This window comes from Heterocephalus glaber, unplaced genomic scaffold (genome assembly GCF_053883595.1).
Source record: "Heterocephalus glaber isolate CG9 unplaced genomic scaffold, H.glaber_assembly_v1.0 deba00001461, whole genome shotgun sequence".
NCBI classification, from domain to species: domain Eukaryota; kingdom Metazoa; phylum Chordata; class Mammalia; order Rodentia; family Bathyergidae; genus Heterocephalus; species Heterocephalus glaber.
The window spans coordinates 25,998,825-26,575,540 of record NW_028258308.1 but is presented as its reverse complement, the minus strand read 5'-3'; the positions used below and the strand labels follow the sequence as shown (position 1 = coordinate 26,575,540).

Sequence of the window (576,716 nt, the reverse complement as noted above, 5' to 3'; positions counted from 1 at the left end):
TTCCTTTGTATGTGATTTGTTTCTTTTCTCTGACTGCTTGTAGAACTTTGTTCTTCTGTTGAGTTTCTGGAATCTTAACAATTATATGCCTATGTGTAGATGTTCTTTGATCAAGGCTATTTGGAGTCCTGTATGCTTCACTTATCTGTATGTCAAGCTCTTTTCCCCTGCTTGGGAAGTTTTCTGCCATTATTTCTGTGAAGAGATTTTTTTATGTCATCTCCACTCTCTCCTGTTTCTTCATTGAGCCCAATCAGTCTTATGTTATTCTTCTTTGCATCATCTAGAAGCTGCTGGATTGATTTCTCATGTTCCCTTATAATTTTGAAGCAATTTTTCTTTTCCTGGTCACTAATTGCAATCTTATCTTCTATATCTGAAATTCTGTCCTCACACTGGCTCATTCTGCTGTGTAGACTTTCAGTGGAGTTTTTCATGTCCTGGAAATCTATTTGCATCTGTTTTATGGATTCCATTTGTTTCTTATGTTGGGATTCCATCATGTTCCTGAGCTCCTCTCTAGATTTATTAATCATGTCTTGCACTAAGGGCACAATTTCTCCTGTTATCTGAGAAATTATTTCTGATTTCCTTTTTTCCAGATCCCCTTTTGTTGCCATTTCAGTGGGTCCAGGTGGTTGAGTATCAGAGTGTTCCACCTTATTTCCATTTGATGTTGCTGTAGGTTATCTGGAAGTCTGGTTTTGAGACTTATTTACGTGTTTTCTCATTTCGACTGGTGGGGCAGGGGGTGTGCTGTTGGCAGTGTCCACGTGGCTCACCTCCTCTGACCTGGGAGAGGTGGGACAGAGGCCGGGAGCGGTGGGATGAATGGCACCTGGGAAGCCCCTTCTTCTGGGCTGGGAATGGCAGGATGGACAGTGGCCTGAAAGCCCTTTCCTCTTGGTTGGGAGCAGCAGGAGGGATGGTGGCCTGGCAGCCCTTTCCTCTGGACCAGGAGCAGTGGGACTGTGGCTCAGAAGCCCCTACCTCTGGTCCCGGAGTGGCAGGATGGATGGCAGCCCAAAAGCTCTTTTCTCTGGGCCAGGAATCTTCTGCATTCTATTTTCCAGTATCTTATTAAGGATTTCTGCATCTGTGTTCATTAGGGAGATTAGTCTATTGTTCTCCTTTTCATTTGGGTCTTTCTCTGCTTTTAGGAGGAAGGTGATACTTACTAACAGGAATGAATTGGGGAGTATTGCTTCCATTTCAATTTCATTGCAGAGTTTAAACAGTAGTGGCAATTGTTCTTCTCTAAATGCCTTGTAGAATTCAGCAGTGAAGTCATCAGGGCCCAGGCTTTTCTTAGTTGGTAAGTTTTTAATTTTTTTTAATTTCATTGATTGATATTGGGTTATTTAGAATTTTTAGGTCTTCTTTGTTCAACTTTGGTAATTCATACATACCTAGGAATCTGTCCATTTTTTCTGTGTTTTTGAATCTTATTGGAGTATAGGTTCTCAAAGTAGGTATTGATGATCCTATGGATTTCTGCTGGGTCCACTGTAATTTTACCCTTTCATTCCTAATTGCATGGATTTGAGCCTTTTCTTTCCTTTTTTTATAAGATTGCTAAGGGTTTGTCAATTTTGTTGATTCTTTCGAAGAACCAAATCTTGGCTTCATAAATTTATTGTATCATTCTCTTAGTCTCCATTGCATTGATTTCTGCTCTGATCTTTGTAGTTGCTTTCCTTGTATGAGCTTTGGGTTTATCCTGCTCTTCTTTTTCTAGAAGCTTGAGGTTCAGCATCAGGTTGTTTATTTGAGCTTGCTCTGTTTTCCTAATATGAGTTTTCACTGTTGTGAATTTCCCTCATAAGTTTGCTTTCATTTTGTCCCATAGAATCTGTTATGTTGTATTAGCATCGTCATTTCATTGTAGAAAGTGTCTAATTTCTTCTTTAATTTCCTCTGTAACCCATTGGTTATTAAGAAGTGTGTTGTTAAATGTAATAAAAAAATTTACCAACAAAGAAAATCCCAGGTCCTGATGGCTTCATTGCTGAATTCTACAAGACATTTAAAGAAGAACTATCATCATTACTCTTGAAACTCATCAAGGAAATTAAAAGGGAAGCAAAGCTTCCAAATTCATTCCTGAAAGCAAGTGTTACCTTGATTCCAAAACCAGGGAAAGACCCAATCCAAACAGAGAACTACAGACCAATCTCCCTAATGAACATAGATGCAAAAGTCCTCAACAAGATACTGGCAAAGAGAATACAGAGGGTCATCAAGGAGATCTTACACCCTGACCAAGTTGGATTTATCCCAGGGATGCAAGTATGGTTCAACATATGCAAGTCAATAAATGTAATACACTATATTAACAGAGCCAATGGAAGAAACCATATGACCATCTCAATAGATGCAGAAAAAGCATTTGACAAAATCCAACACCCATTCATAGTAAAATCCCTACAGAAATTTGGAACAGAAGGTATTTATCTCAACCTGATTAAGGCTATTTATGAAAAACCAACAACCAACATCCTACTAAATGGTCAAAAACTGAAAACGTTCATGCTAAAATCAGGAACAAGACAAGGATGCCCACTCTCACAACTCCCGTTCAATATAGTTCTGCAAGAGTTAGCCACAGCAATTAGACAAGACAAAGAAATAAAAGGAATGAATAGTAAAGGAAGAAGTGAAACTGTTATTATTTGCTGATGATATGATACTTTACACAGAAGACCCAAAAAACTCGGCCAAAAATCTTCTAGATTTAATTGACAGATTCAGTAGAGTTGCTGGATATAAGTCAACACTAAAAAACAATAGCCTTCTTGTAGACAAATAACAGACTCACTGACAGGGAAATTAGAGAAACAATTCCTTTTTCAATAGCATCCAAAACAATGAAATGTCTAGGACTCAACGTAACTAAAGAAGCAAAAAACCTCTACACTGAAAACTACAGCACTCTGAAAAAGGATATTAAGGAGGATATAAGAAAATAGAGAGACATCCCTTGCTCCTGCGTAGGAAGAACGAATAGAGAAAATGGCCATACTTCCAAAACTGCTATATAGATTTAATGCAACACTAATTGAAATCCTACCAATATACTTCACAGAACTAAAGAAAACAATCCAAAAATTCATTTGGAACCAGAAGAGACTTAGAATAACCAAAGCAATTCTAGGCAACAGAGACATGGCTGGGGGTATCACAATCCCCAACTTGAAGCTATACTACCAAGTTACTGTGATAAAAACAGCATGGTACTGGCAGAAAAACAGACCCAAGGAGCAGTGGAATAGATTAGAAGACGCAGAAACAACTCCAGACATACTCAGCCCCTCATCTTTGACAAAGGAGCCAACTACCCTCATTGAGGGAAAGATAGCCTCTTTAATAAATGGTGTTAGAAAAACTGGGTTTCAACTTGCCAAAGATTAAAACTAAATCCACACTTATCACCGTTCACTAAACTAAGATCAAAGTGGATTAAAAATTTAAATACTAAGACAGAAACACTAAACTTGCTAGAAGTTAAGTAGAATTCTTGAAGACTGTGGCATAAGAAAAGACCTTATGAACAAAACCTCAGTAGCGGCCCTACCGAGGTCCTGAGTCATGCAGAAGATGCTGAATCACCCCGCTGCAGACAGGCAGGTCTGCCCACACCCTGGCAAGGTCCCCAGTTCCGGGGAACACACACCGAATCAGCCCGCTGCAGACAGGCAAGTCTCTGCACGCCCTACCGAGGTCCTGAGTCAGGTGGAAGACACCAAATCACCACACTGCAGAAAGGCAGCCACCTGATTCCACATTACAAAGGCACAGAGGACACCAGAACACAAGACCAAGGTACAGAGTCCCACTGTTCCCGGCCCAGAGGTAGGGGCTTCTGAGCCGCCATCACACTGCTCCTGGTCCAGAGGAAGGGGCTTCCCAGACACTGTCCCTCCCACTGCTCCCAGCCCAGAGGAAAGGGCTTTTGGGCCACCATCCCTCCCACTGCTCCCGGCCGAGAGGGAGGGGTTTCTGAGCCACCATCCCTCTGGCTGCTCCCAGCCCACAGGAAAGGGCTTTTGGGTCACCATCCCTACCGCTGCTCCCGGCCCCTGTCTCACCTCACCCAGTTCAGAGGAGGTAATCCATGCAGGTGCTAACAGCCCCCCACCACAGTCGAAATGAAAAAACAATTAAATAAGTCTCAAAACCAGACTTCCAGATCACCTACAGCAACGCCAAAGGGAAATAAGATGGAACACTTTGATACTCAACCACCTGGACCCACTGAAAAGGCAACAAAAGGGAATCTAGAAAAAAGGAAATCAGAAATAATTTCTCAGATAACAGGAGAAATTGTGCCCTTAGTGCAATACATTATTAATAAATCTAGAGAGGAGCTCAGGAATATGATGGAATCCCAACATAAGAAGCAAATAGAATCCACAAAACAGATACAAATAGATTTCCAGGACATGAAAAACTCCACTGAAAGTCTACACAGCAGAATGAGCCAGTGTGAGGACAGAACTTCAGATATAGAAGATAAGATTGCAATTAGGAACCAGGAAAAGAAAAATTGCTTCAAAATTATAAGGGAACATGAGAAATCAATCCAGCAGCTGCTAGATGATGCAAAGAAGAATAACATAAGACTGATTGGGCTCAATGAAGAAACAGGAGAGAGTGGAGATGACATAAAAAAATCTCTTCACAGAAATAATGGCAGAAAACTTCCCAAGCAGGGGAAAAGAGCTTGACATACAGATAAGTGAAGCATACAGGACTCCAAATAGCCTTGATCAAAGAAAATCTACACATAGGCATATAATTGTTAAGATTCCAGAAACTCAACAGAAGAACAAAGTTCTACAAGCAGTCAGAGAAAAGAAACAAATCACATACAAAGGAAAGCCCATCAGAATTACAGCAGACTTCTCAACACAAACCATCAAGGCAGGAAGAGCTTGGAGTGACATATTCCAAGCCCTAAAAGAAAACAGCCTCCAACCCAGATTGATGTACCCTGCAAAACTAACTTTCAAAATGGATGGAGAAATAAGACACTTTCATGACAAAGAGCACCTTAGGAACTTCATGAATACCAAACCAGCACTCCAAAGAATTTTACACAATAGCCTAGGAACAGACATTGAGGATCACAACCCCAGGAAGCAAAGCAGAATGAACCCATCTGGCATGACAAGAAATTAAACGGAATGGGAGAGAACCGAACACAAAGAAGAAGTCATGGCAATGACAAGTCAATACGTTTCAGTTATAACCATCAATGTTAATGGTCTCAATTCACCAATCAAAAGAAATACACTGGCAGAATGGGTCAAGAAGCAAAATACAACAATATGCTGCATACAAGAAAAACACTTAATTCAAAAGGAAACTCATAGACTGAAAGGTAAAGGGTGGAAAACAATACTCCATGCGAGAGGAACCCAAAAAAAGCAGGAGTAGCTATCCTTTTGGCAGATCAAGTAGATTTCAAACCAACACTGATTAAGAGAGATGAAGAAGGACACTACATCCTTGTAAAGGGAAGAATCCAAGAGGAACAGATGACAATCATAAATATCTGTGCACCAAACACTAGTGCACCCAACTATATAAAACAAATAATAAAGGACATGAAAAGTCATATATGCACTAATACAATTGTAGTGGGGGACCTCAACTCCCCACTGTCACAAATGGACAGATCAACTAGACAAAAAATAAGTAATGAAATACTAGAACTCAATGGAACTCTTGAACAAATGAACTTAACAGATGTTTACAGAGTCTTCCACCCCACAAAATCACAATACACATTCTTCTCAGCTGTGCATGGGTCATTCTCAAAAATAGACCACATACTCACACATAGAACATGTTTAAGTAAGTGCAAAGGAATTGAAGTTATCCCCTGTATATTATCAGACCATAGTTCAATGAAATCGGAGATCCATAGCAAAAGAAACTCAAAAAATTTCATGAACATGTGGAAATTGGACAACACACTTCTGAATAACCAATGGGACATAGAGGAAATTAAAGAAGAAATCAGACAGTTCCTTCAATTAAATGACAATGCCAATACAACATATTGGAATCTATGGGACACAATGAAAGCAGTCTTACGAGGGAAATTCATAGCAGTGAATACGCATATTAGGAAAACAGAATGAGCCCAATTAAACAACCTGATGCTGAACCTCAAGCTTCTAGAAAAAGAAGAGCAGGACAACCCCAGAGCTCATACAAGGGAGGAAATTATAAAGATGAGAGGAGAAATCAATGCAATGGAGACTAAGAGAACGATACAAAAAGTCCATGAAGCCAAGAGTTGGTTCTTCAAAAGAATCAACAAAATTGACAAACCTTTAGTCAACCTTGTCAGAAAAAGGAAAGAAAAGTCCCAAATCCATGCAATTAGGAATGAAAAGGGTGAAATGACAACAGACCCAGCAGAAATCCAGAGGATCATCATTACCCACTTCCAGAACCTGTACGCCAATAAGATGGACAACACAGAAGAAATGGACAGATTCCTAGATACATATGAATTACCAAAGTTGAACGAAGAAGACCTAAAAATTCTGAACAACCCAATATCAACCAATGAAATTGAAAATGTAATTAAAAACTTGTCAACTATGAAAAGCCCAGGCCCTGATGGCTCCACTGCTGAATTCTACAAGACATTTAGAGAGGAACTGCTGCCACTACTCTTTCAACTCTTAAATGAAATTGAAAGGGAAGCAATACTCCCCAATTCATTCCTGCAAGCAAGCATCACCTTGATCCCCAAAGCAGAGAAAGACCCAACCGGAAAGGAGAACTATAGGCCAATCTCACTAATGAACATAGATGCAAAAATCCTTAAAAAGATATGGCAAACAGAATGCAGAAGATCATCAAGAAGATCATACACCCTGATCAAGTGGGATTCATCCAAGGGATGCAGGGATGATTCAATATACAAAAATTAATCAATGTAATACACTATATCAATAGAGCCGAGGACAAAAACCATAGGATTATCACCATAGATGCAGAAAAAGCATTTGACAAAATCCAACATGCATTTATGATAAAAACCATACAAAAAATTGGAATAGATGGTCTCTACCTCAAACTGATAGAAGCCATCTATGAAAAACCAACAGCCAATATCATACTAAATGGTCAAAAACTGAAATCCTTCACACTAAAATCAGGAACAAGACAAGGATGTACACTAACACCACTCTTGTTCAATATAGTTCTGGAAACATTAGCCATGGCAATTAGACAAGAGAAAGAAATAAAAGGAATAAAGATAGGTAATGAAGAAGTCAAATTGTCATTCTTTGCAGATGACATGATACTCTATATAGAAGACCCCAAGAACTCCACCAAAAGTCTTCTAGACATAATAACGAAATTCAGTCAAGTAGCTGGATACAAGGTCAACACACAAAAATCAATAGCTTTCCTCTACACCAATGACAGACTCACTGAGAGAGAAATAGGGCAAATAATTCCTTTCACAATAGCATCCAAAAAACTGAACTACCTAGGAATCATCCTAATGAAAGAAATGAAAGCCCTCTTCTCTGAAAACTATGGCACTCTGAAAAGAGAGATTGAAGATGATATCAGAAAATGGACAGACATCCCCTGCTCCTGGGTAGGGAGGATTAATATAGTGAAAATGGCCATACTTCCAAAACTGCTATACAGATTTAATGCAATTCCAATTGAGATCCCAGCAGCATACTTCATAGACCTAGAGAAAACAATCCAAAAATTCATTTGGGCAAGAAGAGACCCAGAATAGCAAAAGCAATTCTAGGTAACAGAGACATGGCAGGTGGTATCACAATCCCCAACCTGCAACTCTACTACAAAGCTACTGTGATAAAAACAGCATGGTACTGGCAAAGAAACAGACTTGAGGACCAGTGGAAAAGATTAGAAGGTGCAGAAACAATGCCAGACACACTCAGCCATCTCATCTTCGACAAAGGAGCCAAACACCCTAACTGGAGGAAAGATAGCCTCTTTAATAAATGGTGCTGGAAAAATTGAGCTTCAACTTGCCAAAGATTAAAACTAGACCTGTATCTCTCACCATTCACTAAACCAAAATCAAAATGGAATAAAGATCTAAATATTAAAATAGAAACTCTGAACCAGTTGGAACAGAGGTTAGGTAGAACCCTTGAAGACATTGGTGTAGGAAAAGATTTTATGAACAAAACCTCAGTTGCCCGTGAACTAGCACAAACAATCAACAAATGGGATCTCTTCTTATTAAAAGGCTTCTGCAGATCAAGAGAAACGACCAGCAATTTGAAGAGACAACCTACAATGTGGGAAATAAATTTTAGCAGGACTACTATCTAGAATATATAAAGAACTGAAAAAAATCAGACCCCCCCCCCCAAATTCAAAGTCCCAATTCAAAAATGGGCATTTGAAATGCACAGACATTTCTCATACAAAGAAGTAAAAGCAGCAAATAAATATATGAAAAAATGTTCAACATCACTGGTCATTGGAAAGATGCAGATGAAAACAACACTGAGATTCCACCTCACTGGAGAAAGAATGGCTGCTATCAGGAAATCAACCAATAACAAATTCTGGTGGGGGTGTGGGGAGAAAGGAACCCTTCTCCATTTTTGGTGTGAGTGAAGACTGGTGCAACCACTGTGGAAATCAGTATGGAGATACCTCAAAGAACTAGGGCTAGAGGTTCCATTTGACCCAGCTATTTCCCTGCTGGGTATCTTCCACAAAGATTTAAAAGAAATATGCCACAGCAAAATATGTGCACCCATGTTTTTAGCAGCATAATTTGTTATCACTAAAGCTAGGAAACAGCCCAAGTGCCCATCAACTGGAAACTGGATATAGAAGATGTGGGGGGTTTTTTTAATATAAAATGGAGTATTACTCAGCCATAAAGAACAAGAAACTAGAGACATTTATTGCTAAATGGATTCATATTGAGGCCACACTCTTAAGTGAAATAAATAGGACACACATGTGTAAATATTGAATAGTTTCTCTAGTGTGAGAAACTGAAAGTGTAATTAAGTATTAAAATTATTAAAATGAATAACTTATAATTTGAAATAGGAAGAAAAGGGTAGGGTTTGGGGAGTGGAAGGGGAAAGGAAAAAAGGGAAAGTCAAAATTAAAAGAAAAAAGAAAAGAAAAAGAATGGAAAGGAAGTCTATGTAAATAAAGTGTGGAGGAGGTGAAGGGCTCACATATAATGGGGAAAAAATAAGAACCAAGATACAAGATACATCATGTACAGGTACAAGCACCCAATGATAAATGTAAATGTTTTGTATACCTAAAATTTACCAATAAAAGAATTTAAGGGATAAAAAAGAAGTGTGTTGTTCAATTTCCATGTATTGATGAAATTCTTGCAGTTTCTTTTGCTATTGATCTCCAATTTCATCACACTATGGTCTGATAATATGCAGGGTATAACTTCAATTCCTTTTCACTTACTTAAACATCTTCTATGAGCAATTATGTGGTTTATTTTGCAGAACAACCCATGTGCAGCTGAAAAGAATATTCTGATTTTTGGGGGGGGGCACTCTCTAAACGTTTATTAGGTTCATTTGTTAAAGAGTTTGATTGAGGTCTAGTGTTTCATTGTTTATTTTTTGTCTAGTTGATCTATCTCTTTGTGATAATGGGGTGTTGAGATCCTCCCACTACTATAGTATCAGTGCTTATTTGATTTTTCATGTCCATTAGTATTTGTTTTACATAAAACTCAACTATATAGTTGAGTGCACTAGTATTTGGTCCATATATATATTTATGATTGTCATCTCTTTCTCTTGGATTTTTCTCCTTACAAGGATGTCATTTCTTCCTCTTAATCACTGTTGATTTGAAATCCATTCGATCTGCAAATAGGGTACCTACTCCTACTTTTTGGGGGGTTCCTGTCACATGGAGTACTGTACTCTTTAACTTTCAGTCTATGAGTTTCTTTTTGAATTAAGTGTGTTTCTTTTATGCAGCATATTGTTGGATCTTTTTTTGACCCATTCTGCCAGTCTATTTCTTTTGACTGGTGAATTGAGACCATTAGGGTTGTTGGTTATAACCGATATGTATTGACTTATCCTTGTCATGACTTTTTCTTTTTGTTGGATCCTCCCCTTTTCATTTAATTTCTTGTCATGCCCAATGAATTCATTCTGCTTGGCTTCATGGGATTTGGATCCTCATTGTCTTTTCCTAGGATATTGTTTAAAACTTTTTGGTGTGCTGGTTTGGTATCCATGAAGTTCCTCAGGTGTTCTTTGTCATGAGAGTATCTTATTTCACCATCAATTTTGAAAGATAGTTTTTCAGGGTGCATCAATTTGGGTTGGAGCTTGTTTTCCTTTAGGGGTTGAAATATTTCACTCCAGACTCTTCTTGCCTTGAGGGTTTGTGTTGAGAATTTTTGTGTAATTTTAATGGGGTTTCCTTTGTATGTGATTTCTTTCTTTTCTCTAACTGCTTGTAGAATTTTGTTCTTCTTTTGGATTTCTGGAATCTTGACTATTAAATGCCTAGGTGTAGATTTTTTTGATCAAGGCTACTTGGAGTCCTATATGCCTCACTTATCTGTATGTCAAGTTCTTTTCCAGTGCTTGGGAAGTTTTCTGCCATTACTTCTGTCAACAGTTTTCTCAATGTAATTTGCACTCTCTCCTGTTTCTTCATTGACTCCAATCAGTCTTGTGTTATTCTTCTTTGCATCATCTAGCAGTTACTGGATTGGTTTTTCATGGCCCCTTTCTATTTTGAAGAAATTTTTCTTTTCCTGGTCACTAATTGCAATCATGTCTTCTATATCTGAAATTCTGTCCTCCCACTGGCTCATTCTTCTGGGCAAACTTTCAATGGGGTTTTTAATCTCCTAGAAATCTGTTTGCATCTGTTTTATGAATTCCATTTGCTTCCTATGTTAGTATTCCATCATCTTCCTCAGCTCCCCTATTTTTTGGTCTGTTTCTGTTCTACATTTATTAATCATGTCTTGCACTATGGGCACAAACTCTGCTGTTATCTGAGAAATTATTTCTGATTTCATTTTTTCCAGAACCTCTTTTTTTGCCAGTTCAGGGAGTCTAGATGGTTGAGTATCAGATTGTTCCATCTTGTTGCCCTTTGAGGTTGCCTTAGGTGATCTGGAAGTCTGGTTTTGAGACTTGTTTATGTGTCTTATCATTTCAACAGATGCAGCCTGCTGTGTCTTTGCTGAGGTGACTTTTTTCTCACCTAGTGGTCTTCAATTCTCAACAAGCCACCAAGAGTCTTTTTCTCTGCTGTTCACCCCTGTGCCAATTCCTGGCTTCAGAATGGTGTCCTTCTGGATCCCACTACTGCCCTGTTGTCCAGGTCGGGTTCTGGCTGGGGCCTCTGCATCCTTGGGATGGTATTTTTGTGTGCCTCTGGCTGGGGCCTACCCCCAGTGTAGTTGTTGTCTGAGATGGCCTTTGAGTGGGGGCTGTGCACCCCAGTCACTGGTGTCTGACCAGGCTTCTGGCTGGGTTCTGAACACACTTATCAATGGTATCTGGGCAGGCCTTTGGCTGTTGCTTGTGCATCTGTGAAACTCTTCTGCAGGCAGGCCTTTGGCTGGGCCTGCGGGTCCCAGCTTCAGTGGTCAAGGCAGGTTCCTGGCTAGGACCTGCCTGCAACTGCACTGCTCTGGTCCCTGTGGGCTTCTTGCTTGGATCTGGGTGCACTTATGGATGAAATCTGGGTGGGCCTCTGGCTATTGCTTGTGTGCCTATCCAGCTCTTTGCTAAGCAGGCCTTTGGCTCTGTTGTAGGTCCCAGCTGCAGGAATCGGGTGGGACCCTGCCTAGGACCTGCCTGCAACCATGCCACTCTGGTCCCCTCAGGCTTCTCACTGGGATCTGCACACACTTACCAAAGGTATAGGTGTGAGCCCTCATTTTTTCATAAAATAAAAAGTTTTAAAAAATAAAAACATATTAGGAAGAACATGGCAGGACTCCTTTGGACACCACTGCTGCCCCTAGCCAAGAGTAGAATGTTTTCATACAACATTTGATTTTGATGCAGGGACTACTTAACTTTTCCTAAAATTTGGAACTCTGCTCCACTTCCACTTTTGGCATTTTCTTCTTCACTTGTCAGTCTTTGGATATAGTAACTTATGATATATTGTATGTTATAAAGAGACATTTGCTTAATGAGTAACATGAGTTTGAGTCTCAATTCAACTCCTTACTGCCTATGTGATCTTAGCTACTTTGTCTAATTTCTTAAATCTCAGATTATTTGTAAATAATTAAAAATAGGAATCTGAAAAGAAGGTCATCGATTTACTCTTTGAAAGCTAGAGATATCTTAAATAACATTTTAAGTGGCAGAGTATAAATGTCAACTAGTGAAGAGGAAATTTTTAAAGTATGAAAAGAAAAGAGCCAGTACCAAGAGGTGAATCATCAGTGAGTACAAACTGCTATCAAACTTTCAGCCTGAGAGTAGAAATAATTTCTCATTCTGCTTATGAATAGACTGCAGCACAGTTTAAGTTTTGCCAGTTCAAGCACTTCCATGTATTCATGATTCCCAAGTTCATAACAACTGGTGACTGAGCTGGGCATTTGCTAACAAGACAAATGTTAACAACCTCAAGAACAAAAGATCAAGACTGCCATCACAAACAGGTTCTGGTAATACCAACAATAGGCACTAGCCAGACTATGAATTTTTAAAATATATTTAAAGAATTACCATACTGTACTCAGACAAATAACAGCAGAATCTGTATTTTTATCTGAATACAATTACTTATTGTGATTAATTAAATGTGTAAGGTAGCATTAATCTGCACTGCCCAATATACACTGTGGCTAGTCAAAACTCACACTCCCAGCCTCTAACTCTTGTCTATGTTTGGCAGTCATTTAAGCACTCAGTCCATCCTTCCACTCTCTAGTTGCCTAAAGATTTTGACCACAGTCCCTTGGTTTTCTTGGATATCCTCTGGCCCTAACATATTTCCAAGCAGCTGTCTCAATCTTTTCTATTCTTTTCACTGTCCCAAACCACAAAATTCCCCCAACTCAGGATAGCATGATGAAGTAGGCCCAGTGACTGGTTGGTACAGTACTCGGGATTAAACCCAAGGCTCTCCAACTGAGCTATATCCCCAGATCCTTTTTTTAAATTTTATTTTGAGACAAGATCTTGTCAAATTACCTAAGCTAGGCTTGTACTTGTGATCCTCCTGCCTCAGCCTCCCAGAGTGCTGGGCTTATATGTAGTGCCACCACACCCAGTTTGCTAGAAATTTAACAACCAATTCTTGGAGAAAGATATTGGTTTATAGAATTGCTGATTTCCGGGCCTGGGATTTAGCTCAGTGGTTCCGCCGCCTGCTCTAAAAGCGCAAGGACCCAAGTCCAATCCCCGGTACCAAAAAAAAAAAAAAGAATTGCTGATTTCTATGGTGCATTTTGCTGGTGTCCAGCTACCAACAGGATATTAACAGGCTTGTGAAACTGCTTGGAATTTATCAGTCTGTTTTCACCAGTCCGTGTAACCTGGCTCTGCCATTGTACCAATGAAGAGCAAAATTAGACTTTCCCCCATTTCTCTAGCGGAAACGATTGAGGAGCTAAGGGAGTCTAGAAATGTAGAACCAACAGGATCTTCGAAGGTTGCTGCTCCACTTCTCTTATTTTACAAGTGAAGAAACTGCCATCCAGAGAGGTTAATCACTCCTGTTCCTTTCACTGCATGTATTTTTATGGCCCCCGGCCTTTGTGTCAGTGTGGCTTAACAGACCATAGTGTGCTCAAATGTTCTTTTCCACAGTGCTGGATTAGAAACCAGCCTTTGCAGCTACCATCACTATTTGCTGAGCTTTTGCTGTTTATCACTTAAAATAATAAAATTATGAAAGCTAAGTTTGCTGCAACCCCAGAGGAAATATCGTAGGGTACAATCCTTTCTACACCTCTCAGGGTTATGGTTATCTGTCTCTTATTTAAACTACTGTACCTTCTTCATTACTCATTAGCATTAAGTTTGAAAAATTTCTTTTGAAATAAAAGACAGATAGTAATAACCCACTTTTACAAATGAGATAGCAGAGCAGAATTCAATAACCCTCAGTCCAAAAGAAAGCCAATAACATAACTGGAATTAGAATTCTGAATATAAATCAAAGCCAGTAATCTTTTTTTTCCAATTCCATGTAATACTTCACTTGTTTCACATTTGATTTGGAGAGGACAAGGCAAGGATTATGCTATGTTGATTGATTCTGCAAAATTGGTAACTTTCTGAAAGTGCAAGACAGTTTTTATCCACACATTCTTTTCTCTTCAGCATGCAGGGTGTGTTCATGACTACAATATGCCAAAAACTTAACCTGGTGTTAAATATTACCTTCTAAAGAAAGATAAAATGGTTCTTCCTGTAAAGAATTCACAATCTAGTTGGAGAAATGACATATATCTATGAGATCATAACTGATAGCAAAAGACTTTAGATAATAAATGCCTATGAATAAAAGAGATACAGATGCTAGCAGACTCAATAGAAAAGATGATCTGAAACTTGGTACATAATAAAAAAGCCCAGAAGAGTTGAAATTAGATCCCTTACAACCCTTCTCAAACTAATTTGCCAGAAATAATTAATTTTACTTTCTTACATAAATATCTCAATGCAAGCTTATCAAAGTGAAGTGCCTGGCATGTCCCTTTCTCTGGGTTCTGTTCAGGTACTGTTTCTAACTCTGGAATGCATGTCCTACTGTTCCCTACTGCAGTCATCCTAGCAATTGTCACAGAGCTTCCTTATGTGTTCAGTCTTTATCGACTACAACAGAGGAAATCATCTCCAAACCTCTTAAATGCTATGGCACTTCTTCATAACCTTTATAGGATAATTTCTTTTTAACAAACATTAACATTTGCATATGTAAATGTGTCCTTTTCTTCAAAGTAAAACCTAGGAAGTATGTATATATTTATTACAATGTTTTCATTGCTTTAAATTTTTTCAAGTTCTACTTTAGAATTATTCTCAGAGAAAATTTGAAGATTAAAATAAATCATATCTTATTCACTGTCAATTGTGACTTGGTTGCTCTTTGTTTATTAATTGGTTACTGTCTAAAGTCCTATCATTACTTTATGACAACAATCGACTGTAGTCTTCCTGGACCTAACTTTATCATTTCAACTACTATGTAAGAAATGGAGAATTTGTGACTTATAAAATATGTAATTTTTAAGGTAAAAATTTGAATAGTACTGTATATGATATAAAGCCATTGGGTAAAAGCCAGTTACACAGGCAATGAGTAAACTTACCTGACTTCCCAGCACCCAGATCTCAATGCAGACTTTTTCATTCTTAATTTATCATGCTGTATACACTAGCCCCTAGGAAATGAATATTTCAAAATGACTCTGAGGCTCACCCATGTCAGAGAGGACGCTCCGGGGAGCTTCAGGCAAGAGGCGCGGGGCATGTGGCGGGGTGCCTGGGGGAAGGACATGAACGCCCTGGAGGAAGTTGGTCTGGGCCTCGGTGTCCAACAAAGAGCGAGCCAGGCCGCCCCCTCAGGCCAAGTCTGGGAGGAGGCTCCATGTTAGGAAGCAGCGCCGCTCGCCCTGTTTAGCGGAAACCGGGGCACAGTGGGCTGAGCCGGTGGGGGCGGGCCCGGAGCGAGGATGGAGGCCCCGCTGCGGCCTGGCACGGACATCCTGAGGCGGAATCCGCAGCAGGACTATGAGCAGTGGCACTTACGGGGATGTCTACAAGGCTAGAAATGTACATACAGGAGAGTTAGCTGCAGTAAAAATTATCAAGTTGGAGCCTGGAGATGATTTTTCTCTGATTCAACAAGAAATACTTACGGTTAAAAATGTAAACACTGCAACATCGTTGCCTATTTTGGGAGCTATGTCAGTCGAGAAAAACTGGATTTGTATGGAATATTGTGGTGGCGGATCACTTCAAGATATATACCATGTTACTGGACCATTATCAGAAATGCAAATAGCCTATGTATGCAGAGAAACTTTACAGGGTCTTGCTTATTTGCATACTAAAGGCAAAATGCATAGAGATATCAAAAGTGCAAATATTTTATTGTCAGACCATGGTGATGTAAAGTTAGCTGATTTTGGTGTGGCTGCAAAAATAAGAGCTACCATTGCAAAGAGAAAATCTTTCATTGGCACTTCTTCTTTGTGTGTGTGTGTATTAAATTCTTTTATTGGTACATTGTAGGTGTACAACACAATTACATTTCTCATTGGGAATTGTACCTTTATATAATGCATCTTGGTTCTTATTTTTTCCCCATTCCTAGCCCTCCCTTCACGCCCTCCACCTTTCCCTATTTACAAAGACTTTATTTCCATTTTTTCCATTTCTCATCATTTTTTCCTTTCCCTTCTTTCCTTTCCCCTGTGCCTCCCACTACCCCTACCCCTTTGGACCTTTTATTCCTATTTTACATTATCGATTATTCATTCTAATCATTGGTACATTTTAGGTATACAATATAATGACATTCCATTGGATGGTCCCAGAAGTTGCAGCGGTGGAGAAGAATGGCGGCTACAACCAACTCTGTGATATCAGGGCAGTAGGAATAACAGCAATTGAACTTGGAGAGCTTCAGCCACCTATGTTTGATCTTCATCCAATGAGGGCTCTCTTCTTAATGTCAAAAAGTAATTTTCAGCCTCCAAAACTAAAGAACAAAACAAAATGGTCATCAATGTTCCATAATTTTGTCAAAATAGCACTAACTAATAACCCCTAAAAAGGCCAACTGCTGAAAGACTTCTCACTCATACTTTTGTTGGACAGCCAGGTCTCTCTAGGGTACTAGCAGTTGAACTATTAGACAAAATGAACAATCCTTACAACCATGCACATTACATCGAAGGAGATGAGGATGATTTTGAGCCCCATGCGGTCTTTCACCACACCATCAGATCAAAAAACAGGAATGCCAGAGATGAGCAGACAGCTTCCGAAATAAACTTTGACAAATTACAATTTGAACCTTCTCTAAGAAAAGAAACAGAAGCCGGGGATGAAATGGGAATATCATCAGACTCAAACTTTTTATTACAGTGGAATCCTTTTGTTGATGGTGCAAATATTGGTAAATCAGCCTCAAAACATGCAATACCACCTCCCCTACCTCCTAAGCCAAAGATAAACAGTTGCTCTGAAGACAGCTTCCCAGATGAAGAAAAATCATCAATAGTGAAACACTGCCCTGATTCAGATAACAGAGCTCCCCAGATTCTGAGAAGACAGAGTAGCCCAAGTTGTGGTCTTGTAGCTGAGACTTCCTCTATGGGTATGGCTAGCAGTGTCACCAGCTGTGGAATCCATACAGCTAGATACTGTGATCTGGGAAATGGCGATGGTATCTCAAAACTAATTAGTGAAAATACAGAAGGATCAGCACAAGTTCCACAGTTACCACAAAAAAAGGACAAGCGAGACTTCCCTAAACCAGCCATCAATGGCCTTCCACCTACCCCAAAAGTCCTGATGGGAGCATGTTTTTCAAAAGTTTTTGATGGCTGCCCTTTGAAAATTAATTGTGCAACTTCTTGGATACATCCTGATACAAAAGATCAGTACATTATTTTTGGAACTGAAGACGGTATTTACACATTGAATCTCAATGAACTACATGGAACAGTTATTTCCAAGGAAATGTACTTGCCTATATGTTCTCAATAATACTTTAATGTCATTATCAGAAGGAAATCCCTTTCAACTCTACTCTCATAATCTTATTGCTTTGTTTGAACAAGCTAAAAAAACCAGGATTAGTTGCCCATATTCAAACTCATAGGTTTCCAGACCACATACTGCCCAGAAAGTTTGCTTTAACAACAAAGATTCCTGATACAAAAGGGTGCCACAAATGTTGCATAGTCAGAAACCCTTACACAGGACATAAATCCCTCTGTGGAGCTTTACAGTCTGGAATTGGTTTACTTCAGTGGTATGAGCCAATGCAGAAATTCATGTCAATAAAGCACTTTGACTTTCTTTTACCAACTCCTTTGAATGTTTTTGAAATGCTGGTGATACCAGAACAAGAATACCCAATGGTCTGTGTAGCTATTAGTAAAGGCACTGAATTAAATCAAGTAGTTCAGTTTGAAAAAATTAATTTGAATTCTGCATCTTCATGGTTTACAGAAATTGGTGCAGGCAGCCAACAGTTAGATTCCATTCATGTAACACAGTTGGAGACAGATACCATTTTAGTGTGTTTAGACAAATTTTTAAAAATTATAAATCTACAAGGAAAACTAAAATCAAGTAAGAAACTAGCCTCTGAGCTAAGTTTTGATTTTCACATCAAACCTGTAGTATGCCTTCAAGACAGTGTGCTGGCTTTCTGGAAGCATGGAATGCAGGGCAAATGCTTCAAGTCAGATAAGGTTACCCAGGAGATTTCAGATGAAACAAGAGTTTTCCGCTTATTAGGATCAGACAGAGTTGCCATTTTGGAAAGCAGGCCAACAGAAAATCCTACCACACACAACAATCTCTACATCTTGACATGAAAATAGTTACTGAGCAACAGAAACTGATCTCAAATGACAGGAAAATGAATATAAATTTAATGAAAGCAGAAATACTTTAAGAAATTCAATACAGACTGCACTATGATTTGCTTTAACTCTCATGGGTTATATCTCAAATGATCTGTATGTTAGGATAGAATTCAGTATTTTTTGTAGCTGGAAACAGTCTATCTCTTGCCACTGTGTGGTGGTTATATCGAGTTTGCTTAATAAAAGCTAAGAGATGAATAGTCCTGTAGGAAACACAGTCTTTTTTTAAAAAAAAATACTGTTTGTACAAAGGGTGCCATGGTATTTTTAGATAATTCATGAAATAAATTTAGTGATCATTTGATCATTTTATACCATGTCATATTCCTTCTTAATGAACATAATTTGATAAAGAAATTTTCAAACAAGCCTTTCTCTTTTACATTGGCCATTCTGTATGTGTTCGTAAAATAGAATATTTAATCCTTATTTATTATCTCTTGCTGGAGTGGTATAACATATCTTAACTTTTAGCAAAGGAAGGTTGCAGAGCAGCTTAAATTTTTTTATAATGTATAAAAATTTTGTTTACCTTTTCAGAGTAGTACTTTGGGGTTAAAGGCAATGTGTCAGGGGGATTCAACATGTGCAATTTCATTTAACAAAAGTATTTTATAATAAAATTTCATGCAGAATTCTCTTAAAGAGGAGTTTTATGTTTTCAACTACAAATAGTTGCTAAGGGGTCATACAGAGAATATTGATGATGGTTGAAAAATATCTTTAGAAGTGGTATCTAAGTCTAAGTATGACTACCGTGTGTATGTATTCTTGACAAACAGTATACTATTCCTGTGATTTTTTTTACATTAGAGATAATGCATAAGAAATAAATTTTCATATATATTATTATCCCTAATGTAGGGAAGAAGAATATTTAACTGCCTGAGTTATATATTTTTACTTATACTTATATATATATATTACTTATACTATGCCAGAGGGGAAAACTGTCATGCAGTTATACATGTAATCTTGGGGTTTTCACATATGTAGGTATTCATTTTGAGTAGGTTTAAGAAAAAAACTTTTAATGAAAGTGAGGTTCAGTGGGGATAATATAAATGAGTATTGTAAAAACCAGTATTCTAAAAATAAGAAAGGACAGGGCCATTTTTTGTGCTTTTTCTTTTGCTATTATTAGATCAAAAAGTGTTAACGTTGGTACTTGTTGTCTTAATGCATTTATTAATACCATTATTGAGATGATAAACAACAGATTACAGTAGCAAATATAAGGTTATTCTGACCAGTTACATGAGCGGGAAGCGGTTTAACTATCTCATTCAATCTTCAGCAGTTCTGTATAAGTATTATCATCTCCAATTTTCAGATGAGGAAATAAGGTTTCAGCAAGGTTAAGCAACATATCTAATCCACGCAGCAAGTTAGTGTTTGACCCAGACCATGAGTCTTCTGACTCTGTTCATTTCACCATGAAATATACAAGCAATAAAATGTTACACAAGCAAAAAAAAAAAAAAATGACAGGATAAAACCAATTCATTGTGTTAGTTTAATGATAACGTAAATCTTTGGATTTTTTTTAAAAAGTGGAATGTTGAAATTTTTGTGAATCAAGTCAATGACATGAATGGGTAGGTCATATTCCTTTATCTGAAAACAAGAGTTTTTTAATTTTTTTAATTAGTACATATTTGCTATGTGTAATGATCAGTTATCATGGGGAATTTGTACCTGCACATAATATATCTTAATTCATTTTTCCCCCATTCCCCTCCCTTCCCTTCAACCCTTTTTCCCTCTCCTAATTTACAAAAACTCAGTTTTCAGTTTTTCCTTCAGTTCTCTTTTTTTTTATTAAATCCCTTTTCCCTTCCTTTCCCCCTTCCCCTCTTCTTCCCATTTGAACAAGTTTTTCCTATTTCCCAATGTCTATGCTCTATTTTGCTCTTATTTACACTTTGAGTTTCTCATACAGGAGAAATAATATGATATTTAAACTCATTTATCTGATTTATTTCATTTAATATAATGGTCTTGAGAAGCATCAATTTACCTAAAAATGTCGCGTTTATCCTTTATGGGAGACTAGTACTCCATTACATATTTTCCAATACATATTTTCTTTAACCATTCAGCTGTTGATGGACAGATGGGCTGTTTCCAAGATTTAGCTATTATAAACTGTGCTGCTATAAACATGGATATGCATGTGGTATGATGACCTTAACTTTTGGAAAGACACCTAAACAGAAATACCTGGGTCAAATGGAACCTATGGTTTTATTTCTCTGAGGAATCTCCATACTGAATTCTATAGTGGTTGTACCAATTTACACACCCACCAACAATGGAGAAGGGTTCTTTTTTCCCATATCCTCACAAGTATTTGTTATTGGTTGATTTCTTGATGATAAGCATTCTTTCTGGAGTGAAATGGAATCTCAGTGTTTTTTTATTTGAATTTCTAGAATGACCAGTGATATTGGATATTTTTTCATGTATTTATTTTCTATTTGTATTTCTTCATTTGAGAAGTTTCTCTTCATTTCATATGCCTATTTTTGGATTGAGTCTTTAAATTTGGGGGTGTCTAATTATTTTGAGTTCCTTTTATAGTCTAGATATTAGTCCTCTGCCTGAAGAGTACCTGGCAAAAAATTTTTCCCATTCTGTGGGTTGTCTCTTCACTCGGTTGGTGGGTTCCTTTGCTGTGTAAAAACTTTAGTTTGATGCAGTCCCATTTGTTGATTATTTGTAATGTTTCTTGTGCAACCAGGGTTTTTGAAAACAAGAGATTTGTGAAACTATTACTATGAATGCTGCAGCCAGAACAATAAGTACACAACAGATGACAGATAAAATTTGAAATAAAGTTGAGAACTGTGAGGTATTTTACCTTGAAGTAATTCGACAAAAAATTCTAGTATCTTTGAGAACAGGATGGAATGTTTATATATATTTACTTTTCCATGAAATATAGGAAATTATTCCATCCTGTTCTCCATGAATGTATAAATATGAATCTAAAATATGATACTATTAAGCCTGATCTTTTTGCATATACTTACAAGTAGCTAACCTATTATTTGTTTTTCAAATGCTGAGAACCTTCAATCTGAATTCATGACTATAAGATTAAGTCAGACACAGCCCATAAGATATGATTAGCAGCATGTTATTGTATATTAAGTAGTCATCACCATTGTTTTATGTATTTGACATGCAGTGACAAGACATCAAAGAGTAATGGCTTAATGATTAATATGAGAGTGCACATTTATAATCAGCCTGTGAAGTATATTGCAGCAAAGCATGTGGAAAATACATGGAACATAAATTCTCTACCACTGATACAATTAAAGTTATCTGGCACCAAGATAATGTACAAATGAAACCACACATATAAATTTGTTAGTACTGCATTATATATAAATACTATTGCAGTGATATATGCTGCAATATGAAATGTAAAATTAAATTAGAGGTTTCATTAAATTAGAAGTTTGTTCTGAATATTACTTTATATACAAAAAAGATCTGGATAGGAACCCATGATTAAAGACAGGAAACCATAGATCCCCTAATAGCTTTCATTGCTATTACAAAATACTCCACATAAACAATTTAAAGGAGGAAGGCTTTATTTTGGTTTATGATTTTAGAGGATTCAGTCCATGGCCAGTTGGGTCCATTATTGTGGGCTTGTTGCAGGGCAGAAATATCATGGCAGAAGGGCATAGGAAACAAAAACTTCTCACCTCACAGCAGCCAGGTTGCAGAAGGAAGGATGGAGGGAGAAAGGAGCCAAGAACAAAATACACCCTTCAACACCACACTTATGACCTGCCTCATCAAGTTACAACCTAGTTCCTAATAAATCCATTAAACTAGTGAACTCCTCAGCGGATTAGTCCACCTGATGGAGTTTGAGCCCTCATGATCCAATCACTTCCCCAAAGCCCATCAGCTGCCAACCAAGCTTTCAACACAATGAGCCTTTTAGGGAACTTTCTGGATCCCAACCATAAATAGTCCTGGCCAGGAGACAGATTTCCCATTCAGTTGTCAGATCAAGATGTCTTCAGAAAATAAACAGGAAACACTTGCTCATCTGATAAGTGTTTTCTAGAAAGTCCTTTCATAGCTAACACAGAGCAATTCTTCAGAGAGACAACAACTGAGTTTAAAAATTTACACTAACTTATTTTAAACAACTGATTGAAGCATTGACAGCAGTGTCCCCTGGTTGTCTGAAACAGCTGAAGTTGTAGTACCGCAGCACATTCAGGTCAAAAGCTCTAATTTGTATCAAAATAAATTGGTAGAAACCACTTTTGAAACATGGAGAGCATGAAACAGATTTACATTTCTATCAAAATAGTCTGGAAAGAATAATTGGAATTCAGTAGAGATTTTATCACTAGCAGACCCAAAGTGCAAGTATGTCTTTGCACTGTAAATATTTCACAGGTTTGAGAGAGGATAAGCTTCCTTCTGAAAAAAAAAAAAAAACCACAAGGTAACAATGAATAGCCTTTTCTGTAACTATTGTCCTAAGTCTCCTAATCAGTAATGAAATCCTGGTGGAATTTTTTTATCATTTTCAATCTATATGGGATGGATGATTTAACCTGGCATTAGGATGAATGTGATTTTTTGAAAATAAGAAATTAGAAGTGGTTAAAACTGTATTTGTATTTTTATAAAAGTACCCTCTGAAAGGCTTGTGCCTACATAAGTCTCTCTGCCCTTTCTTTTATTTGAAACAGAAAAATCATTTGAGGTTTATCCCTGTAGGTTTGAGGATAACTTTTACATTGAAGAACTCATCTAAACTCCCAGATCTTTTTCAAAACAGTTATTCCGTTATGGCTGCTGATGGAATACAAAAGAAATAGAACTTTGAGCTACATGCTTTCTATATAAAATAATAAATGATTCACCTCCAAAATTATTATATGCACATTCCTGATTAATATTCTACACTATTTTTATTTTAGCAATATAGGAACATGAAGAGGAACCAAATTCTCCAGTGTAGTAAACAGCAGTGCTCACTAATAAGCCACAAACTAATGGTCAGTGGGCAGTAACTGATGCTAGATTCCAGTTTCTCATAGTTTCTCATCCCAAAGCAGTGTCAGGATTCAGGGCTCAGATCAGCACATATAAACTTCCCAAGTGAGTCACAGTTCAGTAGCTTCAAGTGCCCAATGAGTCTTCATTTCCTTGACTATCCCACTGTCAACTCCATGTCATTATTTCAAAAAATAAACCCAAAGACTCCTCCAGCCCTCAACCCATTCTCCTTACCAGTTGCTCTTGTTCATAACCAACTTCAACTTTCTTTCCAATATTTGCCTTGACATATTAATTTTATCTTTCATATCTCTCATGAACCACCTCTAGTCACCAAAACCTGGTAATCCTTCTTTTGAAATATTTCTAATATTTGACTTTTTCTCCATTGTTTATTACAATGATTACAGTAACTACCTCACTGGCAATCCTAAAAATTGATCTCCTTGACTATGGTTTCTCCCTTCTGAAATTGAATAAAATGTTTCTATCTTTCCCATTCAAATGCTGCAATTATAGCCCACTATGGCCAGTTACTCTGCCTTACACAAATCATGAGTTCAGCTGAGTCTTATGTCAGAAGCTACAATATTGATTCTTTCTAAAGCATGCTATAAGCAGTGCAGGCTATACAGAGTTAAATCCCTCAATTGGCTTACTTTAAGATGCAAGTCTGACTAAAGCTATGTGACTCACAAAAGCATCTCATCAACACCAAAGTAGCACGCAGGTTAGTATGACCTCTCTGCTAATGGCCACAGTCGAGACTAGAGTAATGGCTTATGAAGCTGTGGGGCTAATATGAGAAAACATGAGTAGCTGAAGTCAGAATAATTCATACCCAAATTCCATTCCCACAATTAGTACTTTCATACTTAGAAGAACAATGTTCTGATTACAACCATATATTTTGTCTATCTTGTCTCTAATTTTAAAATCCTATGTCTCTTCTCTTTAGAGCCTTGCCTACATTAGTTTCCATAAAAATCATACAAACTGCACATCTGTACACGAAGCCTTATCCTTACATGGAACTCACCTTTACCCCAATTGATGAACAATAAGAATCAGTGGGTGAGACTGACCAAGGTCTTTTGCTGGGGATTCAGCATTGGCCGTTCCAGCTCCCACTTTTCTCTTTAATTGTCTTTGTGTTTTTCTTCAGCCCTGTATCACACACTGAGCAGAAGACTAGATCCTACTACAGGGGTCTCAAACATCTTAGAAAACAGATTTGTTTTCTCTAAGTGCATGATTAGAAGCAGTAAGTAGAAGTGGGGATATTTTCTTCTTTCTGGATTGCTTTATCACTCAGGTCAAAAACTCAAGAGAAGCCTTAAAGCCTTCCCTCAGCCTCCTCTTCCTACATTCCAAATATTTGTCCCTAAATGTCAAATTAACCTATCCTGCTTTGACTCTCTTAGCTACTTTACATCAAAATTCCCTCTTTCTCTCTGAGTAACTGCCATACCCTTCAGGCTTCTCTCCCAATTTTTGTCCCACCTCTAGTCTTCTTCACCCCCTGTGCCACATTGCCATTAGTGCTATTTTTCCAAAATATAAATTTGGTTGTGTCATTCCCCTACTTAATTTCTTTTAATACTTCCACCATCTCCTATATATTTTTCAAAGCATGGCCAAAGATCACTTGCACGGGAAGAAGCTTGTTTACAGTATAAATTCCCAAATATTACTTCAGACTACTGAACCCAAACTTCTGAGTTAACTCAAAAATAATAGTTTCAGTAAGAATCCCACTGATCTTTAGGCTTAGTGTCTAATCACATGCTACCATAATCTAACTTTATATCTTCAACCTATAACTATATTACATCCCTGAATAATTTCTTGTGTCTTTTTAAGAATTTGTGTGATTTCATTCATCTGGAATCTCAGCATCATGTTTCTTCTGTCTGTGTCACCTTTTGCCACCACATCTGTATGATAAATGCTTGTCATCCCTCAAGGTTCAGTGGAAGCAACATCTGATGCAGGAAGCTTTTACTGCTCTCAACTAGCCAGTTGAATTTGGTGACTTACTTCTTATTTTTCCCATAGTTGCTAGAAAATCATGCTGCCATTATTTGCTGACATGATTGTTTCTTAGGAATTGCTAATATATTTCACCGAACTTTTCATCTTTCGTGTTTATCACAGTGCTCATAAAGCATTTGTTAAAGGGGTAAATTGAATAAATGAATGAGGAAAGGAAAGAGGAAATAAATATGAAAGTGAGCAATAACAGTATTTGGATTATGCCTTAGAAAAGAATGTGCTTTTGCAGATTGTATTTAAATTGGAGAGTAAATATCCACTTAATGCAGGACTGTCAAACACAAAATTCTTTTTGATTCTCTCTCTAGTTTCCTATTTCTCTTCTGCCATACTTACAATTACTAACTCAAGGTAGTGAAAATTAACTGGCTTGTAAATAATGATAAATTAGTCAGTGTTTATAAAAATGCTCTCAAGATGAAAAGTATTCCATCAACTCTAAGCATTTTTATTGACTACAAAATAAATTGATGCATTATTGATATCCAGATCATGCCTGTGATTGATGCTTTACATAATATTAGGCTTTTTCTCTATCTAGTTTTAAAATTTAATTCTACCTTTCATTCTGGTACAGGCAGCCTTATATCACTGTCACTGTGGAAAGACAGATAATGGAATTAGATACCATATCAGAGCCTAAAATGATGACATGGATTTTCAAAATTAAAACAACTAGCACAGCTGGGCTCTCGTTCTGCCTGTGTGGCTTAAATTTCACCTTCAGTTTTAGAAGATCTTAAACTGACTAGGCTGAAGTTGAGTCTGTGAAGGGCTGTTTCAGAAAGTATCTTGCCTCTAGCTTCAAATCTCAGGAAATAGCCAACCCAAGGGTCTTAGGAAACCCAAATCATGCCAAAAAAGTAAATGTAGGATTTATAATACCATCCCTACCTGATGAGGATCAGTACTTTGTTTCAAAGAAGGCTATATCTATGTGCTTTGGGTCTGGAATGTCTTACAAAATTCTCATGTACTCAGAAAAGGAGCTTTTAGAAGGTCATTGGATGAAGGGGCACTGTACTCCTTCCTGAATTAATCAACCATTGAGTTCAGCAGCTGAATGTGCTGTGGAGAGGTAGGGCTTGTTGAAAAGAGACAGGTCCCCAGGAGTCATGACCTAAAGGGGTAGACCTTCCCTCCTGATTCCTCCCATAACTCACCACTTCCTGGCCACCATCCTGTAAGCAGCTTCCCTCCAGATCAGGCCCTTCCACCATATCCTTTCTGCATTGAGTCTGCCCACTGTGGTTTAACATGTCTGAAACTGCAAGCCAAAATAAATCTCTCTTCCTTAAATTGTGAGTGGTTGGATATTTTGTGTCAGAAACAGAAAAGTGACTAAGATGACATCAAAGGGATTTATAACAGTATAAAGCAAAATATATAAACATATGACAGAAGGGGAGGAGAGAGAGAGCTGTATAAAGTTGTTAGTTTCTTGGTAGAGTTTCTTGTGCATATAGTGATAAAATATAAGTTCTCTTATGAAATTGAAGCAGTAATTGATCTTTCTTGGTAAAATTTTGTTGCTTTCCCTTCTCCCATATTTTTGTAGTTTAGTTATTCATAAAATCTAAATAAAAGCCAGGCATAGTGACACATGCTTGTACTCCCAGCACTTGGTAGGCGGAGGCAGAAAGATTGCTGCAAGTTCAAGGCCAGCCTGGGCTACATAGCAAAACCCTGTCTCTCACACACACACACACACACACACACACACAACCGAAACAAAATGTAAATAAAGGTGTAGGAAACAACACAATTTCTTATTTAGTAGTCACAACTATTATTATATTCATTTCTCAGATAAGGAAACTGAGCCTTTGAAAGATTACAAAAAACTTCGTGGCTAAACACAGCCGGCTCATCAGTAACAGATCTGGGTCTCAAAACCACAATGGCTTACGAAAGCATTCTTACTGATAACTATTATGTTAGGTATCCTTAATGATAAAACAATAAATGGCCAAGCATAGTTAAGGGCCAAACTGAAGAAAACAGGGATCTTCTGTGCAACCTTCAAAAACCCTTCAGTGTCCCTACCTTACTTTTCTTGAACTCTATTTTCAGTTCTAAAATAAAGAGTTTGTAATAATAGAGATCAAAAACGTGAACTCTATAGCAGAGGTCTAGTGGGACAGCTTTTGTAGCTACTAAGGATGGTATTTTATGTATAGTCTTCAGGTCCCCTGTCAGACCCCATGCAGCTATTACAAGCAGAGGCAATAATGGACCCCCCTTTAATGAGCACCAACAGATGCAATTTCATCTTTGGAAGAGACCATTGGTAGCAACAGAAGCATTGCTTCGCAGCCATCACTTTGAGCTCTAAGATAACAGGAGACAACAGAAATGTCTGATGCTATGGCAGAGCCCAAAAGGCATTTGCACAAAACACATAGGAGTTATTCTTGAAGAAATTCTCAAATTGTTTGCCAAGAATGTTTTAGGCATTGATGTTGTCATTAAATGAATGATGTTTGAACTACAAAAAGCATTGTGACAATTGTGTCATGATTGTATTATACTAGAACTATTCTGTTTTTACTTGTAAGATTTCTTCCAGTTCTAATATTATATAATTCTTAAATATAGTATTTTATATTATTAGTATCTTCCACACAAAATAATCACATCAAGTTAAGATAATCAAGTCAAGAAAAACAGATATCAGAGCAACATTAGTGTGCAAAGAATTAAAAAGATAAATGGACCACCATATCTGAATTTTAAATACAGATGCTAAACAATAACATGAAAACATCAGTTACTAATAGATGGGATTTTTTTCTCTCAAATACTAGAAATTATAGAATGATCATTTGCCCACATGTATGCAAAGTTATAGAATAAGTTATGTAATTCTATGTCTACAATCTTTCTACATGAAGTCTGAGTAGATTAAGAATTGATATTTAAATCATTTGCTGACTCAACCAACTCATGATTTTATCATTCTTCTTAAAAACTGTGATATATAGAACAGTTCTGTGTGGCCTCTTAGGACAATTTAATCCCCAAAAGAATATTATACATGCTGACCCCATGCATTAGAGCCCTTTCACCCCAACTTATACTGGCTGGTGGCCATTTTCATCATAACCCCATGTCTGTAAGGCCCCCTTCTTAGTCTTTCCATTTTTTCTTCATGCTATTCTTTAATCCTGCTCAATTCCTGAATCAAAACTGTTTTTGTATCTGAGCATCTCAAAATAAAGAGATTGAGACTGAAGTTTTCATGAAGATAAATTGTGAACAAGAGATTCTCAGAGCAATGCTAATAACAGAGAATGAGAAGCAGGATTGAGCAGAGGGAGGCACTGGACTACAGTGTTGTTGTGACAGAATTCTCAGCAGATGCTGCAGAGACCTCTAGAATTAAAATGAGTCTTCAGTCATTTTGAATCAAATTAAAGGAGTTGGGACTTTAAGCCATGTGTTGTCTAGTCATTGGCTGAGACTCCCCCCCTGCAAAAAGGTGATCATACTCTACCAGCATCCCATAGAAAGGACAATTTCAGGAGAGAGGTTCAGCTATGCACAATCAGCACCCAACACTCCTAGAAGCTGAGGAAATGAGATACGTGGTCCTAAAGGGGAGACCTAGACAGCATGACACAGTGCCTAACCCAGTCCAAGTCCAGACATTCTTGCTTATTTGTCCAACATTCAATCTGCTCTTTCTCCTTGGTTTCCTCACTTTGACCTTAGGGACACTATTGCACACTGGTGTGTTCTCTAGTTTTTCCTTCTTATTGGTTTTCTGAATTGCAAATTGCACTTGGTATCTCCAAAGAGCTAGGATTAGGACAAATAGGAATTAAGGCAGAGTTGCCAATGTTATTGTAAAGTAACCCCTCCACATTCCACTTCAAGAAGCCATGTGACTTCCCTACCTTTGCGTATCCACCTCCCTGCTTCCCTTCACTGTACAGCAACAAAACCAACCTTATCTGCTTCTAAGTCTTGGGTGGTTGTTCTGCTTTCATGGTGATGTTCTTACCCTATATGTGTATCTAATTCCAAGGCCATGCTTGACCCCTACCTCTGCTTTAAACATTTATTCAGCTTTCTTTTCTTCTTCAGATTCTTTTAGCACATGTCCTCCCTGGCACTCATTGTGGATTTGGTAAAATACTTTTTACTTCTCATTTTTATGCTAACTTGTTTATGTTCTTAGCCATGGATTTCTAACACAATTTCATTTTTTAACTTTTATTTTTATTAGTACTTGTTTGTAGTACTTAATAAATACATTTATTGTGGATAATTGGTACATTTGAAACAGACATGATGTATTTCAGTTCTTTTTTTCCCCTTCTCCACTACCCAATTTAAAAAAAAGTTTTGCCAGCAATAGATTCATTTATTTATTTTATAAATCCTTACCAAATTGATTATTATAAAAACAGATAATAGACTAACAAGACAAAAAACATATAAAAATATGACAATTATGCTATATCAAGGTACACTTCTAGATGTACTGTCCATGGTGGATTACAATAACTTTTTTCCTCTTATATTCCTATTGTTTGGCTTTTATTTAGTATGTAATTTGTATATTGGGTATCCCATATAACAGAAACCATGTAATATTTAAGCTTTTGTATCTGATTTACTTCATTTAACATTATGGTCTCAAGGTGCATCCATTTTTCTACAAATGACTTGAGCTTATCCTTATTTATGGCAGAGCAGTACTATATTGTGTATAAATACTACATTTTTCTTTATCCATCTGTCAATGGAGATGTATGCTGTTTCCAAGATTTAACTTTTATGAATTGTGCTGCTATATACCTGAGTGTGCATGCATTGTGGTGATATGATGTCTTTAACTCTTTTAGGATGATACATAGATAGGGAACAGTGGGGTCAAATAGAATTTCTATTTTTAGTTTTTTGAGGAATCTATATACATATTTCCACAGTGGTTTTACTAGTTTACATTTCCACCACCAACAATGTAGAAGTGCTGCTTTTTTTCCCACAGCCTTGCCATCATTTGTTATTATTTGATTGCTTGGTGATAGCCATTTTTTCTGGAGCAGGATGGATTTGCATTGTTGTTTTAATTTGCATTTCTCAAATGGTCAGCAATGTTGAACATTTTTTCATGTATTTATTGGTCATTTGTTCCCCATCAGAGAAGTTTCTATTCATTTCAGATGTCCATTTTTTCCCCTGGGTCTTTAAATTTGGAGGGTCTAATTTTTTTAAGTTCTTTATGTATTCTAGTTTGTCGAGGATTAACTCCCAAAACTTATTCCCACTCAGTAGATTGTCTCTTCACTCTGTTGGTGATTTCCTTTGCTGTGAGAAGCTTTTTAAATTGATGTGATCTTGTTTGCTGATTCTTAGTTTTATTTCTGGGCCAACACATTTTTGTAATACTCAGCGCTTACCACACTATCTTTCCTACTTCAAGTTTTTGTGAGAATTGTTTATGTCTCAATTTATTCAGTTGACTTGGCTTTTATTTTAAATTTTTGCTCAAATATCACTGTTCATGAAGAGACACTCTGATCACTGCATTAAAGTTAATTCCAAACACACCAAGATATTCCACCATAACTTTGCTCCTTTCTGATGTTGCCTTTTTCTTCATACCCTCTGTCTCCACTATAGTATTCCTAATGTTAGGAAATATACATAGCATATAACTAACACCACAAATATTTATAGAGTGAATGGAATTATTAACAGATAAATATCACCTACAATGTGTGATACAGTGTTATTGAATGGGCATTCAGTGAGGAGTTCAAGTCATACTTCCTGTCTTTATGCAGTTCATAGACTAGTTATTGAAACAAACATTAATCAAATTAACATAAGTAAATATCTAAAGCCAAACTATTTCTGATATTGTAACTGACATCTAGGTGATGTACAGCAAAGCCCTTCAAGTCCCTAAGAGTAAACAGAATCCAGCATTAATGATTCCAGAGATTTTCAAGAAAGGATTACTTACAGAAGCATGGAGAGGGCTGAGAGAAAGAACAAACAACTTGAGATGTTCAAGGGCTATTGCTATGATTTCAGTAAGTGTCACCCAAAGGCCCATGTGTTAAAGGCTTCATCACCAGCCTATGGTGCTGCTGGAAGGTGATGGAACCTTCAAGAAGAGGAACCTAATGAGAGGAAGTTAGGTCAGTGGGAGTGTGCCCTTGAAAGGGCTAAGGAAAAAATGGAAACAAAGTATTTGTAAATAGGGAAGGGTAGAGGTGGTGAAGGGAGGACAGGGAATAGGGAAAAATTAAGAACAAAGATACATCATGTACAGGTACAAATTCCCAATGATAAATGTGAAGGTATTGTATACCTAAAATGTACCAATGAAAGAATTTAAGCAAAAAAAAAAAAAAAAAAAAAAAAAAAGAAAAGGCTTTTAGGACCTCAGCTCAGTCCCCTCTTTCTCTATTTCCTTGCCACCATACAGCAAACATCTGCCTTGCCATGTGCCCCAACCATGATGTGCTACCTTGCCCTAAAAGCCACAGGCCAACCAACCATGGTCTGAAATTGCCAAAACTGTGAGCCAAAATGAACCTTTCCTTTTTAAAGTTTCTTTTAATTCTTAGATATTTTGTTACAGTTATACTAAGCTGACTAATACAACTACCAAGAGAAGAAAGCCATTGATACCCTTAAGGGTAAAATGCTAAGGGGATGACATACCATCATTAGAACCCAATGAATATTGAAGCCATGAAAAGGAACCACAAAACAAATGCAATAATCAAGAACAAATGACAAACACTACAAGAAACAAAGCCTAACAAGAGCTGAAGTTGGCAAAATGTGTCCTTGTCTCTCTCCTTTCTTCTTCTTCTCTATCTCCTGCTAGCACATCCCACTGGCAAAATCCAACTGGAACTCAGGTAGTAAGAGAGCATAAGTGATTGTCTTAGTTTGTTTGGGCTTCAATGACAAAATATCATATACTAATTTATAAAAAATACAGATTTGTTTCTTACAGTTCTAGAAGCAGGAAAGTTCAAAATCAGGATGCTAGCAAGTATGTTGTCTGGTGAAGGCCTGTTCCTTATAGCTCATGCCTTCTCCTCACACAGCATCAGGAAATTGAGCTCCATTGCACCTAAAGCCCCAATTCTTAATACTATTGCCTTGTGGATTAAGTATCAACATATGAACTTTGGAGACACCGACATTCAGGAGATAGCAGGTGATCCTAGGAGCCTTCCTCCTGAGACACAGAACAGGGCAAAGGAAGGTGGACTTCATATGTTTTGTGTGCTGAGTGGAGTGAGGAAGGATGACATCAGGACAGTGAGTATTTAAGAAGATATAGAAGAGTTGAACAATATAACAGTAGAACTTGGTTTTTTCCCTTCTCCATCCTGTCCCCCAGTAGTAGAGTGTTAGTACATAACAAATACCTAATAAAGAATTGAGTCTTGCACAGCTTGAACATTTAATTTTACATTTTTCTTCCCACAATTTAAACATTTATTCATAATTCTTAAATTTCCTGCTATAACCTTTTTCTGATTAGAAGAAAAAATTTATTTTAAACACTAGAAACTTCTCTTTTCTGCAGTATTTCAGCTTGGGATAATTTACTAATTATGATTCTATGGAGAGTGATAAACCAGTTCATATGTATATATTTATATAAAATTTTATAATTTTTATAAATTTATAAACTTACTTATAATTTATAAATTTATATATATAATTTTAAATCACTTAATTCTAAAAGATCATATTATATTGGATTATCATTTAAATAAGGGTTACTATGCTATACATATTTTAGAAGTATTCTTTCTCTAATCTCTGGTACCAGTTATTAAGAACTCTTGTCTCTCAGCTATATACCTACCCCATTTTGTTCTGCTCTGTAATAATTGTGCTGGGAATTTCTTAAGCTAGAATTTGTACGTTTTAGCTCTTCAGATCCAACACTTGGATGAAGACTAAAATATGGACAGAAGGAAAGGAACCCATGAATGCATTCAGTTCATCCGCATCACCAAATGGTGGTAGATTGATCCAGGAGCAGCTGTTTCGAGTTTCTAACTTTTGTTTATTCCAAGACCATCTCTTCATGACCTTTTAGGCCTTTGTGATCTATTTTGAGTTACCAGTTCCAACTGATAAGCAAAATCTCCCCTAGAGATCAGAACCCTAGATATTACGGGCAATACTCCAAGCTTCTAGATCCCAATGACCCCAGCCAGCCTGTTCACTTTTTTCTAACCTAGAGATAATAGTTGCCACTTGTTTACTGTCTCTGTGTTATTAAGGTTCTTTTTCTACTTCCTCATACCTGTTTAACTGATTTTTTTTATTATATTCCTTATTGGAGTAATTGGTGAGGTTTCTGTTTCCCTCATGGGGCCTAGATACATAAACTTCTCAATGTACCAGTATCCTTATGTCCACTTCCCTAACCAAACCCAATCCATTTTTTAAATAATGGCAGTCATTTGTATAGCCATAAGTGCACTGCCTTATATGAGGTATGATAAAAAACATGGTGAATGTTTAATTTTTAAAAATCAAATTATTACAGCAAAAGACACATTGCCATTAACACCCCTAAAAGTACTATGCCTTGCTTTAAACACACTGATCCCACTATTCTCGTTGGCTTCTAAAGCAGTTCTGTGTCCTCTTTTATGAGTATCTTTAATTGTGCCCGTTATGGCTACCTTGATGACCTGAACAGATTCATTTATTTTTCATGGTTGTTTTGACTTTGGGGAGGAGCCAAAATTTGCATGGTGCCAGATCCAGTAATAGATGAAGACATACCATAATGGTTTACAAACCTGCCTTTCTGTTGAATGTACTCAGCAGCACCATTTATTGTGTCTTTATTAAATCTCATAAAGACATTCACAGAAAAGGACTTGCAGATCTGCTTCAGAAAGTGGCAAGAAGATGGGAGGCTCATATTCTAATAGGAGAAAGAGAATTAACATGTGTCTGGCATTTTGCTATGTCCTACAAAGAAAGGCCCATGGAACTATGGGGCGATATAGCAGGTAAGTAAGCAAAGAGTGGAGAGAACAGTTTTGCAGATCCAGGTGCAAAAATATCGGGGAGAAGGAAGAAGGCAGGTGCTAGTTCCTGGAAGAGAGTGTGTGCATCTGGGTGCATCTTGGAGCATGGGGTAGCAAGGAAGCCTGGTTTATGTAGAATGGCATCCCTTGTCATCTTACCTGCCTCCAAGTGACAACCTATATACACCAATAGGTCCAGGGAACCAGTAAAAACAGGAAGTAGCCCTTGGTCGCATTTCAGTTCCAGGAAAAACATTCCCAGTCACAAGCTGAGAGAAGAGAGAAAATGATTCTTTACTCCAATGTGCTAGAGAGGAGTCTTGCTCCCTAATGATTCCACAAGGGAAAAAGAAACAGGAGCAGTATCTGATGTGGAAAAGGACTGTCTCCAGCAGGGCGTTTTAATTTCACATGCACAGTGTAAAGCCATGCTAGAATCCTTTGCTAACATGCCCTGTTGGTCTCCAAAATACACAAGTTTATTAAGAGTACAGATGACTTGGTTATAGAAAACAGTTTCAGCATTTGGCATAATTAATGTAAATATTGCATGCAGTAGAAAACTATCCTAACACCTTTTTTATTTAAAATAGGTTTAATTAATGTCAAGTGTTGTAACAAGTGGTAATCTCCTCCTGCTTGCCTCTCTTTTCACACTGTGTGGAAATGCTCCCTGCTGCCTTGTTTACCTGCAGACTTTAGAGTCTAAATGCATGGGGGGAGTTTATACTTTATTTCTAAATCTCTGTCTCTCCCTCTCCCTCCCTCATTTCTTCTGAGATGACTTCTTTCTTTCAGTAAAAGAAACTATTCCCAAAGCCTACAAGAATATTCCTTTCTTGCAGACAAGTTCTGTGTATTGCACTCCTAGCAAGGTCCTAGCTGCACCTACTCCAGGTGTATGGCCCTAACAGCTGGCCGCAGGAATGTAGATCATCTTTATTGGCCACTGCCTAACAACTGGACTCCTTTCTCTTCTCATTCTGCCTTTAGACTGACTCTGCAGGGATGCTAAACAAGAGGAGAATGTCTTGGATGTCAAAAGCAAATGTCAAGAAAACAAAGAGAATTGCATTAGGCTTACAAAATAGCCAGGAGGGATTCTCCTAGAGGCCTTCCTTACCAGCAAACTAGCATGCCAATTTAGCTGATTTAGCATCTGAAGTGCAACATAAGCCTAATGGCCGAAGTTATTGAAATAACTGGATGATTTCCTTTGGAGTAGTGTACTTCAAAGATTACCTGCTAATTCAAAGTCCTGGTTTTCCTTCATATTTAAACATGAAAAAAAATATTGGCACCAAAAAGTACTTTTCTTAATCATTAAGTTTCATGTTGGTATAAAAATACTTTGATTTGCTTAAAAATCATTTAATAACCCCAACTCAAAGTATATTCATGATTTATCCATTGTCTTTTAACTTACAAAGTGGCACTAATCCTGAATTGTCCTAAATATAATTTGAGGATATTTAGACTGAAATTATATTTTTGGTTGTGAAATTTACTTGCCATTTTTATATAAGACTCAAGTGCCTGATTTAAAACTAAAATATTGCAAAAGAGTCAAAAGCTGAATCAAAAACTGAAGATTTTTTAAAAATTCTTTTATTGGTACATTTTACATATACAATATGTTTACTTTTTTTTTTCACAGTTCTGTCATTGTAAACAATATGTTTACATTTATCATTGGGTACTTGTAGCTGTACATGATGTATCATGGTTCTTATTTTTTCCCCATTCCTTGTCCTCCCTTCAACCCCTCTACCCTTCCCTATTTACAAAGACTGTGTTTCCACTTTTTCCCGTTCTCATAATTTTTCCTTTTCCTTCTTTCCTTTCCCCTTCCCCTCATACTAATCCTAAACCTTTGGACCTTTTCTTCCTATTTCAAATTATCAATTATTCATTTTAATCATTTCAATCCTTATTTACACTTTCACTTTCTCACACCAGAGAAACTATTCGGTATATATACACGTGAGTCCTGTTTATTTCATTTAACAGTATGTCCTCAATGTGCATCCATTTAGCTATAAATGTCTCTAGTTTCTCGTTCTTTATGGCTGAGTAGTACTCCGTTTTAGAAAAAAAAAAACACATCTTCTTTATCCAGTTTCCAGTTGATGGCACTTGGGCTGTTTCTAAGCTTTAGCTCTTACAAACTGTGCTGCTATAAACATGGGTGCACATATATCGCTATGGTATGATACTTTTAATTCTTTGGGGAAGATACCCAGCAGGGGAATAGCTGAGTAAAATGGGACCTCTTGTCCTAGTTCTTTGAGGTATCTCCATACTGATTTCCACAGTGGTTGCACCAGTCTGCACTCCCACCAACAATGGAGAAGGGTTCCTTTTTCCCACATCTCCACCAGCATTTGTTATTGGCTGATTTCTTGATAGCAGCCATTCTTTGTGGGGTGAGGTGGGATCTGTGTTGTTTTCATCTGCAGCTCTAGAATGACCAGTGATGTTGAATATTTTGTCATATGTTTATTTGCTGCTTTTACTTCTTTGCCTGAGAAATATCTGATGCCCAGTTTTCAATTGGGTCTTTAAATTTGGGATGTCTGATATTTTTCAGTTCTTTATATATTCTAGATAGTGGTCCTTTGTCTGAGGTACAGCTGCTAAAAAATTTTTCCCAGATTGTAGGTTTTCTCTTAGCTCTGTTGGTGGTTTCTCTTGCAGTGCAGAAGCTTCTTAAAAAGAAGAGATCCCAGTTATTGATTCTTTGTGCTAGTTCCCCTGCTACTGAGGTTTTGTTCATAAAGTCTTTTCCTATGCCAATATCCTCAAGAGTTCTACCTAACTTATCTTCTAGCAAGTTTAGTGTTTCTGTCTTAATAGTTAGATCTTTAATCCACTTTGATCTTAGTTTAGTGTATGGTGATAGTATGTGTCTAGTTTTAATCTTTGGCAGGTTGAAATCCAGTTTTTCCAACACCTTTATTAAATAGACTATCATTTCTCCAGTGAGGATGGTTGATTCCTTTGTCAAATATGAGGTGGCTGAGTATGTCTGGAGTTGCTTCTGCATCTTCTAATCTATTCCACTGATCCTCAGGTCTGTTCTTTTCCAACTACCATCCTGTTTTTATCACAGTAGCTTTGTAGTATAGTTTCAAGTTGGGGATTGTGATACCCCCACCCATGTCTCTGTTGCTTAGAATTGCTTTAGCTATTCTAGGTCTCTTCTGGTTCCATATGAATTTTGGGATTGTTTTCTCTAGTTCTGTGAAGTATATTGTTGGAATTTCAATGGGCATTGCATTGAATCTATATAGTAGTTTTGGAAGTATGGCCATTTTCACTATATTGGTTCTTCCAACCCAGGAGCAAGGGATGTCTTTCCATTTTTTGTATCTTCTTCAATCTCTTTTTTCAGAGGGCTGTAGTTTTCAGTGTAGAGGTCTTTTATTTCCTTTGTTCGGTTGATTCCTAGATATTTCTTTTTCTTTCTTTTCTTTTTTTTTTTTTTTGATGCTATTGTAAAAGGAATTGTTTTCCTAGTTTCTCTCTCAGTGAGTCTGTTATTTGGTACAAAAAGGCTATTGTTTTTTGAGTGTTGACCTTGTATCCAGCTACTCTACTGACTCTGTCATTTAAGTCTAGAAGATTTTTGGTGGAGTTTTTTGGGTCTTCTGTGTAAAGTATCATATTGTCAGCAAATAATGACAGTTTAACTTCCTCCTTTCCTGTCTTTATTCCTTTTATTTCTTTCTCTCATCTAATCACTGTGGCTAATGTTTCCAGAACTACATTGAACAGGAGTTGTGATAGTGGGCATCCTTGTCTTGTTCCTGATATTAGAGTGAAAGTTCTCATTTTTTGACATTTAGTATGATGTTGGCTGTTGATTTTTCATAGAATGCCTTAATCAGGTTGAGATAAAGAACTTCTATTCCAATTTTCTGTAGGATTTTTATCATGAATGGGTGTTGGATTTTGTTGAAAGCTTTTTCTGCATCTATTGAGATGATCATATGGTCTTTGTCCTTGGCTCTCCTATGAGCTGGGAGCTGCTGTATGGCAGCCTGGAAGCCTCCTCCACAATGGGAGTGGCAGGGCCACAGCCCAGAAGCCTCCTCCATGCTGGAAGTTGTTGCAGACTGAAAGCGTCCTCCTCTTTGCTGGGAGCAGTCTGTCAATATAGTTATTACATTTATTGACTTACACACATTGAACCATCCTTGCATCCTTGGGATAAATCCAGCTTGGTCAGGGTGTATGATCTCCTTGATGACCCTCTGTATTCTGTTTACCAGTATCTTGTTGAGGATTTTTGCCTCTATGTTCATTAAGGAAATTAGCCTGTAGTTCTTTTTTTGGGTTGAATCTTTCCCTGGTTTTGGAATCAAAGTAATACTTGCTTCCAGGAATGGATTTGGAAGTATTGCTTCCCTTTCAATTTCATTGATCAATATAAAGTGTAATAGCAATAGTTCTTCTTAAATGTCTTGTAGAATTCATTAGTGAAGCCATCAGGACCTAGGCTCTTCTTTGCTGGTAAATTTTTTATTACATTTTTAATTTCACTCATTGTAATTGGGATGTTTAGAATTTCTATCTCTTCTTCATTTACTTTGGAAATTTATATGTATGTAGGAATCTGTCCATTTCTTCTGTGTGTTCCTTTTTATTAGAGTACAGGTTCTCAAAATAGGTATTGATGATCCTCTGGATTTCTGCTGGATCTGTTGTGATTTCATGTTTTTAGTTCTTAATTGCATGGATTTGAGCCTTTTCTTTCCTTTTTTGATAAGGTTGGCTAAAGGTTTATCAATTTTATTTATTCTTTCAAAAAAACAACTCTTTGATTCATTGATATTTTTACATCATTCTCTTAGTCTCCATTGCATTGATTTTTTCTCTGATCTTTATAATTTCCTCTCTTGTAGGAGTTTTGGGTTTGTCATGCTCTTCTTTTTCTAGGAGCTTGAGGTTCTACATTAGGTAGTTTATATGAGCTGTCTCTGTTTTTCTAATATGGGCATTCACTGCTAAGAATTTCCCTCATAGAACTGCTTTCATTGTGTCCCATAGATTCCAGTATGTTGTACTGGCATTATTATTTACTTGTAGAAATTGTCTAATTTCTTCTTTAATTTCTTCTGTGCCCCATTGGTTGTTCAGGAGACCATTATTCAAGTTCCATGTGTTTATGGGGATTTTGTGGTTTCTTATGCTATTGGTCTCCAATTTTATTGCACTATGGTCTGATAATATACAGGGCATAACTTTAATAGTTTTCCATTTACTTAAACATGTCCTATGAGCTAGAAGGTGGTCTATTTTGGAGAATGACCTGTGTGCAGCTGAAAAGAATGTATATTCTGATTTTGTGTGGTGGAACAATCTGTAAACATTTATTAAGTCCATTTGTTCAATAGCTTAGTTCAGTTTTAAAATTTCATTGTTGATTTTTTGTCTAGATGATCTGTCTATTTGTGATAGTGGGGTATTGAAGTCCCCCACTACAATTGTGTTAGTGCTTATTTGGTTTTTCATGTCCATTAATATTTGTTTTGTATAGTTGGGGGCATTTGTGTTTGGTGCATATATATTTACGACTGTCATCTCTTCCTCTGGGACTGTTTCCTTCACAAAGATGTAGTGACCATTTTTGTCTCTCTTAATTAGTTTTGATTTGAAATCTAGTTTGTCTGCAAATATGATTGCTACCCCTGCTTTTTGCTGGGTTCCTGTCACATGGAGAACTGTTTTCCATTTTTTACTTTCAATCTATGAAATTCTGAGTTAGATGTGTTTCTTGATACAGCATATTGCTGGATTTTGCTTCTTAATCCATTCCGCCAGTCTGGTTTTTTTTTTGATTGGTGAATTGAGGCCATTAATATTAATGGTTATAATTGGTAGATATTGACTCAATTTTTCTTGATGTTTTACTGTTGTTGGCTCTTTTATTTTTTTATTTTTCCCCCTTTCCCTTTAGTTTCTTGCCTTACCTGGTGGCTTCCCACTGTTGGGCATCATGGAATTGTGACCTTCATTGTCTTTTTCTAAGATATTGTTTAGAATTTTTTGGAGTGCTGGTTTGGTGTTCATAAAATTTCTCAGGAGTTCTTTGTTGTAGAAGTATCTAATTTCCCAATTGATTTTGAAAGATAATTTTGCAGGATATGACAGTCTAAATTGGAATTTTTTTTTTTTTTTTTTTTTAGGACTTGAAATACTTCACTTCAGTCTCTCCTTGACTTGAGGGTTTGCGTTGAGAAGTCTGCTGAGATGCTGATGGGCTTTCCTTTGTAGGTGATTTGTTTCTTTTCTCCAATTTCTTGTAGATTTTTATTCTTCTGTTGGGTTTCTGGGATCTTAACTATTTTATGTCTATGTGTAGATTTTTTTTTGATCATGGCTAGTTTTAGTTCTATATGCCCCACTTATCTGTAGGTCCAATTCTCTACCTCTGGGAAGTTTTCTACTATTACTTCTGTGAACAGGTTTTTTTTATGTCAATTGTACTTTCTCCTGCTTTTTTGTGGACTCCTGTCAGTCTTATGTTATTCTTCTTTGCATCATCTAGGAGCTGCTGGATTGATTTCTTGTGGTCCCTTACTATTTTGAAGAAATCTGTTTTCATGGTCACTAACTGCAATCTTGTCTTCCATATCTGATTTTCTATCTACACATTCCCTTAATCTGTTGTGAATACTTTCAATGGAGTTTTTAATCTCCTGGATATTTGTTTGAATCTGTTTCATGGATTACATTTCTTTCTTATGTTGGGCATTCATGGCTTCCAAGATGTTTCTGAGCTCATCTATTTTTTTTAATCTGTTTCTGTTCTAAAGCTTCTAATCATGTCTTTCACTCTACTCACCATCTCTGTACTTATTTGGGAAATTATTTCTGTTTTAAATTTTTCTACAGTGTCATTCAACTCTTTTGTTACCTCCTATGCTATCAGTTCAGGGTGTCCAGGTGGTTGATTATCAGACTTTTCCACCTTGTTTCCCCCAGAATTTGCCTTTGATGGGATGGAAGTCTGAGGTGGTGCCTTGCATAAATGTCCTCTCATTTTTGTTTTTGGCACTGTCCTTGGTTAAATTTCTGGGTTGATACTTTGAAATTGCTTCTTGTAAGTGTCTTTGTTGCTTGTATTTAGAACCCTTATTGAATGATTGATTTTCAGAGGTGTCTTCCAGATATAGCTGGTCTTTAGGTTTTGAGTCTCTAATGACCCTGTGGCTATCTCATTTTCATTATATCAGGAAGAACAACTGATTAGATCAATGACAACACCTTAGCCCAAGTGATACAATCAGCTGTCCCATAGCATCAAATACAGCTTAGAAAATGACAATTTGTTCTAGTTATTAATCTATCACCTTTAACTGTGTGAATTAAATCAAAATAGAGGTTCGGCTCAACATATGTTTATAGTGAATAAACTCTTCAATATAGCTACTTTACCCTTCAGGATGGGAAGTTAGAAGGAGGTGAGGTGGGAGGGATAGATAGGTAAAAGGATAGTGAAATGTTAGCAGTGATGCCAGAGGATACAGGAAGATCATGCAATCTCTAAGAAACTGTTGAAGACAAGAGGAAACGCCAGAATGAAATAACAAAGACAAGAACAGAACAACCTAACGGCAATTGGGAGGCTAGGAACTATGTTTACTTTCCTTTAAAACTAATGACAATCAAGAGAAGAAAATAAAAATAAAGAAGAAATCTGAATTAGGGCCAGAACTGGAACAAAAAGAGAGATAAAGAACAATGTGTGACAGTGAGAGAATGTGAGAGAGAGAAAAAAAAGAGAAAAGAAATAAAAAAGAAGAGAAAAATAAAAATTTGAAAAGAGTAGAAAAAATAGAAATTAAAAATAAGAACAAAAATATAATTTTGAAAATAACAAATAAAAAATAAAAATGAGGGGCCTCCTTCAGGGTATGTCTCTGCTGTCACAGTAGACAACATGGGCAGCAGTGTACAGATATAAGTTAATGAGTCTCAGCAAGCTTGTAGCAGACCAGTGAGATTCAGTAAGATTTCTGGTGGCAAGTACCAACCTGAGCTCCCTGTCCTCCTGCAGGGTTGAAATCAGCAAGGTTCTACTGCAGGTTCCAGCTGCTCTTCCCCTGAAGATAGTCCAGGTTCCAATGGGAGGTGATGATCTCTCCAACTTAACAAGTATGGTTGTTTCATGTGCCTTTATTGCAGAGATTCTCTTCACTTTTCCAGCAGGCTTCAGTTTTCATCAAGGAGCCTGAGAGAGGCCCTCTTTCTGTTGCTCACTTCTGCTCTATCTTCTGGAGCTCAGGATAATGGCTTTTATGACCCCCTTTGACTCTGTAGTTTGGAACCAGGTAGCAGCATAGCCAGGAGGTGGGAGAGTGGGGGGCTGTGGGAGGTGGGGGAGTGGGGCCCCTGCAGGGTCCCAGCATGGCTAAGGTGGTCGCTGAGGGGTGGGGTGAGGGCAGGGTGCAGTGGGGCTCCATGCAGTCCATGTCCTCACAGTCCGCTTGCTGGTCACTGGGGGTCAGGGCACAGGCTGGATGGAGTGGGGCTCCCCAGAGCCAAGGTCTTCTCCATCCACATTGCTTATATATGTTTTTAATTGCTTCTATGAAAAGCTCCTTGGGCTCTGTTTAAAAATAAATATATATACATATGAATTTATATATATGTATATATATACATATATTTATATGTATATATATACATATATATATGTATATATGTGTGTGTTGTATATATGCATTCAGAGTTTATATTCTGTAATATAAAAGCTCTCACAAATGAAGCATGAGTCCAAATGTATGTTCTCCTCTGTCAGAACTACAGAGAAGCAAGCTGGGAGGGTCTTTATTGTGGTCTTTATTATTCTCCCAATGGATCTGTCTTGAGAAATTATCAAAACTTATTCTCCCATATCTTCACATTCTATTTTTGGCTTTTGCTTTCTTCCTCCTGATTAACCTCTCTTTTTTTTTTCATTAAATTTTTTATGGGTACATTGTAGGTATACAACACAATTGCATTTCTCATTGGGAATTATACCTTTACATAATGCATCTTGCTTCTTATTTTTCTCCCATTCCTAGGCCTCCCTTCGCCCCCTCCACCCTTCCCTATTTACAAAGACTTTATTTCCATTTTTTCCATTTCTCATCATTTTTCCTTTCCCTTCTTTCCTTTCCCCTGCCCCTCAAACTATGCCTACCCCTTTGGACCTTTTCTTCCTATTTTGCATTATCGATCATTCATTCTAATCATTGGTACATTTTAGGTATACAATGTAATGACATTCATCATTGGAAATTTGCACCTTTACATAGACTCTCTTGGTTCTTATTTTTCACCCTTGCCCAGCCCTCTCTTAAACCACTCCATTCCACCCTATTTACAAAGATTTTGTTCCTATTTTTCCATTTTCTCATATTAATCCCATTCCCTTCTATCCTTTCCCCTAGCCCTCCCATCTTCTTCCCCTTTGCCCCTTTTCTTCCTATTTCACATTACCTATTATACATTTTAGTCCTTATTTGCACTTTCAGTTTCTCACACCAGAGAAACTATTCGATACTTATACATGTGTGTCCTATTTATTTCACTTAAGAGTATTGCCTCAATGTGCATCTACTTAGCTATAAATGTCTCTAATTTCTCATTTTTTATGGCTGAGTAGTACTCCATTTTATAAAAATACCACATTTTTTTATCCAGTCTCCAGTTGATGGGCATTTGAGCTGTTTCCAAGTTTTAGCTATCACAAACTGTGCTGCTATGAACATGGGTGCACATATATCACTGTGGTATGATCCTTTTAATACTTTGGGGAAGATCCCCAGCAGTGGAATAGCAGGGTCAAATGGGACTTCCAGTCCTAGTTCTTTGAGGTATCTCCATACTGATTTCCACAGTGCTTGCACCAGTCTACACTCCCACCAGCAGTGGAGCAGGGCTCCTCTTTCCCCACAGCCCTGCCAGCATTTGTTATTGGTTGATTTCATGATAGCAGCCATTCTTTCTGGAGTGAAGTGGAATCTCAGCATTGTTTTCATTTGCATCTCTCAATTCACCCATGATATTGAACATTTTTTTCATGTATTTATTTGCTATTTCTACTTCTTTGTCTGAGAAATGTCTGTTCATTTCAGATGCCCATTTTCGGATTGGGTCTTTAGATTTGGGAGGTCTGATCTTTTTAAATTCTTTATAGATTCGAGATAGTAGACCAGGGGACGGGAGCAGTGGTAGGGATGGTGGCCCCAAAGCCCTTTCCTGTGGGCTGGGAGCAGTGAGAGGGATGGTGGCCAGGAAGTCCCTTCCTCTGGACCAGGAGCAGTGGGATGGTGGCTCAGAAGCTCCTACCTCTGGGCTGTTAATTGTGGGAGGGATGGTAGCCCAGAAGCCCCTTCCTCTGAGCCAGAAGCAGAGGGACAGAAGGTGGCCCAAAAGCCCTTTCCTCTTGGCTGGGAGCAGCGGGAGAGATGGTGACCGGGAAGCCCCTTCCTCTGGACCAGGAGCAGTGTGATGGCGGCTCAGAAGCTCCTACCTCTGGGCCAGGAGCAGCAGGACTCAGTACCGTGGTCTGGTGGTCTGGTGTCTTCTGCGTCTTTGTAGTGTGGAACCAGGTGGCTGCCTGTCTGCAGCGGGGTGATTCGGTGTCTTCCACGTGACTTGGGACCTTGGTAGGGCGTGCACAGACCTGCCTGTCTGCAGTGGGCTGATTCGGCATGTTCAGTGCGAACTGATTAACCTCTCTTGTCCCTTGAGGCCCCTGTACCACATCCTGTCTTCCAAGGGCCCCCTACTGGAGCAAAGGGAGAGTCTTTTCACCAGATAACTTCATGATAGAGAAACCTCATTTCTTAATTTCTATTCACTCTGCACTTTACATTTTACAACTGAAACAATAAAGTAATACTTGTACGGTGAATGTCTCCTGTGCTAGTTTCTCAATATATTAGAGCTCCCATTTACTACATGGAAATCTGAATCTCTCAGAAATCACTAACAAGTGACTCTAATGCTAACCACTCGGGCTCTTTAGCAAACACTGGGCCAGATACCTCTTGACTTATGGAGACAGCTGCTGTGCCAGCTAGTATAAAGCTTTTCCTCCCTTTCACTCACTTCCTCCCACCCCAACTTCACTACTAACAAACCTCCAGAGAATCTTCTGCATAAATTTATAACAAGCACTTCTCTGGTGAAAATGTCAAGAATCAGTTAATTAGCAAGTTAACAGCACCAGTATGTTCCTTACAATGTGCTAGGTACCTTGGGGATGTATAAAAAAGTCAAAGTTTATAGCAGTTGTTAAGGCAAGAAGCCTAATCCCTGATGACAACTAGAGAACAAGATAAGACCACTGATTTCCTTGGGTGCACCTATAACAAATCTTGAAGGAGTTAGAGAAGGTATTGCTTTGTTCCCTTTCATGACCTTCTCCTCTCTGCGTGTCTCTCTGTTTTTCTAAGGGACACCCAAATCTAGTATTCAAGGTTTACCCAACTGCAGTGTTGTTTCATCTTAACTAACTGCGTATGCAACATATTTTCAAATAAAGTCACATTCTGAAGTATTGAGAGCTAGAACTTCAACATTCCTTTTGGGGGATATGATTCTAACTCACAGCAATACATATCTTTAAAAATGTAACTTGGCCCTCCTAAGTATGACGGTTCCTTAAATAAGTGTGATGATGGGGAAGCTGCCTTCCAAAATGAACCACATACTGACAGCAGCTGAAACAGAGAAACATCTTTATTGGTATATTTCACACATGAATTTCTGGGAAATATTTATCATGTGGGGGAATGGGATCTTTCATATTCTTGTAGCCTCCATATTTGCCCCAAAAGCTCCTTTGTTACAGGGATACTCATGTGTGTTTAGTGATCTTGTCCTCAGATCATACTCTGCTTAATCAGATCCAGTCCAACTCTCTCACCTTCTGCGTGTGAGATGGCAGGGATCTCTAACATAAAGGACCTGGTAAATTTAGGTGGGAACCTACTGCACAGTGATCATTACTCTAGTGTGATAGATTGGTTGTGTTACTGGGCTGCATTTCCATGTCTTTCTGTACCTATAACCATTAGTATATATTCTGACTTGGGGCTTGCCTAAGTCACTTATTTTAGCCAAAGGAACAATATGAAAATAAATCCAAGCAAAGGTTTATAAATACCCTTGCACAGTTCTCCCCTCCCTCTTGTATTCCCAGGATAGATTACTAAAGGCTGAGACACATTAAGCAAAGTCTAGTCAGTTATCCCACATGATACCCTACACAAGTGAGAAAGCCCACCACTATCAAGAAGGCCACCTAGCCAACTCACAGCTAACCACAAACACATGAATAAGCCTTACCATCCCAGATCCACAGAACCACTTGTCTGGACATTGGAGAGAAATAATAGTTATTTCTTTAATCTAACTTTGGGGATTTTTTTCTCTGTAATAATATTGTGACTAACAGATATCTGACATATGCAACAATCAATGCCATTCTAGAAACTATGACTTCTATTGCAGCTACAGTATATGAACATCCATGTTTCAACCCAAACTTACAAGAATTTCATACAAGTGTTTATATTGAAAAGGGTAGATGTTGTGAAGAAATAGATTGTATTTGTATTTCAGAATTTCTTTCAGAGATTGAGATTTCTTCCTGTAACACAAGCCTGTTGCTCATTGCCTGGAATAAATAATATTTTCAGTAATTTTGAATTAATAAATGAATGACTTCTCATAAAGAAACAGAAACTGCATAAGGACAATAATGATATCTTACACTCTCTTCTTTCCCAATTTTATAAACACAGTGCTGTGTAGAAAGAACCCAATAAATGCTACTTGCTGATTTGTTGATCAATTGATGAGACTCAGCCACTACTAATTACTACTGAGAAATGAACCAAGAAGCAGAATTAAACTTCATTAGAAAAGATTTCATTTGATTCATAAGACTTTTGTGACTTTCAAGGTTCCTAACTACTAGAAAAGGATATTGTATTGCTTCTCTAGAGAACAGAAGTTTCTTATATGCTTTTGTTTGTTTATACTTCTATATGGGATATATAATGTCACCATACTTAGGTACTAGATGAATTGTTGTTCATCATCCTTTTTCTTTTTTTAACACTGCTCACATGTCAACTTTAAGTTCTTACGTGACACAAAAAGGGCATCTCAAATTATGAGACAGTTTATTTTTTATTTATTTTATTTTTGGTTTTTTTTAGAGTGTCTCACTATGTAGTTCAGTCTGGCCTTGAACTCACTACGTAGCCCAAGCTGACCTCAAACTCACAACAATCCTCCTGCCTCAGCCTCCCAAGTTCTATCATTACAAATGTGCTCTACCATGCCTGGCTTTAAATTTTGTTTTATTTTCTAATGGTAGCAAAGTTTTATTAAAGGTAGGAAAAGCAACTGGATATGCAGAGTGAGTTTGGGCCAAGCAAAAGAAGGAAAAGAAGTACGCCCTACAGCATGAGAGCATGCCTCCATGCAAGAGTAAGTCACAGTGACTGTGACAGCTTATTTTTTGGGGGGGGGGGGGGTTTGGGTTTTTTTTTTGGTACCAGGGATTGAACTCGGGTCTTGGCACTTGCAAGGCAAGCGACGGAAACACTGAGCTAAATCCCTGGCCCTGTGACAGCTTATTTTTAAAGAAAAGTTTCCAAATGTAAAGAAGTAGTGCTTTATGAAATAACACCTAAACAAGAATGCGGGCAATACTCATTCATCTATTAAATATTTATAGAAAACCCACAGTTTGCAGGCACCATTCTTGGGGCTGGAGAGTATAAACTCATTTCCACCCTCAATGAGGGGAAAATAGGCAAAGAACTAATTATGAACATGCATAAGTGGCAGAAAAAGGACTTTATCTCCATGGAGAAAAAGGAAAAACTTCATAAAGCATAAATATTTGGACTAAAAATAAAACCTCCCTGGGCCAGGGATTTAGCTCAGTGGTTCTGCTGCCTGCCTCGCAAGAGCAAGGTTCCGAATTTAATCCCCGGTACCAAAATAAAATAATAAAACTTCACCAAGTACAAATAAGAGAAATAAAATATATACTCTCCATCCTAGGTCATTTTGTGATGCTATATAGTTAATTTACAGAGAATAGAGATTTATTTCTGGAGGCTGGGGAGTCCAAAGTGGAAGGGGGTCTTCATAATCTTGGAATTGCATCATGGAAGATGGAAGGGCAAGATGGCACAAGCGAGAGAGACCCAGCGGGACAGAGAGTGAAACAGAAAGACAGAAGGAAAAGGAAGGAAGGCAGTAAAACTCATCTTTCCATCAGGAACACACTCCTGTGATAACTAACCCACACCTATGATGATGTAATTAAGTCAGAATCCTCCTAACCTAATCATCTTTTAAAGTCTTGCCTTCTCAACACTTGCATTAGGGATTAAATTTCCAACACCAGAACCTTAGGGGACACATCCAAACTATAGCATAGGCAATTACAAACTACACAAAATTACAATGAGAGGCTTAGTTTGATGACACATGGACTAAATATGATCAAGTGTCTGGAGATGAGGCTGGAACACAGACTTGGGTCCTGACCTGCAAAATCATGTATGTCCAGTGAGAAGGTCCTGTGGTGGCATGCCACCAAATAATTTTAATTTGGACTTTAAATTCTTACTCCAGGGAACATTGTAGAGAATCAGTTAGATTAAAGTGATACCACAAAGGAAATATTGCTACAGAATTATAAGTGAAAATGCTGAGCCCTTATTATGGGAGAGCCATACTGTGTCTTAAGAGATGGTATGCATAGTTGATAAGATATTCTGTGGGATAGACAGATGTACTATTTTGCAGTTAGTGTTCCTGATTAGTGTTGGCTTAAGTTAAATTGTTGCTGTATTAAATAAGACTGTGCCCTTTCTCCTCCACTCTCAGTATGGAATTATCTTAATTAAGCCAAAGAAAGGAAAGGAAGGTTGTAGGAGCCTGCTGATATTAATTAGCTGTGGGATAGTTCTTAGCAATAGTACAGAAACAATTATTAAAACTCTATATGCCTGAGAAAATGTGACATTTTATAATACTTGAAAGTGATAGCTTTCAGGTTTCAGTTCTATTAGGTAGACAGTTATGAGAACTTCATGCTCAGTAAAAAGGAAAAAGCAATGAGGTATTTTTTGCTTTAAAAAATGACATCAAGAATCAACAAAGAATAACCACAATAAATTAGTGAACAACATCCACTGAGCACCTACTATGAAACTCCTCATTAAATAGATTTTGGGGCTCTGGTGAGTTGGTCAGTTACTATGATAACCAGTTAATAACATGCATGAAGCTTGCCTCTCCCAGTGTGAAGACAAGAGGGTTGTACCTGGGATGGTTTAGTTACATAAACCAAAAAGTGCTTTTTGAATCTACATTTTACCAACCCAGATTACATAGTTTTTTAAAAATCATTTTTATCTACCAGAAGTCTTAAAAATTTAAGTCTTTAGAAGTATTTACTTCAAGCAGTATTTCTCAAACTACTGCTACATGTGAAACATTTATTTTACAAAGCTGTCATTAATCCCCCAGAGCTGCCATGAAACATTATAAATAGATAGGAAAGGAGAAAATTAAGAGAAAAAGATTTTATGTCAGAAAATTAAAAAATAATAAAGTTGGCAGAACAAAATGGGAAAGAATGTGAAATAACTGGAAAGTAATTGGTGTGATGATGGAAAAGTCAACAAGGCTAAGACTAAGAGCTTAATGCTTCTTTTGTCAATATATAAGAATTCAATTAAGCATTAAATGACAAAAGTATCTTGCAGCTACATTTTATCTTGAACTTATAATATAACAACACATTTCCCTATGGGAATAGGGAAACAACACATTTCCCTATCTCTAAATAATCTCTTTGACTTCTTCCTGTAAAGAAGTCCATTTTGTCTCATCCCAGTGAATAGAGAGACTTAAGGTAACTATAAGAAAGGAAAAACAGTTTTCAGACCCATGACAAAAGACTTGACATGACGAGAGATTTGGAAACAGTCAGCCATTTTCAAGCATAACAGCACTCTAATTATAACAGAGAGGAAAACAGCCGATAGAGAAGATTGAACAGTGTGTTTTGTGAGCAGTTTTGCAAATTGTGATACACTTTATGCCTAGAAAGCTTGAGTTGTGTGTATTTTATTACTAAAGTCAGTTATCTTCTGATTTTTATCCTTTGCTTCTTTTTTTTCCCCATTAACTTTACTGGTACATTTTAGGTATAAAATACAGTTACATTCATCATTGGGCTCTTGTACCTTTACATGAGTTTCTTGGTTCTATTTTTTTCCCCTTCCCCCGTCCTTCCTTCACCCCCTCCACGCTTCCCTATTTTCAAAGACCTTGTTTCCATTTTTTTCCTCTTCTCATATTTTTTCCTTTCTCTTTTTCCCCTTCTCCTACCCCTCCCAATTACCCTGCTCTTTTAGACCTTTTCTTCCTGTTACACAATATCAGTTATACATTTTTTAAATTACAATATCAAGATCTAGGAGACATTACCACAGATTTTACAGAATTTAGAAAGATATAGAAAGCATATTACAAAAATCTGTTTTGAAATAAATTTGACAACTTCTAAGAAGTACCTTGGAAGATAGATTAATGAAACTAACTCTAGAGGAAATATAAAATTTGAATAGCACCTATTAAAGAAAGTATATTCCTAGTTTGAAAACCTACCTGTATGACAATAGCAGGCTCATAAACATTTTAACTGATTAATTATATCAAACAATTAAAGCAGAAAAAAGAAGGAACACTTCCCCCTCATTTAAGGAACTCAACATTGTGCTAATCCTAAAACTGGATAAAGATAATAGGAGAAAAAAGTATGAACATAGATAGAAATTTGTTTAACAAAACAAACCATTAGAAGTCAGATCTGGCAGGATGTAGAAAGTGGTTTTGTTATAGGGATGGCAGTGTTGGTTCAGCCTTGGAAGATCAACCCCCAAAAGCCATCATTTTAACAGAGGAAAGGAAAAAGCCATATGATCCTGTCACTAGTTGGAGAAAAAGCATTGGACTAAATTCTACAGCTGTTCATGGTAAAAGCTATCAGGAGACTAGAAGTAGAACAGAAACTTCTCAACAGATTAAAGACATGTACTCCATACTTCCAGCAAGAATGCCTTATATGGAGAACATACAATACTTTCTCCTTAAGGTGGGGAACAAGGACAGATATGCTTACTCTTTATCTTTCCATTAAACTTTGAAACCTAGCCCCCACCAAAATAATTTGGCAATAAAATGACACAACTAGGATACGACTGGCATGGCAGAAGCAAAATCTTTATATATAGATGAAATGATCATCTACAGAGAAAATGCTAAGAAATCTCTAGGAGTCCCTAGAACTTGTACTTGAATTTAGCAGGATTAGAAAACAAAAGGTATATATAAAAATTCAAGTCTGTGTATACTTGCTATAGATGAAGAATTGGATATTGAAATTTAAAATTTATGTAGGAGTACAAAGGACCTAGAAAAGTTAAAAACAAAAACAAAAACAAAAACAGTGTTGTAAGATGTTTAGTACCTAATTTTAAGACTTCTTCTAAAGCTACAGTAATCAAGGCAGTGTTGGTGTAAGGAAAGACATATAGATTATTTGAATAAAACAGAGAATCTAGAAATAGAACCACACATATATGGTCCACTGAGTTTTGAAAGATTATTTAACACTAGCATTTTATAGAATATAAACTCAATTCAAGAGCTGAGGAAGAGATAGTGTTTTCAGCAAATGGCACTAGAACACGTGGTATCCGTATATAAAAAATTAACCTCAACCCTTTTTTTCCATACATGAAAATAACTTGAAGGGATCTATGAACCTAAATATGAAAGCCTAAAAGTATGAAACTTTAAGAAGAAATTATAAGTGAAAATATTTATGAATTCAGGGTAGGCAAGAACTACCAAAGATACAAAAAACATGATGTATAAAAGAAAAAAATTGATAAATGAGATTCCATCAAAATTTAGAACTTTAAATGACATCATTAAAATGAAAAGTAGTCCTTAAACAGACCATATTTCCCATGCATATAAACTATGGCCAGAATATATAAAGAATTCTTAGAGCTCATTAATAGACAACCCAATTAAAAAGTAGACACAAGAAGATGATAAATAGCCAGTATAGCACAAGGAATGGTGTCCAACTCTAGAATCAGAAAAATACTAATCAATACAGTAATAAGATTGAATTATACGCTCATTAGGGAGATGAAGTTAAAAGTTTTAAAAGCCTTGTCATGGCTTTTTCTTTTTGTTGGATTCTCCCCCTTTGCATTTAATTTGTCACGCCCAATGGACTCATTCTGCTGGGTTTCCTGGGGTTGTGATCCTCATTGTCTTTTCCTAGGTACTGTCTAAAACTTTTGGAGTGCCGGTTTGGTATTGATGAAGTTTCTGAGGTGCTCTTTATCATGAAAGTATCTTATTTCTCCATCAATTTTGAAAGGTAGTTTTGCAGGGTACATCAATCTGAGTTGGAGGCTGTTTTCCTTTAGGGCTTGAAATACATCACTCCAAGCTCTTCTTACCTTGAGGGTTTGCATTGAGAAGTCTGCTGTGATTCTGATGGGCTTTCCTTTGTATGTGACTTGCTTCTTTTCTCTCTCTGCTTGTAGAATTTTGTTCTTCTGTTGGATTTCTAGAATCCTAATTATTATATGCCTATGTGTCGATTTTTTTTTTTATTAAGGCTAACTGGAGTCCTGTATGCCTCACTTATCTGTATGTCAATTTCTTTTCCCCTCCTTGGGATGTTTTGTTCCATCACTTCTGTGAACAGTTTTTTTTATGTCATCTGCACTCTCTCCTCTTTCTTCATTGACTCCAATCAGTCTTATGTTATTCTTCTTTGCATTGTCTAGCAGCTGCTGGATTGATTTCTCATGTTCCCTTACAATTTTAAAGCAGTTTTTCTTTTCCTCCTCACTAATTGCAATCTTATCTTCTGTATGTGAAATTATATCCTCATATTGGTTCATTCTGCTGCACAGACTTTAGATGGAGCTTTTAATCTCTTGGAAATCTGTTTGTATCTGTTTTATGGATTCCATTTGTTTCCTACGTTGGGATTCCATCATGTTCCTCAGATACTCTATTTTTTTATCTGTGTCCTCTCTAGACTTATTAATCATGTCTTGTACCATGAGCAAAATCTTTGCTGTTATCTGAGTAATTATTTCTGATTTCATTTTTCCCAGATCCTGTTTTGTTGCCAGTTCAGAGAGTCCAGGTGGTTGAGTATCAGATTGTTCCATCTTGTTTCCCTTTGGGGCTGCTCTAGGTGATCTGGAAGTCTGTTTTTGAGGCTTGTTTATGTGTTTTCTCATTTCCACACGGGGGTGTGCTTCTGGTGCCCATGTGGTTCACCTTCTCTGCCCTAGGAGCCTGGGATGGAGGTGGGAAGCTTCCTTCTGGGTTCTGGGACAGGCTGAGCTTCTCTGCCCTAGGAGCCTGGGATCTATCCTTTGCTTCTTTGAGGAGATAATAATCATAATATTTTACAATATTCATCCGTAGTTTAGGAAATCTTTTTGAACATATATGGTACCAAATTTGGTATGTAAAAAATAAATAGTTATAGAATTACTTCTCTCAAAAATCTTCCAGTTGGCTCACATATATGCATGAGAAAATACAAAACAGTTAATTTAATTGGATAATATGATTATATTAATTCTGAAGGTATTCATCCCTTACATTTACAATTTAATTGGGAAAATTAAAACAAAGATGAAGTATCTGTATGACCTTACATGGTAAAGGGGCCCTCCCCTCCCCATGGTGGCCAGAAAGCAAAGAGAGAAGAAAGGTTAGGGTCCCAATATCTGCTCAAGTGCTCACCCCAGTGTTCCATCTTAACTGAGTAGGCTCCACCTCTTAAAGGGCTCTCACCTCCCAGCAGCACCACAGGCAGTGACTAAGACTTTAATACATGAGCCCTCAGGAGTGGAAAGAAGATATTATGATCTGAATAGTGTCCCCTCCCTCCCCACATGCTCTCACCATGATGCATTGTGTCACAATAGGCCCCAAAAAGCAGAGCTAAGTAACCACATGCCATTGTGAACCAAAATAAACTTGTTCCCTTATAAAGTTAATTAGTTGATAACATCAAATATTTTGTCACAGTAACAGAAAATTGATTTACACAGTGTCTTTATCTAGTCTCTTTGATTTGATATCCTTTTTATTAAACCAAAAAGTGACACTGATTTTTAGCTCCACCAAGACTTCTGCCTGGAATTCTAAACATGTATATCCAACTGCCTACTTAACATCTGTGTTACTGTACAGCACAGACATGTCCAACTTAATATAACCAAAGCTGAACTATTGCTTCTAGAGTCCTTCCCCCAATGAGCTTCTTTTATAATCTTCTTTATTTTAGTTGAGGACAACTCTAGCTTTTCAGTTACTTAAGTCAATATTCTTGGAGCTGTCCTCAATTCTTTTCATATATTTGGTATCCAATAAGTCATAAAATCTAAGTGGCTTTCAAACTATGTAAAATGCCTCCTACCACCATTTCTGTTGCTACTTATTTGGTTGGAGTCACCATCATCATTTAGATGGATTATTCCATTGCCCTCAATGTGGTCTCCCTGCTTCCAATACTTACTCCTCAATAGCCTGATAGCCTATTCCCAACAGCAGCCAAAGTACTTCTTTTTAAAATAAAAGTTACATGTTGTCATTCTTCTTTCCTTCCAGTGTCCCTCTATCTCATTTGAAATAAAAGCCAGGGTCTTCACAATGACCTGCAAGATCCTACCATATCTTCCTCTAATACCTTTCTTACTGAATTTCTGCTACTCTCATTTTATTCTAACAAGAAGACACGAGTCCCTGGGTACCTTTGTATCCTTCATCTTGTTATTCCTTCTGACCAAAACACCCCTTCAACAGACCTCTTCATATGTCAAGTCCTTCACTTCTTTCAATTTTTTGTTCAGATATCGCCTGCTCAAAGTGAGATCCTCAACCATCTTATTTAAAACAGCAACACAGAATGAAAATCTTACACCTACGAAGACTTTTGTTAGTTTTATGCAATAATGGATGGTGAGAAAAGAACACAGGAGATATTGACATAGGTACTTACTGATTCCATGCAAGTGTGAATGCAATAGAGCTGAAAGGCCAAGAAAGAAAGCAAAGGTCTGCACATCATCTGAGACTTTGGACTTTGTGTATAACAAGGTACATATAGTATAGCATAACATAGGCACAGTTTTGTCATTAAAAATCCAATTAAGCTTAAATTAAATTTAGTTTGATTTCATTTTTTCTTCTAATGAAATATGCAATGATTACTTATTAATGCATCTTTAATTCAATTTTTCTTTTCTTTTTTAAAGATCTTTTCTCTCTTTTCCCTAAGATCATTTATATCTACTAATTACACTTACTGTTTTTTTTGTCCTGTGTCCTAAAGTACATGGCATTTTAACTGTTTCTGGAATCTACTTTTAACTACCTTGCTAATACTCTTTTTTCCTTTACTCTCTTTCTGCTAAAATACCTCTTTTCTAAATCTTGCTAAATGAATTCAAATTATAATAAATGAAATATTTGCAAGCACAAATTTTTATGTACTGACTACATTAGTCTTGTGTAACTATTATTATTCTTATATGAGTATATGGTTCTGAGTAGTAAATCAGCAACACTCTCAACAACAATCTTGGTCTATTCTATTTTATTTTATTCTATTATGTTTGATTACAATGCTCTATATTTTTCCTTTCATTCAACACTACAATGTCCCAATTTTTGTTACTTTATAAAAGGTCTTAACCACTACAGCAAATGGTCCTTCCTTGTTCTTCAACAATGTTCCTTCTCCGGGAAGGGAGAGGTAGAGATATTGGTCAAAGGCTACAAAATTTCAGTTAGAAGGAAAAAGTTCAAAAGATATATTGTACAATATAATAACAGTTATAATAATGTATTGTATTCTTGAGTAATGCTAAAGTGTAGCTTGAGTAATGCTAAATTTTTAGCTAAAATGCTAAAATCTCAGTATTTATCAATCTCAAAATAGGACTTGACTAGACAAAACGGAACCATGTCTAAAGGGTGGGAAAAATAGAATATTTTGAATAATAACCCACAACATCAATAGAAGATCGATTAGAAGTGGTTTCCCAAATGACATTTTCTGGGCAACAAAACTGGCATCTGCACACTACAGCTTTTGACATCCCCAGCACTACAATGTTCAGCCTCGGGGATACAATGAAAAATAAAAAGTAGTTAGTTCTCCCCTCAATTGCTAGCTTCAGGAAGGAGCAGATATGTAGAATATAATCATATCAATGATGGTGCTATAACAAAGGCATTAAAATCGTGCTATTTGCATAGGGTTAAAATTATTTAACTTTACTTGTGGTGGTCAAAAAAATTCTGTGAGGAAAAGGCAAAAACTAAAATTTCTTTAGGAGTAAGTTTTGCATAGGTAAGCAAAGGAAAGGCATGATTAAAATAAAAGGTCACTGCCAGCTAACAAGGGGATGGGGACCAAATAGGGTCATGAAGTTTTTAATTTGCAGTGAAGAAGGTTAAATATAAACCAGTAAAAAAATTACTAAGAAATATTCAGGGCCTAATTAAAGCTGGAAACATTAAATGTGCTGTAGTATTAACCTTCACACTTGTGTGGTTATTTTATCCCTTGACAAATATGCAGTAAGGTGAAATTTCCTTCTGAAAGAAGTGCCACAGTTTTATGTTGAAAATTTAAGGGTAGACTGAGAGAGAGAGAGAAAGATTTCTTTGTTTGGGTGTTATAAGATGATGTTGAACATCTTTTTATATTACTTGTTTGATGCTTTTATGTTTTCTTTGGAGAAATTACTGTTCAAGTCTTTTGTGTATTTTTAATAAGTTTTTTGTTGTTATTGTTGTATTTGGTTTTTGTTGTTGAGTTGTACATATTCTTTATATATTTTAGCAATTAACCCTTCATTAAATATATAGTTTGCAAGTATCTTTGAACATTTTTCAGGTTACCTACCTATTCTGTTGAATATTTCCTTGCTGCTCAGAGGCTTTTTAACTTGATATAGCCATACTTTGTTTATTTTTTCTTTTGTTACCTATCCATTTGTGTCATATCCAAGAAATCACTGACCAAACCAATATAAAGAAAATTTTCTACTATATTTTCTTCTAAGAATTTCATATTCAAGTCTTACATTTATGTCTCTAATCCATTGTGAGTTAGTTTTATTTTTCCCTATGGTATAAAATAAGAATCCAATGTCATACCTTTGTGCATGTGGTTATCCGATTTTCCTGGATATCAATTTTTGAAGAGGCTCCTTTTTATATATTCTTAGTTCCTTTGTCAAAGGTCTGCTAACTATGAATGTCTGGGTTCATTTCTGGGTTTTTTCTTCTATTCCATTGGTTTGTGTATTTTAATGTCAACATCATACAGTTTTAATTACCGAGGTTTTATGATATATTTTAAAATCAGGAAATGTAATGGCTTGAGATTTTTCCAGTTTTTTCCCCAGGATTGCTTTGAGCTATTCTAGATCTGCTGTGGTTCCAGATGAATTGCAGGATTTTTTTGTATTTCTGTATTTTAGAATGTTATTGGGATTTTCATGGGATAGCAGTGAACCGACAGATTACTCTATGTGTTCAATTTCTTTCACCAATATTCTCTAGTTTTCACTATACAAATGTTTTCCCTCCTTAGTTAAATTCATTGCTTATCTTTTGTTCTTTTTATGTCATTTTAAATGATATTATTCTTGCAATTTTCTTTTCAGATGGTTCCTTATAATGCATAGAAATGAACACAATTTTGTATGTTGATTTTGCATCTTGTAACTTTACTGAATTCATTCACTTGAATTTATTTGGATGTTGTTATGTCTGATGGGTCTGGGGTCTAGGGGCCCCCAGACTCATGCTTGCCAGGCTTGTCTCTCTCTCTAATGTAGAAAGAGGAAGGGGGGTCGAGGATTTAGCTCAGTGGTTCCGCTGCCTGCCTTGCAAGCACAAGGTCACTCCAGGTGGTCCTCAGAACTGAGACATCAGTGAGGGCAGGTGGGAAACCCTGTTCTTATAGAGTTAGGGTCCCATCCCACTTGCCCTTGGAAAGGTCACTACTTGATTGATTAGTTATTGGTCTTCTTGCTGGGGGCCAGAGGTAGGTGGTGGGAGGGTCACTACTTGATTGATTATTGGACTTGTTGCTAGGGGCCAGGGTAGGTGAGCCAATAGGGGAATTTGGAGGAGAAACTTTTTTTTTTTTAATTTTGGTACTGGGGATAGAACTCAGTACCTCACGCATGCCAGGTAAGGGCTATGCCGTGAGCTACAACCCAGCCCATGAGGAAAGGTGTTTTTTTAGGAAGAACTAACCTACTTAAAGAGGGGCTTAAGTGGAACAATGTAGCTACACAGAAGAGAGTGTCAACCCTCAACCCCAAAGGCTGCCAGCTCAGCGGAGCTACCCAGAGGCAGGTGTCAAAACCATAGGCATTCATCTCTGCTGCTTGCTGCTTGCTGAGATAGAAGACCCCCTTCCTTTCTACCTCTTAAAGGAACCCAATTCCCCTAATCTAATCCTCCCTAAAGATCCCAACTGTCCCTACATGGGGAATCTCTGCTGTCTGGCTCTGATTTTTCTCAGTACCATCAAACTGTTTCTTGCCTTCCTGAATGTGAAGAACTGCTGTCAAAAAGCCTTTGGTATTGAGTTGGTAAGCTGTGTATAAACATGGGGTAGGTGCATTGTAATTACTTGATTAGGTCTTAAGCTTTTGCGAGGATGTGCCTCTGAATTGTGAATGACACTGTGTGTCTAGTCCCACACTCACACCCACATGCAGACTTAGGTGAGACAGGATTGCTAAAGTGCACAGGAAGTTGTAGTTTTCATTTCCTCCATGTAGAAGTGAGCTAAAGCTGGCTGCCACTGGGAATTTTCTTTCCGCAGGTCAGTGAGGCTCTGAAAAAAGCCCCAGCAGGTTAGGCTCCAGTGAAATAGCTCTCCTCAGGACACAAACTGGCTGAGACTAGCAGAGAGCTCTGAACTCTTTCAAAATGGTTTACTTCCCCTTCCCTACCAGAAATGCCGGAGTATTTTCCTCCTATTTTATTAGGGACTGGAGGGAGTTAACTAGGAAGTTAAGCTCATGTGTCACTCTTCAAATTAAACCAAGTGTACTCTGTCCTTGAAATTTTACTTGACTTCTGAGAATGTTGTCGCTCCTTTTTGAATTTTTGTAGTGTCAGATTTTTATTATAAATGTTAACAAAAGATGATGCTTTGGTACTGAAGTAATTTATTTCATTTTTGAGAAACTGCATATTATTTTTGAAATTTTCCCCATACATACTTAAAAACACGTACTTAATATGTATATTGCACTATGGCTAAATTGAGTCCACATCAATAAAACCGTTTGATGCTAGTGACTACTAACAAGAATCTTTCTTTTTTTTCAAACAATTTGAGTGAGGTCTTATTTATTTATTTATTTATTTTTTCTATTTACATTTGCTTTTTACAAATGTAGTTGGATTATTTATTTACTTTTTTTTTTAGACAGGGTCTTATTGTGTAATTCAGGCTGGACATGGACTCACTATGTAGCCCAGGCTGTCCTCGAACTCATGGAGATCGTCCTGGCTCACCCTCTCAAGTGCTGGGATTACAGGCATGCGCCACAATGCCCAGCTACTGAGTGAGGTATAATTTGTATAGAATAGAGCATAGGCATTTTATTGGTTTGATTTTTGACAAATGTATGCCACAGATACCCATAAAAGCAATCAAAATATAAAATATTTCTATTATCCCTCAAATGTCTCTTTATCCCTCTTCTCAGTCAAAATAAGCTCACACACCCCTCTCACCAAGCCCCTCATCACACATACACAGAAACATGCCCTAGCTACCCAATCCTCTGGTCTGCACTGTTACTCTAGGTTAATCTTGCAACTTCTAAAATTTCATAAAATGGAATCAGATGTATATAGTCACTATGCCTGGCTTTGTTTGCTTAGAAAAATGTTTCTGACATTCATTTCTCCTGAGTGTTTTAGTAATTTGTTCCTTTTCATTGCTGAGTTACAATATCCATCATACGAATACATCACTATTTTATCACCTACAGTATATTGGATTTTTTTCCAGGTTGGGGCCATTAGCATGAAAGCTACTATAAATATTTTGTATAAATCCTATTTTTTCTCTTGGGTAAACAACTAGAAGTGGAATTACTATATCATATGCGAAGTATATATTTAACTTCATGAGAAACTGTCAAACAGTTTTCCAAAGTCGCTGTTCCATTTCATATTCTCAACAGCACTGTGTGAGAGTTCCAGTTGTTGTATATTTTTGCTAACCCTGGATATTATCACACTTTTTAATTAGCCATTCTAGAGGGTGGGTAAAGGTATATCATTGTAGTTTGAACTTGCATCACCCTGATTACTAATAATGAGGAGCATTTTTCCTTGGATGTATTAGCCATTTGTATACTTTTTATATAAAAAGCCTTTTAATTTTGAACATTACTAATTGGCTGCTGTTTTTTCCTACAACAGTTACAAAAGTTGTTTATGTATTTTCAATACAAACCCTTTGTTAGACAGGGTTTTCTTCCTTTATTTTTTTCTAATTAAAATTATATGTTTACAAAATCTTCCAGATCATGGTTTGCGTTTCTTTTCCTTTATCATATCTTTCCATAATTAAATCTTTACTGCTTGCACTACTTGTTTTTTTCTCTGACCTAAAATACTGCATATGCTTAATATATAATGTACCTCTCTCCCTCTTCCCACCTTTTTTTGGACTGAGGATTGAATCCAAAGAGCACTAAGATACATCCTAGTCCTTTTTAAAATTTCTTTTAGCTCCCTTATTTAATTTTTTTGTTTCTGTTTTTTATTAGTATATATTTGCAGTTCACAATACTTACATTCCTTTTGGGCAGTTGTTACATGTACATAAGGAATCTTAATTTTTGTGGTTAATGTCATCCAAAAAGAGATTTAAGATTTTGCATGGTGATTATTATAAGTGCTTAGAGCTCTACTATTTGATTAGCATTTGAGGGATGAAGCCATGATAAGACATTTAACTTTCTCTTTGACTATTTTAGAATTCCAAAAACATTAAGAAAATGGAGTACAGATGAAATCTATTAGGGCAATCATTTTATATTAAGATCTCAAGCTCTACCTACATATTAAAAGGTGTGTGTACTGCTAAAACAATACTATCTTTGAGACAACAAAAAGAGGGAAAACTTGTTTCTGCATCCTTCTGACCATGTACTTTGGACAGTTCCAGAAGGCAGACACTTTCTTTGCTCACAGAAGCCAGCATTCATCATATCTTCAATTTTATATTTTCTTCTGAGATCCTGTCCTCAAGAACTCAGGGGAGAACACCTGTCTTGAAATACTAATCTCTTAGAATCACCTCTGCTCATGCATAAAATGAATACACACTCTTGGCCAACATGAATTTCCAACTTGAAAAGGTTATGCCAAAACGCTGATATGAGCAGTAGACAGAATGCCTTTGAAACTGGATAAACCTTTGTTTTAAACTTTTCTAACTCTTACAAAAAAGTTGTTAAACTGTTTGAATATCAGTTTCCTCAATGCTGAAATGGGGCTGCTGAGTGTGGAGGATAACGTGCACATGAATTGTGGGCACCATATACATTTCCTAGGAACTGTACCTAGGAATTGGAAGTTATTGGTTCAGCTGAGAACTTCAGGCTCCATAGTAGGCCACTAAGTGAGATTTTTTAGTTTCTCTAAGAAGCACATGCAGGTTAGTCTACTCAGGCCATTCTAGAGAACTTCTCAGCTAACCAAAGACTTTGCACCAGGAATATATTCAGTAAGTTCAATATCTCAAATGCTGCCAATGTTCCCTATATGATGGTCTATATTACAATGGACCTTGGATTAGTTTTTATGGGGATTCATTTACTATACAGTTTCCAAAATGCATAAAAACATTATACTACATGAATCTCTCTTGACGATCTCAGGAGTTAGACAAAGCAGATACTATCCCCATGTTCAAGATGATAAAATTGAGTATGGCAGTTGAGGTTCTGCCAGGACTTCATGGTATGTCTGATTTGGGTAGTGTGAAATGAGTTTAATGTGGATGCCATGTACAATATTGTGGTCACTATGGGAGGAAATAACAGAAGACACTGTGGTGCCCCTCTGCTTTGCTCAGCTATCAGCAGACAAATGGTATTCTCTGCAGGGATTACCTGAGTCCAGAGTGAGGGAGCTGCCTGTGTGAACTGTGACCCCAGTTCAAGAATTCATCTAGTCCTCACAGCTTCCACAGGGTGAAGCCAGGAGAGGAAAAGTCTGATCTTTTTCTTTCTTCCTTTGACCTATTGCTGCTGCTTTCATAAACCAAACTCAGATGATAGCCAGAGTTCAAGGGAGCCCAATCATGCAATTCATAATGATCAGTCAACTACATAACACAGCAGGATGAAGAAGAAGAGGTAGAAAAGGATCTAAAAGGGCAAATGGAAGTTATTCACCATACTGTCTTTTAACAAACTCAGATGCTCCTGACTAAGATAATACAAGTGGGAGCAACGTCTAACCCAAGGAGTTACAGAAGAGATCTTTTTAATTGTTAACCACACCATGTTATCCCTCTTTACTTCAATAAGTATTTCCCTCCTAGGTTTGCTCCTTTTACAGGTATATAATCTTTCTTCTTTTCTGCCTTGCATGGTCCTGTCACTCTGCACATCTCTTGCCTCCCAGTATTTTAAGTGTGTCAGTTCATGAGTAGAAAGAAACTTTCTTTTAAATAATTATGTCATTTTGCTTGTCATATATAGTGCAATAGGCATGCACATATAATTACAAGCTGAGATAAGTGTTTGAAATAAAAGGATGATATACATGATTTTGACCTGAGATTGTAAGTACTCCATTCCTGAGAAAGCCATGCATCAATTGAGACCTGACAGGTGAAAAGGAGTTAAGCCAGAGAGGATGAAGGATGGAGGGCTTTAGAGACAGTGGGACAACACATGCAGAGTCTCCATGGTTATATGTAACGTAACATGCCATCCAATAAAATAGAACCAATCTGGAAGGCATGCAGAGCAAAGAGAAGAAAGTTGGGAGATGGACCCAAGGAGGCCAGAATGAAGACTAGACAGTACACTGAGGATCTGTGTAAGCTATTTAATATTGTATCCTAAGGCAATGAGAAGCAGTTGAAAACTTCAAGCCAGAGAATGACATTATTCAATTTTTACCTCAACAAATATCATTAACATTGGAGAATGACTTAACAGGTCAGAGGAGATAGAAAGATCAATTAGAAATCTATTGAAGAAACTGAAGCATAATATCTTATACAGTGGAACACAATAGTTCATTTAACCATTTTTTACTTTTTGATTACTTACAATTTTTACCCACTGTTACAATGCTACAAAGAACACATTTGCATGTGTCTGCTCATTTGTGCATCTAAGTTTGAACTTCTCTGGAACAAACACCCTTATTGCCCCTCAGAAACTTTCTCTTCCTCATTCTACACCTAGATGGTTTAGGTGGAACTGGATCACCTTAGCTCTCAGGGAGTATATGTTAACAAGATTTGACTAAGTAGAGCAGTGATTCACAATTCTTTGACCTTTCTCAAGGACTGTTGACAAAAGAGAGACAGCTTTGAAGGGGATGTTAATAAATAGCAACTTTAAGCTGGAAATGCCAGCAGTTGCCATCCTAAATGCAGAGCTTGCTTAAGGACAGCTCCAACTGATAGGAAAGCAATACCAAATTATGATGACAGAATAATTTCTAATAATTTGTTTGACTTAGAACTACCTGGGACAAGTACTATTTCTGACCTAATATATCCTTGTTTTTCTTTCAGCTAATTTGTGTTTGGTTTCTCTAAAATTTGTAAATAAAAGTGTTCTAACAAATAATAAATTAAAAATCGGGGGGGGCAGGGATTTAGCTCAGTGGATCCACCACCTGCCTCGCAAGCTCAAGGACCTGAGTTTGATCCACGGTACCAAAAAAAATCAAGTAAGTGAGATCTGTTAGTATGTTGTTATAAAACAAACTCAATGAATTCCCAAGAATTGTTTAGTCCCCCAAAATATTAGTTATATTCTTGGAATGGAGGCATTTGAATGGAGAGAAAACATACTTATAGACAGAGAATCATTATGATGCATAGTAAGGCTAACTATGAGATGGGTTCTTCTGATGATAATAGGAATATGTCTTGTTCCTTACTAAGCATGTCTACCAACAGAAATTATTCAGATGGGAATAAGTGTAACTATTACCTAGTTTAAAGAACTTAAATATTTTACAAAGAACACAGGGTACATTGAAGCAGTATTGAAATCATGCTGAGTAGATATGGCAGGTGGGATAATTAGAAACTCTTGATCGTGCTTGTCTAGGCCATTCATAAACCAAATAAGTGAACATAACAGATAGCAACTATGCAGCTGTATCTTATATTTGTTTTGATGATCTGAAAGCAGTCCCTCAGGAGAAATCCCTATCCTGTTTTATTCCCCAAAATACAAGATGTGATCAAAATGGTGCATATTTAAATAAATAATTATTACTGTGAAAGACACATTGCTCTTGATCCCTCTCAAAGTATTTCTTCTTACTTCAAACACACATAGCCCATCATTCCTGCCAGTTTCTGAAGCAGTTTTGGGAGTCCTTCTTGGTGAGTGTCTTTGGCTGTGCTGTTGTAGCTGCCTCAATATCTGGAATCAAGGATGTTTACCTTTCACTGTCTTTTTGACTTTGGGGAAGAGCCAGAGTCACACAGTGCCACATCCAGTGGATAAGGTGAATTAGACTCACCTTCATGTTTTTATAGGTCTGCCTGTTTGTTGGATGGCATACAGCAGAGGCATTCACCACACCTCAGGAGCGCACCAAAGAGGACTTGCAGAACTGCTTCAGAAAGTGGCAGGAATAATGGGATAAGTGTGTTTGAAGTAAAGGGGAGTGTTTCAAGGGATATTAGTGTCAATGTCTCTTATTTACACACACACACTGCATTTTTTGATCAAACTTTGTAGCTTTTCTTTTCCTGAGAAGTTTTAGTTTTATTTTCTGTACATCTGAATCATAGAAATGGCTTCTAGAAAATGTTTACCAGCAAAACTGACATCAAATTATTATAAATATCATTTAATTCTTTCATGAATTTAGTTGTTTCCTGAACTTCTGTTAATTTTCTTCTTTTGTCAAATATTCATTATGTGCATGACTTATGTCTGTTATCTACCTATCTAAATGTATAGTTCTAAACTTATACTGTCCATACCATCATGGTACATTTTATTTACCACGTTAAGTTATAGTAATTATTTTTGTTAAAAGTAGTCTGAAAAATCTCTAAAAATGACTTGAAGTAATTAAAAGGGTAAAGGATTTGCTTACTTATTTGACAAATTATAGAAATGAGTGAACACTTTAAAAGAACAGATGAAAAACAGATAAAATCATTAGAATAGCTGATTTAAAATATGGAGCCCTTTTGTCCTTATTGTTATTTTAAATTCCTATGAAAACTATGGTACCAACTGCAAACTTGTTGCTTCCTAATAAAAGTAGTGAAGACCTGTAGGAAACAGATATCCGAATATCTGCTCTTACTGGATTGTTTACTTCCTTACTAAAATACCCATTGTCATGGTTTAAATATTACATGTTTGGGGCCGGGGATTTAGCTCAGTGGTTCTGCCTCCTCCTGTGCAAGTGCAAGGACCCGAGTTTGATCCCTGGTACCAGAAAAAATAACTAACTAACTAACTAAATAAATAAATAAATATTACATGTCCCACAAAGACTTCTGTATTGAGGGCTTGATCTCTAATGTAAATGTTTAAAGGAGGAGCCTAGGGAGATGAGTGGATCACAAGGGGACCAATGTGGTTGAAGGGCTTCATTGGAGGAAGTAGGTCATCTGGAGCAAGACTTTGAAAGGTCCAACTTGTCCATGGCTCTTTCTCTTCACCTCTGCTTCTGGGCTACCATGAGATGAGCAGCTTTCCTCCGCCATGCCATTTCTGCCTTCATACACAGATGAAAACTTCTGAACCCAAAATAACCCTTTTCTCCTTCAAGTTGTATATGTCAGGTATTTTGTCCTAGTAAGGAAAAACTGACTAATATACCTGTGGAAACATAGTGTAGTATAAACGTAGACAAAACTGAAAAGAAAGTCTGATAAATAGCCATTTTGACAAAATTCAGAAGAAATAAATGCCTAATGACAGACTTTCTTCTTGATCAAACCTTAGTCAGTTCCTCAGACCTGGCTTCCCAACTGGGCCTTAACCTCAGCCTTCTCTGCCCAGGGCTTGTGGAGCCTAGTTTTAGCAAGAATCCTCCACCTTTGATATCTGATCAAGTTCCTCATCCTCCACCCTTGATACTGAACTCAATCTGCCTTTAACAAAAAAATTAAGTCAATTTATCAAGAATCTTCCTATACTTGATGTCTCTTCTTGGTAATTTTCTATTCATTATCCCCTTCATTCTTCTAGTCAGCTAGAAAGATCCAGTTATTTTTGCTGTATTTATAGTTAAGCTTGGGTTTATATTGAAGTCTCTCTCACCTTTATGGGAATAAGTTGAGTAAAATCTGTCTTGACATTATTAACAAGTGTCAAGTACCAAATTTTTATCATATTAGCAAACAATGATCCAATTACACACACACACACATACACACACACACTACGCAGGTTGTAGCATGTAACACACTGAACCTTTGCTTCATAAAATAGACAAACTTAAAAGTAAGAAGAGACTTCATATTATTAAAGACAAAATTACTTATGACACATATTAAGAACAGTAAGGCAGATTTATTCAGGAAGACTATCACAATCACTATAGGGGCTACTACAGTGAGATTTTGCAGTACAAAAGAGAGATCAAACTCAACTTTGAACACAAGAAAGAGTGAGAATTTACAGCCAAACAATGGAGCCTAGAGAATCAATGAGGAAATTACTAAGAAGAGGACTCCAAGTTGATTTAAGGGGATTTTTATAATAGACAGGCCGGGATGATCTGACATTAAGTGGCTCATGATGGAAGATAGAAACCAGATTAGAGCTGGAGGATTGGGATGCTGGCTAAGCTCACTAAGTAGGACTCTTGCTAAAATTGAACATTGAAGAGATAAGCATGAAAGTACAAAAGAAGAGTCTTCTTGAAAAGAGAGGTTAGAAAAGCCTGACTGGAATTTGGTCGAAGAGAGAAATTTTGTCATTACTTTCTAAATATACGTTCTCTGACATAGCATTTAATGTATTGAAAGAGGAAGATGTATTTTGTACTATTCACTTCAAGAGATATACAGTGAAGCAAGTAGATACTATACCTCCTTTCCTTCATCTCTCCACGTGTTAGTTTTCTTGGGATAAATGTAAAAATCCCAGCAAACGACAAGAAAGTAAAGAGAGCAAATTAACACACAGGGAATTCTGGGAAAGTACTGGGAAGGAAGGGGAAGTGGAAACCTGGTACAGTGGACATTATTCTGAGAAATTCAGATGCAGGAGACCAATGAGATGGGAAAATTCTTTTCTTCTGTACTACATCAGTTTCTCTAGCAGACAATTGGCTAATAGAAGAAAGAAGTAGATTAACATAATAAAACACCTTAGAACAAAGAAATTTTACAGGAAGCCATAAACATCTATAGCCTCTTCCCTGCAGATCTGAGCATCATCTCTAAACACGTTGGTAGAAAGCAGGAAAAAGGAGGAAAGACAATTCTGTGCACAACATGTATTCTTTGACCAAGGATGACAAAGAGTAACAAGTAAGAGTAAGTTATTAAAATAACTTTATAATAAGGAGAAAAGTTAATCTCTTTAGAATTCTAGTAATGATTAAAACTCTAAAATTCATCTATTTCAAAATCTATTTTAAAATTCTAGGTAAATATTTGGGATAAATACAGAATAAAGATGTGGCCTCTTCTTTTCTTCTTTTGAAAAGCAAAAGTTTATGTGGAGAGAAGAAACAGATGAAAGTGAACAAAAAGCATGAGTAGATAATAGGCCAAAAAGGGAGGCAAAAAGCAGTAAGGATTCAAATAAATAAAAATACAGTGTTAAACTGGAAATTCACACTGGTTATGAAAAATGAAAAAAATTTCAGAAGAATAATCAAGTGCTTTGTGGAGGGCAACTTCAATACTATTTCTGAAATGTGGAGGGAAAATGAAATTTACAAGAGGTAAAATGACAGGAAATACACAGGTGTTTCTAAATCTAGTTCAAGATAGAGTATAAAGAACACTCTCAAAAACCCCAAACAAGTACTATCATAGAATGTAACCTTAAAACTCCAGAAGACAGCAGAGCAAGATCTAAGGAGTTTTGAAAGGAAAATGTAGAACTCAGTAAATTTCTATGCATAAAAGTACTTCAGCTGTCAGAAAAACAAGTCAAAAATTAAAAATAAATAAAAGCACATAAATGTGAAAGATATGACATTAATGGAGATTTAAAGACATAAGTTTAATTCCATAATATATCTCATTTTAAACCTAAAAATGAACATTAAAAATGTTTTCTGGAAAAATTTGTAAAAGTAATAAAATACTTTTATATTAAAATACTTGAAGACTAAAAAAATGGGTAGCTAAGGAGCCATGAGAATAAGCAATAAAATGAACTAGATGTTATGTTTAGCATAGATTTCAGACATTTCACACAATGGTTCTGTCACTTTTGACATGATACTAAAATGTTTCAGAAATATGATTTAATGATTATCAGGGTTTGCTTTATTATGTTTTAGAGGAAGTTATTCCTACCCCCTTCTAGGAAATAAGATGTACATGTCAGAAAATAATTAAAATAAAAGAATTGTAATATATATATATATATATATACATATAATTATATAAGATTATATATATAGTCATTGGTAGGCCATTAGATTTTGGAGACTCTGGTATATTAAATTCCAATGTGAACAAACCAAGGAATACTATAAACAGTAAATTAAAACTAAAAACTGCACAACCAAGACAAAAACCAACTAACCTCAAATTAAGAACTTTTCATTCTACAATCAAAATCATTTCTTTGAACAAGTGGCCAAAATATACGTCAGAAAAGCAACTAATAAGTATGATTTTTTTCCCAGCATACATCTGTTGTAGCCAGAGTTTGTTATGTGTCCTTAAATAGAGGATACATAATTTATAGGATTATTTTATGATAATTACCCAAAAAGTCAAATGCAAAGGAGTGCAAGAGATTAACCGCACACTGGGAGTCCAAAGAATCCAGCTGAGGGGCTGGATCCCAGCAGTGTCCCACACAAGTATAGCTAAAGGCTGAGAGTCCAAGGCAATATACTCCATGAGTCCAGCTAGTAGCCTAGAGCCAACAGCAATGTCTTATGCTTGTCTGTATTGAGGATCTGAACCTAGAAGGCCCAAAAGCCAGTGATGGAAGCCAGAAAACTTACATTGGTGAGATGAAGGATTTGTGCCACCAAGCTGAGGGATCCACACTGGAGTCAGGAAGTGATGCTCACAGTGAGGATCACAGCTCCCCTGAAGAGAACAGCACCCATTCCCAGTGACAGCGAGGCCCCGAGCTCCTCCTCCAACTAGAACAGCCTAGTTTGCATCAGGAAAACCATCCACAGCAAGCTTCTCCTAGAAAATCAACAGGCCAAGATCTTCCCCTCTAGTTCCCTTTTTCTGGCTATTGGTAGCAATCCTCGGATGGATCTTCCACACCCAGACCACACTGATTCAGTTCAGCTGGGCATTACAAGGTGACCATTAGTTAATCCACTAAAACATAAAGAAATTAATTATTAAAATATAAAGTTATTAATGGATCAAAATGAAATCTCTCATCACCTGGCAATAGGTTATAAATTGGTGAAGTAAGTTGTTTATATTTTGTTTTGAATTCAAGGATGTTCTTTTTTTAAATTTTATTTTATTGGTACATTTTAGGTATACAATATAACGTCATTCATCATTAGGAATTTGCACCTTTACATAATCTCTCTTGGTTCTTATTTTTCCCCCTTCCCCTGCCCTCCCTTCACCATCTCCATCCCTCCCTATTTACAAAGACTTTGTTTTCATTTTTTCATTTTCTCATATTAATTCCATTCCCTTCTTTCCTTTCCCCTACCCCTACCATTTCCCCTTCCCCTTTGCCCCTTTTCTTCCTATTTCACATTATCTATTATACATTTTAGTCCTTATTTACACTTTCAGTTTCTCACACTAGAGAAACTATTGGTATTTACATGTGTGTCCTATTTATTTCACTTAAAAGTATTGCCTCAATGTGCATCCATTTAGCTATAAATGTCTCTAATTTCTCATTTTTTTATGACTGAGTTGTACTCCATTTTATTAAAAAACCACATTTTCTTTATCCAGTCTCCAGTTGATGGGCATTTGGGCTTCTTCCAAGTTTTAGCTATTACAAATTGTGCTGCTATGAACATGGGTGCACATATATCACTGTGGTATGATTCTTTTAATTCTTTGGGGAAGATACCCAGCAGGGAAATAGCTGGGTCAAAAGGAACCTCTAGTCCTAGTTCTTTGAGGTACTCTATACTGATTTCCACAGTGGTTGCACCAGTCTACACTCCTACCAGCAGTGGAGCACTGTTCCTCTTTCCTCACAGCCCCACCAGCATTTGTTATTGGTTGATTTCATGATAGCAGCCATTCTTTCTGGGGCAAGGAGGAATCTCAGCATTGTTTTCCTTTGTATCTCTAGAATGACTAGTGATGTTGAACATTTTTTCATATGTTTATTGCTATTTCTACTTCTTTGCCTGAGAAATGTCTGTTCATTTCAGATGCCCATTTTTGGATTGGGTCTTTAAATTTGAGAGGTCTGATTTTTTAATATTCTTTATAGATTCTAGATAGTAGACCTTTGTCTGAGGAATAGCTGGTGAAAATTTTTTCCCACATTGTAGATTGTCACCACTGTTGGTGGTTTCTCTTGCTGTGCAGAAGCTTTTTAGGAAGAAGAGATCCCACTTGTTGTGATAGTTCATGGTCAACTGAGATTTTGTTCATAAAATATTTTCATACACCAATGTCTTCACCAATTCTTCCTAAACTCTCTTCCAGCCAATTTAGTGTTTCTGTTTTAACATTTAGATCTTTTCCTTGATTTAGATTTTAATTTAGTGCATGGTGATAGATATAGGTCTTGTAGTCTTTGGCATGTTGAAACCCAATTTTTCCAGCACCATTTATTAAAGAGGCTATCTTTCCTCAGTGAGGGCATTTGGCTCCTTTGTCAAAGATGAGGTGGCTGAGTATGTCTGGAGTTGCTTTGGCATCTTCTAATCTGTTCCACTGGTCCTCGGGTCTGTTTCTTTGCCAGTACTATGCTGTTTTATCACAGTAGCTTTGTAGTATAGTTTCAAGTTGGGGGTTGTAATACCCCCTGCCATATCTCTGTTACCTAGAATTGCTTTTGCTATTCTAGGTCTCTTCTTCTTCCAAATGAATTTTTGGATTGTTTTCTCAAGGTCCAGGAAGTATGCTGCTAGGATTTCAATTGGGATTGCATTGAATCTATATAGCAGTTTTGGAAGTATGGCCATTTTCACTATGTTGATCCTTCCTACTCAGGAGCAAGGGATGTCTTTCCATTTTCTGATATCATCTTCAATCTCTTTTCAGAGTCCTATAGTCTTCAGAGATGAGGTCTTTGATTTGTTTTGTTAGGATGATTCCTAGTTATTTCAGTTTTTTGGATGCTATTGTGAAAGGAATCATTTGCCCTATTTCTCTCTCAGTGAGTCTGGTGTTCGTGAAGAGGAAAGCTATTGGTGAAATAAGTTTGCAAGGACTTCAGCATATCTAACAAAATCAAAAGTACATGGACCACTGATCCAGCAATTCCATTTCTAGGAACTGATCTATAGAAATACCTGTACACATTTGAAGATATAAACACAGGGCATAGCACTTGTTGTAAAGAAAAGAAAAGGAAGAAAATGATTTAAATCTGTTAAGGCTAAATAATTTTCAGTGCAATATCATAAAATACTATAAGACCATTGAAAAGTATGAGGTATAAGTTTATAGGTATTAATATAAAAAGATCTTCAAGATAAATGTTAAGTTGTCGGCGAATCACCCCCCACCCCCCCCAACCCTGCTGCAGACAGGCAGGTCTGTGCACCCCCTACTGAGGTCCTGGTCACGCTGAAGATGCCAAATCACCCTGCTGCAGACAGGCAGCCACCTGGTTCCACACTACAAAGATGCAGGGGACACCAGACCACCAGACCAAGGTACTGAGTCCCGCTGTTCCCGGCCCAGAGGTAGGGGCTTCTGAGCCATCGTCCCACTGCTCCTGGTTCAGAGGATAGGCTTCCCGGTCACCATCCCTCCTGCTGCTCCCAGCCCAGAGGAAAGGGCTTTTGGGCCACCTTCTGTCCCATTGCTCCTAGCCCAGAGGGAGGGGCTTCTGAGCCACCATCCCACTGCTCCTGGTCCAGAGGAAGGGGCTTCCTGGCCAGCATCGCTCCAGCTGCTCCCAGCCCACAGGAAAGGGCTTTTGGGTCACCATCCCTACTGCTGCTCCTGGCCCCTGTCCCACCTCTCCCAGCTCAGAGGAGGTAATATGTGCAGGTGCTAACAGCCCCCCACCCCAGTCAAAATGAGAAAACATGTAAATAAGTCTCAAAACCAGACTTCCAGATCACCTACAGCAACCCCAAAGGGAAATGAGATGGAACACTCTGATACTCAACCTCCTGGACCCACTGAACTGGCAACAAAAGGGGATCTGGAAAAAAGGAAATCAGAAATAAATTCTCAGATAACAGGAGAAATTGTGCCCCTAGTGCAAGACATGATTAATAAATCTAGAGAGGAGCTCAGGAACATGATGGAATCCCAAATTAAGAAACAAATGGAATTCATAATACAGATGCAAAAAGATTTACAGGACATGAAAAACTCCACTGAAAGTCTACACAGCAGAATGAGCCAATGTGAGGACAGAATTTCAGATATAGAAGATAAGATTGCAATTAGGGACCAGGAAAAGAAAAATTGCTTCAAAATTATAAGGGAACATGAGAAATCAATCCAGCAGCTGCTAGATGATGCAAAGAAGAATAACATAAGACTGATTGGAGTCAATGAAGAAACAGGAGAGAGTGGAGATGACATAAATAATCTCTTCACAGAAATAATGGCAGAAAACTTATCAAGCAGGGGAAAAGAGCTTGACATACACATAAGTGAGGCATATAGGACTCCAAATAGCCTTGGTCAAAAAAATCTACACATCGGCATGTAATTGTTAAGATTCCAGAAACTCAACAGAAGAACAAAGTTCTACAAGCAGTCAGAGTAAAGAAACAAATCACATACAAAGGAAAGCCCATCAGAATCACAGCAGACTTCTCAACACAAACCACCCTGGCAAGAAGAGCTTGGAGTGACATATTCCAAGCCCTAAAAGAAAACAGCCTCCAACCCAGATTGATGTACTCTGCAAAACTATCTTTCAAAATTGATGGAGAAATAAGATACTTTCATGACAAAGAGCACCTTAGGAACTTCATGAATACCAAACCAGCACTCCAAAGAATTTTACACAATATCCTAGGAACTGACATTGAGGATCACAACCCCAGGAAGCAAAGCAGAATGAATCCATCTAGCATGACAAGAAATTAAATGTAAAGCGAGAACCCAACAAAAAGAAAAAGTCATGGCAATGACAAGTCAATACGTTTCAGTTATAACCATCAATGTTAAGGGTCTCAATTCACCAATCAAAAGAAATAGGCTGGCAGAATGGGTCAAGAAGCAAAATCCAACAATATGCTGCATACAAGAAACACACATAATTCAAAAGGAAAATCATAGACTGAAAGTTAAAGGGTGGAAAACAATACTCCATGCAAGAGGAACCCAAAAAAAGCAGGAGTAGCTATCCTTTTGGTAGATCAAGTAGATTTCAAACCAACACTGATTAGGAGAGATGAAGAAGGACACTACATCCTTGTAAAGGGAACAATCCAAGAGGAAGAGATGACAATCATAAATATCTGTGCACCAAACACTAGTGCACCCAACTATATAAAACAAATAATAAAGGACATGAAAAGTCATATATGCACTAATACAATTGTAGTGGGGGACCTCAACTCCCCACTGTCACAAATGGACAGATCAACTAGACAAAAAATAAGTAATGAAATACTAGAACTCAATGGAACTCTTGAAAAAATGAACTTAACAGATGTTTACAGAGTCTTCCACCCCACAAAATCACAATACACATTCTTCTCAGCTGCACATGGGTCATTCTCAAAAATAGACCACATACTCACACATAGAACATGTTTAAGTAAGTGCAAAGGAAATGAAGTTATCCCCTGTATATTATCAGACCATAGTGCAATGAAATCGGAGATTCATAGCAAAAGAAACTCAAAAAATTTCATAAACATGTGGAAATTGAACAACACACTTCTGAATAACCAATGGGACATAGAGGAAATTAAAGAAGAAATCAGACAGTTCCTTTAATTAAATGACAATGCCAATACAACATATTGGAATCTATGGGACACAATGAAAGCAGTCTTACGAGGGAAATTCATAGCAGTGAATACGCATATTAGGAAAACAGAATGAGCCCAATTAAACAACCTGATGATGCACCTCAAGTTTCTAGCAAAAGAAGAGCAGGACAACCCCAAAGCTCATACAAGGGAGGAAATTATAAAGATGAGAGGAGAAATCAATGCAATGGAGACTAAGAGAACAATACAAAAAAATCCATGAAGCCAAGAGTTGGTTCTTCAAAAGAATCAACAAAATTGACAAACCTTTAGTCAACCTTGTCAGAAAAAGGAAAGAAAAGTCCCAAATCCATGCAATTAGGAATGAAAAGGGTGAAATGACAACAGACCCAGCAGAAATCCAGAGGATCATCAATACCTACTTCCAGAACCTGTACACCAATAAGATGGACAACACAGAAGAAATGGACAGATGCCTAGATACATATGAATTACCAAAGTTGAGCAAAGAAGACCTAAAAATTCTGAACAACCCAATATCAACCAATGAAATTGAAAATGTAATTAAAAACTTGTCAACTATGAAAAGCCCAGGCCCTGATGGCTTCACTGCTGAATTCTACAAGACATTTAGAGAGGAACTGCTGCCACTACTGTTTCAACTCTTCAATGAAATTGAAAGGGAAGCAATACTCCCCAATTCATTCCTGGAAGCAAGCATCACCTTGATCCCCAAAGCAGAGAAAGACCCAACTGAAAAAGAGAACTATAGGCCAATCTCACTAATGAACATAGATGCAAAAATCCTTAATAAGATAATGGCAAACAGAATGCAGAAGATCATCAAGAAGATCACACACCCTGATCAAGTGGAATTCATCCCAGGGATGCAGGGATGGTTCAATATACACAAATCAATCATTGTAATACACTATATCAATAGAGCCAAGGACAAAAACCATATGATCATCTCAATAGATGCAGAAAAAGCATTTGACAAAATCCAACACGCATTTATGATAAAACCCTACAAAAAATCAGAATAGACAGTCTCTACCTCAATCTGATAAAAGCCATCTATGAAAAACCAACAGCCAATATCATACTAAATGGTCAAAAACTGAAATCCTTCACACTGAAATCAGGAACAAGACAAGGATGTCCACTATCACCACTCTTGTTCAATATAGTTCTGGAAACATTAGCCAATGCAATTAGACAAGAGAAAGAAATAAAAGGAATAAAGATAAGTAATGAAGAAGTCAAATTGTTATTATTTGCAGATGACATGATACTCTATATAGAAGACCCCAAGAATACCGCCAAAAGTCTTCTAGACTTAATAACCAAATTCAGTCAAGTAACTCGTTACAAGCTCAACACACAAAAAATCAATACATTTCCTCTACACCAATGACAGATTCACTGAGAGAGAAATAGGGCAAATAATTCCTTTCACAATAGCATCCAAAAAACTGAAATACCTAGGAATCAACCTAATGAAAGAAATCAAAGACCTCTTCTCTGAAAACGATGCCACTCTGAAAAGAGAGATTGAAGATGATATCAGAAAATGGACAGACATTCCCTGATTCTGGGTAGGGAGGATTAATATAATGAAAATGGCCATACTTCCAAAACTGCTGTATAGATTTAATGCAATTCCAATTGAGATCCCAGCAGCATACTTCATGGACCTTGAGAAAACAATCCAAAAATTCATGTGGAACAAGAATGGACCCAGAATAGCAAAAGCAATTCTAGGTAACAGAGACATGGCAGGGGGTATCACAATCCCCAACCTGCAACTCTACTACAAAGCTACTGTGATAAAAGCACCATGGAACTGTCAAAGAAACAGACCTGAGGACCCCTGGAACAGATTGGAAGATGCAGAAACAACGCCAGACACACTTAGCCACCTCCCCTTCAATAAAGGAGCCAAACACCCTCACTGGAGGAAAGATAGCCTCTTTAATAAATGGTGCTGGAAAAATTGGGCTTCAAATTGCCAAAGATTAAAACTAGACCTGTATCTCTCACCATGCACTAAACTAAAATCAAAATGGATTAAAGATCTAAATATTTAAATAGAAACTCTGAACCAGTTGGAACCAGTAGAACCCTTGAAGACATCGATGTAGGAAAAGATTTTATGAACAAAACCTCAGTTGCCCATTAACTAGCACAAACAATCAACAAATGGGATCTCTTCTTATTAAAAGTCTTCTGCACAGCAAGAACAACCACCAGCAGTGTGTAGAGACAACCCACAATGTGGGAAAAATTCTTCACGTGCTCTTCCTCAAACAAAGGTCTACTATCTTGAATCTATAAAGAACTTAAAAAGATCAGACCTCCCAAATTTAAAGACCCAATTGAAAAATGGGCATCTGAAATGAACAGAAATTTCTCAGACAAAGAACTAGAAATAGCAAATAAATACATGAAAAAATGTTCACCATCACTGGTCATTCGAGAGATGCAAATGAAAACAATGCTGAGATTCCACTTCACTCCAGAAAGAATGGCTGCTATCATGAAATCAACCAATAACAAATGCTGGCAGGGCTGTGGGGAAAGAGGAACCCTGCTTCACTGCTGGTGGGAGTGTAGACTGGTACAACCACTGTGGAAGTCAGTATGGAGATACCTCAAAGAACTAGGACTGGAAGTCCCATTTGACCCCGCTATTCTACTGCTGGGGATCTTCCCCAAAGAATTAAAAGAATCATACCACAGTGATATGTGTGTGCCCATGTTCATAGCAGCGCACTTTGTTATAGCTAAAACTTGGAAGAAGCCCAAATGCCCATCAACTGGAGACTGGATAAAGAAAATGTGGTTTTTTTTATAAAATGGAGTACTACCCAGCCATAAAAAATGAGAAATTAGGGACATTTATAGCTAAGTGGATGCACATTGAGGTGATACTCTTAAGTGAAATAAATAGGACACACATGTGTAAATACCAAATAGTTTCTCTGGTGTGAGAAACTGAAAGTGTAAATAAGAACTAAATGTATAATAGGTAATGTGAAATAGGAAGAAAAGGGGCAAATGGGAATGGGAAGTGGGAGGGCTAGGGGAAAGGATAGAAGGGAATGGGATTAATATGAGAAAATGGAAAAATAGGAACAAAATCTTTGTAAATAGGGAGGAATGGAGGGATTGAATGGAGGGCTGGGCAAGGGTGAAAAATAAGAACCAAGAGAGACTATGTAAAAGTGCAAATTTCCAATGATGAATGTAATTATATTGTATACCTAAAATATACCAATGATTAGAATGAATAATCGATAATGTAAAATAGGAAGAAAAGGTCCAAAGGGATAGGGGTAGTAGGAGGGGCAGGGGAAAGGAAAGAAGGGAAAGGAAAAATGATGAGAAATGGAAAAAATGGAAATAAAGTCTTCGTAAATAGTGAAGGGTGGAGTGGGTGAAGGGAGGGCTAGAAATTGGGAAAAATTAAGAACCAAGATGCATTATGTAAAGGTACAATTCCCAATGAGAAATGTAATTGTATTGTATACCTACAATGTACCAATAAAAGAATTTAATACAAAAAAAAGAAAAAAAATGATAAATGTTAAGTTTAAAAAGCAAGCTGAATTACAAGATACACTATTATTCTGTTTATAAACAAAATGAAATATATAATATATAAATGCATAGAAAGAAAGCAGAAAACATGCATAGAAAACTACTGCTGTACATGTTTAATTAGAATGTGGTAGTGGGGACTCTACCTAACTCCAATGGCTATGATCTTCCCATTTTATTATATTACCTTCATTTAAAAATATAAATGTTTAGGCCAAGGATTTAGTTCAGTGGTATTGCTGCCTGCCCTGCAAACATAAGGACCTGAGTTCAATCCCCAAAGTTCAGTCCACAAAGTTCAATCCCCGAATTCAATCCACAAAAAATAGAGATGTTCTCTTCCATTCCATCTATGAAGTTTAAAAATTATAATCTCAATAGACTAACAGTTTTTGTGATGATCTAATATAAAACTTGGAGACCAGCATTAAACACTCTAATGAGCTATATATAAGAACATTGCACAAAATAAAATGTTTTTTGTCTTGCTTCTACAAATACGGCTTAAAATTTTTTCATCTTGTCCCTCACAGCAGTCTGATGCTATCTTAACTTACGATAATCCAGTGTACAAATAAACTCTGTAAATTTAAATTTACTTACATTGTTTCTTCTATGAGGTATCATGGAAGAACATACATTAACAGAGGCTGTTGTCCTGCTCTCATAAGTCTATGTGTAATCCAAAATATCCTAAATGAGGAACCGCTGCATTGCTCAATGTGGATATTTAAGCCCAAGCTAAGTATAATTAAAAGTTCAGGTATTCACACACTAGCAACATTCCAAGTGATTAGTACCCACATGTGGTGAGTGGCTAATGTATCAGATAATTCTGTCATGGTAGAAAAGTCTATTGTACAGTGCTATTGTACAGGGTAAATTTATAATGATGAAAAGCACACATAAAGATCCCTTTGACACTTTTTCCTCTTCACGGATGAACTCCCAGTCTTGCAAATGTTCTGCTATTAAGAAAACACCTGGGCAGAGGTGAAATAAGTGTATGTAGAAGAATGTTCATTGTAGTATTATTTATGACACTGAAATAGTTGAAATAATGATTTGCCTAACAATATTACAGGGTTGGTTGAATAAAAAATGTATCTATCACATAGACCATTAGACAAGCATTAATATTTTGATTTAGACATTTAAATTCAAATAGAAAGAAATGTACATTGCATTATAAATGAGAAAAATGGAATGCTAAAATGTGACACAATTTTAATATACACACATTGAAAAGCTTGGGAGGATTCACTCAATATTATTTGTGTATGGATAATGGAATTTCTGTGCTTGTTTGTGTGTTTTATTTATCGTATTCTCTATTATTTTCTTTCAGAAAGACTTTTACTGTGTAACAAGCTTAATACTGAAAAAGAATGATTAAGAAATCTGCTCCTTTTCACACATTTGGTACCTGAGTTTGTTGGAGAATTATTTACAGCTGAATGGTTCTCCCACCTGGGCTGATCTTTTTAAAGTGCACAATACATTTTTATGGAAATGGCTTCAATAACATAGAAGTTTTATCAATCAGAAATCTTAACTGCACATAAATAGAAACCGGCTCTTGTTGGCTGTTTATAGCATAATATACACTTATTAGAAGGACATTGAGTAACTCATTCATTTGGTAATGAGCTGGAGAAGCAGCCATAGAACTTCCATGGGCAGGAGCAATGCCTGACACTCCACCGAGAGGGCGCTGCTGAGTTCTAGACAGGCTGTTTCCCTAGGTGTCACCTAGTGAAGCCAACACCAAGACTCACAGATCCCTCAGAGCTGCTGCCCTAGAGGAACCTCCTGAATATCACTAGCTCTTTTCCTTTTTAAATTTCAAGTTAGAAATACAAAATGTTGAGGTTCGTTCGAAGAAATTGATGCATGCATTTAACGTATTTTGACAACTTTCAATCCCATTGCCCCTTTCCCTTTTCCTCTCCCCTCCTCCTGGTTTCCTTCCCCATCTCCAGAAGTCTACTTCTTTACTTTATTTTATTTGTTTGCTTATTTTAGGTTTCTCATATTTAAAATGTGGTATTTAACTGTCTGAATCTGACTCATTTCATTTAACATGCTGATGCCCAGTGACATCAATTTTCTCACATATAATTTCACTCTTCTTTATAGCTGAGTCATATTCCATTTTGCATATATACTTATCATGTATCCTTTTTCCATTTATTTGGTGACAGGTATCTAGGCTTAGGTATTCTGCAGCTTAGCTATTGTGAATTATGCCACTGTAAATATGATCATTCATGTGTCATTATACAGTAGGCTGTCTTTAACTCTTCAGGAATACAGTCCAGAGTGGTATAACTGAATAAAATGGGTCTTCTATGTTTAGAGGTTTGTTTTGTTTTGTTGTTTTCTCTGAAGAAACTCCATATTGGTTTCCACAGTGCTGGTCCTAGTTTACATTTCTACCACAATGTAAGAGGGTTTCTCTTTCCCTGCATCCTCACCACCATTCACTGTTTTCTGTATTCTTGAAGATGAGCTTTCTCACTCAGATGAGAAGAAAAAACAAAGTAGTTTTGTTTGGCATTTCTTTAATAGATAAAGATGTTTGTAATTATTTTGAGAAGTGTCTATTCAGTTCATTTGTCCACTTTATGACTGGCTTATTTATTTTGGGGTCATTAATTTTTGAGTTCTTCATATATTCTAGATATTAATCTTCTATCAGAAGACTAGCTGGCAGACATATTCTTCCATTGTATGGGCAGACACTCCACTCTGTTGTTCCTTTCTCTGTGAAGAGCCATTTTAATTTGATGAAATCCCATTTGCTAATTCTTAATATTATTTCCTGTGCTTTGAGAATGCTGGCTAGAAAGTCTTTGCATGTGTCTATGTCTTTAAATGTTTCCCCTATGTAGTCTTCCAGCAGTTTCAGTTTCTGGTTCTACGCGGAGGTCTTTGATCCCTTTCAATTTGATTTTACCACAGACTGAAGGATAGGGATCTAGTTTCAATCTTCTGCCTGCCACTACTCAGTTTCTTCAACACTGTTAAAGAGGCTCTCCTTTCTCCCCTTTGTCAAAAACCAGATGGCTGAAGGTACATAGGGTTGTTTCTGTGTTGTCTATTCCATTTGTCTATATGTCTGTTTTTGTGCTGGTATGGTACCTTGTTTCACAAACTTAATTTGCTTTATGCTTTGAGGGAAGATGACCATGTTCATGTTTGTGTGGGGAAGACTGTGGTCTTGTTTGTCACCCAATTCAAAATTCGGGAAGGGAAGCAAAGTTTTGCCAAATGCTCTTGTTGGAAACCAAACAGTTTGCAAACAGAAGCATTCATGAACCAAGGTATTACTGTATAACTCAAAATCCAATATGTATTGTGATGCTCCCAACATGCTTTTCTGCTCAGGATATTTTGGGCTCTTCTGGGTCTTTTGTGTTTTTGTATGAATTTTAGAATTGCTTTTTCTAGTTCTGTGAAGAATGATGTTGATATTTTAAGAGAGATTGCATTAATCTGTAAATTGGTCTCTTTGCACAATATTAGTTCTGTCAATCTATCAAAAAGGGAGGTCTTTCCATTTTCTAATGTCTTCAATTTCTTTTTTATTTTGGTACCGGGGATCGAATTCGGGTCCTTGCGCTTGCGCAGCAGGCGGCGAAACCACTGAGCTAAATCCCCGACCCTGTCTTCAATTTCTTTCTTCAGTTTTCTTTCATTTTCATTGCAGATATTTTTTTTTTTACCTCCTTGATTAGGTTGATTCCTAGGTATTTTTTTAAAACTTTCTGTGAATAAAATTGATTTTCTGTTTTTTTCTCAGTGAGTTCATTATTAGTGTACAGGAATGTTATTGATTTTTGTGTGTTAATTTTGGACCCTGCTACTTTGCAGAATTTATCATGTCCAAAAGTATTCTGGTGGAATACCTTTTTGGGGGAGTTTTCCATGTCAGGTAGGGATAATTTGATTTCTTCCTTTCTTATTTGTTTCCCTTTTATTTCTTCCTCTTGCCTGATTGCTCTGGCTAAAAGTTCAAGTACTACAGGAGCAGTGAGAGTGAACACTTTTGTCACATTCCTGACTTTAAAAGAAATTCTTCCATTTTTCTCCTATTCAATATGACGTTGGTTGTGGATTTATCATATATGGTTTTCCTTTGAGCTAAGATCCTTTTATACTTATTTTCATCACAGTTTTTATCATGAAAGGATTTTGGATTCTGTCACAGAGTTTTGCTGCATCTATTTAGATGATCCTGTGATTTTTATCCTTGATTCTATTTATGCGGTGTATTACATGTATTGATTTACATATGCTGAACCATACTTGCTTCCCTGACTTGAAACCAATTTGATCATTTTGTATGATCTAATGTGTTGTTAAATTCCCATTGTAGGAATCTTACTGAGGATTTTGGTATCGATATTCATCAAAGGTACTTGCTATGGTTTTGTTTTTATGATGAGCCCTCATCTGCTTGTAATGTCAGGGTAATAATGCCAAAATAATAGAATGAATTTGGGAGCACCATAGTTTTCAATCATCCTTTGTATACATTGTGAAGAAATGATAAAAGATATATATATATATGAATCAAACTCAACATTGTACTTCATAAATATGTACAATTATTATATGTCAATCAAAAAACTAAACACTAAATCCAAAACATGATACTGGATCATGACCTGACATCCCTGCTGCAGAAGAAGACTAGAAAATAAATTATGTGGCTTTAATATTGTGACATTATAAGAAATACATATTTTGTATTGTGCCAGTTTCTTCGCACACAGGTCTTACTTAAACCCCCTGAAATCTGTTATATGATAACTGTTTCCTGTATGCTAATGAGATGACTTGGGGCTCAGGACATAGATGTCTCTTGATGATGGCTGATTGCCAGGGGAACCAACCTCACATTAGAGGCTTGGAATTATCAGTCCAACCACCTAATCTTGGAAGAGGGGAGAGGGGCTGAAGGTTGAGTTGATCACCCATGCCCAATGCCCTAATCAGTCATGCCTATGTAGTAAAGCCGCCGTAAAACCCTAAACAACAGAGTTTATAGATCTTGCTAATTGCTGAGCACTAGAGGTGCTGGGAAGGTGGCATAGCCATAGAGGGCATGGAAGCTCTACAAACCTTCTTACCTACCTAGCATCACTTCCACCTTGCTGTTTCTGCAGTGTACCTTTTACAGTCCACAGGTAATGGTGAGGCACTTCTCCCAGTGTAGTTGCTCTAGCATGCAGTCAAACTCAAGGAGGAAGTCATGTCAACCTCTGAGTTATACCTGGTAAGTCAAAAGAGGTGACAACCTGAACTTGTGATTGGTGTCTGAATCTTGTGACCCTTTATCTTTGAGTTTGGATGGTATTTCCAGGTAGAGTTGAGTTAGGAATCTGATTAATGCATTGGCCATAGGTGATTGTAGGTATCTTCTCAGAAGTGGATACTTTTCTTTGTGTGGGAGAAGAAAACTACTTATTTTAGTAATCAGAAGTACCGTAAGAGTATAGAAAGGGAAATACAGTTTGTTTTTTCTTACATAGTAGCATCTTTATCTTTTATAGGGTGAGGTCTTTCCAGGTAATAGGCTACCAAAGGAGTAACCATTTCACACAGTAATAATGAGGTCAGATTATGAAAGCTCTCAAACCATTACCACTGCCCACCTCCCTGCAACTCCCCTTTCTCCTATAGCAATTGCTACAAGGATTTAATGGTAGCTGTGTCTCCCTTTCATTGATCTATGAAATTATCTAGTGTTTGTTATAGGTGCAAAAAATAATTTTTCATACGTTTTAACTATATCATCTACATTTCATTTCAACAAATCACCATATGAAGTAGTTTCCTCATAAATTTAGCCAGAGAAGTTATGAAAATTGATCAGAGTCACAAAAATTATAATCAAGTGATGTGATAGGATTTTAATGTAGGAAATTTGGTCCCATAGCCAATACATATGAACTCTCAGGTTCAGTTGCCTCTCCTATATTCAGATAACTCTTTTGTTGTAGGGGGATTCAATAGTTAACTGACTGAGTCAACTTGAGTAAGAAACTAAATTGGCTCAGCATAGTTCCAGGTGTGGAAGACACACCCTAGGGAAGATCACCAGAATGGTATAAAAGGGAAATGAAGAGAGGCGGGGGATTTAGCTCAGTGGTTTCACCGCCTGCTGTGCAAGTGCAAGGACCTGAGTTCGATCCTTGGTACCAAAAAAAAAAAGGGAAATGAAGAGGGAACGTTCACTTCTGTTTCTTCGGAGGAGCTCCAGTCTTTACCTTCACCTCGGATATTGTCTCCCAGCTTCCAGTGCAGACTCTCCAGTCTTCCCTCACAGACCCTTTGGCTTCCTGATACAGACTCCATGGGACAATATAGTGAGCTCCAGGTCTTTAACTGGATCCTTCAGATCTCCAGCATGCAGGCAAACCTTTTGCACTCTTCATACCTGACTCGGGGCAGCCATTGTAAATTCATATATATATATATATATATATATATATATATATATATATATCTTGCATTAAATCTGCTTCTCTACTAAGCACTAACTGATACATATTTTGGCACTAGGACTGGCTCTAGAGAATTGGAACTGTAAAGTTCTTTGATGGCTTTAGGGGTTCCTAGATTTGGGTCTCTAATTTGATGAGACCTAAAGACAACATGGTATCTCCTTCTGATACTGTGGGGAATACTGATAGTCCTTTGTGTGACCTGTTTAAAGTAATATGCAATGTAGATCTATTTGATTATCCTAATTCAACACTTGTGAAATATAAGGAGTTTAGCAACTCCATATATGAAACTTTTGAATATTTTTGGCAGAGTGGGAAATTCAATGATTCTGTCTGGTTGCTCTTAGCATCTCTGGCCATACTAGTGAAGGAAAACAATGAGCTCAAAACATCCATATGAAATCTAAAGCATTCTAACTATGAGAAAAAATTAATGAAGGAAAATAAGGACTTCAAAGATTCAAATTCCCAACACCAGACACACATAAAAAAATTTAAATTTGTAAATGTATCCTGAAAGAGAATCTCCTTTCTTTAAGACTGAGATTGTCAAATCCCAAACACAGGCCCTCATAATTCAATTGGGTGAAATACAGCCTAAGTCTAATGCTCAGCCTCAAAGGGTATCTGAAGTAAAAGTGAGAGCACTGATCAGAAAAGAATGGGATCCCATAAACCAGATCGGAGATGTTTGGGAGGATGTTGATGAAGCTAAGGATATTGAGTTTCTAGATGCTAATGAGATTATTTTCCCAGAGGAAGAGATTTCTCTACCCACAATGGCAGAGGCATCCCCACTCCACCCCTTGTGGTATTGGCCTCTCCTAGTCTATCTGAGGAAGGTAATCCTGTGTTGACCAAGCATAATAACACTGACACTTCTCAGGACCCACCCTCACCACCCACTTTTACCTCTAGGCTTACAACAGGCTCAAATCTCAGAGGCTCCTAAGGGTGAGGTACATAGTGTGACCCATGAGGAGGTCCTCTATTCTCCCAAAGAACTTCTAGAGTTTTCTAACTTTAAGTAGAGGCCTGATGAGTAAGAGTGGGAATGGATTTTATGGGTGTGGGATAATATAGGAAAAACACACACCTGGATTAGGCTGAGTTTGTTGATATGGGCTGGTTAAGCAGAGATTCTGAATTTAATGTTGTAGCTCATGGAGTAAAGAAAGGTGTGAATAGTTTATTTTGCTGTTTGGCAGGAATATGGACCAAAGATGGCCCACTGTGAATGAGATAGAGATGCCTAGTAGTCTGTGGTTTACTGTTGATGAGGGAATTCAGAAGCTTAGGGAAATGGGAATGGTGGAGTGGACTTGTCATGTTAAACCTAATCTGACACACTGGGATGATCCAGAAAATGTATCCTTAACTAACACCTTTAGAAACAGATTCATGAGGGGAGCACTGAAATTTTTGAAGAGACCTTTCATTGCTCTTCCCTGTATGCCAGACCTTGCAGTGGAGACTGTAGTTACCTAATTGGGAACTTTAAGGGAAATGGGTTTAATTGGATCCTGGAGTGGCAGGGGTCAAGTGGCAGCACTTAATCACCAAAGGCAAGATGCACACACTTATTGTAATGGACAGCAGAAGCACAACAATGATCAGAATGTTCTGAGACATTTAGACATATGGCATTGGGTGATTAGCCATGGTGTTTCCAAAAGTGTAACTGATGGGAAGCCTACAATTTTATACTAGCTTTATATAATTGAAAAAATTTAAGGGCAAATGAACAGAAACCTGCTTCAAATTGCAGTAACAAGGAATCACAGCCCCTCAACCAGTTCCCAGATGTGAGCCAATTTACAGACCCACAACTCCATGAATGAAGGAAAGGCTGGATCCCCTTGAGGAAGGAACCTGGTGCACCAAGAAAATTTATATGGTAAGTTTTTCCCATCCTTCCCCAAAGGAATCTAAAGTCTTTTACCAGAATAACTATACATTGGAAGAAGGAAAATTATCGGGCATTTGGGGAACTATTGGACACTGGTTCTGGAACTACTGCTGATTCCAGGGGATCTGAAACATCACTGTGGCCCTCCAGTAAGAGCAGGGGCCAATGGAGGTCAGGTCATCAATAAAGTTTCAGCAAAAGTCTGATTCAGTGGGTCCAGTGGATTCTAGAATCCATCCTGTAGTCATTCCCCAGTTCCAGAATGCATAATTGGGATAGTACACTTAGAGATTGGCAGAACCCTCACACTGGTTCCTTAACCTGTAGTGTGAGGGTATTATGGTTGGCAAGGCCAAATGGAAGCCATTAGAGTTGCCTTTACCTTGTAAAATAGTAAGCCCCAAATAATATCACATCCCTGGAAGGATTGCAGAGATTAGTGCCACAATCAAGGACTTGAAGGATGCAGGGGTGGAAGTTCCCACCATATCTCCATTTGATTCTCCCCTTTGGTCTATGCAGAAGATGGATGGTCTTGGTGAATGACAGTAGATTACCATAAACTGAATCAAGTGGTGACTGTAATTGCAGCTGATGTACCAGGTATGGTGTCCTTGCTTGAGCAGATTAACACGTTTCCTAGTACTTGGTATCCAGCTATTGATTTGGCAAATGTCTTCTTCTCCAAACCTTTCTATGAAGCACATCAGATACAATTTGCTTTCAGCTGGCAAAGCCAGAAACACAACTTTACTATCTTACCTCAGGGTTATATTAACTGTCCATTCATATGCCACAATTTAGTTTGCAGGGATCTTAACCATCTTTCTCTCCCACAAGGTATCACACTAGTCCATTAAATTGGTGATATTGTGCTTAATGGACCAAGTGAGCAGGAGGTATCAACCACTCTGGATTTGTTAGTAAAACATTTGATAGCCAGAAGATGGGAAATAAATCCAACTAAAATTCAAGGTCCTTGTACCTCAGTAAAATTTCCAGGAGTCTGGTGTTGTGGGGCATGTAGAGATGCCCAATCTAAGGTAAAAAATAAGTTGTTGAATCTGACCCCCCTTACAACCAAGAAAGAGGCACAATGCCTACTGGGCCTATTTGGATTTTTGAGGCAACATATTCCTTACTTAGGTGCTTTACTCTGGCCCATTTACTGAGTGATTCAGTAGGCTGCTAGTCTCAAGTAGAGCCCAGAACAAGAAAAGGCTCTGCAACAGGTCCAGGCTGATGTTTAGGCTGCTCTGACACTGGGCCCATACGATCCAGCAGATCCGAAGGTACCTGAAGCATCAGTGTGGATAGAGATGCCATTTGGAGTATCTGGCAGGCCCCACAGGTGAAATGCAGTGGAGACATTTAGGATTTTGGAGAAAGGCTCTTCCATCATCGGCAGATAACTACTCTTCCTTTGAAAAACAGCTCTTGACCTACTACTGGGCCTTAGTAGGAACTCAACAATTGACCATGGGACACCAGGTTACCATGCAACCTGAGTTGCCTAACATGAACTGTGTATTATCTGATCCACTGAGTCATAAGTGTGGACATGCACAGCAACAGTCTATCAATAAGTGGAAATGGTATATACCGAATCAAGCCAGAGCAGGTCCAGAGGGTACAAATAAATTACATGAAGAAGTTGTCCAGATTCCCATTGCTCCTACTCCTGCTTATATTGCCTTTGTTTCTTTATGGCCCCATGGGGAGTACCACATGATCAGCTGTCAGAGGAAGAGAAGGGTAGGGCCTGGTTTACAGATGGTTCTGCATGTTATGCAGGCACCACCCACAGTGGACAGCTGCAGCATTACAGCCCCTTTCCAGGACATCCCTGAAGATCAGTGGTGAAGGGAAATCTTCACAGTGGGCAGAACTTCAGGCAGTGCACCTGGTAGTACATTTTGCCTAGAAGGAAACACAGATATGCAACTGTATAGTGATTCATGGGCTGCAGCTAATGGCCTGTTTCTCTGGTAAGCACTGACTGATACAGGGGATGTATATTTTACTCTTAACATGTCTTAACCCACAGCAGCAATTTAAAAGTGGGAGGGGGGGTCTATCATTTTGCCATCAGTATCCCACTTTTTATTGGAGGTGAGCACAGATGGGTTTGTGGTTATTTTGATTTATTTTGGATTTGTTTCTTGACCATGTGACAGTTATAGACACACATGATTTCAGTTTTATTTTTTGAAAGGAAGACTTTTCCCACTCTCCTCTCTTTTTAACGTCTTAAGTTTTAGGTTTAAATACTGAATTTATCAAAATAAAAAATAAAATTTGGGTGAACTCATAAAGCAAATGCCCAAAAAGAGCAATCAAATGCTACTACCATCAACCAGATGTACGTGAAAATTGCCAGTTTTCCTTCATAGTAGCAGTATATCTGTGTACTCTGATGTCTACTTAAATTCTACACCTTTTGCAAATTCTGAGAGAAGGCAAATTGTACTACTGTAATACTCCTACTATTGTAATAATAGAGTAGTGCTATAGTTGTACTACAATAATACATAGATAAACTATATAATTAGAATCAGCATCTAGAATAGGATGTAATATTCAGATATGTTGGAGATTTTAGTATCTAGGCCTGAATGAACAGGTTCTTTCATTTAGATTTTTGTGAAGCCCATCACAGAGCTTATACATGTGATTTTTCAGAAACTGCCAATTGGGAAAAATATTCTAGAGAAATGTCTATCAGTGTGACTTCACATTAGCATGGTAACGATTATCACTTCTAATGATTTCAGGTTTTAATTATTTTCCTATCCATGAAAACAATATACTCTTCATTACAAGTCATTTAAAAATGTTGATTAAGTACATATATTTACTCAATGTTCACTTAATCTTTTTTTTTTTTTTGTACTGGGGACTGAACTCAGGACCTTGTGCTTGTGAGGCAGGCATGGGCGCCACTGAGCCAAATCTCCAGCCCTTGTTCACTTAATCTAAATGGCATTTCTTGCTTACTCTTATAGCACCACTAAAATAGCAAGTAGTTCCTGGATCCTTTCTGTTAGCATCTTTCAAGAAAAAGTGGTAATTTTCCATCAGACTTTTGACTCTTGTCATCTTGTGCAAATTGTCTTGATGCAACTGCTATGAAGCATTTAACAGATCACTTCCTTTTCCCATCCAGTTCCAGTTTCATTAGCTATTACTGCCACATTTTCAACACACACATATATGCAAGAATTTCTTGAATGGTGAAGAAATAGATAAATAGAACTGAAATATATTCATAGAACATTCTACCTAGGGCACTCACTTGAGATTTTGTAAAATTACAGAGAACTAGTGCTCCAAAATAGGGTGATTATTTATTCCTAAAGTGGGACGATAAGTTATATAGAGATTACATTTAGCTAAATACACCTATTTTGCCATGCCAGATTTTCTGCTAGCTGTCAATTCTTGAACTAGTTTCCAAACAGTGTTTTGTGCATCTGGTCAGTAACATAACTTTCTCTAGCTAGCTATTCATTTTGTTTTTTTAGGTTTCTTCTTCATAAAATCTATCAAACATTACTCTAAATCAGATGGAATCTTTATTATATATGTATCATGCAACTGAAATAATTTCGAGAAGGAGATATAGAGCTTGCCTGCCAGGTTTTTAGAATTAAATAGGCAAAGTTCAGAAGCATATAGCCTAAACCTGTTGAGATATAATTTAATCAATGATTTATGTCAATGTGTCAGTTTTATACTAATTATAAACTTGTTTCATACAAATTTCAAGTTCACCAAAAGTATGCATGTAAGTTTGAAATTTTTTAATGTTCCCAGTAGCTATTACTGCCTCCCTCTTCCAAGATGAATTCTGAAAGAATTAAAGAGGAAAAAAAATTTTTAATTGTGGGGAACTTTAAAGACAATGGGAGTTAGAAGGGCATAGCATTTTTAGGTAATTGGGATCAGGGTGACTTTGACCTGGGGCAAGAGACAGCCTCAAAGGGCAGGGTAATAGTGAAAATACTATTTGTTAAAGTTTGTGCTTATTCCCCTCATTCCCTTGAGAGAGAAACTTCTGTACAAGGATTCCAGAAATGAAGAATTGTACACCAACCAATCTCTGGCATTTGTCTTCCTATCTCTCCTCTAAAACAACAATTTTGGCCAACATTACTCTCATAAATATCTGGTGTGACTTGTCTTTGAGAAGCCACAAGAGTAAAGCTCAATGTGAACATCTGTTTCATAGATTGAGCAGCTGGCGGCTGGTCCCCTGGCACATGAAATTCTTCACCACAGGACTTAAGGGTCCAAATGCTGACATATTTGAGAAACATAACTCTTAAAGTTGGAGGGGAGACATTCTGAATAAGAGACTTCCATATGGAGCAGATATACTAGAAAAACTGGGCCAAGAATATAATTAGCCTAAATATATATTCTAAAAGTTATTAGGAAGGGCTTAACAATAGGTCTATGAGAAGAAAACATGAGAAAAGACCATGCAGAAATATGAACATACTTTTTTTGAAAAGAAAAAAATATGGAGTAAATACCTGAAAACATATATGTGTGTCTAAATATGTGTATGCATGTACATATATATGTAAATACATGTAAATACATATATGTAAATATGTATATAGATATGTATATATTTTTGGCAAGCATTTTCTGCAAGGGGCCAAATAATAGATTTTAGGCTTTACACGCCACCAGGGTATCTGTCAAAATTTTCACATAAATGTACGATTTTTAAGAGGACTACTCAAAATGTAAAAACTATTCATAAAGTCTGACCCTATAAAAACAGAATTAAAACCAAGATAGCCCTTAAACTGCTTACCCTTTAATTAGAAGGAAGAAAAGGAAATTACATAGAAAGCACGGAATATCATTCTAAAATATACATGGAAATGTAAGAGAATAATAACTAGAATACTGTAAAAGAATAAGAGAAGAAAGGAGGACTTCTCTGATTTCCTATTAGGACCTATAAAAAGTTAAAGCAGTAAAGAAAGAATGGTATTTTAATAGAAAAAATAAAATAATAAGATAAAGAGCTTACAAATAGAACCACTCATCTATGGAACTTTAACATAGAGACATGGAAAAGGGGGCGTCTTCAGTAATCAAAGATGGAAAATATATCACCCATATGAATTTTAAAATGAATTCCTACCTCACGTGACATTTAGAAATCAATTACAGATGGATTAGGAAAAATGTACTGGAACAAAGAAGGAAGGGAAGTCAAGAGGAGAGGAAAACACAATGTTCTTTGAAGAAGATTTGTCATATCTTTTAGATCTTCTGGCACAGAAATATTTTTTAAGATACAAAATGTATTGACTTGGGCTGGACACGATGTCACATGCCTGTAATCCCAGCATTCAGGAGGCTGAAGCAGGATTGCCATGAGTTCAAGGCCAGCCTGGGCTACATCCAGAGACCCTGCCCCCCCCCCAAAAAAAGGAATTGGCTTGAATAAAAAAAGATTACATTAAAATTTAAACATTCACTAAAGGATACATTTATGAAAGTGAAAAGACTAGTCCTGAGTAAGATAGTGGAATACAATTATCATTCACATGAATCTATGTGTTAGAAGGATCAAGAGTTAGGAAGAAGACACTATATTCCAAAAAGAGAAAAAAAGAGGAAAGCTCCAGCAGGAAATAGGTGATAGGAAAGCTAAGATAATAAAAATAAAAACTAAATTGTGGGCTCATTTTTCTTTCACTTTGATTTTAAAATAATTTTTCCACCATTTTTCCTTTTTATACCTTTTCTTTCTCTCTTTTAAAAATTTGCTTGTTGTTTTCCTGCCATTCTTATTGAATTTTATGCACTTTTTTGTGCTTTAAGTGAAATTTTATCTATATTCTCCTCTTTCTCATCTTATCTTCCTCTTCTTTTCAATCTTCCTTCAAGTTTTCCATTTCCTATCTTGAAGAGATATCTATCCCAATAGATGCATAAATCCCACATAGAATCACAAGATCTATGAAAAATGGTGACAGCATGACTCCCCCAAGGTCCATAACCTATCAGTAACTCAATGTAAAGGTATCAAATGCGTGAAATTTCAGAAAAATAATTCAAAGATTGATTTTTAAAATGACCATTGACATCCAGCAGCAGATAAATTAATAGTTAAATGAATTAGGGAATCTAATGTAGGATATGAAGGAGCAATTAAACAAAGAGATAGAGATTCTGAAGAAGAACCAAACAGAAATCTTGGAAATGTAAAGCTCAATAACACAAAAACCTAAGTGGAGATCCTCATCAATATGTAAAATCAAGAAGAAGACAGAGGCTAAAAACAAAGTTGATGAATTACCATATCAGAGAGCAATAAATTTAAAAAATGAGAAATTGTAAACAAAGCATCCAAGAAATCTGAGACATGGTTAAAAGGCCAAATTTATAAAATGTTAGTGTACAAGAGGGTGCCTTAGCAAAAATGAAAAATGAAATACGAAATGAAAGCACTGAAAATCTATTCAGTGAAATAATAGCAGAACACTCTCCAAATCTTGGGAAAGATATGGACATCCAAGTACGGAAAGCATTTAGAACCCCAGACAGGCAAGACCAAAAAAGAACATCCTACCATATATTATACTTAAAATACCAAGAGTACAGACCAAGGAAAGAATATTGAAACATTTAAGAAAGAAATGCCAAATCACTTATAATAGCCAACCCATCAGAATAATTGCTGATTCCCTGCAGAAATACTAAAGGCTCAGAGGGTATGTAATGATGTATTTCAAATCCTAAAACAAAATAACTGCAAATCTAGATTACTCTATATAGCAAAGCTATTCTTCATAATTGAAAGAGAAATAAAGACCTTCAATATAAACATAAAATAAAGCAATGCATGATCTCTAAGCCAACATTGCAAAATATATTTAGAGAAATTCTACATACAGAAGGATGAGTGGATAAGCAAATGAGAATTAAGAGACAAAGAGTAGAAAAGCAACAAAATGACATGAATTAGTACATAACTCACTGTAACTCTGAAAGTAAATGGTCTTAATTCTTTAATTAAAAGATACAACCTGGCAGTTTAGATTAAAAAACAAGACCTAATTCTTTGCTGCATACAAGAAACAAACCTCATCAGCAAACACATATACAGACTGAAAGAACAAAAAAAAATTATCCATGCAAATGGAATCTAAAAAAAAAGCAGGAGTACTCATATCTAACAATGTAGACTTCAAAATAAAATAAGTCATAGGGACAAATAAGGTCATTACATATCAGTAAGGTGAACAGCCTACCAAAATGATATAACAAATATAAATATATATTCCTCAAACATTGCTATGCTCAATTTAATAAAACAAACACTACTTGACCAAAAGGGATACATAAATCATAATAATAATAGTATGTGACAGTAGTACTCTACCCGAACCAATACATGAGTCATCTGGACAAGAAATACCAACAAACAAACATCAGAGTTAAATTATACCATAGATCCAATGGACTTTTAGACATCTACAGAATATTCCGTTCAACAACAGGAGAATGCAGTCTTTCCAACAGCCAATGGAACAGACTCCAAAACAGATTTTATTTTAGACCATAAAGCAAGCCTTATCAAATAAAAAAAAATATTTCTTACATCTAATTAGATCATAGTGGAATGAAACTAGAAATTAGCAGCAGGAGAAACCACAGAAACAAACACATGGAGATTGAACAATTAAATTTTGAATGATTAGTTGGTATTGAAGAAATCAAGGGGAAGATTTAAAAATTCTTAAACTCTAAACAAAAAATTACAAATAAACCCTACCAGAATCTCTGGATATAGAAAGGCAGTTCTAAGAAGGAACTGTATTGCTATGAGTGCCTACATCAAAAAAATCAGAGAGATCTCAAAGAAAAAAAACTTAATGAAACATTGCTTAAAAAACAAGAACAAACAAAACTCACTTAGAAAAACAAGAGCAAACACAAACCAAACCCAAAGAAAAGAAATAAGAAAAATCAAAGATAAAATTAGTGAAATAGAGACTAAAGGAACAATGCAGATCAATGAAACAGAGTTACTTCTTTGAAAAGGAAAATAAGCTTAATAAACCATTGGCAAACTAACCAAAAGAAAGAAAATCCAAAACAATACAATTACAGATGAAATGGGATGTAACAACAGACACCAGTAAAATTCAAAGGATTATTAAGAACTACTTTGAAAAGCTGTACTATAATAAATTGGAGCATCTAAAAGACTTGGATAAATTTCTAGACACATTTGGCCTACCAAAATTAAATCTATAGACTATAAAAGCCTAAACAGAAATCAATAACAAGCAGTGAAATGAAAGCAGTGATTAAAGTTCTCTCAACAAAGAAAAGCCCAAAAGCACATTGATTGACTGCTGAATTTTACCAAACATTTAAGAAAGAACTAACACCAGTGTTCACCAAGCTATTCGACAAAACTGAAAGGGAAGGGACACTTTCAAGCTCACTATATGAAGCCAATATCACCCTGATACCAAAACCAGATAACAACAACAAAAAGAAAATAGTAGGCCAATATTTTTACTGAACATAGATACAAAAATCATCAATAGAATACCTGGAAACTGAATTCAACAGTAAATTTAAAAGATCATACATCATGATCAAGTTGGTTTCATTCAAGAAATTCAAGGAAGGTTCAACATGTGTAAATCAGTAAATATACCACATGAGTAGAATAAAAGATAAAAATCATATGATCATCTTCATTGCTGCAGAAAAAGACTTCAAGAAAATTCAAAACCCCTTCAGAAAAGCCCAGAAGAAACTAAGTATGGAAAGACCAGACTTCAACATAATAAAGACTATATACACTATGGTCAACATTGTAGTGAATGGGGAAAAACTGAAGCCATTTCCTCTAAAATCAGTAATGAGACCAAGTTGTCCAATTGGACCACTCCTATTAAATTTAGTGATTGAAATTTTAGCCAGAATAACTAGGCAAAAGAAAGAAATAAATGGACTACAAATAGGAAAGGAAAAAGTCATAATATCTTTATTTACAAACAATATGATCTTATACTTAGCAAATGCTGAAGATTCTGTCAAAAGACTTTAGAGCTGACAAATAGAGAAAAGTAGCAGGATAAAAAATCAACACTAAAAATTCAATAGCTCTTCTATATACCAATAATTCATTAAATGAGAAAGACATCAGCAAAACAATTCTAATCACAGTTGCCTTGAAAAATAATACCCATGAATCAACCTAACCAACGAGGTAAGACTCTATAATGAAAATTGAAGAACACTAAAGAAAGAAATTGAAGATAATAGAAAGTGAAATGACTTCCCATGTTCATGGACCAATAAAATTAATATTGTTAAAATGGCTGTAGTACCAAAAGTGACCTATAAATTCGATGCAGTCTTCATCAGAATTCTAATGACATTTTTCACAGAACTAGAAAAAAATTCTAAAATTCAAGTAGAAACACAAAGACTTGGTGAGTCAAAGCAATCCTGATCAAAAAGAACAAGTCTGGAGGCATCACAGTACCTGATTTCACATTGTAATACAAAGCGGTAGAACACAAACAGCATAGTAGTGGTACAAAAATAGGTACATAGCCCAGTACAATAAAATTGCAGACACAGAAACAAACCTAGTTACTTACAGCCATGATTCTTGACAAGGGGCCAAAAACATATATCTGAGAAAAGACTGTTTCTTGAACAAATGGTGCTGGGAAACCTAGATACCCATATATGGAATATTGAATCTAGTTTCCCATCTCTCAACTTGTAAAAAAAAAACTCAAAATGGATCAAAGACCTATACATAAAAATTGAAACGTGTAGAAGAAGTCATATGCAAAACACTTGAAGTTATAGGCAAAAGCAAAGACTTCCTGAATAGAACAATATCACAGGAAATACTTGCAAGAATCAACAAATGGAGCTACATCAAATCAAAAGGCTTCTGAACAAGGGAAATAATCAGCAATCAACAGAATGAAGAAAACGTCTACAGAATGGAAAAAAATCTCTGTCGGCTACTATTCCAAAACAGGATTATTAGCTAGAATATATGAGAACTCAAAAAACATCCACACATGCATGCAAGCACACACACACAACCCAATTAAATAGTTGATAAATGAATTGAACAGACACTTCTCATAGGAAGTACAAATGGACAATAAGCATATGAAAAATGTGTAACATTTTTAGCTATTTTATATTGAGATAGAACCTCAGCAAGAATGGTAATCATCCAGAATGCAAAAAACAATAAATATTGCTGAAGATGCAGGGAAGGAGAAACAGGGTGGAGGAAGAAACTCTTCTGTACTGTTAATGGGAATGTAAATTAGTACAGCAGGTATGGAAATCAGTATGAAGTTTCTTCAGAAAACTAAAAATAGAATTGCTATATGACCCAGCTATACAACTCCTTAGTATATATTTGAAGAAATTAAAGTCAGCATACTACAGGGATACTTGCATCCCTACATTTATTGTGGTATGATGCATAGAAGTCAAGATATAGAAGCAGGCTAGGTGTCCATGGAAGATGGACAAGTAAAGAAAATGTGGTATATATACATGACTGTGTATTACTCAGGTGTAAAGAAGAGCAAAATTATGTTATTTGCAGGAAAATGATAGAACTGGAGAGAATCAAGTTAAACAAAATAAACCAGACTCAGAAAGACAAGAGTCATGTTCTCCCTAATGCATTGAATTAAAAAAAAAAATGACATAAAAGTAGAAGAGAGACTACTGTTGAACAAGAAGAATAGAATCAGTGGAAAAGGAAAAGAAGGTATAAGGGAAGGTAATATAAGGGTGGATGAGTATGATCAAAATATTATGCATGTATACCACATTGAAACCCAATATTTTTTTAAGTTATCCACTAATAAAAATATATTTTAAAATGTAAGGAGATAATTATAAGTTGATGGAAGCTGTTCATAGTGCATAAAGGTAAAAAATTAATGTAAAGGATATATAAAGAACCTCATAATTTACTAAGAAAAACACAGGCAAGCAGAAAAGTAGACTTCCTTGAAGGAAAGCCCAGGGCCAATAATCATAAGTGACAAGAATCATATGCAACTCCTGGTTAAAATTTAATACTATTTCATACTTCTTCATTGTGAAAAATTTTAAAGTCTTACAATATCAAGTTTTAGAGAGAGCATGGATTCGTATTTTTCTAAGCTATCACCCAGAAATTTATGCAACTAAGAAAAATTTTTGCACCTATACAACAATATGCAATTACAGAAATCTTCATAGCAGGGGCATTTGCCTATCATGCATAAAACCCTGGATTCCAAGGAAAGGAAAGGGAAGGGAAGGGAAGGGGAGGGAAGGGAAGGGAAGGGAAGGGAGGGGAAGGGAAGGAAAGGGAAGAAAAGCAAAGCAGAGAAAGAGGAAAGGAAGGGCATAGGAGGAAAAGGGAAGGGGGAAAGGTAGAGAAAGGGAGGGGGGAGGAGCAGAGACAAGGCAGGAGACAGTATGGAGGGCTGGGAGGAATGAAAAAAGTGTAATAGCAGTATTGCTCACAAGAGCAAAACCTGGAAACAGTTACAATCCACCCACAGAAAAGTAAATAAATGGCATTATATTCACAAAATAATTTACAGCACTTAAATTATGGGTGAACCTTATCAATTTAATATTAAGTTTTTTGAAAGTCCAAGATGGTAACATACAATGAGATATATTTTCTAAATTAAAAAAAATTCCTGATATTTAACAAAATACTTTTAAGGAATACATCTAAATGCATTAACACAACATAAAAAGATAAGCAATAAAATGGGGAAATAAAGTTAAGGCTGATGTGTGTGTCTGGTTAGAGGATGGAGATGGGATTGAAATCATATGGCAGAATGTGGGCTAAAGGTCAAGGCTCTTGTGTTTATTTGGGATAATGGGCTCATAGGTATTTATTTCATTATTACAGAACCTGCTTAAGCAAAAGGTCATGCATGGGCCCATGATGAGTATACCACATAACAATAATCAAATTAATTTACCCTTCAATTCTTGCACCTGAGATCCAATTTAAAAGTTAATGTTGGGCCAGGGATTTAGCTCAGTGGTTCCGGCACCTGCCTTGCAAACGCAAGGTCCTGAGTTCGATCTCAGGTACCAAAAAAAAAAAAAAAAGTTAATGTGCATAGTCCTTCTTTTAAATATAAAATAACTAAATGTCTATAGAATTCAGAATGACAAGGAACTTGGGACCAAAAATTAATCTTCAATAGGAAAGAATAATCAGTTTATCACTGCAAAGACAAAAGTCCCATTCCTTCTAAAATTCATTTCAAAAACTGTCTTGGATTTTAGCTTTATGGGTGAGAAAGTATTAGTGTGTAAGATTCACTACTTTTGAAAGGCCATTCTAAGTCCACTGCTTCCATAAGCTCAAGGGGACTAAAAAGGGTTTAAGCTTGTGATTGAGTCTTGGAAAAAGTATGAAAACCAACTGCACTCTTGTCTTTCCTCATATAAATTCAACTGTGAATTTGTTCCCCAAGGAGATGAGGCTCATTTTTATTAAAAACTCATTAAGGTAGCAAAGCTTTTGTTTTGATCTCTCCAAATGTCTAGATTTAATAATTCCTTAGCATTTATAGTATCTATACTCAGCCTTATCACCTAATTTTAGGTAGAAAAGCATAAAAATACAGTAATCATTTATAGAAAAAAGGCATGCAAATACCCTGATATGACAAAATTTCATCATTATGATATTTTCTATGTTTAGTTTAAGTTTTCAGCAAATTCCTGGATGAATTAATGTTAGTTTGCATCCATTAATCTTTGCCATTCATTGCACTCAGGTCTGTACTACTTATTGGTCCCCAAGAAACACAGGAGTCAATCTTTAAAAAGAGGGTTTTTCAAAGCTAGCTTCAAAAGAGGTGGAGGGGCCTCTTATTGCCTCAAACTTCCTTCTCCCTGTGTTCTGGTATGCAAGGTCTTTTAGAATAAGGATGAGGTGGGAGGGGAAATACAGTGCAACAAGGGTGAGAAAGTCCAGTGCTGGGCAGGGGAAATCTCAGGAAGGTGTGGGCCATTCTTGGCTCTTCCTCTTCCCTCCTCAAAACAAAACCAGTTTTCAACCTCCCAGGGTTAGCACCTGCACTTTCTTTTCATAGCACTACTCTTCAGAGAGATAGGCTAGTTCTTGACAAGTTCATACGTACAGTATAAGTGGAAGAGGTGGACAGGCAAGTAGGCCTGTGTTTCCAGGGGCTTCTCTTTAGAAATGAGAATACAAAAAGAAATGGGTGGCTAGGATCCTGGGAAGGGAAATGAAGTTTTGGGAAGTGAGGTGGCTCCATTGAAAAATGAAGTCAGTTTCATCCTTATTTACACTTTCAGTTTCTCACACTAGAGATACTACTCAGTACATTGATTAAAATGAATAATTGATAATTTGAAATAGGAAAAGGTCCAAAGGGGTAGGGGTTGTGGGAGGGGAAGGGGAAAGGGGAAAGGAAAGAAAGGAAAGGAAAAATTATGAGAAAGAAAATAAAATGGAAACAAAGTCTATGTAAATAGGGAAGGGTGGTGGGGGTGAAAGGTGCATAGGTAATGGGGGAAAAAATAAGAACTAAGATACATCATGTTCAGGTACAAACACCCAATGATAAATGTAAATGTATTGTATACCTAAAATGTACCAATTAATATATAAATAAAAAAAGAAAAATGAAGTCAGATCTATTACATAATGATGTTGAAATTCTAATTTCAGGTGTTTTCCTGTTCTAAAGTGATGACAGAAATTTTCAGATATTTCCGCATCGCTATTAAGGATTATCAATCTTCTTGCTCAATTGGGAGTTGAACAAACTCTTCATATAGGGAATTAATGTAGGCATTGTATGTGTGTCACCATAAAAGATGGCAAAAATAAGACTTGAATACATGTTTAAATTTAAAGTTTGAGATGATAGGCTTCCTTTTAAAATAAACTTGATATAAAAATTCTGAAAATATAATATGGACATTCGGTGAAAGTAGTGAAAGAGAAAAGTGAATGAGTGACTGAGGTGTGGCTAGAAGTGCTCCAGGTGATCAGATCTTCAGCTACAATGGCTTTTAAAAAATTTTCTTCTGATCAAGTTGTATTGTAAGATGCTTGGATTCTTTGAAGTATTGATTACTTTTAATAGATGAAAGGTGGTAGTGGTGAGGATTGAAGCACTAAATGACTTTCAAGTTACTAGGATAACCCCATTCAAGCTTCATAATAACAACTTATTTAGCATACACCATATACTGGGCTCAATTCTGAGCAATTGGCATGACATAAATCTTTTAATCCTCACAACAATCTATGAGGCAGAAAAACTTTGCAAGTTATCTGATACACGATTTGTATCTAATATATGAAAATAGCTACTACAACCCAACAATAAAACACAAATTATTAAAAATTAGGCAAGGGATTTTAATAGACATTTCTTCAAAAATATGTACAAGAGGCAGCTGCTATTTTCATCTTCTAGATGAGGAAACTGAGTCACGTAGTGTTAAAGAGATTGTCCACAATGGCATTCCAGTTTTGATCCTATGCAGACTTGATCATGATAACTGTCTCTTGAGCTCACCTCTGTTGTGCTAGTGAATCTATTTTCAGAATCCAGGAAGATATTCTTTAGGAGAATTGAAGTATCACTACATTAATAAGCTTCATTATTCCATAAAATAGTCAACCTACGTTTAAACCAAGATGTCAGTTTTTTATACAGACATGGCAAAAAGTTGGTTTGCAGGCCTTTTAATTCTTAAAATTCAGTGTATTATGTTGGCATGTGGTGGTGCTGATATCTGTTTCCCTGCCTGACAATTTACCTTCACACCTGTCCAGACCTGTAAAAGATCTGGCTTCATAAATTCATTCCAACCATGAGCAGAAGGGATGCTATTCTCTCAGCAATAATTCTGAGTCACCAACTCTCTGGGTCACAGAAGCCAAGTAGAAAAGAATTTACTTTTTCTTAGCAAGTGTAGAACAAGTCCAAGACGAATTTCTAAATTGTAAATGGAGAATAAAGAGGGAAAATAAAAATGACTTTGGGCAATGACTTCAATTATTTCTGTACTTTCTTTTCTCTCTTTCTCTTTTCCCTCTTCCTCCTCATTTTGTTCTTCCTTCTCTTCCTCCCATTCACCCTCCTCTTTCCCTTCCTCTCAAATTTTCCACTTTACAGACATTTAGAAGATTTTTGTTTTGATTCAGAAAAAGCATAACTTCATGACATAATAATTATGGAATAAAATTTTTCCATCAGATGACTGATTTACTGCAAATTACTTAGCATGCATTTTAAATTATTCATATTTATATGAATAAAAATATATGCTGTTATTTTAGATAGCCTAGCAGAACTGTTATTCATCTCTAGGATTCACATCATAAGTTACGGTCAGTGAAAATTTCTCTAGTGGCATAGAATAGTTTTAAAATGAACAAAGGAAAACATTATATCCTCATTAAAATTATTTTTAAAAGATAGTTTTATTACTGGCACCATAATTGGACTTAATAAGCTCACCTGATTGTTCAGTTCATGTTATTCTCATTTTATATGCTCTTATTTAGAAAGCATCTGGTAAAGGAACACCTGAGTGGCAGAAAGTTAGTAAGATGGAATAACAACCTCTCATATTGTTTAATGGGCTGTATTGAAACAACCTCAGATCTGAAGCATTTTGATTGTTATCAAATAATTAGTGCTGAAACCATCAATAGGTTATCTTTTTCATGCACCTGCATTAAAGAGAATATAAAGGTGAAACACACCCAATTCTGCTGACCTTCTGGTATCAAAGATGTTTACCAGTGTATAATTTCCCTTGGTTATGCTAATACAGTATAGTGACTTACCCTTATTTCTATGCCACCAGACCTTGCTAGGGCATCACATCTTTCCAAATCATACAAAGCTCTGTCATGGTCTTCCTATCAAGCTCTACTTACCTTCCTGATCATTAGTGTTCTTGTACATGTCTTTAGTAGCATTTTTTCACTAAAGTTTTGCAGCTGAAGGAGAGTCTGGTCCTGAGAAAGATCCCTAAAGTTAATTCATGATGTTATTTTGTAAGAATCTATCAAACTGTAATGTAAAAGTTTCATAGTTAATCAAGCTATAAGTGTATCTAGCCAATGGGAGCATGACAAACTGGTCAAAATAGTTTACTGGTTACCATGATTACTGGGTTTTTTAGTTAAGAACTAGAGTCTATGTAATTAAAATGTATCTCATTAGTGAAAATATGGAGGGACTGATGTCTGCAGGGTGGTTGGCTCTGCTAACTGGGCTGTAGCTTCATTACTTTGCTTGCAGAATGAAATGAGCATGGATCTGAGCTTTAAATGCTTAATAATTCAGGAGGGACTAGAGGATATTATACAAATAGCTATGCATCAGTGTAGCTTGACCCACTAATTTATTAATTAATTCAACAGATATTTCTTGAGTGCCTATTATGGGCCAAGTACTATTATGAATTTAGACACAGCAGTACCAAACAAAACAGAGAAAATCCTTGTTTTCAGGATGCTTTCTATCCAGGGACCTACTCAAAGCTTAAAACAAATGTGCATATTAAAATACTTACTCAATATGTAACATACTATTGTGTTGTTAGTATATATTTTAAACTAATAGAGTTTAACTTACCTCTGTTTATCAACTTTAATTTTTCAATTGGAGATATGGGAGTTTCACCTTTAAGCAAAATGTATCATACAGTTCTAAACTTTTATTGTCTGTAAAACAAATGGATTTTTACTCCATTTTATTTATAACTAGTTTCTAATGCTTGTGATGCCTCTGCCCAAAATGTAGTCATTACTGATCTCTTCTAGGAATCCTCAAAGCCTTCATAGCCAACTTCTGCTTTACATCTAATCTAAGGAAACTTCCATTGCCAAAAATGTCATTATTTTGTATAACATTATAAAAGCAAAAATACTGAATGTGGGACACCAGAGGGCTCCATTTTTCCAGTAAGGATTAAAAACAAATGAAGCTACCATGTGGAAGGAAACAGCAAGAAAATTTGCATGCCTCAGTCTTGGCACTGGAGAGGAGGAAAAATTATAATTTCAAATCTTGTGGATTTGATTTGTTTTATTTAAGACCTGGTCTTGGTATGTTGCCCAGGCTGGCCTCCAAACTCCCAGCCTCAAACGATCTTATTGATTCAGAGTCCAGAGTAGCTGGAACTACAGGTGCAAACCTCACACTTGGCTTACTTGCAGATGTTGAGCCACAGCTGATTTATTTTCTGACTTCAATAAAATTTGGCCTAAAAAATCATAAATACACTTTAATTTAAAATGATCATAGCCTACCCCACAACAATTTAAAAATTTTTGATTGTAAAATACAAACTGATTTAAAAGATGTTAAAATATTTCCTTAAAAATACACCACACATTCAATAAAATTTGATTAAAGCTTTGCTACATAAAAATAAATTTAGCTAAATTCCTGATATGGAATTATTTTTTTAGAAAAGAAAGAAAAGTTCACATGTAACTTTCATCTCCAAACATCTTTCATCAAGACATGCTTAAAGTGACCCATAGCACTTTGGTATTAAAGATCAAACATGAAGATACTTTATGGATTAGTTCCTGGCTGTAGTAGATCCCAGTGCATATCTTTTAATTTCTAGGCTGACTTGATTGCTTTTCTTGTGGGTTTACTCTAAGTTCTATGGACCTTTGATGTCAACAAGCATGTCCCCATACTCTGCCATAATTCAGCACAGAATATTCAGGGAACATCCAAAAAATAGTGAATTAAATTTAATCCAGGTGTTTTATGTCTTGGTTTAAGTGCAACTCTTAAAAGAAAAGTGTTGTTTAAGTGATGATATAAATTCAAATTCAAAAATTTTCCCTGAGGAAAATTTTGAGTTGTAAGTTTATTATATTCTCTTTTTTCTTCCTAGGAACAATGCCATACGTTATAAGTAGTCAAATAGTGTCACATTATTTTTACTGAAACAAACTATGATGGAATCACTATTATTTTGGAAGGTGAACAGTGGTGCCTCATTTTACAAACTTAATTTGTTTTATGATTTGGGGGAAGATGGCTTTTTGTGTTTGTGTGGGAATATACGGCCTAGGTCTTATTTGTCATCCAATGCAGAGTTTGCTGAACACTTTTGTTTGCAAACCAAATAGTCTGCATACAGAAATGTTCATGAACTGAGGTATTACTGTACTTTAATAATAGTATCTTTTCTACCAAGGCCCCACCCTTAGCAGATACTTTAGTCTGGAAAAAATTTTAATATGTCCAAAACTCTGTACATCAAGAGAAAAATCACTTAAAATTACCTTACCCTGGTGAATTTCTTTAAAATTGAAACAATTTTCTTTAGAGTACACATAATCTCAATATTCAAATCAATTGTATAACTTTTTGTACCTTGGAACCTTATATAAATTAATTTGGGCTAGTGAGGGTGTCACATTCCTGTAATCCCAGCACTCAGAGACTGAGGCAGGAAGATAACAAATTAAACCCCATTCTGGACAGTTTAGGAACTTAGTGACACCCTATCTTGTTAAGGAAAATATAGAATAATATAGAATAACTGGCTGCCTCGTTCTGCTTCTGTAACTTGCTTTGCTTGCTTGTTTTGCTTCTGAGAATATTGTTTTGCTTCTCAGAATAGCAATACCAGATGCTTCACCATTAACCACAAGTTTGTAGACATAAGATAAGCAAATGCCTGCAACACTGCCTAACTGCAACCCCCACCCAATTGAGGCCAGATGTCTGAACCAAGATAACAGTCACCATGCCTCATGAACAAAAGTACATGTTGACCCTAAGCTTTCTGTAAACCACATGACCAGAGTTCCCAGTTTAGGGTATAAATGTAAGCCACTAGTGTAACTCCAGGTCAGTCCTTGAAAGCATGGTCTTGTGGGGCTGGCCTGTTAGCAAATCAATTTTGTTGTTTTACCCCTGCTCCTCTGTCTCCTGTGAGTCTTTAGGTTACTCCTAGCAAAATCCACAACAATCTCAACATAAAAATAAAAATTTAAATTTAAAAAGCTGGAGAGGTTGCACAGTGGGAAAGACCTGGATTTAATCCCTACTACCACAAAAAAAAATGTAACCTAGTATCTTAAAAAAGGGTTCTATCCAGTGTATGAAACACTACTTATATAAAATCACAAGTCTCTTAGTTTATATTTATTTATTTATTTTTATTTTTTTTAATTTTTTGGTACTGGGGATCAAACTTGGGTCCTTATGCTTGTGGGGCAGGTGGAAGAACCACTGAGCTAAATCCCCAACCCACTTAGTTTATATTTAAAGTAAAATTCAATAATGTATTCATAATTAAGCCAGTAAAAATCATGAGGCCATTTTTAATGACTAACATTTGAGTTAAGAGACTTCTAATCGTCTCTTAACTCACATACTAGCTATTCAAACTAATCAGGGTAATTTTGAAATGTTATCTTGGATGTGCCTGAATAGTGGATGAAGAAAAAAAATTATGTGAGATTTTTAAAAATTATTTTTTCTCCTTGTTATTTTTGTTTTACAAATAAGCCAACCTTTCTTAATGCATAGTTTTTCTCTTTTCTTGATTTATTTCCACAGTAGTGTACTTCTCCTAAACATAATAGACAGTAACTGTATGAGTCTCAGTTGTTCCACGCATAATTGGTCACTGAGAGTGCAGTTGATAATACATCATTGTTTTCTTTTGTCCTTATGTAAAATGGTTCTTTCCCTTTGTATACAGAAACTAGTCTTTGAATATTTAAATGCATAGTTTCACCCTTCTGTTGATTGTCATTTCACTGACATTTGAGAAGTAATCTTCCCATTATATGCAGTAGAGAACAGACGAGGATATGTGTACAGACCTGGCTAAATAGATAAAGAGCTTGGCATATTTGGAAAGGACTCAGAAAAGAGGCATACATTTGATTAAAAAAGTAACACAATAAAGTCTATAGGGGTCATGATGAAAAAGCAACATTAGTCAAATTCTGGTTTTTTGTGGGCTTTCTAAAAGGACCATCAAAAGTGTTTGCATTCTGGGGACATTTTATTTGAAACTCATTCTTATCTATTGTCAGTCAAAGGTATTAAATAGGAACATTTTTTGTTTAGAAAAATATTTAAATCTAGGTTTTTCTCTGTTCATCTTTTCACACAATAACCATTCTGTTTATTCAACTTACTAAGTCAACATCTAGATTTGAAAGCACAACATGGGGAAATTTGAGTGAACAGATTCTAATCAGAATCAATTGCAGTAAATCATAAATAACCTCCATAATATACAACTCTAGATAAGGTTGTCATACTTTTCTAATTTCCAACATTATTACAGTAGTTTTTGTACTAATTTATCATGTTTTCAACTCCCATTTTCAATGAAACATACTAACATTAATTTTGAAGGAATAATGTTTTTCTCATTTGGACCTTAGGAGCACATCTTTTTGCTTCTAGTGGAATCTGCTGCCAGTCTGGTAAAAACCTCCAACAAAGTCAGCAAGTGGCCCTGTGGCTTTGACTCTCTATCCTCAAAGTCATTGACCTTCTAAATTTCCTGAATTATGTTTCTCCTCTTACTTTCTAATGCTTTTTAAAAATCTACTGTATTTAAGATCATTATATCACACTTTGGACAATTCTGCTTCTAACTTAGGCCTTATAATCTATAATACCATTCTGCAATATTCTTACTCAAAATCCAGCAAAATAAATTGCTCTTTTTTCCATGAAGCAAGCCTGTAAGTCTTTTTATAGCAAGTAAAAAATACTTAAAATCTAGATTTGCCAGAAAAATGGACGCATCAGTAAAACAATGTACTATAAAGTGGAAAAACGACTCATAAATAAGTAAAATATATATTAACAATTTAAAAGAAAATGAAAGTCATTTACATATCAGAAATCTGGAGTATTTCTGGTAAATGAGTTTGTGATGAGATCATGTGGAAATGCAAAACTGAAGACAATTGTATAATTATCATTCTAAACATAATTATCATATAAAACAGAATTTATTGGTTTTTGCTTTTTCCCTAGAGAGAAGAAAACAAATGACCTGGAAGACAGTTTCTTCATGTAAAAGGGAAAAATTATGTTTTCCTAAAAGATAGATACCCACAGGGAGTTGAAGAGCTAGTCAAGAATTATATTACACTATACTTTATGGTCAAAAAAATCAGAGCAGATGCACTGAGAATGAATTGTCTCAAAATCAAGAGATCAGCACAGTGATGACTTTGTCCCTAATGATACCATCTCTACCTGTGCAAACCTGACTCATGATCATGATTCTTCCAAGAACTAGGTGTCTATTTTCTTCTCTCCATTTTCAAAGTATTAAGGGTTATGCTCTGACAGCATTTCCCCCCCCCCCCGAAATTCAGATGTAACGAACCCTCTAGTAAATTTTTGGTTTTTGAGTAATAGTTATCTTCGTGATAGTTCCTTCACTTCTTGCCAGACACAGGATAACTCTATTCCAGCACAGACACTGCTAGAAAGGAATGAGGAAACAAAAAGTAACTGTAGTATGTATTTTAAAATATTTTCATGTTAGTAGATGTGGTCTTTTTGGAGATCCAGGGGATTTATCCACTCCAAATATATAATTTAAAAAATATTTACAAAGTATCTTTTATTTTTAAAACATTTAAGTAAAGATTTTTCTATGAAACTCCTCAATGAAAAAAGAAATATCTGAGTTGGGTAGAGCATTCAGACAGATGAAAAATTCAGATGTTCAATTAAAAATAATGAGGGAAACAAATAAACAGAAGATCTGACCCTAAAGGGAATTAATTAATAAAGATAAATACATGCCACAAATTCTCCTAGCACATAGAGGAGAAAATGAGAGTTAAGACTAGAAAATAATAATAAAATAGGTATCTCACCCTGAAGATAATAAGCTTCTTAAGAGATATTGAAGCAATTGGAACCACCAACGCATGACCCATGAAGGAAATAATTGAGAAGCTAAACTCTATTAAAATTAAAAACTTCTGCTCTGTGTAAAATATTGTGAAGAGAATAAAAAGACAAACTACAGAATGAATAAAAATATTTGCAAAAGAGATATCCAATAAAGGACCAAAATATACCCCAATAAACCTTTTAAAATTCAACAAAAAGAAATGCAACACTTGCATTTAAAATGGGAAAAATATCTGAAATGAGACATTATTGAAGCTATCCAGATGGCAAATAACCATAGGAAAATACATGAAATATTGTATGTCACCTGGGAAATGTGAGTTAAAATCACACCCATGTTTATAGCAGCACAGTTTGTAATAGCTAAAGCTTGGAAACAGCCCAGTTGCCCATCAACTGGGGACTGGATAAACGTGGGTTTTTTATAAAATGGAGTATTACTCAGCCATAAAAGATGAGAAACTAGAGACATTTATAGCTAAATGGATGCACATTGAGGTGATACTCTTGAGTGAAATAAATGAGACACACGTATAAATATGGAATAGTTTCTTTGGTGTGAGAAACTGAAAGGATAAATAAAGATCAAAATGTATAATAGATAATGTGAAATAGGAAGAAAAGGTCCAAAGGGGAAGGGAAAGGGGGAGGGGGAGGGGAAAAGAAAGAAAGGAATGGAATATGAGAAAAGGAAAAAATGAAAACAAAGTCTTTTGTAAATAGGGAGGAGTGGAGGGATTGAATGGAGGGCAGGGAACTGGGGAAAAAAGAAGAACCAAGATATATCATGTAAAAGTACAAATTTCCAATGATGAATGTCATCATATTGTATACCTAAAATGTACCAATAAACTTAATGAATAATTTTTTAAAAATCACAAAATGATTAGAATGGCCAAAATCAAAAATACATGCCAAGTGCTGGTAAGGTTATCAAACAATAGAATTCTCTTTCTTTGCTGCTGGGAAATTGTATAGAAAACAGTTTAGCAGTTTCTTTTTTTTCTTTTCTTTTTTTTTTGTACCAGGGATCAAACTCAGGACCTTGTGCTTGCAAGCCAGGTGGCAGCACCATTGAACTAAATCACTGGTCCCTGTTTCTTGTAAAACTATACATACACCTACCAAACGATTTAACAATCACACTCCTGGATATTTACCTACATGAATTAAAAATTTATGTCCAGAGAAGTACTTGTTTATAACAGCCTGATACATAATTGCCAAAACTTAAAAGACTTAAAATGTCCTCCTGTAGATACACAGATAAATAAAATCCAGTACATTTATAAAATTGAATGGACTATGATACAAAAAAAATACATATTACACTTGGAGAGACATAGAAGAAAATAAAATGTATATTAAAAAGAAGATACTCTGAAAACTAGACTATATGCTTCAAACTCTACATGACATTTTGAGAAAGACAAAACTATGGAGATAGTAAACAGATCAATGATTGATAAGAATTTCAGAAGGGGGGCTGCGGATTTAGCTCAGTGTTTCCACTGCCTACCTTGCAAGCACAAGGACCCGAGTTCAATCCCTGATACCAAAAAAAAAAAAAAGAAAAAAGAATTTGGGAAGGGAAGGAAGAATAGGCAGAACATAGGATGTTTTTAGGGCAAGGAAACACTCCTCTGTATGATATTACATGTCATTATACATTTATCAAAACACAGAGAATGTACAACACCAAGTGTAAACTGTGTACTCTAGGTGATAATAGTTTGTCAGTGTAACAAATGTACTCCTGTGGAGCAACATGTGAACAGTGTGCATGGGTGGAGGGGTGTGGGAACTCATAATTTTCACTTCATTTTGCTGTAAACTTGAAACTGCTCTAAAAAATAAAATCAGTTTTAAAGACTGTTATTATTCTTGGCAATAGGATGTCTTTTTTTAAAGAAATTTTCAAACTGTCTTATTACTATTAAAACTTTTCTTCACTTCAACTCAGAGATCAAATATCTTAAATTCACTTAAGTGTTTAGGGAGGAAGCAGACATTCACATAAAGGACTTCATAATATAAATTTATTTAAAACTGGCTCACAGTCCACAGAGCAGGTGATAGTTTGTGGGCTGTGTCCCAGCAACTACGGCACAAACTTTCTTTCTGTCCAGGGATGCTGCATAGCTACCTACAGAAATCTCAGATGCTGGCAGATTGTGGATGAGGTCAAGGAGAAACAACATCTCCAGGGAAAAAACACAGCAGTGCTAGCTCCAAGAAAAGCCCAAGAATATTGTAAACTGCAAAATACAGCCTGTGTTTTATGATGAAAATGACTCCTTCAACATACCAGGCTAGAGTTGGAAAAGAGATGCAGTGCAGCACCCACTGTATTTGAGAAGGTTTAATCAAGAGCCACTTGGGGAAGGTGCTAATTGAGACTAAACTATAGAATTACAGACAACTTTCACTTTAGGGTTTCTGGTGCTACCTCTCCACAGTGACTGGCTGAGAGTTGGCAGAGGAGACAATCACAGACAGGGAGAAGGCTAGATAAGCCCCTTGAGAAGTTTATGCTTAGGCTGGAAAGAACATGGATCCCCACCCTACATAACAAGAAACCAAATCACTCATGTACGGCTTTCAAAGGAAGCTGGACCTGAAAGTACTGGCATTAAGTCCAGTGATCTGTTTGAGCCACCACCTTGCTGCTGACACCCAACACAGAGATCAGTAGGCTGATTGCTTTCAATGTCTATTAGTGTGATCAAAGACATTCTTGTTTGTACAGTTGTCCAAACTGGGGTACATGAACAGAGGGGACTCTGGAGCTAGCAGGGAATTAGGCCAACAAAAACATGACTTTCTGTGTTTCAAGACTGCAGATCCTATAAAAAAAAAAAATTTCAAAAATACAGAGGAATTTTTTGACATATTTCTTTTTTTCCTTCATTTCTTAAAACTGCTATGAAAACTAAAATCAATTTTAAAGTTTGTTACTGTTCTTGGAGGAATACATTTTCTTTTTTTAGAAATTTTAAACTATTAAAACTATTACAATTTTGCTTCACTTCAATTCTCAGATCAAATATTTAAAATTTAATTGAGGTTTTAGGGAAGACATGGACTTTCACATCAGTGATTTTGTAATATTATAAATTTATGTATAACTGACTTAGGTCATTTTTAACTGGCTTGGGTTATTTAACCTTTTTCCTTTTTTAAAATTCTTTTTCTTCTTATTTTTCCTCTTTCTTGTTCCCTTCTGTTAGTTTTATCTAATTCTATTAATTTGTTTTTACTCTTTAATAGGACCCTTTGTCTCACTTTTATCTCCTCTTTCTTGTCTTCCATTGGTTAATTTCTCAATTTTACTTATTTCATTTTCCCATTGTTCACCCTCCTTCTCTATCTTTACTAATATAACCATTAAACTTCATTAATCTTTAGTTAATTCTATTCTATAATTTTGAATAATTTTCTACTATTAGTGTAATTGTTGCATTTAGTAGATATTTTCTGGATCTCAATAAATTGCTTGTCTTAGTGTTTATATCATAATTATGGATCTCTTCAAGGTTAAGAGTGGGTACATTATTGGTTCTTATAGTATGTCAATATCCAGTTTCTCTTTGACGCTATTATCATTACTGATTTTGTTGTCATGCCATGATGGCATAGTTGTTGATATTGGTTTTTTTTCTTGAATAATAATGTGTGGGTTGCCATTGGGCCATTAATAATACAGTGCCCTGTTCCTATAAAACTGAATGCAGGGCCAATGACATTGTGTCCTCCTCTCTGAAAGTAATGGAGGTGGTTGTATGCTGGGACAGAGGCAAAAGCTAGCAATTAAGCATATCCAGTGTACATCACTGAAAAAAAGACACTAATTAAAGAGGTTTCTATACTACCAAAAAGTCTTCCACTATAATCAACCCATAAGCCTAACTACACACACACACACACACACACACACACACACACACACACGAAACATGAGAAGACAAGGCAACAAATTGCCTCCAAAAGCACCCACATCCCCCAACACTGACCCAAGTCACACAGCTGAATTATTCCAAATGATAAGAGAGGAGATTAGAAAAGATCAAGAAGGTGCTCAGATAATTCAATGAAGATATGACTAAACAGATAATGGATTTAATAAACAAACTAATCATCACTGAGACATGTAAAACCCCAAACAGCCACAATGAGAAAAGAAACACTCCATGACACATCATCAGCAAAATTCCCAAAACCCAATGCAGAACAGAATCTTAAAAGCTATTAGAGAAAAATCAACAAATCATTCATTTAAAAAAATTCATTAGAATTACAGCAGACTTCTCAAAACAAAACTTCAAGACCAGGACATGTTTCAAGCCCTTACAGAAAACAACTTCCAACACAGACTGATATAGCTGAAAAACTATCTTTCCAAACTAATGAAAAAAATAAGTTATTTCCATGGTCATGTATACCTTAAGAAATACATTAAGAAATACCAGCACTTCAAAAAGTTCTCAAGGATATTCTAAAAAAAGGAAATGAAGCCTAAAATGCCAAAAAGTCTCATAGAATGAATACACCAGACAGGTGAGTAGTTAATCAGAAAAGAGAATAAAAGTAAACTGGCAAAAAAAAATACACCAATAAACAAAATAATAATTTTAGTAGTAACTCTCAATGTGACTTGTCTCAAATCTCCAATCAAAAAGCACATTAAAATTTTAAAGAATTTTTGGGGGCTGGGGATTTAGCTCAGTGGTTTCGTTGCCTGCTGCACAAGCCCAAGGACCCAAGTTCGATCCCTGGTACCAAAAAAAAAAAAAAAAAAATTAGGAGAATAGATCAAGGAGTAAAACTTACTGATATGCTATATACAAAAAACACATTATATAAAAAAATTCACAGACTAAAAATCAAAGGTTGGAAACAATATTCCTTGCAACAAGAACCTGAAAACAAGCAGGTATAGCTATGCTATTTAAAGATAAAATGAACTTTAAATCAAAACAGATCAGAAGAGGCCAAGAAGGTCACTACACATTGGTTAAGGGGATCATTCTACACAGAAAGAGACACCAATTATAAACATACATGTGCCAAACACCAGTGTGCACCACTTAATAAACTAAACACAAAGTATCAAATAAACATCAGCACAATAATAGTGGAGGACCTCAATATCCCAGAATCACAAATAGACAGATTAACTAGTCAAAAAAATCAACAAAGAACAGAATTGAATGAAATCTTCAAACACGTGAATTTAATAGATGTCTATAGAGAATTCCAACCAACAACAACCTAATACTCATTCTTCCCAGGAGCACAGGGGACTTCCTCTAAAACAGACCACATGCTAGCCCATAAATCATAAAGCATGCCTAAGTAAAAGCAAAAGAATATAAATTATCTAAATTACCCATATATATCCCATATATGTGTATATATATATATATATATATATATACACACACACATTTTTGAGTGCAATGAAACTAGAAATCAAGAGCAAAAGAAACCACAAAAATTATGCAAATGGATGGAAATTAAACAATTTTCTCTCTCCCCCCCTCTGTCTCTCTCTCTCTCCCCTCCCCCTCTTTTTCTCTCTTTCTTCCCCCCCCCTTCTTTTTTTTGTTATTTTGAGATAGGGTATTGCTATGCATTACAGGCTGGCCTTGAACTCATAGCAATCCTCCTGCCTCAGCCTCCCAAATGCTGAGATTATAAGCATGCACCACCATGCCTGGCTAAACAATACTGTCTTGAATAATCAATGGGTCAAATAAGAAATCAAACAAGTAGTTCATTCCTAGAATCAAACAATAATGCCAGTACAATATACCAAAACTTATGGGGCACAATGAAAGTAGTCGTAAGAGGAAAGTTTTAGCTGTGAATGCCTGTATCAGAAAAACAGAGCAACCCCAAATAAATAAGCTAATAATTCACCTCAAAGTCCTAGAAAAATATGAAAAAGTGAAATTCAATGTTAGCATAAAGAAGGAAATTATAAAGACCAGAGAAGATATTAATGAAATTGAGGTATTTTAAAAACCAAATTAATGAATCTAAGATTTAGTTCTTTGAAACAATAGACATGATACACAGTTAGCCAATCTTACCAAAAAAAGAGAGAAAAAAAAGATTCAAATCAATGCAGTAGAAATGAAAAATGCAAAACTCACAAAAAATTGCGGAAAACCAGAAAATTATCAGTAACTTCTTTGAGAACCTGTACTCCAATAAATTGGAGAATTCAAAAGAAATAGATTCCTAGATACATATGGATATCAAAACTAAACCAAGACAATATAAAATCCTTAATAATCCAATAATAGGCAATGAAATTGAAGCAGTAATTGTTTTAAAACTACCAACTGTTTTATTTCTTTCTCTTCGTTTCTTTTGGAAAAAACAGAAACAAACTCTTTGTGAATAGGGAAGGGTGAGGGGTTGAAAGGAGGGCAGAAGAATGGGGAAAAAAATAAGAACCAAGATATATCATGTAAAGATGCAAATTCCCAATGATGAATGTCATCATGTTATATACCTAAAATGTGCTAATAACTTAATGGATAAAAAAAACCTACCAAATAAAAAAATGCCCAGGATTTAATGGATTCACCACCAAATTCTGCATAAACTTTAGGGAAGATTTAATGCCAATACTCCTCAAATTATTTAATAAAATTGAATGGGAAGGAGTACTTCAAAAGTTATTCTTAGAATCTTGCTTTACCCTGATTTCAAAACCAGAAAAGGAATAAAGTACAAAAGAGAGTTACAGAACAATCCCTTTGAATATAGACTCAAAAATCTTCAACAAGATACTGGCAACAGAATGCAGTAAACCATCTACAAAGCTACTGTGATTAAAAAAAAAAAAACAGCATGGTACTGGCAAAGAAATAGACCTGAGGACCAGTGGAATAGATTAGAAGATGTCAAAACAACTCCAGACACACTCAGCCACCTCATCTTGGATAAAGAAGCCAAACACCCTCACTGGAGGAAAGATAGCCTCTTTAATAAATGGTGCTGGAAAAATTGGGTTTCAACTTGCCAAAGATTAAAAGTAGACCTATATCTCTCACCATGCACTAAACTAAAATAGAGATGAATTAAAGATCTAAATATTAAAATAGAAAAGCTGAATCACCTGCAAGAGAGGTTAGGTAGAACGCTTGAAAACATTGATGTAGGAAAAGATTTTCATGAACAAAACTTCAGTTGCCTGTGAACTAGCACAAACAATCAACAAGTGGGATCTCTTCTTATTAAAATGCTTCTGCATAGCAAAAGAAACCACCAGCAGTGTGAAGAAACAACCCACAATGTGGGAAAAAATCTTCACCTGGTGTTCCTCAGAAAAAGATCTACTATCTCGAATCTATAAATAACTCAAAAAAATCAGACCTCCCAAATTTAAAGACCCAATCCAAAAATGGGCATGTGAAATGAACAGATATTTCTCACACAAAGAAGTAGAAATGGCAAATAAACATATGAAAATATGTTCAACATCACTGGTCATTCAAGAGATGCAAATGAAAACAACACTGTGATTCCATGTCACCCCAGAAAGAATGGCTGCTATCATGAAATCAAACAATAACAAATGCTGGCGGGGCTGTGGGGAAGGAGGAACACTGCTGCACTGCTGATGGGAGTGTAGACTTGTGCAACCACTGTGGAAATCAGTATGGAGATACCTCAAAGAACTAGGACTGAAAGTCCCATTTGATCCAGCTATTCCCCTGTTGGGTATCTTCCCCAAAGAATAAAAAGAATCATACCACAGTGATATATGTGTACCCATGTTCATAGCAACACAATTTGTAGTAGCTAAAACTTGGAAGCAGCCCAAATGCCCATCAAATGGAGACTGGATAAAGAAAATGTGGTTTTTTTATAAAATGGAGTATTGCTCAGCCATAAAAAATGAGAAATTAGAGACATTTATAGCTAAATGGATTCATATTGAGGCGATACTCTTAAGTGAAATAAACAGGACACACGTGTAAACACTGAATCATTTCTCCAGTGTGAGAAACTGAAAGTATAAATAAGGACTAAAAGTTATAATAGATAATGTGATGTAGGAAGAAAAGGGGCAAAGAGGAAGGGGAAGTGGTAGGGGTATGGGAAAGGAAAGAAAGGAATGGAGTTAATATGAGAAAATGAAAAAAATGAAAACAAAGCCTTTGTAAATAGGGAGGGATGGAGTGGTTGAAGGGAGGGTAGGGGAAGGTGGAAAAATAAGAACCAAGAGAGATTATGTAAAGGTGCAAATCTCCAATGATGAATGTCATTATATTGTATACCTAATATGTACCAATAAAATAACATTTTAAAAATAAATAAAATAGAATGCAGTAAACCATTAAAAAGAATGCAGTAAATCATCATATTCAAATAGGCTTCATCCCAGGGGTACAGGGATCATTCATCATATGTAAACAAATAAACACAGTATATCACATAAAGAGAAGCAAGGACACAAATCACATAATGATCTCAATAATGCAGGAAAGTCTTAAAATCCAACATCTATTCATGATTTTTTAAAAACTGAAGAATATAGGACTAGAAAGACTTTATTGCAATCTGTTGAAAAACAATTTATGACAAAACAATGGCCAACATTGTATTAAAAGGGGGAAAGCAAACCAGGGATTTAGCTCAGTGGTTCCACCACCTGCTTTGCAAGCTCAAGGTCCTGAGTTCGATCTCCAGTACCTGCCTCCAAAAAAGGAGGCGGGAGCTAAAACCTTTCCTTCTAAAAACAGTACCAAGTTAATGATATTCTCTATCACCACTCTGGTTCAACAGAGTTCTTGAAAGATTAGCCAGGCAAACAGGCAAGAGAAACAAATGAAAGGGACATGTATAGGAGGGGATGAAGTGAAATTATCATTTGCAAATGACATGATCCTCTACATTGAAATCCCCCCAAATTCCATCAAAAGACATATAGAATTAATAACCAAGTTCTGTAGCACAGTATGATACAAAATCAACAGATAAATACCAATAGCATCCCTGTACCCCATAATGAACTCAGCAAGAAGTTAGGAAAACAACACTATTCATAATAGCATCAGGAAAAATTAAAAACTTAAAAACTGACCTAACCAAGAAAGTGAATGACGTCTACAATAAAAACTACAGTATTCTGAAAAAAGGAGAGTGAAATAGATATCATAAAATAGAAAGATACCCTCTGTTCCTAGATAGGAATAATAATAGTAATATCAACTGGTCAAAATTTCAACACTTATATACTAATTGAATGCAATCCCAATCAAAATACTAATACCATTCATCACAGAAATAGAGAAAACAATCCTAAAAGTCATATGGAATAAGAACAGACTCAAAATAGCAACAGTTATCCTAGGCAAAAAAAGTGAAGGAGGAGGCATCATAACTCAGATTTTAAATTATACTATAAATTGATAATAATAAAAACAGCATGATATTGGGGGAAAAAACCCAAAACCCAGAATTGTATGTGAATGGCACTGAATACAGGATGCAAAAACAAATCCAGGCACACTCAGCTATCTTATCTTGACAAGGGGGCCAAATCTTTTCTTCTCTTCTTTTTTTTTTTGAAATTTTTAAATTAAGTTTATAGGTACAATTTAGATGTACATAATGATCACATGCATCATATGGAATTTGTACTTGTACATAATATATCTTGATTCTCATTTTTTCCCATTCCTCTCCCCTCCTTTCAATCCCTCTTCCCCTCCTTATTTAGAAAAGCTTTGTTCCCATTTTGTATTTCTTGGCCAATTTTTTCCCTTTTCCCTTCCTTCCTTCCCCCTCTCCACCCAGTGCCTCTTCTGATTTGAACATGTTTTTTCCTGTTTCACAATATCTATTATACATTCTGGTCCTTATTTACACTTTCAGGTTTTTACAACAGAAAATGTGTTATTTACACACATGTGTCCAATTTATTTCACTTAACTACTGTTAAGTTACTGGTCTCAAGGTGCATCCATTTACCTAGAAATGTCTCAAGTTTATACCTCTTTATTACAGAGTAGTAATTTTTATCCATTTTTTAATCCATTCATTGATTGGTTGATGGATATTTGGGCTGTTTTCAAGATTTAGCTATTACAAACTGTGCTGCTATAAACATGAGTGTCCATATATCACTGTGGTGTGATGTTTTTAATTCTTTCAGGAAGATATTAAGAAGGGGGATAGCTGGGTAAAATGGAATTTCTAATTTTAGTTTTCTGAGGAATTTCCACACTGATTTCCACAGTGGTTGCACCAGGCTGCAATCCCACCAACAGTGGAGAAATGTTCCTTTCCTCACAGCCTCGCCACCATTTGTTATTGGTTGATTTATTGATAATGGCCATATTTTCTGAAGTGAGATGGAATCTTAGCATTGTTTTAATTTGCATCTCTCAGATGACCAGTGATTTTGAACATTTTTTCATATATTTACTTGCCATTTGTACTTCTTCGTCTGAGAAATGTGTACTCATTGGATTGGGTCTTTAAATTTGGGAGTTTGATTTTTTTCAGTTCTTTATATAGTCTAGATATATAAAGCTTACTTTCAAGATGTAGAAAGCTTTCCCTCTAAAATCAGGAACAAGACAAGGATGTCCACTACCACCACTTCTATTCGATATAGTTCTGGAAACATTAGCCAAAGCAATTAGACAAAAGAAAGAAATAAAAAGAATAAAGATAGGAAGAAGTTAAACTATCATTTTTTGCAGATGGTATGATACTCTACATAGAAGACTCAAAAAGCTCCACTGAAAGACTTGTACATTTAATATCCAAATTCAGTTCTGTAGCTGGATACAAAGTCAGCACCCAAAAATCAATAGTATTCCTATTCACAAATAAGAAACAAATAAAGTAGGGAAAACATGCCTTTCACAATAGCACTGAAAAAAATGAAACATTTAGGAATCAGTCTAACAAAGGAAGCAAAAGATCTTTACATTGAAAACTACAGTACTCTGAAAAAAAAGATCGAAAAGGATATCAGAAAATGAAAAGATATCTCTTGCTCATAAGTAGGAAGAACCTACATAGTAACAATGGCCATACTCCCAATATTATTATACGGATCAATTTTGATTATACAATTTAGATTATACAATCAAAATACCACTAGGATACCTCGAAGAACTAGAGAAAACATTCCTAAAATTCATATGGAACCAGAAGAGACCTAGAATAGCAAAAACAATTTTGAGCAACAAAGGGAGGGCAGGGGGCATCACAATCCCTGACTTGAAATTATACTACAGAGCTATGGTGATAAAAGCACCATGATACTGTCCAATAAAACAGACTCAAGGATCAATGGAAAACATTAGAAGATGAAGAAACAACTCCAAACACACACATGCACCTTATCTTTGACAAAGAGGCCAAATACATTCACTGGAGGAAAAATAGCCTCTTTAATAAATGGTGCTGGAAAAACTGGTTGTCCTCATACCAAGGATTAAAACTAGACCCATGTCTCTCACCATGCACTAAATGAAAATCAAAATGGATTGAAGATTTAAATATTAAAACAGAAACACTAAATCTACTGGAAGAGAGACTAGGTAGAACTCTTGAAGACACACATAAGCAAACCCTGATGGCATGGGAAATATTACAAAGAATCAAAAACTGGGATCTCATCTTGTTAAAAAGCTTTCGCACAGCAAAAGAAATCAACAACAGAGTGAAGAACCAACCAAGAGCAGAAAAAAAAAAGTTTGCCAGCTATTCCTCAGACAAAAGGCTAATATTTAGAATATATAAAGAACTGAAAAAAATCAAGCCCTCCAAATTTAGAGACCAAATCCAAATCCTTTCACTGGAAGAAAGATAGCCTCTTTAACAAATGGTGCTGGGAAAACTGGCTATTCACATGCAGAAGATTGAATCTAGGCCCATATCTTTTACAATGTACTCAACTAAAATGAAAATGAGTCAAAGACCTAAATAATAAAACACATTTAATCTGCTAAAAGTTAAAATAATCAAAACTCTTGATCACATAGGCACAGGTAAGAACTTTCTAGGCAGAACTCCAATTGTACAAGAAATAACACTATGAATCAACAAATTGGATCATATCAAATTAAAAAGCTTATCACAGCAAAGAAAACAACCAACAGAGTGAAAAGAAAACCTACAGAGTGGGAAAAAAATTGTCAAATTTGTCAGCTATACCTCAGACTGAGAACTAATTATCTAGAATATAAAGAACCTTTAAAAAAAAGACTCCCCAAAAAATAAAAGACCTAAGCAAATAATAGGCAAGTGAAACAAATAGACAATTCTCAGCAGAAATTACTAGTAAGTGCATAAAAAGTTTGACATTTCTGGCCATTAAAGAAATGCAATTAAAACAACACTGAGATTCCATCTCACTCCCCCCAAAAAAGGCTATCATCAAGAAATCAAATAGTAAGAAATGCTGGCAAGGCTTTTGGGGAAAAGTAACACTTCCACATTGTTGGTGGAGCTAGTAGGATCACTGTGGAAATCAGTATGGAGGTTCTTCAAAAAAACCTAAATTTAGAAATTCCTTTTGACCCAGCTGTTCCTCTTCCAGGTATCTTCCCATAAGAGTTAAAAACATCATATTACAGTGATAACATGCATACCTATATACTACTCTGATACAAAGAAGGATAAGCTTGTGTCATTTGTAGGAAAATGGATGCACTTGGAGACCATAATGTTAAGTGCAATAAGACACACAAGTTTAAATATCACACAATTTCTCTTATAAGAGAAGCATGAAATATAAATAAAGAGTAAAATATAAGATAGAGAATTGGAAACAGAAATATAGGTTTTTTGCAAAAGGCAAGGGAACCAAGTGATGGTGGAACGGTTGAGTAAGAGGAGAGGGGATCAAAAAAAAATTGATATGTGTTGTGCGTATGTATCAACTCCCCATAATAAGGAGTGTAATCATTATGTACTGCAAACATGTAGCAGTTAAGACTTTTAAAGAAACTTCAAAAAATACAAAAAAATTTTTAACTGAAATTTATTTCCAGTCTTCACTGATTTAATATGTTGATTGAATAACAACTCATGAAACTTTGGGTATTTTCTGGCTATGTGAAAAAGAAAAAAATAATTTAGAGTATGATACGTTATTCAAATAAGGTATAATCATAGCAAACAATTTTTTTTAATTTTTCAATATATGTGACATATATAAAATAAGTCCTAGCTTTCATTTTTAAAAATTGGTGTAGATCTAATGGGAATATCTGAGGAGAATTTCCTAAACTGTCATTAGACTATTTCAAATAGCATATAGAAAAGTAAAATAAAATCTTAACCTAAACCTAAGACTTGATAAATTTGGCTTCCTAAGAAGGATCTTCCAAAACATTTTCCTCAAATGACTTCTGTAATTTAAAACCCTAATATGTTCTAAAAGATTTTCAAATGAAGGATAGTTTACCACAAAAATGAACATAGAATATTTTTAAACTTTCTTCCTCCCTGAAGTTAAAGTGCAATTTCTATATCATACTTGGGTAATTTATGATATTGGTATGAATCAATGATTTTGCAAGTTATTTTTGAAGATCTGAACTTTGTGTCTGGCCATTCCTTCCATTAGACAAAAGAATCTCTAAAGTAGCTAAAACCTCTCCTGCAATGCCTGTTCTTGTATATTCATTCTATCATATAGTTTTTTTGTTTTGGAGGGTTTTTTTGTTTTGTTTTCTTGGTACTGGGGATCTAACTCCAGACCTTGCGCTCACGAGGCAGGCAGCAGCACCACTGAGCTAAATCCCTGGCCCTCTATCATATAGTTTTTATAGTCATTTCGAGGGAGTGGGTTTGTTTGGTTCTGTTTGCTTTTGTTTGGTGGTACTGGTGATTGAGCTGAGGTCCCACACTGAGGTAAGTCTCCAGCTCATTTTCATTTTTTTGTTTTCTTTATATTTTGAGACAAAGTCTCCCTAAGTTGCACAGGCTAGCTTCAAACTTGCAGTCCTCCTACCTTGGCCTCCCAATTAGCTAGGATTATAAGCACGTGCCACTATACCAGGCTTAGAATCAGTTTTTCAATTTTGAAAATTTCTGATGAAATTTAGAAGAAATTGCATTTACTCTTATGTCAATAGAGACAATAGGTATTTTCAGTTTGTGGTATAATTTTCACACTGATGCTATCTTTAAAATGTGTCAAAATTTTATTCTAGGAAATAATGCTTTATCAGATATTTTGTTGTGCAATGGAAGATCTATAAAACCACCAATTAACTTTCTTAAATTCTATTGGTTGGTCTGTGCATTAGCAATCAGGGCAATGCATGCTTGCTGTCTAAGCATTGTTTTTGAGGGAATGTGAAAAAATGCACTGAAAATCATCTCCTAACACAAGGAAAGAAGGGAGGAAAGGAGGAAGAGAGGACAAACTGCTTGGAAAATGAGCAAGGCCAGGAGAAATTAAGCATTTAGAAGGAACACAGCCAATATCGTGTCACAATTGCAATGAGAACACTGAAGACATGATCACTATGGCCTAAGTTTACATCATATCTTCCATCCATTTGGGACTCTTGTGAGAAGACTGGTAATATCTGACCCTAGATATTTGGTATTGCTGCCAACTGTGCCACTATCTATCCTTGAATGGGTTTTCTATTAGCCCTGAATATCTGCACAGAAAGTCTAAATTGAAAGTCTGAGGTCAATGAAGAAGGGAAAAGGGAACACAGATCATGTAATTTCTGCAGGGTCAAGAAACTGAGAGGTGAAAAGTTACCATTTTCAGGCTCCAAACAGGAGAGCTCGACAACTGCCAAGAAACAAGGCTCATGAGTTGGAAAACAAGATGTGGTTTTCTTTGGGGGGCGGGTACCAGGAATCGAACACAGGACCTTGCACTTGCCAAGCAGGTGTGGCACCACTGAGCTAAATCCTGGGAAAGATGTGGTTTTCTTATATAATGGATTACTGACTGCTCTGTAATAAAGAGGGATAAACTTAAGACATCTCTAGGTAAATGAATACACCTTGAGACCATACTTGTAAGTGAAATAAATTGGACGGACATATTTAAATATCATGTTGTGTTGCTGGTGTGAAAAATCAAAAGGGTAAAATAAGAACCAAAATGTATAATAGATACTGGAAAATAGAAAGAAAATGTTCAAATGGAAAGGGGCACTAGGGAGGAGGAGGGTGAAAGAAATGAAGGGAAAAGAAAAAGAGAATAGAAAGAAAAAATGGAAACAAAAGATTTTATAAATAATGAGGGAAAGAGGGATTGAAGGGAGGGGAAGAGATTGAGGAAAAAAGAAAAATCAAAATATATTATGTACAAGCACACATTCCGCATGATGAATGTGATCAGTATGGATATCTAAAGTTTACCAATAAAATTAATTTTTTAAAAGTTGGGAAATGTTGCAAAATTAAGAAACACTTTTACAAAAGGCTAAATATCCATCACAAATGTATACTCAGTTATTCAATTTGTCTAAACATGAGTTAAAACCAAAGTATTACCATCGGTATCCAATTTTAAGGCTAAAAATACTTGTTTTGACAGACTGAGTGCAAAGAAATAAAACATTTATAGATATAGTCAAAGCAAGTTAGAAGTTAAAATATACTTGTCTTCTTGTGTCATTTCATGTACTGTTAATGACTAAAAAATGGAAGTCAAATTATTTTTTATCAACAAGGTTAATCATCATCAGGGAATTATTAGGGAATTCAAAGACATTTCTGATTTTTGATGTGTTACATCAAAATGAAAATATGACAAATCTAATGTTTTTGGAGATTTTGCTTTATTTTAGGCATTATCGATTATCCAGAAAAAATACATAAGTACGTAATACACATAAACACATATTTACGTACACACTCACAGATACACAAAGCAAATTATTCTTGCTTCTAAACAGATCGAAGATCTTTCAAATAATGTTTCCAAATTAATACTCCCTTTGAATTGAAGTTCAGCACAAAAAGCCTTTCCTTTGCCCTGTTCTAGAACAATTTTCATTTAACTATCTGAAGGACATTCTTAAGCTATGGATACCAAATTTTTGCCCAGGATTTTAGTTAGTTCTCTATTTTTCTATTATTATTTCTGAAGAGGAGAGAGAGAAAGAGAGAGAGGAGAGACAGAGAGAGAGACTGTGTCAAGATATCAGTTAAAAGAAAATATAGGGAAATAAATAGGACACACATGTGTAAATACTGAATAGTTTCTCTGGTATGAGAAACTAAAAGTGTAAATGAGGACCAAAGTGTATAATAGATAATGTGAAATAGGGAGAAATGTTCCAAAGGGGAAAGGGAAGTGGGAGGAGGGAATATGAAAAGAGGAAAAATGGAAGCGAAGTCTTTATAAATAGGGAGGGGCAGAGGGGTTGAAGGGAGGGCAGGGGAATGGGTAAAACATAAGAACCAAGATATATCATGTATAGGTACAAATTCCCAATGATGAATGTCATCATATTGTACTCCTAAAGTGTACTGATAAACTTAATGAATAAAAAGGAAAGAAAAGAAAATATAATTGTGGTACTTGCCTATTGGAATCCAGACAAGATAGAAGTTTTCATGGTATATTTTATGTTTTAATGAATTTAAGTGAAGTAACTTGATACCACATTTGCCTTAAGAACTATACATTTTATATATTTTAAGATATTTACATTATATATTTATTTTTCAAAATCCTAACATGAGTCAATAACATTTGTAGCAATACAAATATTTTTTTCATTCTTGAACAATTTAACATTTAAACACACTTTTAACTATTTTTGAGAAGAATAATAAAACTGGAACTTGTTTTTTATTTTGTTTCTTTACTTTTCTTTTAATTTCTTTTTCTCTGGGTAGAATGTAAACATTACTCCAAGATATAATATCTTGCTTTTGAGTTTTAAAAGGAGAGGAACAGCTTCAGACTAAATGTTCCAAGGGAGATGCTATATAGATAAGCTAAACTGTGCAGTAAAGTGTTCTTGAAAGAGAGGAAGGTTATTTTAAAATAAGTCATGAAAGAACTCCTCATATAAAGGGTGAAGGAATGGAATAATGCTGATAAATGACTGCTCCAGACAAGGCATCACACGTGAGACCTCTCAGGAAATCATCTCACTAGCTCTACATAAGAAAGTCAATCATTTATTGTCATTTTATGTATTAGTAAACAGAGTTTTGGTGAGACTTAGGTACCTTGCTTAATGTCACCCAACCAGCAAATCAGTAGTTTTAAAGCCTAACTTTAAATAAATAAGGTTTTAAGACTACTTGAGGGGAACTGCCAAACTCAGGGTCTTTATAATGTATATGCCTTCATGAAGTTGGATGGGAAGAAACAACTTGAATATATGTTCCTAATTCCTTTTAATTTCTACCAAACAAATATTTTGATAATTATAAACTGCTGCTAGTCATCTACAACATTCATAGGTGTCCCTTTATACATGGTTTGCTAGTATATCACAATAATAGCTAATTTCATGAAGTATAATTATGTTGTCAAAGTCTGTCTTCTCTTGATATTACAGAATAATGGAGACTAGGTAACTTAAAGATAAGAGGTTTATTGTGATTCCTGTTTCTAGAGGCTGGAAAATCTAATATCATGGGGCTGGGGTCTGCTCAGCTTTTATTTTATTTATTTATTTATTTATTATTTTTTTGGTACCGGGGATCAAACTCAAGTCCTTGCACTCAGCTTTTAATGAACGTCTCAAGCTTCTTCCATTCATTGTGCCAAGAGCAAGTAAGGGTGTGCAACAGAGACAAAATACAAGGGGCAGCTTCGCCTTCTGACAGCATGCTCTCATGGGACCTAACCCCATCTCACAAGAGTGTGAATCCAATAAAGTGAGAAATCCGCTCATGAAGGATCAGCCCCATAATCCAAATGCTTCCACTGCTTCCATTCCCCACCTCCCAACACTGTCTCAATATGAGTTTTCTCATGGGAACAAAAGAGTTACCCTGTAGCAGACAATGACAGTAAATTTTATTGAGCAGTTATTATGCTGCCAAGCACTGTGCAAAACTTGAAGGCTTAAATTATCCTCTAACTATTAAATGCACTCTATAGAGGAGCCTACATTTGTTGACAAACTTGCCTGTGGTTACCAAAGTGGCAAAGGGCTGACACCAGAATCCAAATCATTCTGTCTCCAGAGATAAGAGCTATTATTCTATATGGTTTCCCTGTGCCCTTTGTATAGTGCTTATGTAGGGAAGGCAGCATTTGAGATGATTTTTAATAATGTCATTTTTGCTTTGCTTAATTAGTACCAATATTATTCTTCCCATCTGTCAGTTTTTAGTTTATCTTTCAGTCTCTTAGCCAAATTCCAAAAGAGATTTTTAAATTTCCCTTGATAAACTTTGAGATCAGAAACTGTTTAACCCTATATAGATGCTTTCCTTTTGCAGAGCTAAGAAAATGTATAAATATAGAAACTGGAAAATTGGACCTTTAGAGAATTTTGGTATATATATATATGTAATACAATAGCAATTAAAAATGAACCCTTTGCAATTTACATGAAGGTTATTGTCTCAAGTGCTTTGCTTTTGTTTAAATTGTGCACATTAACATAAATACACAGAGTAAAAGAAAGCAACTAATTTGCATTTTATAAATGTAATTAGCATTAATAGAATATATGCACTCTGATAGTTTAGATGACATAGTTGCATTAATCCTCTTCCCTCAATAGATTTAAGTGATTCAGAATATATTACTTTCTAATTAGATTGTTCTAACAAGGATAATGCAGCATGATGTACATTTAGGGCTCAATAGAACAGGACTTCTGAAATTTTAACAGCATAATGAGATTTGGTCTTTGCTTCCTGTACATCAAGCTTTCAAAGATACCTTTAAAATTATTATGACAAGTGAATTTTTTAACACACCAAAATACAGCCTGTACTCAAAGGATAACAAAGTAATTGTGTGATTTTTCAAATAGGTTTTATGCTCTTACATAAGAAAATAATTGAAAGAAGTTTTAAAAACTGTAATATCTAATTCAGTGAAAAAATAGAATTTTTAAATAGACAATAATTCTTACAAAATAAATCAACCAATATGAGTGTCACTTCTTAATGTATTGTAATCCTTTTTTTGCTTATTATGCTATAACTTTTTGGATAGTTTGAGGGTTAAGAGTGTATAGACTTTAACACGTTATGGTATTTTTATTAAAGTTTTTCTAGAGAATGTGGTACCCATATTATGAAAGCTAGTAAATCTTCAGATATTGACATTCAAGACAATATTTACTTATATTTTTAGAATATTATTTACAGAGCAGCATCTTCTATATTGTGCTAAAAATTTAAAGTTTCTAATACCATTCATCAAAGTATAGCTGTGCCTCTATCTACTGACCCATGGGGTTATGGTCTCCCTTCTGATTTGTCTGTTTTGTTTTGTTTACAATTGTCTAGGATGGCAACAAAGAGTGTTCCCTATAATTTAACATCAAACTTTCAATGCAGAGAAAGTCTAATTCTGTAAATAAGTACATACAATCAGTTAACTAGGGAAACTGACACCACTTTTCACATTGATAGCTTACAAAAATATAATGAATAATGTATTTGTTTGTGTACACACATATGCTGTTTTCATATACATTTTCAAGGAATTCTAAAAGAGATGATATTAGTCAAATTATATCCATGCTTTCCTGCTGCCCCCTCATTGTCTTCTTTCTTACCTGTTTTCCAGTTAAATTCCACAGTGCTACAGAAGTCAGTAAATATCTACGGAAACTTTCATGAACACATGTTATACTTGATTTTTATTAGTCTGCTAGGGATATTTTAACATAATTTCACAATCTGGGTGGTTGAAATGACAGAAATTTACTTTCTCAGAGGACAAGACAGAAATTTAAGATCAAGACACCAACCAGGCTGGGTTCTTCTGAGTAGACCTTTTAAAAACTAGCAGGAGGAAGTGCAAGGTCCCGAGTTTGATCCCCAGTACAAAAAAAAAAAAAAAACAAAAAGAAAACCAGCAGGAGGATCACAGCCTTGGCAATTTAATGACTTAGAAAGGTTCCGTCTCAAAAACAAAAACAAAAAAGGAAAAGGGCTCAAGATGTAGGTCAGTGAGAAGGCCATGTTCAATGCCCAGTACTGAAAAAACTAACCATCCTACACTGTGGCTTACATGATCTCTTTTTCTTGGGCAATATGCTATAGAATAAGCCTTGTTTGTTAGTCTGCATTTTAGAATAAAGACAACAAGGAGTTGATTCCCAGCTTCCCTTCATTTGACATCTATAGTGATAAGAAATTGGTCTTTGTTGATACAAGCCACTGAGATTTAGGGGATTATTTTTTCTTGAAATATACAGCTTATACTGATTAACACATATATATATATAATCACTGATATGCTACTGAATCATTCACAGATCTTTATATGCTAAGATAAAAATTGAATACACAGTTCCTCATTTTGTTTACAATGGCACTGAAAACAGAAAATTATTTTATCAATTAACTGAATCGGCATATTAAATTTTATTAGTTACATGTTTCATTTTAAACCCAGGAATCTTACATGCCTAGTCTAATTCTCCAAGACACCTAGAAAAGGCAAATCATAGTCTTTACTGGTAATTTCATGGATAAAAATAAAGAAAAAGAAGTTGAGTATTAGTATGTCAATCATTGTTCTTTTAATCACATGTCTGATCATGATGAATGCAATCATCATGTACCGTAATGTGTACTAATAAAAATAAAAATTTTAAAAATCATGTTTAAACCACTACTGAACATTTATAACTATTTGCATAATTGCCCTTTTAAACATCTAAATTATGGAATGTATTTTCAATGAAATATTTTTATTCATTCATTAAAAGAATGTTTATGAAGAGTTTATAATGATATAATAAATGCTATGGCTTGCCCAGCATACTCAAGGCCCTAGATTCACCCAGCACCACACACACACACACACACACACACACACACACACACATACACACACAAAATTAATATAGAAGAAAGCATGATACAAAATATATATAAGGAATAATAGCAAATGAACATGCATAGATAGACTTATGATGGGGAAAACTGAGGAAATCCCAGGAAACATCCATTGTTAGCTTACATTATGTTTGTATGATAGAATAAATGACTTCTTGCACTTTTTTCAATTTTCTTGGGAGTTCAAAAGTTTGTATACTTAGTATATATAATAAATTCTATAAATTCAACAATTCCTGCACAAAACACGGAAACTTAAACCAGCAAAAATTTTCAAGGTAAAAGAAAAACTAATCAAACCAGGTATAGTGGCACACACATGTAATCCCAGCACACAAGAAGCTGAGGCAGGAGGTTCACCATGAGTTTGATGCCATCCTGGGCTAAACAGTGAGTTCAAGGCCAGCCTGGACTACATAGCAAGACCCTGTATCTCTCTCTGAAAAAAGTAAAGAATAACAAATGGTAACAAATCATTTCAAGACACAAATACTCACAGGTTTGAAAACCACCTTTAAGATTTCTGGAACACTAAATAAAATAATTCTCTACACATACTGAGAAAGAGAAATGGGAGAGGAAAAAGATGATTTAAGAAACTGAAAAAAGCTTATGTGGTATTTTATGATAAATCTGATTACATTTTACTGTTAATTATATTTCACAAATAAAAAGAAACTAGAATAAATAGTCACATTCCTAAAAATACCTCTGCAGTTAAGGAATCCATTTTTAAGTATATATTGACTGGCTTTCCCTGTGAATGTTAAGGTGACTGGCAGTGCTCTGTCTTCTCTTTCCTTTCTGTCATAAATTAGATTCTATCTACTTTACTGAGATTTTAAATATTTACATACAGTTATACAATGCAAAATTTTTGAATTGTTTTTAGAATCCTTCTCATAATTCACATCTTAATTCAAATTCCCACTTTGCCTTAAGCCCAATTTCCCAGGAAGCTTCCTATTATCATATTACTCTCTCTTTATCAGATGTGGATATAATTTAGTACTTAATTATTCTCTAGTTGCTCCATTTGTGCTCATTTAGATTTATGATTATTTTATAAAGCTACTGAAACAAATGCTTTTGTTTTCTCCACATTTTCTAACACAGTAGAGTCCTCTAGACTACTTTAAAGTCATCAATAAGTGCTCCGCCATCCTCCTATGTGTTACTTTGGGAAATACACCTCTGTGTCCAGAAAAATGAGATCTAAAATATTCCTGTGTAGGACATAGAGCAAAAGTAAAGCTAGTCTTGAGCAGCTTGACATTCATAGAAGTAATTTGGAAGCCAGAAATGATGGTACATTCCGGTAATCCTGTGGCACTTAGGAGGCTGAAACAGGAGGATTTTGAGTAAGACACCATTCTGGACTACAGAGCTAGTTCAAGGCTAGCCTATGCTACACAATGAGACCTCATCTTAAAACAAAATAAAAACAAAACAAAAAAAGTAAATCAGCAATATGATATCCTAATTGAGGTACATGCAAAGCAGTTGTTTCTTGCTCCTCACAGTAATATAGAGTCATAAGACTGACTCTAAGCTGAAACTCTTCACAATGCAGTCTTAAGTATCAGTGGGGAATATTGTGATTTTTCAATGACTAAATTTTTATCAAAATATTAACCACTCTTACTATTGTTTATAGGATGTACTAGGAAATAAAATTGTACCAAAGGAAATGAAATGAAAATGTACCAAAATTAGTGTATATTTTCTACATTATAATTTAAAACAGAAAATTGAGAATTAAAGTGTTTTATGTCTTTGAAAAAAATATCAAGAGTAATTTGACCAGAGACTGCTTCTGCTTATGATGGGGCACCAGGACTATACAACTGAGGACTGGCTGAAGTTGATTTTAACAGTTCTTTAGATCTGATCATTCCAGTTCCTAAAAAATAATCTTACCATTTCTTCTACACTTTTCTAAGATAAAAATATTGTTTTCCTTTTAACAGTTTTCAGGAATTTATTCTATATTGCTTTTCTCAAAAATTGAAACTAATAGCAAGATAAATGTATCTTTGGTATTTTAAGCATGCTTGACTATTAAATAATAGCAATATTTACAGACACATATTTTCCAAATAAATCTTGCATCTTTTTTGTTTGTTTGTTTGCTTGGTTGGGTTTGTTTGTTTCTTTGGGGGTTTGGTTGGTTTGGTTTGGTTTGGTTCAGACAGGGTGTCACTTTATAGTTCCATCTAGATTTGAACTCACTGTATCCCAGGCTGTCCTGGAACTCACAGCAATCTTCCTGCCTCATCCTCCTGAGTACTGGGATTAAAGGTGTGCATCAACATACACAGCTCAAACCTTTCATCTTTTGAATATATTTGAAACATGTAATCTTATTTGAAGGAGCAAAAATGTAAATAATGCAAATCTCTATTCTTTATACTACCACATATTATTAGTTTTCTTTTCCTCCCCGACAGAAAGATAGTATCTTCTTTGTTCTTTTCTTCACTGTATATTTTATTTAAGGAAGAGATCCCTGTTTATCTTGATTTGTTTGTGTTTTAATGCTCCTAACTTGATTTATATCTTTTTTCCTTCAATAATCTGACCTAATTTCTATTACTTTTATTTTTTTGTTTCTCTATATATTTATAACCAATAATAAGAGTTGTAATATTTTGACAAAAGATGAAATACTTGAAAATAGTGACTTTATGTCATGTTCTTGTCTTTTCCAAAAATATCATATATGGCTTCTGAATGTCTTTAGAACCAATGATTTGCCTTACTATTTTTTCCTCTTTATAATATGTGAATATCAACATTAAATTTTGAAATCCTGATTACAGTATTTTTTGCCTTAATCAATGTCTTCTACGGCATCTGTTTTGGTAATTACAGTCACTCACACTGGCCAGACTGTCTCAATTCTTTGATGAGTTGACCAGGAATAATTAATTCATCCCATTATGTTATTTAGAGGTCTACTTTCTCCTGGTAGGCTTACATCAGTTTACTGAGATGAACTTTTTAAAAAATTAATGTATAAGAAAACAATAGCTCTTCTTCTAGCTTCTCAATCATTCTTTTAGGTCACCATCTAAAGTGTGTCAAGCTACCTAATCTTCTTCCAGGATCAGCACAACTTTCTTTGTAAGTTAAACCACCTGTTTTGGTAAATTCTATCTCCCTGCAATTGACTACAAAACATATACCATTTATTCTATTTTTTTCTAAATTCACTCTCCCATGTTAGATGTATCAATGTATGACACTTTTGGCATGATTTATTGCCTTATGGTTTCAAAGCAAACTATACCCAACTTATTAACTAGTCTTAGTTCATTGCTTCCATCACTAGAAGAGTCAGTATGCTGCCAAAGATATTTTCTCACTGAAAAGAGTAACAACAGTGTGCAGCTGCTGAAAAATGCTCCTCTGGAACTCAGGAGGTCTAAATTCTGCTCCTAACTCTGCACAGTATAGCCTCTGAAAAATAAATTTTTCTGAGCATTAGGTTCATTATCTGTAAATTGATGCATGCCTGAGATGGAAAGGACAGTCTTTTTTTCCTTTCCTTTTTTCCCCAGTATTAAGTACTGAAACTTGGGCCTGGACACTAAAGTATATCCCCAGCTTTTTTCTCAATTTTTTTAAATTTTGAGACAGGGTCTCACTAAATTGTGATCCTCCTGCCTCAGCTTACCAGAGTATTGGGATTACAGGCATGCACCATCATCCCTGGCTCTGAAAGGAAATTTAAAGTATAAAGTTTTTACATTTACTGGACTCTATATCTTACCCTAACTGAAATTTCCTATTCCCAAGTCACCTAAATTTTCTCCATTATTTAATTTACAAGACTATTACAAGCACTATTTAATTTACACTAATTAATTTACAAGATTATCTTATGATGGCTGACCATGGAGTCAGGTATGGAAGAGTGCAAAAAATGTCTGTCTGTGCTGGAGATCCCAAGGGTCCAGTCAAAGGGCTGGTGCTCACTGTAATGTCCTGTGCAAATCCATATCAGCAGATTGAAGGTTCTGGGATGAAAGGTTGAATGGTCTGCGCTGGAATCCAGGGGACAACATCCAAGGTAAAGGCAAAGACTGAAGCTCCTCCAAAGAAATAGAAGCAACTCTTCCTCATTTCCTTTTTATACCATTCTAGTGACCATCCTCCCTAGGGTGGGTCTTGCACACCCAGAATTGTGCTGAGCCAATCTAGTTGAGGGTTTCTCACTCAAATTGACACAGTCAATTAACTATCACATCCTCCAAAATTCCTATGTTAGTGTAGTACCCAATTCAATGGTATTGGAGGTAGGGCTTTGGGGGAGTTTTAGATGTGGTTCTGAGGACAGAACTGTCCTGATAGTGTTAAAATCCTTGTCAGAAGAAGAGATCAGATCACTACTTCTTTCTCCCATGCAAATATACAGCAAGAAGGATGTCATCTACAAGCCAGTTAATGGATGCTGAATCTGCTAGCACATTGTTCTTGGATTGTAGCCTGTAAAAAGTAAGTGTTGTTGCTTAGACTGTGGTATTTTGTTTCACCAGTATTTTACATGATACTTGTTATAACTAAGATAGCCTCATCCTCTCAACCAGGAATGGCTCAACCAGAGCCATTCTACATAATTTTGGGGGAAAATTATTTCACAATTAAATTTTGATTAGGCCTAATCTTCTTGACTACAGGACAGTTGTGACATGCCAAAACATAACTCCATTTTTGCCTCTGTTACAGCTGAGACCATGATAAACAATGGTCCCATGATGCTGTGACACTAAGGGGCAAGATTTCATTAGCTGAAGACATCCTGATTCTTTGAGAACTGAGTAGTAAGAGAAAGGTTTTACTTGGGGAGGGACAAATTCCTTATCAGCTTAGCTCATCTTACCACCCTAATCAACATGCGCTTCTCATGATCTAAAATTCTCATCAGCATAAGATCCTCATAGTCATAGGATTACTGCCACCCTCCGACATCTGATACATCCTCCAATTATAAGATCCTCATCAATCTAGGATTATTGCTGTGTTCTGAGTTATCTGTTATTCCAATAAATAATAGCAAGCTTAGAGTGCCTTCATCTTTGCCACTCAGAGCACCATTGATCAGGCCCAGAAAGCAGCTTCTTCTCTAAGTCTCATTTGCTGTCTTAATTCTTTAATTTGCCTTGCGCTGTCATGGCTCACAGGAGACCATGACCCACTGCAGGGATTCTGGTAATGTCTCCTTTCCCTGTTCCCTACAAATAAGTATGTTATAGACCTCTTCCTTAGTCATTCAATTTTCCTTATGCTTAGACACATTATGTCACACACTGCTAATTATAACACAGAAGTGAGCCCCTAACCTTTCCATGCTGTACTCTCTCCCTAGCAGATTTACAAGGCAGAGGCTGGGGGAACCAGGCCTTGGCATCGTATGAAAATTTTACCTAAACATTTTTAGATTCTACGTGTCAATTAGATCAAAAAACAGGCCCACCATAGCCTAAATTATTCAACAAGCTCTATAATGAAAAATAAGTAAATGGTTCTCTTCATGAAATACTATAAAATATTGTAAAAAGATGAAACTGATAATTGTAATTAGTATTAAATCTCTGCTGTGCTCCATACACAATGCTGAGTGCTTGGCAAATTTACTCATTAATCTTCACTCCAAAAAATCCTGCAAGATGTGGTTAGGTAACTTATCCAAAGTCACAAAGAGAAACAGGGCTAAAATTTCTACTTTGGTCTGATTTTGTATTATTTGACAACATTGTATGAATCCACTTGAGGACACTAACTTAAAAAAATAGAACTCTCAAATATTTACGAATGCTTGGTACTTGAATAACGCTACATATGTACAATAAAATTTTAAAGTAAATATAAATGATAGTTCCTCCCCTCAGGGATTGAACTATCCAGTGAGGAAAAAAAAAGACATTATATATCAAAAGGTTAACGTCACAAAGGAATGCAAATAATGAGCTCAACAAATAAAACTTATAGTAGTCATCCATCTAGGGTATAAAATATGTTTATTTCTCAATCAATTAGCCAATTATATTTTCTACTTTTCAGTTCTACTTTCAGTTCAGATTTCATTTGGAAATCAAGATATAAAAATGTCTAAATATTGACCTTCTTCATGGTTGAAGGATTAGACTGGTGGCTTTAACTGAAAAGTTCAATAAATATGCTCTAACCTTGGTGGTTTGTGTACATAAAATTTGCCTTTTGATTTACAAGTCCAGCTGCTATTTGCACAACACAGTATTATTTACACATCCTGCTCTTAGACTCACACCGTGCTTGAAATCTCTGTCCAAGAAAAACCCCCACCCCAACCTGCTGTCCCCAGCTGTCCCCTCTCTGCTGCTGTGACTGTCTTCACAATCCCCACCAGGCTGTGTTGCTTCAAGGGAACTGGCAGTCGTTTTCATAGTTAATGATATTTGACTCTGTATTCCTTCACAGCATTGGAGGCCATATGATGTCTATTATCTAAATTGTGTGAGTGACATGGAGTAATGTTTTATATAAAAGATAATGAAATCAGGTATTTTAGATATAAGATACCTGTGTAACAATGAGCCATCTCTAATCTGGTCATTTTCAAAATACAAGCAATAGGGCCAGGGATTTAGCTCAGTGGTTCTGCCACCTGCCTCACAAGTGCAAGGTCTCGAGTTCGATCCCCAATACAAAAAAAAACCAAAGCAACACCCAAAATACAGGCAATGTATCTCTACTGGACTAAAGAATTGATTTAAGTAGCTCTTGAATTCATATTTATAACATATGCAAAATAAATAACATGCCTTTGCATTAATAATATGTTATATGAACAACTATTTTCATGCATGTATGACTAAGAAAATACAAGCTTATCCAAATGATTATTGAATTTAAATGGAGCTTTTATCATTTTAAAAATCATCAGATGCTTAAAGATTTCTGTAATGGTTTAGCATTCTTAGGAAGCAGAATAATTCTATATAGGAACAATAGGAAGCCAACAACAGCCCAAGGCAGGAGACAAATAAAGAAGCAGCATTGCTATTTGAGGACAGAAAATGGAGTGTAGCCTGCAGGATGGTTATTAATTGGTGCCTTTGGGAGTGAGAATAAGGTGCAGAAGTAAACATAGAAAGAAGTTGAGCATTGATGCTGGACAACAAGAAGTCTGGATTAAAGATTTGTGGTCAGACATAATAGTATAGTCACAAGGTGTAACTACTTTATCATATACTAATCACTACCTGAGAGTGTCTACCAGGGAAGAGGTAATAACTTCACAAAAAGATTTGGCCATTTGGTGTTAGACAGCTTGTGCTGTGGATCAAGCCCATTGACCTTTCTGTATCACTGCAAAATGCTTCTTTTCTTCTGTTTTGATGGGAATGGAAAAGTGCTCATTCACCAAATCAACAGCTGCATACCATGTACCTGAGGTCATACTAGCCTCTTCTAGCATAGACATTGCACAGATGGTGCAGCAGATGCAATTGGGGATTCTATTGTATTTTACTGAGTTTGCAGGAATCATTTTCTTTGGTTTTTGCATGATCACCAAAGTCATCAATTAAATGGAGAAATTACTGCTATTAAATGATAGAAACTGTCACTCCTGCATCCTTTAAGATAGGACCAATTTCCATTCCTCTGGTATAAAACTTTGTTTTGATTTCTGACTTGGCTAGAAGGGAGAGACTTTCTAAGACTCCAGTTGATCATTCTGAAATAACCACTTTTACATTACAAAAATCAAATGCTAATGTTTGGCCACTACCACTTACTTCTCTTCTAATATGTTTAGTGTATCTACTGTGTCTGGACCTTCACCCGGGCTTTATGTATTACCTATAGCACTTAAGCTCAACTTGATCAGGGGCCCTTGATGATATTTTGGGCCCTCTGGAGTTAGTGACAATTAAGATTCTTTGCCTAGTAGCCCTTGAAATATTTGTGTATTCCTCTTCTAGTAGTGGACAATGTATCCAAAAAAGGTCCCTTTGGGGCAAGATGCAATTTTTAACCAAGTTTACTTGCCATCATTTCACAGGGTTGTTCTTTCTGGTACGTGAAACATTAGACAATGGGATACAGCTTCAAAACTGGCCAAGGTATGGAAATTGTAGAAATTATCTTCAGACTCACAATCATCTACTTTAATTTATTTACTATTATAAATTGAGTAATAACTTTGCCATTCAATGTGAAAATTGAATTTACCTGACTATGGGTAGTTAAATCTATCAAGTGGCTTCTATTGTTTGAGAATCCTATCATTTACATTTGTACTAGGGAACTGACATTGGCAGTACTGTCCTACTGAGGAGAGGAGCACTACCATTACTATCAGAGATTTGGGTGCCCCTCTCAACAGCACATTTTATATATAGCCTTGTCAAATAGCACATGCTGTGGGTCCTACCATGGAACATAATCACCTGGTACATTTTCTAGCCTCATATAGCAAGCACATCTACTCTAGCATACTCACTTTCTCTCCTTTAAATGCATGTTGTGACTGCTGACAAAGAAATATCCAAGTTCAACTTCACTTAGTATAGGTCATTGATTAGTCCATTCTTCTAAGTGCTATCCTAACAATGAATTTGCACTACCTTGTAGGGCCCTTGCCAGAGTACTAAATCTAGTGTTCTGTGAGGATAATGTCAAATCAGTAACCTTTCCTTCATCAACCTTAGCACTAACCTCATACAGTGGTACCTTGGTATTTGTTGTTAGTTGGTTGAGGAGGCAAAACAAGTACCAAAACAGTAAGTAGCAAACAAATCTTTTTCCCAGAAATAGTAGTGTTATGGCTTTATATCCAGATGTCCCTCCAAAGCCTCACATGCTCATAGGTGAGGCTTTGGGAGGGGGCTAGATCATGGCTGTGTGATACTGGATTATGGCTGTGATAACTAGATTATTCTACTGATTGATTTAGCACAGTCGTAAGTGATGGAATTATTGAAGAGGGAAGCCCCACCATGGGTGTGGATGGCACCAACCAATAGACTTGTAGCCTCGATGGAACATAAATGGAAAGAAGGAAGGTAGCCTCGGTGCTTCCTTCCTATCTACCCTGCCATGGACTGTTTCTCTTCTACCGTGTCCCTCTGCCATGCTGCCCTATCTTGGAGCCAGCTCATTACAGACTGAAACCTCTATAAACTGTGAGCCAAAATAAGTCTTTCCTCCTATTACTTGTGGATGTCAGGTATTTTGTCTCAGCAATGACAAAATAACTAAGACAGGTAGTAAGTCATAAGGCAGTCAACACCCACAAATTCTAGCTTACATATTGAGTACCAAACAAATGACTAAGACTGAAACAAAATTTTCATGTCAGAATGTGTTGGATAGCAAATTCCATGAGTTTCAAAACATTCAAGTATCAAGGTAGGACTGTATTCATTATTACCTCCATATTTTTCATACTCACAACACATCACAAAGATAACTTCATACTTTTCCATTGGCATACTATACCAGAATTAGAAGAAATTGGTAGTAAAAATTGGGAAAATAAAAGGTTAATTTACTCATTTTTAAACAAATATTTATTGATTACCAATAAATGTGCCAGATGGTGTTTAAAATACTAACAAGACAGTTATCAGTGAACAAAACAGAAAAAAAAACCCATTATGAATGTGGGGAAATACATGATATTAAATAAACATGGTAAATAAGAAATAAGTAAGTGATATAATATAGAAAATATGCTAGGTGGTAAAACTGAGCAAGATAAACAGGTTAAACAATGTGGCTGTAGTATCTTCAAATGAGTAGATATTCATAGTAAGCATCTCAGAATTTTAGGTTTGAACAGAGATTTAATTAAGAAATGAGCCTTGTGTATACAGAGTGCTAGCATTTACTTCCAAGCTCCTATTCCTACAGGCAATTTAAGGAGAACTAAATGATTGGTATAAACCAGTACATCACATATGAGAAGTAAGAATAGAGATACCCCCAGTTTAGGGTCCTCAGCCTGTTATATTGAGGAGGAAGCCTGTGTGACTCTGGCCACTGGAAGGAGACATTCATCACACTGGTTTGCTACACAAACCCGCTACAAGACATTTCAAGACAATGTGTATCTTCTCACAAAACTTACAAAAAGAGTATATTTCTATAAGAAACTCCCTCCCAAAAATGGAACCTTGGCAAAAGAAATTCTTTTATTAAAGTAATGTGTTATAAAACCTAATTGGAGCGAGCGAATTCTGGGAAAGAATGGGAAGAGAGGATTTAGAGACGACAATATTTTTTATGTTTAGAGGAATGTTTATGTGAAGAAGGGCAGAGAGACTGTATATTAGCAGGAAATAAAAAGCACCAACAAGAAGCTTTCATTTTTTAAGATGGAAGAGACAAAAGAATGTTTGTATCCTGAGGTTGGGACTTTAAGGAGTAGGCTGGGATTTTGGGTTTTAGGAGACAGTGTCTTATTATGTAGTTCAGGCTGGGCTTCAACTCACTATGTAGCCCAGTCTGGCCTCAAACTCAGTAATCCTCCTGTCTCAGCCTTCTGAGTGCTGGGGTTACAGGCATGCTTCACTACATCTGGCTGATGTTGATTTTTTAAAGAAGGCAAAAATTTAGTAGAAAGGACACAAAATTGCTGAGACACTGCTTTTGAATAAAGGGTTGAGATCACTTGAAAATGTTTCAGCTTTTAAATTTCCATTTATAACAGAAGAGATCATGAGATGCAGATCAGACAGATAAATAGATGTTTCATTGAATATTATTGAGATGCGTCTGTGAGGGTGTCTTGGATGAGATAAAATGTGAATTTGTAGACTCAATAAAGCAGACTTCACTTCTCAAAGTGAGTGGACCTCATTCATTACATGAAAAGCTTGAATAGAGCAAAAAAATAGGATAAGAAAGAATTTGTTCTCTGCCTGTACACAGTGTTGGATATATACAACCTCTTTGTTTTTATTTTATTGATTTTATATTATAATTAAATCCCTTTAAATAACCTAGGGTATACAGTTGTTAATGAACATGGCAGGAAGATGTAGAAACATTTGATTAACTGTTTTCACCAACACATTTTAGGCAGATAATTTTTTGCCAGTATTTTAGTAGTAAATTCATAAATGCAGGATATAATTTTGCTCTTTCAGTGTGAGGCTCTGATGGTTGAGAAGGGGGCAGGTGGGATGTCCAGGGGTTACCTTTCAGATGCAGAGAGGTCTGGGCAGATGGTTTCACTTCAAATTCTTAGAGATCTTGACAAAAATGAGCAGATCAAGGGAACTCAGCTTTTATTTCACTATGTGCCTAGTAAGAGTCATTGTTTTATGATATCTGCTGTCACTTATCACCAAAATTCTCATAGATTATTTTTCTCCTATGATATTTACATTTTGAAAGTGTTTTTATGATCAGATACCTCAGGATATTTTTTAATTAACCAAAGATCTAACTGCCAATCAGCACTTGAGGTCATTATGAACTTGCCAACATTACAAGGAAAATACAGTCAAATTTTAGTTGGATCTCAAAATTTTCATACAGAAAATAAATTATTGTTTATTTTCTCAGGTTCAAAAAATATTGAAATTAATGTAGGCATCACCCAAACCCTGGTAGATTGATCAAAGCTTTTTAAAATTCCTTTTTAAAACAAACAAAAAAGCCCACTAAATATAATAAATACCTTTTAAAGTTTTGGAAAGTTTATTTAGTTTATTTAGTTATTTAGTTCAGAGTTTGTAGATGTTTCAGTCTATAATTGGCTGGTTCCAAGGGCAGTGTGGCATGGAAGACAGACATCACAGAGGAGAAACAGTTCATGGAAGGCAGAAGGTAGCAAAGCAAGAGACTAGACAAAGCCTCTTTCAGTTGGTTGCTTATACTGTATCCAGGCTACTGGGATTAGGGCAGTGCCAAACCAATCAGTCGGCTGATTTAGTAACTGCCCACACTTAATCCTAGCACTCTTAATCTAGTATTGCACCATAAATCAATCACAAACTGTAGATTCAGCCGCCTCTGAAAAAGCCCCACCTATGACTGCATGAGACTTTGGGGAGATATCTAGACACAAGCCAAAACAAGTCCATATGCATGAACCTTCAATAAACTCCACATGAAGAAAGGTTATTGCAGCTCATGTAGGAAGATCTGGCAGGCATGTGTTCTGCTTTGGACTTCTAGAATTTTGGGGGACATGCTTCAGGGTCTTTGTTTTTTTTTTTTCTCTGACTCCTTGTAGTAAGCCTTAGGGTCCCAGGTTGGCCCTGAGGTATTGCTCAGGCTAAGGAGAATTGAGGGCAATGGTTCAGCACCCAGTGGAGGGGAGCAGCCCATAGATCCAATTATATTATCTATATTACTTCTACCATCTTCTACCAAGTTGAAACTTCTTTCACAATTATACTGAATCACCATTTCCTGGATCCCATATTCTCATCTATTTTTTCTTTTCCTTACATCTTTCAGTATATTCTCCCAAGGATACAAGTGCAATATTCATTTTAGTCCTTGCACATTTTAAGAAATCTTTATTATTCTTTTTTCATTTGATCAACAATTTGGCTAATATTAGAAACCTCAGAATTTGAATTTCTCCATTATCTTCTATTGTCAGAGAAACCTGGCACCATTATGAAACTGATCTTTGTGTGAATCCTATTACATGGTTAATTTTGTTCCTCTAAAATTCATATGTTGAGTTGAGCATGGTGGCAGAGCCCTTAGTCCCAGCACTCGGGAAGTTGAGGCAGGAGGATTGCCACAAGTTCAAGGCCAGCCTGGGCTACAGAGTGAGCACAGGGTGAGCCAGCACTAAATAGAGAGACACTGTCTCAAATAACCAAAAATAAAAAATAAAATTCATATGTTGAAATCTTGATCACTTGGTACCTCAGAATATGATTGTATTTGAAAATAGGATCTTTTAATTAAGTTAAAATAACATCATTAGTGTTGGTCTCAATACAATATAACTGGCATCTATATAAGGGAAAATTTGGACCCAAGCACAGTGGACCCTCAAGTTTCAACTGCCCTGGCATATGAACAACTTGGGTTATGACTAGAATTTTAGTTTTAACTTACTAACAATGTCTTGAGTTACAACCTGAATACCAGCCGCTTGTGCTTTTAGGTCTCAGATGCAGATTTAACCCTTAAAGAGTCTGGACAGAACATTACAACATCCTTTCCTGTGTGGGGTTAATTGAGAAATCCTGGGCTAAAATCTCTCTGAGGGTACTGAGATCTGCCTGTATACAGGAAAGAGACTTTGAAAAACCAAAAAAAAAAAAAAAAAAACCAAACAAAAATGATCTCAATTTATATTGTACAGCAAACTGTTGTTAAATATCATATAATAAATATTTCATCTTTAATTTTATTTCAAGATTTATCTTTTTTTTTCTGAGAAATTGACAGATTTCTACCAATGCTCCCATACATGGTCATACATAGTTATCCGAAAACAAATATGTGATAGAGTTTTGTGTTTTTCTCTGTAAATATAATTCATATATCATAGAGTTTACACTTTAAAGTACACAATTTGTTGAGTTTTTACTATGTTCGTAAAGTTTTGTTACTATCACATTTACTAATTCCAAAACATTTGCACAACTCCAAAAAGAACACCCATACTGCTTAGCAGTTATTTCTCATTGCCCTGTCCCCAGGGTCTGGTAAACACTGTTCCACTTTCTGGCTCTATATTTACATTGTCTATAAATTTCATGTAAGTGCAATAGATGACCTTTTGTGTCTATCTTCTTTGACTTAACATAGTGGTTGTGCTTGTCATTTAAAATCCCTAGCTTTATGATTTTTTAGTATTTGTATCATTATTACCTTTTATCACTTAAAAGAAAACATCTTTTTAATCAGAATTATGTGTTTTTAAATTTGCTGCGTCTTTTATTATAACCTCAAATTTTACATGTTATAGTTTTATCCTTAAATCATGTGATATTGAGAAAAAATAAACTATCAAGTAGAAATTTAAAATAGAAATAAAAAATAAAAGTATTTTTCAGAAATTTGTAATTTTGCCTGTAATAATTGATACACACACACAAATTGAGAATATTAGATAGGTAGAAATTCTTAATATTTTTTTGAGGTGAGGCCTCACTTTGTTGCCCCAGCTAGCCTTGAACTTCTGGGTTCAAACAATCTTCCTGCTATAGTCTCCCAAGTAGCTGGGACTACAAGTGCATGCCACTGAGCCCTCCTTTTATCTACTTGGATTGGATAAGTATGTCATCAAGACACTTCTCTTTAAAAAATAATAGTCTTTCTGCAAATGTTTGTCATCTTTTCTTTTATAAAATTATAAGCAGACATTAAATATGTTACATTAAATTGTAGGACTACCATTCTTAATGAATTAGAACATTGAGAGAAAAATATAAGGTTAAATCAGTTTTATGTGACTGAAGATTTATGCAAGGATACTTTAGTATATACCTAAACGTATATTACAAGTTAATCCCTCAGCTTTTAATAAAATTAAGCACAAGTTTTATGCTCAAATTTGCATATAAATGTGAAGATATAATTCCATTAAAAATGGAATCAATCTAAATTATACTATATTTTCTCTTCACTTTTTGAAAATGTTTAGTGAACTATGCCCATGATACTACAAGTCTAACCTAAAATTGAATCAATAAATGAAATCTCTGTATGCAAATAAGTCACAAAATAGCATTTGTTTATATAACAAAAACATTACAACAATGTTGTGCAGTCCTGTATTTGGGCTCATTGATTTGGCTTCCTGCTCTCTCTCATAATCACATCTGCTGATGTAAGATTTATCACCCATCTTTTAATTAAATTGTTGGCAAATGATGATCATTAGAATAATAATCACACTTTATTCTCTTATTTGGCTAATTTAGGATAGTTTTAAAATTTTTAGAGATAAAATCCTAATTGGAACTTACTAAAGATTTTAAAGGCATCAATATCTTTTGAAATTAATCCCAGAAGTATATTTTATGTAATCAGCATTTTTGATAGTTTTCTTTGTAATAACTATGTAGGCTTTCAACTAGCTTCTTACTCACAAATTATAGAAACCTGAAGCTATAACTGACTAAGTGATCATGTAGTCTTAGAAAGGTCTATATCTACCATCAAGGGGGGAGCAGATGCCAGTTTTATTTTTTAATTTTAATTAATTAATTCAGTTAGGTTTTTTTTTTTGGTGGTACTCGGGATTATACATAGTGCCTTTGCACTGGGCTAGGTCACCAGCCCTCCTTTTGTTTTGAGACAAGGTTTTGGTAAATTGCCCAGGCCTGTCCAAACTTGTGATCTTCTTGCCTCAGCCTCCCGGAATGCTGGGATTATAGGTGTGTGACACTACACCTGGCTGCCTGTTTTAGTTTTGCATATTTTTATGCATTAAAATTGTCTAGTTCTTTGAATATCTTATTCAATATCAAGTAATATTGTTGGTATATGGTCATAACTATTATATATCTCCATATATCTAGAAATTATCTCCTAATTCTTCTGTAATGACATGATTCCTTTGTCACTCATATTTTTTGTTTTGTTTTATGCGAATGTTGCCAAGCTTCAAGCAATCATCTTATCCATGGTACTAGCTCCATGTAGCTTTACCAGGACCTTGTACCCCAAGTCAGAGGTAAGGGCTCCCAAGTTAATGAACACTCTATTATCCCGCCTTTCTTTAGTTACCTTGGGCCATCACAATCCATGTCTACCCCTACATATATATATACATAGTCCACTGATTTCTTCCTACGTACTGTCCAATCTGCGAATACTTTGTACTGCAAGCTATTTCCTTCTAAAGCATGATGCCACGATCCGCACAGTGTAGGGTCCGGGAGAGCAGTGGGAGATGAAGAAAATTGAAAAATAACAAGATAGAAAGATACATACCAAAATTATGCTTGAAAGCTGGGACCAGGTGGAACCACAGCCTGATGAGCTAATGGCCATCTGAAGTCCAGCACGCTCTTTATTTATAGGCTAAGACAAACAAGACAAAAGGCAGGGTAACTCATGCTACGTGGCCTACGTGGTCCAAGCTGAAGGCAGCGTGATTGTCTCATGATTGGGACATGCACAGAAAGGGAACAAGATAGAAAGATACATAATGTAACTGTCTCCTGGCGCTGTGCCATCCAGGATCTACAGTCTTGACTATCTAGCCTATGAAGGAAAAGGGAGTAGGGATTAGGCGAAGGGTCATCTTCAGGCTCTGGCCACAGCACCAGGAGGTCTTTTCTACTCCAACTATACAAATTTTTTATTCAGGATATAGGATTACACGCTAGTGAAAAAGAAACACATCATCTGTGAAGTCCTGGATTCACTCGAGTGTTTTTGTTTGATTTTGTTTGCAAAGGGAAACTTTCTATAGCAAGAAGTTTATCTCTTCTAATCTCTATGATAAGTGAAAATTCTCAAGCTTGTGCATATAAATGCCCTACTTCAGAGGTAAATTGCAGGTGGTTCATTTGAGAAGGAAAGGGGCAATGAGAGTGGAAAGGGGGAAGTGATGAAAAAAATACGCATGTGCATCAAACAAGGTACTGCCAAAAGAGAGCAATGCTCAGTTCTGTGTGACCTTATGAAATGGCATATGAAAGATGCAGAAATAGCTGCAGTGTGATAACACAGTGAAGCATCTGTCCATTGGCTTTTGTTTTCCAAGTACTGCCTAAGATGCCTGTGCAAAGCCTGGAAAAAGTGGTGAACAGCAGCATGACTAAAAAGAAGGATGGGAGGGTGAATAAAAAAGTTTGATGAGATACATGGAGATGTGTGATACAATAGAGGTATTTTTATTACCTTTTTCCACTATATGATGGTTTTTGTCATATCTTGTATTATTACTTACTCCTTATATACTTTTGGTAAGGGCTTATTTTGTCTTTCAAAATTTCACAAAAAGTTTGAGGATCAAGTCTACTAATTTTACTTATTTTAAATTCTAAGTTGACCAGTCAATGTGTTATGTTCCATAACAGTAGCATGTTAAATGAATATTAATCAATAATAAATATATTGCCTACTTTCCAAATATTTCATTTGTCAAATAATTGGTTTAAAGAAACATTTAAAAATATTTTTCCTAATAAAAAAGATGAAGCAATCTGAAAAGCAAAAATAGGGTTAGAGTTTGTTTTATGCTTTATTTTTGATGCATTTTTTGTGATTGATGGATTAGTTGATTACAGTACTAGGGACTGAATGCAGGGCACTAACCATTGAACTATATCCCCATCCATTTTTATTTTTTATTTTGAAACAAAGGCCTCATTAAGTTGTAATCCTCTTACCTCAGCCTCCTTCAGTACTGGAATAGTAGGCATGCACCACTGCACCTGGCTGATTTTTAATTTTAAACTAGTTTATAATCCTAACATTTAATAGAATCATTTTTCTAGACTTATATTAACTGTTCTGATCATACTACACACTTAATTTTGTATTTGTGAAAGAAATATTAAATATGAATTAATTAAAACTTTAAAAAATCATAACCACATTTACTATAAATAATATCCTTCAGTAAACCTACCAATATTCAATCATAATAATAGTGAACAGTTTGGGAGAAATAATAGACTTAATTCTCAGTTAATCACATCTAATGAAAAGAAGCTGTGACCTAAATAATTCCTAAGATCATTTACCTCTGGATCTGCAACAATATGCACATATAATGATAGTAATGTCTTACATTCATGTAAACTCAGGGACTTTTGGTTTAAGTGATATTAAACCTGTTTTTCATTTTATTATTGGTGTTTATTCATTTTACAAAGCATTAGGTTTTGATGAATATAATATATTTTAATCATTACCCTCCCTTGCACTCCATCCCCTCTCCTTATTCTCTTCTTTATTTGTCTTTTTTGTCTTCTTTTTCTTTTTTTTTTGGTCTAATAACAGTCTCCCTTATACATTTATGTCATCTTTTTAAAATTCCAAATATTGGGAGAACATATGATATTTGTTTTTCTGAGCCTGGTCTATTTCTTTCAACATAATGATCTCAAGTTCCATCCATTTTCCTACAAATGACAAAATAATTGCTCTTTGCAGCTGAAAATACTTCGTGTATATATATGTATATATATATATATATATACATAAAACATATATTGTATCTATTGTGTGTATATATATACCATAGATTATATATATATATATATATATATATATATATCACATTTTCTCTTTAACTATAGTTAGATAAGTTAGATGATGTGGAATACTGGTAATGAGAAGAAGTTATTGACGTTTAAAGCCTCAAAGAGAGTCATCTCTGCTTGAGTAATTGTAACCATATGTGACTTACTTGCTCCTTTATATTTTTTAAGTAGAAAGAGAAATAAACCCAATGATGAACTGATATTTGGAGACCTATACTTGTCATTCTTTCACAAGTGAAAATAGTGGAATTTTTATGATGTGTGATTAAATGTAAAAGTATATATGAGAATATAATGTCTTTTATTAGGTTAGACATTAAGAAGATTGGTAAAAATCTAAAGCAATGGCACCATTCAATATTTTTATAAAATATGGTATTTATGTGAACAAGCCAAACCATAGGCTTAGTATTATTTTTAAATAAATTGCTTAAGCTTTTTGCTTTATTTCATTAAATGATAAATATTGATAGACACAGTATGCATAAACTAAACTTTTTGGATCCTCCATGATTTCCAAGAGTGTAAAGAGGTCTTGAGAACAAAATGTTTGAGAATTGCTTCAATGTATCACAAATTGTCCAATGACAGGCCTACCCAAGAATTGTGACAGAGAGCTTATGGTGGTTGTAAGATTCCATGAGGACTTCTTGGAGAAACAGCAACTTACATGCGTGTGTGTGTGTGTGTGTGTGTGTGTGTGTGTATTAAACCCAGAGTCTTTGCACTAAGCTACATCCTTAGTCTCTCTCTCTCTCCCTCTCTCTCTCCCTCCCTCTCCACCCCCCCCATCTTTTCAGGCAAAATCTCTATGATCCAGTGCTTTGCCAAGGTTGGTTGCAAACTTCGGGTCCTTCTGCCTCAGCCTCCCGAGTAACTGAGATCATAGGTTTGCACCACCATGTCCAGCTCTTGCACCGTCTCAAATGACAAGGGGGATGTCATCATCATAGAATGGAAAGTCCTTTGAGTCAGGAAGCTGGCAAGAACAAAGACACAGCTGCAAAACACAGACTAGGGGTACAAAGAGCGGATCTGTTGGCTCCAACAAGAAAAAATATAGTAGCAAAGGACATAGACAAGTAACTAGAAGAAGATTGGAAAGATAAAGACTGGTTAACAGGATTTGGGCATTTAATCATATTGGATTTCAGGAGTCAGGGGAAGTTTTTAAGCAGGTGTAAGGAAGTGATATGAATGTAATTCTGCTTTGTGGAAATTTGTTATGGTGGTAGATTTGATTCTATAGAGGGAAACTAGTAGAAACTTCATCATAAGAGTCCACATATTAAAATGGTATAGACCAGTACTGAAGTTTCAGGTTAGAAGCCTGAATGATTGGGGATTTGGGGGGTAGCATTAAGAGAAAAAGAGCACTCAATAGGGATTAAAAGAAAGGTTAAAATAAAATGAAGATAAAACACTATTTGATGCAGAGGACCATAAGATTATGCCCAAAGCAGGCTGTGAAGAGTTAACCCCACAATTGGCTTGTTTTGAGAAGTGAGTCTGGCAGAAGCCTATGCGCCGAGGGCAGAGTAACTGGCACCCAAATTTTGTTCCCACAACTAAAACCTTCTAGCTAGAAGGATAATGTCTATTATCCTTTTAGTCTATTCTGTTCCTAATTCAAGAATGCCTTGTATTGTCCTTTATGAGCCTTGTTTACATTAATTTCCACAGAAACTGCGCATAGCTTGTCTTTACCCCAATTGATTGCCAATAAAAGTCAGTGCCTGGGACTGGCCAGTTCCTCTGTCATTTGCACCAGGATTGGTTGTTCTGGCACCCCACTTTCTCTCTTAAATCTGTCTTTTAGCTTTATTTCTCAGGCTTGCATCACAGACTGGACAGGTGGGTACTGGAACTTAACTACAGGGGGCCCCGGCAATTTAATGTTGAAGAAACTTCTGGATCACAAATACTAAATAGTATTTAAATATGATTTTAATATTAAGTATGTGTTATCTTATTAGAAATTTAAATTATATCAATTTGTAAATGAAATATATGAAAAATTTAAAATTTTATTTAAATGATTAATTGTTATTGTCTATTTTTAACCATGCCAGATAATTGAAAGTTGACTTTTACTTGCACATTGACATACACTATTGTGTTTTGTCACTTATTATGAAGAAAACATAGTTCTTGCTGATCTAAAATTGTTACTTCATACATTATTGACTCCTTTCTGTGTGAAGCTCACTTTATTCTCAGCTGGAAACACACTATATGTAGTAATGAAGCACCACTACTGAGAAACAGTTTCCAAATAACTGGACAAAAGAAATTCCTCACTTAAAATGATTTCTTTTACCATTCTTCAAACACTCGCTGTATGTTCTGTTCTCCTTTTCCAATCACGATTATTCTCTTATACATACTTTTAAAAGATTAATGAAGTAATTTTGGAATAAAATCAATGCACATTAAATCATGTTACTTAATAAATTGGTACACTGAAAATTATAGCTTCCTGGTAGGTCCTGGTTTTTGCTTAGAGAAATAGCTTGAACATATTTCTTAACAGTGAATTTAGTCCCTAAAACAGATGACGAACTCTTCTATGAAACCAGATGGATTTGTCAAAATATTCTACCAATAAAACTTAATGACTGATTATAATTTCAATTAAATACTTAATTTTTGTTAACAAATTTTAAAATATCCTCATATTCAGCTCAGCATTTCTGGTGTTAAAAAAACTATTTATTTCCTTGAAAATTACAAGGTTAAAAGTGAACATTTACTCAGGGAAATAAAATGATTGGCATATAAGTCATTACCTCATTTGATGAGTACAGGAAATAAATTGAGAAGAAAACCGTGCACTTAAGAGATTCAGTATATAGTTTACTCGTTAATTTTAAAAGTTTGATTCAAACTTATATGTATAATTTAAAAGAAAAGATAATTGAAAGAAAGTCAAAATGGTGTAATTTGTTATTTGTACGTAAACAACTTATATAATTTTTCAACCATGAGAACCACAAATCAGAACATACTATTAAGCCTTCTGCAGAAGACACATCTATCCAAACCTAGACAATTTGTTTGGCATAATAAGCACAGGAAAATTATCTCTTCTGCCCACCTGGCTTTATAGTTTCCTTTCCAGTGTTTTCCTGGCTCTGTAGAACCCTTCTTCAATTATTTCCAGAACCTCAGAGATACTCTCTATACATTCCCATGACCCTCTTGGATTCCTTTCTCTCTTTTTAAAAGAAATTGCTGCAGAGTGCTTGAAGCAAATAGTTTCAATCATTTGTCCATATCTTTACCTTTCTCACATATAATTTTATCCACCGAAAAGTAACCAGACTTTGGATTTTGACTTCAGAGCATCTGATACAGCAGAATTTAAGAAAAAATTTCCCCCTTTAGTACTCTTTCCTTCCTCCATTTACTAACCAAGGTATCATTCTTTGAAATTATGTCTCTTAGCCCTACTATATGCTCTTCTGGCCTCTTTAAATATATGGAATATGCTAAACAAATAAAGGAATACTTAGTTTGAGATAGCCAAATGTTCAATATAACCAAATTATATGTTGGGAGTTGTTTCTGAAAACATCCCAAACACAAACACAATTTAAAATGCAAATGCACAGGTGCATGTTCTTCAGTATTTTATTTTAATTTAGTAAATATTTTATAAGACTATATTCTAAAATGTTATGTTTTAAATATGATTCTATATTGGCCTAGATAGAAATTTTAGGACAGAAATCAAACAATAATGAAAAAAGCATATGAAAAGGCTTTTGTAAATATAAATTATATGAAAAAAGAAAATGTGGCATGAGGCTTTGGTTTAGTGATATTAAAAATAATTTAATTACCATTCATTACGTAGACATAGGACTTTGAGGTTTCAGTTATTTATTAATACAGTTTAAAGATAATTGAATAAAATTTATCATACTATACAAAATTATTTTTACTTTAGACTATTTCTACAAAACACTCATTATAAAACTTGTTTTAAATAACCAACTGTTTGAAAAATACCAACATTACTCAGATATACAATCTAACATTATTACATTAAGGAATATGAGAAAGGCTGGTAGGATTATATTTTTATGCTTAGAATTTCCAACCATTGGTTTTCATATTGTTTTTCAGAATTTAGGGGTTTTCCCCTTACCATTTCTTCTCCATAATACGTGTTGACATCTGCATAATAGTTCTGGGGACAAAAAGTTTTTACACTACCACGTGATAAAACACGAAGTATCAGTGAGGCAGGAAATTAGGGCAAGCCAAGCTAGCTGGACAATCAGGTGTGCCCTGTCATTCATGGAGACCTGTCAGTTCACTTCTAGGATGCAAATGCAGAGCAGTTTCACAGCCCTGCATGAGCCAGACCAGATGTCAGAAAACATGACATGAAAGACCACAGCCAATGACCTCCTGGCCATTGATTTTTTTGTTCTCGCAGTGCCCCACTCTGCATGCAGGGCATACATATTTTCCTTTCAGAGCACTTCATCCTCTTCATGTGTTCATTTTTTGCACTTTTATTTCTTCTTTTTCTTTTACCTTTCTTCCTTTACATTTATTTAAACATTTAAGTTTTATGTTCATCAATGGAACTGTCCATTTCTTTGAACAGGACAACAGCCTGGAAAGAACCACGGGGAACCCACCATCTGGTAACACCAGGACTGTGGGAACTGAAGTCTCTCTTCTCACTCTTGCTCACTGGTAGACCTCTGTCCACACAGCAGCTCACGAGACACTTTGACACATCATTTTTATGTTCATTCTTCTAACACAAATGTGCCGAATTTTGGTGCATGTTTTTCAGAAAGGGATATTTCCTTCTTGTCCCTTCTCCTATGTTAATGTAGGATCTGGCACAATGGAGGAATTGATGTCTGGGATTCCCTTAAATATGTATGGAAAACCTATTACCATGTTAGAAGTTGATATATAGCATTTATATGGTGTTAGATGATGTTCTAAATACTTTACATGTATTCACTTATTTCATCTTCATTTTAAAAAAGAATGAAACAAAATCTCAGAATTGTAAAATAATCTACCCAAGCTCACACAGTTAGTAAGAGACAGATTAAGGAGTCCAGTTCCAGAGTGATTCATACAGAGTTAAACACAGTCCCTGTCTTCAAAGTGTTTATTATTAAAAAAAAAAAAAACCTAACACACTTTCAGTGTAATGCTAAATGTTAGCACTGGTGACACTAGAAAATATTTATGAAGTGTGTATCTATTCTGAGCTTTGCAATCATCCCTTTATATGTGCTGTTTAATTTAATTCTCATATGAATCCTATCTTTTTATTGGAAAATAAAATAATTTTCCCATTGTGAAAGAGAATTAACCAGTATTTGTCTCTGTTATCTTGAACGTGGTCTAACTCTGAAAGTCACCAATGAACAGAGCACAACAGTATTCTGTAGAGAAAAAAAAAAGAAAAAAGAAAAGAAAATTAAAAACCTACAGAATGCCCGCATGAGACAATGTCACTCTGTGACCATGAAAAGCAGGACAAAAAAAAAAGTACCCTCTGTGATTGTGTCAGAGTATTAGACCAAACAAGAACACTGTCCAAAGAAAGATGACCCACCCTCCTCCTGTTTTAGATAATATATGTGACAGTTCCGTTTTGATCAGCTTTACCTTTAGCTCCACTTTATTCTTCTCACCTTCTAGATAAAAATCTTTAAGGCACCTACCAGAGAATCTCCTGTTCCTGACGCACTTCCCTGATCACTGGTGAAACCATCCAAAGGAAGCCCAAATCCTATAACTCGCCCCTCCTAACAACCTCTGAGACTTTCTACAGTTCCTCATAGTGTGCTACCTTTCTCACTGCAATGAACCAATAAACCTATTTGGTTTGATTTCAGGTGTGCTCCTAGTGGTCTTTAGCTGGAGGATATTAATGGAAATGCAGGTTCCACCAAGGGTCACCTGAGAACTGTGTTGTTGGAGCAAGATAGGAACCCCTTAATAATAACCTGCACATTAGAGGCCCCTGGGAATCTCTATATATTCAAATTCCCACTCAGACCATGGGTAAGGTATAAATTTCACTCTGAAGAGAGTTCTGGTTAATAGTTCTGGTTAACAGAGCCAGACAAGGTTCAAGGTAACAGAGTCAAAGACTAGTTAATACTCTTTCACAATGGACAAAATTATTTTATTTCCTAATAAAAATGTGAAAATTAAACATTACATATAAAGGGATGATTACAAAGCTTTGAATAGATATATACTTTATAAATATCTGCTAGTGTCATCAGTTCTGGGATTTACCGTTACATTGAAAGTATGTTAGTTTCTTTCTTCCTGAACAGTAAACACTTTGAAGACAGGGACTGTGTTTAACTCCTTGAATTCCCTGTACCAATCACTCTGGAACTGGACTCCTTGATCTGTCCCTTACTAATTGTGTGACCTTAGGCAGATTACTTCACATCTCTGAGACTTTGCTTCATTTTTTAAAAATGATGATTGTGATTCTTCAATATTGGTTTATTTTGTTTTATTTACTTAGACACAAAATCTCCTGGGACTTTCTGATCATCTGTTCAGATTTATATTGTTTCTTTGTGAAATTTTTCTCAAGTACTCATTAATGTGCTCTACTTGTTTAATGTTCAGTCTATATGAGGGAATCTATAAAAGGAAAGAATGGACATAGACCTGAAAAGTACACCTTTAAGTCACTGCTTAGAAGAGTTCAGAAAATATCAGACTTTTATGTTAATTAGATGAAATTTTAAAACCTGAGAAGGACTTTTACCACTGTCTTGTAAGACATGATTTAGTTACTTTCATCTGCTTAGAGTCAAGGAGTTTGTCTGCTCCTTGATTGGTATCAAGTGACCTTAAAGACACCAAGTGCTCTCACAAAGTCTTCTCAATCTAAAACTTCAACTCTTTTAGGCTAAACACTTGTTTCCTCAGTTTTCTGAATATAATATACTTACTCCCTGATGGATGAATTTCCCAGAGATGATTTAGAATTCTGGTGACTACTGGGGGAAATATGACATTGGCAAAAATACAAAGCCTGCACTATTTCAGATAGTGTGAATATGATCCCCATCATATGGTATTTACATACTAATGGCACACTAGGAATAAATTAAAACAAATAGCACAATGTCAAGCAGTGACAGTACCAATACTACAAAAAGTTAGTGTTTGTAAAGGAGTTTATAATTAAAATAGGGCTGTTTGAGAGATTAGATGCATGTTAGATTTGTTCGTTGGCCTGTAAAAGGGGATGAAGTGTACAATGTGAATCTCTAGGTGAAAAAGGTTACGATGAAGATTGCAAAGACTAGAGACAGTGTGCGCATGACATATTTAGGGAAAACAAAACAGCTAGCCTGGCTGGAGCACAGAGAGAAAGCAGAAAAAAATAGGAAATAAAGTTTGAAAGTTATCCAGGTGCCATGTATTGTGAGGTCCCAAGAACATGGAATATTTTGCTTTTTCTACTAGGATTGAGAAAATATTTTGCACTGATTTATGTAATTAAAAGGATCACTCTGGTTGCTTAAACAAGAGTAGGAAGGCAGGATTAAGAAATCTTGGATTATGCTGGAAGAGGATGGTCAGATTATAAGTAAGGGAAGGAGGAATCAACAAATTGTGATGTCGAATGTCTTTCTGATGAATGCTAGCGTTAGTTACAAGAGGTGAAAGGGAAGACAACTTCCTAAGACACTGTAGAGGCAGGGTAAGTTGGAAACTACATGAGAATAGCAGTATGCTTAGAGAGCATGAGGAAAATGGGAAGCAGCTCTGTGGCTCTGAATACTGGTATTTAGGGTGGTAGCACCAATATAATTAACAATAAGAAAATTAAACAAATTTTGGAGAGAAAAAAGATAATGGATTTTGATTATGCTCTATATAACTCGATGTAAAGTTCATATTCTTATCTCCAAATAGGCAAAAATGAAGGCTTTTTACAAAGGTCAAGAAAAGAACAAGGGGTTTTTCTTTTGGGGACATTAAAGCAAAATCAGTAGATCATTAGGCTTGAGGTGTTTCTACATCACAAACTCTAACCACGCTGGAACATAACTGTGAAACATTTCTTGTAATTGATGGGGAGTGAGGAGAAACAACAATCAGGCCTCGGCCAGTCACAAGCATCCAACCTCATCATGCCATGAAAGGCAAATGACTAGTTGTAGCAGTCAAGTAATTTCCTTACTTTGTGTTTATGTTATGCCTATAGGAGCTGGCTGCTCACATTACAGGAGCTGTGCTCTCTGAAACTCTTCTGCTTCTGAGTGCTGCCAGAATTATGAATTGTTCTCTGCTCAACAAAATGTATTAAATTTAACTAGTCTAAAGATTTTTTTCACAGCACCCGGGAGGAAACTCCCCACCTCCATCCCAGGCTCCTAGGGCAGAGAAGCTCAGCCGGTCCCAGCACCTGGAAGGAAGCTCCCCCACCGCCATCCCAAGCTCCTAGAGCAGAGCAGTTGAGCCGCGTGGGTGCCAGAAGATTTTTTTCAAACAGGAGTAACACCTAATATGATCAAAACGTCCACATAATAACTGTAAATTCAAAGCCTGGGAGACAGAAAAGAGATTTATTAAACTCCTTTTATACAAGTGATATAGGATGAACATGGCTATAGACATAGACTTCCAAAGTTCAAATTTCTGCTCTATCTTTTTCTAGTTGTATTGTATAACCTTCAATTAGACTTTGACCCTCATTTCTTTACCTGAAATGTTATTCTAGAATTTCCTTGATAAGGTTGTTGTGAAGCAAGCATTCTTAACTTGGAGTTCACTAAATTTAGGAGCAGCTTTGAACATTGCTCTGAGAAATTATAACCCTATTTCTATTGATGTGCTGTAAAAATTTAGTTACCTTCCTAAAGGGAGGCAACAAACTGTAGTATACTGTAATATTGGCAACATCTACAGCTTTGTTGCTTATAACAATTAGATATTTGTGTATGACTCAACAGCAGTTGTTGATACCATAAAATATTGTGATCGTTACTACTTCTAAATTACCAAATGTATTAGAACTGCTGTTAGATTACATATGATTGAAGAATTCATCTATGTTTCTCATACAGGTTTGCCCAAGGATCCTCCAATTCTGTGCCTTTTGGTCAATCATAATCACACTGTGAAGTCTGAATGTTTACACATTCATTGATTCTCCTATCAAAGCTGTTGTTCAGTCTCCCCAAAACATAAATGTTTGTTCAACAGCATGAGAAATAAATGAATTTTGATAATGATATTTCACTATAATCTATTTTTTGGTAATCCTATTGTCATTGGGAAGCCAGGTCCTGACACTGAAAGGAACCAGTCTTTGCTCCTTGGTTCTTTGTGGCTTTGATGAAAGAATTCAAAATACTTAGGTGGCCATGTTAAAGCATAGGTAGGGTTTATTGTAAAGCAGATATAGTGTTATGCATCCAGTTGAGAAGGTGTGCAGTGCTATGTAGTCATCTGCATCCACTGCAAGTTTGGATATCTGGATATCTTTTTATGCACACAAGAGTTACTCCAGTGGTTCAGGGAACTATGAGGATTATGATACTTGTCTACATTTTTATTAGAGGTTACTTTGGAATTGCAAAGTATTTTCCTAGCTTTTTTTTTTTTTAGATGGTCAGTGTTCCCTCAGGGGCATTAAAGAAATTTCAGAAAGAAAAGTTTCAAATCAGGTCTTATCCCAGTGTGAGTGGGTGTGTAAAAAATGCTCCCATTTTTGGTATCATTGGGCCATAGGTCATGGCCACCAGGAATGTATACCTTTTTCTAGAAATAGAAGCCCTGTGTTTCAGGTCTGGGATCTCGTAAATAAATGTTTATAAATGTAATATACATTTAAGTCTTTGCTTCTCCATTGAACCACAGTATAAGTGGCACAGCATGCTATTTTGGACTTACTTTGTCCTTTAGACCTGCTAATGTCTACCTGCCTAACCCTATAATTTCGTACATTTAAAATACTATTTTAAGATGAAGCCAGTAGTTTTCATCTGATTATCAAAGATGTTCAGAGCCTAAGTGAAGAAATCTAGAGGTAGAGAAATACAATGAGCACCCATGACCTAGTAATATAGGAAAATTGTAACTTCTGACCTGTTAGATGTCAAATATGCTGAGTTTATGGTCTTGCAACATCAAGAAATGAAGTTGTGAACCAAAGGAGAAAGTTAGAAGAGTTTTATTGGGAATAAGATGAAGTGTAGCTTCTGGATTTCCAGGAGTCCCTAGTGGGTGGCCACCAAGGCCCTTTGTCAGGGGTAATTTATATGGGAAGATTACAATGTGGGTACAACATGGGTCAAAATATAATCAACCTTTAGGATTACAAGTGTAGTCACTTAGCTAATGCCGATCCAATAGACAAGTGAGACACATAGCAAGGGTATATGGAAGATAAACAAATTATTGGAGAGGAATCAGAGTGTGGGTCCAGATGTTCTGGTCCCCCATCTATGTGTCTGATGCCTATCTGGGCCCATTGGACCACGTGGTGCTAAAACTGCAGTATAATCTTAAATTGCTGTTTATCTCTAGGGAGGCTTGCACGCCTGGCTCTCTTTAGATTTGCTTCCAGCCATAATTCTGATGTCTCTATTTTTTTGTACTAACTTCCTCATGGGACCAATCCCTCTCTGACTGCATATTCATTTCTATCTGACTTAGCTGTCTATAACATTAATACAGCACCTGGCCTATGTCAGATGTTCAATAAACAGTCTGCCACCATTCTTAAAATACTTAGAAAATAGGAGTTGAATTGAGTTCCACTCGTTGCATTCAAAGCAGCTAGATCAGTCAGTGCTCTGTACATTGGACTTCCTTGAATAGTGAGTGAATAGTCTCCCTCAGCCAGAAGTGGATGAGACAGCTGCTCAGTTGCGGGGCAACTTCTACCATCCCAGGGGCTCTAGAGTATGTCTGAGAAAACAAGCGGGTTGGGGCGCCACAGCTGTTCTTCAACATATCTCAGAGCTTGAAGGAGGCTAGAGGGGCCAGCATCTTATTCTTCCATGTTCTCCTTCGTCATCCAGAGCAATCAGGTCTAAGGCTGCAGGTAAATGTGCTGGACTAAGAGGTCGCCCACGGACTCCACGACACAGTAACGGTTTCAGATGCGGGCGGCCTGCGGTTGAGGAGCGCGCCCGAGCAGAGGTCCGCCCAGGGCGCCGGTCTGAAAGCAGCGCCCAGAGCGCTCCTCGCCACGCCCACTTCCTGCCCCCTCCGCGCCTGGCCAGGTCCTCTCCCGCGGACCGCATGCGCCGTCAGTCTTCTCCTGCACGGCCTCGGCCTACCTCGCAAAGCCTCTGCCATCCCTAGGGCCAGGCCAGGACGCTCCCCGCGGGCGGGCGGAGGTGTGGGACGCGGTAGGAGCTGGGCGCGCACGGCTACCGCGCGTGGAGGAGGCACGGGCCCGCGGCGATGGGGGCCAGGGCCGCTCCTTCACGCCGGAGACTGGCGGGGCGGCGTCTGAGGTACCTGCCCGCTGGGAGCTTTCCCTTACTTCTCCTCCTGCTGCTCCTCTGCATCCAGCTCGGGGGAGGACAGAAGAAAAAAGAGGTAGAATGAATCCGGTTGGCTTCTGGGGTGGCCCTGGGAGGTTGGGGCGGGCCACGTTGCTAGGATGCCAGGGCCCGTTGCTAAGCAGCCCGGCAGGCGTGGGCAGGGTGGCGCGGGGCAGAGGCCGGTGGGGCGTGGGCCGCAGCCCGGGGAACCGGTTGGTTTGCTCTGTGCCCCTTGAGGCTGCGCCTGGCTCTCTCGCTCATCAGCCCCCGAGCGCTTCCAACTTCGGCTGTAGGCGGAGATTGGAGCACCAGGGTCACTAAAAGGGGTGTGGTGGATGTTCATTACCCTTTACTCGTGTTTATAAACCTATGGGAACTGTTTGGCTCCTATTTGCTTACTCTGCTCTCTTCTTTACCCATTTCAGAAGGCTGCACAGCATTTTGCGAGTGCTTTTTTTGTTTCCTAAAATTATACCACGTTTATTTTTAGGTTAAACTGAATGTGTACGTGTGAGAATAGCCTCACATTATCGTATGCAAATTCGTTTGTGAAGTTCAGATCACCTGATTTCAATCTTAGCCCATCATTAATATTTAGGGACGGTGACATATGAAGTTATTGTATTTAAAGTACTGTAGTTTGTATAATGACTTGTGAATTCATACATTATTCCCGTGGATAGTTGACCTGGCAGCTTCAGAAAAAATTTATTTTCAGACATGTGACTAAGGTTTCAAATTGTGGATATTTTTAATAAGAGTATTCCTAATTTAAAACGGATTTTCCTGGTGAAATTATGCAGCTACCTGTGGCTCATAATCTGCACCATGTTCAAGTCATTAACAGAATTTTCTTAATTGCTTGGCTCATAGTGGATAAGTAGTCTGACATGCAAAGTAATTCTGATTCTTTTTTCTGTTTACTCTTCATTCAGTGTTCAATAACTTTTAGTTTTTTTATTTTTGTCTTAAAGTAGGCTATACAAAATTCTCGTTGTAGTTGTGATAAAGGATTTACAAGAATCATTACAGTTAAAATTGTTTATAAACACTGTATAAATTAAAGGTATATTTTCTCTAAACATGTTGTATTTAGTATATGTGCTGCCGAAGCAAGCACAACACGTTGTATTTATATGGAATTAGATTTTGTAGTTGTTCATGAGGAAGGAAATTGAGGAGTAAACAGATTTTTTTTTGTTACTAGAGTAGAAGGCGATAAAAATGATTCGGAACTCTATGAAAATTCTAAATTTTTTTTTTTTTAATCTCCTGGGAAGACTGCTGTGGCCATTCTTTCAGTAAGGAAAAACATAAAGTGTACAGGTTCATAGCATCTTAGCCTCTCCAATTGTAAGAGGACATTAATATGTGAAACATTTGATAACTGGATAACAGGCTATACTTGAATCTAAATGAGAATAACATCTAATTTTCCTTTTTTTTTTTTTTTTTTTTGTAGTACTGGGTTAAACCCAGGGCCTCAGGTATGGTAGATAATTGCTTTTCAGACCTTTTTAAAATTTTGAGTCACTGTCCTTCGAAGTTCAAGTGGCAGGCCTGGAACTTGAGATTCTTTTCTCTCAGCCTCCCAAGCAGCTGGAAATAGGAGTGTGTGCCATCTGCCCAGAATAAAAGATATTTTAAGAATAAAGGATTAGGTAGAACTGCTGTTGAATATTAAAGAAGGACGTCTTCCAAAATTACTTTTTTTCTCATAAACAGGAGACCCTAATAGATGATGGTGGTACAGAATACACATATTTTATTTAAGGAAAAGATGAACAAATTAACAATTTGTACAATTCAAGTTTTGATACTTTTCTCAATAAGTGTGTGTGTCTCTGAAATACAGCTCACTTTCACATCTGGTACTCAGTTCATTAACTGATCTCTTCCAATATTGGAAGACAAACACTGAAAATGAGAAATGCTTGGTCACCAATATGGTACTTTCCTAGGGTTGTTTTGACCATATGTGGTTTCTTCCCTGCTGATTTTAGAACCTGGTTTGACATCATTGAACCAGGCAGTATAGTAATTGGAATTTAATTACTCACATATGTATCAGAATAGGTAAATTGGGGGCTGGGGACTTAGCTCAGTGGTTTTGCTGCCTGCCACACAAACACAAGGACCCGAGTTCAATCCCCGGTACCAAAAAAAAAAAAAAAAATAGGTAAATTGGCTTGAGCAGTTGTCCTTTATCCTGGTGAAGTTATATAGTAAAGGTTGGACCTAAGAACGGAGGTGGTTGCTTTTATTTAAGTAAAAATTATAGCAGTAATAATTTCTGCCTTGAATTTTTTTGAGTTGGTCCAATTACAACTTAGCCCTTACCTGCTTATATGACACTAAGCAAACCACTTAATCCTCTTGAATTTAAAATTTCCTTGTTTTAATATGCAGACATAATGCCTACATATCAGGGTTGTTGGTATTAGTTCAGTGCCTAGAGCACAAGTGACCAATAAGTGATAACTATTACTCTCAATGTTAGACATGAGATTCTAAAATGTGACGAGATATTTTTTTTTTTTGAGGGGGTACAGGAAATTGAACTCAGGACCTGGAGCTTGCCAAGCAGGCACTGTGCCAGTGAACTACATCCTTGGCCCAAGAATTTTTTAAAATTGATTTTTTGGTTAGATACAGTTTATAATAATAGCCTCTGGAATAAATTATCTATTATTCATTATGAAACACTGAGAATTCCAAATTAGTAAGTTGTTTGATAATTTCCCAGAAAGAGATTTTGCATTATTGAAGAATTGGTTATGTTCCTTGAATTGTTGTGTCTATTTGTGTATGTGTATGTTTATACATGTTTCTTTGTAAAGACATTTTTATTCCTTGAAAGTTTTATTGTTTTTTCTTTTAAGAATATACTGAAGAGAAATAGTTAAATGATCAAGCACAGAAAATTTATCAAATATTTTACTTTCTTTGATTGCATTAAATATAATCGTTAACAGCTAATTTTTGAATCCTCTTTCATGTTAAATAATGTGAGGCTAGACTTTTGCTTCCTAGTAGTATTAATTTGACTATTTAGTACATTTTGTTTTTCTTTTGACATTTTGATTTAGGATTGTTTTAATTTTTTTTTTTTTTTTTTTTTGACCAGGAATCGAACTCGGGAACTTGTGCTTGCAAGGCAGGCATGGTGCCGCTGAGCTAAATCCCCAGTCCTGTTTTAATTTTTAATGACTTCTTTTGATCATGTAAAATGAGCCCAAATTCTCATGATTTCCAATAGACTTACTGGCTTTGTCAGTCATCAAATGAAGCTGTTAAAATAATTTATCCTATCTACAAAGAATGTGATTAGTTAACAGGCTATCATATGTAGGTAATAATGACTACTGATATGAAAAATTGAGCAGTTTGTAAATATTTTCTAAGAATAAAGTGCTTGCCTAAATGAAACATTCTAATTTTCTTTGACATACTTTTGTATGTCCTTCATGTGTTTAATCACATTTAACAATGAGATGTATAATATCCAGTTATTTTTAGTGGCGAAAATGACTTTACTATCCTAGTAAATGAAAAAACGGGAGAAGATAGAGGTAAGGAATGAATGCTGCCTTTAAACGAAGAATTTAATTGGAAGAAAAAGTTGGCAAACACAGTACAACTTTCAGAAGTACATGGTAATTGTAGATTGCTGTGTCTGCACATACACACAGATGATGCTGATATCAGGCAGTTACTTTAGTTAGTTGAGATTATGTATATAACTCCCATGAAGAGGGATTAAACATGACAGGCCTTAACCTAGAATAGCCAGAGTTGCCCAGTCTGCCCCAGTTTCGTGGATGGTGGTGGAAGACATGGGATTGCCATGTCTCAGTATTCCACATTACACTTATTCTCTAAGAAAGGACACAAGCAAGGGGAATTACCTCTTCATGTCTCTGGATATGTGTATGAGAATGGGATGCACTTTCATACATCTATTTGTCATAGCAGGAAATCTATGCACATTTCACTCAAATTCTAAGTTTTACCCATTGGTGACTTTTTAACACCGCCCCCCCCATCCCTACTCCAGCCAAAGTTATCAACTGAGACTTCTCTGAAGAATACAAAAATCTTTGAGTTCTGTTTAAGTACCACAGGGCTGTCAAACACACTCTCTAAACTTATTTCCTGTGAGCCTTTGCTCTTTCTCCTAGTTTGTATACCACCACTCTTACATGCCTCCCACCAGTATTAACTTAGGCACATTACCTCTTCCACTTTTTTGATGAGGTTCTGTGCTCAGATAGGTGGATTTTTGTGCTTGCTTCTTCATAGCATTTACATGCAGTGGTGTTTTGTCATTCTTTTTATTTGGTAAGTGCTTTGAGAAGGTTATGTTTTTTTCATATATGTATTCCTGTATTCAAACATACTGCTTTTGATAAAGTGTGTGGTGGGTTCCTGAGAGATAGATTCCAGATTCTTGTGTACGATGAGCAAAGAATTGCCAAGTATACACCTGACAGAAAAAGTGGCTACATTTATTGAAGTTAATGGAGGACAGTGTACTCAGAGTGAGCAGGTTTGTGCCAGCAGAAACAAAAAGGTTTTGGGAGTGGGGATTTAGCTCAGTGGTTCCGCAACCTGCCTCACAATCGCAAGGTCCCGAGTTCTATTCCCGGTACCAAAGGAAAAGAAAAAAAGTATGATCTCAAGGTGCATCCATTTATCTAGAAATGTCTCAAGTTTATCCTTCTTTATGGCAGAGTAGTACTCTATTGTATATAAAAATTCACATCTTCTTTATTCTTTGGTTGATGGCATTTGGGCTGTTTCTAAGGTTTACCTAATACAAACTGTTCTGCTATAAACATGGGGGTGCATGTATCGCTGTGGTATGATGTTTTTAATTCTTTTGGGAATATACTAAGAAGAGGCATAGCTGGCTTAAATGGAAACTCATCCTAGTTTTTTGAGGTATCTTCATACTGATTTCCACAGTGGTTGCACTGGTCTGCACTCCCACCAGCAATGGAGAAGGGTTTCTTTTCCCCACAGCCCCACCAGCATTTGTTATTGGTTGATTTCATGATAGCAGCCATTCTTTCTGGAGTGAGATGGAATCTCAGCATTGTTTTAATTTGCATCTCTTAAATGACCAGTGATGTTGAACATTTTTTCATATATATATCTCTTGTTTGTACTTCTTCATCTGAGAAGTGTATATTCATTTCAAATGCCCATTTTTGGATTGGGTCTTTAAATTTGGGGATATGTTTTTTTTGAGTTCTTTATATATTGTAGGTATTGGTCTTCTGTTTGAAGAACAGCTGGCAAAAATTGTATTCTCTTGTTGAGAAACTGAAAGGGTAAATAAGGACCAAAATGCATAATAGATATTGCAGAATAGGAAGAAAATGTTCAAATAAGAAGGAGGAAGGAGCCGGGGATTTAGCTCAGTGGTTCTGCTGCCTGTCTTACAAGCGCAAGGTCCTGAGTTCGATCCCTGGGTACCAAAAAAAAGGGGGAACTAAAGAGGGTGAGAGGGGAAAGAAAGGAAGGAAAAAGAAAAAGTCAAAAAGAAGGAAAAAATAGAAACAAAGCCTTTGTAAATGAGGGGAAGAGGAGTTGAAAAAGGGTGAGGGAAATGGGAAAAAATAAGAATCAAGATATATCATGTATAGGTACAGATTTCCTGTGATGAATGTGATCATTATGTATATCTAAAATGCACCAATAAAAGTACTTAATTAAAAAAAATTATTGACAGGGTGCTGAGTCATCTCAGGACTATCTGGTGCCCAAGACATTCCCATAATTCACTCTGTTATGATTACATGCATGCCATTAGGCCCGTATATATGAAGTGTTAATTTCCAAATGAGGAAAAGGTTACTGTAGGTATGTACACACAAGCATGTGTTCTGGCTTGAAGCTTTGGAAATTTCCTGCATCTTTGTTACTCTTCTGCTTCTTTTAGTAGGATGAAGGAGGATTGGCTCTGGAGTGTTATTCACCTTCAGGTGACTGGAGAGAGAGTGGTACCACACCCCAGCAATCATGCTGTTTATCTATTCTAGCTACTTTCACTTGATAAATATTTAGGAAAGTTACTTTGGGAAGTTGTTTAATCTCTCTACACTTCAGTTTCCCCACCTAAAAAGTGGAAATAGTATGCTACTTCCTACTACAGAGCCATAAATGAGATGCTAGTACAAGGTACTTACCATGATGCCTTGAACATAGTAAGTACTTAATGTTAGTTTTGGTGCCGATATTGGTGAATGAATTTTTTGGCTGCATCATGGGTATTTGCTATATTTTCAAAATAATTTTTTAAATAGTACAAACTGATTTGGTATTACAAAAGATTTAAAAACATTGCAGTAGATAGATAATTAAAATACTACATAATTTTTTGGTGAAATACTTAATTTTCCTATCTGATGAATTCTGGTGCCAAATTGGTTCTTGAGAAGGTCATTTGATTTTTCTCATTGCCAGACCTCATAGTGATTTTACAGCATTTACATTGTTAGCTTTTCGATTTTTGAAACCTCTCCACATTTGGATTTTATGGCTCGACCCTTAGCATGACTTTTATACTATAATGACTAGTAACAAAGATTATTAGTATACCACTATTTCGACTTCTAGTTTGCAGTTGATTTCATTGACATTTTTCTTGATCCTCCCAAATGGGACCTGTGGTACTCTATTTGGGTTAGTCTTTCTAGCTTTCTCTGTCATTTTCTTCTTCTTCTTCTTTTTTTTTTTTTTTTTCTATTGTTTGATAGTGCTACAGATGGAATTAGCATGGGAAAAGCAGATAATGGGAAGTTTAGCCCAATTGTTTATCTTTTCAGATTATTTTTTGGGTTTAGATTACAGTTTCCCTAAGAAGGGATAATAATACTTGTACATGGTGGTTTTGAAGATGAAATAAAATGCTAACTTACAAAGTGGCAAGGGTTTTGTAAAAGTTCTAGAAAATGTGAATACTCATTCCTTTGATATTAGTTTTGTGTTCCTGAGCAAGACACTTAACCTTTTGGAGCATCTTTCCTGTAAAATGAGAGGCTAGAACAAGATAAATCCATCAAGAGGATTCCTGAGCCTGGGGAAAATAGGAAAGTTTCCTGCTGGTTCCCTGAAATTACATGCATTTTCATTTATTGCATAAATATTTCTGCTGTGAGTATAAGTTTTTATTAGATTCTAAGTAGATTAAAAACTACTAATTAGAGTAGACATTTGCTTAGATTTTTTTCTAGATTTTAAGACTATGAAATATAGTACTGGAATGGCAGTTTCTCTATATATCAAAGCTAATTTTATGTCTTAGAAGTTGACTCAGTAATAGTTCTGTTTTGATTTGATTACAACCTTCTTACTGTAAAGAAGCCTAAATAACATTGATTTTCAACATTTTAATGGATTTATATGATTCTTAGGGAATAACCAAAACTAATTGTGGCTGAGCTACTTAAGTTCTCTTATTTGGCTACCAAATTACTGTAGTTTTCAAGACACTTTATAGGTGATACTGCTAGAAGTTGTAATTTGTCTAAGTATAATCATACTACACGACTCTTGTGTTCAAGGTACATTTTATAAGATACAGAAAATATGGTACCATGCAAAAAGGATGGGAGTGGAGCCTATCCTTTTTCCTTACCAAATTGCTTCTGTGAATTTGTGTTCACAAGTTGACATAAGTAATTTGGGTTAGCCCCATATTATTTCTTTAGAGTACTTTTGTTTGTTTTTTGTTTTGTTATTTTGTTTTTGCATTTTCATGAGGTTTTTCTGTACTATGTTTTATTGATTGTTATAAAAATATAAACTTACTGAGTATGGGGCTTTGTTTTTGGTGTCTGTATCATCATAATCACAGCAGAAGCTGTGAATGAGCCTTTTATGTTTTATTACTGTTTTGCTGTTGATTTCTGAAGTGTGTTGTAAATGTTTTTCATATGTACTTTTTGATGATTTCAAGTAGAAATAATATTGAAATACCCAATAGAAAAAAAGGAGTATTTGGATATTGCCTGCCTAAAATATGGCACTTTATTAAACAAATATCCAAGTTACTGAAATTTCCTAAAATGTGATCTATTATTTCTTCAGCAAATACTTATTGGTGAATACTACATGTTAGACACTGTGATGGATTTTGGAAGTAGAGTGAATAAGACAGCCAACTACTCCAGGTATATCGTACAGCTCTTGAGCTCAAGGGAGATTCAGACAGAAAAGCAGTCTGTTATAATGAGAGACATGCATAAACTACAGTTGTTGGGAGCTGTGGTAGCATATAGGGCTGAGCTGAAAACTGAAGAAATGCTCACAGGAAATAACTCAGGGAAGAGGGAGAGTACTCCAGATTGAGGAAAGTAGTACCTCAAAAGGTGCAGAAGTATCAGAAAGCAGAGAAAATTGAGACTTCAAGGCAATTCTGGATGGCTAAGCAGAAGGTGGAGGAGTAATGGGATTGAGGCTGGACAGGAAGCTAGTGTCAAGTCCCAGGGAACATCATCAGTCAGTGTTAAAGAATCTGGACTTGCTCCTGAAATCAGTAGGATGAACTGAATGGATTTTACCTGGGAGGTGACAAGGTGAGGTATAGATTTAGAAGGTTGGTGTGGCTGTGCTGTGGAGAAGAGCTTTGATGGGATTGCCAGCTTGGCAGAAGAGCAACAGTCTACTTCAGAGATGACTGGAGAACTCGAAGTGTGGTGCTAATGACTTGCAATTGGTTGTGGCAGAATAAAGAAAAATACATGGATTTCAGAGCTGTTCAGAAGCTAGACTAGCCAGTACTTGGTAATTGATCCTGTATAGGATAAGGGAGGAGGGGACAAGAATGAGAACTACATTTTTTTTTGGTAAAATTAAAATTCTGTGTACTGAAATGGGAAATAGGAGAAGGGAGAAGTTTTTGCAAGGAAGATAATATGTTCACTTTTGAGAATGTGTGTGGTACCTGTGTGAAATCAAAACTGAGATGTTTGAGAGGCAGTGGAATGTATGGATATGGAGCTTTGATCTAAGCTGAAGGTGGAAATCATTAACATAAATAGGAATTGAATTTACAGTGGTGAATAAAAATCTATCCAGAAGATATACAGTGAAAATTGAGGACCTAATGTGATACCTACTATTTTGGTGTCCTACAGAAGGCATGCTTTAAAAGAATCTAATACTACACTGGCAATGAGCTAGAAAGAAATGCAGCAAATTTTGGATGTCACAGCAGGAGAATGTTTTAGAATAGTGCAGTAGTGACAAGTTGTAACTGCTTAGTTTAAATAAAAACTATGGACTTCTTTGCATTTAGCAAGAATAGTTTCACAATAATGGTATGGTGAATACTAGAATGTAGGCGATTAACGAATGAATGGGGGACTTTTATGATAAAGAGGGGACATCTAACTTTTCTTGTTAAGAACTTTTGGTGCAAATGGGAGGAGAATTAAGCAGGTGATAGCTGGAGAAGAAAAAGGGAAAAAAACTGATAAGAGATAGAAGATAGGAGGAAAGACTGGGAACCGGAGAATAGCTGGTTAAATTACCTTTATGTAGGGATGTGGTAATTCTTATGCTATTCAGAGAGAACCCTTTCTTTCAGGCATATGGTAGTAGTGGCTTAGTTTATAAGGGCTGCTAGAACAAAATATCATAAACTATGTAGATTCCAAACAACAGAAATTTATTTCTCACAATCCTGGGGCCTGGGAAGTCCAAGGTCAAAGTGCTGTCAGATTTCACACTTTCTACTAAATGAGACCTTCTTTCTCACTCTGTCTTCACATGGTAGAAAGGATGAACAAACAAGCTCTTTTGAACCTGTTTTAAAAAATAAGGGTACACAAATTCCATTCATGAAGGCTCTACCCTTATTACTAGCCACTCAGCTTTGTATGCTCAGGTCTGTTTTCTTGCTGTTGATGAAATCAAAGGAGGTCATTTATTTTGGTGAAAAGGGAAAGGGTTTATTCAAAGCTAGTTCTGAGGAGAGGGGGAAGCCTTATTTGCCCCAGATCACCATCACACTTTGTCCAAGGTTTGCAAGGGTCTTTTATATTAAGGAACAGAGGGGAGAATAACCTCTGGAGCATCCTGGAGCTAGCATCTGCGTTTTTCTACTTATCCAGGCTGAGAGGAGCATGGTGGCTCTCAGTGTGAGGAGTTTTGGAGAAGCTGACTTCTTGGAGTCAGCATCTGCATAGTCTGTCCATTCAGCTTTGCTGATGAGAGCGGGGATGGTGTTTATGCCTTCAGCCTGAGGAAGTTTCGAAAAGTCACATTTCCCTAAATGAAAAAATTCTAGGCCAGGGATTTAGCTCAGTGCCACTGTGCCTGCTTTGCAAAAGCAAGGTCTTGAGGTCCTGAGTTGGATCCCTGGTACTGCCAAAAAAAAAAAAAAAAGATCCTAAATGAAACAGTTCTAACTTGTGAAGTTCCCTCTGGCTGTTAATACTCTCGTGATTTAGTCACCCTCAGAGTCCTGCCTTCTGATGTCATCACATTGGTAATTAAGTTTTAACATATGTATTTTGAGGGGACACAAATACATCAGTTATAGCCGATAGGATTCTATTTTCCTGTTCTTTTGAACCTGGCATAGATCCCTCCTTTTGTTCATTGAAATGTAAGCAGATATATCTCACTTTCAGGCAAAAGATTGAGGTCTCCTTGCCTACCTTGCCATATTTGCTTCTTCTCACACAGTCACTGGGAGTGTTTGAGATCATGGATGGTTATTAGCCTGGTCCCCTGAGTGTCTAGGTTGAACAGTCTACCTGCCAACCCATGATAAAGGTCTGTCTGTCCTTCCTTCTTCTCTTCCTCCCTTGCTCTCCTTTCTTCCCCCTTCTCTTCCTCCCTCCATTTTTCCTCACCTTCTTTCCCCTCCTCCTTCCCCCTGAAAAATGTAAAGCTGCCAGCACATTATTAAACTATTCTGATTGTTTCAGGGACTGTTGACCTCGTTTACAGTTCAATGGAATTTTACATAGCTACTGTAAGTCTAGGTAATTTGATTCAGAAAACATTATTAAAATCACTGGAGGGCCACTTTAATTTGGGGTTCTAGCAAAGAGCTTAAGGAAAACAGGACTAATACAGAAAGTGTAAAGAAGTAGTTGTGATTTTGAAACATTTACATAGAATTTATGGTTACATAATAGTATTGTGGTCTTAAAATGCAAAACTATGAGGCAGTTAATGGTAACTTTCTTTTCTCTTATATCTTATTTCCAAGGTCACAAACCACTTTCTAGTTGTTAGGAAATTTTTATGAATCAGGTCAACCTTTTGGTGTTTGGAATATTTCCTGGTTTATGGAATATTGGTTCAGTTTATATGATCTTAGAGAAATTTGGCAGCACTGGATTATTCTAAGCAGTCTTTTGTTTAGAAGTATTAACTTGAGCTAAATTTCTTAAAGACTCTTTTAGTTGTGGGCCATTTTAAGAGATGTAACCGATATGAATAACTTATACCTGTGGTTTAAAAACACACCAGTAATGTGTAATTTCTGGATACAGATGATTAAAGCCATTGATAAAGAGAGATAAGAATCAGTTTTATTACTTAAATTCTTTTAATGGTACATTTTAGATATACAACACATTTACATATATCATTGGGAACTTGCACCATTACATGATGAATCTTGGTTCTTATTTTTTCCCTATTCCTAGCCCTCCCTTCATCCCTTCCACCCTTCCCTATTTATAAAGACTTTGTTTCCATTTTTTCCATTTCTCATCATTTTTCCTTTCCCTTCTTTCCTTTCCCCTGCCCCTCCCACTACCCCTACCCCTTTGGACGTTTTCTTCCTATTTTGCATTATCAATTATTCATTCTAATCATTGGTACATTTTAGGTATACAATATAATGACATTCATCATTGGAAATTTGCACCTTTACATAGTCTCTCTTGGTTCTTATTTTTCATCCTCGCCCAGACCTCCCTTCAACCCCTCCATCCCTCCCTGTTTACAAAGATTTTGTTTCCATTTTTCTGTTTTCTCATATTAATTCCATTCCCTTCTTTCCTTTCCCCTACCCCTCCCATTTCCCCCTCCCCTTTGCCCCTTTTCTTCCTATTTCACATTATCTATTATACTTTTTAGTCCTTATTTACACTTTCAGTTTCTCACACTAGAGAAACTATTCGATATTTATACATGTGTGTCCTATTTTTTTCACTTAAGAGTATCGCCTCAATGTGCATCCATTTAGCTATAAATGCCTCTAATTTCTCATATTTATGGCTGAGTAGTACTCTATTTTATTAAAAACCCACATTTTCTTTATCCAGTCTCCAGGTGATGGGCATTGGGCTGTTTCCAAGTTTTAGCTATCACAAACTGTGCTGCTATGAACATGGGTGCACATATATCACTGTGGTATGATCCTTTTAATACTTTGGGGAAGATCCCCAGCAGTGGAATACCGGGGTCAAATGGGACTTCCAGTCCTAGTTCTTTGAGGTATCTCCATACTGATTTCCACAGTGCTTGCACCAGTCTACACTCCCACCAGCAGTGGAGCAGGGCTCCTCTTTCCCCACAGCCCTGCCAGCATTTGTTATTGGTTGATTTCATGATAGCAGCCATTCTTTCTGGAGTGAAGTGGAATCTCAGCATTGTTTTCATTTGCATCTCTCAATTCACCAGTGATATTGAACATTTTTTTCATGTATTTATTTGCTATTTCTACTTCTTTGTCTGAGAAATGTCTGTTCATTTCAGATGCCCATTTTTGGATTGGGTCTTTAGATTTGGGAGGTCTGATCTTTTTAAATTCTTTATAGATTCGAGATAGTAGACCTTTGTCTGAGGAAGAGCAGGAGAAGATTTTTTCCCACATTGTGGGTTGTCTCTTCACGCTGATGGTGGTTTCTGTTGCTGTGCAGAAGCCTTTTAATAAGAAGAGATCCCACTTGTTGATTGTTTGTGCTAGTTCACGGCCAACTGAGGTTTTGTTCATAAAATCTTTTACTACACCAATGTCTTCAAGAGTTCTACCTAACCTCTCTTCCAGCTGGTTCAGCATTTCTATTTTAATGTTTAGATCTTTAATCCATTTCAATTTTAGTTTAGTGCATGGCGAGAGATATAGGTATACTTTTAATCTTTGGCAAGTTGAAACCCAATTCTTCCAGCACCATTTATTAAAGAGGCTATCTTTCCTCCAGTGAGGGTGTTTGGCTCCTTTATCGAAGGTGAGATGGCTGAGTGTGTCTGGCATTGTTTCTGCATCTTCTAACCTGTTCCACTGGTCTTCAGGTCTTGTTTCTTTGCCAGTACCATGCTGTTTTTAATCACAGTAGCTTTGTAGTATAGTTACAGGTTGGGGCTTGTGATACCCCGTGTCATGTCTCTGATACCTAGAATTGCTTTTGATATTCTAGGTCTCTTCTTGTTCCAAATGAATTTTTGGATTGTTTTCTTAAGGTCCGTGAAGTATGTTGCTGGGATATCAAGTGGAATTGCATTGAATCTATATAGCAGTTTTGGACATTTTCACTCTATTGATCCTTCCTTCCCAGGAGCAGGGAATGTCTGTCCATTTTCTGATACCATCTTCAATCTCTCTTTTCAGAGTGCCGTAGTTTTCAGAGAAGAGGTCTTTGCTTTCTTTTGTTAGGTTGATTCCTAGGTATTTCAGTTTTTTTGGATGCCATTGTGAAAGGAATTATTTGCCCTATTTCTCTCTCAGTGAGTCCATCATTCATGTAGAGGAAAGCTATTGATTTTTGTGTGTTGACCTTGTAACCAGCTACTTGACTGAATTTGGTTATTAAGTCTAGAAGACTTTTGGTGGAGTTCTTTGGGTCTTCTGTATACAGTATTATGTCAACTACAAATAAATGACAATTTGGCTTCATTTCCTATCTTCATTCCTTTCTCTTGTCTAATTGCATTGGCTAATGTTTCCAAAACTATATTGAACAAGAGTGGTGTTAGTGGACTTCCTTGTCTTGTTCCTGATTTAGTGTGAAGAATTTCAGTTTTTGACCATTTAGTATGATATTGGCTGTTGGTTTTTCATAGATGGCTTTTATCAGTTTGAGGTAGAGACCTTCTATTCCAGTTTTTTGTATGGTTTTTATCATAAATGCGTGATTGTCATCTCTTACTCTTGGATTGTTCCCTTTACAAGGATGTAGGGTTCTTCATCTCTCTTAATCAGTGTTGGTTTGAAATCTACTTCATCTGCAAAGAGGATAGCTACTCCTGCCTTTTTTGGGGTTCCCGTTGCATGGTGTCATTGTCATTTTGTAGGGAACAGGGGAAGGGGACGTTAACAGAACCTCTACAGTAAGTCCTAGTCTCCTGCGAGCCACGGCAGCACAAGGCAAATTACAGGAAAGATAGATGAATGAGACTGAGAAGAAGCTGAGCTTTGGGTCTGATCAGTGCCCAAAGCTCAGCTTTTATTCAGTACTCAGTACATCGGGAGAAACAAATGTAACAAATGACTTGCAGAGAGTTCAGTACATCCTGTGTAAATAAGATGTAACAATCCAAGAACAAGGAGGAACTGAGTAGATGTTTGTTCCTTCCAGGATGTTCTCAGCTCCCAGGATCCTGGTTTCTTGTCCTGGAGAATCACAGCATCACTGGATCATTGAGATCTCAGTTGTGACCGGAGGCCAAAATGGAATTATGTCTCGGAATTCCATAGCTGGGCTGTAGGGAGGAGAACTAGGCTAACCAAATGATTTTACCCTGAAATTACGTAGCTCCCAACATTGTCATTTAATTGAAGGAACTGTCTGATTTCTTGTTTAATCTCCTCTGTGACCCATTGGTTTTTCAGAAGTGTGTTGTTCGATTTCCACGTGTTTATGAAATTTTTCCAGTTTCTTTTGCTGTGGATTTCCAATTTCATCACTGCACTGTGGTCTGATAATATACAGGGATAACTTCAATTCATATGCAACATATTGTTGGATTTTGCTTCTTGACCCATTCTGCCAGTCTATTTCTTTTGATTGGTGAATTGAGACCATTAACGTTGATGGTTATAACTGAAACGTATTGACTTGTCATTGCCATGAGTTTTTCTTTTTGTTGGGTTCTCCCCCTTTACTTTTAATTTCTTGTCGTGCCAGATGGGTTCATTCTGCTTTGCTTCCTGGGGTTGTGAACCTCAATGTCTGTTCCTAGGATATTGTGTAAAATTCTTTGGAGTCCTGGTTTGGTATTCACGAAGTTCCTAAGGTGCTCTTTGTCATGAAAGAATCTTATTTCTCCATCCATTTTGAAAGATAGTTTTGCAGGGTACATCAACCTGAGTTGGAGGCTGTTTTCTTTTAGGGCTTGGAATATGTCACTGCAAGCTCTTCTTGCCTTGATGGTTTGTGTTGAGAAGTCTGCTGTGATTCTGATGGGCTTTCCTTTGCATGTGATTTGTTTTTTTCCTCTAACTGCTTATAGAACTTTTTTCTTCTGTTGAGTTTCTGGAATCTTAAAAATTATATGCCTGTGTGTAGATTTTTTTTGATCAAGGCTATTTGGAGTCCTATATGCCTCACTTATCTGTATGTCAAGCTCTTTTCCCCTCCTTGGGAAGTTTTCTGCCATTACTGCTGTGAAGAGTTTTTTTTTATGTTGTCTGCACTCTCTCCTGTTTCTTCATTGACTCCAGTCAGTCTTATGTTATTCTTCTTTGCATCATCTAGCAGCTGCTCGATTGATTTCTTGTGTTCCCTCACAATTTTGAAGCAATTTTTCTTTTCCTGGTCATTAATTGCAGTCTTATCTTCTATAGCTGAAATTGTGTCCTCACATTGGGTCATTCTGCTGTGTAGACTTTCAATATAGTTTTTCTTCTCCTGGAAATCTATTTGCATCTGTTTTATGGATTCCATTTGTTTCCTATGTTGGGATTCCATCATGTTCCTGAGCTCCTCTCTAGATTTATTAATCATGTCTTGCACTATGAGCACAATCTGTGCTGTTATCTGAGAAATTATTTCTGATTTCGTTTTTTCCAGATCCTCTTTTGTTGCCAGTTCTGGGGGTCCAGGTGGTTGAGTATCAGAGTGTTCCATCTTGTTTCCCTTTGGGGTTGCTGTAGGTGCTCTGGAAGTCTGGTTTTGAGACTTATTTATGTGTCTTCTCATTTCGACCTGGAGTGCGGGTGCTGTTGGTGCCCATGCAGCTCACCTCCTCTGAGCTGGGAGAGATGGGACAGCAGGTCAGAAGCCCCTTCCTCTGGGTCCGGAATGGAGGGACGGATGGCGGCTTGGAAGCCCCTTCCTCTGGTCTGGGAGCAGTGGGATTGACCATGGCCTGGAAGCCCCTACCTCTGGGCGGGGAGTGACGAGACGGACAGCTGCCTGGAAGCCCCTTCCTCTAAGCTGGGAGCGGTGGGACAGTGGCTCAGAAGCCCCTTCCTCTGGGCAGGGAGTGGCGGGATGATGGTGGCCAGGAAGCCCCTTCCTCCAAGAATCAGTTTTTGAGTATGCCCACATACCTAAGACAGAAATGGAAAAACAGCAGTATAAACACCACAGAATTAACACCACCTACACCACAGACTGTGGCTTCAGAGATCTTGAGATTAAAAACTCTTCCGAACAATTTCCGTAATAAGATATCACTATAAAAATACTGCATGAGGTTAAGTACCCAGTGATTTACTGACTGCTATCTCAATTTCTTCGAGATATGATCATTTGTGGATTGTAAATAAAATGCCCTGTTCTAAAATAATGTTATCTCTTAGAAAATGTGGTGTAGCTAATAAAAATGCTTTACAATTTATCTTTCCATGACTCTTCTCTTATGATGAATAATCTACTGTGAGCATTAGGAAATAGAATATAAATACAGGAGTGGTTTAGGGGCATATTAGTCTAAAATTGGTACATATCAAGTTGCTACAAATTTAGTGGCTTAAAAATCACACCCATTTCTTATGTCACAGTTTCTTTATGTCAGAAGTATAGGTCTGGCATAGCTACATTATCTGTTCAAGGTCTTTGGATGCTGTGGTTAAGATGTAGTTAGGTGATATTCTACTCTGGATCTCTGGGTCCTCTTCCCATTCAAATTACTGGCAGAATTCAGTTTCCCATACAGTAGTTCCCCAACTTATGATCATTTGAGTTGCAAACTTTCAGAAGTGTACTGTATAAGATTCGCAGGTATACTGTGTAAGACTCACCTTGTCAGATTAAGAACGAATCTGACTTATGAACGCTTTCCTGGAACAGAATGTGTTTGTAAGTCAGGGATTTATTGCAGTTGTAGGACTGAGTTCTCTGTTTTCTTGTTGGATATGTTGTCTTTGGTTCTTTGCAGCCAGCCTCAGGTTTAAGTCTCCTCTATACAGACAGTCCACAATATGGTTGTTTGTTTTCTTTGAGCCTAGGAGGATGGCCTCTCTGACACTTCATTTTCTTTTAAAATGCTTACCTGATTTGGTCAGGCCATGCAGGATAGTCTTCCCTTTTTAAACACGTTCGTGATGAGGCCGTATATGCGTAACTGTTCCATCAGGTGGGTTGGCTCATCGGTAATAACGTGGCATAACTGTCCCATCAGGTCTATTGTATCATTGATTGGACTGTCTCATTCTGCCCAATGGGACAGTCATGTACCACCGTGACTCAAGTTAGTGAAAAGGTGTTAAATAACTCAATTAACTGTTTAGGAGCTTTATGTTTGCAAATACTACCTGCATATGATAACATAGTTACGGGAGTCCTATTCTGTTAAATCACCAGTCTTCTCTGTGCTTTAGGGAAGGGAATTATATAAGAGTATGGGTCCTAAGGATTATTTTATGATTTCACCTACCAAAGTGGAGAAACTAACACTTTAAGATATTTATGTTCTTTGAAATGGTGGCATAAATGCATATGATAGTCAATGTATAGGATTTAGCAATGACTATAAAATTGAAGTAATAAGCATATGTATAACAGTCAAGGTTCAGTCAGAAAAACAAGACCACAAGAAGATCAGTGTCTGGCTGCCTGCCTTTCTGCCTGCCTATCTGTGTGTGTGTGTGTGTGTGTGTGTGTGTGTGTGTGTGTGTGTGTCTTTGTGTGTCTGTCTGTCTGTCTGTGTGTCTGTCTATCTATCAATCTTTATCTGGATTTGGACCTTATGAAATGGTCAAAATTGGTTGGAAAGTTTGTAAACAGGCTGTTTGCATGTGTTAATGATGGAACTTCTGGTCTAGCCCACCTTCATTTGCCAACTGAAGCAGCTAATCTTTTAGCACGGACAAAATTGATTCACCTGGCTTATTCACAACTGGGTTGCAGATCCATTTCTTCCTAGTTTGCGGGGTTTTTTATGGTTGGGAAGTAATGCTGAAACTGTTTTGAAAGCTGAGAAAGGTGATCATGCACCAACTGAGAGAAAGAGGGCCCTGGCTTAGTCTTTTTCAGAATCTCTGCTAATGTTTGAAGCATGTCAAAAATCCCAACGTTCACTTGTCACCCTTATAATTCCAGTTTGTTTTTGAATGCAGTCACATAATCTGCCAACTTTAACACAGTTGTCATTCTCCAATGACAGGAAGGATTGAGTTTGTTGAACAGGTTGAGTATGTCACACGAGTAAGTAAGTTTTGCAACCCATTCTGTGTCACGGAAATGTCTGACAGTGGTTACTTTTTCAAAAAGAAATCTCAGGAGTGGCTCTTGTAACTCAAATCTCTGGTCAGAGATTTATTTTAGAAACGCATCTCACTTCTGTGTATAAGAGAAGATGTGTGTGCTCTGCCTCCATTTTCTTAGGGAGCTACATGAACAGATGGAAGTTATGGACATGTACTTTAATATGTTGATAATTTTAATCACATCCTGCAAAATTTTGTTAAGTTCAGGTAACATTTTTCTGCATTGTGGACTGTGATTGGTGACCCCTTTTTTAGGCAACTGGGAAGAAAAGACACCTTGAAGATGGGCAAGAATGAAAATATAATGGATCCTTGACTTAGAAACTTGATCAGTTCCTGAGGGCTGGTTTTAACTAAGGTTGGTTATAAGTCAATACAGCTGAGATCTGGATGTTTACCTGGGTATATGCTATAGATAACAAGAGGCAGATTAATCTTCCATTAACCTATTTAACCCACGTTGTTCGTATTGTCAGGCTGGTCGTAACTTGAGGGTCCACTGTAAACTGGAACAAATAAGGATAGACTAGAACTACCCTTCTGTGGTAATTGACTAATTGTCAGCTTGAGAGGGCATGCTCATCTGATTTGAGTCAGCATGGTTGCCGGGTATAGTAGGAGAAGAGAAGGCAAGAATTTTATGCTGATTTCCCTTGGAGAAGCTTCGGCTGTTCTCTTGGACTGAGCTCCAGTCTTTGCCTTTGCCAAGTACGGCTGTTCTCGTGGGAGGAGCTCTGGTCTTCACCTTTGCTTTGGGTGTCGTCTCCTGACTTTTGGCACAGACACATAAGCTTCCAGCATTGGCCTTTGGGCCTTTCTGGAGCAGATCCTTCAGTCTCCCGTTGTAGATCCTTCAGTCTCCAGACTCAAACTTGGACAAGTCATTGACATGGGCTCCAAACCCTCCACTGGATCCTTTGGGTCTCCAGTGCACAGACAGACATCTTGAACTCTTCTACATCTGACCCCAGTAAGCATTGACTAATAAACCCTTAGAGTAATTTTAAGCTTGCAGTTCTTAAAGTATTTATTACTGAGAAAATAGCTATTCACAAAACTAAGGAGTTGCAAATGATAAGATTTTCATAACTCATTTATCTTGTAGTATTAGGATACTCATTAAACTAATCCAGAAATTTGGAAGAATGATAGACATTTTCTTTCTCTCAGGGAAATGAACAATTAAAGTTCTAAATTAAAATTAATACATTTTCATTGTGTCTAATACTATTGTTTGGTGTGACATACTTTTCTAAAATGGGTAAGATGGTGCACAATTGTAATCTCAGCATTTGGGAGGCTTAGGCAAGAAGATAGCAAGTTTGAGCCCAGTGTGGACTATGTAGTGATGTAGCCAGACCATTTAAAAAAAAAAATTAAAAAGTATTGGGAATGTAGGTCAGTGTGAAGGCCTGGGTTCAATCCCCAGTACTGCAAAACAAACAACAGCAACAAAAAAAATACTAGGAACATGATAGAAATGTTTCTGTACCCCTCCATTACTGTGTTATAGGGAAATTCTTCTTCTTCTTCTGTCAGATTTACTTGCAGTTTGAAAAATATACAGTATAAAAGTACTTTGAATATCAGGTTTAAGTGTTTCTTCATTTTTATGACTGACACTGTATGGAAGCTTCTTAACAAATGGATGCTATGAATGATGCATTTCCAAATTGAGCTTATTAATATAAGAGAGAATATTAGAATGATTCCTAAGTTGGGATAGCCATGTTGTTTTTAACAGTTGTTAAAATGTTTTAACAGTTCTGTCAGCGAAATAAAAAAAAAAGTGGTTTCTTATAATTCAACTGCCAGCAGACTGGTATAAAATATCTGAATTATGGAATCTACTTTGCACATTCTTATTACTAAGTTTGAATAGTGTGAAACTTAAAGATAATGCATTTTACTGAAGCTGACAATATAATTTTCTGCTGTTTTGTGAAATATGTAAATCTTAATATCCACTTCTGTTTGTGCACAAATAGTGACTACTTTCACATACTTGTCATCAGCCTTTAGAAAGCTATGTCTCAAGTAGTTTTCCTGCTGTGACTTTCATCTCTAACTGGAGTTGATTATGTTTTTCCTAAATTCTTTTGATGGTGTGTCAGAGATATTTACCATGATCATTTTTTTTCTTCATAGACACAATCTAGATGACATTTCCTCGTCCTCCCTTGTTTAGATAGGGCCATGTGACAGAGTTCTAGGTGAGGATGTGTGAACAGATGTGATGTGTGAACAGATGTAATCTGTGTTACCTCCATTCTGGCCCATGGACGTTCCCTCTATGCTTGTGCCAGACTGCCTGCCACCAGCCTGTCGTAAGGGCTCACTTGTATGACAGCACAGCCATCCCAGTTGGGTTCTGTAATAATGTACACTGAAACTTGCAAGGTAGACAGGAAGGATCAAAGCCACCATTCTTCCAAGCATTTAAGGTGGATTCGTGACCAGTTAGAAGGGTTTTTTCCCCCCAGCATTGTTTAAAAATGTTAGGGATAACAACTGTATTAAATTCCTATTGTTAGTGTAACAAATTATCACAACAAAAATTAATTATACTGGAGTGCCTAAGGTGAGATGTCCAAAATCAGTCTCACTGGGCTGAAATTGAGATATCTATAGGGCTGGTTACCTCTGGAAGCTCTGAAGGTTGAATCTGTTTTCTTACACAGAGATATGGTTTGTTGAAAACTAAATGCTAAAATACTATGTCTTTCTATGCCTTTAAACATACCTGACCTCAGAAGAGTATTTTTCTTGTGTCTTCATTTATGGCTGTAGTTTACATAGAAAACAGACTCATACAACATTTGTGTTCATCATTTATTAAATACAGCATTTTCCCAACCTCTAATCTAACTTAATGTTTGCATTTTTAGTGTCTGCTCTGGACTACTTCGTCAGAATACAATATTGTTTACGTGTTTAGAGCTGTATGCTTATATAATGTACTTTCTTGCAATGTCTAGATTAAAGCATGGAATTCAGTATCTACTCTTTGATGGCATGCCCTTATCTCATATGGGATCCAGTAATTTATTGCCTGTATATTTTTATCATCAGTTTAAAAATAATGTTGCTGGGGCTCAGAATCAAGGAGTACAGCTTCTAGCATCATCTCATTTATTCATCATATCTTTTGAACAGGCGGTATTGCCCAAAGATTTGTGTCCCAGGGTAGCATTGCTGATAAGGTAAACAGCTAGGCCTCAAACACCTAACATCTGGCAATAAGTTCATTACTCTTTTCATCATATGTACCTCAGAATAGGCATATGTAACCTATTCTGTGTTCCTTGCTTTGCAGAAGACACACACTCTTGAAAGCTGTAACATCAGTCATATTTTGCCCTTTTCTTTTGGGTTGTATTCTGTTGGTCTTCCCTTAGTTCTGAAATGATCACCTGGAGAGACTTTTATTAAATGTACTCTTGGCTAAGGTAATATTATGGTAAATGGAATCTGTAGCAAAGGTTCTAGTCATATGTCTCTTTAAATGTTTGGCTCTGTGATACTGTTTTGGGCACCGTATTTTTCTGGGTTGCCATACTTTTGTCACATAATAACTACTGATAGATATGAATCAGATTAAAGATGGTTCTAATTCCCAGCAACTTATCATTGTTTTTAATGAAAAAATTGAAAGGTACTTCAGGACAATAGAGACACTTTATTTTAAATTTTCTTTTACTTTTAAAATAGCACTGAAACTAAGTTATTTTATTAAAAAAATAACTTTAACTTACTATTTCTCTGCTTAGCCACCAAGCATTTATCAGTCGTTTGGTTTTATCATAGCAATTTTTAAATTATTATGTCAAATATTAGTTTAAGATCCTTTATATTATATGTCTTCATATATTCCATAGAACCTAACCAGTTACTATGCCCAAAGTTAGGTATTTAAGTAATTATTTAATATTTAAAGTACTAGCAAGTATTTGTCCAATTTACAAGGTCTCCTTCAAATAGTACTTGAAATAGGACAGCTTCTGAATCTATGTTAAGTTTAAATGAACAGTGTTTCATCATAATAAAAGGCTTCGGAATTTTCTTTACAAAATTAAATGAAACTATGAAAATTTGTTTAATTGTTTATAGTTTTAAAATTTAGTGCTTATTTACACAATATCATGATTTGTTAGAATAAACAAAAATGAAGTTAGGTGCTGATGGTCTTTGATGTGAGTTTTTTTCAATGAAATTATGTGATAGCATTACAGGACAATTTCAGTTATGTTTGACTTTTGGAGCATGATTCTAGAGGTCATTTTAGCAAAAATATTTTTGGTTTTATCAATTTTCTCAGGGGCTTCTTTCAGTTCTTTGATATTCATACTCTTTTTGAAGTAATTCATTTCCTCATATTTGCTGACTTTCTCTTTTCATATGCTAATTGTATTTCTGGCAGATCCTCATTTGTCAATGGCTTTGCATATGATTTGAGCAGTTCTCTTGTAAAGCTTTTTAAACAATCAACTTTTTAAAATCATCTACCATTTATAAGATTGCAGTGAAGTATGACAATGACTAAAAAGTACTGTGACATGATGGTTGGGCTAGATTCTGGAGGGAAATGAGAATGAATGTCTACAGAGGTACTATAGCACTTTTATAAGTGGTTGGTACATTAGTGAATATAACTTAAGTAGCTTGTAGGTCTCTATCCAACTCTTTATTTTTGTATGTGTGTGATATATTGAATACTTAGATGAAAAATTTCCTGTGACATACACAGTACCGAAAACCAACAAGACTTGCTGAGATGAATGGTTTGTATTAGCTTGCTGGTAATGAAGGACATATCAACTGTGGTATAACTTCTTTTTTACCTCTTTGGCCTCCCTTTCTTCATTTTGTTTTCATCTTAAGAACCTCCTCCTTTAGGGCTACACAGGTGAAGTTATTACTAGGATAGGGTAGAAATATTTGTTGTCTCTTGTCATAATAATTTGCAGAAGGTTGGTAGTGACTACAGTCATTCCCTGGGATTTTTCTAAATGGAAGTAGCAGAAAAATTGCCTTGCTAATTGGTTTATGACATTAGAAGGATGTGTTTTTAGGTTATTACTTCTGGTACAGAAAACTCTGCTGTACAGAAGCTAAGAAGAAACAACAACAACAAAAAAGATGTATTCATTTATTCAGTAAATGTTGAAGTACTAACTCTGGCCCAGTCTTTCTTCTGGGTTTCCCCAGTATGGAAAAGAAGCATACAAAAATGGTTGCAGTCATGGAGCTTCTCTAGCTAGAGGGGGTGCTGACACCACCAGTAAAGTTCTGGGTCTTGTCATCCCTGAAATCTTGTTTATATTTATCCTTTTTTCTTGTATGAACTTATTATGTCCCTTTTCTCAAACTAGATTGAACTAGGTTTATGTTATTTATAATTCCAGGCCTTTTGATACAAAAGTACATATTTATAATTTGTTTCCACTTTCACTAATATAATCTAAATTTTAAATATATGAATTTTGATTGCTGATTTTGAGTAATATCTTGTCTTAGACTTTCATACTTTTTGCAGTGTTTGGATTAACTTATCCTTTATTTTTTCAACTTGATTAAATTAGAGACCCTTGGAGCACTAATTAGATCATGGAGTGCTCTCCTCACCAGTGGATCAGTCCACTGATGTTCACAGCTGAACGTGTGGCTGGGGTGGGAGGATGGAGGAGGTTCCTCACTGAGGGCGTGTCTTTGGAGAGTAGCCAAGAGCTAAGTGGCTGCCCTCCTCCATGCTCTTATACCTCCTTTGGAGCTGGATGATCATGGAATTCATTCTCTGAATCCATTAGCCAAAATAAACTTTTCCTCCTTAAGTTTTGGATATCAGGTATTTTGTTCCAGTGATGGGAAAGCTGATCCACATACCCTCATATTCCATTTCAGGCTTTATCTTCATGGTTTTCTGCTAAGGTACTTTGGTTGACTACATCAGAAAGATGTAACTATGTATTTAATAAGTGTTGCCAAGTATATCTGGTTTAGACTAGATAGTTTTGGGAATCATTGTTGTGTGATTACTTACATATTAAATGAGAAAATTTAAAGAAATTATCAAAATTTAGAGATTAGTTTATTATATGATTAAGAATATGTGAAACAAACTTGTGTTTTTACATTATATTGTTGAAATGTCTTTGTAGTGCTTCTCTGTTTGGTGCAGCAAGTGTTGTAAGATAGACGAGCAACATAATTCTTTCAGTCACTCATCTGTGGCAGTGCTATACCTCCACTGATAGAGTTTTTCTTGGTACCTGCTGGTAAATAAATGGGTAATTTATTGACATAGGATATATATATCCCCTAAACTTAGACTAATTGCAGCGAGAATCAGAGGAAATCTCCCTATATGAATTTGAGATAATAGATTATAACAATATTAATGAAACTGTGTTATACATACACATGGTTGATTTACCTTATTTCAGAATATCTATGTAATTATTCTGACACATCTGGACCAGAGGACAGATAATAGCTTATGGCTAGAAGGAGCCAAGTATTTAGAAGGAGAAAGACTACATAATTTGTCATCCAAACAAAAACACTTAGTGAAATTAATAATTATGGTGAGGTAACAGGAGTGAACTGGGGCTGTTTCTGGGCTAATTGGGATATCTGCTCACAATAGTTAGGGGTAAATAGAGGGCATAAAAATGAATACACAGTATCTAATAATACATTTTTTGTCAATTAAGAATAATTTTATGGGAATCTCAATTACAAATTACTCTATGCAAATACTGTGTCACACTTGTGCATGTTTGTTATCCCTTCAACACTGACCAAGGGTTTAGTATGTTACTTTAGTGCGGCTTATTTCTGCAGTTTTTAAATTTTTAAAAATTTCATATGCAATTTTATTTTTTCATGACAAATCAAGAGGTTTTCCAATATTTACATATTTATAAATAATGAATTTTGGATTGAATGTAGGAACATTGGTAGAAAATTTGCTTAGAAAGTGCCTACAGATTTAAGAAAAGTACCCACATTACTTCTACTCATGTATTATTTATAGCTTATCCGTAACGTTGTAAATTCTTGGTTACTTTGTCAGTATAGTGAAACTCTGATTTTACACATTTATATATCTTCTCTGTAAGATTTTATTTCTCAGGATACCTTAGCACATATTTCAGCCTTTGCCTAGTGTTAAAATAATATTGTTGTATAATGTATTTTATATATACACACATGTGAAGAAACACATCTAATTGAATGTTGGCTGATTTTCCTAATGATGCTTGATGGAAATTGGTTGAAAGATTGTATTCTTTGGCTTGAATATGCTAAAACTATATTTGTAGCATATGAAACTATGTAAATTAAAATAAAGATCTAAGTGTTTGTAATTTTTTCTTTCCTGTGTTTATCAAAAGAGCTTGCAAGAAGAAATTTTGGAAATGATTTTAAAAGTATGTAGTTACTTAGATTTAATTAAAGCAGGCTCTAACATTTACATATTGTCATATATTCCCGCATGGTTGAACTAGTGATAAATTTGTTAAAAGCCTGCAATATGCCATGCTCTAAGTGTTTTGTATTTGCATTATTATCTGTTAACTACCACAACTTTAATATTATTTTGTTTTATAGATGAGGTTTGTAGATGAAACTGTTTCATGAGGATAATTTTCTCCCAGTCATGGAGTATTTTAGTTAGTTTCTCTTTGCTGAGACAGAATACCTGACACGTACAAGTTAAAAGAGGAAAGGTTTATTTTAGCTCTCAGTTTATAGGCGTGTCAGTCTGTAGTTGTCTGGCTCCAAGGCAGTATGGCAGAGGGGTATGGCAGAGGAGTCTTGCTCATGGCATGGGAGTTGAAAGGGGCTAGCTTTTAAGGGAAGAGGAAGGATATCTATTTTTGTCTGTCTGTCTGTCTGTATCTATATCTCTATATCCTTGCAGGCCACGCCCACAGTGACCCACCTCTTCCCATCAGGCTTCATCTCCCAGTCATAGCCAGCTGTAAACCCAACAGTGAACTAAGCCGTTACCACCCACCCTTGATCCAGTGCCCTCCCAAAAGTCCCACCTATGAGTCTGTGGGTGGACATCTAGACATAAGCCATAACACACAGCTAGCAGCTCTGCCAGTATTCAAGTGCTGAATTGATTTTAAAGCTGTTCTTCTGAATTAACTCCTCTCTGCGGTTCTCTCTTGAAGGGATAAGAGAGGAAATCTGTATCTCTGGGGATCTAGAGATACAGCATAAAACCACTGGACCAAAAATACTTTGTGACCTTATATTTTACATTGAACATTTTGCAAACTTTGCTTTCTATTCCAGTACCACTTAACTTATTTTTAAAATGTATTTGTTTATTTTTGTATTCTCTGTTGTACATAACTATTGCTTCAGGATGGTGTGCTACATTTTCAGGGGTACCTATGATTATTTGGTGATTTGTAATAAGACCCACACTTAGGTTGGAATTAACCAACTTCAGGCATGTAGGACTTTTTGTTCAACATTAAACAGCTCATAAAGTATGGTGGAAGCTGCTAGGACGGCTTGCTGCACTTTCACAGATAACTGCCGCCATGGCACCAAGGACCCTGCCAGGGTTCAGTAGTGTATTCATAAGGGCACAGAAGGCAGCTGAACATGAACTTGTCACCTACTCAGTGAGTCTGTGGCACAGCTGAGAAACTCTAAGTTTAGACACCTTCAGACATTTTAAAGGGGCTGCTTTAAAACTCTCTAACCTTGCCCTTCAGGAGACAGAGCTTTTTTATTCCCGTGGGGAAACAAATCTGTCCTATATCAGAGGGAACTTCTGCTTCTGAGACTATTTGTTATGCAAATGTTATTGAAAGATATTTTGGAAGAAAATTGTCATAAGAGATGCAGAGATGACATGGGGAATTATTTCCTAAGTAGATGCCATCTTTTAACTTTCCCCAAATGTGAGGGGGAAAAAGAGAACTCATTTTCATAGAAGGTAGAGAACTAAGAAGCCAGTTAAGCTGGTCCTTAGGTGATTTTATGTGGATCCATGCTATTTTGTGGCAGTAGTTTGTTCATGAAAGTTATTTCAGATTTTTTGTTTGAATCATATATCTGTTTTAGGTGGACCTGGGGAAATTTATGGGAACCTGACTGATATTCCATTGTTAATGTACTTAAGTCATCTTGTTAGTGTTACTGGAGGAATTAAGTTTAAATTATTGTCATGGGTTAAGCGCAAATGAATGCTTTACTAAATCACATCTGTTATCCAGAACTGCCCTAACCTAAGAGCTAAAAGTATAAAATGACTACCCATTTATAGAAAGGGGCCCTAGCAAGAGAGACACTTCCCCCATACCCTTACTAGTTCAGCAGGGGAGATAGTCTGAAGAACTCTATTTTAGGGAACACTTGAGAGCAGAATGTTAATTTTAGTTTTTTGTGCTCAGTGAGTACCTTTACTAATGTGCAATAGCTCCTTCTCTCATCCCGTGTTTCTTATTTCTCTCTCTTTGCCTCCGCTCCCCTCTGTTCTTCATTGCTGCTACCAAAAATGTACAATTATAAGTATGAATATAGGTAATAGAATTGTCACGAGGCATTTTTCTTTAGTATTAAACTTTTAGGTTTTATGGTCATCCATCTTTCAATTATTTCCTCAGTTCATCAGATCATCTCTGACAGAGACAGAGAAATGTGTCTCTTGCTAAATCCCATTTCTGTAATTAAAAGATTATCTTATACTTTTAGCTGCTAGATTAGGGTGCCTCTGGTTAATAGATATGATTTGGTAAAGCATTCTGTCGCCTCTTAACTCCATGAGGGTGATCCTAAATTGGTAATTCTTCTGGTAACAGTGCCTCACAAAGCTCACTTTTAGGGTTGTGAGCCATGGTTGTTTCTGTGAGAGCTAGCTTTCATTTGGGTAGCTACCTTTCTCATTCCTCCTTGGGAATTTGTGTGAATTTGTATTACCTTAGTGAAATGGATCAGTCAGACATTAGAGATTTTTATTTGGGTGTAAATTCATTTGGAGGGCTCAGCCAATTAGAACCTAATAAACATGTTCAACTTTATGCTTTCAATTATTAGGAATGTCTCCTGCTGTGAAACTAGCCTCTTGTTATTATATTTTAAGGTGATTTTGAAGAAGAAAATAGTATAACTTTGGGCTGGTTGTTTTTCTGCAGAGTGCTTTGTTTTTATTTGTCTTTCTTGAATTTATTGTTTAGAAAAATTTTAATATTTATTGTAAGGTTACTCATCAAAGCACTTTTTAAGCTGTACTATATTGTCATTTAAAAATGCACATTTAATGGACATATTCAATCAGTCAAGTAAATTTTTGCATATATATAAATATATTTCACATATGAACAACTTTACTTCTGGAATTAATAAGTATTTTATAAAGTACAAAAGTGCCTTTTGTGTGTTCTATTTTTTTTTTCTTCAGTGCTGGGAGTGAACCCAAGGGCCTTTTACATGCCAGGCAAATGCTGTACCACTGACCTACATTCCTAGGCTGTGTGCTCTAGTCTTGATAACATACTTTGTTTTAAAATGAACTAAGGCTGACCTTGGAAGTGATCAGTATTTGATTTTATTGGTAATTATTATTCAGACTTGCAATTTTTCATGTTAATTGGAATCTTTTTGTATTAACTAATTTAAAATTAAAGAAGTTAAATATCTAATGTGTATGTATATTATTGATTCATCATAAGAGGACTTTTTTATTTCAAAAATTCATTGGAGTAATATCTCCTTTTCTGTATCACTTTGCATGGTTTCAGTTACCCATGGCCAACCACAGTGTGAAAATATTAAGCGGAACATTTTGGAAATATTTCATTGCTATTCTGAGTAACATGATGAGATCTCCATGGTTCTACTCCTTCCCTTCTGTGATGTCAATTACCCCTTAGTACCCCATTACCCATGCTGTATTTGCTATCAATCACTTGTGACTTAGTAGCTATATTGGTTATCATATCATGGGGAAGGGAGTGAAGAAGAAGGAGGGGGGGTAAGAGGAGGAAAAAGAGTGAAAGAAGGCAAGGGGAGGCCACATTCACATAATTTTAATTACAATATAATTCTATTGTTATTTTTATTGTACTTAATTTATAAATTTAACCTTACTATAGGTGTGAATATTTAGGAACAAATATGGTACAGGTAAAGTTCTTTATAATTCAGTATTTCAGGCATCTCCTGGCGGGGGAGGTCTTCACACTTGGCCCTCATGCAAAGGTGGGGGGGAGACTATGAACTTCTTCTGTAAATACATAATTCACACCATTTTTTTGTGTGGAAATTATACATTTAAAAGATACATCTGTGTCCGAGATTGAAATAAATTTTAAATTAAAAACAGTTGTTACAGTGATTCAGAAATTTATGATTTATATATTAAAATATGTATCAATTGAAAATTGATATAGATGTTGACTAAGATGACTTCAGACTTTTGAGATTTTGAATTTTTAATTTAAAAGTTATGGCTAAGCTTTATGCGAACCTACTTATCACTAAAATTCCATTTAAGTTTTTCTAAATGAAGATTTTCTATTAAACCAAGAGTTCTTAAATGATATGTGTCTAAGTCTTGCTCACTTAGCTGTGAGAGACTAAAAAGTTCATTAGTTGATGCACCAACTTGCTTTGGAGAGCTACTTAGGAATTGGCTGCCTTTTTTTTTTTCAGGATATGAAAATTCAGCTAAGTTAAATCTATTATTTCTTGAAGACTGAGATTTAAACGGTTTTTATAAATTCACTTTTTGTTGTAATTTTTTTTTTTAGAGACAGGTCTTGCTGTGTTGCTGGCTAGAAATTCTTGGGTTCAAGTGATTCTCCTGCCTCAGTCTCATGAGTGGCAGGAGTTATGTAGGTGCCCCACTGTATCCAATTAATACTTTCTTTCTTATTATTTGAAAAGTATTGAAAATATTTTCTTCCTATAATGAACATTTTGACCATTTTAAACATGAACAACTCTTAAGTTTCAAAGAATTCATATTAATATTTTAGATGGCTATTAAGAAATTAAAGACTACACAGAAAAAGTTTAAATTGGTGTAAATAACATGCTAGGTGACCATACAATTTGATCAGTAAAATGGAACACATTTGGGAATGATATGCTAGCAATAATTACTCCATAGCAATAGGAATAAACTAGAACTGTTGCAAGTAAATCTAATGCAAACAGGTCAAGATATTATAAAAAAAAAGTAAATACACTATTATATTTTCATTTAGATGTATTTTAAAAGCAAATTTTATATCTTATACTGTGTTTCCTACTATTAATAATATAAATCATTTTTATGTTAATCATGTCAGGACAGTTTATCTCTCTTCAAATTTTTGAGTTATAAAGTATATTTTAAAGCTTATACTTTTCACTTGGATACTTAGTCTATATTCTCGTGTTATGCAGAAAACTACAGACTGAGTAATTTACAAACAATAAAATTTATTTAGAATTTAGTTTTGGAGCCTGGAACATCCAAGAGCATGGCACTAGCATCTCGCAAGGGCCTTCATGGTGTTTCATTACATGACAGAAGGGCAAGCAGGCCTGTGGGAAACAGAGAGAGGAAGAGTAAGAGGAAAATATTTTATCAGGCTCCTACTCTTGTGATGCCTAAGCCACTTCCACAATAAAGGAATAGTCTGTTTGTGAGGACAGACACTTCTTAATCTAATGACTTCTTAAAGTTCTCATCTCCTAGTACTTTAATGATGACAATTGAATTTCATCCTGTCTTTTAGATATCTTTTAATATATATTATATATATATGTGTGTGTGTGTGTGTATATATACCTACACACACACACACACACACACACACACACACATACATACTGAAGATCAAATTCAGGACCTTGCACTTGCTAGGTAGGCGTGGAGCCATTGAGCTACATCCCCAGCCCCTGTATGTTCTTTATCTGTATTCTTTAACTGAGGAGTCATTGTCATCCTACATTAATTCTGCAGCATGATTTCTTTCAATCCTTTGAATATATTTATAATTGCTAATTTGAAGTTGTAGTATGTTAGCCCAACCTATGGGCATACTTAAAGGCAGTTTCTCTCTCTTCTCTCTTTTCTTTTCTCATCTCTTTTCTTTTCTTCAACTCCTTTTTTCTTTCTTCTGCCTTACCTCTCTTCTTTCTCTCCCTTTGTTCTTTCTCTTTCATATTTCTGTATTTGTCTTTCTGTTGTTTTTCTATGTGGTTTTTGTTGAAACCTGGACATTTTAGGCAAGAAATATTAGGAACTGTGGACTTTGATTAACCTTCTATTCTTTCTGATGTACTGTTATTTATTTTTATGGGTTTTTGGGGGGAGGATTTATATAATTCTGTGAAGTTTGCTGCAGTGCTTAGTTTCTGATTATAATGTTTATTGTTTCCCTGGGTGTTTTTATTTTTCAGCCTGACTTCCTTGTAGTTACCAGCATAATTGCCAACTGTCAGAGGTTGTGGAACCTAGAGCAGTAATTTTTCCACCTTTTGCCAATGTATCTATTTTTAGTTTAAGTAAATTCCAACAGTGGCAGGTCTCCTGACCTCTGTATTTGGGTTGCTCCGCTCACCACCTGCAGCTTTCCCCAGCAGGTAATACAACTTCCTGGCATCTCTGACTTCCTGGGGGCTCCCTTACACTTTCAGGTTTACTCTCACAGTTTCATGCACTACCCTCTCAGGGGCACACTGGCTGGCTATCCTCTGAAATTTGAGTAGAAGCCTCCCTGACCCCACAACAAACATTCTGCATGCCTGTAAATCCAACATCAAGTGGAAGACACCAAGGTCTGTCACAGGCTAGAGCAGTAGTCAGGCCCCCTTGGGCCAAGAGTGCAGAGGCTTCTGAGTACTTGGATGGCTGAGCACCATGAAACAAATTCCAGAGAATTCCCTAGGAGGCCCTTTTTGAGGGAGGAGGGCAAATAAAAATTTTATACCCTTAAGCCTGTAAAAGGTGGAGTCTTGCTGATTTCTGAGATGCCTTCAAATCATCTTCACCAGTATTCTGATACAATGTACCTGGTTTGTTTTTCATGCTAATCTTTTTAGCAATCATGTTCTCCTTTGCCTTAAATTGCACCTGCAAACTTTTAAAAATTATTTTAGCTCTGTCATTTGTTCCTGCTTCTTTCTAATGGTAGATGTGGTTAAAAGTAGCCAGCAGTATGCATGCTATAGCCTGAATGTTGGGGTGCTTAGAAATTACCACTGCCAGATTAATTAGTCTGCCACCCTTAATCTCAGTCTCCTGCAAAATCTTAGGACAGAAACAAAATGAAGATAAATTTTATACCACCATGTAACATACATGGTCTCTAGACCAACTGTCAGTGGAGTATTTGTTCCCATATAAAAGTTCATGAGCTTACTATGGTGGTACCTCGGTTCACAAACTTAATTTGTTCCATAATTCTGGAAAAGATAGCCATGTTTGTGTGGGAAAGAGAGCTGCAGTTGTGTTCATCACCCAATGCACATGACCCACAAACAAAAGCAAAATTTTGCCACCATTGGAATTTACTTCTCACCATATCTTGACCCAAATGGTGAACACAGAGCTACAGGATGTGATGTTTTCCCTACTTGGGTTTGATCTTGCTTTTTTTTCTGATTCCTTTGTACCCCCTATTTCTCCCCTTTAGAAGGGAATAATGTGCTATGGAATTTTATGTCAGTAGTATTTAACTTTCTTTTTGACTTTTATGGGGGCTCACAATTAATAGTTTTCTTGAGTCTCAGAGGAGACCCTGGATTTGTATCTTTCATGCATGTCTTTAGTTCTGCTATTGTGGCTGCCTTGATTTCCTGGATCAGTTTAATATGTTTACTTTTCATGGTCATTTGACTTCAGGGAAGATCAGATAAATAAGATGGATGAGGATACACTGTAATGTTTTTAGGAGCTTGCTTTTTCCATTGGATCACATTCACTTTATTTGTGAATGTGCCTTCTCAAGACACCTAAAAGGGACATCCAAAACTGTTTCAGAAAGTCGTAAGAATAGAAGTTTGTTTGAAGGAGAGTATTTTGAAGGTGATTAATGGCAGTGTGTCTTTTACTGTAATAAAATGTTTAAAATTTGAACACGATAGTTTTCAATCACCCCTTGTGCATATTTTGTTTCTATTTGTAAGCTGTAATTTTTTTAACTTTACTGTTTTTTTGTTTTGAATTTCACCCTTAATTTTTAAACTCACAATTCGAGTTTACACATATTGTCTAAGTAATCTGAAGTCCTTTGAACTTGGAGTTACACATAGAATTTTAATAAGGACCTAATTAGTATATGTTATAATAATGTTTACTTACAGATCAAACATACTATTTATGAATGCTAATGTAGTAGCCTTCTAATATTCTTTCTCAAGGTAAATTAAATAAATATACAAAAATTAATTTTTGATTATCCACTATTAACCTAATATTCAGACTTTGTCCTTACCATATGTCTTTCATAAACTCCATTGTTAGTTTTGTAATTGATCATTTTACCAATCAGTGCACATTCTAATCCTATTCTGTAAAGCTGTGCATCTGAAAGTTTAATGTGTATGGAGCACCTCAGAATCTAGTTAATATGCAGACTCTGAATTAAATGCCTGGTAGGCAGTCAAAGGTACTGCAGTTCTGAGCTCCCAGGTGAGGTTAATGATACCAACCTATAAACCACAAGTACCTCCTGATCTAGAAGTGTGCGTGGGTTTGAGATAATGTAACACATTTATAGTCATATTCCAGGAATCCAACCATTCCAAGATTTTGATGAATTATTTAGCCCTCCATTTCTTCCTGCTCACAACTTCACTTTATTTTACTGGCTCCTTCTGATGTTTTCTTTTCCTGTAAGTAAGTTCTTCTAGTCTTTTCACTCCAGCCCCGCTAAAACTCATTTGAACCAGCATTTATTTCAAGTTAACAGTGCTGTTCTGTACCCCATGCCTTGTATAAGCATCTTCAAAGGATAATCTGTCCTGTCCCTGTGCTTTTACCTTGAATTTACTCCTTAACCTACACATTTAATCTTCCATCTTTACCAAATTATTCTTGACAAATTGAAAATAGCCTCTTCACTGGCAAATATGATGGATACTTTTATCACTTTATCTGGAAATAATACTTGGCACTGCCAATCATTTCCTTCTTAAAATATTTTTCCTCAATTTTGAGGTACCACACCCACCTACTTGTATTTGAGTATTTTATTTGCTTCTTGGTAGGCAACTCATCATCCTGACTATTGTTCGTTTTTTCTTTTTTCCTTTTTGGTACTGGGGATTCATTGAACTGAGAGCCTTTGTACTGACCTACATCTCCAGCTCTTTTATTTTTTATTTTGAGATTAAGTTTTGCAAAGTAGCACAGGCTGGGCTTGAATTTGACAGTCCTCTCTCCTCTTTCCACAGCCACTCAAAGTGGTTGGATTACAGACCTTCACTATCATGCCTGTCTCATTGTTGCTTAACAAATGAGCAAAAATCCTTAGAGAACTTAATATATTCAGTGTTCCACTAAAAGTGAATTAATTATGGAGGCAAGAGATGATCCAGATTCTGATTCTAGAATTTCTTTTTGGAAAAACTGGAAGAAAAAGTTAATTCTGTGTTGGAGCAAATAAATATAAAATTTTACTGTCTCAAAGTGGAGACAGAATAGGAAAGATTAATAAATTTGGCTAAGTGTAGACTGTTTCTTATTGGTGGGGTAAATTTCACTTCATAATTCTTCTCTGCAATTTCTGATTACCATTTAAATTTTGAATTAGATCAACTCTATTGATGTTCTGCTAAAAGCCTCTGACAATATTTAGGAGGCTATGAATTATATGGTAAAATAGATGATAGATGACATTTATGGATATTCGAATTTTAAAATTAGTCATCCTGAATTTACTTTTCGATTTTTCCAAAGATGTTTCATTACATATAGTTAGGTTCTTACTTTTCTGATCATGATTTTTTTTTTTCTGAGCCTAGAGAATCTTGCTTGCCTTAGTATGTATATATTTATGCATACTAGGTGGGGAACAAAAATAGAGCTATCTTCCTGGTTTGTAGTTTTTTAAAATTTTTGTTTTGCTTCACACTAATACAATTTTGCATACTTATTTTTCTTTTTTTTACATCTTAACATTTTGTTTCATGATGTTAATAAGGGGAATTTTTCCACACTCACTTTTCTGTTGACCTCTGCTTTATGTTACAGGTTGTTGATTTCAGTGTCTTACAGCAATAGATTAAAGATCTGAAAAGTTAACCCTAATTTACTCTCAACACCTCCAAAATAATTATATTTTGTTCTGTTGATTTTTTTTCTCTGTAAATTATTGACCTCTCAAATGAAGAAGTTTCCCTTCAGTATTATTAGTAAACTATTTAGTCATCCTGATGTCAAATTGAAAAGTAGTGAATTTTACCTTCTGAATGATTACACATCTATTCTAAAAGAACTGAAATTACATATTTTAATATGATTTGATTTTTGCCTTAAAAATTGTTATTTTATAGTGGCAGGGATAAAGACAGCAAAGAAGGTTGGATTGAGAACTGCCTTTGTCATTATATGGGTTTGAGACTTCTCTGAAATTTGGAATTCCTGATCTGTAAAATTAAATTGTTCAGTGATTTGTAGCTCTCTATTGCAAACGAACTATTCATAGTTATATGAACTGTTATTATGGTACATGGGTTTTGGGGATAACTATGTACTTGTTTACTTTGACACTGAAAAGTTAATTTTGTTTCAGAAGATATGCATTTTTTTTCTGTAGACTCTGCTTGGGATCAAATTCAGGGTCTTGTGCAAGTGAGGTATACCACTTAGCTAAATTTCCAGCCATTTGCCTTTCTAAAAAAACTTAAATATCCTTCACTATTTTCTAATCTTTCAACTAAAGTGATGCATTTATTTTTTTCATAATTAGTTTAAAAGAAGCATTTTAAAATCTAAATATTCTTTCCCATTTTTATTCATATACTCTAATTCAATGTACCTACCTGCGTGTAATGCCTAAAATGGATGTCTGTTTTGAAAGTTGATTTTGTTTCTATAATTGCTCCCAGAAAGAATAATGTATCATGTTTTCAGGAGTGTTTGCTAAAATTTTTTTGGAACTTCAGTTAATATGCCTTTATAATAGAAATTGTAAGGTAATTATGGGCCACACTGTAACTTGTAACTTTAATTTTTATGCTGTTACAGTACTAATATCTTCACATCAATTACAGTTATTTTCCCTTTTTAAAATAGCAAATTTCATTGTCTCATTAAGTGGTATTGTAAGTGAAATATATGGTGTAGGTATTAGGAAAATTTACATTGCTTAAGTAAGTGGAGATAGCTTTTTGGATGGGATTGAGTATTGTTTTATTTATAACTTTTTTTCATTTCTCTGATTCATAAAATTAAAATCTAATTATACTCAATTATCATTTTAAGTAAGAGAATATCTTTCTTACTTTAATGTAGGTGTGTTACAGGTTATGTAGTAAGTAATAGGATTGATAGCTTGATTTAAAGCTTAGTCAGGTAGAAGCAGTTGAAGGAAAATACCTGTGGAATGCCAGAAGATATTGGGCAAGTTCAGAAGACTTTTTGTTTGAGGATATCAGCAGGGCTAGCTCAGTGAGAAGAAGTCAAAGAAAATAATGTCATTGTAGTGTGAAGATAAGACAGCACAACATGTTGGCCAAGATCATGATTGTGACATTTTGAAGAGAGGATGACATAATAATAGAGACTTGCTATAAATTGTAGTGAAAATAATTTAAGTCTTTTATAGTCCAACTCAGTAACTACTTACTTTGATTTTAAAGGTCCCTGGCCCCATGAGCCAGTGAGCTCTAAATCAGTAGCATTTGACTTATTGGACTATAACCTGTGAAATTATTGTATTCTTCTTGGGCCAAACTGGATGTTGGTTCATGAAGTATTACTTGCTAGTTTCAGTCTTTTAGTTACGCTTATGTAACTTATTTAGTAAATTCATGTTTCTCCTTTTTCTTTTTCCATTATCTTGCACAATAAAATCTGTGTTAAGTAATTTTTTTCAAATCATTTTTAAAATGTTCAGTCTGTAAAATACTAATAACTTTACATCTAAAATATTAGTTATATAAACATAAAACATTGAATATATATAATAGGCTAAGTCCACACTGAAATTAGATTGACACTAGTTTGAAAAACCTTTATGAACTTGCTCTTGGAAAATGATCCGATATATGACATTGAAATTAAGGACATGTACTGAAGTCAGGTCATATGATTTAGCCTTAACTTTTTTTTTGGTATGGTATTGTGAGGCAGGCACAGTGCCACTGAGCTAAATGCCCAGCATTAACTTTTCAACCTGTAACTATTCCATACTTTGTCATTTTTCAGAGATAAATATGGCCTATGAGTTTTAAAACAATTGGAATTCTAAATTAGTTATAGGGGAAAAAACCCTTAGTTAATACTATTCATCATTTTTAGGTAATAATATATAATAAATGTTTATTTGTCAGCATTTATATATTCATATATTGAAACAGACATGCATTCACACATACACACACAACATTTATTGTGTGGCTCAGCATTGATATTTTCAAAGTGATTTTCACATAAGTTTGTTCTTTGTAGGTTCTATGTAAATAATCCCCATGTACATGAACTTATTTCTAAACTTTAAGGGTTTCTGGACAAATAAATTTAATTGAAAGTGGGATTTGGAAATCTATAAATTGGCATTTTTTGTGAGTCTTGTCATTATATAGAATCTTATCTTTTCACTCCAGTCAAATGTTTATTAATTAATATATTAATTTGTGTTCTTCAGGATTTTGTTCGATACATATTTTATTTTCATTATACTATTTCTTTTAAAACAATGTATAGGAGCAGATTTAGACTCCCAGCAAAATCAAGAGGAAGTTTACAAGGATTTCCCATGTATTTCATGTGTCCACACATGCCAAGTTCCTCCATTATCCAGTCCTTACAAAGAGGTACATTTGTTGCATTTTTTGAACCTACACTGATCATTACATGAAGTCCATAGTTTGAGTTAGGATTCACTCTGCTCACCCACTCTGTGGACTTGGACTGTTGTACGCAACATATTTCTATCAGTATAGTATCATACAGAGTAGTTTCCCTGTCCTTAAAACTCTCTGTATTAGGCCCATTTACTGCCACACCCATGCGTGGCAACCCTTTATCTTTTTTTTTGGTTCTAGGGATGGAACTTGGGTCCTTGCGCTTGTGAGGCAGGCGCTGGAACCACTGAGCTAAATCCCTGCCAACCCTTTATCTTTTTATTATCTGATAGTTTTGCCTTTTCCAGAATGTCATATAATTGGGTTCATACAGCATAAGCCTTTCCGGATTGGCTTCTTTCACTTAGTAATATGTATTCAAGTTTCAGCCATGACTTTTCCTGGTCTGATAGCTCATTCCTTCTTAGCACTGAAAAATACTCCATTGTCTTAATGTAGCATAGTTCATTCATTCACCTAAAGGGCATTTGGATGCTCCCAGGTTTTGCCACCTATGAATAAAGCACATAGGTTTTTGTGTAGACATAGGCTTTGACTTCCTCTAGATAGAAACCAACGAATGTGATTTCTGGATCGTATGTTTTAAGAGAATATTAATTGTATCGTAAATTCCAGGATTGTATTACAAGTGGCTATAGCATTTTATATTCCTACCACTAGTGAATGAGAGTTCCCTTTGTTTTACACCTCTGCCAGTAATTGATATTGTCAGCGTTGTGGAGTTTGGCCATTCTAATAGTTGTGTAGTAGTGTTTCATTGTTGTTTTACTTTGCATTTTCCTGGTGACATATGATGTGGATCGTCTTTTCATATACTTACTTGCCATTTATTTATCTTTTCTGTTGAGATATCTCTTAAGATCTTTGGGATTTTAAAAGAAGATCAAGGTGTGTGCTTATGGATGATTTTTATGGATTCTTTGTATACTTTCGACAGTAATCCTTTATCAGATGTCTCTTACAAGTATTTTTTCCTAGTTTATGTCTTGTCTTCTCTTTCCTGTGACACCCTTTTCAGAGCAGAAGTTTAAAACTTTAGTTCCAGCTTATCAATTATTTCTTCCATGGATCCTGCCTGTGGTGCATTTAAAAAGTCATTACCATAGTCAAGGTCATGTAGGTTTTGTGTTATGTCATCCTCTAGGAATTTTATATGTTTACATTACACTTTTAGATTTGTACCACATTTTATTCAAATTCCACTAGCTTATTTCTGGTATTTAGGAAAGTAGTTGAAATTTATGCATTAACTCTATGTTCTGCAATTTTACTATTATTACTTACTAGTTCCCAGAGGTTTTTGTTTTCATTTTATTAATTCTTTGGGTTGTCTCTATATATAATCGTGTTATCTGTGATCAAGGATAATTTTGTTTATTCTTTTGCAATATGTAAAATTTCTTTCCTTGCTTGTATTATATCATTTCCTAGGACTTGAAGTACAGTGTTGAAAATGATTGGTAAAAGACATCCTTGCCTTATTCTTGATTTTAGTTGGAAAGCTTTTAGTTCCTCACTATTAAATGTGATTTTAGCTTTTGTTTTTTTGTTGATATTCTTAAGTCATGGAAATTCACCTCTTCCTAGTTTCTTGAGTTTTTTTTTCAAATCATGAATAGATTTTTGATTTTGTCAATTACATTTTTTGTATCTATGGATATGATTGTGTGCTTTTTCTTTTTTAGCTTGTTATGATGGATTATATTAATAGATTTTAAAATTTCGATCAGCCTTGCATATTTGGAATTGGTTGTGGTAGGTAATTCTTTTTATATATAGAACTGGGTTCATTATTGTTCTGTTGAGGATATTTGCATCAGAAGAAGTTATTAATAGTTTTCTTGTAGGATCTTCATCTGATTTTGATATTAGGCTAATACAGCCCTCATCAAATGATTTAGGAAGCTAACTTCCTTTTGTCCTCTGAAATTGTACAATATTGGTATAATTTCATCTAGAAATTTTGGTTGAATTTACTACTGAACCAATCAGGGCCTGGAACTTTGTTTGGAAGGTTATTAATTATTGATTTAATTTACATTATAGATAGATACCTACTCAGATGGCATATTATTTTTGGATGAGTTTTTGAAGGTTGTACTTCTAAAGGAATTCTTTCATTTTATTTAGGTTATCAAATTTGTGGCCATGGAATTATCTATATATTCCCTTTTTATCCTTGTAATGTCCACAGAAATTTTAGTGATGTCCCTTCTTTTATGTTTTCTTTTTTTAAATATTAGCCTCACTTATTCCTTCTTTAATAATCTCCCTTCATTTGTGTAGATTAGGTTTAGATTCTATTTTATTTTTCTTCTCTCTAAAGAACTTCCCTTAGATATTTCTTATAAGGCAGGTCTGCTAGAAAAATATTTTATCAATTATTTTTTAGCAGTGAAAGTCTTATTCTTCTTTATGTTTAAGTATATATTCTCAGGGTACAAATTTCCAGGTGGTGGTAGTAGTTTTATTTTATTTTTTTCCTATTCACACTTTAAATGTTTTACTTTACTGTTTTCTTTCTTGCATGATTCTGACAAGTCATATAAAATTCTTAATGTTGCTTCTTATAGGTAATGTTTCTCCTTGCCTCTCCTAGCTTTTTTTTTTAACTTATCCTGCTTGATATTTTTATTTTACTTATTTTATTTTATTTTATTTTATTTTATTTAAAACACATGTTTGCACATCATGAAGTTTACAATCATCTTGGGAGTGGTTACATGTACACATTACAGCTTGTTTTTTTTTTAACCCCCTTCACTCTCCTTTCCCTTTCTGCTTCTGGTTCCCGTACCACCTTTTTCACATTTGTTGGTATTATTTGTCTTAGCACATATTATGGCATATAATGTTTATATTGATTGGAGTTATTAGGATCCTGTACATGGCATATCTTTATTCCTCTCATTTCCCCTCCCCCTCATCCCTCTCTTTGTATCCTTAGACCACTTCCCTATTGGATGAGATCTGTCCCTTTGTCCTTTCTGTGTCCATCCTTTATCATTTTCTTTGTTTGTGCTTTGCCTTACTCAAATGAGAGATGCCATATGGTATTTAAGCTTGTGTGTTTGATTTTATTTTCCACATGCATCCATTTTCCTAGAAATGACTCAAATTCTTTATAGCCAAATAATATTCCATGATATACAGATACCATATTTTGTTTATCCAGTCATCTGTTGATGGGTATACAGGCTGGTTCCAAGACTTAGCCATTATAAATTGTGCTACTGTAAACATTGGTATGCAGGTATCACTGTAATATGATGACTTAAGCTCTTAGGGCAAGATACCTAGCGGGGGGAGAGCTGGGTTGTATGGAATTTCTAATTTTAGTTCTTTGAGAATTCTCCATACTGATTTCCATAATGATTATACTAGTTTGTATTCCCACCGACAATGCAGGAGGGCTCCCTTTTTCACCACAGCCACATGCACATTTGTTATTGTTTGAGTTCCTAATGATTGCCATTCTTTCAGAGTAAGATGGGATCTTAAGGTTGTTTTAATTTACATTTCTCTACTGGCCAGAGATTTTGAACATGTTTTTCATATATTTGTCGACCACTTGTATTTCTTCCTCTATGAAGTGTCTGTTCATTTCTCTTGCCCATTTCTTGACTTGGTCTTTAATTTTAGGTGGTTTAATTTTTTGAGTTCTTTGCATATTCTAGATATTAGTCCTCTGTTTGAGGAGTAGCTGGCAAAATTTTTTTCTCATTCTGCTTCCAAAAATTAGCAAATTTTAGTCCAACAAATTAGCAAATTTTGAAGAAATGGACAGATTCCTAGATACATACGAACCACCAACACTAACCCAACAAGACATAAATATACTTAACAACTCAATCACAAGCAATGAAAGAATCTACCAACTAAAAGAAGCCCAGGACCAGATGGATTCACAGCCACATTCTACAAAGCTATCAAGGATATTATATCACTGACACTCCTCAAGCTGTTCAAAGAAATTGAAAGGGATGGAATGCTCCCAGGAAGCCAGTATCACCCTGATCCCCAAGCCAGATAAAGACCCAACTATGGAAGAGAATTATAGGCCAATCTCTTTAATGAACACAGATGCAAAAATCCTCAACAAAATATTAGCGAATAGAATGCAGCTCATTATCAAAAAGATTATATATCATGATCAAGTTTGTTTCATCCCAGAGATGCAAGGATGTTTCAACATATGTAAGTCTAGAAATGTAATACATCACATAAACAGGAGCAAGGTCAAAAGCCATATGATCCTATCAGTAGAAAAGGCTTTTGACAAAAATCCAACAACGCTTTATGATAAAAACCCTGAAGAAAACTGGTATAGAAAGACCATACCTGAATATGATAAAGGCCATTTATGACAAACCAATAGTCAGCATCACATTAAGTGGGGAAAAATTGAAGTATTCCCCCTAAGATAAAAAATAAGACAAGGATGTCTACTATCACCTCTGTTGTTCAATATAGTACTTGAAACATTAGCCCAGAGCAATTAGGCAAGAGAAAGAAAGAAAAAGGATGCACATAGGAAAGGAAGAACTCGAATTATCATTATTTGCAGATCACATGATAATCTACATAAAAGACCCAAAGAACTCCACCAAAAAGCTCTTAGAATTAATAACCAGTTTCAACAAAATAGAAGGATACAAGATCAGCACACAAAAATCATTACCATTTGTGTATACCAACAATGAACTGGCTGAGAAGGAAATTATGAAAACAGTACCATTCACAGTTGCTTTTTGAAAAATGAAATAATTTAACCTAAGAATTAATAAATTAATAATTAATAACATACTAATATAATATAAATAATATAATGCAATATAATAAATATAGTAAATAATTAATAACTTAACCTCAGAATTAACAAAGACCTCTGCAAAGAAAACTACAGTACTCTGAAGAAGAAAATTGAAGAAGATACAAGAAAATGGAAAAATGTCCCTTTTCTCCCAGATAGGCAGAACCAATGTTGTCAAAATGGCCGTATTTCCAAAACTGCTGTACAGATTCAATGCAGTTCCAATCAAAGGTGGCATAGCAATACCAGACTTCAAGCTATACTAAAAAGCAATAGTAATTTAAAAAACAGCATGGTGCTGGAACAAAAAGAGACATATGGATCAGTGGAACAGAATTAAGGATACGGAAACGTCTCCAGACATATTCAACTGTTTGATCTTTGACAAAAGTGCCAAACGCACATGTTGGAGGAAAGATAGCTTATTTAACAAGTTGTGGTGGGAGAACTGGTTATTTGTAGGAGAATGAAACTGCACCCTAATCTCTCACCATATACTAAGTTAAAATCAAAATGGATCAAGGATCTAAACATTTAAACAGAAACATTAAACCTTCTGGAAGATAAAATAGGTAAAACACTTGAAGACATAGGTATAGGAAAAGATTTTCTAAGTAGAATCCCAGTCATACAAGACATAGCAGCAAGAATCAACACATGGGATTAGATCACACTAAAAGCTTCTACACAGCAAAACATAGTCAGTAATGTGAAGAGACAGCCTGCTTGGTGTTTTCTAGTATTTTTGGATGTGTGATTTTGTGTCAGACATTATTTTTGGGGAAATTCTCATTGTTTTAAATATTTTCTGTTTATTGTGTTCCCCCTTTTTTCACTGTTCCTAATATGCAAATGTTAAAATAGTTTTTAGTTGTCTTACAGTACTTTCATAGTCTGTTCTGTGTTTGCGTTTTTCTTCCTTATACTGTTTGCTCTCTCGTTTTAGAGGTTTCTGTTGATTCAGTTTCCAGTTCAGAGACAATTTACTCAGCTGTGTCAGGTCTATTAAAAAGCTCATTAGAAGCACTTTTCATTTTTTCTTACAGTCAATGTCAATTTTTTCTTACAACCAAATGTCTAGCATTGGATTATAGCTTTTTATTTTAGGATTTCCGTCTTTGTTTACATTGATTATCTGTTTTGTCTGATTTATACACTGGAGCCATTTATCATATCAACCCTAGTTTTAAATTCCTAGACTGATAATTCTAAAATCCTTGCCATGTTTTGTGCTATGTCTCTTCTCTTTAGATTGTTTTTTTTTTTTAATTTTCACCAAGTTCTGTAAGATTTATTTATTTATTTTTGGTAGCCAGAAATGATATATCAGATTAAATAAAGGAACTGCTGTAAATAGGCGTTTACTACCATGATGGTAAGATGTTGGAAGAGGGAACACATTCTCTAGTCCTTGAATTGGGTTTTACTAGTCTTTTAGTGACTTAATGCCTCTGGACTATGGACTTAACAATTGTTTCTCAGTCCTCTCTTAACGTGGGACTGGATAGGTAGAGTGAGATGCACTTGGGTATTTCTTTTCCCCCAAGTCAGTTAATGGCTGATAGAACCCCTACAGAGCAGGAGGCTGTGGTTAAGTAGTTTCTCCTTAGGGAAGGCCTTCTTTAGAAGAGTGCTGTGCCATATTTCTTTTCCGCCTCCTGATAAAAACATAAGATTTTGCCCTGCTCTTTACTGTGAGAAACTGGCTAAGTTGCTAGAGTGAAAAACTCAAAAAGACTTCAAGGCAGGGAGAGGCAGTGAGTGGGTCCTCCTGGAGGTCATCACTCTCAGATCTGTCCACTCTGAACGTCCAGCACTTTGTCAGTTCCAGTTCTGATTTTCCCACTGAAGCACTTCTTTTCATGACAGTTCTCACTGCTGAGACTGCACTCAGGAGCTTCGACTCCCTGTGCTCACCTCACCAGTCTCTCCAAACTTGAGGGTATCCTTATTTTCTTACAGATCCAAGGATTCTAGAAGAGTTTTTGAGAGTTTCAGTCTGTTTACTTACCATTAGGATGGAGTGGTTACTTCACATTTCCTTATGTGTGGAACTGGAAACCAGAAGTATATAATAAGCTGTTTTATTGACATTTTGATTTTGTTAAAAGACTTTTAAGTTTATTCCAACGTAGAAATGCAATATTTTGTTATAAGTTCTGTCCTATTTTAGAATTAACTGATATAAATATAATATATTTTGTTCCATTGTAATTGGAACATAAGTAGAGACATTGAAGTACATTCCATCCTGTTTTATTCTTGTACTTTAGAATAAGTTTGGAGCAAGTTTTCAAGATCAATAAATTTAAAATAAAATGTCTTTTTAACCAGTAAGTAAATATAATTCAAAATTTTGCTATTAAAGTTCTATTCTATAAGATTTAGGGTATCTTTTCATGTTTATGAGATAGTATTTTCCATTTTGAAAGTGTGAGTTTTGTCTTAAAGGTAGGATACAGTTTCATATAATTATATAGGATATGTACATGATACAATACTTTTAAAAAATTATTAAGTATTTCTTTTACCTAATTCATTTTCTGAATATATTTTCTGTTTTAAAACTTTATTTAAAACTTTCATGTTTTAAAACATGAAAGATCATTTGACTGACAGTAGGGAGAAAAATAATCTTCATAATGAAAGCAAAGAAAAATCAGAAATGTTTTTATTTAAGGACAGACAGGTTGGATTAGGATGTTGGTAGTCTTAGCAAATATGGAAAGAATATTCACTACAAAGAAAATTAAAGATGGGTAGCAATTTTTAGTTTAGTATATGAATTTTTTTCTTTGATAAAGTTTCATCAATATTGTGACCATTAAATCTGTTAGGCGTATAGGAGATGTTTGGTTGTTTGCTTTTTACTTTTTTTTTAATGAATGGCATGTGACAGTACAGGTAAACTGAGTGATCTGGGTGATTTGTTTGTTTGTTTGTTTTGCTTTTGTTTTGTGGTGTGGGCTGAGTATCAAACCTGGGGCCTTAGTATGACAAGGCAAATATTGCCACTGAAGTACATCCCAGACCTGTTTGGTTTTTCTTAACCACTTATAGTTTGCTCTAAGCATCTGGTCATTGTGTTTGTTTACGTACTGACTATCCCAGGCATTGCTCAGACAGGTGTCATTTCAACCAGTCCATTCTTGTATTGAATAAATTTGATAAAATTGTCATTTTTCTATTTCCTATTATATTTTATATCATAAAATTAACGAAAAAAGATGCAATTTTTGGTCATCTTGTATTTAAATAATTGGAGTGGTAAGTGGTTAATAGATTACTGGTTAAAATAAATTGGGTAGGAGAGGGGGAAGAGGGATAAACATACATGAACATTTGAGGAGGTGACTCAGTAGTGGTTTTGCAATATAAGGTAAGTTCAGAACATATACCACTCTTTTCCTAAACCCTCTTAATGAATAGTTCAGTTACCTGCTATGCATGCTGGAATTTTTGTGTTTATTAATATTGTTGATTGTGCTCATAAAGAATTTTGTTCATGGTATATTGGATAAATGAAATATCAGTGTAAAATTTCTTAAAAACAATAGAAATGACCAATCTGAATTACGTAATAATAATATTATATACATGTTGAGAGATAATATGTGCAGGTATTATGCTAAAAAACTTTGTGTTAGTGAAAACAATATTTTCCCCATTTCTGTAGAAAACAGACAAGTTCATTGAGAGCAAGAAAAGTATTTCAAAGGGCCAGTTTATGGCATGACAGAACTTTCATATATGGGTTCACTGTAGTGTGTTGGTGGATTTGTTCTCTCAGTATTCATGAGTAGGTCTGTTACCCAAAACATTCTTATGAAGATGAGGTCTCAACTTATTTCAGAGGACATTTAGTTTAATAAGCACTATTTTCTTTCACTTATTTGTTGCTATAGCTCTCTATATTTGTATTTAGCTGTGCATACAGTTAATTCCCTTGCTCTCCCCTACATCCTCCACACAGATATTTCCCCAAACTCTCCTGTGATCAGTGTGTTCTCTAGTAGTGATCCAAGGTCTAAGTGCATGAGGAGAAATTGGTGGTGGGATGGTCCCTGGAAAGACCCTAGTCCACTGAATAAGAACATAGAGGTGATACTTTCACCTAGGGACAGAGTCTGACAGCCCAAAACATTACAGCAAAACTGAGGTCCTAGTCTATGGAGATTTGTTTGTTTTGTTTTAAAAAATATTAAGTCATAGGCCACACAGCTGGTCAGGGGAAGAAGCTGGATTAATTCCATAATGGTTTTGATTTAAATCAGATACTCTATAAACTTATTCATGTATAAAAATCTATGGTTCTGTAGCATTAGGGACATTGGTTTAATATTAGATTCAGGCTGAATCTTAGGATGCTTACAGAGGAGGGAGAAATGTGTAAAGTGATATTTTGAAAATAGTGATACTTCCAAAGTAATGTATGCTATTTGTTAGAAAACTGAATTTCTGACTGGCTGATGGGTTCTCATACCTGGAGAATGATTTTTCTAGATTTGAGGAAAATGTTAAATGTTTTAAATTTTTGCTGTTCTTTTCTAGCTATACTAGTCATTAAAATATTAATTTTTATTAGTTACTTTATTATTCCTAATTATAAAGTATAACAATTGAGATTTGGTTATGTATGAACATATTGCTAGAATTCAGTTTATTACATTGCTGTATGCAGTGACTCCTTTTCTTGCTTCAGAAATGTTTGCTTTAACATAGGTTCTAGGATTACATGGAACCTGTTTAGGAATCGATACACAGTACTGCATTTTGTGGCTTATTTTGTACCAGTTTTTATGGATATATTTGCTTTATTTGTATATATTGTATAAGAATTTATTCATATGATATTTTGTGGTTGTTAGTATTGTCATTTTTTTCCGTTTTCAGAATTAACAAGTGCAAACCCAGGAAGTACTTTTACATTACAATTTGTATTCTGTAAGACTACTTACTAGTAAATTTATTGTTTTATTCCCTGCTATTCATGTAGAACTATCTTGTGGATTCCAGTATAGAATAGTCGATTAAAATTTGGTTTATCTGTATAGAACTTCATTAAATGAGCTTTAATACATGATGAAAAATACTAAGTAGATTAAATCTCTATACATTTCATCAAGTGGTTTGCATCTTGTTTCTTATATTTTTATATCTACTTGTAAAAACTATTTTTAAGCTTATTTAGAGGTTGTTTTTTTCTGATAGTGCAAGTGCTCTAAGTAGTACTGCATAGGGTTTGCAGTCAGACTGGCACGAATAGCTACCTTTGTGACTTTATGCAAATAGCTTAATATTTCTAAACAGGGATGCAGTAGTTTCTCTTTCTGTGTTATTATGAAGATGAAATCTTTTTTTATTGTTTTTTTTTTTTTTTGGTACTGGGGATTGAACTCAGGACCTTGCGCTTGGGAGGCAGGCTGTGGAACCACTGAGCTAAATCCCCAGTTTGAAGATGAAATCTTGATATGTGTGTATATGTATATACATACTGTATATACACATACATATTAGTATACTATTAGTGTATGTGTATACATACATATTAGTATACTAATATTAGTGTACATATTAGTATTAGTGCCTAGTAATGTATATGGTGTACTAATATTAGTGGACATATTAGTATTAGTGCCTAGTAATGTATATGGTCTGTTATCCATTATTATCATGTGTCATTAATTGTGTCTGTTTTATAAAGAAAAAGATGTACTCAAACTTATCCATGGTAAGAAAAATTGGATTATTACTCCTCAGCCTAAGTAAAAAAGCCAAAAAATAAAAATCTAAAAATAAGTGAAACTTTAAAGTTTAATAGGAGAATATTTTGTGATGTCATGGTAGAGAAAATCATCTTAAATGAGATTCAGAGAAGTATAGTTTCTAAAGGAACAGATTTCATTTGGCCACATTTTAAAAAGTCTGTGAAGTGGGTGTGGTGGTGCATGCTTGTTATCCCAGCACTTGGGAGGCTGAGGCAGGAGGATTGCCATGCATTCGAGGCCAGCCTGAACTACAGAGTGAGTTAAAGGACAGCCTGAACTACATAGCAAGACCCTGTCTCAAAAAAAAAAAAATCTGTGTGGCAAAGGAAATCATCGTAAGCTTATTACATGTCAGGTCATGATGGAAGATGGTTGCCACACATGTAAATAATTTAATATTAATTAGTAATACATTGTTAATTCATTACCAATAAAAACCATTACAAATTAATAAGATATAGCAGCCTAACTGAAAAATAGATGAATGATTTGAACAGTTAGGGCTCAGTGGAAGCCTGAATGATTAGTAATCATTAATACATGTGTAACACGATTGATCATCATGGATATGAAAATTACAAGATTGAGATGTCATTTGTCATCTCCAGCACTGCAGAAATAGCAGTCTAACACTGATAGCTTGAGACGTGTGCGAGAAAAGGGGAACTTCTGTGCTCTTGGTGGGAGTCTGAATGGCATCCAGGGAGCCCTCTGCATCTGTAAACTCCACATCTGCAGCTTTAATCAACTCCATATAGAAATATGCAAAAAATTCCATCTGTACAGAAATGCAGAAACTTTTTTTCTTATCATTATTCCCTAAACATATTTGTAGCATTTACATTGCATTAGGTGTTGCAAGTAATTGAGAGATGATTTAAAATACTGCATATATGGGAAAATGAGTGTGTTACATGCAAATAGTACACCATTTTCTACAAGGGTCTTGAATATGCATGAGTTTTGGTATCTACAGATGTTCCTAGAACTGATCCTGTAAAGATACTGAGGGACCACTGTAATTAAGCTGGAAAAAGCAATTGGCAAGATCTTACTGGTGATTAATTGTTGTATGCCATGGGCCTATTTGAGAGTCTAGTGAATGTAATCTACATACTTCTTTGCAAAATGCTTTTTAAATGCACAAAGTAAAAACAAAGGATTAGAAAAGATAATATTGAAATATTACCGAAATTTAGAAAGTTATATGGTAATTTTAGAATGTCCTTTTAATTTATGAAAGATAAAATATCATAATCATGCAATGAGAAAACAATAGTTATTACACTGCATATTGTTATCTTCAAATTGGTTACCAAGAGTACAAGACAAAAACCAAAACGATTCTTACAGTATCCCACTAGCACAAGTAGATCAACTAAAGGAAAAAAAAAATCAACAAAGAAATATCAGGCCATTTTATAACATGGATCTAACAGCAGGTCTGATAAACATTGTGATTTCAAAAACATGATCAGTACAAACCATATCCTGAAATGAATGGAATAGGAAAGTGTTTGTGATTTCTATTGGTTATCAAGCCATAGGTACAGATAATTCTTTTTTTGTGCCTCTATTTATAATTGAAATGCTAACGTTTTTATTTTTTACTTTTTAAAATAAATTTTATTTTATCCCATTCCTCCCCACAAGCCCCCTCCTCTCCCTATGTACCAAAGCTTTGTTTCCATTTTTTCCTTCTATTTTCACTTTTTCTTGTCCCTTCCTTCCTTTCTCCCTTCCTCCTCCCTTCTCCCTTGCTCCCCTTCCCTTTTGAGAACTTTTTTCCCACTTCCCAACATCCATTATACATCTCAGTCCTTATTTCCACTTTTGGTTTCTCATACCAGAGAAACAAGGTGGTTTGTATGAAATGCTAACTTTTAGTTAGATATTTGTGAAAATGAATATTTTTCCCATTTCTAAGTTCATAAACTCCTGAATTATAACCACAGGACCTGTAGAGATCCAGTATAAGAACCATGAATCATGGTTCTTATCATTCATGAATCATGCTAATGGTGACAGCATAATGTTTAAGAATTATCACATGAGTTTTTCCCTTTGTTATTTTTAAAGAAGAATGGAAAGATTTGATATATTAGTATGATGACGTGTTCTACAGTAGTGGAACTAATAGAATTATATCTATCAGTATGCATAGATTTCTGAAAAAAATTAGAATTAAAAGTTTTAGTTTAGTTTTTGTTTTAATTGTAAGAACACATTATGCAAAGTAAAGCCATGCACAATCATATTATGGATTCTTTATGATTTCTTGTACTTGTTTGTGTATCTTCATATATAAAGATAAATTTAAACACAGCACTATTTTTATCTAAGTTGGAGGGAGGCAAATAAGATGGGATAAAGTAGTTCAGATATGCCTGTAATATTTTAATTCTGTATGTTAAAAAAAGAAGCAGATCTCAAAAAGACTTTAAATGACCTTATGTCGTTTATGGATGGTGAGAATGTGGTTGTTTGTTTTGTTATTCTTTGTACTTTTCTGATAACAGTTCTCAAAATTTTCAAAATAATGATAAAATATTTTATTATAGTTATAATATATAAACATTGTAATAAAAGAGAAGTGGCGCCAAGACACATTTGTAGTTGAAAAGATAAACTTCTGTCATATGTTCCTGTAGATATGGGTTATTCAAATACATAATTGTAGAATTAATATTTTTTAATTAATATAATGTTCAGTATGCTTTTTGCTTTTCAATTTGGAATATACAATTCAGCCTTTCAACAGTGGTTGATATTTATGGTAGCAGAGTGCAAACTCTAAGTACAAAATTAGGTACTCTGCAGTAACTTAATAACCCTAAACTTTTCCATTTCTGGCATCTTTATCACCAAAAAAAATGTCAGAACTTTATCTTACTAGTCCTAGGTAAATGATTATATTTGTTGGGCTTCTATGGAATTAGTTTTTTGTAACTGTTCTCTCCAGTGGTTCAGTAAAATAGATTTGAAATATCTGGGATTGCTTTCTTCAGTTTCTTAGTGAGGAGATACACAAAACTTTTTTTGAAGAAGATCTTCTGATATATGCTCCAGGTTATTTTTACTGAAATGGACTAAGAGGTTAGCCAATGAAAATGAATGCAATAGTAACTGTGCAAGTTAGACTATAATAAAACATCTTATTTTCTTAAATGGCAACCTGAACCAAAAGTAAGGATTAGATTGAAGTGAAGCATAGTTTCTGAGGGAGGAATGGATCAATAGATGGGAAGATGAGAGTAGGAGCTGCAGTAACTGAAGACAACCTAGCTCTTTCACATTTCTTCATCACATTTAGCCATTAAATGTACAGAAAAACTCTTAGTATGATCTATTTAATGTATTTTGACTTTCTTTTCATCTTTGATTGTAATGATAAAGCTTTCTGAAATAGTGTAGATTACATTTTCTGTAGGGATACTGTGATTTGTTCCATTCTTAACTGTGCTCTTTGCATTTTATATTTTGATAAAATCACCTATTTGTCTTATTAGGTTATTGTGGTCTTCTCATTATTTTTAAGTTTATTGATGATTTTTAGCAACAATCATTTTTTGTAATGAAGGTGAGGTGGTTAGTGCTTTCTAGAAGCATCAATTGCCTTTTTTATCTTATTCAACTCTGAGGATGATTTAATGCTAAGATATGTGAGTAAGGAATTTTAAGATCAAGTAATCTCCGAATTTGAAGATAACTTTTCTCTGAAATGAAAACTTATAGTGCTTCTCTGCTTGTATTTGACTTACCATTGGGCTTTGATTCAACCCCGTAAGTATTAAAGCCATGAAAAGTAAATGCCTATTTTACCTTTGAGGCTTCAGTAAAACACAGGAAAGAAGCAAAAGGGTGATAAAATTGTTTTTGTTTCTTTTTCCAGATCTACATTTTATGCATTATTGTAAGAATGTTATCATGGTCATTTTAATGATAGGTAATAAGTAAGTACTGTGTACGTAGCTGGTAAATACACATAAGTTGTTCTCTCTGACAGAAATTATCTTTTTTTTTTTCTTTTCTTTTGAGACAGGGTCTTGCTATAATGTATTTCAGACCGCTCCCTCTGTAGCCTAGACTGGCCTCAAACTCACAGTGATCCTCCACCCACAGCCTCTCAAGTGCTGGGATTTTAGGTATTTGCCACGGTGCCTGGTGAAAAGTTATCTTTTTATAAGACATGAGATTACAAATACTTTGGTGGATTTGTTCATCATTAAAGTGTACCTGGGGATAACATGCTAACAAACAAAAAATACATGAGTGTAAAAATATTAGATTAGTGAGGTCTTTTTCTATTTAAGTTTCACTTTGGAATGAACAGTTTATTACATGTTTAATAAAATGTCATATTTTTGATGTGAGTTGATTTGCTACGAGAAAAAACATGAATTGAGAAAAACTGGGTAATGTTGTGTGTTGGGGACTAGCATATAGATTATGCCAGTCTGTTTACTATACTTAAATGACTTAAAGTTTTTTTTCATTAAAATATTTTAAAGTAAAAATATGAGAAAGAAGGATGGGCATCCATGGTTAATGTGACTATTAATTTCATTAACATATGGGGCCTATCAGGCTTGCCTTTGATTTTTACAAGGTAACAAAAATAAGTTTTTTTTTCTTGAGGATTTTAAGTTATGCTTTATTCTTTTCTGATATGATAGATTTGTGGCATCTGTGTCCCTGTTTCCTAACTATGCACCAGTAGAGGACAAAGCTCTTTATTGATATGAGTGTCTAGGTTTCAGAATTATCATGTTTGCTGAGTCAAAAGCAGCCACTACCAATCAGTTAGTGCTTACAGAAATAAGATCTTCTTTACCATCATTTCCTGAGTTAGCACTAAGTCATCTGCTTAAGAGTAAAGCCACAGCCATCACAAATCAATATAAGAAATATATATTAACTTAGTGTTAGATTTTCCATAATGTCTTGAGAGTGAGACCTGTCTTTTCATTTACCAGAAGTTTAGTGCAATGCTTCTAGTTATGTAACAAGTATTTCCCAAAGATGGAGTTTAAATTTAGCTCAAATCTTGTCATGGAATGATTACTTAGAAAATGTTAATCATGAGATTGAAAATATTAATGAGGTTTAAACAAACTTTCTAGAGTAAGTGTTCTATGGATATTTCTCTGTCAGTGTTACTGATGGAGTCTGATCTGAAGAGAAAGGCACAGAATTTGAGTATCTTATCATTGTAAGATACTATGCTAAGAGCATCCCATACATTAACTCATTGAATCTTACAGATATCTTCATGAAATATTATTTCAATTTTATAGGCAAAGGAACTGAGATTCACAAAAGTAGTTTGGTTAGGTCACATTGAATATACCTAACATTCAGGCATATTTTGAGGTTGCCACTAATCCTTTTTCCATTCTTAAAATGAATACGTATGGCATTATTTCAGATTTTTAAAGGTTGTATCACACTCATCTCTTGGATGTTTCTGTGCTTCCTTAACTACACAATGTTCCCTTAGACATAGACTTTTCACACTTACTTCATTCTTCAGTAGGAGTAGGGAATGAAAATTCATGGTCACCATTCTTTTCTAAAGACCATAAAGGACATCTAGCAGAGAAATTTAAACCACACTTTGAGATCTACTGTATATATAGAAATGCATGACTGTCTTGGTTGTATGTAGGAGGTTTATTCTTCTGTTTTCTTCCCTGTTATGAATCTGTTACAGGAAATCCCATTTGTGAGTTTGAAATAGTAGAGAGAAAATTATTTTTCTTCCTTTATAAGACTTTGAAAATCTTCATGATATAATAACAAATTACCTTTTCTGGAGGAACTAACCACTTTGTATGTGTTCACCACACATTATTCTTATTAAAGTTTGTACTTTTTATCACCTAATAGAAGCACTATGTGAGGACAGCTACAGAGAACAACTAACTCATCCAGGCTGAGATGTTGGATTAAATTTCCCATCACTGGGACGAAATACCCAACACCTACAACCTAAAGGAGGGTACGTTTATTTTAGCTCACAGTTTCAGTGGGTTCAGCCCATGGTCAGCCAACTCACAGGTGGAAACTGCGTGCCAGAAGAGCCTGGTAGAGGAAAGCTGCTCATGCCATGGTGGGCTGGAAGCAAAGAAGGAAGGGAGGTGCTGGGGTGAGAACACCCTCCTCCAAGTCATACCCCCAGTGACCTGCCCTTCTCACCAGGCCTCAACTGTGAGTGTGATACTTTTGGGGCACATTTTAGGTGTAAACCATAACAGATATGGACATGCATTGGACTAGGCATGCTTATGCCGAATAGCCTCTCTGCTCCATAATATTTAAACTTTTAAAAAACAACTTTATTTATATATCATAAAATTTACCTATTCAAGTGTACAATTCAGTAATTTTTTAGTAACTTTAATGAGTGGTACAATTATTACCATAAATCAGTTTTAGAACTTGGCTCCAGTAAGAATTGGCTCGTGCCCGTTTATAGTTAATCCCTGTTCTCAACCCCAGGCGTACTCAACAACATATTTACTTTTTATCTCTGTAAATTTCCCTGTTAGACATTTAATATGAATGGAATCATACAACGTGTGGTTTCTTTTGTCTGGCTTCTTTTAGTGAGCATATGTTTGAGGTTTATCTGTGAAACACTTACAGAATTTTGTTTCTTTTTATTTTCCAGCAGTATTCCATTGTGTTGATATTGCACATGTTATCTACACATTCAACAGTTGGTAAATGTTTAGGTTCTCATGACATTGAAATTTGTAACCATGATTCTGCAAATTTGTATATTAGTTTGGACATGAAATAATAATTTGTAATTGCCAGATTGTTTTTTGCCAATGATGGGTGGTTTATAACAGCTTACACATGAAACATTAGTTGAGTTAGATTTACTATTTTTACTTTAGTCCTCAGGTGCATTGAAAATATAAAAGCACAGCTAATGTATTTGATGTTTTCTGAAATTGTCTCATATATACTCAAATTCTTGATGCTCCTTAACGTTGTATTATAAATTAATTTTTATTAATATTTAATATTTTGCTATTAGCTTTAAGTGTGTTGTTCCTATTTTGTCACTTTTTAAATTCCTTCTTCAATATTAACTTCAAACCTTGTAGTAACTAGAAGTTACATATTAACTTTTTTATCTGGCCTAGTTTTTTCCATACATGATGCAACAAATAATTACTTCTTAGGCCAAGTTAGGGAAACAGAGCTCCTGTAATAAACTATCTCACTGTACAGAGAAGCCTACTTTTGTTTAAGTATTCCCAAGCTTTAAAAAAAATCAATTTTATGTGTATAATAGAGAACACACACTTCAATTACATGGAAAAACTACCATAGGGGTTAACAATAGAAAAGCTGGCTTTGAGTCTCCTTTTATTTGACCATTAAGCATAAGTAATGTGCGTTTCTTGAGCTTAAATTTTCTTTCTTGGTAGAATAAGGTTGTACTGTAAAATGAGTATGCCTAATAATGGTACCTGCCTTGTTGGAACTACTCAGTAAATATTTTTACTTTGTGTTGATTTTGAGCTTCATATTATGGTACAGATGATGGTGCTACATTTAAAAAATAAAAGGTAATTATTACAATTTTTGTTATAAATGTGATTAACTATCATTGTCTGACTTCTCATCAGTGTTAATGTTGATATTAATAAGATGGCAAGGGAAATCTTTTAATTTGGCTTAGACAGGTTTTATTTCTCCTTTGTTTATAAAGGTCATTTATATCATTAACATGGTATTTGTACACTTTCTATTGTTTCCATGTATGTGTGTTTTCCCTGTACCACTGAGATAATTCAGAAATTTCAAGTCAAAGATACTGTACATCAGACTAATGGACTGCTGACTATAACACAAGGAAAAAGTGCTTGAAGAAAGAGCCATAGAAACTGATTATTCTGCTTCTTATGGGTGGAAGGTAGAATAAAAGTACATAATGTACTATGGTGTAGAAATAGGTTAAGAAATGAATTCTGCAAAAGAAAAAGTAGAAGTCTCATTCTTTCTTACTTTTTCAGTAAACCAATTTCTACTTTGGACATTATAATGATAAATTTTTAGATAACATTTACCCCTAGAAATTTGCATATTGGGTGTATTAAGTGTATCAATCCATTTTACTGATTTTAAAATGAATTCAAATATATTCCATTACCAAGCTCAAATGGAAATGTTTGTTTCTCTCTTTATATTGCTGTTGTAGGTAGGATTTATGAACATTTTCCTCAATTCTTATGGAGTTCTAAGAATTTTTTTTGTTTTGAGTTTTTTTTCCTTTTTGGGTGGTGCTGGGGAAAACACAGTTTCTTGCTTCATGGTAAGCATGTGCAGTACCACTGAGCTCCATCCCTAGGCCCTCGTTCTTAAATTTTAATTTGAGAGTACAATTCCTACTATTTTAGTATCTATTATGTCCTATGGACTTTTAGAAATTTAGGGTTACAAAAGATGATAAAAGATGATTCTTGCTCTTTCAGCCACTCATGTAGATGGTCTGAAAGAGATTTCTGTAGAGCAGGGGCTGACAGTCTGTAAGGACTTCATTAAAGGGACTTGGTTGTGGGATATCTGAGTCTGGTGCTTTAGGACAAAGACAAATTCACACAGGGAGTGGTAGTGGGGGAGAGGTGAGGTAAGTATTTTCTCTGACCAGCTTGTGGTAGATGTGGCCATTTAAATAAGTGCCATGTTTTTGACATTCATTAAAGCAGTAACTTCTCAATGCTGACATTATTATCCAAGGAATTTATTAAGAAAAATTATGATTCTTCACTACTTCCAATCCGTTATAAGATACATAAGGTGGTAGAGATGGAGGATGCTGGAGCAGGAAGAGACAATACTGATAAGACAGAGGTGAAGGTCAGATGCTGATCTTGGTCATGTGTGCTGGTCCAGCTTTTATTGTCAGTCGGGATTTTGTTTTCTTGGTTTTATTCAGGCTTTGTGATGTCTGTATCTTTTTTCTTCTTTATGTTTATGTTACCCCAACTTTTGGGAAAGTTAGAGCTTCATGATCAAGGTGCTTTTAAGAGGTATATCTTTTGAAATTCAACAATTTAATCACTACTAAAATTTGAGAAACATTATAAAATCAATGAAGGCAGGGACTATTATCATATTTATACTTGTAGTCTCAGGTCCTAATTCTATGCTTTGCACACAGTAAGTACTATATTTTTTGAGTCACGAAATTCTTATCACTTCTCATGTATAAATATTTGTGCTTTTGGAACTGATCTTCAGTTTCTTCAGGGCATGCTTTAAGTACTACCCAGAGGATTTCCCAGTAAGTCTATTAAAATCTGTTGATGTAGAAGTTTTGCCTGACTGCTATTTTTCCTCATTTTTATAATCATAATAGTTTGGGAAAATTAAAAATAATTTTATATTTTAAAAATATTAAACCCCGGCCCCCTATCTGAATCTGTAACACAGCAATTTTCATCACAACATAGATTGATCATTGGTTAAATTTTTGGATATTAAATCATTTCAGAAGTTAATATTTTTGTATTATATGCTTTTCTTTTTCATTTTGAAATACTTTTATACTTACAGAGAAGTTACAAAAATATACAGTTCTCATTTGCCTTTCACCTTACTTCTCCCAAGGTTAACAATACTGTAGTACATACAGTTATTAAATGTAAGAAATATAGTTTGGTTCAGCATTAACTAACTTATAGACCATATTCCAATTCTGGTAATTTTCTATTAATATCATTTTAATTTTCCAGGATCTAATTCACAGTTTTACATTGTATTGTATCATGTCTCCTTAGTCTTCTCTAGTCTGATAGTTCCTCTTTGGTGAATTTGATACCTTTGTAGATTACTATTAATTTATTTTGTAGAATGTTACTGCATTTGAGTTTTGCTAATTTTTCTCATAATTACATTGAAGTTAAGAAGTTTTGGGAAGAATGCCACAAAATGATCTGCCTTCCTTAGTGAATCATGTCGGAGTAGATGATGTCCATAGGTCTTATTACTGGTATTGTTAACATTGATTGGTTAAGGTGGTGTTTACTGTGTTTTACCACTGTCACAGTATGGTTTTGTCTTGATAACGAATAAACATCTTTGAGAAGATTCTGTGAGAGTAGGCAAATGTTATAGTTCTCCTTAAAATTTCATGTAAATGTAGAACTCTGCGTTGGATTTTACTATGGTATTCTAATAGCGATTTCCTGATTTTCTTGTTGCTTCTACATTTATTTGGACCTCTACAAGGGACAAATAACCCTTTCCCTCAATTTGTTTATTCATACAGTTATTGATTAATTGAAGTTTGTACTTGTATTTTGTGGTATAGAATTCAATATTATTGTCATTTTGTTTTCTGTTCAAATTTTTCCAGCTTTGGTTATTGACAGGTTTTTTTTTTTTTTTTTTTTTTTACCACACTGGTTCTTGTGCTCTTTCATTTGCCTTTTTAAAGCACGCATTTGCTTTCTAGTATTGTTAAGAAACTACCATAAGTTTTAGTCTTATGTTATTTTTCTCTGGTTTAGTCTTTCATTGAACTACTTCTCCAGGGAGCCTGATTCATTGTAATGGAGAATGGTATTAAGAAACCAAGATCTTAGAGTTGGGTGTGTTTATTGCTGTTGGTATATGCCTTTGTTCTTCAGCCCTCTCAGTGCACAGCTGGGAAATAAATATGTACTAGTTCATTCAGTCTTGTAGGTCCATATTTATTTCTGTTACTGTTTGTAAACTATGTTGTTTAAAAGCCATAAATTGATATGTTTTGTCCTCACTTATTCAGAACCACAGGGTTTATCCTAACCACCCCTTTTTCTGTTCTTGTAAGTCTTTTATTATTGGCACTAAATCTGACACTCCTTATAATATATTTACTAATTTGTTTAACTGTAATATATTCTTATGATAACAGATGTGAAAATCCATACTTTATAAGAAACCAAGTAACTTGAGTATGACAGTGTTGTAGTTTTTCTCTTTAACTTAAAGAATATCAAATCAAATTATTTTCCAAAATAATGCTTATGGTATTGATTTATAATATAGTTAGACTCACCTGTTGAAACATGTACGTACTTGGGGAACACCCAGTCCAATCCTGGTTCGTCTTTATTTTAAAAATTGTATACAATAACATATTTTTGTGGATTTCTCCAATCCTGGTTCATCTTTATTTTAAAAATTGTGTACAGTAACATATTTCTGTGGATTTGAACAAATGTGTATTTATGGTTTTATTACCAGTTTTGAGACAGTACAATTTCCATCACATTTAATGCTATGTTTTGGAACAAAATAATAAAAGCTGTTTGATACTTAAAATTTATAGGGGGATTTTTTGGTAAATTTTTCTGTTGGTCTAGTCTGGTTTGAATAATCAAATTAAGAGATAAACTTATTTGAATAATCAAATTGGATATTAGAAGAAACTATGAAGGACATTTCAGTTAATGCCAGTATTATTTTATATTCATTGTGGTATCAGAACATAGTTTTATTTTTTAGGTTTTAAAAAACATATTTTTCGTATAGTAAGTTGGGACTTTTTAAACAAAAAATTTGTAAAATATAATTAAATATGTACTGTGAAACATTATTTTTCTCATTTGTTGTTATCCTCTGCTCCTCCTATAAGCAAAATGAAGATAATTTAGAAGTGGGAAAAATCTAATTCTGGTTCAGATTTAGTATTGGGTAGTCTGGAAAAAGTTTGATTGCATATATTTTTATCTCATGTATGGGACAAATTTAAATTATGTTTGTTAAGTAGATCAAGACAAAGGACATGAGATCATTAGAGAAGGCAAGGAAGAGAGATGTTGCCTGGAAACCTGGTGAAAATGTTTACTTTTGTCAGAAAATAACAGTACACATTAAAAAAATGAGATACCATTTTCACATATTAAGGGAGAAGTTTATGCATATGAGAGAGAGAAGGATGCAAACAAAAACCCAATGTGATAAGAAGATAATGAGTCCTACATTGTAAACCATTAATATATTGTGGATAGCATTCAAATTTTATGTTGATACAGTGTATTTAGACAGCATTATCACAGTAGTCAAAAATACTCGTAGTGAGTCTGTTAGATGATACAGACTGGATGGGGCATTTTCTTTAAAAAATATTTTCTATATTATCTGTAATGAGAAAACTGTATATAATTGGAATTCTACTTTTTTAAGGTATAATTTTGTAGAAGTTACATTTTTACTTGAATTATTATTATTTTTTTTGGTACCAGTGATCAAACTCGGATCCTTGTGCTTTGAGGCAGGCGCTGGAACCACTGAGCTAAATCCCCGGCCCTTGAATTATTGATAGTAAACCTAATTGTCTACCACAAGCTTTGTAGCACAGTGCTTGTGAATTTCAAGGGTCTCAATAGTTAAAGATGGGACATTTTTACTGTTCTGAAGGAATATTGTATCTGTGTAATAACTAAAAGTGTACTATAAAAAGTAATTCAGTTAAGCTAAACTAATAACTGCATTGTTGTTGTGTTTGATTTTTAAAGAAATATTCCCCTCAATGAGAAATTTTCGCTGGTGATCAAGCCAGTAAAATAGTTTAATATTACTTTGAAGGTCAAAAGTGCTTGGGAAATATCAATCCTTCTTTATTACCTTCCTTAATTTAACAGGGTGTGTCGGTTAAACTAGGTGTAATTTTTTGTAGCAGTTAGTTATTGCATCTTACCTTTGAATTCTTAAAGCCTTCAAAAAATATAAAAATAATCAATGAACAATCTATGCTTAGTGTTTGATTTCGCTCTTTTTTAAAATAGGTCTTTAAATTATGTGTTTTAAATTATGTACTGATTGATACTTTGGGAGACAATGCTCCATGATTCTCTCATGCATCTGAACATCTTCTGAGCACAAGAATTAACATTTTTTTCAAGGATGTTGTTATACAAAACCTTACAAGATAGAGATAATATCTCCTTCCTGTCAGAGGGCAGATGTGTTTCCTGTCTGGGAAAATAAAGATAATTTTTTACCTCCAAGAGAGAGTTTGGATATGTTTGCTATTTGTGCCTTTAAAGATTGGAGTTTCTTGAGATCATTGGGTTCCTTAGCTGTGAGGAAATCTCATTGCTATTCTACACCACACCTCTGGGATGTGAGAGACAAAATATAGCTCAGGCTAATTGTGGTAAGAAATACCTCTGAGAGATTTGGGATTCTCATTTCTTCTAGCCTCCTTGAAATTATGGTTGGCTTCTTTGGTAGCTTGTGAGTAAATCTTCAGCCCTGTACTTATTTTATGTTTTCTTAGATACATCTTGGTGTAATCACATGATTTTCCAAAAAAAAATAAAAAGAGTATTATTGTAAAAATTCATAGTGTGTATATGTGTGTTTAATGAGAAAATTACACTAAAATACTATTCCTAAAATACTCTTAGGAGTGCATAGATAAGTAACTGTATCTAACACTGCTATCCTTCTGCCCTCATTAGTTGACTACCTGCTTGATTTCTTACCTGGAGATTCTGGGTTTGCAGAGAGAGTCACATTTCCTACATATTTAAAATAGAAATATTTTAATCATACATAATATGCATTTTAAATTTTTTCAAGGATCAAAATAATTTCTAGATATTATATTGGCTTGCTGAGTTTTATGCAAAGAATTGAAAACTTCCATGTAAATCCTCTTAACTATAAAAGTTTTCTGGAAAGCAGACACTAGTAAATTATATTTAACATAGAAAATCCCTTCATTTTGCTTCTCAGAATTAAAATAAAAACAATTAATAAGAGGCCTTCTATGAAGTTTTCAAATGTTTGGGTATACTGATGATATAAACTAATGTGTTCCATGATATATTTTATTTTACTTTTTAATAAAATTATTTTACATATGTAAATACATTCATAGTATAATTACAGACAGAATTAAAGTTGTAACAGTTTTATATATATATAACTAAATCTAAGTAATTATTTTGTAATTAGAATTAATTTTATTCCTTGGATTTTTGTTATAGTAGTGTTTTTTTAAAAACTAACAATGATTCCAGTAATTAGCCATGCTTAGCATGCCATTGTATGTTTATCTAATATCCCTCTTTGCCAGATTATTAATTCAAATATTCTGCTCTTTGCTTGGGTTACTGTTCCTTCTTTCCTCCCTTCTATTATTTTTGATTTGTATTTTTCCCTGCATAGGTGGGTGCACAACACTTCACCAGGTCTTTTTCCCTAAGAGCAGGGTAAGATGTTTGTTTTCATTCTCTATTCTTGTTGTATACATGACAGTTTCCGAATGATTCAAGGGGAAATCACTGTCAATTTTCCACTTGAGAGAGAAGGTGAGAGAGATTACTTCTCTTCTGAAATTGTAGATTAGAATTTGCATGAATAATAAAACTGAAGCCTGTGTCCTGACCACTGATACTTGTTTGGTGTTTTGCAAGGGCAGACTCTATAGAGTTCTTTCTTCTCAGAACTTCTTAGATAGAATGAATGTTCTGAAGATAAGCGCCTTCTATATGGAAGCTACAGTGCTACCTCCTCCCCGTGTCAATTCTTTATAAGACCATTCACTCCACTTGTGTTGTCTTTAAGTCACTATCCTCCCCACTGTCCCCCTTCTTGTTCTTCAAGTCACTATCCTGACTTTTATCACGGCAAACTTTTTTGTTTTGACTTCAACAAAAATATCATACAACAGTCTTTTGTGCAAGTTAAGTTTTATATTTGTGAGATTTCTCTGTCCTTGCATACAAATACTTAACAGAGAAATTTGCAGTCTAGTGGAGGCTCCCCATTCAACTTTGGCTAGTGAGGGTGCTAATGAGATCACAGCTTGTTGTTTTTCTGTGGTATGTGGATGAAGTAGAGCAGTTTCTGTCTTATTTTACTGTTACCGTTTTTTCTTTGTCTTTTGGGTAGGGAGAGCAGAGACTTATACTTTTTTGAGGGCACCCATTGGCTTTCTTGCATTGCCCACTTCAGCCACCAGTCTGGGAGATATGAGGCCAAAAGAATCCTAAGGAACAGAGCACTATGTCATTCTTCAGCTCCTGAGGTCCCCCCCTACCCAGTCTGCCTTCTCTGCACCTTTCAGAGACTTCTTATGTTTTTTGTTTATTTATATAACAGAAGTTTTAACCATATTTAGTGGGAAGATTAGGAAAATGTCTTTTCCGTCTTCTGAAAGTAGAAATATGATTATTTTACTTTTAGCATTTTAATAGACTTTCAAATTATTAGGAAAAATAAAATTAAATATTTCATACACTTTTGGTTAATTAATAATGAATATGTTCACCAAAATAAGAACTTTTAGTAGAAAGTAATTTGGGATAAATTACATCCTCAGTGTAATTCTGTTCGTATGAAATCCAAACTAAAAAACATTTAACCTTGTGTAAATTATAAATTCCTGTTTTTAATTGCAGAATCTTTTGGCTGAAAAAGTAGAACAGTTGATGGAATGGAGTTCCAGGCGCTCAATCTTCCGAATGAATGGTGATAAGTTCCGAAAATTTATAAAGGCACCGCCTCGAAACTATTCCATGATCGTTATGTTCACTGCTCTTCAGCCTCAGCGGCAGTGTTCTGTTTGCAGGTAATGTAGGTGTTTAAAATTTTTTTAGAAAAACTGCTAGGCTTGTACATTTATATCTATTCTAAGATAAATATGTCAAAGAATTAAATAGTTGTTTATTGTTGTAAAATATTACTGTGTGTATTTAAGAGTAGGCCCCAAATCAGTACATTTTAAAAAATAACCAGTAGGTTAATCTGTATTGTGGACATGTAAAATACTGACCTATTCCATACATCTTCATTGAAAGTGTCATCTATATGTCCTCTCTGTTGCCTTGTAGATCACCTATCTATGGTCAATGAAGTGACTGCCTTAAATATACTCTATTTTAACAGTTTAATAGAGAAGTCTTGCTTTTACTATTTACTTTTTGATGCTCTCAGTGACTAGAAACATCTTCCAAAGCTATAGAAGTACACAATCTGAAATGAATCAAATATTTGTCAGGATGAAGAAACTAATGAAAATTTTTGTCAAGTAAAAATATACATGTAACAAATCCTTTCTCAGTTAAACTTTTTAGCTTGAGATAATTGCAAGAAAATATACAGAGAAATCCTATGTATCTTTTCCCTAGTTTCTTCTAGTCCATGGTCAGTATCAGGAGCAGATGTCCCATTATGAAGTAAAGATACAAGACAATTGTATCAGGGGCATACTTCTAATTCCATTACCAACCTGTTTTCCATTTCTATAATTCTGTTTTTGCAAGAATGTCATAAAAATGGATTCGTACAATGTGTGACATTTTGGGTTTTGTTTATTACTTTCCGTGATTCTCTCAAAATCCATAAAAGTTTTTGCATTTATCAACAATTCATACTTTTTATGACCAGTATTCTGTGGTATGGATGTTCTGCAGTTTATTTAACCATCCACCTGTTAAAGAATATTTGTGGTATTTCTGTTATAGGTTGATATAACAACTTGTAATATTATAGGTTGATCATCTCTAATCTGAAAATCTGAAATCCATGTTCTAAAACCTTAAACGCTGAGCACTGACATGATGCTACAGTAGAAAATCCCACATTTGACCTCATGTGCCAGGTCATAGCCAAAATGCAGGTGCACCAAAAATATTGTTTGCAATTACTGTCAAGATGTATGCGTAAGAGGTATATGAAATAAATGAATTTCATATTTAGATTTGAGTCCTAGCTCCAAGATCTATCTCTACCCCCCCCCCCCAAATATTCCAAAATCTGGAAGAAGTTTGAAATCCAAAACATTTCTAACTCCAAAGCAGGCATTTTGGAGAAAAGATACCCAACCTATACAAATAAAACTCTTAAGAACATTCTCTTAATGGCTAATGGTGCTGAAGCTCTTTTCATATGCTTATTAATCTTGTTAAATAAGTTTTCATATGCTTATTTATCACCTCTTTGATGAAATATGTTTATGTCTTTTGCTCATTTCTAATTGGATATTTGTTTTCCTGAATTTACTTGTTAGTATTTGTTTGAAGAATTTTGTATCTAAGTTCACAAATATAGATCTGTAGTTTTCATTTTTTATTTTTGTTTTCTAGTTTTGGTTTCAGGATAATACAGACCTGATAAAATGAACTAGAGAATATTCTCCTATCTTTATATTTTTAAAGAGATTATGTGAAATTAATATTAATTCTTCTTTGATTGTTTGGTAGAATTCTCCAGTGAAATCATCTGTGCCTGGACATTTCTTTCAGAAGAATTTTTGTTATATATTTCTTTTCCTTCATGTTTAAGGACAGTGCAGAATGTCTATTTCTTCTTAACTGAACACTTTGTTTTGAGGAATGCTTTTTATGTTGTGAGTAGACTTCACACATTGTATATTCATTGTAGAGTCAATTTAGGCTTTTAAATAATTTTGAGCTGTCGTGGAAACTAAGGTTGTTAGTAAGTTGCATTAATGAAGAATCAATTTTACACTAACTTGCAGAAAGGGAACTTAAGTGTTCTAAAGTTTTTCAGGCAGGATTTTATTATAATGTAATAAGATGGGGTATGACTAGTTATTGGTGAGAAAATAGAAAAAAAAATTGAAATAAAGTCTTCAGTAATTCTGAATTCTATCAGATATGAAGACCAATTCCCAGTAGGCTCTGAACATTGTTGTAAGCATTGAACTACCACACATATAGAGAGTATATAAACCTCAGGCATGCTGTAATGCTATACTCAGACAAAAATTACCACCTTAAAAGACATACTGGTATAGCAATATAGCTTACACTAAGGGGAAAAAATGTACTATATATCTATTTTCTGAAATTTTCTAATACCATATATATTTTAGGAAAATTACTTATTTGCTTTGGGTAGTATTTTACTTAGCTCATTATGTTGTTAAGTGAATCGTTAAATATAATTTTTACATTATTTAATTAAAATTAATTAAAATTAATTTTTAAATTTTACCTGGCTCGTGAAAACCTTTATTTATTTGATTTTTGTTTGTTTATTAAAACCTACATTTTAGAAGAAATTGAGGAGCTAAGGGAATGGAAGGCTTACCTAATGGGATGTCATGTAACATTGAAGATCCTTTTGAGGCTGGGGAAAGCTGATAAACTACATATGATATAGTTAAGCTAGATTTTCACAAGGTTAGGAAACAGGTTTTGTGTAGAATTAGAATGGAGTTCAAATTAGCAATGTGTTATAAAGGGATTTTTAAATGAGTAGATTGTTCAAGGATGAAGATGACTTTTGACTGTATAAAGAAGTTTGGGGAATTATAAGACTGGTAATGTCTAGATTATAAATTTGTATGTTGAAGTTACTCAGATGATGTTGGGGCTAGAGAAGTATGCCTTGCAGTTTATTAGATGAAATGATAAATTTATGTTATAGCATTTTATAAATTCTAAAGGAGGATCTATTAAGTAGTTGTCACTGGGTCAAGAAAATATTCAGTGGGACCCATATAATAGTAGGCAAAGTAAATCAAAGAGATCTCAAGGTGACAAACAAGATAAAAGAGCAAAGAAAGTTTCAAGAAAAACTCTTCATAATATATACCTGTATTAAAAGTAAGCCTTAAAGAGAGTTGTGGATACGTTGAGGAAGGCATCTTGTCATTAGCAACCATCTTTTCTATTTTTCCCCACATGACTTAGTTTTCCTGGATCTTTCTGTCAGTGTAATTTTGTATCATTACTATACTTCTGCCATAATCTTTTATAATTCTATAGAATCTTTGAAAAGATTATATCTATAATTTAAAAATCTTGTTTCTTTGTGAGACTTTTCTGCATTTTAAGAAAAAATGAAATTTACTTCTACAGGTAATTCGTATTTAGATTCTCCAGTGACATTTCTTTGCTGAAAGGCTGGTGAATGAGCCTTTGGCTTCTTTGAAAGCACTTTTAGCAAATCCTCCTGGTCTTCTTTCACACAGTCAGTTTATTCTTAAATTTCAGAATTCAATTCTCACCTCCATCAGAGCTAACATCAAACTCCTTGGGCAAATGAAGCTGTTAATTATGACTACTCAATATAATTCTCACCTCTCTTAAGTGTTAACTCTAAACTTCCTTTATCAGATTATACTGTATGAAATATTCCTCATAATTGGTAAATCTTTTGTATGTATTCTCCCACAAAGTTACTTATCTTATCCAGAATTTACTACAAATTCTATGAACAAGTATCCTCTTATAAGGTTATTACTATGAGTCAATAGATTTAAAGAAGAAATCCAGTCGAAAGAAAATAAACTAGAGAATGAAGCAATTGCCTGAAAAGTAATTTACAAAGATTTCTCGAAAAAGATAGTGAATAATATATTATATTGACATATAGATGTTAACTCACTAATATCATTCTTCTCCAAACTAAATAAAATTGTTTGCTATTTGTAAACAGTTGGGAGCCCTTAGTTAATTCATATACTGTATATACATCCATGTATACACACATTCATATAATTATTAGTCTGAAAGATATGAAAAAATACATTTGATAAAAGAGAAGCTTGAAACTAAGAAGTTATATAATTTATGAGGTCACAAAGCTAATGCCTGTCAGAGTTGGGATTTGTGACTCCAGAGCTATTAAAGAGTTTAATACTTTGCTAAAGTGCCTGTATTAATCATTGTCCTTGTCCTATGAACTGTAATTTGCATCTTGCTTCATGTTCCCAACCAAGATTATTAGTTTTGTAGAAGAGGGATCCATCAACCAGCATTTCCTAAGCTCCTGAGATCATGAAAACTTTTATTCAGGTCAGTGTCTCATAACAGGGAGTAGAGTGGTGAACATTGCTAGCCAAAACCACGTGGAGAAAAGCTCATCAGCCCTTTGTTTCATTGCTGTGAAGTCGCATCTCTCACAAGATTAGATTAAGAGTCCAGTAGGCTTGGGACTCCTTTTGTGATCATGTCTGATGAGATAGCATTTTTTTAACTATTGGAGAATTGAATATGCTTAGTCTTACATAGGCCCAATAAATTTTGTCATCATCAAGAATTTGGTGCCAACCTAGTTTTGTTACTTTGAATGTGATTTGTTTTTGTCTTTAGGGCCAAAATATACCTAAAGTTTTTCCATTGAAGGCTAATAATTTTTCTATCCTGTATCTCAAAATTGACTATTCTAGATCACATTTCCAGGTATACAGTGTGTTTATTCAATATGTAGATAAAAGTTTTCTTTTATTTCCAGAAAGTTTTTTAATATTATAGCTTAAAATAGCAATTGCTTCATTGTTTTGTTTTTCTGCTGCAGGAGCTCAAATTCTCTATGTGTTGAAGATATGTTTTAGGTCTGTCTTCCTTAGCTAGCATGCTTTTAAACTTTAATTTCATTTTTGGGGTCATTACTTGCCTTTAATTCCTATTTTTAATGTTCTTTATTACATCTTCAGCTACTTCTATTCTTTGAGGACTTTGTGATATAGTTTTAATTTCTGAATGGGTTCTTTTTTTTTTTTTTCTTTTTTATTGGTTAATTCTCACATCGTTATCTTATTTCTTTTTTTTTGTACCAGGGATTGAACTTGGGATCTTGTGCTTGCGAGGCAGGCGGCAGAACCACTGAGCTAAATCCCCGGCCCGTTATCTTATTTCTTATATTTCAAGCTTTTAGTTTCTGATCTGAGATGTTTTTATTTCCAAATAGTTTTTTTTAAATGACATTTAGAATATTTTGTTTTCATTTTTTTAAAGGAAAATTTTTCATCAGTTGAAGAAGTTTGGTTCTATTTTCTTGTGGTAGTTTTGTATGAATGCTGTTGGTCATTTGTTTCTCTTTTTAAAATATTTTCCTTTTTTAGCTGAGAAGTGATAGTTTATATGTAGGAGCTACAGTCAGACTTTTGAGTGGCCTATTCATTTCTTAATTCAGTTACCCTTTTTGTTTATAAAATGAAATAACTTGAGTGTAACCATCTTCTTTTTATTTTTGTTTTCTTCTTTTTCAAATTTACTTTACAATGCTCTGCTCTGCTCTGATTTTGAGACGTGGCTGAACTCCTTGACTTGGTTGTTTGTTTCATTGTATCACCTACCTACTTTTACCTCTTCTGAGTTGCCCCTTACACCACTTGAAGTGGTGCACTTTTTAAATGATCTTTTCTTAAATTGCTAAATAATTGTACATATTTTTGGAATACAGTATATTAACTTAATGCGTGCACACTGTGTGTAATGATCAAACCAGGGCAATTAGCATTTCTGCCTCTAAACATTTATAATTTCTTTGGGTTAGGAACGTTTGAACCCATCTCTTCTAGTTCTTTATGAACTATAGTTAGTCATTATGAACTATACTTAACCTGTTATGCTATGGAATATTATAATTATTTCTTCTGTGAACTTTTATTTTGGTACTTATTATTTAACTTGCCTCAATGTGTTCCCTTTCCGTTCCCTTCTTAAAGTCTAATAAGCACTATCTTTATACTTTCATAAAATAAAAATTTTAGCTTTCATATATGAATGAAACCATGCAGTATTTGATTTTCTGTAATCACCTTATTTAACATAATATTCTTTAGTTATAATAGTTTAGTTATATAGTTTATAATTCTTTAGTTATATAGTTTAATATTCTTTGCTACAAACAAGATGTCATTCTTTTTTATATTTTTATAAATATATAAATTATATAATTTTTAATATAATATATATATTATGTACAGAGTTGTGGGAGATTGTAATATCGATTATGCCCAAAGCAGGTTATAAGTAGTGCAGGCTGTGAAGAGTTAACCCCACAATTGGCTTGCTTTGAGAAACGTGTCTGGCCAAAGCCTACATGCCGAATCAGAGTAACTCACGCCCAAATTCCATTCCCACAACTAAAACCTTATTACTAGAAGGACAGTGTTCTAATTACAACCATATATTTTGTCTGTTCTGTTCCTAATTTGAGAGTGCTTTATCTTGCTCTTCACGAGCCTTGCTTACATTAATTTCCATGAAAACTGCACGACTTCATATATCCTCATGTAGTCCTGCCCTTGCACGTAGCTTGCCTTTACCCCAATTGATTGCCAATAAAAATTAGTGACTTGGACTGGCCAGGGCTTTTGTTGGTTGCACCAGCATTCATCGTCCTGGCACCTTGCTTTCTCTCCTAATTCTGTCTTCTAGTTTTTTTCTCAGGCCTGCATTGTACACTGAGCAGGAGACTAGAACCTAATTGCATGGGTCACCAGTAAAGAGTCAGTCAAAGTAATGTATACACACTTGAGAAAAAGAAATACTTGTATAAATATTTTGCTGCTAAATTTATTGAGACATCATGAGATTAATATAAGTTATCTTTGGCTGTACAGTTATAAGAGGTGCTCAAAACAGTGGCCATTAGCTTCCAGACATTCATTGGTTCAGTGAACTGCTGCTGGAGTAATCTTGGTCATTGAGATTGCTGCACATGCATTTTCAATTTCTCCTCTAAGGGCCGGCAGTGTAGTGAGTTTTCTGTGATATATGATATTCTTTAGGGTTCTCCATAGGAGGATAACACTATCTGTTGAAAAAAATCATACTATTTTTCTTTTCCAGAAGTGTGTATACATGTTTGGCAGACTTTGTGTAATATAATATATATAATGTATATCATTATATATTTATACACACACACTTTCCATGCATTTATTCACCAGTGTATACCTCAGAGGATAGTCTGTTTTTTCACTTGTGAACAGTGATGTAATATACATGGCAGTGTAGATAATCTATCTGATAAGCATATTTTATTTCCTCAGGGTATATATCTAGTAGTGGTATAGCTGTATCATACAGTAGTTTTGTCTTTACTTTTTGAGGAACCTCCCTGCTATTTACCATAGTTGCTGTAATAATTTATCAGTAGTTTTAACAACAGTGTATAAAAATTTCCCCTTCCTCAATATCCTCTTCAGCATTTATTATTTTTGCCTTTGATAGTCGTTCTAACTGGGGTGAGATGATATCTCATTGTGTTTTTGAATTTGCTTCTCCTTGATGATTAATGAAGCACATTTTTATGTACTTATTGACTATTTATATATCTATTCATACCATTTTGCCACTTTATAATTTGACCATTTGCTGTTGAATATTTTGAATTCCTTATATATTTGGGATATTAATCTCTTGCCAGATAATTTAGCTGTTTGTGTCTTCCTTAAACTCATTGAACATCTTATTAAATCCTTTATCTGCTTATTTAGATGTTCTTTGAGCTTATTGAACATCTCATACATTTGCTTAGTTCTTTTCTCCTTTGATCTCTTCAAACACTTTAACCATTTAAAGTTCTTTGCCTGACACTTCTCTACCTCATTGCCCACGAGATCAGTTTTTGCAGTTATGAAATTTTGGAGGCATCTTATTGCCTGTTTTTTCTTGATTTTTGTGATTTTGTTGTTGACTGTTGTACATCAGTTCAGCCAGAAAGCTCTGGACTGTAGAAGAGATCCGTAGCAATGCTTTGAAAGGAGAGAACAACTAGTGGTAATATCAACACCCAAAGAACCAATATGTAATTTAAAGCTCATTTAACAAGTTTTCTACTCTTTTGGTAACTTGAAAATACAAAGGAATAGTAAATGTAGAGGAAAGTCTTGGAGATAGCAAATGATAAAAGAAAAAAAGAATTGAAAAAAAATAAAGAAATTAAGAAAAAATAGAATAAAACAAGAGGAAAGCAGACAAAAGAAAGGAAATAGTTTTTGACATTTTTATACCTGCAGTGAAGGGAGGAAGTAGAAGAGTTTCAATAGGATATGTGTGGAATGGAGGAAAAGGAGTAAAGGAAGGGATTTTTAAGTAAAGAGTAGGACAGTTTTATGGCAATTGTATACAATATGTAAATTAGAAATCCTGTTAGAAGACTTAAGGACTGACCTTTGATGAGGGAGAACCTGACAGATCAGTGTAAAATACAGTGGAAACAAAAACAATAATTGACACTATATAGTTGTTCATAAATGTATGCACCTCACATACATTCTACAAAAGGAAAAATTAAGTTTTTAGATACAAGTGAAGGAGGATTGTGGGGATACTTGTGTATCTAAGAGGGGCAAAGTGAGGGAAGAAAATGGAAGAAGGGACTTTAAGTGGATAATGAAAGAGGATACAGAAAGATTGAGTCCAATTAATAACCTAACAGTTACTAATTTTAGAAATGCTATGAAACAACCCTTGAAGAGAACCTAAAGTGTAATGTTTGTATGTAGAAGGGAGGAACAGATTGAAAGGGAGAGGAAAGAAAAGAAAAAGAGAACTAGGAAAGATAACAGTATAAGGGGAAGGAACAGAGATATAGGAGAAGAGATACGGAGGAAATTAAGGAAAGTTTAAAAAAGGATGAGATTATAGGTAATGGGAAATATGGAAATTGTGTCCAATGGTTGAGCAAGGTTAAGCAAGGTTAGATAATGCCCAGAAATAACCTTTGAAGTGGGTGCATATGTGATTCAACTACATGGAATGCTTTACAAGCATCAGTAGAAAATTTGTACACATTGCTACAATCACACACACACACACACACACACACAGTGACACAAACCATACAAAGGACACAGAGCTCGGGAACCAGTTACCAGTGCTCATGGCCCTGACAGGTACCAACTTCAAGTTCCTGCTGAATTTCTGCAACAGCTCTGCTGTGTTTTCTACCCGGTTCACCTCTCTCAGCTTGCCTTTCTCAGGCTGTCAACTTCAGGGGTCCTGTGGTCAGGTGGGAGGAAGTAGCCCTTCCCTGGTGCACTCTTCTTTTTCATTTGTGTTTCTTTTTCCATTAAGTTTATTGGTACATTTTAGGTATACATTATGATTGCATTCATCATTGGGAATTTATACCTGCACATGATATATCTCGGTTCTTGTTTTTTCCCCATTCCCCTTGCCTCCCTTCCACTCCTCCGTCCCTATTTACAGAAAACTTTGTTTCTGTTTCTTCCTCTTTTCTCATATTTTTTCTTTCCCTTCTTTCCTTTCCCCTTCCTCCCTTTTCCCCTTCCCCTTTGGACCTTTTCTTCCTATTTCACATTATCTGTTATACATTTTGGTTCTCATTTACACTTTCAGTTTCTCACATCAGGGAAACTATTTGGTATTTACATATGTGTGTCCTATTTATTTCACTTGAATATGGCCTTAATGTGCATTCATTTAGCTATAAATGTCTCAAGTTTATCATTCTTTATGGCTTAGTAGCACTCTATTATTTTAAATACACACACACACACACACACACACACGCACGCGCACGCACACACACACACTACATCTTTTTATCCAGCCTCCACAGTCTCCAGTTGATGGGCGTTTGGGCTGTTTACAAGATTTGGCTATTATAAACTGTGCTGCTATAAACATGGGTGTGCCTATATTGTGTGGTATGGTGCTTTTAAATCTTTTGGGAAGATACCCAGCAGGAGTGTCTGGTGCACTCTTCTGTTAGCTTTTCTCTGCCCATTTTGCTCCAGGGTTATAGCAATATTTCTTGCCTGTTTTCTGCCTGACCTTGGATTCTGGGGGTGAGCAGGAAGTAACCTCCACAGGTGCTGATCTGTTGTTTCTCCATCCCCAGTGACTGTGCATCCCCACTGTTCAGCTTCACAGAGGGTTTTTCAGCCTGCCAATTCAGTGGCCTATAGGGCTCAGGGGAAGAGTCCTTTTTGTGGAATTCAGTAGCCTTTGAGGTAGCAGGATGGAGCTCCCATGGGCACAGAGTTCAGCATTTTGGGAGTGGTAGAAGAGTGCCTGCCTGGCACTGCTCCAGTGTCTTTTTTCCACTGGTCATAGCCACGTCAAGTCCTCTCTATTCTCACTTGCTCACAGATCAACTATTATCTGGTTCTGGATTCCCAACCAAAATCATATCCTTTCTTCCCCTCTAAAAACTAGGTCCTAACGTGATCACTGCCCTCTGATTTTCTGGCTTGTACTCTTGCTTTAGTGTCTTGGTCTTAGGAGGCCCACTCTTGCCAATAGTTCAGTCCTTGGGGACCATCTTCCTTGGGAGGAAAGGACACATAAGCCCTGGATGGTGGCTGCTAGGCTGGACATCTCTTGTCAGTTGGCAGTGCTGCTGCACTAGCTTTTTCCTTTAGGGGCATTTGAACTTTTCCCAAGAAGGTATATTTGCCTACCCAGGGCTGTAATTCCAATAGTGCCTGGATCCAGAAATAGCCCTCCTTGTTCTAAACATCTCTTTTGCTGCATTTCATCAGATGGGCTTCTGTTGCAGATTGCCTTCTCATGGTTTTAGTTTTTATTTGCCCCTCGAATCTGCATACCTGCATACCTATGTGAACATCTGAGCATCCTATGAGTGCTGCTGCCTCCAGCCTGCCATGGTCAGACTTGCAATGTATTTTGAAGTCAGAAAGTGTGATATCTCTAGCTTTGTTCCTTTTGCTTGAGATTGCTTTGGCTATTTGGGGTCTTTTGTGATTCTGTTTGAATTTTAGGATTATTTTTTCTATTTCTGTGAAAAATACCAGTGGTATTTTGATGAGGGTTTCCATTGAATCTAGGTAGCTTTGCATAGTTTGGACATTTAACTGTATTAATTCTTCCAGCCCATGCACATGGGGTGTCTTTCTGTGTCTTTGTTTTCTTTTCAGTGTTTTTCATCAGTGTAATTTTCATTGTAGATATCATTTAACCATTTCCTTAGTTAAATTATTCCTAGGTATTTTAATTTAATTTAATTTTGTGAATGTGTAAGTATATTTACAAATTTCTTCCTTTACATTGTCCAAAAGCCACTATTATTTATCTACTGAGTTTATACCTTTTCTCAGTGTTTTGCAATTTTTGGTGAAATCCTTTTTCTCTTGAGGCAATTTTTCCTATTTTTCACCTTGTTAGGAATCTTTTTTTCCTCTGCTTTTCTACCGTTTCCATCTTCCTAGCTGTCTGAGGTTTGTTTCTAAGGTGGCAGGTGTTTATTTCCTCACTTTTGTGTGTGTTTACATTTTGCAAGAGTCTCTTTATTCCTCATTATGCTCTTGGCAAGGAAAGTTTTGCTTGTTCTTCTTGTAGAACTAACTGGCTTTCAAATTATTGGTTGTCATTATTTTATAGGAAATCAGTCATTTTCTAGGTGTAATATTAGTCTTAGTAGGTAAATTTGGAATCTGATGATAAATAAGTTCTTAGAGTACAAACAAATATTACTGTGGTGATGATGATGATGCATTGTTGTTAGATCACATAAAGTTCAGGGCATTGTATTCTCTGTGTGCTTAATCCATTTTATTGAAATAAGTGAATGAGAATATTTTCATATCGGTAAAAACTTAGTAAAAAGCTTTTTGTTACATAATTACAAAATAGGGTAAAAATGTTTTTTTAAATCTAAAAATGCTGTACTGTCTTAGTAAAGGTTATAACTGAAATGATATGAATTTTAAAGGTATAATCTTAATAGCTACTCTCAAGGATTTGAAGTAAAGACTGAAATTTCAACATTTTTGTCTCTAAAGCTAGAAATATTTAATTATACAAATACATGTTAATAAAGTAAATATTCATATTATTTTTAAGCATTTGCTCTTGATTTTCATAATTTTAGGGTATGAAAGTCATTTTAGGTATTAAATAAGATTTGTTATTTTTCACGGGCTCAGCCTTAATTCCTAAATACTTTCTCTTAAATGCATAATAATCTTGTTCTCATGAGAATGACAACATAAAGCCATATTTTAAGTAAATTGCCTCGGATATATTCCTTGCCTGTGATGGATTGATATTTTTGTCAGCAAAATACATGGGAGAAGTTGACTCACTCCTTGTATTTATCAAAAGATAGTGATTTAAAAAAAAAAGATAGTGATTTTAATGAACTTGTGCAAAAAGACAACATGGCAGGCCTAAAATTGCTATCTTTACCAAGTCCAGCTCTCAGAGTTGGTCTCTGTGTGTGAATGTGGATTTTGAGACTATTCCCACCATTCATGTTAACTCATAAGGGGGATTCAGTGCTCCTGAGCAGTTGTGCAAATGTGGCTAATGCTGAATACTGTATGTGCTTTCCTCCTGGGAGTGTGCCACTTTGTTATGGAGCAGACGGGGATGTCTACATGACCTGCCCTCTTACACACTGAATCTTTAATGAACCTCCTTGGTAGAATGTTGTTACAGTTCTTTCCTAAAAGAATTAAATAAGTCCTTTGTGACATGACAGAAAATCACTCTGGGGAGCTTTCATCTACTTTCCTTCAGACTTTTTTCTGGGCACCTTTTTTCTTTGTTGACTTTGCTTTGTATCATTTCTCTGGAATAAATCTTAACCATGAACATGACTATTTGTTGATTCTGTGAGACCTTATAATGAATCACCAAACCTGTGGATCCTATTGAAGGGCCTCAAAACAGAAACTTTTAATATTTCTGAACTGTTTCTCAAAGCTCTTGGCAAGAAGTTACATATTTAACATTCATTATAGTTTTTAAATTCTAATTCATAAAGCCTGTAAAATAAAGGTCCCTTTCCCAGACCCTTAAATAGAACTGGGGACAAAAAGAAACTTAATTTCATAAGTTTGTGGGGTTTTTCCATATAATTGAATATTACTATGATTATATAATATTATATTGTTGATATTTAATTTTTTGAACTAATGTTTACTGAACAGTTGCTTTGTATAGGCATTGTGCTGTAAAACTAGGAAGATAATGGTTAACAAACTGATTTAGCTGCAACTATCACTGATCTCAGAATGTAATTAAAGTTTCGGGCATCATTCACATTACATAGTTATTAAGCTTATAATTACCAAACTCATAAATCCCATAAAGGAAATGCATACAGATTTATGAGAAAAACCTTTATATTATCTGCTAATTTGGATGTTCAAAGAAAGCTAATTTTGGAATGTGATAATTGAGGTATTAATATCTACAAGATGACAAGAAATTCATGAGGCATGATTATCTGCTCCACTGTGTGGAATGCACTGGCTGTGTGATATATGTATTATATGTCCTGTGTTATGTATGGTCTCTCTCAACACATTTCAACATTCCCAGTGTATTATAAGTGTTGTGTTATGTTTACGTTCGCTATTGAGTGTTAATTTAGAGGAAGGAAAAAAAGAGCATATCAAAAATTCAATATCAAGCGTAAGTCTAGTTTATTGAGGGGAATTAAAGAAATCTTTGGGGCCTGGTATGGAGAGTTAGTGGGAAGTAGCTAATGATGAAATTTGAAAATGCTAATAATTAGTACATTTTAAACTAGTTGCTGGGCATACTATGGTTTGTGTAACTTGTCATTTACTATAAATTTGACATGCCTCATGTTTTTAACCTCAGGACGAGCCTTAAGAGGAAAATTCTTAGTGTTGTCATGCTAAAAAGGAAAAAAATAAAATGTATAATATTGCCAAGTTTACATATTATGAAGTACAAAGCTAATACTCAAGTCCGGATTTTCAGAATTCAAATGCTGACTGTGTCCTTTGTATTTGGCTATATAGTAATAATAAGAGCAGTATTACATCATTTGGAAGTGTTGTGCTTAATTTTGTATTTATTTCATACATTATTTTTCTTTTGAACATAAATGAATACGTTTGACTTTGGGGGAATAAAACTTATTACTGTATCAAATGAATTAGAATATCCTTTTTATTTTAATTCCCCAGGATTCTTTATTTCTGTGTGCCTGAGTAAAATATATATTCCTGAAACTCATCCTTAGACAACTCCAGTTTACCATAATATGTGTGCAAATAATTTATATCATAAAAAAACTCACATTGATTTTTGATGTAGGTGAACTGCATTTAAAACTGGGAATTAGAATGGAGTTTATATTTGTATCTTTATAGCCACAAGTGTAGTCATAACCTATCTTTTACTGAGATTAAATCCTTCTTGGCCCACTAATGTCTGGCCATGGGGCATGTACAAGTTGCTGAACTTCACTGGTTTCATATTGCCCATATAAAATGGGGATAAAACTAGTGCCTTTATCATAAAGCCATACCAAATGCAATGCCAAACAGAAACAGAAAACAACAAAGGGACACAAGGAAACTTTTGAAAGTGATGAAAATATTTATTATCTTGATTATATTGATGGTAAGAGGACTGTGTGTTACATTCATCTAAACTCACCATATTGCACAGATTATATACATTAATTGCATCCAGTTTTTGTAGCCAGTTATACTTTAGTAAAACTGAAGGAAAAGAAAACTCCAAGAATATTCTTTCTTTGTTTAGTATAAGACATTCTTATGGTGATCTAGCAATCCAGTGAAACAGTTAGAGATATCTGGAACAATATTATTGGATAAGAAAGTTTTGTGCAAATGGATTTTGTAATATCACATGATAGATCAGCTTAATGTAACATATATTCAGTGTATATAATTAAATGGCTACCTATTTAACCAGTATTTTAAGAATTATTAAAAGATGATGTGAATCCCTGTACCATCCTCTCAGTTTTGCTATGAAACTAAAACTGCTCCAAAAAATTAAATCTAATTTGAGTTGATGAATATGTTAATCATTCCATTTGTATTTTTTAAAAAATCACTACATCCCTTTATACCCCATAAATATATACAACTGTAGTTTATCAATACATAAGAAAAACTCTTATCCAAAAAGGTGTGATGAGGGCTGGAGGTTTAGCTCAGTGGCGCCAGTGCCTGCCTGGCAAACGCAAGGTCCTGAGTTTGATCCCCGGTTCTGCAAAAAACCCCCCAAAACCCAAAAAAGTGTGATGAAAAATGTTTTTAAAAATGAGTTTTAAGTATATATAGTCATAAAAGGATCCCTGAAATACCCTAAACTTCAGTACATGGTATTGATGATGGTGATAGTTTCATTGAATAGGAAACATATAATCTCCATATCTTGAGACATTGTTCCTTTAACTTTGTTTGCCTTCTTGAGTTATTATAGCAAAGTTCCTTAAAGTCTTGATTTATTCTTTTCTTGAACTAACCTAAATCATAGATTTCTTGGAAGATTTGCGCAGAATTTAAGGTGTAAATTAGTGTTTTTCTAATTTTTATAAAGTTTCCTAACAAATGTATTAATTTACTTATTCCATAAATGTTTTGAATATCATAATAGTTACTATAAAGAATGTTTAAATTGTTTTGAATTTGTTCATTTGTTGTTTTGTATTTATTATTTAATATAATAAGTGTACCTGTAATGGATTGAAGTGTCTTGAGGCAAGTGCCTATGTCTGAGTCCTTCAAAACATTGAATTAGCTCATCTGTTGATTCAGTCATCTATTAATCTTTATCGTTAGTTCACAAATATTTATCCAATACATACTATATACTATAGTATGCATATAGAGTAGATTAAAAAACTTGTTAAGTGAACAATGGATAAATTGTTTCTTTACTACATTGTATGTCACTTATCTTGGAAGTCCATATTTAAGCATTTCCCTGGTATTGTTACTCATCTGTGCATATGTTGTAAATAGTTCAGTATATTACATTCATATATATTTTTGCTTCACCATAAGTATTTGAATCACAAATTCATGTTAGGGCTATTTTCAAGAAAGTTACACATTGATGTCTGATAAGGAAAATGTGGATACACAAAAAACAAGTCTTCTAATAAACATGTCTTAATCAATAGTGAGTTATGCAAAATCAGTTACAATATGATAGTGGGATGTTGAATCCTCATCTCTTCAGTGGGATTGGAGCTATTTCATGTATTTCACTACATTCAGGTTGGTTATGGGAATATATTGTATAACACAACCAGAGAAACTACCCCGCTAAAATCTTTTTGCAAAATACTGTATACCAGTCCCCTCCCCCTTTTCAAGGCACTAGAACCTTAAGTAATAAACCAGTCTTCTGCTCACTTAAGATCTTTGCATATCACTGTATGGAATTTCTTTAATTTGGGATTTTGAAGGCATATTTTGTAATAACTAATTTATCATAAATATATTACTAAATATATTATTAAATACTCCCATATGCTGTGAATTTGTATTAATCTTTTACCTGATATGAAGTTTAATTAACATTAAAAAAATAAACCACACTAACATTTTTTTAAAAAACATTTCTTCAAGAGCATTAAGATAATACTTAACGTTCATCATGGGAAATATATTAAATATATACAACTCTACATGAGTTAATCCTTTTTAGTTTTACATAAACTTTAAAAAAGATTATAATATAAAGATTATAGAATTTGGATTTTGATGTGTTTTTCTTGTTCCCATAATGAAAAATGGAGAAGATTTAATGTAAATTATTTAACCAAAACAGTGCCCTGCAGTTGTTGCTAAAGCACTCCTGTATCATTGTGATGCAGCTTGACTGCCCTCTTCAGGCTGCCTATGAATATATTAGAGCAATGTTTCCTAACTTCTTAAGAGTAGGCCATCACTATTCCTATAAACCACCAAAATAAAATATTTTTTGGCTAATAATGTTGGAATGTAATTATTTGATTTAAGTATTTGAAGCATTTGTGGTTTTTCAGTTTCCATTTCAAAAAAGGTGGTACCGTCTGAAGTGTGCTAATAAGCACTGGTAAGGTCTTACTTTGTTCCTTAGGCCAAGCTGACAGGAACACAGGAAGGATCCACTGAGTTTCTTTCTCTGTATTGTGTTAAATTTCCTATAGTCTCTATTAAGCATTAAGAAGTTTGGAATATGGGGGAGGGCATTAGGGTTAATGGAGTAGGATGGGGAAGAGGATCTTTGTTATTGGGGCACATTTTTTCTAATGAATTTTATCACTATGAATCTGAATGTAGACATCTTTAATATTAAATTACATATTTCTTGAGCTCATTGAATTCTTTTTAATAACAGATTTGTTTACTCATCTACTGAATTACATACAGCAAAAGAAAGCCATTTTGGGGGTTCAGTGTTAAATTTTCTCTGGATGTTCTGTTTGAGTTGAGGAAATATTGTTTGCTTTGGCTCCTGTAGAATTCCTTATTTAAGCTAGATATAGTCCTAAGTAGATAGTTTATGAAATTTCGCTGAATGCATTGGCCCTCTAGGCTCCAAAGGGAAAATATGTACAAAATAGGTCATGTCTTTATATTCTAATAATCTTCTGTGTTTTCCCTACCAGGCCATTATGATAACATTTATTTTTGATATTAACTGGATTCTAAACAAAGATTTCCTCCTTGTCCAATCTATTATACACAGGCTTACTATATAGAGTGTTTCTATGTAGTATTTAAACAAAAACACTTGAAGTTGTTCATTGTTTACAGAATAAATGTATGGTCTTACTTTTCTGTCTGAGTCTACTTTTCTAATATGAACCTTATATTCTCTTACTTAAACATATAAGAGATATTTGACATTGAGTAGTCTCCAGTAAAATCGTTATTATTTTACCTGTTCTTTCTGGCTTATTATATTTTTAGTCCTTCCAGACTAATCTCTGTTATTTTGCAGATTTTTTCACATTCATCCTTAGCCTCAGGCTACTATGATATCTCATGCTCTCTTTATTCCATAGAGCACCCACAATCTGTTCTTTTTGAAAATATATGAATCTTTTTTTTTTTATAAATTAGAGTTGTGTTAGTTACTTTTCTCTCTTGCTGAGACAAAATGCCCAGCACCTGAAGTTAAAGGGGAAGGGTTTATTTGGTTTACAGTTTGTAGAAGTTTCAGTCCATAATGGGCTGACTCTAAGGCAGGGTGGCAGGAGGGGGGGCAACAGTTTATGGTGGTGGAAGACAGCAAAAGCAGCAAGAGATCTTAACAGCATTTTCCTGCCCTTTTTATCTTATTCATACTACTTAGGGTAGGTAGCACTCACTCCCTTAATCTTAGTGTCCTGGGATGTAGCACTGCACCAATAATCAATCACACACTCTAGATTCAGCCACCTCCAAAACAACCCCACCTAATTCACCTGAGGTTTTGGGGGGACATCTAAACATAAGCCATAGCAAGAGTACATGTCTATTCTTTCCTCTCACTAGACTCAAAAGTAGAGACCTTGAAGTATACTTCTTTGTAACTGCAGCATATACTAAAATGTTGAATATAAATATTATTGATGATTAAGATTTGGATTCCATATTTGCATAAGAAATTAGCATATTATTAACATGATATAATTGGACCAGTCACCTTTTGAATCACAAACACTATGCTTTTGTCAAATAGCATATGTTTGTCATGGTATATAGGTTTAAAATGGTTTTTTTATTTCCCTCAAGACCCTAAATAGAGTGACAGATTTAAATGAGCTTTTGGTCTGATTCCAGATTTCAGAATATCTAATGTGATATTTACTTTTGAAGTATTTATGATATATTGATTGGTAAGGAAAGTGTATTACTTATCATTACTATCAGTAAAACTTTATTAAAGTGCTTGTTTTATACCACATCTTAGCCATTGGACAATCAGTAAGAACAAAGAGAACAGATACATACATAAAGTAAATACTGCTGCACAGGAGCTAAGAATTTCTGTTTCAGTCACATCAACAAGTATTTGAAATGACTTTGAAAGCAGTGCTAGTTTGGGTGAGCTTTGAAAGAAGAGAAAGTTATTCTAAGCAAAATATTTAATACATGTCATAAGACTGGACACAGGTTCATAAAACAGATTCTTTGAGTCTGGTTTGTTGACAGAGGCAGGTGATACAAGTTGTGGCCAGAGAATGTCCTCATTACCATAATTATATATTCTGTGGGAAACATTTTTAGGATTTTGAAATGGAGGATAGTATCTACAAATAGGTTATCGGGGAATTTAATCTGAAAAAATTTTTGACTGTTCATCAGTCTTTGTCATATTTCCTTCTACTTATTTTTAAAATTTTGAATATTTATGATTATCTAGTAGTTTATGTTTCTTTATATAAGGCCTGTCTCACACTCTCACTACAATATAATTGAGGTAAGGGACTTTGCATGTATTTTTTACCCCAGCATCATCAGGCACATTATACTAATATGGATTTGTTGATTGAATTAGTGACTGGATCAGTGTATACTTAATATGCTTTATTAAGTCTGTCTGGGTTATAACAATATGTGGAAAAGAAGTTCAACATTATCCCCATCTCAAGTCATTCCATTAAATTATTGTACATTGATGTTGAAAAATCTAAAAATGGTTATTTTCTCCCTTTTTTCTAAGCATTTTCATTAATAAAATAACAGTTTTATTTTACTGATTTTAAGTTAAGATGTTTTTAAAGGAAATATTCTATGAATGTAATTTTGCTTACGTAATGTTTTCTTAATTATAATCCTGTTTTTAATACTTTCTTAAAAGCAGTGTTGGCTTCTTAAGGCTTATAGCATGCCAAGGTGGTGTCAATACTAATTTATTGTGTGAAGTTATTACTACGTTTTCTTTGAAAATCGGTGATGAATGCTTACCACTAGTATTTTATTCTGTTGACAAAAATAAAAGCAGATCTTAGGGCTCATGCTGGTTTTAACTCAGTTTTTTTATATATAAAATAACTCAGTTATTTTAGAATATGGAATATAGCATTGAGGAAAGGCTTAAACTATGTGTTCTGTATTATTCCTCTAGGAAACAACATGTTCTCATTTGTATGTCACCTACAATTTTACCAGCATTTTAAATTCGTTCTTTTTTTTAGACCTTTGTGCTTGCTACTCTTGCTGCCTGAAATGTTCAACATTGTAGCTGTTTTCAGTGATGGCTTTTGCTCATTCTTGGCATTTGAGCATTCGTATAAACTTCATCTGAGAAGCCTCTTGTGATCTCACCATCTAAGTCGATCCTCCATTATTTTTCAATGTCATCTATCTATCCTGTTTATATTTCTTGGTATATATCTCACTGTTAATAATTTTTTATTCATTTAGTTATTAATTATATGTCTCCCCACCAAAACATCAACACTGTTAGAAGAGGAAACTTAAACATTAACTTACTTCTTGCTATTTGATGATTAGTAGTCTTTGAGTGAATTTACAATGAACTCTTACTTAACCAGGATAACTTAGAATTTGTAAGCATTTTCATTTAAAACATTCTAAAAAAAATCCTGCATAGTTTTCTACCCAATGAGCACATTACAGTCTTATAATCATTATAGTGATTAGTTTCTGTACTATGCTCTGATAAATTGATGTCCTTAAGATATATTTATTCCTCAGATTATACAGCTGTTCATATTTAGGCTTCTTAAAATGAATTTTTAGTCACATTTAAACTGTGTATTCTGTTTGAAATTTAAAAAAAGAAAAGCAGCACAAAAAACAGAAGAACTGTAAACTCTGGCCCATGCACTCACCTATTGCAGACGTGTAGGATAAGGACAATCACAATTATTCCCTTGTGTTTTCTCAATCTTTTCTTTCTTGTGTCCCTACACGTTACAATGGTATTTCATACAACGAGCTTGATCTTTACATTTCTTGCTAGGATAGGTAAAGATTCAATTTATCTCATAATTTTCATGACTCTTTAATTCTTCTTTTGATTATATTATGACAATAAACAGTATTCTTATACTTCCTGTTCATTAACTATAGATGATATTTCTAGATTCCTTAATTTGTAACATAAGGATTAGGAAGCACTACCTTCCCCATCATATCTCCTTTCCTTTTACCTACCAAATCACATTAATTGTATTTCTATATTGTCATTATGGATAGCATTTACATTCTATACTGTAACCAAAATTATATCTGTGCCCTAAGGTTGATTTAGTAAGTTGAAAGGAAATGAACAGTGTCTACGTTATTGTTTCCACATAGATAGCATGCACAGAAAAACAGGAAGTAATGTTTATTGTTCATCTTCTACAGGCCCATTATTTACAACCTCTACCCACCTTAAAAGAGACTGTTCAAAATAATCTTTTTTTTCACCAATACAATTTATGATATATTTTAATTTGCTTCTTATTTGGATCTTGCCTCTTGTGTTCTTTTTAAAATTGTTTATCTTTGTGTGGGAGCAAATGTTTTACTGTGGTCTTTATTATATCTTCCTCATATTTATGATTTTATCGATTCCTTACAATCTATTTTCTTCATCTTGATTTGCAGTTAAATTCCTGTTGTAATTTGTAGTGGCCACTTCCTGGCTGCATAATTAGAGTACATCTTTCTCACTTTCCTCCTGCTTTTAGTGCTTTGGTCATAGTCTCATGTTTTTCTCTTTTTCACTTATATAACTCATTCTATCAATTATATCCTACGGTAATTTCCTGAGCAGATGTATTAGAAGTAAATTTCAGAGTCCTTACATTTTTTGAGAACATATTTATTTCAAACTTGGTTGTTTGGCTCAACATAAAATTCTAAATAGAAAATATCTTCTCAAAATTCTTAATATCTTGCTCTGTTTGCTGGTGTTTGGTGTTGCTAATATCTGACCCAACCTGATTTTGTTTGTCCTTGTCACAAAATTTTATTCTAAGAAAACCTTTCGAATCTTCTTTACATATATAGTACTCTGAAACACCGCAGTGTTTCTCAGATTGATCTTTTCTCATTCCTCTTACATACTGAGCACCTGGGTAATTTCCTTTAATTGTATTATCTCTAGAAATATTTCTTCTTTATTTGCATTTTGTTTTGGGTTTTTTGTTTGCTCTCCAAAACAATAGATACTTACAAATATTTAAATTAAATATTTAAATTAAAATTTTTAAAAAATTATAACTCATATACATTTTTATGGAGTATAATGTGATATTCTGGTTCATGTATATATTGTGTATTGATGAACTCAGATATTAAGATGGCCCATCATCTCAAACATTTATCACTTATTTTTGATGAGAATCTTGAAAATTATTTCTTCAGCTATTTTGTACTGATAAAATATTGTTAATTGGAATCACTTTCTGTACAGTAGAACACTACTAATTTCACCTGTCTGGCTGTGACTGTACCCATTTAGCAGTTATTCCCATCCCTTTCCTCTCCTCCCCTCCCCAGTCTCTTCTAACTATGATTTTGCTTCTGATTGCTGTTAGTTCACCTCTTAAAAAAATATATTCTCGCTATGAGTGAAATCATGTGGTATTTGCCTTTCTGTGATTGCCTTGTTTTACTCACCAGGATCTCAAGTTCATCCATAATTGCTGCAAATGACAAGATTTTGTCCTTTTTTTTTTTTAAAAAAAAAGACTAATAGTATTATACTCTGTATTATTTACTGCATTTTCTTTATATTTTCATCCATCAATGTAGACAGTATAAGGGCTATTATATACAGTGTTACAATAAATATGGAAGTACAGGTATCTTTTTGATATACTGATTTCATTTCCCTTGAATAAATGGGTACATGGGTCATATGCTAGTTTTATTTTTAACTTTTTAAGTAATCTGTACTGTTTTCCCATTTTGTACATTGTCTCTTCGCTGTCTTATTTCTATTGCTGTACAGTAGCAGCTTTTTAGTTTGGTATAATTTCTTGTTTCTTTTTTAGTTACCTATATGCATTTAAACTCTATTTGAAAGTGCATTTATTGGATTATATCTCTAGATTAGTTTTTGTTTTTAAATTATTTATTTATTATTAATTATTTGGATGCTGTTGGGTGAAGCCATCTTCGTGGGCCCTGAGGGTCCTCCATCTTCCACCTGGGTGTGGCAAGAGCACCAAGACCTTGCTGCTCTTAACCAGGGAGTTTTTCAGGGCTGTGTGTGCCATGAAAAGCATTAAGGAGTTAGATGTCTTTCTGCACACAAGTTTAAGCTTTTTATCACTTTCTATAAAAATAGTAAGTCCTCTGTAGTCAGTGGTCCTTTCCTGTAATGCAGTCAGTTGTGTGTGCTGGCATCCATGAAAAGCCGCTTGTGGCACCTTGTGAAACCTGGGGACAAGGGGAACTACTGCAAAGAAAAAGGAAGTAACAAAGTTCTTTGTCTCTGATTCAACAATGTTATGTCGTTCACCAGAATTAATGTAATATTAAAAGATTAGCTTGTTAGATTGTGGGATAAAATCTCAGATCCTATGTAGTTTTTGAGAAATGGAATGTCTTATTTTTAAGTGTACTAGTTATTATTATTATTATTATTATTATTATTATTATTAGTGTTTTGACTGTTCTGGAATCAGGTTTTGTTTGGAAATTCTTATTTTTGATTAATTTTTAAAATTAAAAATAGTGGTTTTTTAAAATCAAATTTTTCTTATATATATGGTGATTTATTTGATAGTCTAATCATTAAATAATTGGAAGGCCAAACATTGGGATTAGTTGGGGGGCAAAAGTTAGATATATTATTGGTATAAAGAAGTTTAATTATGACCCTTGTGTTTAGCTGCATTTCTTATCTCCAGTGTCTGCTGCTTAAGAATCTAGTGTTTTTCTTAGTTTCTTACTGTGCTGCATTTGCCTCTGAGATTTTAGCTTTACTCATCAAAACTATTTTGCCAGCTGTTTTCCAAATATTTCTTGCAATTTTTTATCTACTGGTGATTCTAAGTCTTTTTGTTACTGTGGCATTGTACCTAATTATTTCTTTAGTTGCATTTTTAGGTAAAGGAAGAAATAAACCGAGACTAGTCAAGCATAAAGAAGCACTCTTATTTTTTAATGGTTGAGCAATAACTTGTTATTTTATATTTCTCTTACTGTGTTTATGTACTTCCAGTAATGCCAGTTTTTTAACTTTTACTCTCTCCTTACATCTAAATATAAAGCATTATCATCTGGAGAATCAGCAAAATATCCAATAAAAATGAGTTCAATATAGGAATAAATATTAACTAGGGGAAGGTTTGTGGCATATGGTTTATCAACTCAGAAATTTTTGCTTACTTTTAGGTTTGAATGTACAGGCATTTTTAGGTAAATAGAGTACATAAATGTGCAGTATAACTGTATTCACAACTTTAAACCTTATATTTTTTGCTGTTCTAGAAAACTGAATTGCAAATATTCTTCAAAATTGCTTAAAAATTGCTCTGTGTCTTCTACTAAGAATTATGGAAAGATTTAACTTACATTCATAGAAAATGCCACAAAACATTTTTATCTCCTAGAACAAAATTAGCAAACATTTTTAGGGGCCAGGCCAGGCTTGTGCTCTATGCTGTAACTGTTAGAATGACTCAGCTTTGCTGTTCATGCACAGCTGTAAGTTATGTAAATGAATTATTGGGGCGGTGTAACAATAAAACTATTTATGAAGAGTAAAATTAGAGTTTTATATCATTATATGTCATTTTTACCTTTTTAAAATGTTTTTATAACTATTTAGTTTGCAGTCTGTAGAAGTATTATTAGTTTGCAATCTGTACAAAAGTTTTGCCCTAGAATTACTTGTTTTATTAATGAACTTCTTAATTGAATACTGATACTTTATGTTTTGACCTATTATCCTTTTCAGGCAAGCTAATGAAGAATATCAAATACTGGCTAACTCCTGGCGCTATTCGTCTGCTTTTTGTAACAAACTGTTTTTCAGTATGGTCGACTATGATGAGGGAACAGATGTTTTTCAGCAGGTAAAAAAGTTGTATTTTATTTTAGTAATACATAATGGAATTGGTTATGATCGATGCATTTTTGTCAGACAAAAATACAATACTTTGAATATATTAATAAATATAATAGTTAATACATTCTGTAGTGGGAAATAATTTCAGTTCATGTTATCTCTAGCATTGTACAATGTTTGCCATTACTGAATTTAGTAAATGCATTTTGACTTATGTATTGTAGAGGAAATATGTTTCTTCAGCATGCAGTGGCAATTTACGTGCATTAATTTTATTTTACTATTTAATTATACATGGTATAGAAAGTATTTGGCACACATTTAAAATATTTTATATATAATTCATTCCAAGTTTTATTTAACTTTTATTTTTCTAATGTGGCAGATAGTTTTACATGTAAAATAGTAAATATTTATTTAAAAATGTTTTTGGGTGTTATGGCCTGAATTGTATCCCATCTAAGTTCATATGTTGAAGTCATAAAACACAGTGTGACTGTACTTGGAGAGAGGACCTTTAAGGAGGTAGTTAAGGTTAAATGTGGTCATAAAGGTTACATCCTCAATATCAAAGTTCTGATGTCTCCTAAGAAGAGGAAGAAACACCAGGAGTGCACGTGCATGGAGCAATAAAATGACATTTGCAAGCTAGGAAGAAACCAACTCAGTCAGCTCCGTGATCTTGGACTTTCAGTCTCTAGAAATGTCAGAAAATAAATTGTTGTATAAGCAACTTAGTCTTTTGTGGTAACCAGACTAATATACTCTCATTTGCAATGTTCTCTATAGACAAAGTATTGGGTTTTGGCATGAATGTTGTCATTGACGTTGTTGCCATGGTTGTGTCATCATCCTGACTAAAATTGAGTGTTTGTGATCATGACATTGTTCTGAGTGTTTCAGATACCTATTTTCATTTAGCTTCACAGTGATCAAATGAGGGATTATTATTGCCTCTGTTTTACAGATGAGGAAATGAATGTGTGGGCAGATTGTCTCTTATACAAAGTTATAATATGAAGTGTAACATGCAGCTAGAATTTTAACTCAGCTGTTTCAGTCTCCAGTCTTTAGCTCTTAATCATGCTGTTATCCTACAGTTAATTATTTTTTAATATTTTTGCACCTTGTCAGTCTCTTTTCAAATGCAAAATTTATTACAGTACTTAGCATTGATTGATTTGACTATCATGGCCCATTTCATTTTTCTCACATCTGATATTTTTTGCATAATGCTGTACTAGGCCATAGAAAAGCATTTAGTTTTTACTACTGATAGTAAATGGGCAATCAATGAGTATTTTTGCTAATTTAATTTCAGATTTATTCTTCTTTGCCAATTTCTATTTGAATAAGGTAAATTTTCTTTTTTTACCTTTAGTAAACTTTTCCTATTAGTAGTCCTTACTTATTTCTTACCTCATAAGTTTATTTTAAATAAAACAAATGGGATGTCTGTTCATATTTATGATGTTTCTATTCAGTCATTCAACAAACATCATTTAGTATTACTCTATAGGAGAACTAAATTGGCAGGAAAAATGTACCTATTTTTTTCCTTATAGGCAGCTTGCAGAATAGGGAGCCAGTAATAATATACTATTAAAGAAAAGCATAAATAAATATATAATTTCAAATAAACTGATAAAGTAAAACCATAGTACTATTAGAACCAAATATTTCATGGGACGTTTGATTTCTGTGGATTCTCAGGAGAATTGGTTTTAGAGATTATCAGATGGAAAATTTACTCATTATATATTTGAATCCTTTCTTCCATATTGGCCGATAGCCATACACATCCAGCCTGACTGCTAGAGCCAAGCTTTAACCTCAAATGTCTGTCCTGTCCAGGCCTGTGAACTGAAGAAAGTATGTTGCATTAGTTTAGTTTCATTGTAATTTTTGTTTAGTATATATTTAGTATACTAAGTATATTAGTATTTCATTTACACAAATAAATATTCTTCCTATTTTTATTAAAATCTCTCTTGGTCTAGTTTTCAAAATAAATAATCATATTTAGTAGAAACACTCATCTTTCCTTTTACTTCTTACTGCTATAGGAATAAAATAGGCAGAAGAGTGTGTATCTGACCCTTGATCTCATTGTTGGAAAACCGTTTGTTTTGGATGGGATCTATAGGAAATTGGAGAGGACATGCCTGACCTCAAAGGGAGATCAGCTCTGGCTCTATTTAAAAAATATAGGCTGCATGTAGCTACATCAGTTTCTCACAATGGACCCAAATATGAATTTTTATATTAAATTTCCCAGTCTTTAAAATGTTGAGAGCTAATTCAAATTTAAAACAAAAACAACTTTGTGGGGAAAAACTAATCCCGGGTTTATGCTGTCCGGACTGTAGGTTGCCCATTTATAACTATATGTATGTACATATACATACATATATATTATAATGGTAGAATTCTTTTCTCTTCATTAGACTTTATAAAAAATTCTTCATAGATAACACAGTTGAAGTCAAGATAGGTTTTAATTGAAAAGTTTCCTCAAGTTAATTTTGATTCAGCAGAATTCCTAATATAGATCTACTTTGTCTTTTCTAAAACTTAGCCCCTGGCTTAGCAATAAGAGTTTTTATTTTAAAATGTAGAAATGCATAAAAGTTACAGCAGTTAATGATTTTTAGAAGGAATTATAATCTGCAAAAATGGAAAAGTATGTATTTTGCTCCACTTAAGAACCACTAATTTTTAGTGCTCATATCTTCCTTCCCACTGATTCATATTTTGTTGGGATATTCCCACTGAACTGATGTTTTAAAGCACAGTCAGCAATAGTACATTTTCTGAAGATAATATTAATAAAAAGGGTAGAAACTTAATAATTTTTAGCTTGTTGGATGAGTTTTTGGGAAAGTAAATTTTATTATATGTATATAATTCTCATGGAGATGGTGAGGCCAAGTGTCGGATGATAGACTAGTTGGTCAATGAATATGGTGTGCTGGTGAAAAGAGCTTTGGACTAGAAAACACATTTCTTTTTTTTTTTTTTAAATATTATTTTATTGGTACACATTAGGTATACAATATAATGACATTCATCATTGGAAATTTGCACCTTTACATGATCTCTCTTGGTTCTTATTTTTCCCTCTCCCCCTGCCCTCCCTTCAACCCCTCCGTCCCTCCCTATTTACAAAGACTTTGTTTCCATTTTTTCATTTTCTCATATTAATTCCATTCCCTTCTTTCCTTACCCCTACCCCTCCCACTTCCCATTCCCCTTTGCCCCTTTTCTTCCTATTTCACATTATCTATTATACTTTTTAGTCCTTATTTACACTTTCAGTTTCTCACACTAGAGAAACTATTCGGTATTTACACATGTGTCCTGTTTATTTCGCTTAAGAGTATTACCTAATGTGCATCCATTTAGCTATAAATGTCTCTAATTTATTGTTTTTGATGGCTCAGTAGTATTCCATTTTATAAAAAAAAGCACATTTTCTTTATCCAGTCTCCAGTTGATGGGCATTTGGGCTGCTTCCAAGTTTTAGCTATTACAAATTGTGCTGTTGTGAACATGGGTACACATATATCACTGTGCTATGATTCTTTTAATTCTTTGAGAAAGATACCCAGCAGGGGAATAGCTGGGTCAAATGTGACTTCCAATCCTAGTTTTTGAGGTATCTCCATCCTGATTTCCATAGTGGTGGCACCAGTCTACACTCCCACCAGCAGTGGAGCAGGATTCCGCTTTCCCCACAGCCTCGCCAGCATTTGTTATTGATTGATTTCGTGACAGCAGCCATTCTTTTCTGGAGTGAGGTGGAATCTCAGCATTGTATTCATTTGCATCTCTTGAATGACCAGTGACATTGAACATTTTTTCATATGTTTATTTGCTATTTCTACTTCTTTGTCTGAGAAATGTCTGATCATTTCAGATGCCCATTTTCTGATTGGGTCTTTAAATTTGGGAGGTCTGACCTTTTTAAGTTCTTTATAGATTCTAGATAGTAGACCTTTGTCTGAGGAACAGCAGGTGAAGATTTTTTCCCACATTGTGGGTTGTCTCTTCACACTGCTGGTGGTTTCTCTTGGTATGCAGAAGCTTTTTAATAAGAAGAGATCCCACTTGTTGATTGTTTGTGCTAGTTCATGGGCAACTGAGGTTTTGTTCATAAAATCTTTTCCTAGACCAATGTCTTCAAGAGTTCTACCTAACCTCTCTTCCAGCCTATTCAGCTTTTCTATTTTAATATTTAGATATTAAATGCATTTAGATTTTAGTTTAGTGCATGGTGAGAGATACAGGTCTAGTTTTAATCTTTGACAGGTTGAAACCCTGTATTTTCAGCACCATTTGTTGAGGAGGCTATCTCTCCTCCAGTGAGGCTGTTTGGCTCCTTTGTCAAAGATGAGATGGCTGAGTGTGTCTGGGGTTGTTTCTGCATCATCTAATCTGCTCCACTGGTCCTCAGATCTGTTTGCCAGTACCATGCTGTTTTATCACAGTAGCTTTGTAGTATAGTTTAAGCTTGGGGGTTGTGATACCCCCTGCCATGTCTCTGTTACCTAGAATTGCTTATGCTATTCTAGGTCTCTTCTTGTTCCAAATGAATTTTTGGATTGTTTTCTCAAGTTCTGTGAAGTATGCTGCTAGGATTTCAATTGAGATTGCATTGAATCTATATAGCAGTTTTGGAAGTATGGTCATTTTCACTATATTAATCCTTCCTATCCCGGAGCAGGGGGATGTCTTTTCATTTTCTGATATCATCTTCAATCTCTTTTCAGAGTGCTATAGTTTTCAGAGAAGAGGTCTTTGATTTCTTTCGTTAGGTTGATTCCTAGGTATTTCAGATTTTTGGATGCTATTGTGAAAGCAATTGTTTGCCCTATTTCTCTCACAGTGAGTCTGTCATTTGTGTAGAGGAAAGCTATTGATTTTTGTGTGTTGACCTTGTATCCAGCTACTTTACCAAATTTGGTTATTAAGTTTAGAATACTTTTGGTGGAATTCTTGGGCTCTTCTATACAGCGTATCATGTCATCTGCAAATAATGACAATTTGACTTCTTCATTTCTTATCTTTATTCCTTTTATTTCTTTCTCTTGTCTAATTGCTGTGGCTAATGTTTCCAAAACTATATTGAACAGCAATGGTGATAGTGGACATCCTTGTCTTGTTCCTGATTTTAGTGTGAAGGATTTCAGTTTTTGACCATTTAGTATGATATTGGCTGTTGGTTTTTCATAGATGGCTTTTATCAGATTGAGGTAGAGACCGTGCATTCCAGTTTTTTCTAGGATTTTTATCATAAATACATGTAGGATTTTGTCAAATGCTTTTTCTGCATCTATGGTGATAATCATATGGTTTTTGTCCTTGGCTCTATTGATATAGTGTATTACATTGATTGATTTGCGTATGTTGAACCATCCCTGCATCCCTGGGATACATCCCACTTTGTTAGGGTGTATGATCTTCTTGATGATCTTCTGCATTCTGTTTGCCAGTATCTTATTAAGGATTTCTGCATTTATGTTCATTAGTGAGATTGGCCTGTATTATCTTTTTTCAGTTGTGTCTTTCTCTGCTTTGGAAATCAAGGTGATGTTTACTTCCGTGAATGAATTTAGGAGTATTGCTTCCCTTTCAATTTCATTGAAGAGTTTAAATAGTAGTGGCAATAGTTCCTCTCTAAACATCTTGTAGAATTCAGCAGTGAAGCCATCAGGACCTGGGCTTTTCTTAGTCGATAAGTTTTTAATTACATTTTCAATTTCATTGGTTGATATTGGGTTGTTTAGAATTTTTAGGTCTTCTTCATTCAACTTTGGTAATTCATACATATCTAGGAATGTGTCCATTTCTTCTGTGTTTTCTATCTTACCTGGCCTGTAGTTTTTCAAAGTAGGTATTGATGATCCTTTGGATTTTTGCTGGGTCCATTGTAATTTCACCCTTCTCCTTCCTAATTGCATGGATTCAGACCTTTTCTTTCCTTTTTTTGATAAGGTTGGTTAAGGTTTTGTCCATTTTGTTGATTCTTTCGAAGAACCAACTCTTGGCTTCATTGATTTTTTTATATCATTCTCTTAGTCTCCATTGCATTGATTTCTCCTCTGCTCTTCATAATTTCCTCCCTTGTATGAGTTTTGGGGTTGTCCTGCTCTTCTTTTTCTAGAAGCTTGAGGTTCAGCATCAAGTTGTTTAATTGGGCTCATTCTGTTTTCCTAATATGCGTATTCACTGCTATGAATTTCCCTCATAAGACTGCTTTCATTGTGTCCCATAGATTCTGATATGTTATATTGTCAGTGTCATTGTCATTTAATTGAAGGAACTGTCTGCTTTCTTCTTTAATTTCCTCTGTGACCCATTGGTCATTCAGAAGTGTGTTGTTCAATTTCCATGTGTTTATGAAATTCTTGTGGTTTCTTTTACTATTGATCTCCAATTTCATTACACTATGGTCTGATAATATACAGGGGATAACTTCAATTTCTTTGCACTTACTTAAACACTCTCTGTGAGTGAGTATATGGTCTATTTTGGAGAACGACCTGTGTGAAGACGAAGAGAATGTGTATTCTGATTTTGTGGGGTGAAACACTGTAAACATGTGTTCAGTTCATTTGTTCCAGTGTTTGATTGAATTCTATTATTTTGTTGCTTATTTTTTGTCTAGTTAAACTATGTATTTGTGACAGTGGGGTATTGAGGTCCCCCACTACAATTGTATTAGTGCATATATGACTTTCCATGTCCATTACTATTTGTTTTATATAGTTGGGCGCACTAGTGTTTGGTGCATTTATATTTATTTTATTTTATTTATTTATTTTTTGTATATTATTTTATTGGTACATTTTAGGTGTACAATATAATGACATTCATTATTGGAAATATGCACATTTACATACTCTCTTGGTTCTTATTTTTCTCCCTTTCCCTGGCCTCCCTTTAACCCCTCTATCCTTCCCTATTTACAAAACTTTGTTTCCTTTTTTGCATTTTCTCATATTAATTCCATTCTCTTCTTTCATTTCCCCTAACCCGACCACTTCCCCTTCCCCTTTGCCCCTTTTCTTTCTATTTCACCTTATCTATTAAACTTTTAGTACTTATTTACACTTTCAGTTTCTCACACCAGAGAAACTATTTGGTATTTACACGTGTGTCCTATTTATTTCACTTAAGAGTATCGCCTCAATGTTCATCCATTTAGCAATAAATGTTTCTAGTTTCTTGTTTTTGATGACTCAGTAGTACTCCATTTTATAAAAAAAGCACATTTTCTTTATCCAGTCTCCAGTTGATGGGCATTTGGGCTGTTTCCAAGTTTTAGCTATTATAAACTGTGCTGCTATGAACATGGGTGCACATATATCACTGTGGTATGATTCTTTTAATTCTTTGGGGATGATCCCCAGCAGCGGAATAGCTGGGTCAAATGGGACTTCCAATCTTATTTCTTTGAGGTATCTCCATACTGATTTCCACAGTGGTTGGTGCATATATATTTATTATTGTCATCTCTTCCTCTTGGATTGTTTCCTTTACAAGGATATAGTGTCCTTCTTTGTCTCTCTTAGTCAATGTTGGTTTGCAATCTACTTGATCTGTAAAGTGTATAGCTACTTCTGCTTTTTTTTGGGTTCCCATCAAATGGAGTATTGTTTTCCACCCTTTAACTTTCAGTCTGTGAGTTTCTGTTTGAATTAAGTGTGTTTCTTGTATGCAGCATATTGTTGGATCTTGCTTCTTGACTCTTTCTGCTAGTCTATTTCTTTTGATTGGTGAATTGAGACCATTAACATTGATGATTGTAACTGATACGTATTGATGTATCATTGTCATGACTTTTTCTTTTTGTTAGAATCTCCCCCTTTACATTTAATTTCTTGTCGAGCCTGATGGATTCATTCTGCTTTTCTTCCTGGGGTTTTGATCCTCATTATCTTTTCCTAGGATAGTTTTTAATTTTTTTTTGGAGTGCTGGTTTGGTATTCATTAAGTTCCTCGTGTGCTCTATGTCATGAAAGTATCTTATTTCTCCATCAGTTTGGAAAGATAGTTTTGCAGGGTACATCAGTTTGGGTTGGTGGCTGTTTTCCTTTAGGGCTTGGAATATGTCACTCCAAGCTCTTCTTGCCTTGAGAGTTTGCGTTGAGAAGTCTGCTGTGATTCTGATGGGCTTTCCTTTGTATGTGGTGTGTTTCTTTTCTCTAACTGATTGTAGAACTTTGTTCTTCTGTTTGGTTTCTGGAATCTTAACAATTATATGCCTATGTGTGCAGTTTTCTTTGATTAAGGCTATTTGGAGTCCTATATGCCTCACTTATTTGTATGTCAAGTTCTTTTCCCCTGCTTGGAAAGTTTTCTGCCATTACTTCTGTGAACGTTTTTTTTTAAGTCATCTGCACTCTCTCCTCTTGCTTCCTTGACTCCAGTCTGTCTTATGTTGTTGTTCTTTGCATCATCTAACATCTGCTGGATTGATTTCTTATGGTCCCTCACAATTTTGAAGCAATTTTTTTTCCTTGTCACTAATTGCAAAGTTATCTTCTGTGTCTAAAATTCTGTCCTCACATTGGCTCATTCTGTTGTGTTACTTTCAGTGGAGTTTTTAGTCTCCTGGAAATCTGTTTGCATATCTTTTTTGGATTCCATTTGTTTCCCGTGTTGGATTCCATTATGTTCCTCAGCTCCTCTCTAGATTTATTAATCATGTCTTGCACTATGTGCACAATCTCTGCTGTTATCTGAGAAATTATTTCTGATTTCATTTTTTCCAGATCCTCTTTTGTTTCCAGTTCAGGGAGTCCAGGTGGTTAGGTGTCAGCATGTTCAGTCTCATTTCCCTTTAGGATTGCTCTAGGTGAACTGCAAGTCTGGTTTTGAGACTTGTTTACGTGTCTCCTCATTTTGATAGGGGGTGCATGGGGTTGTGTGCTATGGTCCCCCTGCGGCTCACCTCCTCTGTGCTGGAGTGGTTGTATGGCGGCCAGGAAGCCACTTCCTCTGCTCTGGGACCGGTGGTATGGTGGCCCAGAAGCCCTTTCCTCTTTCCTGGGATTAGTGGTATGGCAGCCCGGACAACCCTACCTCTGTGTTGGGGGTGGTGGTACACTAGAAATCCTGTTTCTTGTTGTCCCCTGCTTTCTTTAGCCATGGCAAATATGCACATTTTAATTAAAAGGAAATCTTTGAATTAATCTAACTTTTAAAATCTCTACAATTGTAGAATATTAAGCTTTGGTAGAATTCTGAATTGCCAGATGAGGGAGACTTCCTGGTTTATAATTTTATATTCATATTTTGCTTGTAGCTCTCCTGTGAAAGAAACACAAGCAAAATCTGGAGTAGGAGACTCACAAGAGAGAAAGGAATTGATGACTGTGGCTTTGTTCAATTTAACTGACATTACTAAATATCCATTACATGCAAACTCACTAGTGGGAAATATAACAAGATAGATTCCTGATTTACAAAGACATGTCTATCTTTCTGTCTGTCTTATCTATCTATATATTTCATGTGATACGTATATTATATGATGTTGTATGTCATAATGTGTGTCCTGTATCATAGTGTAGGACTGTGTTTTTATCATTTAATGTTATAATGTATTTGTTCAAAATTTTTATAAAAGCTTATAAAATATGTGCAGTTTTTATACTAGGAGAGAGTGTGTGTGTATATATATATATACACACACACACACACACACACACACACACACACATACACACACATACATACATACATTTAGTGGTAATGAACTATGTAGATTCAGAAGACCTGAGGTCACATTTCAGCTCTCTTACTAGTTTTGTGACCTTCATAAATTACTGATCTCCTCTGTCTCTAGCTCCTCTTCTGTAAGAGAGAGAATATAATACTGTGTCTTTTTCCTAGCCTGTTGTGAAGATTAAATGAGATCTTAATATGTATAAATATCTAGCTCTATGCCTGATGTATTGGTGTTTATTATGTAGTTATTATAGTACTATAACTTTAACAGTAATGCTTGCATGCAGTCCCCTGACCCCTCCATAACAAAAGCACAAATTTGTTAAATTTCAATGTGTAGAAAGAATAAGAAGTTAGCGTAAAGAAATAAAGAGCCAAAAAAAAAAAAAAGGAGAAAAAAGTAATCTGAGTGTCCATTTGGAAAAAGCATTGCTTAAGTAAAGTCTTAGCCTATGCTTGTGTGACAGAATACCAGAAGTCAGGTAGTTTATCATGAACAGAAATGTGTTAGCTCGTGGTTTTGGAGGACAGGAAGTCTAGTATCAAGCTGGCAGCATTTGTCAAGGACCTTGTCATCACATTGTGAAAATACAGCAAGAGAGAAGCAAGAGGGGCTGTACTCACCCATTTATAAGGGCCAGATTTCTGCCTATGAAAGTGTGGATCTCTAGCTATGAGGGTGGAGCCCCTCTTGCCTGGTCACTTTTGTAAAGGTTCCATATCTTAGTACAATTACAGTGGAGATTTAATGTCAGTGTGAGTTTTGGAGGGGCAGACATTCAAACCATGGCTAACATGGGGCAATTACTAATCTTTACTGAAAAACACTAATGTAGATAACATGGAGGTTAATAATGATAGTTCAGTTATATTTGCAGTATAAAATAATGGGAAATATTTGATACACATAGGTTTCTTTTGAATATTCAGCTCATTTTTGCTTAGCTGTATGAAGCTCTGTAAAGTGATATGGAGCTGTCCTATAAATATGACAGGTATAGCCATTTATAGAGCAGAAGCTATTTTGGTCTTACCTGTAAACTTTGTTGTTATGGGTAGCTAAGGTTTTACTGCTACACCTTTATTTTGATGTCAACTCTTATCTAATATATGTTATAAGAGTTCAGTTTCATTCTCATTATTGGGAAAAACTGAACTGCATTGCAAGTGAAGGGTCAAAAATGTCTTGGACTTACATTTTAAGACATTTAAAAATAATTCCTAGGTAGTAGAACTTCATTCATATATGCATATATATATATTCATTTATATATCTTAATTTGTATATATATTCATATATATGTAGTTGCACATTAATGCAAACTAATCTGTTTTTAGATGTAAAAATCAATTATACTGTGCTAATAATTATATTTAGTATACTTTTCAAAAGCAGATTACCTATAAAATATATTCTAATGATACATCTTTTTTTTTTTTTTTTTTTGGTACCAGGGATTGAACTCAGGACCTTGCGCTTGCGAAGCAGGCGGCTGCACCACTGAGCTAAATCCCTGGCCTGATATATATATTTTTAATAGTTGACTTAATAGAGAAGTTAAAAAGAAAAGAACTGTATTGGGGATTTCCTTGTAGTCTCTGGTAATTTCAAGTTGGGTAAAGTAAAAAATATTCATTTCTGTTGCTTAATTATCATTACTAAAATGGAAAACCTTTACATTTGTAATAGGGACTTCAGTGTACTTTTAATGTACCTTATTTCGATTCCATAATATGCTGATTTTATTGCCAAATTGTAACTGTTTAAGAAATGAAATAATCCATGTACTGTCAAATCATGTTTCTGTTTTATACTTTGAGTCATTTATTTATTTTTTAGTTACAAAAGTCTAGAAAGGAAAAGAATGCAATAGCTCTTAAAATACAGAAGATACAACTGAGAATATGAATGATGTATGTTAAATGTGGGAACTCAGGCAACTTAGGCAAATTTACCAGTTCACTTTTGTTCATTAGTTAATTAAGATGAATAAAAACAAATTAAATGGAAAGCCATTTGGATTTTTCTAATACTATCTCCAAAATTCATGCAAAAAAGAGTAATGTGTTAGATCAATGATATATAAAGAATATTGGAATAGTATTATATTTAGCATTTCTTTATCACATGTTTTACAGCTCAACATGAACTCTGCTCCTACGTTCATGCATTTTCCTCCAAAAGGCAGACCCAAGAGAGCTGATACCTTTGACCTTCAAAGAATTGGATTTGCAGCTGAACAGCTAGCAAAATGGATTGCTGACAGAACGGATGTTCATGTATGTTTTTCTTCCCCATAGTTTTTATACTAGACTGATTAGCTTGATTTTTTAGAGCATTGTAATAAGGTTACAGGATTAAAACAATTCTCTGTGGCTGTTTCTCTTGGCCTAGAAAAAACTGTTTGATAGCTATAATTGATAATTGGAATGTTGATGGATCACGTGAATTCAGATGGTTTTTAGAACAGTGGTTTGTTGATACTTTAAAAACCATTAAAAAGGACATGAGTTGGCACAAAAGTAATTTCAGGGCATGAGAAATACATTGAAAACATTTCATTGATATTAATAATCATAAAAATTCTAATTAAAAAGCAAGGTGTAAAATTTTTATTTTGTGTATAAATAGAAAAAGGATTTAAAGGCCAGGTGTGGTGGTGCATGTCTGGAGTCTCATCTGTTTGGGATGCTGAGGTGGGAGGATTGCCTGGCATATTCAAGGCCTTGGATTCAGACTTCAGTACCACAAAACAAAAATAAAAAGAAAAGAAACAGGGTGTAGAGCCATACGGAAAAATACTCATGAAGTGTCTCTATTTTACATGATCTAATAATTCCACTTCTAGGAATAGAATTTAAGAGTGTAATCAAGAATGATTAAATTTTTAGCTATAGATATTTTCAAAAAGCATTCATTTTAATGGAAAAAACTGAGTGTCTAAAATAAGAATCTTAATAACTGTATTATGGCATAGCCAAAAAATGATTTGCAGGAATATTTCACATAGAATGATGTTCAAAGAAAGAAAGAAAGTAGGTTTTTGGAAAATTAATATTAGAACACCTATTATAATCAAATAGCATAAAATTATTGTATTGTATATCATACTATCATTCTTACACTGTATTATCTAAAATTTTGTTTTAAAGCGTGAATATGAATATAGCTTGAAACAAACCATTTATTATTAAAGGAAATGAATGAAAATGTTTATGGTAATATCCATGTGAAAGACTTATGGCAGTTTTCCTCCTACTATCTTCAGTATTTTCTAAAGTGGACAACTATGGCCAGTTATTTAAGTCCATTTATGGTGGAAATAACACAGAAACATTAATTTTTACCAGAAGAGGCAAACGCATATATTCTGTCAGGGTGATTGTGTCTGTGTACCATCATTCATCTATATGATCTCATCACCTGTGTCATAGATTTTAGAGACATTTTGGTGTCTAAACTTATTTCGTAAATCTTATCATTTTTTGGAAATATTTCAGCAAATCTCTTACTATGCAGTATATCATCTAGTTGACATTATATCTCTTACTGTGCAGTATATCATTTAGTTGGCACTCTTAATATTGAGAGTACTAGTAATTTTTTAGAATAAATAGTAAATTTTAAATGAAAATGATTTTAACCTGTTTACCTATCACATTTATGTATCTTGCCAATAAATTTACAGACTAAAAAAATTATTTGCAAATAATTTCAAATTTATAAAAATTTTAAAAATGAAAATAATACAAATAGTACCAAGATACATCCTAACTCAAGTTTACCTATTGTTAATATTCTACCTTATGAGTGTTGGGATTCTTTTTATGTCTTTTTTATCTGTGTCTTCCTCCATCTACATACAGAGATTTTTTTTCCTTAAAAAATAATTTGAATGAATAACATTTCACAGAAATATATAGGCACAGCATAGTTATGAATGTCATATGTTTATGCTTGTATAATATTTTATTTGAGCTGTTAGTATCCATACTAGAGTGTTGTCAGTTGAACTAACATCCCTTTATAACATTTTTCCATCTTTCAAGATGAAGTCTAGAGTAAGTTGTTTCATCTAAATGTCATTCTTTTAAATCTCTTTTAACCTGGGATATTTCTATACCCTGTGTCCTTTAAAGATGTTGATATTTGTAAGAACATAGCCCTGTCCCACTTTTTAAATAGAATGATTCTTATTTGATTTGCCTGATATTTACTCATGGTTGGATTCTGCTTATGTGTTCTCAACTATAATGCTAAATAAGTCATGTTTACTTTAATCACATATGTAGGCATGAAATACTGATTTGTTCTTCCTTGGTAAAAACTATTTTGAACATTGGATCAAAGTGTTTCCCATTCCTTCATTTATGTGTAATTACTTATCTTTCTGTTTATGTCCTTTAAATTATTTGTCTGTAAAGACACCTTAAGATCATTCAAATATTCCATTTCTCACCCAACATTTACTGTTGGATACAGCAGCCATTAATGATTCTTGCCTGTTTCAGTTTGGACTACAGTGACTGCAAAATGATGATTCCAATTCCAGCTCTCCATATTTTTTGTTGGCCTTAAGTATTCTACTGTAATTGGGAGTTCTACTCCTTTTATCTGTGTATTTCTTTCAGTCATCTGATTATCATTGGTATAGGATTATGAATTGCATTTTGTATTGCAAATATTTTTTTAAAGATCTTCAGATAATAATGATGTTTTGATGTTTTGATGTTTAAAAGCAATTTTCTGGCAAGGAAGAGATTGCCCCTCCTGGTGCAGCCAGCTTTTACAGTTAACAGAGGGCCCAGGCAGGAGTCTATCTTTGATAAGCAAACTAATCAGTCCAGAGGCATACCTTCTTTCTCTGGCTTTTCAACCCTAGAGGATAGTACTGTTCTGCTTTAGTCATCCCAGGGTCAGGACCAGACAATTAGACAACACTCTTACAGGCCAAATTCCACCAAAATCATCCAACTAATCAGTTTTAAACTATTCCCTGCCCCTGCCCTGTCTTTCCCAAAAAACTTTAGCAATGGCAGTGGCCTAACCTTCCTCTGGCTCCAGTCTTCTGCCATGTGACTGCTCTGGTATCTTTCTTATGTGGCCCTGCATGGTGTATAGTGTCTTTTATCTTTGTGACTATAATCACTTTGTTTTTTCCTGAACTTCTATTATTCTTGACTGATCGTGTCACAAAACAATACATAATGCATCCTTCATGCCCTTGTGGTTTGCAATCTATTGCTGCTCTTAATTTGGTACTAAAATTATTCTAGGTTTGATTATAAAAGCTTCTTCATGCCAGTGTCTGTGTTTTTGTTACATGCTTTCATCATTATTCTTTAAGTGCTTTCTAATTTTCTGACATAAAAATTTGTTCCAGGCTCTTACTGTATCTGCCTGTACAGCTGTTGCACCCTTCTCTCAGTCATCTCTTCCAAGGGCCTGGTTCTTTTAAGTAGGAAATGTTATTACAGCTAAGAGCTGTATGTACTCTTGAAGTTACAAATTCACACCAGTTGTATTTATTTCTAAAGAAGAGGCTTTATGGTTTAAAGGACAACATCAAGAAAGTGAATAGATATCCCACGTATGGGGAAAATATTAGCAGATCATTTTTCTGATGAGATTTATACCCAGTTTTATATGTCTCTTAAATTTAATAGTATAAAGACAAAACCCAATTTAAAATGGGCAAAGGATCAGAATAAACATTTCTGTGAGGAAAAAATAGAAATAGCTATTAAGTACATGCTTAACATTGTCAGTCACCAGGGAAAAACAAATTAAAACTACAAGGAGATACCACTTCACACCCAGTAAGATAGCTGCAAACAATGTCAGATAATAAAGATTGGTGAGTAAATGGAGAAATTGGAAGCCTCATATACTGCTGAGGAGATGTCAGATAGTACAGACACTGTGGTAACAGCCTGGAACTTCCTCCAGCTGTTAAACATTGAGTTTTCCATATGACCCATCATTCCACTCATTAGTTTCCATGGAAGAAAAATAAAAACATATGTCTGCAATGTATTATTCATATGAGCCATAAAGTGAAATCTATTCAAATGTCTATCAAATAATGAATGGAGAGACAAAATATGGTATAGGTATACAGGGAATATTATCCAGTTAGAAAAATGGAGTACAGTATGCTCCTATGTGGATAAACCATGAAAACATTATACTAAGTGAAAGAAGCCAGTTACAGCAAACCATACAGTATGTGGAAGCCTAGAATTCGAGATGTCTATAGAGACAGAGAGTGGATTAGTATTTACTGTAGGTAAGTACTGTAGGTTGTGGGGAATAGGTAGATGACTGGAGGTGATGAAAATGTTCTGATAATTCTGGTGATGGCTGTAGTATTTGTGAGCATTCTAAAAACCACTGAATTATGTACACACTGAGAGGGTGAATTGTATGGCATGTGGGTTATGTTTTAGTAAAACTGTTTTTAAAAGTCCCAAATTGAAATGATACAAATCCACCCCCATCTCATTGCTGCCATTTACTAGGTGATCCAGGGGTGAAGCAGAGCATCTCTGGGTTGAGTTACATGTGTACAGTTTCCATATACTTGAGTGTATTCATCCAAAATGAAGAGAAAGTTCTTTTGCACACCCATTATGTTTTTAAATCATGTATTTTTGCCTCATATAAAGAGTGACTGTTAATGCCAGATGTAAAAAGTAGGGTGACGTGTTTCTGAATTGTTTATGTTGAAGATTGGAAGGACTAGAATATGGTCAAGAGAAAAATTTAGTATTTTTCCTTCCATTTTAAAAATTTTCATTGCATTTTTGCAGATTCGGGTTTTTAGACCACCCAACTACTCTGGCACTATTGCTTTGGCCTTGTTAGTGTCACTTGTTGGTGGTTTGCTCTACTTAAGAAGGAACAACTTGGAGTTCATCTACAACAAAACTGGTTGGGCCATGGTATCTCTGGTATGTTGTCACATTTTTCTTTTTTCTCTATTTTGCTGCATAGTAGTATATAAATGTTAACAAAATATGACTATTACTGTAATTAAATTCCAATTTCAATGAGAATACTTAACTTTTTATGACTGGACTAATACAGTAGAAATTCACTGTAAATTTATATATCTTCTTACTACTTTTCACTATTAAAGTCTAATGTCCCTTAGTACTTGGCTCATTACAAATGGTAAATACATGATTAAATATATTAAGAAACTGGTAGGAATTAATAAGAATTAGTAGTTTAAAGTAATTTTCAAATAGAAGCAATTTTTAAATGTACTCATTCACTATTTTGTTTTTCAGCAATTATTCCTTTTGCCTCTTTTGTGTGCCTGACATCTGTTAGGTCCTAGGGATATGGGTATAATGAATTCATTATGGGTATACAAACTATATGCTACACACTGTGAGGGAGGTAAGCAAAGCAGGGAGAGCTATAGGAACAAAGTAAAGACACCTGAGTGTGTCAGAGCTAGATTTTGAAAAGTAAATGAAATTTTAAAGTTATTAAGACCAAATCATCAACATATGTAAAGCCTCAGATATTCAAAGAATTATAGCTTGTTGTGGCTACAGCATTGGTAACAAGGCAAGGAGGAGTAAGAGATGGCCCTGGAGAATCTAGCTCCACAGTGCTAGATTATGAATTTTTATCCTACTGCCAGTGGAAGCCACTAAAATATTCCATGGCAAATGACATGACTAAATTTATGTGATCATTGATCACTGCTAGCAGGGGGCTGTTGATTGAAAGGGTTGAGTTTGGCAGAAGAAAGACTAGTTAAGAGGATGTTAGAAGAATCCAGCTAAACATAATCCCATTTCAGTTTCAACAGGGTAATTTTCTTCTCTTGATTATGATCATGCTACATTTCTTTAATTAGATAATAAAAATGAAATATAAACATTATATGATTAAAACATTCAGACATGATATTTCTGCTTTTTAATAGCTATATTAAAATATTGTTGTGAAATAGATGCTGTAAGCAGTAGCACAAAATTTATATTATGCAAATAGACTTAAAGTATTCCTAGAAAGTAGTTTTCCTGGTGTATACTACATTAATATTATTTGAATTTAATTATTTTGAAAGACATGACTGTAAAGCAGAAAACTGTAACATTGCAGTAATAACCTGACAGGTTTACATGTGTGTGTTTTTGTGTATGACAGCTGGAACATATCAAAGGATAAATTGATCTGTGCTGTCAGCATACCTGTGTTTTACCTGAAGTCATTCAGTATCAAATTTAACTTCACTATGTTGAGTTTAAGCTCCAGAGAACAGTTGAAGACAAGCTGAAATATACCTAATCAATAGAAAGATTAAAATGGAATACTAAAAATGTTTATATAATTAATACAGAAAATATTTGTACAAGAAAAGATAACAGGAATAGCAATGAATGAAAAAAATAGTACAAATTTTTTTTAATTGCAGACCTAAATAAGTCGTATCAATATATTTATGTGGATTAAATATAGACTTAATCCCCTAATCAAAAAGAAGAGATTATCAGGCTGGTTACAATGCAGTAGCATACTGGGTGCTGTCACAGGAGAAACATTTTAAAGACAAAGATACTGAAAACAAATGAGTAGAGAAATGCATACCCAAAAGACCTAAATAAATGGAGAGATATGCGTATTCAGTGTCTCTGAGCTTAATGTGGTATGTCACATTTCCTTCAGATTTCCCTGTGGATTTAAAGATGTAGCAATTAAAATCCTGACAGATCTTTTAGAATAAAGCAATAAGCCATTTCTAAAGATAATACAGAAAGGCATAGATGGTCTGGAATAGCCAAATAACTTTTGAAAAAAAAAGAAAATTGGAGGACTTACATTACCTAATTTAAAGACTTACTGTAAAGTTATAATAGTTGAAATAGTGTAGAATTGAGCTAAAGTTAGACACCTAGGTCATTGGAATAGAATACAGAGCCCAGAAATAACACATATACATATGTGGTCAATTCAGTTTTTAACAAAGGTGGCAAGTAATCCTGTGAGTAAGATACAGTCTTCAAAAAGTGATGCTGAAAAATACCCATATGGAAATAATGAACGACTTATCTCACATTGCAAATAAAAAGTACTCTAAATGGGTTATAATTCCATTTATCTTCTGTAGGGAAAAAGATGCAGCACCTGGGAGGTTCTTCTGGATGAACACAGAAAATCTTTGTGACCAAAAGAATGAACATAAAAGGAAAATAAAAGATAAATTGGATTTCATTAAGGTTCAAAGTTTCTGATCTTCAAAAGATACCATTTAGATAATGAAAAGACCATCTATAATCCATAGATCAAGAGAAAATACTTAGAAACCATATGATAAAGGACACATATTTACAACATGTAAAGACTCATTAATGTTCAGTAATAAGAAACCCAAAAACTTGTTTTTAAAAATGGACTGCCGGCTTATACATTAAGATGAAGTAAAGACATGCCAGCTTCCCAGTGACACAATATAAAAACCAGAGAAAATGTGAGGCTCAGGTATTTGATAGATCTAAAAAGTAAATGTCAACAGACAGACTAGGTAAGAATTCCAGCATTCAAAATGGACATAATTAGAAGAAAATCAATAATTGTTTTATTATTTTGGTTTTTTGGGCTTGAATTCATTGCAGGTTGAAACTCGGAAGTGAATAGCCATGCAGACAGAAAAGTATCTAGGATACTCTAGTTTTGACCCAAGAAGCAATGAAGGGAAATTTGAAAAGCTTGGAGAGAGTAGAGCAGATGAGTTTCCAGGTGTTTGTTTTTGTTTTTAAATCTTCTCTCCTTTATCTCTGTTCCCTTTCACCAGAACCCCAGGAGGCCTTGAAGTCATAGAGCAGTGGAGGCAGTGAAAGTAGTTCTCCTGAAATCTGGCCAAGTATTTTTAAGGGTGCAAACCAGGCGGAGCAACTGGCAGTTGTTTCTTGGCTGGAATTCTGCAGTGGGAGTTGGGGGGGAGACACAGGAGGGTCCACTTTCTGTCTTTGTTAGAGCAGAGATGTATGTACTACATGGTATGCTATAGCCAGCAGCTAAGATGCGTTCCCCCTGGCTAGTGCTGGTAGGCACGATGGCAGAGTTTGTAGATAGAATTTGCTTACCACTCTTATGCCAGCTTTCATGCTGATTGTTTAAGACAGGAAGTGCTGAGATATATCCAAGGAGTCACCACCATGAGCTCATAAAGCCTAAGTACACCTTGGGCCTATCTAGCCTCCAGGTAACATGGAGGTGGCTGTCACTGCTGCTGCCACTGCTGTTTCTGGTATGCAGTCTTGGTGGTGGCTGCTCTCAGGACACTGAAGGAGAAGCCTGTCATAACTCATCCTACGTGCCATCACTCACTGAGTTTATCTTCAAAAGAAACTAATCAGATTCTATGATCTCTCAAGGCCTTTGCAGAGAAGTGCTATACATTTTCCTACCATGAACTTTGTAGGCATTTATTAGAATCGGGGACGTATAGTTAGTACTTCATTTATTAGTGTGTTTGCATTACATAATATTGCATTTATCTTGAGGAATTAGTACATATATATATCACATTTTAAGCTCTTTCATCTCCACAGTCTTGTTTTCTACCATTGCTTTTATTTTGCTCTTGTATTTTGAGTTTCTCATTTATGAGAAACCATGTAATATTTAACTTTTTGTGTCTCTTGTTTAAAGATCCATCTATTTTCCTCCAGATGACTCAAATTTATCCTTCATTATGGCTGAGTAGTATTCCATTGTACATATATACCACATTTTCTTCGTCCATTCATCTGTTAATAAGCACATAGTCTGCTTTCATACTTTAGCTGTTGTGAATTGTGCTGCTGTAGACCTGGATATGCGTATATTATTGTAATACTATGACTTTAACAGTTGTAGGAAGATGCCCCAAAGAGGTATAGCTGTGTCAAATGGAATTTCTAGTTTCAGTTTTTCAGGATTCTCCATACTGATTTCCATGGCGGTGAACTAGTTTACATTACCACCATCAATGTAAAACTTCGCTTTTCCCATGCAACTTTGCCAGCATTTTTTTTTTGAGTCTTTGATGATAGCCCATTATGATTGGAGTAAGATGGAAACTCAGTGATTTTTTTGTGTGTGTGCATTTTTCTGATGGCCAAAGATGGTGAACATTTTTTCATGTACTTATTGGTCATTTGTGCTTCTTCTTTTGAGAAATGTCTGTTCATTTCAGTTGCCTGATTTTTCTTTGGGTTAGAGTTAAATAGTTACGGGACATACCTTTGTTCCCAAGCACTTCAACTGTTTTTGGTTCCTTTGTGAGAAGACTGTAAGTAGTGGCTAGGAAATTGCTTCCTGGCAGTTTGAGTGTCTTTTCTGTATTTTTATTTGACTCATTAGGCAAGCTTGGCTGGTAATCAGGGGCTAAAAACAAAAATAGACCAGTGGTTCTTCTCATAAACTAAAAGTTACTGAAAACAATCTACAAATAGTCCCTGAAACCCATTGGCATTGCTGGTGGAGTGACCTGTGGCGTCCAGTTTACATGACCAGTTCATCAAATGCCTTTGAGACCCCTCAGGCTCTAGGAAAAATCAAAAAACACTCCCAAGAATTTTCTGAGAGACCTTCAGACTTTTTACTATTCCAGGACAGCATTCTTTCCAGTTGCTTCACCTCTCACTGTGCCACTTTGTTGAGATTCTAGGAGTCAAGGTGGTCAATGAGAACAACTAGCACAATTGAAACTATTGAGTTTATTCACTTACTGAGTCAATGTGAGCAAGAGATCAAAATGCCAACTCCCTGATGTCTCATTTTTCCCCCAGAATAGCATTGGGCAAAGGTCAGGTGATACTCACTGCAGGTAGGGACTCATTTTACTGTAGAGGAATCCCTCAAAAGGCCTTTGATAGTCCTGTTGCAAGTAATTAGGAAAGGTCTGGGACTGGAATTCTTGGGTCAGATTGAAGAAAATGTCTTACTCTAAGGTCTCTTGATAAGGTCTACATGGAAGAACATGGTAAGTACCTCTTCTAAGGTTTCTGAATGGGCTAGGCATGCAGATATATATTTCCTTAGTGATGGGGAGCTTGAATTCTTGACTACAAGTCCTTCCAGAAAACTGTAATGCTTTGGCCATGTATTTACTCTGGTGTGGGTAGGGGAGCCCACCCCGATCTACCACCTTAAGACCTTTTAATGATCAAGTTTGAAGGACGAACATACAGGATTGTGCCTTGGAGCCAGATTTCAAATATTAACCAAGAGAAACCTGATGTACTCACAAGGCAAATACAATTTAAGACAAAATAAATTTAACAGAGACATAAAGAGTTACAATATAAAGATTAAAAGGAGAGTCCACTACTTTGACTTTAAGGACACACAGGCTGAAATTGAAGAGATGGTAAAGGATATCCCAGGTAAATGGTATCCAGAAGAGCACAGGAATGGCTATATTTACATCAGACAAAATAGATGTCAAGTCCAAATCAGACAAAGGTCGTTCCATAATAACAAAGTGGTCAGTTCATCCACTTAAATGTACACACAACAATGGAGCATCTAAATGTACATGGTATGTTTGGAAAATATAGTGAATGTTTAATTTAAAATTTATTCATTAAAATAGATATTGCCATTAATCCTCCTCAAAATACTCTTCTTTGCTTTGGACACATCCCATCATGCTAGTCACTTTTTGGAGTAGTTCTGGATGTCTTCTTTCTTCCAGAATTAAAAATAGGAGCACCATCTGATCAAGCAGTCCCACAACTTGGTAAATAACCAGTAAAAATGAAATTCATATGTCAGAGACATTTGCAGTCCCATGTTCATTGCAGCATTATTCACAATAGCCAATAGTGGAATCAAGTGTCTGCTAGTGGACAAATGGATAAAGATATTGTGGGGACACATGCATACATGCACATGTGTGGAATATTTGTCCTTATAAGAGAAAGGAGTTCTGCCATTTGCAAAACCATGAACAAACCTGGAGATTTTCATGGTGTAAGTCTGACACAGAAAGACACTAGTGTATATCATCACTTATGTGTAGAGTATAAAAAAGTGGACCTCATAGGAGCAAAGAATACAATGGTAATACATAGAGTCTAAAAGGTGGAGGAAATGAGATGTTAGTCAAAGTGCTAGTTAATGCAAGATGAATAAGTTCTTAAGATTTAATGCATGGATGTTCTATGAGTTAATATACTGTATACTTGAAATTGCCATTGAAGATCTTAAGTGATCTTTCATATGTTTAATAAGGCAACTGTGTTAGATGATTAATCAATCATTTATTTAGTTTATTTAATTTATTAGCTAGATCATGATCATTTCATGATACATATGTCAAAATATGTTGTATAACTTAAATATCCACATTTTTATTTGCCAGATATACTTCAGTAAAGCTGGAAGAAAAAATGCAAAAACAAAATAGCCCAACAAAGTTATTACTGTGGTTAACTTAAAACCATGCAGCTAAGGAAAATGCTTGTAAGACATTAAGTGAAGATGGAAAGCATTGTAAGTAGGAAATAAAAGAAACAGTAACAACCAAGGAAGATTTTTCAAACATCTATTAGCAAGTGATAGCTGTAACACCTTATGTGTTACAGGTTTGCATGTATTAATATAAATGAGCATATGATTTAAACAGTACACTCAAAAATGGTACATTCTTTCAATCACACACGAGACATGTACAGAATATGATCGTGAAATTCATAAAAAAGATCCACAAATTTCAAAAATCAATATAGTATGCATTCTGTATTACATTTTCTGTCACTAATGGAGTTAATTTAAAAATAAACAATATTTTAAAACAAAATCATGTTTGGAAACAAACAACTTCTAAATAGGAATTTAAAAATATAATGAAATGTAAACAATGAAAAATTTTAATAGAGCTGAATGAGAAAGTTAGAACATACCAATACTGGGATAAACAGAATTGTGTACCTGTACTAGTCTTTTCGGTAATTTTAGAGTCCTAAATGCGTTTGTTAGGAACATAAGAATGTTTTTAAAGTTATTTCAGCAAGAAGCTATGAAATAAGAATAATCTACAAAGTAATATTAATTAAGCAGCTGATAAAGTTAGAATAATTTATAGGAAAAAGGAGTGTTTTAAAAAGTTGACTCAGTGAGAGCATTAATGAACCAAACACACTTGGTAGGAACTGGTAGAAGTCACAGAAACAAGATTAAAATAAAATAACACATAACTCTAGAAATGGTTGTTTGAAAATCAAAGAATAATATATGTCAGTTTATTGTATACACCAAATACAGGTATTTGGAAAAATATACATAACTGAAATTCTTTTAGTAAGAAATATAAATCACAATAAACTAACCATTAAATAAATGCAATCAGCATTTAGAAGATTTTTTATCCTTTATACTAAACATTTTCTTTGAGCCAGGTGCAGTGACAGATGACTATAATACAAACTACTCAGGAGGCCAAGGTAGAAGGATTGTGAGTTGAAGTACAGCCTGAACAACTTAGTGAAACCCCATGTCAAAAAAAAATTTCCTTTGGAACATAGTGGTAGTTTAGGTCAGGACATTACCCATTTTCCTCTTGGAAATTAAATACATCCTAACAAACAACAGCAAATCTCTTCAGAGTTAACTTCCAAATGCCTGGAAGACAGAAAACCTGACATACGCCATATAAATTTTGCCAAAAGTAAAGGAAATCAGCAAAGCTAGTTTAAGGTGTCCCCTTTGTAATGGTCCTTTCGCATGAGGGAGCACAGAGCATTGAAGAGTCCAGTGTTAGTGGTGGATCTTGAAATTTGGTAGGAAATACATGTTTCAAGAGAATATAGGATGCTGTTCAGAGAAGGAATAGCTGTGGTCTGGACTATCCAATGGAAAGTTACCTAGGAAGGTGACAAATGACAGGTTCGGTAATGCTGAGGAGCCAAAAGGTAGAAGAATTCAGAAAGTACAAGATAGATGAATCCAAATAAAACTGCTTAGGAGGGTGATCGTTGTGTTTTTTGATGGTCATGGCTTATAAAGAAATCAAGGAGTGAAGATTTAATGGTAGAATCCTGTCTGAACTCAGGCTTTGAGAGACAGAGGAGGTCTGGATACACTCTGGTGTCCTATTTTAAGGAAACAGCCAGTTACCTTGACAACAAAACTTGAGCCAGTGAGCTTTGAAGTCTACTTCTATCCAGAGTAGCCTTGTACTAATAGCTAGTTCAGGAAAGTGGGCCTTTTTCAAATAAAAGCAATAGAATATGAACAAAGGGTTATTTGGCACCTGCACATTGACACTATAGAAGAATTTGTGAATGAGAACAATATTTCTCTACAGATAATTATGTAACAAAAGTTGTTCTTACAGAGTTTACAGAAATTATAAAAGTCATTCTGCTATTGATAACAAAAATAGCTATCAAAAAGGAGCTTAAGACCAAACTGGAAAAGTTTAGAGAAGAGATGGTTAAAGCAGAGGTGTGTGTCACATGGCAAATCTTGCATATATTAGACACAAGTTCTAAAGAAAAAAAAATTACTACCAAATTTAACAGTGTAATAAAATAGCAAAGACAGGTTACAGGAATGGCTCAATATTAGGTGAATTATAAATTAAGTATAAGCCATCACATTAATTGTTTAAAGAAGAAATATAATTAGGATAATGGATGATTATATGTTATAGAAATTAATTACAACTCATTATTCATAATTTTAAGTTTGACAAACTAAATTCAAGTGAACATTCTCAATTAGATAAAGAATAAATATTAAAAATCTCTAGCAAATATCTTAGTGAAAATTTAGAATTACACCTACAGTTTCCTCCTGTTCTTCATTTTACTAGTAGAACTAGTCACAATATGAGGGGAGAAAAAAAATATTGGGAATAAAAATGTAAAGAAAGGGCCATATCATTATTTGCCTATATAATTGTCCACTTGAAACATTTGAAACAGTCATGGAGAATAATAATAGAACTAGTAGTAATATTCAACAGTTTTCCCGAACTCATGGTCAAGACCCAAAAATCCTTGGGGTTTTTAAAGTGCTAAACAATTTAGATGTATAATTGAAAATAAAATCTCTTTCATAATAGGAAGAATATGTGAGATGCTGAGAAGTAAATCTAACAAAAGTATGAAATATTTATAAATAGAATATTAAAATTAAAAATGATATATATTACATTATGAATGATACAGTATGTTTTTACAGTTAATTGTCATTTTATTTCTTTGTCTTCTTATGATAAGCCTTTATCCTTCCTATTTTATTTTCACAAAAAAGTTAGGGTTATTTATGATGGAAATTGGAATAGGTAAGTAGCCCAGACAGTAGTCACCTTGAAGCATTTTCATCTTTTGTAATAATAGCTGAAGCTTATATTCAAACAGAAACTGGCTTTCTAGTAGATAGAAAAAAATAGAAAGTTAAAATTTAAATTTTAAAGAGTAATAAGGATCAGATTTATTAAATCTTTTAAAATAGGTTAATAATACACTTTTTAAAGTATATGGGCACTATGGTTGATCTTACTCGCTTTACTCATTAAATGTGTTTTCGATTTTGACCAATCACTTTTAGATTTCAGGTTCTTCATTTAGCTCCTCATTAAAGCTACCTAGGTTTTGTTGCAAAAATATGATACTTCTTTCAAAGTATTGTTAGAAAGTTAAAATTCCTTTGGTATTCATCAAACATTGATATCACACCAAATCTTACTATTTTAATCTATAAAAAAATCAGTGTAGTGTTTTTTTTTTTGGTTTTTTTTTTGGTACTGGGCATCGAACTCAGGTCCTTGGACTTGCAAAGCAGGTGACAGAACCACTGAGCTAAATCCCTGGCAATGTAGTATTTTTTGAATTCTTACTTTTTAAGAGTAACCTCATAATTACAGTTTTGTAATAATAATTGGCACTACTACAGTACTTATCGGATCTCTTTTCTTGTGAGGAGTATATTTTATATTAATTTCTTTTTTTTTTTTTTTTTTTTGGTACTGGGGATCAAACTCGGGTCCTTGGGCTTGTGCAGCAGGCAGTGAAACCACTGAGCTAAATCCCCAGCCCCAATTTTATATTTATTTCTTATAATAACTATGCAAAGTAGTTTGTTTCCTTCATTTAGTTATTTATTTATTTATTTTTATTTTTGTTTCCCTCATTTCATAAGCAAGGAAACAAAGATTTGATTAAAGTCAACTTGTTAAAGCTCACACAGCTAGAAAGTGATTGAACTGGGATCTGATCCCACATAACTGATTGCAAGCTCTGACTTGTCTAAACCTGAGCAAACACCTTCTATATTGGATATTTATTCTAGTGAATATATTGAGCTATTATGATGGCAAATAAATGTATAGGAGAATATTTTTGTATGATGTATGAATGGTAAATACTTCAACAGGTCAATTTTCTTATGTTTTGTGTTATATCATTCATATTGTTTTGTTTTGTTTTACTTTGAATCCTGGAAAAACTAATTAAATTGGTATAACAAAAAATACTCTAATACTCACAAACACATACTTAAGAAGCAAATTTTGGCAGATATGCCTGGGTCCCCAGTGGCAGCCTTTTAGAAGTCAAGAACAGACTGGAAAGAACGGACATGTTTTTCAAACAATATGCTTTAAAGCTTGACACTGATGATAAAGTATTGAATAATTCCCACACACTCTTTGCATAATTTTCTTCATCTCCCCCTACTGGAGATCCCTGCAGTGGGTTCTGATCTGCTCAGTGCTACAAAGCAGGGTGAGAAGAAAGACACAGAGACCGAGTTAAAGAGACAGGTAGGGAGAGCCAGGATGTCCATTGCTTGAACATTCAGAGGCGTGAGCAAGCCAAGGTCCTGAAGCCCCAGAGCTGTCCATATTTATTGGTGACATCATAGTTAGACTGAGGTAAAGGAGCTACCTGGAGAAACTGTGCGGAGTTGCTATGGATACATTGCTGATGCAGGCAAGGCTTGCAAAGAAAGAGACAAAGCATTCTTGAATTAGGAACAGAGCAAACAAAATATAGGTTGTAGTTAATAATTAAACTTGTCTTTTTAGTAAAGGTTTTACCTTGGAATGTAATTTGAGTAAGAGTCACTCTGACCTTGGCATGGCAGGTAGGCTTCTTTGGCCAGACTCACTTCTATAAACAAGCCAAATTGCAGGGTTAACTCTTCACAGCCTGCACTGCTCACAGCCTGCTTTGGGGATAATCAACAGAGCAGTGCCCCACATCCTCTTGCTTTCCTCATTAACCTAGACACAAACTCATGGTATCTTTTACTTATATGTTGATAGTTTATGGAAACTATTTAACTCATGAAGCCAGTAAGATCAAATACTTAATTGAGCAATCTTTTCCATTTTCTGCCTGATTCTACCACCATTACTATCCTCATCAGCACCACCAAACTTCATTCTTTATTTATAAAATAGAAAATTGATTTTGTGCCTTTCCTTGCTCTCTTAACCTATATTTGAGATTTCTTCTGAAAATTTAAGAGGCTATCCAAAATTCTGACCGTTTTATTCAGACTGTTAAATATTTATGTGTTTAAAATAGCAAATATTTCCTTTTCTTTGGGTGTTAGAACATATATTTTAGAAGTTTTGGCAAGATACTATCATCTGACTTATAGAAATGCTTATGAAAGCCTTGGATTGCACACACAAAAAAGGATAGTTCCTAAACTAAAAGAGTGATGCACTATGTATCACCTCAGTAATACATTTATAAATCTATACGAATAATGAGAAAAATAATTTGATACAGAATATCTGTACTCATACTACTAGTAGTAAAGGACAAGAAGGTATAGTTAAGTGTTGTGTTACTTAGTGTTATGAGCCCTTAGCTCTGTTTAGACTGTATCGTACAGCTGATTGGTGTTTTTTTCATTGTTGTATTTGCTTTGTTGTGTATGACTCATTGGTAGGATAAGAATGAAGTATATACTGGAGATAGTTTTAGTGCTTTACAGTATAGGACAGCAGCAGAAAACTTGTAACTTTCTGACAAAGAAGATAGTTAAATATTAAAACATGTAAGCATGTTAGACCTTTCTGGTGTCTGACTTAGACAAAAAAGATAAAGGTTTACTCAGAATTCAGTCCCTCTGGTTCATGCTTCCTAAGAGGTAATGAATGCTTGTTGCTATTATTTGTAGAAGCTGATTATTATTAATGGAAAGAATACATGTTACTGATTGGTTCTGTTTTCATTCTTTTCTACCTCCCCTAAATGGAGGAGGATGAACAGAAAGCATTCGTGTTGCTGCTGCTTTGTGATATGTTTAAAGTAGAAAGGTTGAGTATCAGTGTAGAATTTTAGGGAGAATAGGATAGAGGTATAATTTATAGATTCTAAAAAGCAATTTTTAGTTGGAATTTCAAAATTAATTTAAATGGTATGTTTTGTAACCTTGAATGTAGATATTGATGGCACTCTAAGGCTCTTTATAGATAACTGTCATTTTGAACCATAAAATATTAGTGTAGTGAGTGGTAATGTTCATTTTAAACACACAGAAAAACATTCTAAGGATCTGCAGTTAAAAACATGGAAGAGAAAGCATCCTTTTTTTAAAAACTCTAATAACACAGCCTTATTATCACAGTCAACCACAGTGCCTTTTAATGCTGATGATCTGTATTGTAGGATGATTCACATAGCCTCATGTTTCTTCTGCCTCAAAGAAATTATATCAGTTTACTTAAGTTTTATGAAAGCTGAAATTAGTGTATGTTATTGCATAATTTTCATATTCATGAAAAGTTCTGCATATAATATCCATTGTGATTTTTTCAAAACAATTGGATTTCTTGGGATCATTCAAAACTACAGGATAGCTGTGATTTCAGTTAGAGTGGTAAAAGGTCTTTTATTCTTCTAAACTTCTTTGAATAAAATTATCCCATTTTTAAAATACTCAGATACTACCTTTGTGATTTATTGTTTTGTTCACTTTGAAAGGTGGAAGCAAATGATTGCTGATAATATTTTTTTCCAATGAAGTAACTGCTTTTTGTGGGTGACTCTAAACAATTTTGTTCATTAGGCAGCAGCTCTTTGACCATTTGAAAATGGGTATGTCAATTTGCAATAGGTAAAATATTTGCATGGAGGTATACCAGCAATATAATGAAATGAGTTTATATTTTTAGGGTATATTTATATACTTTGTATTTTTAGGGTTAGGATTAGGGTTTTCTATAATGAGAGGAAGAGATGACCTTAATAACTCAAAGAGCATTTTAAAACTACTCAAATTATATAGACATACCTTTAAAAAATTTTTTTATCATTTGAATTTGGTTGCCTGTGTCTTTTGCTTCTTATGTCACAATTCAGTGTTCTTACCTTGGAGATCTCAGTACATGGATCCGTGGTATTCTGTGCTATGGCTAATCTTAACCTAACTCAGTGTTGATTATAAATAAAATTTATTGAAACAGTTACCTTCAATGTATAGTTCCTTTCAATAAAAGTAGATATTTAATCTGAAGTTTTTTTCTTAATAGCAAAAAGGACTACAAAATACTTGCCACCTTTTATGTAGCATGTAGATTGAATATAAATGAAATAATGATAGTGTCTCCATATAATATAACATTTAATTAATTTAAAATTTTTGTACAGGTAATTCACTTGTGAATAGTAGAAATGGAAAGTGTACAAATTCTCTGACATGCTTGTCTATTGTATTCTAGTCATTTGCTCCCACTGTTTATTATATTATTATGTAATGTCTTTAAATTAGTCATAATTTAATAAAATTGGTACATTTTAAAATATGGAATATGAAAGAATAGAGTAAAATATTCTTAGACTATGAATCTTTTGCTGGATAGTTATATGCCTCCGTATCTGTGTGGGATTGCTTCTAGGACCTCACAAGGACATTAAAGTGTATAGATGCTTAAGTCCTTTATATAAAATGGGGAAATTTTTGCACATAACATACAAATGTCCTCTTGTATACATCATGTTTAGTTTAAATCATATTTAGTGTACTTATACCTACTACAGTATAAATACTATGTAAATCATTATTCTGCACTTTAAAAATAATAACAAGGAAACATTGTACATGTTCAGTACAGTCAAAATTTCTTATTTTCAAATATTTTTGATCTATAGTTGGCTGAATGGGCAGATCCTATACCCACAGATAGAGAGACTGATACTGATACAGATACAGTTTAATTTTTCATGGTCACTAACAGCTCTTATAGTATTCAATTGTTTAATTAGGAAACCTTAAAAATTAACTTATTGTCTTATTTAATTTTATGCTTTGCAGAAGAAAACAAAACTTAATTTTCAAGTTTGTATCAAGTATGTGATAGACAGCTATGAAATAAATATAAACCCAAAACATTAAAAGCATGTTGATTTTTCCTTTTTATAGATACAATATGAAACATTTTTTCCAAACTAAATCTCTTATGAAAGCCCATCATATAGAATAGTTACAAGCACACTTGCTCAGTTGAAGTGGCATGAAACGTACTGACCCCTTGGGGAACTCTAGGAGGCGAGGAGCTCATTTTGAGAAACAGGGAAAATAGATTCTTTGAGGTGGACATCTACAGTCCACTGGTGTTTTTAATTCACCACAGGGTTACGCAAACTTCTAGGTTAGAGAAAGATACCATATAATGTTGTATTCACTTCTAATTTTGAATTGCTCCCTACTATATATAAGTAATATAAGTAAATATTTTACTCTCAAAGACAGAGATTTATATCACTTTTTTGTGTGCGTTCCTAGTATTTAGAATTATACTTGGCATGTAGGAAGTATTCAGTAAATATTTATTGAATGAACAAAAATTAAATGAATAAATACAATGGAGTTTGAGGAAATTTTAAATCATGATGGCCATTTTCACTGGTATTTATAACATTGCAGCTATGGCTAGGACTAGTACTTTTTTTCCTTAGAGATCTTAATTTATTTATATTTTGAGCAGTTTTAGGAAAGCAATTTTGGGTTCTGAACATTTACCTTAGATTTTAAAGGCCTACAGTGTACTAATAACTGAACTACGTGCAATTATAAAGATTGGACAAGATTAAAAACTAGGATGTGAGCCTTGCATTTGGGAACCTTATGTCTGCAGTATGAAAGATAAATCAGATATTTGCATCTGTACTATACACATTTTCTGATTAACATATGTTCAGAAATCTTGGTTTTCCAAGGTGAAACTATTTGTGTGACTCAATGCAAATCTAGAAGCCAAAATGCTAAAGGACACCTTTGAATATATTTCTTGAATTAACTGCCACAAATAATCTGAGTAGTCTTTTTTCTGTTGTCTTTTTTAACATTTCTGTAATCTCATTTTTGGTTTGAAGTCAGTGTTCAACAACAACAGTTTCTGATATTATATGAAACTTTAAACACCCAAGTGGGCCGATTCTGTAGAGAAACAGAAAAATAAGCCGAGCTTTTGGCAAAAACTTCATAAGTCTTTAGTCAGGACATGTGCAGAGTACAGTATTTTGTAATCTTGTGAATGAAAAACTACAATTTGGGATCCACCTGGCTCTTACTTGAAAAACTTGCAGGGCTGAAGTCAATGAGACATAGACTGAGCTTTTTCAAAGTCATCATTTAGGCAGGACTGAGTATGTTACCATGTTGGATTAAAGTGACCATACGTCACCAGTAAGGTTGACAATATTAAAGAAGTTGAACACCTTCAAACTAATAAACCAAAGCAACATATGGAGAAATGCAGTTCACTCCACTATTGATAAAAGTAATGGAATCCATTACTAAAGCTTTAACATAAAGAAAGTTGCAAATTCTTTCAAAAAATTAAGAAATAATTCCATGCTGTAATATAAATGTTTTCTAACTAGAGAGAGGAATGCAAGTTATGCATGTTATAAAGCAAAAATAACTTTTATTGTATAATCTGACAGGGACATTTAAAAATAGAAAACTGGCAGTCTTATGAATATAGATATAATTATTTTAAACAAAATAGTAGAAATCAGTGAGTGGTAATAAAAATAGTAACATGTCAAGTACTTATTTCAATAATAAATAGTTTTCAATATAATTTGTCAATATAATTTTCAGTACCTACAGGTAAAGAAAAATGTCTGTCTTTAATTTGATAAACTTAGTGCCCATTGGAAATAAAAGAAAAAGAAAATAAATAGAAGAGAACTTCCTTAATCTGACAATGAAACCTATAATAAACATTGTATCTGATAAATCCCTAAGATAAGTGGTAGTATAATTTGCCTTTTATTTAATGTATTAGAGACCCTGGGTGGTGCTTTAAGATAAAAGATAAAATGCATCCACACACTCATACACAAACACACACAGAATAGAAAGGAAAACTGTCTTTATTAGCAAAGGATTTGTTTGTGTACATGGAAAATATATTAGGCCTGAGCACATTGAGCAAGATTGTCATATAGATAAATATACACAAATCAACTTTATTTATATATACCTTAAAAAAGAAAATTAAATTTACAAAACATATGAATCAATCCCATAAAGCTGTGCAAAACCACTATTCTGAAAACTATCAAACATTATGCAGAGGATTTTTTTTAAAAAAAACAACAGTATTGGATGTAATATGTTCATAGATTGAAGGAGTCAACATTATAAAGATGTCTATTTTGACCTTGATAAAATCTCAACGGATTTCTTTTTGGTGTTGCTGGTCCCATTGGAGATATTGACATAGGAAAAAAAGGAATTTATGCCCCTGCTTCCCACCATATGCAAGAAATCATTTTAAGCTGAATTCTGTATCTAAATGTGAAATGTAAACATTAACACAATTGTAAGAAAGCATAGTGTGTATCTACATGAATACCGAGTGGGCAAGAATTTCTTAGAACGTAAGAACTAGTAACCATAATAGAAGAAATGATTGATAAACTGCATTTAAATCAAGAACTTCTGTTTGGTAGAAGAAAAAATGAAAAGAAAGGAACACCACAGTTTACTAAAGATTATTTGCTATGTATAAATTTAACAAAGACTTGCATTCAGAAATATAAAAACTTTGACAAAATAGTAACAAAAGAGCAGATCACCAAATATTTAAAGGAGTTAATGGACTTCCTGGGCATTTTACAAAAGTATCCAATCTCACTACACATAAGAAAAGGTATTCAACTTCATAAATCACTGGGGAAGTACAAAAGAAAACAAACAACAATGTGATATCACCACACCTCAGCCAGAAAAGCTGAAATTAGGACACATAGGCACACATCTAATACCAGTTGGTGAAGATGTTTATCAACTTGCACTCCTATTTGAAGTGTAAATTTAATTCCGGCAGAGTAAGGTTTCACTGTGTATGCTCAAGTATGCATCATTATACATGTGCTTTGTAATGTAGCATTTTCAAAAATGCCCTTGTCTCGAGAGAGTTATGTTGGAAATGATTAGGACACAAGGAGGCCTCCTGTCTTTCAGATAGTGCTCCTTTTGTTGAGCTCAGTATTGCTTACAGGAGTTGACTTTTCATTGTCTATAGCCTTATGAATCATGCCCCTTTTTGTAGAAATATTTTAGTTAAAAGTTAAGTAATAAATTGTAAAAATTAAAATTTCCTGATTAATCAATGTAATGAAATGGCAACATTTCACTTATGAAAACCAAAAAAAGAATGTTATATTAAAGAATGATTATTTGGTATGTATATGTACCAATTTCCTAAGATGAATATAATCATTATTTGTCACAAACTTATACTAATAAACTAAAAACTCACCTTGTAAACTCAAAAAGTAGTGTTTATACATATGGGCTATTCTGCATTTTATAAGTTTATGTTTATTCAGTATCTTGACTTATGAAAAGGGATACAGCTTTGTGAATACTGAGTACTGTAAATACATCTATCGTTACTTCAGGTGACTCAATAGAATATTCTGTGTTTAAGCCTGCTTTAAACCAATTCCTGTAGTCTTGAGTAAGTCATGTACTAAAATGAAGATTTTACAGTTAGGTAACAACACTATAGTTTGTATGGCTGTTTAATTTTGAAAGAGAATCTGAGCATTTCCTCTTAAGTGCTTGTAAAACTTATGGTATATCTGTTTCCTTATTAATACACTTAATCATAAAATCTAACTCCAGGCCAAGTAACTACCATAATTTAAAAATACTGATGGGGATAAACAGTGTTTTGAGATACTAACTATAGCTGTTGTGATAAATAAATCTTACAAAATTATCTGTTTTACTCTCATTAACAAAATTACAGGTAGTACAAATACTACTGTGACCTATAACCAATATTCAAGTTGAAGAAAATTACACATTTTAGTTATAAGATATTGAAAGTGAAGATTTGTTTTTATCCCATAGAGATACACAGACCCTCTTCAGTTACTACATTTAATGCATAAATCTCTTGGGATGTGTGTACTGCTGTACTATTTGAACTGTTTCTCCTTTTATCTAAGATTAACACCTTCCCCGTGTGTCTTAGATCTTACTCCTTCTCACTTGCTCAATAACAGTGCTCCAATAGTTTCCCCTTTTCAGTGTCTCCTAAGTTTGTTTTTCCTACTAAGAACTGAATCATTCTCATTAGCAATTCGTCTAGCTCCTTATTTATCCAAAAGAATATAATGCTATATTCCTTATTCATGCGATCCTCATTGTAGCAGAACTCCTTGAAACCATTGTCTCTATTCTTTCATTCTTTGTTGGTAAGGTTTTAATCCTGATACTCCATTGAAAATACTGTGTTAAGGGCACAAATATTTTTTAGGGAAGGAAATTCAGTTTTTAGTTCTGGACCATCATATTACTGATCCATGATCAGTATTGACAAAACTCATCTCTTCATTTCTGAATCACTTTCTTTATTTCCCTGCCATTATGCCACATTTTTAAATTTTCTTTTTCTCTGGCTATTCTTAATCTTCTTTGCTGGTTCATTTCTGTATACTGTACCTCTTACCTTGGAGTGCCCAGAGAGATGCTTCCGTTCTTTTCTCTGTCTACTTTTACTTCCTTGGTGATCTCATCCAGTTTAAAGCACCTTCCCCGTTTTCCTTTTCCCAAAGCATCATCACCATTTAGTATATACAGTCAAAGCTTATGCTGTGAGCAACTTGTTCTGCAAGTGCTCTGGAAGACAAGCAAACATTTCTAATAATTTTTGACAAACAAGTGATGTCTTGAAATACAGATGGTATGTGATAATGAACATCACATGATCACAACCAAGCCAATGATTCTTCTCTCTCTCGCTTTGGGATGGTGGGTGGGTCATCTCCCAGCAGCAAGAAGTTATGGAGGAGATCTTGTCTGCAGAGGAGGAAGAAAAAAAGAGGGAGAAATCCCTCACTTCAAGTGAGATTAGGGAAAAATGAAAAATGTGGGAAACTATGCAAAATTTTATAGAAAAGCACCACCGAAGTAAGGTTGTAGTAATGTGAGAATGAATCCATTTAATGACAATGCAATGTCACATTGCCGCAAAATCCTCAAGAGGAGGTAAAAGTCAAGTATCCTTGGATAGGTTCCTTGTTCAAGTTGCATGAAAAGAAGAATATTCCATTGAGCCAATAGATAGCAGTGGTTCAGTGAGCAAGAGTGAAAGTTATCCTATACAATAAGACTCGTCTGTCTTGTCTCCTTCACACCAGCCATGAAAGTTGTCAAAGGTAAGTGTAAGTTAATTTGTTTTTCTTTATAGTTTGTATTTTCTTTATTATTTTGTATTATAATACATTATTGAAGTCATTTTTATATGAATATTTTTGGGTTGTGGAATGAATCATTTGAGTTTCCATTACTGCTTAGATAGAAATTCATTTTGATGTATAAGTACTTTGGATTACAAGCATGTTTCCAGAACAAATTATGCTTGCAAGTGAAGGTTTCACTGTAATTTAAAATTTCTATTGGCTCCCCTGACGCTGTAGATTGAAAACTCCATAAGGACAGTTTTCTCCTCATATTTTTGTTCATTACTTTATTACGAACTTCTGACAGTTCTGGAGCATATAATAGGCTTTCTCAGTAAATAAATGTTAAATGAATACTTAAGAAATTTTTTGAGGATTTATGGCTCATGTGACTTATTCAGGATGGCTGAGGATGGGACCATCTTTGTCTTATTTGTTGTAATATCCCTAGTATCCAGTAAAAGACCTGGATCCTCAGTAAATAATTGTCCAGTGAATAAACAGGAATAGTTTCATAGACCAGGGTGGCAGGATGGTTTGGGGATGATTCCAGCACGTTTTATTTATTTTGCACTTTATTTCCATTATTACATTATAATATATAATAAAATAATTACACATTCACCATAATGCAGAAGCAGTGGGAACCTGAGCTTGTTTTTCTGCAGCTACACAGGTCCTATCCGGGAGAGTGATGTGAAACAGTGAAACCTGAAGTGTATTGCTTATGTCCAGTGTACTCCATAAGCCCCCCCCTTTTTTTTTGTACTGGGAATTGAACTTGGGACCTTGAGTTTGCGAGGCAGGCACCAGAACCACTGAGCTAAATCTCCGGCCCCATAAGCTCATTTTGATTGCTGTCACTGCAGAAAACTGTTTGACAAATACAAGATGTTCGCAATAAAAGCAGGCTTTTCAGTGCTTTTGAGTCAAGCTCCGGATATTCTGCCTTGACTTAAATACAGATTGTATGGAGATTTGAAGTTGTCTCAGATATATTTTAAGGCCACTTTCAAATGGGATCTCAAACGATTGATCCTCTTTTAACATGGGCAAAGCTGATTCACCTGGCTTATTCACAGGTGGATTGCAGATGCATTCCTTCCAAGTATGTGGGTCTTTTGTGGTTGGGAAGTAGCTCAAACCTCATGATAACTGAGATAGGTGATCATGCACCTACTGGGAGAAAGAAGACCCTGGCTTAGTCTCTTTCAGAATCTCCAAATTCCCCATAATTCCAGTTTGTTTTTAAATACAGCTATTTTATCTGCCAATCTGAACAGTTTTCATTCTCCCCAGCCATGACTGAGTTCGTTGAGCAGGTTGAATATGTCATATGAGTAAGCAAGTTTTTAGACCCATTCTGTGTTACTGAAGCATCCTGCCAGTGTTGATTATTTTTCTAGAACATATTTCAGAAGTGGCTCTTGTAACTCAAAAACTGGTCAGAGCACATGTATGTTCTGCCTCTATCTCCTCACTAACAGGCATGAGTTATGCACATATACATTAATATGGTTGAGAATTTTAATTATATCCTTCAAAACTTGTTAAATTCAGGTAACATTTTTCCACTAGCCAGCATTTCTCTATGGATGACAGTGCATAGACTCACATTCAGAAGCAACCTCTTTGGCTTAAGCAGTGAGACCAGAGATCATCCACTCTTGGCAGCCTTTCCATTCGTGTGTATATTGACACAAAATGACCAGTTCAGATTTCCTTATATATAGTCATTCAAAGACTTGAATAGTTCTGCACCTGTGGTGTTGGTTGGCAACAAAAGTGCAGGCAGCTAATCCTTGTGCATATTTTCCTGAAATACAGTACCTTCTGTGAGCCATTCCCAGTAGGGGTTGTGCTCCTATGATAATCTAATGTTGAAAGTTATCTGACAGGAAACAGCTTAGGTAATAATGTGAGCCATGGGTAGCAGCTCACCTCCTGCTGTGCCATGGGCTTCCTGGTCAGTAGGTTGGGGACACCTGTTTGGTATTTTTGGGTATCTATTAAAAACAAAAAGGTCTCTTCTTTATACTACAGATGTGTTTATTCACTAGATATGTCTTTTTCTAGAATCCTGAAAAATACCCTTCTAGAACACTATATCATAATTACAGAATAATCAACCTAAACTTTCTAATTTTACTGAAATGGTAATATGAATTAACTATAGAATTTTTCTTACATAATTTAAATTTTACGTGATTTTTAATATTGTAAATCATTCTCTATACTCATCTTAATATTCTAGTGTATCTTTTAAATATAAAATCTTGACTTTCATAAAATATCTCAACCTAGGCTAAGTCTTTATGAGTCAAATCTGGTTTCTACGATGTTATTCTTGAGAAAGTGGGAAGAGGATTCAGATAACACTTTTTGATGAAAAAAACACAAAATGTCGTAATGAGATAATAAAAGAATAGCAATAGTTATTACACTGTGTATTGTTATCTTCAAATAGTTATTCAGAGTTCAAGATATAAACCAAAATATTAGTAGCCTTGCACTAGGACTGAAGCAACATCCTTCCGAGAGACTGAGTGAGACAATCTTGGGAAATAGGCTTGGAGAGGGTGAGCACTACATAGCAATCCCCTGGGAATTTTGGGCCCAGACTGGGAAGATCATGGATCCCATTTCCAGATAGCATCTCCAAACCTGTTAGATCATCATCATTTTCTGAGAAATATTTTGACTTCCAAGAAATTGTGCGACAAAATCTAATTTTTTTCTAGGTTAAAATATCCTTTGTAATTTGACCCACCCTATGTTTTCCTTTTTGTATCCTCATTAGTCATTTAAAAATTAATAAATATAAAGAAGGATTGGAGAAATTATAGGACCATAGGTAGTGCTACATATTTTTAACCTAAAGAACACATTTAAGTCTAAATGTGTTCATGTTCATGAATTTTAAAGTATATGGTTTAAACAGAACATACCCATGAGTGACAGTGATAGATCTATGTCTTCTGGTTCCTATACTTTCTTCCACCCTGCATGGTATTGCCTTGTATTTTCAGAACTGTATTCTGAGTACACTTCTTTTCTGGTAAATCCACCAGGCATAAAAAAATTATCCATAGGATATCCCTGGCAGTATCCTTTTATGATTTCTTCCATCTCTAAACATCTTCTGAATTTACAATGCACACACTTTTCTGAGAGCACTTTAAGTATTTATGGAGATGTAAGTATTATAACCTGAGTATGTAAGCTTTTGGTGATCCAAATTAATATAGGAATGAAGTTTAGATGTCTATGTAATTATCATATCCTTTCATCTATCACTGAAATATCAAGAGTTTCATCTGTGCTTTTGACTGGGCCAGATAGCACAAAATATCAGAATATCTGTCACCATACCAGATGCTTTAAATACGTTATTCAGTTTAATCAGTACATCTCTTCAACAGAATTGGCATCCCCGTTTTATAGATATAGAATTTAAGATGCAGAGAGAATAAGTAACTTACCCAAGACTGCATGGTTAGTAGATGGAAAAGTTGTAATGGATGAGCTGATTCATTATTTTTAAAAGGCAGATTCGTATCACAAAATGTGTAATTCTCTGGCTTATATATTGAAACATTGTGTCCTGTTTTTCAGTGTATTGTCTTTGCAATGACATCTGGCCAGATGTGGAATCATATTCGTGGACCTCCATATGCTCATAAGAACCCACACAATGGACAAGTGGTAAGTGTATTTTCTAACCATCAATATTCTGAGCTTTAATCCTTCTTGATGGGAAATGGAAATTATATTTAGCATTTAGTACAAAATGATTCTATTCATAAGCCAAAATATATATTCTCTATTTTCTCCTTTGATACCCCTCTGCATACATACACACAGTGTAAGGGTTACTTTAATGCTGAGTTTTTAAAAAATCATTCAGTATTCCTACCACATCAAATACATTCCCACATAACTATGTTTCCAACTTCATAAAGTGCTACGGCAACAATATGTAATGGCACAAGAGAAAACAGGAACAGCTTGTAGGCAGTATCCTATCAATGATAAATTTAACTTACTTCAAAAAGGTTAAGTAAATATTATTAAAAACCCTAGCGTCATTGCAGTAAAATGTTAGGAATCCTTTGCCACAAAATTAAAAGTGGAACAAACGTGTTGTTATGAGTTCACAGTAGTGGTTGCTCCTGAATTCATATAACTTAGTTCTCTGCCCTCTTTTTTTTGGTGGGTAAGAAAACTGTGACAGATCAATATAGCCTAGTGTTCAGTTTAAGAATTAGTATTAGGTTGGTGAAGATTTAAAACAGTTTAATAATGTGCTTTCTTTTCCACTCTAACTTTTCTACATTTTTCTTTTGGAAAGGATACATATTTTGAGAGAGTAATACAATGATGCACTCTTGTGGACTGATGACCATTTTTCAAAAATGTTTTAACATGTCACTGTGATCTTATCTTCTTACCACTTTGCTCCTGAAGCCCTAGCCCCTTTCTTTTTTTTTTTTTTTTTTTTGGTACTGGAGATCAAACTTGGATCCTTGCGCTTGTGCAGCAGGCAACGAAACCACTGAGCTAAATTCCCGGCCCCAAATATTTTTTATTGTTATTTTTGGTACCGGGGATCGAACTCAGGTCCTTGCGGTTGCAAGGCAGGCGGTGGAACCACTGAGCTAAAACCCCGGCCCCCTAGCCCCTTTCATATGATTTCCTGGCGTAAGCTTCAGGAAATTTCTGCTGATAACAATTATAACAAATGCCATCTGTTGATTACTAAAAGGCACTAGATGTATACAGTATTTATAGGCTAATAGATAAATATTTCCAAATCATACCTTGATTATAATTTTAATACTGATCTGTGTGACGTCCACTAAATTTGGAAAGCCTAAATGGTCCTCATTTCTTGCCCATTTTAATTTTCCTTTTCAACCTAGTTGCTCTGCTACTTTGCAGAGAAACTCAGTATTACTATCTTATTTGTACTGTTTATTGTTCATAAATAAGCTTTTTTTTCTGCTTCCATTCCTGGGATATTTTCTACCTTTATCACCTTGTAGCCATCTTTTAAATCTCATCTAACCTGCCATACCTCTGGGATACATTCCTTCTTACATTCTCTCTCCTTTCCTTTAAATATTTATGAACAAATAATTAATCAGTTTAGATATTATGAAGGTTTTTGGTATAACACTTTTAATCTTTATTGTATAATTTATTAGTTAAATCCTTAAATACACAGTTTCTCGTAAGGTTTTTTAAAACACTCCTGCCAGCTTGAACCGCTGGTGGTACACACAAGACTGTCCTGTCAAGTGGCTTGTACCACTGGTGGTACAAATGGATCTAATTACTTTTATTGGTCTTTTTACTAATAAAATTAATGAAAACCTACTCAGTAGGATAGTCATGAAGGTACCACCAGTGGTTCAAGCCACCTGGAAGTGAGACATGCGAATCATGGCCCTGTCATGAGCATGTTAATCTGTATAACTTGCATACAACTAGTCCTCAGTAATAATTTCATTAAATAATTACAATGGACTCATATCAAGAGATTTTTATTTTAGGTTATCTTAACTCTAAACTTTTTTTTTCTTATTCGTCACAAGCACAATAGGATTAACATGTCACTGTTAATTCACTGCCATGCTCTCCATTTCATAAAATATTTTTCCCTTTTTCTGTGGTCAGTTCCTAAATTAAATCCTGTGTTAGTGATAAGTTGAGTCATACTCTTTGTTTAAACAGTTTGACTGCTGTTTTCTATGTTGGAAGGTTTTTCTTTCTCATTTGTAGTAAGAACGTTTAACATGAAATTTTCTGCCTAACAAATATTTATACAATATAGTATTGTTAACAATAGGCATGATATTTGGCAACATACCTTGAAGACTTACTCATTTTGCATAGTTGAATTGTTTTCCTCATTGGCAGTCAATCCCATCCATTCTTCTCCATTCATCCCTTAGCCACCACCATTGTATTCTCTGCTTCTGAGTTTGACAGTTTTTGATAACTCCTGTAAGTGAAATTATGCGGGATTTTTCCTTCTACCTAGTTTATTTTGCTTAGCATAATGCCCTCAAGGTTCATCTGTGTCAGTGGGTATGGTAGCATTTCCTTTTTTGTAATGGCTAAGTAGTATTGCATTATGTGTATTTACCACACTGTCTTTTTCCCTTTACCTGTCAGTGAATATTTAGGTGTTTCCTACTTCTTTGTGCACATTGCTTCAGTGAACATGGGAGTCCATGTTTTAGCTTTTTGATTAACCTCCATACTATTTATCATAGTACTTGCACCATTTTATAATCCTACCCACAATGGACAGGGGTTCCCTTTTCTTCATATCCTTGTCAACCCTTATAATTTTATTTTAATAATGATCATCCTAACAGGTAGGAGGTGATAGCTCATAGTAATTTTGATTTGTGTTTCCTTGTTGTTACAATTTAGATCAAGAATATCCCTCCAAAGGCCCATGTATTCAAGTTGGGGCTTTTGGAAGGTGATTATATCACAGGCGTACAAACTTTTATCAGTTGATTAATCTGCTGATGAGTGTGTAGTTCAGTGTGTTGTTAGGAGACAGGGCCTGGCGGAAGTTGGTCACTGGGAGTGTGCCTTTGAAGAATGTATCCTGTCTCCAGTACCAACCCCTTCTGCTCTCTTTGACTGTCCCTTCTCTGCTTCCTGGCTGCCATGAGGTTTGGAGCTTTACCCTGCAGTGGTTTTTCTACCTTGGAGGAGGCCTACCATAGAATGAAACGTCTCAAACTGAGCCGAAATAACCCATTCCACCTTGAAGTTGGGTATGTCAGGGATTCTCTTTGACATCAACAGAAAGCTGACTCATTCACCTGGTAATTTGTGATGTTGAAAATCTTTTTATGTATCTTTTGATCATTGCCTGCCTTCTTTGGAAATGTTTATCCAAGTCCTTTGTCTATTTAAAAAATCTAGTTACTTGCTTTTTTGCTCTTGAAGCATAGGCATTGCATATGTATTTTGGGTTATATGCCATTGTCAGGTATATTGTTTGCAAATATTTTCTCCTGTTCTGCAGGTCACCTTTTCTCCCTGTTGATTGTTTTCTTTTCTGTGCAGAAGTTTTTAATTTGATACAGTCCTACTTACCTATTTTTGCTTTGTTGTCATATGCAAAAAGTTATTGTCAAGACTAATCTATGTGTCAGATGCCAAAAAAATGGTTCCTTTACAGCTGGGTAGGTAGTAACTAGAAAGGGACAGCAGAGGCTTCTAAGTATCTTTTTTGTTTTTAATGTAGGTGATAGGTGTAAGGTTAGACCAAAGCATGATTGGGACTACTGAGGCAGGGAAAGTCTAAGCAACATGTGATAAGTTTATTGCCATCTAGGTACAGATGGGCCAAGGGCAAGAAGGCCGTTGACATTGAGAGGAGAGTGTGTGCGGTTGATATGGGGCATTTTAGGTAGGGGAGGGGGCACTGGTTGAGAGGGTGGAAAATTTTAGAGTTCCATGGGGGATGGGCCTGGGGCCACCTGGTAAATAGGGCAGTGTTGCGAGCAGGGCAGCTGTTGGCTTCTTCTTATCTTTGTGTTCCTATGGATGCAGGTAACAGGTCTGCTTGGGTGGGGGTCTGGCTTGGGGGCCTTGTCAGTGGGTACACAGGTGCAATGTTAGTGAAAATTCATCTAACTCTAAACTTACAGAGTATGAACTTTAATAATGCATTCCGTAGTTCTATGATTTTTTTGCAGAACATAAAACTTCAAATATATGCGAAACATATGGTGTTGATATTGATAAATCCTGTCAGGTTTTCTATAAAATATTATTATAGATGAATTTATCTATAATAAACCAAATAGGCTGGTTGTAAGGATTAAGTAAAACCATTGCTATCATTGTTATACCCTAATATTTGTCTTTATCAGATGTTTGATAAACACTTCATTTAATATTATTCATTTGGAAATTTATGGTATATATGTATAGAGAAAGAACCTAAGCTGGTTCCTCTCAAACTTATTTTTTTCCTCTGATCCTCTGGCACTGGACACACTGTGGGCAACCTTGATGTCTAATATATAAAGTGCTTTGCCATTTATTATCACCAACTCCAATACTGTGAGGTTGGAGAATTGGTCATTTGGTAAATGAAGAAATATAATATTCCAAGAGAATGTAGAAGAACCAGATGTGAATGGTGGATCTTGAAATATGATTAAGAGTTATTCAAAGACTAAATTGATGATCGATTAAATTATTTTAAAATATAGAGTTTAGAAGTATATATTGTTAGCAACAGTGCTTAATGTTTCAGTCTTAATGCTCTGAGAATTCTAAATGATATGAGTCAGAGATGATACCTACTGTTTCCTGTATAGAGACCGACTAAATATGGGCAAAAGAGGTCTGGCAGAATAGTTTAATGGTAGGCTCACATCTGTGAGACCCTAGGTTCACGAAGCCTAGCCAAAAAAATAATTGTACACACACACACACACACACACACACACACACACACACAGGTGAAATGCCCTCTTTAAACTTTTATTTTACTTTCTGATCATAAAATAAATGTTTACTAAAGACATTTAGAGAATTCTAAAGAAAATAAAGTCCTGCATTTTTTTGTCCAGGATAAAATATATGATGCAGTTAAGTGCACTGTCAATTGATAGATGGTAGGTTAAAGAGGATGTTATTGTATTGTATTGTATTGAAATATAAAGCATTGAGAAATATGAAATACACAGCATTGAAGGCTAAGCTAATTGTTAAAAATGAAGACAGTACTTAAAAGACCATTGAGGGTTGAGTGGTCTTTCTTATATTGAGCAAATGCCATGTGTATAAACCTTCTAAATACCTACAGTTTAACAAAGGAAATGAGTTTAAATACATTTCCAAAAATGGTGCTATTAAAAAATGGAAGCCAAAGAAGTGAAAAGAGATTTTCAGACTAAAAGTGGTACAGACCTTTGTCTTTCTTCTTCAAACACTGATAGGGATGCATAAGAATGCAAAACTAACAACAGAAATACAGACTTAAAGCTAAGCTCAAATGCTAAAATGCAGGAAAATTTCCAGGAACATCAAAATCTACTGAAGTGGACATACATGCATAGCTTCTTTGTCTCATTAACTTCTTTGAAGTTCACACAAAACTTCAACAGTATACTTTTCATTTGTTTTACTTACTCTCCAGAAATACTTCTGCACTTCGCATGTCACATCTTTTTATTATTGGAGTATTTTGTGTTCTTGTTCATGGCATCATGGGCTGTTGTTTCAATGACAGAAGCATAAACTTGCTCTGTGAAATATAAACTGACAATAGATTTTACTTATGAGCCCAAACATGAAAAGCATAGTATTTTCCTTATACTATTATTAAGTTAGGTTTCAGAACCAAAAGCTTCACACTTATCATTTTTTCACACTTGGAAACTTTGGAAGCCTGAAATACTGATATTAGATAAAGGTTATCAGGATTTAATATTTCCTCATTAGTAAAAATTTCAAGGTAGATATAAATGATTTGTGTTCTAATGCTACATTAAATTTCACTGTCCTTATGGATTGGATATATTTTATAAAATGTAGTGAAAAGGATGTTTGGCCTGTAAAATTCATATTTTTGCATGTTCGCCAAACCTACCCCAGGAACATTGAGTAGTGACTGAACACATTTTAGGTTGTTATAAATGTAGCGGCAATTTTCCACTACTGGTATTTAGTAGTAGAGGCCAGCATATTGCTAAACATCCCAGAAACAACCTCATAGATACAACAGAAAAATAATCTAATCTAAAATATCAGATTGTTGAAAGCGAGAAGCTCTATTTAGATCTTCAGAAAACCTCAGATATAAATTTGTCTTCTTATATATTTTGGATCCAAGGAAATGGATCCAAATTCTTGTCTAGAATATATATCCAAAGGATGTTTTTGTTTTTACAAAAATAAAAGAATTTAACAAGTGAAATAACCAATGTTTAATGCCATGCTGACTTACAATTTAATGTGTGGATTGCCTATATTGAATATTTATCAATAAGTATGATTGTTTTAAAATGGGTTTAGTAATATATCTTTATAAACATGAGTTAGTCTGTGAAATTTAATATGCTTAAACAGAGATGCTAATAAGAGGAGGTGAAGACCTCTCATTTCTACAGGGAAAGAGAAGCAGACGGAAAGCGAGAGTTGAACTCTTGTCCAGCCTCTGCCTCTTACCAAATGTGTCATTTTGGAGGAGTTACTCAGTCTTTCTTCTATAAAATGAACCTAACACTTTTTCTCACCTGGCTGTTTTTATGACATAAAATCAGATAATAGCTGTTGTCTTTTTTTTTTTCTTTTTCAGGGCTGAAAATTTTTATTTCTGTCCTTATGCTAGCACCTGATCTGGTAGACAATATTGCCATAGAATAAAGAGGAGAGGCTGTGTCAGCTAACACTAGGTCTTATGCCAGGCTGGCTTTCAGTGTCAAGCTGGCAAGAGTCCTGGGGAAGTGAGGGAGTGGGTGGAGTAGGCAGAAGCTGGAGACATCAAGCCTGAGTAGGCTGGGTGGGAGAGGCAGAAAGAGTCAACCAGAGAGCGCTGGGCTATATGAGCACTGCAACAGTTGAACATATTCTTGCCTCTGTTTCAGTTCCTTCCAAAACAGAGCCAAACACTGATTCATTTGAAAGTAGCTCACACTGGAGGTGAAGGAAACATGGGCGAGGAGTGAGAAGTAGAGTCTGGGAAGTGAGGACAGCTTGTCTTATCGGGTCAGTGTGATGAGCTACCAAAGCTGGATTCTGCCAGGAGGTTCCCGGAAGCAGTGGAGAATATGTATCCCAGTTTTCCCAGTCAGTGGCGAGGGAGCCAAGGTGTGGGTACAGCAGCTCCAATGTTACGTGTTGAGTACAACTGGCCCCTGGTGCTGGTCACCTTGAGCTGTCAAAGGTCAGGCTGGAGGGAGCTGAGGGGCCAAGGGTAAGCAAGTACTGCAGGCAGTATGAGTGTAGATAGTGTTTACTACAGTTTCTAATACTGTGCTGTTTGTAAAGCAGCACAAAAAATATATGACAAGAACCCCTACTTTTCCTACTGGTATTTTTAAGACACCATACACTGAAAAAAATGTGACAAATAATACTTTAAGTATTTTATCAATTGTGAATAGTTTCATCTTTATCATGTATGTTTTATGGAGTTTCATGTCTATGACATATGTCTTACAAATCATCCTGCAAAGTATAGAAAAGTGTACATATTTAAGACTGTCTCTATAAGAAATCATTTTATCCTTATTACAAATTTTAACAATTCTTCAGTAGGTGGATAGAACATTTATTCCCTTATGGAAGGTTTGTTATCCATGCTTTGTCAATGGGGCCTGTGCTTTAAATTGTATTTTCCTCAAGTGTTATGTTACTGTCCAATGAACCATTCCTCACTACTTCCTGTTCCCTTTGTAATGACCAATGCACACTTGAGGAAGCTTGATCTGAACAGCACATACTCTGCGGCTATAGGCTATCAGTGGAATTTATTATGTATAAATGATAAATAATTGGCCTGCATTGGACCTGAACTTCTTATTCTATATTTAATAGTTTAATTTTCTAACTAAACTTACCTTACTGGAACAATCTTAATACAAAGCTATGGAGTGTATTTTTTGTCTTCATGTAGTTCTTAGTTTTTGTAAAATGTAAAGGTAACTTTGGTGACTCTGTTCACATTATCACATATTAATTATGAATTAAAATATGCCTAGGAAAACCCAACCATATTAACAGTTTCACTTCATTGAACTTAAATATAAATGAATACAGAGAATGTAAAGAAAATTAGTAGTGCAGACAGTATGATGCTGTGCTGATTTGAAAGTTTATTTCTTTGTCACTATTAGGATGCTATATAATGGCATGAGTCAAGTCATAATGGTCCACTTAACAGCATGAAAGTCATCAGAAAAGCGATCATTACTGTGTAGCTGAAGGGCAACTATACAACTGTCTGGTTACATGGGGCATAAAAACATTTGTTAACAATATCTTAAAGAAAAATGAATTGAATAAACTTACACTTAGGTTATAACCTACGTTGAAAATAAGTTTCTTTTTCTAGATTTGAATTTTAGCTGATGCCTGAATGTTTGCTGTATATTTGCCATACATAATTCAAAAAATTCCACTTTATTGTGGTTATGAATAAGGCTAAGTTATATTCTACATACAAATGCAAAAGGATTTATTGTGAAATGATATGTTGCTGATTTTATCTATAATTCATCACTGATGAAGCAGCAGAGTCTTATACTTTTCCCTTGCAAAGACTACACCTATGCCTCAGGGGTTTTGGACATGCTAGATCTTTGAGGGACATATGAAAGGTACTGGAATTCTTCAATAAGCTGAAAATTGTACAGATTGAAGCTAAATATAATTATTATATTTGATTACAAGTAGTTACAAAGGCTATTCAGTAGTTTTATTGTAATTTTTATACCATCTACAAAAAATATCAACATTCTGACATTATATAAACAAAGAACAAGCATACAAACCCAAGAAGATTGGAGTATTAGACAAAGCAAATATATGCAGAAGACTTACAATACACTTTGGAATTGGAATTCTGTCCTCTCATTCACTTCTTTATTTTTCTATCCAATAAACGCTGTGGAGGAGCCAGTAAATGTGAGGTACTGTACAGTATTAGACTAAGTGAAGATCTGTAATGGAATCCATAGACTAATGGAGAGATGTATTATTATATATGTTGACCAGATTTTATATACAGAATACCAGTTCTTACTGCATTGCTTGCCAGTAGAAACTGGAACTGTTTTGTAGAAGTTTTCCTCCTCAGTACCAATGGTTATTTTATTGCTAAAATAATGTATCTTATCTTGTGCAAACTCTGCCCTGGATTCGTTTTTTAATTTTTTTAATATTTTGTCTATGTAGTTGGCTTAGATTGTAGCTCTTTGCTTTCATTTCTAGGACTTGTTACTGTGCTCTATGCCTTCTATGTACTTAGCTCTGACTTTCATTGTTAGCATATATCTAGGAACTGTGGAACCTAAACTCTGGTTCTATCTTGATTATTGACTGCAGGAGGTAAACAAAACCGCTTCCTTTCAACTGTGACTACCTGTGACTCTGGCAATTAGTTAAAAAGGATACCTTACTGGTATCCTTGCTTCCTAACAATGCATTTTGTGATAGATACTGAATTTATAATAGCTGAATAAATGAATAAGTTTTTTCTTGCAAAAAAATGGGACTGAAGTTGTATTTTCAGCCTTTCAGAACTTTAAAATGTGAAGGGTTTTCCTTTTAAAATGTATTTGTATTTTGTAACTAAATCCTTGTATTATGTATACATAGGGATTATAGAACTTCAGAATGACAATGTGCTTTCATATGTCAGGCTATATGTAATACAGTTAAATATTCTCTGATACCCAGAATGAATGTGATTTCAGAGGAGAAAGTGTTAAGAACAGAGAGAAAAGAACCCTCTCAGAGAAGATGAATTACTCATTAGTTTATTCATATTGGTTAAATTTTTTCTAATTATGAAAAATTATTATGTTACAAAGACTAATAAGCTAAATAGATTCCTGTAGAGGAGCCTTACAGGCCATCTGACCACCTCCCCCAGCTACGAGGAGCAGATCTGCCCCCAGTGCCAGTGAGGTGAGCCTTTCGGCCCGCTGTACCACCAACCCCAGCACTGAGGAGCAGGGGGCCCTAGTGTTGAGTAGGCCCCCCTGCCACCCCCCCCATTGAAAGGACAAGACATGTAAAAAAGCCTCAGAATCACACTTCCAGATCACCTAAAGGAACCCCGAAGGGAAATGAGATGAAAAAATCTGATACTTAACCAACTGGACTCCCTGAACTGGCAAAAAAACAGTTTCAGGAAAAAATGAAATCAGAAATAATTTCTCAGGTAACAGCAGAGATTGTGCCCATAGTGCAAGACATGATTGATAAATCTAGAGAGGACACAGATTAAAAAAATACAGGAGGTGAGGAACATGATGAAATCCAACATAGGAAACAATGGAATTCATAAAACAGATGCAAACAGATGTCCAGGAGATTAAAAACTCCATTGCAAGTTTACACAGCAGAATGAGCCAATGTAAGGACAGAATTTCAGATATAGAAGATAAGATTGCAATTAGTAACCAGGAAAAGAAAAATTTCTTAAAAATAGTAAGGGACCATGAGAAATCAATCCAGCAGCTGCTAGACAATGCAAAGAAGAATAATGTATCACTGATGTCAGTCAATGAAGAAACAGAAGAGAGTACAGACAACATAAAAAAATGGTTCACAGAAGTGATAGCAAAAAACTTCTCAAACAGAGGAAAAGAACTTCACATACAAATAAGTGAGGCATATAGGACTCAACTAGCCTTGATCAAAAAAAAATTCTACAAATAGGCATATAATTGTTAAGAGTCCAGAAACCCAACAGAAGAACAAAATTTTACAAGTAGTTAGAGAAAAGAAACAAATCATATACAAAGGAAAGCCCAAGAGAATCACAACAGACTTCTCAATGCAAACCCTCAAGGCAGGAAGAGCTTGGAGCGACATATTTCAAGCTCTAAAAGAAAACAGTCTCCAACCCAGATTGATGTACCCTGCAAAACTATCTTTCAAAATTGATGGAGAAATAAGATACTTTCATGACAAAGAGCACCGTAGGAACCTCTTGAATACCAAAGCAGAATTCCAAAAAATTTTAGACAGTATCCTAGGAAAAGAATATGCAGATCAAAACCCCAGGAAGCCCAGCAGAATGAATCTATTTGGCATGACAAGAAACTAAACGCAAAGGGGGAGAATCCAACAAAAAGAAAAAGTTGTGACTATAATATGTCAATACATATCAGTTACAACCATCAATGTTAATTGTCTCAATTCAGTAGTCAAAAGAAATAGGCTGGCAGAATGGGTCAAGAAGCAAGATCCAACAATATGGTGCAAACAAGAAACACACTTAATTAAAAAAACTCATAGACTCAAAGTTAAAGGTGGAAAACAATATTCCATGGGACAGGGACCTGAAAAAAAGCAGGAGTAGCTATCCTCTTTGCAGATCAAGTGTATTTCAAACCAACAGTCATTAAGAGAGACAAAGAAGGACACTACATCCTTGTAAAGGGAACAGTACAAGAGGAAGAGATGACAATCAAACATATATGCACCAAACATTAGTGTTCCCAACCATATAAAACAAATACAAATGGACATGACAAATTAAATAAGCACTAATACAATAGTAGTGGGGGAACTCAATACCCCACTGTCACAAATACATAGATCGACTAGACAACAAATAAGCAACAAAATACTGAAAATCAATTAAATTCTGGAGCAAGTGAATTTAACACATGTTTACAAAGTATTCCACCCCACAAAATCCGAATGCACATTCTTTTCAGCTGCACATGGATCATTCTCCAAAATAAACTATATACTTGCTCATAGAACATTTTAAGTAAGTGCAAAGGAATTGCATTTACTCCCTGTATATTATCAGACCATGGTGCGAAGAAATTGGAGATCAATAGCAAAAGAAACCATAAGAATTTCATAAACACATGGAAACTGCACAACACACTTCTGAATAACCAGTGGGTCAGAGAGGAAATGAAAGAAGAAATCAGACAGTTTCTACAATTAAATGACAAAGACACTAGAGCATATCGGAATCTATGGGAAACAATGAAAGCAGTCTCACAAGGGAAATTGATAACAGTGAATACTCCAATTAGGAAAACAGAGAGACCTCAATTAACATGATGCTGAACCTCAAGTTTCTAGAAAAATTCTTTTTTAGGACAAACCCAAAGCTTATACAGGGAGGAAATTATAAATATCAGAGCAGAAATCAATTCAATGGAGATGAAGAGAACAACACAGAAATTAATGAAACCAAGAGTTGGTTCTTTGAAAGAATCAACAAAGTTGACAAACCCTTAGCCAACCTTATCAGAAAAAAGGAAAGAAAAGGCCCAAATCCATGCAGTTAGGAATGAAAAGGGTGAAATTACAACGGACCCAGCAGAAATTCAAAGGAGCATCAATACCTACTTTGAGAACCTATATGCCAATAAGATTGAAAATATTGAAGAAAGGGACAGGATTCCTAGACATGTAAGAATTACCAAAATTGAACGAAGAAGACCTAAAAATTCTGAACAACCCAATATCAATCAATGAAATTGAAAACATAATTAAAAACTTAACAACTAAGAAAAGCCCAGGTCTTCATGACTTGACCACTGAATTCTACAAGCTATTTAGAGGAGAACTACTACCACTACTGTTTAAACTCTTCAATGAAAATGAAAGGGAAGCAATACTCCCAAATTCATTCCAGGAAGCAAGCATCACCGCAATCCCCAAAGCAAGAGAAAGACCCAACCGAAAAAAGTGAACTGTAGGCCAATCTCACTAATGAACATAGATGCAAAAATCTTTAATAAGATACTGGCAAACAGAATGCAGAAGATCATCAAGAAGATCATACACCCTGAACAAGTGGGATTCATCCCAGTGCTGCAGGAATGGTTCAACATACACAAATCAGTAAATGTAATACACTATATCAGTAGAGGCAAGGACAGAAACCATATGATCATCTCAATAGATGCAGAAAAAGCGTTTGACAAAATCAATGCGCATTTATGATAAAAACCCTTCAAAAAATTGGGATAGATGGCCTCTACCTCAATCTGATAAAAGCCATCTATGAAAAACCAACAGCCAATATCATACTAAATGGTCAAAAACTGAAATCCTTCACACTAAAATCAGGAACAAGGCAAGAATGTCCACTATCACCACTCCTGTTCAATATAGTTTTGGAAACATTACCCATGGCAATTAGGCAAGAGAAAGAAATAAAAGGAATAAAGATAGGCAGTGAATAAGTCAAATTGTCATTATTTGCAGATGACATGATACTGTATATAGAAGACCCCAAGAACTCCACCAAAAGTCTTCTAGACTTAACCAAATTCAGTGAAGTAGCTGGATACAAGGTCAACACACAAAAATCAATAGCTTTCCTCTACATGAACAACACACTATGAGAGAAATAGGGCAAACAATTCATTTCACGATAGCATTCAAAAACGTGAAATACCTAGGAATCAACCTAACAAAAGAAATCAAAGGCCTCTTCTCTGAAAACTATAGCACTCTAACAAGAGACATTGAAGAGGATATCAGAAAAAGGAAAGACATCCCATGCTCCTAGGTAGGAAGAATCAACACATTGAAAATGGGCATACTTTCAAAACTGCTATATAGATTCAATCCTAATTGAAATCCCAGCAGCATACTTCAGGGAACTTGAGAAAAAAATCCAAAAATTCATTTGGAAAAAGAAAAGTCCTAGAATAGCAAAAGCGATTCTAGGTAACAGAGACGTGGCAGGGGGTATCACAGTCCCCAACTTGAAACTATACTACAAAGCTACTGTGATAAAAACACCATGGTAGTGGGAAAGAAACAGAACTGAGAACCAGTGAAACAGATTAGAAGATCCAGAAACAACCCCAGACACACTCAGCCATCTCATCTTCCACAAAGGAGCCAAACACCCTCACTGGAGGAAAGATAGCCTCCTTAATAAATGGTGCTGGAAAAATTGGGTTTCAACTTGCCAGAGATTAAAACTGGCCCTATATCTCTCACTGTACAATAAACAAAAATCAAAATGGATTAAAGATCTAAATATTAAAACAGAAACACTGAACCGGGTGGAACAGAGATTAGGTAGAACTCTTAAGGACATTGGTGTAGGAAAAGATTTTATGAGCAAAACCTCAGTTGCCAATGAACTAGCACAAGCAATCAACAAATGGGATCTCTTCTTACTAAAAAGCTTCTGCACAGCAAGAGAAACCACCAACAGTGTGAAGAGACAACCCAAAATGTGAGCAAAAATTTTCACCTGCTGTTCCTCAGACAAAAGTCTACTACCTAGAATCGATAAAGAACTTAAAAAGATCAGACCTCCCAAATTTAAAGACCCAATCCAAAAATGGGCATCTGAAATGAACAGACATTTCTCAGACAAGTAGAATAGCAAAAAAAATATGAAAATATGTTCAACATCGCTGGTCATTTGAGAGAGGCAGATGAAAACAACACTGAGATTCCACCTCACACCAGAAAGAATGGCTGCTGTCAAGAAATCAACCAATAACAAATGCTGGCGGGGGTGTGGGGAGAAAGAAACCCTTTTCCATTGTTGGTGGGAGTGCAGACTGGCGCCACCACTGTGGAAATCAGCATGGAGATACCTCAAAGAACTAGGACTAGAGGTCCCATTTGACCCAGCTATTCCCCTGCTTGGTATCTTCCCCCACAAAATTAAAAGAATCATACCACAGAGACATCTCTGCACCCATGTTTAGAGTAGCACAGTTTGTAATAGCTAAAACTTGGAAACAGCCCAGTTGCCTGTCAAATGGAGACTGGATTAAGAAAACATATTCTTTTTATAAAATGGGTACTACTCAGCCATAAAGCATGAGAAATTAGAGATATTTATAGCTAAATGGATGCCCATTGAGGCCATGCTCTTAAGTGAAATAAATAGGACACACATGTGTAAATACCAAATAGTTTTTCTAGTGTGAGAAACTGAAAGAGTAAATAAGGAATAAAAGGTATAATAGATAATGTGAAATAGGAAGAAAAGGGGCAAAGGGGAAGGGGAAGTGGGAGGGGAATGGAAAGGAAAGAACAGAATGGAATTAATATGAGAAAATGAATGAATAAATGAATGAATAAATAAATAGATTTCTGTAGTCTTTAAAAGCTGAGGAAATTGTTCTCAGCCTAACAATCAAATTGAGTACAATTAAAGATAATTCATAAGTACATGTATTTAAGTTTGAAAAAAGCATTTAGCTATGTCTTTAAACTTCAAAATAAGGCCATAAAAATTTCAGTACCTCACTGTTTCTTATTCTTTATATATAAAAAAGTGTTTTTTCGGCTGATTAGTTAATACAATGAATTTTGTATAAACTTGGATGAAATAAACATTCAAAAATTGTCATATTTTCTACATCAGTGTTGTATAGATAAAACTTATTTTTAAAAGTTAATTATGAAAAAATGTTATGAGGTTGCATTAAAATTCTTTATTGTTTTTACATTTCTAAATAAACTTATTTTTCCATAAAGTCTTAACACCATATATCATGTACATTATCAATACAAAGAATAAATATATAATATCTCTTGTATTCATTACCCATAGTAAGTATGATTTGATTGTGTTGCAGACAAAATTATATTTTAGTTATTAGTCCTAAAATTTCAGAATAATCAGTAATACTAATGAGATGAAAGCATACCTACACATTGGGAAAATTTCTGATTCTTTGGCATAAATACTACTAAACACTATGTCTCTTTAATGATTGTTTTGCGTGCAAAGCTTATTTCATGCAATCCCATTTGTCAGTCTTGCATTTTTTTACACTATTGGAGTACTATTCAGGAAACTGTTGCCTGTTCCTATGCCTTGAAGTGTTTTGCCTGTTTTCTTCTAGAAGTTTCAACGTTTCCTGTGTAATATTTAGATCTTTGATCCATCTTGAATTGAGTTTTTACAGCTGATAGGAATCTACTTTGAATCTTCTACCGATGAACATTCAGTTTTCCCAGTACCACTTATTGAAAAGCTATTCTGTTCTCTGATGTGTGTATTTGGGCCCTTTGTTAAGAAGATGGTTGTAGCTGTGTGGGTTTGTTTCTGGGTATTCTTTTTTATTCCATTACTTTATATGTGTTTTGTCCCAAGACTGCTATTTTTGTTGCTATATCTCTGTAGTGTATTTTTAAATCAGCTATTGTGATATCTTCAGCATTGCTTTCTTTGCTGAGAATCACTTTGGATATTCTTGGTCTTTTGTCATAAATTTTAGGATTGTTTTCTATTTCTTTGAACAGTGTTCTTGGTATTTTGATGAAGATTAAATCGAATCTGTAGGTCATTTTTACTAATATAGCTATTTTAATGATATTAATTCTGCTGATCCCTGAACGTGAGAGGTGTTTCCATCTTCTAGTATTTTCTTCAGTTTCTTTCTTTACTATTCTGTAATTTTCATTGTAGAAGACTTCTCCTTCCTGGATTAAATGCGTTATTTTTAAAGCTACTGTGAATGGAACTGATTTCGTGATTTCTTATTCAGTGGATTCATTATTAGGGTATAGAAAAGCTACTGATTTTATGTTAATTTTGTATTCTGCCACTTTGCTGTATTTGTTTCTCAAATCTAAAAGTCTTGTGGTGGAATTTTTATGATCATCTAATAACAGGTTCATATTGTCTGTAAATAGAGATATTTTGACCTGTTACTTTTCTATTTGTATCCTTTTTATTTCTTTCTCTTGACGAATTGCTCTAATTATCAAGTATCATATTGAACAAGTAGAGACAGTAGATACCCTTGTGTCATTCCAGATTTTAGAGGAAAGACTTTTTTTTTTAAGGCAGGATTTTGTTATGTAGTTCAGGCTGGCCTTGAACTCTCTATGTCATCCACTCTGATCTTGAACTCACAGCAATCCTCCTGCCTCAGCCACCCAAGTGTTGGGGCTACAGGCGTACACCGTCATGCCTGGCAGATGGGTTTTCACTTTTTCCCTAGTTTGTATGATGCTGACTTTGTGTGTCATATCTTGCCTTTATTATGTTGAGACCTTGTTCCATACCACCTCACTAAACAGAGCTGGGTCTCCTTTCTCTCTGACTGCAAATGTGTCCAGTAGGAGAGTCTACATTCTTACAGTCTGCAGGAGAGGTTCCCTTCCCTGTCAAACCACCTTGGATTGGGTGCTGGCGCACTCTGTCTCTGTTACTTATCATTCTGAGTATTTCTGGGTTTTACATGATTACTGACTCTCTTGAATTGCACTTAGGCACTTTCCTGTAGCCACTCTACTTTATCATGCTACCTGTTGATTTGGATCAATTCTAAGTATCACCTTTCTGATGAAGTCATTTCTTTAATTTCTTGGGTAAGTATAAAATTCTATTCTGAATTGCAATAGTATTATTTCATCTAAACCTACCTTTTTTGTATAATCACATCTACTATAAATGAAAATATAATGATTCCCCAAATCAGGCTATTACCCATCTTTATAATCCTCTTCATAAGACTGTACATACTTGTTGAATCAAGGGCACCAAAAATGGATTATATGTATTGTAGTCTTTAGGTCAAGAATACCACCTGTTTCTCTCTACATATTTATAAAATGTTGAAGGTTTTATTTTGTTTTATGTTATGTTTGCTTGGTTTTGGAGTAAGCTGAGAAAATAAGTAACGTATTTATTTTGTTTTATTAACTCTAGAAGACTGTTGACTACTTAGGATATAAAGATTACTACTTAGAATATAAAGATTATTATTATGAAATTATTTCTAGCTAGATAACAATATATTTAGTATAGTTAACAATTTAATATGGTTGTGATTGTTTAATTGTGATTTATATATGGTAAAGATTAATCTCTGAGTAATTTGGGGTTTATCCAGAAGTCTTTTGATTTAGACTTGCAGAAACTGGGTGCTAAAATATAGACTTAACATATAAATGAAGTGTTTAAAAACAATTTAGGATATTACTTGTCTTTGTTATAACATCATATTTATTCTGTAAAAGTGTGACATGGAAAAAACTGTTGAAATTTATAATATTCAAGGTAAACTTTGTTCACAAAATGAATTTAAAATAGATGTACTAGCAGAGCTAATGTGTTAATAATGCAAAAATGGTTTAATTGTCTCCCAAAGAAGCAATTACTGTGAAAATAAATATTTTATTTCTGCCACAAAAATAAAATTATTGTGTCATACATCAAATCTTGGAGGAATCTTTCAAAATCTCTGAAAGTTAGATAATTTTATAGTCTTCTCTCACTGAAAGAATAAAACAATCATTTCACAAGAAAGTGAAGATTATGAAAGATGTAGTAACTATATATTGTGTCTGAGATATGCACTTTATATACTTATTAAATCTTTAAGTTATATTTTCAAGTTCAACATGTAAACTATGTATCTTTAGAAATACATGTTTCACTATAGGGGATTGTATAACACCACTGTGCTCTCTCCTCTGTAGTTTCTTTTCATACATGATCTGAAAATGGTCCATGCTTTTAAGAGTTAATGGTATTTAACAAGGTGTAAAATGTTTCATGCAGTGCATCTTCCTGTTCTATAAGAATCCTGTAACTATTTGATTCATGCATACTATCTAAAACCTTACTTCTTAAGACAAAATGCCTGCATTATCATCAAGATAATATCTGTGGTACCTAAGTTACTTGAAACTATTACGTTTCAATAGTATGTGCCATTGGGTAATTTTAGTACCTGACACTGCCACCCTCTCGTTATTATGTGAAATGTTTTTATTCCTTTGACTATGGTATGTCTTTTCTCTGTTCTTATAGTTTTAGTAATTAGAAACCGTTATTGTTCTGCAGTTTGTTGCTTAATAAATCTCTAAATCATGACTCATATTCAGGATATTTTAAACAACTAACAAGTTTATTAAAATACCCCTGTGAAGGGGCCAGGGATTTAGCTCAGTGGTTTTGTCGCCTGCTGCGCAAGCACAAAGACCTGAGTTCGATCCCCGGTACCAAAAAAAAAAAAATAACTCTGTGAATATAACTAGAAATAATGTAACTGTAACAACTCTTCACTTAGTTGTAATCTATACTTCATTACTGTTTATGAAGTCATTACTAAAAGCATTCTCATGTCAGAGAAAGTATTTTTCACTCATTATTCTGCTAGCACTTCCATTCGCCACAGTTGCAGAAATTTTCAAACAACTTCCCTCTTTCCTTCTCTCCCTCTTTCCTCCCTCTCTTCTTTTTTCCTCCCCCACCGCCCTACCTGTGTAATATTTTCTTGATGACATCAAATCTCCAGACTATCTGGATTTTTTAAGTGTCCATCTGTAGTAATCAAAAACCTGTCACAATAACCAACATTAAGAGTACTAATATGATCACAGATAATTGAAGTAAATATATAAAGTGCTACTTTGCTTCAGGAAGATGTTTAAATGCTAAATGAAGCTTGCGTCTTATTAATTAATGGAATAATTTTCTAATCAACTTTAGATCATGATAGTGCATGACATTTTTCCTCTTATATAGGACTTTGAAAGATGAGAAAATTATATAAGAAGAGTGAAAAAAACCATTGGAAAGCTTTGTGAACTTTTACATTTAGTGGAGTTCAGAGTATAGTCTTCTGTTAGGCAGTAACTAAAGTCCTGGGGAAATTCAATCCAGAAAACAGAGATAAAATAAAACTTTTATATTTTTTATTTTTATTTTTTATTGATTTTAAATTTTATTTTTTTGTTAAATTCTTTTATTGGTACATTTTAGGTATACAAAACAATTACATTTCTCATTGGGAATTGTACCTTTACATAATACATCTTGGGTCTTATATTTTCCCCATTCCTAGCCCTCCCTTCATCCCCTCCACCCTTCCCTATTTACAAAGACTTTATTTCCATTTTTTCCATTTCTCATCATTTTTCCTCCCTCTTTCCTTTCCCCTGCCCCTCCTACTACCCCTACCCCTTTGGACCTTTTCTTCCTATTTTGCATTATCAATTATTCATTCTAATCATTGGTACATTTTAGGTATATGATATAATGACATTCATCATTGGAAATTTGCACCTTTACATAATCTCTCTTGGTTCTAATTTTTCACCCTTGCCCAGCCCTCCCTTCAACCCCTCCTTTCCTCCCTATTTACAAAGATTTTGTTCCTATTTTTCCATTTTCTCATATTAATCCCATTCCTTTCCTCTCGCCTAGCCCTCCCACTTCCTTCTCCTTTGCCCCTTTTCTTCCTATTTCACATTACCTATTATACATTTAGTCCTTATTTACACTTTCAGTTTCTCACACCAGAGAAACTATTCAGTATTTATACATGTGTGTCCTATTTATTTCACTTAAGAGTATCGCCTCAATGTGCACCCACTTGGCTATAAATGTCTCTAATTTCTTATTATTTATGGCTGAGTAGTAATCCATTTTATTAAAAAAAACCACATTTTCGGATTGGGTCTTTAAATTTGGGAGGTCTGATCTTTTTAAGTTCTTTATAGATTTGAGATAGACCTTTGTCTGAGAAAGAGCAGATGAAGATTTTTTCCCACATTGTGGGTTGTCTCTTCACACTGCTGGTGGTTTCTCTTGCTGTGCAGAAGCCTTTTAATAAGAAGAGATCCCATTTGTTGATTGTTTGTGCTAGTTAATGGGCAACTGAGGTTTTGTTCATAAAATCTTTTCCTACACCAATGTCTTCAAGAGTTCTACCTAACCTCTGTTCCAACTGGTTCAGAGTTTCTATTTAAATATTTAGATCTTTAATCCATTTTGATTTTAGTTTAGTGCATGGTGAGAGATATAGGTCTAGTTTTAATCTTTGGCAAGTTGAAGCCCAATTTTTCCAGCACCATTTCTTAAAGAGGCTATCTTTCCTCCAGTGAGGGTGTTTGGCTCCTTTATCGAAGACGAGATAGCTGAGTGTGTCTGTTGTTGTTTCTGCATCTTCTAATCTGTTCCACTGGTCCTCAGGTCTGTTTCTTTGCCAGTACCATGGTGTTTTTATCACAGTAGCTTTGTAGTAGAGTTGCACGTTGGGGATTGTGATACCCCCTGCCATGTCTCTGTTACCTAGAATTGCTTTGGCTATTCTGGGTCTCTTCTTGTTCCAAATGAATTTTTGGATTGTTTTCTCAAGATCCATGAAGTATGCTGCTGGGATCTCAATTGGAATTGCATTAAATCTATATAGCAGTTTTGGAAGTATGGCCATTTTCACTATATTAATCCTTCCTACCCAGGAGCAGGGGATGTCTGTCCATTTTCTGATATCCTCTTCAATCTCTCTTTTCAGAGTGCCATAGTTTTCAGAGAAGAGGTCTTTGATTTCTTTTGTTAGGATGATTCCTAGGTATTTCAGTTTTTTGGATGCTGTTGTGAAAGGAATTATTTGTGGTATTTCTCAGTGAGTCTGTCATTCGTGTAGAGGAAAGCTATTGATTTTTGTGTGTTGACCTTGTAACCAGCTACTTAACTGAATTTGGTTATTAAGTCTAGAAGACTTTTGGTGGAGTTCTTGGTGTCTTCTATATAGAGTATCATGTCATCTGCAAATAACAACAATTTGACTTCTTCATTTCCTATCTTTATTCCTTTTATTTCTTTCTCTTGTCTGATTACCGTTGCTAATGTTTCCAGAACTATATTGAACAAGAGTGGTGATAGTGGACATCCTTGTCTTGTTCCTGATTTTAGTGTGAAGGATTTCAGTTTTTGACCATTTAGTACGATATTGGCTGTTGGTTTTTCATAGATGGCTTCTATCAGTTTGAGATAGAGACCATCTATTCCAATTTTTTGTAGGGTTTTTATCATAAATGCATGTGAGATTTTGTCAAATGCTTTTTCTGCATCTATGGAGATAATCGTATGGTTTTGTCCTTGGCTATATTGATATAGTGTATTACATTGATTGATTTGCGTATATTGAACCATCCCTGCATCCCTGGGATGAATCCCACTTGATGAGGGTGTATGATCTTCTTGATGATCTTCTGCATTCTATTTGCCAGTATCTTATTAAGGATTTTTGCATCTATGTTGATTAATGAGATTGGCCTATAGTTCTCTTTTTCAGTTGGGTCTTTCTCTGCTTTGGGGATCAAGGTGATGCTTGCTTCCAGGAATGAATTTGGGAGTATTGCTTCCCTTTCAATTTCATTTAAGAGTTGAAACAGTAGTGGCAGCTGTTCCTCTCTAAATGTCTTGTAGAATTCAGCAGTGAAGCCATCAGGGCCTGGGCTTTTCTTAGTTGATAAGTTTTTAATTACGTTTTCAATGTCATTGGTTGATATTGGGTTGTTCAGAATTTTTAGGTCTTCTTCGTTCAACTTTGGTACTTCATATGTATCTAGGAATCTGTCCATTTCTTCTGTGTTGTCCATCTTCTTGGCATACAGGTTCTGCAAGTAGGTATTGATGATCCTCTGGATTTCTGCTGGGTCTGTTGTAATTTCACCCTTTTCATTCCTAATTGCATGGATATGGGCCTTTTCTTGCCGATTTCTGATAAGCTTGGCTAAGGGTTTTTCAATTTTGTTGATTCTTTTGAAGAACCAACTCTTGACTTCATTGATTTTTTTGTATAGTTCTCTTAGTCTCCATTGCATTGATTTCTCCTCTGATCTTTATAATTTCCTGCCTTGTATGAGCCCTGGGGTTGTCTTGCTCTTCTTTTTCTAGAAGCTTGATGTTCAACATCAGGTTGTTTAATTGGTCTCGTTCTGTTTTCCTAATACGCGTATTCACTGCTATGAATTTCCCTTGTAAGACTGCTTTCATTGTGTCCCATAGATTCCTATATGTTGTATTGTCATTGTCATTTAATTGAAGGAACTATCTGATTTCTTCTTTAATTTCCTCTGTGACCCATTGGTTATTCAGAAGTGTGTTGCTCAATTTCCATGTTTTTATGAAATTTTTTGAGTTTCTTTTGCTATGGATCTCCAATTTTATCGCACTATGGTCTGATAATATACAGGGGATAACTTCAGTTCCTTTGCACTTACTTAAACATGTTCTATGTGTGAGTATGTAGTCTATTTTGGAGAATGACCCATGTGCAACTGAGAAGAATGTGTATTCTGATTTTGTGGGGTGGAAGACTCTGTAAACATCTGTTAAGTTCATTTGTTCAAGAGTTCGATTGAGTTCTAGTATTTCATTACTTATTTTTTGTCTAGTTGATCTATGTATTTGTGACAGTGGGGTGTTGAGGTCCCCCACTGCAATTGTATTAGTGCATATATGACTTTTCCTGTCCATTAGTATTTGTTTTATATAGTTGCGTGCACTAGTGTTTGGTGCATAGATATTTATGATTGTCATCTCTTCCTCTTGGATTCTTCCCTTTGCAAGGATGTAGTGTCCTTCTTCATCTCTCTTAATCAGTGTTGGTTTGAAATCTACTTGATCTGCAAAGAGAATAGCTACTCCTGCTTTTTTTAGGTTCCTGTTTCATGGAGTATTTTTTTCGACCCTTTCACTTTCAGTCTATGAGTTTCCTTTTGAATTAAGTGTGTTTCTTGTCTGCAGCATATTGTTGGATTTTGCTTCTTGACCCATTCTGCCAGTCTGTTTCTTTTGATTGGTGAATTGAAACCATTAACATTGATGGTTATATCTGAAACGTATTGACTTATCATTGCCATGACTTTTTCTTTTTGTTGGGTTCTCCCCCTTTCCATTTAATTTCTTGTCGTGCCAGATGGGTTCATTCTGCTTTGCTTCCTGGGGCTGTGATCTTCAATATCTGTTCGTAGGCTATTGTGTAAAATTCTTTGGAGTGCTGGTTTGGTATTCATGGAGTTCCTAAGGTGCTCTTTGTCATGAAAGTATCTTATTTCTCCATCCCTTTTGAAAGATAGTTTTTCAGGGTACATCAACCTGGGTTGGAGGCTGTTTTCTTTTAGGGCTTGGAATATGTCACTCCAAGCTCTTCTTGACTTAAGGGTTTGCATTGAGAAGTCTGTTGTGATTCTGATGGGCTTTCCATTATATGTGATTTGTTTCTTTTCTCTAACTGATTGTAGAATTTTGTTGTGTTGCGTTTCTGGAATCCTAACTATTACATGCCTATGTGTAGATTTTTTTTGATCAAGGCTATTTGGAGTCCTATATGCCTCACTTATATGTATGTCAAGTACTTTTCCCCTGCTTGGGAAGTTTTCTGCCATCACTTCTGTGAACAGGTTTTTTTAAGTCATCTGTACTCTTTCCTGTTTCTTCCTTGACTCCAATCTGTCTTATGTTGTTCTTCTTTGCATCATCTAACATCTGCTGGATTGATTTCTTATGGTCTCTCACAATTTTGAAGCAATTTTTTTTCCTGGTCACTAATTGCAAAGTTATATTCTGTGTCTGAAATTCTGTCCTCACATTGGCTCATTCTGTTGTGTTACTTTTAGTGGAGTTTTTCATCTCCTGGAAATCTATTTGGATCTGTTTTATGGATTCCATTTGTTTCCTATGTTGGGATTCCATCATGTTTCTCAGCTCCTCTCTAGATTTTTTAATCATGTCTTGCACTAGGAGCACAGTTTCTTCTGTTATGTGAGAAATTATTTCTAATTTCATTTTTTCCAGATCCCCTTTTGTTGCCAGTTCAGTGGGTCCAAGTAGTTGAGTAAGAGAGTGTTCCTTCTCATTTCCCTTTGGGGTTGCTGTAGGTGATCTGGAAGTCTGGTTTTGAGACTTATTTACATGTTTTCTCATTTTGACTGGGGGTGGTGGTGTTGCTGTTGTCGCCTGCACGGATTACCTCCTCTGAGCTGGGAGAGGTGGGACAGGGGCCGTGAGCAGCAGTAGGGTTGGTGACCCAAAAGCCCTTTCCTGTGGGCTGGGAGCACTGGGAGGGATGGTGCCCAAGAAGCCCCTTCGTCTGGACCAGGAGCAGTGGCATGGTGGCTCAGAAGCCCCTACCTCTAGGCTGGGAGCAGCGGGACTCAGTACCGTGGTCTGGTGGTCCGGTGTCCTCTGTGTCTTTGTAGTGTGGAACCAGGTGACTGTATAGAGGAGTGGTGGGGGGGAGTGTCCAGTGGATTGTTGCAGGGCATGGGCTGATTGGATGTGTTCCACGCGACTCGTGACCTTGGTAGGGCGCACAGACCTGCCTGATAAAATAGCTCTTTTAAAGTAATTCTTAACAAAGTGGTTGTCCTCTCAACAAATGCAATAGAAGAAATAAAAGGGCAATCTAATATGACAATCAACTTATACTGTTTATTTGAATAGAATTTACTGTTGTAGATACTGCATAACTACCTTGTCCTTTGAGTGTTCCATAGATTTCAGATTAAAGGAAAAACAAAACCAAGATACAATGGCAGCAGAAGTTTTGTAGATGAAATTATGAGAATCCAAATACCTCCTAGAATCAGCATGATCTGTGAGCTTTGAAGAACAATGACATTAATGCAGAAAATGTGAAGTTCATCTTTCTTTTCCACTAGAAATATTCATACTTCAAATTAATTTGAGTACAATTTAGTATCTATTATGCATCTTTCACACTGTGTTCCACAGGTATAACAGTATTCTTGTCTCAATTCCTGGATTTAAGACATTCATTTACTCAGGATTGCATATAAACAAACAGCTAATTTCTCATAGAATATGATAAGAGCTGTACTCATGTTACATAGAAGCAAAATGCTATATGAGCATAGAAGAAATAGAAAATACATTTTACTCTTTCAAATGGTTATCTTAGGAAAAATAAATTTTCCTCAGTTAATGAATGAGTGGAAAATATATGCAAGACAGAAAGGACAGAATGAACCAAGGCCACAGAGAGTAATTGGATGTGATTAGTGCCTGTAAGTGTTGAGAAACAGGCTAGAAAGGTAATTTGGTGTTAGATTATGAATGACCTTGACAATTTTGTGGTAATTTTCTCTTAATCATATGAAATTTAAGAAACCATGAAATTACTTGACATAACAGTGGGATGGGCTAGGGCTACTTAAGAGAATATTTGTCAAAAAAAGGAGTTGTGAAAAGTTTTGGAAGAATATACTGCTTTCCTGGTCCTTTAGCTCCAGAGACCAGGCTTTTGTCGATTTTTTCTCCCCAACCTATGTCTGTTGGTGTTTGTTAGGTTGCTGATTTCTCTAATACTATCAGGGTTACCATATTTGATTTTTTTTATTTTATGAAGAAATGAAACAATTTTATGTTCCAGTAATAAAAGAATAACAATAGTTATTGCCTTGTGTAATGTTAACTTCGGCATAATTACTCAGAGTACAAGATACAAACCAAAGAAACTATTCGGTATTTATACATGTGTGTCCTGTTTATTTCACTTAAGAGTATTGCCTCAGTGTGCATCCATTTAGCTCTAAATGTCTCCAAATTCTCATTTTTTATGGCTGAGTAGTACTCCATTTTATAAAAAACCACATTTTCTTTATCCAGTCTCCAGTTGATGGGCATTTGGGCTGTTTCTAAGTTTTAGCTATCACAAACTGTGCTGCTATGAACATGGGTGCACATATGTCACTGTGGTATGATTCTTTTAATTCTTTTGGGGAAGATACCAAGCAGGGGAATAGCGGGGTCAAATGGGACTTCCAGTCCTAGTTCTTTGAGGTATCTCCATACTGATTTCCACAGTGCTTGCACCAGTATACACTCTCACCAGCAGTGGAGCAGGATTCCTCTTCCTCACAGCCCTGCCAGCATTTGTTATTGGTTGATTTCATGATAGCAGCCATTCTTTCTGGAGTGAGGTGGAATCTCAGCATTGTTTTCATTTGCATCTCTCAAATGACCAGTGATGTTGAACATTTTTTCATGTATTTATTTGCTATTTCTAGTTCTTTGTCTGAGAAATATCTGTTCATTTCAGATGCCCATTTTCTGATTGGGTCTTTAAATTTGGGAGGTCTGATCTTTTTAAGTTCTTTATAGATTCTAGATAGTAGACCTTTGTCTGAGGAAAAGCAGGTGAAGATTTTTTCCCACATTGTGGGTTGTCTCTTCACACTGCTGGTGGTTTCTCTTGCTGTGCAGAAGCCTTTTAATAAGAAGAGATCCCACTTGTTGATTGTTTGTGCTGGTTCACAGGGAACTGAGGTTTTGCTCATAAAATCTTTTCCTACACCAATGTCTTCAAGTGTTCTACCTAACCTCTGTTCCAACTGGTTCAGAGTTTCTATTTTAATATTTAGATCTTTAATCCATTTTGATTTTAGTTTAGTGCATGGTGAGAGATATAGGTCTAGTTTTAATCTTTGGCAAGTTGAAGCCCAATTTTTCCAGCACCATTTCTTAAAGAGGCTATCTTTCCTCCAGTGAGGGTGTTTGGCTCCTTTATCGAAGACGAGATAGCTGAGTGTGTCTGTCGTTGTTTCTGCATCTTCTAATCTGTTCCACTGGTCCTCAGGTCTGTTTCTTTGCCAGTACCATGGTGTTTTTATCACAGTAGCTTTGTAGTAGAGTTGCAGGTTGGGGATTGTGATACCCCCTGCCATGTCTCTGTTACCTAGAATTGCTTTGGCTATTCTGGGCCCCTTCTTGTTCCAAATGTAGTTTCTCTGGTGTGAGAAACTGAAAGTGTAAATGGGGACTCAAATGTATGATAGGTAACGTGAAATAGGAAGAAAAGGGGCAAAGGGGAATGAGGTGGGAGGGGTAGGGGAAAGGAAAGAATGTAATGGAATTAATATGAGAAAATGGAAAAATAAGAAGAAAATCTTTGTAAATAGGGAGGAATGGAGGGGTTGAAGGGAGGGCTGGGCAAAGGAGGAAGATGGGAACCAAAAGAGATTATGTAAAGGTGCAGATTTCCAATGATGAATACCATTATATTTTATGCCTAAAATGTACCAGTGATTAGAATGAATAATCGATAATGCAATATAGGAAGAAAAGTTCCAAAGGGGTAGAGGTAGTGGGAGGTACAGGGGAGAGGAAAGAAGGAAAAGGAAAAATGATGAGAAATGGAATAAATGGAAATAAAGTCTTTGTAAATAGGGAAGGGTGGAGGGGGCAAAGAAAGGGCTAGGAATGGGGAAAAAATAAGAACCGAGATGCATCATGTAAAAGTACAAATTCCCAATGAGAAATGTAATTGTGTTGTATACCTAAAATGTACCAATAAAGGAATTTAAGAAAAAAAAAGATATAAACCAAAAAGATTCTTACAAAAAAGAAAAAAAAGATAACATAAATCTTTCTCTTTCAGTAAGCTAAGATACATTAGTGGTGTAAATAAAACCAATTAGCATATATATTGAAGTGTTTTTGGAATAATGGAGTTTGTAATTTGGGGAAGTATTTGTACTTCTTTTACTTCCTATTTATCCCTTCCAGTTTGCTTTTTATGTGTGTGTGTGTGTGTGTGTGTGTGTGTGTGTGTGTGTCTGTGTGTGTGAAACCATGTAATATTTCAGCTTGTTTTAGTTAACAGTATGTTCTCAAGTTGCATCCTTTTACCTAAAAATGTTTATCTTTCAAGTTTATCTTTTCAAGTTTATCTTTCTTTATGGCAGTGTAGTACTGCATTTTTCTTATCCATTCATCTGTTGATGGATTATTCATCTCATTCCAAGATCTAGATATTATAGATTAATGCCCTGTAAACATGAATATGCATGTGTGCCTGTAACATGATGATTTTAACTCTTTTGGGAAGATACCTAGAAGGAAGATAGGTGAGTCAAATGGAGTTCTGTTTTTAGTGTTTTGAAGAATCTTTATACTGATTTCCATAGTGGTTGTACTAATTTACAGTTCCACCAACAGTGTGGTAGAGTTGTTTTCCCCACATCGTCTCCAGCATTTGTTACTCTTAGATTTTTAATGATGGTTATTCTTTCTGGGGTAAGATGGTATCTCATTGTAGTTTTAATTTAGATTTCTCTGATGGCCAGTGATAATGAACATTTTTTCATGTATTTATTGGCCATTTGTACTTCTTCTGAGAAGTATCTATTCTTTTTGGTTGTCCATTATTTGATTGGGTCTTTAATTTTGGAGGGTCTAATTTTTTTGAGTTCTTTATGTACTCTTGTTATAGTCCTCTGTAGAATACTTGGCAAAATTTGTTTTCCCATTCTGTATTTGTCTTTCCACTCTTTGTTTGCTTTGCTGGGCAGAAGCTTTTTAATTTGATATGATCCTATTTGTTGTTTCTCAGTATTATTGCTTGTGCCATTTGGGGTTCTGTTGAAAAAGTCCTTGTCTATGCCTGTGTCTTCAAGAGTTGTACCTATTTTATCTTATGGTACATTGTTTTTCTTTTAACATTTAGAACTTTGCTTCATTTTTATTTTAGTTTAGAACATGGCAAGATACATTATATGGTCTGGACTCAGTCTTCTGTGTGTGGATATCCAATTTTCCCAGCACTATTTATTAAAGGGCTATCTTTCCTCCAGTGTATGTTTTTGGCTCCTTTTTCTAATAGCTCTATTGCCTGAGGTTGTTTCTGCTTCTTCTTTTCTATTCCATTGATCCACATGTCCTGGGGTTTTTTTGTGCTGGTACCATTGCTGTTTTAATCACTATAGCTTTATAATATAATTTCAGATTTGGCATTGTGATGCCACTTGCTTTGCTTTTGTTACCCAGGATGGCTTTTGCTTTTCTGGGTCTCTTCTGATTCCATTTAAATTTTAGGGTTGTTTTCTTTAGCTCTGTAAGAAATGATGTTAGTATTTTGATTTAGATTGCATTGAATCTATATATCAGTATTGGAAGTACTATAGCCATTTTGATTATTTTGGTTCTGCCTAACCAGGAATAGAGGATTTTTTTAAATTTTCTAATGTCCTCAATTTTCTTTTTCAGTCTGCTGTAATTTTCACTGTTGAGGTCTTTCACTTCTTTGTTAGATTAATATCTTAAGTATTTAATTTTTTTTTTTTTTTGCTACTGGGGATCGAACTCAGAACCTTGTGCTTGCGAGGCAGACACAGTGCCATTAAGCTAAATCCCTGGCCCCAGTATTTACTTTTTGATGATATTGTTAATGATATTGTTTTCCTAATTTCTTTTTCGGGGGTTCATTATTAGTGTATAAAAATGCTGTTGATTTTTGTATGTTTATTTGGTATCCTCCTACACTGGTGAGTTTGGCTATCAAATCTAGGAGTCTTTTGGTGGAGTTTTTTGGGTCTTGTAAGCAAAATCATGTCATCTGCAAATAATTATATTTTGACTTTGTCCTTTCACATGCATGTCTCTTTTATATCTTTTTCTGTCTGATTGGTATGTCTAATGTTTTGGAGACTATGTTGAACAGGACTTGTTATAGTGGACATCCTTGTCTTCTTCCTGATTTTAGAGAGAAGGCCTTCAACTTTTCCTCTTAATATAATGTTGGCAGTAGGTTGGTCATGAATGGCTTTTGTCATGTTGAGATAAGGAGCTTCTAAACCTACTTTCTTCAGGGCTTTTATCACAAATGTCTTTTGGATTTTGTCAAAGGGTATTTCTGCATCAAAGGAGATGATCTTGTGATTTTGGTCCTTGCTTCTGTTTATATGATTAAATGCTTAGTGATTTGTGCATGTTGAACCATCATTTCAACCTAGGATGAAGCCTGCTTGGTCAAGGTATATGATCTTTTTGATGATTTGTTGTATTCTGTTTGCTAGTATCTTGTTAAGGATTTTTGCATCTATATTCATTAGAGAAATTGTCCTATAGTTCTCTTTTGGTTGGATCTTTGTTTTGGTTTGGGATGAAGATAATGTTAGCTTCCAACAGTGATTTTGGGAGTACTCCTTCCCTCTCAATTGCATTTAAAAAATTGAAGAGTATTGGTGTTCTGTCTTTCCTGAAGTTCTTGTAGAACTTGATTGTGAATCCATCAGGTTCTAAGCTTTCCTTAGTTGGTAGTTTTTCTTATTCCTAGTTCAATTTCTTTGCCTATTATTGGATGGTTTGGTTTTTATATTTTCTTGATGCAGTTTTGACAGTTCATATACAGCTAGTTATCTATCCATTTCTTCTGAGTTTTCCAATTGTTTGGCATTTATGTTTGTGAAGTAGTTAACTAATTAATTTTCTGAATCGTGGCAATGTTCATTGTGATTTCACCTTTTTCTTTTCTAACTGCATTAGTTTGTGTCTTTTCTTTCCATTTTTTTTGGTCGTATTTGCTAAGGGTTTGTCTCTTTTATTTATTCTTTCAAAGAACCAGATCTTTGATTCATTGATTCTTTGTATTTTTCAAAAATCTCATTTATTTCTGCCCTAATCTTTCTAATTTCCTTCCTTATACAAGCTCTAGGTTTGAATTTTTCTTTTTTATCTAAGACCTTGGAATATGTCTTTAGGTTATTTGGGCTCATTCTATTTTTCTGATACGATTTTTCTATCATTCTGTATTTTTTCTGACTATTACAAATTTCCCTTTTATGACTACTTTTATTATGTCCATAAGTTCTAGAATGTTGTGCTGGCATTATTTAATTCTAGGAACTGTCTTATTTTTTCTGTAATTTTCTTCTGTGACCCATTGATTATTCAAGATTGTGTTGTTTAATTTCCATGTGTTTCATAATTTCTTTGGTTTCTTTTGTTACTGAGTTCTAGTCTCATTGCATTGTGATCTGATAATATGTATTGTAAAATTTCAGTTCTTTTGCATTTACTTAGGCATGCTATATTAACTAGTATATGATTTATTTTGGAGAAAGTATTGTGTGTGGCCAAAAAGAATGTGCATTTTTTGTTGTTGTTGGAACACTAATAGACATATAGATATAGAAATAGATATTCCTTTTGTTTGAAGTTTTGGTACAACTGTGATACTTCTTTGTTGATTTTTTTAGTTTGTTTGGTTGATCTACTTGTGATAGTAGGGTATTGAGATCTCCCACTATACTTCTATTGATGTTTATCTCATCTTTTATGTCCATTAGAGTTTGTTATATGAAGTTGGTTGCACCGTGGTTTGCTGAATATGCTTGTAGTTGTTATTGCTTTCTGTTGAATAGTTCCATTAATGATATGTAATATCTTTCTTTGCTTCTTTTGACTAGCTTTAGCTTGAAATCCACTTTGTCTAAAAATAGGATACCTCCTCCTGCTTGTTTTCAGGTTTCTATTGTGTGGAATATTGTGTTTTCTATCCTTTGATTTTTAGTCCATACATTTCTTTTTGTGTTTATTGTGCTTCTCATATACAGCATACCATTGAATTTTGTTTCTTGATTCATTCTGCTATTTTGTGTCTTTTGATTAGTGAGTCAAGTCCATTTATTTTGATAGTTATAACTGATAGGCATTGACTAATACCTGGCATTATATTAATTTTTTGCTGCTGTTTTACTTTTTGTCTTCTTAATTACTATGTTAATATTTTATATATTCATTTCTATTGGACCTTTTTGCACTGTTAGCTTCATTGTCTCTTTCTAGAATATCCTTGAAAGTTTTTAGGGGTGTCTCTTTGGTGGTCATGAATTTCTACAGATTTCTTTATCTTGGAAGTATCTTGGTTCTCCATTACTCTTGAAAGATAATTTTTCAAGATATAGTAGTCTAGGTGGGAAGTTGTTTTCTTTAAGAGCTTGATACATGTCATTCCATGTTCTCCTTGCCTTTAGATTTGAGAAATGTATTGTAATTCAGATAGGTTTTCCTTTACAAGTGATTTACTGCTTTTTTCTAGCATCTAAGATTCTGTTCTTGTGTCGTCTTTCTTTTTTTTTCATTATTATGTGGTGTGAATTGTTTTTGTTCCTGATCATGGGTATTTGGGATTCTGTGTTTCACTTCTCTGTATATTAAATTCTTTTTCCATGTATGGAAAGTTTTCTGCTATTACTTATATAAACAGGATTTTTATGTCCTTTGTTCTGTCTTCTGATTTTTTGCTAATTCCAGTTATTCTTATATTAGACCTATTTGAGTCATATAGGAACTGTTGGATCCATTTTTAATGTTCCCTTGTTTTCAACAGATCTCTCATTAACTGATCATTAACCACACCCCTGTCTACTTCCCACTGGTCGCTTCTGCTACCCATACTTTCAGTAGTGTTTGTAATCACTTAGATTTCTGTCTGGAACTTTCTTAAGGACTCCTGTTCTTTTCTTGCTGGATGTTCATGTTTTGCCTCTCTTTCTTTGGCAACACTACTCTTTATTAGTGTATTCTTAGACTCGCTGATCATTTGTTTCATTATGGTTATTATGTTATTGTATCTTCTTTAAATTCACCAATCACTTTATAGAACTGTTTTACCTCCATTGGGATGGTTTCAGACCTCTCTGCTGTGTAGGAAAGGATTTCCTCCCCTTCAATATCCCTGTATGAGTTTTGGGGGATTTGAGAGTGTTAGGGGGCATTTTGTTGACTTGCTTTTTCGTATTTCTGGGTTTTGTGTGTGTGTTTGTGTGCTGGAGTTTGCAAATTCTTTGCCCTGTTCTTTGGAGCGAGGCACAGTATTGTTTATGATCTCCCAGGTAATCCGGGTGTTGGCTTAGAGAGAAAGACAGTTGTGGGCCACTACTGTGTTACTTTGTCTGTGGTAGTAAGTGCAGTGACAACAATGGCATCAAATGTCAACTAGATATTGACAGATCTTAGGAACCACTCATAAACAGCTCTTCACCAAAACAAAGAGGACTCTGATTTTATTGAAGCCAATTAGGCCCCCCTTATATTTACCTATTGTGATTCAGAGTACTGATTTCTGCTGGATCTTGAGCAGCACACCCTAAGCTCTCAAAGATACAGTAAGTTAAATGCCTTCTTTTTTCTGGACCACTCTCTCTGATGATTATTCCCACCAATCCTGCCCTACCATAACAGAATATGGACCCCATGATCTTGGTCTGAGCCTTGGGCTCCCAGGGGATTCCAGAGACCCCTATTTTTCTCACCATCTCCAAGCTTATCTCCCAAGGCTGCCTCTCACTCAGTCTCTGTGGAAGGGTATGACTTCAGTCTTGAAGCAAGACTCTCCTCCTGGTTTTTGGTCTCTTCTTCAGTCATGCTAATTGGTTGGTTGTCAAGTCTGTTTCCCTGTGCTGTGGAGAACCTGGGACTGGAGACAGAGCACTGGGTTCCAGGGTCTTCTGGGTTCAGGTGAGGGGCCCAGAGGGCTGTCATGTCAGCTGGGGGTGAGCAGGGCTCTTTCCAGGTCTTCTGGTCTCAGGTGCGGGTCTCTTGTGGTGTTGGCTGGTGGCAGGGTGGGTGCTTTCTGGGTTCTCTGGTCTTAGGCATGGGTCCTCACGAGTCTTGGCATCCACAGCATGAAACACTTGAAATGAAAATCCAAGGAACTCATTGTATTGTTCCTAGGTCCTGAGGTTGCTACCTGGATGCTTTCATCTGTCTGCTTTTTAGAATCTTAGATTTGTTGTGTATATGTTTTCCAGGGGTTTGGGCAGCATTCAACCAGAGAAGGGAAGTGCATGCATCTTCTCTGGAATCAAAAAAATTGCTATTGGTGTGTAAACAATGCTCTGGAAGGGAAATATAGAAAGAGTGTTGTGCACAGATCTTAAATGTACATTTTGATCTATTTGTATATTCCTATAATATCAAGACACAGACCATTCATTTCCCCACAACTCTCTGGTACCCTGTCCATGTTCTCCTCTGATGGGTCCCACAGTCCTCTTCTTCCTGTACTTGTGCTTCATCTAAAGAGATTCACAGCAAACACTTCTAGATGTTTTTAATTAACAGGAGGTTTTTGAGATTGAAAATGATTTTTTGAATGCTTTGTGCCGTGATTTGAAGGTGTCTCTCACAGTATATGTACTGTTGTCTTAATCTACCATGCAGCAATGTTGAAAAGTATGACCTGAAAGAGGAAGTTAGGTCAGAGGGCTCTGCCTTGTCAATGGATTAATGTGGACTCATTATTGTGAGAGTGGGTTTGTTGTAAGAGTGAATTTGGCTTTCTCTTACTCTCTTTTGCTGTGTCTTGGCCTTCTGTTCTCCTTCATGAGTAATGCAGTAGGGGATCTTGGCTTAAATGGTTTATGGTGACCTTTTCTGTGTGGGCAGTTAATGTGGATTAGCAACTTTTACGATAGAAATAGTTCAGGTTTGCTGGACACTGTGAGGTGAACATCTTAAAATAAGCTATTTATCCAGGTGTGTGGACTATTGTCTGTGATAAATTGATCTGTATAAATTTCCTGAAGCAAACAGTGAGGTTATTTCTTTGGTTTATAGTCTTATCTTTGCCAGGCAAAGATTTCCTTGAACAAACCACTAAGTCATGTTGACACAGATGGTCTCAGTTCTCTGAGATAAGTTAAGAGGTCCTTGATGAATTTCAAGTTATTAAGGTTGCTACTAAGATAATGGCATTGTGATGAGAATAGGAGAACCATTATGTAAGTAATCAACAGAGTGTTAGTGAAGGAAAAGAAAAGAAATTTTATTTTCAAGGGCAAATGGGGCTTATTTTTATAGACTTTCTTTTTACTTTGGTATTTATTCTTCAGAGGCTTTCCATAGATCTTATAGTTAGAAAGGACTCTAGCAGTTACAAAACCAGACACTTCAATTTGAGTGAGAAACTCTCTTAACAGTATCCATGTTAAAAAAAATGGTTATTGAGCCTCTTCTGAAACAATTTAGTTTTAGATGATAGGGAATTTGCTTTCTCATGAGACAGCCAAATTTGGCTTTCTCTCCTCTCTCTGGGATCTCATGAAATAAATGCCTTTTAAGTTCTCCATGTAGGTTGGACAAATATTTGAGGTAGGTTTTTTACTGGACTCTTTCTAGGCAACCTATTTCCATTTTCTTCATTTGTTGTATCACACATTTCTAATGCCTCAGCATATGGGTTACTGTTCTCTGTTTTGCTCTATAGTTTCAGTATTACTCAATAACTGTTGAATAAATACTATTCTCCAAGTGTATTCTGAACAAAGAGGAGAAGAGGTATCAACTTTCTTTTTGAGTTCCAAACTTACATTACTTAAAATCACAGCTGAAACAAAACAACAGAAAGGAGGCTCACTTCCTTTACCTTTTCTAACGGCTACATCAGACTGTAAACTCACGGCTCACTTGGTTTCAGCATTACGAGGCAGGTGAAGGTGATAGCAACAGTTCTAGCAATGACTTGAAACCGCTTATGTGGGTGATGCTGAGAAGAATATTGTCTTTGTTCACTAATTTAGAATACAACAGTTGCTCTTTGCAAGTTAAAAGAGAAAAACTAGTTTGTACTCCTGAAGTAGTGGATGACGTAATCTTCCATCAAAATTTAGTCATATCAAATAAGATAATGGAAAATATCATGAACAGATGCCCAAATACATAAGTGGTTTTGGATATCTTATATACTTGAGAAATCCTCTGTCCTTTAGTAATTAACTATTAGTGAGTTACACCCAAATTTTAACTCTCCTAGTCCTTTTCTCTCAACTGAAAGCAGCATTGCAAAGGAGGCAATATTGAAACTATATTATTATTTATTTAATTTAGAGCTAGTGCATTAGTACAGGATGAACTGCTGAGATTCATATATGTTGATTCACCAAATGATGGCAAAACCTCATTTTATTTGCATGGCTCACAAAGAAGTGTCTTCAGTTCCTCTTACAAATTCAGAGTTGTTGTAGATATAGACTTTAAAGATATGTGTGATTTGAGCCAGATTAATTATAAAATATATTTTAGAAATAAAATGAAGACAAATTTTATATTCCAACTACCCTATACTTTTCTTTTTCTGAACCACTGTAAGTAGGAATTTCTTCAAATTTAGGGTATTTTGGGTTCCAGTTGAGTTGTTGGCTATGAAATTTGTCTTATGCTTAACATATATATATATATATATGTACACATACATACATATATATATGTATGTATATATAGTTTATTTGTGATGTTGAAAGCACTTGTAGTCACTTGCTCATTTATTTACTCCTTCCCCAGAAGTTTAAAGAGTGCCTGCTATGTCATACATCTTTCTAGGCAAGTTGCTAAGCAGTCAGCTAGGCACTGCAAGTTAGGCAATGAACAAAATAAAGCTCTTATCTCTAAAAACTTCCATTTTTGCCAGGGGACACAATAAAAAAGAAGACTAGTGGGTTGTATTATGCTGAGAAAAAGAAACCAGAAGGGTGGAAGGTTGGAGAGAGAGCTCTTTTACAGAGTGTTCTGAGAAGGCCTATCAGAAGAGGAGTAATTTTTAAAGAGACTGAAAGAAAATGAGAATGACTTGTCCTAACATCTGGAAGAAGAAGAAACACTAAGTATGAATGCCATGAAATGGAAATATTTTAAAACGTTGGGAGAGCAAGGAAGTTGTAGTTGTAGTGGCAAAGTGAAGGAAAGATTACTAAATGAAGGTAGAGTGATAGCAGGGTGCCCTGGGTGTGGGGCAGGAGTGGGGTGTGAGACACATGCATACTACATAAGGCCTCATAAGCACTGGTGAGCACTTTGAGTTCTGTCTCAATGAGGTGGAAGCCATTTGGAGGATGTTAAGGAGAGGAGTACGGTGATACTTTTAAAAGAATATTTTTTTAAAACAGCCACATAGCTATATTGGTTCTTAGGTCTCACTGAGTTTATGGCAACTAATAAACTGGATTTCTAATAGTTGTTCTCCACAGGACACATAGCTGGCAGTTAAAAACAAGTTAACTTTGGTTTCTTTCCCTCACTTTTCCTTTTCCTTTTCCTTGCTCACCCTGTGTCTGTCACTTCTTCATAATTTTTTTTGAAGCAGCCAATTTATGATGCCTCAAACATAGAATAAAAACTCTGTTCCTACATATTAATTCCCATTTTCCCTGAGATTATCTGCCCACAGCACTTGCGAGTGTAGAATTTACCCCAAGATAACTCGTAGATTACAGTCCTCTGATATTACCCCTGACTAACTATCATATACATTTCTGTTACATTAGGCTTAAAGACAAGTTCTATTTAGAAATAACTCCAAGAACAGTTTTGATATTTTTTTTTCCACATTGAAAACCAAAAAGTTTGCTTGTGTAAAATTAAACAAACACTGCCAATGAGCTGCATGTTTTTCCCCCTAAACAAGCAGTGGACTAAGGCTTACCATAAAATTTTGGAATCAGCAGGATTTTTACATCAAATAGGAGTCACTGGGTTTAAGTGATTTGCCCAGAACCACATAGTAACTTGTTACAAAGCAATAGAATCCAGGTCTGCTAACTTCTAGGTCTTATATTCTTTTAACTCACTCTGTCTTCCTCTTTCCTTAGAAGAAAACATAGTCCTTATGGTGTAGATTATTTATTTTCTAATTTCCTACATTTTTCTGTGTGGCATCTTATATTTTAAGGCCTTATTTCATTAGGGCAATATTATTTACATCTGTTGTGTGTTTTCATAACCCATCTCTTCAGAGATAATTTAAAGACAGAGCTTCTTGTTGCTATATTTATTTTAAAAATTTATTTTGAAAAAAACTTAGATTTTCAAATGTTATAAATATAAATCCTTATGAAGACTGCTTAAGTTATTGTTAAGGAAAACCAATCCAACATCTCATTTTTGTGAAACCATTTATGGAAGTCAGGATGAATATAATACTAGATTAAATTAATTGATCACTTAAATGTAAGTATGTGTGTATATACACACATATATATAAATTATTATTGTGTGCTATTATATATCTTTATACTAATATATATTATAAACTGTGTATAAATTTACATATATTCCAAATAAGATCTTTTCTGTTATGTAATCATTTTTTTGGATTATGTTAGAGCTACCAAACTACTTTTAAAGTCGTTCTAATTAAATTATTAATAACTTGCTCTGATACAATATTTCTTAGATAAGTTAGTACTGATATCCTTAAGAATCAGTACATGTGATAGATTAGATAAGAGAAAGCAGTCTTGTATCACTTACATGGTGGTGCTTATTTCATTGGTGATGGCAAGTGGGTCACATTCAGTCAATTTTTAGGTATTACAGAATTAGTTTCTTTATTCTGTCATCCCTTCCTTCATGCTCCAGGTCTTACTCTTAATCAGGTCAAACTGTATTCCCCTTGCTGCTTGTAAACCTTGAATCCTCTGTGCTGTAACATAAGAGAAAGATCATATTCGAGATATCCATTTTATACTACTTGCTATATTTAGTAACTTTGGATTTGGGTTTCCAGTTAAATATACTTTCTAAAGATACTCATATTATAGATAGCTGGTTCTTTTAAATTTTCATAGTAAATCCAGAGAAATACTGTTTTCTTGTACCTAGTTGAATGAAATTGTAATCTAGAGACAAGACATCTGTTGTGTAAGTATGCCTGATACAATGTAATACTGTATAATGCTCTCTTAAATTTTCAGTAAATAATAAATGACTATTAAGGCTTAAATGTATCATATTTTTGAGGAATATTTGTATATCTGCTGCTTATTTTCATTTTATAGGCTGGTGATATTCTTTATATTTATTTCATCAATAAGTTAAGGAAACAAAAAAATATATATCATTTCAGATAAATAGCATTCTGTTCTGAGGTGCTTTCCCCAGGAAATGAAACAGCTTTCTCATAATATATAATCTAAAATTCCAGTTGGGTACTGAAATATTGGTTCTGAGTAAGCTAATTGAAAAAAGTATCCTTCAAACTTTCTTCATGACTATGCTCTTACATTTAAACAGATGTCAGTGTCATAATGCTAATGCTTTAAAAATATCAGAAATGTCAGTAGAAGAAGCTTTCCCTCTGAAATTATATTTGCAAGAGTGAAGAAAAGATAATAGTGTTACCAACATTTTTAGAGGATATCCAGTTTCATGTTCATACTGAAGGTGGATTATAATATAAAATATGAATACAATGATGAGTATTCCATAACTTGAAAATAAAATTGTGCATATGCCTTCTTTACAAGTAAAATGTAAACTACATTGAACTCTTGCATGTGAAAAAGTATGATTGTGAACATTCTCTGAACATCAGAGAAATGGTACAGTAATTTAAACATTTTTCTTGCAAAACCTGAATACTGACTTTGTTGTCTTTTTGAGTAATTATGGTTCTCAAAACTTTAGTGTCATTGTTTGTATATTAAAAGTCTGTCAGACTAAGCTAATTTTATATCAGATAGTATTATTTTCTTTGAGATTCAGCCACTTTCATCATAATTGCATAAAATAATTGAACTAGTTACATAGGTTAATGTAAAGTGCATACACCATTGAAAAATACTTATGCCAAGCTATTCTCAATGAGCTATTAAATTTACATTTTTAAAAATCTGATAGGAACCACCCATGCCTTCTCCTAGTTTCTGAAAGTAGCTCACAGTTCTTGGCATTCCTTGGCTTGTTGATGTACCACTCAATCTCTGCCTCTACTTTAAAATCACGTTTCTGTGTTTCTCTTATCTCTTTCTGTCTCTTAAGGAAGACTTAATCCTTAACATATGACATCTATTTTCAAGTACAGCCACATTCTGAGTTTCTGAATAGATATGATGGGGGGACATTATTCCACCCAACATACTAGACAAAGTAACACAATAAAGAGAAAGCAATACATAAAGGCATAGGAGCATGAGAAGTTACTGGGAGGCTTAGGGAAACATGCAGTTTCAATTCAGTACTACTGGAATAATACTGAGAAAGTAGATTGAATAGAGACTTGTAAACCCTCATGTACTGGACTAAGGTATTTAGATTATCTCCCTTAGGCATTCAGTTGCCAAAAGCCTTTAAACCTTTATGTTGCATGGGCATATTTGTATTTTAGGAAAGTCAGACACACACACATACACAGATGATATGTGCCTGAATAAGAAATGTGATAGTATTTCTAGAGTAATGGCTTCAGAATTGGTGACATGAACAGGGCTATGAGAGTTTTGAAATGATTTGGGGAAGCAAGTTAATAATATATGTCAAAAGTGAGAATTTTAGTGAGAAGGAAAACTAGAGCTTGAATTTTTAGGAAGGTGTACATTTTTTTTTAGATAAAGTGATTGACTAGTCAGTCAGTGCTTAGTAGTATTTTCTTTCTAGCATTATCCTAGACACATTAGAGTTATAATCATGGCTCCTGTTTCAAGAACTTTACAAGATATTTAGAGTTATAAAACTAATAAAAATGAAGTGGAAAGTCCAAATTATCATATAAGAATAAACCTAGAGATTTTGATTTTTAACACATCAGAGGTTAGATTAGGGAAAGATCTATGTGGAGTAAATAGCTACAAAAAGCTTAATTGAGAGAGAGGTACTTAATTTAGATTTGAGTTGGTTCAAAAGAGGCTGGAACACCAGCTGATAGATGATCATAATTAATACTGGAAGACAAAATGATGCATGTTATGCAGGAAAGATACTGTAACTAGAAAAGAAACTGAAGCCAAATGTCATATTGCATTAAGTATGAGAAGGCATATTGCCATCAACATAATCTGTCTTGGAAAGTTAGGCAAATTTATATCCACTGTAGAGCTAATAGGTTATCATGAGCAGGATTTTTTTAGTAGTACTGGCTTAATAAAAGTATAAGATTCTGTTATTGTTTTAGAAAATAAAACCATTGGACGAAAGCCAGTCTGGAAACTTATCCCAATCCTTAATAAGAGGTAGTGAGAACAAACACTACTGGAGAATTGGATTTTGTCCATTTCTCCTGTTTCACATAGTTCCTAGTTCTCTTTTGTTTTATTGAACTTTATCTTCTTGCATATATTACACATGCTCTTTTGTTCCTTTCTAGCCCCTTACTTTCCCCATCAGAATTCAGCTCCAGACATAACTCTCATGTGAGTTATCTAAGTACACCACATCTAAGAACAAAAGGAAAGTATGAGCTGGATGAGAATGTGAATAATGATGAACATGATGATGTTTTTAATATATTATGAATTTACAAGGTATTTCTTTCAGTCTTTACAGTAACCTTACATGAATTACCATAGTTGCTGTCATCCCTAGTTCCAGGTGAGAAAACTTGCAGAGAAAGCAGAAAGCAGAAAGGCATCAGGACCTAGGTCTAACTGCAGAGCCAAGATTCACAGTCACTTCATAATATAGCATGCTAGTATTGCTCTGTTGTAATTGATTAGATTTTGGCTTTCGGATTCAGCTTCTTAAAGTGACCTGCAATCACTTTTCCCTTTTGTTAAGTTTCTGTGGCTTCCTAATGGTTACAAAATTAGATATAATTATTTCTGCCTCTTTCAAAGGCCTCTGCAAATTTAGCCTAAATTTCGAGCATAATCTTTACTTCCTGCCTGGTATCCCTGTATCAGTGGTGGTAAACCTATGGCATGCGCGCAGCAGTGGACTCTGAAGGCTCTGAAAGGTTCACCATCACTGCCATATATATCCATCCTCTATTGTTCCTTACCTTAGTTCTCCCTGCCCTCCCTTTCTGCAATGCTGCCTCCTTTTCCTTCTGTGAGAATCTTGCTTCAGGTTTCATCCAGAAGCTGGGATTGCCTCATGGTGGCAGCTTCCAAGAAGGCTTGTCTGTTTCTCCACTCTCCCTCTTAATTTTATACTGTTTGGTTTGCTACCTCTTATGCCACTCAATTTTTTATATATTATATTATATTATTATATATTATTTATAATTATATATTATTTTATATGGTATATATTTACTTAAAATGGATCATGAACTGTGTGAAAGCAAAAATGATGGCTTTTTTCATGTTTTCTAATATAGGACCTGATATTCTGTTAAACCTAGATAATATAAAAAATAGCAGTAGAAGTGAGTTCTGACCTAAAACGAGCTCTTATTCTATAATGAGTAGTCAGTCTATTAGAAAATTGGAATAGAAAAAAAAAAGAAAACCTTCACCACACAAGGTCCCGAGTTTGATCCCCGGTATCAAAAAAAAACAAGTAATAGAAGCATTGAAAATTTAAAATAAATAGATTAATTTAGTGGCTCTGAAATGCCTGCAGCAAAAACAAACACCCCAAATTGCTGAAATGACAAAGGCACTACTTTTGAACCTCTCAGTTGTTATTTTTCTAATTGTATTCTGGAGATTGCAGAGATCCCCAAGGTAGTTGATAAAGTGCAGATTCCAGAAAATGAGATTCAGAAATTTACTTTCAAACAAGATTTCCAAGCTATTTTGGTTATTTATTCAATTATCTGAGTGATATTTCTAGAGAAACTACATAGCTTTTTAAATTTTTGAAATGAACCCACTTGTGTAGACAGGACCAGATTAAGAAATAGTCACCTGCATCCTAGTAGCCATGTCATACTCGCCTGTAGGCAGTCTCTAACCTACATCCAAGGCATCACACAAGGGTTTCCTGAGTCTTCTGCATGCTAAACATAGAACTTCTACTCCAAATTAGGCTTCTTGGTAATGAAGAAATAACAATTATTACTCTCAAAACTATTACCTCCTTTTTGTTCTTTCTATTTTTTATCATTCCTCAGCATTCTCCTTGGCAATAATATGTTATGAAAAAATTCTTTTGAAGAATTCCCATAATTTTTCCTCAGCATTAAACTCCTCAGCCTAAGGTTATACTTTAGGGACTTCTCTCCTCTTTGGTAGGATTCTCAAAATTATTCCATTAGGCATATGAGATTCTGCTTTTTTGTCAAACATTGTTTGGAACTTTGAAAAGATAAACATAATTTCAAAAGATACATGCTATTGAGAATTCATTTTACTTTGTCTAAACTGAAAGTGTCACTCGGAAAAAAGGTTGCTAGATTTTAGAGGGGGAAAATGTACATGGATGTATTTTTAAATTCTGTTATCAAGTAAGACTCCTAGTTTTAGATTGTGATAATTTAACATCTTCATGTAAGTTTATCATTGAACTGGGCAGGCATGGTTTACTACAATATTAAGACTGCAAACAGTTTTATTTGAATTTGGTTACTTAAGAAAATATGTTTTAATGAACAAAGGTAATATAACTGCTAATATTTATAAATAAGATGATAACTACAAATATATTTTTATCTGTATATTGAAGCAAGATTTCCACTTGAGAATTTTATTGACAGTTATTCTACTATTTGAGAATATATTTTAAAATTTATATCTTCTCACCTCTTGTTCTAGATAATGTTTTTTACTGTATTTCTAGCAATGGAAATCATAAGAAACTGTGAATACACATTATTATGATTTGTTACAAACACTGAATTAGCAAGGAGATGATATATTAATTCCAATTGTGGAGGATAAATTATAATTGTTCAACCATTTGATTTTTAATCTTTTTGAGAGAAAAAAACATTATATTGATTTGCATCTTATAAATATTTTTTATTTCTTAGGATTGGATATTATATACATTGTGTCATGAGGAAGTATGGTCTGTTTTTCATACATGAGAAAGTGTGATGTCTATTTTACTATGTTGAAGTGAATCACTTAATAAATTATTTGAAAATTGTGATTTCCAGTCTTCAGACATAATTCAATCTGTTAAATCCCTTAGAAATTCCTTTCTTTGGAGGACCAATGATGTTGATTTTTTAAAATATACTCTGTATGTTATTATTTTTTCTCTTTAAATTCTGTACTTACCTATCCTGTTTAAAACACATATTTGAAAATTACTAGGAACCTCATTAAAATTTACAACAATTACAGAAACCAAGATCTCAAATTTGAAATTTACATAAAGTTGAACTTCAGTGTTGTCTGTTATTCCTCCATATTCTGACCTTTGTTTTTTATTTGTTTAGCTCTTTCTTATTTTTCTGTTTTATCTCTTTTAAGGGAAATGATCTCCAATGGATGCTAAGATGTTTTTCTCCAGAATATTGATTGCCTTTCTATTACAAACCTATCTTCCTGACTCACTGTGGGTTCTGTTAAGCACTAGTGTCTACTTTGTTGCCTTTTGTAAAATATTTTAGAATCAGAAATAACATTTTAATACATTACACAGTATTTGTTACTAAAGTTTCTCAATAGTGCACCTTCACAGATAGTAATAATCTCACAGATAGCAATAAAGGTCAGTCTAGGTGACCTTATATTGTATGTGAGCTACTAAAAATTATCTATTTTTTAAATTAATGTCACTAGCTATTTTTATATTGTTAAATCAAATGGATATTTTTCAGTCATTTAGAATCTACACAGCATTTACAAACAGTCTTTATTTTGTTAAAATATTATAAACTCCTTGATGGCAACAGTAAATATTTTGCATTTCTTTAAAAGAACAAGTTTGGCTAGGAATATATCCGAGCGGTACAGTGTTTGTCTAGCAAGTATAAGGCCATGTTCAATCCCTAATAACACAAAAATAAATAAATGAGAACACCATGAGAACTATGGCTAAAAGTTTATGTGGATCCATTCAGTTATGCTTCTATGCTTCTCTGTACATACATCCGTGTGTGTGTGTGTGTGTGTGTGTGTGTGTGTGTGTGTAATATATGATATATGGCTTTCATACTTAAGCATTTAAAATTAATATTTTTTAGAAGTAAAATTCCCATATTGCTACAGTTGCTCCAAAAGAAGCTAACAATAAGGTCATACTATAGATTTTTGGAGAGCTAACAATAATTTTTGTCCGTTGGAACAGGTACTAGTTTCTTTGGCTTACCATAACAAAGTACTACTCACTGGGTAGTTTCAACAACAGAACTTTATTTGCTTAGAATGCTGTAGTCTAGAAGGCGAAGATCAAGGTGTCACCAGGCTTCATTTCTTCTGACCTCTTTCCTTGGGGACTAGATGTCTACCTTGTCCTCTCTGGGTTGTCACACGGTCCTTCCTCTTTGGGTGCCTGTGTTGTAATCTCTTCTGAGGTGGACACTAATCATACTATGTGAGCACACCCCTACTGACTTCATTTTCACTTAATTACTTCTTTAATGATCCTGTCTCCAAATACAGACATAGTCTGAGGGCACTAGAGGTCAGATCTTCATACAAAGTTGTAGGGAGCACAATTCAGTCCAGTACAGAGGACTAATGTTCAGTGGAAATATAAAAATATTTCACACTTGGTTTGGGCATTTAGCTCAGTGGTAGAGTACTTGCCTAAGAGGTACAAGAACCTGGGTTTGATTAACACCGTTGGAAAAAGAAATATTTTATGGGTACTTATTCATACTCTGGTCTTTTAAAAGTATCTAACTGAACACAAATTGCATGTTAATACCTTACTGGCTAAATTTTCTTGAGGTGAAAGAGCACTTTGAAGGAAATTGTCTCCTCATGGAACCTCCCACAGTGGTTCACATTAAAAGTAACTGTTAGTAACTTCGCCTAACTTGCTCAGCCTGAGATATCTTTTTGGTAGTATAAGACATTTTTAAATACATGCAGGATATTAATTATTTTGTACCTCTTAAAGTACTATTCACATCCCAAGTGATGATATTATTATAAAAAATGGTCCACTATTAGGAATATGAACACAGAATTGTTTTTGTAGCCCTTTAACTTCAGATATATTCATGAAGGAGTTGCATGATCAAATTACATAAAGTAAATTTATGTCAGTAGCAAATATAGCAATGTGTGTAATTGTTCTGTTTTAAATTTTCAGTTTTGAACACCAAGTATATAGAAGATATTATTGCCATTATTCATACACAGAAGGATGGAAAATAATGACTTCTCATAGCTTCTTTCCAGCCTTAAAATGTTTTATATTTATATTACCTTAAATTTTTATATTGTAGTACAGAATTGAACTTGTAGTTGTATTTGGTATATAACAACTGGAAATGCATAGTAGAGAGACTTTAGAGTTGATAACAACATGGTACCAAAATAATTATAGTAATGAAGAATTGTGAACTATCTTAAAATATCTGATATTAATCCAAAACAGACATTTCAATACTGAATAAATAATTCAGTTATACCTCTCTCTTAGCATGAATGATAAATACACACTTTCTTGTTCTCTTTGTGCTACTTTAAAGTTTTAAAATTTATTAAAGTTTTAGAATCAGGATGCTTAATTCAAAAAACAAATATTCAAAAGAAAGTATGTTTTACAAAACACTAGATGCTCAAAACTAAACTATGCTTTATTTTTCAGGGGTCCCTCAGTAGCAATTCTTCTATCTCTTTACTGTTTTTAAATTCATTCTGTTGGATGGGCTATGGAGTTCCACGCTCTGCAGCTTTATGTATGGTCACAGATGGACTTTGACATTTTTATTGTTGAGCAAGTTACTCAATCAAATAAAACTCATTTCCTTTTCTGTAAAATGAAAGAATATGTACATCACAAGATTTTTGTTGTGATAACATAATGTATATATAGTGCCAGAAGTAAAACAGTAAAAAAAAAAAAGAATCCAAAATTGTTAAATATTTTTCTAGCACTATTAGGAAAAAAATGTTTCCTGATTATAAAGGAAAACCTACCAAAATACTTTTTCTTTTTTTTTTTTAAAAAAAAATATTTTTCATGGCCATGATAGAATGATTCTTTTTTATTTCTGCCCATTTTTTCCAAATATTTCTTTCAAAATATACCTCTTTTGTATTACAGTATAACTTATACACAGAAAAAAATGCAGAGATCTTAAATTCACTAAGTTTTGACTGCTTAAATATTCCAATATAAATTGTATGAATATCTTTTTCTTCTAATAGTAATATTTCCGATTAAGAAAAAATTTTACAGATTCCAAATGGATTAGGTAATTTTTTAAAGCTAGAGTATAAAGAGAGGTTGTGGTTAGTCTTTAAAGAGGTTATATATACAATGTCACATACTGTTAATAAATGTGAAAATGTTTGATTTTATATTTGCAAACTTAATGTAAGTTTTCAAGGAAAATGTTCAAACATAGAAGTATATTCAGTAAAAGCACTTGTAGGTTTAAAAAGTTAAGGGCACATGTGTTCTCCCTTATATATTAATACCTGAATATATGTCTAATACATTAATTACTAATAACAGAATGTACTTTAGAAATTTCTGAAGAAATATAATTTTAATTGTATGCTAATAGTCCATAATAGCCACCAAATAGCAGCATTTATATTAAGAAATCTTTCTGATGAAAACTGCCTACGGGAAAGAAAATCATCATTTAATGAGCTTAGCTTAAGTCAGAAAAGAATAAACTAGTTTCATTTTAAGGAAGATTCACTATACAATGTAGTTGCTTAAATCATCACTTTTTCTGTAAGATTTATGTAATTTCTAGAGTTTATTTTTCATATCATCGTGAGGAAATTCCTTCAGTATTAGCTTCATTTTAGAAGTTAAATAACATCTACTCTGAATTAAAAGAAAAGTACTTGAATTTTATGATTTTATGTTTCATGATCTTTACAATGATTTTGTGTTTTACCTTCGGTTTAAATATAATTAATACCAAAGTTGTCTTAAAATATATTGAAAGGAATATTTAAAGCTTGTTTTATTTAAAGTAACAGAAATATTATGTGCTTATGTTCTGTAAATAATCTTTTTTTTTGCAGGGTTCTGGTCTTCAGATTCATGTAAAAACACTATAATATTATAAACCCAAATATAATTAAAAATGAATATTAAATGCTACAGCCTGTATATATTATAAAAGCTTAAGAGCAGAATTGTCAAGGAAGACTTTACTGAAGGAGGAGAAATGTGAGTTGGCCTTAATCAAGGTGAATTTTTGTTAATAAGAAGGCTTATTCCTTGATTTGGGTCATGAAAAAAAGAATTATACAACCTATTTAGAGATCAAAATAGGAATGGGACTTTTGGGGTATATATTTTACTGAGACATGTACTTCTGTTGATAGAAATAAAAAAAGCACTTTGGCATTGCTGATCATGTGTGTCTTCAAATCCCTTGCTATTTAGATGAACAATTTTGCTTTCCATCCTCTGTCTCCTTTTCACATTCTGCCTATTTGAAATCCAGTTCTAATATCCCTTACTTACGTCAATATAATCTACATTGAAATACCTAGTTTCTAGAAAACAATAGCTGTTGCCTTCCCTTTCAGTCTACAGTAATTTGAACACATGGCTAAGTTGATGGCCAAAATTACAGCCTTTACAAAAGATTGTGCAACTTAGTAGCTATTTCTGTTTATGATCTGTTTAATCCTATATCAATTCTCAATGAGAAAGATATTATCTCCATTTATAAAGAAAATGGCTCAAGTACAGATTCAGATTTGGGTTTTCTAAATTTTAAAGCATTTAGCATTTTTTAAATAGAATGAGGATTCAATTTGCCTTACATGATTACATATCTTTGTGTGTATATAAACTGTTTCCTTTTCCACAAAGATGCCATATTTTGTATTTACTTGGTTTTTTTTTATGGTGCACCCTCTTAAGTACTAAAAACACATTTGCTGACTGATGGATAGATTCAAAAATGCTTGACTTAGATTGCCAAGGGCTTTGAATGGCCTCTAAGCAATTTTAAGTTTTCAAAAGCTTGTGAGCAGTATACTGGTGAAAGTAATAATTTTGGGATACTTAACTGGAATGGAGAGGTTGGAGAGTAAAAATTAGAGTGCTCGTAATGCAAGCACGATGTGATATATGACATATGATATATGATATGACCAACCTTTGGTTAACAGAAAAATGGCACATATAGAACCAGAAGTTCTCACTGGCTTCACTTTTGATTGTGAGCAGAGATGTCAAAGTTGAAGCTTCAGTCATTAGAAGAATGACTGTGTTATTGACAGAAGCATAGAAGTCTGGGAAAGATGAAGTACTTTCCTTGGAGAATATTAACATTTGTCAAGTTTTGATTTTAGACTAATAGGACATTCTAGTGGAATATTGAAGTAGAAATATTTAATAACCAGTTGCTGTATATATAAGATGTAAAAGTAGAACTGACTGGGAAATGATACTTCAGGAGAAAAGCTGTCAAAGACAAAAAAATTCATGAACAAATAATGTAATACATATCTTATAATTACAGTATAATTTGCCATTTGAGGCTTCTTTTTCAATAAACCTAGACATATAACTGAATAGGTAGATTTTCTTTTACTATATCCCCAGTTGAATTTAAATGTCCTATTTTTATTTTACCTTAAATATTGCAATATATATTTACTATGAATTTAGACTTTAAATTTTTATTGCAGTTTTATCAATTATAAAGTTGTCTCTTTGCATAAAACACACACCAAACAATAAATCCTGTTATGCTTTGAAATACGTGTCTTCTTCAGCATATATGTAAGATCACATCACTTCTTACCACTTGTCAGCAAACTGCTTTAAGCCACCAGCATCTTTTGTCTGGATTGCTATAGTAACCTTTCTTCTTGTCTTCTTGCTTCTATCCTTTCTCTACTGTATGTAATTGTCAAAGTTGATTATGTTACTTTTCTTCTCTATTATGGCTCCCTGTGTGACTCAGAGTAAGGCCTAACTGCTGAGCAAACACAATGACCCTTGACTTGGATGTGTCTTCCTTAGGCCTTTGCACTGGCCCATTATTCTGTCTGCTTTGTTAGTGCTTTCTCCAAAATTAGAAGTCTTTGTTCAAATGCCAAACACATTCTCTCCCTTATGTAAGACACATCCTTCTCCCTGTTCTCAATACCTGATTCCCCTACTTTGGTTTACTTTAGCTTTTTATACAGTAGTTTTCACTAATACAGTATACAATTCATTTTACATTATATTCATGCACATTTACATCTTCATTGTTTTTCAGTTCAGCACACAGGCACGCATGTGTGTGCACACAAACTCACTCCATGAGGCTAGGGCAATTTTTGTTCTGTTCACTATGTTTATCTCATGTGCCTGGGAATGGACGTATCATGTGTTAGGTAGTCAGTAAATATTTGTGTGGATTAAATAAGTGTAGCACTAATAGCTATAGTTTATCCAGTTTATCTAATTTAATAGTTTATCTAGTTTAATAGTAGTAGTAGTTTATCTAGTTTAATAGTAATAGTTTATCTCACATATTTCTAAAATCTTAAATTATTATAACAATCATATGAAGTGCATACTTTTATTCTAATTTTATATGTGAGGAAACTGGGCCACGGTTTGGTTAAGTAACATGCTCAATTTCACACAGCTAAAAAGCAAATCCAGTAAACAGGCTGAGAATCACAGATGCTTACTATGAGTGTGTGGTACTTCTCTTGCAGATGATTATCAACTTTTGATAGAAGCAGATGTTGCATATTATTCTAGTATTTTATACAACATATATATATATTTTATATAGTATACTTTTGTGTTATATACAATACATATAGAATACTTCTCTATACCTGGATTCACTTTGATAGTATACTGATTAAATATAAAGAGGAATGTTAATTTATAACTTTCAAATAGTAAGATTAAAAGTAGGAAATTACATCAAAAATCTAGGGTCTCGTTTGTCAGAAGAGGAGGCTCAATTAGTGACATTACGAGTACATCCAGGTCTGAAGCCCTACAAAACCGTGGTACTGTCAGCCATGTTATATGGGTCTAATATCTGAATCCTTATCAGTGCATTTTGTTTCATAGGCAAGCCTCATTTATCATACTGTTGTATGATATTTCTCATGAAATGTCAAGATAAAGTCTGTAATGTGGAAGATGATTTAGAGGTAGTGACTTCCCAGATTTGTTCATCAGAATGCATAATCCAGGGCGTAGAGAAATAATGGATGACTCTGGACTTCTAAATCAGTTGGCATTAGGTGAACTTCAGGGGAAGTACAATTCCCAAGACCATATAAGAGTAGTTGTAGGAATGTAAACTAAAGTAGTTTGAAGTACTACAATAGAAGGCTGCTCATAGCAGATAGTCCAGAATGATATACATAATGGGATTGAGACTGTGCAGTATTTTGCTCATATTAGTCAGGGAGGCAGTGACCATGAATTAATTCAAGTCCAATCAAAGACTGAAGAGCCATCCAAAAGATGTTGTAAATGGTTCACTCTTATTGTTTGCTGGCACCCAACGTACTCATTATCCACATGAGTATGCTTTTATATGCAATAAGTTTATGTATGTAGATATATATATATACACACATATATGGAGAGAGGGAAAAAATTGTTAGAACATTAGTCTGTGAGTACGGAGAGGAGTATTTTGGACATCTATATTCATAGGTACATAAAAAGAAAGACAATATAAGAGATCCTGTATTTCAAAGAAGACAATGATTTTTACTTTATTCAATTCTTCATTTTTGTCCACTAATTGTTCCACAAGTACCAGAAAATATGAATTACAGAGAAGTTAAATAGCTTTTGGGGGTGGGGGGGAGATCATTCATCTTATTGGTAAATCTAGATTGAGACAGTGCACAACAGGCCAGTCAGTAAATTCAGGTGGAGTAAAGAGGGCTAAAAGGTGCCTCTAAAATTAAAGAGCAGTGACTTGCTGCTCACAGTTGACAGAGACAAATGCTTTGAGTGGCAAATAATTAAGGTCTATTATTATTTTCATCAAGAGGTTTTATTTCATTTTTCTATTATCATTCTTTGGTTTAAGGCGATGACTTAATGAACTGCTTAGAAATTTCAAGCACAAGGTATGTACAGGCTCAGGGGAAATCAAACAGTGGGGATCTTTGTCACCTGGATAATACTTATTTATATCTCCTCTTTCAAGTAAATCCAGAAGGACTTGACCTTGCTGTTTTATTATCTATGTCACATTGCCATTTGGTGTAGCAGCCTCATAAGAATTAATCCTGCCTCAGAGAACTTCTTGTAGCTTGATGAATGCAAAGGAGACCCCAAGGATAGCACTAGAAAAATGTAAGTCTTAAAAAATAGAGGAACCTTTTTATTAGAATACTAGTGAAGACCTAAGCCTTGTTTTGCCACCAGTTCAACAGAAGCTCACCTACTTCCTTCCATTCCTCCCTTCATCCCTCCATATTGTTCATTGTTTGTTTACATGTTTTTTTTTTACTAGAGATTTAATTAATTGGATCTACGCTAGGCAGAATTGTATGATACAGTGGGAAGTTCCTAGAATACCTTTAAAGTAATTTCTATTAATGGTAACACTAAGTGGATTAACCTTTCCTGTTTTGATAGTTGAAAAGTGACCTTTCTCAGTATTAATATTCTAAAAAAGAAATTGACAGGGAAATAATGAAGATAATTTTATTTTAGTATTGTGGGTATCTTGCCACACAAGAAAAATGGAACTCATGCTAGCTATGTATGTGTGTATGTATGTATATACATATCTGTCTATCTATCTATCTATCTATCTATCTTCTATATATCTATATATATATATATACATGCACACAGATATCTGGAAATGCTATTTTATTTACTTAGTATTTCAAGGTGGTGTAGATTGAAATGTGCTCTTCCCCAAATTCATATGTTGAACCTTAAATCCCCAGTATGGCTGTGTTTGGAGATAGAGCCTTTAGAAGTAGAGTTAAATAAGTTTGTAAGGAAAGGGACCTTCTAAGCCCATCGTGTTCACAAAGGAAAGGTTGTGTGAGCACACAGTAAAGGCTGTCTTTAACCGAACTAGAGAGTCCTCACCAGATATAGATGCTACTAATACTGTGACCTTGAACTTTTCAATCTCTGGACAGAGCAGACTAAAATACATGCTAAGCAGAATCCCGTGATTTTATCCTACACAGAAAAACAGCTCTTTAATTTTATATAGACTTTGATCAGGGGAGCTATGGCACTTCTAGTGCAAAATCTTAAATAGCCAAAGTGAATTTCAGAGACCTTTACATTTATCTGAAAGTAATAAGAGTGATACTACTTTTGACTCCTAGAACTGTTAGAAAAAACACAAGATTTTTATCCTATTTTCTCTTTGTGTAAATTATCTTCTTTTTCACTGTTACATTTTCTGTGTTCACAGAGAATACAAAATCATGTTTCAAGCAGATGTTGAAAGATTTTCTTAGATTTTATGAGTTCATTTTCCTTGTACTGGGAGGTAGTGAATAAGAAACTAAAACAAGTTAAAAGGATTGTTACAAGTACTTTTTATGATGTATTCAAGAGAGAGAAAGAAAATGAGAGAATGAGTTAATGTATCATTTTATACTTATTTGCATAAAACTACATAAAAGAGTATACAGAAAAAATTAATGTAGATAGTGTAGATTGTGTAACAACAGAAATGTTTCCTCTAGATGTTGACAAGCTCTTGGTTTTCAATCATGTATTGGGGGAGATTCCATCTTTGGAGTGAGATAAACTGTCATTTGAGTAACACCTGACTTTTAAATATTAGTTTCTTTTATTTGTCATTTTCTTGATGTTATACATGGGTCTTTTTAAATACATTTTTAATGATGGAAATCAAAAATCACATCTCTTAGGATTGCTTTGAGGACATTTTTGTTTATTTGTTTGTTTTGAGGGTATTAAAGAAGTTACAGTATTACAAAGTAAATAGATACCAGCATGTATTTTATCAACATATAGGGGAGAAGTAACAGTAAAATTGAGCCCTATGTATTATTATCTTCAGAGGCGCTGTTTTCTGGCTAATATATGTTAATATAAAATTTTACGCTCTGATTATATTGATACTTGTTCCCGAGTCTGTTTAAGTAAAGCAGAATTTGTTGGGATTCACCAAACAGCCTGCTTATTTATACCTTTTACTCTCAAGGATGATAATTTTAATATCAAGTTTTTTATCATGAATGAATATTGATTTTCTCAGTGGCTTTTCTGCATCTATTAGGAAGTTCATGTGATTTTTATCTTCTGCATATGGGATGCATTATGTTTATTGATTTACATATTTTGAGCCATTCATGCATTCCTGTGATGAAACTAACTAGGTCATGATATATGATCTTTTTAATGATTTGCTGTATTTTGTTTGCATTTATCTTGTTGAGAATTTTTGTATCTATGTTCATTAAAGAAATTGGTTTGTAATTTTCTTTTTTGTTAAATTCTTGCCCAGTTTTGGTATCAAGGTAATGCTAGCTTCAAGGAATGATTTTGGCAGTGTTCCTTCCCTTTAAATTTCATAAAAGACTTTGAAAAATATAGGCATTAATTTTTCCCTGAGATTCACAGTGGTTAATCCATCAGGTCCTGGGCTTTTCTTAGTAGCCAGGGTTTTTATTAATTGCTTCAATTTCATTGCCTGTCATTAGTTCAGGGTTTTTATGTCTTTTCAGTTAAAGTAATTCCTATCTTTCTAGGAGTCTGTCCATTTCTTCTACATTCTCTAATCTATTGGAATATAGATTTTTGAAGTAGTTACTTATAATCCTCTGAATTTCAACAGTGTCCATTGTGATTTTTGCCTTTTTCATTTCTAATAGCATTTATTTGGCTCTTTTCTTTCCTCTCTTTGGTAACTTTCGTTAAGGGTTTGTCCATATTGTTTATTCTTTCAAAGAACACACTCTTTGATTCATTCGTTGTCATTTTTTTTTAGTTTCAATTCCATTAATCCCCTTTTTTTTACCTCTACTGATCTTTAGCATTTCCTTCCCTGTTCAGTTTTAGATTTGGATTGATCTTGTTTTTCTAGGACCCCAAGGTGGGTTATTACATTATTTACTTGAAATTCTGTTTTTCTATGTGGGCATTCACAGTTATAAACTTACTTCTGAGGACTTTTTCCATTGTATCTCATAGGTTCTAGTATCTTGCACTGCCATTGTCATTTGATTCTCGGAGCTTTTAAATTTCTTCCTTGATGTCTTCTGTAACTCACTGATTGTTCAAGAGTATATTAGTTTGCCTCCATGTTTGCATAATTTCTGATTTCTTTTGCTGTTGATTTCTAGTTCCATTACACTATGATCTGAAAACATGCATGGTATAATTTCACTTCTTTTGCATTTACTTAAAACATCATTTGTGGTCTAATATGTGGCCTATTTTAGATTTAGTTCCCTGTGCTGGTAAGAAAAAGATTGACATACAACAGTTGAGCATAACACTCTGAAGATATCTATTAAGTGTAGTTCAAAGTTATGGTTTAACTCTGATGTTTCTTTATTGATTTGTTTCTCTGATTGACCTATTCGTGATAGTGGTGTATAGAGGCCTCCTACTATGATTGTGCTGATGTTTATCATATCCTTTATGTCCAGTAGGATTTGCCTTGAGTTGGGTGCACTAGTGATGCATATATATTTACAGTTGTTATCTCTTTCTGTTGAATTAACCAGTCACAGCATGCTGTGACTTTCTATATCTCTTCTCATCATTTTTTTGTTTGAAGTCCATTTTGTCTGAAAATAGGATTCCTGTTCTTGGTTGTTTTGGGGCTCCTGTTGTGTGAAGTAACATTTTATGTTTTTTGACTCTTAGTCTATGTGTTTGTGGATGGTGTGTGTCTCTTGTATACAGAATATGGTGGTTTTTTTTTTTTATCCAATCGCCAATCTTTTAATTGAGGATTTAAGACCATTTACCCTCAGACCTATCAATGATAGTTATTGGCTGATAACTATTACTGCATTATCTTTCTGTTGCTGACACCTTTATTTTTCCCTTTTGCTTGATTGTTCATTCTGTTTGATATATTCTTTCCTTTAGGTTCTTTGGTGTTGTTATCTCAGTCTATTATTTCTTTGAGTATTTTTTTGTAGTGCTTGTATTTTGGTCACAAATTTAAGGTGCTGTTTGTCATGGAAAGTACTTATTTCTCCATCAATTTTGAAAGATAGTTTTGTAGGGTATATTAATCTGGGTTGAAGGTTGTTTTCTTTTAGAGCCTGGAAAACTTCACTCCAAGCTGTCCTGGCCTTTAGGGTTTGTATTGAGAAATCTGCTGTAATTCTAATAGGTTATCCTTTATAAGTTATTTGTTCCATTTTTCCAGAAGTTTTTAAAGTTTTATCCTTGTGTTGGACTTAACAGGATTTTAACTATGATCTATTGTGGAGAAATATTTTTCTCATCATGGCTGTTTCTTATATGCCTTGTTTATCTGGAAGTTGAATTCTTTCCCTAAACTTGGAAAATCATCTACTATAATTTCAGTAAATTTTTTTTGTACCTTTTGTACTGTCTTCTGATCTTTAACTCATGTAATTCTTAGGTTAGTTTCTTTTGAGTCATCTAGTAGCTGTTGGATCCAGTTTCCCTGGTCTTTTGTTGTTTTTAAGGTATCTGAGGTTATGATCTCCTGTACTAACCTTACCTTCTAGTTCTGACCACTGTCTCCATGCATTGGTCATTTTTGCTGCCCATGTTTTTAATAGAATTTTTAATATCCTAGGTTTCTGTTTGATATCTTTTTCATGGTCTCTAAGTCTTTAATAAAGTGGTCATTCATTTTTTGTATCATCTTGCTTAGTTCACCCAGTTTTTTTGGATTTTCTGTAAGCTCACTGATCATATTATCAATTAAATCCCTTATCTGTTTAGTTATATATTTGAGCTCACTGAACATCTTATTGATCTGAATTTTTTATTTCTTTTATCACTTCATACATTTCAGCCATTTGGTTTTTTACTTTCTCCTCATCCGTGTCCATGGGGTCAGCTTTTGGGAGGTTAAGAATTTTTGGAGGCATCTTGTTGCCTTGTTTTCTCATGTTTCTGCTATTTTGGCTTTTCTTTTTGCTTTTTGTGCTGAGGGTTGAGTATCAATTTGAATGAAGACTCTGTCGCTAGTATGGATATCTCCCTATTTAGTGTATGCTTCCCAGTGCTGTGATCTTGGCTTTGGTTATGTTTTATCATTATATACTTTCTCAGCCTACTCTGTGTAATGGGGTCTGACCTAGTTGCTGTGTTACAAGGAGAAAACCACTACTGGTTATATCAGCATCTGCAGAGCAATAACATTATCAGTCATGTACGTTAAATCTTGTTTTAACAATTTCACCCATTTTTAATGACCCCTGAAGACTGAAATATTACTACTGACAGGTAGGCTGGGATGCAGAGAATGAGGGAAGGAAAAGTGAACAGAGTAGATGAGAACGAAGAAAAGGAGAAAGAACAGATAGTAGCACATGAAAGAAAAGTGATTGGACTTTATTGATATTATATTTATAGCTGGAGTGGAGGGCTGTTAGAGAAGAGGCTTGAGAGAATATTTGTGGGAACGACACACAGAGAAGGAAGGATAATTGGAGACTGAAGGAAGCTGTGAGAAGTTCAGAACCTGCTAATATGCCACTAATAAGCTTGTGTTTGAATCCTCTAGGCATAGTTTTGTTGAGGGTTACCCTCACTTGCCCATAAAAGTACTATTTATATTAAAGTACTGGTTAACTCTTACTCTTTTTTCACATGTATAGATAACTCCCATATGTGCATACACACACACACACACACACATACACACATACACATATATATGTATATACATACATACATACTATGTGGAAGGAGAAAAGCATAAAAAGAGAAAAGAATATGAAATGAAGAGAGAAAGAAAGAAGATAAAGTTTCCAAAAACACCCCCACATTGAGGAAAACTCAAAATCAGACTGTCCTCTCAATCTTAGTTATATTGCATTCTCAATTGAATCAGTGAGCTCTTCCCCCTAAGTTCACAAATGAGGAAGCTTTGACTTGTAGAGGGTTCCGGCTGGTTCCTGCAATCCCACACTTGGCAGAGCAGCACTGTGTCCCCAAAGTGCATTTTCCTGCTGCCTTATCTGTACACAGCCTGCTGCTGCAGCTCACTGTGCCACTCCCTCCTCAGATTTGTTCTCATGCCTGTGAGAGAGTAAAGTGGCTTGGGGGTCTAAATGGACCGGGTCTCACTTCCACTGCTGACTGGCTCCTTCCCACAGATGATCCTCTCCCATGATGGTGTGTTCACCAAACCTATGTGTAGGGTGTGTTTTGGTCCAGAAGCAGCCCCACTTCCTTTACAAATCCCTGATATGGAACTTGATCTGTAGGGTTTCTCCTGCAGATTGACACTCAACTTGGCATTGTTTGCTTTCCTTGTTTCTGAGTACTTGCACTTCCTCCTTCTCTCAGGTACCTCTGTCCCAGTCCCTCACAATAGGTCTCTCCTAGCACTCATTCTTGATCTTGCTAGGTAAGAGGTACTAGTACCATTGTATTAAACAAAATATAAGATTTTTTTTTCAAGCATGTTGCTTGAAATTAAGAAAATAGTACCATTCTTGCATATATTTTTGTATTTTATTTTATAAGCTTAAATTATCTGCTATCATTCCAAATAAACTTCAAGTCATGATAATTAGCTTTTTATGAAGTGAGTTTTAAGATCCAGTCTTTTCATTTTATTATGGTTCATATGCACTATACAGTGTATTCAGTAGCCTAAAACAAAGAACATTTACATTAATATTTTGTCAAAATATTTTCTGCATGGAAATATTTATATGTATCCAATTGCAGAGACTGTACGTTTTCTTCTTGACTGTATCTGATCTGCAAATGCATTGTCCTTACAAGTTAAATTACACGTTAAATCTATACTTATACAGTGAAGTACCATTTATTACTTATATTTCTCTCACTAGAATTACTGAAAATCATAAAAGGAAAGACAATAAATGAAAATCAGGCTTTTGTTAAGGAATTCATTACCCAGTGTTTCTTCTTTCAGAGGATTTTGAAAATATATGCATCAGTTAAATACAAACATTTAAGACCAGCTTAGTTATTGGTTGTTATTAAGACCAACTTAGAAAGATATCTAGATAAGGATAATGATGAAGACATCTGGAATGCTTGTGATTATAGTTCTTGTGTTTACTGACCAGGCTTTTAGTGTGTGCTAGTAATTTCTTTGTTGCATTTTGCAAGACAACATGTGTTTTTATAGTCAGTGTGTAAGTTCCTAGAGAACATAGTTTTTAATTGTACTGTTAGTGCTGAATTCCCATGGCCTAAATGGGTACCTAATACATATTAATTGCCCAATAAAAATTATCAAATGTATTCTAGTTTATTAAATCCTAAGGTCTCTTGGAGTATCTCATCTTCAAAATCATATAATTTTGAAGGCTAAAAAAACAGGTGAAAGTTAAATGTTAGTAGAGGTTTTGAATATCATCTTTTAAAAATATCAGTTCAACACACTAATTTCCCCTGTGAAAATAAAATATATTTATGAATGGTATTTAAATGTTTTATGTAATATTTAGAAGATAGAGTTTATTTAAAGGATATATGCTTGATTATCTCTGATTATTTACTACAGAAAGAGCCAAGTACTATGCTAATAACTTAACATAATATTATCTTGTGTGATGATCAGAACAATATTTTGAGGAATATTCTCCTTCTCCTCTCCTAAAGATGAGATAATTGAGGTCAGGTAGTGTTTTCCAGGTAACAAAGTTAGTAAGTGGCAGATTCAGGACTGTTCAAAGTCATTACTCTCTACTGCCAGTATAATATATTTTATGTATATTATATATATATATATATATATATATATATATTGTATATTTGAAATCAGAGAAAAGTGTTAAAGAGCAGTTATGGTGAAATGATAAGTCTGATGAAATCTCTAAGGACCAAATACATTTTTTAACCTAGATGTACTTATAAATTAGAGAAGAATATATATGTTCATTGGTATTGTGACTGGGAACATAAAGTTTATTGCATGATCAGATGTTTTTCTCATGTATTTGAGGAAGCATTGAAGGGTTCTGAGCAAGATAATGTCAGGATCTGATTAGTATTAGAGGGTATTAATTTGTCTCAAAAATAGATGATAGATTAGAGGCAGGGATAATGAAGGAGGATTTACAATAATCTGGCAAGAGATGATGACTGTTTGGACCAGACAAATCTTGGACCTAGTCCTTATACCCCTTCACCAGTTCTCTCTGGAAGTGCTGACTATGAATGTTGAATTTGGAATTAATTTTGAAAATAGAATGAACAGTATTTTCTGGATGATTGGATTATATGGAGAAGCTGGAGAGAAGGACAGAAAGAGTAGACAAAGTTGATGCCAAGGTTTTGGCCAGAGGAGAGAAGCAATTCTGAGAAAGAAGGACTAACAGAAGTTTGTATTTTGCCATTTTAAGTTTTAGACTTCTAAATGAATAGTCTATTAATGAAGACTAGAAATGGACATATATCAGGCGAGCTATAAATGTGAGAATCATTAATATAGACTTGATGATTAAATCATGAGATTGAATGACAACACCTGGAAGAGTCGATACAGCAGAGAGGTTTAAATCTATGAAGTCCTGAGAAACTCCACAGTCAGAGTTAGAAGGTGAGAGTTAGGAGGAAAACAAATATGGGACCTGAGGAAAAGGAGGAGCCAATGAGGTAGGTGAATCAAGAGTGACATCCTGAAATTCAGATGCTAAAGATATCAGAAAAAGGAGGGAGAGGTCAGATGAAGCAGAGTTTTCAAATAGATTATATGGTGTAAGATTGAGAAATGACCACAGGATATGCCATTGGGGAAGTCAAGCCTACTTATGAACTTGACAAAAGCCTGATCAGAAAAATGTTACTTAAACAAAAACATTTTGAAACAACTGACTTAGAAAATATCTGAATTCTCTCGATTTATAATTCTCATATAGGCAAAGTACTTTCCAGGTTCTATATATATATTTGGGTGTATTATCCTTATCCTTTGCTGTTATAGTCAGATATTTTAGTTATATAACTGTTGATTTCAGTTCTTTTAACTGTCAACATTTAATTATCCAGTGCCATGTAAAGCTTTAAACGATTTTTAATTAACGTCCTTCCTATTTTTGGTAGGGTATATATGGTGAAAAGGGCATGCATGACCTGTGTAGACAGACCCAGTTTTCAGGGCAGACTTTAATAGTTACTGATAATAGTTGTGCATTCTTGAGCAAGGAGTTAAATTCCTCCCACGTCTGTTTCCTTATAGGGAAGATGATAGGTAATAACTTTTTTTATATGTTTTTAAGAAGATATAATGAGAAAACATATATGAACTCTATAAATCAGATATTCAGCAAATAATAAAATAACATGCCAATTAAGAGCTCAGGATCTTAATCAAGTAAATCTTAGTTCAAGTCCTGGAGTGCGAATGTATTTTGAAAACTTGAGCAACTTTCATCACATCTCTTAAACCTAAGTTGCTTTATCTATAAAATGGCTGTAATACAAAGATCTACTTTATAGGGTTACTAGCATTAAATGAGATGTTGTAGGTAAAGTTTTAAGTATCTTAGACAAAATGAGTACTCCATAAATGGTAGCTATTAATTTTTATGCTTATGGTTGTATTTATTATCCTTGTTTTAATTTTCAAAAAACTGAAACCTTAGTCATAGTTTTTAGCTCTTGAGTCTTAGCTTATAATCATGCTTCATAACAAGTGTAATTTATAGTGTTTACATTTGTTTGCTGCATGCTTGGCTTTTAAAATTATTATTTCACTATTGTCATCCATTACTAATGTTAAAAGTTATGTATGATTAGCTACTAGCTTGATTATCATTTTTTAAATTATCCTGGTCTCTATATAGGACCAATCTAAATGAAAAGTCAGAAAAAAACCCCAACTATATGGTATGATTCTTTTGTAAAAATATTTTTATTAGTGCCTGTTAATTTGACAAAATATTAAGTTTCAATGTGGTGTTTTCATACATGCATACACTTTTATATACCCATTCCTTACATTCCCATCTCACATTCCTTTTCTCCTGCCTGCTACCAGTCATCCTTCTACTTTTATGTCATCTTTTTTTAAAATTCCACATATTAGTGAAAATATGTGATACTTACAATCTTTTTGAATCTGGCTTATTTCACCAAACATGGTGAAGTTTAATTGTATATGATAGGATTCTTTAGAACGTATCTCTTGAATGTATCAGAAATGGCTCTTTCAGCCAGTTTACCTGAAGCTGTGCTTAAATAATACATCTCAACATCCCTACAAATTAGGAGCCAGGCTTTGAATTATGGAGAAATTAAAGATGGAAACAAAGATGATTTAGATTAGGAGGTAAAGACTTTATGTGAAAATACCAAGACAGGATTGATGATACAAAATAGAATTTTTTCTTCAAGAGACCTTAAGAATCATCTAACACATTTCCTGATTTTATTGCTGAGAGAATACTGAATTTATGAGAGATTTCATGACCTTCTTAAAGTTAAAAGTGAGTAAGGAATAATTTTCTGACTTCTAGTTAAAAAATATTTTTATTAAAACACAATTTCAGTTTTGCTTATTATCAAAATCAAAAACAAGAAAAATATTGAATGAAGAGAAATGTTGAAAGGCTCACTGGGTCCTCTCAGTAATATAGTTATGCATTTTAAGTGACATAAAAATTAAGGATTTTGCTTTATAGGTTGTTGTGTTTCTTCTCCAGTATTCTTTGTAAGTGAAAAACCTAAGAACTTTTATTTAAAACAGCTGCATACCAACTAATTTCATATTGAAATTAATGGCAGAAATATTGTTGAAGTCAGTTTAGAAGCGAAATATTCGAGAGGGAGACTTATGTCAGGTTTTCCATAGTCAGTTTCAAATATAGTCAGTTGGTTTTCTTCCTAGCTGTCGAATTAAATTGTGTCTTTTTAAATAGGGTAATAATTTTAACAATTTCATTTTGAAAAGAAATGTTCTAATGAAAATGTGTACTTATAAAGGTAAAACTTTGATATTATGGAAAAGAGTTATTCGACATGTGACCATGTTTTACTTATTTTAAAAGATGAAGAATCAGAAAGATTATTTGGTCTGATTTGTATCTTGTACCATCAGTTACATTTTTTGCAGAAATCTCTGCAAAAATCATTACATTGTGTGCCTCTGTTTGTAATAAATTTTTAAACAAGTTATATTTACTCATGTAAATTTACTTTGATATTAAGTTGCTCTCTACATTTTATAATCATCAATCACTAGTTTCATCTATTTCTAGTTAATGGTTTATTTAAAAGAATTCAAAATGAGAACTTAAGTACTGCAATAGATATTTCTACTGCTCATCTTCATTACATAAAGGTACAAAATAATTATGTTCTTTTCTCAGAAACTAAATTTTCTTTCTTTGTCTTGTTTTATAGAGCTACATTCATGGGAGCAGCCAGGCTCAATTTGTGGCAGAGTCACACATTATTCTGGTACTGAATATCCTTTAAAATAACTGATTAATTGAAAAGGAGAAACCAAAGCTACACGCTATCAAATTGATTTTCTCCCCTGGTGATAAATATCAAGATATTTAAAAGAGATTAAATTTTAAACTTTATTACTAATTTTCTAATTCTCATGCTAATTATTTCCTGTTATAGTATAATTTCATTGTTATCCTGAATCATTAATACACTAATTTTCTGTTTTATGCTGACTATTGAATTTAAAAGTATTGCTTTTACTCTTCACTAATTATCTCTGCCTAGAGTTTTTTGCATGTGCATTTAAGATGATTTCCTCTACAGGATCAAATAGGAGGGGAAAATTGCCTTGTGAAATAAATAGCAGCATTAAAAAAAGGAATTATCTATCTTTTGTGTGGAGTCAGAGAAACAGTACACGTAAAACATATAGTACTCACGAAAGGTTCATTGGTTTAATCCTCTCTTTGTTCCCCACTTTCTCACTCAGCACTTGGCTGCTCAGCCATAGTGTGCATAAATATGTATTTATTGGTTTATTCTTTAGTGTTTGACAAAGGTAATAGACAACAAAAAATTATATCTCCATGGTATTTATCTGAATCATATTTTGGAGCAATTTACTTTTTCCACAGTAAGATTAGTTGAACCCTTCCATTCCTGTTAATTTTTTTTTTTTTTTTTGGTACTGAGGATTGAACTGAGGACCTTGTGCTTACAAGGCGTTGGCACACTGAGCTAGATCCCTGGCCCCCACATTTTTTATTTAGCTGTGTTTATGAAGCAAAAAACATTAATGTTAAAACAAATGGTAAAAAACTCCAAGTATTTGTCACGGATAAGTTGTAAGTTTTTAATTCTTATTTATTTATATATGGTAGTTTTTTATTTACTAATTTGGGTCAGACATGGTGTAAGATTTTTACAGTATACTTTACTCAAAGTAGCAAATCGGTAGCACATTAGGAAGACAAATAAAGAGAAACTGCAGAGACCATTATTCCATTGTAGGGCAGAAATGCTGCAATGCATGGGCAAGCTGAGATTTAGGATTCAAAGACATTTCACCAGCAGTATGAAATTGTCAATATAGATTTTAGCAGTAATACATAAAATATTTGAAATGTTTATATGCTAACAGTATTTATTTATTTCTTAACATATCCTGTGATTTATTTTAGAGATGTCTGTTACAAATAAATTATTTTATAATCACAGATTTTATTATCAGTAAAAATTTTTAAAAAGCCATTTTACAATATTTTCTTATTTTCACTAGGCAGACTTTACTAATATTTTTGAACTTACACACTTTTTAAACTTTGCATGTGTTTTTTCCCTTTATTCCAAAAAAAAAAAGGTAAACACTGGGTGATTACTTTTGTGTTATATGTAGAGAATGTTTCTGCCTTCTTTTGCTCCTTCTAATTTAGTAAATCAAATCATTAGATGCAGTTGCTCTGTACAAACTTTTGTTGAAAAAAAACAGAGAAAACAGATGAAGTTGTTTGGTGTCCTAGCTTATAGATTCATACTTATAATGAGTAAGGTTTTATCCATATCAGAAGTGTTTTATTTTTAAAAACTTAGTAAGGAAAAAGGGAAATAGTCTTAAGTACTCAATGAGAAAAAAATAATGTGAAAAAGAAACATGATATTTTAATATGGAATATATTTGAACCATCTATATAACTTACACAATTCTTTGTTTTTCCTAGTACAAATTCATTTTTATTTCATGTTTTTCATTAGCTACATATGATTTCAATACCTGATATAAATATGAATAAGTTATTTGATGTTTGCAAGAGGTAAGGTTGATAGAAAAATATTTATAATCCAGTGTGACAAAAAATAAAAGTGCTGCATGCAAAGGAAGCAGCAAGAGATGAATAAATTGGTGCCTAAGGAAGTTAAACTGACCTTTCAGCTGGGATTTGAAATGTAAAAAAGGAGGTTCACAGGCAGAATAAGGGAGAATAATCTGATAAGGAGGTAGAACAGGCTCATAATATACACTCTCAAGAGTATATATTAGACATTAGCTGCCTTATTCTTTATGAACTATTCTAAGGTTTAGCATGGGATGTCTTAATAAATTTGACTGTACAAAGAAAATAATGGCATACATATCTTGTTCTTATTTAAGCAATGAGAGTCAGTTAAGATTTGCTGAAGTAGTGATTTTGAGGTTCAAGTGGAGAGAGGAGAACAGAGGAAGTGAGAGGCACTGACAGTTTTGTTGCCATAGAGGAGAAACTTGAAACTAAGGTAATGGATGACTGACTCACTTGCTGCGGAAGAGGAAGAATTATCAAATCTTGATAATAACTGTCCTTGGTGAGGTTGAAGGATCCGAGTCAGATAACTTTGGAATTGAGGTAATGTGTTGATACATAGCTTAATATTAACAAAATGAAAATGTACCCTAGGAAAAGAAGGTTTGGAGAAAAAATATTTAGCCTAATAAAATTCCTAAGATTGATATGCCTTATGCATACTTCATTGATAAAGAATTCAATTTGTTTAAGGTATGTACTTGGGACCATAAAGCCAATAAGTTGAAGAGTCAAGAACTTAAAATTTTCAACCCATTTTTATTCTACTCAATAATATTTTCCCAGTAAGTCAAAACTACTATGGTGAATAGGCCAGTAAGTGTTTCACAAAGTTATACAGTAAGTAAATTTGTTAGCATTTCTGAAAGGACTTTTTCAATAAGGATACAGTGAGTAAAAGGTGTGTTTGTTAAGGCTAATTGCCTAATATAAACCCCTCAAAATCTGAAGATTCCACATCTAACTATGGAATAACAGGTTCTCTTTTGACATTAGACTGATGGGTATCGCTATCTACCTGTGTCTTACTGAAATGTCCTGATATTAAAAGAGAATAAGAGATTGGTCTCCAACCATCCAACCTCCATGCTCACTTCTAGTCCAGTTTATGAACTAGTTTGCACATCTCTGTCAATATCATAACAATACAGACTTCAGGTATTACACACAGTCCAGTTTCTTTACTGATCCTATTAATTAGTTTTCTTACTGCTTAAAAAATCAAAATAGTGACATGATCCCACATAAAGTAAGTTACTATTTGTATAAATTACATGCAATACCCACAGACAATGAACATCCTGCAGAACTAGTTAAAATATGTTTATATTAATTCTCAGTTACACATGCCGATAAATTTACTGTTGCTTCTTGGAAGGGAATCAGGATCTTACCAATTTAAAGGTAAATGAAAACAGATGTTAAAATTATTAGCATTTCGGGCTGGGGATTTAGCTCAGTGACGCTGAGCCTGCCTTGCAAGTGCAAGGTCCTGAGTTCAATCCCCGTACCAAAAAGTAATAATAACAATTAACATTTTATAGAAGACTCGATCCCCGGTACCAAAAAACAAACAAACAAACATTTTATAGAAGACTGAATGGGATCTAAAACATAAAATTATCTTCAATTTGCATCCACCATTAATTTTCTTTTGTAGCATGTTTTTCCTTGAAATAAACATTTGTTCTCTATTACAGATCAGAAACAGAGAGTAAAATTCTTTCTTAATAAGTGGAAAGCAATGTTATATTTATAAAAATTTGTATTTTAAAATATCTTAAACTTGTTGCTAGTTATAACCTTTGCTTCTATATCAACGCTTTTACTTCCAGCTGATATTTATTTGATACCATCTTCTTCAGATCCTAGAATTTAAGGGATGTGGAGAATTAAGGGACAATGGCAAGTGAAAGCTGACACATTTGATGTTAGAGCTGCTGACCCTAGAGCTCACATGTGCTGTATCCACTGGCACACCAGACCCCCTTTTGGTAAATTCAGGGGGAGCATTGCTGTCTAACAAGAGGCCATTCATCATCATTTGGTCTGCTTTGAATTTTAAATAGAGTTGTAAATGACATTAATGGTCCCACATCCCACCACCTTGGTTGCTTATTGGTAGAAATAATTGCGGAATAGTTAAGATAGTAAGATAATACTTTTCACAAATATTCCTCAATATGTGAAATTTCTCGGCTTTTTTAATGAAGATGAATCATTACTTGGTAATTACATGTCTTTTACTTGCCATGTTTGTAGGTGAATTTAGTAAGAAAAGCACATTTCAAGGTATTTCATGAAGACATACTTACAGTCTTAGATTTTAAGAAGATTCTAAAACCCATTGCATATCCTACCTTAATCTTATCATGTGATCACTACAAATTTTTCAAGAAATTGTTTTATACATAACATCATAAAAGATTTCATATATAGGGTTATCCAGTAAATTATGGTTTTATAATCTAGTTAAGATCTGTATGCCTTACACCTGAGTATTACTAAGTTTTGGACAGTTGTAAGCTTTTGTTAGAACATGATTGGTACTAAATAATTATTTGCAGAAGTTTACAGATTATAACCTATAAAGAGATTTTTAAATAATTGTAAACAGCTATTAATCTGTCTCTTCATTTAGACAAATATGAGAGACCCTGCCAGGCTTGGCAACTTTTATACTTCCACACACACATCCATGTACACACACAAGTGTGTGTTTGTATGTCCATATATATCTTACATCTTGTAAACACCAAATACCTTACTCATATTTACATGTGTGTTGAAAAATATGTATATATCTATTTGCCTAGTAAATCTCTGTAGCTTAAAATTCCTATTTTGAAGTAGTATTCACGAGAGTTTGTTAAATTCTTGCATTTCTTTATTTTCAAGTAAGAATAGAGCTAAATTCCTCTCAGGTATAGTATAGTTTTTTTTTATTGTTTATTTGCTAGCAGCCTTCTATCTCTATAGCAGAGGTTGGCACACTAGGACTGGTAGAGGCCAAATCTAGCCTTACTACTGTTCTCAGAAATAAAGTTTTATTCTTCTGTGCATTACCTATGACCACTTCTGCACTAAGAGAGCAGAATTGAGTAGAAGCACTAGACACCATGTGACTTTCATAGCTGAAAATACTTTTTAACCCCTGACAGAAAGTTGACAATTCCTACTCTGTAGGATGTGATTACTAAAGAAAGCAAAAATCTTCAACCTTATTAGCCCCATAACAGTTGTTAGTAGCTTTGTATTATTTTTCTTTCCTTTGCTCATTTATCTGCATTTATTTTTAAAGAGATGAAGTTATATTCTATATCCATTTTATTTCCATTTGTCATGACAAAAGTATCTTACTTTGTTACTAATAAAGGAATTTCTGTCAACTTCATTTCATATGATTGATTACTTAGTCCACCACACATATAGGCACTATACATTACAGTTGACATCTATGCTTATAAATTATCCTTAAATAGGGCTTCTTACTTTATAAACCTAAAACACAAGTTGACAAAGCACATTGGATATGAGAACAGAAACTTCCATCTAGCCAAAGTAAGGATGACCACTTGGGACACATGCATTCTGATGCCCAGAGTAAGTGTTTCAAAATGGTGTCCATGGGTCTGATTTTATAGATAAAAAGAGAACAAGCTGGTTGATAAAATTACATTGGATGACAAGAGTAGATCAGGTTACTGATGGATCATGGCTCACTTATGTTAAACATGCTGAGAATGCCTAAGTGAGAAAATGCTTTTACTGGGTTATTTATTATCTTTACATCATCAGGGAGTCAACAGAGACCAGCTGTGCTGGGTCAGAGTGACCTGGTTGACTGCAGTTTCGTGCCTCACATTTCATTCTTGTGACATTTTAAATCCTTTCTCAATTTGTGTAGTGACTTTCTTGGTATTTCATATTTTGCATTATTTATTTAGGAATCACTTTATGGGGTGGAATTCCTGGGCATTCTGGAATATGCATCAGTCACTGGCACATTAGAGTCAGTAATCATTAAGCCCTGCTGAGCTTTCTGACATGCTGGATCCTCAAAATGTTCCAAGTTAGATTTGAGTTTTCTGTTCTTTACCTGGCTTATTAATTTAATATATTAGAGATTTTGTATATTATGTGAACTCTTACATAATTTGATAAATGCTGCATCATTAATGCATTTGTTTTCAACTAAATATCAAATTTTGATTTAAATGAAATATAACATAGAAAGAAATAACATAAAGATAAAATTGTAATCTAAGTGGCCATACTTGAGATAGCAATTTATGAGTAATTTGTAAGATTTATAATGTGAATATGTAAAAGATATTTTAATGCTTTATGAAAAATTTTGTTTGGCATTAAAACGTTTCATGTTAAAATCAAGTTATTTTATTCCTTTGCACCACATTCTTTATCATTTTCATCTAACAACATCCTTCTGTGTCATTTTTTATGTTTTTTTTTCGTTTGCACCTTTCACTTACTAGCTTTGTAACTCTGAGCAAGTTATTTAGACCTCTCTTAGCATCAGCTTCCTTATTTGAAACTGATAATATCTACCCTGTTGCTGGTGGATAAGTTAGTAAACAAAGTTTCTACCATTTTGGGGCTAACTTAATAGTGGTAGGAGAAAGACAGTAAGTTTTTTTTTTAACATAGAGTCTAAAAGTTCTTTCAACAGTGTTATAGATAAAAATAAAGGAAATAGGATAGTATTATGGTTTGCATCAAGAATGTCACACATATGCAGGGCTTTTAGAAGGTGACTGTATAAATACCGAATAGTTTCTCTGGTGTGAGAAACTGAAAATGTAAATAAGGACTAAAATGTATAATAGGTAATGTGAAATAGGAAGAAAAGGGGCAAAGGGGAAGGAAGTGGGAGGGCTAGGGGAAAGGATAGAAGGGAATAGGATTAATATGAGAAAATGGAAAAATAGGAACAAAATCTTTCTAAATAGGGAGGAATGGAGGGGTTGAAGGGAGGTCTGGGCAAGGGTGAAAAATAAGAACCAAGAGAGACTATGTAAAGGTGCAAATTTCCAACGATGAATGTCATTATATTGTATACCTAAAATGTACCAATGATTAGAATGAATAATCGATAATGCAAAATAGGAAGAAAAGGTTCAAAGGGGTAGGGGTAGTGGGAGGGGCAGGGGAAAGGAAAGAAGGGAAAGGAAAAATGATGAGAAATGGAAAAAATAGAGATAAAGTCTTTGTAAATAGGAAAGGGTGGAGGGGGTGAAGAGAGGGCTAGGAATGGGGAAAAAGTAAGAACCAAGATGCATCATGTAAAGGTACAATTCCCAATGAGAAATGTAATTGTGTTGTATACCTACAATGTACCAATAAAAGAATTTAATAAAGTGCAAAAAAAAAAAAAAAAGAAAAGGTGACTGAATCACTGGGGACAATATAGCTGCCCTGGCTTTAGGAGGTGGAGCCTGGTCACTGAGGCGCGACCTGTAAGGGTACATCTCCTTCCCTGGCTCCTCCCTTCTTGGCACCAGGACTCAAGCAGCTCTTCCTCCATTATGCCCTTCTCCGGTGCCTTCTTGCCATGGACTGCTGCTGCCTGAAAACAGGACTGAAAACAGGAGCCAGAAGAAAGCTCTCTTCCCTTATGTGGTGACTATCAAGTTTTGTCCCTCAGCGATTAGCAAACTGACTAAGACAGAGGTAAAAGAAGGCTTTTCTAATAAGCTCATTTGAACAGAAACCTGATAGAGTGAAGGGAACAGAAACCTGATAGAATGGAGGGAACAGAAACCTGATAGAGTGAAGGGAGTGAGCTGCAAGGACATTCAAGGAAGAGCATTTGGGCAGTGGGAATAACAAGTTCAAAGATCCTGGCTTGTTGGACAAATAGCAAGGGCAAGAGTAAGAGCAAATAAGGACAGGGTAGTTAGTATAGACAGTAGTTTGAGGTACAAATCATAAAGAATCTTGCATTCATTTTGAGGTTCTTGTATTTTACTCAGAGTGAAATGCAAAACTATTAGAGTGAGATGTTTCCTGACTTATTTTCAGACTGTTAGAAGAAAAACCTAGACAAAGTAGGAAAACCTGCATGTAACACTACAATCAATTTTTATTGAGAAAAATGATGATGAAGTCATGTAAATAATGAGAATGGAGATGTACTTAAATGGGCAAAAGAAAATAAGCAATCTGAAAATTAAACAAAAACTGAAGAAGTCATATTAAAGGACATTCATACTCAAAAAGGAGTTATTAATACTCCTTCCTACATACAAACTTGATAAAATTAATAGTCTAATAGTACTATGTTAACAAAATGTAAGGAAAATTAAAACTTACATTGCTCATTTTAGATAATATCTAGTAAATTTTAAAATATATATACTCATGCCTCAGGAATTCTATCTCTAGATGTAGACCTTTGGAAAACTATTGTATGTATATACTAGGAGAACTATACAAAGTTACTCTCCACAGAAATATGTTTGTTTTTTCAGTTTATTTTTTATTAGTATATGTTAACAGTACATAATGATTACATTCATCATGGGAAGTAGGTACATGTATGTAACACATCTTAATTCTTTTTTTAACCCTTTCTCCTCCCTTCTTTACCCATTCTCTCCATCTCTTGATCCTCTACCATTTACAGAAGATCTACCTCTATTTTGTACTATCTGTATTTTATTTTGCTCTTTATTATTTTGCATTTCTCATATAAGGAATCATGGCATATTTAACTTCATGTGTCTTATTTATTTCACTGAATATTATGGTCTTCAAAGTTCCCTACAGATAACTGTAATTTATGTTTATTTATGCCAGAGTAGTACTCCATGGTGTGTATAAATACCACATTTTCTTTATCCATTCATCTGCTGAACATACAGACCACTTGTAAGATTTAACTATTATGAATTGTGTTGCTATAACCATAGATATTCATGTATAACTGTAATACGATATCTTTTACTCTCTGAGAAGATACCTAGAAGGGAAATAACTATTTGTAATAGCAAAAATTTGGGAACAATTTAAATGTTATCAGCAAGACAATGCAATGAGATGTGTTATAAGCCTAGGAAATCTTAAACATAATTTTCTTTTATGATATTGTGTGAAATCCAAAGCAGTTCAGATGAGAACCAGATTGCTCAGTTTTCAGCATTGTAATATAACAATTTAGAGGGAGAGTAGTAAAACCAGAATGAAGATACATGTAAGTTATGTCCAATAAAATGTAATTTAGCTAAAATACTTTTCACTGAAATCATGTTACATTTAGTATGTTTATAAACACGTACATATATTTGTGTACATGTGTATTTATGTGTAAAATATGACACTGAAAATACTTCTATAGCTTTATACTCATTAAAATTGTCAAACATTTAATTTTATAATCTATTTTCCTCAATAATAGAAATAGTCTCATTTTCCCCAGTTTCATTAATGGAATAGAGGAACCTACTTATTAGATAGAATCTTTAAGTGAATGTTTCAAAATACCTATGTATGTGAATTTTAAATGCCTTTTAAAATTTTGCAGACATCTTTTATAAAGTACTCTAGAATTCTGCAAAAATTATCAAATTAAATATATATTTAAATGTATAGTTTAAAATTTATGTATGAATATAAATTGGTGTTGCAAAATAAAAAGATTAAAAGGGAAAAACAATAACTGCTTGTTAGGAGTCAACATTCGTCACATTTCTCTGCTGAAAAATAAGTTAATTGAATCCCTGACACATGAGCACTTTTAGTGTATAAATTTTAAATGTTTTCTGTCATTTACTATTATCAATTCCCAGTGATTTTGGATTTAGGGGACTGTATATGGGAAGATGGTCCAAAACACTTGAGTATTAAATCCTCAAAGTCTACAGACCAGATATTCTCACACCAGTTCAAAAGACAGTTGCAAGTTTGAGTCCAACCTTGGCAACTAGGCAACTTAGGAAAACTTTATCTCAAAATTAAATAATACAGAGGCTAGAGATGTACCTAGTATGAAGTTCCTGAGTTCAGCTCCAGCACCCTGGGTGGGGCATTGTTCTTTTTTTATGTGATTCCTATGTGATTGAATATCCATTGCTCTGTGATTGAAACTCAAAAAGTCGGTAATTATCCAAATTTTAGTGGTTTTCAAATTGTGCATTATAAATCTCTAAACATTAAGTGTTGGTAACTGGTACCTTAGTTCACAAACTTATTTCATTCCATGACTCTAGAAGAGATGGCCAGGGTCATATTCATCGCTGGATGCAGAGTTGACAAACAACAAAAAAATCTTGCCAGATGCTTCTGTTTGTGAACCAAATTGTGCACAAATAAAAATGTTCATGAATCAAGGCACCGCTGTATATGAGTGCATGTGGTGGGGAGGAGCAGCATTACATGAAGCTTTTTGTCTTGTATATATTAGGCTTCCAAGCAAGGGTTTTTCTTCTTTGTTACTTGCCAGAAAAGGTTTCAGTAGTAATAAGTGCTGTAGTAGGGACACTATTTGTGTAAGGGGTGGGTGTAAGCATAAATGCCTAACTAGAGGGGTCTAGTCATTTATTATTATATGGGTGTTTTTTATTATCTAGAAATTGTAGTATATGTCTTGCAAATAGACTCAAATATACGTATTATAATTGTCAGGTAAAAAAAGTGGAAAACCAAGACCAGACCAGGCCACAACAAGCCTTTATTGCAGGGATGATCTGCCGGGCTGTCTCTGAAAAAAGGAGAGACAAAAGCAATATGGCCAGGGCAGGGAGCACTTCTTATAGGATCTGGGGTAGGTAGTGAGGTAGTGAGGTAGTGGCTAGGGACTGGAGGAGCCTGTGATGTCACTAGCTGTTAGGAAGAGAGCAAGTATTAGGTTACTCTTTTGGGGGGAGTGGGGCATGTTGGGCAGAAGGTAGCTATTATATACATCAGCCACCCTAAATCTGAGGGAAATCTATCAATAATTATAATTATTACTTAACTAAAAACCAGAAGTTCCATAATATAATTATGAAAACTCCCTCTTAGAAATATTTACTCTGTAGAACTTTGACTGCTTCCACTTACTTATGTGCACATAGCCAGCAATATCCTTCGGGCTGTTGCTGTTAGGGGTGGAGGAGATGTGTCCTGTGCAGACTTCGAGGAGACATCCTGTGCAGACTTATTGATACCATTTGCACATATGTAACAATAGAAATGTGAACAAGAAAATCACAATAGAATTAAGCTAAGTGAGGAATTTGTAGGCTAGAATTATTTTATTCTTTCTCTTCATTTTTTTCAGTCCATTAGCCATTTGGGCAGAATACATAAAAATATTTCCAGACTTGGTGGATTCTAAAATCTTCACAGAAAGTAAAAAAGAAATTTAATAAAATGGCAAGGAATAATCTTATCAAGTTGAAGAGCTCCCATCATCTTCTTAATCCCCAGCATCTTTCAGAATGGCCTGAATAAATCCACTCATAATGGAGACATTAAGTACAGAAGGAATTTTTTCTCAATTTTTTTCATTGGTACACATTTGCAGTACATAATTTTTATGTTACTTTTGTGTTTTCATTTTTACATTGTCAAACAGTTGACAGTTTAACAGTTGTCAGATTTAATTGTTGACTGATTATAATGTATTTCTTTAATTGTGTATGGATTATAACGGAATACTCAAATTTTCTAAGTGCGATGACACATGACCTTAGTAAAAATTTAAACAAATAAAATAATCTATGAAAAAACATTTAAATTTCAAGAAAAAGAAAGGTATGTAAATACGCATGCACTCACAGAGAAACACACTGAAAATGAAAAGGAAAAAAAGTTACTGAATACATTCTAATTTTCTATGATTGCCAATGAAATGTGTCACTGTGCCTATAAGTAATATCTATTTTTATGTATAATGTGAAGTGCTACAACTGGTTTTATGACAGTGTATGCAATTCATATGCATTGTGAAAGTTCTGGAATTGAAAAGCATTTAGAATTAAAATTGAAATTCCAGATTACACATTTAAAAAATTAAGGCATACAAAAAAATGGTAATTTTATGTAATTTAAAGAGAAGCAATTGCATTTACCTCTGCTTGCCTTTCTGTTTTAACCATTCTGGAACATTGTATTCAGATCCGGAGAATTATAGATTTTATTTGCATCTATTTCTATGGTTTCCTTGACAACTACTGTAGATGCTGCTATCACCATGGGGATGGTTCTTCTAAATGAGGCAGCAACTTCCAAAGGAGATGTTGGAAAAAGACGGAGTAAGTCTCTGTGTTGGTGTTTCATTTTGTTTTAATCTTAAAATTCATTTAAGTCAAATAGGAAATATAGAAAAAACCTTTCGTAAACATAAACTTCTAATGAAGTTTTCTGATTTAAAGAAGGTCAAGTTGTTTCTGTTTGTTTTTACTTTTTTCTCCTACTTGGATGTATGTATGCGTAAACATACTTAAAAATGCATTTCTTCCAAAGTTGGATTAAGGTGATTTTCTATGTAATTACATAAAGGGAGAGCTGTCACCACTCTTGTTAGGGATGCTCTGATCCCTTCTGCTGAAGTCATGATCTTTGTTGTAGTATCCACCCTGCAGAGAAGAGAGAGAATTTACTAGACAGAATCTTCAGAGATTTTTCTGGCACATTATATGTCCTGTATGCTATGAGAATCAGGTATGAACTAGAAGCCTGACCCAGTAGGGTCTTCTGTGATACTCAAATACTACATTGTCTTCCAGGCCCCTCCAAGACTGTCTTTTATCCATATTTTTAACAGGGAGCATTACCTGATGCTATATTTTCTAGGAGTTTTGTTTTTTCCATTGATACACTAAGATTTACAATTTTTTTAAAGCAAGTTAATGCTATCCTTTGATGGAATAGTTCCTCTCAGGGTTGAGAGAAAAAATTTAGTTTCCTGAAGTAACAACTTTTGGCAGCAAAAAGAATACGTGGAAAATATCTTCTGGCTCAAGGAACATAGGTTTGGAGAAGACAGAGGATCTTGGTATCAATATTTTCTGCTACAGACCTTTAATTAATATCAAGTCCCTATATGATTTTATTATTATACATCTACAAACCTATAATTAAATTTTTTCTCAATACGCTTCACATTTCTGAACTCTTTTTAACACCCCAAATTTATACATAAAATGACTAATAATTTAAGATATTTAAAATAAAAAGACAGACATTTTCTTTTTGGGATATTTCAGTTTTGGTTTTTTCGAGACAGGGTCTTGTTATGTAGTTCAGACTGGCCTTGAACTCACTGTGTAGAACCATTTGGTGCCATCCACCTGCCTCACCCTTCTGAGTGCTGGGATTACAGGCATATGTGAACACATGCAGCTCTCCTTATGAGATTTTTATTTAGTATGATGTGTAGGTAAATGAATCGTAGTGATTTCTGAAAACTTAAAATTGTTATGTGCTGAAATGTTTGGAAGTAATGTGCAGTCAAGAGGGCCCTCTTTTTCCATGGTACTATCTGTACATTGTAAAGGAACTGTTGAAGAAATGAGTACATTGCCTTGTTTAATAGTTCACTGTTGTTAAACATCATTGCATGGTGTAGTCTTTGGAGTAAACAATGTGATTTTCTCGGGATTTATAAATCATGCATATGAGGACATACACTTAACGTGTTCATATATTTATCCTAGATTCTGTCATATAAAGGTAAGAAATAGTAATATTTAGTAATAACTTAATCTGGTGATGTCTGTAATATTGAGTTTATAAAATTACTATTTCTGACTTGAGAGATGTCTGTATCATAACTCCTACTCCCACTCACCTCCAAATTGGGGTGAGGGGCATACACATGCATATAAGTGAGCAGGGAAATGTATTTTTGAATTATTTCTTTTTTATTCTGATATGATTTCTGATTTTGACATGCCATGATGTTTAATGCTGCCCGGGTCAAAGTGCCTCCATCTCACCATGGCATTTTCTCCTTACAGATTGTTACCTCGTTGTGGGTTTATGGGCTGCTCTGGTTTGTTTGTAATTGCTAACCCCTCACTGTATTTAGTCCTTTTCTATTACCCATGCAAGTACTTAGTAGAAGTCTTTGTTCCACTGCATAAAATCAACAAATAAATTCTGTTTTACTTTATACACTTTGAGCTTCATTTCCCGTTGAGCCCGATTCAGTGAGGATATCGACTTCTGTCAAGGGAGTGAAAAGAGTGCTTTATGCCTCTTCTGATAAATAAAGAAAGGTGACATACAGGAAAAGAAGAAAGATTTGCTAAAATACCATCCGAGAAGTTAAAAAGTAAAACATTGTAGAATTAATTCTAGGTTTAGTGAGATTGTTGCCAGGAGTTGTTAATATGCGATACCTTAAGGCCTGGTTTTTGTCATGCTTGGATATTGTATAAGACTTTTTAAAGATTTTTTTATTTAGTGACATTCAGAAACTCATTTTTTACCTTTTCAGCTAATATTCATAGGAAATTCAACTGTATGAGTGTTGTCTAAAATAAAATATCACAAAGGCTGCATTTATATGCTATTATTAAAAGCTTATGAAGTTCCATAATTTGTGCTCAAAATTTAGGGAGTGACTCTCCTCCAGAGTTGAATGGAAATCAACTGGCTAGTAGACCCTGTTTTGACAGTGCCAAGCCTTCTCTGCCCCTTACTTTCAGGATTCTAATTAACCCTAGTTTCATTATGCTAGAAAAAAATTTAAAATCATATTTCATCATTATAGAAGTATATAGATCTGATTTTCCTCATCTTCTGCTTTGTTATTTTTAATCCTTTATCCTTTTTAAATAAAACTTTCAGATATTTTAAGTTTTTTTAGAATTACCTGAAATTAAAGGAAATAAATATTGCCCAAATGTTTTATTTTTAAACAATGTTTAAATATTACCTATTGACCAGTAATCCTAATATCTAATTTTATAGAACAGATTTCAAGAAAATGTATTCAATGTATTTGTTTTTTTCATTCCAAAGATAGCTACATTTAATTGGCTCAGATTTTTAAACATTTAAATCTTATTAGCATGTTTACTAACAATGAATCTTATTATATAATTAAATATCTAAAACACATATGCAAAAGAAATCTATTAGTTTATTACTTGTCTACTCTGGAGTGCCATCTTCACAACCATAATAGACAGGAAATTAAAAAAAATAATTTTCCAATTGTCATCTTTCCTGAGACAATAATACTGAAAACCTGGACCCCAGCACATACTACTGTAGCCTGTGCCCTTTGTTCTTTTCTAAAACAGCTGCAGTGCTACCAGTATTACCTACTGCAGAATGGGGTTTTCCTGCCTCTGGCTCTTGCTGAGAGCATATTTTCTTACTCTCCAAGCTTTTATGCCTAGTCTTCTATACACAAGGATGAGCTCTTTCTAGGTAACATGCTTTTACTGCAGCAATAATCTAACTAATAACTTCAAATTATATTTCTTTCTGAATATTGCATGGCATTTGGAAAAGAATAAAATTATATTTACCACTCTAGTTTGCAAATGTTCCTGCTGTTACAGCCAGTGCTTCCTAATGGAGGGGCTGATAATCTTGCTTGTGGTTTATCACCTATTTTGTTTCACTTTGATCCCTCTGGAGCATTTTAGTACTTGTGGGAACTATATAAGAGAAGAAAACCACTAGAAGACTTAGATCAGTCACTGTGTTGTTTTCATATCCTAAATAGTACATATTCATTGAGAAGAATATGGAAAGTAATGAATTGTATTGTGGATTATCTGGTTTGTTGTACCTATATGTGCCATGAACTATTAAATGTAAGTATTTTGTAATTGAATACATTTTTAAAAAAATAAATATTTGAATTGCCATTTGCATGTTTTTAGAGACTAATGGTATTTTCTTTTTCTTTCTAGTAATTTGCCTAGTGGGATTAGGCCTAGTGGTCTTCTTCTTCAGTTTTCTACTTTCAATATTTCGTTCCAAGTACCACGGCTATCCTTATAGGTAATATCTTTATACTAATGTGAATTTTTTCTTTTTTAACTACAAAATTCCAATAGTTAACATATAATTAAAGATTTATGTAAAGTACCTAATTAGCCATGCAATTTTAAATTCTGTTAAGCCATTCTTTGAGCACCTACCATGTGTTAGGCATAGTAGCCTCTGCAAAGGAGGTATAAGAGACATTGTGTTCCCAAGTAGGATATCATGTTCATTTTAGAGACATAACGAAATGAGTTCTAAGCTTTATGTACTTAACCTAATTTCTATTTGTCATAATTTTTACTTTATGTGCAAGATTGTTTTTTCATGTAATCTACTCTCAGTGTCACCTTTTGAATTCTGCAAACTTCTAACTTTTTAAAGAGCCTTTCTGCTGAGGTAGTAGAAGCAATGATGTATTGATAAAAAATAAAATTTCATGATACCTTACCTTCTTCATGTGAATAGTGGGCGTCTTAAGAGAATGTTTCTACATAGACCATAGGAGCAATACAGTATTAGCTTTATCTGAAGGAACAGAAAAAATATTACATGGAGAGGTGATCTGACTATGGAATTATAGTTGAAGAACAAGAATCTTCAGCCTCACCCCACTGTTTTCTCACATGGCTGGAGATACATTTCAGATTGTTTTCTTCCCACACTCATTAAAAATAAATGTGCTTGGGCTGGGGATTTAGCTCAGTGGTTTCGCTGCCTGCTGCGCAAGCGCAAGGACCTGAGTTCGATCCCTGGTACCAAAATAAATAAATGAATGTGCTAAGAGAATGGAAGGAGTGTGGATATCAGATCTGAGTTGTGGGGATCATCTGCCTTAAATGTAGCCTACAGTATAAATGAATTTTTAAAAACACCAATTGTGGGGACAACAAGAATAATAAGAAAGGCCAATGAAGTCCTCAGTGTTTTCACTTTATTCTTGATTTTAGCCACCCAATTTTGGTTTTGAAATTATAAAATGAACAAATTAATCAGATTAATTCATACCCAAGAAAAGATTAAGCTTTTTTACTTTTCCTTTTTTCCTACCTTGGGATTGAGAATCCTGGTTCTGTCTGACATATCTTAGTTTGATGTACCTGTGATCTGTATGGAATCTCTAAATGAAGCCAAATGGAAATACTTTGTATTTTTAAGCCTTTTAGCAAGGATTTTTTTTTTAAAAAAAACACTTAATATTAACTCATTTCAGTCTGTAGCACTCAAAATATGTCAAAGGAAAAGTTTTGTCCCTATTTTTGTAAAAAAGATAAACTGCACCAGGAACTGTCATTAGCTCCTCAAAACCTCTATGGTTGGTGGTCAGGAGGTGAGGAAAGGTAAAGGGCAGACTAGTGTTCCTGGTATTACCTACCATGTAATTGTACTTCAACGGTATTTCCTACATAGATTTTTCTCTGACATAGAAAAATAGTGACCAAGAAAAGAAAAAAAGCCAGCTTTTATTAGTTTTTCATGATAGTGTTATATTTGACAGCACTATTTTTGATACAATATGAATAGTTTTCAAGTTTGTCCTTTTTTCTAAGAAGTAGTTGTCATTTAGCAATAGCCTGGCAATTCTCTGGGCTTTTTTAAAGCCCAGGTGAAACATATAAATAACTTGTAGAGCTTTACAAAATTCATATTGTAGGCCTCATGTTAGATATACATAGTAAGCATATCTAAAACAGAAGTCATACCTACTTATTTTATTTCAACCTCCTTTTGGGGGGGGGTGTTTTTGGGTTGTTTTGGTTTTGGTTTTGATTTTTTTTAATTCATTAAGTTTATTGGTACATTTTAGGTATACAGTGTGATGACATTTATCATTGGGAATTTGTACCTTTATATAATATATCTTGGCTCTTATTTTTCCCTCATTCCTTTACCCTCCCTTCCACCCCTCCACCCTTCCCTATTTGCAAAGACTTTCTCTGATGTGAGAAAGTTAAAGTTTAAGGATCAAAATATATAATAGATAATGTGAAATAGGAAGAAAAGGTCCAAAATGGAAGGGGGAGGGGGAGGAGAAACGAAAGAAGGGAAAGGAATAAATATGAGAAAAGGATTTTTTGTGTTTTTGAGATAAGGTCTCACCATGTAGTTTAGGGTGGCCTCCAACTTGTGGCAATCCTCCTGCCTCTCCTGCCCAAGTGCTGGGATTACGAATGTACCACCATGCCCAGCCTATTTCAACTTTTTTATTGTGCAGCCAGTCACACTCCCTTGTCAAGATGAGCTTACCTTCAGCTGGCCTCTTAAGCCTGGAAATGTGCAGTCTCCTAGAAAAAGAGATGGAAGTCATGCCCTTGCAAGAGTAGCTTGTGAATATGAAACTTGACATTGTTCAGGTGAAAACCAGTAAAAAGCTGCCAAGCGACAGAGTCAGAAGAGAGCCTAGCAAAGAAGCTTGGGAAACCCGGTGAGCTAAACAACATGAGGTGCAGTGTGGAAGTGGAATGCTGGCCTGGCCTAGACATTTATTGTGCTGCTGGGTGTGTTTACCAGATTCAACAGCCTGGATACAGCTTGGCTACTCTGTCAAGCAATTTTAGATTCAGGTAGCCAAGAGGCAATTGAGCCATTTTAAATAATGCAAGGTACATTGTAAAGATAAGTAGAGAAGCAAGAACAGCTAAAAAGCTAGTTGCCATACAAATAAATCTCAACAGATTTTGCAGAGGTTCAGAAAAGTCATTTAACAGCATAAATTTATTGTTGGCATCTCATGCCCAGAAGTAGCTCAGTTGCTTACCTCTTACCTCTGATCCTTCTACCACTGCTACTACAGACAAATTTCTTTGTACTTCTCTCTCCTCCTTTTCAACTAATTGATGCCTTCTCTCTGCCTTTGGTTTCCATCCTGCTACGGTTTCACTCCTTCCATATAATTTATAAACTTTCTAAGAAAAAAGACCTGATTGGTTAAATTTGTGGCTTTCCAGTATGGGGCAGCCAAGCTAAGGAGAACTTTCATGCCAGTCTACCTCATCGGCCCTGGTCCTAGTGATCTATTTCTGATAGGACTGAAAAAAGTGCTTTATAGCTCTCAAGATCCTGAGTGATTATGGTGGAAAAGACATTTTTCTTCCTTACTTTCATGATTTTAATAAGAATTTCTGAAAACAGTGTTATTTTCCTTAGAGTTTTTTTTTTCCCATTTGCATAATGATTTCTCCATGAAAGAGAAACTTACTTTGCTAGGCATTGCACTCCTCTGATTCCATTTTAAAAATAAACTTTGTGTTTAAGCTTCTTCCCTTGAAGAAAAATTTTGAAGCGAAGGAAAACTTAAATAGCAAATATGAATTTTTGACAGCACATATCCTTATAATTAAATAACTTTATGATTTTTTTTTTATATTTATAGTCTCCACTAGATAAAAACTCTAGGCAGAGATCAAATCATTCTTATTCACTACTTCTTCACAGATCCTGGAACAAAATATCCCATATTAGGTAATGCCAGTGTGTTGAACAAATAAGTACAAACTAATTTAGAACTACAGTATAGAACAAAAGAAAAGTATTTTAGTTTACAAAATAATCTTCATAAATGAAAAAATGCATATAAAGAATGTTGTTCAATAGGAGACTGATAGCATTTCACAGTTCAAACCAGGGTATCAAAATAGGACTTAGCATCTAGTTAAAGGTACCATCTTTGATTTCCTCATATTTACATGCAAATCAGAATTGTGTACACCTACTTGTTCTTGCCCATATGTTTTCTTGAAGTTATAGGTAAAGTGTTACTAAATTGAGGCAGAAAGCAACAAAACTGATATAACCAAGATTTAATAGAAGGGAAGATGAGAAAATGTAAAACATGTAATGGTTGTTTAGAAATGATGATGCAGACCTGGCAGATTGTGTCAAGTGGTACAGAAAAGAATATTAGCTATGCTTAGGGTAAAAGCTATAACTTTAAGTTTAGTATTCTTAGAGTAATAAACACAGTCTTGGTTGTCAGAAGATTTTACTTAAAATTTTTATTAGTATTAAGCTTTTGTTTTAATATGTGATAGCTAATCATCTGTTACCTACACTGTGTGGGTTCCATTTCCTGATTGGTGAACCTGGCTTTCTATAACAGCATCCTTTAGTGGAAATTTTCGAGACTGTGTAGTCTGGTCATAGGAGCCCTTAATCTTTCTTTCCTTGTGTGTAGATGACTATGATCATACTGCATAGAATACATACCTCATTTTTCTCCAAAACAGTCATGATTTATTTCCAACTAGGATGATTTCACCAAATAGTCTGGAATCAGTTGTGCTGGTCAAAATGCTTATCAATGAAGCCATATTAAAGAGACCTTAAAATAGCTTCTGTAACTAAGACTAATAGCAAGAACTTGGAATGTAGTAAAGTTTAAAAATAGCCAGATTCCATCCTTTATTACTCTTATTGAAATCCATTAATATATAATTCAGCAATTGAAATTGGGCAAATGAAAGTTTACCTGTGCTGCCTTTGCTCTAGGTTCGCTAAACTCCACATGTTACCTGAATAATCCAGACATTTACAAATCTTGTCTTTGCACTTAATGTCCTATCTGGATTATCCTTTCCCCGAAAGCAAATATCTGCTCAGAACCAACTCTAGTTGCCCCTCTGGCAAATCTTCCCCAACTCCACAAAGGAATTAGTCTCTCCTACCCTGCACTTGAATACACTGAGGGGAGTTTGTGTCTATATATCCTATCATATAATACTTAGTATCCTATTAGTTGCTGTATTGCCTATCCTAGATTGAGTCCTGTGGGCTTAGGAATTCAGCAATTTACCTTGCACAGGAAAATTATAATAAAAGTTTGGTAAAAGATTAAGAAAGTGAGGGACAAAAGGAGTTACCTCAGTACTATCTCTGATAAATGGGGAGAATATTCATTGGCCAAGTCAGTTTTCCATTATGAATTAAAAACTAACAGTCTTAAAATGGGATACAAGATAACTCAAATTGTGCAATAAATTTAAGGAAAATCCAAAGAATTTTGATTTAACATTGCCTGATCCAGAAATAGATCACTGAGAATTATTTTAGAGCAACTGTAGAAAAAAATCCATATAATTAGAAAGCGGATATATATATATCCAAAATGTGGAGGTTCTTCCTTATTAATACTTTGGATTTAACTGCTCTCAAAATGATACACAAACAGCCTCCACAGTTAAATGGAGCAAGAGATTTCTGAGTTGCTTTAGTAATCTCTTTAGAATAAAGTTTCAGACATCTGGGATCTCATCTTGTGCTCTGACTTAATTAGCTTCATACATTGGCAAGTCACTTCTCTGAGATTTCATTTTATGTAATAAGGTGGAGTAAATCATATTTCTTCCTTGGTTTCCCGTCTAATTCTTGAAGGGAACTTTTAAAACATGAAAGTATTATGCCACATCCTATTGAATTAGATTCAAGTGTGGGTCTTAGGAATCAAATCAGTTCAGGATTTCCCCAGATAATTCTGATGAACCAATCTTAAAGAACTATGTGCTAAATGATTTCATAATTGCCTTTCAGTTTCAATTATTTTATTTGAGTTGCTAAAAAACATTTTTTATGAAGTACTGTTAAGTTCTTTGGAAAAGGAAAGTATGCCCATGAAACTGGGTATCAAAAGCTAATGGAAGTCTGCTGTAAGGAAATAATTTTTAGGTGAGAATGATCTCTGTGGGTTTGAATAAGAGAGGAAGACTCCAGCAGAATACCTGAGCTAGGCTGCTCTGTGTGAAGGATAGCCTTCAGACAGAGAAGAGAAGCTAAGGGTATTTCATGAGCAGAGAATCCTAAGATGTCAAGAGACAAGTGGAAAGAAAAGTATATGTGTAGTTTCTGGGCAATAATGAGTCTACAGCTCTGACTTGATAAACTTAGCATGTTTTTCTCAATAATGTACATATTTCTATCTGAAAAAGTACTAATTAGACAAGAGGAAAACACACAAGGAAATTTTTTTCTTACTGCTTTGGATGAATTTTAGGATAATTCTCTAATTCAAACTGTAGAGTATCTCTAGTTAGAGGCAGAAGCAGAGCTTCAGATGACCAGGTCTGTTTGACCTCTCCTATGCCATGTTTTGTATAGATCATCTAATTTCTTATATTCCCAAAAGTAAAAAATTGTCCCAGAACAAGAGTCAAAAATAACATACAAAGTCAAATGTACAGTGACTTCAATAATATGATAGTTGAAGCATCTAAGAAAAATATTGACAATTAGCTGTTTAACATCAAACTAATAACTTGCTGTCTGTTCCCTCCAGCTCCTTTGTGAGCCTGAATAGCTCAGGAGTAAGATAGAAGAAGAGTCCTTCCTTGAGGAAGTTATAAAAACTTGTTTTATTTTTTTCCTTAAATGTTAAAAGAAATTTTACAATGACGTACATGAAATGAAACAAAATGAGAGAGAAGAACTAATATCTCTGACAAATTAGTTTGTTAAATGAAATAAAAATAAGTTATTTACTGAATGAAAACTATTATATTTTATATGATGGGATAATGTTCCTTTTTAAATTTTCCTTCTATTTCTTTATAATATACTATTGCTTCAAATTTTTACCAAGATTTCTATTATTTCTCTTATTTGAATTGCATGACTCAATTATCCAACTATCCTGTCAAATTTTAAATTACTTCTCTAATTTAATTATCACTTCCCATATAATCTTCTAGTATTTCTCTTCACTTGTGCTGAGAACTTATATGTGTATGTATTTCTCTGCATTCTGTCTTTTTTATGGACATAGCAGCAAATTGTTCATTAGGCTTCCATAAATCCTTACAGCATGCAAAGATATCTCTCCTGTGTTTATTGAGACTCAAATTGGTTTTTTTTGTTTCAAGTTTGCATAAGATGTATGTCCCCATCATTACAGTGTAGGGGAGCGTTATGAACAAAACCACCAGTTTTACACTTAAAAACTTGCTTTCTTTTATTATCCAGTATGCCTATATATGCTAATGTTGCCTAAGTAAGGATATACAATACTTTGGGTCTTATTTTTATTCCATTGCTTCATTCTTCTTCTAAATAATCTTTCATTTTTCTTTTTTCTGCTCAGAAATGTTATCAGTTCTTCTATAAATAATTATGGTAATAAATATAAGGTAAACATCATAAACAAGTGTTACTAAAACTACAAAGAGTATATACCACAGATCTGGACAAATTCTGAACTAAATTCCAAAAACTTGACACTACAGGTGAATACATATATCAGAATAGTTGGTTAACTGGAGAAAGAGCAAAGGTGGTGGCAAAAGCAACAGCAGAAAGGGGAAAAAGGGAAATTATTCTGGGACTAGTTGAAAGATGAGATGTTAATAAGGAAAAAAATCTTTTCTGGTTTAATTATTCTGTGAGAGATTAGTTGACTATAAACATAGCACCACATAGTTAAGGAACACATGTATTCCCAGAAGCTTTATTTGTGAAACCAGCATTATATTACTTTATTTAAAAATAGAAACAAACCCAGTCCGGGGATTTAGCTCAGTGGTTCGGCCACCTGCCTCGCAAGCGCAAGGTCCCTAGTTTGATCCCCAGTACCAATAAATAAAAAAATAGATAGATAGATAGATAGATAGATAGATAAATACAAATCCCACATAGTAGCTAAAGGTAGTTTGTATGAAATAAGTTAGTGAAATGCAAGAAACCATCATTCTAGGAAGAGGAAACTCCACAACACATTCTAGAAGGCATGTCCTGATGCTGAGTACTTGTTTTTTCATTTGTTTGTTTGTTTTTTCAGATGATTTTCTTTTTACTACATGTTTGTAGTACATAATGTTTACATTCCTTGTGTAAAGTTGGTACATTACATAACACATCATAATTCCTTTGTTCATCCCCTTTTCTTTTCTCCCTCCTTCCATTTCTTGACCCCCTTTCCTTTTCAGAAAGATCTGTCTCCCTACTTCCTATTGTATATCTTGTATTTTGCTCTTTGTACATCTTTAGGTTTCTTATATAAGAGAAACCATGAATATTTAAGCTTGTGTATCTGATTTATTTTACTTAACATTATGGTCCCAAGGCGCATCTGTTTTCCTACAAATGACTCAGTCTTAATCTCAATCACTTAATCTTTCTTTATAGTAGTGTAATACTCCATTGTGCATAAATACTGCATCTCCTTTATCCATTCATCTGGTAAATATACGTGAAAGAACATTTGTAGATGTCCATTTTCAAAGAATATGGATCTTGAAATACAAAATCATAAACCCTAGGGACCAAGAGCTAAACCAAGCCAACTACTTATAACAGAAGTACATTGAATGAGGCTTACAACAGGAAATAAAAATAGCTTCTCAACCAAGACCATGTCCATGACCTTACCAACTATACATATTAAATATTATTAAACAAGAGGTGAGCTACAAGGGAAAACTTTTCACTTCTGTATACTTTAGATAATTCCTGTATTTGGGATACAACTCAAGATATCCCTCAGTGAAAATGCAGATTTGAACCTAACTTTGTCTCATACTTTTTAAAAATCACCTGTAGCCATTGGCTTCAATTTTCAACATCACATTACTTTCCTAGGTATTATGTCACTGTGTTCTGCCATTTATAGACTTCAATAACTTCTTTTTGATATTTTGTGAATTACAACTTTTTTGCAAATCTGAAACACAACTGTATCCATAATTGTCTTTATACATAACATCATGTCAAAATCATCTTTAAACTAATTTTATTTTTTCTTCAAAATTTCAAATTCTGCATAATCTGCATCCTTTAATTTATTCCATATAGAAAGATTCTTCCTTATCATGTTTTTACTTTAGCTTTAATCTTTCACCTTGTAAAACCCTCAATATTTATATGCCTGTGATACATTTTCACTATTTCACAGTACCTTCAAAATTAGTATTTTCATTGTCTTAATATATGTACCTACTAAGAGCATAAAATCTTAAAATATTTATCATATTTCCTTCAGTCTTTCCCTAGTGTATTAATGGTGTCTTCTACAATATCAGCCTATTTCGTACTGTTACTAAATTCTCCCAGATTGTCTTCTGAGTTTCAATAAGCAAACTTTCTTTGAACCCCCAGTCTGCTTATTATGTGACTTTGTGCAAATTACTTAACTTTTCTAACTCTAGGTTTTCTCATTTGTAAGTGGAGATGATTTTATGTGCCTCATTCTAGTAACATGAGAGAATGCACGTAAATCACATAGCACATTGTCTGGTACCTAATTTTAATTATTCAATAAATGTTTGATGCTAATTATTATCATTAATTCTGATATAAATATTTTAAATTCATGTATACTTAATTTACTTTTCTCTAAACAGGTTTTTTTTTTCCTTTACACTGAACTTTAAATAGCTTTGTTTTATATTTGCATAATTCTGTTGAGTAAAGAACAGATTTTCCCTGAACTCTTTGATGAAGTTAATTGGACTCTAGGGTCCCTTAAAACTAGCAGTGAACTTAGAGGCTTCTTTTGAATTTGATTTAATTACCTTCTGAGTCATACTTCAGAAGAAATTTTATTCCAGTGATAATACTGAATTCATTTTATATATCAAATAAAAATTAACTTTAGTTCTTCCCCAATTTCTAGGAAGAACGAAGTGCTAGCAGGAACACAATAGTCTTCACTTATGGGTAATTACCTTCTCAGCATTTTCCACGGGCATCTGTGACTCAAAAATTGCTTCAGAAGACTTTTATGGAAACATCTATGGCAATCAAGTCTGTTTTAGAAGGGAATAACATGAAACATTCTGTATTCTATCATTTTGATTCCTCCCGTCTCTACAATTTCTTTAACTGTCTTATAAGATAGCATGATGTAAAAAAAAAAAAAAAGCATGATGTAAATATAATGGGAAAATATCAGTAATTAAAGCAGAAGTCATGCATTCCAGTTTGGGGTTTAATTTTTTTATATTAAATAGCTGAGAACTGTGACTCTGCAGTTAGATAAATCTGGATTTGACTCTTCAGTCTTCTCACTGTGACTTAGAGTTAGTTTTTTCATCAGCTCTAAAGTAGTGAAGACAGACTCAGTTGTTAAGAGTTGTCTGTTACTTCTATATCTTTTACCAACATATTTAACTTTATTAAGCCTGTTTCATCCTCTATAAACTTCAGAATTTTATGGGGATAACTTTGTAGTCACTGAAATACAGTGAGTTCGCAATTCAAATTAATTACTTTAGCTAACTTCATGTGTAACAGTCATGTTAGCACTTAATTATTCAGTAGCAATTTATTGCATTGTATTTTTCATTAAGTCTTCATATACAATTGTTTAATATGTTTAATTTGTTTCCTTGTAGAAGACTGTAATATACTTGGGTAAAGGTCCTTAACAAATATACCTTTTATATCTACAAAGTGCAATGCACATAGTAGGTGCTCATCATATACTTGTTAATTGAATCTGTGTGCTCAAAAACATTTCTTATCTACTAGCGGTAAATGCAGGGGAACTGTTGGAAAAAAATGAAGTGTACTAGTTTGCCACATTACACAAGCCTAGAAAATGTAATCCATGTCCAGTGGCAAACCCTGGAGTTGTCGGGTTGTTCTACACAGCTAATGGCATGTGTAGAAAGATAGTTATTCCAGAAATCTGATTCTGAGCTGGCTGCCATCAAATTAAAAGTAGATATATATATTAGATGAGTATAGAAATGGATAAAGTGTCTTCCATTGTCTTATACTTGTATTTCGTGATATGTTTGATTATTTTGAAAAATGATTAATAGCAATAAAAAATGGAATGACATTCAGTAAGGAAAAGTAAAATAGAGAAACTAGAAATGAAAGGGGTACTTTAGAAAGTATGATGGTGAACAAGCACATAAGACAGAATATCCCAGGATGTACAGTGTATAGCAATACCATATTCACTTGTACATCTTAGATATACATCTTTCATCTGTAGGGAAAATAACACAAACTTGAACTGTAAAAATAGAAAAATAATATATAAACATTCTGGTGATAGTTCTCAATACATGTCATTGACAAGAATTTGGTGTTGTCTCTCTCGTGTTGAGTCCCAACTTTAGAGAATGGCATAAAGATCTAAAGATTTTTAGATATGATTTAGAGAAAAGGCAACATTGTTTATCCCCTTTTCTAAATAGAGAATACAGTGCTAAATCTTGTAATAAAACTGTACAAATGGAAATTGAATCTTAAGGATTATTTTTTCCATATTATTGTATTTCATTGTGGTGTATTGGAAAGTGATCTGGACTTTGAGTGAGAAGATGTGATTTGGACCATGGCACTTAAAAACTCTATAACTTCAGGCAAGTCTTTTAATCTTCTCTGAGCCTCAGTTTTCCTCATCTTTAAAATAAAGACCGTAATATTTATCATAAGTATGAAAATTTATGGTAAACTACTGTTTTAGAAATGTAAGATAATTATGAAATCCCATTGCACAGTCTTAAGCTGTTTTCCAGGACAAGTCCTCAGCATAAATCACCAACAGCTTTTGACACCTGGAATAAACCATTTGGCAAACAATGTATTTTTATATAATAATATTCATACAAATATAGGCCATCTACCTTAAGCATAATTTCTTTTTTACCTTCTGACCACTTTAGAGAAGTAAATAATTGTTGGAAATTGGAGGAAAAATGTAGTGTAATCCTTTTTCTCACTAACAATATAACTATCATATTAATAAAGCACAAGTCTTCCAAGCAGATAATTTATTGAGAACTTCTTTTTAAATCAACAGTTGATAATTTCAGGAATAAATTATAGGGACTTTAATTTTGTAGAGAAAGTGCAGAAGCTTGACTTTTACTTTTGCTCTGCTTATCCTAACCTTCAAGTCTAGGGAACATCCATGCTGAGTCTGAGATCTCTAGAGGGTCATTTCCACTGTGGGAGGACAGATTTTGGACAGCATTCAGTCATCTATCCAAAGCAGGGAAGATATGAGAAGCTCCTGTGGTCCAAATGTGTTCTTCGTTCTTTATAACCTCGCATACCAGCTTTTTTGTTCTTTTGTTCTTTTTACCCCAGACCCTGTATCTGTGTTTCTGACTATTTCTAATTATTACTAGTCATGTCATCAAAACCCTTAACCATGTGTGGCTGTCTGTGCTGGCCATGTAGCATGCTGGCCTTAACAGTAGTAGGGCTGGACAGCTATTACTGTAGGTAACTACAGATACAGAGAAGTTTCTGTTCCCAGAGATCTTTTTTCTCATTCATAATAAAGGATTGAATTTCTTTAGACCTTTAAAAATGACCATTTGTTTCAGACTTTGGAGACTTTACTTGGTTGAGTAATCTTCTTTTATGAGAGAAATAGCCTCAGGACTTCTGGCTAAAGATACCTGGCTAGCAACCATAATATACTTGTCCCTCTCATTCCTGTTTAACATGAATATAAAGGCTAAAGAAAATCTTGATTGAATAAGGGACTCCTCTTAGCCACAAGGGCAGTGAAACTAGAGTGAAAATTCAGCCCACAGCCTAGCTGTGTTTAAGCTAGGCCTTCTTTCCCATTTCTCTCTTTTTTGGGGGGGGTAGGGCGGCACCAAAATAAAATCTGAGCAGCTGCCCCTTAGCCATATAAGTGATTTCTTTATGTGAGACCGAGTGACTTCATGTAACCATGACATTGCCCTGATTTCTTCATCATTTTGAGAATGTGAAGTAAGAATAGTGCACAAGAAAATTCTGTCCCTCAGAAGATCGCAGTGGAGTATTTAAACAATTCATAATTGGAAAAAATGCATTCCTTTGAGAGTATTATGTATATTCTGATCTTTTAAAACATCAGCAACAGATGGAATAATTCATTCAAAATAAGTAAATCCCAAAACAAACCATACATCACTTACGTTTTACTAGTTCATACATCTAAAAGTATGAGAACAAAAAGAATAAACATGCTCTGATATAGTCTCTAGTACTCCCAGTGACCAAATCCAGAGTTCACTTAGCCCGATTGTTCTGACATTTTAGATGAAACTTTATATCCTGAATTTTATAGCATGATACTTGTATCTTTTTTCTCTTAAATTAATTCTTAGTCTCAAATATACTTATGAAATCCTGATCTTTCTCTTGAGATCCAGAACCATACATGCATGCTACATTAACAGCTTACCCTCAATATGTCCAAACATCATCTCTGCCTCCAAAACTGTTTCTCTTCCCTTAGCTCCATTCCCTAAGACAGTGTCATCCTCATACTCGACAGAAGACATACTCAGCAGAAGTCTTGGAGTCATTTTATACTCATCCCACATCCTTCTCTATTCCGTATCTTGGTCCTGGTTACATTGTTTAATTTAATTTGGTCTCCATTACTTTTCTGTTTCTAATGCTGCCATCTTCATTTATGTACATTGCATCTTTTCAAACTGTCAGCTAGTCTGCTAATGTATCTCTCAATACCTAGGCATTATTTTTCATAATCTATCACTTCAGCATGATGGCAGAATTATCATTGTAAGATGTGTACCCTCTACAATGCTTCTTCATCAAAATATATTGAGCTAACAAGAAAGAAGGAAAAGTTAATATATGTTCATTCTAGAAAATGGAAAATAAGATGCATTCATGATCCCAACACCCTGGTTATCAAATGTCAGCAGTTTACCTTGTACAGTATATATTGTGAACCTAGAGAAGGATTATAGGATTCATATTTTATAAATCAATTTTTCTATACATCATGAAAATTTTTATACCATTATTCTTTCAAAATACATATAATTTTACTAGGTATACAATAATGTTATTGCATGAATCACTGTAAAAAATTTTTAATTTGGGCCTATCTATGCAGGAGTCAGCAACTTTTGCGTGTGCAAAAGAAAAGGTAGATTTATATTTATGAATCATTGAAAAAATATTTTCTGATGTGAGAATTGTATAAAATTTAAATTGTATTATCTATGCATAAACTTTTACTGAAATAGGTTCATATTCATATATTGTACATGACTGCTTTTGCACTAAAACAGTTTTATTTAAGCACTTTAACAAAGACATGTGACCAAAAAAGTTTAAAATGTTCACCTTTTGGTTCTTTGCAGAGGTGCTGACTCTCGGTTTAACCGAACTTCATGAATTCTCACGCCTTTGTCCCTTTCTGCATTTAACTCCTTACTGTTGGCTGCTACCCCTTTGTTTCATTTGTTTTCAAAATAAGAGTTTTGCTTTGTTTTGTTGATTTTGAATTCTCATAATACTTTGACTCACCATCCTATAACATGATGTCACTGTGCTATACTTAATTTTCCCAAATCTCTCTGTTCTTCAGATAAAAGAAACAAAGACCATGAGTTTGAATCATTCCATCCCTGCAGTGACCTTCTATGCACAACACTCTTGAACACAATCAATGTTCACTAGTTCTTCACTGTTTCTTTAAAAAAAAAAAACGCACAACTCTGTTGAATGCTGATTGAAACTGACTTTTTTTTTTGTGGCCTGAATTTGAGAAATTTCCCTAGAAAATCTTGCTTTGAATTTTAAATAAACTTGCTAATGAACTTTTAAAGCATCACTCCTCAGTAAGACAAGGCTAATATTTTTATCTAAATTATAGATAATAGGGAGTTAGAGAGTTAGCTTTAAAGAGAAAAATGGTGTGAGAAAATCTTGTCATTCCTCTTTGTATACAAGAACATTCCTTGAGGCTAGGGAAAAGTGGAATACTGAACACCGGCTGAGGATATCTATGCTGGTTCTGCCCTGCTTTAAATCTCCATGTATACAGTTCACTGCCTGTGCCAGTTATCTTCTGTCTTAAGTCACTTCCCTAGGTAAAGCTGAGCATGCACAGATTCACTCCAAGATGATCTGGCCACAGTAGTCAATGTTGTTTGTAAACAGCCTGCTATGAACTACAATAAATGCCACCAGGGAAGAGGTAGAATGGAGTCTAGTCAGAAGGTGTTAGTAGTACCTAAGATGCCATTTGCTCCATCAGGAAATGGACTACAACACTGAAAAGCACAAATAAGAGGAATCTATCAGTTTTTAGTGTTTTTGACAGTGTTTTAAGTGTAATACACAAAAACATTTATTCATGTGATAAACATTATTAGGAAAAACATCAAGCACAGTAGGAGGCATAAATCAATAAGAACTGTTACACTTTTAGGTTGCACATCAAAATTATTGGACAGGTAAATGTGAAAAGAGAAAAAGATATGTTAGAAATTAGAGGTGGATAGAAATGAGACTAATCCTATGAGGATATCAATATAAAACATTCATATTGGAGCATATATTGGATGTTTAATATTAATATAATGAAAATAAAAATAAAACATGAAACCTGAATGATTGCCTAGAGAATAACAGTTCATATTTTTCTAAGAAACATTTAAAACAGTTGCGACGTTTTTGCATTCCAAGTCTTTCCAATATCTTGAATGTATAGTTGTAAACAAGTTTTATAACTCATTTTTATGAAAAGGAGCCTAAGTATAAAAGAATAAGTACTCAATTTGTTTTATCCTTTATTGCAGAGCAGTCAATAGAATGTGCTCAGTTCAGTATTGAATATATCTGTCATTTAATAATGAGATATAAACAAGTGATTCTTATAACAAGTTCTGAGCATTTTAGTTTAGAAAAACCCTACAATGAATAAATAGAATACTAAGAATTCTTAATCTATTTTTATATTAGAAATGTAGTCACAAAGATCTTTTTACTCTGTAAAAATAGGAACACCTAAATATTGTAGAACTTTTGAAAACTTTCTAGCTATAAAAATTTAGAAGCTTATAAAATTATCATAAGGGGTCATATGACTGCTTTAATAGAGCTGTATTTTAAGCAATAATTAAAAGTCTACTGCTTTGAAATTTTCAGATCAGTCTTTTGAAAACAAGTCACAAATTCTCAGTTTCAGGTTCTCAGTTTCAGGTTCTGATTTTTCCAGCTCTAATTACAGCTTAAAATTTTTATGATTGAGATTTATTTTTTCATTCTTTAGTTCATTTTAACTTCAGGAAAGCTTGTAATTGACAGAATATACTGACAAGTTTCCTTGCAAGTGAATATCAGTCTGCTTTGCAATCTGTGTTGCTAAAGTTTGTGTGGATGGAGCAGCTGTGACAGTGTACTGCTCTGACAAGGGCTCCTGCTGCCATGCTGCTTCATGGAGATGACCGCCTCTAGTACTTCAGTCATGGCTTATCTGGAAAAGCTAAAGCAGTATCTGACTGCATCCTGATAGCACCATACAATTGCTATCTTTTAACGATTCCTTAAAAATAGACATACAGAGTAATTATTCTGTTTGTATTAACTAACTTTTAGTTTGTAACTTGTAATTGCAAGGGCTAGGAATGTAGCTCAGTGGTGCTGTGCCTGCCTGGCAAGTGCAAGTTCCTGAGTTCGATCCCCAGTACCTGAAAAAAAAAGATTGCCAAACTTGTAGTTGTATAACTAATATACTATAATTGTATAACAAATATACTATGATTACATACTAATATTTCTTTATTTTATTTCATGTATTTCTAAAGTATATGTATTTTATATAGTTTTATATAAAATATATTCTTTATATATTTACATTCAGAATGTAGTATTATTACATTCATAAAGTGGTAGCACTGGAAAGAACTTTGGAAATTATCCAAAACAAGTGTTTTTTTCAACAGTGAGGAAACCGAGGTTCAGAAAGACAAAACAATATTTGCCTAGAATATTATAAACATCCAAATATTAAACTTGCTAGGTTGAACACTTTTCAACAATATGGTTTTTCAGCAGAGTAACATTAATTTGAGTTTTGCTTCAGTGTTTAGTTAAAAATTGGGGTCTTGCCTTGCAAAGTTGCCTTATATTATTGAGACTGAGAAAGGACATGTCACATGTTGGCAGGAAAATACAAACATCAAAGGTTTAATCAGTGTTACAATATTTAAATTGACTTACCATCTTAAAAAGTTAAATAGATTCCTGTTAATAAATAAATTAAATCTTTTTTAGAGAAGTTTAAAAGATACTAAAAGAGTTACCTTTTTCTTTTAGTGCCATATGTACTGCATCTGTTTGTACATTAATGTTTCATCGAAATATATTAGCAATTTAATTTATGCATATATTATTTTTAGCTGTTCAATATCAGGAAATTGTAAACTATGGTAACAAAAGTCCAATTGATTAAATAATTGTTTTATCTAAGCAAATGAAGTATAAATGGAGAAAAACAATATTTTATGACATTCAAAGTTGAATATTTCAGTTTCATTCCCTTTATTTCTCCTACATTACCATTTGACTGTTGCTCTAAACAATGCCAGAGGTGTGTATAGAAACACTACAATTCAAGTTAACACATCCTCACCTCTGAACCTTTTCTTGCCATAAAACTTAATTCCATTATAGGGTCAGTTTCAAAATATTGCCCTAATAGAAAAGTAACAGGTGAATTAATATAATGATAACATTTTTGTTTCATTTACATGTACTTACATGTTGTGTTTTCCTTATGTTCAGTACATAATAATTTTCTTTCTTTTTCAGCTTTTTAATTAAATGAAGCCAAGTGGGATTTGCATAAAGTGAATATTTACCATGAAGATACTGTTCCTGACCATTTTGAATTCTTGAGTTCTTTTTTTGTTCTTGTGATAAGCTAGCTTATTCTTGTATACATTTTTTAAACTGTCAGTTTTCCTACTCAATTTAATTTATAGAAATGGATAGTAACATTCAGTAATCTGCGAAGGAAACATTAAAATGTTTTTTCAGACATATTCAGTGTATGTGGTAGGATTGGAATAAATGACAATGTAACTATGAATTCATGTTTTAGAACTGTTCACTCATTAGTAAAGGAGACCACATGTTAGTAAAGGAAACCTATGGAATGTATGTTAAAGAATAATTAGTATTGTACAGGGATAAGGCATATGCATGAAAATTTCATGTATGGGAAATTATACTTATTGCAGTTTCAGTTATAAAGGATGTGCACTGTTACAAGTAGTGTTTTGTTCTTATTAATCCTAACTATATCAAGGCATGTAGGATAAATTGTTGGATGAATAATGCCTGGATGTGGGTGCCTAACCTAGGAAAGGGAAAATCTTCCTGGGGTCCAAATTAAAGCAAATATCCACTTAATCAACATGCCTTAAAGGTATTAGGCAGTGGAAGCAACACACCACAGCTATGAATTAGTATTCTCCATTATTAGAAGTGTCATCTAGGAATCTAGATTCATAACAGCAAACCTAACACATTAGGGCCATTTTCCTTTTGTTTTGCGGAAGCAGCTTGCCATTTAAGCCTCATTCCCTGAATCTGTATAAGAGACTAATTCTTTGAAATGAGTGAATGACTCAGTAAAGCTTTCTTGAAATCAAGTATAGGAATGTAACAATTATTGTGCTTATATCCTGGTTTGTAGAGTATATTTACATACATTATTGTATTTGTTTCTCACAACTGCTTTATAAATAAGAAAGGAAATACAAAATTTTTTCTGGTAGTGGAAGCTGAAAGCCAAAAATAAAAGTAGAAATCAGGCTTTCAAACTCTCAAACCTATGTTTTTATATTCCAAGTACAACCTAAAGGTAGATATAGGAAAAATAATTCTACATTCAGTTTAATATTTTTTTTCTTTTTTAAAGACTTATTTAATTTTCATTACAATTTGGATAATAGATCACAGAACATTTTGTACACTGGGTGTTCCAGCTATATAGTCTCAAAGAGGAACCAGGTATATATCCATGGAATTTACTTATTTTGTACCAATGAATTTCAATGAAGAATGGATAATTTAAAAGCCTACTGGGGCATATTTATCCGAAGGCAATGTGTGTGCTAGCAGGATGAGAGCTATCTTTTCAAAACATCATAATATTCAGTGAAAATTACCTAATAATTCAGAACTATATTAACCTTAACATATATTCCCAAAACAATTATTAAAAATACTAATTTTCCTAGTTTTTGTTCACAGATTAATTCAGATTGAAATGGCATTTATGAAAAAGCAATAGGCATCCATAATTGTTTGGTGCCTATTCCTAGGTAGCGCTTCACTTGTAGTTCTTTTATCCATTAATAATTCTTAATCCATTTAGTATTTTTATAGTTCCTGAAGTCCGTTTAGAACTCTAGAGAATACAAATAAAGTTTGAGAGTAAATTTTAGTAAGAAAGACATTTATTATATTTTGTTCCCTTACCTGTCAGAAATATCTTTCAGTACAATAAGCAGTTGAGTGACTAATACTGACAAAACACATCACTCTATAAAGATTAATAGTATTTAATCATGATCAAACTCAGGTCATTCTCAGATTTTATGACCAAGGTAGTAAGTCCTTCCTTATCCTGTATTAGTAAAAATTTTCCAGCCTACGTTTTGTAATTTTCTCTGAACATGAAAAGTAATTCCAATGATAACAATATTTTTAAAAATTTTATAGTTTACAAAACTGTAACTTCTCTATGAACAATTGTAGAAAAATGACAGTTCAAAATAAATTATCTCAACATAAATCATTACTGGAAAGTGCTATAGGCAAAACTACAAAGAGTAGTTCAGATAAAGCGTGCTTGCAGGACAAAGCATATGCAAAATCACATACATAATATATGATATTTTCTTTGCTAGACAGTAAGAATGGATTTGTATCTGGTATCATGCATTCTGCAATGTCACTTTTCAACCAGATTCACTGTATTGAAAACTCATAAAATTGATATGTTAAATAATCTCCAGTTAAAATTTTCTTTTCTGCTTAGAATTAAAAAGCTTTAAATGGGCCCAGGGATTTAGCTCCGTGGTTTTGCCGCCTGCTGCTCAAGCGCAAGGACCCGAGTTTGATCCTAGGTACCAAAAAAAAAAGCCTTAAATGACATTCCATTTCAAGTTGTTTCTTTTTTATAAGAACATCTGACAAATATCCTGTTACACATTTTCTTTAGCATACTCAATCTTGCACTGGGTATTTACATGAATGAGCCCATCAGTGATGTGTGCTTATTGTATTTTTCTTTTGTATGTAAAGTAATATTCCAGCTAACTTACAATTCAGTAGGCATAGTGACTTGGGAAAATTAGATCTTGTTATAACCATAGATCTTGACAGGTATTCCCTTTCTTACTATTATGAGAATCTCCCTATGGGTGCATAAAAGGAGTGGTTATTCTGAATACAAATTGGCATATCATTATTTTGAGATCAGTGATAATAAACATAGGACACACATGTATAAATACCAAATAGTTTCTCTGGTGTGAAAAACTAAAAATGTAAATAAGGATCAAAATGTATGATTGATATTGTGAAATAGGAAGAAAAGGTCTAAAGTAGTAGGGGAAGTGAGAGGGTAGGGGAAGGAAAAGAAGGGAAAAGAAAATATGAGAAAATGGAAAAAGTGGAAACAAAGTTTTTGTAAATAGGGAAGGGTGGAGGGAGTAAATGGTGGGCAGGGGAATGGGGAAAAAATAAGAACCAAGATATATCATGTAAAGGTACAAGATCCCAATGATGAATGTAACTGTATTATATACCTAAAATGTACCAATAAACTTAATGGAAAAAAAAGAAATGTTAGGGACAAACACATGAGAGCATCCAAGGACCAAATATGTGAATGAACCCTTGGAAACTTAAAATCCTTCAGAGCCCACATAATTCGTCAAGTTTAAAATATTAAAGTACTTTCCATACTCCAACAAGAAGCTATTCTGGGCCAGACCAGTAATATATCTAATAGTATTTTTCTAATAGTGAAACCATATTATAACTAGTCATACGTAAAGGGTATAAGTGTGTATCCATTAGCTACAGAATTCCATTATCTAATTTATGAGTTCTGTTATTTATGAGCTTCTCTGTATTCCTTTCATGTGCATACATGTTACAAATACATGCATATATTTATATAATACAGCAAGAGAATCCATACATTTTAACACTGACTGATACGCAGACTAGGAAAAATTGTTACATTCACTCAAATGTTGATATATTGATTTCCATTAAAATTTTTGCACATATGTCAGGAAAAATGACAGAGGAAGAAACTCCAAGGACATACTCTTCCATAGAAAAACTAGGAAAACTGGTGAAAACTGTCAGTATCAATGTTATTTGAAGTCTAGAAAACAGAAGTTTACAGCAGCCAAACAAATCCTTAAATCAACATAAAAGCACCTGAAACACAGTAGGGTAACTTACTGGCATTTTATCTCACCCTCCTTCCAGGTTTCTCCCCATTAGCAGTGGTTTTTCAAGATGGCAACCTACATTTCTGTGTGGGTTTCTTGTTCCTGAAAAAGTTATGGCTGCATAGAGTTATTGAAAGCCTTAGAAGTTAAATAAACAAGCCCCTGCTATTTGGGGTAAAAGATTACCTTTGGGGAAACAGACACACACACACAACACACACAGCTAAAAGGGTAGGAGGAAAAGCTGAAGAGTGGCATTGGAAAGTAAGGGCTTTAAAAGGCACCCCTCTGCACTGTAGACTGTAGAATGGCATGTCCATACCCAAAGCAGAATGCATACTTAGGTACTGAGAAGATGCCAAACTTTTATCTCTTGGTGATCTAGACACCTAGTCCAATCAGATCAGGTAGTGAAGCCTGGATAGTTGTTCTAGGAATGCCCCAGTCTGCAAAGATGGAGAAGGTATTTCATAATTTTCCTCGTTTTTGTTTCCAGAATTTTTAAAATTAAGTTTATTGGTACATTTTAGGTATGTAATACAGTTACATTCATCACTGGGATCTTGTACCTTTCTTTACATGATGTATCTTGGTTCTTATTTTTTCCCGCTTCCCCTGCCCTCCTTTCACCTCCTCAGCCCTCCCTATTTAGAAAGACTTTATTTCCATTTTTGCCTTTTCTCATATTTTTTCCTTTCTCCTACCCCTACCCCTTTAGATCTTTTCTTCCTATTTCACATTATCAGTTATACATTTTGATCCTTATTTAAACTTTTAGTTTCTCAAACCAGAGAAACTATTTGGTATTTACACATATGTCAAACCACTAGCTAAGTACTAAGCTAATGAAATAAAAACTTCACAAACCACACCAAAAATAATACAATTTTTACAAAAATACTTTTTAAAAGTCACTAAGCAAATGACTTCAGTCCAAAACAACCAACAACAAAAATTAAGGGAGCAGATTTCCAGAGTTTCCACCTTGTACTATTCAAAATATCAAATTTACAAAAATAAAATATTGGTATGACACATAGAGTCAAGAAATTGACTCATTCACAAGAAGAAATCAACAGAATCTGAAGAATTACAGACACTGAACTTAACAAGGTCTTAAGACTCAAGTGGAAATTCTGATGAAAAATACATTTGCCCAATTTCAGTTTTTAAATCATGTACTAAGGGATTTAATTAAGAGTAGTAAAAATATAATAATAAATTATAATAAAATTGCCTTATTGGTAAAAAATATTCTGTGAGGTTCAACTGCAGAAAGGAAGAAGCAATCAACTTGAAGCTAGATTGGTTGAAATGAAGTCTGAGAAGAGAAAGAAGGGAAAAGAGCTATGACTAAAAGACTCGTGAGACACAACCAAAATAAATGTGAGTTTTGGAAGAAGAGTAGAAAGAATATTTGAGGAAATAATATCTGAAAACTTTCCACACTTTAAGGAAGGTGTGAATCTAATATCTAAGAAGTTCAAATTTTTAGTAAAATAAACACTAAAATTCACTTTGAGAAATATTTTAATCAAACCTTAGAAAGATGAAAAAGTCTTGAAAGCAAGATTAAAGTCATTCCACATGTACAAGGGGTCCTTAATAAAATCAACAGCTACTTGTTTATTAGAGTCAAGAGACATTTTAAAAGTGCTGAAAGAAAGAAATTGTTAACAGAGAATTCGGTATCTGGCCAAGTTATCTTTCAAGTATAAAGGATAAATGCCTTCTCAGATAAAACTTTAAAGGAGTATGTTTTTCACAGGCCTACCATATGAACATGTTAAAAAGAGCACTTTAAGCTGAAATGAAGACACTAGTCAGTAACTCAAACATGCACAAAGAAAATTGGTAAATAATCACATTGAACATTGAACAGTCAGTGTTATTTTTGTTTATAACTTTTGTTCCCTGAATGATTTTTAAAACAAATGCATAATACAATTATAAATCTGTTAAAAAGTACACAATGTATAAGTGTGATTTTTGATAATGTGAATAGATGTGGTATAGGAGCAGAAGTTTGCTATAAAAATTTAATGTTTAATTTAAAATAGGTTATTTTAAATTTAATATGTGTATTATTGTAAATTGTAATCCCTAGAGTAACTATTAAGCAAACTTAAATTATGCAGAAAAGGAAATTAGAAAGGAATCAAATTGTACATAGTAAAAAAACTAAACTTAAAGCAGTAATGGAAGAATTGAGCAACAGAAAAAGATACATACAGAAAAAAATTGCAGAATGACAGAACTCTGAGTTCTTGTCACGAATTACTTTGGATGTGATGAAAAGCAGAGACTGGGAAAATGGATTTTAACAATATGACTCACCTGTACATTGACTGTAAGACTCCCTTTACATTAATAGACAAAGTGAAAAGTGAATAAATAGATAATCAATGCAAATGATAACTAAAAGAAGATAAGCAAATAGAAGACAAAACAAAGCTACAGGCCAGTAAGAGCTAACAACACTCTACTAACAATAGAATATATGTTCTTCCAAAATCACAATATTCAGTATAGGTCAAATTTGAGACAGATCTCACATTTTAAAAAATTAAACTCATGCAAATCATGTCCAGTGGCAGTAGGATTCATCTAAAAATCAGTAACATGAAAAGCCGGAAAGCGTGTACAAAATTAACACACCTAAATAAGATTCATAGAAGGAATCATAAGGGAAATTAGAAAATATCTTGAGATGAATGAAAACAAAAATACTACATACTAAAATTTATGAGGTGCAACAAAAGCAATACTTAGAGAGGTATCTCTAGACCTAATGTTAAGGAGGATGTAGCGTAATTGGAGCCTTCATACATTGCTTGTGGAAATGTGAATGTGCTACTCTGGACGTAGTTTAGTAGTTCTTCAGAGAAACAAAAGTAGGGTTTCCCTACTATCCAGTGATTCCATTTCTGCTTGTGTACCCAAGAAAATTGAAAATAAGCATTTAAATTAAAAACCTGTGTGAAAATAGACTATCATTTCCTATAGGTAATACAACTCAAATGTTCATCAGCTGATGAATGATAAACAAAATGGGTTTATCCACACAATAGAGTATTCAGGCATAAAGAGGAATTGAAGTACTGATGTACTTCACACCATGAGTGAACCTGAAACTACACTAAGGGAAAAAGCCACATAGTACATAATTTCTTCTATACTAGGCAGTGGTGATTATTGCACAATGAAGTGAAGATACTAACACCACTTAATTGTAGTTATTAAAAGTCAATTTTAGGGCTGGGGATTTAGCTCAGTGGTTTCGCTGCCTGCTGCGCAAGCGCAAGAAACCGAGTTCGATCCTCAGTACCAAAAAAAAAAGAGTCAATTTTATGTTAAATGTATTTTACAACCACCACATTTGTACATACAGTAGTCTTATTACCTGGATTTTGGAGTCCAAATTAGGTTCATCATGACTGAAATTGTAGATTTACAGGCATAATGTTCATAATGATAAAAATACTAATTCTTTTAAGGAATGAGGCATTGCCCCTGAATGTTTTTCCACCCTCATATGTTCTTTTGTATAGATTTATTATTGTAGCTGGCAAAAGGAAATTGGCAGAAAACAAGATAAGCCAGTGCAGAAAAAGAAAATCAAAGACGAGGTTAATAATTTATAATTCTAACATTTTGCTATGTAGGCTTCGGGTATACAAAAAATATGTTTGTTTTAATTCACTGCTTTTCAAACACAAAATAGTTCCAATATGCTAAAACACAGTTTGCTTGTCACTATGGAAAAGAGCAGTAGCTGTGAAAAATGTCTGAAGTGGTGATTGCTCTCATATCAGCAGCTTCTCAGCTGGTTATGAATAAGAGTCAGCCTTATTTTAGAGCTTTTTAGAAAAAATTCCTGGTATTTCAGTTTTACCCATGACCATGTAACTACATTTTTGTTTTATGACTTCTCAGGGAAGAAATATTTATATCTTTAACATTTTTTTTAGTTTCTTTTATGAAGGGATGAATATCCTTAAAGTGATCACATGGCTTAGTATTCCTCTAGGAGCAGAAACTGTTGCATGATAACTTAGGGAATACTATTTTTGAAGCATATTTGCAGTACTTGGCTGTATCAAATATGCTGTGTTCAAACTTCAGTTCTAGGTTATCTCAAAATACATGTTTTAAATTTATTTGTCCAGACATAAGCTTAAATTTTCTCATAGTTAGCTTTTAAAATCTTCATTACCAATATTTAGTTTTATAAGACATAGTAAAACCTTATATTACTAAATGTTTAGATCAGTTTTTACTTTTTCAAAAGACTTAGAGTAGTAGTTTTGCTTCATTCCTATGGCCTATAATTGGCAGTGAGCTATATTGTCACTTAAAAATCAGTACTTTTATCATCAGTTATCCTACATTCTACCAGTGCAAAATGCATTCATTATTTAAAGCCTTCCTTGTATATTATGATCATTTCAAATTGTATTTTCCAAAGAGCTTTTATAAATCTTTTGCGGAAATGATATAACATGAAAAAGATGAGGAAAACTGGGATGCAAATTTTAGTTAAATGTTAGCACTCATGTTATTGAAAAAAGTCATTTAACTTTGTGTGTTACTGTTTCTGCCTTTGAAATGGTGTCTCTACCTAATGTAAGCAAGTAGTGGGATCCAAAAGAAATACATTTTCCATGTTTGTTTCAGTCTCACAAAGTTCTTTTCCAGCTAGCATTTTCCTTTGAAGAACAGAAGACCCAAAGAGGGAAAACTTACTCTGGGCCCTGTTTAGAGTCTGGAATAGGGTTAACTCAAGGAAAAGTCAACTGTTGCTTAGAGTCGCCAATTCTGAGTACTCTCAAGAATAATACTTCAAAGAAAGTGTACCAACACTCCTCAAAATCCAAGGTATCCATACTGCTTTCACCCCTTTTGATTAGGGGTGGGAGGTGGGGGATGTTATAGCACTGTTCCCAGAGATGAAGAGAAAGGGCATCATTTGCTTCTATGACTTTCCTTTATTCCACATTTCTCCAATCTCAGTCAGTATTAATTATAATAGAAGATCTATTTGATCACATATTAATGCCAGTGTACAAAATTATTGGGTAAAGTATATACATTTCTAGGCATGCTGCTTAAATAGCAACTTAAAAATATAATTCAAGCATGCACTCTCCCAAATGTTAGTAGGTAAAAGAGAAGAGACATAGTCCCTGATTTTAAGCAGATATAAAAAATTTAAACAATAGTACTTGCTTTCTATATGGCAACCTAAACCTTCCAGAATTTTTGCTTCATTCTTTCTAAAAATTCTAATTCAAATTTACATAATTTAGCCAGAGCTGAGAAAATGCTACCAATACCAGAAACCATTTTCCAAATAATAATATCATTTTAGGCTCCTGAGAATAACAGACACACAGCAAAAATCTTCTGGCTGTAATATCAGAAGTATTCACTAATTAGCATCTGCTATGGCAAGAGCCTAAAGTCAGGCCTTACTGAAGAAAGAAAGCTCAATGATTTTACAAATAGAAGCACTTTTCTTTTTTAACCCACTTCCAACATTTATCATCATTATACTGAGCACAATATAAAAGGAGTCGGAAGTAACATTGTGTTAATACAGTAATTTGTCCATTGTTTTTTGTTCCAAATATACATGGCTATAATTCTAGAGGATTTATACCATCCTTTATAAATTTTTTGCCTAGATTTTACACCATATTGGAAAGTGTATCTTTCTAAGTGTAATTTTTCTTTATAGAAAGGAACCTGTAACTAGCTATAAAAAAATTGCCTCCACAAATTAACATTTTTGGACTAATGTGATTATCTGGAATGAAACTTAGAGAAACTATGCAAGTCATTCTGCCTTGAGCTATTAGATACCAAACAGTGAAACAAATGAGGCTTTTAAAGTTTTCTATTCTTCTGAGTTTACATTTATTCTATTTGAATATTGAATCTGAAAGACTGTCACTGTATCATATCTGCATAAACTACAGCAGTATTTCAGTAACAAGACTTGAGTTGGCATATTCTGTTTCAGTTATTTTCACATACATCCTGAGAAAGTATTTAGAGCAGTCTATCCTTAAACATTATATTTTTCTGCAACTTCTAGCAAAAGAGTAACTGTAAGCAACTTCGGATTGTCTAAAAAATTTTCTGATCAATATGCTTAGGAGAAAAATATGTATCTCCACCAAGGGAAAATAGCACCTTGGATAGCAGCTATTTATTTGGAATATGAAAAGGACGGAGTAGAATTGGGCACTAATCCGAAAGAAACTCTCATTTTAAAAATGTATGCAGACAGTAAATAACCTTGATTTCTGTTATTTAACTTGTAATTTAATATTCTAAGAAAAAAGTATCACAAAGCCTATGAATAGCATCTGTTGTACAAAAGACATATTACATCAAATTTACAAAGAAGTAACAGACATTATAATGTATTGATCACCAAAATGAGTGATGAAACATTGGAGTCATAGTTTACCTAAGGCAATATTAGTCCTCAGACAGGCAGTCACACAAATAGAAAGATCTCACTCTACTTTTAAAGACATTTAGGACAGTTGCTTGAATATTTAAAAGTTGTAACAAAAGCCCCAACATCAGAAAATATTTAAACAGAACGTCTCTCCCTAAACCAATCTAATCTATCTTTATTCTCAATGACAAATAATGTTACTTCTATCATTTTATTAAATTCCCTTCCAGATTTTTCTTATCCAAGTGAAATGATCTCAGTGTTCCTTAATGAACTTTGTTCTCCACATTTTAGAAATGAGTTGTTAGATTGCTCAGCTTTGTTCTTTTGGCCCTCTTCATGCTTGATCCAAATTGAAGTTTCTAGCGAAACACCGTTATGCTTTGAAATCCATAATCTCTGTAGGTTGAAAAATTGTCTCGGGTGTTGAATGGAAACCTTTCTGGAAGGATTTAAAGAGATTGAGGAAGTACATTTAGCTTGCACATATCTGTTCTTGGATTTTTTCCACTTTTCTTTCTATGCTAATAAGTGTAAGCCTCTCTGAACCTGGAATCCTAGCATCCCATATAAGGACTGTGGAACAAAGAAAATGAGGGTATAAAGAATGGAAATTAGTGATGCATATTCTTGAACAGAGACTCCATTTTTTTAATGATATATAAGTGGATCTTCTAGAATTGAAGGTTGTAATAAAAGTCCATGTCATCAGAAATTATTCTGTGCTACCACTGAGAACCTTGACATATTCAAGGGATTTGTCCAAAGATCTGCACAAATGCCCTAAATTTTGCACTGCTCATCAGTTTATTAATTGAATTATGATGCTCTCCTGTCTTATAGGATCACAAAAGTAAAGAATGAAACTTGAAAATTTAATCAATTTTTGTTTTCAATAAAATGAAAGCAAGAAAGTCATGCAAGAAGCACAGAAAAATAGGATAAAAGGAAGTATGATTAAATAGGCGATTGGACTAACAAGATGGCAGAGGTGAAGCATTGTGGAAAGAAAAAACAAAATAATTATAAATTGGATTAACCAGATCAAATGAATAGGAAATTAAATCTTTGGTAAATAAAACTTCAGAATATTCAGGAATTCCTAAAAGAAAAGAAAGACATAAAAACAAGAAAGGTAATATAAAGAAAAAATATTTAACCAAAAAATAATTGACATTCTTTAGGAAGACAATAAACTGAAATTAAAGCAGTAATAGAAATATAAAAGAAAACTTTTCTGTACCAAAAACAATTGAGTATGGAGGATAAAATGGCTCAAAATATTATAGATTATACAAGTATAAGAAGTTGGTTCCAAGATATATCCTCAGGAAATCATTAAATTTCAAAACTATATTTTAAAATAATCTTATAGCCTAGAGGGGAAAAAACTGATTTAGTAAAAAATGAAGAGAAATCAGGTTTGTCCTAATTCTCTGTGGCTAAACTTCAAGTAACTGAAAACATCAAAATGGGAACACTTAAGAGTTTTAAGGTAAATGTAGTGACCCTAACATTCTGTACCTATTTAATGTGTGACAGCTTTGGTTTCTTGTGCCCTGAAAATGTGTCACCCATGCACTTTTCACCAAAAAAAGTTACTGAAAACTATACTTTAGCCAGCCCTGTAGTTAATCTAATGTAAGCAATCAAAAAACAAAAGGACCCTCAGAGTATTGATGCCACTGAAATATGAAATGTCTAAACATTTTTGTGAATAAGGTAATTTTTTTTGCCGGGGGGAACCGGGGATTGAACTCAGGACCTTGCTCTTGTGAGGCAGGTGGGTGGCACCATTGACCTAAATCCCCGGCCCAAGGTAACTAATTTTTAAAAACCCTTAAAACAGTATATTTTAAAATTTCAATTAGAACTTTAAGAATTTCAGTAAACTAAACTTGATACTTTATATCTCTACAGCTTCTATTAAAAAAGGAATAAAACTTTGTAATATGCCTTGCATTAGATAAAATTATATCAAAAATGCATTTTAAAAGATAATTGAACTTTTTAAAAAGTATAAATTCATCATTTTATGTTTCAGCACAATTCTGTGAATCCCAAATCACTGGATCAAAAGCAATGTCAACTTCAGATTAAAACTTATACCAAACCAGGCAGAACACAAAACTGCCTAAAGAACTCTCCAAACTGAATAGAAACATCAATTAAAAATTTGAAAAGATTTGAACAGATGCTTCCCCAAAGGAGACATAGTAATGACAAGTACATGAAAAGATAGTTTTATCAATCACTTGGGAAATGCAAATTAAAATCACAGTGACATAGGACTACACACCTACTAGAATGACCAAATTTAGTAATATTGACTGTGCAAAGCATTGATGAAAATGTGGAGGAATTCATGTACTCATTCACTTCTGATGGGCATACAAAATGATTAAAACCATTTTAGAACACAATTTGACAGCTACTGAAGAAGTTCAGTGAAAACCTACTGCATGCTGCAGCCATTCCTTTCCTAGATGTGTACCCAAGAGGAAGGAAAGCATTTGTGTGCATAAACACAACAGATACCACCAGCTTTGAAAAAGCCAGAAACTGGAAACAGCCCACATTCCATCAACAAGGAAATGGATAAACATTGGAATACTATGAAGTGGTATAAAGGAATGAACTATTGTTACATACAGCAACATGGGTAAATCTCAAAATACGCTGGTTCATAAAAAGGAATGCTTCATTATTCCATTTATATAGAATTCTAGAAAATGCAAACTTATAATAACAGCAGATCAGTGAGTGGCCTGAAGATAGATGGAAAGGCTGCAGGCAAGCATTACAAAGGGCCTCAGAAAACTGGAGATGTGAAATCACATGTCAAAACATCAGCTTTCATACTTTAAATATATGCAGTTCATTGTAGGTCAATTATACATCTAGAAAGCTGTGGAAAATAAAATTCACTTCTCAAAGAGCAAAGAAAATAAAAGAACTAAGCAAAAATGATAGGCAAAAGTTTATCAGCATTGCAAAAACAGTCAAGTATGCATAGCAACAAATACAATATATATTATAATACCATTTTATTTGGCACATTAAGCAATAACTATTACAAAAAAGAAATTACCAACGAGATTTCAGTGGGAGATTTTAACACCTCTATCAGTTTTTGACACAGTAGGCCAAAAAATTATTGTGTGACATTTCTATAATAAAAAATTTTCAAATAAGGATAGTTGTTCTAAATCAACAAAACAGAAAATAATCATATTTTATAATGAAACAAAAACTACAGTAATACCCTATTACAAAAGATACATACAATATCTTAGATATTAAGAGTGTCAAATCTTTATAAACCTTTTATTTAAAAAATGTTACAAATATAAATTACAATTAAGATTTATATATAAATTGGAATTATAAATATGGAAATGTTAGAATACAATGTTAAATTCAGTGAAAAATACACCCTTTATGTTCATTTTCAAAGGAAGATGGAATAAATCACTAATACAATTAAAGAAATTGATAGGATGTAAAAGGAAAACAGGAAAAACAAAAGCATAAGTTAGAAACCTAATTCAACAAATAAATTGAAAATATCAGATTACAGGTGGTAAAAAATACAAGTTTTAAAGGAACCGTAAATGATAATGCAGGTAATGCAATAGCTATGACTGCAAAGTTTTAAATATGCAAATGCAAAACAAAGTGTTTATCCATACAGATCAAAATAGTTTATTAGTGCACCCACAAGATAAAATGAAAACTAAATAAATCATAATTTTTCTTAGTTATAATAGACATTCAAAAATTGCTGTAAAAAGTATTCTCTTGAAAGTTCATACTGTACATAATTATTTGTATTAGTATGTACAGAAGATATGTTACATGCTTAAAATACCCTAAAATCAACTGAAGAATTTGAGATAAAGAATTAATTTATACTGTGTCTGGGTATATTACATTTGTAAAGTCTTTGTCATTTATTCTCAACATACAAAGCTCATTGCTATTTATTAATAACAGTGAATATGAAATGAAAAAGATTTCACTCACAAAGGCAACAAAGAACAGAGCAAAGCAGAGTCATGTATCCCTTTTTAAAACAAATTATAGTACAATAAATGGAAATACTTGTTCTTGGATCAAAAGATTAAATAGTTTTAAGTTTTACTACAATTGGATTTTAATGTAATCAAACAACTTTAGAGCATTCACTTTAAGAATTTCTTCCATAACGAAAGATCAGTACAATCATGAAAATAGAAAGGAAATTGTGAAAATGTTAAATAATTATCCCTGAGTAATGGAATTAGGGTTTTTTTTTTTCTTTCACAATGATCATTGCGTTTTTTGTTGTTATTCTTATTTTTTTGTTTTTTTAGTTTAAGAAGCTTAGGGTCACAGTACTAATTGATGTTATAGTAAAGGAGTACTTTAGTCGTTTCACAAATAGCTATTTTTTAGAGAACTGCACTCAGGACCACTGTTTCTCAGAATCAGTGCTTAAATAATCTTGCCTAATATATTTGGGACTGGAAGAGTGAAATAGCAAAGGCAGTAGGTGCAGAGGTGCAGAGAGATGCCCTTTGGTGAAATGCTGAAGGTAACGAGTGCCAAGGAGATTTCCTGAAGACTCTCAGACTTCAGTCACAATCTGAAGGAAATGCAAGGCTGGCTTTCACATGTGTTTCAGCACTACCTTACACAGGCAAACGGTGAATTAAATAATGCAGTCATGGTAGTGGTTGCATATTTGGGGAGAAACAAAGACTGACTGTGAAGAATCAGGAAAAGGCTGGAGCTTTAGGATCCTATGTTGGTTGTAATGGAATAAAATATTATGAGAGTGCATTGAACGTAGTAGTCTTATAATTTATTGATCTATACAATAATAATTCCTGTTTTAAGGTAATCTAACAGACTCAGTGGATATGGTCTTTAAAAGGGACCTAAATTATAGACTTCAAAATTAGTGTAAGACAGAAACCATCCGAGACAGTCAAGGAAAGTGAAGAAACAGAAATTTGTTGCCTAGTGAAATGGAGATATGTGATTTACCCAGTAGGGAATTCAAAATAGTGGTCATAAAGATTCTCACCAAGGTCAGGAAACCAATGCAAAAATAAGATTTCAAAGATATAAAAGATTTTTTAAAATGCCAAACAAGTCATAGGGTGAATAATACTATATCTGAACTGAAAATTTCAAAATAATTAATACATGATTATCCATAACCAGTCTTCCAGAAAGATAAGGAGAAGACATATTCAAAGAATTAATGGCAGAAAATTTTCCAAGCCTAGAGAAATAAGTAGAAATATTTATCCAGGTGGCTTAAAAGACACTAAGTAAAATGAGTCCAAAGAGACCCAACAATGAATCAAATCATGTTCTAATTGTCAGAAGTTAAAATCAACAATTTTGAAAACAGCAAGAGTAAGGTGACTTGTTATATACAGAGAGTCTTCATAAGACTATTAGTGGATTTTTGGAACAGAAACCTTACATGCCAGAAGGGAATAGGATGATATACTCAGGATGCTGAAAGAAAAAACCACAAAACCCCTTTCTAATCAATAACACTATACCCAGAAATTCTATTTTCCAAAAATGACTGGGAGATAAAGACTTTCTCAGACAAACAAAAGCTGAAGGTGTTTATCACCACTAGGCCTACCTTACAACAAATACGAAAGAGAGCTCTTCTATTTGAGACAACACATTAATAACATGAAAATATATGGAAGTATAAAATTCATTTGTAAGTGTAAGTATATTGTCAATTTGAAACTTTTTGAGACAGGGTCTTTCTATGTAGTTCAAGCTAGCCTCAAACTCACAGCTATCCTGCCACAGCCTCCCAAGTTCTGGGATGACAGGCATGGGCCGCCATGATCACAAAAACTCTTAGTATTGTTTAATATCAGAGGGTAAATAAATTTACTATAAAGTTTAAGAAGCAAAATTGTTAAAAACAATAGCTAAAATGATTTGTTAAAGGATACAAACTTTTAAGAGGATGTAAATATGACATCAAAAACATGAAACATGGGGGAAAGGAAATAAAAGTGTAGCTTCTCATACAATAAACAATAAATTTATTATAGCTTAAAACAGCCAGATATGAAATGTTTTATATAAGCCTTAGGATAACTACACATCAAAAACTAAATTAGATACACCAAAGATAAAAGATTCAAAACATATCACTACAGCAAATCATCAGTCCACTAAGGAAGAAAGCAAAGAAGGATCAAATGATGAAAGAACCAAAAAACAATTTAAAAAATGAGAGTAGATGTTCTAACCTGGTAGTAATTGCTTTGAATGTAAATGGATTACATTCTCCAGTCAAAAGGCGTAGAGTATCTGAAAAGATATTCAACTACATGCTGCCTACCAGAGGTAAAAAGTTAATTCTTTCCAAGGGAAAAAAGAACACAGGTCTACCTATACTGATGTCAAACTAAGTAGACTTTAGGTCAAAACTGTAAAGAGACAAGATCATTATAGGTAAATGAGTCAATTCATTAAGAGTATATTACAGCTATAAATGTACATGCACACAAACTCAGATAAACTTAATTTATAAAACAGATCTGAAGCAAGACATAGACTGCAAGGAATTAATCAGGGATTTCAGTAACTCACTTTCAACAATAAACAGATCAGTCATCCAGTCAATACAGAAACACTGGTCTTTCATTGTGGTTTAGACCAAATGCCCTAACATATCCATGCAGAAAGTGCCATCAATCAGTGGCAGATTATACAATATTCCCAAGTTCCTGAAGCATTCTTTGGTATAGATCATACTGTAGGCCACAGAAGTAATCTTAACAAATTTAAGATTGTAATCAAATCAACTATCTTTACCAACTGCTCTGAAACAAACCTAGAAATCAATGACATGAGTAGTCATGAAAAATTCACATATATGTGGAAATTAAACATTGAGTTCCTGGACAACTATTGGGTCAAGGAAGGAATTAATAGGCAGATTCATAAATACCTTGAGACAAAGCAGAATAGAAGAAACAATAAGAAATTTGGAATGTAACAAATGCTGTACTAGGAGAGAAGCTTATCTCAGTAACTGCATGTCAAAAAAGAAAAATCTTAACCTTTTACTTCAATAACTAAAACAACAAAAGACAAACTAAGCCCAAAGTGTACATAAGGAGGGAAATAAGTCAAATAAATTGGTAAAACACTGTATAAGAGTCTTTTTGTTTTTCTTTTTTAAAAACTAACCAAAACTGACAAACCATACCTAGACTAAGGTTAAAGAAAAAATACTCAAACCAAAAGTGAAAGAGGAAACATTCAAGTCCATAAAATAGAAGTACAAAGGTCCATAAGAGTCTACTATAAGCAATTATATACCAACAATTTATCCACCTAAAAAAATGGATAAATTATTAGAAGCACACATAATCTGTCAAGACTGAATCATGAAGAAATTGGAAATATTAAAAATCCAATAACCAGAAAAGAGGTTGAAAGGTTTATTTTAAAAGTCTCCTGTTAAAGAAAAGCCCAAGGTTTTTTTGTTTTTTGTTTTTTATAAAATGGAGTACTACTTAGTCAAAAAGAATGAGAAATTAGAGACATTTATAGCTAAATGGATACACATTGAGGCCATACTCTTAAGTGAAATAAGTAGGACACACATGTAAATACTGAATAGTTTCTCTGGTATGAAAAACTAAAAGTGTAAATAAGGATCAAAATGTATAATTGATATTGTGAAATAGGAAGAAAAGGTCTAAAGGAGTAGGGGAAGTGGGAGGGGTAGGGGAAAGGAAAGGAGAAAATATGAGAAAAGGGAAAAAATGGAAACGAAGTCTTTGTAAATATGGAAGGGTGGAGGGGATGAAGGGAGGGCAGGGGAATGGGGAAAAAATAAAAACCAAGATACATCATGTAAAGGTACAAGATCCCAATGATGAATGTAACTGTATTGTATACCTAAAATCTACCAATAAACTTAATGGAGAAAAAAAGAAAAGCCCAAGGGGTTCAATGCTGAATGCTACAAAGCATTTAAAGGAGAACTAATACCCAACTTCAAAACCTTCCGAAAAATTGAAGAAAAGGAAATACTTCCTTTTCACCATGAGAAAAGAAAACTAAAGGCCTAAAACTCTGATAAACAATGATGCAAAAATGCTTAATAAAATATTAGGAAACCAATATGCAAATCAATAAATGTACATCATTATATACAGAATAAAGGAGACCACCATTTGATCATCTCAAAAATGCAGAAGAAGCATTTGACATAATTCTGCATCCCATCTCCATTCACCAAATTAGAGAAGAAATGTTCCTCAACCTAATAAGGTCATAAATTGAAAGCTCATAGCTGCTAATATAACTATGTTGAAAATTCAAAAGTTTTTCTTCTAAAATTATAAACAAGACAAGGATATCCACCTTTGTCTATACTACTCTCCTTAATACTGTGTTAGAGAAATTAGGCAAGAAAAACAAAAGACATTCAAATAGGAAAGGAAGAATTAATTTTCATGTTGCCTATTAACATGTTATATGTATAAAACCCTAAAGACTTCACCAAAACCCTGATAAAGAGAAAAACAATACTAAAGAAATTAAGTGAAATTTCAGGATACAAAAGTCAGAATTTCTACAGACTAGCAAGGAACTCCCTGAAAATGAAATTAAGAAAACAATCCCATTTACAATAGTATTCAAAAATAAAGTAAAATATTTAGTAATAAATTTAACCAAGGAAATGACAGATCTATATACTGAAAACTATTAAACAATGAGAAAAGAAAATGAAGATGAGACAAATAGATGTCTGGTGTTGATGGACTGGAAGAATTAATATTAAAATGTGCATGCTACCTAAAGCATTCTAAAGGGTAGTGCAACCTCTATCAAAATTCCAATCTCAAATTCATTTTTCACAGATAGGAATAAAACCTCTGAAATTTGTATGATGCAAAAAGGATCACAAAAGATCCTCTAGAAGAATATTGATCTTATCTGATGTACATATGCTCTTATCTGATATATATCCATATATATGATGTATAATCTATCATATAGATAGACAGATAGATAGATTGATAGATAGATAGATAGATATATGTGGAACCACAGAAGATCCTTTGTGCCTTGAGCAAGAGGAACAAAGCTAAAGATATCACACTACCTGATTTCAAAATATATTGCAAACCCACAATCAAAACAGCATGGTACAGACATAAAGACAAATACATCAACTAATAGAAAAGGATAGAGGCTGAAAACACTTGTATCTATGGTCAATTGATTTTCAGTGTATGTGCCAAGAATACACAATGGGGAAAGGACAGTCTCTTTAGTAAATGGCAGTAGGAGAACAGGCTATCTACAGACAAAGGATTGAAACTGGGACCTTAATCTAGCCCTTTATCAAGAATCTAATGATGAATAAGACTTAAGGATAAGAGCAGAAATTGTGAAACAACTAAAAGAAAACTGGAAAAAGCTCCATGACATTGGTCTGAGCAGTGATTTCTTGGATAGGGTTCCAAAAGCAAAGACAAGAAAAGCAAAAGTAGTCAAATAGGACTGCATCAAAATAAAAAGCTTCAGCAAAGCAAACAACAGAGATCAGCGACCACACAGGTAGGGAGAAAAGGTTTGCAAATTATACATCAGAAAAGAGGTTAACTGAGGACCAAAATGTATAATGGATATTGTGAAATAGGAAGAAAATGTTCAAATGGTAAGGGGAACTAGGGAGAGGGGTGGGGGAAAGGAATGAATTAAAAGGAAAAAACGTGAAAAGAAGGAAAAAATGGAAACAAAGCTTTCATAATGAGGGGAAGAGGTTGAAAGAAGAATAAAAATATATCATGTACAAGTACAGATTCCCTATGACAAATGTGATCATGTATACCTAAAATGTACCAAAAAACAATTTTTAAAAAGGTTATTGTCCAAAATACATAAATAACTCAAATTGTCCCAAAACAAGAAAATAAATAACCCTATTAAAGGATCTGAACAAAATTTCTCAGAAGACATGCAGAAGGCCCAGAGATATATGAAAAGGTAATATTAATAATCAGGGAAATGGAAATAAAATCACAATGAGATATCACTTCATACCTATTAAACTGGTTATTATTAAAAAGATAAGAGATGAGTTGGTAAGGATATGGAGAAAAGGAAACCCTTGTATACACTTTGCTGGGAATGTAAGTACAGTGATTTTTAGAAAACAGTATGGTTTTTAGAAATCTAAAATAGAATTACTATATGATCTAGCAATCCCACTTGTGAGTATATAACCAAAGAAACCAAAATAGATATGTTGAAATGTCTGCCCTCCCATATTCATAGTAGCACTCTTCACAACAGCCAAGGTAATGGAAACAGCTCATATGCTCATCAATGGATAAATGAATAAAAATATCCCTCTCTCTCCCTCCCTCCCTTTCTCTCTGTCTCTCTCTCTCTCTCTCTCACACACACACACACACACACACACACACACAATGAAATATTATTCCAACCTTAAAAATGAAATTCTGTCATTTGCCACAAAATGGATGAATTGAGAAAGTATTACACTCAACAGAATGAGCCAGGGACAGAAAGACAAATACTACATGATCTCACGTGTGCTGAACTCATATTAGCAGAAAGTAGAATGGTGGTTACCAGAAACTAAATGGCAGTGTTATGGTTTGGATCTAAAGTGTCCCCCAAAAGTCTCAGGTACTCAGAGGTTGGGCTTTTGAAGTGAAACCGGATCATGGGGATACTCTACTCATCAGTGGATTAATCCATTAATGAGTTCATGGCTGAATGTGCTGCTAGGAGATGGGGCCTGGTTGGAGATAGGTCACTGGCAGAATGACCAGGGAGGATGTATTCTTCTCCTAGGCTTCTACCTTTTCCCTCTACTTCCTGGTTGCCATAGGTTCAGGAGCTTTCTGCCTTGGAGTCAGTTAACCATGGGCAGAACCCTCAAACTGTGAATCAAAATAAACCTCTCCTTTAGGATGTGGGTATTGAGTATTGTGTCCAATAACAGAAAAGCAGACTAATACAGAGAGTTAGGGAATGGGAAAAGGAGAGATTATGGTCAAAGGGTAAATGTTTCAATTAGGAGGAATAAGTTCTTGTTATCTATTACACTGCCCTGTGACGATACTTAATTATAATGTATTGTAGATTTCAAAAATTTGCTAAAAACAAATTTTAAGTATCCTCACCACAAAGAAATAAATATATAAACTGACAGATAAGTTAATTAGCCTGGTTTGATCATTGTACAGTGTAAGTAGTGAAACATTACATTGTACCAATATATACAATTACTATTTATTGATTTTAAAATAAAGAGTTTTAAAAACTAAAATGATGTGGTATTAATCCAGTAAGAATAAATCTAACACTTGTTAGATAAAATGTTAAAATTTGCTATATATAAAACAATTTACCTTCAGTGGAAATATTTAACCCTTTCACATTCTTGAAATATGTATTAATTCATTAAGTCTAGAGTTACATAAGCCACCAAGTTCAATAAATTTTTATCCAATTATTAAATATAAAACTTAAAATTAAAAAATTTTAAGTCAATATCATAGTCTAGTTTAAGATCATAGACCAAGGGCCTGTGTTTTTCATACCTCTCAAAAAACCATTGCAACTTTACACAAGTTAGGCCTTGATAAAAGTAGAAAACAAATTATAAAAGACTTTATGACAGCGTCTCAATGGAGTAGCGAGGCACTAAACATAGCTAAGAAAATTTATATGAATGGAAAATGTTCATTTTAAAAGTGGTCTATACAAGAACTGATGTATCTTTAGAGAAAAATATTTTAATATAGCTTTAATATGAAAAATAATGTGGAAGCTAAAACATAGGGAAAATTATTGCAGGAAATTACAAGAGCGACAATTTCTTCCCTTTTGGAGGCAGGAAAAAAATTGTAGGATGCATTTTTAATTCCTTTCATTTCTCTCTCTCCCTCTCTCTCTCTCTCTCTCTCATACACACACACACACACACACACACACACACACACACGCACGCTTGAAGCATACTATAAACCAGCTAAAGATAAACTAAAGTGGAATAAGGTAGAAAATCGTGAAGCTCAATGGATTTAGGTATATGTGGGATTTTGCTATTCTCTTATGCTTTTTGTATATTTTTTAATTGTTTTGTTTTTGTGTTTTTAATCCATTCACCCCACCACACTGCATTTCAAGATTTAGAACTTTGGAATTCCCCAGATATTTTAGATATATATGTAGCTACATTTTCATTTTGTCCTTCTATGAGTTAATTTATAATTTTTTTTTTTGGTACTGGGAATTGAACTCAGGTCCTTATGCTCACGAAGCAGGCGGCAGAACCACTGAGCTAAATCCCTGGCCCCTAATTTATAACTTTAATTTGGCTAAAATTTAGCTAGCAATTGGTCTTTCAGAAAAATATTTTATCTTACAAACTATTTTATTCAGTTAGTGAGATTTTTTTAACATGCTTTCAAAAGTAATTCTTAACATTAAGTTATTTTTACAATCAGCATCACATACACCAATTGTAGAATAATGAAGATATTGATGCACTAGTTTAATGATGAATTAAAATAAATTATTGGCAATGAAACTGGATGGAATACAAAATGTGATGAAAATCCCAGATGATGATTTGGCCCATGAGAAATCCTTAAATAGATTATATAATTAACATCGATTATATTTCCTGCAATGTTTGGATCAGCCTTGTAAAAACTGTCAAGAAAATACAATTGGGGGATTCTATGATACCAGTGAAACTCTTTCATAGAATAATGAGACCAATACCAATCACTTGTATATTTTTTCACTACAACTAGTTACTTCCTTTTACTGTGATATGTGTCCCCCCAAAGTTATAATTTGAAGCTTTCACCTCCTCTGAGCTGATTTTTAAATTGGATCTTAACGCACAATAAAAATCAATCTGATCGCAATATATGTATTGCTAGACTGCTCATTCACCTTTAGAACTTGCTTCCCAGAGTTAATATTAAGAACACAGTTCACACAACAGATAGCAATAATATGCTGTGTATTTCAAAAAGATAGCAAAAAGTTTTGAAATATTTCACCCTAAAGAACTGATAAATGTTTGTGGAGATAAATATGTTTAACATCATTAAAACTATGCAATGTATACATATAGTGAATATTTATTACATGGTGTGTCCAATGTTAATGTTTCACTATATCAGACAAATTTTTATTATTAATATTTTTTAAAAATTATTTAACTTGAAAAAAAAAACAGAGTTCACAACATTTTTTCTCAGTTTTCAAACAATGTGCCCAGGTTGAACCTAGGCACAATACCTAATATTTGTTCAGAAATGTCCTACTTTACCATTTGGAGAGATGAAGGGAGTTCTACAGTCATAATCTGAAGATTATTGCTCCTTAAGAGTTACTATTCTTATTAGCAGAGAATACTCAGAGGTATGTGCCTTGCCTTCCAAGGGAATGTTTCCAAATTTACTGAACTCTTTCCTGCATCTTCTGCCCTCTCTTGCAACAGAGCGTGACTGTAAGGACTTTTGAAAACAAGCCAATGATATTTGAGAGAAATTTCTGAGTTAAAAGACATGCTTAGACTCTAGTCAGTAATTAACCTAAATTATAATAATGTTTACATGAGATATAGGCATAAAGTGTATATTTTATAGCTGGTTAAAAGGAAATGAAAGATGAAAGGAAATAAAGTCTTCATCGAGACTGCCTATCTGGGGAATAATAGAATGTCCATGATGAGTACTATCAGGTGAAAGGTTTCTCTCTCAGAGGCCTTCTATTTAATCAGTTTCTTATTTTAAACAGAGTGCCAAGAATGCTGTAGGCTCACAGAAAACAGGACTTACCGGCAGCTGTGATGTCTTTGAGAGATAGTAATATCCTCACCACTTTAGAGTAAACAGGTAAGTTGGAAAGCCACTCTCCTAGTAATGAGGGTGAGGGGCCAGAGAGAAGTTATTATTGGTGTTCCACAGTTCTCAGCCATGTGGGAATACAAGTGTGAGTCTCACTGGCAGGTGTTAGATTATTAGGAAAATTAAGCAGATAGCTTCGGCAAACTTTACCTCCCCTTCTCCACCAGGAACTTCTACCCTCAGGTTTAGCTTCACATATGCTTCTTTAAAACCTGCTGTCATTTCAGGGAAACAATGTGGTGTGATCATTGCAGAACTATGTAGAAATCACATCATCCACGTTTTCCCAGAGTGTTAGGCAAAACCCTTTTTGTTTTCTGTGTCACTTATAACCACCACAGTGGATTCCACTGAGGTTGCTCATGTTACTGGCTCAGAGGAAGCAAGTGAGTGCATGGCACTGGCTGTTTGCAGTGTTCAGCTACTGTAAAATGAAGCTGATATCCTGTGTCACCACACAAGCAAGAGCAGCCAAGCCTCCTATGTCTGCACAAGGAAAGAGTAGAAAATAACATTTATGAGAATAGTGTTTCACATTGTCTAAACCCAGTCCGGGTTGGTAATATTGTGTTTGTCTTTTAATCATAGGTTCATTTGATTTATCAACCAGTCTTAAGAGACTTCTCACAAGTTTTACAGAAGATCTCATACAGATACCTAATTAAGGCCATTAACATAAGGAAGCCATGACTGGAAAGTTTTATGAACATTTAAATCATCCTGACAAAAATAAAATGAAAATTCCTTGTGACTGTATGTCTCCATTATTTGCATATACACATATAGATCTGAAATACATTAATTTAATTTAATTTTATTTTATTTTATTTTTTTATTTTTTATTTTTTTGGTACTGGGGATCAAACTTGGGACCTTGTGCTTTTGAAGCAGGCAGCAGAACCACTGAGCTAAATCCCCAGCCCTGAAATACATTAACTTTAAATCTATTACAATAAGCAAAAAATATATTTAACAAAGATTTTCTGAATATTTACCACAAGCCTAGCTCTTTGAAATGCATTTAGGCTACAATAAGGAACAAGACAGACCAAGTCTCTGCTCTCAACAAGATTTGAAATGACAAGGAAAATTTCACCCTTTTCATTCCTAATTGCATGGATTTGGGCCTTTTCTTGCCTTTTTCTGATAAGGTTGACTAAGGGTTTGTCAATTTTATTTATTCTTTTGAAGAACCAACTTTTGGCTTCATTGACTTTTTTGTATCATTCTCTTAGTTTCCATTGCATTGATTTCTGCTCTGATATTTATAATTTCCTCCCTTCTGTGGGCTTTGGGTTTGTCCTGTTCTTCTTTTTCTAGAAGCTTGAGGTTCAGCATCAGGTTGTTTTAATTGAGCTCGCTCTGTTTTCCTAAGTTGAGTATTCAGTGCTATGAATTTCCCTCATAAGACTGCTTTCATTGTGTCCCATAGATTCTGATATGTTGTATTATCATTGTCATTTAGTTGTAGGAACTGTCTGATTTCTTCTTTAATTTCCTCTGTGACCCATTGGTTATTCAGAAGTGTGTTGTTCAATTTCCATGTGTTTATGAAATTCTTGTGGTTTCTTTTGCTATTGATCTCCAATTCATCACACTATGGTCTGACAAGATACAGGGGATAACTTCAGTTCCTTTGCACTTAATTAAACATGTTCTATGAGTGAGTATGTGGTCTATTTTGGAGATTGACCCATGTGCTGCTGCAAAGAATGTGTATTCTGATTTTGTGGGGTGGAACATTCTGTAAACATCTATTAAATTCATTTGTTCAAGAGTTTGATTGAGTTCTACTACAATGGATACAGCAGAAATCCAGAGCATCATCAGTACCTACTTTGAGAACCTATACACCAATAAGATGGAAAACACAGAAGAAATGGACAGATTCCTAGATCCGTGTGAATTACCAAAGTTGAACGAAGAAGACCTAAAACTTCTAAACAAGCCAATATCAATGAAATTGAAAACATGATTAAAAATTTACCAATTAAGAAAAGGCTGGGTCCTGAATTCTACACAACATTTAGAGAGGAACTACTGCCACTACTGTTTAAACTCTTCAGTGAAATTGAAAGGGAAGCAATACTTCCAAATTCATTCCTGGAAGCAAGCATCATCTTGATCCCCAAAGCAGAGAAAGACCCAACCGAAAAAGAGAACTATAGGCCAATCTCACTAATGAACATAGATGCAAAAATCCTTAATAAGATACCGGTAAATAGAATGCACATCATCAAGAAGGTCATACACCCTGACCAAGTAGGATTCACCCCAGGGATGCAGGGATGGTTCAACATACACAAATCAATAAATATAATACACTATATTAAGAGAACCAAGGACAAAAATCACATGATCATTTCAGTAGTTGCAGAAAATGACAATGAAAAGGGTAAATACATCACAATGAAAAAATGAGTATTGTTTTCTGTGCATATGTGAGGTCTCCTAACAGCAGAAAGGCAGAAGTACTGGCAAAATGCCTTGTGATACTTAAAGAATTAAAGGAGTTCATTATACAAAGCACACACATGATGGAACTGGCAGACAGCTGACCTTCAAAATAATCAAGGTATAGCTCAAGGTGTAAAATTAGTTCACTGTTGCTGAGATACCATGAGTAAGAAAGGGAAGGGAGCCACAGATGTGGCTGGAGACATCTTTGAGGGTCACATATGCAGGACCCTGAAAGCCTTCTAAGAGGTGATAGCCCCTCAACAAGCCAGGTTTTTAAGGAAGGAGTGGCCTAATAAGATTTGCATGTTTATGCTGTGCAAGCACAAGGACCCAAGTTCGATCCCCAGTACCAAAAAAAAAAAAAAAAAAAAAAAAGATTTGCATGTTTAAAACAGCACTCTGATCCCCATGTTGAGAATAGATTTCATTGGTGCAGGCCTGAAGAATGTTTGATACTCAACATCAAAAAGTGAGGATGAATTGAAAACAGGGAAATGGAAAAAATAAAGATACTATCTTAGAAAAAAATTCACATTTCCCCAACAAATATAAGCATTACAGCTGAATCACCTTTGCCAATGTGTCTGCTGTGTTCTTTGCCTATTTGCTAGCATTGATGCTAATGTAATCATTTTTTTTTTAAGTAGCAGAAAAGCAAAGATAACATGGAACCTGGTAACCTGGCCCTCCTCGGCTCATTAAGTGTGGTAACAAATGCATATGGACACACACATGGATACACAACCATTATTTGCCTTTAAAATATATTATTTTATAATGGTAAATAGTAGTGATGCTACCATTTATGCACAAACATAATAGTGGAAATTAGTTTTTCAGTTGTTTTTACAATGTGCTGTGGGATTTGGGGTGAGGCAGGATTCCAGTAAAAAGGATTGAACCCAGGGCTTTCAGAGCAGGCTACATCTCCAGCCTTTTTAAATTTTTTAATTTTGAGAGGAGAGTACTAGGCATCAAACTCAGGACCTTTCACTTGAGAGGCAGGCAGTGGCACCATTGAGCAAAATCCCCTTGGCCTCGTTTTTAATTTTTTGACACAGATCCTCACTAAATCTTTAAGTTGCCCACTCCAGGCTCAAGCTTGTGATCCTCCTACCTCAGCCTCTCATACAATATGTTAATGTAAATGCACAGGTCAACCCATGAAGCTGACATTTATATAAGCTGTACACAAGATAAATGATCATTTAATCCAACTCCTGTTTGGATAACAGGACCAGGGAGGCCACTATTCTGAGCAATTCTGTCCTGTCATTGGCCAGCTCTATTAGAATTCATTTTCTGTCAGGATTAGTTTTCTCCTGATACATTTCACAATACTGTTAATGCTGAAATACAAAACCACTTCCTTTCTCATACCCCCAAAAATAAGTGAAAGTAAAAAAAAGTAAAAAGTGCATTTAAGTTCTTCCTAATACGTTTTAAAACATTTACCACCTCTTGATGAGGCCGTGGGTCTCCTGTTAATAGTATCTTTTTATCTTCATAACAGGATAGATCCCTGTCTTACCACTGCTCTCACTGAAGCTTGGTTCATTCCCATCAACTCCGTGGCCAACCTTTATCCTCTCCTCTCTTTCCCAGGGTGAAAACTCACTTATTAAGGGAGAAAGTAAACACTGACCTGTGTTTCCAAGACATTGCTTTTTCTTTCTAGCATATAAAAGGCTACATATGAGCAGGAGAACAAAGAGGTTCATGGGTTCAGTATCTGCCAGACCAAATTTATGATTCAGGAAACAAGTGAAATTCCTTTTACACTTACCTAATTGTAAGGGAGTGACCACTTATTACTATCTGTTGAGTACCCTATATATACTCCAAGTAATGTCTTAAAGCTTTGCAGTAAGGTAGAAACATGTCTGCTCTCACATTTCCATGTGAGAAATGGTTAACATTCAGGAAACCAAAGAAATAACAAAAACTTATACTCAACTTGTGCTATGCAGAGAATTAAAGTGGGCTGGTGTTACTGAGTAGACACTGTAGAGTGAGATTTTTCCAAAGAGAGAAGAGAGATTTTTCCAAAGAGATAATATTTAGGTTGATGCATGAACAGTTACTAGCTTACATTACACCTGTACTGACAGAGGATTTAGCCTGCAGAAAAATCCACAAACATGATGAGTCTTATCTGAAATTCATGATCATGGGCCTCCAGAGGACTCTCGAAACTGCTAGCAATCCAATTACATTTTAGCAATCCAATGTACATTTTTCTAGTCTGCTTCATATCGACGATTTCTTCAAAGGCCCACTGTCTTTTTACCCTCATCTTCTGCTGAGCCCCTCCCTTCTTATTCCATTGAAAAAATTGAAGCAATGGAAAGAAAATATTGCTGTATTACCAAATCTATCCACTTATGCTGCTGTATCAGTCCATGCTTACTGGAGAAACAGATTTAATGCAAGATACACAAATATGTAAGAATTTACAAAATTGGCTTACAATGACCACCCAAAGAGTCAGGTGTGGAAGAGTGCAAAAGGGATCTATGCCCTGGGATCCAAAGGATCAAGTCAAAGGCCTGGAGCTCACTGTAGTGTCCAATGTGAGCCCACATCAGGAGGCTGAAGGGTCTATGCTGGAAGCCAGGAGATGGTGTCGATGGTGAGGATGAAGAGGAGCTCCTCTTAAGAAACAGAAATGAGCTTTCTTTGTTTCCCTTTTATAAGATTCAGGTGACAAGCCTACACAGGGATGATCTTCTGTCTTCAGTAAATCTCCTCAGCCATGCTCAGAACTGCTGATCCAATTTAGCTGGGTGTTTCTTACTCAAATTGACACAATCAGTTAACTATCACAATCTACCCCTTTGTCTCCAGATACAAAGACAAGTTCGTAATTACACCTAAAATAAGTATGCTGTGTACAAACTGAAATGCCCTAATTCTCTCCCCAAAATAGAAGACCAGGTTTTTTTTAGGGGGGAGGTGGTGGTACTTACCCCTAACATTTCATAACTTTAACATTTTATCATAGGTTTAACAATATTTAAGAACCAATATTAAGTCTGTCAACATTATATTACATAGGAAGCATATAGGAGAAAACTATTACAATTACAATCCTTGTTTCTGTAGCTGATCATGGGTTTATAGCTGGTATTTAGAACCTTCTTCTGCCCATTCTGTATTTCCTTAGACCTTAGCAAGCAGTTCAGCAGGTCTTGGTTCTTTCCCTAGTGAAATGACCTGTACCTTCATTCCTGAAGGTTCTGGGCAATTTGTCATCCTGCCTGGGTTGGGTTATTGTAGTTTCCTATTGACAAATTTAAACAGTGCAATACTAGGAGGCGCCCTAAAGTATCTCCTGCACTCCAAGGTATTCTTCCTTTCCTCCACTGTGGAATAGCAGTCCAATTTCCCCCTTGATATTCTGTGTCAGTCACCACTGTGAACACTGTAACTGCCTTTTTAGTTTGTTCTTTTAAATTAATTTCATTGGTGCATTTTAGGTATACAATATAATGGCATTCATCATTGGAAATTTGCACCTTTACATAATCTCTCCTGGTTATTATTTATTTCCCATTCCCCCGCCCTCACTTCAACCCCGCCATCCCTCCCTATTTACAAAGACTTTGGTTCCATTTTTTCATTTTCTCATATTAATTTCATTCCCTTTTTTTCTTTCCCCTACCCCTCCAACTTCCCCTTCACCTTTGCCCCTTTTCTTCCAATTTCACATTATCTAGTATACCTTTGACTCCTTACACTTTCAGTTTCTCACACTAGAAAAACTATTCAATATTTACACATGTGTGTCCTATTTATTTCACTTAAGAGTATTGCCTCAATGTGCATCCATTTAGCTATAAATATCTCTAATTTCTCATTTTTTATGGCTGAGTAGTACTTCATTTTATAAGAATGCAAATAAATACATATAAAATACATATACATATAACATACATATAAAAATACCTATAAAAGTACATTTTCCTTACCCAGTCTCCAGATTGGCAATTGGACAGCTTTCAAGTTTTAGCTATTACAAATTATGCTGCGCTGAACATGGGTGCACATATATCACTGTGGTATGACTCTTTTAATTCTTTGAGGAAGATAACCCAGCAGGGGAATAGTGGGGTCAAATGGGACTTCCAGTCCTAGTTCTCTGAGGTATCTCCATACTGATTTCCACAGTGGTTGCACCAGTCTACACTCCCACCAGCAGTGGAGCAGTGTTCCACTTTCACCACAGCCCTGCCTAGAATGAATGCTAGCAGTCATTCTTTCTGGGATGAGGTGGAATCTCAGTGTTTTTTTCATTTGCATCTCTCAAATGACCAGTGATGTTGAACATTTTTCGTATGTATATTTGCTATTTCTACTTCTTTGAGAAATGTTTGTTCTTTTCAGATGACCATTTTGGATTGGGTCTTTAAATTTGGGAGGTCTGATTTTTTAAAGTACTTTATAGATTCTAGATAGTAGACATTAGGCTGAGGAACAGCAGGTGAAAATTTTTTCCCACAATGTGGGTTGTCTCTTCACATTGTTGATGGTTTCTCTTGCTGTGCAGAAGCTTTTTAATAAGAAGAGATACCACATGTTGATTGTTTGTGCTAGTTCATATGGAACTGAGGTTTTGTTCATAACACCTTTTCCTATACCATGTCTTCAACAGTTCTACCTAACGTCTGTTCCAATCGGTTCAGCGTTTCTGTTTTAATATTTAGATCATTAATCCATTTCAATTTCAGTTTAGCATGGTGAAAGATATAGGTCTAATTTTAATCTTTGGCAAGTTGAAACCCAATTTTTCCAGCACCATTTCTTAAAGAGGCTATCTTTCCTCCAGTGAGGGTGTTTGGCTCCTTTGTTGAGATGAGGTAGCTGAGTGTGTCTGGAGCTATTTCTGCATCTTCTAATCTGTTCCACTGGTCCTTAGGTCTGTTTCGTTGCCAGTACCATGCTGTTTTTATCACAGTAGCTTTGCGGTATAGCTTCAAGTTGAAGGTTGTGATACCTCCTGCCATGTCTCTGTTGCCTAGAATTGCTTTTGCTATTCCAGATCTCTTCCTGTTCCAAATGAATTTTTGGATTGTTTTCTCAAGGTCCGTGAAGTATGCTGCTGGGATTTCAGTTGGGATTGTATTGAATCTATATAGCAGTTTTGGAAGTATGGCCATTTTCACTATGTTGATTCTTCCTACCCAGGACCATAGATTGTCTTTTCATTTTCTGATATCCTCTTCAATCTCTCTTTTCAGAGTTCTGTAGTTTTCAGAGAAGAGGTCTTTGATTTCTTTTGTTAGGTTGATTCCTAGGTATTTCACTTTTTTGGATGCTATTTTGAAAGGAATTATTTGCCCTATTTCTCTCTCAGTGAGTCTGTCATTGGTGTAGAGGAAAGCTATTGATTTTTGTGCGTTGATTTTGTATCCAGCTACTTGACTGAATTTGGTTATTAAGTCTAGAAGACTTTTGGTGGAGTTTTTGGGGTCTTCTATATAGAGTGTCATGTCATCTGCAAATAATGACAATTTGAATTCTTTATTTCCTATCTTTATTCCTTTTATTTCTTTCTCTTGTCTAATTGCTGTGGCTAATGTTTCCAAAACTATATTGAACAGGAGTGGTGATAGTGGACATTCTTGCCTTGTTCCTGATTTTAGTGTGAAGGATTTCAGTTATTGACCATTTAGTATGATATTGGCTGTTGGTTTTTCATAGATGGCTTTTATCAGATTGAGGTAGAGACCATCTATTCCAATTTTTTGTAGGGTTTTTATCATAATTGTGCATTGATTTTGTCAAATGCTTTTTCTGCATCTATTGAGATGATCATATGGCTTTTGTCCTTGGCTCTCTTAATGTAATGTATTACATTTATTGATTTGCATATGTTGAACCATCCCCCCATCAATGGGATGAATTTCACTTGGTCAGGGTGTATGATCTTCTTGATCATCTTCTGTATTCTATTTGCCAGCATCTTATTAAGGATTTTTGCATCCATGTTCATTAATGAGATTGGCCTATAGTTCTCTTTCTCAGGTGGGTCTTTTCCTGCTTTGGGGATCAAGGTGATGCTTGCTTCCAGGAATGAATTCGGGAGTATTGCTTCCCTTTCAGTTTCACTGAAGAGTTTAAACAGTAGTGGCAGTAGTTCATCTCTTAATGTCTTGTGGAATACAGCAGTGAAGCCATCAGGACCTGGGCTTTTCTTAGTTGGAAAGTTTTTAATTACGTTTTCAATGTCATTGATTGATATTGGATTGTTTAGAATTTTTAGGTCTTCTTCATTCAACTTTGGCAATTCATATGTATCTAGGAATCTGTCCATTTCTTCTGTGTTTTCCATCTTATTGGCATATAGGTTCTGGAAGTAGGTATTGATAATCCTCTGGATTTCTTCTGTGTCTGTTGCAATTTCACCCTTTTCATTCCTAATTGCATGGATTTGGGCCTTTTCTTTCCTTTTTCTGATAAGATTGGCTAAGGATGTGTCATTTTTTTTTATTCTTTTGAAGAACCAACTCTTGGATTCCTTGATTTTTTTGTATTATTCTTTTAGTCTCCATTGCATTGATTTCTGCTCTGATCTTTATAATTTCTTCCCTTGTTTGAGCTTTGGGTTTGTCCTGCTCTTCTTTTTCTAGAAGCTTGAGGTTCATCATTAGTTGTTTAATTGAGCTCACTCTGTTTTCCTAATGTGACTAGTCACTGCTATGAATTTCCCTTGTAAGACTGCCTTCATTGTGTCCCATAGATTCTGATATGTTGTATTTTCATTGTCATTTAATTGTAGGAATTGTCTGATTTCTTCTTTAATTTCCTCTGTGACCCATTGGTTATTCAGAAGTGTGTTGTTCAATTTCCATGTGTTTATGAAATTCTTGTGTTTTCTTTTGCTGTTGATCTCCAATTTCATCACACTATGGTCTGATAATATACAAGGGGGAATTGATAATTTGAAATAGGAAAAAAGGTCCAAAGATGAAGGGGTGAAGGGAAGGGAAAGGGAAAGAAAAGAGGGAAAGGAAAAACTATGAGAAAAGAAAAAAATGGAAATGATGTCTATGTAAATAGGGAACGGTGGAGGGGGGAAAGGGTGCACGGGTAATGGGGAAAAAATAAGAACCAAGATATATCATGTACAGGTACAAACACCCAATGATAAATGTAAACAGATTGTATACCTAAAATGTACCAGTAAAAGAACTTAAAAAAATATATATCCAGGGGATAACTTCAGTTCCTTTGCACTTACTGAAACATGTTCTATGAGCAAATATGTGTGCAGATGAAAAGAATGTGTATTCTGATTTTATAGGCTGGAACACTCTGTAAACATCTTAAATTCATTTGTTCAAGAGTTTGATTGAGTTCTAGTATTTTGTTACTTATTTTTTATCTACTTGATCTATTTGTGATAGTGAGGCATTGAGGTCCCCCACTATTATTACATTAGTGCTTATTTGATTTCACATGTCTGTTAGTAGTTGCTTTATATAGTTGGGTGCACTAGTGTTTGGTGCATATATGTTTATGATTGTCATCACTTCCTCTTGGATTGTTCCCATTACAAGGATGTAGTGTCCTTCTTTGTCTCTCTTAATCAGTGTGGGTTGGTTTGAAATCCACTTGATCTGCAGAGAGGATAGCTTCTCCTGTTGTTTTTCAAGTTCCTATCCTATGGAGTATTGTTCTCCACCCTTTAACTTTCAGTCTATGAGTTTCTTTTTGAATTAAGTGTGTTTCTTATATGCAGCATATTGTTGGATCTTGCTTCTTAACCCATTCTGCCAGTCTAATTTTTTGATTGGTGAATTGAGACCATTGACATTGATGGTTATAACTGATATGTATTGACTTATTATTGTCATGACTTGTTCTTTTTGTTGGATTCTCCCACTTTGCATTTAGTTTCTTGTTGTGCCAAATAGATTCATTCTGCTGGCCTCCTGGGGTTGTGATCCTCATTATCTCTTCCTAGGATATTGTCTAAAATTTTTTGGAGTGCTGGTTTGGTATTCATGGAGTTCCTAAGGTGCTCTTTGTCAGGACTGTGTCTTAGTTCTTCATCAATTTTGAAAGATAGTTTTTCAGGGTACATCAATCTGGGTTGGAGGCTGTTTTCTTTTAGGACTTTGAATACTTCACTCCAAGCTCTTCTTGCCTTGAGGGTTTGCATTGAGAAGTCTGCTGTAATTCTGATGGGCTTTCCTTTGTATGTGATTTGTTTCTGTTTTTTTTCTCTAACTACTTGTAGTATTTTTGTTCTTGTGTTGGGTTTCTGGGATCTTAACTATTGTATGCCTATGTGTAGTTTTTTTTTTTTTAATCAAGCCTAGTTGGAGTCCTATATACCTCACTTATCTGTATGTCAAGTTCTTTTCCTGTACTTGGGAAGTTTTCTGTGAACAATTTTTTTATGTCATCTGAACTCTCTCCTGTTTCTTCATTGACTCTGATCAGTCTTATGTTATCCTTCTTTGAATCTTCTAGCAGGTGCTGGATTGATTTCTCGTGGCCCATTACTATTTTAAAGAATTTTTTCTTTTCCTGGTCACTAATTGCAATCTTATCTTCTATATCTGAAATTCTGTCCTCACATTGGCTCATTCTGCTGCATAAACTTCCAATGGAGTTTTAATCTCCTAGAAATCTGTTTGTATCTGTTTTATGGATTCCATTTGTCTATGTTGTGATTCCATCATATTCCTCAGCTCCTCTATTTTTTTATCTGTGTTCTCTCTAGATTTATCAATCATGTCTTGCACTATGGGCACAATCTCTGCTGTTATCTGAGAAATTATTTCTGATTTCATTTTTTTGATATCCTCTTTTGTTGCCAGTTCAGGGAGTCCAGGCGGTTGAGTGTCAGATTGTTCCATCTTGTTTCCCTTTGGGGTTGCTTTATGTGATCTGGAGGTCTGGTTTTGAGACTTGTTTATGTGTCTTCTCATTAACATGGGCAGTGGGACGTGTGTTGCTGGTGCCCGTGTAGCTCACCTCTTCCATGCTGGAGTGGTGTTACGGTGGCTTCAAAGGTCCACCTCCTCTGCACTGGGGGCAGCTCTGCTCCTCTGTGCTGGGGGTGGACCCTTTTTAGTTTGTTTACTCAGAGGCATGAGAAGACCACAAGGACCAGGGAGAAATCTTAGTTTGCAGTTCAGTGGTATCATTGTTGTGCTTCCTATAAAGCTTTACTTCCTCTGGAACTATGACTTCTAGGCCAGCACAGCATAAGGTCATGGGAGCAAGAACCAAAGTTTGGCTAGTGGATCACTAGTGGTAATGTTGAGTGGTACCATTCCCACTCGCACCCCTCGATTTCTGGACCTGTGAATCTTGGCTATGGGAGACACAGTACCATATAGTGGATGCTGATTCAAAGCATATACAGCCTTTTGAAAAATCTTGCCCCAGTCCTACAAGCTACTACCTCCTTGCTGGCACTCTAATTATGTCTTCAAAAGACTGTTTCAGCTTTCTATCAATCCAGCTCCTTCTGGATGGTGAGGAACATGGTAAGAACAATGAATTCCATAAGCATGAGCCCATTGGCACACTTTTTGGCTGTACAATGTGTTCCTTTGTCAGAGGCAATGCTGTTTGGAATTCTACAACTGGGATAAGGCATTCTTTAAGTTCACTCATGGTAGTTTTGTCAGAAACATTATGTTCTGGGAAGGCAAATCCACATCCAGAATAAGTGTCTATGCCAGTAAGGACAAAGTCCAGTACTTTCCTTGATGGAAGTAGTCCAATATAATCAACCTGCAACAGGTTGCAGGCTGATCACCCCAGGGATTGATACCACACTGAGCTCTCAGTATTGGTCTCTGCTGCTGGTATATTGGTCATTCAGCAGTGGATGCACACAGATCATCCTTGGTGAGTTGGAGCCCAAGTTTCTGACCCCATGCATAACCTCCATCCCTGCCACCATGACCACTTTGTTCATGAACCCATTGAGCAATGAGGGCATGACCAAAGAAAGAGTTTGACTGCTATCTACAGAACAGGTCATCTTATTCATTTGATTGTTAACATCCTCTTCTGATGAGGTCACTTTTTGGTGAGTATTTATGTGGGATACATATATTTTTACATCCCTTGCCCATATGGAGAAGTCTATCCACATAGCTCTTCCTCAGATACCTTTGTCACCAAATTTCCAGTCATGTTCCTTCCAAGTTTCTGACCATCTAGCCAGACCATTTGCTACAGCCCATGAATCAGTATGCAGTCACATGTCTGGCATTTTTCCTTCCAGGCAAAATATACTACCATATGCACTCCCCAAACTTCTGTCCACTGTAAAGATTTCCCTTCATTATTGTCCTTCAGGGATGTCCCGGAAAGAGGCTGTAATGCTGCAGCTGTCCATTTGGAGGTGGTACCTGCATATTGTGCAGAACCATTGTGTAAACCAGGCCCTAGCTTTCTCTTCCTCTGTCAGCTGATCATATTGTACAACTTAAGTGGACACTTTTGACTGGGGAAGAGAGACTTTTCCAAAAAGATAATATTTAGGTTGAAGCCTGAGCAGATACTAGCTTACTTCACACCAGTACTGACAGTGGATTTAGCCTGCAGAAAAATGCACCACCTTGATGAGCCCCATTGGAAATTCATGATCATGGATCTCCAGAGGACTCTTGACACTGGTAGCAATCATTACACTTTTCTAGTCCATATTATCCCTACTATTTCATACCTACTTTCAAAGCTCCACTGTCTTTTTTCCCTTACCTCTGCTGATGCCACCATTCCTATTCCAGTGAAAAAATAGAACCAATGAAAAGGACATATTCCTGAAGCTCTGTTACCAAATCTATCCACTTATGCTGCCTTTTCTCTTTGTTACTTTGAAGAATGAACTTTCTGTGCTCCTATATAATGCAATTCTTCCACTTCAGCACTGTATTCATCCCTGACTTACCTTAAAGTATGGGATCAGCTCTGCTCTCCTGTCTCTCCTGTGTCTCTGACATTTCCCTACTCTCCCTTGTCAACCCAATCATTCATCATTCTATTTGGTCTGCATATAGAAACTCTTCTTCCCATCATTTAGACCAACAGCTCAGGATACTACAAGGACTATAATGGTCAACATCATTCAATTTTAGTACTTTTATAGCTTTTGCTCCTTCTCCACTACCCTTCTTTCACACTACTCCTACCATACTGGTCTCTTTGCTGGTCCTTGAATATGTCATTGTACACTTCCACTCTAGGGCTTTTGTAATTCTGATTCCATCTGCCTCCTCTGGATATCTACATCACCCACCTGCTCTTCTCCTATGTGATATTGGTTCAAATCTTATTTGTGAGATTTTCCCTGCATCCTACTCTATTTCTCCTTTACCATTGCTCACTCTATCTCTTGTCACCTTACTGGTTGCTTATAGCAACCATGTCACATGAAACACCATTTGTTTTGTTTATTTATAGTCTATTCTCCCACACTCCACTACCTCATAAATTCTATGAGAGCAGGGATTTTTATTAATACATGGATTATTTTTATTTGATTAGTTTTATTTTACTTTTATTTATTTATTTATTTATTTATTGGTACTGGGGATCAAACTCGGGACCTTGCACTTTTGAGGCAGGTGGCAGAACCACTGAGCTAAATCCCTGGCTCATATTTTACTTTATATTTAAAATACAGAGCAAAACCTGACACATACAGTCACTCACTAAATGCTTGTTGAATGGACTAAACACATCCAGACAGAGTGTGTCTGGCAAAGGTCATGGGAAAGAACATTCCAGACAGAAGAAATAGCTCATAAATTGTGTTTGAGGAAACCAAAGAAAGCCAGTGTGGCTGTTGTAGCATAGAAAGGGGAAATAAGGTTCAAGATGCTTCCTCCAAGAGACAGAAACATCAGGAAACTGACAACTGCCTTTTCCTGTCTTACCCTGATGATTTCTTTTCTCTGCTGCAGAAGGCCTCAAGTTGTTCATTGTTGAATGAAGTAGACATCTCATTTGTATCACTTTTGGCACACTATATGTTCTGCTAGATAATGTCACTTACACTGTGCAGAACATCAACGTGACCTTGGCCTTTAAGAACTACTCTCTGTTTCACCCTTATTTTTTCTTACCCACCCCACTTTTCTGAAAATTTGCTCATTTTTGACAGTAAATCTTTCCAGAATAATACATTCAATACAGAAAACCTTATTTTCTTACATTACATTCTAATTTAGAGAGGTGACTCTTGGGTCTTCTTCCATCTTTCCTTTTAACTGGAAAATCAAATTGCATTTTATCATATAAAATTGATGATTCCTTCCAAACATAGGGATAAGCCTAACATATTTGTTAAACTAAGTAAAAAAGATCAAGATGCAATATGTATATATACCAATTCCCCATGAAGAATGTATTTATTATGCATTATAAATATACACTAATAAAAATGTCTTATAAAATGCCTAACAGTTGAATTCACTGGAACATATTGTCAAGGACTGTCAATGGTTTGAGATTTTATCCTGAGTGGAAGTTAACAAGTTAGCCTGACACAGTTTCATAGATGAAGATAGAAGACATGAGATTACTCATCAGAGATAAACCACAGTTTATTACTCAAAGCAATAGTAGTATTCAGGTGTAACTGCCTTTTTCTTCTGGTTTCCTGAGTGACAACTTCCAGACAGCAGCACAAGGGTCAAGTGACACCTGTATGTGTGTAGGGTGCATTACAGGGGAGGAACTCTAAGCTATGACAACCCTAATATTTTATAATGGGCAATAAGTATGTTTGCTTTTTTCTCTAAAGAGAAATGTTGCCTTTGCTATGCTAAACAGGAAATATGCCTGTCTTTTGCCCCAGAGGGTCAAACTATCAATAGCATGGCTTTTTTTTAGGCAAAAGGAAATTAGCATTCTACTCATAAGACATACAAAGAAATAGGACCCTGTGAAAAGATACCTCCCAAAAATACCTGCTCCCTCATTTCTAACCTTTCTAGCTTCTGATGAATTTTCCATGAGTCTGCAACTCCAACAGCCACCTTATTTAATCTGATTGACAATAACTGTAACACATCCTTTTAATTTTTGTTATGTAGAATTTAATTGAGGCTATTATCAACTGAACTCGCAACAGCAGTAGTGATCTCAATGATGACCCTTGGGATCCCACTCCTAACCAGTTAAACTAATCCCATAAACTATCAGTTTCTATACTGATCGTTTCACTTTGCTCAAGGCATTAATCCATTCCAGCAGGTTATATTAGCATTTTCACACACTCTGCTTTGGCCTACAAGCAGAAAACATTGGGAAGTTCTACAGTCTGAAACAACCTTGTCCAGTGAGCTGAAACTGATCTGATTATCTTCCAGGGACAAGTTGATATCATTGATCTCTTTGGCTAGAAGCAGGGATCGATTTAAACCAATATTTCCAATTGGAAGACTCTCAATATACAGATAATTTTCTGCAGATTGAAGATTAATGTTGTGTCAGTCACCCCTCAGGGAAGCTCTTTGATAAGCTAAGGATGCTCTCATTCTGAAAAGGTCTCGCAGGTCACTTGAGAACTCTCTTATGACCACCTCAAATGTGTGCAGCATCATGTTTTTAGTCAGAAGGAAAGAAATGCTTGATTTTACACAAAAAGCACTCTTCCTGGGAGGCTAGGGGGGGATATGTTTCCTCTGGAAAGAAACTACTGCTTACTTCATTGGAGTACCCCAGGAAGTACCTATATCAGTTTTGTGCAAAAGTTCCCAGGGCTTGCAATGTTGCTTTCCAGATGGCTGATGAGCCCTAGCACTTCCAGCTTAGTTTGAAAATTTATTCAATCCTTTTTTTGGGGGTGTATGATGTCCAGCAGTACATCTTGTCTTTTCTGTCCATACTACCCACTGAGTGGCATTTGTCTGCCCCACAGAATGACCCAGAGTCAGCTGATCAAACTGGAGCAGCTAATCAACCTAAAAGCCTGTTAAGAGAAGTGAAATACCACTAGCAGCCCTGAGAGAGACCAGAGTTCAGTGTATTGGGTCTTCCAGCAGCAATGGATTAGGAAAACACCCCAAGTAATGTGGTCTCCCTCGCCTTAGGACAAACTGTTCTCGCAGGAGTCACAAGTTTCTCTTATAGGCATTGTCTCTCTATCAGAAACACTACAGGTCCTTTGCTCAGTACCTGGTCTATGCTCATGGGTATGTTTTTGTGCCTGGTACAATGATGGATGGTAGCATCAAGAGTGACAATCTGGTTAGCATAGCCTTAATCAGTTGCTTAATTCCAGTTAGTCTCATCAGAGAAGAAAGTCTTACTGTGCTTCTATATGAGTGACCAGATGCTTTTCTTAGTATATATGAATTAGTGTCTATGAATTATTTCTCCATTTCTTGTTGCAAAAGAGGGCCATATTTAACCCGCCATTCTGTAGTTTTGCAATTGACAAATGAAACAACCAGCCCACTGGGAACAGCCTGTGAGTCAGTGCAAATGTACCAAAGTTCATCAAGGATTACATCCAAAGCTATGAGATTGACTATGATGCATGCTGACCAGAATGAACCATACTCATTTCCTGCAGAGCTGCCATTGAGATGACAATTCAGCTCATTCAAACGCTGAGTGAGTCAAGCCGAGGTACACCAGAGGCCACAGTGAACCAAGGGCTCCCCTGAGGGAGCAGCTCAGCCTCAGGTGGAAGAAAGGGGACATTCAGTTAGCTACCTACCTCTGTTGCTGCCAGGGTTCTGAGATGCTGCTGGGGCCATGCTGGCTGCATTCTTCAGTGTACTCTTTCGTTTTGACTATTAGTCTAGTTGGGCCCTTCCCACCCTATCAGTCATTGATTCTGAAGTGAAGTGACTCACCCACAAATGGAACAGACCAGAAAGTCACAGGTGCCTGTAGATTGTATGTTTCACTTCAAAAAGAGACAGTAACTGCTTTATAAAGGGTTATGCCTAATAGTCCTCTCAAGGAGATAAGAGCAAAACCCCAAGGGATCTCTGGGTGGAGGCAGCTCCTCTTTGCCAGTGGCTTAAAGTAGTCAAGTTATTGGCTACCAAAAGTAGAATTTAAGATTAGGGGACCCCAAAATGGAGTGCATATCTCTTTGCTGGAAAGTTTCCAGTGATAAGTCATGAATTGGGCCTTATTCAAATGTGGTGATTTGTGGGTTAGCCCATATAAAGGACCAAGGAGAATGCCCAAGAGACACATTCTGTATTCAGTTCTTGAAAAGCTCATTGAGCTGCTAGGCCTACTTTTGGTGTCAGAGTTTGAAAAGATAGCAGTTTTTCCTCAACTGTAAGAGAGGTTGAGCATTGTAAATCCACCCACATAGTTCCAGAAAACTTTACTTGGTAAGCAGTCCTTTGGAAGTTTCCGGAGTTTAGCAATTATACCTGCTGGAGGTGTCAGGGCACTGAGGATGAGCATTCTGCTTTGATAACATTATGCATGCAATGAGAGCTTTGAAAATTAGAGAATTGATGCATTTGGGATAAATCCTGATTTATTCACTAGTGGCAATTGGCAGGGAAGTTTACATAACTCTGGGGAAGGACTTTCCCCATACTTGGGAGAACTTATCACATTAAAGAGATCTAATTGGGATCCTTTGGTGCTAGTGATATTGTAAAATAGGTGTTGGCAATGAATGACACCCTACACTAAGTGCTATCAATCTGAGTAATGAATTTGATAGCTCACGATTGCTTTAACTGCTGAGGCTATGGGAACAATAACTGAATTCAATTGGTGTTTGGATTTACCATGAACCTCCATATGCTATTAGTTGCTATTAGTTTTTCACTGACTACATGAAGCTGTTATAATTGAGCTATTGCATCTGTTACTACCATTTCTGCCTTTAAATCCTTCAAGGCTGTGGGTTTTTTTATGTCTTTCTAAGACACCATACTATTTCTGTTAGGTCACTTCAGAGAGGACAGGGATACAAGGCAGGGAGTAATTTTCATGTCCCACTAGTAGTTCTCTACACACAGCTTTTCCCTGTTGAGTGTACCTTGTTCCTGCCTCTATGGGGCAAGGAAGTGCCATCCTGTAACATATCTAGCTCTACTGTACATTCTTACATAGAAGCATCAACAACAGAAAGTTAAAAAGGTCCATAAGGTCATACTGACTTCCTTTACTCACTGTGAACCTGTTTTAGGGCTGATTCATTGAATATATGCACAGTTTCCATGAGTGAGCTCCCAGAGTATAATGCCCAAGGTTTATATGCCCCAAAAGCCACAAAAGTTTTAAGTCCTTCCTGTTTTCAAAATTCTCAAACATACTCTGATGGGTGGGAATTGCCTTTGATTCCACCTAGGCAACAAGGACACTTTAACTCCACCTCAAATTTTTCTCTCTTTAAACCAGCTGAGGGTAGAGGAAGGGTGGAGGATTAGAGAAGTCAAGGCCCAGAGTGGGTGGCAGGGGAAAGCTCAGAGAGAGAAGTTTTACAACTCCTTTCTAGCCCGTAGTACAGCATCTGCTAACTTACCAACCTATAAAATAGGATGTACAAACTTGACAGGTGCCTTCTCAGTAGTTTCTGTAAATGTATACATTGATGGTACAGATATGATAAGAACATTCATTTTTAAACGCAAGAAATATACAAAAATTTGTTCTTTGATGTAGCATTATTGGCTTCTCTTTGTCTTTATCTTCTAAGATTTTAGCATACTTGGTCTAAAAACTCCAGGCAATATATCTAGAGACTATTCTAGTGATTTTATTATCTACTCAACAAATATTTATTGAGCTCTTATTACCTTTTTAACCCTGTTCTAACCACTGAGGTTAAAACTGAAAACCAAGAACATCTTATTCTCAAACATTATCCATTCTGAGGGCGGTGACTGAAATACACAAAGAAGTAAATACTGGGCTAAATGTGATGGGGAAACATAAACTAAGGCAAGGGAAATGAGGCACTGCACTGGAGTCATAATGCCATTTCATAAAGTGGTTATGGAAACCATCTCTGATAGGGTGATGGTTGAGTGGTGCTTGAGGTACCTCAAATTGAGCAATGTCAGTGGCTCTCCCAGGCAGAGAGAAGTGAAAGCTGTAGCACCTGAGCTTGCTTTGTATTTTGGAGCCATGGCTAAAAGACTACAGTAGCTTGAGCACAGTGAAGACTGACTCAAATGGTGAGAAAGGCAACTAGGGAGGTGGCAGGAGGTGGAGGAAAGGCACAGCACAGAAGACATTTGGTGAGGGTTGTAAAGACTTTCAGATTTTATTCTCCGTGAAAAGTCTATTACACATTTTGATCCTCATTTACACTTTCAGCTTCTCACACCAGAGAAACAATTTCAGTATTTACACAAGAGTGTCTTATTTATTTCACTTAAGAGGATGGCCTCAATGTGCATCCATTTAGCTATAAATGTCTAATTTCTCATTCTTTTTGACTGAGTAGTACTCCAGGGAAGAGGAAGTGAGGGATAGGGGAAAGGAAAGAAGGGAAAGAAAAAAATATGAGAAAAGAAGGAAAAAACAGAAACAAAGTCTTTGTAAATACAGAGGGGTGGAGGGGTCGAAGAGAGGGCAGGGAAATGGAGGAAAAATAAGAACCGAGATATGTACAGGTATAAATTCCCAATGATGAATGCCATCATAATCTATACCTAAAATGTAAAAATGAACTTAATGAATAAAAAAAGTCAATAGGGGTGCTTTTTTGCAGAAAAATAACAAAACTAATGTATTAGAAGGTAATTCAGACTGTTTTAAGAGGATAATCAAATTATGTGGATATGTGGAGTGAGGATGGGGAAACAGGAGCAAAAACACAGAAGTGGGTAATGGTGGTTTAAATGAAGGATATGGCAGAGGTAGAGAGGTTGCTGACGGTTTGGATATGAGAGAAAAAGGGGGACACACGGATAACCCTGGATCACCTTTTCTGAGCAACTGCAAAAGTGTTTTCCTGCACTTATACTAATCTCAGGATTATTGTTAGAATTCAGGTGGGTGATGTGGAGTAAGGAATCAAGAGTTTGGTTTTAGACATGCAAATTTTGAGACATCTAATTGATATTCAAGTGAAGCTCTTCAGTATGAAGTGGGGATGTGAGTGTGGAGATCACAGGAGAGAGGCAGAGAAGAGACAGCTGTTTTGAGCTGTTACTTTATATATGTATTGAAAGCATGTAAGAGAGCCATAAACTAGGAAAGCTGTGTAAATAGAGAGCCAAGAGGAGTCAGAACTCTGAGGGCCCTTAGACCTGAGCCTTTAGAATCTAAGGAATTACCAACTCTGAGACTGAGGGTGGAAATGAGCAATGAAGTTGGACACAGTGATGTTCTGGAAGCCACATGAAAAAAATGCTTGGAAAAGGAAAGAATTGGCACCCAAATCACTTAAATCAGATGCTGGTGAAAGGTCTAGTAAAATGTGGAGTGCCTACTGCTTATTGGATTTGGCAGAGAACTATTCTTAGTCACCAGGTCAAGAACAAGTGCTTTAGGGATCTTGGGCAAAAACTTGACTAGAGTTAGTTTGAGAAAATATGAGTATTTGGAAGGAGTGAACTGAGACAATTCTTTAAAAAAATGTTTTTCTGTTAAAGATGCAAAGGAGTGGGGTATTAACTAGATGAGTACATAGATCCAAGTAATTGTCTGTCTATCTATCATCTATCTTTGAATGATAGATATACTTTTGCTGTAATAATTCAAGGAGAAAGCAAGAACTTCTAGAGAAACACTGTATCCTGACCTGAGTGACAGAGGATGGGATCCACAGCTCAAGTGGAGCCACAAGCATAGGAGAAGAAAGAGGGACATTGCCCCATGTTGAAAGGTAAGGGAAACAGTACAAATGCTGTCAGCGGTGGAAACCTGTGGAAATTTTCTTCTAATTAATTCAACTTTCTACATGAAACAGGAAACAGAGATTATTGGGACAGAATGAGATGGGGAAACCAAGTGTTGTAGGTTTGAGGCAAAAAGAGCATATGACATTTTTACACAGGGGACTGTAAGAGAAATAGAATTAGGAAAGTATATCATGATTGTCAGGAAACATTAGGAGTAGACTTTGGGTTTAAACTGATAGCCATCTGAGTGGTACTGTGTATGTTTCCTCAACCATCTTCAGCTGTCTGGTTGCAGGTAGAAAGTAGGCAAAGACTTCCTAGTTTCCTTTTTAAAGACCTATGGGCTTTAGAATGTTGGGAAGAAATGAGGGGGTGAAGGGAAGCCTCTGGGGCCTAGGGATAAGGTTAGAGAACAAGTCCGCACATTGCATTCTTCAATTTATAAAGTAATTTTCAGGCAAGGGAATAAATATTTCTCACTCCATCACCCCATTGTAGTGATAATGCATCTTTCAGACTTCATTCAGAGCTCATTCTGCTGTCTTCTCCTGAGTCAAAAGGAATATTTTATGATATAAACCTGTGTTAAGCACTCTTTGTATTTTGTCATTTTACAAAAGCCCTATGATGAAAATATGTGTATTGCAATTTCCACTTAATGGAAAAACTACAGATGAGAGTAAGAAAGGTGAGATGTCTCACTCAATGTCATACATGTTGCAGGCCCTAGATACAAATCCAGGTTTCTTGCATTCAAAATCCATGGACATAACCACTGCACTTCCAGTCCTACCCAACACCAACATAAGAAATTAGATATAAGCCATGCCCTACTTTGTATTTCTCACTGTTATAATATACAGTCTAATTTTCACATAGATTCACAATAAAGTTGTCTTCATAGTAGATAGAGCTGGAGTTATGTATGTGTTGCAGGAAAGGTATAGTTTTCTTCTGCCCTGCTAAGAAAACTTTTCCCTGTTTAAAAAAATTACTTCTAGGCTGGGGATTTAGCTCAGTGGCACTGCTCCTGCCTTGCAAGTACAGGGTCCTGAGTTTGATTCCCTGGTACCCCCCTCCCCCAAATTACTTCCATTCTTATATGAGGCTTTCAAAAGTCTTACTGCTTAGAAGATGTTTGTAATGAGGTTCAAAACCTACAAGAGAACCTTCCAATGAAAGAAAGAACCTCAATTTGGTGTGCTGGTGCATGCCTCTAATTCCAGCACTCTGGGAGGCTGAGGCAGGAGGATCAAAAGTTTGAACAAGTTAGCTAGAACATATCTCTAAATAAATAAATAATAAGTGCATGTGAGTGTAGCTCACTGTGAAGTCCTGGGTTCTATCACCAATATCACATACACACAAAAGTGAAACGCTTGTCATTATGGGAAGACTTCTGATGGCTTGTGGGAAGAGTATAAATGCGCAACACTGTTCAAGATTTGAATAAACAAGGATCATGAAAAGATTATGATGATTGAGGACTTTGAAACAGGTCAGAAGACTCAGGAGTCCTGTAGCAAGACACTTCCAGCTGAAATGAATTTTTTTAAAGCTTTTAGTCCTTCTTATCTGATCCCTAAGGCTTCATTCACCTCTGATCACCTGTTCTCCTTAGAAAAGAATCTTGGGTAATACCTGCATGACAGAATGCTAGAGCCTGAAGACCAAAGTACTCAGAGGACTCTTATACCACCTGTGCCTTTTGGAAGACACATCACAGACTAGAATGAGTGGGTTTTTTTTAATCTCAGATATCATGGAACATTCATTAACACATTTTTATCACACTGGGGAGTGAAAGGTTATTACAGGAGACACCAGTTTAAATCCCACAATGAGGGCATGAGAAGAACCACGTGATTAGCTCTTTCCTTCTTGCTTGTCAAAATTCATGAAATTAGTAAATAACTGGTTGTCCATCATTCTCAAGGAAATTCCACTCACACTGAGATATCCCTTGTCAAAGATCATTTATGTATACTGCATTATGGGAAGATATACGAATACTTGCAAAATCTCTGTAGAAATTTTTTCTTTACCCAGTAATTAAGCTTGTTTATCTAACATTTAGTATCTGTTAAATTATAGAAAAGAATCCGATCTTTTATACTTCAAATGAAACTTTTTAAAGTAATCTGGGGTTGGACATTTTACTGAACTTCAAATTTATTAAGAGAATTGTGAAGATGCTGGAAATGGAGAAAAGGGACAGAGAGAGAGAGAGAGAGAGAGACAGAGAGAGAGAGAGAGAGAGACAGAGAGAGGGCTCTCTGGTGTCTCTTCTCCTGATCTGTTAAGCCCATCATGAGAGCCCCACTCATGTAAACTCATCTAAACTTCCCAAAGGCTTCACCTCCAATTACCAAAACACTGACAATTAAAGTTTCAAAAGGCCAATTTTGTGGAATCTGCCCACATCAGATATCATTCAGAGCCCAGGATTTCTTCTAAAAGGAATTTAATATAAGCATCCAGAGGACTTCTTGCCTTTGTTTTTGTTTTGGGGTTTTGTTTTGTTTTGTTTTGTTTTGGTATGGGAGATCAAACTCAGGACCTTGCACTTGCAAGGCAGGTGCAGTGCCACTGAGCTAAATCCCTGGCTGACTTCTTGCCTTTGAAGAAGTTGCTCAGTTATGAACTATATACTGTGTCCATTCCTAAGACCACTCCTAATGCCAAGTAAACTGACACAGGTTGTGGTATCTGAGATAATGGCTCCCCCAAAGATACCCACAGCCTAATCCTCCAAATCTGTTTCATTTTGTGGCAAAAGAGACTTTGTAGATAGGATTAAGGATCTTGAGATGGGAAGATTATTCAGAATTATCGAGGTAGACCAGTGTGATCACAAGGATGCTTGGAGGGAGACTGGAGGATCAAGGTGAGAGAGAGGAGAGACCTGATGATGGAAACATGTCGGAGTGACCTGGAGCCCTGAGCTAAGGAATTCAAGTCGCCTTCAGATGTGGAACAGACAGGAATATCAATTCTTCCTAGAAGTTCTAGAAAGAACAGAACTCTGCTGACTCTTTGATGATAGCCCACTGAAGCCAATCTTAGACATCTGACCTCCAAACTACAGTATAAGATAATAAATATGTCATGATCCTTTGTCACAACAGCAATAAGAAACTAATTCCTATTTTGGTACCTAGAAGTGGGGTGTTTTTGTGGTTAGGGTGGCGTGTCATCTTGATCCACTTTGGGATCCACCTCCGGAGGACTGGTGGAGCACCCTTCTGTGTGTGTCTGTGTGGCTCAGGGAGGCATGGTCCTACCTTTGCTCTCTCACCCCTTCCTCTCAGCTGCCATTCTGCTTCTTTGCTGCCATAAGCTAAGCAGCCTTGTTCCATCACGTCTTTCTTCCATGAAGTCCTTGGAGCCAACCCACTCTGACCTGAAAACCTCCGAAGCCTTGAGCCAAATTGAACCTCTCCTTTAAGCTGTGGATGTCGGGCATTATATCGCAGGAATGGGAAAGATGACTACAGAAGCACTGCTGTAACAAATATTTAAAATTCCATAAGTGGCTTTGGAATTAGTGAGTGAACTACGGCTGGAAAAATATGGAAGAGCTTGGTAGAAAAACATCCAAAGCCTCATACTGGAATGAACAAACAGCCCAAACAAACACAGAAAATTCTATATGTGTGTGGCATGTTTAAAGGAATGGTGAAGTTCACAGAGCATAAGATTTCAGTAAAAAAGCAGGAAGTGTAGAGACACTGAGAAAGTAAAACAAGGAAGGTAATGACACATGGTAGAAAACATGGTGGTTTTGCTATAGTTGTGGAGACAAAAGCTTGTGTAGCTCTCAGGACAAGAAGAATGATAGAACATACTTGCAAATGGGCTTGTTCTATTTGTAGACCAACATGGAAAATCCAAATTTCCTTCATAGTGGGGCATGGTTATAACTGGATCTACAGACTACACACAGGGTTAATGAAAATAAAATTTGTTCAGAAATATATCCCTATTGGTTTCATAATCCACCTGTGGTCAGTCTGAGGAGGATTAATCAGATAACAGAATTCTTAGGTAACTCAAATGAAGCATATCTTCTTAGAGAAATGCTCTTTGTGTAACCAAATACTCAAGATTTGGCTAAACGAAGCAGAAAATTTCTAACTGCAGTCATGCTCAGTGGTCACTGCAGCACTAACATTTTTAAAAATTAATTAAGCATATGCAACTATTACATGTACATATCCAGCAAGTAATTTCTGGATAAAAATAGTACTTATTCTGTCCATAGGTAAATATGTAATTCAGTTCTTATAACTACTAGAAATATTGTTTGGGAGAAGATTGAAAAATTAAACACAAAAACCAAATCAATGTTAACATTCATGTCTAACTTCTGAAAATTTACCCTTCCTAGGTCATCATAATCAATGCCCCAAATGAACAGGGAGGTGAGAGTCATTTTTGAATTGCTTTTTATTAAAAAAAAAATACAGTTTCTCTTTCTGGAAATGTGTTTTTACGGCTATTTTTGGTCAGGCTTTCCCATGAAAATGAAGCAAAATCTAATACAAAATACTGCATCAAAATGCCTTTTTTAAAAAAAGCTCATGTCTTAGTATATTTAATATTAACATCCCAGTTAGACACATACAAGGCAATTCAAATCACAATAAAGTCTGTTACTATTATAAGGCTATAAAATGGCTTTATAAGCTTATATATGACTGTAAAAATCTATAACATCTTTCAACATGCATTATGATTTCTGAAATAAGACATTTGTAATTAAAGAAGACAGAGGTCACACTTTAAGCAAAGAGAATTGAAGAATTTAATATGACAACAAAATATATTTTTCTTATACCAGGTTGAAATAAAAAATAAGGAAATTTCAGAAGCATAATAGATTAAATAGGTGTATCTAAAAGTGTTTACACTAGTATAATTTTCAAGCCTCCTATGTGTACTTGTATTAGAACATTTTATTAAAGTACTGGTCAGTATCAATTTAGTGTAGATTAGGGATAGTTTGTCTTCTGGTCTGTATTAGAAAAGATTTGATTGCATAGCAATTAACTACCATGTTTAGTACAAACTTCCTTTACCTACTAAACATGTTCCCTAAGGAGCTTAATATTTTCAGACTATTTCTCACAAATTTTGGTCCATTATTATTTTAATGCTAAATTGTATTTTAAAATATGAAACAAAATATACATAATCATTTTTAAAATGCTATATTCTGAGAAGCAGGGAGTAAATGGATATAGTGTATACTTAGCTACTTAAGACTTCTTGATATACCTTTGCATTTTATAACTATCAATGAGAATTTTTTATATTGGACAAAGAAAAGCTAAGAGGATAGAAAATTGTTTTCTTTATATACTATTACTTGGCTACTTCTGTCCTTGGATCTAACCACTGTGTCCACAGTTATTCTTTAACACATGTTCCTACTCTCAGACCAGACATTGTTACATCTTCCATGAAGCTACAGACATGAAAATCAGAAGCAATCCATGTGTATGTCTTTTGTATTCCCCAAGGGTTAGGCTGTCAGAGATGAAGTTGGAAATTTGTTTGATGGCTTCTTCATTTTTGGCCAGTTTTGGGCTCAGATGTGTGTCCATGTTGGCACTAACCAGTTGCTATTCCTAGAAACTCTGTCTCCTTTCTGAGTTCTGTCACCTGGGTTGCTAGCTGTGCTTTTAATGTTCTGAAACTCTGTAACAAATTCACTTTTTAAAGGATGTTATTTTTATAGACTACAAACAAATGATATAATTATATGTAAGTATATTATATATATTTCATATCATGTATAACACTATTACTTAACAGTTCTCAACATTATATTTAGCAATCAGGTCCTCGGCTAGTCTAGTGGAAGACATTTTACATTATATCTCCTATAGATTTTATAATCCTAATGATTTTTAGATACTTGTTTTTGTGGTGCTAGAGATTGAACTGAGGGGCTCCTGCATGCTAGGGGGCACTCTACCACTAAGCTATACCCCTAATCCTAGAATCCTAATGATTTTTAAATTCTAGTACCCAAAGTATCACTTGAAGAATGCACCTTGTCAAATCACTTAGTTAAAAAAATACAAATTCTAATTAAATAGCTTTGGGATAAAGTCTGAGAGTCTCAATTTCTTACATATTTCCTGGTGATACTTTGAAAACTGGTTCTCAGAGTATGGTCCTTGAGCCAAGAATACCAGTGTCCCCTGGAAACTTGGAAATTCAAACTTTTAGACTTCATATCAGACCTATTAAATCAGAAATTCTGGGAATGAGACTCAGAAATATATGCTTTAGTAGGTTCTCCAAGTGTTTCTGATATATAACATAGCTTGAGAACTTCTGGCTTAGAATTATATTTAAAATATCTCTTCTGCACTAATTTATTATATAGGAAATGTTGAATATCCTGGTAAAAATGATTTTGCACACCATGAATTCAAAATATGCCTCATATTCAACCAGTAGGCTACAATGTGGAGTGAACAGAAATAATTTGTAATCTTCAGTTTTCCCAATGGAAACTTGATGCATTGGTAATGACTACATCCATCTATCATGAAACTACAGCAAGGTATGCTGGAATATTTCACATGATACACATAGGTAATATGATCTCACATGATACAGATAGGTGATATGAGGTACCAAGAAATAAAGTGTCCAGAGAACTGATGCATTTTTCCCCATTTTTTCAACCGCTAGAGTATAGGGTTAAGCAGATAAAAATATATCATCTTGTTACCATCCTTTTCTAAGGGGGTGTGAATGCAAAACAAAATTTTAAAAACAATAGTATATCAAAGATTAGGGTGGCAGGGAAAAATGCAGAAAGGGGCCTGATAGAGAATAGTTTAAGTTAGAAGTGGGGGAAGGATAGTTAGGAAGAGTTCACTGAGGTAATTTTAGAGGAAAGCTTGAAGGAAGTAAAGGGTGATGCATGTAGATAAAATGGGTATAACAAACAGTGTTTTAGGCTAAACCAAAAGCCAGGACAAAGTCCCTAGGGCAGGGGCATGCCATGTGTGATGAAGGAAGCCTGAAGCTAGTATGGCTGGGGAGAAGAAAGCAGGGGGGAAAGACAGTGGAGATGAGGTCAAAGTGGTGACCTAACACTTGATCAGTGTGAGGTCAATAAGGACTGAAGTCTTATTCTTGTGGAAACAAACAAAAGCCACACAACTGAAAACAAGTGAAACTACTCCTTCGGAGCTTGCCTTATAACAAGAGGCCCAGCCACCACCAGTTGCATTTCCCAGATTTCAAGGTGGGCAGGGGGCTGGGAAAGCTTCAGAAATACTCTGATGGAAGATGCTCGCATGGGGAGACTAGAGGCCATCACCTAGAAGTGGAGCATGTTTAGCTTTCTCTGGGTGGTCCTGAGTTGTCAGAAGGAGTAAAAACAATAGGGAAGCTTTCAATCCTTGCCCAAATCCCAGCCATTCTGGAACAATTATGACAGAATTTATGGCTTGGTATGCCCAGCCTATTTCTACAGAGGTTGTTTGTCAGAGTTCTATCATCAAATATGGCAGGGACACTTGTCAGTGGTCTCTCTAGAGGGAGAACGGAGACCCTGGAGAGCACCGACCTTTAAAGAAAGAAAAGGAGACAGCCTGGGGGATGAACAGCAGTTTATTCTCCTGACACTGTTCAACAATCACAAAGGAAAGAAGTAAGCTTTTATACATATAGGGAAACAGCTTAGTCATTCTGGTCATTGTCTTTTTGGTTTTTAACATCTGGTGATAACAAGTGACTCTAAGTGACTCATAAAAGCTACAGGCAAATTTACAGGTCCCTTGTTTCTATTCACCGATCTGTACAACTAAGAGTACACAACACCCCTCTTCTTATCAGATGGTACCAAAAAAGCAGGGCGACCACAGCAGAAGTCAAGCCCACCAGCCCACCGCAAACATCACAGATGTACATAGTGAACCGTATCTCTCTCACCATTCGTAGAGTCATTGGGTCGTGGTCCTCTGAGCCTGGACAATGGTTACTAAGAAAGCTAGGAAAACATGTTTTTCTCCCATAAAACTTTTACAACATCTCTTAAAGTTTCCTGGAATTCTTTTAACAAACAGACTTGTGGAAATTCCCAGAAATGACTTCTTAATTTTCTCAGTTAACAAAACTTCTTGTGATCATATTCTTACAACTAGATAACTAAATTCCACAATTTCCCACAGACACTGTCCTTTATATACTTAGTTTCTCACTGAGGAAAATGAAAGTACTGAACAAAGGAATGTAATAACGTTGTGTATTGATATGATCACTCTGGCTGTTATTTGTAGAATAAGTGAGAGAGAAGCAAGAAACAGGAAAATCTGTTCTGGGTTTATTAATACTGGCAAGATGTGATCCTAACTGGGATCAGGGTGCTATTTGTGGAGGTGTGAACAGTGATCCAAACCAGAGAAAGTAGAATCAACAAGTTTTGTTGGCACATTGAATATGAGGAGTGAAAGAGGAGTCAATGGTTACTACAAAGAATTTGGATTGAATTAGTGTAAAAGAGGAGCTACCACCTGAGATGGTAGTATGGAGGGAGGCATGTAGGAAAGTTTGTGGTAGGGAAAAAAGGAAGTTCAGTTTTGGACAGACTACAGTTCAGATACAGTAAATCTCTAACTTAATAACATTCAAGTTCTGAACTTTCACAGATTAGAATGAACCTTGCATTATGAACATTTGTAGATGCGAACAAATCACAGAAGTAGCTCATGTGTCTGCCAGAAACTGTCACAATTGTGCTACTGTGTGCTTACTGTACAGTGCCGTAGTGTACAGTAGTACAGTTTTCAATCAGAGCACAAGGGGGTGCCCAGGATGAATGGTCACAGTATTTGTGTGTGTGTGTGTTTGGGGTTTTTAATGCTTTACATTATATACTTGTGTCAAAAGTGTATAAAACTTACTTGGTCAAGGTTATCGACAAATCTAATTTACAAACCTTTTCCCAGAAGGTAACTTGTTCATAAATCAGGAACTTACCATATCTACCAAGCAGTAAGAAAGGAGTTGGATAAAAAGAGCTCCTGAGAGAAGTATGCATGCCATGTACATTTTGGATGTGGCAATATATAGATTGCACTTAAAACCATGCCTGTATTGAACCCCAAAGGTAGAGAAAGGACCAAGGACTGAGTCCTGGAGTGACTCACATGAGATCAGAGTAATGAAGCAGAACCAAAAAGGAAGACGGCAAAGTAGGGAGAAAAACATGGGGTTATAGCCTTGGGGAAGCCCATGGGAGGAACTGACCAGCCATATCCCCAGCTAAGCAGAAAACTGAGCATGGGGTGGGCATGCAGGAAGCAGGATACACAGAAAAGCTTCCTATGAAGCAGAGGAGCAAATGCTGACTAGAGTTGACATTCTAGAAAGAGAATTAGAGACAGTAAGCATAGTCCCACTTTGTAGAAGTTTCCTCATTAAGATGAGAAAAATATGAGCATGCCAGCAGAGAAGAATTTTCAATAGAGAGATTAATCATTCCAGAGAGTTGGGAAATTAGCAGAGCAATGTTCTTCTGCAGGCGAGAGGGCAGGGGGTCTGATGTACACTTGGAGGGTTGCCTTACACAGGAGCACTGGCATGAGCTGGGTCAGAGCAGGCCAGTGTGAGAGTGTGAACTTACAGTTCTCTTTTGATTGTACCTAGTTTCTCAGACAAAGAAGATATTGGCAGAAAGGGAGGCAAAGTAGTACTAGAGGCTTGGGGAGAAAGAAGATGTGGGAGAATAATTTGGGAGACTAGAAGTATGAACAAACTTGGGAAATGGAGTATGGTTGTCTTGTAGCATTTGAAGAGTCCATTGTGGGTGATAATTGCATTAATTAGGGTAAGCAAACGACTTCAACAAACAGCTCTCAAATATCAAGAGTGTAATAAAGGTAAAAGCTTTTTTGTCTTCATTTTCCTTGTCATATTCCACAGAAGTTTAGGGGAAGAGGGGCTCTTTTATTTAGTGTCTCCAACCACACCTCTGCTCCTCACTCCCCAGTTTCAGCTCCCCAATAAAATTTCTTCACAGATACATTAGAGAAAGAAAGAGGACAAGAAAACTTCACTTTTTGTCAGGGTCAGTCCCAGTACTTCAGCCAGCTGATAAGGATACAGGATATGTGGTCTTCTGTGTTTGTAGAGTTGGATCTAACCAGCAAGAAGGGTTGTAGAATGGACACTAGGAGCAAGTGAGAGGCAAAGAAGGGGATGGCCATAGTAATCAGGTGATTATCAGAACTGATCTTTGAATTCTGTTTGGAAAAGAAAGCAAATGAAGAGGTGGCCAGATCAGTGGACTTTTTAATAATGTACAGTTCTTTGATAATGCAGTAGAGGTTAAAAGTACTCTTTGGAACAAGTTATATTTTCAAGTTTCACAGAGGGCTGTCATATTTATCTGAGTATTACATGTTTGTCTACAATGGCCAAACCACTATTCCTCACTTACTGATTTCTGTCAGATTAAAAATAGAAAAGAAAAAAAAACAGTAGTAGGTATTTGAAGAAAAGATTTTATGCTCTCTTTGACGATGATCTATTAAAATATTTTGCCCATGGTTTCTCATTGACTTAATTTGAATTTCTTTTATTATCCAAATAAATAGGACACAGGATGCAAGACTACTCATTTTGATTTTCTTGTCAAGGTTTTGGAGACCTCCAGCATAGATGAGAAGTTTTAATTTTATTGTCAGCAGGCATTAAAGTGCATCTTAAGATGAAATGTATTTACTGCCATGATTATAAAGCTTATAAACAAATAAATACTCAGTGTAAAACTGTATTTCTTCAGTGAGAAGTTTAGACCAACAGGTTCAAAATTATCTGACAGAGCAAATATTTAAAAGCTGTTTCAGAAAATCAAATGGCCAGAAGCTTTTCTATATGTTCTTTTTCTTCAGGAATCAAAATCTGAAGGAAATCAAAGCGCACACATTGATACAGCTATTAGTGGAATAATTTTTAAAAATTGATTTTGATTCTACTGGATCTATTTTCTTGTTTAAGAAATACTCTTAGAGATAACAATAGGCAGATATAGACTGGCCAATTAGATTACAGGCTTCCTCTACCTTTATTTCTTAAGGGGAAAATGGTTGTACTCCTGGTAATCCACACCTCAGTTGCTGCCAATGGACCCAGGAAAGGAGCTTATTGGGGTGGGGAGAAAAATGGTTGTTCTCATAATGCACAACAGTAGAAATCTAGCAAAAACTTATTTCTAATAGTGTGGGAGTGGTGATATCGCAATTCATTTTGCTTTATTCTATTGATTCCAATATCTAATAGACTATAAGATCCACCTGGATTTTAAATGCTGTCCTTAACCCAGCACATAATGCTCTTGTCACTGGGACTCTACATTTCATACTTTCTGAAAGAGTTCAGTTATTTTTTTATCATTGTATTGCAACCAAAGGAAAATGTAACAGAATTAAAGTGGTTGAAATGTTCCTGAAATGTCTTCCAATTTGGAATTTGACTCCAAGTTTCACCTCCAGGTAGCCAAGTCGGTGTGCAAGTAAGAGTACTGCTGATGTTGTATTTCATTTTCTTTTTCTTTTCTTTTTTCTTTTTTTTGGTACCGGGGATTGAACTCGGGTCCTTGCACTTGTGCAGCAGGTGGCGAAACCACTGAGCTAAATCCCTGGCCCCTGATGTTGTATTTCTTACAATAAATAAATAAATACGAAAAGAGAGAGAGAAAAGCCAGTTCTGTCTCTGGGTTTTCTTCTGAGTTTGTGATACCATCCTGCAAGTTCTGATATTGGTTCTTCCTTGAGCCTAGTAGGTGTCAGGTGATAATGACTGTGTTTTATAACTGCCCTCTCAGTGGCAATAATGGGAAGATGCCATACATTTAAGAAATATTTTATTTTCAGAGTAAAAGTAATATAAAATGTGAGAATGTAAATGATTCTAGGGAACACATCATTTTTATATTTTAGTTCATGAAGTAAAATGTTGAAGAAAATAGCTGAGCAATTTGTACTAAGCATCTACTATCTGTACCTTCCTGGGACAGACCCAGCCAACTTGTTAACTCTGTGTTAAAGTTTTCTTTTAGCCACTCTCTATTGTTCGTCTCTCATTTAATATTAGTACCATCAAATTATCAGGTTGAGACTGTACAACAAAGTTGTGGAAAGCACGGTGTCCGGAGCTGGTCTACCCTCAAATTCTAGCTCTGCCACTACAAGCTTTGTGCTGTTGAGCGAGCACATAATCTGTGAGTCAGTTTCCTCATAATAATAGTGTCTACTACTGGGTAATTGGGAGGACTAAGTGAAGTAATACTCTGGACAGTACCTAAACATTAAAGCTTTTGTATTGTAATAGTCCTGTATTAAAGCAATATGAACACTTTGTCCATACTGTTGGGACTTTAAATAATTTATGCCTCATTGTTATTTAATAGCATAATATCAAAATCAGCAGATTAAAAAATTATCAAAATTAAGAGTTTAAGAAATAAATTTAGGGCAGGTCTGCCCACACCCTACCAAGGTCCCCAGTCTCTTGGAACATGCTGAATCACCCCGCTGCAGACAGGCAGCTACCTGGTTCCACACTACAAAGACGCAGAGGACACCAGACCACCAGACCAAGGTACAGAGTCCCGCTGCTCCTGGCCTAGAAGTAGGGGTTTCTGAGCGACCGTCCCACTGCTCCTGGTCCAGAGGAAGGGGCTTCCCGGTCACCATCACTCCTCCTGATCCGAGCCCAGAGGAAAGGGCTTTTGGGCCACCTACTGTCCCGCTGCTCCTGGCCCAGAGGAAGGGGCTTCTGAGACACCATCCCACTGCTCCTGGTCCAGAGGGAGGGGCTTCCTGGCCAGCATCCCTCCTGCTGCTCCCAGCCCACAAGAAAGGGCTTTTGGGTCACCATCCCTACTGCCACTCCCGGCCCCTGTCCCACCTCTCCCAACTCAGAGGAGGTAATCCCTGCAGGTGCTCACAGCCCCCTGCCCCAGTCAAAATGAGGAAACACATAAATAAGTCTCAAAACCAGACTTCCAGATCACCTACAGCAACCCCAAAGGGAAATTAGATGGAACACTCTGATACTCAACAACCTGGACCAATTGAACTGGCAACAAAAGAGAATCTGGAAAAAATGAAATCAGAAATAATTTCTCAGATAACAGGAGAAATTGTGCCCCTAATGCAAGACATGATTAATAAATTTAGAGGAGCTCAGGAACATGATGGAATCCCAACATAAGAAACAAATGGAATCCATAAAACAGATGCAAATAGATTTCCAGGACATGAAAAACTCCAGTGAAAGTCTGCACAGCAGAATGAGCCAATGTGAGGACCGAATTTCAGATATAGAAGATAAGATTGCAATTAGTGACCAGGAAAAGAAAAATTGCTTCAAAATTATAAGGGAACATGAGAAATCCAACCAGCAGCTGCTAGATGATGCAAAGAAGAATAACATGAGACTGATTGGACTCAAAGAAGAAACAGGAGAGAGTGGAGGTGACATAAAAAATCTCTTCACAGAAATAATGGCAGAAAACTTTCCAAGCTGGGGAAAAGAGCTTGACATACAGATAAGTGAGGCATATAGGACTCCAAATAGCCTTGATCAAAAAAAATCTACACATAGGTATATAATTGTTAAGATTCCAGAAACACAACGGAAGAACATAGTTCTCCAAGCAGTCAGAGAAAAGAAACAAATCACATACAAAGGAAAGCCCATCAGAATCACAGCAGACTTCTCAACACAAACCCTCAAGGCAAGAAGAGCTTGGAGTGACATATTCCAAGCCCTAAAAGAAAACAACCTCCAACCCACATTGATGTACCCTGCAAAAGTATCTTTCAAAATGGATGGAGAAATAAGGTACTTTCATGACAAAGAGCACCTTAGGAACTTCGTCAATACAAAACCAGGACTCCAAAGAATTTTACACAATAGCCTAGGAACAGACATTGAGGATCACAACCCCAGGAAGCAAAGCAGAATGAATCCATCTGGCATGATAAGAAATTAAATGTAAAGGGGGAGAACCCAACAAAAAGAAAAAGTCATGGCAATGACAAGTCAATACATTTCAGTTATAACCATCAAGGTTAATGGTCTCAATTCACCAATCAAAAGAAATAGACTGGCAGAATGGGTCAAGAAGCAAAATCCAACAATATGCTGCATACAAGAAACACACTTAATTCAAAAGGAAACTCATAGACTGAAAGTTAAAGGGTGGTAAACAATACTCCATGCGACAGAAAACCGAAAAAAAGCAGGAGTAGCTATCCTCTTGGCAGATCAAGTAGATTTCAAACCAACACTGATTAAGAGAGATGAAGAAGGACATTACATCCTTGTAAAGGGAAGAATCCAAGAGGAAGAGATGACAATCATAAATATCTATGCACCAAACACTACTGCTTCCAACTATATAAAACAAATACTAACGGACATGAAAAGTCATGGATGCACTAATACAATTGTGGTGGGGGACCTCAACACTGCACTGTCACAAATAGATAGATCAACTAGACTAAAAATAAGTAATGAAATACTAGAACTCAATCGAACTCTTGAACAAATGAACTTAACAGATATTTACAGTCTTCCACCCCACAAAATCAGAATACACATTCTTCTCAGCTGCACATGGGTCATTCTCCAAAATAGACCACATACTCACACATAGAACATGTTTAAGTAAGTGCAAAGGAACTGAAGTTATCCCCTGTATTTTATCAGACCACGGTGCAATGAACTTGGAAATCCATAGCAAAAGAAACTCAAAAAATTTCATGAACACGTGGAAATTGAAGAACACACTTCTGAATAACCAATGAGTCACAGAGGAAATTAAAGAAGAAATCAGACAGTTCCTTCAATTCAATGACAATGACAATACAACATATTGGAATCTATGGGACACAATGAAAGCAGTCTTATGAGGGAAATTCATAGCAGTGAATACGCATATTAGGAAAAGAGAATGAGCCCAATTAAACAACCTGATGCTGAACCTCAAGCTTCTAGAAAAAGAAGAGCATACAAGGGAGCTCATACAAGGGAGGAAATTATAAATATCAGAGGAGAAATCAATGCAATGGAGACTAAGAGAATGATACAAAAAAATCAATGAAGCCAAGAGTTGGTTCTTAGAAAGAATCAACAAAATTGACAAGTCCTTAGCCAATCTTATCAGAAAAAGGAAAGAAAAGGCCCAAATCCATGCAATTAGGAATGAAAAGGGTGAAATAGCAACAGACACAGAAGAAATCCAGAGGATTATCAATACCTACTTCCAGAACCTATATACCAATAAGATGGACAACACAGAAGAAATGGATAGATTCCTAGATACATACGAATTACCAAAGTTGAACGAAGAAGACCTAAAAATTCTGAACAACCCAATATCAACCAATGAAATTGAAAATGTAATTAAAAACTTATCATCTAAGAAAAGCCCAAGCCCTGATGGCGTCACTGCTGAATTCGATAAGACATTTAGAGAGGAACTGCTGCCACTACTCTTTCAACTCTTCAATGAAATTGAAAGGGAAACAATACTCCCAAATTCATTCCTGGAAGCAAGCATCACCTTGATCCCCAAAGCAGAGAAAGACTCAACTGAAAAAGAGAACTATAGGCCAATCTCACTAATGAACATAGATGCAAAAATCCTTAATAAGATACTGGCAAATAGAATGCAGAACGCCATCACGAAAATCATACACACTGATCAAGTGGGATTCATCCCAGGGATGCAGGGGTGGTTCAATATATGCAAATCAATCAATGTAATATACTATATCAATAGAGCCAAGGACAAAAACCATATGATTATCTCCATAGATGCAGAAAAAGCATTTGACAAAATCCAACATGCATTTATGATAAAAACCCTACAAAAAATTGGAATAGATGGTCTCTACCTCAAACTGATAGAAGCCATCTATGAAAAACCAACAGCCAATATCATACTAAATGGTCAAACACTGAAATCCTTCACACTCAAATCAGGAACAAGACAAGAATGTCCACTATCACCACTCTTGTTCAATATAGTTCTGGAAACATTAGCCACTGCAATTAGACAAGAGAAAGAAATAAAAGGAATAAAGATAGGTAATGAAGAAGTCAAATTGTCCTTATTTGCAGATGACATGATACTCTATATAGAAGACTCCAAGAACTCCACCAAAAGTCTTCTAGACTTAATAACCAAATTCAGTCAAGTAGCTGGTTACAAGGTCAACACACAAAAATCAATAGCTTTCCTCTACAGCAATGTCAGATTCACTGAGAGAGAAAAAGGGCAAATAATTCCTTTCACAATAGCATCCAAAAAAGTGAAATACCTAGGAATCAACCTAACAAAAGAAATCAAAGACCTCTTCTTTGAAAACTATAGCACTCTGAAAATAGAGATTGAAGATGATATCAGAAAATGAACAGACATCCCCTGCTCCTGGGTAGGGAGGATTAATATAGTGGAAATGGCCACACTTCCAAAACTGCTATATAGATTTAATACAATTCCAATTGAAATCCCAGCAGCATACTTCATAGACCTTGAGAAAACAATCCAAAAATTCATTTGAAACAAGAAGAGACCAAGAATAGCAAAAGCAGTTCTAGGTAACAGAGACATGGCAGGGGGTATCACAATCCCCAACCTGCAACTCTACTACAAAGCTACTGTGATAAAAACACCAGGGTACTGGCAAAGAAACAGACCTGAGGACCAGTGGAAAAGATTAGAAGATGCAGAAACAGTGCCAGACACACTCAGCCATCTCATCTTTGACAAAGGAGCCAAACACCCTCACTGAAGGAAAGATAGCCTCTTTAATAAATGGTGCTGGAAAAATTGGGCTTCAACTTGCCAAAGATTAAAACTAGACCTATATCTCTCAACATGCACTAAACTAAAATCAAAACGGATTAAAGATCTAAATATTAAAATAGAAACTCTGAACCAGTTGGAACAGAGGTTAGGTAGAACCCTTGAAGACATCGGTGTAGGAAAAGATTTTATGAACAAAATCGCAGTTGCCTGTGAACTAGCACAAACAATCAACAAGTGGGATCTCTTCTTATTAAAAGGCTTCTGCCGAGCAAGAGAAACCACTTGCAGTGTGAAGAGACAACCCACAATGTGGGAAAAATTCTTCACCTGCTCTTCCTCAGACAAAGGTCCACTATCTCGAATCTATAAAGAACATAAAAAGATCAGACCTCCCAAATTTAAAGAACCCATCCAAAAATGGGCATCTGAAATGGACAGACATTTCTCAGACAAAAAAGTAGAAATAGCAAATAAACACATGAAATAATGTTCAACATCACTGCTCATTCAAGAGATGAAATTGAAAACAATGCTGAGATTCCACTTCACTCCAGAAAGAATGGCTGCTATCATGAAATGAACCAATAACATATGCTGGCAGGGCTGTGCAGAAAGAAGAATCCTGCTCCACTGCTGGTGGGAATGTAGACTGGTGCAACCATTGTGGAAATCAGTATGGAGATACCTCAAAGAACTAGGACTGGAAGTCCCATTTTACCCCGCTATTCCACTGCTGGGTATTTTTCCCAAAGAATTTAAAGAATCATACCACAGTGATATATGTGCACCCATGTTCATGGCAGCACAGTTTGTAATAGCTAAAACTTGGAAACAGCCCAAATGCCCATCAACTGGAGACTGGATGAAGAAAATGTGGTTTTTTTATAAAATGGAGTACTACTCAGCCATAAAAAATGAGAAATTTAGAGACATTTATAGCTAAGTGTATGCACATTGAGGCTATACTCTTAATTGAAATAAATAGGACACACATGTATAAATACCGAATAGTTTCTCTGGTGTGAGAAACTGAAAGTGTAAATAAGGACTAAAACGTATAATAGGTAATGTGAAATAGGAAGAAAAGGGGCAAAGGAGAAGGAAGTGGGAGGGCTGGGGGAAAGGACAGAAGGGAATGGGATTAATATGAGAAAATGGGAAAATAGGAACAAAATCTTTGTAAATAGGGAGGAATGCAGGTGTTGTAGGGAGAGCTCAGCAAGGGTGAAAAATAAGAACCAAGAGTGACTATGTAAATGTGCAAATTTCCAATGATGAATGTCATTATATTGTATATCTAAAATGTACCAATGATTAGAATGAATAATCGATAATGTAAAATCGGAAAAAAAGGTCCAAAGGGGTAGGGGTAGTGGGAGGGGCAGGGGAAAGGAAAGCAGGGAAAGGAAAAATGATGAGAAATGGAAAAAATGGAAATAAAGTTTTTGTAAATAGGGAAGGGTGGAGGGCATGAAGGGAGGGCTAGGAATGGGGAAAAAATAAGAACCAAGATGCATTATATAAAGGTACAATTCCCAATGAGAAATGTAATTGTGTTGTATACCTACAATGTGCCAATAAAAGAATTTAATAAAAAAAGAAAGAAATTTAATGTTTAATTTACTTGTAGTGATGTCTAGTCTTTTTGTGACAGAATGTGTGTGGTGTTCTCACTAAATTCCATAAGTACAGTAGTACTGGGGATTTAGTTCAGTGGCACCTCGCCTGCCTCTAAAGTGCAAGTTCATGAGTTTGATCCCCAGTATCACCCCCTCCCCAAATTTAGTAACATCTTTCTTCCAGAACAGTGGTGGTGAACCTATGGCATATGTTCCTCAGTGGGCTGTTTGTTATCATTGAAAGCTCTTAAAGGTTTTCCATCACTGTTCTAGGAGGATGAAGACACAAGTCCTCCAAAATAAATTACTACTTTTATATTATTTTCCTCCTTCGGGGAAAACAAAAATCTACATTTCAATGTGTATCAAATAAGGGAAATGAGGGAGATGTATTTTTCAATAACTTATAAATATAAATGGCTCATATTTAAGCTCTCTTTGAAATGCATTATTTGTAAATATGTATTTAATTCAGGTATTAGTCAATTTTTCTGAAGATTTGAATGCTGATGGACTTTAAGTGATTTAATCTGTTCAAGTCCACAAATATTCATTTGGCCAGGAGATGAATGAATAACATACACTCATGTTTGCCACTAATTACTCAGGCAATATCAATCTTCTCTGTTTTACTGTTTTAGTTTCCTAAAGAGTGGCCATATCTCTTAAGTAAACAAAGATTCCAGCTGACCTGGATAATGTTTTATTAACCTTAAATATTTTAAAAATGGAGATTCTTGTCACATAATTAATTATATAAAAATACTGTTCATGATCCAGAATCCAAGTGTATACTGAGTTTACTGTATACTTAATAGTTAAGTTAGTTCTGTGATAACTGTTGCTGAGGATGGGAGAAATATAAGACATGCTGATTACAGTAAATTATTTATTATTTAGTTGGTAGGGAAGCATATCATGAAGCAAGTTACCTAGAGAAACATACAAATTAAATGCTACTATAAAGGATTACTAATATAAAGAGATGACATGATATAATAAAATGTATTAATCCATGAAAAACTGTTAATAAGTTCTTAGTACATACAAAATTCTGGAGGAAAGTGATTGTGAGCCTTCAAAGAAGGTATTACACTGGAGGTGATCTGAAAGATGTTAAAATGTTAATAGAGAGATGGTAGAAGGGAATTCTAACTGAGGAAGTCAGCAAGAGCAAATCCATATCCCTAATCATGGAGGATCCCTGGGTATGGGGTTGGGAGAAAGAGTAAGGAAGGCAGTATCTTGAATCAAATAGAGTTTCTGGGAGAAATGATATTTAGTATTAAAGTATGAGTCAATTTTTAGAGATCCTTAAAAGTGATAGATGTGCTTTTATTGAATACAATAGACTATTAAAAGCTATTGAAAATTCTTGAAAGGGGCAATGATATGATAAATTTCAAATCAACATAAAGAAAAACTAAAAATTAGACAAGAAAAGTAGGGACCTAGGAAGATCAATTAAAACTGGGAATGAAAATACTTATCAGTTACTTTTTTAGGATAATCTTTGCCTTTTCCCAGAACAAACATTAGACCAAGCTGTGCATGTCTAATATTCAGCAAATTTCATCTCTTATGTCATTCTCTTTTTTTTTGTCCTTTAAACAATGAGTTCAAGTCACTTGATTTGAATAAATTACATCTCACTCCCTTATTAAAGAACTTGCAGACAGTATCATTAAATGTTTTGTAAAGGTGAGCACTACAAATTATAGAATAGTGAACTTGGCATTGTTTTGAGGGAAATTTCCTGAATAAATTGTCTTATAGCATACTTAATATGGAAGAAATGCTCTTTTAGTGCCAATGTGGGTCCATAAATAGCAAGTCATGGAACAAACCTCATTACCTTTTCTGGCAAGGTTTGTCAAAAGGAGGTAAAAGAGGTACTAGATATATTGAATCCAGTTAGGCAATTTACACAATGTGTCTGGTGTGCTTTCAACATGAATGACAGTTATGATGAATGACTGTATTTCTCCAGTCAGCAGCTGTCTTTGGACATATATACCCTGGGGGTGGTTTAGGAGCTTCTGTAAGGATTTATATTTGGTTTCACTAAATATAAATTAATTATCTCAACAGATTTAGGTAATGAAGAGTATTGAAAGGGAATTTTAAGAGGGATATGGAAAGTCTTCTTCCTTGATTTAGGCCACCTACTGCATAAGTACAGGCTGAGAATACTTGAGTATTGAAGAGATAGAATGGGGTAGCACTATATACATTGTAACTATTCTCCTAAAAGCAAATGCCTAGTTTAGGCCGTCTTATATAATAATTGTAACAGCAAAAATTCAGACAATAGATTAGGAAGAGAGATAATACAGGACAAGAAAAATCTTCCAAGCACTCTGGCATAGATAATTACCAGTGATGGGTAGGAGAAGGGCTGATTCTTCTATTCCAGGGATTTTAGGAGTTTGCTTGTTCCAACTACTGGGAAACTTACTTCATATGATAATTTTCTGTAAAAGAGCAGTTCATCAGTACTAGCTTTTAGGGGAAGGCTTTTTTCCACATCTTCATCTCTAGCACCTAGAACATAATAGGTTTACATTTCCAATTTAGAGCTTCCCCAATAACTAAAAGCTCACAGAGTAGCTGTGTGTTTTAACACTTGGCAAGTAAGTCAGTGTCATTCAAATAATAAGATGTAAGTAACTAGCAGTTCAGACTGAGCTTGTGTTTATAGCAGAATGGAGACTTGTAGTGCCTAGCAGTGCCTGATGTTACACATGAAAGGGAAAAGTAAATTTTTTTGCCAATTTTTGCTGCTCCAAAATGTGTTTTAGTTTGATGGAGAATAATATCTAAGATGTGAATGTCAGAAACTGAAATTACCAAATAGTAATTTGGACCTTGCTGTTATAAAACCAGTAGTAATTCCTATATAATCTTACTGTTCGAAAGGGACTTCCAGTCACTGCTACTAATGCAGACATTTGTGGTGATTCTTTTAAAAATTTGGGTGGCTTTTCTTTGTTATTTGGAAATGTTAGGTAGTGGAAGCACAACTGTGAAATTATTAATCAATATTTAGGTTTTTCCTGGTATTTGGTGGTCATCTTCTCTGCTCATTGCCATGTTACTATTTTAGTTTCTGTATAACCAGAGAAGAAACAAATCCCCATCAAAGCATAACAATGTTATACTTAAGCAAATATGTAAAATGAGCCGAGAGATAATATGAGCAGAAAATATATGCACTTTGTGATCACAGTGTCATATAGGTAATTAGTCAATTTTCTCTGAGCCTTGTGCACATGGTAAAACATGATATTAAGCATGAGAATATACAAATACATATACATTAGTATGAATTAAACCATAAATAAAAGCCAAACATAATAACATTCTGTGTTTATGCCATCAAAAAACATACACCCAGAATAGTAATAGTAACCCTGCCCGAGCAACAAAAGCAAAGCAGGAGGCATCACAATGCCAGATTTAAAGTTATATTACAAAGCTATTGTGATTAAAAAAAGAGCATGGTACTGGCACAAAAACAGACATATGAATCAATAAAAAGAAAGAATAGAGGTTGCAGAAAAAAACCCGGGAACATTCAGCTATCTGATCTTTGACAAAGGGGCCAAAAACATACACTGAAGCCTCTTTGTCTTTAAAGATAGCCTCTTTAACAAATGGTACTGGGAAAATTGACTATATGCAGAAAATGGGATCTACACCTATATCTTTTACCATGAAGCAAACTAAAATAAAAATAGGTCAAAGATCTAAATATTAAAACAGAAACACTTAATTTGCTGGAAGATAAAATATGTAAAATTCTTGAGGACATGGGTAGACAAGGAATTTGTGAACAGAATCCCAATTGCACAAGAAATAACATCAAGAATCAACAAATAAGATTATGTCAAATTAAAAAGCATCTGCACAGCAAAGAAAACAAGAGTGATGAGACAACTTATAGAATGGGAAGAACATACTGTCAGCTACACCTGAGACAGAGGACTAATATCTAGAATATATTAAGGGGTAAAGTCATATTTGGTACATGTGTACATTTTATAATGTTTAAATCAGATAAAATATATCTATCTTCTCAAAAACTTAGACCCTCCAAAATAAGAGACCCAATCAAAAATGGGCAACTGAAATGAACAAATACTTCTCAGAAGTACAAATGGCCAATAAATGTATGAAAAAATGTTCAATATTCATGGTCATTTAAAAATGCAAATTAAAACAAAACTGAGGTTTTATTTGACTCCTGAAAGAATGCCTATCACCAAGAAATTAAATAATGACAAATGTGGGCAAGGTTGCATAGAAAAGGGAATCATTCTGCATTGTTGGTGGGAATGTGAATTAATACAACTACTATGGAAATAAGAATGAAGAGTCCTCAAAAGCTAAAACTAGAAATCCCATTTGATCCAATTTTCTCCATCCAGGTATCATTTAAAAAGAGTTAGAGACATCATATTACAGTGATACATGCATTTCTATGATTACAGCAGCACAAATAATAATAGTTAAATTTTGCAAGTGGCCTACTTGTCCATCAACGGATGAGTTGATAAAGAAAATGTGATATTTATATACATAGGAGTACTATTCTGCCACAAAGAAGGATAAACTTGAATCATTGATAGGAAAATGGATGCATCTTGATATCATATTAAGTGAAATAAATCACACACACATAAGCTTAAATATCATATGATTTCTCTTATATGAAAAACCAAAGGATAAATAAGTTAATGAGAAAAACAAAAGATGGATAATGGGAAACAGGGACATAGAAATTTTGCAAAAAGGAAGGGGACAAAGAAATGGAGATAGGGCTAAGGAAGGGGAGGAGAAAGGGATTAAAACAGAATTAAGATGTGTTTTATACATGTATAACTCCTCAAGATGAATGTTATCATTATTTACTGCAAACATTGCTTCTCGTCCTTTTGGCTAAGATCAAGTGTATTTATTGCAAACATGTACTAATAAAAAAAAAGCCTCCATAAAAGTTGTGCTTTATTTTTAGTCTATTGATTTATGTTAATATTTTGGTGGTAACTGATTCTTGTTTATTTCACTTGAAAGTGATATTATTATATATATTGTATAATTGGGTACCCTGATAAGATGAACTATTCCATTACTTACATTTATTGAGCACCTCCTATAGGTACTATTTGTCACTAGCAATAATAGCATTCATTTTTTAAAATGTTTCTCATACTCTAACACTGGCTAAATATATAATCTCATATATTTCTTACAGGATCTCTATGAAGGAAGTATTATCTGAGTTTTCTAGATAAAGAAACAAAAGCTAAGAAGGCTGAAGTAATTTGCCTAACATTTTATAGCCAATGAGATGCAGTGCTGGACTGGAGGCTCAGAATCCTTAGTGACCAAAGCCCTGATTCCTACACCAACCGTATGCCTTCTCCGATTGATCCAACTAACATGCATGTGGGTGTGATGGGGTGGGTGTCAGTGCATGGGTGTTTCTCTGCCTTCTAAAATAATCATGAAACTGCATGTAAGATTCACAATTACCCCTTACAAAGGAAATATTGCTATTTTAAATTAAGGAACCAATACCAAGTAAATAATGGTTTTTTTTCCTGTACTGTGTTACAAAGTATAAGTTGAAAGAATATTTTAAGCAAACCTCAAATATATTAAAGTTTTATAACAGAAAATCACTTATTTAAATGTATTAACTAAAAAATGCATAAAATCAATTTTTTCCCCCGAAGAGCACAATATACAACAAACAAGAAGCTGATTTAAGATGTACAGGTTGCAAAAATCCTAAAAGTAAAACGTGTATACTTTTAATGTAAGAATGGTCTTTATATTCTTCTCCTGTTTGTTTTGTCATTTTTTCCACATTAGTTTTGCGATACCTTTCAACAATAAAGAATTTGGAACTGTGTCTGGATTTCACATTTTTAAAAAAAAATATTTTTATTAGTACATGTTGGTGATATATAATGAATATATTCATCATTAGAGTTGGTATATATACATATCACATCTTATTATTACTCTCTATTCTTTTTTTTTAGCCCAGGGTTTCTTAAAAATGTGATCAGTGTGTTAAAGTGTAGCAGCTCCAGCATCATTTGAGAACATCATACATTTGTAAATTCTCAGACCTCATCCCAAGTCTACTGAATCAGGAATCCTCACATAGATATTAACCATGTGAATTGTATCAAGCCTTCTAAGTGATTATATATCATACTATAATATGAGAAATGCTGTCTTAGGTAAAAAGCAAAAGGTGAAATATAAGGAAACTGCAAAACAAGAAATTTTCAGTTATACTAATTCTCAATAGTACAAATCAAAGAATTTATATATGGTTCATATCTATAAATGTAGTTAGAGAATGAGCAAAACAAAGTTTACTCTCTTACATCATAATAAGAAGCATTGGTGAAATAGTGATATACAACTAATTGTACAAATAATACCTATTAATATCTTGGGACATAGTGAAAACTCCATGGCTCAGGTTTCAAGTATTTAAATGTCTACTCTATGTTTAATGCTGATAAGTTTATATCTTTACTAAATACCACGAATAAGGGAAATAGGAAAAGTATTGGCTTGTCTAAGATGTTTAGAGGCTACTTGATCAAAATGCATATCTAAAATCATGATGCCATATATAATAATACTAAATGTTGCTATTACTGAGATTACTGATATAGACTATTTGATAATAGTGTGGCATGTTAAAAAGTATTAGTTACATGATAAGTTGTTTATAAATACTTGATATAAAGAATGCCCAGTAGGACAGGCATTACATAGGCTGAAAACTCAAGGCAAATATGACATACAGGAGGAAGAACTGGGACTGAGTCTTTCAAGTTGGGCAGAAATTGATACAAGAAGGTGGCATAAGATTCCCTGGATACAATCTTGTAGGATTTTAGGGAGTAGGCTGGGGAATGTAACCAAGATAGTAAGAAAGCAAGCAGTCTGAATTAGATGGATTTTATGGGGAAATGACAAAAAACCAAAATTGAATTGTTAGAATAGAGCCAGATTTTAAGGAGTTGAAATAATAGAGGTATTTTCACATTTTTATCAGATGAAGTAGGCTAATAGGACCTGTAATGATCTCTGAAGTAGGGCAGTATAAAAACTCTGCACTTGAAGTTCAAACCAACCACAACTTATGAGAGAGATTCAAACTGGGTAATAAAAGGAACAAATGAAGGACAATAAGGATACAACTGCCAGGGTCCTTGGCTAGAATGATGCTTGTGGTTTTCCTGATTTGGATTCTTTCCAATAGGACATTTTTAGAGAAACAGGACCAAGAAGCCACAGAAATCTTTGATGTTAAATCTGGTAATGTCCAATGATCATTGGGCTGGAAATGGGCAAGTCAAAATGTGAATTTGGCAAAAATGATCTGAGAGTGAGAAACAGATGTAACCCAATCTAAGAGCATATGACAGGGTGTGATTATGGAGAACTGAGGTGAAGCAGAATCTGGAATCCATGATGACAAATCCATTCTTGCAGAAGAACTGATTGACAGAGGTCTAAAAATATTGGAAATTAGATTTTGTCAATTTTAAAGGGTTAGTTTAGATAATATGCATAATAAAGATCTGAATACTTACACAACAAGAAGTCCACCAGAAAAGAGAAATGGTCACAAGAATTAACCTAGAAATGGATCTTTGACCATCATTTTGCAGCCCACAAAAGTGTCTTTTTAAAAAAAATTTATTGATACATTTTCAGTATAAAATACAGTTACATTCATCATTGGGATCTTGTACCATTATATGAGTATCTTGGTTCTTCTTTTTTTTCCCCCTTCCCCTGCCCTCTCTTCACCCCTTCCACCCTTCCCTATTTGCAAAGACTTTGTTTCCACTTTTTTCCTTTTCTCATATTTTTTCTTTTCCCTTTTTTCCTTTCCCCTACCCCTCCCACTTCCTTTGAAACTTTAGACCTTTTCTTCCTGTTACACAATATCAATTATACATTTTTTAAATTGCAATATCGAGATCTAGGAGACATTACCACAGATTTTACAGAATTTAAAAGGATATAGAAAGCATATTACAAAAATCTGTTTTGAAATAAATTTGGCAACTTCTAATAAGTACTTTGGAAGACAAATTAATGAAACTGACTCTGGAGGGAATATAAAATTCGAATAGCACCTATTAAAGAAAGTATATTCCTAATATTTTCTCTGTAGATGATCATTTCATCTACACATAAAGATTTTACTTCTACCTTGCCAATCCTATCCTAATTGTGTCATTTTATTGCCAGACTATTTTGGTGGGGTCTAGGTTTCAAAGTTGAATGGACAGATAAAGAGTAAGCATATCTGCCCTTGTTCCCCACCTTAAGGAGAAAGCATTGTGTCTTCTCCATTCATATAAGGCATTCTCACTGGAAGTATAGAGTACATGTCTTTAATCTGTTGAGAAGGTTCTGTTCTACTTTAGTCTCCTGATAGCTTTTACCATGAACAGCTGTAGAATTTAGTCCAATACTTTTTCTCCAACTAGTGACAGGATCATATGACTTTTTCCTTTCCTCCGTTAAAATGATGACTTTTGGGGATGGATCTTCCAGTGCTGAACCAACACTGCCATCCCTATAACAAAACCACTTTCTACATACTGCCAGATCTGCCTTCTAATCGTTTGTTTTGTTAAACAAATTTCTATCTATGTTCATACTTTTTCTTCTATTATCTTTATCCAGTTTTAGGATTAGCACAATGTTGAGTTCCTAAAATGAGGGGAGAAGTGTTCCTTCTTTTTTCTGCTTTAATTGTTTGATATAGTTTATCAGTTAAAAATGTATATGAGCCTGCTGTTGTGATATAGGTAGGTTTTCAAGCTAAAATTGTCTCTTTTAAACAGTGGTACATGGCAATTAAAGAAGATTCAATTCAAACTATCTTTGCAGATTAAGAGACTAGAGAAGTGAAATATTTATGTATAAAGAAGACCTTCATAAGTTTGACTTTAGATAAAAGCATGCAATAATTTACCTGAAACAACTCTTGGCTTTACTTTTCTTTTCTGTTTCCTTGATGAGTTCTTGTCTTTTAATACATTTTTAAAGACTTTCTCCTTTTTACTGGCATTTCAACAGTTCCTCTGTCCTTACTTAATTTTTAAACTGTTTCATCATAAAAGTAAAGTTCTTTGTATTATCAATATTTAAGCATTGTCACTGTCCTAGTAAAAGTTTAAGAAGCTGGGCTGAGGCCAGGTCTTTCTTCAGCAGGAAAATGGGAACACACACTTAAACACAGAAAATATTGTAGGAAGAGTTGAACAGTTAAGAGAAAATTGGGCAATTTCTTAGCTCCTTTTCAGGTAAGTAATATCATAGTGTGGCTTTAATTTATTTGATGTAAATTTACTAATATTTCACTTTCTCATGTTTAAATAAATACAAAAGACACTTATTGTTTTATATTATCAGCTCTTCTTTCCATTGGTGTAAGTTAATGAGAGTAGTCACTGAGGGAACTGCCACTCCTGAAAGAGCAGGTTTAGAGACAAAAATTATGGGTTAACTTTGGGTCAGTTTATGCCTGAGAAGCATATTTAGAACTCACAGTAATATGCACTAGAGATAGTCATGTGAGAACCATGGAGAAAAGTGATTGTTAGGAATTTTTGCTTGAATGAGGTCAATCGTCAGCATTTTCGTGATGATATAATAGGTTATTGATTTATTTTTGGTGTTATGGTACATTATTCTTCATACATTATACTTCACACATTATTTTTAGTCTTTAGTTGAAACATTGTACTAATTTCACAAATAAATAATCTCAAGTTCAGAATATTTTCGCAAGAATCCCCAGCTGTTAGAAAAAAGGACTCTGTCTTGGTATTGTCTGACTGCAAATCCCAAGGCCTTCTGCCATGATGCCACAGCAGATTGAGAATAAGGAGGGAATGATGTGAGGTGAAGAACCAACTATGATGAGAAGGGAAAAGATGAGTGAAAAATCAACAGACAGAAGAATTCATTAAAGTTTTAGGAGAACTAGGAAAGTGCAACGCTGTGGAAGTGATGAAATTATAACACTATGAGAAAGAGGGACTAATAATATTTAATGTGCTAAGGAGGACATAAGGAGTTTCCTTAATTCTACTGTAAGTCAACACTGCTCAAAGAAATATGCATTCCTGGTCTCATGAAATCTTCATAACATTCTAAAGAATTATATAGTCATTTTTTGACACATGAAGAAAAGGAGCCTTAGAGCAATTAAATATTTCATATAGAACAAATTATGTAAAAATAGAAGATTTGGGGACCCAAATACTTGTTTTCCTGCCTCCAAAATCCAAAATACATACTATTACAGCATTTTAAAGGAACATAAAATGGCTGAAATGTGCAGCATGAATGTTTCCCAGCCGTGTAGACTTAGCTGAAAGACTTTCACTGTCATTTTTCTTTTTTCAAACCCAGTCTGCATGGAAATTTCCCTCACCTGAAATCACATTCTTTCTATCATCCAGGTAGAATGAGACAGTGGAGTCCATCAAATTCAGGTGCTCTCAGCAGCAACACTTACTCCAGAGCTCACCCCAAACCTGGAAAAGATTTGCTGCCCCTGCATCTTAGTTGCCTTCATCCTCTCTAATCCTGCTTCCTTCTTGTTCCTCTCATAGATGTTTATCCCTACTAACAATCTTGTCTGCAAACTTTGTCTCAGGATCTTCTTCCAGGGAACTCAACCTCTAAAGTGCTAGAGCAACTTAGAGAAAGGTGAGAGGAACAGAAACCCAGTAGACAGACAGCAATGTTTCTAGAGTCAGATGAAAATGCCTTTGACTGACTCTGGTGACTCTGGGAGTTGAATGGGGGAGGCAGCTGAAGAGGCTGTTATGAAGGGGAGGAAGGAGGAGCAAATAGCACTCAAGATGAATATGTGAGTTCCAGAATCTGGTGAAAAGCAAAGGCAAGATTAATCATGATAGGTCAATAGTGGAAACAGCTATTATGCGATTCTGGTATAGAATGACTTCAAGACAAACTTTCAAAAGTTATTTTCACTGACAGATATACTAAGAAAAATTTGCCATGTGATATTAATTGTTCTTTTCAGTGACCATGAGAACATTTCTTTAGAGACAAACATGGTATAAAGATTTCATACATCATTATATGGCTTCAATAGAAATGTTTTTTGAATAGCTTTTTAGATTTTTCCTTAGAGCTGACTCCCTTGTATAAATTATTGTTGTACTTTCATATGCTTTTTAAAAATACTTCAAATGCACCCTATTTTAATTTTCACTAAATTGACAAAATTGGATGTTCCTTGAGATGTTGATTATACAGGTTGAATTTAATCATTTTTCTTATTCTTACCATTCACTCACTGCATTTGACAGGTGATTAAAAATGAGTTTCTAAAGGATATAGAAATCTTTCATTTCTTAAATCCTCTGTGATTGACATTGAAGATCAGAGGAAGAAATATAAGCATAATAGTTCAAATGAGACTGTTTTACCTTTTAAATTTAAATATATGAAACCCAACTACAATTATGCCTTAAAACTTCATTAATGCTTCTCTGGAAGTTTATGTCTGTATAAACTCTACCATTTTTCTACAGGTGATATCAGCAGGCTGAACACTAACTGTTATGTTTAATCTCTGTTTCCAGTATGTACCATTGAACATTTTCATTATTTTTTGCTTTTGAGCTTTAATTTCATAAAATTGAATTACTACTAGTTCACTAAATACTTCACTACTCTGCTTCCTCTTCTAATCTTGGTTCTTTCTCTATAAGTTCTCTAATTATAAACTTTTATAAATTCTCTACAACTAGTTTCTCTCCATCACCGCATCCTCTTCTAGTATCCTATCTAGGCAAGTTATTTCTAATTAATATTTACAGCTTGAACATTTTCTGAGTTTTAGAACTTGTTTTTCACTATCATAGGCATATCTACTAGATCCTCTCATTGACCTCTTATAATTTGGTGACTCCATCAATTACTTTATTTTCATATTAATGAATAATCTCTTTGAAGGTGGTAATGAAGTTTCTTGTGTTTGTATGTCTTTCAATCTCCTGCAGAGTCAGTGTATAGATGTGAAATTTAAGAAACTTTGGTTCACTGAATTCAGCTGAATTTGATGTTGTCTCTATTCCCCTTCTAGACATCTTCTCTAAAGCATTAAAGACACCATATTACTGTGATACCTGCATAACCATATTTGTAGCAGCACAACTCACCTGTTCATTAACAGATGAATGGATAAAGAAATTGTGGCATTTATACACAACAGAGTACTATTCTGCCATAATGAAGGATAAGCTTGAGTCATTTGTAGGAAAGTGAATGCACCTTGGGACCATAATGTTAAGTGAAATAAATCAGACACAAAACTTAAATATCTCATGTTTTTTCTTATATGAGAAACTCAAAATATAAATAAAGAGCAAAGTACATAACAGGAAATAGCAAGATAGACTTTGGCATATGGAAACTAGGCCAAGAGATGGAGAGGAGGGGATTGAGATAAGGAAGGAATAGGGGTGTGTTGTATGCAAGTTTGAGCTCTCCATAAGGAGTGTGGTCATTATGTACTACAAACATGCGCGTGTGCACACACACACACACACAGTAGTGCTTCAAGAGATGGAGGAAGAGGGGAGGGGAGCAGAGGGGACAAAGGTTAGAACAAGAAGTGAGGTATGTTATGTACAGGTACCAACTCCCCATGTAATTATTTTATACTACAGACATGTACTAATAAAGCCTAACAAATGTTAGCTGCTATTTCAAAAAAAATGATGTCACATGATCAGCATAGCAGTTGTCATGCAATTTCATTTTAAAAATCACAAAATCAACATTTTGAGGAGGCAGAAATTTTCTAGAATCTGGGCTAATTTATTACATAAGACAGATCTTTTTTCACTGACCCATTTTCGTCTTTCACAAATGTTCTTGTTAGTCAGCTGGTTTGATCTCAAGCACAGCCCCAGGCTGAAGGCAGGAGCCAGAGTTCACTTCACTTACCCAAGCCCACCACAAATCCCTAGAGAGTTAACACTAATCACATTTTGTCCTTTCTTGGCTTTCTAGTTGTATTATGCACCTAATGCAAGATAGCTATTGTTGTTGTGGAATATTTACATTTTGGATCTAACTTGTCACATTTTTCTCAAGATGTTCATCAATGGAGCCTTGTTATTGCTTTTACCACATTTGATTACTAGGCATAATCAGTGTGAGACTGAACAGAAGTTACTCCATTTTGTAATAAGGCTCCATCTTGTCTGCTTCTGTTATGGGTCACCATGGGGATGTCAAGTCCCTGGAATGTACTTGTTGTTGTTCCAAGAAAAACTGCAAGATAGTCTTATGCCTGCTATGTAAAGATTAGTTGCAACACTCCCCTAACTGCCAATGTCTCACTTCTGTACTGCTGCTTGCCAAGTTCCCTCTTGCAGCCCCTATAAAAGGACCTCAGACTCTGAGCTGGCTGCCTCTCTAAGCTTGGTGCTTGGAGGGTACCATCTGGCCAGACTAATAAAGGTCTGTTTTACTTTCTCAATTTGTCTGGTGTGTTCCCTCCTGGGTGATCCTCACTGTACTCAGCTCCTCAGAGTGGTTGGTGAGGCCCATGGTCTTACAATCAGGAACTATTTAGAAGTATTTAGCCAAAAGTGTAAGTAGGCATCTAGTAAACAGTCACATACATGTGCTGGATAAACTATGGCCTCTGTCAACTGAGATGTATGAGATGTTCCTGGTATCTGAAAGGCCCACCTGGCTTGGCCACAGCTAGCTGTGTGACCTTGGGAACTTTATGTAACCTGTGTATAGCTCTACCTGAAAAATACCCTTCAGCTCACCTCCCTCCCCTCCATGATCCTAGAAATGCATTATTTTTGAAAGTAAAACTAGTTAAAAGCAACATATAATTGACATAACTATACTTAAAAAAATAGAGCCGTAATTAGTTGAAAAATACAAGCCTGAGTCCATGGGTCAATGGCAACCACTATCTGTCTGACATTGCACAAGTTTCCTCACCTTTCTTTACACAGTTTGTCTCATCTGTAGTGTGGTAAGAGGATCAGTGTTTACCTTAGAGGATTGTTACTGAGATTAAAGATAAAATACATAAAAGACATTCATAGGATGCTTCATGCAGAGGAAGTCCTTAGTAAATATTAACTGATGGCATTAATGACCCTACCAACTTCACAACCTCAAATTCAGTCAAAATGATTAAGAGATTATCAGAAGAAATCACAATAGGTTCAAGATTATAATAAAAAGAGGTAGAATCTGACCAATTGTACGTAAGAGTTTGAGGGGGAAACAGAATCCAGATACAGGGAGTGTAAAGAAAAAAATAGCCAAGTATGATGGTGCAAATCTGTAATACCATTGGGGAGGCTGAGGCAAGAGGATTGCCACAAGTTTGAGCCAGCCTGGGCTACCTAGTGAGTTCAAGGACAGCCTGAATGACCTGAATGACATAGGAAAATTCTGTTTCAAAACAAAAAAACCAAACAAACAAAAGAATATATTGTTAATTTGTTGCTCCCAGGTTCAGGTTACATTCTTGGCAACTTATTGACAGAACTTATTTATTAAAAATAACATTATTTAGCACCTTTTATGTGCCAGATAGTACTTTAATTTCTGGGAATACAGGATGAAAAAATAGACCCAAATCATTGCAGCCATGACATTTATATTCTAGTAAGGTTATAGTGGTAATGTCCATAATAGATGTCATGAGGTGTTGAATACTGGAGAAAAATACAGTAGGTGGGCACAATGGACAGGAACTGCAAGGAAGGAATGAGACTGCAATTTAAAAATACAGCAGCCAGAGTACATCTTCTTGAGGAAACTCAAGGATCTGCCTTTGCATGGGCATATATATTTGTTTGTTAGGAGTAGAAACAAGTCTGGCACAGGTGGAGCTCATATATAAGCTTTCAAGAAATTGTCAAACTGTTTTCCAGAATGGTTTTCCATTTTGTATTCTCCTTAGCAGTGTAGGATAAATTTCATTTGTTTCATATCATCAGGGTCACTAGGTACAATCAGTCACACTGATTTTAGTTTTTCTAATGAGCATGGGGTACTCCGTTGTGAACTTGTATTTTTGTTATGACTAATGATTTGTAGTATATTGGGTGTAGTTCACCATTTGTATGTCTTCTTTTATGAAGAACCCATTCAAATCATTTGTCCATCTTAAAATTTATTGTCATTTTATTTTTGAGCTATAAGAGACATTTATATAATCTGGACAGAAACTTTTTATCAGATATACATCTGTTGGGAGTAATGCTACATAAATCTAGGGAAAAATCATTTGATTAGGCTTAGTTCTTCTGCCTACAGGCCAGCTATGGCATTCTGAGACACAATTCCATTTTGGCCTCAGGTCACAACTGAGACCTTAGTGATCCCCTGATGCTGTGATGCTCCAGGGCAAGACCACACGTGTAGGAGACACCCTGGGAGGAACCAAATCTTCATTTGCATAGTTTCTCACTGTTCTTAGATTTCCCCTCAGTCTTTTGTTACACCTTGTTTATCCCAAGGTGAAGTACTGAACTCAACATATTCATTTGTTACAATTAGTTTCTCCCATGTACTGAATAAAAGGTGCTGCAAGCTAGGGGTTTTTGTCTTTGTTGCCCAGAGGAGCACTGATCAGACTCAAAGCTCAGTTTCTTCTCAGTCTCATTTTTCTACCTTTCCTGTAATTCCCCATGTGCTGTTGTGGCTCACAGGAGACTAGGACTTACTGCAGAGGTTCTGTAACATCCCCTTTCCCTGTTCCCTACAAAAATCTTGTAAATATTGTCTCCCAATCTGCAGATTGGCTTTTCTTTTTCTTAATAACTGTAGATTAAAAATTTTTAATAAAAACATTTATAATTTTTTCTCTTTTGTATGGTGACACTGTTTTAAGAAATCTTTGTCTCTCAGTATGGAAACACTTTCTTCCCTGTTCTCTTCTCAAAGTCAATTGTTGTGACCATGGCATTTTTAACTTTTTTTCCCCCCATACACGTGATTGAACTTAGGGACCTTTGCATTGAGCTACAACCCTTTCCCTTTTCAATTTTTATTCTAAGGCATGGTCTTGCTAGATTGAGCTAGAACTAGCTGGTTGTGGTGGCACTCACCTGTAGTCTCAACAATTGGAAGGCTGAGGTAGGAAGATTGCCATGTGTTAGAGGCCAGCATGGACTGCACAGTGAAATCAAGGCCAGGCTGAACTACATAGTAAGACCCTGTCTCAAAAAATTAAAAAAAAAAAAAAATTGAGCAAGAACTTACAATCCTACCTCAGCCCTCTGGAGTGCACCATTATACCTAGCTTAACTTTTGTGTATGGTGTAAGGTAAGGGTCAGTGCATAATTTTGTGGATATGGCTAGTCATTGGACTCAGCATTTGTTGGAAAGACTTTTTGTTCCCATTCAATTATGTTTCTACATTTGTTGAAAATCCACTGACCAAATATGTATGGGTCTATTTCTTGGTACTCTTTTCCAGCCTACTAATTATCACTTTGAATTTTAACCAGTATCAAACATTTAAATTATTGCAATTTTTAAATAATCACAAAATCAAGTAGAGTAACTCTCAGGCTTTTTTTTTCATTAAGTTTATTGGTACATTTAAGGTATACAATACAGTTACATTCATCATTAGGATTTTGTACCTTTACATGACGTATCTTGGTTCTTATTTTTTCCTTATTGCCCTGCCCTCCCTTTCACCCCCTCCATCCTTCCCTACAGGCTTTATTTTTTTTTTATTTGATTTTTTTTTTTGGTACCAGAACTCAAACTCGGGTCCTTGTGCTTGAGCACCAGATGGCAAAACCACTGAGCTAAATCCCCAGGCCCAGGCTTTATTTTTAATCTAAAAAAAATTCCTTTATTTATTCTAAGTCCTTGGCAAAATATATTTTAGAGTTAGTGAATCAATTTATGAAGACATTCTAGATTTAACATACATAAATTTACAAATTGTCTTTCTAATGATTCCTTCCAATATTAAGTATTATATTCTAAAAGCTTTCAATTGATTGTTTTAAAACAATAATATTATGTCCTGTAAACTTGCTCAGTTCATTTATTAGATCTAATCATCTTTTATTTTCCTGGGATTTTCTACTTAAACAACCGAATCATTTACTAATTGAAAAAAAAAGTAATCTTTTCATTCTGATATTTATATTTTTTTCCTCAACCCATCCCTGCATCTAACATCAATAGTTAGGACATACAGTACAATAAGAAGTACAAGCTGAATTGTTTCTCAGCTCATGGGAAATTATTTAATATTTCTCTCAGTATGATGTTGGCTGTATAATTTTCTTAGATAAACTTTATCAATTTGAGGAAGTTCTACTATTTCTAGTTTGCTGAGAATTTTTGTAATGAATTACTGTTAAATATTATCAAATGACTCTTCTGCATTTACTGAAATGAATTTGAATTCACATGAATTTTCTTCTTTTTTTCTGTTAATATGCTGAACTACATTAATGAATTTTTGGGTGATAAAACATTCCTTGAATAAACATTACCTGATGATTTATTATGCTTCTGATATATTCAATATGCTAATATTTTGTTAGGATTTTCAACATGCATATTCATAAAGGACACTAGCCTATAATTCTTTTATTGTGATAACTTTATCTGCTTTTTGTATTGAGGTTATACTGACCTTTCAAAAGGACTTGGAAAGTGATTATTCTTTCTACTAACTGAAGAATATTCTGTGAGGTAAATGTCATTTTTCCTTGAACATTCAAATTATCTGACCTGGAATTTTCTTTTGGGAAAGTTTTAGATAACAAATTCAACTCTTCCCTATTAATTTCTTTAAAATATGTTTACAAGTATAAAGTTAAAATTTTGCCAGTATCTTGTGAGATTATAATGTACATAGATGTAGTAGATAATACAATTATAACATAAATAATAACAAATTGACATTTAGGTCTATTTACTACTTTTGTTACTCTTTCTTTTATTTCAATTTTTATTTTTTATTAGTACATGTTTGCAGCACAAAATGATCAATTCCTCATGGGGAGTTGCTACATGTACCCAGTACATCTTAATTCTTTTATTTAACCCATTCTCCACCCCTCCCTACATCTTCCCTCTATCCCTTAGTCCTCCATCCATTTGCAAAAGATTTATGTCTCCTTTTCCCTCTATCCACTCATTACCGTGCTCCTCATTTATAATTCTCTCATACAAGAGAAATCATGTGATATTCAAATCTGTGTGTCCAACTTGCTTAATTCAAAATTATTGTCTCAAGGTGCATCCAGTTTTCCCAAAGTGACCCAAATCTAATATGCTTCATGGCAGAGTAACACCCCATTATAAACAAATTCCACATTCTCTTCATCTATCTGTCTATTGAGGTACACATAGGCCATCTCCAAAATTTAGCTATTGTGAGTGTGTTGCTATAAATATGGACACTCATGTACCACTGTAATGTCATGTTCTCAACTCTTTCAAGAGTAGGAGAACAGTTGGGCAGAATGGAATCTTAAGTTTTAGCTTTTTGAGGAATCTCCATGTTGATTTTCACAATGCCTCCACCAGTCTACATTCCCACCAGCCATGTAAAAGTGTTCCATTTTTCCAAAAGTCTCCTGGGTATCTTACTTGATTTCTTGATGTTAACTATTCTTTCTGAAGTAAAATGGACTCTCAGTGTTGTTTTAATTCACATTTCTCTAATGGCTAGAAATGTTGAACTTTTTTTCTTGTATTTATCGACCATTTGTATTTCTTCTTCTGAGCGGTATCTGTTCATCTCAATCACCACTTTTTTGATTGGGTCCCTTATTGTAGGGGTTCTAATTTTGGGGGGCTTGTTACCCATTCTAGGTATTTGTCCTCTGATGACTGGTTGGCAAAAATCCCTTCCCATTCTGTAGCTTGTCTCTTCACTCTGTTGGTTATCTCTTTGGCTGTGCAGAAGCTTTTAATTTGTTATGATCCCATTTGTTGATTCTTGGTATTATTTTATGTGCAATTGGAGTTCTGATTAGCAAGTTCATGTCCACACCTACATCCTCAAGAACCTTACTGACTGCATCTTCACAAAGATTAAGTACATTTGCTATAGCTTTTAGATCTTTGATCCATTTTTATTTTAGTTGTGTAAATGGTGAAAATTATGTCTAGATTCAGTCTTCTGCATGTGACTAGCCAGTTTTTCCAGCACCATCTGTAAAAAAAAAAAAAAAAAGCTATCTTTCCTCCAGTATATTTGGCCCCTTTGTCAAAGATCAGGTAGCTGAGTGTGCCTAGAGTTGTTTCTGCATCCTTTATTCTGTTCCATTTATCCAAATATTTGTTTGCTTATTTTTGCCAATAACATGTTGTTTTTATCATTACAGCACTGAAATATAAACTGAAGCCTGGGATTGTGATACCTCTTGCCTTGCTCTTGTTGCCCAGGATTGCTTTTGTTAATTCTCAGTCTTTCCTGGTTCCATACAAGTCATTGGATTGTTCTCTCAGTTCTATGAGAAATACTATCAATATTCTGAAAGGCATTGTGTTAATTCTGTATGTCAGTTTTGGGAGCATGGCCACCTTGACCATACTGGTTCTGTCTATTCTGTAACAGCAGATCCTTTTCATTTTTATTTTCTGATGTCTTCTTCTCCTTTTTCAGAGTACTCTCAGAGTAATTTTCATTGTAGAGGCCACTTACTTCCTAAGCATCTAATTTTTCTTGATGCTTTGTGAATGACACTGCTTCCCTAATTTCTTTTTTGATAAGCTTATTACTGGTGTACAGGAATGCTATTGATTTTTTGTGTTGATTTTGACCTGGCTATGCTCCCAAATTATAGGAGTCTTTTTGTAGGAATTTTTGAGTCTTTTGTGTACAGCAACATATCATTTGCAAATAATGATAATTTGACTTCCATATTTCTTGTACATATACCTTTTATTTCTATCTCTTGCCAAATTGCACTGGTTAATGTTTCGAGAGCTAAATTTAATAGGTATATGGATAGCACACATCCTTGTTTTAGTCTTGATTTTAGAGGACAAGCATTCAGCTTCTCCCCATTTAATATGATGTTGGCCATTTGTTTGTCATAAATGGCTTTTTATCAGTTTGAGAAACAATCCTTCCATACTTATTTCTACAGGGTTTTCATCATGAATTTATGTTGGATTTTGTCAACTGATTTTTCTGTGTCAATTACAGTCATAATATGATTTTTATCCTTGCTTGTGTTTATGTGATATATTATATTCATTGATTAGCATATGTTGAACCATCTCTGCATCTCTGGGATAAATCTTATGTGGTTATGATGTATGATCATTTTGGTGGGCTGCTACATCCTATTTGCCAATATCTTGTTGAGGATTTTTGTGTCTGTGTTCATGAAAGGATTGGCATATAGTTCTCTTTGGGTTGGATCCTTCTTTTGCTTTTGGAATTAGGGTAATGCTAGCTTCCAGAAATTACTTTCAAAGTACTCCTTCCCTTTTAATTTCATGAAAAAGCTTGAAAATGAACTTTAGATCATCCCTAAATTTCTTCCAGAATTTGGCAGTGAGTCCTTTTGGAATTGGGCTTCTCTTAGTTGATACTTTTATTTTTTTATAATTATTTCTAAAATTTCATTACCTGATATTGGACTGGTCAGGGTTTTTACATCTTCTAAATTCAGTTTTTTAAATTCATATATATCAAGGATGTATCCATTTTCTGAATTCTTCAATTTATTAGAGTACAGGTTCTCAAACTAATTAGTAACATTCTTCTGGATTTTGGCAATATCCATTATGATTTTGCCTTTTTAATTTCTAATTGCACTAATTTGAGTTTTTTCTTCTCTTTTTTGTAATTTTGGCTAGGGGTTTGTTTATTTTGTTTACTCTTTCAAAGAACTAGCTCTTTATTTAGTCTTTATACGTTTTTAGTCTCAATTTCATCTATTTCTGTTCTGATTGCTATAATTTCCTTCTTTGTACCAGTTTGGATTTGAATTGTTCTTGTTTTTCTAGGACCTTGATGTGCATCATTAAGTTATTTATTTGAACTCTCTTTCTTGTGGGCATTCACAATTTTAAACTTATCTCTTAGGACTTCTTTCATTGTATTCCATAGGTCTCATATGCTGTATTGGCATTATTGTTTGATTCTAGGAACTGTCTAATTTCTTCCTTGATTTTTTTTCTGTGACCCAATGATTATTTAAAAGGGTATTATTTAATTTTCATGTGTTTATGTAATTTCTGTAGTTTCTTTTCCACTGATTTCTAGTTTTATTGCACTATGATCTGATAACATGCATAATTTTGATTCTTTTTGCCTTTATTTAAGCAAGTTTTATGGGCTAGCATGTTGTCTGTTTTAGAGAAAATCCCATGTGCTGCTAAGAAGAATGTGTATCTGTTATTTTTGGGTAGAACACTGTAGATATTTATTGAGTTCATTTGTTTGAAAGTTTGTTTCAAGTCTGGTATTGTTGATTTTTTTTGTCTAGTTGACCTATTTGTGACAGAGGCATATTGAGGTTTCCCATTATAATTGTGTTGGTGTTTATCTGATTTTTTTATATTTATGTTGTGATACTGGGTCCACCAGTGTTTGGTGTATACACATTCACAATTGTTTTTTCTTCCTGTTGAATTGCTCCCTGTTATGGCTTATATCTAGATGTCCCCTGAAAGCCTAATTCACTCACAGATGGGGCTTTTGGGAGGTGGCTGAATCATGAGTGCATGATAACTGGATTCATGCACTGATTGGATTACCAGAGTTCTGTGTATGCCTGAATGAATTTACTAAAGACAACCTGGATGTGGGTGGCACCATTCAATAGGCTTGTATCCTGGATTGAATATAAAGGTAGGCATGCTGCTGCTGCTTGCTACTTTCTGCTTTTTGGCTGTTCTGCCATGGGCCATTTCTCCCTGCCTCCCATGCCTCCCTGCTTTGGAATCAACTACGGACTGAAATCTCTACAAATTGAGCTAAAATAAACCTTTCCTCCTTTAGCTTGTGGGTACAAGCAATGAGAAAGTAAATAAGACATTCCCTTAACCAACATGTCTTCTTTGTCTCTTCCAATCAGGCTAGGCTTGAGGTCCACTCTGTCTGCAAATAGGATGACTAATGCTTTTTTTTTCTTCTGGATTCTGGTTCCATGTAATATTGCTTTTTTATCCTTTGGGTTTTAAACTATGAATTTCTATTAGGGTTAAATGTGTTTCTTGTATGCAACATATCACTGTGTTTAGTTTTTGATCCATTCTGCCAATCTGTGTCTTCTGACTGGGGAACTTAGACGACCCATACTGTGAGTTACCAGAGAAATGTACTGACTCATTCTTTTCACTGGACCATTTTTCTGCTGCTAATCTCCTTTCTTCCCCTTCTGTTAAATACTCACCCTGTCTGGTATATTCATCCTATTTGACTTTCTTTTTTGACAATGTTGGTTTCATTGTCTTTTTCTAGAATATTTTTCAGAATATTTTGTACTTCTGGCTTGGTGATCATGAATCTCTTGAGATGCTTTTTATTATGTAAATATCTTGTTTGTCCATCGATTTAGAAAGGTAGATTTGTAGGATATATATGCCTGGGTTAAAAGTTGTTTCAGGCCCTTAAACTTCACTCCAAGCTCTCCTGGCCTTTAAGGTTTGTGTTGAAAATGTTGCTGCATTTCTAATGGGATTACCTTTATAAGTGATTCATTGCTATTTTCACAAAATTTGAAGGCCAGGGGAGCTTGGAGAGAAGGGTTTCAGGTCCTGAAACAACTTCTAACTCAGGCTACCTGCTGCCACGACCATGGGTTGACGTTTATAAGTAATTCTTTCCTGTACTCTAACCACTTTTAAGGTTATATTCTTGTGTTGGACTCCTGGAAGTTTGACTAAGATGTGTTGTGTACAGACTCTGGTTTGATTATACAGGCTATTTGGAGCCCTATATACCTCACTTATCTATATGTTTAATTTTTTCCATATATTTGGAATCTTTTTGCTATTTTTTCTGTAAACCAATTTTATATTCCATTTGTGCTATCTTATGATTCTATACTTATTCCAATTAATCTTAGATTAGTCTTCCCTTTGATTAATTCAACTATATAGCTTTTAATTTCCTCCCTTTCTTTACCACATAGATCAGCTCTGGAGGAACTGGGAGTTTTTTGAAGAGTTTTGTTTCCTGTCTCCTCATTGCTATTTTCTGTTTGTTTGTTTTGTTCTTTAGTGAGGTTTGTGGGCATGGGTACACAGGTACTGGAAAGATTTTTGTTTCTTTTATTGAGATCTCTTTAGGAGTGTATGCTTCTCAATTACGCACTCCAAGGATGGCCAACCAGAGTCCTTTGCCCTGTCCCAAGATCTGACCACTTCCATCAACCTCAGAGAGGAGGATACAGAGCAATTAGCCCAGCATCTAGTTCTTTGAGACTGGACCTTAGCATTTTCAGTGACATAGGGCATTCCAGACATTGGTATAGAGAGAAAAACCTTCAATAGTTACAAATTTGTGGCCCTGGCAATAGCAGGCAAATCAACAATAACATCAGTCAAGACAAACTGGATATTGACATACCATAAGAACCAATAATGTACCACCCTTAACCATAGAAAAGATATCTATGACATAATATAAATACTACGACAAATCAAACATCAACATACAGAAAATATCCATGAAATATGACATCTGTAATTGCACTAACAACAGAACTCAGCAATAATAACATAGAATTAACTATCCAATGAATAATAAAGTTCAATGACCGCACAAAGACAGAGAAGATTAGGAATGGGAGAATGAAAGGAAAAAATTTGAAAAACTAAAACAACTGGAGATGAGAAAGAAGAGAAAAAAAGCAAAACAAAGGATACTACTAAGGAGAAAAAGGACATTTACAGAAGCAGATAAAGGCAACATAAAACAACAAACAAAAACAGAAGATAAAAGTCAAAAAGGGAAAAAAGCAAAAGGGGAGAACAAAAAAATTTGAAAGGCAAAAGAGAAAAAGAAAAGGCAAGAAAAAGGAAAAGAGGGAAAAGAAGAAAGGAAAATTTCACAAACCCCAAGAAAATCAATGAAGAAAAGAAGAAAAAAGAAAAGGAAAAGAAAATGAGTCCAAAAGAAGAAAGAAATGTTTCTGTTTTGTTAGATGAGTCACTCCCCACCAGGATATCCAGCCTTGGAGCTCATTTACATTCTTTTCCACATAGCTTCAGAGCCAATGTGCCTGTGAAGTGCTCCCTTATTCCAGATGCCCTTCTGTTTATCCTAGGTAAATATTACCAGGTAATTGTCCAAACTCATGTGTGTCCTTGCTTTTATGTTGGCAAGTAGGAAGGCAACTAGACCCCAGATCTGTGTTGGATGCTTGCAACAGGTTCAAGTACTTAATACCAGAACTTTCAGACTCAGCTGTCTCTGGACACAACTCATACCTACTCTGGCTTCTTGCTACAGGTAGCTGGACCTGTGCCCTTTGGGCCTGAGCTCAACTTGCCAGGGGGTTCTCTGTCTATCTTCCTTCTTGTCCATAACTGATTTCTATTGCTGTCTCTTATCCAGTTGCTGTGGGAGAGTGACACTGGAACCATGAAGTGATGATGTTTTACTAGTTCTGAGTCCTAGGTTTAAATAATCAACCTAATTCCAAAGTGTCACCTGCACAAGCACTGTTTAGTAATTTTTGGGTGCTGCACTGGATTTCCTCTCTGGTTGTTGCCTGCTATGTGGAAGGGTCACCTTGGAGAAACCCTCTTGGCATTTTTGTAGTTCACAATAGATGTGTGGTACTCAGCCTGCACTATTGGCCCAATTCACCCTTTCTCCCTAGAGCCATTGTGCTGGGCAGTTGACCTGCATCTACAGAGGCAGGCTCTCTTCCCATTAGCCAGGGTGAGTTTCTAAACTGCTTCATCCTTTTCTTTGGACCGTCTTCTATTTCTTCAACTTCTCTGCAGCTTCCAATTTTCTCATGAGTTCCTTCTTGATCCCCAGATCTACCTTTCCTCTTCTCTTTGCCTTTCCTCCTTGCTTTTCCAAGTTGTCAACTTTCAGGTGTTCAGTTTACAGATCTCAGAGAGGCTGAATTCTGCTGTTGATCAGAACTGCAATTTTTTCTTCAGACGTTTTATATTTCTCTCCCACTTTTGTTACTCTTAACAAAACAGATTTCTCTTGATATTTAATTTCAACCTAAACAATCTCTTTAGTATATTTTTTAAAAATCTATGAGCATATCCATAGGTAATGAAATCCTCTATTTTTCTTTTATCTGCAAATACCTTCATTTTGCCTTTATCCCTGAAGGATATTTATAATGGACTTATAATTCTGGGTTGACAGGTTTTTTCTTTCATTATTTTGAAGGTGTTATTTTACTGTTTTCTGGCCTCTGATTTTCATGAGAAATCTCAGTCATTTAAATCATTTTTCTCCTATTTGTAATGTTTTCTTTTTTGCTAGAAGCATTTGTAGATTTTACTTTATCTTTGGTTTTTAGCAGATTGCCTATATTGTATCCAGGCAAATTTTTTTCAGTTATTTCTGTTTGTGGTTTTCTGAGTTATAAATTTATGCCTTCCAAACCACTTGAAAGTTTTCTGCTATTATTTCTTCAAGATATATTTTATTCCCCAGCTCATCCTTGTGCTGATGCATAGAATTTGGCTAGCTCATTTGTTTCTCCTACAAGAGTTCCTCCCTTGCCTCTCAGAATGATGAGTTTTTAAAAAAAATTTATAAAGTTGTTGCACCTCTCCTCACATGCATACTAAAACCTCTCCTTTGGTGAAAGGTCACACAATGAAAGAAAAAAATAATCACCCTGAGACAGGCAATTTCTGTAAATTTCGACTTCCATCTACAGTCTGTCCCGTTCATTTGCCTTAGGGAGTCCAAAGAGAATTTGTTTTGGTCTTTTATATAAATTTATCCTTATATCTTGTTCAGAAACTTTCATTTTAACTAGAGGGAGGATAGGATTTAGTGGATTTATACCATTCAAGTGGAACTGAATTCCAAAGTTCTATTTTAAGTGGATCATTTTAGCTACTTTGTTGAAATTAGACTGCAGAAGAGTAAGGAAGAAGACAAGTTAGAATGCTATTATACCTATCTAGGAGAAAGATGATGATGATTTGACAAGGCTAGCAGCAGTGGAGATAAGATGCAGTCATTTTTTGGATATATTTTAAAATCTATTAGGATATTCTGGTAAATCAGATATGAAACATGAGAGAAAGTGACATATCAATGACAACTCTAAGAATTTTTACTTGAGATACTGGAAAGAAGGTTTAGCCATTAAATGAAATGGGATATACTGCACATAGGAAAAAATAAGGGTAATTATCAGTAGTTCAACTGACATGTAATGGTTGAAAGGCTTATTACATATCCAAGTGGAGACATGAAATTAGCAGTGAGTGTATAAATCTAGACTTCACAGGGAGAGAACTAGACTACAAATTTAAAGCCAATTACATTCCACAATTTACAGTTGGTACTAAGACTTCAGACTCTATAAGATACCCCAGGGAAATGATTTTAAAACTTTAGTGTTCAAGAAATTCCCCTACAGTACTTATTAAAACTCAGATTTCTGGGACCAATCCCAGAGTTTCTGATTAATTAGGTCTTTGGAGAAATCTGAAAATTTGCATATCTTACAAGATTCCCAGTTTTGCAGAGCTGCTGGTCTGAGCCCTTGGAGAATGACTGTCCCAGGCTCGGATGTAGATACAACAGAGAGGAAGTTTAAGGACTGAACTCTGGGAACTTGGATCAAGAACAGATTAAGAACCAACAAGTGAGGCAGAAGAAGTATCTTGTGTGGTGGGGAAACCAGGAAAACAATGTACTAGAAAAGGCTGTTAAAAAGAGGAAAGATTGTCTTCTATCATTTGTTGTCTATAATTCAAGTAAAATCAAACCTAAAAATAAGCCACTGCAGATACCAATATGAAGATTATTGATGATCTTAAAAGTATTAGTTTTGTTAGGGGTTTGGGGGCAAAAGGCTTATTGTGGTGGATTTAATTTATATTCCAATGACATAACCAGATTCATTACCCGCATGCCTCCATGATACCAGGCACTAAACTCCTTCATAGAAGTGTTATGCACAACAACACTATTTGAAGTAGATTCTCTAAAAAGAAGAAGCTAAGGCAAGATCAACCAGTGTGATTTATCTTTTCATTTTATAGGAAAAAAATCTTTAATTCAGATTAATAGCTCGGTCTTTGGCTTAGGATGTCAGTCTTTTGAAAGTTTAACTTGCACTGGTTCCTCTGATCCTGGATCATTCAAGTTCTATTAACAGAATGATTTTGTGGAGTTGTACCTAAATTCAAACTAAACAATGAAGACTTTTTCAAGATCTTTTTCTTCCCTGAAGTCCAATTTTATCTTTATCTTTTTTTCTTCTAAAAGCAGCTATAACCATAGTTTTATATTAAGCATTTTGAACTGGGTTGTTTCAAAAGTAATTTCTTTCTTAAAATTTTTATGATTTTAGGACTTTACATTATTTATAAAGCAGTTAGGCAACAGTATAATTTCCAGATTCTGTGTTTTTTGTTTGTTTGTTTTTTGTTATATTGGGATTGAACTCAGGGAAATGCTATCAATGACCTATATTCCCAGCCTTTTAAAAAATTTAAAATTCTCCCTAAATTGCCCAGACTGGCCTGAAACTCCTGCCTCAGCCTTCTGAATAGCAGGTATTACAGGCCTGCCCCAGTATGTCCAGCTTAATCTTTTTATATTATATCAATCTTTAGAGATATCTTTTTATTATGACTGTCTCTTCCAAATAAAAGATACCATACTGTATTTGAAGAATTTAGTTTATAAAAACCTGAATTTAACTGACAAATAAAATGTAAAAGAAGTCCTTAAAAAGTAAGGTTTCTCCATAAAAATGTTTTTACTTAATTGCAAAGCTGATGTAATTGCCTCTATTATTTAAAGTGAAGTAGCACTTAGATCTAAAATAACAGTATGGAAATCAGATTTCTATTCTGCAGCCAAATCAAACTGAAAATGGGAAGTATAAATAATTAAAGAATGACCAGCCCATATTTTTAGATATGAGTTGAAAATAAGCATCTTCCAGTTATAAAGCACTTTATATAAGTGTGATTTTCATTAAGGAACAATACGATGTGAAACTGAATGTGATACCTTTGCTAAATTGAATGAATCATTTAAAAAAGGAAATGAGGCCCTGAGCGCTGAGGAGCAGACTACTCCCAGCACCGAGTAGGTGAACCACTTGGGACACTGTACCACTGCCCCTGAGCGCCAAGGATCAGAGCCCTGCCCAGTGCACAGGAGGTGAGCTGGTGGGTGCCAGCAGCACTCCCCCCCCCCCACGGCTGTGCTGAGCCATTACCTGGATCCACACCACACCACAGAGTTGCAGGGGTCATAAAGGACATTGTTCTGAGCTCCAGAAGATAGAGCAAAACTGAACAACAAAGAGAGGGCCTCTCTGAGGCTCCTTGATAACAACTGAGGCCCACTGGAAAAGTGAAGAAAATCTCTGCAATAAAGGCACATGAGACCACTTTAGTTGGGGGAGCAGCAGTGTGGACCAGAGCAGCATGGCTGTAAGCAAATCCCAGCCAATCCTCTGCCCAGAATCCAGAGGCTCAGAGACACCAGCCCAAGCCAAGGGCCTGCCTGGAAAAGAGTTGCACAGATGCACAAGCAAAAGCCAGAGGTTTGTGCCAATACCATCAGTAAGTGCACAAGACCCTAACTAGAAGCTTGCTCACACAATGGGAAATGGAATTTACAGCCCCCAGATAAAGACCCTCCCAGTCAACAGGTACATAGGGGCCCTAGCCAGAGGCACATCTAGATACCATCCCAAGTGTGCACAGGACCCAGCCAGAAGCCTGCCAAGAAAACAGGTCAGCTTGGGGATCCAAAAGGCCACCATTCTAAACCCAGAAATTAGTGTAATGGTGAGCAGCAGAGAAAAGGCTGCTCAGTGGCTTGTTGAGAATTGAAGACTACTGGGTAAGCAAAAAATTGCATCAACAAAGCCACAGCAGGCTGCATCTGTTGAAATGAGAAGACACACAAACAAGTCTCAAACCCAGACTTACAGATCACCTAAGGCAACCCCAAAGGGAAAAGAGATGGATTAATCTGATCATCACCCACCTGGATTCCGTGAACTGGCAACAAAAGAGGATTGAGAAAAACTGAAAGAAGAAATAATTTCTCAGGTAACAGCAGAAATTGCACCCATAGTGCAAGACATGATAAATAAATCTAGAGAAGGCACAGATTAAAAAAATAGAGGAGCTGAGAAACATGATGGAATGCCAGCATAGGAAACAAATGGAATCCATAAAACAGATGCAAACAGATTTCCAGGAGAAGAAAAACTCCAATGAATGTTTATGCAACAGAATGAGCCAATGTGAGGAGAGAATTTCAGATATTGAAAGTAAGATTGCAATTAGTGACCGGGAAAAGAAAAAATTCTTAAAAATAGAAAGGGACCGTGAGAAATCAATCCAGCAGCTGCTAGATGATGCAAAGAAGAATAACATAAGACTAGTGATGGCAGAAAACTTTCCAAGCAGAAGAAAAGAAGTTGACATACAGATAAGTGAGGCATATAGGACTCTGACTAGCCATGATCAAAAAAAAATCTACACATAGGCATACAATAGTTAAGATTACAGAAACCTAAGAAGAACAAAATTCTACAAGTAGTTAGAGAAAAGAACAAATCAATACAAAGGAAAACCCTTCAGAATCACAGCAGACTTCTGAACTCCAGTCCTACAGGCAAGTAGAGCTTGGAGTGACATATTTCAAGCTCTAAAGAAAAACAGCCTCTACCCAGTTTGATTTACCCTGAAAAAAACTATTTTTCAATATTGATGGAGAAATAAGATATTTTCATGACAAAGAGCACCTTAGGAACTTCATGAGTAGCAAACCAGCACTCCAAAAAATTTTAGAAAATATCCTAAGAAGAGAAATGAGGATCACAACCCCAGGAAGCCCAGCAGAATGAATCCATCAGGCATGACAAGAAACTAAAAGCAAAGGGGGAGAACCCAACAAAAAGAAAAAGTCATGACAATGATAAGTCAATACATATATCAGTTATAATCATCAATGTTAATGGTCTCAATTCAGCAGTCAAAAGAAATAGACTGGCAGAATGGGTCAGGAAGCAAGATCCAACAATATGATGCATATAAGAAACATGCTTAATTCAAAAAGAAACTCATAGACTGAAAGTTAAAGGGTAGAAAACAATACTCCATGTCAGTAACCCAAAAAAATGCAGGAGTAGCTATCCTCTTTGCAGATCAATTGGATTTCAAACCCACAGTGATTAAGAGAGACAAAGGACACTACATCCTTGTAAAAGGAACAATCGAAGAGGAAGTGATGACAATCATAAATATATATGAACCAAACACTAGTGCACCCAACTATATAAAACAACTTCTAATGGACATGAAATATCAAAGCACTACTACAATAGTAGTGGGGGACCTCAAGACCCCACTGTCACAAATAGATCAACTAGACAAAAAATAAGCAACAAATTATGAGAACTCAATCAAGCTCTTGAACAAATGAATTTAACAGATGCTTACAGAGTGCTCCACCCCACAAAAATCAGAATGCACATTCATTGCAGCTGCACATAGGTCATTCTCCAAAATAGACCATATACTCATTCAGAGAACATGTTTAAGTAAGTACAAAGGAATTGAAGTTATCCCCTGTATATTATCAGACCATAGTATGATGAAATAGGAGATGAATAGCAAAAGAAACCACAAGAATTTCATAAACACATGGAAACTGCACAACCCAACTGTGAATAACCAATGGGTCACAGAGGAAATTAAAGAAGAAATCAGACAGTTCCTACAACTAAATGACAATGATAGTACAACATATCAGAATCTATGGGACACAATGAAAGCAGTCTTATGAGGGAAATATATAGCAGTGAATACTCACATTAGGAAAACAGAGAGAGCTCACTTAAACAACCTGATGATGAACCTCAAGCTTCTAGAAAAATAATAGCAGGACAAACCCAATCTCATACAAGGGAAGAAATTATAAAGATCAGAGCAGAAATCAATGCAATGGAGACTAAAGGAATGATACAAAATAAAATCAATGAATCAAATAGTTGGTTCTTCAAAAGAATAAACAAAATTGACAAACCCTTAGCCAACCTTATCAAAAGAGAAGAGAAAAGGCTGAAATCCATGAAATTATGAATGAAAAGGATGAAATTACAACAGACCCAGCAGAAATCCAGAGGATCATCAATACCTACTTCAAGAACCTGTACACCAATAAGATGAAAATACAGACGAAATGGAGAGATTCCTAGATATGTATGAATTAGCAAAGTTGAACAAAGAAGACATAAAATTTCTAAACAATCCAATATCAATCAATGAAATTCAAAATGTAAAAAAAACTTACAAACTAAGAAAAGCCCGGGTCCTAATGGTTTCACTGCTGAATTCTACAAGACATTTAGAGTGTAGAACTACTGCCACTACTGTTTAAACTCTTCAATGAAATTGAAAGGGAAACAATACTCCCAAATTCATTCCTGGAAGCAAGCATTACCTCAATCCCTAAAGCAGAGAAAGACCCAACCAAAAAAGAGAACTATAGGGCAATTTCACTAATGAACATAGATGCAAAAATCCTTAATAAGTTACTGGCAAATAGAATGCAGAATATCATCAAGAAGGTCATACACTCTAACTAAGTGGGATGCATCCCAGGGATGCAGGGATGGTTCAACATATACAAACCAATCAATGTAATATACTATATGAATAGAGCCAAGGACAAAAACCATACGATCATCTCAATAGATGCAGAAAAAGCATTTGACAATATCCAACATTCGTTTATGATAAAAACCCTACAAAAAATTGGAATAGATGGTCTCTACCTCAATCTGATAAAAGCCATCTATGAAAAACTAACTGCAAATATCATGCTAAATGGTCAATAACTGAAATCCTACACACGAAAATCAGGAACAAGACAAGGATGTCCACTATCACCACACCTGTTCAATATAGTTTTGGAAACATTAGCCACAGCAATTAGACAAGAGAAAGAAATAAAACAATAAAGATAGAAAATGAAAAAGTCAAATTGTCATTAGTTGCAGATGACATGATACTCTGTATAGAAGATCTCAAGAACTCCACCAAAAGTCTTCTAGACTTAATAACCAAATTCAGTAAGGTAGCTGGATGTAAGGTCAATGCACAAAAATCAATAGCTTTCATCTACACAAACAATAGACTCACTGAGAGAGAAATAGGGCAAAAAATTCCTTTCACAATGGCATCCAAAAAACTGAAATACCTAGGAATCAACCTAACAAAAGAAATCAAAGACCTCTTCTCTGAAAACTATAGCTCTCTGAAACGAGAGATTGAAGATGATATCAGAAAATGGAAAGACATCTCTTACTCCTGGGTAGGAAGGATCAACATAGTGAAAATGGCGATAGTTCCAAAACTGCTTTATAGATTCAATGCAATCCCAACTGAAATCCCAGCAGCATACTTCATGGATGTTGAGAATACAATCCAAAAATTCATTTGGAACAAGAAGAGACCTAGAATAGCAAAACCAATTGTAGGCACCAGAGACATAGCAGGGGGTATTACAACCCCCAACTTAAAACTATATCACAAAACTACTGTGATAAAAAAAAAAAACCATGGTGCTGGGAAAGAAACAGACCTGAGGATGAGTGGAACAGATTAGAAGATGCAGAAACAACCCCAGACACACTCAGCCACTTCATCTTCAACAAAGGAGCCAAACACCCTCAGTGAAGGAAAGATAGCCTCTTTATTAAATGGTGCTGGATAAATTGGGTTTCCACTTGCCAAAGATTAAAACTGGACCTGTATCTTTCACCATACAATAAACTAAATTGAGTAGGATTAAAGACCTAAATATTAAAACAGAAACACTAAACTGGCTGGAACTGAGGTTAGGTAGAACACTTGAGGACATTGGTGTAGGAAAAGATTTTATGAGCAAAACCTCAGTTGCCCATTGACTAGCACAAACAATCAACAAGTGGGATCTCTTCTCATTAAAAAGCTTCTGCACAGAAAGAGAAACCACCAACAGTGTGAAGAGACAACCCACAATGTGGGAAAAAATTTTCACCTACTGTTCATCAGACAAAGGTCTACTATCTAGAATCTGTAAAGAACTTAAAAAAATCAGACCTCCCAAATTTAATGACCCAATCCAAAAATGGGCATCTGAAATGAACAGAAATTTCTCAGACAAAGAAGTAGAAGTAGCAAATAAACATATGAAGAAATGTTCAACATTGCTGGTCATTCAAGAGATGCAAATGAAAACAACACTGAGATTCCACCTCTCCCCAGAAAGAATGGCTGCTATCATGAAATGAACCAATGACAAATGTTGACTGGGCTGTGTGGAAAGCAAAGTTTTCTTAAAGAAAGTGATTCTACCAGCACTGAAGGAATATCAATAATAGCCTCTTTGGTAGAAACTCATTAAATCAGTGGGAATACTTCCTGCCCTATATCTTTTGTATATAATTACCACAGAAGTTCCATTACAAATTCAATCCAGTCTGTCACCACTCCCAAGATGGGCATTTTCTCTGGCTTTGGAATAGGAATGATTTTTGTGTCTGTTGGTGAAATTCAGAAACAATGTCATTTCTGTCTATTGGTCATCAATTTATTAGTCACTTGCCCATTTCTGAGACACAGTACCTGACATCCACAACTTAAATGAGAGGAAGTTGAATTTGTCTCATAGTTCAGGAGATTGAGCACCTGGATGGCTGACTCTAAGGTAGAAACATCATGATGGAAGGCCATAATGGGGAAAGCTGCTCACCTCATGACAACCAGGAAGGAAAGTAAAGGGAGGAGTTGGGGACTAAGATATATCCTCCAAAGGCATACCCAATGACACACCGCTTTCAACCAGGCCCCAACTTCTAATAGCACATTTAACTGTAGACTCATAAATGGATCACTCCACTGATGTGTATGTTGTCCATATGTTCCATTCACCTTCCAAAAGTCACATTTCTGAACATATGAGATTTTTGAGGGACATTCAAAGTCTAAACTATAACATATTGCTCCTGGCCCCCAAGAGACTCATTCATTTTATTATGTAAAATTTATTTTGTTCATCCCTAAGAATTGCCAAAGCCTTAATGGTTTCAGCAATGCTGAAAGGTTCAAATTCAAAGTTTCTCTGAAAATTAAGGCACACTTTTATCTGTTAGTTCCTGAGAAAATCAAATACTTCCAACATACAATGCACAGGGTAAATATTTCTATTCCACAAGGGGAGAATAAGTGAATTGGGAAGAATAAGTGAATTAGGACCAAAACAAATCCCCAAATCAGCAAGACAAATATTAAATCCTGTAGCTTCATGCCCAGCACTCAGGGTAGGTTGTGGCCCAATATGAACTCTGAAGGACTTGGGCAACCCCACCCCTATTATACTGGTTGCCACACACATGGCTTCTCTCTTGGACTGGCTCTGATCAGTGGCTGCATCTTTCCATAGTAGATGATCAATATTCCTTGTATCTTCTTCTTCCTTAGAGGTCTCCCTAGCAACTTCATCTTTACTCACACAGTTTCACATATTGTCCTCTCAGGGGCACACTGAATTTGAAATCTCAATGGATGCTTCCATGATCCCATATCTCTTGCATTGTGCATGCTTAAAAAACCAACACACATGGATGATACCAAGGTCTGTCACCAGCTGTAGCAATAGACAGACCTTCTTGGAAGATGGGTGCACAAGTTCTAGATGACTGACCATGGGGAAACACTTCCTTAACTAGGCCTGAATAAACAGGGCACCCTGGATCTCTCTTCTCAAGACAAAGTCTTTTCAAGAGTTTACCTTTTCATAAACTGTGATGGGTGGGATCTTTCCATTTCCTAAGATAGCCTTACAGCATCTTTTCTATTGTATTGGTAAAAAGTACTTGATTTTCCTTTTAGTGATGTTGATCTCTTCAGTGTCTATATCTACATTTGTTTCAAAGTTACAAGTGGTTCTTTTTGGATTAAAATTTGAGTTTTGCAAAATTTTGTGTTCTGCCTTTTGGCCCTGATTATCACTATAAATCTAGATAAATGTAGCAAAAAGTACTACTGTCAGAGCCTGAATGTTGGACTATCTTGCAATTTCTTGTCAGATTAAGTAGTTCACTGCCCTTCCTCTCCGTTTTGTGGAGACTCAGGATATGGGAAAAATGTAGACAAGTTGTTAACCAGAATATAACATGCACAGGCTCTAGTCCAATTTCCAATAGAGTCCTTGTTCCAGAGACCTCAAAGCCTGACCTTTACTTTCCACATTTCAATAGCATTCTGATCTTCTGAGCTCTGACTAGAATTTCCCATCAAGCTTGGCCTTACAATGTTCTAGGGCTTTTCCAGCTTGCACCTCTAAATCTGGCCAAACTCCTCACACAAATCAGTTCCAAAGGCTTCTAAACCACAGTCAGGTGTAAGTTACAGCAAGGACCTCACTTTTCTGATGCCAATTCTTTATTTTCTTAAGGTCACTTTCCTGTTGCTAAGATACAATACCTGAAATACACAACTTAAAAAGGGGAGGTTAATTTGGCTCAAAGTTCAGGGGATTCAATCCATGGATGACTGGTTCTAAGGCAGAGACATTATGGTTGAAGGGTGTAATGGAGGAAAGCTGCTCACCTCCTGGCAGCCAGAAAATAGAGAGTGAAAGGGGGAGTAGGGGACAGATATATCCCCTTCAAAGGCATGCCCCTAGTGACGCATTTCTTCCAAAGAGGTACCACCTCATAAGCACGTTTAACTATAGTCTCATCAATTCATTGACGAATCCAGTGCTCCCATGATTCACTCTCTTTCCATAAGTCCTATCTCTGAATACATGAGCCTTTTGGGGAAAATTTTAGATCTAAATTATAACAGTTTGACCCTGTGGATGAATAGAAACTTGAGCCAAAAGTGTGTGTGTGTGTGTATATATAGTATATATTATAAATATATATATTATATAATATAAATATTATATATATTATATATAAAAGTATATATATAAATATATATAAAAGTATATGTATATATATTTTTATAGAGAGAGAGAGAGAGAGAGAAGAGTGGGAAAGAGAGATTGAGATAGACTACAAAGCAGAAAGAACAACCCATGCATTTTTTTAGGCATTTTATTGGAAGGCCTTATTTTAAGATAATTTTCTTTAATATATAATGATTGTCATAAAATGATTGATAGTAATCAATTAATGAATGATTCATCAGTTTTTAGAAATCTTTTCAAACAGGATACAGCAGACTTAAAGGATTTCTTTGTCTGGAAAAACTCTATGTACATTATAAGGAAAACACATTACAAATCATTAATGTGTCTCAGTTTTTAGCCCATAAAAAAATGCTGCCCACATGCTATTTTCTAGATCACATCATATCTTTAAGTCTAATATACTGTTCAGCTTTCTCATTGCTTGGACTGAGTACCTGATAACCATAATTTAAAAGAAAAAATGCTTTATTTGATTCACGGTTTTAAAGGATGTATTTCATGATTTACTGACACCAAGGCAGAACATCATGGTGGAAGAGGGTGGCAGAGCAAAGCTGCTTAATCCATGGTGGCTGAGAAGCAGAGCAATGGAACAGCACCAGAGAGGAAGTGGCAAGGGACCAGATACAGTACCCATGCCTCAATAACCCATCCATTCTCAGAAGTGTTCTTTACTGATCCCCTAGGTGGCTACCAAGCCAATCAGTTGACAAAATTAAGCTTAACAACCACATTCAGGTATGTTGGTTCTGAACTGGGCCCAGATTTTATAGTGCATAAACATGATGCATAATAGAATAATTTAAATATTCTGTGTAAATCTTTAGAAAGCGCTTAAAAATTTAAATTTGAATTTATAGCAATGGGTCATTTGGGTTATCCAGCACAAATGTGTCCAAGCCACAGATATGTGATAAGTGCATAATAAGCATTCCTTATGCTTTTTCATTATGCTTTTTCCTAAAAATATAGAAAAATAAGACCCCTTGTGCTTATAATCATCCACAAATATGAATGTGATAGAGCTGTTTAAACACTATGCTCACTGCCTGTGTTCTGCTCTACTCACAAGTAAATGAGTCCAGGTTTGTATTTCATCTGAGCTATTTACCCTGCTTTTAAGGTGAAGTGTTGCTATTTTTGTGGTAATAAAGAAAGACCACCTAAGTGAGAACAAGCACAGGCTATTTATTCACACTTGCAGTAGCCACCAACATTTGCATTTCACAGAGACTCAAAGGGCAGGCAGAGGAGGTGGTAGGTTTTACAGCAAGAAAGGAGACTTCAGATATGCTCTGATGGAAGGTTTTTGCCATGGGAACCCGGAGCTTAGAAAAACTAGGTGAGGTTCATCTCACATAGTTTTAGGAACATATTTGGCTTTCTCTGGATTGGAAGCAGAGGTTAAAAAAAAAAAGATGACCTCAGTCTCTGATCAAAACTGGACCATTCTGGACTGATGACTACAGAGGTGGAGGGTCAGTTCTATTGTCATGTATGGTCTGCTGTTGTCCATCTATCTATTCCATCTCCCCTGCTGGATTCCTCTAGACTTTTCTCTTATTAACAAGTCCATGCTCTTGCCTCTGAGACTTTTCTTTCTGATATTAAGACAAAACAGGGACTGTTACTATTTGGATTTAAAATTTCTCCAAAAGTCTCCTGTATTGGAAGGAGGACTTTTGGAAGGTAAGTGAGTTATAGGAGCAGTGCACTTATCTGTGGATTAACCAATTGATGAATCTATAGCTGAATATGTTGTTAGGAGGTGGGGCCTGGTTGGAAGAGGTGTGTGGGCATGTGTTTGGATGGTAAATCTTTGTCTCCAGCTCCTCCCTTCATTCTCTGCTTTCTACCTGCCATGGATTGAGCAGCTTTCCTCCACCAGGCTTTTCTACCGTGTCATTTTTGCTTTGGAGCCAACTAACTATGAACTAAATACTGTGAAACTGTGAGCTTCTCCTTTAATTTGCAGGTGTCAGGAATTTTGTCCAAGCAATGGGAAAGTGACTAATACAGGGACTGTGAGTACAACCCTCCATATGACGCTACATAACCGATGAAGCACCAGTAGGCTTCAGTGTGGGCATTTGTAAGATGAGCACTTGATCTCTTTGTAACACTAACATTTTTTGATTCTACATCATGTAAAATTGGGGGAAAGATTTTTGGAGAAAAATGTCTTATTTAATATGTACAATATTAGAAAAATATTTTGAAATTATGGTCCACTAAAATCTAGTGACATATGTGATATTCATGAATATTCCACTCTATAGGGGTTTTCTTATATAAGTAATCTCAGGTAAAAGTGTGGAAAAACTTGGATAACATGAGATAACATTGGTTCTTATTTTGAGTATGGCTTAATGAATAGAGGTCAGGATTTGAACTGGGTTTTACTCTGCAATGTTGAGATAGATTAGTTTTATTTTCTTTAACATTATATAGATAAAACCTTGTATTTGGTTAATGAAAATAAAAATGGCTTCAGAAAACTATAGAATTATAGCCATTCATCTGTAGAATTATTATTTCAATAGTCTTACTGTTGTAGCACTTAAATTGTTTTTTATCCCTTGATGTTTGTACATTTATTTGGTCTTTGATTTTAGATTTTATATAAATCAGAATTCATTTCATTAGTTTTATCAGAAAAAAATTATTCAAGGAAGAATCATACTCTAAGTCTTACCCTAACTGATTTGGATAATTTAAACGACTATGTTTAGCACTTTGAGTTGTTGATACTGATGACATTTAGATGAGAGTTGATGCTGCAATGATGAAGACTTTTGGGGATGTTTAGATGTGGTGACTGTAATTTGATTTTTTTTTTTTTTTTTTTTTTTTTTTTGGTACCAGGGATCGAACTTGGGACCTTGTGCTTGTAAGGCAGGCACCGGAACCACTAAGGTAAATCCCTGGCCCTTGACTGTATTTTGAATGTGGTAAAACATGAACTTTAGAGCCCAGCAGATAAACTATTATGAGTTGAATTGTGTTCTCCTTCCAAAAAAGCTGTTGCAATTTTAACGCCCAGTACCTCAGAATGTGAAATTATTTGGAAACTTGGCCTTTACACAGTTAATAACGTTAAAGTCATTAGGGTGGGCCTTGCTCCAATATGCTGGTGTTCTCATGAAGGGGCAAATTTGTACACTAAGGCAGACTCACACAGAGAAACTATGTCACAGGAAGAAGAAAGCTACCCATAAGTGAAGCAACCTGAGAAGCTACTCGAAGCATATCCTGTTTTAGTCCTTCCAAAGGAACATGGCCTTGAAAACATTGACTTTGGCCTTCAGAACCCTGAGATGAGGAATTTCTGTTCTTCTAAGCCATCTAGTTTGCAGTAGTTTGCTATTGTAGCCCTACGGAATCAAAACAGGGTTTGATAGTGTTATAATTTGGATCTAGGTTGTCCTCCAAAAGCTCAAGTGTTGAAGATTTGGCCCCAGCTGGTGGTGCTACTGAGAGGTAGAGAATTTAGAGCCTGAGGCCTAGCTGGAAGAGATGAGCAAACAGAAAATAATATTTCACTTAGAAAAATATAGTAAAGCAGAGTATAAGATAATATCTGATATTTGGCTCTTCTATTAAACTTTAATACCAGAGGCAGAAGGCTGGAATAATTATACTTGCCACATATTTATATTTTAGTGACAACTGTGGTAGATGTTGGCTAGCTAACAAACCCACTAAAACTGAAAATAGCCTCTCTTTTTTTTTCTTGTATGTTAAGTCTCATTGTGCCATTTGTTTGTCACAAGGGAAAGGGGAAAACTAAGCAAACAAATGTGGGAGTGAAAAAAAAGCAAAATGCATCAACTAAATATTTAAATGGCATTTTCCAGTGTAGACAAAAAGTACAAACTGGAAGGATAATCCAGTTCTAGCAGAGTTCATACCAACCTCCAAATCATGCTCTCTTTATCTATTTTTTCCAAATTTTCATTTACTGTGTGTACTGTTCTCATATCTAATAGTTTCTCCTATATTTTATTATTGTAAAATTTTCCCATTCTATGTGTACTATAATTCTACTGTATATACATTACAGCTTAATCAGTTTCGCATTAAAGATAATTTGTTTCTAATTATTTCCTATTACGAGCACTGTCACAAAGAAGATTACTCACATCATTTATGTATTTTGGAGTGTATACCTGTGATAGTGTCCTTGAAGTGGAAGAGCCGGATGATGGCTATGTGTACTTTGAGTTTTGAAACATAACTATCAAATTGCCCTGCACAGAGGCAGAGCAAGAGAGATAGTTTTCTTACTCTTATCTAAACACATATTGTCAGACTTACAATCCTTGTGAAACTGATAAGAGGAAATTTATCTCAAAGTAATTATTTGTATTTCTCTGATTGTATATAATATTAAACACATTTTATGTAAGTTCTTTGTAATGTGATTTGCAAATGTATTCCTCCATTTTTCATTTGTCCTCAAAATGAACCAGAATAAACATGATAATAATTTTAGTGTGTTTATGCAGGGAAAATTCTATTATGTCCATGATTTTTACATTTGAAAGAAACAATAATGGCTATCTTTCTAAAGTAATCATATATCTACCTAGATTCCAGTGCTAAAGTAAAAGTAAAAATGTATGTAGGCCCCTGAGCTTAAGTTAATGATATAATAAGAAGTAAAGTCATTAATTTAATGGCAAATGAATTGCTCATGTATGGATTAAGTTTGAAACAAAAAAAATTAGTTTTCATTGATTATTTTATTGAACACAAATGCTAAAGGATATTTATCTTGTGTGTTTTATAATCTATTATTAACAGGACTAGGAATCCCCCAAGGGCAATTAAAACCACTGTTTGTATTTTTTCATTAGCTGAAGTTGTTCCCCAGTTTGGCATTATTTATCAAGGCCATGTAGTGAATATCCAAATTTATTGTTCATTGCTCTTTAGCTGCTGTACATCTTAAAATTGCATGGAACTACTTCATTATTCATATAAATATGTATATTTTTGAAAGAAAATTGTTTTAGTTTGTGTATGTCCAGACAGAGGGCTTCATATTTTATATTCCATAGATTGAGTAGACTAGGGATTGATTATATATTTTGACACAACCCATTCTGGTAATTATTGGATTTCATAGAAAAGTACAGTAAATAACTCTATTACCTAAGGTTAAATCCTTTCTCTTTTCAATTTATATACAAATATGTTCACTAAAATTTATTCTAATATAATCACCCAAACTGGCCTAAGCTTCATTACTTTCTTTGGAAACTGTTAAATTAATTGTTATGCATAGAATTAATCTTTACTCTGAAAATAGGCCATGATTTCTTTGTTTAGTGTACAACTATGAATGATTTTCATACACCCCATGTAGAAAAATTTAATTTGTACACCAGCTATATTTATCAACTCCAAATGTTTTTCCGTCTATGCCTAATTTTAAGATTCTACATAGTACCCTAACATATATTTGAAAACTATAAAAGAATACACAATTGAATTAAATATATTTCTTAGTTGGCTTAGTGACTTGCTAACTGAAATTTAGTTTTCAAGAATGTGACTCCCATTCCTAACTCCTGAGGGCAGCACAACAATAATTCTACAAATGTGTATTGAATACCTGCTGAGCACCAATCACATCCAAGTATTAGAGATATATGAAAAAGAAAATCCTGTTTTTGAGAAGCTACACTGTAACAGAGTGATTGTGGGTCAGTCTGACTTAGCTTAGAAGTACATCTCAGATGCTATGGAGCAGAGTGACTTTGGGCTGAACACGTGATTGTCTGACCCATCCGTTCCGTTCATCTGTAAATCACTCATAATACTAACTTTATATGTGGTTATTGTGATGACTTAATAAGATACTGTACACAAAGCACTTAGCATAGTAACTGGAGCAAAATAAGGGCTTGAGACGTTTTTAGTGTTTGTACTTTATCCTTACAGTTAATAACACTCTGGATGAGAAACAGAATGATTACTTACTTATGGGTGATGTAAGCACTTGTTTACAATGTCCTAGTCCCTTACAGGGCAACATACTGAGGCAAGTATTTCCTGTGCATGCAAAGTGAGATTTATCCTGCAACTATGAATCTCAGAGCCTATCTCAAAAATGGACCTCTGTTCCACCTCCCTCCTAAGAAGGGGGAAGGACCCAAAAGTTTAGTTTCCAATGCAAGCAGATCTATTTTAGGAAGAGGAGGGGTAAGCCATAGCATTTTAAAACTCTTCTGGATTACAAACAAATGGGTTCAAGGGAGAAAAATCCCTGCATATATATCTCTTCAGCGTATTTCATTATGTTAAGCTCACAGAGTCTTTATCTTTCAATTATTCTTTGCCAGTATTTTTTTTACTCAGAAAACATTGGCCATGAAAAAACATGAAAATATTCACATTGTTTTTAAGCAGTGGTCAGCAACCACTAAGAACTATTGTTGTTATCATTACTAGCACCAGGAGGAGCATAATAATATGAGTGTACATTCCATATTCTTCCTTCCCAAGGAAGAGAGAAGAGAGGGGTTTTGGGAAATGACTCATGCTTTGTAAATAAATGACATTTGTCTTCACTACTTCAAGTTTTTTCTCAGAGTTTTCTCAATATACTAGGACCCCCACCCCAACTTTGTCTTTGGTGAGAAAACCATGACTTATTACCAAAATTAATTAATAGTATCCATCAGTAATGTATGTCCTGTGGAGCACTAGTTGAAAAATATGGTTTTTGGAAAAGTTCTTATGACAAATAAGGTTATAAAAGTCTATGGTAAGATGTAGAAAAAGCATTTGACAAACTCCAGCATGTATTTATGATAAAAACCCTACAAAAAATTGGAATAGATGGTCTCTACCTCAAACTGATAGAAGCCATCTATGAAAAACCAACAGCCAATATCATACTAAATGGTCAAAAACTGAAATCCTTCACACTAAAATCAGGAACAAGACGAGGATGTCCACTATCACCACTCTTGTTCAATATAGTTCTGGAAACATTAGCCATGGCAATTAGACAAGGGAAAGAAATAAAAGAAATAAAGATAGGAAATGAAGAAGTCAAATTGTCCTTATTTGCAGATGACATGATACTCTATAAAGAAGACCCCAAGACTCCACCAAAAGTCTTCTAGACTAAATAACCAAATTCAGTCAAGTAGCTGCTTACAAGGTCAACACACAAAAATCAATAGCTTTCCTCTACACCAATGACAGATTCACTGAGAGAGAAATAGGGCAAATAATAGCATAATTTTCACCATAGCATCCAAAAAACTGAAATACCTAGGAATCAACCTAACAAAAGAAATCAAAGACCTCTTTTCTGAAAACTATAGCACTCTCAAAAGAGAGATTGAAGATGATATCAGAAAATGGACAGACATCCCCTGCTCCTGGGTAGGAAGGAGTAATATAGTGGAAATGGCCACACTTCCAAAACTGCTATATAGATTTAATGCAATTCCAATGGAGATCACAGCAGCATACTTCATGGATCTTGAGAAAACAATCCAAAACTTCATTTGGAACAAGAAGAGACCAAGAATAGCAAAAGCAATTCTAGGTAACAGAGGTATGGCAGGGGTTATCACAATCCCCAACCTGCAACTCTACTACAAAGCTACTGTGATAAAAACACCATGGTACTGGCAAAGAAACAGACCTGAGGACCAGTGGATCAGATTAGAAGATGAAGAAACAATGCCAGACACACTCAGCCATCTCATCTTTGACAAAGGAGCCAAACACCCTCACTGGAGGAAAGATAGCTCTTTAATAAATGGTGCTGGAAAAGTTGGGCTTCAACTTGTCAAAGATTAAAACTACACCTATATCTCTTGCCATGCACTAAACTAAAATCAAAATGGATTAAAGGTCTAAATATTTAAATGGAAACTCTGAACCAGTTGGAACAGAGGTTAGGTAGAACCCTTGAAGACATCGGTGTAGGGAAAGATTTTATGAACAAAACCTCAGTTGCCCGTGAACTAGCACAAACAATCAAGTGGGATCTCTTCTTATTAAAAGGCTTCTGCACAGCAAGAGAAACCACCAGCAGTGTGAAGAGACAATCCACAATATGGGAAAAAATCTTCACCTGCTCTTCCTCAGACAAAGGTCTACTATCTCCAATCTATAAAGAACTTAAAAAGATCAAACCTCCCAAATTTAAAGACCCAATCCAAAAATGGGCATCTGAAATGAACAGACATTTCTCAGACAAAGAAGTAGAAATAGCAAATAAATACATGAAAAAATGTTCAACATCACTGGTCATTTGAGAGATGCAAACAAAAACAATGCTGAGATTCCACTTCACTCCAGAAAGAATGCCTGCTATCATGAAATGAACCAATAACAAATGCTGGCAGGGCTGTGGGGAAAGAGGAACCCTGCTCCACTGCTGGTGGGAGTGTAGACAGGTGCAACCACTGTGGAAATCAATATGGAAATACCTCAAATTCTAGGACTGGAAGCCCCTTTTGACCCCACTATTCCACTGCTGGGGATCTTCCCCAAAGAACTAAAAGAACCATACCACAGTGACATATGAGCGCCCATGTTCATGGCAGCACAGTTTGTAATAGCTAAAACTTGGAAACAGCCCAAATGTCCATCAAGTGGAGACTGGATCAAGAAAATGTGTTTATTTTTTTTATAAAATGGAGTACTACTCAGCCATAAAAAATGAGAAATTAGAGACATTTATAGCTAAGTGTATGCACATTGAGGCTATACTCTTAAGTGAAATAAATAGGACACACATGTGTAAATACTGAATAGTTTCTCCAGTGTGAGAAACTGAAAGTGTAAATAGGGACTAAAATGTATAATAGGTAATGTAAAATAGGAAGAAAAGGGGCAAAGGGGAAGGAAGTGGGAGGGCTAGGGGAAAGGATAGAAGGTAATGGGATTAATATGAGAAAATGGAAAAATAGGAACAAAATCTTTGTAAATAGGGAGGAATGGAGGGGTTGAAGGGAGGGTTGGGCAAGGGTGAAAAATTAGAACCAAGAGAGATTATTTAAAAGTGCAAATTTCCAATGATGAATGTCATTATATTGTATACCTAAAATGTACCAATGATTAGAATGAATAATCGATAATGTAAAGTAGGAAGAAAAGGTGAAAAGGGGTAGGGGTAGTTGGAGGGGCAGGGGAAAGGAAAGAAGGGAAAGGAAAAATGATGAGAAATGGAAAAAATGGAAATAAAGTCTTTGTAAATAGGGAAGGGTGGAGGGGGTGAAGGGAGGGCTAGGAATGGGGAAAAAATAAGAACCAAGATGCACTATGTAAAGGTTCAATTCCCAATGAGAAATGTAATTGTGTTGTGTACCTAAAATGTACCAATAAAAGAATTTAATAAAAAAAAGTCTATGGTAGATCTCTTCCCTCTTGTATAGTCACAAGACTCAAAACGCTGTTGTATGTTTTGAGAAATTCTTCAGAATGTTATTTAGCTCATTGTTTTCTAAATCTCCAAGTGAAGGAAGCCAAACTTTAAAATAATTGGATCTATAGCAAAGGTGACTTATATTCTTAGGCAGTTGGTAAAGAACCTGTGTAGAATCTTTCAACAACCACTTGCCACAAGTGAACACAAAATCAGCAAAATTTAATATATAGGTGCAGAAATGTATATATAGGTACAGGTACATATCAACAAATGTTATATATAAAATGTATATTGAAAACCTATTATGTGTCAGACATTATATTTAGTATTGGGGATACAAAAAGTCTTAGAAATTATTGCTTTTCCCTTGAATATCTGATGTATGCATAAGCTCTGTCCTGAACTGTTAACCAACATCCTATAAGCTTCTGTAAAAGTCTCAGGTCAATTCTAACTCAAGCCCTATTTCTAGGATTTGTGTTGAGTAAATCAATCTCTTGTTTATTGAAGGTAGAAGAGAAATTTAATTTCTATTAAATCCATTAGATAACCCTTTTCAAATATCCTTATCAATTTCAGTGAACCTATAACTTTATTACATCACCAATCTAAATGATCTAAAGGATCAGTGATCTATTTTCCCCCTTTATTTATTTAATTTTTTTTGCAGTGAAGGAGAATTCACTCTGACCTTTTAAAGAAAGCATGGTAAAGCAAATAAACAAAAAAATCCTTCTTTGAGTGTTAGTTCTTACTAAAGCTTTTATGTGATTGTTTGATTAAGCCTTCAGTTTATGTAATGTGCAAAAGACTGATTTTTTTGCTTCCTTTGGTCAGTTATTAATCTAACAGATACTTGCTGAGCATTTATTGTTAGTTATTGTATTTTTGTAGTGTGACAGGACAGAGCCTCAGTTCTTGACCAGCTAAAATACTATTAGATAACACAGAAAAAACAAACAAAATATGGCCTAATAAGTCATTGATAGAGGCAGAAGAGGAGGATTGAGAAGAGGTGTTGAACCCAACCACTGCCTAACGAGACAGAAATGGAATTAGAGAAAGACCACAACCATGTGTCCATGACCCTGAATGGTGTCACTTTTTCCTGTACATTGATGTTGTAAAAAATAATAAAAAGATAAAGTTACACAATAGCACACAATTTCCATTATTGTAAGATATAACATTATAACCTCCAGGTGTCTCCTGGTCCCATGAATGTCATTCTTTAAATCTGTGTATTAAGATAAACATGACTGCTTCAACTGAAAACCTGACAACATTTACTTCAGATTACCTTCCTATGAATTTCAGTGGAAGTGATACTGCTTCACATACGTTAAAGCCTATTTACTCAAGGATCTCATTCTACTTTAAGGCAATCTAATGGAGCAGCATGAGGATCTGATACTGAGAAATCTCCCTGAGATGATAATGAGTGTTCTTAAATTTTATATTACTTTTCAAAACAACAAGGAAAAAATATGGGAAACAGCAGATCAGAAAATGTGATTAGTCAACTGGGAATAGTACAACTTAATTAAAAATCTCTTAATTTAAACCGATGTAGAGAGTTACTAAAGGCTCAGTTATGAATTACAAGGAAAACCTGACTAGGTTCTTTTACATCCATTGGGTGATTGATGACATTTGGACAGTAACTCCAATCAGATGTGGGTTAAGTACTGGGCCATCTGGTCCTTTATCTCTTCCAGTGAGTTAGTCATGTGACCCTAGGTACAGCACTTGAGGTCTGAAAAATGAGGCCTGCTAATTTGAGTATTTCACTGCCTGTAGAGTTCTTAATCTGGTAACAAATGGCTAAAGAATTTCCCCCAAATCCCTAAAACTGTGCGCAAAATCTTAGTAATATGCATATGTGCATATTTTCAGAGAGATAATCCCTAAATTACAGTAGATTCTCTCTATTTATAGAATGTTAATAACTACATTGCTTTTTAGTCTAAAATGTTTTAAGGATCTGTATTTTTTACAGCTTAATACTTTAGTCACATTTTTCTCAGGGAGTAGGAAGTATTCGGAATAAATGGTGTCCCTTTAAACAACAAACCCATTTGAAGCCTTTCTCCTTTTCTAAGAAGGAAGCAGTTTTTTTGTTTTGTTTTCTTTTGTTTTATTCTGCTCTGAGAATATGGAAAAGTTAACATGGTAGCCATGAGCCCTTTACTCCTTTCCAATTTATTTACTTCATTACCCTTATATGTATATCAAAACATTCTACCCCAGTATTGCATTACTTACCTGCAAGGGAAGTGCAAAATGTCTCTTAGGACAATTTTGCTTTCTTATTGGAGTTCTTTCAGATCAAATATTTGAGTTTTCTTTATTCATAAATCCAGCACAATTTCACAGGACTGAGTTTTTAAAAGGGGAGCCTCACTTAAGAATGGTAAACACTAACATAGAGTTTACATAGCCATAAATCTAAGCTAAAGGGAAACAGGATCTTGTAACACATTCTTCTTGCAAAACACTGCATAGTCATGCCCATCCCTGTGATGCACAAGAGACACTGATCTCCAGGAGAAATTCTGGGGTGCCCCAGTATAAGTTGTCAGTCTATATGAAGCATAGCTTCAAACTGATGATTTTGAAACTAGATACATCCTCATCTCTCCATTCTGCCCCATGATTTCAAAGAAATTTCTGAGCACGGTTGCATGAATAGCAGGGACTGGTAGGAGGAAGGAGAAGTGGGAAAGAGAATTTTGAATCAGTGCATTCTGGCATATATGTGACAATGTGCGAAGCAGAGGGAAGAGAGAAGTCAATCTATTCTTTTTTTTTTGGTACCAGGGATCGAACTTGGATCCTTGTGCTTGTGAGGCAGGTGGCAGAATCACTGAGCTAAATCCCTGGCCTCATGAAGTCAATCTATTTTTACATAAATTCTGTAGTAAACAAAGATGATTTTAGTTGCAGTTGGTTAATTTCCCTTTATTTTATTTTATTATTATTATTATTATTATTATTATTATTTTGGTCTGCTTGAAACAGTATCTTACTCCTCTCCCAGCCTCTTCTAATTTTCCAGCCTTCTGTCTGGGTGTAAATTTCTCCCAAGGTCTGAACTCACTTACACAGCTATCTTCTGTCCTAGAATGTTATTAACCAGTCCTAGACATGCTGTGTCCAGGATTATCTTCTTCTATGCTCTGTGTTCCTACCCACACTGACTTCTGTTCTTATCTGCCTATATTTTCTAATCAAAATTACTTCAACTAGATCATTTTTTCTGCTTCTCTCTCAACTGTTAGGCTGGGAGCTGTAATGGTGAAAGTAGGAATTTTAAAAAGCTCTGATTTGGAAAGCTAACTTCTCCGTTTTTAAGCTTTGTGGTCTAGAAAATATATAACTTCTCTGAGCTCATAGGAATACAGCTCAGAGGCAGAGCATGCATACAAGTTTTGGAGTTCAACCTCCAATATGCTTATTTGTAGAAGAGTAGGAATGCAGGTATCAATGTACCCCTGTGTCTAACACAAGGCCTGGAACAAATAAACTATGAGTAAACATTTGCTTACTTACCAACTAGGCCTTAAGGTATTTATTGGAGCTAGAAATAATCATATATATGCAAGTTTGTAATGACAAATAAATGAGTTCTTTAATTCTTTCAGCAAATTTATTTGCTACATAAAAATCACCAATCAATAGGCAGGGATTCAGTGAACTGACAATATTTGTTAGCAAGATTTTTAGTTTCTCTTTTCTGTCTATCAGTTGTGCTGAGAGCATTTCTTTTCATTCCTAGTCCCAATGCTGGCCTACTCTACTGTCACCCTCCTGCATTTCCACAAGTGAGGTCAGTGCATGCCATTTGTAGTCAACCACAGGAGGCCTACTTACCTGACTTACCTGACCTACCTCAGTTGTCCTGGATCCAGGACCTGCTTTCATCCTCCCTGTGCAGGACAGTTCTTTAGATGGCCTTGAACATCATCTTTTATCACTTGTGGTTCTCAAGAATAACCAATATTCTCTCAAGAATATGCCAGGGATGTTATGTCCTCAGATAAAAGAGAAGCAGGCCTGTAAAGACCAGGCTCTGTCCCCTAGAAACAGGATGTCCTTCAATGCTTCAGTCCAGTGCGTCCTGTTGCTCCCAGGTATAAAATCCAGGGCAGGCTGCATTTTCAAGACCCTCAGCTACAGAGAAAGTGGGGCATGAACAGATGAGACTCCATCTGTTACAAACAGCTCCTGAAGACTTGGAGCACTGATTTGCCACAAACTCTATGGTTCTGTTGTCCCTGGCATATCTGTAATACATTGACTTCATTTAATTTTTAAGTTTCTGTCTCATCAGACTCAGGCAAGTTGCCATCCAGTGCACAATTGTTCACCTGCCCCAGACCTTGCTGTTATTTATAGAAGGGCAAGAATGAGGTTGGAACAGAAACACCCTAACTTGGAGTTAGGCTACATTTGTGTGAGTAGGTTTCTGCGTTTATATGGAAATAATTTTTTATAACAAACTCTTAGCTTTCAAAAAGCAAGGAAATTTTTCATGGTTGAGGTGGATTGTTAAATTGATTGGCTTGTAAGGTGCCTAGGAGATTAGTAAAACATACATCTGGGTGTGTCTGGGTGGATCATAGAGGGGTGATTTGGGGATATATATTTGGTCTCTCATCCCTTCCTCTCTGGCACTGCTCCCTTGCACTGCTTTCCAGGTGGCATGAACTAAGCATCTTTGCTCTACCCTTAACCTTTTACCATGATATTTCTGCCTTGGAGCTGGCTGACCATGGACTGAATCCCCTGAAACTATGAACAAATTAAACCTTTTCTCCTTTAAATTGTGTCCCAGCAATGAGAAAGCTGAATAATACAAGTTTGAGTTAGTTAATATTTAGTGTATTTCCTGTTTAACATTCTAGAATTCATCTAGCACTAACCTCCCAGAGTATCTTATAGTACCTTATATTTTCTTTGATTTCAAGTTTTGCTTTTTGAATGCAACTGAAACATTTTATAAGCAGATTTTGCTAAATGTTTATATATCCCTCATTTGACCAGAACACTTGTAATGAAGAGCTCAAGTCCTTATTATTTACTCAGCAAGAGGAATATGACTATTTCAGATTTGTGTAATAGTCTCCAGGGCTTAAATATCAAAGATGTTCAATTGGTCAAGGTTGAAACATTCAGTTTGGGGCATTTAAAAATATGATACAACTTATTCTACTTTTGTCAAATAAATGGGATGAACTATGTTATATGCATGTCATTTTATTATAAGTCATGTTATTTCACAGAGTGCACTTGCACAAGTGCAAATGTGAATACCTTGGAATTATTTTATGAAAGTTCTCTAACTTTCTTCTAAAGATCCCTCAGTTTACAAAAAAGAAAGTATCTATATGGTGGAACGGTAAATGAAGCATATTCAGCTCTGGGAGAAATGTACATATTAAGTCTATAGAGACAAAGTAAAATAAAAGAAATAAAAAGCTTAATCAAAGAATTCCACAGGAGGTAAATTTTCCCCACAATAAAGTGTAATTTCAACTGTGTATCCATAATTTCTTGGACAGCTTTCTCATTCCTGGGACAACATAACTGACACTTGCAATTTATAGAAGTTTATTTTGCTCATGGCCTTTGAGAATATAGTCTATGGTCAACTTGCTCCAAGGCAGAAACACTAGGGTGATGGGCTTGCTGGAGAAAAGCTACTCACTTCTTGGCAGCAGTTGGAAAGTGCACCAGAAAGAACAAGACCAGGGACCAGATATGGATCCCCAAGGTCTTGCCTCTATGACCCACCTAGTCACACTCAGAGAGCAATCAACTGATGATCCAGCTTAATTACCATACTTGGGTGGAATCTTCTACATCTTTTAGCCTCCTTGATCCTCCTTTGATCTTGCAAACCCTGATCTAAGGGCTCCAGGAGAAGGATGTTAGTGATGTGACTAGACTTGGCAGAGCCCAGTATTCTGCTTATCAGCTGAGGGACTCTGCTTTCTGTCCTGTCTCAAATAACTGTAGGATGGAAGCCTACCAAAAGAAAGCAAACTATTCTGAAAACAGATTTTGAGTAGCTCACCTCAGGGTTGAGCTTCAGGTATCCAAAGTAGCCATTCATAGGGGTGGAGGAAGCACAACAAGGATTTCAAGAAACCTGCAATAAAGAAAGCTGAGTGCTTGTAGCATTTTGTCCAGTTGTTTTCTGAAAGGTAACATTTGATACTATTCGTCATTAACTTCCTCTGTCTCCTTAGGGGCCTCTCTTTCTACATCTGCTATCTTTGTCCTATCATAGCTAGACAATGATTTACCAAGTGGTAGATCTTATCTCTTTAGGGGGAGCATAGCTTGGTTTTCAAATATTAAATTTCTAAAATGTTCAATTTAACCCACCTCTCTTGTAAAGTCTGTGCTGTGAAAGCAAGAAATGAAATATTCAATGAGTTATTAGTCAACATTAGAATCCATACAAAACAAGTGATTTCACTTAGGAATATTGAGACAGTACCTTTAACTTCAAAGTCAGTATTTTCTCTCAATAAGTCTTTCCATTTTAGGTTTCTTCTACCACAGTTGATTGTATAAATGACCATTCCAATTTGGCCAGGTTATTCAATATATAATAAATTTTATTTGCTACATTTATACAATTATTTCCTTAATTCTATTGATATTTTTCTAATATACTCATTGCTCAAATATTATTTCCATTTGTTTATTTCTCATATATTATGTTCTGCCTATCATTGTAAGAAATTGTTCTTTCTTATCAACTCTGTCCCACTATTTCAATTCAATAACCATGAATCATTGTTGGCTTTTGAAAAATTCTATTTGTCTGCCCTAAATTGTCAACCTATGTTAATTAAAAGAATGAAATGAGGCAATTTGAAAAGAAATGGAACTGTGAATGATAACTAATTTTCAAAGGATGCTGTACAAAGAATTTAAATAAAAGTTCTAGGATGATATTGAGACCAAAAATGAGTTTTCTCTGAGCAACAGAAAGGGATGCACAGGTATGCACAATCTTCAGAAGCAGATTGGTTCCAATTCCACCTTCTGTGAATCAAAACCTCTTGAAATTCTCATTCTTTGTGTGCCCATTATTGAATACCACTGCAATACACAGTGGAAGTTCTTTATGAGTACTGAGAGTGGTAAGCACATTTTTCACTACATTTTAGCTGTTTAACTCAGTGAGGACAGTAGGCTTACTGATTGGTTCTGGCCAATAGTTATAACATGTAATAGTCAATGGATAGGTTATACCAGAAGACAACACTAATGACAGCTCAGAATCAATGGCCTAAAAATATGTTTCACTCATGGAAATCAACATAGGAGGAACAGTTGAAGCCATAGGCACAGGAAAGGTCTCATGAATAGGAATTCAGAAGCATGGGGAATAATATCAAGAATCAGCAAATAGGATTATATCAAATTAAAAGGTTTCTGCAGGTCAAAAGAACTAACAGTAAGGAGGCAACTCACTGAATGGGAGAAAATCTTCACTGGCTACATTTCTAGTAGAAGATCAATATCTAGAATATATCTATATAAAGAACTCAAAAAAATTCGCTCCATAAAACAATGAACCCAATAAAAAGTGGACAAATAAATGGAATAGATACTTCTCAAAAGAAGTTCAGATGGACAAAAGTTAGGTGAAAAATGTTCACTCTCTCTAGCCATCACAGAAATGCAAATTACAGCTACACTCAGATTTCATTTCACTTCAGTGAGAATGGCTACAGTTGAGAACAAAAAGCAAAACAATGAATGCAGGCAAGGATGGGGGCAAGGCTTCTACAAGGTTGGTAGGAATGTAAACTAGCACAACCATTGTGGAAATTATTATGGGCATTCCTCAAAAACAGAAATATTATTTCTAGACATAGAAATATTATTTGATCCAGCTATACCCCCCTGGGTTTATTCCTGAAAGAATTAATGGCAGGATGCTATAGTAATACATGTGTACCCTTGTGCATAGCTGGACAATTCCCCAAAACTAAGCTATAGAAACAGCCTAGATGCTTCACAGTAGGTGAATAGATGAAAAAAAAATGTGGTATACATACACAATAGACTATCACCAAACCAGAAACAAGAATGAAATCATGTCATTTGCAGGAAAATGGATGAAACTGGGAAATATTAAGTGAAATTAGCCAGACTCAAAAAGTTGACTATTACAGGTTTTTTCTTATATGAGAAACTGAAAAAAAAAGAAAGCCAGAAAAGAAAGAAAAGAAAAACAAAGAAGAGAAAAAGAGAGAAAAATGTTTAAAAAACATAATGGAAGCCACGAGGTAGACTTTTGGAGATTGGGAAGGGACTCAGCAAGAGAGGGAAGAAAAGGAAGAGTGAGGAATGGGGAAGACATTAACACATGTTGAATGTGTTCACTAACTTCTAAAAGCAAACCCAACCATTATGTAATATTAATGTGCGCTAATAAAATAAAATAAACTGTTTCATCACATGACCTCCAAAATTTGACTTTATTTTGACCAATATCCATTTTTCCAGTTACCACTATAAAAACAACAACAATAATTTTCTCAAAACATTACTTATTGAGCTGCTGCTCAATGTCTGACACTGCTGTAAGTTCTGGTGATATATCAGTAAACAAACCAAAGGAAAGTCTCCAGTCTTAAGATGTTTGCATTCTAGAGAAAAGAGAAAGACTATACCACAATTATTTTGTAGAAGTTATAATAATGTGATGATAGCAAATATTTATTGAGCAATTTACTATGACAAAACTGTGATGAAATATTTAAATATATTGGTTTCTTTAATTCACAACCAAAAAACTACAATGTTGTTATTATTACTTTACCAATAAACTGGGCTTAGAAAGCCTTAAATAATTTAACCAAGGATAAAGAATGAGTGAGAAGTCCAACTGGGAATTGAACCTTCATCTCTCTGCCTCCAAATTCTGACTAAAATTCTGACCAAATTGTAACTATATCACTTCAGCACCTCTACGATCAAGGTTAACTGGCTTCTTCATTTCTATGTTTCTCTGACACATTAAATTGACACTTCATTTTATTGTTAGCATTCCAATATTAGTTTACTGAGTACTTACTCATATGTGCATTTCTAAAATTTCTTGCTTTAAAACTTCTTTATAAATGTATGTCTGTAGTACATCTAGTTTGGGTTATTGATACATGCATATATTGCATCTTGATCATTTTCACTCCCCTGTCTCCCACATTCCCCCTCCTTCCTTCCCAAAGTCCTTTCCCATCTCTACAGAGTCTACTTCCCTATTAACATGTCTTTTTTATTTTGCTCTTAAAATTATTTGTATTTTAGGCATCTCATATTACAGAAACCATATATGACTTCTGTAACTTTTTTCACTTAGTTTTATGGTCTTGAGATCCATCCATTTTCTTACAAATGACTTAAATATGTCCTTCATTATGGCTGAGATATATAGTTCATTCATCTGTTGATTGATATACAGATCACTTCTGATTCCTGCACCTCCATTACATTCTTCAAATTTCATCAGCTTTATGTTGTCTTCTGGAACCTTCATCTTGTTGTTCAAGGTCTCTTCAGTGTCACCCCAGCCTATTTTTCCAATCTCTTATCTTCGACAATAATTATATTCAGCATTTCTATTAAAGTTTTACCATTCTCAAGCCCCTCCAATAGTGCATGAAAATCCTGTGTGGTCTGTTTCACACACATACAAGTATTTTTAAACCTAGTTTAAATATCATCACTCTATGAAAACTTTTTTGACCACCCTGGTGCAGTCAGTTCAACATATGCAGTCATACCTTGGTAATTGATTGTCTTGAAACCTGTGGCATTTACTCAATGGATTTTGATGCAAAAATGTTTTCCTGGTCATTTTTTTGGTACTTGACATATAGGCTAGAACTTGTCAGTGTCAATTGCCTGGTGACATGCTACCCTTTTCAGTTAAAGTGAGTGTTTAGTTCTCATCATTTTATATACACATTGTGCCTCCTGGAACCAATTAATGATGAGTACCAGGATACAACTGTAATTTATTTTATATTGTCACATGTTTTGCAAGATACTATTTTAGTAAGGGCTGGGGATTTAGCTCAGTGGTTCCATCACTTGCCTCGAAAGCGCAAGGTCCCAAGTTCGATCCCCAGTACCAAAAAAAAAAAAAAAAAGATACTATTTTAGGAATCAGATAGACTTAAGTACAACTCATAAATAAAAGGCCAATGTGACTAGCACATGATATGTGACTGCTGTCTTTGTTCTTTATCACGATTACTCCTCAAACTGCTTGGCCTTCAGAATGTTATTTTCTTTTTCCTACCCCTTCATCTTCATTTTCCTTAAATATTTCATACTTTATATCTCTACTTCACTTTGCATTGAATCCATCACCTCTGCTGCTATTATTTCTCCTCTCACCCCAGGAGTGGTCCAAGGAAGATGTACTCTAGCACGAAGTGGGGATGAGGACTCAGGAAAGGGAAAAATATCAAAGCCCTCCTTTGACTCTTCCTTATTCGGACATCTGTCATTGTTCTCTTATCTTTAGCAGTGATCCCCAGCACTGTCCAATCTACTCTTCCCCTTTTTCCCAACTATAGATCAACTCAGTTCTTTTTATTGCACCAAACTTACCAGTACTCTAAACCATGTCTCACTTTTTTTCATTTAAGAAACCAGTGAAAATTCATCTTTTAAAATCCATGTATGCCTTTAATTTTATCTACCATGTCTCAACAAAACATTTAAGATCAGTATTTGGTTTTGGTATTGATTGAAATTGTGAGATGAGAAAATAATATGTACTAAATATTAACAACATGCCAAATAATATTCTAGACATTTTATAAATATTGACTCAATCATTACTGTATTCCAATGGAGGTGTTATTATTCCTATTTTATAGATGGAGGCAGAGAGAGATTAAGAAATTTTCCATAAACTTTACAGATATTAAGTGACACAATAAAATCTCAGAAAATCTGTCCTCAAAGCCAGTTCTCAGATCTTCTTTGACAGGCTCCATGTGCTACAAATGTCCACAGAAGGAGGGAACTGGACAAGAAATGATTTGTGTATGCAGCTGTCTAGGACAACCAACATTCCTATGTATTTACATACTCTCACCTTTTTTGCTCTTTGCTTCTCACCCTGCTACAGTCATTACCTCAGTCGATGGGAGTCATCATTAGAGTTGGGAGGAAGATAGTTCTATTTCTATTTTTTAAAAAGTTTTTGTTTTAAAGGATCCCATGTACAACTCATGATCGATCAAGTTTATAGTATTCTTTGTCTACACAGTTGATTGCAGGTAATTTATAGTCCAAATAAGCTTTTTGTTATGTTAGTCTACTGAAATGCCCTTTCCATTGCAAATAAACATTTGAACAGTAAGGTCAGCCATTCCTTCATTCCTTTCATCCCATTACACAGCTCCAAATATAGTTCACTTTTGGTCAACTTTGCCAGGTGCCTACTGAATTTGATGGGGAGATGCCTCTACAGTTTAGTAGACCTCCCTCTCCCCCTTACCTTGACCATCATTTCACAAATGCCACCAGTTACTAAGGTGTCAAGTGAGAAGCTGTCCTTTATGAACAATAAATACTTTGCCTCAAATAGCTCTCATTGGGCAGGAGAAGTAGATAGGTGGCAAGTAATACAGAATTAGCAAAATTATAATTGTTTATCCCTCCATTATAGGATATAAAACTATGAATTGACTTAAAATATTTTTGTGACCCTTTTCTCAAGCAGCTAACAAGCAACTTAATTGACATCTACCAACAGATGTTTTAGTAAGAAAATAAAAAGCTGTGACAAAAGACCTTAGAAAAAACAAAGGTGTAGCCACTTCTGTTTTTCAGAAAGGAAAAGTTTTTATTCATACATATTCATAGCTGAGTAAATTATTACTTTTTTAAAAAATATAACAGTGAGAATTAGAAAACACTGAATTACTTTTGTTGAAATTTGCATAAGCAAAAGAAAAGATATACGATCCAGTTCCACTCCTGAACACAATGTCCCTCATTAATAGAGTAATGGATCATGTTAATGTTACCTTTATAAAAAGAAATGGACAAATTTAGCATAAAACTCTCCGAATGAATGAAAGGACAAAATAGTGGTATATGTAGCCATTTTTTTCATTTATTGCTGTACGTGATCTTAATATAAAGTAATCACAGCATTATAATTGTATAAGGTTTGCAGAAATATCACCTTAGAACAAATGAGATAACTTTAAACTTTGATATATAACAGCTTCACAACTTCCTTACTTCTTTTTTATATAATAAAAGAAAATATAAATATAAGTATAATATAAAAATATATTATAAATTTTAAATATAAAGTTTTACTTAAAATAGATCAGAAAGAAAGTAATTTAGGTTGACTCTACATAGTCTGTGTTAATGAGGTGTCCGGGTGAATTTGTGCTCTGAGAGTCCTTGCCCCCTGACCCATTAGACTTGGTCTAGGAGAAAATGTGTGTCTGATCCTCTTATTTTTGGATTTTAGAGCTCACTGAATGGAACTGGCTGAAGCAGTACCTTCTAAATCAACCTAATATAGGCCTCCATTCCACCACTCCTAGGGCAGAGGAGGTGAGCCAATCAGGGGAGGTGAGCTGCAAGGGCACCAGAAGCAACCCCCGACACCATGGAATTGAGAAGACATGTAAACAAGCCTGAAAAACAGACTTCCAGATCACCTACAGCAACCCCAAAGGGAAAGGAGATGGAACAATCTGTTACTCAACCACCTGGACTCCCTGAACTGGCAACAAAAGAGGATCTCAAAAAAATGAAATCAGAAATAATTTCTCAGATAACAGCAGAGATAGTGCCCATAGTGCAAGACATGATTAATAAGACACAGATAAAAAAATAGAGGAGCTGAGGAACATGATGGAATTCCAACATAAGAAACAAATGGAATCCCTAAAACAGATGCAAATAGATTTCCAGGAGATTAAAAACTCCACTGAAAGTTTATGCAGCAGAGTGAACCAATGTGAGGACATAATTCCAGATATAGAAGATTGCAATTAGTGACCAGGGAAAGAAAAATTGCTTTGAAATTGTAAGGGACTATGGAAATCAATCCAGCAGCTGCTAGATGATGCAAAAAAGAATAACGTAAGACTGACTGGAGTCAACGAAGAAACAGGAGAGAGTGCAGATGACATAAAAAAACTGTTCACAGAAGTGATGGCAGAAAACTTCCCAAGGGGGGAAAAGAACTTCACATACAGATAAGTGAGGCATATTGGACTCCAAGTAGGCTTGCTCAAAACAAATCTACACATAGGCGTATAATAGGGTTCCAGAAACCCAACAGAAGAACAAAATTCTATAAGCAGTGAGAGAAAAGAAACAAATCACATACAAAGGAAAGCCCATCAGAATCACAGCAGACTTCTCAATGCAAACTTTCAAGGCAAGAAGAGCTTGGAGTGATGTATTTCAAGCCCTAAAGGAAAACAGCCTCCAACCCAGATTGATGTACCCTGCAAAACTATCTTTCAAAATTGATGGAGAAATAAGATACTTTCATGACAAAGAGCACCTTAGAAACTTCATGAATACTAAACCAGCACTCCAAAAACTTTTAGACAATATCTTAGGAAAAGACAATGAGGTTCACAACCCCAGGAAGCCCAGCAGAATGAATCTGTTGGGTGTGACAAACTAAACACAGAGGGGGAGAATCCAACAACAAAAAAAGTCATGACAAGGTTTTAAAAACTTTTTTTTTTTTTGTACCGGGGATCAAATTCGGGTCCTTCTGCTTGTGAAGCAGGCGGCAGAACCACTGAGCTAAATCCCCGGTCCCTAAAAACTTTTAACTTCATCTCCCTAATGAGTGTATAGTTCAGTCTTGTTATTGTACTGATTAGTATTTTTCTGATTCTAGAGTTGCACACCATTCCTTGTGTTGTACTGGCTATTTATCATCTTCTTGTGTCTACTTTTTAATTGGGTTGTCTATTAATGAGCTATAAGAGCTCTTTATATATTCTGGTCATAGGTTACATGCATTTTAAATATATAGGTCTGTTTAAGGACTACTTTTCATTTTAATGATGTCATTTAAAGTTCTAAATTTTGATGGAGTCTCATTTATCAATTTTTTTCTTTTATACATCATGTTTTTTGTATCCTAGGAAATTCTTACCTACCCTAAATTCATAAACATTTTTCCTTATAATTTCTTCTTAAAGTTTTATAGATTTAGTCTTTCATATTTAGGTTCATAGATCCTTTCAAGTTATTTTTATGTATGGGAAAAAAGGGTTGAGGTTAATTTTTTTATATATGGATACCAGGTGTTCTAGTGCCATTTGCTGAAAACATTATCTTTTCCTTGGCTCTTGAATTGAGTTTTTGTTCTATAAAACATTAATGTTAAATAATCTTTCAAAACTCAGTGGACCATGTATGTGTGGTTCTATTTCTAGATTCTCTGTTTTATTCCAATGATCTATATGTCTTTCCTTACACCAACACTGCCTTGATTACTGTAGCTTTAGAGGAAGTCTTAGAATTTGGTACTAAATGTCTTCCAACACTGTTTATTTTTTTCTTTTTCTTTTTACTTTTCTAGGTCCTTTGTACTCCTACATAACTTTTAAATTTCAATATCCAATTCTTCATTTATAGCAAGTATACATAGAGCTGAATTTTTATATATACCTTGTGTTTTCTAATCCTGCTAAATTCAAATACAATTTCTAGGGGCTTCTAGAGATTTCTTAGTATTTTCTCTGTAGATGATCATTTCATCTACATATAAAGATCTAGCTTCTACCTTTCCAATCCTATCCTAATTGTGTCATTTTATTGCCAGACTATTTTGGTTTGGGCCTATATTTCAAAGTTTAATAGATAGATGAAGAGTAGGCATATCTGCCCTTGTTCCCCCTTTAAGGAGAAAGCATTGTATCTTCTCCATTCATATAAGGCATTTTTGCTGGAAGTATGGAGTACATGTCTTTAATCTGTTGAGAAGTTTCCGTTCTACTTCTAGGCTCCTGATAGCTTTTACCAGGAACAGCTGTAGAATTTAGTCCAATACTTTTTCTCCAGCTAGTGACAGAATCATATGGCTTTTTCCTTTCCTCTGTTAAAATGATCACTTTTGGGGGTGGATCTTCCAAGGCTGAACCAACACTGCCATCCCTATAATAAAACCACTTTCTACATCCTGACAGGTCTGACTTCTAATAGTTTGTTTTGTTAAACAAATTTCTATCTATGTTCATACTTTTTTCTTCTATTATCTTTATCCAGTTTTAGGATTAGCACAATGTTGAGTTCCTTAAATGAGGGAAGAAGTGTTCCTTCTTTTTTCTGCTTTTATTGTTTGATATAATTTGTCAGTTAAAATGTTTATGAGCCTGCTGTTGTCATATAGGTAGGTTTTCAAACTAGGAATATACTTTCTTTAATAGGTGCTATTCAAATTTTATATTTCCTCCAGAGTTAGTTTCATTAATTTGTCTTCCAAGTTACTTCTTAGAAGTTGTCAAATTTATTTCAAAAAAGATTTTTGTAATATGCTTTCTATATCCTTTTAAATTCTGTAAAATCTGTGGTAATGTCTCCTAGATCTTGATATTGTAATTTTAAAAATGTATAATTGATATCGTGTAATAGGAAGTAAAGGTCTAAAAGAGCAGGGGAATTGGGATGGGTAGGGGAAAGGAAAGAAGGGAAAAGAAAACGTATGAGAAAAGGAAAAAAATGGAAACAAAGTCTTTGCAAATAGGGAATGGTGGAGGGGGTGAAGGGAGGGCGGGGGAAGGGGAAAAAAATAAGAACCAAGATCCTCACGTAATAGTACAAGATCCCAATGATGCATGTAACTGTATTTTATACCTAAAATGTATCAATAACCTTAATGGGGGGGGAATCAACCTAATATAAATTATTTGACAAAGAATGAAGTTATTGTACTGCTTCAGTTTCTCTGATGTTATTTGATAATGCAAAGCCAAAAATAGTTCACCACTGTAGATGGACTGATGTACATGCAAATTTATTGCCTTACTCCCACTTAAAGAGGAGTTCCAAGCAGGCTGGAAGGCAGAAAACAACCAGGTGGTAGAAACCTCACATTCGTTCCCTTGAGAGACTACTTCATCAGTTAAAATGGGAAATAATCATCTTTACCAAATGTCCTTGAATGTACTTAAGCTGTCTCATGGATCAGAATTTCCCTTTTAATTTCCTCTCTGAATCCCAGATTTTTAACTTTTGAAGGTGCTTCATGAGCTGTGAATCTGGGACCCTCGTCTAGGAAATGATTAAAAAACATTACCAACTTTTCCTTTGTGATAAATTGTGAGTCATTATTACAGGAGAAAAATGAAAAGAACTCAAAGATACACACAAGTTTACTCACTGTTAGTAGTTCCATTATTTATTATAATTGGCTCAAGTACTGATTTGTAGAGTTTTTGCTGTAGTGAATGTAGTAGAGGGGAAAGAATATAAACTTTGGATTTTAACTTTTTGTGTGCATAAACTTTCTGAATTTTATCTAAATCACTTTAAAAGTCTAGCAGTATATTATTCTTCATTAGACTACAATGTTGTATTAGTGCCAGACACTTAACATGGCATTGGTTTTTCTATCTTCACCATTGATCTTTTGGCTTTCAATGAAAAATGCATACCACTGGGATAAGTATACTCAGAATTTTTCTTTCAGCAGGTACCTAGAAACTTAGAAGCTTGGTAGTGGGATAAACAAAGGATGGTTTATTATCATATTTTATAGATTAGTTGCTGACTTTGTCTTTCACATTGTAAACAATGTGTCACCAATGTCCTCAGAAGAATATTTCAGTCAGATTCTCCAGCTTTCCATTTCGTTTTTCCTTTGCATTTATTTAATCTGCATCACTTCTGAATTATTTTATTGCTTGAGTGAAACTTGCCTCATTGTAATGCTGTTAATTGAATTTAGGTGGGCATTGTGGAGTTAATAGTGATGTTGTTCTGGACTGAGTAGCTACATGCATAGCTGCCCTCAATCATTTAGGAGGAGGACACATAATAGAATCCAGGGCTCTTGGGGAATTGGCCAGAAGTAGTGTTTGTTGGAATTAGAATTTCAGGAAAAACTACAGAAATTATCTTTTAAAAACCCAGATATTTAAACATTGTCTTAGAATATGATATTTTGTACCTTACTGTATTAGAATATACTTCTGAAAATACGGGATTCAGAAAGAGTTTATATTAGAACACATGTGGAATTAGAAACCAAAGACGAACCAAACACAATTTTATGAAGGTAAGATGTTCTCCAGTGTTCTCACCCTTGATGTAGGAGGAATGAATCCTTCCATGTCATGAATTCCACACATCCATAATGTCAGTGTGTACCACTAATATTTGTATGCATGTCTGCTACCTGGCAGTAGATGGTTAGCCAGCTGAGGTCAGGGTCTTACTCACTTCTGTGTTCCCAAGATCTAACATATAAAAAGATTTTGAAAACAAAATGAATGGATGGTATTACTAGAGGTCAGCTTCCAATTTAATTATTTTTATTCACCTCGTTAGAATGGGAGAATAGAATAATCATGGATGCGGAACAAGTATCAATATTTCCCTTGGTCACAATAATAATAGACTTTTTCAAGCAAAGGGATTTAAGCCTCTTACAAATTATCATCATTCATTTAAAAAAATTATCATGTCTAAATAATATGCCTTAAATGTATTGGTTTTGCTTTTGTTAATCATGGAAAATACTTCTCTTAATAAAAGTGGATCTCTCTTATTCTTTCTCCACTTATTTGCCCCCATGTTTCAACTATTCATTTGCTCTTTTGTAGAAAAATAGGAACTACCTATCAAGTGCTAGATATATATTCATTGTTATAGTCACTCATCAGTTTTATAAGAGCATTAATGATCTTCTACTTAAAGAGCTATTTTAATGAAAATGATTAATTCATATTTAATCAAGTTGGTATATTAGCATTTAAAAATGTGTAATTATCTACTCTATTTAGAGTGAACTAACTGTTCAAACAACTTCCCTCCAAAGCCTCAGTGGATTGAAAAAAACAGTTTGTTTCTAGATGACATACAGTACAATAAATCAAGCAAGAGTTTAGACCATTTTATTAAACCAGGCAACAAAGCCTGGTTGTCTTTTAATTGACATTTGGTTAATATTTACTTATATAGACTTTTTTGTTATAGGAGAATAAAGTTTAGGTTGAATAAACATAATAAAAGCTATTACTTTTCATAAGTATTAGCATATAAAGATTAAAATTATATATATCCTTACTGAAATTCTTCTACTTTCTGCTTAGCTCTCTGCAGAGAATTGGTAGCTCGTGCTCTTAGAGATGGATGCATCATCTTTTTCCATGCTTATATCTTGGGCAGACAATAGATCTGAAATTGAATAGCTGATGGAATCTTGGTATGTAGAAATATTTCCATGCTCAAAATAAATTCTTTATGTATTCAGGCTTAGAACAAATCAACATCTTATATTTCTAACTTCTCAGTTAAGGATCAGAAAAAGACTTATCTAGAAACCCAGATAGCAAAAATGAGTTTTTCTTGGCACTGTGTCAGTGCCAACATTTCCATTAAAATGGTAACAGTAAGGAGAAAGAAAAACACAATTACAAATATGCTCACAGAATAAAACACTGCCCTAAAATGTAGATGGACAAGCACTGACTGCTTATTACTGATCTGATAGCAGAAATAACTATATTGATAGACATTTGAACTTGGCTTCAATTTCCTATTAAAAAAAAACAACCTACAATGTGGGAAAAAATTTTCAGCAACTGTACCTTAGACAAAGGACTACTATCTAGAATACATAAAGAACTGAAAAAAATCAGACTCCCCAAATTCAAAGACCCAATTCAAAAATGGGCATCTGAAATGAACAGACATTTCTCAGACAAAGAAGTAAAAGCAGTAAATAAATATATGAAAAAATGTTCAACATCACTGGTTATTTGAAAGATGCAAATGAAAACAACACTGAGATTCCATCTCACCCCAGAAAGAATGGCTGTTGTAAAGGAATCATCCAATAACAAATGTTGGTGGGGGTGTGGGGAGAAAGAAACCCTTCTCCATTGTTGGTGGGAGTGCAGACTGGTGCAACCACTGTGGAAGTCAGTATGGAGATACCTCAAACAACTAGGCTTAAAGGTCCCATTCAACCCAGCTATCCCCTTGTTGGGTATCTTCCCAAAAGAATTAAAAGAATCATACCACAGTGATATATGTGCACCCATGTTTATAGCGACACAGTTTGTAATAGCTAAAGCTTAGAAACAGACCAAGTGCCCATCAACTGGAGACTGGATAAAGAAGATGTGGTTTTTTAAATAAAATGGAGTACTACTCAGCCATAAAGAACCAGAAACTAGAGACATTTATAGCTAAATGGATGCATATTGTAGCCATCTTCTTAAGTGAATTAAATAGGACACACATGTGCAAATACCGAATAGTTTCTGTATTGTGAGAAACTGAAAGTGTAATTAAGGATTAAAATGACTAAAATGAATAATTGATAATCTGAAATACAAAGAAAAGGCTCAAAGGGGTAGGGGTGGCAGGAAAGGAAGGGAAGAGATCAGAGTTACAGGCTTGAATCTGGAAAGAATCCATATATAGATTGTGTCTAAAATTACAGGAAGAGATGTAGATAGAGACTAGGCTGGAGCTCATCAGTGGGTTGGGAAAGAAGAGTCACTAAGATCAAAGGAGAGAAGGGTGTGTTTCCAGAAGAAGCACATACAACTACGTATAGTACACAGTACTCGATGGTGTGATAAATGACTGTTACTGTTTTAGGTACTTATCATAACATGCTGTGCTTTTCATCCTTTAGAGCATAATCCTACTTATATAAAAGAGTTTACTATAAAACAGTGTGCTGCTATGCCAGTGGTGGCCTCATGTATCTAGTATTGAACTGAGCATTTGGATAATATAAAGGGACCATCACAGATGATTGATGTATACCTTTTCAGTTTGCACTTAGAAGTTGGCATTCTGTGTGGTATTTTGTGATACACATGGATGAAATTGCCTAAAAACATTTCTCAGATTATATTTCCATCACGTGTCATATGACTGTACTGAAATTTAAATTTAAAAAAATTTGGCCTATTTGGAGTCTACTAGCTAACTAGAATTTTTTTTTCCAGACCACTATTCATTCAATATTGGTTTTGAAAATCTTTTTAAAACAAATCACATCCTCTGATGTCTGGTTAATTCTTGAGATTTTTAAAAAATTATATGGAAAAATGTTTAAGCACTTCTTTCAGTTTTGTTTTGATTGAGTTCTACTGTATTTGAATATTATTATAGTTTCCCCTTGCACTGTTTTTCTTTGCATAATTTTAATTTTTGTATATGTGTTTGTTTGATAATAAAGTTATACATTTTAAAATTTAAAAAACCTTTTTTTGAGGTAGAGTCTTGAACTCATGGCAATTCTTCTGCCTCAGCCTCCCTATTGCTAGGGTTACAGGTGGGTGCCACCATGCCCAGCTCAATTTCCCACTTTAAATAGTTCCATGATTGGACTTAAATCTTCCATTTTAGTATTTGTTTTTTTTATTTGTCTCATCTGCTTTCTTTCCAGTTCTTCCTTTCTTGACTATTTGCGTACTGAACAAATATTTTATAGTATTCAATTTTTCTTCTGTTGGATTTTAAACTATTTCTTTCTCTCCATCTTCAGTGGTTTTTGTAGATATTAAAACATGTGTTTTCAATTTATCAAAAAGCTTTGCAATGGCATAATTCTTTTTCTTTCTATTGTCTATACTATTTAATATTTAATTTCTACATATATTATCATTTTCATTTCATTTATGTTTATTTTAAGTTCAATTAGCAATAGTCTTTTAAAGAAAGTTTTTCTTTTTATAATTACCAGCATATTTGCTGCTCTGGTGCTTTTCATTCCTTCTTGAGGATGTGTTCCCCTCTTTTGGGGATCATTTGTGGTCTGACTGAAGAATTTACTTCAGTGTTATTATGGGGATTTTGTGAGAAATTGTCTTAGCTTTTATTTTGCTTTTAGCTTTGAAGAATCCAATCAAAAATCGGATTTTTTTTATCATTACTCTATTTTTTGGGTGTCTTCATTGTGTTGATGAGAATTAAGGAGTCAGCTTTTATTCTTCATAGAGTTCATCTGAATTCAGTAATGTGACTGTATTCTCTAGAAGCTTTCACCATTATAGTTTGTGTTTCAACAGGTTGACTTTGATATGCCTAGATATGCTTTTCATCTTTTCGCCAAGTTCATGAGGCTTTTGGATCTGTAGGCACCTTTATTAATTTTGTAAGAAGAAGTCAACCATTTTCTTTCATGTATTTCTTTTATTCTATTCTTGATCTTTTCTCCTGGTGATTCCAGTGTTAGTTTATTTATATCTACATGTCTTTAATGCTATTTTATTTATTGTTTTTTCTCCCAATTCAGTAGTTTCAGGTAGTTTTAGTTCATTGATCCCCTCATACATCATATTTAATCTTCTCTTGTACCTGCCCAATTTTCATTTCAAAAATATTTAATGATTTAGATTCTTATCAATTTCCAAATATCTAAATAATTCCACAATTCTTGACCCATTTTGTACAACTTTCCTTCTATATTTACCTTCCTTCACCCTTATTCCCCTCCTCATTTACAAAAGCTGAAATCAAGCAATATTAAAAACTGGCAAGGCTGTTGAGGAAAAGAAACCTTTCTCCATTGTTGGCGGAAGTTTAAATTGGTATAATAACCACTATATGAACCAGTATGGAGATTCCTCAAAGAACTAAAACCAGAAGTTCCATTTGATCCAGCTATTTGCCTTCTAGCTATCTTTGAAAAAGAGTTAGAAGCGTCTTACCACAGTGATACATGCATCCCCATGTTTATATAATTTATATTTACACACAATTTATATAACAATTTTGCACAATTTATATAATAATACTTTAAAGACCTATTATGGTAATCCTATCATCTTCTCCTACTTCAACTGATGATGTTTTCCTCTCGATTATCATTCTTGATTTGACTTTTTCACAGGCCTTAAAATGTTTACTGCATGCTAGATACTATGTACAAAAGAATAGCTGTACCCCTAAGTATTTGATATATAATTTTTTAATCTTATTAGGAAATAGCTTAGATGGCTTTAAAGGAGGAAATGATGACTTATTTTACCCAGCCGTTTTCTTGTGACAGAAAGAAAACCACATTTCATTATCTTTTGCAGCCTTGTTCAGAATGGATACACTCACCAAGGTTTTAAAGACATTAAGTCTATGACTTTATTCTGAATCATTCTCAAAATAAGCATGCTAAAGACTTAACTATTAATAATTTTTAAGGATTTTCAAAAAGATTTGAAATAGTAAATATCCTTTTACTTTCTTTAAAACATGTTTGTACTTTTTCAGAAAGTTTGGAGCAAGTAGAGTCCTCTGATTTCCTCCTCCTCCTCCTCCTCCTCCTCCTCCTCCTCCTCCTCCTCCTCCTCCTCCTCCACCTCTTCTTCTCCTTTAGTAGTAGGGATTGAAACAGGCCCTTTTCACTGAACTACATCCCCAGTCTTTCTTATTTTTATTTTGAGACAGGATATTGTTAAGTCATTTACTTGTCCAGGCTGAGCTCCAACTTGCAATTCTCCCACCCCAGCCTCACAGAGTGCTGAAATTACAGGTGTGTGACAGCTCACCTGGCTGGCCTCTGAATTCTCTGTGGAGATGGTTGTGTCACACAAATGCATGAGGCCTATCATCAAATTACATATGACCAGTTGGGTTTTCATACCACACTTTCCTAAGAGACTGAGAGACTCTGGATAACTTACTATCTAGTAGCATAGCCAAGAAAAACATTTTGTGCTTCTTTTCAATACTCATGTAAACAAAATTATTTCCATCATATTAGTGAGTCAGTTAAAATGTTAGGAAGATAAAAGGCCTTCTTGGGGCTAGTGACCATGTGATATTATAGAATTGGTTTTTTAAGGACCTTTTCAAATAAGACTCTTACTCTTTGGGATAAATATTGGCTTTCTAGGAAGTAGAAAACTATATGATTGACTTCTTTATTTGTTTGTTTCTTTATTTTATTATTAAAAGTCTTTTCTGAAAGCCAAGTTTAAAACATGAGACTACTATCAGATGAACTCTTCTGAGAGTTCTTCGTTGGAAGTTTTAAAGTTTAGGCAAATACTTGGAATAAATGAAGTATAATACTGTGGATTATGAAATGTTGGACTTAGTTTTACTTTGAATTTCTGTCTGGCTTTGTGATTTAAATAGAAAGTGAAAAATGCAAATATGTAACTGAATAGAAAATGGAAATCATTTAGTGAGAAAGAAGCAAATGTGGAGCCATTTCTTTGCCAAGGTCAACGCACTTTCTGTAATGTAACCTGTAACGTGACTTTTACTACTTAAAATGTCTTAGCATATTATAAAAACTCAAATTCAAAAGGATGTAAACAATAAAGATTCCTATTCCACCCAATAAAAGGGATATAGGCATATGCCACCACAGTTAACATATTTGTGTTATTTTAATACTAATCTCTTAAATGATACTCTTTGGAAATGAAGGAGACACATGATGAACAAATCAGAATCTGTCCAAGAAAGTTTGAATTAAGAAGTACAGACATTTAGAACAAGGAGTCATGTTAATAGCAGAACAAAAAAATAATGATACATTTTTGCCCCTGAGATTCTAGAACTGACTTGTTCTCATCTTTTCTGAGTCTTATTTTTCAATATTCTATTTTATTTCATGATACACTGCAGTATACTTTCAATAAAACATTTATTTGTTTAAGTTAGATTGATGTGTTTTTCTGTGACATGGAACCAAAAGAACCATGACAAAGATCCTAAGCTTATAAACAGTTTTAAATCCCCTTGAGTACTCCTTCCAGTTTTTAGATTAGTGAACTGAGACTTGAGGTTCAGTCAATTGCACAAAGTTAAACAAGTATCTGAAAAACTGATATCTGACTGGAAGCTTGTTATAGTACACACAATAGATTTTCAAGTTAGTATCTTTATGTTATTGAAGAAAAATAATTCAAATTTGCTTAATGATGAAATCTAAAAGTAATAGAGGCATTAAGCAATTTAATCCTTTTTGAAAAATTAACTAGCATTAGATATTTATTATGTATTAATTTCATATATCATTTTATTAATGCTGAAAATAGAACTAAAAGGTGAGCCTCTATAAGGTAGGAAACTGAGGACAATGTTATTAATAACTTCAAGGTCTTCCTAGTATTAAATCTTGATGGATTTGAGATATGATTTTAACTGTTATTGACCACAGTGTTCATATTTAATGACTATACTGTGGATAGAGTCTTAAAATACTAATGTTGAAAGAAAACCTCCTGGTTTATTTATCAATTAACCATCTCTAACATTTGTATGTCAGTGTATTTTTAAGTCTAAGTAGCCAAAGATTTCCTCCAAGACTGTTCTTACTTATAGAAAGTTCTTCTTTCATAGGTAAAAACAATAATAAAGGATTCCTGATGACATTATTTGATTTACTAAAGAGCTGATAGACCTATGAGGGAAAGTAATAAAGTAACAGTCATTTTAAGTGGATCCTGAATAGCAAAGTTAGAATCAAGATATAGTGAAAATCTTTTTTTATTTCCCAATTGCAATTTTCTTGCACATTTTTCACTTCTGCCATTGGAGTCTTCCATTGTATTTGAATTCCTTCAATTTCATCTAATCCTTCAGGATCCACCCACATGTTATGGCCTCAATGAATACCCACCACAAAGCCATTATAAGAGCTCTAGTTAGCACCGCTACCTGTATCCTTACACTCAAGGAAATTATGTATACAGATACATACTTAAAGGATGTTCTGATATGACCATGTTCTAAACTAGGTATTAGGCACATATTACTTATCTTCAAATAAATTTAAGATTTAGAAGGAAAAATAGACACATACTACAAAGAATAGAGTATGGAGAAAGGGAAGGAAATAGGGCCTTATTGAATACAGAATGTATATGGAAGCAGCCAACCTCAAAATGCCAAATGAGATAAATTTGTACTTTGATGGATCAATGACATCTTTACACTTTTATTATTATTTGACCACAGAGTCAAATGTAGAAGAGAGCAAGAGCTAAAGAACACACTAGAGATCCAAAGAATTCAGCTGATGATCTGGATCCATGATGATCCTGTGTGAGTCCAGTGGAAGGGCTAGATAGAGCCCTCAGCAATGTTCCATGCAAGTTTGTATCAGGAGGCCAAGGAATCTATGATGGAAGACTGGAGAATCAATGTCAAAAAGCACCTGCAGGCTGAAAGACTGGTGCTGGAAGCTGACTAATCTGCCCAGGAGAGAACACTTAAGTTGAAGGCAAAGACCAGAGCTCCTCCTAAGAAAACAATAGCTGTCCTTGGCAAAGGCAAAGACTGGAGCTCAGCAGAAGAGAACAGCTGAAGTTTCTCTCAGGGAATCAGTAATAATATCCTTCCCTACTGTTCTATTTTTATACCATTCCAGCAACCATGCTGACTCAAGTCAGCTGGGCATTCCCACTCAAGTTGAGCATTAATTAATTAACCACCGGATCTATTACCTTTACAAGAAATTTTAGTATTCAGTACAGGAGGTACTCCATCTAGCCAATGCAAAAAGTTTAAAACTCTATATGAAAAAGCAAACTAATTTTGTTATTCCCATTTTTAAAAATGTAGGCATTTCCACCTATAAATTTCCCTCTAACCACTGCTTCTGCTCCATCCCATTCATTTTGATCTTTTTTTTCATGTTCCATTGAGTCAAAGGATTTGATAATTTACTGTTTGGTTTCCCCCCCCTTTATCCTTTTGTTATGTAGGATTGTGCTCTTTAATTTTCATTTATTTGTCCTAAATTTACCTCTGTGTACTAACTTCCAAAATTTACTGTATTCAGAAAACATATCTTGTATAATTTAAATTATTTTAAATTCATAAAGACCTGGTTTATGACCTAACACAATCTGTCCTAAACGTTCCATGTGCTCTTGAAAGGAATGCATCCTATTGTTGGCTGGTGTCTTATAAATATCTATTATCTTGTTAATTTACAATGCTAAGTCTTCTCTTTCACTGTTGATCATCTTCCTAGTTGTTCTTTCCATTATTGAAAGTCACTAACAATTATTGTTCAATTGTCTATCCCCTCAATCCTGTTAAGTTTGCTTGTATTTTAGGGTTATGTTATGGAGGGCATGTGGGTTTATTGCTTTTAAATTTTAGTGATGGATTAACTGTTAAGATTTTTCTAGGAATAATTTTGGCCTAACAATCTGTTTTGTCTGCTGTCAGTGAATAAACACTCGGGCTGGGGATTTAGCTCAGTGGTTTCGCCGCCTGCTGCGCAAGCTCAAGGACCTGAGTTCAATCACCAGTACCAAAAAACCCCTCAAAAATAAACACTCCTGTTCATTTTTGGTTAATGTTTGCATCTTATTATTTTTTATCAATTTGGTTAAAATATGTCATAAAGAGTAGATGGTAGTTCATGATTTTTATGCATTATACCATTCTCTGCCTTTTACTTTGAGAATTCAGTCTCTTTGTACTTAATATAATTATGAAGATTTTCATTTGCATTATTGCTGCTTGGTCTTTCTCTTGTATGTTTTTGTTTACCTATTCACCAGTTACTGCATTTTGTATGAATAAATAAATAATTTTAATAAACCATTAAATTACCTTGTTTTTTTACTAGAGGGTTTTGAGTTACTGTCTTAGTTGTTATTGTGGGAATTTCAATTAATGTCTTAATTTAAAATAATCTTTTATAGAATGCAACTAGACAGCATATGAAAATTTTCCACTAGATAACTCCATTTCTTCCCCACTTCCTTTGTGCTATTGTTGTCATACAAATTGCATCTTTATAAATTATAAGCTTAACAACACAGTTTCACAATGATTACTTCATACAGTTGTCAAATCATAGAAGAGAAGAATTATATATACTGACTTTTATATTTATATATAAAATTATAGATATATTGACTTTTATATTTACCTACGTAAACATTTTACCTATTTAAGTGCTGTTTATTTCTTCCTATGGATTTGAGTTGTTGTCTAATTTCCTTTCATTTTAGCTTTAAAAACTCCCTTCATATTTCTTGTAGCACATTCAATTTGCAACAAATCCTCTTAAATTTTTGTTCACCTGAGAATCTAAATGTCTCCTTCATTTGTGAAAGATTGTTTTGCTGGATATGAATTTTTCTGTTGAGAGTCTTTTTCTTTCAGCACTTTGACTATATCTTCCCACTTTCTTTTGGCCTCCAGTGTTTCTGATGAGTTCATAAATCTTACTGAAGATCACTTTTACATAATAAGTCAATTTTATTTTTGCTGATTTTATTAATTAGTTAATCAGCAGTAATAGAGATTAAATTCAGGAACTTCATACACAGAACTAACCCCTAGCCCTTTTTATTTTTAGTTTTGAAATCGGTTTCATTAAGTTACTCAGATGGGAATTTGTGAACCTTCCTGCTTCAGCCCCCAGAGTGCTGGGATTACAAACATGCATCACAGCATCCAGCTATCTTGTTGATTTTAGATTATCTCTCTGTCTTTGTGTTTCAACAGTATAAGTATATTTCTACTTGTGGATGTCTTTGATTTTATCTGGAATAGAGTACACTGAACTTCTTGAATGTGTAGATTACGATTTTACATCAAATTTGGGGAGTTCTTATGAGTCATTTCTTCAAAGATTCAGTCTCTTTCTTGGGCTCCATTATGTATGTATTGGTATACCTGACAGTGCTCTACAGGTATCTAAGGTTGTTAACTTTTCTTTATTCTTTCTTATCTTTACTTCTAAGTTCGGATAATTTCAACTAAAGTACAAGTTAGCTGAATCTCAAGTTAGCTGCTGCTAAAGTTTCCTGTTGGACCCTATATTCACTGTCTTGGACTAATGCTATAAATTACCATAAACTCAGTGACTTAGACAGTAGAAATTTATTGTCTCACAATTCTAGGTGCTACAAGCCTGAGATTAAGATGTCCAAAGAGTGGTTAGGTTCTTCCGAGCAGTGTAAGAAAAATCTGTTCTATGTTTTTCTTCTCTTCTAGTTATTTGCCAGCAATATTTGCTGTTCCTTTTCTTGTAAGTACATAATCCTGGTCTCTGCTTTTATGTTCCCATAGGGATCTCTATTTGCCTTACCTCCACACTCTCCACTTTTATGCAGACATCAGTTGTATTAGATTAAGGCCAACCCTAATGACATTTTAAAACTTGATTACTCTTATGAATACCCTAACTATAAATAAGGTCACATTCAGAGATGATAGGGGTTAGAACTAAAATACATGGATGTGGAAAGAACAATTTAACCCATAACACAATCTGCTAGTGATATTTTATCTCAATTACTGGTTTGTTGTGTGTGTGTGTGTTTTTTTGTTTTTTTTTTTTTTTTTTTGGTCTAAGGGATTGAACTAAGGACCTTGTGCTTGCAGAGGCAGGCAGTGGAACAACTGAGCTAAATCCCTGGCACAATTATTGTATTTTTAACTTCACATTTCTATTTGGTTGTTTGTATCATTTATGCCTTTTTGTATTCTCTACTTGGTGAAACATCATTCTCAATTTTTTTCTACATCATATAGTTTAGTTTTCAGACCATATAATATTTTTAAGAGATTTTTCCAGTAAACTCAATGACTATAGCTGGTTAAAAGTGTATAGAAGTGACCTCCTGTAAAAAAGGATCTTTACAAAGATTTATATAGCCATCAGAAACTGTGGAGGCCAAAAGGAAGTGGGCTTTGGGAGGAAGTGAATTATATTCAATTATTTACTAAATCCAGTAAATTATAGCTGGTTTCCACAGCTATGATGATTGTATGACAGTTGGTTTTCAAGATGTTGCAGAGCTTGGCATATAGAAATGTGAATGTAGCAGGTTAAAATGCTGTATTCTTGCTGATATTCAGTGATTATAGCTTTTATCCAGGAACAAATATCACTTACCTGATCTAACTAGTTACAATAACAAATGGTATTACTCTTGTACTCATAGGTTAGACTTTTGGAAGATGACTAGATTATGAGGCTTATAGTTAATTTGCTGTTGGGAGGTAGGATCTGGTTGAAAGAGGTAAGTCACTGTGGGTGTAGCTGGGAAGGATCTATCTTCCTTCATCTCTCTCTGCTTCCCACATGCCCCTCTGCCATGATTCCCTGTCTTGGGGTCAACTGACTCTGGATTGAAACCTCTACAAACTATGAGCCAAAATAAATCCTTCCTCCTTTAACTTGCAGGTGTCTTGTATTTTGTCTCAAAATGAGAAAAGTGGCTTAGATAAATTTTGGTAGTGAGAGTAGTGGTGTTATTGCCATGACACTACCTGACCATATGGTTCAGAAGCCTTTGAAGCTGGTTCTTGGGAGGAATTGAAAAGGTTTGGAGATGCAAACTGGAGAAAGAGCTCTAGAATGCCACAATCCAAACTTGTGGCAGATTCTGGTCAGAGCTCAGAAGACCAGATGCTGATAGAAATGCCAAAGGGAAAAACTAGGCTATTGATATACATTAATTTTATATGAGTTATTTTTCACTACCATTAATATATATGAATTTAAATTTTTCTGTTCAGGACGAATATATGAATAGTGTGTTTTTAAATACTTGCAAGCCTAACAGTGTCTTTATGATCTCCCAGTATTTTGGGATATGGTGTCTAGCAATATGGATCAAAACTAAATATTGATTCATCATTGGGCATATTTATTACATAGGAAAAACATGGTATAAAGAATTCTTACTTGCATGTCAGGGATATGTTACAAGATTCACAGTGGTTGTTTCAAACAGCAGTTTACCAAACCCTATATATACAGTGTTCTTTCTATATGTATGTACTTACAATAAAATTTCATTTATATAGGAAGAGATTAATAAAAAATAATTTATAATATATCAATATGCTGTAATAAAACTGTCAGCATCATTATATTTTTTACTTTGGGGTGATTGAGCAAAATAAGGGTTAGACGCAAACAGTGTGACATTGACAGTCAATCTGATAGCTGAGCCAGCTACTAAGGGACTAACAGGTGGGTAGCTTACACAGTGTGGATACACTGGACAAAGAAATGACTCATCTCTCTTACTGCTCATAGCCAGACAGTTTGAGATGTCATTACGTTCATCGGAACCACTTTAAATCTTATGAATTATTTCTGGAATTTTCCCTTTAATATTTTTAGATTATGGTTACCAATGGGTAATTGAACCCACAGAAAAAGAACTGGTTAAAATAGAGACTACCATGTAAAATTTTTTTCTTGCTTATAAGAGCTTAAGGGCTTAAATTTTATTATTTCACATATGTATCATATGAGTTATAATAAAACTTACCAATATGCTTAAATATAGGGAGATACAGTGAATTTAATTCCTTAAGAAGGAAATATTTATGCTTTCTTTATATAAGAGGAAAATTTTTATATCTATTATCTATATATAATATAGATATAATATATAATAGAATATATATTATATAATAGAAATTGTATCTATTATTTGGTTTATAATAATATGTCATGACATATGTCTAGTTTAAGATTGTTAGTTAATAAAGGAAAGAGGATGTTTAAAAATAAAATTATCATTTACTCATGCTCTCACATATTATTTATTTATTAAATACCACTTATGTACTGAGAGCTCTTATAGATGTTGTATATATCATTGTATTATTATTATTATTATTTTTTTGGTTTTTTTTTTGGTACCGGGGATCGAACTCAGGTCCTTGCGCTTGCACAGCAGGCAGCGAAACCACTGAGCTAAATCCCCGGCCCTATTGTATTATTGATATTCCTGTGGTGTGACAATATTAATGCAATCTACTTTTGTAGAAAAACATTATTGATCTGTCCTGCCATTCCCAGCCAAGAGGAAGGGGCTTCTGGGCCACCATCCCACTGCTCCTGGTCCAGAGGAAGGGGCTTCCTGGCCACCATCCCTCCTGCCCCTCACAGCCCAGAGGAAAGGGCTTTTGGGCCACCTTCTGTCCCGCTGCTCCCGGCCCAGAGGAAGGGGCTTCCCAGCTACCAACCATCCTGCCACTGCCAGCCCAGAAGAAAGGGCTTTTGGGCTGCCATCCGTCCTACCCACCACTCCTGGCCCAGCAGAAGGGGCACCCAGGCTGCCATCTGTCCTGCCACTCATGGCCTAAAGGTAGGGGCTTCAGAGCCGCTGTCCCACTGCTCCTGGACCAGAGGGAGGGGCTTCTTGGCTACCATCCCTCCCACTGTTCCCAGCCCAGAGGAAGAGGCTTCTGGGCCACCATCCCTACCGCTGCTCCTGGGCCCTGTTCCACCTTTCCCAGCTCACAGGAGGTGAGCTGCACGGGCACCAACAGCACCCGCCCTGCCCCCCCAGTTGAAATGAGAAAACACATAAATAAGTCTCAAAACCAGACTTCCAGATCACCTACAGAAACCCCAAAGGGAAATGAGATGGAACAATCTGATACTCAACCACCTGGACCCACTGAACTGGCAACAAAAGGGGATCTGGAAAAAATGAAATCAGAAATAATTTCTCAGATAATAGGAGAAATTGTGCTCCTAGTGCAGGACATGATTAATAAATCTAGAGAGGAGCTGAGAAACATGATGGAATCCCAACATAGGAAACAAATGGAACCCATAAAACAGATGCAAATAGATTTCCAGGAGATGAAAAACTCCATTGAAAGTCTACACAGCAAAATGAGCCAATGTGAGGACAGAATTTCAGATATAGAAGATAAGATTACAATTAGTGACCAGGAAAAGAAAAGAAAAATTGCTTCAAAATTATAAGGGAACATGAGAAATCTGTGACCCATTGGTTATTCATAAGTGTGTTGTGCAGTTTCCATGTGTTTCTTTTGGCATCAATCCCCAATTTCATTGCACTATGATCTGATAATGTACAGGGGATAACTTCAATTCCTTTGCACTTACCTAAATACCTTCTTTGAGTGAGTATGTGGTCTATTTTGGAGAACAACGCATGTGCAGCTGAAAAGAATGTGTATTCTGATTTTGTGGGGTGGAACACTCTGTAAACATCTGTTAAGTTCATTTGTTCAAGCATTTGGTTGAGTTCTATTATTACATTGTTTATTTTTTGTCTATTTGTGACTGGGTATTAAGGTCTCTTACTACTATTTTATTACTGTTTATTTGATTTTTCTTTAATTTTTTATATCATTGAGTACAGTAGTAGTTAGTGCACCCATATTTATGATTGTCAACTCTTTCCCTTGGACTTTCTCTTTAAAAGGATGTAGTGACCTTCTTTGACTCTCTTAATCAGTCTTGGTTTGAAATCCATTTTCTCTTCAAATTAGAGTGCTATTTCTGCTTTTTTTGGGTTCCTGTGCCACAGAATATTGTTTTCCACCCTTTAACTTTCAGTCTATGAATTACTTTTTGAATTAAGTGTGTTTCTTGTATGCAGCATATTGTTGGATCTTGCTTCTTAACCCATTCTGCGAGTCTATTTCTTTTGACTGGTGAATTGAGACCATTAACTTTGTTTGTTATAACTAACACATATTGACTTATCATTGTCGTGACTATTTCTTTTTGTTGGATTCTCCCCCTTTGTGTTTAATTTTTTGTTGTGCCCGATGGATTCATTCTGCTGGGTTTCCTGGGGTTGTGATCCTCATTGTCTTTTCCTAGGATTTTGTCCAAAATTTTTTGGAGTGCTGTTTTGGTATTCATGATGTTCCTAAGGTGCTCTTTGTCATGAAAGTATCTTATTTCTTCACTGATTTTGAAACATAGCTTTGCAGTGTACATCAATCTGGGTTGGAGGCTGTTTTCCTTCAGGGTTTGCAATACTTCACTCCAAGCTCTTCTTGCCTTGATGGTTTGTGTTGAGAAGTCTGCTGTGATTCTGATGGGCTTTCCTTTGTATATGATTTGTTTCTTTTCACTAACTGATTGTAAAACTTTGTTCTTCTGTTGGGTTTCTAGGATCTTAACAATTATATGCCTTTGTGTAGATTTTTTTTAATCAATGCTAGTTGGAGTCCTATATGCCTCACTTATCTTTATGTCAAATTCTTTTCCTGTGCTTGGGAAGTTTTCTGTGAACAGTTTTTTTTATGTCATCTGCACTCTCTCCTGTTTCTTTATTGACTCTGATCAGTCTTAGGTTATTCTTCTTTGAATCTTCTAGCAGCTGCTGGATTGATTTCTCATGGTCCCATATAATTTTAAAGCAATTTTTCTTTACCTGGTCACTAATTGCAATCTTATATTCTATATCTGAAGTACTGCCCTCACATTGGCTCATTCTGCTGCGTAGACTTTGCATAGGTTTTAATCTCCTGGAAATCTGCTTGCATCTGTTTTATGGATTCCATTTGTTTCCTATGTTGGGATTCCATCTTGTTCCTCAGCATCTCTATTTTTTTATCTGTGTCTTCTCAAGACTTATTAATCATATTTTGCAGTATGGGCACAATCTGCGGTTATTTGAGTAATTATTTCTGATTTCATTTTTTCCAGATCTTCTTTTTTTGCTAGTTCTGGGAGTCCAGGTGGTTGAGTATCAGAGTGTTCCATCTCCTTTCCCTTTGGGGTTGCTGTAGGTGATCTGGAAGTGTGGTTCTGAGGCTTGTTTACCTGTCTTCTCATTTTGTTTGGGAGGGTGGAGGTGGTGGTGCTTCTGGGGCCTGTGTGGCTCACTTCCTCTGTGCTGGGAGTGGTGGTAGGTTGTCCCAGAATCCTCCTACTCTGCACTTGGAGCTTCAGCACATTGGCCCAGAATTTTCTGTCCTGGGAGCTGTAGCACATAGACCTGGAAGCCTCCTCTGTGCTGTGAGCTGTAACATGTTGACAAAGAAGCCCCCTCTGTGCTGGGAGCGGGAGTAGGTAGGCCCAGAAGCCTCCTAATCTGCACTGGCAGCTGTGGCACGTTGACTTGGAAGCTTCCTTGGCACTGGGAGCTGTAGCATGTCAACCTGGAACCCTCCTACTCTGCACTGGGAGCTGTAGCATGTCCACCCACTAAAACAATTTTTTAGACAGTGTCACATGAATGGATGAGAAATTCCAGCAGAGATCAAAATTATTTTTAAGGAAGCTAAACAGAAATGCTACAAATGAGAAAAATGCAATGCTACAGAAAGAAAAAATAGCAAAGAAAATCATTATACTAACATTAATAATTTAATACTTCCATATCCTCAATATTCAAATATCCTGTCATGTTATTTTTGACGTTGCTGAAATGTTTTATATATGAAATTTCTTGGTTTGTCTTTTAAGACTCTTTAATAGCTTTCCCTTAATTTAACTTTCCCCCCTTGGAATTTACAAGCTGAAGATATTAGAATCAATAGTGTCTCACACAGCCTGGATTTGGCTCATTTATCATTATGATATTTTTAAATATATTTCTCTGTCCTCTGTACTTCCTAAAAACTAGAAGTTTGATCTAGATATTTTATCAGATTCAATTTTTAAAAACTAGCACCTTATAGACAGTATTGTATGTTTCCATTGTAACTCTGTTATTTTTTTTCTTGAAGAATATTTTGGGTTTTCTTATTAGTTCATTGTGTGTCTTTAGTATAATGAATCGAGAATACATATCTGAGTCAGTAACTTTCAGTTTATGAGTATTTGGGTTTTTTAGAAAATAAAAATGCAGATAATTTTTGGATTTTATTTTTCTCGGAATAGTGAGTTTGTTATGATTTAAATCTAAAATGTCCCGCACAAAGTCTCATATGTGCAGAGGTAGTTATTTTAGAAAGTGATTTGATAGCAAGGGTGTTATACTTCTCAGTGGATGTAATCCAATGATCAATTCATAGCTGAATGTGCTAATTATTAAGGCCATTTATAGACAGGGACACAGTCCAAGATTGCAATATGAAAGGTATTCCTCCTCTGTAGTCACAGGGGAAAAAATGAAGAAATTTCAAGTAAAAACATGTTAAATTCCTCATAACTATCCCCACAGTATTGAATAGAAAGAGCAAACTCTAGTTCAGATATATTTGTGATTCTGCATTTTGGTAAATAAAGATGTGCTGAATGATCTATAAGTGTATTTGAACATTAGCAGTGATTGTACATCTAGCAGTGTGTAGCATTGATGGCAGCCCTTCTTTAAAAGACTCACATTTAGATGAGAACACAAACTTCTAAGCTGGTGAGATTAGCAGAGGAGAAAGGAGAGTGATAAAATAGCTATGTATTTACACTGATTTCTGCTATTGATAAAGCCTCAGAAAAATTTATTTGACCCAGTAGTCTTAAATTTTAAATCTTTTTACACTATCCAGTCCTTTTGGGTTTTGCCACAGCTTCAGATCATCAGCACTGATACAGCTTAGGTACAAATTCTCCTGTTCTATGGGTCAGTAACCTTTAAAAATCACTTCTGAAGCCTCATATTCATCAGGCCTGTCTGGTTGTAGTTTCTACTTGGTTAGAATAAAAATGTCAGAGGAGGGAAATGTGAATAAAAAACATGTACATAAAGGTAGGATCTGGGGATAATGGTTTACTCGAGTAAAACTTTTAATTCATAGTACTTTCTTTGTGTATGGGATTCTGTGAAACTAGAAGTGTAAACCTAATCTTCACATGGAATTACCATTTCAAAAGGCAGAACAATAATTTGTTTAGAATTCTTACTGAAAATTTCATTTGTAAACTTATGATAAAGAAATAATCCACAACATGCTGGCTGTTGTCTGTTGCCAAGCTCCTTCCTCATGTTTTTGCCATACGATGTTCTGTTCAATGTAACTGTTTATACTTCACGACAGTCCTGCCCAATGTATCAAAACATTCTGTTCAAGCAATGTAACTGTACTGCAGGATGTTTCTGCCTAAGGTTTAAAGAATGTTTTATTAACTCTGCCCATCTGCCTCAATGAGCATTCTCACCTAGTAGGTGGCCCCACCCCTCTACCCAATAGATCTCTATATAAGGTTACTTCCATTCCTGTTCAGGGCTCAGACTTCAGAGTATGAACTTCTCTGAGCTTGCCAGTGTAATAAAGTTTGGATCCCTCTATCTCTGTAAGTGCCACCCTCACTTTCTTTGTCTGTGGTGAACTTCAGATAGCTGTAACACTTGGCTGTAACACAGGGCTGTAACACTTAGCTGTAATGATGAGCTGTCACACTTTGGTGTAACATTTATTTTTTTCCATTAGCATTGATTTAAATTCATTAGTATATTGGCCATCACCTGTATTTCAAAACTAATCTTTTTGAAGTTGTCAAAGAATCAATCATTGAATATTTAAGCCATTATACTAAAAAAATCATCACAAATAAAAATGCATACTTACATGTTCTTGTATACCTAGTAAAAGTCAAACCTGACAAACTTTATCAATAAATTTGAAAATGTTTTCTCAAAACATGCTTGTCCACTATATAAAACGTATGCAGTTAGTAGGATGCTAGATAATGTTTATATTCCCTATTTTCATTTCCTTTTGAGGTCTCCCACTTTTTTTAAGAACCACAGACTTCAATTACATTCAATTAACAAGGTTGTCTTGATCATAAAGTCTCAGACTTAGCAAGGACTTTAGAAATATTCTGAATCATCTAGGATTTTTTTTAAGAAACATACGTCTCAAGTTTTGGAGAATTTGATATGCTAGGTTAGATTAAAAACCAATAATTCGTCATTTAGAAATGTCATAAAATGATTCTATTGCTGAAACAGATTTGGCAAATCTCAATTATAGAACTGAGTCTTCTATAAAACATCGTTGCCAAATTGCTATTAGGTGTGTTATTGAACACCTTGGGTTATAGGAAATATTATCCCTCCAAGCAATGATTTTCCTTTTTGACATTCCTCTTGTAATACTTTTTCTTATATTGGAGGAAACCTACTTCTTTGTTGCTTCTACTTACTAATCTCAGTTATCACTTGTGACAAAGAAAAATCTAATTCTTATTCTTCATGACAGTTCTTTGAATATTTGAAGATGACTTGCATGTCTTCTGGAATCTACTCCAGGATAAATAGTCCAAACTCAAGTGTATTTTTGTCTCTCTAATATTTTTAACCTTTATCCTATTTGGTGATTCTTTTTTGTACACCTTCCCATCTGTCTCCCTATTTTCAAATACACTTCTTTAGGCTGTCTAAAGAGAGGTATGTTTTAAAAATGACAGTTCTCTGAAGATCTTGAAGTTATTTTAGGTTAAAAATGTCTCTGTTAATCAAATGATTCTTATTTTCAACTAAAGTGATATTATTTTGTACTGATGCTGAGTCATGTCTTTTCAATTTAATTAAAGTGATAGGATATTTTTTAGATTCAAGGCTGAAGTTTTTTGTGTTCTTGTGTAAAGTACATCTTACTGGATTTAATTTGTTTGTAGAAATTCTACTGGTATTTTCAGATCTTGATTTGCAAACATACTTGCTTTCCTTCCTAGCTTCCTGACATTCTGGAATTGATGACTCTGATCTATGTGTATTTATATGCAAGGATATGATACTAGGAACAGAGAGCTGGGATCCTCACCTAGGAATCTCTGTACAATTTGACATCCCTTTGTAAATAAAAAGTCATATGAATGTAATTATTTAATGTAAAAATAAATGCTGTCATACAAAACTATATTAATCTATCTTGTTTCTAACAAACTAATGAGAAACCTTATGAAACCTCATTAATGAATAGATACTCTCTCAATTTGCCAGACCAACAAAACAAAGAAATGGGTTGAGTATGGCAAATTATTCTTTTATTACTATGTTTTCACTTCAAGATTCTACCAGTCCACTTTTACTTTCACATTCCATTATTGATTTTTAGTAGTTTTTTTTTTTTTTTTGGTACCAGGGATCAAACCTGGGTCCTTGCACTTGCACAGCAGGTAGTGAAATCACTGAGCTAAATCCCCGGCCCTAGTAGTTATTTTTTATGAACTCTCAGGCTGGTGAAATCCAATTTTTTCCTCAGTTTGTAAGACTGAACCAAACCCTGACAAGATTCCTCAAAAACGATATTCACTGGGTTCATAATGTCACATATAACCTCTTCCTTGACTATTCTTCCAAATCTCTATAGGTGGTTTAGAATTTCTTTAGGGCAGCAAGAGACTGAAAAGGAAATGAATAGAGTAAGCTGCCACATTAGTAAGTAACTCAAGCTTGTTTGTTATTAAAGCTATTAGGAAAATACTACTTGGCCTGTGGTTTCTTCCCATGTATCAACACACAAGGACAAGAAGTGGCAAAAGAAAATAATAAAGACCTAGATTGCTTGCAATAAATACCAGAGACAAATACTCTTGAACCCAAAGGGATGGGTTCTTTCCAGGTAATCTTTTGTACACTGCACAGTCCTCTCCCAAAATCCTTCCCTGTGTTAAGGACATGGTAGAAAATAACTAGAACATGCACTGCTAAAGCCCAGATTATTGTTCACTTCTATCTTCTCTCCATGATGAGTCCCACTGCCAGAGCAACTTGGAGGTTGTTCTAATAATCATAGACACAATTTGATAAACTCCAATTGATATTCTGCTTTGCTCAGTAGCACCCTTAAATTCATGGATTTGTCACATTTCATTTCTATGAACTAAATTTTCTTAACATTACTGCTCAAATACAATAAATTGCCTTCAGGTCAGTATTATTTAAAGTCCTGGGGTGGAACTTTTCACTTCATTGGGAGGACTTTCTTTTTCTAGTCCAGGCTGCATTTGGAAGATTTTCAATGTTTAATCTCCCTTTTCTAGTGCAAAGATCACACTCCTTTACTGAAAAAGAGAGAGAAATATATATCTTTTTTTGATATCCAACAAATATTCCTCTGTCAATATCATGGATGCTTGGATTTTTCTCCTTCCTTTCCCTCCCCTTCCTTCTCCTCCATTCTCTTTCCCTTCCCCTCTTTTCCCTTCTGTCCTTGTCTATGGCTAACATCTCTTTTTGGGAACAAAGTATTTCATAGGACACTCTGGTCTTCTTTATGTCATTTTTATATGCTTGTGACTTTCATTATTCCCATACATCTGTTCTCAAATAACGTTTATTGGCCAGAACTCAGAAGGAGGCTCCCTGCCTCCTTCCCCAGCTCCCAGGGCAGAGAAGCTCAGCCAGTCCCAGCACCCAGAAGGAAGCTCCCCACCTCTATCCCAGGCTCCTAGGGCAGAGAAGTTGAGCCAGTCCCAGCACACGGAAGGAAGCTCCCCAGCTCCATTGCAGGCTCCTAGGGCAGAGAAGCTCAGCCAGTCCCAGAACCCAGAAGGAAGCTCTCCTGATGCCATCCCAAGCTCCTAGGGCAGAGAAGGTGAGCCTCATGGGTGCCAGAAGCACACCCCCGCCCCGTGGAAATGAGAAGACACGGAAACAAGTCTCAAAAATAGACTTCTGGATCACCTAGAGCAACCCCAAAGGGAAATGAGATGGAACAATCTGATACTCAACCATCTGGACTCTCTGAACTGGCAAGAAAACAGGATCTGGGAAAAATGAAATCAGAAATAATTACTCAGATAACAGAAAAGATTTTGCTCATGGTGCAAGACATGATTAATAAATCTAGAGAGGACACAGATTAAAGAAATAGAGGATCTGAGAAACATGATGGAATCCCAACATAGGAAACAAATGGAATCCATAAAACAGATACAAACAGATTTCCAAGAGATTAAAAACTCCATTTTAAGTCTGTGCAGCAGAATGAACCAATATGAGGATAGAATTTCACATATAGAAGATAAGACTGCAATTAGTGAGGAGGAAAACAAAAATTGCTTTAAAATTGTAAGGGAACATGAGAAATCAATCCAGCAGCTGCTAGATGATGCAAAGAAGAATAACATAAGACTGATTGAAGTCAATGAAGAAACAGGAGAAAGTGCAGATGACATAAAAAAACTGTTCACAGAAGTGATGGCAGAAAACTTCCCAAGGAGGAGAAAAGAATGTGACATACAGATAAGTGAGGCATATAGGACTCCAGCTAGCCTCAATCACAAAAAAATTCTACACATAGGCATATAATAGTTAGGATTCCAGAAATCCGACAGAAGAACAAAATTCTATAAGCAGTGAGAGAAAAGAAGCAAATCACATAGAAAGGAAAGCCCATCAGAATCACAGCAGACTTCTCAATGCAAACCCTCAAGGCAAGAAGAGTTTGGAGTGATGTATTTCAAGCCCTAAAGGAAAACAGCCTCCAACCCAGATTGATGTACCCTGCAAAACTATCTTTCAAAATTGATGGAGAAATAAGATACTTTCAGGATAAAGAGCACCTCACCAACTTCATCAATACCAAACCAGCACTCCAAAAAATTTTAGACAATATCCTAGGAAAAGACAGTGAGGATCACAGCCCCAGAAAACCCAGTAGAATGAATCCATTGGGTGTGACAAATTAAACATAAAGGGGGAGAATCCAACAAAAAGAAAAAGTCATGACAAGGCTTTTAAAACTTTTGACTTCATCTCCCTAATGAGTGTATAATTCAGTCTTATTGTACTGATTAGTATTTTTCTGATTCTAGAGTTGCACACCTTTCCTTGTGCTATACTGGCTATTTATCATCTTCTTATGTCTACATTTTAATTGGGTTGTCTATTAATGAGCTCTAAGAATTCTTTATATATTCTGGTCATAGGTTATATGTATTGTAAATATGGTCTGTTTGAGGACTACTTTTCATTTTAATGATGTCCTTTAAAGTTCTAAATTTTGATGAAATCTCATTTATCAATTTTTTTTCTTTTATACATCATGTTTTTTGTATCCTAGGTAGTTCTTGCCTACCCTGAGTTCATAAATATTTTCCCTTATAATTTCTTCTTAAAGCTTTATACTTTTAGACTTTCTTATTTAGGTTCATAGATCCCTTCAAGTTATTTTCATGTATGGAAAAAAAGGGTTGAGGTTCATTTTTTATATACGGATACCAGGTGTTCTAGTGCCATTTGCTGAAAACACTATCTCTTCCGCGGCTCTTCAATTGAGTTTATATTCTATAAAATGCTAATGTTAAATAATCTTTCAAAACTCAGTGGACCATATATGTGTGGGTCTATTTCTAGATTCTCTGCTTTATTCAAATGATCTATATGCCTTTCCTTACACCAACACTGCCTTGATTACTGTAGCTTTAGAAGAAGTCTTAAAATTAGGTACTAAATATCTTCCAACACTCTTTTTGTTTTTTGGTTTTTTTTTTTACTTTTCCAGGTCCTTTGTACTCCCACACAACTTTTAAATTTCAATATCCAATTCTTCATTTATAGCGAGTATACACAGACCTGAATTTTTATATACCTTGTGTTTTCTAATCCTGCTAAAGTCAAATACAAGTTCTAGGGGCTCCTAGAGATTTCTTAGTATTTTCTTTGTAGATGATCATTTCATCTACATATAAAGATTTTGCTTCTGCCTTGTCAGTCCTATCCTAGTTGTGTCATTTTATTGCCAGACTATTTTGGTAGGGACTAGGTTGCAACGTTTAATGGATAGATAAAGAGTAAGCATATCTGCCCTTGTTCCCAACCTTAAGGAGAAAGCATTGTGTCTTCTCCATTCATATAAGGCATTCTTGCTGGAAGTATGGAGTACATGTCTTTAATCTGTTGAGAAGCTTCTGTTCTACTTCTAGGTTCCTGATAGCTTTTACCAGGAACAGCTGTAGAATTTAGTCCAATACTTTTTCTCCAACTAGTGACAGGATCATATGGCTTTTTCCTTTCCTCTGTAAAAATGATGACTTTTGGTGGTGGATCTTCCAAGGCTGAACCAACACTGCCATCCCTATAACAAAACCACTTTCTACATCCTTCCAGATCTGACTTCCAATAGTTTGTTTTGTTAAACAAATTTCTATGTTCATACCTTTTTCTTCTATTATCTTTATCCAGTTTTAGGATTAGCACAATGTTGAGTTCCTTAAATGAGGGAAGAAGTGTTCCTTCTTTTTTCTGCTTTTATTGTTTGATATAATTTGTCAGTTAAAATGTTTATGAGCCTGCTGTTGTCATATAGGTAGGTTTTCAAGCTAGGAATATACTTTCTTTAATAGGTGCTATTCAAATTTTATATTTCCTCCAGAGTTAGTTTCATTAATTTGTCTTCCAAGTTACTTCTTAGAAGTTGTCAAATTTATTTCAAAAAAGGTTTTTGAAATATGCTTTCTATATCCTTTTAAATTCTGTAAAATCTGTGGTAATGTCTCCTAGATCTTAATATTGTAATATAAAAAAGGTATAACTGATATTGTGTAACAGGAAGGAAAGGTCTAAAAGAGCAGGGGAATTGTGAAGGGTAGGGGAAGGGAAAAAAGACAAAGAAAAAAATATGAGAAGAGGAAAAAAAAATGGAAACAAGGTCTTTGCAAATAGGGAGGGCTGGAGGGGGTGAAGGGAGGGCAAAGGAATAGGAAAAAAAAGAACCAAATACTCATGTAAAGGTACAAGATCCCAATGATGAATGCAACTGTATTTTATACTGAAAATGCATCAATAAACTTAATGGGAAAAAAATAACGTTTATTGTTAATTTCAATGATTAAAAGAAATGTAGATCACTGTGGAAAATAACTTTAGATAGAAAAGCCCATGGAATTAGGAACCTCTTGCATGCCAGATCATAATCCTACAATGCAGAAATAAACATCAATTAGTTCTTTGTTTTTTCTAGTCATTTTGTTATTGTCACTTTTGCCTATAAAATTTTTCAGTTTTTTAATCTGAGGTTATTGGGGAGTTTTTGTTCAAATACATACATTTCTTCCTTCTTTTATCAAGATTATTTGCAATTTTGGTTAAAATTATATTTATGAAAGCTCTTAAATCCTCATTTTTCATTTCAAAGCGTTGTAGTATATTCCTCTTCAAATTTAAGGTCAACTTTCCCAAAACATAGGTCTCATAGATGGCCATATTCCATTCTTTGCTTGTACAAAGATAAAGGCAACATGTTTGCATTTTCTTCTGGTTACAGTGAAAGTTCTTGAAAAACCAATTTCTCCTTGTTGGTCACAATTAGGCTTGAGGATTCTCTTAGGTCCCTGGTTATTTGATTAATTTCTATTGTCTCAATTCCCTTTCTTGTGCTGTTTCTCAATTATAAATTTTTGCTTGTTTTGTGCCTACTCTTTAATGTCAGTTATTATAAGCTTGATATAAAAGAAATTAAATAATACAATCTCTGAGTTCTTGTTGAAAACTATATTTCTCTCAAAGAAGCTACATATTTTTTCCTGGTTTCAGAACAGATGGAATTTCCTCTTTCTTTAGTAGTTATCAATATTACCAGCTTCTTGCCAGTTTTATTGCCATGGGAATTGTATTCATTGGTTTTTGATCAATATTCTTTTTTTATTCATTAAGTTTATTGGTACATTTTATGTAACAATATGGTGACACAAATCATTGGGAATTTGTACCTGTACATGATATATCTTGGTTATTTTTTTCCCAATCCCCTGTCCTCCCTTAAAGCCCTCTGCTCCTCTCTATTTAATAAGACTTTGTTTCCATTTTTTCCTTTTCTCATATTTTTTCCTTTCTCTTCTTTCCTTTCCCCAACCCTTGCACCACTTCCACTTCCCTTTCCTCTATGGCCCTTTTCTTCCTATTTCACATTATCTATTATACATTTTGGTCCTCATTTACATTTTCAGTTTCTTACACCAGAGAAGCTATTCGGTATTTACACATATGTGTCCTATTAATTTCACTTGAACGTATGGGCTCAATGTGCATACATTTAGTTATAAATGTCTCTGGTTTAACATTCTTTGTGGCTAAAGAGTATTCCATTTTATTAAGAAAAAAACCCCTGTTTTATTTATCCAGTCTCCAGTTAATGGGCATTTAGGCTGTTTCCAAGATTAAACTACTGAAACTGTTCTGCTATAAACATGGGTATGAAATATATCACTGTGGTATGATGCTTTAATTCTTTTGGGAAGATGCTCAGCAGGGAAATGGATGGGTCAAATAAGACCTCTAATCCTAGTTCCCTGAGATATCTCCATACTGATTTCCACAGTGGTTGCACTAGTGTGTACTCACACCAACAATGGAGAAAGGTTCCCTTTTCCCCATAAGACTGCCTGCATTTGTTATTGGTTAATTTCTTGATAGCAACCATTCTTTCAGGAGTGAGGTGGAATCTCAGCATTGTTTTTATTTGCATCTCTTGAAGGACCAGTGATGTTGAACATTTTTGCATAGATTTATTTGCTGTTGATACTTCTTTGTCACAGAAATGTCTGTTCATTACAAATGCCTGATTTTTGATTGAGTCTTTAAATTTGGGAGGTCTGAATTTTTTAAAGTTCTTTATATATTCTAGATAGTAGATCTTTGTCTGAGGAATAGCTGGTAAAAATCTTTTCCCAAATTGTGGGTTGTCTCTTCACACTGTTGGGGGTTGTGCTTGCTGTGAAGTAACTCTATAATAAGATGAGATTCCAGTTGTTGATTCTGTGTGCTAGTTCATGTGCAACTGAGGTTTTGTTCATAAAGACTTTTCCTACATCAATGTCTTCACGAGTTCTACCGAACCTGTCGTCCAGCAGGTTTAGTGTTTCTGTTTTAATATTTAGATCTTTGACCCATTTTGATTTTAGTTTAGTGCATGGTGAGAGATATAGGTCTAGTTTTAATCTTTGGAAAGTTGAAACCTTTACTAAAGAGGCTAGCTTTCCTCCAGTGAGGGTGTTTGGCTCCTTAGTCAAAGATGACGTGGCTAAATACATCAGGAGTTGTTTCTGCATCTTCTAATCTGTTCCATTGATCCTCAGGTCTGTTTCTTTGCCAGTTACCATGCTGTTTTTATCACAGTAGCTTTGCAGTATAATTTCAAGTTGGAGATTGTGATACCCCCTATCTTGTCTTTATTGCCTAGCATTTCTTTACTATTCTAGTTCTCTTCTTGTTCCAAATGAATTTTTGGATTGTTTTGCATTGAATCTATATAGCAGTTTTGGAAGTAAGGCCATTTTCACTATATTGTTTCTTCCTACCCAGGAGCAAGGGATGTCTTTCCATTTTCTGATATCCTCTTTGATCTCTTTTTTCAGAGTGTTATAGTTTTTAGAATAGAGGTCTTTCCTTTCTTTCATTAGGTTGATTCCTAGGTATTTCCTTTTGGGGGATACTATTGTGAAAGGAGTTCTTTCTCCAGTTCCCCTCTTAGTGAGTCTGTCATTCGTGTACAGGAAGTCTATTGATTTTTGTGTGTTGACATTGTATCCAGCTACTCTAATAAATTTCATTTAAGTCTAGGAGAATTTTGGTGGAGTTCTTGGGGTATTGTTTATAGAGTATCATGACATTTTCAAATAATGATAATTTAAATTCATTTCCTATCTTTATTCCTTTTATTTCTTTCTCTTGTCTGATACCTATACTAATGTTTCCAGAACTGTATTGAACAAGAGTGGTGATAGTGGACATCCATGTCTTGTTCCTGATTTTAGAGTGAGGGATTTAAGTTTTTGACTATTTATTGTGATATTGGCTGTTGGTTTTTCATAGATGGCTTTCATCAGGTTGAGAAAGAGAATGTCTATTCCCATTTTCTGTAGAGTTTATTATCATGAATAGTGGGGGATTTTGTCCAATGCTTTTTCTGCATTTATTGAGACAATCATATGGTTTTTGTACTTGGCTTTCTTAATATGGTGTATTAAACTTATTGATTTGCATATGTTGAATCATCCCTGCATCCCTGAGATGAATCCCACTTGGTCAGCACGTATGATCTTCTTGATGATCTTTTGCATTCTGTTTGCCAGTATCTTATTAAGGATTTTTGCATCTGTGTTCATTAGGGACATTGGCCTATGGTTCTCTTCCTCAGTTGGGTCTTTCTCTGCTTTTGGGATCAAGGTGATGCTTGTTTCCAGGAATGACTTTGGGAGTATTTCTTCCCTTCAATTTCACTGAAGAGTTTAAACAGTAGTGGCAGTAGTTATTATCTAAATGTCCTGTAGAATTCATCCATGAAGCTATCAGGGCTTGGGCTTTTCATAGAGGGCAAGCTTTTTTTTTTTTTTTGCTTAAATTCTTTTATTGGTATATTTTAGGTATACAGTACATTTACATTTATCATTGAGTGCTTGTACCTGTACATGATGTATCTTGGTTCTTATTTTTTCCCTATTCCCTGTGGTCCCTTCACCCCTCCTCCCTTCCCTATTAGAAAGACTTTGTTTTTATTTATTTATTTATTTTTTTGTATTAAATTCTTTTATTGGTACATTGTAGGTATACAACACAATTACATTTCTCTTTGGGAATTGTATCTTTACATAATGCATCTTGGTTCTTATTTTTTCCCCAGTCCTAGCCCTCCCTGCACCCCCTCCACCCTTCCCTATTTACAAAGACTTTATTTCCAATTTTGTTATTTCTCATCATTTTTCCTTTCCCTTCCTTCCTTTCCACTGCCACTCCCACTACCCCTACTCCTTTGGACCTTTCCTTTCTATTTTACATTATCGATTATTCATAATAATCATTGGTACATTTTAGGTATACAATATAATGACATTCATCATTGGAAATTTGCACCTTTACATAGTTTCTCTTGGTTCTTATTTTTCACCCTTGCCCAGCCCTCCCTTCAACCCCTCCATTCCTCCCTATTTACAAAGATTTTGTTCCTATTTTTCCATTTTCTCATATTTACCCCATTCCCTTCTATCCTTTCCCCTAGCCCTCCCACTTCATTCCCCTTTGCCTCTTTTCTTCCTATTTCACCATTGCCTATTATACATTTAGTCCTTATTTACACCTTCAGTTTCTCACACCAGAGAAACTATTCGGTATTTACACGTGTGTCATATTTATTTCACTTAAGAGTATTGCCTCAATGTGCATCTACTTAGCTATAAATGCCTCTAATTTCTCATTTTTTATGGCTGAGTAGTACTCCGTTTTATAAAAAGAACACATTTTCTTTATCCAGTCTCCAGTTGATGGGCAATTGGGCTGTTTCCAAGTTTTAGCTATCACAACCTGTGCTGCTATGAACATGGGTGCACATATATCACTGTGGTATGATTCTTTTAATTCTTTGGGGAAGATCCCCAGCAGTGGAATAGCGGGGTCAAATGGGACTTCTAGTCCTAGTTCTTTGAGGTATCTCCATACTGATTTCCTCAGTGGTTGCATCAGTCTACACTCCCACCAGCAGTGGAGCAGGGCTCCTCTTTCCCCACAGCCCCGCCAGCATTTGTTATTGGTTGATTTCATGATAACAGCCATTCTTTCTGGAGTGAAATGGAATTTTAGCATTGTTTTCATTTGTATCTCTCAAATGACCAGTGATGTTGAACATTTTTTCATGTATTTATTTGATATTTCTATTTTTTTATCTGAGAAATGTCTGTTCATTTAAGATGCCCATTTTTGGATGGGGTCTTTAAATTTGGGAGGTCTGACCTTTTTAAGTTCTTTATAGATTCAAGATAGTAGATCTTTGTCTGACGAAGAGCAGGTGAAGATTTTTTCCCACATTGTGGGTTGTCTCTTCACACTGTTGTCTCTTCACACTGCTGGTGGTCTCTCTTGCTGTACAGAAGCCTTTTAAGAAGAAGAGATTCCATTTGTTGATTGTTGGTGCTAGTTCATGGGCAACTGAGGTTTTGTTCATAAAATCTTATCCTACACCGATATCTTCAAGGGTTCTACCTAACCTCTGTTCCAACTGGTTCAGAGTTTCTATTTAAATATTTAGATCTTTAATCCATTTTGATTTTAGTTTAGTGCATGGTGAGAGATATAGGTCTAGTTTTAGTCTTTGGCAAGTTGAAGCCCAATTTTTCCAGCACCATTTATTAAAGAGGCTATCTTTCCTCCAGTGAGGGTGTTTGGCTCCTTTGTCGAAGATGAGATGGCTAAGTGTGTCTGGCACTGTTCCTGCATCTTCTAATCTGTTCCATTGGTCCTCAGGTCTGTTTCTTTGCCAGTACCATGTTGTTTTTATCACAGTAGCTTTGTAGTAGACTTGCAGGTTGGGGATGTGATACCCCCTGCTATGCCTCTGTTACCTAGAATTGCTTTTGTTATTTTGGGTCTCTTCTTGTTCCAAATGATTTTTTGGATTGTTTTCTCAAGGTCCATGAAGTATGTTGCTGGGATCTCAATTGGAATTGCATTAAATCTATGTAGCAGTTTTGGAAGTATGGCCATTTTCACTTTATTAATCCTTCCTATCCAGGAGCAGGGGATGTCTGTCTATTTTCTGATATCATCTTCAATCTCTCCTTTCAGAGTGCTATAATTTTCAGAGAAGAGGTCTTTGATTTCTTTCGTTGGGATGATTCCTAGGTATTTCAGTTTTTTGGATGCTATTGAGAAAGGAATTATTTGCCCTATTTCTCTCTCAGTGAGTCCTTCATTCGTGTAGAGGAAAGCTATTGATTTTTGTGTGTTGACCTTGTAACCAGCTACTTGAGTAAATTTGGTTATTAAGTCTAGAAGACTTTCGGTGGAGTTCTTGGGGTCTTCTATATAGAGTATCTTGTCATCTGCAAATAATGACAAATGGAATTCTTCATTACCTATCTTTATTCCTTTTATTTCTTTCCCTTGTCTAATTGCCGTGGCTAATGTTTCATGAACTATATTGAACAAGAGTGGTGATAGTGGACATCCTTGTCTTGTTCCTGATTTTAGTGTGAAGGATTTCAGTTTTTGACCATTTAGTATGATATTGGCTGTTGGTTTTTCATAGATGGCTTCTATCAGTTTGAGGTAGAGATCATCTATTCCAATTTTTTGTAGGGTTTTTGTCATAAATGCATGTTGAATTTTTTCAAATGCTTTTTGTGCATCTACGGAGATAATCATATGGTTTTGCTCCTTGGCTCTATTGATATAGTGTATTACAGTGATTGATTTGCACATATTGAAGCATCCCTGCATCCCTGGGATGAATCCCACTTGATCGGGGTGTATGATTTTCTTGATGGTGTTCTGCATTCTTTTTGCCAGTATCTTATTAAGGATTTTTGCATCTATGTTCATTAGTGAGATTGGCCTATAGTTCTCTTTTTCAGTTGGGTCATTCTCTGCTTTTGGGATCAAGATGATGCTTGCTTCCAGGAATGAATTTGGGAGTATTGCTTCCCTTTCAATTTCACTGAATAGTTTAAACAGTAGTGGCAGCAGTTCCTCTCTAAATGTCTTGTAGAATTCAGCAGTGACGCCATCAGGGCCTGGGTTTTTCTTAGTTGATAAGTTTTAATTACATTTTCAATTTCATTGCTTGATATTGGGTTGTTCAGAATTTGTAGGTCTTCTTCATTCAACTTTGATAATTCATATGTATCTAGGAATCTGTCCATTTCTTCTGTGTTGTCCATCTTATTGGCGTATAGGTTCTGGAAGTAGGTATTGATAATCCTCTGGATTTCTGCTGGGTCTGTTGTCATTTCACCCTTTTCATTCCTAATTGCATGGATTTGGACCTTTTCTTTCCTTTTTCTAACAAGGTTGGCTAAAGGTTTGTCAATTTTGTTGATTCTTTCGAAGAACCAACTCTTGGCCTCATTGATTTTTTGTATCATTCTCTTACTCTCCATTGCATTGATTTCTCCTCTGATCTTTATAATTTCCTTCCTTGTATGAGCTTTGGGGTTGTTCTGTTCTTTTCTAGCAGCTTGAGGTTCAGCATCAGGTTGTTTAATTGGGCTCGTTCTGTTTTCCTAATATGCGTATTCACTGATATGAATTTCTCTTGTAAGACTGCTTTCATTGTGTCCCACAGATTCCGATATGTTGTATTGCCATTGTCATTTAATTGAAGGAACTGTCTGATTTCTTTTTTAATTTCCTCTGTGACCCATTGTTTATTCAGAAGAGTGTTGTTCAATTTCCATGTGTTTATGAAATTTTTTGAGTTTCTTTTGCTATGGATCTCCAATTTCATCACACTATGGTCTGATAATGTACAAGGCATAACTTCAATTCCTTTGCACTTACTGAAACATGTTCTATGTGTGAGTATGTGGTCTATTTTGGAGAATGACCCATGTGCAGCTGAGAAGAATGTGTATTCTGATTTTGTGGGGTGGAAGACTCTGTAAACATCTGTTCAGTTCATTTGTTCAAGAGTTCAATTGAGTTCTAGTATTTCATTACTTATTTTTAGTCTAGTTGATGTATCTATTTGTGACAGTGGGGTGTTGAGGTCCCCCACTACAATTGTATTAGTGCATATATGACTTTTCATGTCTGTTAGTATTTGTTTTATGTAGTTGTGTGCACTAGTGTTTGGTGCATAGATATTTATGATTGTCATCTCTTCCTGTTGGATTGTTCCCTTTACAAGGATGTAGTGTCCTTCTTCATCTCTCTTAATCAGTGTTGGTTTGAAATCTACTGGACCTGCCAAGAGGATAGCTACTCCTGCTTTTTTCGGGTTCCTGTTGCATGCAGTATTATTTTCCACCCTTTAACTTTCAGTCTATGAGTTTCCTTTTGAATTAAGTGTGTTTCTTGTCTGCAGCATATTATTGGGTTTTGCTTCTTGACCCATTCTGCCAGTCTATTTCTTTTGATTGGTGAATTGAGACCATTAACATTGATGGTTATAACTGAAACGTATTGACTTGTCATTGCCATGTCTTTTTCTTTTTGTTGGGTTCTCCCCCTTTCCATTTAATTTCTTCTCATGCCAGATGGGTTCATTCTGCTTTGCTTCCTGGGGTTGTGATCCTCAATGTCTGTTCCTAGGCTATTGTGTAAAATTCTTTGGAGTGCTGGTTTGGTATTCATGAAGTTCCTAAGATGCTCTTTGTCATGAAAGTAACTTATTTCTCCATCCATTTTGAAAGATAGTTTTGCAGGGTACATCAATCTGCGTTGGAGGCTGTTTTCTTTTAGGGTTTGGAATATGTCACTCCAAGCTCTTCCTGCCATGATGGTTTGTGTTGAGAAGTCTGCTGTGATTCTGATGGGCTTTCCTTTGTATGTGATTTGTTTCTTTTCTCTAACTGCTTGTAGAACTTTGTTCTTCTGTTGCATTTCTGGAATCTTAACAATTATATGCCTATGTGTAGATTTTCTTTGATCAAGGCTATTTGGAGTCCTGTATGCTTCACTTATCTGTATGTCAAGCTCTTTTCCCCTGCTTGGGAAGTTTTCTGCCATTATTTCTGTGAAGAGATTTTTTTATGTCATCTCCAGTCTCTCCTGTTTCTTCATTGAGCCCAATCAGTCTTATGTTATTCTTCTTTGCATCATCTAGCAGCTGCTGGATTGATTTCTCATGTTCCCTTATAATTTTGAAGCAATTTTTCTTTTCCTGGTCCCTAATTGCAATCTTATCTTCTATATCTGAAATTCGGTCCTCACATTGGCTCATTCTGCTGTGTAGACTTTCAATGGAGTTTTTCATGTCCTGGAAATCTATTTGCATCTGTTTTATGGATTCCATTTGTTTCTTATGTTGGGATTCCATCATGTTTCTCAGCTCCTCTCTAGATTTATTAATCATGTCTTGCACTAGGGGCACAATTTCTCCTGTTATCTGAGGAACTATTTCTGATTTCATTTTTTCCAGATCCCCTTTTGTTGCCAGTTCAGTGGGTCCAGGTGGTTGAGTATCAGAGTGTTTCATCTCATTTCCCTTTGGGGTTGCTGTAGGTGATCTGGAAGTCTGGTTTTGAGACTTATTTATGTGTTTTCTCATTTTGACTTGGCCAAGGGGCTGTTAGTGCCTATACGAATTACCTTCTCTGAGCTGGGTGAGCTTGGCCAGGGGCTGGGAGCAGCAGTAGGGATAGTGACCCAAAAGGCTGTTCCTGTGGGCTGGGAGCAGTCGGAGGGATGGTGGCTGGGAAAGCCTTTCCTCTGGACCAGGAGCAGTGGGATGGTGGCTCAGAAGCCCCTCCCTCTGGGCTGGGAGTTGTGGGAGGGATGGTGGCCTGGATGCCCCTTCCTCTGGGCCTGGAGCAGTGGAACATAAGGTGGTCCAAAAGCCCTTTCCTCTGGGCTGTGAGCAGCAGGAGGGATGGTGACCGGGAAGCCCATCTTCTGGGCCAGGAGCAGTGCGACGATGGCTCTGAAGCCCCTACCTCTGGGCCGGGAACAGCTGGACTCAGTACCTTGGTCTGGTGGTGTGGTGTTCTCTGCATCTTTGTAGTGTGGAACCAGGTGGCTGCCTGTCTGCAGCAGAGTGATTTGGTGTCTTCCATGCAACTCAGGACCTCGGTAGGGCATGCACAGGCCTTCCTGTGTGCAGGGGGCTGATTTGACCTATTCTGTGAGACTCAGAACCTTGGTAGGGCATGGGCAGACCTGCCTGTCTGCAGTGGGGTGATTTGGCATCTTCCATGCGACTCAGGACCTTGGTAGGGCATGGGCAGATCTCTATTTTTTTTTACTTTTCTCATAATTTTTCCTTTCCCTTCTTTCCTTTACCATTCCCCTCCCACTTCCCTTACCCCTTTGGACCTTTTCTTCCTGTTTCAAATTATCAATAATGGGCAACTTTTTAATTACAGTTTCAGTTTCCTTGATTGATATCGGATTGTTTAGAATTTTTAGGTTTTCTTTGTTCAATTTTGGTAATTCATATGTATCTGGAAATCTCTTTCTTCCGTGTTTTTCATCTTAGTTGCATATCAGTTTTCAAAGTAGGTATTGATGATCCTGTGGATTTCTGCTGGGTCTGTTATAATTTCACTCTTTTCATTCATAATTACATGTATTTGGGCCTTTTCTTTCCTTTTCTTGGCAAGGTTTGTTAAGGGTTTGTCAATTTTGTTTATTCTTTCAAAGAAACAATTTGTTGCTGCATTGAATTTTTTGTACCATTCTCTTAGTGTCCATTGCATTGATTTCTCCTCTGATCTTTATAACTTCCTCTCTCGAATGAGCTTTGGGTTTGTCCTGATCTTCTTTCTCTAGAAGCTTTAGGTTCAGCATTAGACTGTTTATTTAGCTTTCTCTGTTTTCCTAATATGAGTATTCACTGCTATGAATTACTCTCATAAGATTGCTTTCATTGTGTCTCACAAAATGTGATATGTTGTATTGACATTTTCATTTAATTGTAGAAACTGTCTAATTTCTTCTTTAATTTCCTATGTGACCCATTGATTGCTCAGGAGGGTGTTGTTCAATTTCCACTTGTTTATGAAGTTCTTGCAGGTTTTTTGCTATTGATCTTTAATTTCATTGCACTATGATCTGGTAATATACAGGGGATTACTTCAATGACTTTGCATTTTCTTAAATAAGTTCTATAAATAATTATGTGGTCTATTTTGAAGAATGACCCATATGCAGCTGAAAAGAAAGTGTATTCTGATTTTGTGGGGTGGAACACTCTGTAAACATCTGTTAAGTTCATTTGTTCAAGTGTTTGGTTGAGTTCTAATATTATATTTTTTATTTTTTGTCTATTTGTGACTGGGTATTAAGGTCTCTCACTACTATTTAATTACTGTTTATTTGATTTTTCATTAATTTCTTATATCATTGTGTACACTAGTATTTAGTGCATCTATATTTATGATTGTCATCTCTTCCCCTTGGACTTTCTCTTTAAAAGAATGTAGTGACCTTCTTTGACTCTCTTAATTAGTCTTGGCTTGAAATCCATTTTCTCTTCAAATTGGAGTGCTATTTCTGATTTTTTGGGGTTCCTGTGCCATGGAATATTGTTTTCCACCCTTTAACTTTCAGCCTATGAATTACTTTTTGAATTAAAAGTGTTTTTGGTATGCAGCATATTGTTGGATCTTGTTTCTTGATCCATTCTGCAAGTTTATTTCTTTTGATTAGTGAATTGAGACCATTAACATTAGTAGTTATATGTACTGACTTATTCTTGTTGCTATCTTTTCCTGTTGTTGGATTCCCTCCACCTTTGCATTTAATTTCTTGTCTTGCCTGATGGATTCATTATGTTGGCCTTCATGGGGTTGTGACCTATAATGTCTTTTCCTAGGATATTGTTTAAAAGTTTTTGAGTTCAGGTTTGGTATTCATAAAGTTCTTCAGGTGTTCTTTGTTGTGAAAGTACCTTATTTCTCCATTGATTTGGAAAGATAGTTTTGCAGGGTACATCAAATAGGCTAGGAGATTTTTTTCTTTTAGGGCTGGAAATACTTCACTCCAGGCTCTTCTTGACTTGAGGGTTTGTGTTGAGAAGTCTGCAGTGATTCTGATGAGCTTTCCTTTGTATGTGATTTGTTTCTTTTTGCTAACTGCTTATAGAATTTTGTTCTTCTGTTGAGTTTCTGGAATCTTGACTATTGAATACCTAGGTGTAGATTTTTTTTTATCACAGCTAGTTGGGGTCCTATATGCCTCATTTATCTGTATGTCAAATTGTATTCCACTCCTTGGGAAGTTTTCTGCCATTACTTCTGTGAACAGTTTTTTTAATGCTGTTTGCACTCTCTCTTGTTTCTTCATTGACTCTGATCAGTCTTATCTTATTCTTCTTTCCATCATCTAGCAGCTGCTGGATTGATTTCTCATGATACCTTGCTATTTTAAAGAATTCTTTCCTTTCCTGGCTACTAACTGCAAACCTGTCTTCTATATCTGATATTCTGTCTTCACATTGGCTCATTCTGCTGCATAAACTTTGGTTGGAGTTTTTAATCTCCTGGAAATCTGTTTGCATCTGTTTTATGGATTCCATTTTTTTCCTATGCTGGTATTCCATCATGTTCCTCAGCTCCTCTATTTTTTCATTTGTGTCTTCTCTAGAGTTATTAATAATGTCTTTCACTATGGCCACCATCTCTGTTGTTGTCTGAGATATTATTTCTGATTTCATTTTTTCCCAGATCCTCTTTCATTGCAAGTTCAGGGAATTCAGGTGGTTAAGTTTCAGATTATTCCATCCCATCCCCTGGATTTCCCTTTGGTGATTTCAAAGTCTGTGTTTGCATCTTGTTTAAGTGTCTTCTCATTTTATTTTTTTTGTTATTAAGTATAGTATTAAGTTCAATTTTTCTGTTTTTTTTCCCATTGTTTATTGGTACATTTTTGGTATAAAATACAGTTGCATTCATCATTGGGATCTTGTACCTTTACATGAGTATCTCAGTTCTTTTTTTCCCCCCTTCCTTTGCCTTCCCTTCACCCCTTTCACCCTTCCCTATTTGCAAAGACTTTGTTTCCATTTTTTTTCCTTTTCTCATATTTTTTCTTTTTCCTTTTTTCCTTTCCCCTACACCTCTGATTTCCCCTGCACCTTTAGAACTTTTCTTCCTGTTACATAATATCAATTATACATTTTTTAAAATTACAATACCAAGATCTAGGAGACATTACCATAGATTATACAGAATTTAAAAGGATATAGAAAGCATATTTCAAAAATCTGTTTTGAAATAAATTTGACAACTTCTAAGAAGTACCTTGGAAGACAAATTAATGAAACTAACTCTGGAGGAAATATAAAATTTGAATAGCACCTATTAAATAAAGTATATTCCTAGCTTGAAAAACCTACCTATATGACAACAGCAGGCTCATATACATTTTAACTGATAAATTATATCAAACAATTAAAGCAGAGAAAAGAAGGAACACTTCTCCCCTCATTTAAGGAACTCAACATTGTGCTGATCCTAAAACTGGATAAAGATAATAGAAAAAAAAAGTATGAACACAGATAGAAATTTGTTTAACAAAACAAACTATTGGAAGTCAGATCTGGCAGGATGTAGAAAGTGGTTTGCTATAGGAATGGCAGTGTTGGTTCAGCCTTGGAAGATCCACCCCCAAAAGTCATCATTTTAACAGAGGAAAGGAAAAAGCCATATGATCCTGTCACTAGTTGGAGAAAAGGTATTGGACTAAATTCTACAGCTGTTCATGGTAAAAGCTATCAGAAGACTAGAAGTAGAACAGAAGCTTCTCAACAGATTAAAGATATGTACTCCATACTTCCAGTGAGAATGCCTTATATGAACGGAGGAGAAGATACAATGCTTTCTCCTTAAGGTGAGGAACAAGGGCAGATATGCTTACTCTTTATCTGTCCATTAAATGTTGCAACCTAGTCCCCACCAAAATAGTCTGGCAATAAAATGACACAATTAGGATAGGATTGGCATGGTAGAAGGAAAATCTTTAGGTGTAGATGAAATGATCATCTACAAAGAAAATACTAAGAAATCTCTAGGAGCCCCTAGAACTTGTATTTGACTTTAGCAGGATTAGAAAACACAAGGTATATAAAAATTCAGGTCTGTGTATACTCGCTATAAATGAAGAATTGGATATTGAAATTTAAAAGTTGTGTGGGGGTACAAAGGACCTGGAAAAGTAAAAAAAAAAAACCAAAAAACAAAAAGAGTGTTGGAAGATATTTAGTACCTAATTTTAAGACTTCTTCTAAAGCTACAGTAATCAAGGCAGTGTTGGTGTAAGGAAAGGCATATAGATCATTTGAATAAAGCAGAGAATCTAGAAATAGACCCACACATATATGGTCCACTGAGTTTTGAAAGATTATTTAACATTAGCATTTTATAGAATATAAACTCAATTGAAGAGCCGCGGAAGAGATAGTGTTTTCAGCAAATGGCACTAGAACACCTGGTATCCGTATATAAAAAATGAACCTCAACCCTTTTTTTCCATACATGAAAATAACTTGAAGGGATCTATGAACCTAAATAAGAAAGTCTAAAAGTATAAAGCTTTAAGAAGAAATTATAAGGGAAAATATTTATGAACTCAGGGTAGGCAAGAACTACCTAGGATACAAAAAACATGATGTATAAAAGAAAAAAAATTGATAAATGAGATTTCATCAAAATTTAGAACTTTAAAGGACATCATTAAAATGAAAAGTAGTCCTCAAACAGACCATATTTACAATACATACAACCTATGACCAGAATATATAAAGAATTCTTAGAGCTCATTAATAGACAACCCAATTAAAATGTAGACATAAGAAGATGATAAATAGCCAGTATAGCACAAGGAAAGGTGTGCAACTCTAGAATCAGAAAAATACTAATCAGTACAATAAGACTGAATTATACACTCATTAGGGAGATGAAGTCAAAAGTTTTAAAAGCCTTGTCATGACTTTTTCTTTTTGTTGGATTCTCCCCCTTTATGTTTAATTTGTCACACCCAATGGATTCATTCTACTGGGTTTTCTGGGGTTGTGATCCTCATTGTCTTTTCCTAGGGTATTGCCTAAAATTTTTTGGAGTGCTGGTTTGGTATTGATGAAGTTGGTGAGGTGCTCTTTATCCTGAAAGTATCTTATTTCTCCATCAATTTTGAAAGATAGTTTTGCAGGGTACATCAATCTGGGTTGGAGGCTGTTTTCCTTTAGGGCTTGAAATACATCACTCCAAGCTCTTCTTGCCTTGAGGGTTTGCATTGAGAAGTCTGCTGTGATTCTGATGGGCTTTCCTTTCTATGTGATTTGCTTCTTTTCTCTCACTGCTTATAGAATTTTGTTCTTCTGTTGGATTTCTGGAATCCTAGCTATTATATGCCTATGTGTAGATTTTTTTTTGATCAAGAGTATTTGGAGTCCTATATGCCTCACTTATATGTATGTCAAGTTCTTTTCCCCTCCTTGGGAAGTTTTCTGCCATCACTTCTGTGAACAGTTTTTTTTATGTCATCTGCACTCTCCTGTTTCTTCATTGACTCCAGTCAGTCTTATGTTATTCTTCTTTGCATCATCTAGCAGCTGCTGGATTGATTTCTCATGTTCCCTTACAATTTTAAAGCAATTTTTGTTTTCCTCCTCTCTAGTTGCAATCTTATCTTCTATATCTGAAATTCTGTCCTCACATTGGTTCATTCTGCTGCGCAGACTTAAGATGGAGTTTTTAATCTCCTGGAAATCTTTTTGCATCTGTTTTATGGATTCCATTTGTTTGCTATGTTGGGATTCCATCATGTTCCTCAGATCCTCTATTTTTTTAATCTGTGTCCTCTCTAGATTTATTAATCATGTCTTGCACCATGAGCAAAATCTTTGCTGTTATCTGAGTAATTATTTCTGATTTCATTTTTCCCAGATCCTGTTTTGTTGCCGGTTCAGAGAGTCCAGGTGGTTGAGTATCAGACTGTTCCATCTCATTTCCCTTTGGGGTTGCTGTAGGTGATCCAGAAGTCTATTTTTGAGACTTGTTTACGTGTCTTCTCATTTCCATGGGAGGGGGTGCTTCTGGCACCCACGAGGCTCACCTTCTCTGCTCTAGGAGCTTGGGATGGCAGTGCAAGTGGTTCATTCTGGGTGCTGGGACCAGCTCAGCTTCTCTGCCCTAAGAGCTTGGGGTGGTGGCAGCGGAGATTCCTTCTGGCTTCTGGGCTATTTTTTGTTATTGTTGAAGTTTTTGTTTAATTTGCTACTTGCAAATTGGTTATTTCAAGTATCTTTATTGCTAGTATTTAGAGCCTTTACAGAATGACTACTTCGTCTATTGTCTTCCTGGTATATTTAGCCTTTGGGTTTTGTAGCTGTAGTGGCCTTTAAGCAATCTCAGTCTTGGTATACCAGTAAAGACAACTGACTAAAGCAATCACATCGCCTTGACCAAAATAATACAATCATCAACAATAATAGCATGAAACACAACTTAGGAAATGACAACTTTTGGTAGCTATTAATCTAACACATTTAATTGTGTGACTTGTGGTTACATTTCAAAATCAAGGACAAAATGTTTACATATTTTGTAATATGAAATGTGTTTACAGTTATTGAGCCTTTAAATATAGTGGCTTTACCCTCTGGGAAAAAGACTTAGAAGGAGTTGGGGGATAGAGAAATAGAAGGAGAGGTTAGAATTAAGGTTGGGGACACAGGAGGATCTCAAAATCTTTGAGAACCTGGTGAAGATAGGAGGAAAAGAGTGAAGGAAGGAACAGAAGCAAGAGTGGAACAAGCTAGCAGCAACAGGAAAACTAGAAACTGCGTTCACATTCTTTTAACAATAAGAACAATCAAGAAAATAACAGAATAGGACAAAAAACAGGAACAAGAAAGGAGAAAAATGAAGAAGAAAAAAGAAAAGTAAGAGAAAAGAAAAAAAAGAAAAAATAAAGAAAGAAAAACATAAAAGGTCCTCTTCAAGGCATGATTCTGCTATTGCTGGTATACAATGTGAGCATCAGTATGCAGAGCTGAGTCCATCAATCTCATTGAGCCAGCTGTAGCCTAGTGAGATTCATTCTGGTTTCTGGCTGTGAGGCCAGAATTGAGCTCCCTGACCTCCTGTGGGTTAGAACTCCACAAGGTCCTACTACAGGTTTGAGCTGCCCTTTCTCTGCAGCAGATCCAGTTTCAGTAGGAGGTGCTGGTCCCAGCAACTCACCAATTGCTTTAGTCTGCTCTGTCTTCACTCTCCCAGTGGGCTTTACTGTTTCATCAGAGTGTTCAGCCCATGGTTGACTGACCTGAAGGCAAAAAGGGCAGGGCAGAGGAAAGCTGCTCATCTCATGGCAGGCAGGAAGCAGAGTGAGCAGGAAAGAGGCAGAAAGAAGTGTTGAGGACATGATATACTTGTCATCAGTACACCCTAATGATGTACTTCCTCTACTGGACCCCACCTCCTAATAGCCTATTGAGCTATGCACTCATAATAGATTAATTTGTGGATTAGATTAGTACTCTCACAACCCAGTCACCTCTGTGGGCAAACACTGCTGAACATTGCTGCACTGGGAATTCATCCCTCAAATCGTCAGTCCTTGAGGGAAACTTCTGATGTAAACTGGACCACTATCAATGAAGAAATGTTTCACAATACCAGACTTTTGTGATAGTTAAACCAATCATGCAATGTATTTACCTCTAGTTAGGTGAAACATTTTGACTGAATTAAATCCATGGCATAGCTTCATTATGTATGACAATCAGGAATATTCTCCCAGATATTCACCCTTAAGATCATTTTTCTACTCTGACCCAAATGAAGTTACTAAAACTTGTTTTGACCAATTCCATTTGTAGGTGTCTTTGACAAATCTGTATCCACAAACAATAAGAGATTTGGAAGTTAGAAGATATTAGTTATGGTATACGCTCAGCTCATTTCACTATCTTCTCCAACAAAACCACCTTCCCATCTTATCAACTTTCTTCTTTTCAAGTATGAGTCCAGTGTTCTTCCTGACATTACAAGAGAGTAGGTAAGCAAATGGACAAATCACGTCCCTAGTGTTCAGGGTTTTCACTGAGTCACAGAATGTTTGGCGACTAATAGATATGTGTGAGTAAAAGGAATTTAACAGCAGGTCTGACTACTCAAAGGTAACATGCTACATATCTCCTTTGCCTTTGTATGCACCTCAGAACCATGCCACTTAGAATCAGGAAAATTTTTACTTTTTTTTTTTTGGTACCGGAGATCAAACTCAGGTCCTTGCACTTGTGAGGCAGGCAGGAGAACCACTGAGCTAAATCCCTGGCCCAAGAACTTTTACTTTTTAAAAATAAAATGAAAACAACTTCTGTAGTTGAGCTTTTGTTAAATGTGATTTTATTTTAGGATAAAGATACTTGCATTTAGTTTATCTTAGGTCACTTCTTTTTATGAAAATAAATTGCAATACATATTATTTTCAGTGCAAAAATGCCTGTGATAATTTTACTTGTAGAAATATTCTATAAGTTTATGCCTGAAGAAAATTATAAATCAGATAGTTTTAGAAAGATGTTGTAAATCAGAGCAGCCTTTAAAAATGTAGACTTGAAGATAATGAAACCTAATTTCAGAGAAACCTGAAGCTTTTCTTCCCTGAAAATTCTTCCCTGATTATTTCCAGAATACTCCCTTTGGGTTTTAGAAATAAATTGTGCTTTCTTGGATTTTTGAGGTGGTGTACAATGAAAAGTAAATATTTTTTTCTCTCTCCCTCCCTCCTTCCTTCCCTTCCTCTCTTCTTTTCTCCCTCCCTTCCCCCTTCTTTCTTTCACCTTGGATACCAATAATGCCATTAGTTCTCTATTTCACTTCAGTTCTGGAAACCTAAATTAGAAGAAATGCTTTGTTATTATTTTTTATTTGACTTGCCAAAGAAATCAACCAACCACTAGGGTGGTATAAAACATCATACTGTGGCTCTTTTGAAGCCTCAGAAATAAGTTCAAAAAAAGGGAAAAGGAATTAAAAAGAAAGGGTTAAGGTGTGTTATGTACATGTATCAACTTCCCACAAGTAATGTAAACATTATGTACTGTAGCCATGTACTAATGAACTAAAATTTAAAAATTACTAGCCACAGAAAAGAAAAATGTTTTTATATGAAAAAATAAAATATACCTTAAAAGCAAAAAAAAAAAAAAAGTTTGATGTCATCAATTCACAGGGAAGGCAAGTGGTGGTTTCCATGTTTAGAAAAAAGATGAGCTTCAAAATAAAAATTCATGTGTAATTTAAATTTATGTGTAATTTAAACAAACTTCAGGCTATGTAACCATATAAAAACCTATGAAAATAATCACAATGGAATACAAATTTATGATTTCTTCTCTGTCCATGCTACTGATCCTTGGTATTTGCAACCACAGGTAATGCTGTATCTCTGGTATAACATCAGGAAGAGGTCCTTATTATGGTTTATATCTAAGTGTACCCTCAAAGCCTCATATGCTCATAGGTGGAGCTTTGGAGAGGTGTGGCGAGCGAAAGGTTGAAATAACCTTCAGAGACCTCTGAGTCTCTTGAGAACATAATGAATCCTGGATATGCAGCTGGCACAAAAACAAGGATGGTTACTTGTAACGAGAGTGGTTAAATAGAAAGAGTTCGAATGTCTGTAATGCAAGGGAACGTTATTCCCGGAGTTGTAAGGATACATTTGACCTTTTCCCTGGAAAATAATTAGTCGCCCGAATTATGTGCTGAGGAGGGGTTGTGGGTTGTGGAAAAGGTATATAAAGGGCAATAAAGTGGGAAGAGGGGTCTCTCCTCCACCTCTCTCTCCTTTTTCTTTTCCTCAGAGGTTTTGTTTTTCTTTCATCCTCTCCCCTCCTCTCAGGTACTGTTCGACTAGTGACGGCTGGCACCGTCACAGAGCGGTGATTGGATCATGGGTGTGTGATACTCTTTGCTGGATTAGTCCACTGATGGGTGTGATGTTGGGAGGTGAAGCCTGGTGGGACGAGGTGGTTTCCTGGGGAATGTAATCTGGGAAGGTTTATATCCCCCCCTCTTCCCCTGATCCCTCTCCATTTCTTGTTTGCCGTGCCATGAGCTGATTGTTCTCTCCCATGCCCTTCTATCTTGGTGTGCTGCCTTAAAGCCAGATTACTGAAACCTCTGAAAACATTAAACCAAAATAAACCTTTCTTCCTTTAATTTGTGGGTGTTGTGTATTTTGTCCCAGCAATGAGAAAGTAACTAAGACACTCCCTTACAGCAATTATGTAATTTTTTGGTCCTCTGGAACCATGTTGTAAAGTGAAAGGTACCAAATAAGGTTTATGGAGTACATGTATGATATATTCAATACATGAATAAATAGTTTGTTATCTGAATACAGATTTAATATTCACAAGTATCTGAATACAGATATTTCATATATAAGAATGAAGGTATTCTCTTTTTTTTGGTACTGAGAATCGAACTGAGGACCTTGCACTAGCAGAACCACTGAGGTTTTCTTAGAGTAAGAATTTTAAAAAGCAAACTCAATGAGAATTGAATTTATATATTGAAAAATTTTTGCCAAGAAAATTAATTATATTAAATTCTATATTGTAATTCATTTTGGTATGTATCAAGCAAGCTATATGTTATCAGAATCAATAGTATTAAGAGGTAAAGCATTCACACCTGGGAGTGAAAAGGATTAGCCTTAAATTCTGACTCCATCCACAAGATGAAATGGCTTTTATACTCATCTCCACCAGGTACAAAATAACATCTTCTTTTCTGCTTCCCAGGATGCTATGTATTTCAGAAATACACAATAGGTGCATTCTAAACCAACCCTAAGTTATTGTCAGGAGTAATTTCTTTGAATATACAAATCTTGGAAACAACTCAAATGCCTATCAACCAATGAAGGGATAAAAAAGGTGTTTTTTAAAAAATATATATACAATGGAGTACTACCCCTCTGCAACAAACAAAAATAAATGAAATATTTATAGCTAAATGGGTGCAGGTTGAGACTATACTCTCAAGTGAAATAAATTGGACACAGATGTATAAATGTTGCATTTCTCTCCAGTGTGACAAACTGAAAAGGTAAATAAGGACCAAAATGTGTAATAGATAATTTGAAATAGGAAGAAATAGGAAAGGGAAACTGTGAAGTGGCAAGAGGAAAAAAGGAAGGGAAAAGAAAAAAAATCAAGAAAAGAAAGAAAAAAATTGAAACAAAACTTTTATAAATAAGGAGAGGAAGGGGGTTTAAGGGAGTGAAGGGGATTGGGAGGAAAAAAAGCAATCAATATATGCCACGTGCGGGTACAAATTCCTTTTGATGAATGTGACCATTATATATATTCAAATTGTACCAATGAAATTCATAAACAATAATAAATATACACTGTTCCGAGAACACACTTATACACAAAAGCTGTAGCCTTAAAACTTATGCTTTTATAGTCTCAAGCACAGAAGGGGGTTAAAAACATTGGGATATAAGAATACGGAAGTGGAAAATATTTTTTTCTAGTTGCTTTACATCTCAATAAAATTAATATGTCCAAAATGGGAAGAATGCTTTTTTTCTGGTCATGCTGCAATCTAAGACCATTTGTACAGGGAGGCAGAAATAAGTGGCAGGTCAGAGGAGATATGCTGTCAGAAACATCATTTGGATTATGAATGAGAGTATTAAGAAACTTCCTAGGAGAGGGCTGAGTTGTAAGAAACTGGAAATGGGAAATGTTTGCCCCAGAGATAAATTCTTCACACAATATTTAGTTTGTCTCCTCAGAGACTATTCCTTTCAATTTTAGAACAATACTGCTCACTGAGATTGGGAATTTAAATAACTTTTCTATTGCCAATTGTAGACTGTTCTAAAAAGAGCAAAGGAAGCAAAAACATTTGTAGAATGAGAAAAATATTGCTTGGCTGAAAGCACTTTACTTGGTCTCTGTATTCTAGGCTTAATATTTTATTTTAACACATATTTTAAACTCTACTTAGATTTACCAACTTGCTGAAATGGCACCAACTCATAATTCTGGAATGCTACCAGGAAACATCTGTGAATGTCTTTAGACACTTTAAAGAAAGCAAACACTGATAGAATACCTGTAGTTTAAAGAACAAAATATCTAGACTATTTTAGGCAGAAGAATGAACCAGTTCTATTCTCAAAAAAGTAGCATTCTCTTAAGCATTACCTATCTATCATCAATCTATCATCTATTATCTATCCATCCATTTATCATATATATAGATATATGTATATGACAATGTATATATGTATACATATACACATATATACACATATGCATACATATATACATACACACATATATACATATATGTATACATATATACACACACAAGCACATATATATATATATATATATATATATATATATATATATATATATATGATGGAAGGGAAAATTCACTGCCTATGTAACAAGAATAAAAACCTTGAAAAATATACTTTCTCTTTTATAAAAGCTACACAGTTACAGCAGGTCAAATTATATTCCATAGCCAGAAAGAACATATCTTATTCACAGATTAGATATAGTAAATCACTAGAATGATACAGTAAAAAAAAAATGTTGCCTTAAGACTTTGGGTTGTGAAAACTTTAAAAGGCATAAAAATCTCTTTAATCTTTATCACATTCTTGATTGAGAGTATTTTCCAAATCAGGGTAATCAATTTCCTAAATTGATTAGAATACACAGCAGGACACATTGAGTAAAAACATAAATTGTAAAGTACTCAAGTAAATGGAGAGAGAGGGGTGCAACTTCAACTGGTTTTAAAACAAAGCATCTCTTCATTTCATACCTATATTTTCACAGACCTCAATATGGTAATAACTGTAAATCTTTTGTTGATGACCTTAGACCATAAAAGAATATGAGGAAGAACCCCTACACATCTGTAAAGTATGTGTTCAAAAGTCAAATCTAAATGTATTTTTAAAAGGTTATGTCTTGGTTTTATTCTTTAAATAAATCTTGTTAAAATTAAAAACAAAACAACCCACAGACGGCTTATAGCTAAAATCAATAACTCACCCAAAACAGCATGAATTTTTAGAAAGGAATTTACTAATAAGTTCAATTGACTTGCATTTCTATTAAATATAATGGTCAGATCCCTGTGAACTGAACACATTTGGTTTAAAAAATTAAATTTTTATTTTATTTTTATTACTGACATATTTGCAGTACACAATGATTACATTTATTATGGGGAGTTTGGTATATGTGCATAGCATTAAGGCAGATTTATGATGAATCTTTAATTGGTAGAAAATTTGAGGAACCAAAGTATTTCACTGAAAACTTCTCTGGGGTATGTTTCACTCTGGTAGGTTTGAGATGAAGGGAAAGATGTTACTTTCATATCTTTTAATATATAAGGAAGGAGTTTTCAGTGGCAGGCAGAGGAATCAAAACACACAAATAAATAAATCTGCTTGAATGTATCCTTCCCTTTAAGAGTGTGTGCTTACCCAAAGAATATGTGATTTCCCAAATTTATGGGTTTGAATCAACATTTTTTTCTTAGTTAAAATTCTTCCTTGAAAATAAACATTGCAGCTAGCTTTGGGCAAGTTGGCTTGTCTTTTGAGAGACAATGTATGAATATAGGGCATGGTTTCATGGTTTCCTAACAACAGTATATTTAAAAACCAGATCTATCCTCACATATACTAAACATGTAATAATTTAGCTTTAACCAGCTAATGAAGTAATTCATGTATTTTTCAGCTACATGTCTACTTTAGAATTACCTTTAATTTAAGGAATTATATTTAAAAAGAACCTTCTGTTCACAACTTTTCATTGAGGTCTTCCCTTGCTACCTTGCAGTTCAAATTTTCCTTAACTGCACTTCTTTTTTCTTTTTTTCCACCACACTACTCACTTTCGAAAATGTTATATAATTTACTTATTAAGTTATAATTTACTATTGATTTCCCTGTTGAAATGTACAGATGTAACAAATATTGTGAGTTGGTTGAGATAGAAGATGACCAAAAGAAATTTTACCCTACTTACAAAACAAAACTAAATGAAAAACACACAAACTTAAAACTCATTTTTGGTGTTGACCTACATACTATGGAAGAGCTGCCTGGAAGTGGAGCTTCATCCCCTACCCTTCCAGGTTGGTATTTGCCACAAAGTGAAAGGCTGAGGAATGGGCAAGGCCTAGAGAACCCTCTAGAAGACAGCAGAGTCCTCTCTGTACAGTATCAGGCACTATTGCTTCCTCTCTTTGCAGTTACAGAGCTTAGAAAAGGGAGAAAAAGACAGAGGGAAGATGTTCTCTCATGACTGGGGCCAGAAGATTTAAGGTAAGTTTAAATCAGTTATAGGTGACATGATTATTTAAAAGATTCATAAATTTGAAGGGTTTTAAAAATATATTACAAAATCAGAAATTCCTAAATATTGGTAAACATCACAGACTTGTTGATCAAGTCTTTCAGAGAGAACATACTCCATATATTAGGACAAAGAGTATTGGGATATATAAATATTTCTGGAACTTAAAAGTCAGTAATTTTAAATGAGATTTTATTACATAAATTAATTTCTTACATCATACTATGTCAGCATTTAGCAATTTGAATAATCATATTTTGTCTGTAGCAATTAATATACAAAGCAACAACAATTACTAGGAATTATTTTTGATAACGAAAGTTATAAATTTTCTTTGTATGTTTGACATTTAATGTGATGCTAAAAGTTTATCTAGCATTAGTCTCAGAGTAGATATCATCATAACTATAACACATTAATTAAATTGGCCTATGATGATGCCTATGAGAGAAAACTTCAAAATAAAAATTTATACTCGAAACAAGAAAATTTGTATTTTAAAGAACCATATAATTAATTTCATGTATTTAAAAAAAATTATATACACTGGAATGTGCAAAACTCCTAAGAATAAAACACAATTGAATTCTATTTGAATTCAACAAAGTTCTGCTTGTATCTGGCTATATTTAGATGTACATAGGGAAAACTGGGTCAATGTCATTGGCTTGCATTGGTTATATATATTGCATGGTTTATAGAAGAAGCATTGGCAAAACTAAATATAGTTGATATACTTGCACCAGCCTAGGGAGAACTTGGAAAAATAATTTGTGTAATGACAACTTACATACATGCATGCTCTTATCCTAATATTCTATAGCTATGAAGGGTTGAATTCATTTGTTGTTCTATGATACAACATGCCCATTGCTACCTAACATTGTTTTCTGTATCATACAATTTCCTCCAGATCACCAGGGGTAGCATAAAAGTCAGAGGCAATATTTAAAAAATTAAAATATGGAATAAAAATACCCTTAGAAAAATGATTCTATTTTCTTTAATATATACTGAGTAAAGAGAGGGTGAAGAGAAAAAGTTTATAGTAAAAGAAGAAAGCTCATATGTATCATAAGAAAGCAGAATTTTAAGCAATCTAAAAAGTTTTATTTAAAAACTTGACTTCAAATGCAACCTACTCCATTCTACAGTAGTAAGGAGTGATGTTTCAAATGTTAAAAAGTAGATCATTTATGACATATTTGGGCCAGGTGTGAAATTAGAGTATTTACACTCTCAGAGACTCTTGCCAATTGTTTAAAAAGTCATCTTACCTTCTTTTGGAATAATAAGAATCTCTTCTCTATTTAATTTGTCTGATGCAGCTTATGTAAGCAGTTTACATTTTTCCTTTCTGAAATGTAATGAGAATTTATTCATTTTAACCTTCCTCCTAATTTGCTCACTTATGAGAAAAGGAAAAAGGATGTCGCTTTGACATGGAAAGAAAGAACCATCTGTGTGATAAGGAAGCTCCAAATATAATTTCTGTGGTGACAGCTTGAAACTAGACATTGTGGCTCAACAGGGATGAGAAGATTTAGTAGGAAGGAAATTTCCCCAGTTCTCTAATTAAAATAAAAGACAATTCAAAAGGGAAATGTAGTGTATTATTTTTATAAAAGAAGAATATTGTTCAGCCCAGAATAAAAAAATAAGAACCTCATATTTCTATTTTTATGTAAATGAATAAGTCATAGGGGCACCGACATGGCTATTACGGTCATTTTAGGACAAACATATTATTTATGTGGATTATATTTAGTAACTTTGTCAAAGGTGAAGGCTGATTTTATTTGTGTGAAAAATTGGAAACTTTAGATATGTTTTTAAGACCTCTACTATACCTGTGTACTCCCAAAGGGCCTCTGCAGGTTAGTTCAAAATTCCTCCATTTTCTCTGATATGATAAGCACTGAGTAAACTAATGAGATTCTGGATGTGGTTTTAAATATACAATTTAAGGAAAATGTTACCCCTGATTGGCTGGCAAACTATCACCCAGTGACTACTGACAGAATACTCCTGTGAAAGGATTCAATGTGCTGGATGTGGCTTCAATTGCAGTTTAGGTAGAGACAAGAATCATAGTTCAAATCATCTAATTTCTACAGAGTTCCAAGTACACATGTACTTAGGAACAAATCACTGTGCATACTGTACACTGGTGTGAGCTTTCTGCAAGACAATATAGTATTTTCCCTCAGTTTCTTCTTTCTTGAGCATTAAAGATTGGGGCACAACTGTAATTGCCTTTTTAGATAGAAGACATAATCAGCAGAAAGGTACCTATAGTCAAAAAGATTAAATTCTGCCCCCCCTTCAGGTATCCATTGTTCTTTTTTTGTTCTGTCCCTGAGTAGTAAAATCTAAGGAAATCTAAGGAATTTTTGGCTAAATCTAAATCTAAAGCCAGGTAAGCTATTTCCTCAGGTGTAGTTTAGTGAGGAGAGAGAGTGGTGAAGTGATTATGGCATTTGTGCTGCAGCAGGCTGTTTATGTCATAGAAAGCTCGAAAAACTTTGCCATTCCTTTATAGGGGTTTCTCATCTTCTTGAAGTCCCCATCATGTGGTAAGCAGCAATTTTATGAGGTGGACAAAAGTATCAGAGAGTTATCAAAATAACCCTAAAAAGCTTAAGAATGTTTATCAAGCTGGGCATAGTGGTACAGGCCTGTAATCCCAGGACTTTGGGAGGCAGAGGCAAGAGGATCAAAAATTTAAGCCTAGCCTGGGCAATTTAGCAACTTAGCAACACATCCTCTCGAAAACAACAAAACAAAAAAACAAGCTGGGGATACAGCTCAGTAGAAAGGCCCTGGGGTTCATCTCCAGTTATCCTCCACCCCACAAAAAACAATGTTCAACAATCTAATTTTAAGCTTTTGTAATGAGTTTGTAATAGCCATTACTCAGTATATATATATTATATTATATATATATTATAAAGGCCGATGCTGTAGCAATGTCGTGAGCTGAGAGAAACATGCCGATCCAGCCCACGACCCGGCAGCAAGCCACTGGACACCGCCCCCACCCCATCCCCTCCCTGCTCCTCTGGCCTCTTCGTTGTACTGCCACCTGGTTCCACACTACAAAGACACAGAGGACACCGGACCACCAGTCCACTGTACTGGGTAAGCTGGAGTCATCATCACCTCCCATCAGGACTGGGACTATCTTCAGGGGAAGGGCAGTTGGAACCCGCAATACAATCCTGCAGAGTTCAACCCTAAAGGAGGACAGGGAGCTCAGCTTGGGACTTGCAGCCAGAAATCCCCCTGAATCTCACAAGTCTGCTACTGGCTTGCTGAGACTAATTGACTTATATCTGCACACTGCTACCTACGTTGTCTAATGTGACAACAGAGACATACTCTGAAAGAAGCCCTTCATCTTCATTGTTATTTTTTATTCCCAAACTTAGTATTATTGGTTTGTTTTTTTCTCTTTTCTTTTCTTTTTCTTTTCCCTTTCCTTTCTCTCTCTCTTATACTCACTCTCTTGCTCTCCCACATTGTTCATCTTCACTTTTTGTCCCTGTTCTGGCCCTCATTCAGAGTTCTTCTTTATTTTCCTATTATTCTCTTTTTCATTCTTGCCTGTGTCCTTGGGCCTCACTGCTAACCTTCCCCTATCCTTCTACCTATCTATCCCTCCCTCCTAAACCCCTTCTAACTTCTCATCCCAAAGGATAAAGTTGTTATATTGAAGAGTTTATTCACTATATGTTGAGTTGGTCCTCAATCTTGATTTAATTCACACAGCTAAAGGTGATAGATTAATAACTACCACAAAATGTCATTTTTAAAGATGTACTTGATGCAATGGTGTTGCTGATTGTATCACTTGGGATAAGGTGTTGTTATTGATCTAGTCAGTGATCCTTTCTAGTATAAGAAAAATGAGATAGCCTTAGAGTAATTAGAGACTCAAAACTTAAAGACCAGCTATATCTGAAAGACACCTCTGAGAAGCAATGAAGGGTTCTAATTACAAGTAACAAAGATACCTACAATAAGCAATTTCAAACTATCAACCCAGTAGTTAAACCAAGGACAGTACCAAAAAGAAAAATGAGAAGACATTTAAGCAAGGCACAAACTCAGACTTCCATCCCACAAAGGGTAAATCCCAGGGGAAATGAGATGGAAAAAGTCTGATAACCTACCACCTAGACACCCTGAACTGATAGCACAGAAAGTAACAAAACAGACGAATGAGGCTGTAGAAAAATTCAAAGCAGAAATAATTGCCCAGATATCTACAGAGATGGTGAGCAGGGTGAAAGACATGATTAGAGGATCTAGAACAGAAACAGACAAAAAAATAGATGAGCTCAGAAACAAGATGGATGCCTGCATACCCAGCATAAGAAAGAAATGAAAACCATGATTGCCCAACATAAGAAAGAAATGCAGTCAATGAAACAAATTCAAACAGATATTCAGAAGATTAAAAACTCCATTGAAAGTATGCATAGCAGATTAAGGAAATCTGAAGGTAGAATATCAGATATTGAAGACAGGATCATGGTTAGAGACCAGGAAAACAGAGATTTCTTAAAAATAGTAAGGGACCATGAGAAATCAATCCAACAGCTGCTAGGCAATGCAAAGAAGAATAACATAAGATTGATAGGAGTCCATGAAAAAACAGGCGAAAGCACAATTGACATAAAAAACTGTTCACAGAAGTAATAGTGGAAAACTTCCCAGACAGAGGTAGAGAATTGGACATACAGATAAGTGAGGCATATAGAACTCCAATTAGCCATGATCAAAAAAAATCTACATCTAGACATATAATAGTCAAGATCGCAGAAACCCAACAGAAAAACAAAATCCTACAAGCAATTACAGAAAAGAAACAAATCACCTACAAAGGAAAGCCCATCAGAATCACAGCAGACTTCTCAACACAAACCCTCAAGTCAAGGAGAGCCTGGAGTGAAGTATTTCAAGCCCTGAAAGAAAATAACTTCCAAGCTAGACTGTTGTATCCTGCAAAATTATCTTTCAAAATTGATGGAGAAATTAGATACTTCCACGACAAGGAACACCTGAGAAATTTCATGAACACCAAACCAGCACTACAAGCAATTCTAAACAATATCCTAGAAAAAAGCAATGAGGGTCACAACTCCATGAGGTCCAACAGAGGGAAGCCACCAGGCAAGGTAAGACACTAAAGGGAAATGGGGAAAAAATAAGAAATAAAAGAGCCAACAAAAATAAAACATCATGACAAGGATAAATCAATATCTATCAATTATAACCATCAATGTTAATGGCCTCAATTCACCAATCAAAAGAAATAGACTGGCAGAGTGGATGGAGAAGCAAAATCCAACAATATGCTGTATACAAGAAACACACCTAACTCAAAAAGAAACTCATAGACTGAAAGTAAAAGGAAGGAAAACAGTTCTCCATGCCACAGGAACCCAGAAGAAAGCAGGGGTAGCAATCATATTTGCAGACAAAGTAGATTTCAAACCAAAACTAAAAAAGAGAGACAAAGATGGTCACTACATCCTTTTGAAGGGAACAATCCAAGAGGAAGAGATGACAATCCTAAATATATATGCACCAAATATGAATGTCCCCAAATATACAAAACAAATATTAATGGACATGAAAAACCAAATAAACACTAACACAATTGTAGTGGGGGACCTCAATACCCCACTATCACAAATAGACAGATCATCTAGACAAAAATCAACAAGGAAATTCTAGAACTGAACCAAGTTATTGAACACATGGACTTAATAGATGTTTACAGAGTGTTCCACCCCACAAAATCAGAATACACATTCTTTTTGGCTGCACATGGGTCATTCTCCAAAATAGACCACATGCTAGCTCATAGGACATGTCCAAGTAAATGGAAAAGAATTGAAGTTACCCCCTGTATATTATCAGACCATAGTGCAATAAAATTGGAGATCAATAACATAAGACACCGCAAAACCCCATAAACACATGGAAACTGAATAACACCCTCTTGAACAACCAATGGGTCACAAAAGTAATTAAAGAAGAAATTAACAGTTTCACAGCTAAATGAAAATGCCACTACAACATACAGGAATCTGGGACACAATGAAAGCAGTTCTACGTGGGAAATTCATAGCAATGAATGCCCATAACAGAGAAAACTCAGATAAATAACCTAATGCAGAACCTCAAGCTGCTAGAAAAAGAAGAGCATAATGAATCCAAAGCTCATACAAGAGAGGAAATTAGAAATATCAGAGCAGAAATCAATGCAATGGAGACTAAGAACAATACAAAAAATCAATGAATCAAAGAGTTGGTTTTATGAAAGAATAAATAAAATCGATAAACTTTTAGCCAACTTTATCAAAAAAAGGAAAGAAGAGGCACAAATACATGCAATTAAGAATGAAAAAGGTGAAGTCACAACAGATCCAACAGAAATCCAGAGGATCATCAATACTTACTTCAAGAACCAATAAAATGGAAAACACACAACAAACGGGCAGATTCCTAGATACATAGGAATTGCCAAAGTTAAATGAAGATGATATACAAATTCGAAACACCCCAATTACAATGAGTGAAATTGAAAATGTAATAAAATATTTACCAAAAAAGAAAAGCCCAGGTCCTGATGACTTCACTACTGAATTCTACAAGACATTTAAAGAAGAACTATTGCCATTACTCTTTAAACTCATCAAAGAAATTGAAAGGGAAGCAGTACTTCCAAATTCATTCCTGGAAGCAAGTGTTACTTTGATTCCATAACCAGGGAAAGACCCAACTCAAAAAGAGAACTAAAGGCCAATCTCCCTAATGAACATAGATACAAAAATCCTCAACAAGATATTGGCAAACAGAATACAGAGGGTCATCAAGAAGATCATACACCCTGACCAAGTCGGATTTATCCCAGGGATGCAAGGATGGTTCAACATTCATAAATCAATAAATGTAATACACCGTATTAACAGAGTCAAGGACGAAAACCATATGATCATCTCAATAGGTGCAGAAAAGGCATTTGACCAAATCCAGCACCCATTCATGATAAAAACCCTACAGAAAATTGAAATAGAAGGTCTTTATCTCAACCTGATTAAGGCTACCTATGAAAAACCAACAGCCAACATCATACTAAATGGTCCAAAACTGAAAACTTTCACACTAAAATCAGGAACAAGACAAGGATGCCCACTATGGCCACTCCTGTTCAATATCATTCTGGAAACATTAGGCACAGCAATTAGAAATAAGAAAGAAATAAAAGGAATAAAGATAGGAAAGGAAGAAGTTATACTGTCATTATTTGCTGATGATATGATACTTTACATAGAGACTGAAAACACTCCACCAAAAGACTTCAAGACTTAATTGACAGATTCAGTAGAGTAGCTGGATACAAGGTCAACACTCAACAAACAATAGCCTTCTTGTACACAAATAACAGACTCACTGAGAGAGAAATTAGGGAAACAATTCCTTTTACAATAGCATCCAGAAAAATGAAATATCTAGGAATCAACCTAACAAAGGAAGCAAAAGACCTCTGTACTGAAAACTACAGCACTGTGAAAAAAGAGATCAAAGAGGATACAAGAAAATGGAAAGATATCCTTTGCTCTGGTTAGGAAGAACCAATATAGTGACAATGGGCATACTTCCAAAACTACTACACAGATTCAATGCAGTGCTGATTGAAATTTCAACAATATACTTCACAGAACTAGAGAAAACAATCCAAAAATTCGTTTCGAACCATAAGAGACCTAGAATAACTAAAGTAATTCTAAGCAACAGAGACATGGCTGGGGGGTATCACAATCCCCAACTTGAAACTATACTACAAAGCTACTGTGATATAATCAGCATGGTACTGGCAAAGGAACAGACCTGAGGATCAGTGGAATAGATTAGAAGATGCAAAACCAACTCCAGACATACTCAGCCACCTCATCTTTGACAAAGGAGCCAACCACCATCATTGGAGGAAAGATAGCCTATTTAATAAATGGTGTTGGAAAACCTGGATTTCAACCTGCCAAAGATTAAAACTAGACCCCTACCTATCACCATGCACCAAACTAAGATTGAAGTGGATTAAATATCTAAATATTAAGACAGAAACACTAAACTTTCTGGAAGATAAGTTAGGTAGAACTCTTGAAGACATTGGCATAAGAAAAGACTTTATGAACAAAACCTCAGCAGCACGGGAACTAGCAGAAAGACTCAACAACTGGGATATCATCTTATTAAAGAGCTTCTGCACTGCAAAAGAAACCACCAACAGAGCTAACAGACAACCTATAATATGGGAAAAATTTTTCAGCAGCTGTGACTCAGACGAAGGACTACTATCTAGAATATATAAAGAACTGAAAAAAAATCAGACCCTCCAAATTCAAAGACCCAAATCAAAAATGGGCATCTGAAATGAACAGACATTTCTCAGACAAAGAAGTAAAAGCAACAAACAAATATATGAAAAAATGTTCAACACCACTGGTCATTCAGGAGATGCAGATGCAAACAACACTGAGATTCCACCTCACCCCAGAAAGAATGGCTGCTATCAAGAAATCAACCAATAACAAATGCTGGCAGGGGTGAGGGGAGAAAGGAACCCTTCTCCATTGCTGGTGGGAGTGCAGACTGGTGCAACCACTGTGGAAATCAGTATGGAGATACCTCAAAGAACTAGGACTAGAGGTCTCATTTGAGCTAGCTATTCCCCTGCTGGATATCTTCCCAAAAGAATTAAAAGAATCATACCACAGTGATATATGTGCACCCATGTTTATAGCTGCACAGTTTGTAATAGCTAAAGCTTGGAAGCAGCCCAAGTGCCCATCAACTGGAAATGGGATAAAGAAAATGTGGTTTTTTAATAAAATGGAGTACTACTCAGCCATAAAGAATGAAAAACTTGAGTCATTTATAGCTAAATGGATGCATATCAAGGCCATACTCTTAGAAATAAATAGGACACAAATGTGTAAATACCGAATAGTTCCTCTGGTGTGAGAAACTGATAGTGTAAACAAGGGTTAACATGATTAAAATGAATAATTGATAACTTGAAATAGGAAAAAAGGTCCAAAGATGAAGGAGTGAAGGGAGGGGAAGGGGAAAGGAAAAGAGGGAAAGAAAAAACTATGAGAAAAGAAAAAATAATGGAAATGATGTCTAGGTAAATAGGAAAGGGTGGAGGGGGTGAAGGGTGCACAGGCAATGGGGAAAAAATAAGAACCAAGATATATCATGTACAGGTAAAAACACCCAATGATAAATGTAAACAAATTGTATACCTAAAATGTACCAATACAAAAACTTTAAAAAAATGATTATAAAAATAGAGGCACTTAATTTTAGTTGCATCCAATAGTCCATTTTTTTACAAACCTGTACTCTGTGGAATGACCCACTGGGGCCTAAGGTGCCCCAGGGGAAGGAAATATATTTATTGAGAAACAGGTTCATAAGGGGCAGCTTACATAGTGGAAAGAAGGAAAAACATTAATATTTAAATGCCCCTGCCATGAGTCAGTCACTGAACTGGATTTCACATACCTGTTTAATAGGGAACTGAAAAGGAAAAGTTCTCCAGAATGTCCTCTAATTTCATGTCTGCACTGCACGCTCCGGTGTCTGAAGCCTGACATGAGATCTTGGGCAGGTTATTTACCCCTTGCAGTGTGCTGACACATACAATGAGGATGATAAGTACACTTACCGCCTATTCTGTGGGCTGTGATTATGAATTTAAGTACTTAGAATAGAGCCCACAATGTAAGCTCAACAAAGGTTACAAGTCATTATTCAGTAATAATTTAAGTACTATATGTCAAGGTACTTTCACGTGTTGTATCTTACTTAATTTTCTCTTTCTCCCTATTTAGCACACACACTCTTGAATGTTCACACACAGTCACCCACAAATAGGAAAATGGGTCATATAGTCATGACACTGTAATTCTCTTTTCTAAGAGCCATAGTTTTACATAGCTTGTCATGGATAATGTGTGACCCAGAGTCAGTGTTTTGATTCCTTCTCCAATGCACTTTTCACTACAATATTTTGCCTCAGGAGTAACTTGACTGATTGACAATTTGGATAATATAACAAAAAGTTAAGATGAGAATGGTCTAATTCTTTAGTTAAATAAAAAGCTTCACTTCTATCTTAAAGATAATTGGGTTCAATATTCCTTAAGTATGGAAATATATCCCTTTCTGAGAGATGGAAATGGAATGAGAGAAAATACTCTGGTAGGTTTATAAAGTACTTGTACACTATTTTATATTAAATAACATGTTAAACCATTGAAGCCTACAGATTTTAGAATATAAAATGACTTAAAAGTTAGTATGTTTCTTTTAGTAATTTTCTCCTGCACTCTTATGTTAATCTATTCATATTCTGCTTAATATACATATTAAGGAACTATGCGTTTAATTTGCTATACTCAGCCTAATGATGATGAAGTAATTGTGTAATAATACTATCAAATCAGCATGCTACAAAACCTCAGAGCAGCCATTCACTTACCTAAATGCATATTTATGAAGCTATCACTACATATGAAGAAGTATTTTGTAAATGTTGTGGACACATGGAGAAGGAAGATACACATTTTTCCTGTGTTCATAAAGCTTTCAATTTAGTTAGGGAGACAGAAAACAAAGAGTAGACAAATAAATGATATATGTTCATATTGGAGTAAATGTCACAAAGAAACAAAATAGAATAAAGGAATAGAATGATTGCTAGTGGTATTAGAGAAGGCAAGTGACAGGGTGAATTAGGGATACCCTCATTGAGGAGATAATGTAACAGAGACCTGCATAAAGGGAATAATGAGTAGATGAGGAACATTTTAAGCAGTGGAAAGAAGTGTAATTCTCTTGTGTCAGAGATAATGCTGGAAGCTGGGATAAATGGGATGATTTGAGCAGAAGCCAGAATGATGAGTGGTAAGGGCAAGAGTTCTAGAATCTTCTGATGTCCATAATGATCAGAAGTATAGGTCTTATCCTATCTAGGATTGACAGAGACTGGTATGTGAAATAGATGATTCTTGTCCCTGAGTGGTGAATAGGCTGTAAAGGATCAAGTGGAGGAAAACAGATAGCAGCCATGAGGTGGTTGATAAAATTCAGGTGAGAGGTGAAGGAGTGTCATTAGGATTCTCCAGAGATGCAGAACCAGCAGGACACCACACACACACACACACACACACACACACACACACACACACACACAAGGTAGGGAGATCAAATCAAGTAAATCAAGTACAATACAGTATGGGGCTAAGGAGCTAGGGGTCAGATAGAGGTGAAAGTTCAAGGTGACCCAAAATGTTACAGCCTGTCTGCCTCTTAGTGTAGAGCTGATGAATAGTTCCTGACTCCTCCAGCCTCACCTCTGCTTCTCTCTTAAAACTCTGTCTCTCTCACATACAAAGTTGGCCATAATTGTCTCTGAATTATATAATTAATAAGAAAAATTATGTCATTTTCAATCTACAATAAATATCACTACTAGCAATACTAAAAAAATTAAACAAATAACAACTAAAACAGTACATTTAAAAATTTCTTATTGAGAAAACATAGTGCAGTAATAAATAGCATAGGCAACATTTAAATTACCAAATATATATTTAAAAGATTTACATGTAGCAGGAGAAAATGGCCACAAAAGAAAATCCATAATATCAGAAAATAATTTTAATATTTGGTATGGAAGAAAATGAAAAAGAATAAAGTCAATTAGATGTTTCAATTAGAAAAAAATTGAAACTGGTATGAGCAATTTCAGTAAGTTAATAAAAATGAAAATTAAAATGAGATATTTATATTTCCATTATAAAAAATTAAATTATTTTAATATAGTTTATTTACAAGAAACAAATTTATTAGTGTCAGTATTTGTCATTAAAATATGGTAAAAAATTGGTTTGAGCATCAAAAAAGTAGAGCCCAAATATCTCACTTCACTTAATATGATATATGGTAGACATACAATGCATGTTTTCATCTTTTCCAAATTTTCTTCATACTGAGGATATAAGAATAAGTTAAGAAACAGCACAGAACAGAAAACCAAGTAGTTCCTGCTCCTAGATGTTATATGCTCAGAGAATACACAAATGAACACTCACAAAAATTTCAAAATGTGAAGTCTCATGAAGAAACCAAACACTGTTCTATAGAATAACAGAATGATTGTGCTGGGGCCACTTACAAAGACAATAAAAACATGCTTCAAGGTGTGGCATTGCAGATGGGAGCAAGGTTATAGGGTGTAGAATCAGTAAAAGAACATTGGAGCAGGGGAGGCTGTATCACTCACAAAGCATGAAGAACAGTACTAAGGACTGTGAGATATAAATAACAGGGATTTAAGCTTTATTGTGTACACAAAAAGGAAGCAGTGAAAGAGTTGTACTTTAGAGAGATGAGCAGCAGTTCAGAAGGAATTAAAGGAGGGAAGACAATAAAGGAGGAAGTCATTTAGACAATGACTAAGTAAGAGATAATGAAATCTTAGACTGAAGGAGTGGTTGAGGAAATAAAAAGGAAGAAACATTTCAGAGACACTGAAGTTCAAAACAGGATTGGACATAAAGAGAAAGTAGGTTTTATATAAGAGAATCTGAGGATATGAGATAACCTTGATCTGAGTTTGTTGGGGTTGTTGATACCATTTGCAGAGATAAAATTTAAATTAAAGAGCTGGTTTTAGAAGGACATTTGTGAATTTGCTTATTTTGACATATTCATCTTGATTCATTCCTAAGAAACACAAATGTAAAAATCCAGCAGAGAAGTGGACATTAGTTCTCAAGCTGGAGAACTCAAGTAAAGTTGACCGTGACAAAGGAAGTAAAAGTAGATGAGCTTTACTAAAGAAGATAGAAAGCAAAGTCTAGAACTCTTTGTCAGTCTTTAGGGACTAACTGGATGGTGAGGGTGGGGGTTCTACCTAACATTGTGTTCAGGTGGAAGTAAATAAAAACATTTAGAAATGGAAAACAGAAATTAGTGGAAGAGAATGAGAAGGACTGTCAGGTGAGGATATTGTGTTATCCTGGAAGCCAAGAAGCAGAAAGTTCAAGGCCGGTGGGAAGGGGGGCTACAGCGGGTTTATGGGTCACTCATAGATCATTCTGCATGGCACCATTCTGTGACACTACAGCACTACTAATCAAGTAGAACTTACTTGGATACCTGAAATTAGAAAAAGTATGTTTGGTAGGGCTTTAATTATAGTGCT

At 35.0% G+C, this 576,716-nt stretch overlaps 1 protein-coding gene and 2 pseudogenes across 8 annotated transcripts; all 3 read left to right on the top strand.

The window, feature by feature from the left end:
* The first annotated feature begins 15,703 nt into the window (after positions 1-15,703).
* Positions 15,704-18,614, top strand: LOC101698351 (mitogen-activated protein kinase kinase kinase kinase 5-like; annotated as a pseudogene).
* A 67,466-nt stretch (positions 18,615-86,080) lies between these two features.
* Positions 86,081-89,475, top strand: LOC147826765 (uncharacterized; annotated as a pseudogene).
* A 70,465-nt stretch (positions 89,476-159,940) lies between these two features.
* Tusc3 (tumor suppressor candidate 3) lies at positions 159,941-456,978 on the top strand. 8 transcript variants are annotated; one of them, XR_015453460.1, is made up of 12 exons: positions 159,947-160,285; positions 224,914-225,083; positions 249,853-249,970; positions 261,841-261,981; positions 266,515-266,655; positions 290,002-290,091; positions 353,909-353,974; positions 365,981-366,053; positions 369,675-369,765; positions 411,259-411,356; positions 432,482-432,630; positions 456,381-456,978. XR_015453460.1 is itself a non-coding variant. In XM_087217200.1 (11 exons), the coding sequence occupies exons 1-10, from the start codon at positions 160,148-160,150 to the stop codon at positions 380,999-381,001; spliced, it is 1,047 nt and encodes a 348-aa protein (XP_087073326.1). In that variant the 5' UTR covers positions 159,948-160,147; the 3' UTR covers positions 381,002-381,047; positions 387,265-388,750. The 8 variants fall into 8 exon arrangements, 5 of the variants coding, with proteins under 5 accessions (XP_087073329.1, XP_087073328.1, XP_087073325.1 ...); XR_015453461.1 differs by having other exon boundaries at positions 432,508-432,630; positions 456,381-456,976; XR_015453459.1 differs by lacking the exons at positions 432,482-432,630; positions 456,381-456,978 and adding an exon at positions 411,957-412,128.
* Positions 456,979-576,716: the final 119,738 nt, after the last annotated feature.

Excerpts from the sequence above, each read along its gene's own strand:
- Tusc3 (XM_087217199.1), top strand. The coding sequence starts at position 160,148 with ATGGGGGCCAGGGCCGCTCCTTCACGCCGGAGACTGGCGGGGCGGCGT. Across the intron at positions 366,054-369,674 it reads AGATGTTGGAAAAAGACGGA|TAATTTGCCTAGTGGGATTA; the intron begins GTAAGTCTCTGT and ends TTTTCTTTCTAG. Across the intron at positions 369,766-379,342 it reads TACCACGGCTATCCTTATAG|GAAGAACGAAGTGCTAGCAG; the intron begins GTAATATCTTTA and ends CCCAATTTCTAG.